Source organism: Homo sapiens, chromosome 13, assembly GCF_000001405.40.
Source record: "Homo sapiens chromosome 13, GRCh38.p14 Primary Assembly".
Lineage (NCBI taxonomy): Eukaryota > Metazoa > Chordata > Mammalia > Primates > Hominidae > Homo > Homo sapiens.
Window position 1 is genome coordinate 56,255,099 of NC_000013.11, and position 576,716 is coordinate 56,831,814.

Here is a 576,716-nt window from a genome sequence, read left to right on the forward strand (position 1 = left end):
AAGTACAGGTATGCCTGAAGTTCTGATCTCCCTGCTTTATATCAACTGCCACCTCTGGTGCAGATTTATAGACATCAGTGGAAAAATGTGGCCTTGGTTGGCCAGTACCTGGCCACAAGCTTCCAAGCCTGACTCAAGAGCTCTTATGGAGATTAACTGGATCTACTTTTAATGCTTTATTGCCAAACAGGCCGAAGTCAATTTTTCAGTTTGCTCCTTTAACTTTTATTTGTACAAGTATTTAAACATGAGAATCTAGGGCAACAGCCATCCAAGTAACTCCCCATGTGCAGAAACTGGTTTAGTTTAAGAAAACTAAGCAAATATATGGAAGATATTAACAAAAGGAAAATCAGAGATGTGGGAACCTCTATAGCAACTAATTATGTGTACCATTATTTTCCTATCTTAATTTTGTTTTATATTTTTAGATGTGTGTTGCATTCATGAATCACAGATTGTAACAGAATTCTTTTATGAAAATATTTCCAAAATTCAAGATTTTCCATATACTTTTCTGTACTACTAATAAGTAAGCATTTCAAATATACTTTGTAATCATAAATTCTTCAAATGGGAGCCAAATTGGCCACTGAGATTTTACCACAGGCATAACTCATATTTTGATTCACTTTATTGTGCTGCTCAGATATTATATATCTTACAAATTGAAGGTTTCTGGCAACTTTACCCCTATGTTCAGCAAGTCTATGGGCACCGTTTTTCTAGTAGCAATTTTTCAACAGTGCTCACTTTGTGTCTCTGTGTCGCATTTTGGGAATTCTCCCTTTTTCATTATTATTATATCTGTTATGGTAATCTATAAGCAGTGATATTTTATGTTACTATTGTACTTATTTTGGTGTTCTATGAACCCTGCTTATATGAGACAGCAAGCTTAATCTATCAATGTTGTTTGTGTTCTGACAGCTCTACTGACTTGCCATTCACCCATCTTTCTCCCAATCCTCAGGCCTTCCTTGACCCTGAAACACAATAATATTGCCACTAAGCCAGTGAAAACTATACAAGGGTCTTTCATGTTCAAGCAAAAGGAAAAATTTCACATCTCTCATTTTAAAATAAATGTTAGAAATAATTATGCTTGGTGATATGGTTTGGCTGTGTACCCACCCAAATCTCACGTGAATTGTAATAGTCCCCACATGTCAAGGGTGGGGCCAGGTGGAGATAATTGAATCATGGGGACAGTTTTCCCCATACTATTCTCATGGTAGTGAATAAGTCTCACGAGATATGATGGTTTTATAAACAGGAGTTCCTCTGCACAAGCTCTTTTGCCTGCCACCTACTTTATCTTCTGCCATGATTGTGAGGCCTCCCCAGCCATATTGAACTGCAAATTCATTAAACTTCTTTTGTTTATAAATTACCCAGTCTTGGGTATTTCTTATTAGCAGAGTGAGAACCCTGACTAATACACCTAGTGATACAGGCATGTTGAAAGCTGAAACAGTCCAAAAGTCACATAAAGGAAAAGTTTTTGAAGGAAATTAACAGTGCTACCCCAGTGAACACGCAAATGATATGAAAGTAAAACAGCTTTATTGCAGATATAATGAAGTTTTAGTGGTCTGAATAGAAAATCAAACTAAACACAACATTCCCTTAAGCCAAAGTCTAATTCACAGCAAGGAACTAACTCTTTAATTCTATAAAGGCTCAGAGAGATGAGGAAGCTGTAGAAAAAAAAAATAGTTTGAAGCTAGCAGAGACAGATTCATGATGTTTAAGGAAAGAATCCATCTCCATAACATAAAAGTACAAGGTGAATCAGCAAGTGCTGATAGAGAAGCTGCAGCAAGTTATTCAGAAGATCCAGATAAGGTGATTGAGAAAAGTGGCTACACCAAAAAACTAACTTTTAATGTGATTGAAACAGCTTCATATTGGAAGATGTTATCGAGGACTTTCACAGCTAATGAAAAAATCAATGCCTTGCTTCTGAGCTTTAAAGGACAGGATAACTCTCTCATTATGGGCTAATGCTGCTGATGACTTTAAGTTGAAGCCAGTGATCATTTACAATTCAGAAAATCCCAGATTCCTTATGAATTATGCTAAGTATACCTTGCCTGTGCTCCATAATGGAATAACAAAGATTGGATGACAGCACATTTGTTTACAATATGGTTTCCTGAATATTTTAAGCCCAGTGTTGAGACCTACTGCTATAAACAGTCTTTCAAAATATTATAATCATTGGCAATGCATCTAATTACCCTAGAGCTCTGATGGAGATGTACAAGGAGATTAGTATTGCTTTCATGTTTACTAACACAATATTCGTTCTGTAGACTGTGGATCAAAGATTAATTTCAAATTTGAGGTGTCATTAAGAATTACATTTTTCAATATTTAGCTGCCATAAATAATGATTCTTGTGATAGACATGAGCAAAGCAAATGTACAGCCTCTGGAAAGAACTAACTTATTGGCTAGATGACATTAAAACATTTATGATTCATAGGAGCAGGTAAAAAGATCAATATCAACAAAAGTTTAGAGGAAGCTGATTCCAACCCTCACAGATGACTTTCAGGGCTTCAAGACTTCAGGGGAAGGAAGAAATGCAGATGTCATGGGAATAGTAAGATATTGGAGTCTAAAGATGTGACTGAATTGCTGCAATCTTATGATAAACTTGAATGGATGTAGATTTGCTCTTTGTGGGTGAGTAAAGAAGATGGTTTCTTAAGATCAGATTTGCTCCAGGTGTGGATGCTGTAAACATTGTTGAGATGACAACAAAGGATTTAGAATATTATATAAAATTATTCAATAAAGTAGCAACAGGTTTTGAGAGGATTGACTCCCATTTTGAAAGATGTTTTATAGTGAATAAAATCCTATCAAACAGCATCACATTCTGCAGAAATATTTTTGTAAAAGTGTCAATTGATGTCTTAAATTTTATTGTTGGCTCATTTAAAAAATTCCCATAGCCATTCAACCTTCAGCAACCACCACCTTAATGAGTTGGCACCCCTCAATTAGAGCCTCCCTCAGCAAAAAGATAACAACTCTTCAAAGACTCAGAGGTTTGTTAACGTTTTTTTAGAAATAAAGTATTTTTAAATTAAGGAATGTACTCTTTTATAGACATAATGCAATTGCATACTTAACTGACTACCATGTAGTATAAACATACCTTTTATATGCATGCATTGGGAAACTAAAAAAATTGTGTGACTCATTTTATTGTTATATTCACTTTATTATGGTGGTCTGGAACCAAACCTGCAGTATCTCTGAGGTATACCTGTATTTCAAACATCCTTAAGTAATTCTATCTCTGTAGCAGGCAGAATTATGCATCAAGAAAACTATAATAAACTCACTAAGCTGTGGAAAGATTTAATAGTCTGACCAATGACTGATGAACTCCTCATCATCAAAGTTCCTCAAGTGTCAGCTGGATGATCACTTGGTGGTGGCAGAAGGGGGCGGGGTGCGGCAGGGCTGTGGATAAAAGGTAGATATCAGTTGGTGAGGTCCAGATCCTTTTAATCTTAGACTGGCAAAATTTAACTACCTCATGGAGATGTTGTGAAAGCTCCTTGAAAAAGGACACATTAATTTACAAATGTTACTGCTCTGATGATGCACAATTCTAGGCAAAGTATTGGTGGCATAATGCTCTTACAGACTTCGTGCAGATTCCAAGATGTATATATTTCTTTTATCAACAGCTATTACCCAGACATAAATGGTAACACCCTAGGCGATTACAGAGACTGAAATGTCAACTTCATCTTTTGCTTCTGAATCTAGACCTTTGACTACAAAAAAATTCTGAAACATAAACGAATACCCTAAATATGCAAAGTGTTAGGCTTAATATTATGCTTTCCAAATATATTGAAATTACTAAATGAGAGTAAAATCTTTTGAAGATGTATTTTCAGTAGATTATGGGTAGTTTTATTTCTTATATAAAATGAGTGTTAAAGATGTAAATTTATTTAATACCTTGGTATTTTATTTCTACATTTTCATGTTAGCAAATAATTCAAATTAGCATGAAAATGAAAAATAATTAATAAAAAGGTTAATCATATTTTTACTGAACCTTAATATAGTCCCATTAATGTTCAGTTTGAAAATGAACAAAAGTGTAAAAGAGTTATTTTATCAAGAATACATGTTTTTGAATATTTTATTCAAAAATGACCATTACTGGAATTAAAATAAGTATAAATACAGGTAATTTTGAGAGCAGAGATTAGCTTATAGGGATAGAAATTTCAATTTTTGGTAAAGAGTGAACAATAAAATCTTAGGGATGAATGCAAAGATAGTTTAAAGAGTGCAGAATTAATAATACAGAAAGGAGCTTCAATTTGGCCAAATATAAAACCATAAGACAGAAACTGACACTGTAAAGTGAAAAAAAGAAATGTCAGGAATCAAAAAGCCGCAAAGAAAGTAATAATAAATTTTTAAAGGAGAACAGAGAAAAGAGCCACTCAGTTATCAATTGTTTATGCTGCTAAAAAAAGGTATCAACAAGAATGAATAAAATACCCGCTTTTTATTTTTATAGGTATGTACCTATATTTTTAATACCCTCTTTTCAGAAAAGTATTTTCAATACCTTGAATATAATTTGCTAAATACAAGTTAATATAGCACATTCACTTATTCAGAGTATACATCAATTTCATTAAAAAGCAATTGCTATGCAACTTCTTATAGGAATAAGTTTCTCCCCACATACAGAACTCCAAAACATTAACTTACTGAATTTTGAATATGTCTCTACTCATGACATTTAAGAACGCACAAAATTTAATTGACCTCTATGCCACTTATTTGCATTATACTTACCGGCAGGATTATAAATGAATATTTTGTCTCCATCAGAAGAAAAACAATACTGTTATATCTCTCCAATAGCAAATCATGCCAAAGCCAGAGCAAGTAAATAAAAATGCTGATAGTCAAAATGCCCCCTGATAAAAACAGAAAGAAAAATATTCTTATGGGCTCAGTCCTCACATTTTCTTCCAATCTCCTTGCAGAACTCTGTAAATGAATCATTGTGAACAAAATAATTTTGTACTCCACTTCAAACAAACTTCTTAAGCATAGAAAATTCTTACATTCTGATAGACAATGGAGCCTTTGGGGGTGAGAGGGAAGTGGATGATAAATTACTTAATGTGTACAATGTACATTAGTCCAGTGATGCATACATTAAAAGCCCTGATTTTGTCACTATGCAATATGTCAATGTAGCAAAATTACACTTGTGTCCCATAAGTTCATACAAATAAAAAAAATTCTACAGTAAAAACAAAACAAAACATTGTTTTAATGCAGGGAAGGGTCATTGATTTCATTTGAAACAATTCCCAAACAGGACATGGCATCTCAGACAGCTCCTTGGCCCTTGGTAATTGTGTGCAGGTTTTTCACATGAGTGCCGGGCAGAACACAAGGTATTGAGACACAGTGAGCACTGCGCATAGCACTGGAGACTGGCTCAGGACACAAGGTGCTTGTGGCACCGAGCCCTGTAGCATTCCCTGCATCCCAGAAATTAGACTCCTTCACACATGCCTCCCTCTATTCCCCCGCCAACTTCATTTCCAGCCTCCAGTATTTAGTAGAGTAGATATTGAGTTTTCCTTCTTGTTATTTCTGTTAAGATAAAAACCAACCACAACCCCATAAGAGAAATTAACCTGCAGTGAGCAAAAGGGAAGAAAGGAAGAATGAGGAGGACTGTCTGATAATATAAACAAACAGGATAGGCTTTTACCAACACAGCCTAAAACAAACATGTGAACACTGATAGAGCTGAATAAAAGCTTGTCAGTAAAAATCAGTGCATATACACACATTTAATCCAAGTTTCTAAGAGTAAAATGGTAACAACTCAAATGTTCATGAATTGATGAGTAGATGAAGTATGGTATATTCATTAAAACCTGAACATTTTACATTCTACTCTTTACAACCTTTAAAAGAGAATCATTAGCAATTAATGTAAATTATTTGACAATGTAGCAAACACTACATTTTAGAAAATCCTACCACCAATCTTACAAGCCATGACACTTTGACTATGATAATAGGAATGCATAAATTTCAAAAAAAAAAATTAAAAATAACATTTTAATATTCGTATAAGTAAGGCTTTATAATTTATCTGTAAGTGTAAGCAGTCTTTAGGATGGAGGACAAGCATATGCGGGGCATTTTTATTGTCATTTATTCCGTAAAGCCAATTATAACTAATATCTTCTTACATTCACACCAGCTCCTCCATCCACCTTCTCACTCATCACTCCAAACACACATACCACTTCTTTATTTTGCCTTTTTCTAACTTAATTACATTCCGGTGGAATACAGGAACAAGGCAACATAATAAACTGTGAGGGCTTAACCTTCTGTCAGTTTAACAAGTAAATCTTGCTTCTGATATAGCTGAGTAGTTTCTACATGATTAGCAGTTCTACAGATAACTAAAATATTTCGATGTAAATAAAAATAAAATAAGTAGAATACTAATAAAATACTCAATCCAAATGAGTTCAAAAAGGAGGAACAAGAGAACAAAATAACAAAAAGGGATTAAAGGCAAAGCAATCAAATATATTAATAATTACATAAAACATTTATGGAATAAACACTAAAATCTCCAGAAAAATCAATTAGATCTGAATAAATTTTAATCCCAATTTTTTTAGAGATTCAAAATAATAATTTATTAAAAGCTTTTTTGTTTACATTTATTTCATCTATTGTCAGGAATTATCTTTTTTCTTTTTTTCTGCAGAAGCAAGTTCTTAATTATAATCATGTTACTTCTGCCATGATAACTTCTTTTAAGTTTTTTGTAACCTAGGTCTACTGGTAATAAATTTTTTCATTTTTGAAGGAGAAAATATATTTTTCATTCACGTTTGAAATATATTTTCTTGGCGGGGCGCAGTGGCTCACGCCTGTAATCCCAGCACTTTGGGTGGCTGAGGCGGGCTGATCACGAGGTTAGGAGATCAAGACCATCCTGGCTAATACGGTGAAACCCCGTCTCTACTAAAAATACAAAAAAATTATCTGGGCATGGTGGCGGGCACCTGTAGTCCCAGCTACTTGGGAGGCTGAGGCAGGAGAATGGCGTGAACCCGGATGGTAGAGCTTGCAGTGAGCCAAGATGGTGCCACTGCACTCCAGCCTGGGCGACAGAGTGAGACTCCGTCTCAAAAAAAAAAAAAAAAAAAGAAATATATATTTTTTTGGGTTAGCACAGTTTTTTTGCTGTTGTGTTGTTTGTTTGTTTTATTTTATATATTCCAATACCCTGTCTTCCAGTACTTTTAAAGTAAGAATTTTGCTATACTTCTTATATTTATTTGTGTATATAATCTGCTGTGTTTCCCATCTTTATTTCTTTTTTATTGCTTGCAATAGATTTAATTTATCTTGAATTTTCAACATTTAGAATGTTATGTCTCTTGATACATTTTGTTGAAAGTACTTATTCTGCTTGAGGTATTTTTATGATTTTCATTATTCTTAAAAAATGGCCTTTGTTTCTTCAAATATTTATTCTATTTTGTGTGTGTTTTTTTGGGATTTCCATTGTGTATATCTTAGACCATTTAATATTGCCGCACATCTCTTGGATGCTCTGGGGTTTTTTATTATTCTCATTTCTTTTTGTCTTTCAATTTGGCTTTTTATTGTTTTTGTTTGTTTGTTTTTATTTTTTGAGGCAGGGTCTCACTCTGTTGCTCAGGCTGGAGTGCAGTGGCATGATCTTGGCTCACTGCAACCTCCACCTTCTAGATTCAAGCGATTCTCCTGCCTCAGCCTCCCGAGTAGCTGGGGTTACAGGCACGTGCCACCATGCCCAGCTAATTTTGTATTTTTAGTAGAGACAGGGGTTTCACCATGTTGGCCAGGTTGGTCTTGAACTCTTGACCTCAAGTGATCCACCCGCTTTGGCCTCCCAAAGTGCTGGGATACAGGCGTGAGCCACTGTGCCTGGCCCTTTTATTGTTTTTTAAATTAACTTTTCACTTACTCTTTCCACAATTCTGTCAAGTCTACTGATGAGCCTGTTAAAATAAATCTTTGTTTCTGTTACCAGGTTGCTTTTGCTGTTGTTTTAAGCTTAACTTTTGACACTTTTGTATAGTTCATTTTCTGAAATTCCCTACCTGTTGTTTGTTGTAAATCTTTTCCACTAGAGCCTTTTGTATATTACAGTATTTTAAATTCCCAGCCTGATAATTTCAATATTTGAGTAACTTTGGAGTCTGGTTCAATTAATTGCTCTTACATGTATCATAATTCTTGACTGATTTTGACACATTTTATATAGAACAAGAGAGACACAAGTGAATACTTTCTGGATTTTAGTGGTTACTTCTCTTTGACTACTAGGTCATTGACACCGGTGTTTGATTGAATCTAATCCACAGTAGAGCTGTCTTTACATTTTCTTGTTGCAAGCTTCAGTGGAACATTGGATGTTATTCCTCTAGTGTTACCTTGGGCTTAGGATACACACTGGTTTGCCAGAGGGTCTTCTTCACTGTTCTTCTTCAACCTAAGTTTTAAAACTGCACCTTAGAAAGCACCTGACTAAATACCCTTCATACCCTTGCTCCTTCCTCTAATAATAGGCTCCTATTTCCAGTTCCCACGTGTTGCCATTGCAGTTTTTTGGGGTAGAAGTGTTCTCTCTTCTCTTGGTTTGCCCCGCCTCAGGCAGGCTTTGTGACCCCAAGTCTCAGGTTGTGGCCTTCTCTCACTGTTAAAAATTGTGGTTTGGGCCCAGGAAATGTTTCTGCTACATTCCCAGGGGTGGAGGGACATTTTCGCCACTTTGCTTGTCCTTCCCCCATTGTAGACCTTCATTTGTGTCATCAGGGTAAAAGAGTTTGCTATTCTTCCCCAGTGGCTCAGGACTTTTGTTCCTGAGAGGAAAAGGGCACAGGTAGAACTATATATATTTTCAAGCACTCCTCCTGGCCAAAACTTCCAGTAGGGATATTCTCTGGTCTCCCTCCCTTCTCCCAGTTTTCATCATACATACCTGGTCAGGTCCAGGGAACTTGTAGGCTGCAAGTGATTGTGAGTTCCTCTTATGTCTGCCGCTTTTAAGGGTTCTATTCAGTCTTTACAAATTCGTTAAACATTTTAATTGGATTCTTCTTACCTACTTGAAGTGAGACTTCTATTGTCTCTTACTGTCACAAATGAGCCACTGCTTATGCCTATCTTGAACTCCCTTAGATTTCAGGCTAGTGTATTTTCTTGGAATCTTGACACCCCAGTGAGTTCAAGAAAACTTATGGCTTTATAGATTATCCAGGTTTTTCATGTTAGGATATGAAAATGTCTCTTTGTAGCTTTCTGCTCCCTGAGGTGAAGCCAGACATCTGATTACCTAAATAATTTAACGTGCATTTTAACTTGATAATGTTTAAATGTAATCATCATTTCTACCTCCTCTGAAATATTATAAGAACCTAATTATATTGACTTATGATATTTATTTTTGTTCATGAGAAACATATTTTTAGGGTTTAAGAAATATTATTTATCTTTTTAACTTTTTTATGATTTCTGTTTTCTTTGCTCTTCTAACGTTTTATTATGATGTGTTGTAGTTTTGATTGTAATGCTATATACATGTAAATCAATTACATGGCTTGAATCTTAGAATCTATACCTTTCATTCAATTACCATCCACTTAAGCCACTTGTGACTACCAGGTTGAAAAGATGATCGCTGGGCATGATGCTCAAGCCTACTTTTCTATTTTATATTTTCCTATTCATATTTTACCTTCCATTTTTTTCAATTTTTTTCAATTTTTCTCCTTTAGATCTTTCTTATAGAGCATTAATTCTACATATACTTATGTAAAATGTGCTATGTGACCTATACATTGACCTTTAATTATAATAACTATATTTTCTATAAACTTTGTTTTATTATTTTTAAAATTTCTGTGTATTTTTATTACTAGCACAAATATGTATTTTAGTTTTTATTATATTTAATCTTCATTCATTGAAGTACTTCCATTGTTTACTATGTTTTCTGACATTAATAATCAATTGTGTCATTGTTGGGTTTTAGTGGCACTAAATATATTGATATCCTAGCAATTGGAAATTGGAATTAAAAATTAAAATCACAATATTATTTATATTAGCATCTCCAAAGTAAAATATTTAGGTAAAACATCCCCAAAATACATACAAAATTTATATTAGAAAATCTACTAAATTCTAATCAGAACAAAACGGAAGATCTGAATAAATTAAGGGCTAGCCTGTGTCCATGAATAAGCAATCTCAATATTGTCACGATGTCAGTTCTTTCTAATTTTATCTACATATTCAATTTAATTCCAATCAAAATCACAGAATGTTGTTTGTGGATACCAACAAACTGATAACACAGTTTATAGAAACATGCAAAAATCCCAGAATAGTAAATGCAATATTGAACTGGTCAAATAAAATCGAATAATTTACACTACCTGATTTCAAGTCTTCTTTTAAAGCTATAGTATTAAAGATAGCGTGATATTGGCTAATGAATAGACAAATAGGCCAGGTGTGGTGGCTCCCGCCTGTAATCCCAGAACTTTGGGAGGCCAAGGCAGGTGGATCACCTGGGGTCAGGAGTTTGAAACCAGCCTGGCCAACATGGTAAAGCCTCACCTCTACTAAAAATAACAAAAATTAGCCAGACCAAGATGGTGAAACCATGTCTGTACTAAAAATACAAAAATTAGCAGAGCGTAGTGGCATGCTCCTGTAGTTCCAGCTACTTGGGAGGCTGAGGCAGGGGAAACGCTTGAACCCAGGAGGCAGAGGTTGCAGTGAGCCGAGATCACACCATTGCACTCCAGCCTTGGTGACAGAGCAAGACTCCACCTAAAAAAAAAACAAAAAAACAAAAAAAATAGACGAACAGATAATCAATGGAACAGAATAGAAAGCCAAGAAATAGAATCACAAAAATGTAGACAATTGATCTTGGACAAAAAAGAGTGAAAGCAATACATTGGGGGAAAAATATTATTTTCACAAAATGATGCTAAAATAAAGACATCCACATGCAAAAAAAAAAAAAAAAAAAAAGAATCTAGACGCAGACCTTATTCTGCCTACAAAATGGGTCATAAACCAAAATGTAAAAGGCAAAACTTTAAAATTCTGGAAGATGACATAGGAGAAACCCAGATAAACTTGGATTTGGCATTTAATTTTTTAAACTTTGATGACAAAACCAAAGTCATGATCTATGAAAAAACATAATTGATAAAGTAGACTTCATTAAAATTAAAAACTTCTGCTCTGTTAAAGACATTATTAAAAGAGATAAGACAACTACAGACTTGGATAAAATATTTCAAAACACATCTGATAAATAACTGTTATCCAAAATATATACAGAACTCTTAAGACTCAATAAGAAGAAAACAAACAACCTTATTAAGAAATGAGCAAACAATCTGAACAGACTCTTTACAAAAAAAAATGCAGATGGCATATAAGTATACAAAAGATATTCAATATTAGTTGCCATAGGGAGTTGCAAATTAAAACAATGAGATACCAGTACACATCTATTTTAATGGCTAAAATCCGATAGAATAAAAACAACAACAAATGCTAAGGAGGATGTGGAACAACAGAATCTCTAATTCTTTGCTGGTGGGAATGCAAAATGATACAGGCACTTTAGAAACAGTTGGAAGAATTCATACAAAACCTAAATAAACTCTTACCAAATGAACCAGCAATTCTGCTCCTTGGTTTTTGGTTTTTACCCACAGGAGTTATAAATTTATGTCCACATAATAACCCACACAAGGATGTTTAGATTAATAGCTGCTTAGTCATAATTGCCCGAACTAGGAAGCAACTAAGATACCCTTCACTAAGTAAAATGGATAGACTATGGTACATCCAGAGAATTTAATATTATTCACTGCCAAAAATAAATGAGCTATCAAGCCATAAAAAGACACAGAAGAATCTTAAATGCATGTTACTAAGTGAAATAAGTCAACACAGAAAGACTATACACTATGTGATTCCAATTATATGGCATTCTGAAAATGAAAAGACTATGGAGACAATTAAAAGATCAATGGTTTCCGGGAGCTGGGAAGAAAGAAGGATGAATGGGCAGAGAAGAGGATTTTTAGGACAATGAAACTATTCCATATAATACTATAATAGTGGTTATGTCTCTTGAGAAATTTGTCAAGAGCCGTAGAATGCAAAATTTCAAGTATAAATTTCAATAAAAACTATGAACTTTGGGTGTTAATAAATTGTCAATGTGGGTTCATCAATTTTAATAAATATAGGGCTCGTGCAGGTGGTTGATAGTTGTAGCAGCTGTGCATGTGTAGACATAGGAGGTATATGGGAATCTGTACTTTCCCCTCAAGTTTCCTGTGAACCTAAAACTTCTCTAAAAAGTAAATTCTATTTTTTTAAATGAACACAGCTAAAGCTTACTTAATTGGGTCCTGGGGTTATAGAAATGCCAGCACTTAGTTGTATAAATTGATTCTAATCAACATTTTAGGAATATTTCTTATTTGGGATCATTTTAACATTATCTCTCAGCTTGAGCTATTCAAAAACATACAAATATGTAATTCATAGCCACTACTGAATATCACCTTTTATCTAAGCCCCGTATGTAGGACACAGCACAATTTATTGTAATTTTCTGGACAGTTGGACAGACTTTTTTAGTGTCCTTTCACTGATGTGGAGATATTTTAGGGTCAAAAATTTTAGTTTACTACCTTTATACATAAATGGAGATGATAAAAATGCCCTGCCTATATTAGCCCAAAAGCCAAAGACTATCCTTCTTGGATATTAATAGTCCAACTTAGAGCTCTTAAAAGGCTAATTGAGCCTTTTACTTAATTTCTTATTTCAATTCTGGCTTAGAGAGAATTCAAGTGTTTTTGTGCCCACTATGTATTAAAATTATTTAATACCAATATTATAAATTTTATTTTTTTAAAGCAGAGTAGGTCTGCCTTTTCAATCAAGTAAGTTCCCTCAATGGTAATCACTTCTAATAAATCACTAATTACATGTAATTATAACTTTGATTACTACTTTTCCAAACATTATCTTTGAGAAAATATATTTTTATATTTTTTATATTTGGTATTTAAAAGTATTTAAAATTATAATTTTTTTATTGTTTTCTAGAAAAAGTGCAGCTTTTACAATTTTCACATTGAGACTTTCATGGGAAATATAGTTGTAGATAACATTTGAAAAATATTTTTAGTTATTAAAAAGCAATGTATACTCTTCAGGGACGTAGTTACTACTATAATGTAGATTATTAAGATAAAGAACCCTGCTTTGAGGTTTCTGGAGTAAATTCTTGCTTTATAACTTTATGCCATATAATCATTTGGTTAGCTATACTATACCTTAGTTTTGGGGTATTAACTTTGTATTAGTTTTTATTGTTGCCATAACAAATTACCATAAATTTCACAAATTAAAGCAGCACAAATATATTATCTTACAATTCTCTTGGTCAGAAGTCTGACATTGCCTAAAATCAAAATGTTGGTAGAGCTGCTTTCCTTTCTAGAGGCTGTAGATATGAAGTCATTTCTTCATGCATTTAAGGTTGCTGGTAGAATTCAGTTCCTGGTCACTGTAGGACCAAGTTTTCCATTTTCTTATTGGTTGTAAACTCAGGGAATATTCTCTAGTTTCTAGAGGCATCTGCCTACCTTGGTTTATTGCCTCCTTTCTCCATCTTCAGTGCCAGCAAGCACGGGTCAAGTCCTTATAACGTAGCATCTCTTTAAACCTTTGTATCTCCTCTAAGCATGGTTGGCAAATGTTTTCTGGTTTTAAAGACTTACGTCATTAGACTGTAACTGCCATGATAATCTAGGATATTTTCATCATTTCAACTTCTGTATCCATCATCAAATCTTCAAAGTTTCTTTTGCCATAACAGGTAACTAGTCCCAGGTTCCAGGAAGTACAATGTGAACATCTTTGGGATATCATTATTCTGCCTAGTATGATCTTTTTGTACACTGACTCTCCTTATTTGAAAAAATTGACTTCTTTAGAAACTCATGTTAGATGTATATTGGATCTTCCATTCTACCTCACAGTATTTAAAGTCTTCATATTTCTAGGTTTATATCTTTAAGCAGCATCTGCACCACAGCATGCTCTCTGATTCCTGAAGACCTCAGTACACGATTTTCTCCAACTACCACTCAGAAACTATCATTTAACTTGATGCATTTTCAGGTTCATGTTTTTGTAAAGGAATCAACTCAAGCACTACATTATAAAAAGGAATTACCTTTGCACTTTAATATATGCGTGTATATGTGTCATTGTATATGGGTATCATAATATATTTGATTAATTTTTTCGGTATATCACTTATTCATCCTAGTGAAATGTAGGTTTTGAAAGTCAGAAAAACTGCCCTATAGATCCCATTTTTTAGAACAATGCAAGGACCATCATATACACTGAAGAAAAACTTGATGGTTCTATAAATAAATGTATTGGGTAAATGAATGAATAAATCACCATGTTCAGTGACGTTTGATTTTAGTAAGACAGCATGATAGAAAAAACGACTACTAAGTTATGGCTAAAGTATTCCCAATTAGTTTGATTTTTAGCCAGTTAGTTCCAATCTTTGGATTTTCCTTGGTACCCAGATTTCAAAAATAAGAAGGTCATATGGCATGACGATTTCACTGAAACAGATTTAACAAAAAAAATTCCATGAATTTCCACTAGGACCCACTAGCAATTTAAAATCATGTTATAGATGATCCTGAATTTTGTTTGCCATTATAAATCCCCTGTTCAGAATTGGGGAATAAACAATAAAAAGCTATCTTAAAAATTAATAGGATTATGGAAAATATCAACTTTTAAATTTGCTAGACAGAGGAAACCATTTCAGGCATATTTATACATTTGTTAAGTGCATCAATAAGATTTATCCTTTAATGTAGTAATTCATACCTTTCATACGAATTAGACATATAAATGATAATTATATTTTGATAGAATTTCAGAATAAAAATTCTTCCACTCAAGTATGGCTCTGCCAATATACAGATGAATTGTCTAATCAGGCCACACAGTCTCACTGAGTCAGTTCCCTCATCCATATACTAAGAGGCTTCTATTAGATATCATGTATAACCTCTAGTGTTCTGAAATTATTTAATTTCTGTGTGAAGTGTCTTTTGTTCCCTACATCATCTTTTATTCAAATGGCATCTGGGTTACTCAAATTATAAAATGCTTTCTTTGATGCATGAGGAACAAAAGTGTGATTCTTGCTTAGAGTAATATGTCAAATTATGATATTTCTAGTTAATAAAAATGAAACACTATTCTCTCTCATATCCTGTTTGTTGGGATTATATATCACCATATAAATAATAAGTATATGTAACTATACTATATATATAATTTATCTAGATAATAAATAAAATATTTTTATATATTTATATAAAGTGCATAATTCAATAATTAGGAAAATTTGTCCAACCATTAAACAGAGAAAATTTACTTTATTGGGCATGCCCTATTGCTATTTCAGTATTACACAGAGTATATTTATATTACATATTATTTTCACTGACCAAAATTATGATTTTCTGCCATACAATGTTTGTTTAATTTACTTTTTATGGGTTATTATGAATGATATGCTGTTTTCTAATATGGGCTTTTGTGGAATGGCTATGCATTTATAATTAGTAATCCTTCACTATTACCTTGCTCAGAGAATCATGAATTCTCTCTTGCCTTTCTGTTTTTTTCTTTCTATTTTAGAAATCCTAAAAACGTGACTGGGATCGGTGGCTCACACCTGTAATCCCAGCACTTCGGGAGGCCAAGGCCATCAGATCATGAGGTCAGAAGTTTGAGACAAGCCTGGCCAACATGGTGAAACTCTGTCTCTACTAAAAATACAAACATCAGCTGGGTGTGGTAGCATGCACCTGTAATCCCAGCTACTGGAAAGGCTGAGGCAGGAGAATCCCTTGAACCCAGGAGGTGGAGCTTGCAGTGAGCCGAGGACACACCATTGCACTCCAGCCTGGGACAGAGTGAGACTCCATCTGAAAAAAGAAAAAAGAAATCCTAAAAACATTGTTCCTTATATACTGAAATAAAACAAAAGCATAAACACTAAGTCATCTTAATTATCATTTAAAAATTTTGACTTGAAATATGCCTAAACGGAGTTAATGTATGTAATTCAATCTGTGTTTCTCTTCATCAAGATGATTCTAAATTAAATCCTTTAAGAAAATATGCCATTATGAATAGAAAATATAAAACATCAACAGACTTCCTTGAATTCTACTTATATTACACAATGAAAGCATGTTGGAGGCCGCACAAATGTTTCTTGTGATTAGGCACATCTGAAGCCTGTCAGTAACAATATGAACCTGTGATCAATTAAGCAGCTGACTAATCGTTACCTCCTCCTCCTTGCTCTTGTTACCCAATAAATAAGAAGGGCTATAGAAGCTCAAGGGGGGCTGCCTTTGCTCACTAGAAGCAGGGAGTGCTCTTCTTGTCCATGCTAGCCTTTCCTTTAAACTGTTTCTTTTGCCTCTTTGTTATCATTTCTGTGTTTGTCCCTTTGTTCAGTCATAATGACGTTCTCTAGCAGTAACAGTAGTAACTGCTGTAATGATGGTCTCAAGCAGTAACCATGGCAGTTAGCCACAAGTGGTGCCCAAACAGGGATGAATAGGGACAGACAGGGACAGATAGGGATAAAGACTAGCAAAGACTAGCAATATAAGGTCAGTGCCCTAAAGAGGTACAAAAGTAGAGACTAGCAGAGACTAGCAAATACTAGCAGAAACTTGAAGGGACTATCAGGGACAGAGACCTGAAGGGACCTGAAGAGGCCTGCAGGGACAATAAGAAATAAGTAGAGATAAGTAGAGATAAATAGAGATAAGGAAGTACAGATAGGTAGGAGCAGACAGGGACTTGCAGGAACTAACAGGTACCATGGGGACAGATCAAGAAAACCATACAGGAAGCTGAGAAACTGCTGGAGCACCGGGGTTTCACCTTTTGCTGGAACTCAGAGGTACAATCGATGCTTAACAGACCGATGATTTTTGACTGAGCTCCTCTCTACGCTGAATACAAGAGACCCTAATAGTTAGGCAGGAATATCATCGCCCCTATTCAGCATGAAGAAGTTGCAGGAGACAGACCTTCATCCTTCTGCAGCCCTTAGGATTAAGGGTCCTCTTGCAAAAGGGAAGGGGGAAATATGTAAGAAGCATTCAAACCAGAGTGACTCCATTTTGAATAAGGGCTAAGAAAAATGAAGCTGGATAACCAACTGGCAATTAAGGGGTGCACAGCCTGCAATTGCCTTGCTCAATTAATTTAAAAACAAAAAGGAGATGTTGGAGGCCACACAAATGTTTCTTGTGATTAGGTACATCTGAAGCCTGTCAATAATGAACCTGTGATCATTTAAGCAGCTGACCAATCGTTACCTCCTCCTCCTTGCTCTTATTACCCAATAAATCCAAAGGGCTGTGGAAGCTCAAGGTGGGCTGCCTTTACTCACTAGAAGCAGGGAGCTCTCTTATTCTTCCCCATGCTAGCCTTTCCTTAAAACAGTTTCTCTCGTTTCTTTGTTATCATTTCTGCATTCCTCCCTTCATTCAGTCATAATACGGTCTCAAGCAGTAACAATAGTAACTGCTGTAATGATGGTCTCAAGCAGTAACAGTAGTAACTGCTGTAGTGACAGTCTCAAGTAGTAACTGTGGCGGTCAGCCACAAAAGCAAACTTACGAATATTCAGGGCTTGCAAGTACATTTGAACCTTGAACAACATGGATTTGAATTGCATGGGCCCACTTAAATGTGGGGTTTTTTTTCAACAAAAGATGGATGGAAAATAGAGTATTCAAGGAATGTATGTCTTCTTTTGAAGTGTCTGTTCGTGTCCCTTGCCCCCTTTTTAAAGAATTGTTTGACTTTTTCCTTGTGTCTTACAGATGCTAGATATAGACCTTTCTCAATGCATAGTTTGCAAAAATTTTCTCCCATTCTGTAAGTTGTTTATTCTATTTATAGTTTATTTTGCTGTACAGAAGCTCCTTGATTTAATTCGATACCATTTGTCGATTTTTGCTTTTGTTGACATTGCTTTTGGCATCATGAAATCTTTGCCCATGAGGGTCATCTTTTCTTATATATGGGTTCTACAGGACTGACTGCAGAACTTGTGTATGCATGGATTTTGATATATTCCAGAAGTCCTGGAAACAACTGCCTGAATATACAAAGAGCCAACCGTAATATGCTTTCATCTAAGCCAGTAGTTTGTCTAATATTTTATTCCAAATATATTTCATTATATTATTTATTTAATATAAAGTTGTCACTAAGCAAACAAATGGCATTTTATCAGATAGTTATTTTGTTGGTTGGGTGTTCAAGCTATCTTGTTTAAGTTCAATCTCAATCACACCATAACTTTCTAACTTTAGACTTCTCACTTAACCCCTCTGAAACTTAGGCATGGACTCTGAAATTAAACAAATATAAGATCTTACATGTATATTATATGTATGATTTAGTTTAAAGTCCCAGTTTAAGTTGCAGAGTAGAAGAAAATAAATCAGTAAAACAAAATTAAAGGTAATATGAACAGGACCCCGGAGAGCAGTGTTGTCACAGTCTGTTTTAAAGTCTGAAAGTCAGTCTCAGTCAGTTGGCTGTTGAGAATATCCCAGGCTGATCAATGGAATTTGTTGTGAATTATATTTGCCGTATTTAAGTTTATTATTTGAGGTGAGAAGTAACACTAAGCAGGCAATAAATTCTTAGAGGTTTTGTGAATTTTTTCCTCCAATTTATCTTTCTGAGAAAAGTAGACTTGATTATTTCTTTATGATTTGCATGCAACATAGGGACACAGAGATTATAGCTGATAAGCGGACCCTTGATTGGACAAATAATTTATCATGTTTAAACTACTACTCCCAGAGACTGTGCTTCTAATAGGAAAATATACAAAAAAGGACATATTGAAAGAACTATGTTTTAGTATATTTCTTTTTTCTTTCTTTCTTTTCTTTTCTCTTTTTTTTTTTTTTTTGAGACACTTCACTCTTCTTGCCCAGACTGGAGTGCAATGGTGTGATCTTGGCTCATGGCAAACTCTGGCTCCAGGGTTCAAGTGAGTCTTTTGCCTCAGCCTCCCGAGTAGCTGGGATTACAGGCGTGCACCACCACGTTGGGCTAATTTTGTATTTTTAGTAGAGACGGAGTTTCACCATGTTGGTCAGGTTGGTCTCGAACTCCTGAACTCAAGTGATCCACCAGCCTTGGCTTCCCAAACTTCTGAGATTACAGGCGTGAGCCACCATGCCCCTTCTCTTTTTTTTTTTTTTTTTTTTTTTGAGACAGAGTTTTCCCTCCTGTTGCCCAGGCTGAAGTGCAGCAGTGTAATCTCGGCTCACTAAAACCTCCGCCTCCCTAGTCCAAGAGACTCTCCAGCCTCAGCCTCCCAAATAGCCGGGATTACAGGCATGTCCGGCTAATTTTTTTGTATTGTTTTAGTAGAGATGGGGTTTCACCATGTTAGCCAGGCTGGTCTTGAACTCCTGACCTCAGGTGATCCACCATCCTTGGCCTCCCAAAGTCCTGGGATTACTGTTTTAGTATATTTTTTGAGGAGGTGAGAACAGTAGTAAAGTTTATCTAAAACTTCAAAGTCTGAAAAAAATCAAAAATAAGTGCATACTCATCAACAAGACTTGGGTGCAAGGTTGCATCCCTAATGTTACTAAACGTTGTCTTTCAAAGCATGACAGAGCAATTGAGCAAATGAAATATGGGCCCAGCTGCTAAAGAACAGGTTTATTTGCTTGTTTGTTTTACCATTTATGACAATGAGATGTGAACCCTTGGTTTGAATATAATAATCATGACAGAAATAGAACTGTTAAAAACACATTCCACGTGAAAGTAGGGTGACAGACCTAAGTGATTTCAGGTTAGGACACGGGCCTGGCATTGAGGAAACCTCCACATTTCTTGTTAGGTGCTTGAAAATATACCTTGACATCTCCAGACTTCTGAGCTTCTTCTCAATTAATTTGCTTTCCTTCCCCATTTCTTTTTTAATAAGAGAAAGACTGCTTTTACTTCTGACATCTCAGAGATTTCTTGAATTTTTTTGAATGTTCATCTGTGAATGTTGAAATATTGCAATGTAGTGTTTGTTAGTAGCATTTGTTATAGGATTAGTGTATGTGTTGTCAAAGTATTCCTTGCAAAAAGTTAAGAACATAACTCACAAATAAGTCATGTGTTGCAGATTTCTTTATCTCTTTAATGAGGAAATCAACAAGATAACAAAAGCTGGTTCCAAGGAGAATACAGAGACTGATTTGTATACCCAGTGAAAAAAGAAAGAAAGGAAAAAGCTAAATAAAAGATTTCTAAGTTAGATACTAAATTGCTTAATTTCCTACAGGACAGCCTTTGGTGATATCTTTTGAATCTCTAAAAATCGTTTAGACTTTAAATTTTAATGCTAAAGAATAACTTTAAAGGACACAAAGTAATTTTTTGCCAAATTTTTATATCTTGAATAATTTATCTTAATTTTGTACTTCACCCCCATAGTCCCAGCTAGGATATTTGCAAGTCTTCTGAGGTTTAAGAAGAAATAGTTTATACCTGCACTTCCCACACTAAAATAACCCAGTTTTTCTCAATCTTTTGGTATTTTTGGAGAGGTGTTGTCTAAGATGCTAGCACTTGGCCGGGTGCAGTGGCTCATGCCTGTAATCCCGCATTTTGGGAGGCCGAGGCAGGTGGATCACGAAGTCAGGAGTTCAAGACCAGCCTGGCAAAGATGGTGAAACCCTGTCTCTATTAAAAATACAAAACTTAGCTGGGCATTGTGGCAGGTGCCTGTAATCCCAGCTACTTGGGAGGCTGAAGCAGAGAATTTCTTGAACCCGGGAGGCGGAGGTTGTAGTGAGCTGAGATCGTGCCATTGCATTCCAGCCTGGGTGACAGAGCGAGACTCCATCTGAAAACAAAAACAAACAAACAAAAGAAGGATGCTAGCACTTAGGCTCCTTTTGCTGATATTCCCTATCGGTCGATATCTGTGTTCCCTATACCAGGTAACCAGATATTAACTTCTTTAAGTTCAGTATCCTCCTTTTCAAACATCACACCAAGGAACTCAATATATGGTGTTTTTAGTTGAAAATTTTGAAGTTTCAAGTTTAATTAAAAACTTAGAAGGAACAAAACACTGGAAACAACTTCTATTTCAGTGTTGGTAATACATGATACACTGTACTTGTCCTCGAAGAGATGTATTGTTCATTGCTGTCCCCAGAATTTGTTACTGGCTTTGACCCTACCTCCTGTTCTAAGCATGGGGGCATATCTCACCCATAGTTTTTTAAACTTTCAGTTTAAAAAGATTTTTTCTCTCTTCTATGTAGGCCAATTATTATACCAAATATTTGAAAGAAACAAATGAGTCAGAGTTCATTTCTTTTCTTCCAAGGATGCTAGCCACTCAGGTTGGACATGTTATAAACCCTAAATAAGCAAAATTCAGCCACACTGAACTCTATGGAACAATTCACATTATTTTGGAATTTTTACACATATGAAATAAATGCACAAAATATGTTGGTATCAACTGATATATTTATTATACTGGATCAAATAAAGTATTCAGGTTGGAATTTTGTTGGACTGTGAGAGACCATTTCAGTGGCAGTTTTTCTCCAATGTTGTTTGTTCTTGACGAAGGTTTTAAGTGAATTAAGGTAGTAAAGGGTCCCAGTGGAAATGGTATTATATTGGATTCTGAAATCAGAAAGCCTGAGTTTGAATCTGGGCTATGAAACATGAATGGCAATTGTGCCTCTCTTAGAGTTGTGATGATTCAGATAGTTCACATGGTTTAAGCACTTAGGAAATTTGTGTAGCATAAAAATTACTATGTGTTTGTTGTTTTTATTTGTTGTTTTATTATAATTATTAAACACAACTGTGACATGTTAAGAAGCCGCACTCTTATTCTAAAAAGATTATATAAAAACATTTTAAATGATTATAATATTTAAACTTAGAAATAAAGATCGTGTCCAGTATTGTCATAGAAAATATGAATCTTAGCTGGGCGTGGTGGCCCACGCCTGTGATCCCAGCACTTTGGGAGGCCGAGGCAGGCAGATCACTTGATGTCAGGAGTTCAAGACCAGCCTGGCCAACATGGTGAAACCATGTCTCTACTAAAAACAAAAATTAGCTGGGTGTGGTGGCGAGCACCTGTACCCCAACTACCCGGGAGGCTGAGGCACAACAATCACTTGAACCCAGGAAGCACAGGTTACTGTGAGACATGATTGTGCCCTGCACGCTGGCCTGGGTGACACAGGGAGACTCCGAGAAGAAAAAGAAAGAAAGAAGGAAGGGAGGAAGGAAGGAAGGAAGGAAGGAAGGAAGGAAGGAAGGAAGGAAGGAAAGAAGGAAGGAAGGAAGGAAATATGAATCTCAATAGGTGAAACTTATTTTAGTGAAGACAATGAAAGGAAAAAGCACGTTTCTTAAAATGTAGGCATGCAATGGATTGACATAAGGACTTGACAGTATGGAAAGACAATATATGGAGGGTAGGGCAGAAAAAGTACGAAGAGTTGAATTAGAAAAGATTTAATTTAGAAAAGATAAGGACTGTCACAAAGCAAAATGATGTTTGTTCCTTATTTTATACATTATAGTATAATTTAAAGCTTCGTTTAAGTCTGGATAAAAGATCAAGTTTTTAAGAAAATCCTTTACATGTGTTTTTATGAAGTATTATATACACTAATCTCAATAGATTAGTTATGAATAGAAACATTATGTCCTTTTTCTTGCTTACTTTTCTAGCCCAAGGACTCAGAATCACAATGACTCAAAGCTTTATTGTAAAAACCCCATCACCATTTTTTGATGCTTGAGATACCGCATCTTGTATAAAGATTCCATTTTAGGGGTCTGATTTGGAATTCAGATAAATGAGCACAGAGCATTACATCTGCAATTGGAGATTTACAAGATAGCAGGGAATGCATGCTTGACTATCTGAATTCAAAATCTAAAACTTCCAGATAATAGCCATCTTAATCACCTCACTTTGGTTCATAGTATTTTCTGTTTTTTTTTTCGTGTACATAAAAATCTCTAAATCTCTGTATATCTTCCTATCACAGATTTTTAGTGAATATTTAAATGTTTCCTTTAAATTATGCCTTAAGCTAGAGATTGTTTTATTTCAGTTAGAAAGCAAAAAGTTAACATCCATTTGATGCTAGTGTGTTTAGACACTGTGTATTTACACTACAATTTTTATTCATAACCTGTTTTGACTCAGAAGGTACTAACACAAGACATTTTGCAAACTTAAATAAATTTGTAATAATTGAGTTTGCCCCTCCTTTTTTCAAAATATGAGGTAAAGATTTATGAGTACTAAGGGTATACTTTTCTATGAAAACACCAAAAGATAATGTTATTACTGCTTATTAAATAGTTTATAGAAGAAACCAAAGAATCATGATCTCCAAAAACAGAAATTTTATCTGTTAATAATTGTACTTTCGGCACATAGGAGATATTAACTAAAGATTGGATGAAAAACAAAATAACTGAGCAATTGTGAGCTTGGGTATATCATATTGCTCATCTCCAAATGAATTTTTTAACTATCTTAAAGCATTGCTATGAGTATTAAATGAGTTAAATGAGTTAGAATTGAGCCAGGAACACTCTATTGAAAATAGGTTATTGTGTTACATGATTATGAGAATTATTAGTGGCAGTTTTATTGTAGGATTCCAGAGGAGGCTACTTACTCTTTGAATACACCCATGCTTTCAAGATGAATCAAAAGATTATTTTATAATACATGAATTTTTGCAAAATGATGCATATAAATCTCTCGTATTTAAAAAATTGAGTTTTCTAAATTTATCATACTTTATGACATCAATCTGTTAAAAATTTCTCTTTATAATGAATTTTCTTATATTTCTTATGTTAAGAATGAATATCTCAATGGGCATTTGAAAGATATATACATGCAAAATAATGTAAAATTATACCCACATAAGGACAGATATCTTGGATGCAAGGTAACAAATGCATTTACTTTAGATGAACTTAAACTGCATTATCTTAATAGCCCTGTGAAACTTTTCCAGTGTATCTGAGATACTGCACTGAGTGAATGTTCCCCTGGTGTGGAAGGTTTCTGGCTGATTAAAACAGTCAATATGATATACTAAGTTTCAGTCAAGTTTCAGTCAAGTTTCAGCAGGATTCTGGCTGATTAAAACAGTCAATATGATATACTAAGTCTCTCAGGCCCCTGTGTCTGACATATGATTGGTTTATGGCTCTTGCTGAGGGGCAAATAACAGCCAGGCAATGGTCCTCTCTCTCTTTCTCTCTTTTTTTTTTTTTTCATTTTTTCACCCTCTAACTGTATTTTTTTTCTGATTTTCTTCTGCCTTGCTTTAAATTTGCCATTGAAAGCTAAAGAGTTTATCTTTTTAAGTTTTATGGATTTAAGTCTAAGATTTAGGAAGCCTGAGAGAAATCAGGAAGAATTCTAGAATCCTATTCGTATGGGCTATCACGATGACATTTAGATTTAGCAAAAGATTTTAGCTGTAAGAATCTTTGCAAAGCCAGTGTCAGTATGTATTATTAATATTGAACACTCGACAGTGTAAGGTATTAGAGTTTTTAGTTGAATTTGAAATTTTGTGCTTAAGTATATTACTTTGGAAAGCCATTATAGAAAAATGATGAAATTTCTCTAGAATCTATTACTATAATTTTGAGACAAGATAAAGTGCAGTTGTAACAAGTAACTCTTTATTATGCTATAACTTATGTGGTCTAACATCACAATGAGAGGTAGAATTGAAAGATAGCCAACATAATATTTAGATTTGTTCTTAATTAATTAATTTCACACACACGTGTATCTCTTAGCTTATTAAGGATGAGGCACTATGCTGGGATAACATAGAAGTGTAATGAATAAGCACCTGGACCAAAAGCCAAAGGCCCAAAGGATAAAAATCAGTTTGCATCTGAAGCCCAAATTCATCATCATGGAGTGATACATGCATAAATCCAAAATTTTATTTTAGATATATTTTGAAATGAGTAAAATTAGGTAGACATATTTAAAATTTTGAGATACAATACAGAAACAATAATTTCTCATAAATGCTAGATATTAGCTTTATCCTATAGTTACTGAAGCTTATTATTATGGTACCATACAGTTTCAATCTTAAGTGAATGCTCTCATTCCGTTGTGAACTATCCTACAGCAAGATATTTTTTAACCAGCTCTACAATAAAACAGAAAAATAAGGACTTTTATGCTAAGACTAATAATCTAAGTTGAATTACATTGCTAAATATAAATTTTAAATATTGTGTTATGTTCAGTGTTATAAATGCTAATGCATTAAACAATTCCATATAGATTAAAATTTTTATATAAATAATCTCTAGTATTCTGCTTGTAATTTGATTTACTTTTTTAAACGTTTGTTTTTTCAAAATAAATATGATAGCCTTTCTAAAATTATTTATCTAATACACTCACTCTAAATACTTGAATTAACTGTAAATGCATATTCCCATATTTGTTTGAAAGATATTAATTTTTTGTTTATAAAATTGACAATTTTTACAATCTGTATTATTATTGTAGTGTCTTTCTTTTTTATTATAAACATACTATTATAATTAAACTGACATTCAATTTTAACATATGAAAGTATAAGGGGTGATTTTCATTACAGATTATATAAAAATTTAATTATATTTAAAAGTGAATTTCAGATATTAAAAGTAAGGCAGAGAGACAGGTCTTATTCATGTTGCTAATATTTCTATATTGACATTTCTTGTTAGTGCACCTGATGGTATGATCACTGGTCTTGGACAAGTTCGTGGATGCCAGGAGATGCTGTATGAGCAGAAGCAAATTTGTGAGGGATGATTGTTTCAATTTTGAGATGTTTACCTTGTGAGGTGTCTTATATACAAAGGCAATGAACAATTTCAGACTGTCACTCAAGATATATAAAAGCTTAAAGATTCATGTTGGCATGTTAGTAAGAAATAAAGGAAGATACATGTATGTGGTCATCCAGTATAAGCGTAGAGAGTTAACGGAGATGAGAACCTTGAACAAAGTGCAAGAAGAGCTTGAAATAATGACCGAAACAGAATAATCACAGACATAGGAGGAAAAGTTGCATTGTTTCCTGTAGGTCAGGGAAAGCAAGAGCTTTAAGCCTTGAGTAACTGCATTATCAGAGTGCTATTAAGTGACCACATATCATAACAATGAACAAAATAGAGGGGAGAACAAATAAAATGTTGAGGGACATGAGATTCATATAAAGATATTTACTGATTTAAATCTCTTTTAGCAAGAAATGTCTTAGTGTTAAAACATTTTTCATGTTTTGTGGGGTGATAATCCAGATGCAAGAGCCTGAATGATTGTCAGCTGGATTCCTAGATTTAAGGAAGCAAGTGAAGGTATTCACCTTGAAGCATACTGGTAGATTATATTTTGACTCTGGAGAAGGAGGGAAATTGAGAAGGCAAACATTGGGCAAAAATTGGAATACCAATGATAGAGGAACAGAAAACAAAAGCACAGTTAGTTGATTATGTCTTTAGTTAAGAAGGCCTTTAGAGAACACAAACATCCAACAATGCTTAGTGGTCAATCTGGACTGTGCAATTTTTTTTAATGCTTATTATAGTTATTGTGCAAAAGCATTCTTACAAAGGCTGATTATTTTTCTTAGAGAAATGATCATAATAATCTGCATCCCAATTGCGAGGTCTATCATAACTTCTTTTCCTCAGAAAGTACTTATGGCAATGTGTAAATTAGTGGTTGCAATCCCAGGATAAAGAAGGGGCAGCAGAATGGGCATACTACAAGTGGCAGCAATTCCAATGTCTCTCGGTCATCATGACATTATCTTAGCTAGTAGAATACTTTTTTGCTTGCTTTCCACTGTCCTGAGTAGACCATAGTGGACAGATGATGCTCACTTCCAGGATCTCCAATGAGGAAGAGGCTAAGATTGTATGGACTAGACACATACATTTTCAAATGTTTCACTGCCAGAGATGGTAAGAGATGCCTTTCTTCCTTTTACCCTTTGTTTCCTGGATCCATATATTCTAGCTAATGGAGCTACTGTATCATTTATCACATCCTGGAAAACGTTACCCCAATCTTACATGTTGCTGACCTTGAGCAAGAGTCTTACTTGAATCTTAAACAGATTGCTCCCAAATTTAATCAGGCCGATTTTTAGTAAAAGGGGTTGTATGCTGCACAATGTATAAATCCCAAGATCATGAGCCAATTATGCTCACTTTGCAGACATAAAATACATCCTTTGGTCTAAAACAATGTTATAGGCAATACCATGAGTATTAAAAAGGCTTTCTGTAAGTCTTTAGATCATAGTGTTGGCTGGGGCGCTTTGGATAAGTAAGCAAACTCATTTATGGAATATATAGATTCCTGAAGATCGAAGGTTCAAATATAATTCCTTTGCCAAAGCGGGACCAACCGTTATTCCCAAGCAATGATGCTGACATCTAATTGTTGATGTATGGTGCTGGAAAATTGCGCACACAGGAGTGGAAGTAGCAAGAAAAGCTGTGGTAAAAGGCTAGCCCATGCAGTTGGGCAGATAAGCAACCTTTATCCTTGTCACTATAGACTATACATGGGACTACACAAGCACTGAAGATGTCTGGAGATATACTAAATTATATTCACTTATCTACCTGCTTGTTGAGAGACATCCTTTTGATGAATAATCACCAGTAAAAATTAACATGAGATGCAAATATGTATTCTAATTACCTCTGTCCATTGGTCTATCTGTATACTTCATCCTCAGGTCTCCTTATCACTGAATTTTTCATCTTATTCCAGTCTGGACTCGGACAAACTGGCCCGGGCATTTGCCACTTCCAAGGTATTAGGGAATAACCACAGTTGAGACAAATTATTTCTTCATATGGAATAGAAAACTAAATGTATTGCTTGTAGGTCTGTCCGCTGGGAGAATTTCTCTTTATCAATTTGGGATAAGAGTTGTAATGCACCAACAATTTATTTCTGGCTAATATCTCAGTAGGCTGGCATTCCCTCCCCAGGGAACTGATTTATAGCTCTATGAGAGTTCTTTTTAGAATTTATGAGGCTCTAGAAACACTTAGACAATATTTCTTTTATGAAATCTGGATTCCTTTCTTCAAGGGCCTGAACTATCAGTAATAACCTGGCATCAATCACTTATTAGAGATTTGGGTCAAAGCTCAACAGGGACCGCTCCTCCACACTGTTTAATACAATTAAAGGTAACATCTTAATTTTGTTCCCCTGCTCTGAATGTGGTAGCTACTTCTACACGTTCTCTTCTGTATCTGAGTGTTTTCTTCTGGCCTTTCAACCTTCTAACACTTGTTTAGCATGTAATTTTTTTCTGAGTTAGAAATATTGTTAAGACCTATCTTTTGACAGGGGCCTCGCCAGTAAGTTAATTAATACCGTAAGTAGGCTCAGAAAACAGATCCTCAATGAAGAATTTTCAGATGGGTTTAAACATCTTGCCAATGGCAAATAGAAGGCTTATTATCCTTGATATACAGAAGCATCATCATTAATCAAATTATTACCTATTTTTGACTATGATTAAGTACTTATGAAGCAAATACCTTGGGAGATCAAATTTCTATTCACTTATATGAAGAAAAAATTAATTACAAAGTTTATCAAATGAGTAAATGTTTTAAAATGCCCTGACATACTTATATAAATAAAATGACAAGTTCAGATTTTTAATTTCTTAACTCTAATTGTGGTATAAAATAAGAGATATTCTAAGATGGCCTTAAAAGCATCTCTTATATACTATAGAAACAAATCAAACTTGATGAAAATCAGACATAAAATATAATCATACTGTTTTCAGAAATACAATGTCAGTTGAGTTAACAACCATGTACAATTTTCAATGCAAAATTTAGGATATTTGAGAAAGAGTGAAATTCTGAAATTTGGAGTGGGGGTATTCATGTGGACCCAGAAAATGATGGAAAGGGGCCTTTGCTACCCATTGGTGACACTGAGACTAAATCTGGTTGCAGTTTGAGAGGCAATGAAGCTGGATAGAAGGGATATGTCTTGCAGAGTCCAATCTTCATTTTGAAATAAATTTTAGGTCATTGTTTTATTTTAAAAAAGGTCAAATTGGTGCTTCTGCTAGGTCTGAGGTTTCAAAAAATATTTATTTATTTTTGAACTTTACATGTTTTTTTCAGTTTGTATTTCCTACTTTTTCTAACTTTTTTTAAGGTTCAGGGGGATACACATGCAGGTTTGTTACATGGGTAAATTTCATGTAGCAGCATTTGGTATACAGATTATTTTGTCAGCTAGGTAATGAACGTAGTACCCAATGAGTGGTTTTTTGATCCTAACCCTCCTCCCACCCTCAACTCTCAAGAAAGCCCCCATGTGTATAGTTCCCAATTCTGGGATTGCTGTGTCAAATGACAGTTCCATTTAAATTCTTTGAGAAATCTTCAAACTATTTTCCACAGTGCCTAAACTAATTTATATTCCCACCCACAGTGTATATGTTCCCTTTTCTTCACAACCTCATTCATATCTTTTTTCTTTTTTTTTTCTTTTTGACGTTTTAATGATAGCCCTTCTGACTGGTGTGAGATAGTATCTTTGTGTGGTTTTAATTTGCATTTCTCTCTAATGAATAGTGATGTGGAGCATTTTTTTAAATATGTTTCTTGGCCACATGTATGTCTTTTTTTGAAAAGTGACCATGTCCTTTACACATTTTTTAATGTGGTTGTTTGGTTTTTTGCTTGTTAATTTGTTTAAGTTGCTTATAGATTCTGGATATAAAATCTTCGTCAGATGCATAATTTGCAAATATTTTCTACCATTTTGTAGGTTGTCTGCTTACTCTGTTGATAATTTCTCCCACTGTGCAGAAGCTACTTAGTTTCATTAGGTCTGATTTGTCATTTTTTTGTTTCTGTTGCAATTGCTTTCCTTTGACATTAAATCACTGCCAAGGCCAGTAGCCAGAATGGTATTTTGTAAGTTTTCTTCTGGAGTATTTTTTTATAGTTTTGGGTTTTACATTTAAGTCTTTGATTCATTTCATGTTGATTTTTGTATATGATGCAAGGTAGGGGTCCAGTTTCAATCTTTTGCATATGGCTAGCTAGTTATCCCAGTACCATTTATTGAATAAGGAGGCCTTTACCCATTTCTTGTTATTGTTAACTTTGTCAAAGATCAGATGGATGTATGGGCAAGACTTAAGTTCTGGGTTCTCTAACCTGTTCCATTGGTCTATGTGTCTGTTTTTGTACCAGTGCCATACTGTCTTGGTTACTATATCCCTGTAGTATTGTTTGAAGTTGGCTAGTATGATGCCTCTGACTTTGTTCATTTTGTTTTGGACTACAATGGCTATTTGGAGTCTTTTTTGGTTCTATATGAATATTAGAATAGTCTTGTTTCTAATTCTGTGAAAAATGTTATTGGTAATTTGATAAGAATAACATTGAATCTGTCGATTGCTTTGAGCAGTATGGACATTTTAATGATACTGATTCTTCCTATACATGAGCATGGAATTTTTTTTTCATTTGTTTGTATTATCTCTGATTTCTTTGAGCAGTGTTTTGTAATTCTCATTGCAGGGATCCTTCACCTCTCTGCTTAGCTGTACTCCTAGGTATTTAATTCTTTCATGGCTATTGTGAATGGGGTAGCACTCATGATTTGGCTCTCAGCTTGGACATTATTGGTATATGGAAATGCTACAGACTTTTAAATAATGATTTTGTATGCTGAAAGTTTGCTGCAGTTGTTTATCAGTTCTAGGGTTCCGTGGGCAGAGACTCTCGGGTTTTCTAGGTATAGAATCATATTGAATATGAAAATAGATGGTTTGACTTCTTCTCGTCCTATCTGCATATCTTTTCTTTCTTTCTTACCTGATTTTTCTGGCTAGAACTTCCTGTACTATGTTAAATAGAATTGTGAAAGTGGGCATCCTTGTCATGTTCCAGTTCTCAAGGAGAATGCTTTCAGCTACTGCCTGTTCGGTATGATGCTGGCTGTGGGTTTGTCATAGATGGTTCTTATTATTTTGAGGTGTGTTTGTTTGATGCCAAGTTTGTTGAGGTTTTTCAACATGAAAGGGTGTTGAATTTTATCAGAACCTTTTTCTACATCTATTGAGATGATACTATGGTTTTTGTTTTTAGTGATGTTTATTTGATGAATCACATTTATGATTTTCTTACGTTAAACCCACCTTGCATCCCAGGAATAAAGCCCACTTGATTGTGATGCCTTAGCATTTTGATTTGCTGCTAGATTTGGTTTGCTAGTATTTTGCTGAGGAGTTTTCCATCTATGTTCATCTGGGATATTGTGCTGAACTTTTCTTTTTGCATCATGTCTCTGTCATGTCTCAGTGTCAGAATGGTTCTGGCCTTATAGAATGAGTTAGAGAGGAGTCTCTCTTCCTCAGTTTTTTGGAATAGTTAAGGTAGGATTGATATCAGCTCTTGTTTTATACATCTGGTTCAATTTGGCTATGAATCCATCTGGTCCAGGGCTTTTTCTGGTTGGTAGGTTTTTACTACTGAATCATTTTTGGAACCCATTATTTATCTGTTCAGGATTTCAAACTCTTCCTGGTTCAATCTTGGGACGTTGCATGTTTCCAGGAATTTATCCATTCCTTCCAGGTTTTCTAGTGTGTGTGCATAGAATTGTTTGTAATTATCTTTGGTTTTTGTTTTTTTTGTACTTTTATGTGATGAGTGATAATGTCCCCTTTGTCATTTCTTATTGTGTTTATTTGGATCTTGTCTTTTTTTTTTATTAATCTAGCTAGCTGTTTAGCAATCTTGTTTACTCTTTCAAATAACAAACTTTTATTTTGCTGTTCTTTTGTATGGTTTGTTGCATCTCAGTTTCATTCAGTTTGGCTCTCATTTGGGTTATTTCTTTTCTGCTGCTTTGGAATTGGTTTTCTCTTGTTTTTCCAGTTCCTGTAGGTGTGATGTTAGATTGTTAAGTTGAGATCTTTCTAACTTTTTGATGTGGGCGTTTAGCACGGTAAACTTTTTCTAACACTGCCTTAGCTGTTTCCCAGAGATGCTGGTATATTGTATCGTTGTTTTTATTAGCTTTAAATAATTTATTGATTTCTGCCTTAATTTCATTATTTACCCAAATGTCATTCAAAAACAGGTTGTTCAATATCCATGTAACTGTATGACTTTGAGAGACCTTCTTTGTTTTGATTCTGTTTTTATTGTGCCATGGTCTGAGATTGTGGTTGGTATAATTTCAGTTTTTCTGAGTTTTTTTGGGAATTCCTTTATGCCTGAGCATGTTGTCTATTTTAGAGTATGTGCTATATGAGGATAAAAAAATGTATATTCTGTTTTGGTTGGGTGAAGTGTTCTGTAGTTCCATTTTGTCAAGGGTTGAATTTAGGTCACAAATATCTTCATTAGTTTTCTGCCTCAATGATCTTATACTGTCAGTGGAGTGTAATGTCTCTCACTCTTATTATGTGGACCATTTATGTCTCTTTACATTTGTCTAAGAACTTGTTTTTTGAACCTGGCTGTTCCCATGTTGGGTGCATCTATATTTAGGATAGTTAAATTTTGTTGAACCAAACTCTTTATCATTGTGTAATGCTCTTCTTTGTCCTTTTTGATCATTGTTGGTTTAAAGTCTGTTTTGTCAGAAATAAAAATATCAGCCCTGCTCTTTTTTTGCTTTTCCTTTGCTTCATAAATTTTTCTTCATCCCTTTACTTACTTTGAGGGTATAGGTCTCACTGAATGTGAGCTGGGTCTCTTGTAGACAGCATATAGTTGGGTCTTGCTTCTTTAACCAACTTGCTTCTCTGTGCCTTTTAAGTGGGAACATTAAGCCCATTTACATTCAAGGTTAATATTGATATGTGGGATGTGATCCAATCATCATGTTGTTAGATGATTGTTATGTAGACCTGATTGTGTAGTTGCTTTATAATGTCAACGGTTTATGTATTAACTGTGTTGTTTTGGCAACTGGTAATTGTCTTTCTTTTCCATGTTTAGCACTCCCTTAAAGACCTCTTACAAGGCAGGTCTGGCGGTAACAAATTCCCTTAGCATTTGCTTGGGTGAAGGTGATTTTATTTCTCATTTGCTTACAAGCTTAATTTGGTTGAAGATGAAATTCTTCATTAGAATTTCTTTTCTTTAAAGATGCTGAATATAGGCCCTCAATCTCTTGTGGCTTCTCAGGTTTATGCTGAAAGGCCCACTGTTAGCCTGATGGGGTTTCCTTTGCTGGTGACCACCCCTTCTCTCTAACTGCCTTTAATATTTGTTTTTCTTTTTCTTTGACTTTGGATAATCTGATGACTATGTGTCTTGGGGATGATTGTCTTACATAGTATCTTGCAGGAATTCTCTGAATTTCCTAAATTTTAATGTTGACCTTTCTAGTGTGGTTGGGGAAGTTTTTATGGACAATATCCTCAAATGTGTTTTCCAAGTTGCTTGCTCTCTCTCCCTCTCTTTCCAGGATGTCAATGAGTTATAGGTTTTGTCCCTTTTTATAATCTCATAATCTATTTACAAAACTTGGAGATTTTGTTCATTCTTTTATGTTCTTTCTTCTTAATTTTCTCCTTCCTCTTCTTCTTCTTTGTCGTCATTGTTGTCTAAGTTGATTTGAAGAATTACTGTTTGAGTGCTGAGATTCTTTCTTTAGCTTGATATATTGTGCTGTTAACACTTTCAATTGTATTATAAAATTATTGTAGTGAGTTTTACAGCTCTATCAGGTCAGGTTGGTTGTTTCTTAAAGTTCCTATTTAATTGTTTAGCTCTTGTATCATTTTACTGGATTCCACAGATTTCTTGTATTGGCTTTCAACTTTTCTCTTGAATTTTCGTGATCTTCATTGCCATGTGGATTGTGAATTTTATGTCTGTCATTCCCGCAATTTTGGTCTGATTAAGAGCCATTGCTGGGGAGCTAGTGCAGTCATTTGGAGGTAAGAAGCTATTCTGGCTTTCAGGGTTGCCAGAGTTCTTGCATCGGATGTCTCTCATCTGTGTGGGTTGATATTGCTTTAATGTTTGAGGTTGCTGTCCTTTGGATGGGAATTTTCACTTTTATATTCTTTAAATCACTTGAGACTTTGACTGTGGTATAAATTGGGGTCAGACAACTGGCCTCATTTCTGGAAGTTTTCACGGAGCCAACACTCAGATCAGTACTCCTAGGCTGCATGCTCTAACACTGCTGGGGGCAGTGAGGGCAGTCAGGTAGGGCAAGGGCAGGGTTGAATTTGGGCCCAAGGCTTTCTTCTCTGGTTCCTCAAGATTAAGTGTATCCTGTGCTGGAATGGCTGAGCTATAAACAGACTTTGTTGTCATGGCAAATCTGTAAGAAATCTCAAGTTTCAAGTGTCTGGCCTATCCAGGCAAAGCCATGAGTCAAGCTCAGGAGAAACCTAGACATCAGCTCCAGATTTGGGTCTCATATGGACAGTTTACTTAAGGGGATGATTGTCTTACATAGTATTCTACGTGGATTATTTACAAATAGATTATTGCCCAAGAGGGTGAAAGTTTACATAAAAGAAGATCAAATACTGAATTAAAATAAATAGTCACAGTTTTCAGCAAGATAAAGGCAGAAGAAACAACTAAGACTAAAATAAGTCACATAGGCAAGGGCAGGGAGAGGTAGCTATCAACGTAAGGGAGGAGTTTAGACAAGGAATGGCTAACCACACAGACTGAGCAGTGATCAAATCCCTGAGGATAGTTTGAGTTCACCAACTGAAAAGTCCTTGGCAATCTTAGAGAGCTCTAGATGATTTAGGCATAAACCAAACTTCAGTGGATGGAGAATTAATAGAAAATGCATAGAGATACTGATTAAGAAACAATTGCTAAAACATGGAAGAAGAAAGAGAAAGGAAGAACTCAAAAAAATTTTATTCTTGTCAGCCAGGCACAGGGGCTCCTGCCTGTAATCCCAGCAATTTGGGAGGCCAAGGTGAGGGGATCACCTGAGGCCAGGAGTTTCAGATCAGCCTGACCAACATGGCGAAACCCCATCTCTACTAAAAATACAAAAATTAGCCAGGCATGGTGCTTGGCACTTGTAATCCCAGCTACTTGGGAGGCTGAGGCATGAGAATTGCTTGAACCCAGGAGGCAGAGGTTGCAGTAGGCTGAGATCATGACATTGCACTCCAGCCTGGATGACAGAGTGAGACTCTGTCCAAAAAAAAAAAAATTATGCTTGTCTAACCAATTGTCTTCAATCCAGAGACCTAACTTGAAGGGAAGACCTATTAAAGCTGGATATGCTGTGTACATTATAGTTTCTCATGCTTATAATCAGATGCTGAGGCTGATTTTCAGCATAATATTTTCTGTCCCTGCTAAGAAAAATACTATTTTTAAAGATGCCAAAGAGGCCCTGTTTGTTTGTTGAGTGCATGCTTTGATAATTAAATTGGGTATATATAATATTATTATTTATTAAAATATCCCAAATGAGTTTTTCTATACCATGATCTTTATAAATAGTGCTAACCATTTTCTTACTATGCACCACATGTAGTTGAACTCCTATCTCCTTGCCACCCATTTGCACCTTATTAAAATTAACCATACCTTAATTAACTGTGATGCCATCAATGTCAATAATTATTTCCAGCCCACCTACCATAATCTGTTTTATAGAGATACTATTGATATATACTATCTTGGCTCAGGCTCATTAGAAACATAGCCTGATGGAATATATATGTGCTAATGCTTAATGTAATATGATTCCAGTGCAGCAAGAACTATGGAAAAGCACAGTGATGCATAAAGGACAAATTATAAACATGTTGTGTATTGCCAACTACTCACTGTTTCATGAGGTAAGAAGAGACATGTCCCATTGCTTGGTCATGTGAGATGTCTTGGGCAATCTGTACCGAGAGTCCATGTCCCAGAATTGTCTATTGAAGAGATAAAAGGAAAAAGATTAATCTCCCAGTTCTCTCTTATCTGTTGTTTCCCACTGTTCATAATTTGCCTGACAGCCAACTCTCCACAACTTAAGAATTTTTTGTCCCCTGTTGGAAGTTGCTGGAGAAGCCAGATCAGACATGTTATATCATAGTGCTATATCTAATTATAAAATATATGTGAGAAGCTAAATTTTTTTAGTCAATTTTTATTGGTTTAGCCCCAGGAACAATGGGTATTATGGAGAACATGCAAGAACCATATCAATAGAATCTGTGACAATCCCGTTATTATTAACAGATAAGACTTTGGTGGTTCTAGTGGCTTCAACAAGAACAATCATAACCAGATGCCTAAAAAGACAGACAAAATTGAGGTAATATGAGACAATGCTAATAATTTATCTCTTAAAAAGTATTTTATGATATTTTTGATATGAATTAAAATAAATATCTTCAAAACTGAACCATAATCTTATGACTCATACAGGAGGATTCCCTCACTATGAATAAAAAAATTCAAAACAGAATATAACAAAATTTATGGATTTGGCAATAGCAATGCTTACAGGAAAATGTGTAGCTATATGTATACACCTACATTAAAAAGCCAAACCAGGAATAAAAGTGATTAGTTGCCAATTTTGATAAAATAAAAGTGATTCTTAAAGAACACTATCAATAATTACATACCAATAAATTATATAACCTAGATGAAGCTGACAAATTATTAGAAAGACACACATGATTGAAACTGACTCAAAGAGAATGAGATAATGTGAATAGAACTATAAAAAGTAGAGACTGAGTAGTTAAAAACATTCCACAAAAAGACCAACTGGCTTCACTGGTAAATTCTACCAAGCCTTCAAAGAAATAATACCACTCTTTCATAAACTGTTTTAGAAATCAATGATGTGCAGCCATTGATGGAAGTGTTCTGGAATTTGAAAATTAGATATCTTTCCTATTTTTAGGCAGGTGCTTATCTATTCTCTCTGTAATCGTAGTGAAGAAAACTCAATGAGATACCATTTACACAGAAAAATAACTAACTTCATATGTAATTTTATATACTTATATAACTGAAATTGGCAATATGATACCTATGTGGAATAGTATAGGACCGTATTTAAGCTTTTTAATACATTTTATTATCTTTTCTTTTGAAAACTCACTAAGTTGTAAAGCTGAGACATTTTGGTAACTACAAAATTGCTCAGCTTTCTTACACATCTAAGAATAATCAAAGATTGTGCCTTAAATTAATTTTAGTTTTGTTATATGTGAAGCACGCTGCTTTGCTACGATGTAGATAAATCTTCTGTGATACGGATTTAGCTGATTTATCTCTTCTGGGTGGGTTTTCTTTTATTTTCTTAAATTTTTTCTTATCTTTTGTTTTTTTTTTCTTTTTGAGACAGAGTCTCATTCTGTTACCCAGCCTGGAGATCTTCTTTTCAATGACAATATAAAAAAATTATGAGATGGTATCCATCCGTGTACCCTGATGATGATTCATAATGCTATGCTTTCCCTATGATTATCTCTTTTGATTTAGAGACAGATATAATGTTTTACTTACAAATTCTTAAATGACTACAAATACAATTTATATAGCCCTTAACTTGACAAAATATACTTAAGCTAAAATATTGAGAGAAAAATTTGGAGTTATTAATGAAAAACACATTGTACTATGCCCTTATTGAACACTTTCTAAGGCATATGTATATATATATTTTTTATTTTTTATTTTTTTTGAGACAGAGTCTCACTGTGTTGCCCAGGCTGGAGTGCAGTGCCACTATCTTGACTCGCTATAACCTCCAACCTCTGGTCAAGCGATTCTCGTGCCTCAGCTTCCCAAGTAATTGGGATTACAGGCATACACCACCACACCCAGCTAATTTTTGTATTTTTTAGTAGAGATCGGTTTCACTATGGTGACCAGTCTGGTCTCGAAGTCCTTACCTCAGGTGATCCACTCACCTTGGCCTCCCAAATTGCTGAGATTACAGGCATGAGCCACTGCGCCCAGCCTAAGGTGATATATTTTTAAATGAATCCTGTTTAACGCATTTTATAGGAAGCAGCATTAGGTGTAAATGATCAACCTTTTCTGATGCACATTCTTATATTCAGATTTTATCCTAAAATCCACTACAAAATGATAGACTAATATCCCACTGTAATCATGATGAATCCTACATACTTTAAAAATGTACAGGATACTATTCAATAAATTAAAATATCTTCTTTTAATTACACGTGCTTTTGTACAGGAAAAAACAACCAGAGTTTTGACAATGTCCACATATTTTTAAGTTACTTTATTTTCAATCCATAGTTAAAATTATTATTTTTCAACATTACCCTAAGCCAGATTTTAAACACACAAAGAAAAACATAAAAAAAGAAACAAAAATATTCCTCAGTCTGTCCTATTCCTGTGCTGTGGCTACGAACTGATGGCTCACTCTATTTCATAATCAATTTCCTATCACAGTGTTTTGATTACTTATGTCTTAACCCATTATAGTTTATTGGAATATTAATGCAGTTTCAATAGCTATTTTTCATGATATGATAGCCTAAATATACGATTCCACTTTCTGTTAGATGCTGTTTATCAAAACTTCCAAGCACAGTGATTATGGGCTTTCTATTCAAATAATTGATTATACCAATAAGCTAAAAATGCTAAGATTTGCTGACTTCACTCAAAACATGACAATAATAACTAACACATAGTTATAATAATAGTAACAACTCTTGCTGTGAGGATTAAATGAGGAAACTTATGTGCATTGCCTGAACTAAAATAAACAATAAATATTACTTATTAATTAATAGCTATTAATAAAACATGTTACTACTCTCTGAATCTTTAGTTTTTAAGATTCATGTAGAAATTTTGTTGCACTTGGCTCATTTTTTTCCAAAGCTAGATATGACTAAACAATTTGATAATCAAAGTAGGAATAGAGCCAGCTTAAGTGCTTTCAATCCTAGACCTGATTGTCAGGTCCCTACACAGTGTAAGAAAAGATCAGTGAAAATTCAGGGAGAAGAAAAGGAGAAACCACATCTGTGTGCTCCATCTTTCACTATTTTGAAAGTGTTACCTCCTAGGAATAAATATAGTTTAAAACAAACTATGCTATGGATTTATATTAGGTTCTGAAATGTTCTGACTATTCCCCCATGGCCATATAGATGTAGAATAAGAAAGTGAATTGTCAGTGGTAATATTTGACTCTAATTGAATATTCCAAGATTGTTCTTTTCTAAACTTAGTTTTTGTGGTTAAGGGATAAAAGTGTCAGGTTGGCAAGTAATACCTTAGATTTAACATTTTACCCAGATTTCTCTCAGTCTTTTAGAAATCTTTAAATGAAACGAAACCTAATTGCCTAGAACCAAAGCCAAGGTCTGTTGGCACAATATAATAAGAAAATCCATACATGATTTCCAGTTGCTTTATTTTGAAGAAAAATTGTATTTTCTTCTATCGTTTAGCTTTCTCCTACATAGTGTTACACCTTTACATACCTCTGAGTCTTATGCAAGGTTAATGTAGACTATAGGCTGTATTAAATAATTAGAATGTATATAAATTTAGAGCTCAGCTTAGATCAATCTTACAAAATTATGCCATCCATATTTGTAGTGACAATCATAGAATTTAGTAGAATAAAATATTTTAGTAATAATACATGTGTTGAAAATATTTGTAGGAATGCATATTTGTTTATAAAATGTCAGGAATTATTTTTCAAGTGTGTCGTGTAAAATAGGTGGCAAGTCTATTGGTAACTTTTCTCTCTTGGAAGGTTGTATTTGCTCAAATGACAGCCGACTTATTATATAATGGAAATACAGCCACCACTTACTGATCATATTATTTATATGTTATGACAGTCATTTTGTTTCTTAGGAAATAAACTCTCCAAAATATTGAAAAAATATCCTGAATTCTCTCAACTCACTCTGAACATTATTTTGCACCTTTTGTAAAGGAGACATTATTTGCTTTAATAATTTTCTCTTAAATGTTGCTGATGAATTATTTCTCATTGTTTATTGCCTGTTAACATATAACTCAATAGCATAAAAATTCTAAATATACTTAACTTTCAACCCAGGATACAGTATTGTATGTATCAACAACATATTCAGAGTGTCTCTTCACAATTTAACCTATTTTTTATTTGGCACTGGTTCTATTAGTGCTTGAATTGTCTTTTCTTAATGTCTAGATGTAGTTGGCTATTAGGTTATGTTCACCTTCAGTAAAGTAACTAAAATGCAAGCTATTTTCCTGAAGAGTTTGATTTTAGTGTGATCATGCAAACATAGTTCCTAATCTCAGCTTCATTAAGTCATTGTTATGACTATTAAATATGCTCCATTTGGTAAAACAATGTACAAGACTCTAATTATATGGTTATTTCATTCATTTGTGATTTTACTGAATAGAACAGTATTATATAAATAATGACTTTATTGATGTACTTCTCTGTGAGACTACATAAAATAGTAAGAAAACCTCATGATACAGCACTATTGTGACTGCTGCTTCAATTCCAGCATCATGGTTCTCAACTTAGGTTCAACTACATTGAGCTTTACTTGTCTATAAGTCATCAATTTAATTGGTGTTGTGTGACAGTTTCTTTAGAATTAAAAAATGAACAAATAGATATTTTTGAAGCATACATACTATAATATTTATTTTACACATTACAGATTAATATATTTTAAAATTTTATATAAAAAATCTATAAATACAAAAATAGCCTGATCTTTAAGAAAATTTAATGTGGAATTATTGCACTAAGTTTTTTTTGGCTTAGCATAGGTGTATTATTTAACCCAGTTAACCTCGATATCTATGAACATTAAAGTTTATTTTAAAAGTAATGGTTAATTATAAACCATTTTCAGGAGAAAAATGAATGAACTTTATTAGCAGTGTAAATTTGTATTATTTAATAATTTCCATTTTTATTACAGATTAAAGGGTACAAGTGCAGGTTTGATATATGGGTAATTTGTGTGACACTGAGGCTTGGAGTCCCAGTGATCCCATTATCTAGGCAGTAAGCACAGTGCCCAACAGGTGATTCTTCAGCCCACAACCCCTCTCCTTCCCTCCCCTGTCTAGTTGTCCTGTCTATTGTTCCAATCTTTGTGTTCATGCACATTCAATATTTAGTTCCCACTTATAAGTGAGAACATACACTATTTGGTTTTGTGTTCTTGCATTAGTTCACTTAAGATAATGGCCTCCAGCTGCATCCATGTTGCTGTGAAGGACATGACTTCAATCCTTTTTATGGCTGTCTAGTATTTCGTGGTGTATATGTACCCCATTGTCTTTATTCAGTCAACTGTTGATGGGCACATAGGTAGACTCCATGTCTTTGCTACTGTAAATAGTGCTGCAATGAACAAACGAGTGCATGTGTTTTTTTGATAGAATATTTTCCTTTGGGTATATACCCAGCTGTGGGATTGCTATGTCAAATGGTAGTTCTACTTGAAGTTCTTTGTGAAATCTCCAAACTATTTTCTATAGTGGCTGAACTAATTTACATTCCCACCAACAGCCTCTCCAGCATCTGTTGCTTATTGGCTTTTTAACAGTTGCCATTATGACTGGTGTGAGAGGATATCTCATTGCATTTCTCTGATGATTAGCAATGTTGAGCATTTTTTCATATGTTTGTTGTTGATTTGTGCATCTTCTTTTGTGAAGTATCTGTTCATGTCATTTATGAGAAAATATTTATATCTTTATTGACAAATAAATACTTTTCTGAAAAATTATTTAAGCTCTTTCAATGGATACCATTATGAACATTTGTGATTTATGGGAAGGGGTCAAAATATCAACATTAACAAGAGTTTGAAAGAAGCTGATTCCAACCCTCATGGATGACTTTAAGGGTTTCGAGTCTTCAGTGGAGGAAGGGGCAGAGGAATGGATGAAATTACAAAAGAACTAGAGTTAGAAGTGAAGTCTGAAGAAGTGACTGCATTGCTGCAATCTCAATAAAGCTTAAATGGATGAGGATTTGCTTTTTATAGATAAGCAAAGAAAGTGGTTTCTTAAGATGGAATTTACTCTTGGTAAAGATGCTCTGAATACTGTTGAAACTACAACAAAGCATTTAGAATATTCCACAAACTTAATTAATAAAACATTCCAGTGTTTGAGAGGATTTGACTCCAATTTTGAAAGAAGTTTTACTATGGGTAAAATGCTGTCAAACAGCATCACATGCTAAAGTTAAATCTTTTGTGAGAGTCAATTGGTGCATTAAACTTCAGTGTTGTCTGATTTTAAAAACTGTCACACCTACCCCAAATATCAGCAACCACCAATCAGTCAGCAGACATCAATATCATAAAAGACCTTCCACCACACACACACACACAAAAATGACTGCCTGAAGTTTCAGAGGATTGTTAACATGTTTTAGCAATGAAGTGTTTTTAAATTAAAATATGTACTTTTTTGTAGACATATGCTATTGCACATTCAATAGGCTATAGTATCATATAACTTTTACATGCACTGGGAAGCCAAAAAAATTGTGACATTTTACTGTAATTATTTCTTTATGCAGTGGTGCAGAACCAATCCTGCAATATCTCTGAGGTATGCCAATGTGTGTGTGTGTGTGTGTGTGTGTGTGTGTGTGTGTATACATGCACATACATATATACACATTATCTTTTCATAATGACAAAAGATCCCTTAATTAATATAAATTTTGATTTTAAACTCATACCAGTACAGAAAAAAAATGAAATGCAATTAAAAATAATGTTGCTGATCACATCAAATATATATAAAATATAAATTAATATTTAAAATAAACATTTGTATTAAATTAAACCCAACACATATTTTGTCTGCTTTTCATATTGTTTTCTTTTTTCTGCTTCCCAAGAGCTTAAACTCTTCATTTGGTAATCTGTGTTGGAGTAAGTAATCACCTCCCCATTTATGGGTATATAGCACATCATACATGTTGACACTGTCCATAAATTCTATATTTTTAAGTAAGCTAGAAATACTTAGAGGAAAAAGGACCCTCTCCCTTAACTAACCTGCATATGAGTGCTGTAGGAATTTGAGGAAAATAAAGAGCCAGGTTTAGAACTACAACCAAAGAAGACAGGGCAGACCAAGGAATGAAAACCACACCTTGGTGACAATTTGTAGCTACTGGATTAAGTTCTGCCAAACACCAAAAAGTTATTGAGATTTTTCAATTATGAAAGTTAATAATATCAATTTTTTCATACACATAATTAAGTTGGGTCATCTAATAAGTAAAATATGATCTAATTGATATACTCTTGTCAAGGATGTAAATAAGACTATTAGTGTCAATATTAATTGTTATAACTTCACTAGAAGACGTTCTCTAAAATTTTTCGAAAGTTCTCAGAAAATTACACAAACGTTTCAATTCTAGGATTTATCTCAAAATTTAATTAGATATACATTCAAAATAATACGTACCCAGTTTATTTGTGATAATTTCATTTAAAGAAACAAGTGACTGATAATAGGGAATACGTTAAATATTTTTGCATCCTTGAAAAAAAGCACAGGTATCAAAAAATCATGTTGTATGCCCCTTTAGAACATGGAAACTGTCCACTGTATTTTATGTTAAAATGTTGATTACAGTACACAATATAAATATTTTGAGTTATAATCACTAGTGATAAGAGTAACATTTATTTTATTTTGTGATTTTAATGTAGTTCATATATTTTCTAAAATAAATATGAATATTTCTCTTGTCATAAAATATTATATGTATATAATTTATATGTGAATATATATATATGAAGTCTGCTGATAATGTTAATTAAGAAGATTTTCCTTATTAAAATTTGGAAAAGCTATGGATGCATTTCATATTAAGATCTCAATATCTAACATGACAGTATATCAAACTATAGCTGTAGCATCAGGCATAGGAGAGCTGGTGTAGCTGTTTCTCAGTTTTCAAATGAATAATAATAATAATAATATTAATAATAATAATAAAGCGTTATGCCTAAACCACAATGTACAAAATTGTTGGACAGTTTTATTGTAATCTAGAATGGCAATGGTATCAAAAGGACTAATATTCTAGGGGGCATAAATGCCCTAATTTCTGGATAGTAAAGTAGAATAGTGAGATAGTTCAGTGGGTAATAGTGTGTAGATTCCAGAAAGTTTTCTCAGTTTATATTGCAGAATACTAGGAGGACAATGTAGCTCTTCATATAGTTGTTTAAGGTAAAACAATTGTTCAATATCTGAGGCCAATGTAATTCCAGGAAAAGCCACACTCTCTCTGGGAATTTAGTGTTAAAACTTATAAAAAATATATGGGATGGAAGACACCTGAGTAAATAAGATCATTCAAGAACAGCTGCCAACTAACTTGAACTGTGGACTAATTTTTATTTAATAATATACATGATTTCCTGCCAGGTTCAACCTTCTTGATTCAGGCATTATATGTGGGTTACCTAGGTTGAATATGTAATTTATCTTACAAAGGAAAATACTTAGGCATGTGAAAGGGTGCTGATCAGACAAGAGGAGAACCTGCATAAATCAGGAAGGTTGCCAACACACTTGAAGGCTGTCACTGAAATGGTTAAGATGCCACAAGATTTCTTGCAGTATTTATGTTTGTAATCAAAAGATATTGCTGCTCAATGAAAGACGAGGCCTTCTCCTAAAATATTTTGTGTGCTTCTTAGTCATGGGCACAGAAAAGTGTGAGTTGAATAAATATTTGCTAAATCAATTAAGAAATAAATTGCAGAATGAATAATCTTAATTTGTCTCTAAACTTTCTGTTTTCAAAATTACTTTACAAAAATGCTTAAGGGAAACAAGAATTCCAAAGAAAGTATAACACTACAATTATAATTTAAAAGAAACTAGAGAAAAATGAGACAATGCTTTGCAATTTACACTTACATTAATTAACATTACTGAAAGATTAGGTATTCCATTTTATTCACATAAATAAAAAATAATTTAAATTATTACTAATACTAACATGAACTTAAAAAGGAAGGAATACTGATTTTAACATACTGTAATGTTTTGACATAAAATGTAGTGAAATTACTAATAATTTTCATCTTCATATTATATAAAAATAGAATTTTAAAATAATGTCATAACAGTTAATTCCTTTGAAATTAACTGTGAAATTAATCATAGTACTATCATTCTCATTAGTACCATACTTATTATAATTTACAAATACTATCCCATATTTGTTGAATATTTTATTAATTGATGTGATATGCCTATATAACTTTGCCCATTATCATAGAGCAGAGTGAAATGATACATTATTTGACCACAGTCATTATGCAGCACATGACTGTAATCTAATATTTGAATGTGGAATTTTTAAATTTTCACTTGAAAATGAAAAATATAGATTCCTTTTCCCTTTGGATATGTTCTATGGCAGTTCTATTTTTAGTTTTTTGAGGAACCTTGATACTGTTATCCATAGTGGGTGTATTAATTTACATTCCCATCCACAGTATACGAGGCTTCCCTTTTTCACACATACTTGCCAGCATTTGTTATTGCCTGTCATTTGGATAAAAGCCATTTTAACTGGGGTGATATGATATTGCATTGTAGTTTTGATTTCCATTTCTCTGGCAATCAGTGATGTTGAGCACTTTTTCATAAATCTGGTTGCCATTCACATTTTTTCTTTTGGGAAATATCTATTCCGACCTTTCACACATTTTTATTTGGATTATTAGATAATTTTACTATAGAATTGAGCTCCTTGTATATTCTGATTATCAGATGGATAGCTTGCAAACATTTTTTTTTCTCTATTCTGTGGGCTGTGCCTCCAGTTTCTTGATGTTTCCTTTGCTGTGCAGAAGCTTTTTAACTTGATGTGATCCCGTTTGTCCATTTTTGGTTTGGTTGTCTATGCTTGGGAGGTATTACTCAAGAAATCTTGCCCAGACCAGTGTGCTGGAGAGGTTCCCCAATGTTTTATTTTAGTAGCATGTAAATTCATTTGTATAACATTCTTTCCTAAATAGGACTAGTATAAGTAAAAACATTTTTCAAATAGTAATTACATAATATATTTTAATTTTTAAATTTTAGCTTCTCTCTTATTTTGAGTTATAGAGAACAGAAATGAAAATGTGCACATGCATTTAAATTACCTCCATTTCTATCATAATTTTAGAGAACCTCTGATTCCAGAGAGATTTTGCATGAGGAAGGAGGTATGGAAATTGAAAAGGGGGAAGTAACAGCCTTAGCTATCCATGATGCAGAAGTATATACTCATCAATTAGAAGACTAATACCTTAGAAACTTAAGCACAAAATCAGCAAGACCCTGTCAATGATTAACTAGCATAATACTATTCCATCTACCCTCCTATCTTCAGATTTAATACATGAGTTTAGAGAGTGATAAATGATTTCAGATACCACTAATTTAATTAAAAATGTGCACATAAATTTAAAAATATTTTAACTCTAAGTTATTTTGTTTTTTTCATTTAAACTTTTTGTTTGAGGGCCGGGTGTGGTGGCTCACGCCTGTAATCCCAGCACTTTGGGAGGCCTAGGCGGGCGGATCATGAGGTCAGGAAATTGAGACCATCCTGGCTAACACGGTGAAACCCCGTCTCTACTAAAAATACAAAAAAATTAGCCAGGCGTGGTGGTGGGCACCTGTAGTCCCAGCTACTCGGGAGGCTGAGGCTGGAGAATGGCGTGAACCTGAGAGGCGGAGCTTGCAGTGAGCCGAGATAGCGCCACTGCACTCCAGCCGGAGAGACAGAGAGAGACTCCGCCAAAAAAAAAAAAATTTTGTTTGAATATAAATCTTAGAAATATTATATTCATTACCTTAGGTAGTATTGCTTATTGTCCTGCCAGTTGGCAAACTCATAATGGAGAATGAAACTCTAATTGAGTGTCATTACGATCAGAGAAAAACAGTTGCTATTGTTTGTTCAAAAAAGGGGTGCAGACCAAGCACAGATCACCCATGTCCAATCAGTAGGACCATTTGCTGAAATGACTACCACTTTGTTCACTGTTTCTTTTATTGGGACCATCAGGATTTACTTTTTTTTTTTCTAACATGCCACCATTGTGTCTGTAAAGTTCATCTTGTTATATATAGTTGTTCTGATAACGCATGCTGAAGACCTCTAGCCAGAAATGTTTTTGACCCCCAACCAGAAATCATTTTCTCTCAGTTTAGCTTCTTTACCAAGGATGTTTGGCCACAAGTGGCAGCTATTTCTGTAAGATCGTATAAATTCTGGAATGATAGGATTGCTGTTTAGGAAACAGTTTTCAAGTATCATTTATAATCACACTTTTTATTTCTGAATGGTTTGGCTAGTCACTAATTGTGTATATGTTGAATAAAACTCTATATTTTAATAGAAATATGTAAGCTATTGGAGTTGGGGAAAACTGGGTACAGATATCATGCTATTTAGAAGGAAGTTCCTGTAGCATTCTAATAACACTTCTAGAGCTGTTATGAAGGTTAAGACATTTGCACTAAAATTGAAAGATGTTATAAAAGGCCTGGAAAAATAATAAGCTTAATGAAGGAATTAAGAAGTTTACAATTATTGGCCTGGCTCTCATCCCACCTCTTTGATAACTTGAACTTCAGTCACATCTTCCAATTGTGTTAATAGCCCTTCAGGCTGGAATAGCCCTTATCCCAGGGTACAACTGTGAAATCCTACTTTCTAATTAGCACTCTGCTCAATACTCCACATTGCTAATTTTCAGAGTAGCTGTCAATTGTTCCCCCTGTGATAAATCAGACTATTTTTATTCTCTCGTAATATGTAGAGATATTTTGTTATTTCAAATCAGTAAACATTGAATAGATTTACCCAGGACTTCCACATAACAGAAAACCATTTAAATTTTGTTTACTAAATACTGAAAAATAATATGGATATTATTATAATAAAATAATAGTTTAAATAGTTTAATAATTGGCATTTGTGTAATAACTATTATGGAAGACATTCTAAACACATCATTTATGTTAGTATACTCAATTATTACAACAAGCAGTAGGACATTATTTTCCATATTTTTCAGATGTAGGAAAGCAGAAATAAAGTTTTAATAATTTTCTGAAGTCACAGAGTTTGTAAGTGCTAGAGGGATGATTAAGACTTATAAACCATAGTCTTAGTTATTATATTACTATTAGATTTGTAATTTTAATTTTTTTATTTTGCTATCAAATTCTATGAATTTATTTTTGATAACTGAGAGCTAATGTGTTTTAATGCATTTTTTAAGCACGGTACCAGTTTATTTGTTTTAAATTGGCCAATATTATCGAGGAAAATATTCTGCTGTTATTGTAAAAACTCCTCAGAATACAAACTCTTGGTTCTGCCTACAGTTGTAAACTGTTTTATAATGATACAGTAATTTTCTAATTTTGAGAATCCTAGGCTATAATATTCTCTTTTAACTCCAGTCAGTTAATTTCTAAAGAAATGAAATACTCTCACGTTTGCTCTGGAACGGATCTAGTAGCATCCAACACTGATGAGTTTCAGAATAGCATTACCAAAGTTTAAATCAAGGGCGTCACCCATCACCCATATGTCAGGAGCTCAGATGAGCTTGGGGAGAGTTGAGCTGCTGGGTGTCAGAGTAGCTGAACACAGCAACAAGCCAAAAATGAAAAAGATAAGCCTTTAATCACTTGTTGCTATGGTATAAATAAGTGGCTAAAACCAGAGAAAACAGTCACTTCCCCTCCCTGACAACTTGAACCCCCTGCCATTGTCTTGCCTGGAATGTTGAGTCGTGGAGGACCAGGAGAAGCAGCAGAGACTTGGGGATTATTCCATAGTTTTATGGACCCTGGGGTTGGAGAATGGTGAGAGAGAAGGACTAAATGGAAAAGCAGTGGATATTGATCCAGAATGGGAGAGATATTTCAAAGTTTCCCCTTTCTTCCCACAAAAGGAAGTCTCCATCCTGTAAAGGTCTTCTGCATAAGGCTTCAGATCAAGAGACCAAACTAGGAATGAAGATACCAGGTCTAGGGAGCTTAAATCCTTGACTGCAACTGCCTCTAGAGACTGCAGTGCGCTGGCCGAGCACCAAGTCTTGCTGAAGGGAGAAGGCAGCTTTCCCCTTTGTTATTGCTTAACAATCACACATTTAAATTTAACCAGGAGCTGGACTCCTGTCCATAGTAATAACAGTAAAAATAACATATACTTATGTGTAGATCATTATATTCAAAATATTATTCTAAGACTTTATATTAACTCCTTTTAGTCCTATTTACAAATCTAAAAATGTGTTATTATTAATTCACCATTATTAATGAGGAAACTGAGAAACTTGCTGTAAAAAAAGTTACTTGCTCAAGTTCACAAGCTGGTAAGTGGAGAAGTTTCAAAGATCACACTTGATACTTCAAAATAAGGTTTGTTCTAATAGTAAGCACTCAACAGATGTATTTAAATAAATTAAAACTTTAATATTGAAAGAAAGCAATTAAAAAAATCAGTCTGCCCTCAGTGAATTATATTTCTTCAAATCGAATCAATTATCCAAAAGTACATTGCAGAAAGACAAATAGAGAAAATGTATATGATAAATCTGGAAAAATGAATTAACAATTTTATAATTTTTATAATTTTTTTTGGTGAAGTGGTTGCTTCACTATCAAATTTAAAATGTACAAAGTTCAGGCCCTAGGACTCTATACAAATCATCAGATTTCACAAATGGAAACATTACTAAATCTCTGTCAAACTACTTTTCACCCTTATATCAGTAGATTAAATAAACGTGATTTTGTCCAGGAGTCATATATTACAGCCGTGAGATAATTTTGCTTATTTTAATTTATGCTAATTAGGAAAACTATAGTTTAAAAAACTTTAAGTTACTACCCAGTGTCACAGCTATAGGGACCTAAGAAGCCTGGACTGAAACCACAGTCTTTCATTTTTCTATGTCCATTTATTTGCATAACTTGAAGTTAGCTTCATGTAGAAATACTCAACATTTCTTTATTCCTGATATAAGTTCTATTGCTTTTCCATTAAATGTTGGGGATTTAACACATTCAAATTTGGATAATATAGGTTTTTAATAGTCTCTGGATAGGGGAAAACATTAAGCTCTATATTTGGATATGCTATTTGAGCAAGAACTTATCTGAAACAAAAAAAAAAGGTTTTCAAGATAAGATGGGGTATTTTAAAAGAATAATGATTTCAATACTTGATATCTAGGAAAGATAATTCTTGGCTTTAGTTTGTGTCTTGGGCAACACTCTATTTTAAAAATATATTTTGTATTGTGGAAATTAGTGTCATTTTTGAACATTTGATGATATTAACTGAACTCAGTTTTAAGCCAAGAACACAAAATAACCTTTTAACTGAAGCTTAGAGCGGTCATACAGAGACTTTGAATAACTTCAATTTGTCTTTGAACACAACCTTTGCAGAATGAACACAAGAATGCTCCCAGGCTCCCTTTCTATCTCTTTATCATGGATGAATGACTTAAAGATCACATCATCACAAGCCTCAGAAGCAGCCTTTAACTGAATGGTGGAAAAAAACACTAAAACTTGCCTGCTCAATTTTTATATGAAGTATGAGGAACTTTCATTGATTTCTGAGAATAAATGCATTATTTAAAAGTAAATTTTACCAAAAAAGTGCTTGTGAGATGGAGCAGATTCAAATAGGCCACATGGGACTCTTCTTCTTATATCTATGAAAATGTAACCAGGCTTTTCTTTTTATTTTTAGATTTTAGTCAACTAACATTACTATGTAATGAATAGAAATACCATTATTGAAACATGTTCATAAGTTATATCCAATTAAGCTATAAATAATAGAATCAATATTTCTTGCCTATAAATATTAAGTTTTAGCTAAGTGAAATTTTTAAACTGTAAGTATATATTCTTGTCCATTATAATATTCATCACGGCAGTGATTCTGATGCTTTTTATTTGTGGATTTGTTTGGCTGTTTTATTTGCTCACATTTATGAGTCTGGCATTTAAACTGGACTTGGAAAAGAGTAGGTGTTTAGGTCTTATTTATTGAATCAATGAAATAGAAAATAAAATATAAAATTAGTTTTATTTAATCCACAGGATAAAATTTTTGAAAAATATTGATTAGATGTATGCCCAGGCACGGTGGCTCATGCCTGTAATCCCAGCCTTTTGGGAGGCTGAGGCTGGTAGATCACTTGAGGCCAGGGGTTTGAGACCAGCCTGACCAACATGACAAAACCCCATCTCTATGGGCGTGGTGGTGCACAACTGTAGTACGAGTTACTCTGGAGGCTGAGGAAGGAGAATCACTTGAATCTGGGAGGTAGAGGTTGCAAGGAGCCGAGATCAAGCCACTAAACTTCAGCCTGTGTGACAGAGCAAGACTCTGTCTCAAAAATTAAAAAAAAAATTAAAAATTAAAAAAAATTTAAGTACACCCTTAACCTTTTAATTTTTATTTTAGAAAACAATAAAATTTGTCACTTTGCTACGTTCTCGTAGAAGCGCAACATGAGTATTCAACTTAAGGTCAGAATCAAAATACAAGTACTTATTTTTCCTCTGTATTAATGTTTTAATGTATTTTCTAGTTAAAAATACATCAAAGTAAATCAAATTAAAATGAAACTAACACATAATATTCAACTTAAATTTTTAGCAACAAAGTTAAAAGATAAAAATATGTGGGAGATCTCGTCTTTTTAAAACTGTGGATAGAGAAACTGAAGTTATCAGGAAGTATTGCATTTTAAAATACAAAACTTTAGTGATATTTTGAATATTGCTTGCCAATAATGCATTATAGTTTTAATTTTCTTCTTCCTGTATGTACTTTGCTTTAAAGAATAAACTATTCTAATATGTCTACTGCAGCACTGTGCTGTTATTTGTATCAATTTAAATTTGTTTTCATTTCATAAATTTATTTTTATTTCTTAATTTTTTTGAGACAGTGTCTCGCTCTGTCACCCAGGCTGGAGTGCAGTGGTGTGATATCGGCTTACTGCAACCTCCACCTCCTGGGTTCAAGCGATTCTCCTGCTTCAGCCTCCCGAGTAGATGGGATTACAGGTGCCCACCACCACAACTGGCTAATTTTAGTATTTTTGGTAGAGACAGAGTTTCACCATGTTTGTCAGGCTGGTCTCGAACTCCTGACCTCAGGTGATCCACCGCCCTTGGCCTCCCAAAGTGCTGGGATTACAGGCTTGAGCCACGGCGCCTGGCCTATAAATCTATTTATATATGCAGAATGTTTTTTATTGTGGTGAAGATAATTGATTGCATAGGATGTAACAGTTTTGTAGTAGCTGAAGAGTTAGGAAACAAAACATTTTAAATTATCTTGGGTTATATTTTCAAGTATAATAAGTATCAAGAAATCTAAACATATGCCTCAAAGCAAATGATTAGAAAAAGTTATCCACTTTCTACAGAATGATATGGGTCATTAATAAACACTTGGATAGTTTTCTCAGAAGGAAACTGAGTATAAAAATCTCTGGTCATATGAAACTGTTGATCCCAAACTGCCAAAATCTGAACTTCTGAATTTTCTAATGATTTATTGTTGTCTTTGTTAAGCTAACTTGACGCCCACTTTACCATACTTCCTTCTATTAAAAAGATACACTTCTAAAATAATTTTTTGTTTAGGAAACATAATTGTATCCATTTACAACTCCATTAAAGCTAATGATGAAAAAAAGTTGTCATATTCTGTGTTTTTATTGTTTTTAGACTTTTCTAAATTCATTACTTGGATAAAAAACAAGCACTCATTTATATCATTTGAATCCTTTGTTTTCAAAGGGCTTGTATTAACCTTCGACATCCATGCATAATTAATAAGTATTTTTTCTTGTCCTCGTTAAGGTAAACTCCTGGCTCACTTTTTAGAAAAATGTATTATTTTACTTTTATTATTAAGGTACAATATTTGAAGAAATATATGTGGGTTCATGTTTCGCATGTACATGCATACATATATTTATGCATGTACATTAATATAAATGATTACATAGACATTTATTTATGAAGAAGTAAATCACTGATTTCCACACCAACCAGAATAACACATTTGAAAGTCTGTCTCTTATATCACACAAAAGTAATCTTATAGAATTATAATTCTACAGTTGCTAAAATTTAATTCCCTATCCATTTTACTTAAAATTCAACAATAAATATTTTCAACATCATTATATAATATTATAAATATTCTATTTTCTTTAAGCATATGCAATAGCTTATTTAGAAAACTGCATTTTTAGTGTGCTTCTATTTATTCAACATTATATCTACAAATAAAACAATTACATTTCAAATTTTTGCATTTTTCAACTTTTATTATAAGATATGCTCTCTAGAAAAGATTGTTTTATTTTCATTGTGATATTTAGTAAGTGCATAGTTTAACACATTTTAACAACTTGAAGACAAAGAAGATAATAAATATAATAAATGCATGGTTTTCAATAGGCATATATTATATTTACTATATATACGTTTTAAGATTACACATGCTCATCAGGCATATGCAAGTGAAAATATATGTGTATATCTTATTTATTATATTTTTATATATTGTATATGCATATATTAATCTTATACCAAAACCGAAAATGCCTCCATTTTAAATGATTATATCATAATTTCAATATAGCATATTTCATATGACAGAAATAATGAGTACCACTGCAGTCAACTGAGACATTAATAACCATTTAAATAAGAAAAAGATACTTGGATAATTTAAAGTTGCCTTTAATAAATAATTTTGGGCTGATAAAGTAATATAAACAATTGTTACAAATGTGAATAGTATCAAAATTATTACAATACAAAATACTAAATTATATAGGATGCAGTCAAAGCTGTGCTTTAAGGTAAATTTGCCATCCCTTTCTGTCTCTTGATAAAACATATTTATAGTTTATTTATTTTCTTGCAACAACTCTCATTACATTTACACAATATAAATTTTATTCCCTCGCTATTGTTTTAATGGATCGTATTTCTCCTTTCTTATACTCTACTATTTATTATTTTTAAATTTGTAAAGGAAAGACAGTGCCTTACTCATTCGATTATTTTTGGAATTTAATTAACAAGGAAAATCCCTGGAATGACTATAGCAATTCTTGGAAAATGTTAAGCTGTTAATAAAGATCTGCTATCATCAATCTTGAGGAAAATAAGAGTTACAAACTATATTTATACAAACTATATTTATAAATACAAACTATATTTAGCTACTTACAATGCTGATTGTGTCCTTAATAGCTTATGTCAATTGTTTCACATGTATACCCTGTAATCTTATCTATATCCTCCTGTAATTATGAATGTTTTGCCTTCGTGAATTACAACACATTTAACTTAATGCAGAACTAAATAACTATCTTAAATGTTTAGCATCACAACTCTGTAGATTATATACTATTGAGTTTATAATATGATTATATATGCTTACTTATTTTAGGGAACCAACTGGGCTTAATCCCGTGTAAGTAACATGATTTTTCTGTTCATATGTTTTCAGTGTTTTAAAATTTATATTTGTATTCACAATCACTGAGGTTCTGTTTTGAAATTAGCCTCTTGTGAGAATCATGTCTTTTATAGAGAAAAATTTTTGTTCAAACCAGATCTTTTTACAGAATAAGGTAGGTAATGATGACGACAATGACTATATGTACTTATCGTGTTGCTCTGATCTGTTACTCAGAATTGGTAATTATGTGTAATTTAGTACTTAGTACTCTAACATACATCTTTGTTATTTTCTCCATATCATTTTACTTTATTTCTACTGACCCCATGATATTAGAGGAGCATCTCATATTTTTCCTAGATATTGCACATTTGAGTTTCCACTGAAACAAATTACTACTTACATTCTTCAATGGAGATAAATTTTACTGCAAATAATTGTAATTCTTCTTTATCTTATCCAAATTCTCTATATCCCAAACTTTTATTGTTGTTTGTCTTTTATATTCCTTTTTTTGCTATAGAAAACTCAGGTATTATTCCAAATATATGCTTCAGTGATGTATGCATAAAAAAGAGCTTGTGCATGGACATAATCTTTTTCTTGGCTAGCCAAAGAAGTAGCCAAATAGACATAGTTTGTAAAATAATCAAAATTCTATATTTCTCAGTCATATACAATAAAGTGGTGGCTACTTAGTAATTCAGATGAGCTAAACTGATGTATGCCTTTTTATCTTCTGTTCCCTGATAATAAGTACAACCTTATCTCCTAATGATATCAATCTTGTCTTATGAAGCAATCCAGATTTCACAGCCATTCCTAGACTCATTTCATGTAAGCCTCTCTCTGTACTTCCTATTTCATAATGAATCTGTATAATCATGAAACATCTTATTATGTGTATATGTAAAGGGTAGTTTTAATTTGATTGTATCAGTGGTAAGGCATTCCCTCTTAGAACCATCTCATTATCTTATTTTTAAGAATGATACCCAGTCAATTATTTATCTTTGAGAAGTTTTTTAGAAAAAAAAATCAGTCCCTTTTAGAGGTGGAGCTATGTAGCCACCTATTTAAGTCTCCTTAAATGACATTTTTATTTTTAATTTACAACTTTCCATATATTTTGATTGTTCTCTATTTTCTGCACATTGACAGTGTACAATACACATATAGCACTATTAGGAAAAAACAAATGTGTAACATCTACACTTATTCATATAGCAATGTATTATAAATACTGTGCATGACAAAATATTTGAAGTTGTAAGTATTTCATGATATTAACTTTTTACTACTAATTAATGGTAAGCCTCATAGCCTTTCTGAATGTACAGTTTAATAGTTTGAAGAAAGCTACAATTAATTCTTATTATAAAAAAGCCTGAGTTCATGAAAAAATATCAATTATATCATGTGTATTTTTATGAATGTGTTGAAATAAGAGGAACGAGAAGCAGTAAAGATTTTCATCAGGACTTTTATCTTTCAAATAAAAGGCGTTATTTGAGTTATAGACAAGAAAAACAAAATTTTAAAATATGCACTTACATGATTTTATCAACATTTTAAAATAAAAATTGCAACAGAAAGATTCCGAACACATTCATTGTGATAATAGTCTACTAAAAATTAATTCATAAAATTTAACTTCTCTTAATGTGATTGTGTTTTTAATGGTAGGTAGAACATGCCAACCAACATTGTCATATAAGTTTATTTGAAAGCTCGATTTTCTGCACAGTGACAATGTACAGTCATTCAACAATATTTTGGAGAAGTACAAAGGGTACATCAATTCTTTTTTCTCTTGGGAAGTTCAGTTCACATACTCTCTTATATTAGCAGGGAAACCTCCTGGATAAGAGAGATTCAAAATGTTTGTTGGTTATTATTGCTTTGTTTTCTTAAATAAAAACTTGCTGTGATCCTTTGATTAAGTAATGTTTCCATTCAAAGGAAAAGAAAATGGTGTCAGGGTGAGAAGAAGATTAAAAATGGAAACCTCAAGACAGCTTTCTCCAGTGCTCTTGTAGAAATAAAGGTTTTCCAACATATTTTGTCTGTTTATTGATTATCATTTCATCTGGAGCTTGTGTCCAGTTGATTTGTTCCAAAAATTTTCTCCACGTTTTCTTTGCCTTGCTTGTTTTTGGACTTGTCTTCTATATTTACCTGCAGAGTTTTCTGCTAGTTTATCTTTGCAACTCTTTGAGATGTTTCTTATATCCTGGGTTTTCCTGCATTTGGCTTTACTCTGCCTACTAAAATAGTGAATTCCCTGGGAAGACTTATTTTTGTGTGTGTTCACTGAACCACATATGTATTTTTTCTGTGTCTAGAGAGAAATAATTGCAGTTTAATATTTGCTGAGCATCATAAGGCAGACATCCTTTTTCACTCTTTTTACAACATTTAAAATGACAGCTGGTATCGAATGTGACATAAAAGATTCTCTTTGTAGAGTTATATATTGGTAAAAATTACCTTGTTAGAAGTCAAAGGGTGCTCACAGATTCCTATTTATATACTGTTTCAATTCCCAATCAATTTCCACAGCCATTATTTCATTTCCTCATCATAGTAACTATGTTAAGTTGGTGAAGTTAGGCGTGATAACATTATGTATGTTTTAGAGACGAGAAAATCAAGTCAGGGAACAATAAAAAAAAATCTGCTGAGAGTCTGAGCAAGGTAATGCCAAAGTTTACCTTACGATATATGTGTCTACTTTCTAAGAATACTGGTATGGTTTTAGGCCCCTTTACAAACTTCATAGTAATAACCAATAAAAGTTTGAACAGTATTTGAAAATGTATATGATTTAAATTTTATTTAGAAGGTAGTTGTAAGCTACTCTATTTGAAATAAATTTCTTCCTTTAAAAACATATTGAAGCAGAAATAATAAAAGCAATATTAAAGAAGGATGTAAATTTTATGCCCAGTTTCCCAGCTATTCGTGTAAAACAACCACCAAATATATCACTGAATCTACAAGTTTTCCATCTATTTGTGCAAAACAATCAACTGCCAGATTTATCACTGAATATAATTGACGATAAACTGAATGATTATCAGGGTCATAAGTGAAAGTTTTAATAAATTATTTTGCACTGTTTCTCTTTTATTTTTCCAAAAAAATTGAAGTTTCTTTTTGTTGTTCTTTTGAACAACATAAAGTATTTCAACTGAAACACAAGTTTTTTCAAGTGGTGAAGACAGGAATGCTCTATTCTGGTCAACTTTTATGTACCCAAATACATTTCTGAAATATACTACTACCACCTTAATTATAGAAAGACAAAATACTTTGAATTTGAATATTTATTACTTTTTTCTACTAACACAATTTGCAATTAAAAATAATAATTATATATTGACACTCCCAATTACAATGCATAGTACAGAGAAAATGCTAATAGATGTTCATGAGTGAACACAAATTGAGGATGGACAAGAATCAAAACAGTCAGTAGCATATATGCTTTGTAGATGTGGTAGACTAAATTCATGTTCACAAATGTTCAGTACCCTGTCTGTGCTAAAAGAATGTACTTCTGCCCTTTAAGCTAGCTTTTAGATAAATGACTTGATTTGGCTCAGTTAAGGTGTGCAGAACTGTCATTACTTGATTTTACACCAAAGTTTTGAGATTCTGATTATAGTTCACCATTGTATCTTTTCTTTACTTTTGTGATCATGAAAACAAATGTAGCTATGGAATCACTATCATCCTCGGTGGCTGAATGACAAAGATAAGCCTCCTCATCAAACTGTGATGGACATGTAACATAAGCAAAAAATACATCTGGTTGTATTAACAAATACTATGTTTTTTCAATTTGCTACAACATTATCCAGCCTGTAATGAGAGAAACATGAAAAAATCAAAAGCTGCTTGAGGAAAATCTGGTGAAGGGGTATCTGGACACTAAGATATGGCTACTGAGAATTAATGCAGAGTGCCTATTTTTATTAATTAAATGTTTAAAATAGTAATAATATATATTCTTGTACCACTTAAATGATTTAATTTTAGTAACCAAATATGAGCTAAAATGTTTTTATTTACTCATAATTGATTGTGGCCACCGAAATATATTTTTTCTCATCATTGTATAATTTATTAAATCATGATTACTCTGAAGCTGTAATTTCAGAATTATTATCTCCAGAATAGAAAGAAGATTCTATATCACAGTTTCCAACAAAAATACATTTCTCATTAATCTGTTATTGAGGCTTCATCTGAAAGTTTTTTTTATATTTGTTTTGATTCTGGCACTAAGTTCACAGAATCTTGACAATCTTCCTCTTGTCTATTCTTCCTTAGATCCTTGTTTCAGCTACTAGAGCTTAAGATGTGCAGAGAATTTACTATCCCAAATCTGCAATTAGCCGTGGCAGAACTGCCATAATAAAATCTCCAATTAGGTTCATAAAAATTGAGTTTTGTTTTGATGCCATGATGTTTAGTCAATAAAATTTAATTAATTATATACAAATGCCTGTTCCATCTGTGACTGAAATATATAGCCAGGTAGCACACACCCATACCACCTCCTAAGCCGCCTACTCCCCACACACACACCTCACCTCTACACAAAATCTTCTGAAAACTGACCAGCCCTATGAAGTATTTCAGATGTGTCTTCTCAGAAATCATTTTGTCTGTATATAGAAGAGGTAACTTTAAAATATGAGAGAAATCAAGATAACCAACACACAAAAACACAACTCTGCTTACAATATAGACTATAATGCAGCACAAACCCAGTATATTTAATTTCACATAAAAAAACAGTATTTCAAAGATATAAGTGTAACAAGCACTCTATCGTTAATATCTGAGGAATTACCTGGGAGCCTGCAGAGACACATGCTGAGTAGCCAGGCATTTCCTGTTGTTGTCAAGGTAACAAGTTATCTTGAATTCCTACTAACAGACTCCTTCTAGATTATACCACAGATAGTAAACCTGCTGCCACCCACAACAAATGTGAATGTCTTGATGTTATGCACAGGAGGGCTAATCGATATAATAGTTCTCTCGAGGTAGAACTAATTATTAGATAACTCAGTAAGGTTGTGTAATTTCAGTAAATGGCTGTGGTCTTAAGGGAAGTTACAGGTTCACAGTAGAAATTAAGTAAAAGTCAGTAAGTCATGGAATAAAAATAAAAAAGGAGATAAAAGAGGAGAAATTACATTCTATTTAATAAGTTTTACTTAATAATATTAAAACTTGAAATAAGGCTTTCTTCTATTTCATTTTATTTGCATATTTATCTCAAATTATTTGAATTGAAAAATTTGTAGAGTTAATGATCTTCAGAGGTCGTATAAAATATTTCATTGGAAAGATGAGGAAACTGAAACTCAGGATGTTAAAATTGAATAGGTCACCAATCTATTTTTAAAGGGTCAAATTCTAAAGCCTTAGCTTTTAATATGTCCTACTCAAATGTTCTTTCACATATGCAAAACCCATTTCAGTTACTCTGGAAACTGACAATAAGAAAGAAAAGATACTTTCACAGATGAAGAGAAAGTTTGCACAAAAACATTGGTGTTTACATGATAAAATGCAACTGAAGGAATAAGATAAATAAAATTATCATTCCATCCTAAATATGACCTCATTGTCATGGGTCAGTTAAAAACAGGCTACTTTTTTACCCAAAAATACTACCAATTATCCTATTTTTTAGGTATTTTAGAAAATAATCTAATCTCCTCCTTAAATTTATTTATTCTATAAAAAGTAAATGTGCATTGCTGCTAACTTGAGAGTGCTTTGTACTGAGTGAATCTATGCATCTCAAAAGTAATGATGATTTTGATGTTCTTGTATAAAAAGAATCATGCAGTATAATGGTTTCATATCTTTTCAAGATTTAAAAATCTTATGAAAATTTGATATTAGAATTTTATAGGATCAAAGACATTAGATTTTGTAGGTGAGATAAAGAGAAAGATGGAGAAAACTAACATATATTGAATAACTTCTATATACCAGATACAATGCTAGTCATTTTACATCATGTTGATATTTAACAGTCACAATTAATAAAAGTTACAAAAAATGTGTGAATCAATAAATATTGAGAAAAGCATGCCAATAGTTAAGATTGAGTAACATTTACCTTGTATAGAAGTATCCTACTTTGAACTAGGAATTTGAATCCTTTCAAGGAAAAAAATAATTTATTAACAACATCAATTAAAGGGTTATTTCAAGTAACCACTCATACTACTTAAAACATTTTTAATATTGTTATGCCACATTGAAAGGCATTATGTAATATGAAATGTAGGTCTTAGTAAACATGAAGAAGGGTTATGTACAAATAAAAGTTGAGTGACAGATAACAAGATTACACAAAGCTGTAAGTTGTACAAAGCTATTTCTAGGAAACAAATACAAAGAGAAGTGGCAAAAAAGAAATGAGCATATCAGATATACCTACAGGAGAATGAGCATATTGGAAAACAGCTTTAAAAAATGATTGCTTTGCTCATATTCAGCAAAATGAAGCCTGAGATCAAAAGTAAGTAAAAGCAATAAGACATGGCTGATTTTACTTTTTCTTTTAGGATTGCAAAAAAGCAAGTATCTTAAGGAATATATATCTAGTATCTATAAACTTTATACCTGTACCCTTCTCACTGGGCAGTTAGGATGTGAGGAGGTGTGACCCACTGGCCAGGAGGTCTACTTCTAATTTTGAATATTAAAAATTTTACCCTCACAGAAATTGCTAATTCTGTTCATTCTGATGATGAATAATCTTGCTAAGTCATGTAAATCCTACCAACAGGCACATGTCTGCCTTTATTATTTTTCCTCTGGTTGCTAAATTGATTTTTTTTCTCAATTACAAAAGAAGCTGTTTCTTTTTATCAATTTCCTTTGGTGCTTTATTACTTTTTAGTTCACCAGTTAACTTTTATTCTTAACATTTTCAGCAAATTTTAGATGTAGGGATCATGAAGTGACAGAGTAATTAGGAAAATAATGAGACGGTTTCATTATCCAAACAAGGGAATAAGTTGGTTGTATTTTATCTCCCACTTAGCTCTGTAGAGATCCTTCTAGTTTCTGCATTGTTCAGTCGATATCCAATTTAGTCTCAGGATAACTCCTTGTTTGTAATAACCTCCTAATAGGAGAGAATGTTTGAATTACCATAGATAAATCAGTGAATTTGGTGATAAAGGGAAAACAGAAACAGAATCTCTACACTTATTCCATGTTAGTAATAGACTATCCATGTCAGGCAACATATTAGCATGATATTGTTGCTTATATCTTGTGAAATTTATTCCTCATGGAAGAAGATGAGGAAGTCGTATCTTCAGCATTTGTATAATGAATTCCTGTAATATAGGGTGAGAAGAGCTTGAAAAGACCTCTTCTCATCCTAGATTAGAATGAGAAGAGCTTCTCACTATTTAACAATTGCAGCTTAGCATCAGTAGCAGAGTATATTATAGTTATTAATATTAAAGTAAAGATTTCCTGATCCCTAAATTGTGCTTACATACCCTGTGCATGGACAAGGACAGGTAATTGTTATGGGCCATTGGCTAAAAGATGTCAGTAGCTGCTGATTGTAACATAGGCAGAAGTTTGGATTCTCTAAGTAGTGCTTACAATTTAAATTAAATATTGGTAATAAGACTCTTGGAGTAATTTTGAAGATAGGTCCACAAATTTTTCGGTATCATTTCCCTCAAGAGGTGAACTTTAATTCTCTTTTGCGTGCCATCTAAACTTAGTTACTTGCGTCTAGCGAACAGAATATGTAAAAGTATAAGATGGCATTTCCAAGATTAGGTTACCTAAGACTTCAATATTCCTCTTGGATCTCTCTCTCTCTCTCTCTCTCTCCCCCTCCCTCTCTCCCTCTGTCATCATTCTGAGAGAAGCCAGTTGCAGTGTTGTGAGGGCACTCAGATAGCCTACACAAGGCCCACATGTCAAGGAACTAAAGTCTGCAGCCAACAGCCAGCAAATGTGTGAGTTAATTCACATGCAGATGTCCTGAAGCTTGCCAAGAACCATGTAAGTGAACTTAGGAAGGCATCCTCCCTAATTAGAGGTTTGAGATAACTGCATCCCTGTTCCACAGCTTGACTATAATCTTATGAGAGACCCTGCTCTGGAATCATGCAGCTAAGATGCTCTTACATCTCTCATAGAAACTGGAACAATAAATATTTATCATTTTAAGGAGGAAATTTGGACTAACTTGTTTAGCAGCAACAGATCACTAATGCAACTTCCAAAATATTCAAGACAAATGAAATAAGGATCTCTTTTCTAAATATCATAATTTTCTAATTCTAGATTTAGTATGGTTTAAATGGGATATACTGGCTAGGCTTAAAGTTTTCTGAAAACTAGACTAAAAATAATAAGATTATAACAACAAAAAAGCTCTTAGTTCTCTTCTCACATATGACATATATTTAGCTCCTCATCCAATTTAATTTAATGAAAGTAAAGCAATATACTTGGATGTTATACAGAATTTTATATACCTATATATTTAAAATTCACTTACATGTTCTCTGATCTTTTAATCACAACAGCAATCAAGATTTTATTCTAACATAAACATGATTCTCTGTGGCTTTCATATCCTTTATTCCAACATCAATTTTTTGTCTATATCTGATGTCTTTAAAAGAGTTCTATGAAACACTTAAATAATTATTCCCTCTGCAGTTTTTACTTTTCACTAAATATGGATGTCAGATAGAATACTGATTTAAAATAAATTATACTATTTTATTTTATTCTAGTAAAATGACTAGTTTATTTCTCTTAGGAAATGAATGAGAAGAAAAAATAATATAACGAAATTACTGATGTGGAGTTTTGGGTGATATTTATAATGTATTTATTGATATTTAACAGGGATTACTCAAGAGAAAAAAAACACAAATACTATCCTAAGTCATGTTTCAAAATAGGGCATTTAAAGAAGAAACAAAACAAAAAAGAACCAAGAAAACCCTCCTTTAAGCTGTATGTATACAGTTGTGTGCAGGGATACTTATTATGCAGACCAGACAAAACAGGCATGCAATTTGCTTGTCTCAAGATAGATTTGAAAATGGAGAGCTCCATTAAAATGAAAGAACAATGTTTTTGCAGCCAGGGTCCTTGAAGCATGGTGGGTGTTGATTTTCTGTTTGCAAGTCTTTTTTTCATCTGTTCTTGTGCGTCTGTAGTTTCTTCCCTCTTTTATGATTTGTCAGTGGTGCTGAATGCTGATGAGACAATACTTGGTATAAATATCCTAAGGCAATCATTTTCAGATGATGAATTCAGGATTTGAAAACTTAAGCTTTACTTTTATGGGTACAATTTGGTTCAGGTTGCCTAATTACATTTGGTTGCCCTGTGATTCCAAGAATAGCTAGGGAAGAAACAACTATGATATGCCAAATTTAATGGGTATACAGGAAAAAATCATACAAAGGGGACAGAGGAAAAATTTAGAAACATTTCAGGTAACTTTTGTAAAATTTTCATAAAAAATAACAATGTTATATTTTGTTTAACATAAAAATTTCAATGAAAGAAAGTATTGTTCAACATTGATTAGAGTGAATCATACTAGAAAATGAACAATATTAGATAACAGAAAATCAGACTGAAATATCATATTGCCATTTATTAAGCATATGTCTTTGAAATACCACTATTTTTCAAATATCTTTAGCATGAAAGTGGGGTTATTGATATCTGCACTTTTTTCAGTTTTTTTTAAAAATGCCAAATTATGTGATTTATAAACCTCAAAATACTCTAACTTCAAATGACAGTGTTTACACAGATATCCAATAAGGTCATTCAGTCCAATAACATTAAATTTTAAAATTATAATTAAAGGTATATATGAACATAGTTTAAAAATTATACTTAATAAAATCACTTTTGATGACAAAAGGTGGAACTCTAACCTGTTCCTTTCTTTTCCACCCTCCCTTATAACATGAAATACTGTTATTTTGCCCTTTATCAACTTTAACATTATCTAGTAACATCCTGTATCATAGAGGAAGCTTTACATCTTTTCTGTTAACAATTTTTAAAACCACTTCTTTTTTTTTCCTTTTTTTCAATGAGATTCATCACAATTGTTAATTAAATATACAATCAATGTGTATCTTGTCATATAATTATAGTTCACTTCTGAGCTAAAGCATGTCATATATTGTTTCTTTCATTGCATATGTCTTTATTTTTTCCTAAACTTAATATTTTCCTTGCATGTATTAACTTAGTTTATAAAAGTTACATTACTATTTCAGCTGTTTCACCAGATCTGCTAAATACATGCCAATATTTTCAAAATGCTTAACTGTGTAAATTATACTTCTTTTTTTGTCTTAGAGTCCTCCCTCTTGAATTCTTATTATTTTCTGCTTAATTTGGACTCTGGCCTGATGCACTGCTAATGACATGAAACGGTCCTTTCATTTGGGAGACTTCTACTTTGTAAGCTCCTCTGTCAGAACTCTTGTTCACTGGTTACTTGTGATACTAGTTCCTGGTCAATTCATTGTTTGGTAAGGCACAGATTGCATTAGATTCCAAGAAAGAGCGCGTGGGAGATCAATTTTCTAGTATTTTACCTTAATTTTATATATTCACCTGGTTAATAGTTGATATGGTTAATGGGTTGAATACCAGCCTCAAAAAGATATGTCTGTGCCTAACCCCCATAATCTGTAAATGTGACATTATTCAAGAAACAAGTCTTTGCATATTTAAATTACATTAAAGATTTCCAGAAGATGTCATCCAGGGTTTAATATGGTTTCCAAATATAATGACCAGTGTTCTTGTGAGAAAAAAACGTAGGGAGATTTGAGATTCAAACATAAATGGGATAAGGTCACGTGGAGATGAAGTATAAAGATTAAAGTCATGCAGCCTGAAGCCAAGAAACATGTGAAGCCGCCATAAACCAGAAGAGACAAGGAAGGATTCTCCCCTAAAGCCATGGAAGGGAGCACGTCCTTCCCACCTTGCTTTTGGACTCCTGGCCTCCATAATTATGAAGAATGCATTTTTGTTGTTTAAAACAACCAAATTTGCAGCTTGGTTATGCAGCTCTAGAAACAAGTAAAGTAAAATAAAGAATTTTATGTAGGAAATGTTTTCAATCTTTCACCAACTATTGTATTTTGCATTATTTAATCTTGTTATATCACAATTCAATACTGTGTTTGGAAAACTCAAGAAAGTATGATTTTCAACAATTTGTATATAATATAAATTTTGTTTTGTTTCTCTTTAAAAGCTTTAAGACATTTGCTAACTCTTATGTCTGGAAATTGAATACTAATAACTTTGTATTACCATTATTGTACATTGAGATTGGCACTCATTGGATAACTAGAAAAGTCAAATTCTTCAGTCCTAGAAAATTTTCTGAATGTTTGTTTTAATTAAAGGTATCTACCAGACATTTTCTCTTCCTTCTTTCATTCATTGTTATTATTTGATTCTAGAAGTCATTCCCATCTCATTGCTTCTCTCAATTTTTATTATTTTTGCCTTTTGCTTTATTTTAAATTTTGGAAAATACTGAGTTTTATTCATTGAACGTTGTATTGCTTTAATTCCTACCATTCTGTTTTTTAAAAATAATTTAACTTTTATTTTAAGTTCAGGGGTACATGTGCAGGTTTGTTATATAGGTAAATTTGTATCATGGGACTTTGTTTTACAGATTATTTTATCACCGAGGTATTAAGTCTCGTACCCATTAGTTATTTTTCCTGATCCTCTCCCTCCTCCCACCCTTCACCCTCCAGCCTCTGAAAGTCCCCAGTGTATGTTGTTCCCCTCCATGTGTTCTCATCTTTAGCTCCCACTTATAAGTGAGAACATGAGGTGTTTGGTTTTCTGTTCCTGTGTTAGTTTGCTAAGGATAATGGCCTCCAGCTCCATTTGTGTCCATGAAAAGGACATGATCTCATTCTTTTTTATGGCTGCATGGCATATCATAATGCATATGTACCACATTTTCTTTATCTAGTCTAACATTGAGGGGCATTTGGGTTGATTCCATGTCTTTGCTATTGTAATAGTGCTGCAGTGAACATATGCATGCATGCGTCTTTATAATAGAACAATTTATATTCATTTAGGTATATACCCAGTAATGGGATGGCCCATTCTTTTTCTACATTTTTAATTTCTTCCAATTATTTATTCTAAATAAACATTTTCTATTACATTTCTAATATATAAAACATAGTTTCTAACAATTTTTTTCTCCTATTTCCTTCTATTTCTGTTTTATCAGTCTTCTGATTTTTAATAGTTTGTTTTGTTTTTTCTTTACTATCGGAGAAGTTCTTCATGTGTCCACTATTGGCTTTTCAATCATATTTATTTAGAATTTTAATGCTTAGGGTTTTTCAATGACTGAACTATTTTAATGAGCTATAAATGATGACTAGTCAATAGCTTATGTCATAAGTGCAACCCACATATATCAGTATAGAAGTCTTTTCTTGAGAGCAGTTCATTATCCTCCAGGAAAAAATCCTCCAAATCCTTCAACTTAAGGTCTGAGTAGGGACATTTTGAAAAATGAGCAAAAAGAGGAAGCTTGGTTATCCATTGTTCAGAGTGAAATTATTTTTCACTTAAATTTCCAGTTCTTCAAGTCTGTGTCTCCCACACACACTTGTTTTCTTTACCTGAAGAAATCTAACTGAAAAGTGTTCCAGAAAATAGATGTTTATCACTAAAGGGTAGAAATTAGAGCTTGAAAGTGGAGGGAAAAGACTTAGAGGCCTAACTAATACCAGTGATGATTTTCTTATTTTCTTTCCTTTCCTAATACCTTAGTCCTGTAACTTCTGAGACTTTGAAAGTTTCTACTAGTCAAATTGACTTATTTTTCCTTTGGGATCTGTTCTATAAAAACCAAGGTTCAGTTCATTTTTTCTCTCCTTCATATTATCTTTGATAAGTGATCTCCAGCACTGTCTTCTGTCAAAGATTAAGTTGTGTCTCATTTATTTTGGAATATTCAGTGCTCGGCGCACTTTTTGAAACAGCAGATTTAGTATAATTGCATTATGAATTGTTACAATATATTTTGTAGCCCATAAGTCTTTAAGCTAGAAGAAATGGTGTAACCAAAATAAAAAAATAAAAGTTTTATTATAAATTAACTCTTGTTTCTTATTTATATTTAACAATAGACTATTCTAAGAGAAATGCATGTCAAATGAGAGCCAATGCATTTTTGATGATATTGAAGAAATAAATTTATCTAAACTCTTTTTTCTTGACATGTTTATGTTTCATAGGCTTTAATGGGATATGATTTATATAATGTTATGACATTTTAAGTGTACAGTATTAATGCTTTTTAGTATTTTTACAGAATTACATATTGATATTCATAATCTAACTTTAAAATATTTCCATCATTTCAGAGTAAATTCTATCTTGTTTGCATTCACTCCTCACAATCACCTAGGCCCTAGACATCCATTAATTTATTTTCTGTCTTTCTAAATGAGCCTTTGCCATTATCCTTAGCAAATTAATGCAGGAGCAGAAAACCAGGTACCCCATGTTCTCACTTATAAGTGAGAGCCAAATGATGAGAACACATGGATGTGTACAGGGGAACAACACACACTGGGTACATTTGGAGGGTGGAGAGTGGGGAGAGAGAGAGGATCAGGAAAAATAACTAATGGGTATTAGGCTCAATACCCGGGTGGTGAGATAATCTGTACAACAAACCCTCATGACACAGTTTACCTATGTAAAAAACCTGCACATGTAACCCTGAACTTAAAATAAAAGTTAAAAAAATGAGGGAAAAGAAGGAGCAAACCTCAAAAGTATTAAGTTAAGTAAAAGAAGTAGCTTTCAAAAAGATTGCATAATTTATAATACCGCTTATCTAAACTGCTTTACAAGGGATACACTTATCCTATTATTAAGATTGAAAATGTACAAATAGGTCTAAAATTTGGGAAATGATGGTGTGATGTATTATTACATACTGTAAGAGCAATCTCCAAATAAAGATGCTCCATGCATAATTTAAGATCTCACAGGAATTCCACCAAGTCTTAACTAAAATTGTTAAATCTACACTAAGAACCATATAAAATCTATGCAAAATGAATATAAAATAGTTTTGATTAACAATGAATGGCATGTTTTCTGATAAATTAGCAAATATTTGATTTGAAATATAAAGAATAACAGAAATGTGAAAAAGTAATAAATTCAACACAAAAGGGTGACATGATGAAACTTCCTCCAGTGATTCTAGATATTATGACTGTTTCAGTATGAACAAAATTATCAATGAAAAGGTTGCATCAATTAAGTGTTTTTTGAAAAGTAATGTAGAATTAGAGATAAACCAGAATTAAAAATATACAGGTTCCAGAAAAAAAAAAAAGACTGAATTCGGTAGTTAAATCAGTCATAATTAAAGACAGAGTAAGATAAAATATCTAAGTTTTTTTTTATTTGAGCAATCATAATTTAAAAGCCACAATAAAAAGACAACTCCCAGGCTACTTTCATCACAGAATCATTGCAGAGAAGGCAATAATGTCAAGGATGTGGAATATATCTACTTAAAAATAGCAAATAAAATATTTCATAAGTGTCATGGAATAGTGATAAAAAATTCAAATTGACTTGGATAAAAGCAGAGCCTTGTGGATATAAAACTGACTGAAGTATAACAAACAAAATGTCAGAGTATTTAATGGAGTGCCACAGGGATCAGTGTGAGGGCTGATCTTATTTAACAACTTAATTAATGATCTGGAAGATGGAGAAAACAGTATGTAAATGAAATTTGTAGCTGATATCAAATTGGAAGTTTTGCCAACACCAATTAAGATAGCAAAATTGTTTTAAAAGAGAAGTTACAGAGGTTAGAAATATAAAGAAGAAAAAGCAAATCATATGCTTAATTTATTAGAAGAGAATAACAAATAAACTTTGAAAAAAATGAGTAATACTTACCTTTAAAATACTGGAAACAGAATGAGAATGTAAGAGAATTTTAAAAACAAACTGCCAAAAAAATTTTTAAAACTTTGACATTTCTTGAGGGTTCAAATACTCTAAAATGTGTAATCTCTTTTTTCAAATGCCAAGGTTGATATATCTATATTAAAGCTCAGAAAACAATATAACTAAAGTAAATTTAATAATAGAAGTAATGCTGAAGTTTTATAGGACTTACTTCTTTATGACAGACACAGTAAATTTGGGAAGAACATATTGGCAATTAATTCAGTTTAATATAGCTACTACAATATGATTTACAGCTGTATGATACATTCACTTCTATCAGTAAATGGTTTGTTGTCCACATCAGTAGAGTTGCTTTGATAAGGAATTCCTAAAATAAATTTTTCTTGAATAGAATTTTTTGGCACATAGAGTTGCATGATTCAACAAGGCATCACAAGAAGATAAAAGACTTCAAATTGAGAGAGATGTATTTTTATATGAGTGCTGCTTATCATCAAAAAACATCATCACCTTTCTCTGTAAATGAGATAGATATCTAAATGCATAACATTGTTGTAGGGATTAAGAGAAGCACATTTTAAAAATACCAAACATTATGCATGTCATATTGTTGGTGCTCAATACATATTCGCGCCCTCAGTTTGGAATTTATTCCTGCAGTAGAACCAATAAACCTCATGGATTGCAGAACTGGTCGAAAACATCAGTGGAGGCAATTTTATAACTTTTCTTACAGAATGATGTAATTGGAAAAAATATCTAAAAAATATCTACTCAAGTAGAGTCAAAATGAATGTGTGTCTATTTACAAGTAATTATTGAGTGGAAACTATGGGTCAGGCACTGTTCCAGACATTGGAAACTCAATGGAAAGAAAATGAAACAAAAAATATCCTCTGTCTTCCCAGAGTTTATATTCCAAAGGAGGGAAGCAGACACAATCCAGTAAGCAATCATTTACATATGTGAATCTGTAAGTGCTATAGGAAAAAGTACATCTGTAAAATGGGGGTGGGGCTGTGGAATTCCCACCCAGCAATGGGGATGGTGGCATATTTGGGAGATGCTTGGGAAGATATCTGAGCAGAGGCCTGGAGTAAATAAGCAAATCTGCAGGTATTTGTGAAGTGGAATTTCTGCCAAGATGAGAGCCAAGGCAAGGACTCTGAGATAGACAGTGTGTGGTGTTTCCTGGTACCTGTAAGAAGGCCAGTGACATGGAGCTCACAGAATGAGGAAATTGACAGAATAAGAGGGAGAAGAGACTCTGCTAAAACTGGTGCTATTTAGACATTAGTGATAGTTCTATATTAATGCTGATAGTTAGACATTATTCCAAGTACAATAAAAAGCCATTGGAAGACACGAAATGGAAGGGTGAAATTGTTTTCCTTGATTGTTTTTAATGGAAGGCCTCAGCTGCTGTGTGGTGAATAATTAGAAGTAAATCACAGAAGTAAAAGTTCTAGCAGAGAGACCATTTATGAGTCAATTACAATAATGCAGGAGTCCGAAAATAATGGAGGAGGTAAGAAGGCATCAAACCCTGGAAATGTGTTGAAAATAAAACTCAAGTAATTTACTTGTTTAATAGATGTGGAGTATAAGGAATCAAAGATGATTGCAGAAATTTATCCTGAGCAAATAAAGAACAGAGTTTATGTTTATTGAAGTGGATAATACAACAGAAGGAGCAAGTCTATTGCCTATAGGAGGGTGGAAATCAGCACTTCAAATTTGGTTATAATGTACTGACTTTTAAGTCATCCAATTGGATATGCAAATGAGGAAGTAAGATATACAAATTTGGAGTCCAGGAAAAATAGGGCCTCAAGATATAAATTTGGGAGCTAACAGTTTATAGAAAACTTTTAAAACCTTGAGCTTGACTGAGCATAGATAGATGAGAGAAGAGGTCCAAGACCCAGGACACTCCAGAGTATAGAGATTAAGAGATGAGGAAGCACCAGGAAAGGAGATTCAGATACATGAGAAAATTTGTCTCTCTGCAATGTATCATTTCATTATAGATTATGGCAAGAACACGTGCTGCTCTAGAGGCCTGGTAAAACACAAAGGAAGAAATGGTTGAACTTTGGTTTCAAGATGGAATTTTGGAAATAGAAGTGAAGGGAACAATTATAACAAACTTTAAATTGTCTTGTTTTCTATGGGGAGCAGAGAGATGAGGCTAGAGAGGTACATAGAATCAAGAGAGTTTTACAACATGGTGTGACATTACGGAACGTTTTATGATGAATGATTCTATGAGAGGAAGGACTTGATATCTCAGGTGAGAGAAGATATAACTTTTGGACCTGAATGTTAGTACGTGACAGGAAACAGGACTCAGTTGACAGGTGGGCAGAAGGTGGGTTATGTGGGTAAGAAATTTGTTTGTAGATGTGGGGGTGAAAGCATATGGATATTATCAGAAAGTTAAAATGTGGCAGAATGCCGGGGGCTTGAAGAAGGAGGAAGTGTAAAATCTCATATAGAACAAGAATAATCTAAGGAAATGAGATATCATTGTCCCCCACACAGGACTTTATTAGAAGACACAAATTTGAGTTCCAGTCAGCATGCTTTTACTGTTTTCTACAATCTCACTTAACTGCTTTGGTGCAGTTTCAGAGAGAGTAGGATTTAACTAGGGTTGTGTGAGAAATGATAGAGGGGACTGGATATTAAGAACATATTCAGGACAGTTTTTATAATGTTGTGCCATGAACTGTAAGCAACATAAAAGAGAGGAATGATGACAAGATACAATGAAAGCTTCTGCAGCCTTAGTAAATCTTTTTCTTACTGTGCATGCACATGGCTGTGCAATAACAAACATTATATAATAAATATAAGCATTCTGAGTGCTGTTCAGAGCCAAATTATTTTTTGTAAAGCTTCATAACAATACACCATAATTTACAATACCACACATGTGCTTGCTATTAGGCAAATCTAGCTAGGTATCTGAGAGACATACCATTTTTATAAAACCCCACTATCCAACATTCTAGCTCAGTGGAATCTCTGCTCCAGACTCTTAGGAGTTAATTTATCACTGAGAAAGGGTTGCCTTTTAGGCAACCCTAAAAAGCAGATGCCTAGCATCTATGCCTATGTTGCAGATATAAAAAGAAATTTGCTTCCAATAGTTCATGAGTTACAATGGATTCCGTGAAAGTGTTTGAGGGGTTGAAGATGTGTAGGTTATGTGGGAATTGTAGGGAATGTACAAACTTTGATGAAGAGGAACTTGTTGGGATCATGGGTTTTATATAATAAAATATATTATATTTGTAAGGAATTTCTGATATCACAGCTTAAGTTCTCTGGGAAGACAACCCCAAGAGTGAGATCAGAGTGTACAACATTTATTAAGGTGATGCCTAGTGATCAAAACTTGTGAAAATGAGGGGAAAGAAACAGGGCTGGGCAAAAGGAGAGCTCTGGCTACAAGGCAGTTCTATCAAAGGCCTTAGTTCATTCCACTGTAGCCACTAGAGCTAGATGATCCCTCTAGGCTGTTCAGAGTTGGGGAGAAGGGTAGGCCTTTTTACCCTTGCCTTGATCAGTAATTTGTGGTAGGGCCACCTTATGAAGGAGACGTGAATCGGGCAAAGCAGCTGTCTTCTGTGTAGGAAATAACTAGAGAGGACTAATAGATGAGATCCATCTGCTGGCAGAACTTCCAGCATTTGTGGGGACAAGTCCCTAATGCAGAATAGAGATCTGAACGATGTAGTAAAGCATCCAGCACCTTTGATTTCAATGGGCAGTGCCCTAGCACTTCTTCTGGATATCATATTTAAAAAAGTAAAAGAAAGGAAAATGAAAGAAAGAAACCTGCAATTTGTGATATTTTGTATGTAAATGGAAAAAACTACTTAGGTTCTTTCTGAATTCTTAAGAATTCTATTATTTGCATGACAAAGTATCTATCTTAACTGGTAAATTTGTTGTTGAAATACCTATTATGGTTTTATTAAAAAATTAGTTGACAACAATTAAAAATACAACTTTAGCACCACAATATTATATTTATATACTCCCCAAAATTAGATAAATTATCTGAATATTAATTTTGGGTTTAATATTATACAACTTCATGACTCAGATTACATATTTATATATTTTATTATATTTTACTGCATTTTTATCTGATTTATAAAAAGCTATTCATCCGTTACAGCTTCTATCTTCTGGCACTAATAACTACTTTTTACAATGATAAAATAAAAAAATGCAATTTAAAATTTATCTTTAAGATTGATAATTATGTTCCAGATTCTAACTTATGGTAAAACTATGGTCCAAATCCCATCTTACATTTGCACAACAGAATTCATATATTTAATAAAAAGGTAAAGAAATTGCTAGATATCCTGAGCATTATATCATTTTTGAGAACTGCAATAGTCATCGACTGGTCAATATTTGCATATGTTTGTGCTTGTATTGGATGTATTTCCTGAAGAACTAGAACATAAAATTTAGAGAGATAAATCAGAATTATTTCACTTTTCTAAAATACAGAAAACGTGTGCTCATTAATTTTATTTTTCCTTTTCAAGGAAAATAGCATTTAAAATTAAAATTGCTTTATGAATTGCTTAAAATATCTCAGAAAAAATAATAAGATCAAATTCAGTTAGTTTCAAATTATCTATGGAAGGTGTTAATATAAAGCAAGATGGAATTTTCATTTGCAGTGAAGTACTCATCTATCAAAGTGAATTAACTTTTCAGCTAAACAAGTACCCTTTAATCAATGGTGTCTTCTGAACATCTGTCCAAGTTGGCTTGTTATACATGAGTTTTATCCCTGCCTACAGTTGAGATTGCAAGCTCATAAAAAAAAAAACAAAAACGGTGCTGTGGCTATATTTCAGATGCTGCTTTTTCTAGGCTCAGTCTGCCACACTCCCTTTGCTTTAATCTCACTTATTGTAGGTTGGTTCTGCGTTCCTATTTGTCTCAAGCTCTTTGGATCAACATGATTGTTAAGGGTTTGACTTATTTTAGCTTACCTCAGATGCAAATCCTTCCTCTGTGCTCACAATCTGTCCTGTCTTTTTGGACAGTGATTATTCATTTGTTACACAGATACTTATTACTGATAGTATTGCATCCACACTGGACATGCAATAGCCCTTACTCTCAAAGAGCTTAAAGATCATATGGAAAAAAAAGAAATGTAAATAAAAAATAGAAGTTAGCAGAGAATCTTTTGGAGCAGGAAAGGCATTTGACTACCCAAGGCCCTATATAAATTATAATTTATCTACATCCTTCTATGCTTATCCTATAGAAAATATGGCCCAATCAGCAATCTTTAATCTTGGTAAAACTATTGCAACACTTCTTTTTGGTGGTTCAGTCAGAGTTAAGGAAAACACACTGCAGAGAAATACATTCTTCTGGCCAAATATCCTCTTATTTCTCTATTTTATTTATTTTAAAAAATGGGCTTAATAAACAAAGCTTTACCAGTCAGTAGTATAATTCTCTTTCTGGGAAGTCATCTGCTGAACTGAAAGAATCATGCTGAGAAATGTCATTTCTTTCTCATTCACTACTGTATTCTTATGCTTTACAAAATGTCTGGCACTAAGATACTTAATACGTACATTTTTCATGTCAACAAATAACTAAATTAATGAATAAATTAACAGAAGTTTGACCTTACCTTAGAATAGCCACATCTCCAGTTCTAATACATCACACACACACACACACACACACACACACACACACACACACTAGAGATCGCTGATCACCAATCTAGGGAAGTACGTTTTCATGGTGTTTACTAATGACTATTTGATGTTGCCCCCCAGCGCTTCTGAAATGGGTAATGGAGATGTAATCACTTAATTAATTTAAAGATAGGGTCACACGTACTATTCTATGGCTGATTTGATTCAATCTCAGTTATGTTGTATCCCCAAAATGGGTATAAAATTCTCAGCATAGTCCCAATAACACAACACCTGTGATATTAAGTATACATAATATTTCAATATAGTATGATCTAGAAGAGAATAAGATGCTTTTATTATCAAACAGGTAATTTCATTTTCATATTTAATTTACCAAAAATAAATATTTTCATCTGTTTCTACAGAGAAATAAATTTAAATGCATATATAAACATGTACCATGCCCTCTTCCAGATACCAAACCATGTTTAAATCTCTAGATGTTTTGCCACCTTCCGGTGCAGCTGCATGCTAGAAACTAAACATGACTGCGGTGAAAGACAACCAGGCATCGCTTGTAGGTATTGGATAAGCTCAGCATATTACTGAAAGCTTGAGAAAATCACAACATTACTTAAGACATAGTGTGATGGATGAATTCATCAATTTGCAAACAAAAATAACAGACATATTTTCCTTTATGGGCACAGGACTTTCTTAGTACATGGATGCATGAAAAATCAACACAAATAACATATCGTCTTCAAATACCAAATACCACAGTCTCTAAAGAATATCTGTTCCTGAAATGCTTTTGCTGCATCAAGCAAAATGAGAATGTTTGTCAAAGATGAATACAAGTAATCATGACCAGCTTGGTTACATAGGTGATTTGTGACTTCACGTGGAGTGAAAGATAAATAGATGATACAGAATCGTCATGAGGTTATAGAGAACCATGAAGACAGAGACGAAAGGTAATATGGAGAGGTGAACTTAAAGTTAGATACACAAAAATAAATATGAAGAAAAAGAAAGAAGCTTTAGGGAGGACCAGTGGACTAAAAGTGCTGTGATAGAGTATTTCTAAATTTTGAAAGAAAATAAGAGCCTTTTTGACTTCAAGAGAGATGACAGTCTATATGGACAGAATTATTTCCTTAAAGTTTTGGGAATGGTCATGGGCAATTCTTCCCACTTGAGTTTCCAGTCCACACGTCCTGATTCTGGACAACAAAGTTAAAACTAGAAAGTGATGTTATTTTCTTTTTAAAATTTATTGCGCTCACCTACTTTACTTTTCTGGAATAATACTGTGTACTGTGACCTATTATTTGCAGTAGCAATGTCACTAAAATATTTTAAATATCATCATTGTTGTTTTTGCTTGGGAGACATGTTTATTTATAGGAATTAAGACATTCTATACCTCAAAATCATTGCCAAGACTTTTAAAGTTTCCCTTGGGCTCTCTAAATATTTTCCGTGTGGAAATAGTGATGTAACATTCTTTAAAATATTAGAAAAGACACTTGTGAGGCTAGAGAAAGTAACTAATCTAAGCTAGGAAGTGCTGCCTGAGAAATTTCAGTTCCACTGAAAGATCTAGACTGCAGACCTTATAGAATGAGCCCAGAATCTACCTTTTATCAGTTGAAACTCTCAAGCTTTGTTGTTACTGACATTCAAACACGTCAATTATCTTCCTGATCCTAGCTTCACTCTTCATTAAAATGAAAATAATGATATTCAACTTATTGTTATGAAAAAGCTGTTTTAAAAACAATATATGGTAAAGCAGATAATACATTCATCTTGTCCCTTGATTCACAATGAATGATTGATATGTTTTAATTTTTTATTTTATATGATGATAGCTAAGAAACCTCTATTGAATAATGTGTATACCAGAGTAATACAAGTTGGAGAGATAAAAGCATTCAGAGTAAAGAGAAAGACATTGAGAAATTGAGATAAATCTAAGGAAATGATGCAATAAAATGACAGGCTTATGAGGGGAACTTAGGAAAATGCAATGGCTGGAAAAGGAGAAGCAAGTATGGTAACAGGAAGAGTCAAAGAAAATGAAAGAACCCATTGCCCATCAGGAGGTTTACTGTCACATGACCATTCCCCAAACCTTAGGGAAATAATTCTGTTTATATAGACTGTCATCTCTCTTGAAGTCAAAAATTTCAAAATTTAGAAATATTCCATCACAGAACTTTTAGTCCTCTCTATAAAGCTTCTTTCTTTTTCTTCATATTTATTTTTGTATATTTAACTTTAAGTTCACCTCTCCACTTTACCTTTGATCTCTGTCTTCTTGGTTCTCTTAAACATTAAATTGTTAATGGAACTCCAAATAAAGGCACAGCTTATTTTTAGTATTCACCCCCCTACATTTCTCAATAAAATAGTTTGATAGTTCGAAAATTATGAATTTAGAAATGTATTGTCAGATTATCTGTAATGTAAATATTTTACTGCTTTTTAAAATAAAAAAATTAAAAACGCAGTTATATTTTAAAATAAACAGACAAAAATAGCCTTTTTTAACAATTTACATTTATTTTGTATACCTGTCAAATATATTCCTTAGCAAGAGGCCCGTTCTGGAGCACCAAGTAACGTTTAATGTGGAGGTAATTTCTGCAGATGCTCTAGCTGTCAGGGCTGCTTTTAAAAGTTGTTTTCAGGGTGTCATTCACAGGCATTAACTTATGTTGTGATATTTTCTGCACCTTGACCTCACAACCTGCTTGATATGCATAACACTTTGCTCTGTCTTCAGAATTTGTTGCTTAAGAATGACCTTGTCTCACGTCCTCTCACTTCATACAGTGTTGGAAAGGTATGTGCATTATTCTTGTTGATAGGCTTTCTGAATTTCTTGATAGGCTCTATGAATTTGGATGCTCATTTTTTTTTTTTTTTAGTACAGATCACTTTTCACCAATGGTGAATTACTGAGCTCACTGACACACATTCTCAAGAGCAGCTACTGTATTTAAACGTGTATGTTCATTTGAATTAGAAGAATTGCCTCATTTTTGAAGAAAATGTGCAATTGAGTTTTACTAATACGAATTATGACTATCCCATATGAAGAAGGAAAAAGAGCCACTTTAAACTCATATTCTAGTCATTTTTATAAACCAACACTTGGATTTCTTAAGGAAAATTTCATACAATGTTTACCAAAATTCTAATTATAAAAACAGACCAAATTTATAAAAGCTAGACCATATGCACCAAAAGGTAAAGACACTAAAAATTATGAAAGAAAATTTCACTTTTTCCCTATTATAATAAATTGAAATGCCAAACAAATAGACTCAAGCAAGTAAAGACAATATGTAACTTAGTCCATTTAGGAATTAGTCCTGCCTCTGTGGGCAAATGGTAGATCTAAGAAACCACGTAGCATCAAGAGAATATATGCATTGGCTAAGAATCTTTATTTATGTATATTAAATAATTATATTTTTATCTCATTATGTTGCTTAATAATGACAAATGATAAGACACAATTTCTCCTCTTAAGAAGCTTTTTATATCAAATTATGTTAAATTAAAAATACCATAATCTTCTTAATCTTTAAAGAGGTGATCGTTTTAGGGTTTTTTTTTAAGTGTATGTTTGGCTGGAAATATAAGTCTAAACATAATTATTATTTAGAGATTTTGTTATGACTGTAGTTTCATAAATACCTACATTACATTTCAATGTATTGCATGTAATATATTACATTTCAATGTATTTCAGCATTGAAATAAATTCTAAAATGCCATTTTCACTCTTTCAAAATCAGGTTGAACAAAGAGAAATCCAGTTTCAGAGCAGGAAGAAGAATACTGATTGTGTTCAGGCTACATAAATCATGAATCACTCAGTAGATATTCTGCGTCCCTATTTTATGTCATTCTCTAGATACACTATCTTAACTGCTTTTTTTTTTTTAACCTGTTCTTACAACACTGCATCTTATATCACCAAGGCTATATTGTTAATTGGAGTTTCCTGGATCACAGTGCATATGCATCCCTAAAGTAACCTGTACCACTCTTTATTTTAGTAAATAGTCTGCATTCTATTTTTTTATTAAAAGTATCTAATTAAAATAAAATAATTTAAAACACATATGTTTAACTGGACACTCAGGACTGGTTCAAAAATTGAGAATTTAAGAAAAATTTACCACAACAGTAGCTTTAGTCCCCAAAGTATTATTAGTGGACTACTTTCCAAAACAGTTATTTATGCCATGTTTTCCATAAAAAATAATAATAATAATAACAGTAAATAAATAATAAGAAAAACAAACAAACTAAGCAAACTGAAAACTGAGGTCACAGGGAGAACTGCAACTCCAAATATTGGAGAAAGAGACAAGTACAGAAAAACACTGCTGAGGTCAGCTTACCTGGAGCAGAACTTGTCATGTTTGTAAATTTGTGGAAATACTAAAATGGTAAGTTTGACCAATGGTAGAGTCTAATTAGCTAGGTAAGAAAGAGTTTCCTAAGATCATAGACTGAGGTAGGTTTCATACACTGTCATGTGTTTCCCCTCCAGGAACCACATCATGTTCTCATGAAGAGCCAAGAAAAAGATGCTTCATTTCTTCAGCAAGGGGAGGGAAAAATGTAATCATTTTGAAATAATACAGTGAACTATTTATAACAAAAGCCTACTCTCCAGAAAATGACCTTACCAAAGCTCATAATAGAAGGATCATTATCCAACTCCAGCCTTCGTCTTCCTATTCCACCTACAGGGGAAAGGGAGAAGCGAAACAAAGAAAAGTGTAATTAATAGAAAAAAAGTTATAAGCATGGCCTATGTTAATTCAAAAGTACTAATAAGTATCACTGTTATACATAGTCTGAATTCACTAATAAAAGACACAGCCACAGTGATTTTAAAAAATAAAAGACACAACTATACGCTATTGTAAAGACACAAATTTAAAGCAAAAGAGTGAAGAAAGATATGACAAAGTAACAATAGTTTTTTTTAAATTAAAAAAAGTTGGAGTAGCTATCTAAATTTCAGATAAATCATGACAACAAGGAAATTATTAGTGTCAAGAGAAGCATTAGCTAATGATAAGGGAAGTAATTCTGTAAGATGACATAACAATTTTTAATATGTATGCATTAACATTACATCATCAAAACACATGAGGCAATAAACAGAAATGCAAAGTGAAACAGAAAAATCCATTTTTATAGCTGAAAGGTTAAACACCTTTTTTTTTTTTTAGTAAATGAAGATCAAACAGGCAAAACTCAGTAAGTATGTAATTAACCTGAATAGTACTATCGCTTACTCCATCCAACAATAACAAAATACACATTCTTCTCATGCTCACATGAAACATTCATTGAGAATCTCCTCTGGGTCATAAAATATACCTTACCAAATCTAAAGTCATAGAAAATATATGAAGTATGGTTGGCTACAGTGGAATTAAACTAGGAGTAAATAACAAAGTGGTAGATGCACAATCACAAAATATTTGATGATGAAATAACATAGTTCTATATAACACATAGTCAAAACATAAGATGAATTATAATAGATTAAAACTAAAAATATATTTTATGAAAATTTGTTTGATGCAGCTAAATAATTAAACCATATATATATTTACATATTATAAAAGTAGGAGAATATGAAATCAATAATCTAAGTTGGAGTGTTAAAGCACTAGCGAAATAAATAAAATTTAAGCCAAAAGTAGGGAGAAGAGAGTTATAATAAAATGCACAGCTACTATAAATGAAATTAAAACCTGGAAAACACTAGAGAACATCAATGAAACTAAAACCTGTTTCTTTAGAAAGATCAATAAACCTGACATATCACCAGCCAGATTAAAAAAGAAAAGTAAAAGATAAGAGAACCAACAAATTACCAATAAAAAAAAATTGAAAAAGGGGTCATCATTACTAATCCCCATGAATATTAATAAGATAATAAAGAAATACACTGAACAACTCTATACCTACAAATTGAAAGATTATTATTTTTTCTTTTTTGGGAGAACAGAGTCTTGCTATGTTGCCCAGGCTGGTCTCAAACTCCTGGGCTCAAACTATCCTCACACTTCTGCTTCCCTAAGTTCTAGGATATCAGGCATGAAATACCATGCCTGGCTCAAATTTGATAATTTTGATGAAATTGAGAGATACATTAAAGGAAGTATATTGCCAAAACTAACACACGAGTACTACCAATCTTACTAGGCCTATCACGTTAATTACACTGAAACAATAATTAAAAACCTAACAAAAATAAATCACCAAGCCCAGATAATTTCACCAGTGAATTCTATAAAACTATTAAAGAGAAAATAGAAACTCTCTCCAAACTATTCCAGAAAATACAAGTAGAGGAAACACTTCTTCACTAATCCTATAAAGCCATCAATACCTTAATATGAAAAACAGAAAAAGACATTGAAAGGAAACTATAGACCAATGTTTCTAATGAACACAAGTGCAAAAATCTTCAAGAATGTATTAGCTAATTGAATCAAAGTGTTTCAAAAGAATTACACACCATGGCCATTGAGATTCCTTGTAGATATGCAAGGCTAAATTGACATTTGAAAATCAATTTATATAATCCATCTGATCAAAGAGTAAACACAAAAAAGCTATATTATCACATCAAGTGGAGGAAAAGCATTCAACAAAATCCAAAATGGGAACAGCTTTCAGAAATCTAATAATAGAGAAGTTGATAAAAATATACAAGAAACTTACAGGTAACATCATACTTAATGGTGTGAAATTAGACTCTATCCTAAGATCAGGAACAAAAAACAGATGTCCCTCTCACTAACCACTATTCAATAGTGTATTGAAATTCCTAGACAGTGCAATAAGACAATATAGGAAAACAGTGTGTGAGTAGGAAAGAAAGAAATACAACTGTCCTTTCCATAGATGACATGAGCACCTGTGTAGAAAATCTCTCAAAATTGACAAAACCTTCCTCCCAAAGACATGTAAACAATAGCAAAGGAATGAATAAAAGTCTGCTGGAACCAATCAGCAATTACAGCAAAGTTATAGAACACAGGGTAGTACACAATAGCCCATTGATTTTCCATGCACCAGCAATGAACCATTGGAATTTGAAATAAAAAATATAGCACTATTCATGATGCCACCATAAAAGGGAAATACTTAGATGTAATTCTAACCAAATATGCACAAGATCTAAATATGGAAAACTACTAAACTTTGGTACAAGAAACTAAATATTTACATAAATGGAGGCATGTTTTGTGACATGGATAAAAAATTCAATATATTTAGGATGTATACTCTTCCTATATTTATCAACACAAGTCAAAATTCAAGTAAGCATTTTATTAATATTGAAAAAATGTTTCTAAAGTTTGTGTGGAAAGGCAAAAAACCTAGAATAGCCTACACAATGACAGAGAAGAACAAAGTTAGAGTCCTGACATCCCCAAGTTCAAAACTTTCTATAAAGCTATAGTATTCATGAGAATATTTTATTAATAAAAGAAAAGACACATAAAACTAAAGAATAGTTTTTTTTTCCCCCAAGATGGCAGATTAGAGGCTTTTAGTGTGCCTTAGCCGCTTGGAAATAGCAAGATATATATAAAGATTAAGTCCATAAGCATTTCAAGAAGGAAAACAGGAATCCACCAAAACCATGGATACTCCAAATCCCTGATAGGAGAATGTGGGCAAACAGCCCACATGGTGTGATCTGGCTGATAAAAGTGAGTGAAGCCCCAGTATGTGAGAAAGGCAGACAGTCCCCCTCTGTTACTCACTTTTCCACTAGGGCTGCTCTAGGAAGAGTGCTTTGTTTCTTCTAAGCCCTTCAGCTAACTTGGGGAATGGCTTGGAGACACTGAGAGGGAAAATAATGGGAAAACCTGCAGACATTTTCCCTGACCCAGGACAAAGAAAAGGACACCATTTTTAATTCAGGCACATATAAGGCAAGTTGTTATTTGGTTACCTGGCAGCATAAATACAAAGGCATTTTGTTCTCATGTCTGAAATTGGAACACTTGCTTTAGAGCAAGGTAGGGAACACCAAAGCCAGAAATGTGGAAAGTGCCTCAACAATAGGCACTGGAATTGTGCTCTTCCCCATCACAAGACGGTGGTAGGAGGAAAGCTACTACAACCGTGGCTTCTACGGGATGACTTGTAGCCAAGGCCAGCATGGTGAGCTGGAACCAGTCTGTATGTGTTTTGCTGGGTGGCACAGCCTGCTTACCTAGATTGTAGAACGGCAGGACTCTCGGTCCTGCATGCCCTGGCAGAACTCTCAACATTCAAAGCACCCCCATGCCTGAATCAACAGCCTGAGTTACCCCACCTTTCCTGTGCATGGATCCTAGTGAAAGGGGGCCCTATCCATTTCATGCCTAGTCATATCTCTAGGCATCTGGGGCATCCCTTCTCCTGGTTTAGGAGTTTAGGCTGCCTCCCCATCTCCATGCAGAAATCTTGGGGCCAAGGAGGTTTCCCAGCTCCACACCTAGTCACACCTTTGGGTGTTTGGTGGATTCTCACTGGGTTCTCCCTCTGCTCTTTACCTGTGCCTGCCATCAGGGGACCTGTAGGCAGGGCTACCCAGTCCAGATTTTCCCATATTGCACCCACCACACTCTGGGGCTGAGCAGAAAGCTTAGACACCTGTGTGACATATGGGTCAGCCCATTGCCTGAGACAATAGAGAGCTTCTCCCAGTAAATAAGGAGTAAGTGAACACTTAGCTGTGTTGGCCTTAGCTGACTCTTACCCATAATCATTATCTACCAGCTTGTAGGTAAAACCACACAGTCCAATATAAAATCTGCTGACAGAGTGTATAGGGCTATAGAAACAAAGCCAAAAGACCCTCTCCAACATTCTCTAGAATTGTATCTGCTAGGGAGGGAGGAAAGAGGAAAGGGGAAACAATAATATTATAGAGAAAGAAAGAAAATGAAAAAAGTCCGATTCACATAAAAAAAAATTACAAATAGTAGAAGTGTCAGCATCTCCAGATGAGAAGGGACCAGCACAAAAATTCTGGCACCTGAAAAATATAAATGTAGTGACACTACTGAAGAATTACATTAGCTTTCCAGCAAAGACACCTAGCCAAAATGGAAACTCAGAAATGACAGATAAATAATTTAAAGGATGGATTGCAAGGAAGGCCAAGAAGATCCCAAACAAGGTTCAATGTAAACACCAATAAACTTCTGAAGTAATTCAGGAAATGAAGAAAGAGTTAATCATTATTTTAAAAAAAATCTATAGAGCTTCTGGAATTGAAAACCTCAGTTAAGAAATTTCATAATACAATTGAGTATTTTATCAATACATTTCATCAAGCAGAAGAAAGAATTTCAGAGCTTGAAGACAAGTCTTTCAAACTAACTCAGTCAGACAAAAATAAAGAAAAAATAATAATTTTTAAAAATGAACAAAGTGAGAAATATGGAACTATGTAAATAAACCTAATCTATGAATTATTACATTCCTGAGAGAGATGGAAAAACTAAAGACAACCTTCACACCACTCCTATTCAGCATGGTACTGGAAGTCCTAGCCAGAGCAATCAGGAAAGAGAAAGAAGTAAAAGGCAGCCACATAGGAAAAGAAGAAGTCAAACCATCTCTCTTCGCTAACAATGTGATTTTATACCTGGAAAACACTAAAGACTCTGCCAACAGGCTTCAGGAATTGATCAATGACGTTAGTAAAGTTTCAGAATAAAAAATCAATTTATGAAAATTAGTAGCATTTATATGCACCAGTCATGTTTAAGATGAGAGTAAAATCAAGAAAATAAGTCCATTTGCAATAGACACACACACACACACAAATCCCAGGAATACATCTTACCAAGGAGGTAAAAGATCTCTACAAGGAGAACTGCTAAACACTGCTAAAAGAAAACATAGATGACATAAATGATTTAAAAGGCATTCTATATTCATGGACAGGAATAATCAATATTGTTAAAATGTCCATACTTCCCAAAGCAATCTGTAGATTCAATGCTATTTCTATCAAACTGCCAAATACATTTTCACAGAATTACCATAAAACCTATTCTAAAACTTATACAGAACCAAAAAGATCCTCAATAACCAAAGCAATCCTAAGCAAAATAAATAAAGCCAGAGGCATCATATTACTCAACTTTATACTATCAGGTTACAGTAACCAAAACCTCATGGTACTGTTAGAAAAACAGACACAGAGACCAATGGAACATAAAAGATGTGTTAGTTCATTTTCATACTGCTATAAAGAACTGCCCAAGATTGGGTAATTTATAAAGGAAAGAGGTTTAATTGACTCACAGTTCAGCATCACTGGGGAGACTTCAGGAATCTTATAATCATGGCAAAGGTAAAGGAGAAGCAAGGTGCCTTCTTTGCAAGGCAGCAGGAAGGAGAAATGCAGACCCAAGGAGGAAGAGCCCCTTATAAAACCATCAAATCTCATGAGAAATCACTCACTATCAGGAGAATTGCAGACCCAAGGAGGAAGAGCCCCTTATAAAACCATCAAATCTCATGAGAACTCACTCACTATCATGAGAACAGCATGGGGGAAACTGCCCCCATGATTCAATTACCTCCACCTGGTCTCTCTCTTGACATTTGGGGATTACAATTTAAGATGAGATTTGGGTAGGGACTCAAAGCCTAACCATATCATTCTGCCCCTTGCCACTCCCAAATCTCATCTCCTCACATTTCAAAACACAATCACGCCTTTCCAATAGCCTCCCAAATTCTTAGCTCATTTCAGCATTAACCGAAAGTCCAAGTTCAAACTCTCATCTGAGATAAGACAAGTCTCTTCCACCTATGAGCCTGTAAAATCAAAAGCAAGTTAGTTACATCCTACAGGCCCCAGGCAAGTCCAAAGTCCAGTGGGGCAGTCAAATCTTGAAGCTTCAAAATAATCTACTTTGACTTCATGTCTCACATCCAGGTCACAATGATGCAAGAAGTGGGCTTCTATGGCCTTTGGCAGCTCTTTCCTTGTGGCTTTGCAGGGTGCATTCTGCCTCCCACTGGCTTTCACAGGCTGGCATTGAGTGTCTGCAACTTTTCCAGGTGCACAGAGCCAGCTGCCAGTGGGTCTACCATTCTGGGGTCTGGAAGATTTTGGCCCTCTTTTTACAGCTCCGCTAGGCAATGCCCAGCAAGAATTCTTTGCGGAAGCTGCTACCCTACATTTCCCTTCCTCACTACTCTAGCAGAGGTTCTCCAGGAGGGCTCAATCCCTGCAGCTGACTTCCTTCTGGACACCCAGTTGTTTCCATACATTCTCCAAAATCTAGGTGGAGGTTCCCAAATCTCAAATTCTTGACTTCTGTGCACCTGCACACTCAATGCAATGTGTAAGCCACCAAAGCTTGGGGCTTCCTTCCTCTGATGCAACAGCCTGAGTTGTATGTTGGCTGCTTTTAGTCACTGCTGGGACACAGGGCACCAAGTCCTGAGACCACACAAAGGAGCAAGGCCCTGAGCCCTGCCCGTGAAACCATTTTATTCTACTAGGCCTCTGGACTTGTGATGGGAGGGGCTGCCATGAAGACCTCTGACATGTCCTGGAGATATTTTCCCCATTGTCTTTGTGATTAACATTTGGCTCCTCATTACTTATGCAAATTTTTGCAGCCTGCTTGAATTTCTTCTCAGAAAATAGGGTTCTCTTTTGTATCAAACTGTCAGTCTGCGAAATTTCAAAATTTCTATGCTGTTTCCCTTTTAATAAATTTGAATTCCAAATCATCTTTTTTTGAATGCATAAAACTGAATGCTTTTGAGAGAACCAAAGTCACATTCTGAATGCTTTGCTGCTTAGAAATCTCTTCTGCCAGATACCCTAAATTATCTTTCTCAAGTTCAAAATTCCGCAGATCTCTAGGTCAGGGAAAAATGCTTCCAGTCTCTTTGCTAAAGCATAACAAGAATCCCTTTGCTCCAGTTTCCAACAAGTTCCTTGTCTCCATCTGAGACCACTTCAGCCTGGACTTCATTGTCCATATCACTATCAGTATTTTGGTCGAAGCCATTCAACAAGTCTCTAGAAAGTTCCAAACTTTTCCATATCTTTCTGTTTTCTTCTGAGCCCTCCACGCTGTTCCTACCTCTGCCTGTTACCCAGTTCCAAAGTCGCTTGCACATGTTCCAGTATCTTTATAGCAGTGCCCCACTCTCTGTGACACTAATTTATTGTATTAGTCCATTTTCATACTGTTATAAAGAATGGCCTGATATTGGGTATTTCATAAAGGAAAGAGGTTTAAATGACTCACAGTTCACCATGACTGGAGAGGCCTCAGGAAACTTAAAAATATTGCAGAAAACAAAGGGGAAACAAGGCACCTTATTCACAAAGTGGCAGGAAGGAGAAGTGTCACCTTAATATGGTTTGGCTCTGTCCCCACCCAAATCTCATCTTAAATTCTTATGTGCTGTGGGAGGGACCCAGTGGGAAATAAATGAATCATGTGGGTTGGTCCTTCCTGTGCTGTTCTTGCGCAAATGAATAAGTCTCATGAGATCTGATGGTTTTAAAAATGGGAGTTTCTCTGAACAAGCTCTCTCTCTTTTTGCCTGCTGTCATTCATGTAAGACATGATTTTCTCCTCTTTGCCTTCCACCATGATTGGGAGGATTCCCCAGCCATGTGGAACTGTAAGTCCATTAAACCTCCTTCTTTTGTAAATTGCCCAGTTTCTGGCATGTCATAAAAATGGCCTAATACATGTTTGAAGTGGGAAGAGCCCCTTATAAGACCTTTAGGTCTCATGAGAACTCACCAACTATCATAAAAACAGCCTGAGAATAACCATCCCTATGATTCAATTACTTCCTCTTGGCCTCTCCCTTGACACATGGGAATTATGGGGATTATTGGGATTACAATTTAAAATGAGATTTAGAGGGTACACAAAGCCTAACCATATCAAAAGAGAACACAGATATAAAGCTGCATGCATACAGTAACTTAATCTTCAATAAAGTCGATGAAATTAAGTAAAGGAAAAAGGACTCCCTATTCAATAAGTGGTTCTGGGACAGCTGGCTAGCCATTTTCAGGACAATGAAACTGAAACTCCACTTCTCATCATATACAAAAATTAACTCAAGATGGATTAAACATTAAATTTAAGATTTTAAAATATAAGAATCCTAGAAGACCTAGAAAACACAATTCTGTACGTTCAGCCTTGGGAAAGATTTTAGGACTATAAATTACCTCAAAAATAATTGCAACAAAAACAAAGATTTCACAAATGGAACCTAATTAAACTAAAAGCTTCTTCACAGCAAAAAGAAACTATCAACAAACAACCTACAGAATGAGAGAACATATTTGCAAACTACTTCTGACAAAGGTTTAATGTCTAGAATCTATAAGAAAGTTCAACCATTGAAGAAGCCAAAAACTAATAACTCCTTTAAAATGTGGGCAAAATACGTGAACAGACACATCAAAAGAAGACATACACACAGCCAACAAACATATGAAAAAATGTACCACATCACTAATCATCAGCAAAATGCTAATCAAAGCCACAGGAGATATTTTATACCAGTCAGTGACTATGATTAAAAAGTTAAATACAATATATGTTGACAAGTTTGCAGAGAAAATAGAACACTTATTCACCATTTTGGGGAATGTTAATTAGTTCAGCCACTGTGGAAACAGAAGATTTCTCAAATAACTTAAAACAGAACTCCCATTAGACTCAGTAATCCTGTTACTGGGTATATATTCAAAAAACATTCTATTAAAAAGACACATGTACTTGTATATTCATCATAGCCTTATGAAATCACCCTCATTGCCCATTGATTATACATTAAGTAAAGAAAATGTGATACAAATAGACCGTGGAATACTACACACTCAGAAAAGAGAAAAACTTCACATCTTTTGCAGTAAAGTGAATATAGCTGGAAGCTATTATCTTAAACAAATTGATGCAGGAACAGAAAACTAAATACCACATGTTCTTACTCATAAGTCGGGGAGCTAAACATTGGGTATTCATGGCTATAAAGATAACAATAGGAGACACTGAACTACTAGAGTGTGGAGGGGGAAAGTGGGGCAAGGGTTGTAACATTACCTATTAAATACTATAATCTCAAGACCTTTGTGATGGGATCAATTGTACCCCAAACCTCAGCATTACACCATCTGACCATATAATAAACCTGCACCTGTACTCTCTGAATTTGAAATAAAAGTTGAAATTTTAAAAACGTTAAAATAAGAAAGAAAAACAGAAGAGCACAGATAGCCCAGAAATAGACTCACAAAAAAGATAGGCAACTGACCTTGACAAAGAGGCAATGACAAATCAAAGATAAAGGGTACCTTTTTCAATTAATGATGTGAGGACAATTTGACGTCCATGGGCAAAAAAATAAATCTAGACACAGATCTTATACACTTTATTATAATTAAAATGGATCATAGATCTAGATGTAGAATGCAAAATTATAAACTTCTATCAGGAAACACAGAAGGAAATTTTCATGAACTTTGATTGGCTATGAGTCTTTAGATATAATACCAAAACTGAATCTGTGACAAAAATAAATAAAAAACAAGATAAGTTAGAATTTCTTAGAATTTAAAAACTTTGAATCTGTGAAAGATGCTGTTAAAATAGTGGAATGAGAAGTTACAGACGGGGAGCAAATATTTTCAAAACACATATGTGATAAAGAACTTGTATACAATATATACAAAGAACACTTAAAATTTAGCACTCAAAATGATCCAATTAAAAAAAAATGTATAATCTATCTGAACAGACACATCAACAAAGAAAAAAAAAATTAGACAAATTCCAATCGAAGGACATTCTTAACAAATCTGACCAATACTTCTCAAAGCTGTCAATGTCATCTAAGGAAAGTCTGAGTAACTGAGGAGCCTAATGAAATATGATGGGTAAGGTTACTGTGATGTGTTAGATGGGATGCTGCCACAGAAAAATATGTTGGGTAAAAACTTCCAAAAGTTGGGGGAAAAAAAAAACTAAGAAAAACTTCATGAAGTATAGACTTTTATTAATAATAATGTATTAATATTTATTCATCAAGTGTCAACAAAATTTCCATACTCATGTGGGGGTGTCAGTAACAGGTACCCCTGTGTGAAAGGATAGATGTGAGCTCTCTGTACTATATTCTCAATTTTTCTGAAAATCTAAAATTCTTCTAAAAATAAATTATTAAAGAACTACTATTTGATAGTAAAGATACACAAATATTTGCATATTATTGCAACACATACCTATTTATATCTCCTCTCTGATGTTTATGAAATATATATAGGACATAAATTAGCTATTATGGGGTTGATACTTTTAGAGAGACAAGTCCCAAGTCCCTCAAAGGAAGTACATTGGAATTTTTGAGATTCTGGATGCCAAAGTCATATTGCCTTATTTTGAATCCCCACTTCATTTTCTATTACTGAGAAAATACTTATTACTAGGAAAATTTCCTTTCTGTGTTTTGGTTTTCTCATTTGTAAAATGTTTAAAATAAGATAACCTAACATAAGCCGGGTGTGGTTTCTCATGCCTCTAATCCCAGCACTTTGGAAGGCGAAGGTGGGCAGATGACCTGAGGTCAGGAGTTCAAGACCAGACTAACCAATATGGAGAAACCCTGCTTCTACTAAAAATGCAAAATTAACCAAGTGTGGTGGCATATGCCCATAATCCCAGCTACTCAGGAGGCTGAGGCAGGAGAATCGCTTGAACCCGGGAGGAAGAAGTTGCGGTGAGCCGAGATAGTGCCATCGCACTCCAGCCTGGGCAATAAAAGCGAAACTCCATGTCAATAAATAAATAAATAACCTAACATAAACACTAATCTCATCCTATAAGGTTGTTGAGATAATCATTTGAAGTAATACATATAACATATGTAAAATAGTTTCCAGTACATAGTGTTGAGTAAGTATTAGTTGTTATGGAAGACAAAGATCTTTATTCAGTCATCTATACCAGTGCCTGATAATATTTGGCTTATAGTATGTGTTGACTCTATGTTGCTTGAAAGAATAAGTACACAAGTTTGAACTCATTTCTGAATGAATAAATACACATTATTCCAACACTTTTATAGAAGAATTACAATGTCAAAAGCCTAAATTCTTAAAAAGTAAAATGTGTTGTGTCTTTTTCTTGATGTAGACTTAAAATATCTTGACCCCTTACTGCTTCTTGTCTCTAAATAAATCCACATGACATCTCAAGTGAAAAAAGCTACAGGCAACCTCTCTGGAAAATTTTATGAATGGTGACATCATCATGTAAATCTCACTAACTTAAACAAATATAAGCTATAGGATCCACTACGTTTTTTTTTAAACCTCACAAATCATTTAGACACTAAATATATGTGCATGTTTCTGAAGACTGAACATTGTTATCATCTCTAATAAAATTATAATGTTTTCACAAGTTAAGTAAGTGCTACCCATTCATGTCTAAGTAAATCTGATCAGCCTGAGGAATTACAAGGAGACCTCATCACCTGAATATGTGGATCAAAAAACTGATTTATTTAAAAGGAAAATAAACAAGTTTAAATTTTGTATAATAATCTGTTAATTTTATCAGCAATACTAAAAGTCAATTCCTTTTTATTGAAATTTTGTAAATACCCAGGAAGAGCACATGTGGCTAATTTGTCTTGTGTCACACTTCAGAAAAGCCTTCAAATTCATCCATATGTGCAGCCCTCACGTATTTTGCATCCATATACAAGAGACCCACTCTTTCTGCTTTTTTCTATTACTAACTGAAAAACTACATAATAGATAATTTCTCAGATCAGCCGATACATAGTTTTTAAGTTAAATTCTCTTTTGAGTAAAAAACAGATTGGCAAGAAATAAATCAAATTGTATGGTTTGGCTAAGAAAGCTGACAAATGAAGATTTTAAACCCAGGACTATATATTGAATTGGGATAATATATTTGGGTCTCCAAAAAGAGGATTATTGCTTGGAATTAAGTAAAACAGGTCAGTTATAAAAGAAACATGCAGAAAATGAGTGAATGAGTTTGAGGGAAAGTGTAGTCCTTGTTTTGTTGGTGGGACTCAAGATGACAGAGGTCAGTTAGGGTGAAGTTAATTACTATACAATCATTCAATCATGTAATCATAAATGATCCAGTCTAACAAACAAGAAAGAGCAGTACTGTTCCAGGTAAAAAAGAGGTTCAAATTGTGTGAACAGTGATAACATTGTTCCTGAATGTAAATTTATTCTCAGCTGGGCTTTTGTCTGGAAATAATATGGCATCAGAATGAAGAAGAGGATTTTGCTTTCTGATGGGCAAGAATAGATGATGTATCAGGGAAACATCCAAGAGAACAGGAACTAGTGGAATTTTTTTCGCTTACTGGACAAATAGAAGGCTAGGACAGAGAGGCAAAGCAGAAATTCTATACTGGAAAGGTAAACAGGGGATGCAAGTTCATATGCAAATAAGCATAATGGATGAGTGATATACAAATTCAAATAGAATCCCAGAAAATAACCTCCAAAGAAACATGAATTCAAAATCAAATAATTTATTTCAGTTTTTAAAAATCACATCTTTAAGTTTTTGAATATAACTCTTTTTTTCAATTAAGAGTATATTTGGGCTGGGTGTGGTGGCTCACGCCTGTAATCCCAGCACTTTGGGAGGCCAAAGCAAGTGCATCACTTGAGGTCAGGAGTTCGAGATCAGCCTGGCCAACATGGTGAAACACCGTCTCTACTAAAAATACAAAAATTAGCTGGGCGTTGTGGCAGGCACCTGTAATCTTAGCTACTTGGGAGGCTGAGCAGGAGAATCTCTAGAACCTGGGAGGTGGAGGTTGCAGTGAGCCGAGATCGCACCACTGCACTCCAGCCTAGGCGACAGAGTGAGACTCCATCTCAAAAAAAAAAAAAGAAAAAAAAAGACTATATTTGCCAAAGGTCTTAGATAGTCTGAAAGATTATGTTGCTGAAGCCCAACTAAAGTGATTTAAACAAGTGAGGATATTTATTTCTGTCATAAAAATAAGTCCTGAGTAAAGCAGTATGGAACTAATCAAGTGGTTCATTGAAGATGTAGGCAACCTAGCCTTCTTTAATTCTTATGCTTTCATTTGTGTCTATTTTTGTCTTCTACATTACTACATATCTGCTGCTTCTCCAGCCCTTCTGTTTAATTTTTATTCACAAAGAAAGAAAGAGGGACAAAGTCCTCTTAGTCAAATAATTTGGTGTTTTTATTCATGAAAGTATACCCTGCTTTATGCACTTTTGCAAATAACTCTTTGGCCCAAACTGAGTAACATGGTCACCATTAATTGCAACAGTAGATAGGATTGTGGTGGGCCAAGTTTTAAAATGGTTCCTAGGAGCCCCACCTTCTGCACCTTCTGGTGCACAAGCCAAGCCATCTATCAACTCCTCTCCACTGTGTGGGCAGGATCTGGGAAAATTATCCTCCTGATAGTTTTTTTTTTTTTTTTGAGGTGGAGTCTTGCTCTGTCACCCAGCCTGGAGTGTAGTGGCACGATCTTGACTCACTGCAACTTCCATCTTCTGGGTTCAAGCGATTCTCCTGCCTCAGCCTCCCAAGTAGCTGGGATTATAGGCATGTGCCACCACACCTGGCTAAGTTTTGTATTTTTAGTAGAGACAGGGTTTCACCATGTTGGCCAGGCTGGTCTTGAACTCCTGATCTCAGGTGTTCCACCCACCTCAGCCTCCCAAAGTGCTAGGATTACAGGCATGAGCCACCGGGCTCGGCCTTGATTGCTTTCTTATGTAGCTGACTGAAGAAGCATTTTCCTGCTGGCTGTGAAGAAGTAAACTGCTGTGGTGAGAGAGGACTTAATGGTGATGTCTGGGAGCTGAGCATGACATCCAACCAGGAGCCAGCAACAGATGGAGAAGCTCAGTCCTATAACCACAGAAAGCTGAGTTTTGCAGATAATTTAAATGAGCTTGAAAGAGAATACCCAGCTTCAGATGAGAATGCAGCCTAGCCAACTTCTAGATTTTAGCATTATGACATTTGGAGTAGAGAACATAGCTGTCCTTTGCCCAGGTTTCTAACTTACAGAAATAGGGAGATAGTACATGATGTTGCTTTCATCCGCTAACTGTGTGGTTATTTGTTATGCAGCAATAGATTACTAATTCAGGAATGTATTACTTTAACTAGACACTTCGCTGTTCCAAGCAAAATTGCTTGATGAGAAGTAGAAAGTAATAGATACTGGGAAGCAAGTAAACAACTGTATCTAAAGGATTTGTATATTTGGTTGTCCCATTCATAAGTGCTAAACCAAATCACTAGCCAGTGTTGAAATTTTTGTTTGGATTTTTAAGAGTTACTTACTAACATTTGAGACTGCGTCCTGTTTTTTCTCTTTGTTTTTTCTTAGTTTTTTTTGTTTGTTTGTGTGTTTTGTTTTTTTCTCTTACTGGCAGGGTGTGGTGGCTCATGCCTGTAATTCCAGCACTTTGGGAGGCTGATGCAGGAGGGCAGCTTGAGCCTAGAGGTTCAAGACCAGGCTGGGCAACATAAGAAGATCCCATTTCTACAAAAATGTTAGAAAAATTAGCCAGGCATGTGGTACGCGCCTATTGTCCCAGCTGCTTGAGAAGCTGATGTGGAAGGACTGCTTGGGCCTGGGAGGTCGAGGCTGAGGTGAGCTGAGATCGTGCCACTGTACTACAGCCTGAGTGACAGAGCGAGATTCTGTCTCAGAATAAATAAATAAATGGATAAATAAACTACCATAACCCAACTCGTTTCTTTAATGCTATGGAATTTTCCTATTTGTCCAATTGTCATATTTTACTTGTCAATTTTCCATACGTGAATGTAATGAATAAATGGGTGAATCAAAGAATAATTAAATTAATTATTTTTTTAAAATGCCTAGGCTTATGATGTTTACCATAAAATGACTAAGCTAGTAGCTATCAGCTTGGGTGGATAAGCTTTACGTAAGAGTTATTAAAAAGGCTAGAGACAATAACTGATTTCATGTTACAGTTTTACAATCATTTTAATAAACAATATTCTGAAATGATTAGTATAAGTAGCTTTAGAGAAAGCTTTGAACTATAGGAAACATTTGTTCTCTCCTTATGAAGTTCAGCAGGCATCCTTTTGGCCCTGAAGTCAGGTGGGAATGTCTGCCCCGCTTCAGGAGAAGTGCAGCTGGAATTCATGTGGTGGTTAATGTTGGGCACCACCAATTTAATTAGTTTAACCACTTGAGTCCTGCTGAATGAACCTAGTACATGGGGTTAATCACTTATCAGTGGGAAAGTATAAGACACATGTGCCGGTAGAGCACTATCAGCCAGCAGGTGATAGTCTGAGTTATGCGCTCTGCCCTGCCCACTGGGTGGCAGAGCCAGTGAAGCATTCAGCCATTGAATTTCCTGGCTGTTTAACTGACTCACATACTACTCAGGACAAATTAGCCTTGTGAATTTCTTCTGCTAGTTTTTCTTAAATGAATACATCTTGTTTGTTGAGTTTTTTAAAGGTGGCTTTTCTCCCAGATTTCTATCAGCACTTATTTTACTTTCTTCATTATCCTTTTAAGAGAAAAACACAAGATCATTGTTGACCCCTGGGAATGTTAAAAGGGAAACTTTAATTGATATTTAATGCCTAATTGTCACCAAATATAAATATATCATAATACCTGTTAAGTACTGGAAAGTGAATAAGTCTCCAAAATATTTGTTCGACTCTTTCTTATAAGATACCAATTTGGGAAACCTTGGCAGATTCTTTATGTTCCAAAGACCATTTTATTAACAGTTGTTTTGTTAAATAGGGCAGTCACTGGATAATGACTAAATACTACTTCTACTCACAAGAATATGAAATATAAAGCTGACTAATATCAAAACAGTTATTAGATATAAATACTAACACAGAGAGTCAAACATTGTGATATATTCAGAAAGATCAGTTTATATTTGATCAAAGGAATTCCTCTTCTAGAATTGTTAAACCTGTTATAACCAAATAGGTACCATAATAATATGAACATGCAAGAATTAGCATACTTGAGAGCTTGAGGGAAATTGTGAACCCTTAATTTGCACTGAGATACACATTTTATCAATCTTGGCATGTGATAAAAGAATTGAATCTCATCTAGGGATAATTTTTGTCAAATATAGACAGCTAATTAGAAATAAAGCTTGTGATGATGTGTTAGACCCAAGTAACCTTTCTTTCAGCGCATCATAGAGAAAGACTATTCACTATCATCAGATGAGAAGATTTTATTTCTTGAGTATGATACACAGTCCTTTCAGTATTTCTCACTTTCTCATGGAGCTAGAGTAAGGAATTTATAGTAAGAAATGGAATTTCCCACTTAAAACTGAGACTGATTGAGGTTGATTTTACAATTTTCGTGTATCTATATATCAACTGTAGACATTAAAGTTGAGCTTCGATACTCCCTGTTCTTTTCAGTTTGCTTCCCTGGCCACTTAACATTAAGTGTCATCATTTCACTGACTACAGACAATGAAAAGTGTATAGAAGTTGTGTCATTTCCGAAAGCAAACATTTAATTGTTGGGACTTGATTTTTTCCACCTTTCTTTCCCTGCTCCTTCAACTGGGAAGTCGTTTATTATAGACAATTTAGTTACAGTATGTGGAACCACCACCAGCCTGCATCGCTGACTCACTGTTGAGAAAGCTGTTGCCCTGAACATTTTCCAAGTTCACAACAGACTTTAAGTTGTTGAGAAGTAAACTTTGTTGTTACTATTTTTTATACAACAAAGCTTTTGAACCTTTGTGTATGTGTTACTGCAGTATACCCTATTCTATTCTGACTGATAAACTGTCAACTCTGTATGAATCTTTTGATAGTGTTGGGGAAAAAAGTAACTTTTTTTTTTACAATAACTGGAAATGTGATTAGAAAATTTCACCATCCTAATTTAATCTGTATTCATTTTAACTTGAAATATAGTTCCTTTTTTCCATTGTTTAGAACTATCTATACAACCAGTATTTGAGCACATGTCATATATTTTCTGAATGCTATTGCTGAAATATCAATCTCCTCTGAATGTGACAGAAACAGTAATGCTTGACAAGCCATCCTTTGCAACTTAACTTGTATCTACAAGCTGACACAAGACTCTAATTATTTTGTATTTAAAAGCAAATCCTTAGTGATTGCTCAATAGATTACCTCAATCTTATTATTATTCTCATTCATTTATTACTCACAAATGTTTTATTGAGATTCCATTGTGTGTCAAAATGTGTTTTTGACTTTGGATACAAACAGTGAAAAAGATTGACAGTCTCAAACCATGTGCTTCTGTGACAAGTTTGCCTTTGCATACCACAGCTGTGCCAAACCTCTAGAACTCTATGTTAGTGCCAAGAGAAGGAATGCCCACTATGAGATTACATAAGTTTAGAAAACATAAAGTCATCTATTCCTCACTTGCCCTTTAAAATATATTTTTTTTCTATTTACTGCTTCTGCACCCATGGAATTGAAGTATTTTTGATATTTCAGACATCTGTTAGTGAGAAGGCTTTATAATCAGGAAGGTTAGACAGTGCTTTAGAAAAGTTTCAATATTCGTTAATTTTCTATCATCACTTAAGTAAAATTAAAATTACAAATCAAGAACTCATGAAGGGCCCACATTTCTATATTTATCTAGTGACTTCCTGACATTCTCCTTCCTGAATTTCATTATATCATAATATCAAATGGCTTGTAGTCCCCCACAGACATGATAATCTTCCAGTTCCATTTGTCTGTGTCCAAGTTGTTATCACTCGCTCTATAATTCTGCTTAGCCTGTTATCACCTTATCTTCCCATTCTCATCTTGGGTGTGTTTTCCCAATAGAGGCATTGCTGACACAACCAGGCAGAATTAAGTGTCCTGTTCTATGTTACCATTGTCCTCTGCATATGCCTTCAGCAAAACAATATCATATATGCAAAACTATTTATTTATCTGTTTGTAAAGTCTTACTAGATTGTAAGCACTTTAGAAAAGCCACTGTTAAAACTGTCTTCAGGCTTTTCAATAAGAAGTATGCTGAGACACCACTATTAGTCAATAAATATTTTTTAGGCACTGCTTGATAAAAGCTCCTGTTGTTTTAAAGGTAAGAAACATATAGATGCAATAAATTCTGAAGACATGATTAGTCATTCATATATGAAAACTTTGACATAACCGAACCACATTTTTTTCTTTGACCATGTTCTGGTATACTTTGCAAGAGGCTATGATTAAAGATGGAGAGAATACATATTGAAGTCATAAAATCTGGGGGTTGGCATCTATCTTTCTCATATTTTATGACTTTTAGAAAGTCATTTTACATCAGTTTTGTCTTCCATAAAATAGGAATAATAGTAATAACATCCAACATGCACAACATAACAAATAAGATATGGAAGTATCTATAAATCATACTTAACACATACTAGTTTATCTTAAATTTTAGAAAAATGTATGTATAGAATACTGAGACATAAAATATTATATGAAGTTAACCTTATTAATAGGCTATGTCATGTTAATCTTAATTCTATCACATTTGCCTAAACTAATTAAATTCCTTCTAATAATATTTCCTATAAGTTATTAGCGATATAAATAAGTACATGACAAGCATTTAAATATTCTCCCAGCAAGTACTCCCAATAAAACTTTTAGGTAGCCATTAGCAATGTCACGTCTGTTTGCAAAATAAAATTGCCTTCTACAGGGCTTTAAAAATCATGGCCAGGTGTGGTGGCTCACGCCTGTAATTCTAGCACTTTGGGAGGCTGAGGTGGGCAGATCAACTAAAGTCAGGAGTTCAAGACCACCTTGGCCAACATGGTGAAACCCTGCCTCTACTAAAAATACAAATATTAACCAGTTGTGGTGGCACATACCTGTAAGCCCAGCTAGTTGGGACGCTGAGGCACTAGAATTGCTTGAACCTAGGAGGCAGAGGTTGCAGTGAGCTGAGATTGCACTGCCGCACTCCAGCCTGGGCGATAGAGCAAGACTCTGTCTCAAAAAAAAAAATCACGTATAAATATGAATTATTATGTGTAACTAAAATATTGTCATGATCCCACTTGTTTGAGATTTCTAGGAGAAAAAAAGTTAAGCCAATTATATATAGTCCAGATGAATTGAAATTATCCTACCTGCCAAATTAGTTGGGACACTTTTATTTATGTTTTTTTTTTTAGCCTCCATAAAATGTTCCAAGTGGTAGTTTTAGTATCTGACATTTGATTCAAGCTACTTTATCTTCCCATTTTTTTCTTGCCTGACTCAAAATCACATTTCAGGTGCTTTTAACATGTGTAAAGATCCCATTAAAACCCATTTATATGATGAGACTGTCCATTATTGGCCTCCAGAGACCCTAGGAAGACACATTCATTCATTCATTCATTCATTTCTCAATTCAATAAATATTTGTTGAACATCAATTGTGTGACGCATGCTGATTTAGGTATTTAAGAGAGATTTGTAAATGAAACTGATCTTCCTTCTGCAGTTTACATTCTGAAATATCTCTATTTCATTACTCACTTGATAGTATTTTGTTCTTCTTCCTACTAACATAATTATGATACTGTAATTCTATTGCCATTGTATTTCCCGAGCTACTCACTAGGTGGTTGCAGCATGCCCCTGTTGCTATGAATAATCACTTGAAGCCATAAGGAGATTGAAAAATGTTTCCAAATGTTGGTTCCCGTAGCTGAACCATTCCTTATAAAGAAGCTATTTTCTTAAATAATATTTAGGATTTTCAGAGAAGATCTCATCTCATTAAAGAAAGATGTATATATTTATAACCTTCTATTAATTATTCTACCCGCACTTTCTTTCTAAAATTAATTGGCACTTGATGAATGTGAATTTGGGGTTAACATAGTCTTGGCGGTATCAGAAGAAACCTGTCATGGGAGCTGGAACCACTACTTCTTGGAACTTAGATGTGGGTTGTAATAATCGCCTATTGTGACAGAGTTTTTTGGTAATTTAAGTTTTTCTTTTTTTTTTTTTCCTTTTTAGATGTCCATGGCCTACATTCTCCACTGAGTTTGCAAGCCATGTCAGAATAACTCAGGACAAGGTTTAAGATCTATATAAGTGGTACTCCAAGCTCTAGGCAAGTGAGAAAAATCAGGATGATAGTTTCAGTGTCCTAAAATATCACGAGAGAATTAGGTCATCCAGGAGCTAGTAGCCTAAACGTGGCACATGCCAAGTTCTACAATTATATGTAATACATATTGGTACACTTTGATAAAAGGACAGGGTATTCATAATGTAATGGTTGTACTAGCTACCTATTGCTGTATAACAATTTATTTCAAATCATAATGACCCAAAACAACAATTGTCACTTATTATCTCAGATAGTATCTGTTGTTCAAATACTTTGGAGCAGTTCATTGTTGTGGCTCAGTATCCTAATGCAGCTGGAGACTTGATTAAGGATAATGAATCTTCTCCAAGTTGGCTTAATCACAAGTCTGTTGGCAGCTGGCCTCTACTTGCCATGTGGACTTCTTCATATTGCTTCTTGAGTATTTTATTGACATGACAACTAGTTTCTGTCAAAGCAAATAATTCAAGATACAATGCTTTTTATGACCTAGGCTTGGAAGTCACATACCATCTTTTTCTTAATTCCCTACAGGTTACACATATTACATCTCTTCATTGTGAGAAGGTATATATGAGACTACGAGTAAATAGGAGGTGAAAATTACTACTGGCCATCTTGTGGGCTTGTTATCTCAATTGAGATGCCATTTTTTTCCCACTATCATCACCATTAACAATAAGGTATTTATGAAAATGGCATAACTGATAGTGTCAACAATGTGTATTGGTCAAATGGAATAAAAACTATTAGTCATCCCTTCTTTACTTTAATTGTTGAATCAGATAAAGCTTTTGAGCAACCTTGAATCATGTCAGCCCTACCTCTTATCCCAGCTAATGCTGCAATGACCAACTCTGCATAGCTTTTGGCCAGCTTTACACTTGATAAATTTTACAGTGCCTCACCTTTTATTTGCATCACAAAATTCTTACTTTATAGAATCGCAAACCTTCAGCTTTGCTTTCTTTAATAATACTATGCCATGCCCAAAGAAAAGTGAAGAGCAATATGAATGTGTAACTCAGAATTTGAGAGAGTAAATGTGCATGGCTTTCTCCTTGAAATGTGACAGTCAGATTTATATGAATAAATGCTTTCTCCTTTTGTTCTTCCAGGTAAATATTTATGAAATTTGTTTCTGTGAATTTCAGAAACTAATCTGAGATCAAGCCTGAGTTTACCATAACATAAGCCAACTCAGGCTACATGCATTGGTAGATGCTTTTGGAAGTGAGGCACTAATTTATCCAGTGTGTTGGTTTCTAATAGTTCATAGATGAATCCAACTCCACTAATTGTCTGCAATAGAGAAGGATGCCTTACCCAAAACTATGTCCCTCATTTGAGCATATTGCATCCATTGAACTCAGGGCCACAGTGGCCCACAACTTTGCCTGATATGGAAAAATTGTGAAAAGCCATTACAACTCCAGAGCTCACTGTTAGATCAGCTGAGACCTCTGTTGCAACTGCATTAGAGTTTAAATACTCTCTTTATCCAATCCTCATTTGTTAAGCAATTCTTAATGAAACTCTTGCATGCAAGTTTCAGAGTTTAAATATCCTCTTTCCAGAGAACACCACCTATGACATTTTTTTACCAAGACTAGTGTGATGATGCAGAGATTTATAGGAAACTGGATCACCTACTGGGCAGCTTGCAATGAGAACATCATCTTTAATGGAGTTAGAGCACTGGTAGATCCTAGCACGTAATTGTTTTGAAATTGTTAAAACGTTTACTGGAGATGAAGTAGGACAGAATATCAGTGGAAGGGAATGTGCTCAAATGTAAACAATCTCGGGATTTTGAGAGGTATAAGAGAAATTATATTTAGAGGAATATGCCATCTAATGGCTATTGAATTTATGGTATTTATGTAAGACAAGGGTAGGCTGAAGAAAATAAATCACCAATAAAATAAATTACCAATATAAGGGAAAGCATAAATAACAAAGGACCTTTTTGGTAATACATAAAGAAACTTATCTCCTGTAGCCAGAGTCTGGAAAAAGCTGAAAACCAAGCCCAAGACTGAATTGTAAGAGAAACATTGCTTCAGATAAGTCGATTCTCTATCACAAAGTTTTTAATGTATTCTTATGGAAAGGGCCTCACTGCAAAAGAATTATAGGGTGAGGACTTAATGGTGAATGAAGCTAAAAATATCCCATCCCCAGTTTTTGATCATTCTGGGACTACAGAAGCAGTTATGTTCTCCTTGTTAAAGTCTGGTAAGCCCTTTTTCTCTTAAAGACATGTAAAGGCATCTGTCTTAAAGAACAACATACATCTTCCTTAAGATCTAATTCTGACTCTTCTTTGGAAACAACATAAATATCCCATGCCAGTTTGCTATATATCTGAATCAAGAAAGTGCTTGGACTACTAACAGAAGAAAGTGATTAGCCAAAGGAGTTGGAGTACCAAGTCAACATGTGTTAGCAGAAGCTTGGGGACTATGTATATGACTGAATCCTGAAATTACTGAATCAATGAGAATGGAATTTAAAGTTGAACAGGGAGAGTTTGAAATATGTGGATAGCGTATCCTGATACAGAATTTAATACCCTGGTAAACACCCTGAAAAACAGTGAAAATATGCTACTATGTTGACATTTGGAATCTTGGGAAAAGTGATGACCCGTCATAAGTGAAAGGAGAAGAAAAAGATCACATATGTGAGCATACTCATGAGTACATATTACATAAGGTGAGAATACTCATTAGCTGACATTTTCTTTTGGAAGGTTCAAAGGATGCTCTGTGTACACCAAAGCAATAAGGATGCATTGGTAAGAATTTCACTAGTATCATTAAGCTCAGTTGTTATTGTTGTCTTTTGATCAGCGCTAAAAGTAGGAGATAGCATTACAGAATTGGACTCGGTGATTACAAAGGACATGGTAGCATTCTAAAATATTAGAGGTCAGATAGATATGCTTAACTATTAAAGTTAAGGAGATTACAATTATTGTAAAGATTGGGATTCAGTGGTCTTGACGTATGGAGAGCAAGAGATGATTAATAGAACATGGCTTCCCAGGATCAAGGTACATTGGCTTTCGTAAGAAGCCTGTTAAATCTATATAGCGAAAGCATTCCAGGATGGATGATCAGAAAGCTGAGGGAAGCCACTCCTAAAAGCAGTCAACTCTCTTTTCTGGTTTCCAGTTTATGTTTGAACTTCTCAGATCTAGAAACTGTTGACAGAAGAAAAGGATGGGACGCCATATGAATAAAGAATCATGCACAGTGGCATGTATACATGGTAATGATTTCTCAGTCATTCCCCAAAGAACGTATGGACATTCACTTAGTTAACTGTGCCCAAAGGAAAGGGAAATATCCATACATGTTTAAGAACTATGGACAGAGTCCAGTTTGACATTGATAACCTCAAATGCAAATAATCATTATGATTCTTTTATTAGAATGAGAGTCAATTAGAGGTCAAAAATTAAAGGGATTCATAGTCCGAATCCAGGTCATAAGGCACACAGTGGTCCATAGATTTGTGTATATGTATTTTACACGACAAAAATTTCCAAAGTCTGCATTTTTTTTAACAAATGTCGTTTTCATTTAAGGCACGGAGGACAAACACCAGGCATCTCATTTCTGCATTCCTGTTCTGTTTATGTAGGTAAAATTAGCTTTCTTCTGTAAAATTTTAACATTGGATCAGATTATATATAATATATAGCTCATATCTAAAAGATTTAAATACAGTTAATAGTCTAGATTTGGTGTTTATAGAAACTACAAAAAACTCATTACTTGAAATTACAAAATCATGGTGACACTGCATCTATTTATGGTGCATCTTTCTGGTAATATATTCAAGAAACAAAATCAATTTGCAGATCTTGATTGGAGAAATTAAATTCATTACAGGGTGATGAGAAGGCAGCAGTAATAGGGAAAATTGAGGATAGTACCAGTTATTTGTTTAAGTGGGTAATAAATGGAAAGAATAGGGAAGCTTTATAAAACCTTAAAGAATACAGGTTTTCTACATGGATTGTTGTAGAAAAATAGCCATGAAAATGGAAGTTCTTAGACCTATAAAGTAGGGGATGCTTTAGCAGGTAGCATATATAAAAATATGTGTTTCTGAACAAGAGATGTAGTATTTAAAACAGTATAATAAGTTTAATAAATTAACATGATTGATAAAAAAGAATATATGATCACACACTGAAACTTTATTGTGAGTATTGCAAGTTCAGAATCAAATAGATATCTTTTGCTGTGAGAGTTAGGGTGAATACTGGAAAGTATGAATTATGAATATGATTAGATCTGTAATTTCTAATACCATTCCCTGATTTATTAATTGCAGGATGTATGCTAGTAGTTAAAGTAATGATACTGATATGCCATTATAACATAAATGTAAACTAATTTTTAACTTGAAATTATTTTTAATTTAGCTTTCCATTTAATTCAAATGATACAATGGTGCCTAGTCCTGAAATGAGAGAACTAGAGGAGAATTAAAGAAGACTTCCAGGTAAAAAAAGCTTTACATAACTCTTTTTCCCAAAACTTTCAAGATATTTGAAACATTATTTGGAAGCATTTTGTTTTCAAAATTTTTACTACTCCGTAAATGACTTAAATAGTATGTGATAAAAATAACATATAAGACTCATAAGAAAACTATATAATTCAGTTTTAAAATTTAATTATAAAAACAAGTATGTTTTATTTTCTTTTTCTTTGAAAACACATTTATGTCATGCATCTATATATACATTACATATATACACACACATACATATATACACATATACATATATATGATCCTGTTCTTTAATCGTCAGAAATAATATTACAGTGGTATATTAGTGAGTGCTTGCAATTACCTCAAGTATTGCTATAAAGAAATACTTGAGAATAGGTAGCTTATAAAGAAAATATGTTTAATTATCTCATGGTTCTGCTGTGCAGGAAGCATGATGCTGTCATCTACTCGGCTTCTGGAGAGGCCTCAGGTCACTTAATCACGGCTGAAGGCAGAGGGGGAGTGATCATTTACATGGCTAGAGCAGGAGAAACAGAGCCATAGGAGGGAGATGCTACACACTTTTAAGTGATCAGATATTGTAAGAACTCATGTTTGTCAAAGATCGGATGGCTGTAGATGTGTAGCGTTACATCTGAGGCCTCTGTTCTGCTCCATTGGTCTATATATCTGTTTTGGTACAAGTACCATGCAGTTTTGGTTACTGTAGCCTTGTAATATAGTGTGAAGTCAGGTAGTGTGATGCCTCCAGCTTTGTTCTTTTTGCTTAGGATTGTCTTGGCTATATGGCCTCTGTTTTGGTTCCATATGAAATTTAAAGTAGTTTCTTCTAGTTCTGTGAAGAAAGTCAATGGTAGCCTGATGTGGATTCCCTATTTAATAAATGGTGTTAGGAAAACTGGCTAGCCATATGCAGAAAACTGAAACTGGACCCCTTCCTTACACCATATACAAAAATTAACTAAAGTTCGATTAAAGACTTAAATGTAACACCTAAAACCATAAAAACCTAGAATAAAACCTATGCAATACCATTCAGGACATAGGCATGGGCAAAGACTTCATGACTAAAACACCAAAAGAAATGGCAACAAAAGCCAAAATTGACAAATGGGATCTGCACATTAAAAGAACTAACATCAGAGGGAACAGGCAACCTACAGAATGGGAGAAAATTTTTGCCATCTATCCATCTGACAAAGGGCTAGTATCCAGAATCTACAAGGAACTTAAATTTACAAGAAAAAAACAAAAATCCCAATCAAAAAGTGGGCAAAGGATCTGAACAGACACTTCTCAAAAGAATACATTTATGTCGCCAACAAACGCATGAAAAAAAGCTCATTATCACTGGTCATTAGAGAAATGCAAATCAAAACCACAATGAGATACCATCTCATGCCAGTTAAAATGGTGATCATTAAAAAGTCAGGAAACAACAGATACTGGAGAGGTTGTGGAAAAATAGGAATGTTTTTACACTGTTGGTGGGAGTGCAAATTAGTTCAACCATTGTGGAAGACAGTGTGGCAATTCCTCAAGGATCTAGAACCAGAAATACCATTTGACCTAGCAATCCAGTTACTGGGCATATACTCAAAGAATTATAAATTATTCTACCATAAAGACACATGAAAACACATGTTTACTGCAGCACTATTCACAATAGCAAAGACTTGGAACCAACCCAGATGCCCATCAATTATAGACTGGATAAAGGAAATATGGCATGTATAAAACGTGGAATACTATGCAGCCATAAAAATGATGGTTTATGTCCTTTGCAGGGACATGGATAAAGCTGGAAACCATCATTCTCAGAAAACTAACACAGGAACAGAAAACCAAACACCGCATGTTCTCACTCACAAGTGGGAGTTGAACAATGAGAACACATGGACACAAGGAAGGGAATATCACACACCAGGGTCTGTCAGGGAGTCGGAAGCTAGGGGAAGCATACCATTAGGAGAAATACCTAATGTAGATAACGGTTTGATGGGTGCAGCAAACCACCATGGCCCGTGTATACCTATGTATCAAACCTGCACATTCTGCACATGTATCCCAGAACTCAAAATATATATATATATATATATATATATATATATATATATATATATATATATATATATATATTTTATGCAGTACCAAGGGGGAATAGGGCTAATGCTTTTATGAGAACTCCACTATCATTATCCAATCACCTCCCACCATGCCCCACCTCCACATAGGATTACAATCCTACATGATATTTGGTGGGGACACAGACCCAAACCATATCAGGTAGTGATATAACAATTCTAGTAATTGCCTTATATTTGATATATCAAAGATCAAAATGAAAAGCATTTACAAAAGTTGTTTTCCTTTGAAATATGCAAATGCTATGATTTTCTTTTCATTTTATTAAAAATAAACTTATTTTATGCCTAGACTACAGCTAGCCAGGGAGGTGAAAGATTTCTACAATGAGAATTACAAAACATTAGTCAAGGAAATCAGAGATGACACAAACAAATGGATGAATATTTAATGTGCATTGATAGGAAGAGCTGATATATTTGAAATGGCAATACTGCCCAAATAGCAATTTATAAATTCACTGTTACTCCTGTCAAACATCTAATAACATTCTTCACAGAACTGGCAAAAGAAATAAAAATAAAAACACCTATTTCAAAATTTATATGGAACTCAGAAGGAGCCCAAATGACCAAGGGAATCCTAAGCAAAAAGAAGAAAGCTAGAGGTATAACATTACCCAACTTCAAACTATACTACAAGGCTACTGTGACCAAAACATCATGGTATTGGTACAAAAACAGACACATAGACCAATGGAAAAGAATAGAGAGCCCAATAATAATACCACACACCTACAACTATCTGATCTTTGACAAAGTCAACAAAAACAAGCAATAGGGAAAGGACTCCCAGTTCAATAAATGGGGTACTGGGGTAACTAGCTAGCCATATGGAGAAGATTGAAACTGGAACCCTTCCTTACATGACTTACAAAAATCAACTCAAAATGAATTAAATACTTAACTGTGAAACCTAAAACTACTAAAAACCCTGGAAAACAACCTTAGAAATACTATTCTGGGCATTGCACCTGGCAAAGATTTTGTGACAAAGAAGCCAAAAACAATTGCAACTAAAACAAAAATTGACAAGTGGGATCTTAATAAACTAAAGAGCTTCTACACAGCAAAAGAAATTATCAACAAAGTGAACAGACAACCTACAGAATGGGAGAGAATATTTTCAGGCTATGCATCTGATGAATGAAAATCTATAAGCAACTTAAACAAATCAACAAGCAAAAAAAAACAACCCATTAAAACGTGTGTAAATAACATGAACAGACACTTCTCCTAAGAAGACATACATGCATCCAACAAACAAATGAAAGAATGCTCAACATCACTAATCATTAGAGAAATTAAAATCAAAACCACAATTAGGCACCATCTCACATGAGTCAGAATGGCTGTTATTGAAAAGTCAAAAAAAATAACAGGTGCTGGTGAGATTGTGGAGAAAAATGAATGCTTATACGCTGCTGGTGGGAATGTAAATTAGTTCAGCCATTGTGGAAAAGCAGTTTAGGAATTTCTCAGATAACTGAAAACAGAATTTCCACTCTGCTCAGCAATCCCATTATTGGGTATGTACCCAAAGGAATATAAATCGTTCTAACATAAAGACACATGCATGCGTATGTTCAGCATAGCATTATTCACAATAGCAAAGATATAAAATCAACCTAAATGCTCATCAATAATAGATTGGATAAAGAAAATGTGGTACATACACAAAATATAATACTATGCAGCCATTGAAAACAAAAACACACAGACGCACAACTGAGATAATGTCCTTTGCAGCAGCATGGATGGATCTGGAGGCCATTCCTTAAGTGAACTGATACAGGAGCAGAAAATCAAATACCACATGTTCTCACTTATGTGTGAGCTAAACATTCAGTACACATGGACACAAAGAAGGTAACAACAAACACTGGGACCTATCTGAGGCTGTAGTGTGGGAGGAGGGTGAGGACCAATAAACTATGTATCAGGTACTATGCTTATTACCTGGGTGATGAAATAAAATAATCTACACACAAACCCCAGTGACACACAATTTGCTTGTATAACAAACCTACACATGTACCCCTGAACTTAAAATAAAAGTTAAAATAAATAAATAAAATAAAAATGAAAAACTTGTTACATATAAACAAATTTTAAAATCTGCTTATTTTTGCAATGTTGGAAAAAAGCATTCTAAGTAACATGATATGACATGGTAATTTAGAGTAATGTTTTTGAAAGCAATAATGCTTTCTATTACATTATTTTAATTTAGTAAGCAAAATATGTTTACTTTGCATATTTTATATTCATATGTATTTGCTTGTACTTTAATAAGACTAAAAACTTTATTACTTTAAAAATAATTTTCATTTTAAGTAACTTTCTTCATAGTAAATAAAAATTACACCAATCACTGGTGCAAAGTAAACATCTTAATAAAGATATATGAAAGCATATGAAATTCCATTTTTTACATGAGTATATTATAGCAGAAATATTTTAATATTTCATATTTTAGGAATCTTATAAAATTTGGAAACCTGAAACACTTTCTCTGAATGACAGATTATAGGTGGTATATTTGCAAAAATATTTTTTATAAAATTAACACTATAAAAGCACATTAACAATACATATGTCTCTATCTCATACATAAAGTTTAAAATATTGGAAATGTTATGTCATTTACATAAAACCATCAGTCCTAAAATGTATCTGCATGCTTCTAAAAGATACCAAGGAAGACAAGGTAGGGATTGGGGAAGAAGGCATTATTTCCACCACCTAATCATCTCTTATTTCAGGGAGTGTCTTTTCCTTCAGCTTCTGTAACTCTATCAGACTTCTCTTATTCATTGGCTATTCTTGCTTAGAGATTCTTTTTGAGACCCTTTCTCCAATTGCTTAATAAAAACATATATATCTGTGTGTGTGTGTGTATCCCTCTGAAAGATATCACACATTTCTCAGAGTTTTAATTATTATATCTATGAAACTGAGCCCCTAAATTGTACCTCCATACATAATGATTACCATGAGCTAAAGTTCCCTATCTCTAGTTTCTTACAGGAAATTTCTATTTGAATATTATACTCTCAACTCAAAAAAGTCTGAAATCTAATTTACAATTTTTCTTCTCAAGCCCATACCTCCTTCTCTTTCAATAGTCTGTTAAATTCAATTCCTTCCTTAAGCAGTCAACACATTCCCTCATTTTAAAAAGCATTTCTTGAACTATTCTCAATGCCACTAATTATTCTAGCAATTTTAATATGCCATTCTGGTTTGCAAAAAGCCATTAACAACTAATGCTTATATAATATCACTAAAATTGTTAAGTATTAATTTGGTGCCAGTAGGATAATGATAGGTAATTTTCTGTCTTAGAGAGTAGGTGAAAACCACAAATCTGCAATGAGTACTTCTGTATAAAAGTGACAGTTCAATGTAGTTCAAAATCTAAATCATTGATTTAGACATAGATTCAATAATAGAAGTAGATATTGGAAATTAAAAATTTTATATGCATCAATATAAAAAATTTTGCTATTATATATGCAGAAAACTTCAAAATATATTTCATTAATATCCAACTATATGTCAAATATTCTTCTAAGTACTGACAGCATTACAAAAAGGTAGAAAATAAATACCAAAATCTTTGTCCTCATTTAGACAATTTCATATTTCTAGAAATTTTAGGCAAAGTTTAAAATTTAATAAATGTACTGGATAGTTTCACTTTTAAGTGTCTATAATTCTAGGGTATATTTTAGTTCTAGCTTGTACTGGAAATAATAAAATACCAGAACTAATATTTTAAAATTTTTGTAGAGACAAGATCTTGCTATGTTGCCCAGGCTGGTCACAAACTCCTCAGTTCAAGTGATCCTCCTGCCTCAGCTTCCCAAAGTGCTGGATTACAGGCATGAGCTACTGCACCTGCTCAAGATTTTTCAAATTAGAAGAACTACAAATATGTAACATGGATTTTAAGATAATTTTATTAGATACAAACACAAATATAGTATTAATAAAGTATAGCGTACATCCAACAGACAGAAATTGTAACAAAATTTTCCTAACATATATGTGAATAACACTTTTTGATATAATTGCTTACATTAAATATAAAATATAGTATGATAAAATTAAACATAACTTGTGCTTATGAATATTTTACTCGAGCCTAAATTTTGTATTGGACCAATGGAATTAAAAAATTGAAGCTGGCTGGGCGCCATGTCTCACACCTGTAATTGCAGCACTTTGGGAGGCCGAGGTGGGTGGATCACGAGGTCAAGAGATTGAGCCCATCCTGGCCAACACGGTGAAACTCCGTCTCTACTAAAAATACAAAAATTAGCCAGTCGTGGTGGTGCACAACTGTAGTCCCAGCTTCTCTGGAGGCTGTGGCAGGAGAATCACATGAACCTGGGAGGCTGATGTTGCAGTGAGCTGAGATAGCGCCACTGCACTCCAGCCTGGTGACAGAGTGAGACTCTATCTCAAAAAGAAAAAAAAAAAATAAAGCTACGAACTTTTTTTATAATGTCCTAATTTGTGTTTATCATATCTTGATAATTTTAGAGTGTACTAAATTAAAAACATAGTAAATGTACTTTTAATAAGCTTATAATGAAGAGAATAGAATTTTCATTTTTCCATTCATTGTTCAAGTTTATAAAATGATTCTGAATAATAATTACCTAAACAAGAAATCGATAAAAAACAATTTTTGTTATGGATTGTGTTAAAAAAAATCCCTTCGATTTTTTTAAACTTAGACAAATAATGGAAACCAAGGTCCTTTAAATTATTTATTATCGAGCAAATAATATCAAATAATTTCATTAAAACAGGGAATAAACTGGAATTAATTGCGTTTATTTATAAACGTATTAAGTTTATAAAGATGCAGTAAAACCGCATCAAAGTGTTCAACACCCAAGAAAAATTTATAAATAAATTTTTTATATAAATATATGTATATAAAATTATTTAAATTTATTTATAAACAAGAATTATTAAGAATTCTGACATCATCTAAAAGATTAGATGGGAACCTAAACAAAAGATAGCATTCACCAGAAAAAATATTTTGGATTTAGAATCTTGGAAATGAAGTGTGTAAAATGTCATTTAAGCTTTTTAGAATAAATAAAAAGCTTTTTCTTCGGTGTTGAACACTTTGATGCGGTTTTACTGCCCAGCTACTGGGAGTGCTGTCAGCAGGTAGCCTTCCACTGTCAGCCTCTTCAGAATTCACTTTGGTTGAAGGGAGTTATCGCACCCATAGTTGCATCCTTTCAGGGGCAACCCACGTCTAATGGATTAAATATCCAAGTAGAAATTGACTCTGAGGGTGTATGATCGAGGGATGCACACATGAGAATAGATAAGAAAGAGGTACTGACTTGGGACCACTTTCCTGAGATACAGGATTTAAGACTGTGGCAAGGACATCCGGGTGATAGTAGCATTAGAGGGCTTCTGGACGCACAGAAAAGCTGATGAACCAAGTTAAATAAAATTTAATGCCTAAATTATCATGGTAGTCTGCGGATGAATGGAATAAAAGAGTCAAGGCATGGAGCATGGGTGTGCTTGAGTGAATATGCTACATGACACCAGAAAACCCACCAGATGTTTGTTTTCCACAGGCAGGCCACAAGAAGATATATTATTAGATAGGGGTATCAAATAATATACTGATAAGAAAATGCCAGCATCATTAAGGAGCTCAGTGGCGTTTCCCCCTTTTGGCAAAGACTGATGGTAACATAGGTTGTAACAGAACCAGGTGCATTGGGAGCAACAAAATGATAATACCAAATACAATAGTAACCAGGTGGTGGTGCTTAATACCAGAAACTAGGTGCATGCAAGTACAACAATGTTCTGCTCAACTTCTACCCTCAGAAGAAATGGAGGATAGATGATCAGAAGAAGGATCATCTACTTCTTGATGATCCTATTGATGGCAGCGGCAGCCGTCTGTAGTTGCCGCTGTCATCATGCCGGCTGCCCGCTGCGCCTGGGAGGGCAAGGCCCAAGATGGGCTGCTGCCGTCAGCATAAAGTCACAATGCCTTGCCCAGTTTCCAGATCCCAGCCAGTTTTAGACCCAGAACACTTTGATTGAATGAGAGGCCAGATTCCCAAGAGGAAGAACCCTGTAAAACCATGACGATTGTACATAACGAAACTTCTTTCAGCTTGATCTCAAAGGGACTATAATTATTTACTTGAATACTGTACACTGGAGAAAAGATAACTACTTAGTCCTTTCTAGGGTTTTTGACACAGGTTCCAAGGTGACTGTTAGTCAGATTCAAAGTGCCATAATGGTGCTTGCGTTAGAATGATGACATATGGGAAACAGGTAAGAAACTGTGTCCTGGGTAAGGTCCAACTCATAGGTAATTTAATGCTTTGAGAGAGATACATCTTGTGGTCACGTTTTGGTCCCTGAATGTATCATTGGGATAGACACACTTGATCTAACTCCCACATTAGGTACTTGGTTTATCTGGAAAGGGCTATCATAGTGAGAAAAGGCAGGTTACAAGTCTATGCAAGCTGAGGTAGTAAACAAAAAACATCACTTCTTTGAGAACGGTATAATATAGAAGTGTGGGTCACCCCTAAGAATCTAAAAGTATCTAAAGAATAAAAAGCTAGTATAGTCCTTGTCATACATTAATTAAATTATTCAGACAATAAAGGACTTTTGCCTCAGTTTCTGGTCTAATTATTAGAAGAAGCCTTCAGCCATTAGTTTTTGCAGGTTTTGCATTAAATTTTGTCTTAAAACCAGCTTCCTAAAACATTTGGAGATTAGGAAATGCTAAGAACAGATATATGTCTATATACAGATACATGAATAGATATATGCTATATGTATATATATGCATATATATTCAAACTATCTTTAATCTAGTTAAGATAAAAAATTATGTATATAAATATTTCTTTAATAATATTAATAAAAATATCATTTTACTATATATTAATGAAGTACTACTATTTTAATAAATCTGGACTCCTATAATGTGTCTGAAAATTACATGCATTATTGCATTAATTGCAGCACTATTCACAATAACAAAGACATGAAATGAATGTAGGTGTCCATCAGTGGTGGTTTAGATAAGGAATATGTGGTACAAATACACCATCGAATATTATGCAGCCATAAAAAAGAATTAAGTCAGGTCTTTTGCAGGAACATGGATGCAGCTGGATGTTATTATCCTAAGCAAATTAATGCAGAAACCAAAAACCAAATAGTGCATGTTGTTCTCACTTATACTTGGGAGCTAAACATTGACTACTCTTGGACATAAAAATGGCAACAATAGATACTGAAAATGACTTGAGGAAAGAAAGACAGAGAAAAGTTTAAAACTTTAAAAGAATTTAAAAACTAACTTGGGTGCTATGCTTAGTACTTGGGTTATGGGGTCTTTCATAGCCCAATCTAAGCATCATAAAATATACCCAGGTAACAAACCTACACATGTACGCACTGAATCTAAAATAAACTTGAAAAATGTACATATTGTTTCAATGCAGGGTGGGGTTGCTATTGCAATAGCTGGATAGGCACTATAACAATAGAAAATGCTTTTTTTGCAAGATCTGCATGCATCTCAAAGTCAGGAAGCAAAGGGCTTTTCTAACATGAGAGAAATAAGCAAGGCTAGAAAGAACCAATTGTATTGTAGTAGGGTGTAATAGGGTATTATTGAATAGATGAGTAAATAATCTCCTTCCTTGAGATCAACTGATTCTAAGTAGGGCCTTTAAGAAGAAGTTTTTATGCCTTGAAGAGCTTAAGGATAAGCCAAATTTTGGCCAAATTTCTGGGGCCCGAGGGAAGGAGAGAAGCTTTAGTAAAGTTTAGTCAAATCATATATTAATATTTTGGTCACGTTGTCCTGTGTGTACAAACATTTCAGCTAATCAGTTTTGAGGCAACGAATGCTATGCTTCTGTAAGGATTTTAGGAATGGTTTCCCAGTTCTTTAATCACAAACAGCAATTTATTCACTTCACCTGCACAAACCCTATTTTTAAACCCACTTGCAATTATAAGAGGTAAAAGAGGGAGATTTGGCTTTAGATATGCAATAATCTCAGCTGTGATTTGACCAAGTCTCAGTATTCCTTTAAAAAATACACCAAGAACTCCAGTGAAGGGCATAGAGTAAGTTTAATTGAGAGTCAACAATGATATGATCCATTTAATCCTATGAGCCAATACCCATGTACAGATGAGAAATCATGTCACTTTTATCTTTCCTCTCTTTATTAACTTCCATAACCCATTTCCCTGATACACAAACTCTATGGCAAATTCTTTCCTGTACTGCTATAACAAGCCACTATGATTCTTATTTGTACTTTTATTTATGTCAACTGCATTGGTTCTTAATCAACTATGATAAACCATTCATTTTCCTGCTTCGGCTTAATCAGTCATAATTCAGTGAAAACAAATAACATGTACTGATTATGTACTATATGTATCAAAAACTATTCTAAGCAATTTATATATATTAGCTCCCTGAATCTTCATAAAAACTCTATGAGGCAATTATGCTCATCTATATTTAAAAAATGAAGAAACTGAGATGCAAAACTCACCAAGAGTCACACAGTTAGTAAACGGTGAAACTAAAATTTTAAAATATATTGACTGCACCAGAGTTTTTACATGTAAATACTATACTAGTGTATGCAAGTAACTTTTGTCAATTAAAACAGAAGTCAGCACAGCATTTCAAAGTTTATCTCATTTAAAAACAGGAAAAAATAAGCATTTTTAAGCACACTCATTTCATATAGGTCCTCAAATCTCCAATGCCTTCATTCCTAAATGAACACGCGTATCAAGTGTTCCATATAAAAGTAGTTAATTTGCCTAATAGGGTGACATAAACATATTTTATATGTAACTGATTTATCAGTTTCATTAACAATCACCTTAAGTTTTGTCTTAAAATACCCTAAAATTCATGAATGTCTTTTCTTAAATGCCTCTGGGAAAACTCCTTGGACATATGTTTTCCGGATCTCTCCTAGTGTGCTGTCCTATAATTATTTGTATTAGAACAGGTAAACAGCATTTCAAAGACACACTTAAATATATAAAATTAAAATGACAATGGTTGATGTCAAATGACAGAAAAGGTACCAAACACAGTTGAAAATCAATGAAATAGAAACAATATCCAAAAACAGATTAATTCTCTCAAATCCTGTCTGATTGAGAGTATGACATAAATTTTTTATTCTAACTGTGAGCTAATAAAATACAGATTTGAAATACCCTGCTTAAATTGAGGATTTATAAAGCCAGGAAAATCAAGGGTATTCAAACTTCAATTAATAACTTTAATCATAATTGAGAACCTTGAAAACCTAGGAGGATTCAATTTTTCTGTGACTCGCTTAGAAGAAAATTGTGATATCTGAATTCTGAAAATAATTGCCCTTTTAATCTATTTAAACCATCCCCATTATGAACTGAAAGTTTGTGTCACCCTCCAAACCCATATGTTGAATCTCTAACCACCAATGTAATAGTATCAGGAGGTAAGGCCTTTGGGAGGTAATTAGAGTTAGATTAGGGCATGAGGATAAGACTCCCATGATGGGACTAGTAAACTTACAAGAATAAAAGAGAGGGAGGAGAGATGGAATTATGTATTCCATAAGTGGAAAATGTATATTCCACAATGAAATTATGTATTCCATGGAATTATATATTCCATGATGGAGGGAATAAACTCCCTGTGATTCCGTCCTTGAAACTGTAGCCTCCAGATCTGTGAGAAAATAAATTTCTGTTGTGTAAGTCATTAAGTAAGTCTATGGTATGTTATGGCAGCCTGAGTTGACTAATTCATTCCCCATTAAATTAATATATATGCTGTCTTCTAACCAGACTGCTGAAATAGAGAGGATATAAATGGATTAGAATCTAGGATAATTATGTGTGAATATCTACAAATATTTGTATATCAATCTCCTTTAATAAATCAATAAACCATTTTAAAATTATAACTATATAAATTACGTATTTGATTGTATAATATAATACATACTATTCTTAATATATTTGGCAATTGCCTGCAATGTCATCAATACAGATTTGTAGAAACTATTTTTGCAGCATGAATAAACATCACATGTTTTTCATCTTTAGGTGACACAACAATTTCAATAAAATCTTCTTGAAATCAGTAACATTTCACCTGATTTCTTACCAGAAGAATATCATTATTCAATGAAAGTGACTTAAGATATTCTGTCTCAAGGCAAAAAACTAAAAGTGTACTTATTGCTCTGCTATTTACTAGCTTTTCTGGACAAGTTACACAAAACACAGAATACCAGTTTTCTAAACTTAAAAATGGAAATGAAGTACAGTTACACACATTTCAGAGTGTATTAAGAAATAATCAAAAGTAGACAACGTATACTTGTAATAACCAAGTTAACCCAGCACTACCTTAATTTTTCCCACCTCTATTCAGCTCAGCATTCCATGTTGCAAACAGGTAAGTTCTAACATAGCAAAAATACAGAAAAAGGGGAAAAATGTTACTAAAGTTGATTATTCAAACTCAAACTATAATCACACATGAAAAGGATCTTGAGCATTTGCAGCTGAGGCACTGGCCTAAAAACCAGGAAGAAGAGAATGTCAGTCATGATGAGTTTACTCCAGCTTCTAAGCTAGCACTGGGAAATTAGAAAATAAAAAATATATATATATATATTATGGGAATTCTCAGTGGGAGATGATGTAACACAGCAGTCCCCACTACTCAAATGCTTCATTCAGAATGACACTGGAACTCTGGAGCAGTTCAAGTTTCAGAAGCTGTCTAGGATGGTTGGATAAACAGAGGAGAATGATGAAATTTTTCTATCGAGAAGATAACATAATTTGGGTGAAGAAGATAATGAACATTCCAAAGAAGACTCATTATTATAATAAGGATGTCCCACCCAATATAGTTTTGTTCGTTGTGCACTGCATTATTTAGGAGGCACCTTTAACACTATAGACAGAATCCTAGGTAAATTAATAGAAAGATATAAAAAAGGCAAAGGAAAAGTGATAGGTGGTAATATCAAAGGAATGTTTGCCTCTATGAGTTGAGTAATTCATGGAGTTGGAGCATTAGAGGGCATGAGCAAGAAAGTAGATGGTGGTTGAAGAGTGATATGACTAAAATTGACTTGACGCAGGAATTTTATTGATATTAATAACAGGGTCTCACGTATGACCAGGGGAGTGACTGTAGCAGAGTGGATAATAATATCATTAAAGGAATGAAAGAGAGGAGAAAGAAGGAGAATAAGAAGGAAAGGGCAAAGAAAGAAAAGAAGAAAAGCCAGAAAACTCAAAAATTCAACTGGAGGCCGGGTGCAGTGGCTCATGCCTATAATCCCAGCACATTGGGATGCTGAGGCAGGCAGATCACTTGAGGTCAGGAGTTTGAGACCAGCCTGGCCAACATGGTGAACACTGTGTCTACAAAAATACAAAAATTTAACCAGGCATAGTGATGAATGCCTGTAATCCTAGCTACTCAGAAGGCTGAGTCAGGACAATCACTTGAACCTGGGTGGTGGAGGTTGTAGTGAGCAGATTGTGCCACTGTACTCCAGCCTAGGCAACAGGGTGAGACTCCACCTCAAAAAAAAAAAAAAAAGCCCATTGGATATTAAAAATTAGCAGGAATTATTAAGAAGTACTATGGAAAATGATGATGAGCCAGGGATAAAATTGCTTATCAATAAAGGAAAGTGACCCAGTTTACATTTGATGAGCCTTGGAGAAAGCTGTACTATGTTTAGTACATTGGACACATACTGCAATTTATTTAATGATCTGCTGGTAAAAAGAATGTATACCTGACATTTACTATGTAACTTTCAGTCTCTCTTGATGGGAAGAGACTGTTTCCTCATCCACGTGTCCGGTTTAGCCCTGTGACTTGCTTTGGCCAATGAGAAGTGAATAAGAGTTATTATTGTTTCCAAAGCTGTAGGTTATTTCTGCTCTTGTGTCTTTCCCTCTTAATGAGAGAATGGTATCATAGATAAGGGCTGTTTTTTCAATGTTCATTTAGAAAAATAATGTTCAGGAAACCAGGAATAAAAGATACGTTAATAAATCTTATGAAGGATATATCTGTGAACTCAAGAGTTAGCATCAAATTTAATGGTGATTAATTTTCTCTTAAGATAGGGAAAAAAGAAAGCAGGTTCAGTTTGCTATTTCTGTTTTGTTGGAGGTGCTACCTAGTGAATTATTTAAAAAAAAAAAGAATTGCAAAGGAAGAAATTGATCTGTGAATTAATAATTCATAAACAGCATAATTATACACATAGAGGTTTCAGTGTAATCTAGAAACATACTATAAAAACTACATTTAGTAAGATCATCATCTACAAGCTCAATTAAGAAAAATACATTATGTTTCTATGTACTTTTTAAAAATGAAAAATCACCCTGGGAGTAATATTGATAGGATAAGAGCAAAACACACTTTCTGATATAAATGTTCTGTAATATAATTCATATGATAGTACCATAGGTGGATGCATTTGGCAAAACTCATTAATATTTTACACTTTAAAAAACCTTGTTTTACTGTATAATATATCTATGTTGTTTGTAAAAGAAAAATGTTTTAAATTCAATGAATAGTAAAATTAAAAGTTTGTATCAAATAAAATGAGTTTTGTATTAAAACAAATAGGAAATAGATTGGACATTAATGATCTCATTTATAGTACCAGAGGAAAAAATAAAATATTTTGGATTAAACTCAAAAACAGTATCCCATAATTTGATGGTGATTATTTTAAATTATTTCTAATCAAACTAAAAGAGGGGTAATCCAAAATATATTCCACACTCATGTGTGGCACATATGGGCATGTGCACACAGACACACACATACACACACACACACCTCTGTAAGACTATCCAATCCATCCAAGAACATTTATTTTAGAACTTGACAAGAAATTAGCTAAACTCATCTTCCTGAAGAAGTAAATATATTAGTATAGACCACAAGAAAATGTTGAAAAAAATAATGATACCAGAGGATATCTATGTATTAAAAGATGTTATTAAACTATTACAAGTAGTTAAAAACATTCACAACTATTACAATAACTTACAGGGTGATATCATTAGATATTGCTTAAATATTTGTGAATGTGATGAGCTGAATAATGCTCCACAAAAGATGACCAAGTCCCTATCGCTTGAATTTGTGAAGATATTGAGATGGAGAGATTTTTTTCCGGATTTTCCAAGTGCATCACATGTAATCACAAAATGTCTTTATAAGACGGAGATAGGAGATTAAAGTGATGCTCATATTCCATGTAGTGATAGAAGCAAGAGGTAAGAGAGAAGCAAGGAAGGGAACAGGAGTCAAGAACTAGGCTGGAAAAGGGAGAAAGTGCAGTCTCCCCTGAAGCCTCCAGAAGAAATGCAATGTTGGCATAATCTTGATTTTAGATGTCTGAACTCCAGAAGTGTAAAAGAAAAATGCTTTTTTGTTTTATGGAATAGTGTGTGGTAACTTGCACTGCTTGCCAAGTTGAAAAAAAAAAAAAAAGGAATCCAGGATTCATAGGGCATAATGAGAAAAGCAAAGTATGATAAACATATAAATGGAGAGATTATTAAGCGCCAAATAACATCAGGATTTGAAGACTGTGTAGTAACATATTTGAATTTATTTTAAATAGTATGTGAACTCACTGAAGAGTATTTTTTAAAGGAAGAAGAAAGATAGGCTTATTTATATTTTATAAATTATTATACCTGATATGTGATCAGCTGTGTATGAAGTGTAGTGAACTATGGATGGAATTTGGGAGTCTGTTGCAGCACTCTAATGAAGAGAAGACGTAAGTTGATATAAGACTCTGCTGAAGATGAAAAATAAATTTGTGCACATGTGAAAAATTTGACAGGCTTTGCTGATGGATTAGATGTGGGGCTGAAGGAATGGACCAGAAATAATATGTCTCTCCTGAAAATCTTGTCTTCTTTCTTTATAAAAATATGTGAGGAATTTGGTTTGTTGTAATTATATTTTTGCCGTGAATTAAAATCAGAAAAAATTTATTTTGTTTCTTATTTTTATTTTAATCATTGGATTATTTTGTTATTAGTATATACTTTAACTGGAATTTCTTCATGTATTTTGCCCCTTCACTGGTTCATTTACAAAAATTTTTAATAAACAAATATTATTGATTGGCTATAGTTCTCCAGACAATATAATGTAAATACAAGTCTTGGTTCCTACTTAACAGAATAATTCACTTTTCATTGAATAATTTTTGGGATCATTGAAACTTCACTTTGATTATAGAGTCAAAATATTTTAACTTATTGTTAGCATATGTAAGATATATAAAAGCTATACCCAGATTTCATAACATAAGATTTCCTTGGCTGGGCATGGTGGCTCACGCCTGTAATCCCAACATTTTGGGAGGCCAAGGCAGGTGGTTCACCTAAGGTCAGGAGTTTGAGACCAGCCTGGCCAACATAGTGAAACCCCGTCTCTATTAAAAATACAAAAATTAGCCAGGTGTAGTGAGGCATGTCTATAATCCAAGTTACTCAGGAGGCTGAGGACAGAGAATCATTTGAACGTGGGAGGCAGAGGTTGCATTGAGCCAAGATAGTGCTACTGCACTCCAGCCTGGGAAACAGAGTCAGACTCCTTCTCAAAAAAAAAAAAAAAAAAAAAAAAAAAAAAAAAAAAAAAAAAAAAAAAAAATTTCTGTTTCTTGGTATAACTATTTACTAGAAGTTTAATAAGTTTTCTGTTATTTTTAAAAACTAATTGGGAATGTTCCATGTAAATCAATAACAATTTAACCTTTAAATAATACATCTGAAATCATTTAAATATATCATCAAAACATTTTTGGACATGACATGTCTGCTATATTTCTATAACTTTTAATCTTTATGACCTTGTAGTCACAAAAATTTTCTCTCAAGTATTCTAACATCTGTGTTGATTTCAGCAGCACTATGCTGAAGAATTTTTATTAGTATTTTCCATTTTTTTAGGAAGGCTAATCTTTCTATCAGCTTCAATACCTATAAAATTAAATGAAGCCACAATTTACAAATTAAAATTTGTTAATGTAGGCTATTCATGAAAGTTCCTAATTCATATTTGTGCTCTGCTTCATTTTGTATGGGGAAAAATTAAGCTGAAGGTAAAGTCTAGTTAAAATAATTACCAAAATTACATTAAAATAATTTTAAATGGGTACAGACTAATTAGTTCATTAAAATCATTAACATGTCAGTAAGTTAAACACAAATCTGACATTTACTTCCAACAAAATTTTGGAAAAAGTTGATTGGAAATTCTGAAGTAACTATATTCAGAAAAAAAACTGAAAACGATTGGAATTCAAAAGTCCTGCCTTTCTCTATTACTAGTGGGTCTGTCAATGAGAAATCACAAATAGAGACTGAATAAGGCAATGTATGATTGACTCTCCCATGTGAACTTTCAGGATTGTGTTTTATGTTTTTGTGGAAATGCTATCACTTCATAAAACGTTTCTTTTCCTTTCCAGAGGCTAAGATGCTAAACTTCAATTGACAATACTAGAAGGAGGGAAGGGGGAAGGAGGGAAGAAGTGAGGGAAGAAGGGAGGAGGGAGGGAGGAAGGCTAACAAGTTAAAAATCACCAAAAGTAGTATTCTTACAGCAGTAAATAAACATGTCATAACTTTTATATGTGAACATACTGAATGTCAAGAACTTAAAAGCCTGAAATTGTACCCCACTTACATGTTAACAAGTTAGCCTTTAACAAGTTAGCTTTTCATAGTTTCATGGATACTGGCTGGAGATACAGAGCTCCTGCATCAGAAATGAATGACTTTATTACACACAGCACAGCTGACTGTCTGAACTTCGTATTGCTACCAGTTACTCACATTTCAAGTTACTCACTCTTAAGTCTTGTGGGAATGATGCAGGTGCAGGCCCAAGTGAATTCTACTCATGTGAAGCTTTTGATTCACAGTTTAGAAATTCCAAGTTTAGTAAACATCAATTTTTTATAAGGGACTTTAAGCAAATATGTCCAACCTTTGCTGCAGAGAGGACATTATCTTTATTATAGTATATAGCAAATGAATCCATTCTGTGCTCCAGGTGAAAACGTTATCATTATCTTTCATGATTATTTGCTACGCAAGTACATATTCTTTAAAAGACAGTCAAGAACAGAAGCTTTCATCACCATATCTTCTTACTGGATTTGCAGAAATATGTGTCCATGGAAAATTTCCTCAATTAGAGCTACTTAATAAATGGACATACACTGGCCATTAAATATATATATGTGACACAGGATTTGGGGAGATTGTTTACGAGGTGACACTCTTTCAAAGGATGTGTGTAAAATCTTAACGTCTATCAGTCTTATGGAATTAAGCAAATTATTTAACCTTTGAAACCTATTTTCTTCACATTTAAAGTAGTATGTCCTCTACATCCCTAACAGAAGTATAAAAATCTACTCTGATAATGTAATTGAAAAAGTTGTATAAACTTTAAAATATGGTACAGTTTTTAGTTATCATATTAATTAATTAGGGTTGATGTGCTTTTATGTTTTTATTTTTAAAATATTTGTTATAGTAACAGTTTAATTTCTTGCATTTTATAAAAATAATTTTGGATGTTAAACTTTTGTAATTGTTGCTTATATGATTACATATTAGTCCACTTTCACACTGCCAATAAAGACATACCCGAGACCGGGCAACTTACGAAAGAGAGAGGTTTAATGCATTCACAGTTCATCATGGCTGGGAAGGCCTGACAATCATGGCAGAAGTTGAAAGGAACATCTCACATGGCGGCAGACAACTGAAGAGCACTTGCGCAGGGAAACTGCCTTTTTTTTTTTTTTTTTTGAGACCGAGTCTTGCTCTGTCGCCCTGGCTGGAGTGCAGTGGTATATTCTTAGCTCACTGCAAGCTCCGCCTCCTGGGTTCTCCTGCCTCAGCCTCCCGAGTAGCTGGGACTACAGGTGCCCACCACCATGCCTGGCTAATTTTTTGTATTTTTAGTAGACATGAGGTTTCACCATGTTAGCCATGTTGGTCTTGATCTCCTGTCCTCATGATCCGCCCGCCTCAGCCTCCCAAAGTGCTGGGATTACTGGCGTGAGCCACCGTGCCCGGCTTGGAAACTGCCATTTTTAAAACCATCAGATCACCAGGCGTGGTGGCTCACGCCTGTAATCCTAGCACTTTGGGAGGCCAAGGTGGTTGGATTACCTGAGGTCAGGAGTTTGAAACCAGCCTGGCCAACGTGGTGAAATCCTGTCTCTACTAAAAATACAAAAATTAGCTGGGTGTGGTTGTGTGCACCTGTAATCCCAGCAACTCGGGAAGCTGAGGCAAGAGAATTGCTTGACCCTGGGAGGCGATGTTGCAGTGAGCGAGATCATGCCACAGCACTCCAGCCTGGGTGACAGATTGAGACTTTGTCTCAAAAAAATAAAAAATAAAAATAAATAAATAAAGCCATCAGATCTTGTGAGACTTATTCATTATCATTAGAACAGCACAGGAAAAGCCTGCTCCTATGATTTAATTACCTCACACCAGGTCCCTCCCACAACACATGGGAATTAAAGATGAGATTTGGGTGAGGACACAGCCAAACCATATCGTTCTGCCCCTGCCTCCTTCTAAATCTCATGTCCTCACATTTCAAAACCAATCATGCCTTCCCAAAGTCCCCCAAAGCCTTAACTCATTTCAGCATTAACCCAAAAGTCCGCAGTCCAAAGTCTTACCCGAGACAAGACAACTTCCTTCTAACTATGAACCTGTACAATCAAAAGCAAGTTAGTTACTTCCTAGAGACAATGAGAGTACAGGCATTTGGCAAATACAGCCATTCCAAATGGGATAAATTGGCCAAAACAAAGGGGCTATAGGCCCCATGCAAGTCCAAAATCCAGAGCACAGTTAAATCTTAAAGCTCCAAAATAGTCTCTTTTGATTCCACGTCTCACATCCAGGTCACGCTGATGCAAAAGGTAGGTTCCCATGGTCTTCGGCCATCTCTGCCCCTGTGGCTTTCCAGAGTACAGCCTCCCTCCTGGCTGATTTCACGGGCTGGCATTGAGTGTCTGCAGCTTTTCCAGGAGCATGGTGCAAGCTCAGTGGATCTACCATTCTGGGGTCTGGAGGATAATGGCCCTCTTCTCACAGCTCCCGTAGGCAGTGCCCCAGTAGAGACGCTGTGTGGAGCCTCCAACCCCACTTTTCCCTTCCACACTGCGCTAGCAAAGGTTATCCACGAGGGCCCTGCCCCTGCAGCAAACGTCTGACTGGGCACCCAGGCGTTTTCATACATCTTCTGAAATCAAGGCGAAGGTTCCCAAACCTCAATTCTTGACTTCCATGCACCCACAAGCTCAGCACCATGTGGAAGCTGCCAGGGCTTGGGGATTCTACCCTCTGAATGAACAGTCCAGTCTGTACCTTGGCCCCTTTTAGCCATGGCTGGAGCAGCCGTAATACAGGGTACCAAGTCCCTAGAATTCACAACGGGGCTCTGGGCCTGGCCCATGAAACTATCTTTTTCTCCTAGATCGCTGAGTCTGTGATGGGAGGGGCTGCCAGGAAGACCTCTGACATGCCTTGGAGACATCTTCCCCATTGTCTTGGGGATTAACATTTGTCTTCTCATTACTTATGCAGATTACTGCAGCTGGTTTAAATCACTCCTCAGAAAATGGTATTTTCTTTTCTATTGCATTGTCAGGCTGCGAATTTTCCAAAATTTTATGCTCTGTTTCCCTTTTAAAACTGAATGCCTTTAACAGCACCCAAATCACCTCTTGATGCTTTGCCGCTTAGAAATTTCTCCCGGCCGGGCGCGGTGGCTCACGCCTGTAATCCCAGCACTTTGGGAGGCCGAGGCAGGCGGATCACAAGGTCAGGAGATCGAGACCATCCCGGCTAAAACGGTGAAACCCCGTCTCTACTAAAAATACAAAAAATTAGCCGGGCGTAGTGGCGGGCGCCTGTAGTCCCAGCTACTTGGGAGGCTGAGGCAGGAGAATGGCGTGAACCCGGGAGGCGGAGCTTGCAGTGAGCCGAGATCCCGCCACTGCACTCCAGCCTGGGCGACAGAGCGAGACTCCGTCTCAAAAAAAAAAAAAAAAAAAGAAATTTCTCCCGCCAGATACCCTAAATCATCTCTCTCAAGTTCAAGTTCCACAAATCTCTAGGGCAGGGGCAAAATGCCTCCAGTCTTTTTGCTAAAACATAGCAAGAATCACCTCTATTCCAGCTCCCAACAAGTTCCTCATCTCCATCTGAGACCACCTCACCCTGGATGTCATTGTTCATATCATTATCAGCATTTTGGTCAAAGCCATTCAACAAGCCTCTAGGGAGTTCCAAACTTTCCCACATTTTCCCATCTTCTTCTGAACCTTCCAAACTGTTTCAGCCTCTGTTACTCAGTTCCAAAGTCGCTTCCACATTTTTTGGGTATCCTTTCAGCAGTGCCCCACTCTACTGGTACCAATTTACTGTATTAGTCTGTTTTTACATTGCTGATAAAGACATACTAGAGGCCAGGCGTGGTGGCTCACGCCTGTAATCCCAGCACTTTGGGAAGGCGAAGCAGGTGGATCACCTGAGGTCAGGAGTTCGAGACCAGCCTGAGCAACATGGAGAAACCCCCTCTCTACTAAAAATACAAAATTAGCCAGGCATGATGGTGCAAGCCTGTAATCCCAGCTGCTCGGAGACTGAGGCAGGGGAATCACTTGAACCCAGGAGGCGGAGGTTGTGGTGAGCCAAGATCACACCATTGCACTCCAGACTGGGCAACAAGAGTGAAGCTCCATAAAAAAAAAAAAAAAAAAAAAAAAAAGACATACTTGATACTGGGCAATTTACAAAAGAAAGAGGTTAATGCACTCACAGTTCCACATGGCTGGGGAGGCCTCACAATCGTGGTGGAAGGTGAAAGGCACATCTCACATGGCAGCAGATAAGAGAATAAGGGGGCTTGTGTAGGGAAATACCCATTTTCAAAACCCTCAGATCTTGTGAGACTTATTCACTATCACAAGAGCAGCATGAGAAAGACCCTCCCCCATGATTCGATTACCTCCCACCAGGTCCCTCCCACAACATGTGGGAATTCAAGATGAGATTTCTGTGGGAATACAGCCAAACCATCTCAGATTATTTATAATAAAATATTCTATATTTATTCCTGGTTACAAGTACCTTTAAAAATATTGAACTATTAATATTAAACTATTAATCTCAGAATACTCCTTCAATGTTATTAACCAACACTGCTTCTCAAATATACAAAAATTTAACTGTCAGAAATTTGTTTTCATGAACATATATATCCATGCTCTATTTAATTATATGTATTATCTAATTTTACTGAGGCAAAATTTGAATTTCAGGTAGATGTTTTATTATCAGGGGAAACCTGATTTCTAACAATTTACTTTCAGAAAAGAAATCCTACCAAATTAATAAAAATCTAAGGTCTGGATTCATTTGAAAGGGTAGATCTACTTGTAGTTCTAATTTATTTCTCCCAACATTTCATCTTTAATAATTTAAGCCTATAAGAATGTTGTAAGCATAGTGTGGAATCATAAACCAAATATACTTCCTCTAGCTTCATCAGTCATCATGATTTTGTCCCAATTCCTCTACACATATGCATCGTTTTCTAGTTCATTGTGGACATAATGCTTCATTCCTATCTCCTGTGGAAAATGGCATTCTATTACATCATAACAATGACCATATATGTGGTACAATCAGCCAATACAATATTTATATAATATTGTAATCTACAGTCCACATTCAGATATCCTCAATGGTCCCATTAATATATTTCATGTTTCTTTTTTTATTGTCTGTGTTTATTTTTTCCAATACTGCATGCACAATAGATTATGCTCTTTTTTTTTTTCTCTTAGTTGGCATCTTTCTTGAAGAAATGTTTTTGCAATATACCTTTGGATTTAAAGTCATCACAGTTCACTGAATTTTTTCAGCACTGTTTTCTTTAGTCTCTGGGTGTATTTTTTTATCCTCTGCCAAAAGTTGGATACAAGGTATAAACTTTCAGTTATAAGATGAATAAGTTTTGGGAATCTAATATACAGCGTGATGACTATTGTTAATAATACTGTATTTTATACTAAAATTTGCAGAGAGAGTGATCTTAAATGTTCTCACCTCATACACACAAAAGGTAGCTACATGAAGTCATAGATGTGTTAATTACCTTTATGGAGTAATCATTTCACATTGTATACATATCTCAAATCATCACATTATATACTTAAATATATACAATTTTATTTTTTATTTATATCACAACAAAGACAGGAAAAAATATGTTTATACAGAATAGTGATTAGTATTGACTCAATTAGTTTTTTTTTTAAGAACACTCCCTCCCACTAAAGGGTAACAAGAATAGGTAAGTTTCACATATTATTTTATACTTTATACAAGTGGAATAATACAGTACATATTCCTTTATGTCTGGTTGCTTTTGCTCAGCATTAACTCTCTAAAATTCATCCATCCTTTTGCTAGTTCTCTTATTCCCTTGCTTTATGCATTTCGTTGTGTGAATACACCACACATTATTTATCCATTCTACTACTTGTGGGTGTTTGGATAATTTTAAATTTGTTCCACTATAAATACGTATAATCTAATCATCCCACTACCTGACATTTTGGTGAATATATAAAGAAAAAACTAGAAGCATGACAGCTTGAACATAGAGTATGTCAAGGTTTTATTGTAATAGGAAAACCCAGAAATATTTTCTAATGTGACTATAACAAGTTACCCTTCCTCCAGCAGTGTATAAGAGTTGTGGTTGTTTCCTATCCTTACCACATATGACATTTTCAATATTTCCATTTTAGCCATGCTGCTAGGTTATTAGTTGTGATACATTATAGTTGCATTTTTAACTTATTTATAATTTTGAGCACTGTTTATATCTTACTAACAATAAAACAGTGCTCCTGTTGTATTGTCTCAATTTTTAGTCATTAGTAAAAATTATCTGTCTTATGGATTTGAGTCCTTCCTTAGATATGCATTTCCAGTAACTCTTTCTATTGTTAGTAGTTTTGTTTATTCTTATTGCTATCTTTTGTGAACTAAAGTTCTTGATTTTAATATGGTCCAATTTATAGTTTATATTTTTATTAGTAGTACATTTTTGTCATATTTCTTTGTATGCTTTAATGTCATCAAAATGCTTTAAATTTTCTTTTCCTTTTCATTGAAATTCACTTGAAATTGTGTATGTGTGTATAGTGTAAGATAGGGAGGATAATTTTCTTCTTGATAATATGATATTGATCCCAATCGGGTGGTCACTTATAAGCAAGTGTACTTCTGGAATCTGTATTCTGTTATATACTTTAGTTTCTGTAAACTTACACCAATACCACATTATTTTAATTACTATAGTTTGATGGTAATTGATATTTGATTGTTCAGCTTTTATTCGTCTTTAAGACTGCTCTATCTATATGCAATTTGCATTTTGATATACATTTTTAGAATAAGATTAATTTAAAAAGAATTAACACACAATACCAAGTTCTTCAATATATGAATATATTGGTCTTAATATTTTTTTAGGTCTTCATTAGTGATGTTTTGTAGTTTTCTGTGAAGAGGTCATATATATATATATATATATATATATTTTTTTTTTTTTTTTGAGACGGAGTCTTGCTCTGTTGCCCAGGCTGTAGTGCAGTGGCACAATCTTGGCTCACTGCAACCTCCACCTCCAAGGTTCTAGCTATTATCCTGCCTCAGCCTCCCAAGTATCTGAGATTACAGGCACATGCCACCACGCCCGGCTAATTTTTTATTTTTAGTAGAGACAGGGTTTCACAATATTGGCCAGGCTGGTCTTGAACTCCTGACCTCGTGATCTGCCCACCTCAGTCTCCCAAAGTGCTAGGATTACAAGCATGAGCCACCACACCCAGCCATATTTTTGTTATTTTTCTAATTATTTGTTAAATTTAATTACATTATGAAAGCAATATTTTTAATTTTAATGTCCATAATCTGTTAACTTTTATTATATTGCTGGTTTTATTGGTTAATATACTATTTTTACAATTTTTGTCCCTATGGACATCTCTTTCTTTTCAGTGTTTTTACTGTGGTTGTAATGAACACAATTATCATAATTCATGCTAACTAATAAGTATTTTCAAACTTTTGAAAAACATATCTAAACACTTTAAAAAATAAAAATATGAAATAATTATATTTCTAAATATTCAATACAAACTAACTGAGTAAAATATTTGGACATATAACATTAAAAAGCAGTAAAGTATAGAAAAGACAATATACAGATTGAGTGGAAATATTTGCAAGCCATAGACCTGATAAGAGATTATGTCCAAAATACATAAGGAACTCAAATAACTCTCTTTACAAAAACAAATCTGGATAAAAAAATGGGCAAAGGATCTGAATGGACATTTCTCAGAAAAAGACATATAATGACCAACAGATATTTGAAAAAAAATTCAATATATCTAATCGTTAAGGAAATGCAAATCAAAACTACAAGATTTCATCTCCCACCTATCAGAATGGCTATCATCAAAAAGACAAAAATTACCCAGTGTTAAAAAGGATATAGAGAAAAGGGAGCCCTTGTATACTGTTGGTGGCAATTTAAATTAATACAGCCATTATGGTAAACTGTATTAAGGTTCCACAGAAAATGGAAAAATAGAATTATTATATAATCCAGCAATGCCACCTTTGGGTATTTATTCAAAAGATTTGAAATCTGTATGTTAATGAGATGTCTGCACTTCCATATTTATCACAGTACTATTTACAATAGCCAAGTTATAGGATCAAGTCAAGTGTGCATCAACAGATGAATGGATAAAGAAAATGTGTCATATATACACAAAAGAATACTATTCAGTCTTAGGAAAGGAAATTATGTCGTTTGTGACAAGGTGCATATGCATGGATAACATTATGTTAAGTGAAATATGTCAGGCACAAAACAGCAAATTCCACATGTTCTCGCTTATATGTGTAATCTAAAAAAGTTGAATTTATTAATGAAGAAAACAGAATGGCAGTTACCAGAAGCTGAGGATGTGGGGTAAATGATGAGATGGTAGTCAAAGGTTACAGCACCTCAATTAGACTATAGGAATAAGGTTTGTTTATTTGAGATCTACTGTGCAGCATGGTATATATAGTTAATAGTAGTGTATTGTACATTTCAAGATTGGTAAGGGTAAATTTCAAATGTTCCCACCAAAAAAAAAGACAAGTGTTTGTGGTGATGGATATATTAATTACCTTTATTTAATTATTTCATATTATATTCATGAATCATAACATCATTTGTACCCCATAATTTGTCAATTTACAATAAGAAATTTTTAAACACCTTCAAATTGAATAAACATAAGGCATGAAATATCTATTTATATACAGCTAGTAAAACTGGGAATTTTAGAAAATCAGCACATTTTAATCGTTTTATTTATGAATAAAAAGGTAATCTAAAGAGAATAAGAAAATAATTTCCCATTGTAATCAGATTTAGCCAATTCCCTTTAACATAATTTATAATTTCATTTCCAAAACTTATATATTTTAGAAATGTAACTCTTTGCAAATCAATTATATTTATATTATAAATCATCACTTAGTTGGATAACTTCCACATTACTTAAGGAATACAACTTCTTCTTTGATTTGTGAACTAGTTACCTGAGGATATTTAAATACAATAAAATATATTGTGTTGTCTGTGAAGATATTCATTTGGAAACAAAATACCAGTCCATTTTTCTGTGGAATCCTTTCTCTGTTTCACACTCACACATACCCACCCACACCCATACACAAGTCCTTTAGCCCCACCCAAGCAAGAAATAAAGGGTTTTTTTGTTTGTTTTGTTTTGTTTTGTTTGAGACAGTTGACTCTGTTACCCAGGCTGGAGTGCAGGGGCGCGATTTTGGCTCACTGCAACCTCTGCCTCCTGGGTTCCAGCGATTCTTGTGCCTCAGCCTCCCAAATAGCTGGAGTTACAAGTGCTTGCCACCCTCCAGGCTAATTTTTTGTATTTTTAGTAGAGACAGGGTTTAACCATGTTGCCCAAGCTGGTCTCAAACTCCTGGCCTCAAGTGATCCACCAGTCTGCCTCTGCTTCCCAAAGTTCTAGGATTACGTGCTTGAAACTCTGCGCTTGGCCTGTTTTTTGTTGCTGTTGTTTTTTGTTTTTTGGGTTTTTTTGGTTTAACTTTTATTTTAGGTTTTGGGGTACCTGTGAAGGTTTGTTATAAAGGTAAACACCTGTCACAGGGGTTTGTGGTACATATTATTACATCACCCAGGTATTAAGCCCAGTAACCAATGGTTACCTTCTCTGCTCCTCTCCTTTCTCCATCCCTACCCACTCAAGTCGATCCTAGTGTCTGTTTCCTTCTTTGTATTCATAAGTTGAAAATTTTTCTAGTCTTAAAGGAAAGTTTCTATTATATTCATATTTCTTCACTAAAATTTTCTTATACTGCTTTAGCCATGCTACCTTCTGATACACATGCCTAAACAATTAATACACTTTATTTTTAGAACTGTTTCATATTTGAAAGAAAAAAAAATGCAAGAATAGTGCAGCAGATTGTCATGTATCCTATGCTGTTTTTCCAGCTATTACAGTCTTATACTAGTATGGTTTATTTTTTACAATTAAGGAATTAATGTTTATATATTATAGGCCATATTCTATATTTTGTCAATAATTCCAGTCCTTTTTTCTGTTCTAAAATTCCATGTAAGATACCATTTTGACTTTAGTTTTCATTTATTCCTAGGCTCCTCATGGTAGTGAGAGTTTTTCAGACTTCCTCTTCTTTTTTTTTGACCTTGCCAGTTTTAAAGAAGATTGGTCAAGTATTTTGCAGAGTGTCCCCCTAGCAGAATTTGTCTAATTATTTATTTATTTAGTAATTAGATTTGGTTGATGTGTTTTTGGGAGGAAGACCACAGTGGAAAGTACATTCTCATCATAGTATAGGGTACATGCTATTGATATGATTTATCACTGTGGATGTAAATCTTGGTCAACTAGCTGAAGTACTGTTATTCAGTAGACTTCTATATTTTATTTTCTCTTTTCATACTGTACTTTTTGGAAAAATTGTACTCTTTAGAATTCTTTTGCATAAGTGATTTTTCTCTTCTTCCCTTATTATTTTTTCAGTCATTTATTTGTATTGATATGAATACTTGAATATATACTTTATACTTTGGTATGTAACCCAATACTACTTTACTTATTTTACTTGTTTTATTGCTCAACTGGTTTCATCTTTGGCCATTGAGCTCTTTTATTTGGCTACTGTATTCTTTTGACATACTCCCATTACAGTAGCTTTATTTTTTCCTATAGTGTTTTGTTTGTTTGATTAACTTTCTAGCACTACAGTGTTACAATGTTTCAGTATGGTTCCTTTAACTGAAGAATAGTATTAGAAATCAACATCTGGGCTCTGAGTGTGCTCTTTGCTACTGGTTCATTCTTGACAATCTTATATGGATATATACATATATGCATGTCTACTAACTTGTATATATACAAATATGTATAAGTAATTCTATATAAAGCTATCTGTATTTATATTAAGCAAAATGTCATTTTTCAGATATAGATCATTTTAGCCTTCATGATCTGTAAATTATTTGTCATTTGCACATCTTCTTTAGTTGACGTCTTTTCGGATATTTGGCCCATTTTGAATGGATTGTTTGCTTTCTAATTTTTTAATTAAAGTTCTTTGTTTGGACACACATCCTTTATCAGATCTTGTACATAATTTATTAGAATAATATCTATGTTTTTCATTTTCTTGTAATATTATAAATGGTTTTGTGATTTCAAATTTCAAGTTCTAATTGTCCATTACTGATATATAGGATAATTTGGTTTTGTAAAATAACCAATGTCCATGGTACACAGTTCTACTAGTATTAAGTATTTTCTGTCCATTGTTTGGGGTATTCTATACAGGCAATTGCGTGATTTAGAAACAGGCACAGTATTATTTTTCCCTTTGATATATGCATACTCCTTATTTCCTTTTCTTGTCTTATTGCACTATCTAGAATTTCCAATATGAGCTTGAATACGAATGGTAAGAGAAAATATTCTTGCCTTGTTCATGACCTTAGGGGAATATCTCTGGTTCCTCAGCATTAACTATGTTAGCTATAGAATGTCTGTAGGTGTGCTGTATCAAGTTTAGGAAGTTTTCCTATGTTCCTAGTTTGTTGAGCATTTTTTTGAAAAAATTATTCAATTTCATTAAATGCTTTCTATGAATCAATGTGACCATAAATGTTTCTTCTTTATCTAGTTTATGAGTTAGATTGTATTGATTTTTTTTTTTTGGCCATGTGAAATCAGGTTTGCATATTTGTAATAAATCTCCCTTAGTCGTGGTGAATAATTAATGTTGTACATTGTTAGACAGAATTATCTCACATTTTGTTTAAGTGTTTTTTTGTTCTTGTGTTTGTGTTTGCTTATTGCTTTGGCATCCATGGCTATAAGAGAAGAAATATTGGTTGTATTTATTTTTGTAATGTTTCTATCTGGTTTTGGTAGTAGGGTAATGCTAGCCTAATAGAGTGATTTAGGAATTGTTTCTTCGCTTCTATTTTCTGGGAGATATTGTGCAGAATTGCTATAATTTTTTTTAATATGCTGTTTGAACAAAATAAGGATTTGTTTTCATCCTAACTATATTTATCCCTATAGCAATGTTCACCAGCTGGACTCCTTGCCAAAATGAGCCAGATTATATTAAGAAAAAAATTAAGCTATTTTATCCTTTATCATTTACATTTTTAAACACATTTATTGACTCCATACAAAATTAAATATCTACATACTGTTAAATTTAATTAACATACTAACTACATTTTCCTTTTTCATTAAAATATTCTCAATGCCTAGCTCAATAAATAGTACGCACTCAGTAAACAGTCATTGCCTGATCATGCCTCCACACACACACAAATGCGTTTGGCAAAAATGTTTCAACAACTAAAAAATCAAGTTGCTGACTTAGTATAAAGAAGAATAATCTTATATCTTTTTAATGCTTAATGAAAACAGTAGGAAATCACTACTTGTAGAGAGATAAGGTATGGTGAAATATCTTATACCAATTTGCCTCCTACAAATTAGCTAGCTAAAACAATAGTGGAACTGAATTTTCACCATATCTATGACATATAAATAGCTATACACTTTAAAATAATGTCCTATAATATGAACTGCGTTGTTGAAAATGAGAGGTGGACATTGGCATATTAACACTATAAAAAGGGCACTAGTTTTTAAATTGTTAAAATTCTCATTGTCATACAGCTAGATAATCAGTATATGTCAATGTCACATTTAACACACTAATGAGAGAACCAGCAGAATGGCAGGGCTTATTAAAATTTAATATGAGAAACTGAGACTTACATAGTGCTGAAATAAGATTGTTAGTTTCAAGAACTGTGAAAAGTGTGAGAATTTTATACTACTTTCAGGCTTGACACAGTTTCATGGATACTTGTAGAACACACGAGATTCCTGGGTCAGAGACAGAGGACAGTTAATCAGAGCAATATAAATAATCAGAGTACAGCATTTTTGTTTTTGTTTTTACTTTCGTTCAGTTCCATGATCTCTAATACCTACAGGTTATTGGAATATGTCAAAAAAATTGTTGTACTAGACAGATTGAACAAACAAGGTAGACTTTATTTAAGACTATTGCGTTAGCAGTAGGAAAAGTCATTTTCAAGCAAATTGCCGTCTAGAAGTCAAAGGGTTTCTTCTGTGCATTCCTCTTTGTGAAGCCGAAAGAACCACTTCACACAATCCGTAGGCAAGAAATTAGGAAAAGTAGCAAGATTATAACGATAAAGGAAACAGACTGACCCCAACTTCACTGAAAAAAGGAAAGAATAGTTTTAAAGCACTATAGTGAGTTAGTAGAAAAGTAATGGAGACATTATCAGAGAGGTGTTTAATGTGATTAAGCCATCTGTGTTTGTTAATTTGTGCTTATCTGAGTTTGGCTCCTACCCTTCTACAGAGACAAGGCTACTATATTTCCTAATGATTATATTTAAAACGGATGGCTGTCACTTTCTTATAAGATGTTCCTTGCCAGGCACAGTGGCTCACGCTTGTAATCCCAGCACGTTGGGAAGCTGAGGCAGGCGGATCACTTGAGGTCAGGAGTTCAAGACCAGCCTCACCAACATTGTGAAACTCCTGTCTCTACTAAAAATACAAAAATTAGCGTGGTGTGGTGATGTGTGCCTGTAATCCCAGCCACTCGGGAGGCTGAGGCAGGAGAATCTCTTGAACACGGGAGGCGGAGGTTGCAGTGAGCCGAGATCATGCAACTGCACTCCAGCTTGGAAGGCAGAGCAAGACTCCATTTGAAAAAAAAAAAAAAAAGACATTCCTAGGCAAAACTAGCAAGAGGCAGGGGCGGGGGGGAACAGGAGGGGTGGGGGTGGGAGGGGGAAAGGGACGGACGGGCATTGGGGGGATGGTGAGGGGTGCCGAGACCAGCTCCGTGGGGGAGACCCTAACCCAGCAGTGCTAGAGGAATTAAAGACACACACACAGAAATATAGAGGTGTGAAGTTGGAAATCAGGGGTCTCACAGCCTTCAGAGCTGAAAGCCCCAACAGAGATTTACCCACGTATTTATTAACAGCAAGCCAGTCATTAGCATTGTTTCTATAGATATTAAATTAACTAAAATATCCCTTATGGGAAACGAAGGGATGGGCCAAATTAAAGGAATAGGTTGGGCTACTTAACTGCAGCAGCAGCACGTCCTTAAGGCACAGATCGTTCATGCTATTGTTTGTGGCTTAAGAATGCCTTTAAGCAGTTTTCCGCCCTGGGTGGGCCAGGTGTTCCTTGCCCTCATTCCGGTAAACCCACAACCTTCCAGCGTTGGCGTTATGGCCATCATGAACATGTCACAGTGCTGCAGAGATTTTGTTTATGGCCATTTTTGGGGCCAGTTTATGGCCAGATTTTTGGGGGCTTGTTCCCAACAGAGTGGGGGATGGGGAGGTTGGGAGGGGTGAAGATTTACATCTCAAAGGAGACAAAAAATAATTTATAACTACACATTTTCTAATATAAATTTTCTAAAAATAAGTGAGGCCAGGGGTGTAGAGTCAGGAAGAAAGCTGTGGAAAATTTAATCAAGCTAAGGAGAACCTGAAGGTAGTCTTGGTTCCATGACACCTTTATAAAGAGGAATGCATGTTTCTGAATTTGGTTATATCAAATTCTTTGATAAAAGTCAGTAGTCATGACTCATCTTTACTCCTGAGGAAGACACTTTATTGTCTAATTCTGTTTACTATACAAATCTCTGGAAAAGATAGTCTGGTACAAAGGGTACCTTCCTCTCAAAATGTGCAGAAGTGTAGAAGACCCATGGATTATTGTCTCCCAATCCTAATTTAGATATAAATTGTGGAAGGAAAATAAATCTCAGGATCCCCAAATTACTAAGCCAAAGGAAAAAGTCAATCTGGAAACTGTCAGGCAAACCTACACCCCATTTTCTTCCTAAATAAAATAGCTACAAAGGAAAAGAAGAAGAGCTGAATACCTCCCTCACAATTTGTCCTCTAGGAAAGTCCTTGTGGGCCCTAAGATATTTACTCTAAAATGGTTCGCTGAATTTCACCCTGACAATGTAAATTGATGGCATATCTTCACAGGTGCAGGACAAAGGAAAGACAGAGCTCTAAGTCATCCTTCTGCTCACCTGAGACAAATTGTTATCTGATTGCTTCTTCTGATGCAAAAATGCAGACACTTCTACCCCTCTCTAACTTGTAAATTGCATATTCAGTGAAAGGCTGATCAAAGACTCAAAATAGTGCAACTGTTTGTCTCTTACCTACCTACACCTTTTAAAAATTTATTCCTCTTTCCCCAATATCCACCATTTTCCCTATAAATATTGAAGCCCTCAAAATCATCTTTAGAAAACGTACAGACCTGCGTCTACCTTCTCGAAAGGTGCACGGTTTTTTGATTTTTGTTTGTTTGTTTTATTGTTTTTGTTTGTTTGTTTAGAGACGGAGTCTCGCTCTGTCACCAGACTGGAGTGCAGTGGTGTGATCTCGGCTCACTGCAACCTCAGCATCCTGAGTTCAAGTGATTCTTGTGCCTCAGCCTCCTGAGTAGCTGGGATTACAGGCACACACCACCACACCTAGGTAATTTTTGTGTTTTTAGTAGAGACAGGGTTTCACCATATTGTCCAGGATGGTCTCAATCTCCTGACCTCGTGATCCACCCGCCTTGGTCTCTCAAAGGGCTGGGATTACAGGCATGAGCCACCACGCCCAGAAGAAAGGTGCATGTTTTTAACCTTAGCAAAATAAACTTTCTAAATTGACTGAGACCTGTCTCAGATACTTTTTGGTTCACAAAACCTTGTTAATGTGTTATGGATAACAAAAATCTAACATCTTGGTTATCTTCTATGTTGGAAAGAAAAAATGAGCAGACCTCATAAGCTGTCTTAAATTAACTTTTATCTTTAGATAGTTTAAAACACAGGCCTCATAATAACTAAATACTCAAAATTGATGTATTTCTTTAGAGTCAGATGACATTTTGAGGGGCTTATTAGAAAATGAGGCAGCATGAGAAAAATGTCGCATATTCACATTTCTGACTTTTTACCCCAAGAATTGATATCTATCCTGAATGGTCAAACCTGTGGTTTAAAATAATCTCTGAACACTATTTCTAGTCACAAATAGAGTAGGTTTATTGTGTTTGTGCTAAGATCATTTGAAAGATTTCTAGCTTACCTTTTCCTACCCATTTTTACAGATAATGGAAATTTGACATAGATTCAAATGATAGCCTACAACTTGTAAATCAAAGCAACAACAATAATAATAATAACTGAGGCAAGTGTCAATTAATTTTGAGGTTTATTTTGCCAAGGTTGAGATTGTGCCTGGGGGAGGGGAGTGGGATGGGGTGGAGGAACAAACAGAAATCACATCTGTGATCCATACTTTTCCCAAAGAGAGTTTTGAGCACTTCAATATTCAAAAGAGAAACAGTAAGCAGGAGGGGAAGGAAGAAAGAAAAAAATTGGGGGAAGGTAGGCAATGAGGCAAGTGGTTACATTCTTGTAAGGCTTTGATTAGTGCTCAGTGAATTCATATTTTACATGTGAAAGGAAAGGGTAGAGGAATAATCAATTATGCATTTGCTTCATGCTCAGTAAATCTGCATTTTACATAAGATAAAGAAAACATGGAGGAAGGAGTGAAATATGATTTCTAGTTTTGTCTTTGTCCTGTTCCTAAGAAGATAAGCTGTTAATTTATATTGTCAAGATGAGATTCAACAGTACTCTGTTTTAGGGTTAGTTCACAGAAGAATCTGTATTCTAAAAAATTTGGCGGCCCACAAGGAATTTTCTGATGAGCAATTTGTGAGGAAAGTGACCTGGAGAGATATGTGACTTTCTATCATTGTAGCTGTCTGTTTGGAAAAAAGAAAGAAGGCAGTTTTTTGTTTTGCTTTGTTTTGTTTTTTCATAACTCAGTTCTCACGCTTTTCTTTTGGTATAGTAAGTTCGAGGGTCCCAAGACTTTGTTTTTCTTCCACAATGTGAAATCAAAATTACCATCAATATTTGTACAATTAATACTAATTCAGTAGTAGGTAGTCTGTGAATTTATGACAGTATATGTGTATATTATATTCTATTTGACTAATTTATTTACATAGCTTCCAAAGTTGTATTAGCTAACATTTTGTCTTATTCTGTTTTCTACTGCTACAACAGAATACCTGAGATGGGGTAATATGCAAATAATAGAAATTTATTTTACTCATTTCTGGAGACTGGGAAGTCTAGGAGCATGGTATGGACATCTAAGAAAGGTCATCTCATAGTAGGAGGGCATAAGGCATAAGTGAGCTCACAAGACGAGAGAAATCAGGCCAAGCTCATCTTTCTTGTCAGGAGCTCACTGTTAGTGTAACTAACCCACTCCACAAGAACAGCATGAAACCATTTTTAAAGCTTCCACTTCCCAGTACCATTACATTGATAATTACATTTCAACATGAGTTTTGGAGGGAACATTCAAACCACAGCACATTTTTGCTGCATTGTCAATAAATTTAAAAGCACAGGGTATGAGGTTAGATGGTTAACTTATGTCTTGGGCCTTTACAAAGCTGGAATTAAAGTCATTTACCTGGTCTAAGGCTAGGATTACACAAGCACTAGAAAAGCATAACATTAATTACATCAGAAGATTTTGTAAGCATCTTTTTCACAAAAGAAGTATAATAATTGTAATTGAATAGTGAACTGTATCAGAGAAGTATATTTAAATTAGCATTACTGGAATATATATATGTGTATATGTAAATTATGGTTATTCAGTTGCATGACGGTGGAAATGAGGGTTTTTCTTTCCTTTTGAGACAGGGTTTCACTCCCATCACCCAGGCTGGAGAGCAATGGTGTGATCCCAGCTCACTGCAACCTCCACCTCTAGGGCTCAAGAGATCTGACCACTTCAGACTTATTTTCATGACAATATACTTATTTACATATGTTTAATCTGACTTAAATCTTTATATATGTTATTGGTCATTGCTTGGAAACGTTGGCAGATGAAATAAGTAAAATTATTTCTATATTCTGAGTCATTTTTTCATATTCACTGAATGTTTTCTTATAATCTATGTTAATATTTCTCATATTTCACAAGTCTTGAGAAATACGATTAAACACAGTATCATCTGAAGAGGGTTTTACTCTAGTTTTTACACTGCATCTGTTAAATTCAGATGAAAGACAAGAAATATTTTTGTTAAATGCTCATCAGAAAATAAAGTATTTAAAGTAATATAAGATTATTTCTTGAGTCCTTGCTTTTTATGTGACAAGGAAAAGAACATGGTCATACCGAAAAGGGTGGTGGCCATGTGAAGCCCACTTGCTACACATACCCTGTCTGCTGTATGCCAGAGGATGTGGCCATTCAGTCGCTCAACACCTAGAAATGACAAATACTCCAAGTGATGGACATCTCAAATATTCTGACTTGATCATTACACATTCTATGCAAATAAAAATATCATATTTTACATAAATATGCAAAATTGTATGTATCAACAAAAAAAAGGTAGCATGGAAAAATGTTTGTTATTTGAAATACAGTAGAGACCACAGCCTTCAATTCCCCAAGGTCAGTGTCTTTGTTGCCTGTGTGCTTCCCAAGCTATGACACTATATTATTGTATAAGTTATGCCATTTATAGCAAGGTTGTTTTGTGAAAGGCCTGTATGTGCAAACCAATCCCCAAATGCAGAAGGATTTGAGAAATCAAAGAATGAAGTAGATAAATCAAGTTAGTCAGCAAAAGGCAATTTATTGGGGAAGTTAGGGACAGAAGCGTTGTCTTCAGCAGCTGCAAGACAGGTAGATCTCTGCACTGTTACCCCCTATACCCAGGGCTTATATATCACAGGGAAAGGGTATCATGCTTCAGAAGGAACATATAGCACAATTGAAGTTTACCCTTCAGGGAAAGGCAAGAATGAAATATGCTTTTTTGGCTATAATTTGCCTAAGGGCAGGATTGATGTTAAGTACATGTTTATAACATAAATGTTGTTTTGATCTAAGGGTAAGAGTTACAGTAAGTGCTTTTCCACAAGGGACAGTAAAAAAAGTATAAATCTTAGAGACATTCCTGCAACTGGAGTTAATCAGAAGTCAACATGAATTACCATCCAAGATGGAGTTGCTTTAGCCTCAACAGTAGTCAGTAACCATTCTTGTGAAGCCAGGAAAGAACCAACATGTCTCGCCTTAAGTTAGACCTGTGGGTGCTACCTCATAACCTCTACCAAAGCCCATATAAGAAGCTGAGTCTTTAAAGACTGAAGAAAATCTAAGCTCCAAAAAAAAAAAAAGAGGAAATTATATATTACACAAACAAACAAACCATCTTAAATAATTACAAATAATTTTATATAATCAATTTAATATATAATCAATTCAAAATCCATTAGATCTTTTGCTACAAGACTGCTTTTACAAAGTCATCTCTTCGGGGAAAATAGTCCTTAAGTTCTTGAGTCAGTTGCCTACTCCAGTAATATGGTTGTTGTTCATTGTGGTGATATTAGCGTAAACCAGTTACCTATTCCTTACAATATCAATAACCAAGGGCATTTGCTTCACTTCTTTTATATTTATTAATCACATATTAAAATGCATTATGTAAAGGAACAATAATAATAATAATAACTGAGGCAAGTCTCAGTTAATTTTGAGGTTTATTTTGCCAAGGTTGAAATTGTGCCGGTGGGAGGAGAGTGGGATGGGGTGGAAGAACAAACAGAAATCACATCTGTGATCCATACTTTTCCCAAAGAGAGTTTTGAGCAGTTCAATATTTAAAAGAAAAAGAGTAAGCAGGAGGAGAAGGAAGAAAGAAAAAAAATGGAGGAAGGTAGTTGCTACCTTAGTATTTATATTTTCTTTCTTATCTATGATTAAAGATCAATCTATTTAAAATAACTTGTTTCTGTAGAATGCATGAATGACAGATTTGGATGATTAGATAATTTCCGAGAATTTCCTCCAACTCTGTTCACAGTTACATATTATTGCAATTATAAACACAGCATTGTAATTGGCTAATTAAACTTCTTCTTTGTGAAAGGGGTAAAAGCTTTTCTTCTTTACAGATAACAGACAACTACCAGCAATTTCAATTCACATAAAAATAAACGTATGTGCAAAACCTATAAGAAAAACAAAAACACTTTTAAAGAGAAAGAACCCTGAAAACGTATAGTTGCCCAATTTGTCTTATATAAATTGTTACCATTTTTCACATTCATCAGAAATAATTTATTTCTCATTCACTGGATTTTGCTATGTGCAAACCAAAGAATTCCTTATATTAACAGTAAACATGGTCATAAAACTAGCAATCTTATTATTCTACTTCAGCTGGGTTGTTTTGCCTAAAAATCCTACTCTTGGAGATATCTGGCAATATTTGGAGACATATTTGGTTGCCACAGCTAGAACAACTTGAGTGTAGGGTTAGAGTATTACTGACATTTTGTGAGTAGAGGCCAGGGATATGATGAAATATTTATATTGCACAGGATAGTCCCTAAAATAAAGAATTATACAGCCCAGAATATCAATAGTGCCAAGGAAAGGTTTTGAAATCCTGCCCTACTTCATGTTTCCAAAGCTACCACAGACTATTGGACAGAAAAGCTGTTTTTGTTTTTGTTTTTCACACCCAGAGACCTCATATTAGATGCTTGGCACCTAATTGAAAGATGGATGTGGTGCTGCAGATTTTCACTCTTAAAGACTGTATTCAGATCTTATCACTTCCCATCTGAAACATACATAAGAAACATATTTCTCAGTTGTTGATTTTTCAAATGCAAACAGACCTTAACCAGATCAAATAAATAGGTGAATAATGATCAGATTTTGATATTGGAGATACTGAAAATGAACTTATAAATTTCTGGGTCTCAACAAAAACTAATCTATAGGTTATAGCAGTTTTGGTACAGGAAAATTAAGATAAGAAAAAAAAATCTTAATTTTTTTTCTGTTTTAGTGGATTGCAACTCAGCAAGCCCATCTAGAACATTACTACTTACAGTCAGTTTAACAAGCTAAAGAAATGTATCGTTCTTCAGCATCTACAAAAGATAGAACAGTAAGGATCCCAAAAGATAAAATCTTTTATACTAACTCATTATAAGGTTTAGCCCCATTCATTATTTTATGGGGTATTGATACATATTAAAAAAAATAGAGGAGAGAGAGAGAGAGAAATATAATGAAAAGGTAAGAAATACTCAAGGTTCAAAAAAAACCAAAAAATTTTAAAAAACAAAAAGACTATATGTATCGCAGAAGCACAGTTTAAGCATATAGGTTTAATGAGAGATAATGATAAGCATTCATTTAGGTGAGTTTGTTCTGGAATGTGATGGTGATGGCAAGAAATTGACACATTTTTATACAAGTTTTTCAGTATTTTTTCTTAAAATATTGTGCTACTTAATTATTTTTGCATATTGATAAGTTATATGTTACATAAATTCATGTAAATAAGACATATACATTGTTAAACAAAATTCATAACTTTCTGATTATTTTCCGGATCATCTTAGCATTATTTGTACTACAAATGGCCTATGAGTATAAAAATTAATACTTGCAATACTTTGTTATATTTCTGTAATGCTTTGTTATATTTCCCTTGTAAAGAAAGATCAAATTAAAACTGTCCCTATCTATATTTAAGAGTAAGAAACTAGGGGAAGCAGCAGAGCAAGATGGATAAATAAAGCCTTTACCACTCGTCCTCTGCACAGGAACACCAAATTAAACAACTGATCACCCAAAAAAGTACCCTTATAAGAACCAAAAATCAGATGAGTAATCACAGAGTCTTAAATTCACATCACTGAAAGAGGCACTAAAGATAGCAGGAAAGACAGTCTTAAATTTCTAATGCCACTCCTCCCCCATCCTCTAGAAACAGTTGTGAGGCCTGAAAAAAGAATTTTTCCACTTGTAGGAAGGAGATCACAATGATTGTGGGACTCTGCATTAATACTCAGTCCTGCCCTGTCACAGTGGAAAGCAACACTGAGCAGAACTCAGTCAACACCCACGGAGGGAGCTTTTAGATCAGCCCTAGCCAGAGGGGGTTCACTCATCCCATCAGTAGGAATCTGAGTTGTGGCAAGCATCACTACAGTGGGCTGAAGGGCTCTGGGTTCCTAAGTGAATTTGAAGGGCAGTAGAGGCTACAGGAATGCAGGTCCTGGGCAGGTTCTGGTGCTGTGCTGGGCTCAGGGCCAGTGGACTTGGAGAACATGAGATGTAGTGAGACACCAGCTGGGACAGCTAGGAGAGTGCATGTGCCAACCCTCCGCAACTCCAGGCAGCACTGCTTGCAGCACTGAGAGAGCTGACTCCTTCAGCGTTAGGAGAGGTGAGAGAAGAATAAAGAGGACCTTGTCTTGACATTTGGATACCAGCTCAGCCACAGTAGGATAGGGCACTGGCAGAGTCCTGAGAGTACCATTTCCTGCCGTTGCTCCTAGATGACATTTCTGGACACACCCTGTGCCAGATGGGAATCTGTTGCCTTGAAGGGAAGAAGCCAGTCCTGGCAGAATTCATTATCTGCCGACTAAACAGCCCTTGCACCCTGAATAATCAGCAGTGGTAGCCAGGCGTTACTTGCAGTGGGCCTTGGGTGAGACTCAGAGATATGCTGGCTTTAGGTGTGACCCAGCACGTTCCCAGCTATAATGAGAAGACTCTTTCTGCTTGAGAAAAAGTTAGGGAAGAGTAAAGGTTTTTTTTTTTTTTTTTTTTCTTGCAGTTTAGGTACCAGCTCAGCCAAGTGGAGTAGAGCACCAAGTGGACTCTTGGAGTCCCTAATTCCAGACTGTGGCTCTTGGATGGCTGGATGGCATCTCTGGACCTTCCTTGGTCCAGAGAAAAGCCCACTGCCTTGAACAGAGACTATTAGGCCTGGCAGAATTCACCACAACTGTCTGAAGAGGCTTTGTCCTTGAGTGAACATTGGCGGCAGGCAGACAGTACTCATGGAACTAGAGCAGTGGTAAGCATAGGGAAGAGACTCTTCTGTTTGTGGAAAGAGGAGAGAAGACTGAGAAAAAACTTTTTCTTGAGGGGTGTGTGCCATCTCAGCCACAGTAGATTAGCGCACAAGGGAGATTCCTAAGGTTTCCAACTCTAGGCCCTGGCTCCCAGATGGTATCTATAGATCCTGCCAGGGCCTGGGGGGAATGTGCCATGCTGAAGAGAAGCACACAAGCCTTGCTGGCTTTGCCACTGGCTGATTGTAGAGTGCTAGAGCTTTAAGGAAACATGGGTGATAGCTAGGTGGTGGTTATCAGGAGCCTTGGTTAAGAGATAATACTATGCTGGCTTCAGGCCTGAGCCAGTGAATTCCCAGTACTGGTGGCCACCAGGGTGCTTGTGTCATCCAAACTGGGAAAAAAAGAAGTCAAATTTTCCCAGTTTGAAGGTGATATAATCTTATATTTGCAAAAACTTAGAGTATTAAAAAAATGGAGAAAGATGGTGGAATAGAAGTCTCCAATATCATCCCTCACACAGGAACACCAATTTAACAGCTGTCTACACACACACACACACACACACAAACACACAAGAACAGAAATCGGGTAAGCACTGTAGTACCTGGTTTTAACTTCATACACCTGAAAGAGGCAATGAAGAGGTAGGAAATACTGTCTTGAATCACTTATGTCACTACTCCTCCACCTCTCCAGCAGCATCTTGTTGGGGAGAGCATTTCTCTGCCCCGGGGAGGAGGAGAGGGAGAGCCAGTAATTGTCTGGCATTGAACTGAATGTTCCCCTTGTTACAGCAGAAAGAAAAAACCAGACCAAATTCAGTTGATGCCAGCCCATGAGGGGAGCATTTAAACTAGCCCTAACCAGAGGTGAATCATTGATCTCAGTGGTTGGAACTTGAGTTTCCATAGGCCTTGCCATTTTGGGCTAAAGTGCTCTGGGGCTCTAAATAAACTTAAAAAGGCAGTGTAGGCCACAGCATAATAGGGCACCAGTAAGAGTCATGAGGCCCCCTTTCTAAGCCGTAGCTCCTAGATAACATTTCTAGGCACACCCTGGACAGAAGGGAACACACTGCCTTGAAGGCAAGGACTCAGTCCCGACAGGATTTATTACCCACTAACTAAATAGCCCTTGAGCCCTGAATTACCAACAGCAATACCTAGGTGCTATGTCAAGGGCCTTAGTGAGACTCTAAGACTTGCTGGCTTCAGGTGAGACTCAGCACATTACCAGGTATGGTGGCTACAGGGCAACATTCCCACTGATTGAGAAAAGTGGAGGAAAAAGTAAAGGGGGCTTTGTCTTGCACCTTAGGGGTCAGCTCAGCCACAGGGGTGTAGAGCAGAAAACAGGTTCTTGAAGTCTTTGATTCCAGGACTTGGCTCTTGGATGGCATTTCTGGATTTGCCCTGGGCCAGAACGGAGCCCACTCCACTGAAAAGTGAGTCACAGGCCAGGGAGCATTCACCACATGCTGACTGAGGAGCCCTTGGGCTGTAAGGAAACATCAGCAGTGGTCTTACAGTACTCCCCATGAGCCTGAGATGGTTGTGGCCATGGGGTGAGGTTCCTCTACCTCTGGAAAGAGAGGGAAGAGTAGGAAGAACTGTGTCTTCTGGTTTGAGTGCCAGTTCAGCCACAGTACAATAGAACACCAGGTAGACTTCTGAGGTTTTTGACTCTAGTCCTTGGCTCCAGGATGGCACTCCTGGATCCACCTGGGGCTTGGTGGAAATTACCACCCTGAAGGGAAGGACATAGGTCTGGCTGGCTTTGCCACCTGCTGATTGTAGAGCCCTAAGGCTTTGAGCAAACATAGGTAGTAGCCAGGGAGTGGTTATAGCAGGTTTTGAGTGAGACTTAGTGCTGTGCTGGCTTCATGTCTAACCCAGAACAGTCTTAGGGGTGGTGGCTTCAGTGGTGCTTGTGTCACCCCACTCCCACCTCCAGGTGGCTTAAAACAGAGAAAGGGAAAATCTGTTTGGAACAAAGTAAAGGAAGATAACAAGAGTCTCTACCTGGTAATCCAGAGAATTATTTCAGGTATGTTCCAAGACTATGAAGGCAGTGTGCTGTGAGTCTGAAGGAACCACAGTATTCCTGGGCTTGGGGTCCTCTAATAAACAGATGCAGCTCAGATCACAACACCTAGGTCCTTTTGAATATCTGGAAACCCTTCCCCTAAAGAATGGGTAAAATCAAGCCCAGACTACACAGACTATAATAAATACCCAATTATTCAGTGCCCAGATACCAAAGAACATCTACAAGTATCAAGATGATTGAGGAAACCATGACCTCACCAGATAAACTAAATAAGTCACCAGGGACCAATTTTGGAGAAACAGAGATATATGAGCTTTCAGAAAGAGAATTCAAAATAGCTGTTTTTAAAAAACTCAAATAGGCCAGGCACGGTGGTTCACGCCTCTAATCCCAGCACTTTGGGAGGCCGAGGCGGGGGGATCATGAGGTCAGGAGATCAAGACCATCCTGGCCAACATGGTGAAACTCCGTCTCTACTAAAAATACAAAAATTAGCTGGGCGTTATGGCGCATGCCTGTAATCCCAGCTACTCGGGAGGCTGAGGCAGGAGAATTGCTTGAACCAGGGAGTCAGAGGTTGCAGTGAGCCGAGATCGTGCCACAGCACTCCAGCCTGGCAACAGAGTGAGATTCCATAAAAAAAAAAAAAAATCCTCAGATAAATATAAGACAGAGAAGAAATTCAGAATTCTATCAGTTATATTTAACAATGAGATTAAAATAATTAAAAAGAGTCAAGCAGAAATTCTGGAGTTGAAAAATGCAATTGCCATTGTGAGGACTATATCAGTCTTTTAATAGCAGAATTGATCAAGTAGAAAAAAGAATTAGTGAGCTTGAAGACAGGTTATTTAAAAATACACTGTCAGAGGAGACAAAATAATAATAATAAAAAAGAAGCACATGTACAGGATCTAGAAAATAGCCTCAAAAGAGTAAATCTCAGAATTATTGGACTTAAAGAGGAGGTAGAGAAAGAGATGGCATAGAAAGTCTACTCAAAAAAATAATAACACAGGACTTCCAAAGCCTAAAGAAAGGTATCAATATCCAAGTACAAGAACATTATAGGACACCAAGAAGATTTAACCCAAAGAAGACCACATTAAGGCATTTAAAAATCAAATTCCCTGAGGTGAAGGATAAAAAAAGGAAAGAAACAACATGCAATGGATCTTCAATATGTTTGGCAGCAAACTTTATAGTGGAAACCTTACAGCCAGGAGAGAGTGGCATGACATATTTAAAGTGCTGAATGAAGAAAAACTTTTATCCCAGAATTACATATATGTAATTCTCCTTCAAACATGAAGGAGAAATAAAAACTTCTACAAAAAAGAAAAAAAAAAAAGCTAAGAATTTCAGCAACACCAGATCTGTCCTATAAGAAATGTTACAGGGAGTACTACAACCAGAAAGAAAAGGACTTTAATGAGCAACAAGAAATCATCCGAAGGTACAAAATTAACTGGTAACCATAAGTACAGAGAAATACACAGAATATTATAACATTGTAATTGTGGTACGTAAACTGCTCTTATCTGAAGTAGAAAGACTAAACAATGAACCAATTCAAAATAATATCTACAGCAACTTTACAAGATATAGACAGTATAAGAAGATATAAATAGTAAAAAACAAAACTAAAAAGCATAAGGATGAGATAAAGGCATAGAGTCTTTATTAGTTTTCTTTCTTTTTGTTTGTTTGTTTATGCAAACAGTGTTAAGATACAATCAGCTTAAAATAATGGGTTAGAATATAGTATTTGCAAACTTAATGGGAATCTCTAACCAAAAAAACAGACTGACACACTCACACTCAAAAGGAAGAAACTACATCATATCAACAGAGAAAATCACCTTCACTAAAGGAAGGCAGAAGAGAAAGATAGAAGGGAGACAAGATCACAGAACCACAAGAAAACAAATAAGAAATTGGCAGGAATAAGTTTCTACTTATCAGTAACAACACTGAATGTAAAGAGACCAAATTCTCCAATCAATAGACATAGAGTAGCTGCATTGATGAAAAAGCAAACCCATTGATCTGTTGCCTACTAGAAACACACTTTACCCAAAAGGACACAAGTAGACTGAAAATCAAGAAATAGAGATTCCATGCCAACGAAAGCCAAAAGAGAGCAGTACTCACTATTGGAATATCAGAAAAAAATAGATTTCAAGACAAAAACTATAAGAAGAGACAACAAAGGCCACTATATAATGATAAAGAGGTCAATTCAGCAAGAGGATATACAATTTTAAATATATATGCACCCATCACTGGAGCATCCAAATATATAAAGTAAATAATAATAAAGCTAAAGAGAAATACTGTAATACAATTAAAGCTGTAAACTTCAACACTCCAAGTTCACTATTAGACAGATCTTCCAGACAAAAATTCAACAAGGAAACATCAGACTCAGTTTGCACTATAGACCAAATGGCTCTAAGAGATATTTACAGAACATTTTCTTTAATGGCTCAAGAATATACATTCTTTCTGTTAGAACATGAATCATTCTCAAAAGTAGATCATATATTAGGTCACAAATCAAGTCTCAAAACATTCAAAATAATTTAAATAATATCAAGCATCTTCTCTGACCACAATGGAATAAAACTGGAACTCAATGACAAGAGGAATTTTGGAAACCAAACAAACACATGGCCATTATGCAATATGCTCCCGAAAGACCAATGGATCAATGAAGAAATTAAGAAGGAAGTTGAAAAATTTCTTAAAACAAATGGTAATGGAAACAAAACATACCCAAACCTATGGGATATGTCAAAAGCAGTAATAACAAGGGATTTTACAGCTCTAAGTGCCTATATCAAAAAAGAAGAAAAACTTTAAATAAACAATTTAACAATGCACCACAAAGAACTAGAAAATCAAGAGAAAACCGAGCCCAATATTAGTAGAAGAAAAAAGCAATAAAGATCAGAGCAGAAATAAATAAAATTGAAATGAAGAAAATCCAAAACATCAATGAAACAAAAAGTCAATTTTTTGAAAAGTTAAACAAAATAGACAAACCTTTAGACAGACTAAATAAGAAAAAAAAGAAAGGAGATTCAAATGAATAAAATAATTGTTGAAAAAGGAGACATTACAACTGATACCACAGATATTCAAAGGATCATCAGTGGCTACCATGAGCAATTATATGCCAATAAATTGGAAAATCTAAAAGAAATGGGCAAATTCCTAGACACATAAAACCTACTAAGATTGAACCATGAAGAAATCCAAAACCTGAACAGACCAATAATAAGTAATGAGATTAAAGCCATAATAAAATATCTCTCAGTAAAGAAAAGCTAGCAACTGATGACTTCATTGCTGAATTCTACCAAACATTAAAAAAGAATGAATACCAATCTTACTCAAAATCATTCTAAAAAATACAGGAGAGAATATCTCCAAACTCATTCTATGAGGCCAGTTACCAAATTAGACAAAGACACAACAACAACAAAAAAGAAAACTACAAGTCAATATCCCTGACAAATATTGATGTAAAAATCTTCAACAAAATATTAGTAAACCAAATTCAACAATAACATTAAAAATATCATTCATCATGAGCAAGTGAGATTTATCCCTGGGATGCAAGGATGATTTAACTTGGCAAATTAATTAATGCAATACCTCATAGCAACAGAATGAAGGACAAGAACCATATAATCATTTCAATTGATGCTACAATAGCATTTGATAAAATTCAACATCTCTTCATGGTAAAAACGCTTAAAAAACTGAGTAGAAGGAACATAACTTAACATAAGAAAAGCCATACATTACAGGCTCATAGCTGGTATCGTACTGGATGGAGAAAAACTAAAAAACCTTTCCTCTAAGATCTACAACACAACAAAAATGCCCTCTTTCACCACTGTTGTTTCACATGTTACTTGAAGTCTTAGCTAGAGTAATCAGAGAAAAAAAAAGATAAAGGTCAGCTAAATTAGAAAAGAAGTCAAATTATTCTTGTTTGCAGATTATATAATCTCATATTTCAAAAAACCTAAAGTCCACCAAAAAATATTAGAACTAATATATTCAATAAAGTTGCAGGATGGAAACTTGACATTCAAAAATCAGTAACATTTCTATGTGCCAACAGTGAACAATCTGAAAATAAAATTTAAATAAGTAATCCCATTTCCGATAGCCACAAATAAAATTAAATACCTAGAAATAACTTAGCAAAATAAGTGAAAAAATCTCTATAATGAAAACTATAAAACACTGATGAATGAAATTCATGTCACAAAAAAATTGACAAATATTCTATGCTTCTGAATTGGAAGAAGCATTTTTAAAATGTCCATACTACACAGAGCAATCTACAAATTAAATTCAATCCCTATCAAAATACCAATGACATTCTTCACAGAAGTAGAAAAACAATCCAAAAATGTATTTGTAAGCACAAAAGAATACACAAAGCTATCCTAAGCAAAGACAACAAAACTGAAGGAATCATATTACTTCACTTCAAGTTATAACATGGAGCTATAGTAACCAAAATGTTATGGAAGTGGCATAAAAACAGGCACTTAGACCAATGAAACAGAATACAGAACCTGGAAACCAATCCACACATCTACAGTGAACTCATTTTTAGCAAAGTTGCCAAGAACATAAAAGACAGTCTCTTCAATAAATAGTGTGGAGAAAACTGAATATCCCTACACAGAAGAATGAAACTAGATGCCTATCTCTCACCAAATACATTCAAAACAAATATATTAAATACTTAAATCTAAGATCTCTCATATTATAAAACAACTAAAAGGAAACATTGGAAAAACTCTGCAGGACATTGAGTAATACCTCATTAGCAGAGGCAAACAAAGCAAAAACGGACAAATGGGATCACATCAAGTTAAAAAGCTTCTACACAGCAAATAAAATAATCAACAAAAAATGAAGAGACAACCCAGAGAATGGAAGAAAATATTTCTGTCAGGGAATTCATAACCAGAATATATAAGGAACTCAAATTACTCTGTAGGAAATAGTCTAATTATCCAATTTAAAAATAGGAAAAAGAATAGACATTTCTCAAAAAAAGACACAGTTCACAAAGAGAAACATGAAAAGGTGCTCAAGATTATTGATCATCAGAGAAATGTAAATCAAAACTATAATGATATATCATCTCACCCCAGTTAACATGACTTATATGCAAAAGACAGGCAATAATAATAAATGCTGGCAGTATGTGGAGAAAAGAGAACCCTTGTACACTGTTTGTGGGAATGTAAATTAGTGCAACCACTATAAAGAACAGTTTGGAAATTCATCAGAAAACCAAAAACTGAGCTACCATATGATTCAGCAATCCCACTGCTGAGTATATACCCAAAAGAAAGAAATTCAGTATATTGAAGAGATATCTGCACCTCCTATGTTTGTGGTGGCACTGTTTCCAATAGCTAAGATTTAGAAGCAACCTAAGTGTCTGTCAATATATGAATGGATAAAGAAAATGTACTTATACATGGTAGAGTACTATTCAACTATTAAAAAATGAGATTCAGTAATTGCAACATGGATGGAACTGAGGGTGATTATTTTAAGTGAAATAAGCCAGGCACAGTAAGACAAACATCACATTTTCTCATTTATTTGTGAGATCAAAATATCAAAACAATTGAAACCATGGAAATAGAGAGTAGAAGGATGGTTACCAGAGTCTGGGAAGGGTTGTGGGCCTTGGGGGCAAGGTAGGGATGGTTAACAAATACAAAAAAATATTGTTAGAAAGAATGAATAAGGCTTAGTATTTGATAGCACAACAGGGTAACTACAATCAATAATAATTTAATTGTATATTTTAAAATAAATAAAAGAGTATTATTGGATCATTTGTAACATAAAGGACACATACTTAAGGAAAATCCCATTTTCCATGATGTGATTAGTACATACTACATGCCCTTATAAAAACATCTCATGTACTCCATAAATATATAAACCTACTCTGTACCTACAAAAGTCTTACATAAAAAATTATATAAAACTGTTAGAACTGATAAATTCAGTAAAGTTGCAGGATACAAAATGAACATACAATAATAAACCAATAGCATTTCTATGTGCCAAAAGTGTACAGTCTGAAAAAGATATTAGGAAAAAATTCCATTTGCAATAGCTACAAATAAAATTAAATAGATAGGAATTAACCAAAGAAGTGAAAGATCTCTGTAACAAATCTTTAAAACACTGATGAAAGATATTGAAGAGGACACCAAAAAATGGAAAGGTATTCCATGTTCATAGATTAGAGAATCAATATTGTTGAAATGTCCATGCTTCCTAAGGAAATGTACAGATTCAATGTAATGAGTATTTTGATACGTAAATTAGTAAAACTGCTGGGGAGAACAGTTTGGAGTTTTCTCAAACAACTAAAAATAGTGCTTCCATATGAACAGATTCAATGCAGTCTTCATCAAAATACCAATGGCATTCTTCACAGAAATAGAAAAAGCAATCCTAAGGTTTATATAGATTCTCTATCATATATACCAATAGTGTTCTTCTCAGAAATAGAAAAAAAATTCTAAAGTTAATATGGAACTACAAAAGAGCCAGAATATCCAAAGCTATCCTAAGCAAAAAGAATAAAACTGGAAAAATAATCACATTGCCTGACTTCAAATTATACTACAAAGCTATAGTAACCAAAACAGCCTGGTACTGGTATAAAGGCAGACACATGGACGAATGAAATAGAATAAAAAATCCAGAAACAAACCACACATCCATAGTGAACTCATTTTTGACAATGATGCCAAGAACATACACTGGCAAATGAAATTTCTCCTCAATATGTGGTACTTGAAAAACTAGTTATCCATATGCAGAAGAGAGAAACTAGATGCCTATCTTTCACCATATAAAAATATCAAATCAAAATGGATTAAAGACTTAAATCTAAGATCTCATGCTATGAAACTTCTAAAAGAAAACATTGGGAAAACTCTCCAAGACATTGGACTGGGCAAAGATTTATTGAATAATACCCCACAAGCATGGGCAACCAAAGCAAAAATGGACAAATAAGATCATATCAAGTTTAAAAGCTTCTCCACAGCAAACAGTCAACAAAGTGAAGGGACAACCCGCAGAATGGAAGAAAATATTTGCAAACCAACCATCTGACAAGGTATTAATAACCAGAATATATAAGGAGCTCAAACAACTTCATAGGAAAAAAAAGCCTAATAATCCAATTAAAAATGAGCAAATGATATGAATAGATATTTCTCAAAATAATGCTTACAAATGGCAAACAAGTATATTGAAAAGGTGCTCAAGATTATTGGTCATCAGGGAAATGCAAATCAGAACTACAATGAGATATAATGTCACCCGTGTTAGAATGTCTTTTATGCCAAAGCCAAGCAATACGGAATCCTAGTCAATATGTGGAGAAAAGGGAACCCTGGTGCACTGTTAGCAGGAATGTAAATTAGTAAAACTGCTTTGGAAAACAGTTTAGTGGTTTCTCAACCAATTAAAAATAGAGCTCCCATGCTCCCATAGGACCATCAATCCTACTGCTAGGGATACACCCAAAAGAAAGGAAATCTGTGTATCAAAGAGATGTCTGCACTCACATGTTTAATACAGCACCATTCTAATACAATCATCAAGATTTGGCAGCAATCTAAGATTCTATTAATAGACGAATGGGTAAAGAAAATGTAGTACCTATGTACAATGGAGTACTACTCAGCCATTGAAAAATATTAGATCTTATCATTTGCAATAACATGGATGTATCTGGATGTCATTATATTAAGTGAAATAAGTCAGGCACAGAAAGACAAACTTCATATGCTCTCATTTATTTGTAGGAGCTAAAAATTAAAACAATTGAATTCATTGTGGTAGAGAGCAGAATGATGGTTACCAGAGGCTGGGAAAGGTAGTGGTGAGGGAATGGGGATGGGTACAAAAATATATTTAGATAGAATAAGATCTAGCACTGGGCCGGGTGCGGTGGCTCACGCCTGTAATCCCAGCACTTTGGGAGGCCAAGGCGGGCAGATCATGAGGTCAGGAGATCGAGACCATCCTGGCTAACATGGTGAAACCCCGTCTCTACTAAAAAATACTAAAAATTAGACAGGTGTGGTGGTGGGTGCCTGTAGTTCCAGCTACTCGGGAGGCTGAGGCAGGAGAATGGTGTGAACCTGGGAGGCGGTGCTTGCAGTCAGCCAAGATCGAGCCACTGGACTCCAGCCTGGGTGACAGAGCAAGATTCCATCTCAAAAAAAAAAAAAAAAAAAAAAAGATCTAGCACTGGACAGCACAACAGGTGACTACAGTCAACAATAATTTATTGTACATCTAAAAATAACTAAAAAGGTATAATCGGATTGTTGGTAACACAATGGAAGTATAAATGCTTGATATGATGGATGCTCCATTTACCCTGATGTGATTATTATGCATTGTATGCCTGTATCAAAATGTCACACGTACCCCCTAAATATATACACCTATTACATAAGCACAAAAATTAAAACTTTAAAAATAGATAGTAGCCTAACTGTATGTTAAATTTGGTGCATACAGGAATATGTAAACCTATTCTTGAAATATTGACTTGTGAAATACTTTAACTGGTAAAATTTGTAGTTCATATTAAAGTATCCCTTATGCTGAAGTGATACATATAAGAGTAAATTAGAATATTTTGTGATCTGCACAGATTATCTCCTGTTGATAGAAAATACAGTTCAAATAAATTTATTTTACATAATCAAAGATATACATACTTATTACCATTAAAAATCTTTTAGTTAAGCGGAACTCCTTCTACTCAGAATAGCACAATATCTCATTTTCTATTCTGTTGAGCAGATCTTGGATTTAGAAATTAAATTTTAAAGTGTGCCTAATGCATCAGAGTCCCAATTCTGCCTGTTTCTCAGACACACTTATCATCAGGGTGCTTCAGATTTTTTATGTCTAAATATAGCTTTAAATACATTATTATCTGCAGAAACACTTATTTTTATTTAGTAGAAATTATTGAAAAATAAAGATAAATAATAATGCTTTTCTGACTACTGATCTTAAAATTATTTTTGTGGGCACTATTGTAAGGAATTCTTTCATGATATACAGTTAATGTGATGATTTTAAACAGAGAAAAGTATTTCACATCATTCTTCCCATCTTTTCACAAACAAGAGACAGCCAAACTTAAGGGAAGTGTCTTTGATGTTGTTGTTCACATGCTTTCCTCCAGGTTCTTAGGAATGTCACTTAACTTTTAGTGTTCAGTGTCATACCATCCCTGGAACTTGCTGAGCTTGGCAGCCTTGGCAAGAATCCTTGACAGCTTGTCAAGCCCAAGGCAAATGCATGTGATCTTCCCTCCCAGTAATTAATAATTAATTAATGTTCACTAATCTTTAATGAATGGTGGTTTTGAATAATCTAGTCTGGAAAAAAAAAGAAAAACAAAGAATTTTTATTGCAAAAGGAACTTTTGCTCAGGACTTTATCAAGTGAAATTAATCCTGGGGCTAATTGTGAAAGTCAATGAAATAAAGCACATAACCATGCACAAAACCAGTGACACTATAGTCACAGGACCTCTAAAGAGTTTCTCTTCAGATCAGCTGTAAACTCTTCCTGAGGTCTAAATCACAAAGCACACTTACATTCCAAAACAAGATTTTGATTCCTAGAATGGCAAGTTTTCTCTTAAGAATCTAAGTGGCTTTCTGAAACACTGACTTGCACTTGCTATTATCTACTCTGTCAGAGATAATTTTTCTGGGCAGTAGAAGTCTGGTGAAAAAAGAAAAGAAGAAGAAAAAAAGGCTGATGAAATCACATTTAAAAATATGAATCATTAGATATTATTTGTGTTCAGCTTTGTTCTACAGGTATTCACAATGTCTCCAGTTGTAATGACGATGTGCTGAGTACTTACTTGATGGGGAAAAACTGTAATCACTTTTTCTTGACATTTGAAGAAATGGTGAAAAGAAGAAAAATGTGTCCCTTAGAACTATTGAAACTAATGACATTCCCCAGTGCTGGGGAAATAATGCTCCTGCTTATGTAGAAATCATTTCAGAATTTCTCAATGCAGGAAGAAGATAATGCTTTTACAATCACTGCAAATAACAGAAGAGGTAACTAAGCTTATCATACATATATGAATATGCATCAAGGCTTGTAGATACAAATATACAGTTATTCCTATCTTCTCTAGCTGACATCATACACAATGTTATATTGGAAGACATAATTCCCTCAGTAATATTGTACTGAACAGAAGGATTAAATCCTTCAGGCTCCTCCTACTGTCTACCTTGCAAATCTTAGCCTATTCAGTTTTGCATTGTAATGCTGACTTTTCCACCTTTGCCAAATGTTTTTTTGGTTGATCTCCACCTTCAAAACCCCTACTCTCTGCAAATCTTTCAAATTCTTATATCTTAAAAATTTACATCAAAATGAAATTATTATTCATAGGTGAATTTAAGCATAAAAATTTCCTCTTTTCATTTCATTTATCCTCTTTTCATTTTCATTCATTTCCTCTTTTCAAATAATAAATATAAAATAATGTAAAAATATGTCATTTTACCCTATCTAATATATTGCCTTTAATTTTCCTAAAGAAGGTCTTTTTATTGTAATGTGTATGTGTGTTGCTTCTTTGGGCAAATCTTGTGTGGTATAGAGACAAATAATAGATTAGAGTTGAACGAGATTGGTGGTGGTGGTTTTTATGCTGTGATCTCTGTAGATACTTTCTATATTAATGAATGGAAACCATTTAATCTTTCTAAATGTCATATCAACTTATGAGATAACAATAACTCAATAAAATATAAATAATGAAATAGTATAATGTATATTAAAGCACTTGTAGTTTGAGAGGCAAAACAGAAATTTTCATTGTACACTTCTCATACATCATTGCTTTATGTTGTTTTAAAACTCACCGTTAAATTTCCATGGAGTTAGATAAATCATATTAAACATACATTAACTCTAAAATTTAATTTTAATAAATCACGGATATGAACAAGGAAGCCAGGTGCTGATTAAAAATTTGCCAATTTTTGTCAAAGGTGGTAGAAGCATATTAATAGCATTTCAAGTCCTGTTTATATTTTTTATTATTATTAAAGCTAAACAACATTTGTAAATGTTTATTAGCTGTAAATACTTAGGGAAACTGGTGTTTGGTTAAATTAATATTACATATCTATATTACAGACTAGTACGTGAATATTCTAAACTTATTGTAAGATTATAAGCATACATTGCTTGGGGAAGATGTTACCAAATACTTTTATGACTAAATGTAGACTAAGAAACAACGTTTTCAATATAAATATGTTGTTGTAATTTGCATATATATATAAAATACACTAAAAATTGTTATATGAGCATGATGACAATAATAGTAATTTCATGATTTCATTTTGCATTTGTACTTATGATTTTTTCACAATGCATAGTTAAATATTTATAATGACAAAAACATTAGAAATCAATGGCACATGGAAACATTTAGATCAAAATATCTATAGAAATTATTTCTTTTTATTAGGAGCTCTGATATTCTAATGTAATCATTATTAACAACTTTTCTATTGTTTTTAAACTAGAAAAATTAGTAAAAACATTTAAAATATAGTTTTTGAGTCTAAAAGATGTAAATAACTGGGAGATTATGTGAATTCACTTGTAAAAAATTTGAAAGCTTTGGAGTGAGAACTGAAAACACAAGCATAGTTCTGACCAATTTGTATTTGCATATACACTGAACAAAATATATTATACATTAATCAATAAGCCATACAAATAGCAATCAAGGCACTAAAGAAATAACACACCTTTGTAAATAAAGGCATTTAAGAAGACAATTCTACTTGTATTGCCTTTTTTTGTGTGCACATTATTTCTTATTTGAAATTACAAGCTTTTCAGAAAGACATATTGGTCTAATACTTCCATCTTCCATCATGCCTGTCTCATTGCTTTGTAACCATAAGATAGTCAATTACACTATTATTAGTTATCCTTTTATAATTTCATTTTTAAAAATTCTTACATACTTAATCAGACACTTTTACATAAATATAATTAAAATAGAAGATTTTTCAAGTTTGCCTCTTAGGTCACAATCTAAGAAAGAAATAATAAACAGACCCAGGGATCCTTTATTCTAAGATCCTGAATTACTATTTTTTTCTAACCATGAAAAAATAATCACGCGTTCTCATCTCTCATAGTAAAATAAAATATTTGTCTTTTGTTTGTAACAAAAATAAAACACATAATTTTCTGTGCCAAACAACTCCTTACATGTTTAATTATTTTTATACATATTGTAATATTTGATCCTTATATAATCATTGTCAGCTAGACAGGACAGGTGCTACTGGCTCTATTTTTTAATAGGAAAACTAAAAGATTATATGATTGCGGTATAAGTGCTTATCTCTTCACTTATAAGAAATTTATAGTTATTACAGACTTACACTCTTCCTTCAACATGCAGTAGCTTGTGGATATTACTTGTGCCACTGTTAACAGATATTTACATTTTATTACTCTGTCAAAATTAATTATAGATCATTTTATACGATAAATTTAATACTATTACAACATTGAACCTTATATGACTATTTGAATTGAGAGGCTTATTGTCAATGCTAGAAATGAAATACATGAATCATTGTGTAAGATAAATTAAATCCTAAAACCACATCAAATTTTATAATGTAAATTGAGCTGAGGGATTAAAATGGAGCTGTAAAAATTATAATCAAAATAATATTTTACCTATTCATTTATTTCTATATGCATTCTTATAAATCATAATTACAAGTATACTTTTTAGGAACTTGGTCCATTGAACAAAGTAATAGGTAATATTGATATGCAGAGAATAATAATGAATATTATTAACTACTTCCACAACAGATAGATCACTGTTTAGAAGTTGGGGAATAAGATTAAGAAACACAAGGAAAATAATAATTTAAAAAATTCAGAGTTTTGTATCCTCTATTTACAGCATTGTTAAACCAAATAAGTGTCTTTCCTTTGTTAAATTGGAAAATAAAATCAAGAGAGCACAAAGCTTTAAAACAAATATTGCAAAATAAAGACAGAAAAGTAAAAGAAAGATGTCATACCATGACTAAATTTCTTGAGGAACTTTAAATATAATATTCCTCATATTTTTTATTATATATACTAGAATTTATCTTAAATTGAGCTGGCCTAATAAGTCTGACCTTAAAATTATATCCCTAAGGCATCCATATACAATTCTGTTAATTTTTTTCTTTTTATGTGATCACGTTGGTTTTGTGTAAAACATTAAAATATGACATAAAGTATCTATTTCTACTTTTATTGGAGATATTATAATTTAAATATTGATGAAGGTGTGCTGCGCTGTGTTGCACCTGGGGGCCTCACAGGGACAGAAGCTCTGGGAGCCTGGAGGTAGGACAGGTAAGGAGTTCTCCCAGCAGCCCCAACTCTGGGGACATCCTCACCTCCCCCATATGTAACCATGTGTCTGGCACTGCTCCTATTTCACCTTTTGTCTTCTGCTAACAACACTATGATCCTGGCAGTCTCCTTCTGCAGGTAGACAAACGTTTGCACAGGGCATTATACTGAATCCATATCCAAAGGGCACTGTTTCCAAGGGCATGTCCTAAGAGTCAGCATAACAGTCATTGCACTGAAAATAGTTTTCACCCTCACCTGAACTAAAGGCTCAGGATCATGTGTGATCTTATTCCTTGCAATTTAAAATAAAGACAAAGACAGTGGCCAGAGAGAAAGCAGATTGGTTTCTTCCTGGAAAAGGCCTCCATCTGAACTGCACCCACCGAGACTGCAGCTCAAAGGTAATGCATCAGCAGGTCAATGAGCGACTGACTGATCTCCAGTCTGCAAAGTCGCAAAATGAAGTCCTGCAACAGGTTCAGGAGGTCCTGTAGCAAAAAGCTTCAAAGTGTTGGTCTCTGATGCAAAGTCAACTTGACCTGAAAAAAGCGATAAATTCAATATGGCTGCTCTTGAATGAAAATAGATCCCTGATCTGAAAATGTATTCCTTTTTTCCTAGTTCATCTTTTAAATAAAAATGAGTGGACCAATATGTCCTTATACAATAAGGAATCAATGTGTCCTGATAGGAAAACTAAATTTTAAAATTATTTTTGCATTGTAACTCATGTAGTTACAATAATTATAATATTTTGACTCAATTTTTTAAATTTAAAAATTTTAAAATATTTATAAACTCACAAGATGTTGCAAAACAATACAGAGAAGTGTCATGTAGTCTTTAGATAACTTCTACCAAAGGTAACATCCTACCTAATTGTTAAGCACGGTATCAAAACTAGACAATTCATTTTGCCACCAGACAATTAACCTGAGGTTAGACACTGCTTGGAGTTCAGGAGTTTCTTTTTTTTAATTATTAAATGTTTATTTTAAGTTCAGGGGTACATATGCAGGTTTGTTATTATATGTATACTGTGTCATAGGGATTTGTTGTACAGATTGTTTCATTACCTAGGTGTTAAGCCTAGTATACATTAACTATTTCTTCTGATCCTCCCCCTCCTCCCAGCCTCCTCCACTCTACAGTAGGCCCCGGTGTGTGTCTTCCTTGATGTATCCATATGTTCTCATCATCAAGCTCCCACTTATAAGTGAGAAAATGCAGTATTTGGTTTTCTTATCCTGAGTTGGTTTTCTGAGGATAATAGCTTCCAACTCTATCCATGTCCCTGCAAATGACATGATCTCATTCTTTTTTATGGCTGCATAGTATTCAATGGTGTATATCTACCACATATTCTTTATCCAGTCTATCATTGATGGGCATTTAGGTTGATTCCACATGTTTTCTATTTGATTTCACAAGTTTTTATATGTACTCATGTGTGTGTCTATGTAAGGCCTATGAAACTCAAATATTCAAGCATTTAAATTTCATAGAGCTATATATTTTAAATAAAATGAACAAAATAATCTACTAATAATCGTGATTTTTTTTTTTTTTTTTTGAGACAGAGTCTCGCTCTGTCGCCCAGGCTGGAGCGCAGTGGCATAATCTGGCTCACTGCAACCTCCACCTCACAGTTTCAACCAATTCTCCTGTGTCAGCCTCCCGAGTAGCTGGGATTACAGGTGCACGCCACCACACCCAGCTAATTTTTGTATTTTTAGTAGAGATGGGGTTTCACCATGTTAGCCAGGATGCTCTAGGTCTCTTGATCTCATGATCCACCCACCTGGGCCTTCCAAAGTGCTGTGATTACAAGTGTGAGCCACTGTGCCCCAGCCAATAATGATTTTTTTTTTTTTCTGAGACAAAGTATTGCTCTGTCACCTAGGCTAGAGTGCAGTGGTGTCATCTCAGCTCACTGCAACTTCTGCCTCCCAGGTTCAAGCGATTCTCCTTTCTCAGCTTGGCGAGTAGCTGGGACTACAGGCATGTGCTACCACGCCCAGCTAATTTTTGTATTTTTAGTAGAGATGGGGTTTCACTGTGTTGGCCAAAATGTTCTCCAACTCCTGATCTTGTGATACACCTGCCTCGGCCTCCCAAAGTGCTGGGATTACAGATGGGAGCCACCGTGCCTGGCCCGTGATATTTTTTAATCAGGTTGTTTTCATGTATTGAGTTGCTGTAATGGTACAATGGTGGTCACCAGGGACTGTGCTGATTGAGGGTACAGGAGTGTTTGGGGAAATATTCATCAAAAGATAACAAAATTTCAGTTAGATAAGAAGAATAAATTCAAGAGATCCATTGTGTAACATGATGAATATAGTTAATAATATATTACAGTCTCAAAAAATATTAACAGTGAATGTAAAGTACTCTTACCACAAAATGAAAACTATATGAGATAATGCATATGTTAATTCACTAAATTTAGTCATTCCACATCGTATATATACTTCAAAACACCATATAGTATACAACAAATATATAAAATGTTATCTGCCAATTTTAAAAATAAAAAATATATCCTCCCAAATTAGTTTATAAAAATAGTGTAAAGAAAATGAAATGGGATTTAAAACTGCTGACATAAAGAATAATAATTATGCTAAATTTTTTGGCTTATTTGGTGTGAGATAGGAATTACATTTAATGCTAAATAGGCTACAGTTACCTATGTTGAGATAACTACCCTGTATTACACTAGGAAATAAAGCACTAATTTTTGTTGGATCAACATTATGGTTGCTGATTATAATTGAAGCAACCCAGTAACAATGTAGAAGAGAATTATGTAAAATACGTAATTTGTGATGTTAAAAATCCAGCATAAATTTTGTCACCCTTCACCAAATCTATTTGCCAATCAGAGACTGCATATCAAATCCTCATTTGACAATATTTTGCTACAGGAAAATATATTAAGTTTTCTATTCCAAGTATAGTAGTATGAGTGAGAATTTCTGGAAAGAAAGAATTTGAAGAGAAAAAATGAATGGAGAATGAGCATGAAGTACCAGACATTGATTACTCTAACAAAAGAACCAAATTAACCAAAGTTGTATCTTTGTAAATCAAAGATTTGTATGTTATTCTAACCATGGCATATGATTGTTTTGTTTTTGGAGAGGGTAACAGTAAAAATAAATGTCTTAGTGTCTATGATTTATTTACATTCTTAAAACTATCCCTGGAGTCAAGTCTATTCCAAAAACCACGTAAGAATTTTTGGTGTTTCTATAAGCAATGTATGTATTTGCTCCCCTCCAGGCCTGTGTTGATGTCTCTTCAGCGTCTTTCTGATAATCTAAAGCAAATTCAACTTTAGACTTTTCAGAGAGCTCATTACTCCCTGACATCTTGGATCCTTGTAAGATTCCAGTTTCTTTTTTCTTTTTCTCGTTCTCTTGCCCAGGCTAGCGTGTAGTGTCACAATCACAGCTCACTGCAGCCTCAACTCCCCAAGCTCAAGCGATCCCCCCCGCCTGAGCTTCCCAAGTAGCTGGAATTAGAGGTGCATGCCATCACAACTGGCTAAATTTGTTAAGATTTCAGTTTCTTTATAAGAGTTTTTCTGCAGCTTTTATAGTGTGGAAAAGTATAAAATTATTGTCTCATATTTTATTGTCTTGAATATCTTCCAGAAGTTACTTTATTATCTTCTGTTATAAGAGATGCTGTCAAAAATGATAATGATTTCATTTTATCTCATTTTTAATTGAGTTGACGTTATTGCCTGGAGGCCAAAGATAATTATTTTTTTCTTTAAAATCTAATGATTTTACCATCATATTTCTGTTGGCCTTCTGGGTCATTTTCCCTCATAATAGTTTGCTTTTTCATTATGTATTTTCCAGTAATTTTTTTTCAGAATAATTTTATTGAATCATAGTTTGTAGTACTTGTTCTCTTCCATTGCATTAATTTTTTTCCATGAATATTCCTATGTAAACATGTTATTTTTCTATTTTGTCTCTCTTTCAATATATTCTCTTTTTGAATAATCCCTTTTTCCTTTTGTTTTTAATTGACATAATAATTGTACATCACATATGGGGTACAGTGTGATAGTTTAATGTGTATACAATGTGTTAATAGTCAAAGCAAGGTAATTGGCATATCAATCATCTCAAACATTTTTGGTGTTGTGAACATTTAAAATCCTTTATTCTAGTTTTTTGAAATATACAATACATTATAGTTAACCATATTCACCCTATAGTGCTGCAGAACACCAGAACTCAGTCCTCCTATCTAGCTGTAACTTTGTATCACTTGATCTTAGCCAAAAGGCCAAGAAGTGACAACTTTGCATCATTTAACCAATCTCTTCTTTTCCCCCTCCCGCTACCCTTCCCAAGCTCTACATGATTCTACTCTTCCCTTCCATGAGCTCAAAATATTTTTTTAGCTTCCACATATGGATGAGAATATGTGGTTTTGGAGCAGGGGTAGCAATGAGAGAGGAGCCCCAATTTTAAGGAAAATATGTAAACTGGAAAATATTTGTGTATAATCGTAAGATAATAAAAAAGAACAGACAGGAAGAAGTTGAAGACATGGGAGAAACACATAATAGTTATCCAAGTCAAATTCGTGATGATGAAAGAAGATGGTTATGAGAGCTCAGAAATCGGGCCTGCGGGTCTTAAACAGGAGAAGCCAGCATGTCGGAGTTTGAAGAAAAGGCAGTATGAATGTGTATATGTGTACATAGATTTGCAGAAAGGGTCAATATTTTGAAATAGTTTATACTTAATGGCTAGTCAATAAGATCATCTAAATGGTATGTTAGTGAAGAGGGATGGACGGATAACTTAATGAGAATGATGAAGATTCTGAGTAACATACATGTAAACAGGGAGAAAAATCATAGGAAAAAAATTGGAATGGTTTTCAAGTGTCACTAAGAACTCTTTTGCAGTCCAGGACAATTAATTTATCCCAGAACTAACCTGCATTGTTAACAGATTAGCTCAAGCAGCACCTAAAAGCTTAGGTGTAGTATGAAATAAAATATACTACAGATCTGAAACATTTATAGATAAAATATATGATCATGATAGGAGTACAATAAGTAACTTCACCTTAAGTTTATTCTTAATTTATTTGCATAGATGCCATTGTTCATAATTTTTTAAAGTATGCTCATATTACCTATCTGGTAATATGGTAAACTATGCTCATATACCTATACTCTGGGTTTATTTTATTAGCAAATTATTCTATTGGAAAATGACTTAAATAGACACTTATTAATACTATATTTTATTTCCTGAGGAAGAAAGGAAATTAATTGTCTAAGTCATTATTCATATGCCTTTATATAGCCTCATAGACTAATTATCAAATGAATCTATCAGAATGACTTCATTGCATCTTCAATTTTGAACTGTAAAATATTCTTTTACAGTTTAGGCATAAATACAGGTTATGCTATATAGTTAGACCACCATTATGTTTATCTATAGATCTATAAATATCGTACTTTGTGAAACTACCACAATGAGACTTTCTTAATAATAAGTGTAGAAATACTTTACAATGGTAATTTCTCATTTAATCTATAATTAACCAATAAATATGACAGAAGACCATTTTACTTGAGTGCCAATAATTAGTGATTTTATATTTATATGATTTAGTAAATGAGACAGATCATCTACTGCTAGTGATAATTTCATTCTACAAATTCTGCAAACTCAGAAGTTTATAGCTCCTTTAGAGACACTAAACCCTACAGTTTATCACCTTAAGCAATAATCTGGACACTATAATAAAATAATCTATTGGGAGAAGTAATCTCACTTTCAAAAGAAATCTGACATTAGGTTAATTAGTTGAGGAAGAAGGTAAGCTTACTTGATTTCCCTTTTCACCTATGCCTCTCAGCTTCATAACTCACCTTAAGATTGATGAGTCTACATATTACAGCTATATATGTCTATGTATATGAATATATAAATATATATATATATATATATTCATTTCAGCCCATTTTCTAGGCAGAGAGTCTGATAAATATATAAATGGTTTTGACTTCTGGCTGGGCGTGGTGGCTTACGCCTGTAATCCCAACACTTTGGGAGGCCAAGGCAGGCAGATCACAAGGGCAGGAGTTTGAAACCAGCCTGGCCAGCATGGTGAAACCCCATCTCTACTAAAAATACAAAAATGAGCCAGGCATGGTGGCGCGCACCTGTAATCCCAGCTACTCGGGAGGCTGAGGTAGGGAGACAGGAGAACTGCTTGACCCTGTGGGGCAGAGGTTGTAGTGAGCAGAGATTGAGCCACTGCACTCCAGCCTGGACAACAGAGCAGGACTCCATCTGAAAAAAAAATGGTTTTGACTTCTAAAATAAATATGCTCTCCATGTAGCAGAGATTATTTTACATGTTCAAAATCTTGCCAAACTAAACATGTTATATGAAGGCAGGAGATCATGTTTCCCAAATGTTTGGCTAGAAATAGGAAAATGGTTCAAATATACCCTATGTTATGTCTTTCTTTACGTTACATGTGCCTTTTCCTTGTGATGTAGTTACATATACACCTATGACATAGCTCAGTTTTTAGAATTATTCTATTTGCATTTATATTTTGCAACATCTGTTTGACCTTGCCATCTCTAAGCCACAATCTCTTCACTTGCAGGAAGTACATATGAGTAGATTCACTATACAGGGTTGTGGCAAGTTTTAAATCCACTGTCTTATACAGAGTTACCTCCCAAAAGATGTTAATAATAACTATAATTGTTACACATGCCAATCAATAAATGTAACATTTTCTCTTTTTAAAACAGGGTTTTTCTCTTGGTGTAAGTCATGAGGTATCATGATATATTGCTATTTTTCTATTTTATAAATAGATTAACATACACACTTTCTGCATATACTTCTATAGTCTCAAAAATGTAAACTATGAAATGGTTAAAAATACTTCTCATAGTCTGAGTAACTGGCCTGTATAATTGGTCAGTACAAACATTGTTAAAATGAGGGATTTCATGCAGAAATTAGACCTTTTGGAAATGCAGGAGGAGCTGGGAAGTGAAACCCTGGAAAGGGGAATCCGAGGATATGAGTAACAGCCACTGAATCTGCTGGAAGCATTAACAGTGGTGGACAAGTTGGAACTTGTAGGAAAGTCTGAGAAACGCTGCATGTCTGAAAGTTGGAACAGAATCATGAAAGAGGAACTTGTGAAGAGGTATATAATTGCCACCTTTAAGAAATCTGCTTCCGCTGTGAAAATCAGTGCTTCTGGGGGAACTGTCACTTTTATAGCTCAAGACAGCAGGCTTTGAGCTGTAACTGGTCAGCACTGAGAGCAGTCTAATGCAAACAGAAGGAAACATGTTATAGCTGTCCATATTTGTCATCAGGTATATGTACCACAACCTACCAAGAGTACTGTAATGATTTCTGCTTCCACTCTGCCTTCCAAGTCTTGCTAGATTTCTTTCTTGGCCAAGTCTAACATAGGACAATATGAGCGGGGGGTCGGAGGGAGACTCTGAAAAACATATTTCCCAGCCTTATGCTGACAACATGCCTCCATGTTTTATCAAAAAGGGAAAGTCATGTGCCCTTATAATCTGAGCATGGCAATCAGAAAAAATATGAAAATTACTGTGTCCTAAAGTAATATTAAGTACACATGCTTTCCAAAACGTCTGCATAAAATACCTCAAAGACTGTTTTTAGGTAAAGCATTAGGTAAAACTGCAGTGCTGTAAAAATATATATGCTACTTCTGTGCAACAAACAACTTCAACAATCAGTCAACCTAGGATATTGGCAGAGGCAAAGCTGCCATATCCATAAAATTGATGAAAATTATTTTTTTGTTTACACTGAATTAAATTCATCATGGTTAAAAACTACAAACATAAACATATTTTCTCATTTTCTTAAAATTTTAACTAGAAATGAGCTTTTAAGCAGGATATTATAGATCACTAGTTTGAGGTAGTGATGATCTAAAGACAGAATAGTACCAGCAATAATTGTATAAATACAATCAACACATGAAAAGAGACACTGCTTCTGTCAGAAGATTTATTTGTTCAAAATGTAAAGAAAAACTAGGACTACCTACAGAGCTGTGTGTTGGTTTCTTACATATATAGATATATTCATATAAAATAGAATATTACATACAGAGAAATTTCCTTCTAAAATATTGATTAATTCATTCTCAATTTTTTTTCCCCATTGATCATACATTTATTCTTCTGGTCTGAGTCACCTTCTTCTTTTTTCAGGATTATTAAAATATATTTTTCACCTTTCTTTCTGTACTTTTACCTTTGCCTTCCTACTACAGGCCTATTTTCAGCACATCCGTCATAGTAATCTTAGAAGCTTAAATCAAATCATGTTATTTCTCTGCTCAAAATTCTACCATGTGCCACATCTTACTCCTAGTTTTTATAATAAAAGACGAATATATAAAATGACAAACTTTGTCTTATGCCATCAAACAAATGCTCTCAGATGTATTTTTCTACTCATCTCCCATGTAGTGAGCATAAAAGTGGTCTTCTTGAATTGTTTTAAACATTGCAGGTATGCTCCTGCCTCAGAGCCTTTGCACTTGGGCAGTTTTTTCTACTAAAAATTTATCCCAGATGTTCACAAGCTGTTCACTCAACTATTCAGGGCTTTATTCAAACATCACTTTCTTCTCACTGTGATCTATTCTAGACCCCCTAAGAAAAATGACCATTAAACACTCCATATGTCCACAGGTATCTGTTACACTCCCCTGGTTTTTCTTTCTCTTTAGCATGCTTCAACACGTAACATGCTATGTCATTTACTTTTTTGTGTGCTTATTTTGTGAAGTCTCAAATTAGATCATAAAAATCTCTGAATTCTTGGACTTTCTCTTCTTTTGGCTATTATATTACTAACAGTAAGAATAGCATCTGGGCCACAGCAATTGTTCACTGAAGATTTGTTGAATAAAGAAATGAGTATCAACAAAAGGTTGAAAATTTTGGCAAAGTTTCATATCATCATCTTAATAAATGTTTAAAATATTTTCACAATAAATATTTCAAATGAAAATAAATAATTACATAAATTTCAAATATTTGTACAATAAATGACAGTTTCTACACCATCATATTAATAGTGAAATTCAGGTACTCTCAGGAAAAAAAAGTTTTGCCCACATGGACTCTTTCAACACAAATCTGAAGTCAGGTCAAAATAATCACATTTATTACTTCTGAACACTTACAGACATAGATACTTCTGTCATTTAAAAATTCACATACAAATATTGTGTTTGTTTTAATAAATATGTTCAAATATTGTTTCTGTTAACCTCTTTATACCAAGACAAATGTGGATAAGCCTTCAGTCAAAATTAAAATGAAAAAAATTGAGCAGGAATGACTCTCTGCCAGAAACAGGTATTATCAGGATTAAACTCAGTGGAAATTTTCTATTTGAAGCTTCAAGTTTTAATGTATAAAATGTATAAAAATGGTAATAACTTTGGCTAATTTAAAAAACAGACAGTAGAGAAAACCATTCAAATTACCTTAATTCTAAACAAAAATATCAAAAAATAAAATGTACATAAATAGTTTTATTCTCTGGTAAAATATATTACTACAACGTTACATGGAAAACTTACTGGATACTTTATGTCTATTTTATAGACAAATATTCTATAAGCCAAAAAAGTGCTCTACTTTAGTCACAAAATATAGCTTAAAATGAAATCTAAAATGGTTATTAGAGGAATGCATCTACTTCTTTTACAAAAACTTAATTGCATTTTAAATTATGATATCAGCAATGAAATTTATTATGTGTTTAAAATGCATGGATACCTTCAAAGATGAATGTGTATTTATTTGGGAAGAAACTAAGTCATCATCTCAAATACTGATATTTAACATAATAATTTAAGATTGCTCTTATGTTAGTTTTCTAGATTTTTCAAAAGTATTTTATTGAGAAGAGAAAGTTACACAAATTATTTATTAATTAACGTTTATCATATGTTTTTAACATAAGTTATATGAAGTATAAGCATTGTTTATTTTATAAATAGACATAATGGTAAAAAAGGCATGTGAAACCAAAATTACATTCAAAGTTTCTATTACTTAATGCATACTACATCCATGTAGGAGTGGTTGCAGATATAAAATTATCTGCTTGTATAAATGAAACTGGTTCAAAATAAAGCTCTTATACAATTATAACAAATATGCCACTGTGATGGTAGTTTGTGATAGTGGGGGTGGCTGTGTACATGAGGGAGTACAGATATATGGGAACTTTGTATTTTTTGCTCAGTTTTGCTGAGAACCTGTAACCATGCTAAAAAGTAAAGTCTATTCAAGAGGGAAAATCAATTATTAATACTAGCAGAATAATGATTGAATAATAAAGGACCTAATTTCATGATAAAAGCTGAAATCTTGTATTTATATAAGATTATTTTGTTTTTCATGTTGAATACTTGTTCTAACTTAAAATAACTGAACTCCATTAATGTTGATAAATTAACAAAAATGTTTCTATTTGGTATGGCCTTTATACATGGCCTTCATTAATTTTATGAGCTTATTCTGTGTGTTCTTGAGCTTGACTTATATAATATATTATCTAGATGAGTGATTTCACATCTTTCTAATGCTTCAACTACTTGGAGAGTAATTTGGCATTTAACATGCTACATTATGACATGTTATCAGCCATGTATTAGAGAAAAATTAATGATTTAAAAGAATAGCTACATAGAAAAATAAAGTACATAAGTAGTTGTGTTTTCAGGAGTGACAGCAATGGCACAAAAAAATTGCCAAGTAGGGAAAGTTTAGATTTAAAAAATTTTAAATAAGTTTAATAGCCATCTTGCCAACAATTTTCTTTCAATAATAACATTATAAAGAAAGTAAATCTGATTCAAGAAATGGACCCAGATTAAAAACCGGGTAAATCTGATAATATTTGTTGACAATATGTGCATAGTGGGGATAATGGATTTTTTAAAAAGATGACAAGAGTAGTCATACGTTCAATGGGTTTGAATTGAAAAAAAAGATTTGAAGTTTTTATCTATAGTTTTGTTTCATTTTGGTTTCTTATCTAGCCCTATTGTAAGCAGGTATCTCTAAAATGAAGTCAGAATTTGGCATTTTCTAATTTTAGACTTAAAAGAAGAAAATGCATTGTACTTAGGCTACAGCTATGAAAATTGTCTTTTTACTTAAAAAATTAATCACAATACAGTTTATTTGATTGGTTAACTCACTGTCATTGCTAATTGTTTGCCAAATATTTTATTATAAAGAATCTTCAACTTATCAGATGCATTATGAATGATTTATTGTGCTTTGCCAATGGAATTATGATTTTTAATATGCTGTTGTATATGTTTATTTTAAAATATTAAATAGGTTCATTATGTTTAGAAATGAAAATTTATACTAAATGGACTTTGCACTATGTAATGTAAAAAAGTAGAAAGAAAAGCATTTTAATATGGTTGCAAAAGGTATATTCAAAATTATAAGTTCCAGAATTTCTCTCCCTGGGACCACTAAAGGCTCACAACAATTTACTTTACTTTCCTCTGCTGAATTGTGAACTTCTTCAAGGGCATACTTCATTTATCATTCTATTCCCAGTGCCTACTCAGTACCTGATAGAGTAACTGTTTAATTAAACACTTACTAAATAAAACTGAATGATCTTAGTTTCTTGGAGATATAATTTTTATTTCAGTAATAAATGTTTATAACTGAAGGTGGATCAGAAGTGTTTAGAATTTCTAAACACAAATATTTCACAATTCTAAACAGCAAGACACAGAAAGGGTTGGAAGTGAGCAATGATAAATTTTAAAAATTATAATGGTTAACTCTGTATTTATATAGAAAATTATATTAATAAATTTTAGAATGCTTTAAAACTATAGAAATGGAAAAGATTTGGGTTGCTCCTTAATATCCTTTGAATATCTGAATTTTTAAATATGCCACACCATTTTCCATAGGTGGAGTCTGAAAATAATTACAAAAAAAATCACATGTCTTTCTAGATATTCTTTCTTGCCTTTTCATTGATTCACAAGCAATTAAACTTTTGGACTAATCTGATTTGTGTTATCATGAGATGAGCCAATGTTATATTATTTCAATATAATATACAAAATACATGCACAGAAAGAAATAGGCAAACAGTAATTAGAAACTACCATTAATTGAATGCACCTAAAAATATGTGTCATGTATGTCAGTGAATAGCAGACTAGGTAGCTTCAAGGGCCAAATTCTTCACACACATACTGAAAAATTCAGTAACATCTGTCAGAATCAACTTTGTCAGAACTCTGAAAAATAGTCAAAACTTTACAGCAACTGAGAGAATTCTGTATCAGAAAAAGGCAACTAAAAATACTAGGAAACTTTGCAAAATTTTTACTTGCTCTTACACTACCAGGATCCCTGGCTCAGCATTAATCTTGAAGATGGCTACTCATGTTTCCATTTTGAGGCCCTTATATTATTGGTTCTGGAGAGAACAGAGAAGACCTTCTTATACAAAAATTGTACTTGTCTATTCTAACCTGTCTAGGAACTCACTGAAAAAATTATGCAAGGTGCTACCATTTGCTTCATTTACCCTAGAACCTCTCAGAGTGGAATGGCAGCTTTAAAAAACACATTACTCAAAAACATTGTAAGACCAAAGAATAACCTATTTTTGCCTAGAATAAAAGCTTACAGTTGAGACAAATAATAGATACAGCAAATATCTAGAAGCCAAAGCTGAGAAGAGTGTTTAATTGGAAAATTAGGGTACTAAATATTCTCATTCATACAGGAGAATTTAGAAATCCACATGCATGCGTTGGGTAGAAAACATGCTTAGAAAAGACTTGAGAAAACCCTGTGTATTCACTTCTGGCCTATATTTAGGCTTAGCAAAAGCAGGAAGTGAAGGCTAAGGCAGAGTTGTAAATCATCAGCTAAGTTTTGAAGCAGTGCCTCAACACGAGGACAATGTGCAAAGACTTAAAGAAATTTTTCTATTTTTCTTTTCTCTTCTTTCTTCATTTGCTTTCTTTGTTTCTTTCTACTTCTTTTTCCTTTCTTTTTTCGTCTTCTTTTTTGTTTGTTTGTTTAGATTTTGGTTGGATTCCAAACATTCAAAACATTCTCTGTCAAAACACTAGCTGACCACAACTTAAAGAATAATGATGTTGAAGGCTACACATAACAAAAAATACAGACTTAACAGTCACTAAACAAACAAAAACTAAAATCATAGCAAGAAATAAAAACAAGATGAGTAGGGTGAAGGCAATCTCATTTTTAGAGTTGCCACATTATAATATTCAAATTGTTCAGTTTTCAACTAAAAATAAAAAATCCAACAAACAAGAAACTAGAGCCCATTCAAATAAAAAATTAACAGAAACTGTTCTTGAGGAAGCATAGACATTAGATTTACTTGACAAAGATCTTAAATCAACTGTACTAAATATGCCAAGAGCTAACAAAAATCAGAAAGAACTAAAGGAAGTCAGAAGAATGGTGTCTTGGTAAGTAGAGAAAAATCAGTAAAGAGATGAAAATTATAAAAAGGAACCAAATGGAAATGCTACAGTTGTAAAATACAAAGACTAAAATAAAAATTTTACTAGAGGGATTCAACATCAGATTTGAGTATACAGAAGAAAAAATCAGCAAACTTGACAATAGAATCATTGAAATTTTCTAGCCAGAGAAGGAGGAAAAGAGCTATAATAATATATAAATAAGAAAAAATAACAAGTGTGGGCAAAAAGATGAAGAAATTGAGACCCTCATACATTGCTGGTGGGAATAAAAATGGTACAGCAATAAAAATTGAGAAACAATTTTATGGTTAGTCTAAGATTTAAACATAAATTTCCATAGGATCAATATTCCATTCCAAGTATACACCTCAAATAATTGAAGGCAGATATTCAAACCAAAATGTGTTCACAAATATTCATAGCAACACTATTCATAACACCTAAAAGTTGGAAAAAACCCAAGTGTCATTAATAGATCAATAGATAAGCAAAATATGGTATAACCATACAATGGAATTTTATTCAACCATATAAAGGAATGAAGTACTGATACATGTTATGACAGAAGAGCCACAAAAACATTATGCAAAGTAAAAAAAGGCAGACTAAAAATGTCACATATTGTATAATTCCATTTATATGAAATATCCAGAATAGGTAAGTTCATAGAGACATAAGCTAACTAGTGATGCCAGGTACTGAGAGAAGGTAGGTATAGGAAATGATTACTTAATGAGTGAGGGGTTTTATTTTGAAATGATAATAATATTTTGGAACTTGTTATAGATATAGGGGGTGGTTGCACAATTTTGTTAATACTACTGAATTTTAAATTTCAAAAGCTAATTTTATGTTGTATAAATTTTACCTCAATTTTTAAAATGCATTTGTTATTCTCTTAGAATTGAATAATTCTTGTTGAATAATTTACATCATAAGAAAATATTCAAATGAGGATTTCACCAGGAGACTTGAAAAAAAATTGTAGTTTCTGTTTCTCGCCCTCCCACTGACACATTTGACCTAATAATGACCAAAGTTTTCAAAGTTTTTTAATGGGAATGTTTGCTGTATTATTTAGTGAAGCTGTATACTTCTAAAGGCTTACAAGTAAAAACAATTCTCACAGGTCCATACCTGTCACACTACCATTAAGGTCTTTCCTGGATCCCTGGTACTCACTTGACATCAAAAATCCATCTACATTGCAATAGAACAGGAGTTGGTTAATCCTAGCTCTTTGGGACTTGGTTAATAAATGTCTTTTTAGATGACCTCTCTAGGATTTTTTGTACTGAAAGTGCACATTAGCTATGGCCTACACTCTGGCTAACACCTTTACTCATACTAATTAGCTGCTCTCTGTGGGTTCAAGATGCCCAGTAATAACTTCAAGATTGATCCTAGTGAATAATTTATCAAAAGAAATAACTTAGGATGACTTCTAGAGAAGGAGTTCAGAATTTTATTTGTGAAATTCATCATCATTTGTATTTTTAACACATTGAAATAATGATCATTTAAACATGACAAAAGTTCTAAAGTAGCACTTGCTATTCAATAGAACACATTCAAGAATGAAAAACATCTCATTATTTTGAAGTTTGGGACACAAATCAGAAATAAAAAATAAAGCATAATGTATATAATGCTTCATATTTTAAGTAAGACTGAAAAACTAACATAGCAGGTCTTTATATGGAAAACAAATAAACAGAAAATTGGGAAGTTACAGGTACCTAAGTATATGTAGAGATATTAGTTGGCAAAGAATATAAAATGAAAGAAGACAATGAAATGGCTTATAAATAGTTTTCAGTAGCATAAACTAAATACTCTGAATGAGGGACATGGCTACTCTAACATAGAATGGTCATCAATAGGGCATTTGCCGCATAACCTGTATCAGATGAGGAGGAAAATCAAGGTGATATGGCTAAAAACAAATTAAATACAACATAATTCAATTGTAAGAAGAGTCGCTGTTTTGTGATTGGAAAGTTTTCAGGTAGAATGATAATAGGAAGATGAGATTTGCCATAAGCTTCTACCTAGAATTGATATGTCCAAATATATCCATATAGTTGACCATTTTAATTGAAACTGAGATCAGAATGCAAAAGCAGGAAGCTTGGAGCTGAGTAGATGTGATTGTGTTTCTAGAATTGATTGTGGGGCTGGTCAAATTATTTAAAAGTTTTGCTTTTTAAGGCCGGGCTCATGCCTGTAATGCCAGCACTTTGGGAGGCCGAGGCAGGCAGATCACGAGGTCAGGAGTTCGAGACAGACCAGCCTAGCCAATATGGTGAAACCCTGTCTCTACTAAAAATACAAAACTTAGCCGGGCATGGTGGTGTGCATCTGTAGTCCCAACTACTCGGGAGGCTGAGGCAGAAGAATCACTTGAACCCAGGAGACAGGGGTTGCAGTGAGCCGAGATCACACCACTGCACTCCAGCCTGGGTGACAGAGCGAGACTCCATCTCAAAAAAAAAAAATGGTATTTTAATGTTATAAGAATGTTTAAATCTATAGGGAATTAATATAACAGTGCATAATGAAGTATACATATTTATTTCAGTATATTTCAAAGCATTTTTCACTACTTGTTTTAACATTAAGTATTTATTTATTGACTTGTTTGTTTTCTGTTATCCTCATGAAAGCAAGGACTTTGCATGTCTCATTCACTGCTTAGAAATGTGCATGGCCTTTAAGAACTCATTAAGTATTAGTCAAATTAATGAATACATGAATAAACATTGTCACATAATAAAGCGTTTAGGGAAGATAATCATAAATGGAGGACATTTTTTGTGTGTTTTCTCCTTCATAATGCAATTAAATATATCTTGAGACCTCACCTAGTCTTGTCTGATTCATTAAGCTGAAGGCTATGCCTATTGCCCATAAGAGCTTAATTTCTCCACTATTAGACATTTGGAGAACTTTTGGCTAGCAGGCTAAACAAAATAGAAGGTCCATCGAAGAGTAAGTCATAACTGTCAAAATTCAGAAAAATTTGTGTCCTTAATTGAAAGGGTTAGTTTAAAATTTAAAATAAAGGTACATAGTTAAAACAAGAAGAAGGATGTAAGAACTATAGAATCTCACCAAAATCAGGAAGGACTAACTATCTTGGGTTGGTACTACTTTTGCATCTATCCTGTAGTCATCAATCTAGCATAGAGATATCAATTAATGAATATTTCTTTTTCTGAAAGTATACTCTTGGTCCAAAACCATATTAAGCAGTAATAAAATATTAACAGTTGTTTAAGCTGTTGAGATTTTTTTTCCCCAAAGCTTCACGATTCTTTCTTCAATCTATTCTGGAAGACTTAAGAGTGTTTCAGATACACTGGAGACAACAGTTTTTAATAGGAGAGATGTTAGAAATGATTATATTACATTCCTTGAAAGACAAATAATAAGCCTTAGTAACAGTAAGTCATAATACTTGCATGTAACTAGAGGCAGGTTCAAAGGAACAGACCCTTTGCTCTCCAATAACATTAAAATAGTAAGCAAGTAAGGAAGCAGTATTGTTCTTTGGTCATAATATGTGTAAGTTATGTCCTTGGGAAAACAGATGTATTATTTTCTATTACTCACTTATTGACCACAGTATTTCAATTTTATCTTTTTATTCTTAAAAAAATCCACTTTTAGTAGGAAATTCATATTGGGAAATATTAACGTAGTATGTCTGAGAAGAGGATAGTGGGAACTAGAATAGGCAAGAGAAAGAGAAACACAGAATTGAAAAGGTTGAAAACAAAATCTGAGGAAATAAGTGTCTTCCATGGGGCCATAGAATGCACCAGATAAATATGATTTATTTGAAAGTGGAATGACAGATCTATAAGTGACTCATTGCTGCTTGATATCTTATTGTTCTTTTTCTCAATAGTTATTCTAGATATTTGCCTATTTCTTTAAATTATTTCTTCTTTATCTTTTGTAGATGAACTAGACTTCTCATTTACAAAGTAGAATCCATTAAGTAAGAATTCTGTTATATTTCTCTCTCTCCATACCTCAACTTACAAATAAATTTTGATATACAGCCAATAAGAAATAGAAGTTGCATCTAAGTGGAAGTGATGAGGTAAAAATCAGAAAAATTAATTCAAATATATGCCTTTAATTGAAGTGTTAGATTGAAATTAAAAATAAAGATACATAGTTAAAGCAAGGAGAAGGATGTCGAGAGTTTTAGAATCTTACCAAAATCAGGGAAGACTCTCTGTCACAGTAGTTATGTATAGAACAAATGCAGAGTTGGTCAGTGAAGTGGATATCATTTCTTATATAACATCATCTGGACAAATTACTATAAATGATATTAAATATTTCTTATATCCAATCTCTTTGTCTTTACTGGTTCTAGTTACTCAGACTACAAACACTTTAAAAATTCTTGATATTATAAAAATATTTATAACAGATTGTGTTTTAGTTTTAGTTTCACTGTTCTCTGCTTCCCTTTGGTTGATTTCATCCTAATTTTTAAATCTTATATGTTTTTGTTAATGCAGTTATCACATCCAAAAGTAAAAAAACATATTATATTAGCTTGAAAGTGTGAGTTTAATGAATTCTAGTAATAATAATTACGATTAATATTTTAGCATATATTTTCAGTTTCTATGCACACTCAAACATGAAATACATGTGTGCTGAAATGCATTTTAGTATTTAATATATAGTGGGCATGTTTTCTATACCAGGAAACTGGATGTAACTCATTTTTTTGTCATTATTATTTTGTTTATATTAGATATTTCAAACAATTTAAAATGAGCCATGTTACTAAATGCATAAGCTATTACTAATACAAAGCCCATAGTTATCTTATTTGATCATATTATCCATCCATCAGAGATAGTCACTTTCCTAAGTATGTATCATTAATAAAAATCTTCATTGCTTTTATTCTCCTCCTTCTGACGTTTGCCATAAGAATTCAATTGTCTTTGATTCTAAAAATTAATTTACATATAATAATTCATCATAAAAACATCAAGAAGAATAAAAGATACCATAATGTGATTTATTACATTATTTTTGAAATGAAATAATGTTGTTTCAGGGTCAACTGTGATAAGTTAATGATACATAATGGGCTATGTAGGGAAACTTCTAATACATACAAAAAAGGATATTCATAAGACAGTAGAAGAGATAGCACAGACTCCTAAAAAAACATTTTATCATCTCAGTAGAAATCAAGAATGAGGAGGAGACTTGTAAAAATCAGATAACAAAATAACAGACTGAATACCAACCTCAACAACAATCACATTAAATTTGAATAGACTAAACACCAATTAAAAGGAAAAGGTAGCCTGGATTTTCTTAAGAAATGCTCAACTGTTTCTTGTTAGTAATAGAAGCACTGTAAATATAAACACAGACTACTTGAAAGTACATATATCATGGCCAAATTTTGCGTTAAAAAATCAAGAATTGTTTTGTTAATGATCAACCAAGTAAACTTCAAGGCAAATAATATTGCCAGAGAATTAAAATTAAGATTTTAATGAAGATAATTTTCTTCATTAATGCAATTGTCTATAGACACTTCAGTTCTTCCCATATCTTGGCTATTTTGAATAATGCTGCAATAAATATGGGAGTGCAGATAGATATGAAGTGGTGATTTCATTTTGGGTGTGATATACACTCAGAAGAAGGGTTACTGGGTATTATGGTATTTTTATTTTCTGTTTCTTTAGAAACCTCTATACCATTTTCCAGAAAAGTTGTATCAACCTACATTCCCACCAACAGAGAACAAAAGTTCTTTTTTGTCTCTACAGCTTCACCAACATTTATCTTTTATCTTTAAAATAATTGCAGTAAATTCAAGAGATCTATTGCAAAACATAATGACTATAGTTAATATATTGTATTTTGAAAAATGTTAAAAGAGTAGATATTTTTTGACTTTCTGATAATAGCCATCCTAATGGGTATAAAGTGTTATCTCATAGTGGTGTTGATTTGCATTTCCCTGATGATTACTAATGTTAAACACCTTTCACATACCTACTGGCCATGTTTATGTCTTCTCTGGTATAATAATGTCTATTCAGCTCTTTAATATACTACAAAATATTATTAAACCCTAAAAAATAAGAATGATTCTATCATTTGCCAAAACATGAATGAGCCTAAAGGACATTATGCTAAGTGAATTAAACCAGACACAGAAAGAAAAATATTGCATGATCTCACTTACATGAAAAATCTTTTTTTAAAAAAGTCAAAAACAACAGAGATAGAGAACAAAATAATGATTACCAAGGGCATGAGTCGGGGAGAAAATGGAGAGATGTAGTTTGGAGGACACAATGTACAAGACGATTGGAATGAATAAGTCTACAGATCTAATGTATAACATTAGGATATTGGTGATAAAGTTGTACTATATTTTAATTTCATGCTAAACAAAATTCTTTAGCAGCTCTTTCCAAAAATCAAAATGAATAGATAACCATGTGAGTTAATGAATATGTTTATTTGCTTCATTCTGGTAACCTTTTAACTATTCATATATATAGCATAACATCATTTTGTATACCTTAAACATTGTATACCTTAAACATATACAACCAAAAATTAAAAGCTTCAACATATGAAGTATACACTTTTTTAAACGTGTCCATGGACATTGGTGAAGGTAATTCATATGCTGGTACATACTTTCAATAATTTATTTCACAGGATTAAATATATTTTTGCCACAACAGAAATAATCAATAGGATTAATACACTTACAAAATAATAAACAGTCTCCAGAGAAAATCAATGTCAAATAATCATTTACAAGGAGGCACAGAAAATATTTTGAACTGAATGATAATGAAATAAAATCATATGAAAATGTGTGGTTTACTGCTAAAGTAGTCTGTAGTGTGAAATTTATAGCTTAAAATTCTTATGTTAGAAGTAAAGAGAGGTTTAAGATGACCTAGTATTAAACATTAGGAAACTCAAAGAAAGTAAAAGAAAATTTAAAAATAATGGTAGAATAGGAAATCAGTGAAATACAAAGCAGACACCCAATATACAATATTAGTAAAACAGCATTTGTTTCCTTTAAAAGATTTTAAAAATGACAATCAATTAGCAAGTATAATCAAGAAGAAAAGAAAATACACAAACTATAAGTTTAAATAATGAAAGAGGGGTACCATCACAGATCTTACAAACAATAAAAGCACATATTATGAGCAACACTATATCAATAAATTTGCTACTTTACATGAAATTATCAGATTTCTTGAAAAATAGAGCTTACTAAATTTACACTATAAAAAATAAATTATGAATAGCCTGAAACAAATATGTCCATAAGGTACGACATAAAGTTAAAGAAGATTATTCTCAAGTCATGAGATTTAATGTGTGTTCTGTTGGGTTTTGGATTTGGTACTGTTTATCCTGTGGCAAATTGCTCTCCAGCTGTGAGACTGTGAAATCAAACAAGTTATATGCTGCCAAAAATACAGTGGTAGGACACACATAGAATAGACATTTCCATTCTAAAAGACAGAAATAGAAAAGAAGCAAGGAATAACAGGTCCCTTTCCAATTCTGGGGTAAGGGTTGGCTCCCCAGGCTCCCAGAAACTCTATCCCCATGGCTTTGCTGGGAGCAAACCATGCAGAAGTTCTAAGTCTTGGAGTCCTATGCCCGAGTCTCTCCCAGGCTGAAATTGCTTTCCTATTGCTCTACTGGTCTGGGGTCCTAGTGGCAGCCCCATCACCAACCTAGTGGGGCTTTCTGTGGTGGCTTGGCCCCTGTGACAGTCCTCTGCCTGGGTTCTAAGGCTCTCTGAAGCACCTTTTGAAATCCAGGTGGAGGCAGCCATGCCTGTCCAGCTCTTGCACTCTGTGCACCTGCAGAGTTAGCACTGTGTGGATGCCACCAAGGTTTACCTCTTGTTTCCTCCAGAGTGGCAGCCTAAGGTACATAGGGGACTGTTTGAGCCACAGCTGGGGCAGCCAAGGAGTGCTGTTCCAGAATACATGGAGCAGAAACTTAAGGCAGCTGGGACAGCCAGCCTAGAGGTCCCACTGGCACCCAGGTCCTGTCCATTGACATCATTCTACAATCAAGACCTTAGCACTCTGGACCTGTGATGGGAATTGCAGCCTCAAAGATCTCCAAAATGCCTTAATGATCACTCTTCTATTGTCTTCATGAATATTATTTGGCTTCTTTCTATTCATATAATTCTCCTTTTCAAATATTCCTTTGGCCATAACCTTGGTATACTCTCCCTAACATGCCTTTTGAGGCCGAGACTTTCCCAAATTTTTAACCTCTACTTCCCCTGCACCCATCCTCCTGTTTTTAAGATACATTTTATTGTGTATATTTGTATTTTACAACATGATGTTATGGGGTACATATAGATATTAAAGTGATTACTATAATAAAAAAATTAGCATATTTATTATGTCATGTAGTTACATTTTTTTGTGACAACAGTAGCTAAAATCTATTTATTTTACAAAAATCCCTAACAAAATACATTTTATTAACTAAAGTCCTCATGTTGTATGTGAAATGTTTAGTCTTGTTCATCCTACATATCTGCTCATTTGTATATGTTGACCTGTATCTCCTCATTTTCTGCCCCACTGCCCTTGGTAACTATTGTTTTATTCTCTATGTCTATATATTTGTTTTTTTTAGATTCCACATATCAGTATAATTGTGCAATACATATTTTTTTGAAAATTTTTAAAAACTGCTTTTTTCAGCTAGGTCTCAAGATATTTTTAAATGTAACTTTTCATATTTTCTTTGAATAATTGGTTGTCCAATAGCATTTTGTTAAATTTCCACAAATTTGGGAATTTTTCAAGATTTGTCAGGTCATTGATTTATAGATTTATACTGCTGTGACTAGAAATAATTCAGGATAAAATTTCAATCTTTTTGAATGTGTTAAGACTTGTTTTGTGGCCTAATTTATGGTCTATCCTAGAGAATGTTTCATGTGCACTATAAAAATGTATATTTTGCTGATATTGGATGAAGTGTTCCATATGTATTTTTAGGTCAATTTTGTCTAAGGTATACTTTAATTAATTTCCTTATTAATTTTCTGTCTGGTTGATTTATCCATTTTTGAAAGTGGAATATTGAAATCCCTTGCTATTGTTGTATTGCTATCTATTCCTTCATGTTCATTAATAATTGCTTTATATATTTTAGTGCTCTGATTTTGGATGAATATGTATTTATAATTGTTATGTTCTCTAGATGGATTAACTCTTTACTATTAAAAAATGATTTTGTTTCTTGTGACAATTTTTGCCTCAAAATATATTTTACTGATTTAAGTATAGCCACTCTGGTTCTCTTTTGGTTAATATATGGGTGGAATATTTTCAACCATCCGTCCCCCTTGAACCAATGTGTGTACTTAAAGTTAAAATTGGTCTTTCATAGGTAGCATATAGTTGAAAATTTTTTTTCCTTATTCATTCAGACACTTTATAATGTTTGATGGGAGAGTTGAGCCATTTATATTCAAGGTTACTGTTGATAGGTAAGGATTTACTCTTGCCATTTTGTTAATTGTTTTCTGTGGGTTTTGTAGGTCCTTTCTTTCATTCTTCCTCTTTTATTGTCTTCCTTTGTGATTGGTGATTTTATGTAGTGCTATGCTTTGATTCCTTTCTTTTTCTTGTTATAGCATATTCGTTATAGTTTATTTTTGCCTTGTGGTTACCATGGGGCTTCCATCAAACTTCTTGTAGTTATAGTAGATGATTTTAAGCTGGTAATAGTTTCACTCTAGTTTCATACAAATACTGTAAACTTTTATTCATTTCTCACCATTTATATTTTTGTTGTCACAATTTATATTGTTTTATTTTGTGTATTCCTTACAAACTTATTGTAGCTTTAGTTATTTTTGACTATTTTGACTTTTAACTTTCATAGAGATTGTCAAGATTTATACACTTTTATGGTAATGACAGAATATTCTGAATATTCTTAGAATATTCTAAATTTGGCACTACTATATTTACATTTACCAGTGAGTTTTCTTCATTTATATGGTTTCATGATAGTAATTACTCTCCTTTTCTTTCTAGTCAAAAAAAAAAAAAAAAAAAAAAAAACTCCCTTAACCATTTCTTATAAGGCTAGTGTAATGGTGATGAATTCCCTAGCTGTTGCTTATCTGGGAAATACTTTATTTCTTCTTCACTTCTGAAGGATACGTAGCTCACAGGCAGCCGCAGTAGCATTGTGTTTCAGGGGACAAGTCCTCAGAGTAGCTGTTGAGCTAGGGTTCTTGGCTCAGTGCTTTGCTGAACTATTATGGCAGCTTTGACATGGGCATAGATTCACTCTCTAAGACATTGGTAGAAGTAGCTCTCCCACAAAGATGAAGACTGTGATTCTCAGATAGTCCCCTATTAGTTCAGGCCCAAGGGGCAGTTATGTACCTATAACTCTCATCCTGGGGGTTTCCCACACCTCACCCTCCAAAGAACTAGAGCCCAGGTCCAGCAGAGTGGTCATGGCTGCTCGGGCACCCTAAATACCTTGGTGTCCTATATTCTGGGGAATCTGGGTCCCAGTACAGTAGGGCAAGGTGCTTTGAGCATCAGATAAAATCCTGGGAGTCAGGGCATAGCACTGGATGACTCTGAGGGGAATAAAAAAAGTGTTTCATAGGGTCAGGTCGTGGGGAGCAGTACATAGCTGTAATTCAAGTTCCAGAGCCAACAGGCATAGTGGCAAATCAGTCACCAGGAGAGGAGATAGATACTATGTAGTGGTGACTCTGAACCCTTTGGTGGTGGGACACAGCAGTGGCCCAGGCTCTGTGAGGCTGGGTGCTTTTAGATGCAAAAAACACAGAAGCAACTGAGCACAGATGTAGCTTAGACTTCACAGAGTGGAGAGCAGTGCAATAAGGACTCCACTTCCAAGGGAGGTATGGTGCCCCAGCATCACATACTCCGGACGGCCAATCCACCAGCACCAGAGATGTTGCACACTGTGGTTGTTTGGCCAAGAGGGTGAGGTGACACAGATTAGGCAGGTCTTGGCTTCTTTGGGTGACAGTATGCCATGTCAGCTCTGGCACCTGGGAACACAGTTGCTCTGCTAGGCTGGGGCCTAGTTTCCCCAGGGGACAGGGCATCATGTTGTCTACTGTTGGCCATGACTACTCTGCTACACCAGGGCTGGCTCTAGGTCCTTAGAGGCTGAGGTGCTGGATGCTGCTGCTTCTTCACTGGCCTTGGGATCTAAGTCCCTGGAGGCAGGTCACTGGTTCTTTGCTGTTCCCAAGGTCCAGCTCCCTAGAGTCAGAGTGCTGAACTTACCTGCTGCACTGAGTGGGCATCCAGTTCCCTAAGGGGCTGGGTGTCATGTTGGCTCAAGCAGCAGGAAACGTGGCATTTCCTCTGGGTACCTGTTTCAGTGGCTCTGATGCAACACAGCAGCAGCTTGGGCCATGGGTGGTAGGGCATAGCATGGGCATCTTCTCTGGAGTAGAGCAGTTGTGTGAACTGCAGGCAGCTTCCTAAGCTGCATTCATCTCTCCAACACCACAGTATTCTCCAGTAGCCAAGACTGCAAGTGTGCAATTGTGCAACTGTGATAGGGGCCACTGAGGCCCTCTTGAGTACTTTTTATTCTCACAGTAAGCTGTCCTTTCCTGTTCCACGTTGTTCTCTTCTGGAGGGATGCAACGGTCAAGGGAGATGTTTTCTTCCCTTCTGTATGTGGCCATCCTAAGTTTCTGTGTTCTATAGCATTTCCACAACTCCCTTACAGTACTCCAATGCTTTACTTTAGTCACTATGATCAAAATGTAGTTTATTCATTGTTTTGGACCTTTCATGGTGGGGAGTGTGGGGAGTGTTAGTCGGATCTAGGTGGACATCTTGCTGACATCCTCTCTGCTTCCTTGTTAATTATAAATTCCATCTTAAACTAATTTCTCACATTCTACTATTGGCAACCAAGAGAAGAGAGAAGCCATGATGCACCTTTGACACTTTGCTTAGCTATTTCTTCTGCTAAATGTGATAGCTGTGGCTCCTAAGTTCCTCTTTTAATAAACACTAGAACACATGCACTATCAGCGATGTTCTTTACCATTTTCTAAAAAGGATGACTTCCAGTTTCCAGGACCTTGTTTCACATTTCAATCTGAGGCCTCATCCAAATGGACCTCATTGTGTATATTTCTACTTGCATTCTGATCATGACTACTTAAATAATCTCTAAGAACATTTGGCTTTCCTTACAACTGTCTTCTTCTGAGCCCTCTCCGGAATTGCTTTTAATGCTGTGTTATACACTATAGCTACTTTTAGGACATTGGCATCTTTTTAGCCTCTATCCATTACCCATGTAATGTGAAAGGTGCTTTCACATGCTTAGGTAACTGTTCTAGTAGGGCCCCACTTTGTGGTACCAATTTCTGTCTAAGTCACATTTCACATTACCCATGTAATGTGAAAGGTGCTTTCACATGCTTAGGTAACTGTTCTAATAGGGCCCCACTTTGTGGTACCAATTTCTGTCTAAGTCCATTTGTATAGCTATAACAAAATACTTAAAAATAGGTAATTTATAGACAAGAAAAAAATTAGTTTTCACAGTTCTGGAGGTTGTGAAGTCCAAGATCAAGGTTCCAGCAGATTTGGTGTTTGGCACAAGCCCATTCTTCATAGATGGTGACATATTTGTGTCCTCACATGATGTAAGGGGCAAAAGGGCAAAAATGAGGCAAGGTAGGTCCTTAAAGCCCTTTTAGTTTTATAATTAGTTAATTTATTTGTTTTTGAGACAGAGACTCTCTCCATCACCCAGACTGGAGTGCAGTGACACGACCTCTGCTCACTGCAACTTCCACCCCCTCCCTCACCAGGTCCAAGTGATCCTTCCATCTCAGCCTCCTGAGTAGCTGAGAGCATAGGCATGCACACCACTCCTGGCTAATTATTTTTGTATTTTTATAGAGATGGGGGTCTCACCATGTTGCCCAGGCTGGTTGCAAACTCCTGAGCTCAAGCGATCCATTCGCCTCGGCCTCCTAAACGGTTGGGTTTACAAACGTGAGCCACCATGCCCGGCCCTTAAAGCCCTTTTATAAGAGCAGTAATTCATTTATGAGGGCAAAGCCTTCATGACCTAACAATGTGCTAAACGTCCTACTTTTTAATACTATCACGTTGGTGATTATCAACCTATAAATTTTGGAGAGAAACATATATTCAAACTATATCATAAAAGTTTATAGCATCCATATTTTATTGTTGATATCTGGTCTGAGACATGGATAATATTTGGTGTTAGCCAAACAGAGTTTTATGGAAGGGTGTTTTCATCAAAGAAGATACTATGAACCTTAGAGGTAAATAAATAAATAACATATTCAAGAACATAGAGGTGGTTCTATATGTCTGGAACACAGAGGTTCAGTAGGAGATATTATTAATCTGGTGGTGTTAGCCAAGTGGCAAAATGAACAGTTACAGTTTTCCACAAACAATAGCAACAACAATAGCTATATCACAAGAGCATTAGTGAGACAATGAGGGCCCTTAAACTTATGGCTGGATGATAAGAGACGTATGTTAAAAAAGCCTCTCTGGCTGCAAAACAGGGAAAAGATTGAAAAGAAGTAAGGCTAGAAGTGACAGGATGGTAATGAAAGCCATTACAGTGGAGATGGAGAGAGGCCAACAGATTATAAATATATTAATGAGTTTGAATTTACAGGACATGAAGATTTGTTTTAAATTCAGCAAACGCCTATTGAGAGCTTAAAATCTGTCAAAAATTGTGCCAAGTGTCCAGGGAAATGTAATGAGGGAGAGGGAGATATGGTCTTGTGTCTTATAGAGCTCCCAGTCCATTGAGAAGGACAAATACATAATAGTAAAGAAACAGCTATATGAGCAGTTTTATATTGCGCATCATGGAGGACAACACAACTTGCATTTGTGGTTTGTTTAATTGTATATGTTAGGAAGGATAATTCCAATGTGCCAATCAAGTTACTGATTGAGTCCTAGGGTTGATAGTGTCCCATTAACAGAGACAGGAACCTGATTGCAAGAATCAGCACTGTTAGTAATTTTTTTTTCTTGAAAAATCAGAGTAATTTCCTAGAGGGTTAAAGCAGAAATACATTTCACTCCCCATTCTTTGCCATTAGTACCTAAAACATTTGCTACTACTTCAGGATGAATTGATCATATGAACTTACCACATGGAAAATAGCTGTATGCAATTGACTTTTAGAAAAATCATAAGTTAACTTTTTGGACCACCAGCATTCTTCTTTAACAGAATTCACAAACAGGGTTATGCTATTCTAATTATAGATTTTGAAAAGTTTCTATCAATACAAACAAGGTTATGGTATTCTAATCATACATTTTGAAAGGTTTCTATCAATACAAACAAGGTTATGGTAAATAGCACCATATAAAAAAACTAACTTATTTGTATATATAGTTCAAATTCTTTAAAGAATACTGTGAACAATTAAATTGGTCACAGGCTCATATTTTGTGGGTACTTTACTGAGAATTGCTAATATCTGAGTTAGATGTTTTATTACACGTCTAGGATAAATTCGTTCTCTATGCTCTAAGAAATAGAAATCAAGGATGTTAGAATTCCATGTTTGTTTTTTTTTAAAAAAAAGATCCATAATGTCTTTTTGCAGAAATTTTAAATCTTCAGAGTATTTTGCTTTGTCTAATTAAACATGTATCTTTGCTTCAATAATTTATACAGAGAATATAAAGTCTCGCTCTGTCGCCTAGGCTGGAGTGCAGTGGCACAATCTCGGCTCACTGCAAGCTCCGCCTCCCGGGTTCATGCCATTCTCCTGCCTCAGCCTCGCGAGTAGCTGGGACTACAGGCGCCCGCCATCACGCCCGGCTAATTTTTGTATTTTTAGTAGAGACGGGGTTTCACCGTGTCAGCCAGGATGGTCTTGATCTCCTGACCTCGTGATCCGCCTGCCTCAGCCACCCAAAGTGCTGGGATTACAGGCGTGAGCCTGATTATTCTTTTATTTATTTTTTTATATTTTAAGTTCCAGGGTACATATGCAGGGTGTGAAGGTTTGTTACATAGGTAAACATGTGCCATGGTGATATGCTGCACTTATCAACCCATCCCCTAGGTATTAAGCCCAGCATGAATTAGCTATTTTTTTCTGATGCTTCCTCCTCTCCTACCTTCTGACAGGTCCCAGTGTGTGTTGTTCCCCTCTCTGTGTCTATGTGTTCACATCGTTCAGCTCCCCCTTGTAAGTAAGGATATGCAATATTTGGTTTTCTGCTCCTGTGGTAGTTTGCAGAGGATAATGGCTTCCAGCTCCATTGATGTCCCTGCAAAGGACATGATCTTATTCCTTTTTATGGCTGTGTATTATTCCATGATGTATATGTACCACATTATCTTTATCCAGTCTATCATTGATGAGCACTGGAGTTGATTCCATGTCTTTGTTATTGTGAATAGTGTTGCAATGAACATATGTATGTATGTATCTTTAAAATAGAATGATTTATATTCCTTAGGGTATATACCCAGTAATAGGATTGCTGGGTCAAATGGTATTTCTGGTTGCAGGTCTTTGAGGGATCGCCACACTGTCTTCCACAATGGTTGAACTAATTTACATTCCTACCAACAATGTAAAAGTGTTCCTATTTCTCTGCAGCGTCGCCAGCATCTGTTATTTCTTGACTTCTTAATAATCACCATTCTGACTGGTGTGAGATGGTAGCTCATTGTGGTTTTGATTTGCAGTTTTCTAATGATCAGTGATGTTGAGCTTTTTTTTTGATATGTTTGTTGGCCACATGTATGTCTTTTTTGAGAAGTGTCTGTTCCTGTCCTTTGCCCACTTTTCAATGGGTTGTTTATTTTCTTCTTGTACATTTGTTTAAGTTTCTTGTAGATTCTAGATATTAGATCTTCATCTAGACTAATATGAAAAGAGAGAAGGATCAAATAGATGCAATAAAAAATTATACTGGAGCCCTTCCTTACACCTTATACAAAAATTAACTCAAGATGGATTAAAGACTTAAATGTAAGACCTAAACCATAAAAACCCTAGAAGAAAACCTAGGCAATACCATTCAGGACATAGGCATGGGCAAGGACTTCATGTCTAAAACACCAAAAGCAATGGCAACAAAAGCCAAAATTGACAAATGGGATCTAATTAAACTAAAGAGCTTCTGCACAGCAAAAGAAACTATCATCAGAGTGAACAGGCACCCTACAGAATGGGAGAAAATTTTTGCAATCTATCAATCTGACAAAGGGCTAATATCCAGAATCTACAAGGCAGAGTTGAATAATTGGCAGACTTGAATAATGAGAACACATGGACACAGGGAAGGGAACATCACACATCAGGTCCTGTCAGGGGATTGGGGATAAGTGGAGGGATAGCATTAGGAGATAGCATTTGTTATACCTGCATAACAAACCTGCACTTTCTGCACATGTATCCCAGAACTTAAAGTATAATAATAAAAAAAAACAAAGGGAATATCACCACTGACCCCACAGAAATAGAAACAACTGTCAGAGAATACTATGAACACCTCTATGCAAATAAACCAGAAAATCTAGTCGAAATGGTTAAATTCCTGAACACATACACCCTCCCAAGACTGAGCCAGGAAAAAGGTAAATGTCTGAATAGACCAATAACAAATTCTGAAATTGAGGCAGTAATAAATAGCCTGCCAACCAAAAAAAAGCCCAGGACCAGATGAATTTACAGTGAATTCTACCAGATGTACAAAGAAAAGCTAGTACTATTTCTTCTGAGACTATTCCAAACAAATGAAAGGATGAACTTCTCCCAGATTCGTTTTATGAAGCTAGGATCATCCTGATACCAAAACCTGGCCAAGAGACAACGAAAAAAAGATATCTTCAGGCCAATATCCTTGATGAACATAGATGCAAAAATTCCCAATAAAATACTGGCAAACTGAATCCAGCAGCACATCAGAAAGCTTATCCACCACAATCAAGTCAGCTTCATCTCTGGGATACAAGACTGGTTCAACATATGCAAATAAATAAACATTCACCGCATAAACAGAACTAAAGACAAAAACCACATGATTATCTTAATAGATGCAGAAAAGGCCTTCAATAAAACTCAACATCCCTTCATGTTAAAAACTCTCAATAAACTAGGTGTTGAAGAAACATACCTCAAAGTAAGGAGTCATTTATGACAAACCCACAGCCAATATCATAATGAATGGACAAAAGCTGGAAGCATTCTCCTTGAACACCGGCACAAGACAAGGATGCCCTCTCTCACAACTCCTATTCAAATAGCACTGATTATTCTTTTAAATAGCAATATAGAGATTAGTTGCAGTCTAGGTTTTGTTGGTTATTCAGTCTCTCAATTGCTATCTCCCAATGCCTCTCAAAAACACTGCTGAGAGAACTAGTATTTGTAGAGGATTATCTGAAACATTGTATCCAAACATTTTCCCTGATCCTCTAAAATCTAATGTTAGATTAATCTAAGTCAAGTAAAGCAAATAATTGGTCTGATTCCTATTGACTTCTCATTTAACTACTTTGGCTGAACAGTACTTCAAATCAATGTCTTATGCTTACATATGCCTAACATTATATAAATTTATGTTATAGAAGTTGCCATTGTGTTATTTGCAAAGATGCAAGTAAAGATATATTTAATACATAACACATGTCTTATTCTGTCACTACTCATAAAAATGCCTTTCACTTGTTTTTGCATTATAAATAATGTATTCTTCACCAATTGCTATGTTTTTATATAATTAACTTTCTAAAATTTGAAAATGCCATGTTTATGTATGGAATCACATGCTTAAAATCTTTATATTTGCTTAACTTTTGTTAATTGAGACATAATTCATAAATCATTATTTTCACCATTTAAAAAAGTACAATTCTGTGGTTTTTAACCTACTGAAAATCATGAATATATATTTGCAGGAAACTTTTGGAGGGTTAAAGACATTTAAGTACCATAGTAATTTGATGTATGCACCTATCTCATTTTTGAAGACATATTTTTCCATGATCTCAGTTTCTTAATTATTTTTAAATTATATTGGTTTGATTTATCTTATTAATTTAAAAATCATCTTATATGATATTACATGACAGCAAACTTAAGAAAATATTTTCACATTTGCAATGAAAAAAGTTTGTTTTGTAACAATTTAAACTATTCTATAGTGATATCTGATCCTGTTTTGATATTACATTCATTTTTATATGCCTAGACAGTATGTCCTTATTCATTTATTTGATCATTATTTCAATAAATATTGCTTGAGTAACAAACCACGAATTATGTTGTATGATGGAATGCAAAGTTGGAAAGTGTACAATTCTCAGATCTTGACACTTTTATATTAGTTAAAGCAACACACATGCATATAACACTTGAAGTAAATGTGGATGATACAGCGATAGAAACCTGGAAGATTACTACTAGAACAGAGCAATAAAATAAATATTTAGTTGTATTCTCTATAATCTTTCAGAAGTTAGATACATGTCACTTTTTGTTCATTATTTTATCTAAAATGAATATGTACATAAGCCACATTAACCCACTAGAAATTTATTTTATTGCATTAGATACATTTTATATATTTTAATTATTTATTTACTAAAATAATCTATACTTTTATATATTGGTAATCTTAATAGAAAAAATACACATTTTGGCATTTGTTTTTAATATTTTTACTTTAGATTTACAAAATTATAGCAAAGATAATACAGAGAGTTTCTGTGTACCCCACATCTGGTTGCACTTATTTTAACATCTTACATTGTTATATTACACTCGTCACAATTAATTTAAATATTGATAAATTCCTATTAACAAAAGAACATACATTATTTAGAATCTTTATTTTTCCCTAACATCTTTTTCTGTTCCAATATTCACTGAGGATTCCACTTTACATGTATTATTGATGTTTTCATAGAGTCCTTTTGACTGTGACAGTTTCTCTGACATTCCTTGTTTTTGATGACTTTGACAGTTTTGAGAAGTATTCTTTTAGGTATTTTGTGTAATGATTCCAAAATGGGATTTATCTTTTCTTTTTTTATTTGATCAGACTAGGGTAAGAGATTTTCGGGAGATTTTTGGAATCACAGAAGTAAATTGCAATACTTATTAAACCATAAACAGCGTATTCAATATGACTTACAACTCTTGATGTAAACCCTAACCACCTGGCTTAGGTAGTGCTTATCAGGTTTCAGCACCATAAATTAACTTCTTTTTCTTTTGTTCCTCATTCTCCATTCTGTATTCTTTGGAGGGAAGTCACCACGTACAGACTACACTTACAGAGCGAGGAGATATGCTCCAACTTTTAATAATGTGGTATCTACATTTTAATGATGAAGCATCTAAAGTATCCCAAATTCTTCTGCATAGGAAATTGGCCTCTTTTCCCATTATTTATTTAGCATTTACTTTTATCAGTATAACCTCCTGGATATATATATTATACTTTGGGTTACAATCCAATATTATTTTATTTTTTGGGTCTAACTGAGATTTGGCATTGGGACGCTTTCAGTTGGTTTCTTTATCCCTTTGATATACCTCCATCAATGTAAGGGCTCTTGTGTTGATTTTTGGATTCTTTACTACTTTCTGGTTCTTCAAAAGGCTTCACAGTTACTTTGTGTATTTCCTGCTGCAGTTACAGAATCATTTATTCTGAGAAATGCTGTGGTTTTCTTAATTGAAAAATGGTATGGAAAGTCAAATCTGGGTGCTGTGCCTGCCCAAGGCTAGAAAACGGTTGCATTAAGGTCCCTCAGTTGGCACAATGAGGAAAAATATGTGTGTTTACTAACCTGTGCATGTAGATATATCTATTTATAGTTCTATATGTTAATATCTGTAACAATACAGAACTAAACATACATTTATATAGATCTCTCTTGCCCTAATATTTCTTCACCCCACCCCCCAGGTGGAATGGAGTGGCCCGTTCTTGGCTCACTGCAACCTCTGCTTCCCAGGTACAAGCGATTCTCCTGCCTCAGCCTCCCGAGTAGCTGGGATCACAGGTGCACGCCACCATCACTGGCTAATTTTTGTACTTTTAGTAGAGACAGGGTTTCGCCATGTTGGCAAGGCTAGTCTCGAACTCCTGACCAGAGGTGATCTGCCTGCCTTGACCTCCCAAAGTGCTGGGATGACAGGCGTGAGCCACTGTGTCCGGCCTATTCTAATCTTTTACAACATAGATCAATGTAGCTTCTTCTCCTTATGTGTAACATTTCATTCCAACATTGAAAAACCTGGTTCTGAACATGTTTCATTCACTTAGTCTTTCAATTTCGTTATATGTATATAGTAATTTCAGAATTATTAACCTATACCCCTTGGGAAAGTAAAACTGTATCAGTGAGAATACAGTGCTTATATATGATTCCTTTTGCCGTTAGTCTTACAGACGCCTCTCAATTTCAAATTTATTTATGTTAGAGATTTATTCTGCCAACCCCTTCCGTGAAGTTGCTTCGTACATTTTTAATACATTTAGATTATTTTGTCACACTCTCCATTGCATGCTGAGACCCCTCTGGTTTATTAAATGATATTTTTATTAATTTTCATGCTTTAAATTTGCTGTATGTACTGTAGAGGTTAAATCTTGTAATGACTTGTGTTCACCATTATAGCATTTTATATAATAGCTTCACCACCCTGTGAATACCCCTGTGTTTCATCTATTCATTTTGCCTCTCTGCAACAAACCTTTGGCAACTACTGATCTTTTCACCATCTCTACGGTTTATCATTTTCCAGAATGTCATCATATAATCCTTTGAAATTCTATAGCATGTAGTTCTTTTAGATTGCCATCTTTCCCATGGTGATATAAACTTAAGATTTATCCATGTCTTTTTATCACTTGATAACTAGTTTTTTTATGACTGAATAATATTCCATTGTAGGCAGGCCCAAGTTTGTTTATTCATTCATAAATTGAAAGTCATATTAGTTGCTTCCAGTTGGGTCAATTATAAATAAAACTACTGTAAACATTCTTGTGCAGTTTTTGTGTGAATATGTTTTTAAATCTAACTAGGATCATGATTATTGGATCATATGCGAAGACTAGGTTTAGTTTCCAAAAACCTGCCCAATTGTTTTACAAAGTGGCTGTGCCATTATTTTATTTTTTATTGCAATAGCTTTAGAAGTACAAGTATATTTTTTATGTGAATGCATTGTATAGTGGTGACAGCTGGGATTTTAGTATACCCATCACCCAAGTGGTATATGTTGTAGCCAATAGATAGTTTTTAATCCATCACCCCCACTACCCTCCCCTATTCTGAGTCTCCAATGTCTACTCTGTATACCTTTGCATACCCATAGATTAGCTCACACTTATAAGTGAAAACATGCAGTATTTGGTTTTTCATTTCTAAGTTGCATCACTTAGGATAGTGAGCCCCATCAAATTTGCTGCAAAAAACATTATTCCTTTTTTTTCTTGGCTGCATAGTATTCCATGATACCATGCACAAACACTGAGAGTTCTTGTTTCTCTGGATCCTTATCAACAGTTGATATTTTCAGGTTTTTGGATTTTGATTACACTAATAGTGTACAGTAGTACCTCATAGTTGTTTTAATTTGTATTACACTAATGGAAAATTATATTGAGCATCTTTTAATATGCTTGTTTCCAATCTGCATATCATTTTGGTCATGTATCACTTCAGACCTTTTGCCCAATTTTTAATTAGGTTGTGTGTTTAATGTTGTTGAGTTTTAAGTGTGCTCTGTGTAATTTGAATAGAAGTCCTCTATCACATGTGTATTTTGCCAATTTTTTCTTCTATTTTTTCTTGCCTTTTTGATCTCCTAATAGTATGTTTTACAAGATAGAGTTTTTCATTTTAATGAAGTGAAATAATAATTGGGTTCTTCTATGAACAATATTATTACTGTTCCTTCTTAAAAGGTATTGCCAAGCTCAAAGTCATGCATATTTTCTCTTGTGCTTTCTTCTTAATTTTTTTAGTTGTGCATTTTCATTTTGGTCTAAATCTATTTAGAGTTAATTTTTATCTAAGGTCTAGGGTCTGTACTTATATTCACTTTTTGGTATATAAGTTTTTAATTTTTCCAGCCACTATTTTTTTTGTTCATTGAAATGTCTTCACTCCTTTGTCAAAAAATCAGTTTATTATATTTTTCTTGCTTATTTCTAGACTCCATATTTTAGTTCTTTGATCAATGTGTCAGTTCTTTTACCAATACCAGTCTTTTTGATTGCTATAGCCTTACAGGGAGTCTTTAAACAAATAGTGAGAGTCCGCCAACATTGTGTTTCTTCTTCATTAGTGTTTTGGCTACTCTATTGTAATGTTGAATAAGAATGGTGAGAGAAAACATTGTTGCTTTTTCTAGATTTTTTAAAAATGATTTTAAGTTCTGGAGTACTCGTGCAGAATGTGCAGGCTTGTAGCATAGGTAAATGTGTGCCATGGTGGTTTGCTGCATCTATCATCCCATCCCCTAGGTATTAAGCCTGGATGCATTAGCTATTTTTCCTGATACTCTACCCACCCTCCTGCTCTCCTCCAACAGGCCCCAATGTGCATTGTTCCCCTCCCTGTATCCATGTGTCCTCATTCTCCAGCTCCCACTTATAAGTGAGAACATGCTGTGTTTGGTTTTCTGTTCCTGTGTTAGTTTGCTGAGAAAAATGGCTTCCAGCTTCATCCATGTCCCTGCAAAACACATGGTCTCATTTCTTTTTTGGCTGCATCATATTCCATGGTGTGTATGTACCATATTTTTTAATCCAGTCTATCATTGATGGGCATTTAGGTTGATTTCATGTCTTTGCTATTGTGAATAGTGCTTTAGTGAACATACATGCGTATGTACATTTATAATAGATTGAGTTCTATTTTTTAGGGTATATACTCAGTAATGGAATTGCTGGGTCAAATGGTATTTCTGGCTCTAAATCTTTGAGGAATTGCCACACTGTCTTCAACAATGGTTGAATTAATTTACATTCCCACTGACAATGTAAAAGCATTCCTATTTCTCCACAACCTTGACAGTGTCTGTTGTTTCTTGAGTTCTTAATAATCACCATTCTGACTAATGTTAGATTGTATCTCATTGTGGTTTTGATTTGCATTTCTCTAATTATCAATTATTTTGAGCTTTTTTTGTATGTTTGTGCCACACGTATGTCTTCTTTTGAGAAGTGTCTGTTCATGTCCTTTGCCCACTTTTTAATGCAGTTGTTTTTTTTTTTCTTGTAAATGTACTTAAGTTCCTTATAGATTTTGGATACTAGACCTTTATCAGATGGGTAGATTGAAAAATTTTCTCCCATTCTGTAGGTTGTCTGTTCTCTCTGATGATGGTTTCTTTTGCTGTGCAGAAGCTCTTTAGTCTAATTAGATCCCATTTGTCAATTTTTGCTTCTGTTGCAAATGCTTTTGGTGATTTCGTCATAAAATGTTTGCCCATCCCTATGTCCTGAATGGTATTTGTTAGATTTTCTTCTAGGGTTTTTATAGTTTTGTGTTTTATGTTCGAGTTTGTAATTCATCTTGAGTTCATTTTTGTATAAGGTGTAAAGAAATGGTCCAGTTTAAATTTTCTGTATATGGCTAGCCACTTCTCCCAGCACCATTTATTAAATAGGGAATCATTTCTCCATTGCTTGTTTTTTCTTGTTTATTGAAGATCAGATGGTTAGAGATGTGTGGTTTTATTTCTGAGTTACCTATTCTGTTCCATTGGTCTATGTTCCTGTTTTTGTATCAGTTCCATGCTGTTTTGCTTACTGCAACCTTGTAGTATAGTTTAAAGTTCGGTAGCCTGATGCCTCCAGCCTTGTTCTTTTTGCTTAGGATTGTCCTGGTAATATGAGCTCTTTTTTGGTTCTATATGAATTTCAAAATAGTTTTTTTTTTCTATTCTGTAAAGAAAGTCAATGGTAGTTTAATGGGAATAGCACTGAATCTATACATTGCTTTGGACAGTATGGCCATTTTCAGGATATTAATTCTTCCTATCCATGAGCATGGAATATTTCTCTGTTTGTTTGTGTCCTCTCTGATTTCCTTGAGCAGTGGTTTGTAGTCTTCTTGAAGAGGTCCGTCCCTTCCCTTGTTAGCTGTATTCCTAGATATTTTTTCTCTTTGTGGCAATTGTGAATAGGAGTTCATTATTGATTTGTGTCTCTGCTTGTCTGTTGGTGTATAGGAATGTTTGTGATTTTTGCACATTGATTTTGTATCTTGAGACTTTGCTGAAGTTGCTTATCAGTGTCAGAAGCTTTTGGGCTGAGTTGATGGTGTTTTCTAGATACAGGATCATCTCATCTGCAAACAAAGACGGTTTGACTTTCTCTCTTCCTATTTGAATACACTTTGTTTCTTTCTCTTGCCTGATTGCCCTGGCCAGAACTTCCAACACTATGTTGAATAAGAGTGGTGAGAGAGGGAGTGCTTATCTTGTGCTAGTTTTCAAGAGTAATGCTTCCAGCTTTTGCCATCCATTATGATATTGGCTGTGGATTTGTCATAAATGGTTCTAAGTATTTTGAGGAATGTTCCTTCAATATCCATTTTATTGAGAGTTGTTAACATGAAGGGATGTTGAATTTTATTGAAGGCCTTTTCAGTGTCTATTGAGATAATCATGTGGTTTTTGTCTTTATTTCTGTTTATATGGTGAATTATGTTTATTTATTTGCAAATTTTGAATCAGTCTTCCATCCTGGGGATGAAGCCAACTTGATCGTGGTGGATAAGTTTTCTGATGTTCTGCTGGATTCAGTTTGATAGTATTTTACTGAGGATTTTTGCATCTATGTTCATCAGGAATATTGGTCTGAAGTTTTCGTTTTTTTATTGTATCTAGTGGGAAAGTATAATCCTACCAGAAGGTATGTTTTTAGATATTCTTTATCAGATTGAAGACATCCCTTTTTTATGTCTAATTTGCTAAGTTTTTATCAGAAATGGGCATTGTATTTTGTCAAATGCTTTTCTCTGCATTAATTTACAAGATCATGTAATTTTTCTTTTTTAGTTTTTTGATTTGATGAATTGCAATGATTAATTTTTAAAAGTTGAACTAGTCCTCTATTCTGGGAGTAAATCCAACTTTTTTATGTTGTATAATTATTTTATACATTGTCAGATTTGATTTGCTTGTATTTGGCTTAGGGTTTTTGTGTTCCCATCCCCAGACACATTTGGTGTGTAGTTTTACTTTGACTTTATTTGGTTTTAGTATTGCTAATTAGAAAAAAAAGGTCAATAATTCTTTCGTAGCCTACTTGTGGAACACTTTAGAATTGTTCTATAGAATCAGAAAGAGAGTACTTTGTAGTGAAAATGAACGCCTTTCCAGGGTAGGCTTTGCTACTTGCTATTTGATTTTGCATATTTACCTAACATGTCTAATGGTCATTTTTTAATGGCAATAATAAAATATACCTTGGTGTGTTCTAATTAGGAATATATTTGTATATGTAAAACATCTATATAATGATATAGTGTTGTATATACAGTAAATATTTAATAAACAATCACTACTTTTTTGCCCTTCATATGACATAGAAGAAACCGGAGGCATGCTAATTACCATACTATAACTTGAACATTTTAAAATCTTAATACAATGCTAAACTGGGCACTTAAGTGTAGTGGAAGATTCTGAGCTCAGTTGAAACTGTCCATAATTACAGAGCCCTAAGACTGCTAATATTATAGGAAACATTAGAATATATTATATTTTATACATACTTACATAAACATATGTTTTAAGTTTCTGATATGTTTCTTAGTTGCAATGACATTTAAGTTCTTGATTTTTCAAGGCAAATATTAAGACATTTAATAATTATAGATTGTTGCCAAAACTTTCCAATAGTTTGAGAAACCAGAAAATCTTTGAGGAGATGTACCATAACCCGTTATTTTGCCAATGATAATTTCTATAAGGAGATACTCTTTTCGAAAGCAATAATTTTGATATATATGGTGAATTGAAAATAAATCAATAAATATCCCTAGTGATAATTTAAATCTATTTAAGCTATAAGAAATTCAAATATATCAATTTTAAATGTAAAATATTTTTTAAGTTAGAGAAATGTTACATATTATAGTAAATTATAATTAGTTTTCTAAATGTTATAGTTCTCCTGAGGAATATAGAAGTATTACTACTCAGAAACATTGTGTGAAATTTGGATCCATAATCATTTGTTATGTGTAAACAGCTTCTAGTGTTATCTTAAAAATCCCTTGCTCTGGGGAAATGCTAAATGGAAAATAGACTGAAAGATATTTTCCAAGATAAATAGTTGTAGAAAAAATTGTTATGACAGAAGACTTATGCAGTGAATTTGATTTAGTGTTCTGTAGGGAGCTACAGAGAGATTCTTCTTATAAGGTAGCTGAGAACTCTGTGTTGACAGCAGAGCTAGCTATTTATTTACAAAGGCACTAAGAATTTGGGAAGAAAATGAAAGTTTATTTAATTATACCAATAACACTTAAATAATTTGTAATGCTAGATTTAAAACACAAATTTGACAAAAAAGGTAGTGAATTTTTAAATTTTAATTATAAGTTTAATATTACTTGGGGATATAGAGTTAAATTTTTATCTTTTGAATCATTACAACTACACACACACATACACACACGTGCATAGGCACACTTTATTTATTTATTTATTTACTTATTTATTTATTTATTTATATCAAACCTTACTCTCTGAGGATACCTTTCTCAACTTTATGCGATGCAAAATCATATATTTAGATAATTTCTTATATCTAAAACTTACAGCCAGTTTTTTCCTACGGGGTAACTAAAGAGTTCAGTCTCAGCACACATTCAGTTTCTGATTTCTCAGCTGAGTCTCCCAGAAAGGATATCAATTAGTTACAAACGTCATGGTTATTTTTCAGTGTGGCCATCTGTCCACTTAGAACTTGAATGCGATGAAAAACTTATTTCACACGTGCTGGCAAACAGCTGCCAGATGGCAACAAATTGTGATCACCGTGACCCAAACTAAATTTAAACAATAGGAGTAATAATAAAAATTGGTATATGGACACTTACAAATTTTACTTCAGAAGGAAGTGTGGGGATTATAGGCTTCTGACCAAAGTCAGTGGTAGAGCTCTATTCTGAGTTATATAGTTAAACATGTGCTAACAAGCTATAATCATCTTTGTGTTCCCCATTTTCCTAATTTTAATAACTGTAAGAATTTAATCTTCTAGAGCTTCAAATTCTTGATTTGTAATATACAACATTTAATAACTTATTGATTTCATATTTTAATATAATTGCCATCTTTTTTCCTCAACTCTAGAGCACTAAGACTGTAAACACAATAGAAATAAACATTTTTTATTTTTTAAACATCTATAAAACAATATACTCTAAACTTTGGAAAAAGTAGCATATATTATTATTCATATTATGCAATAAAGAAAATGGGGTTTGGGAGAAGTTAATGATTTGTTCTGCAATATTCATTTACTAATATAAGTGCTAGAGCAGGAACATTAACTCAGCTATCACTGTAATGCCAATATACTTTTCAGTAAACCACCTTAAATCTTAACTTTTTTAAAAAAACAGTAATTATAATAATAAGCTGATTTGTTACACTTCATTAGAAATTAACTATTTCTTAACTCAATGATGATAATGATAATGGTGACAATAATAATTTGTGCTTACTATGTTATTACTATGTTGAAGGCTACATTTATCACAATTTAATGTAATGTTTAAAACATACCATGATACAGAGCATTTGTTATTAACATCGACAAATTTTAATAGATGATAAACAGAAAATTAAGTGAAACGTTATCTTCTACTATCAAAGGACTTATACATCTTTGTGTTGAGGACTCTGTTTTATTTAACCTGGGAATAGATCTTATTGCTTCATTGGTGAGGTCAACTCTATTGTAATGTTGGTCTTCTAGTCATTCATATCAGCCCTTTTTAAAGCTATTCATCAAGGAAATCAATCACTTCAGCAAGCTCATGACTTAAAGTTCAAAAATAAGAGAATACAAGCTTAATGTTTCCTACTTTATGGATTTTATTCAATTGAGCCATAAATGCAAATATAACAGCAGGAAAATGTCCATTTGCAAGTATATAATTTATTTACTGTGAATAGGACTCCTCTCTGTGTAATATAAAAATGTCTTCTATACTAACATTTTCTAGAGACTGCAGGTTCATCAAAGCTCTTTTAACAACAACTAAACCCAAGCTTCTCCTTATTACTTGGAACAACTCAAAAGAAACTCCCCTTCCAATGTTAACCAAAAGTAATACTTCACCATTGTAATTGTTCATTTGAATTTACCATAATTTGTGCAAAGAGAAGTGGTGGCATCATATTTCTGTCTCAGTCTCACACTGTTTCAGTTTGTGTTATGACAACTCTAATCTTGGCTTATCTCACTCTTCTAGTGACAAGAATATAAATATCCCAGCAGTCATCATCAAGTTCTCAAATTAGTTTTTCCCTGAATGTGTCCCCTGAATTATATCTTGCTCTATTTTCACTATATAGTATGATGAAATTTTGCTTTTTCAATAGAGTATGTTTGTCTTCTAATCAATACCAGCACATATCTTATTCACCCCTACGTGTTCAATCAGTTGGCAGACTTTCTTGCCAATAGTATGGGCCGAGTTTAGATCAAAAGTATGTTATTGATTGCTTACAATACTCCAGATGCAGAGGGGAAAAAACATAAGTATATTTTTAAAACTCAGAAAATGTGGCTATTAAATAAGAAATATTGACACATGTTGATACGGTCTCCACTAAGATTGAGGCATAAGTGAGTAAGCAATAATTCAAAAAAGGAGCGTGTAGGCAACATTTTCAAGGACAAGTAAAACCTGAAATTAGTCACGAAAAATAAGTAATAATCATAAAAATGAACAAAAAATATTTGATGGGGTTCTAGAAAAAAGAAATGCATAATGAAAGGCATAGAGATATAAGATAACATGTTGTATGCCAGAATTGGCAAGATTTGTGCTTTGGGAATAGGTAAGTGTGAACCAGTAGTAAAAGGAGATCTTAAGAAAGATAGTTTTATGGGTACCTTGATTGCTTATTAAAACTTTGGGGATTATGTAAACAATGGGAAGCCAGTGAATAATCTTTAGCAGAGGACATGTAAAGTCAAAGTTATACTTTAAACTTTCTGATTGCTAGTGCAAATGATTTATTCGAGGAGGGAAAAACTGAGTGAGGTAAGTCATTGAAATCTTGGAGGGAGAGTGTGAAATAAATTTTTAAAACATTCAAAAGATCTATTTTAAATATAAATATGTTTGCCTTTGCTTTTTTTAAAAATGGTATCCTTTTACAGTCTGTAATTAATGATTTTTAATGCTACATCCCTTCAATATTCTTTACTTCTTTTGTGTCGTCTTGAATTTGACTTTTTATGCCTTAATTTTATCTGCCCTTAGGCCTGTTGTCCTTAAAATTTAAGATCTTTTGTTGGTTTTTGAAATCATCTGTCTCAAAATGGCTGGGGACTAGGTTAGTTTCCTCTTCCCCCTTTTGAAATAACCCAAACACTGAGAAATAGAAAAAAAATTGCAAACTACAACTGTGTATAAATAACAGGCAATTGCAATTCTGAAGGACAATCATATGAAGATGGACTTTCTAAAGTTATATTAGCTAAGAAGTACGGAACAGCAACAGTAGAAGACATCTATGATCACTGATCTCACATAAAGCAGGGAGACCAAATTACAAAATGGTGGTAAATTCTGAAAAGAAACAAACAGATAAACAGACAAAAAAAAATCTATCTATCTATCTACCTACCTATTTAGCTAATCTATCTATCTAGGAGAGAGAGGGACAGGGGAGAAAGAAAGAAAAAGAGGGAGAGAGAGAGATTTTTACAGAAATAAAAGATAACTTGATTGGGGCAGAAAACGTATGAAGTTGAGCATCTTTTTCTGTGCTTAGTTGCAATCCAAGTATCTATTTTGGAGAAGTGTCTTTTGAAATTCTTTTACATGTTTTTCACAGATTTGTAGCTAAGCATTTCATTTTATGTTATTTCAAAAAATAATTTAAAAATAACTTATGGTTATTATTTGCTAGAGTTTGTAAATATGTGTCTCTCTCTCTATATATATATTAGTTACCTGATTCCAATAATCTCTCTAAACTCATTGATTATACATTCACACACTTTATGACTTTTTTTTTACCTAAACGATGGTACTTTGTGCTAGAAAAAAAAAAAAAAAAAAAAGGAGGCTTTTTTCTTTTTTAAACTGGATGTATTTAATTCCTGTTTTTACTGGTTGCCTGTAAATTGTAAATTTCTTTTTCTTGCCTTAGTGCACTGCTTGCTAGAACTTCCAGTACAATGTTGAATAGAGGGGATAAATACAGATATCTTTTGTCTTTTTTCTGATCTTAGAGGGAGATTTTTCAGTCTTTCACCACTAAGGATTTCACACTTGTGCACACTTAAAAGGACTATATATTCAGCTCTTGATAGTGAAGTGTTCTAATTTAAATGTCTTTTAGATCAAATTGGTTAATTAGTGTTGTTCAATTCTTCTATGGACTTAATAATTTCTTGTTTTTTTTAATTTTTAAGAGAGGACAAATATACAGTCTGCTCTATTGTAGATTAGATTTGTCTGTTTCTCTTGAAAGTCTATCAGTTCTTGCCTTGTATTATTTTATATCTCTGTTATTAGATGCCTAAATATTTAGAATTACTATGCACTTTTAATGTTTTAACACTTTTATCATTGAGAGAGAGCTTTTTATTCCTTGTAATTTTCTTTGTCATGAAATTTAATCCAATATTTGTATAGTTGGTATTTATTTTGTTTAGTGTTAGTAGGGCATGCATATTAATTATTTATTCCTTTACTTTGATTCTATGCATGTGTTTTAATTTCAGGTTTATTTTTTACATGTAGTACATTACGGGGCTTTGATTTTTTTTTTCAATCTGATAATATTTGCTCTTTAATTGAGGTGTTTAGACCATTTATATTTAATGTGACTATTGACATGGTTATATTTAATACTAACTTTGTGCTATTTATTTTTAGTTTGTTCCATCTCTTTGTTTTCTTTTTTCTCTTTTTCTATATCTTTATTGATTAATTATTTCCTATGTTTTTTTAATCTTCTTTTGGCATATTTGCTAAAAGTCTTTATTTTTCTAGAGTTGTTGTTGCTTTGAGGTTATGCTACACTTCTTTAATATTTCACAGTCTCTGTTCAAGGAATACTGTGGCATACCACATTGCATACAGTATAAATACCTTAAGATAGCATACCTTTATTTCTCTCCATCTACCCTTTCTGCGAATATAAGCCTATATATAAATTTAAAACCTACTGAATATTAGTATTTTTCTTTAAATTTTCAAATAAAATAAAAGTTTAAATAAAATTCTATTTTAAATAGATTTAAATAGTAAGAAAAAAAGATTACATCTTAATCCCTGTAGTTACAGTTTCGAGTACTCCTTATTTCCACCAGTAGCATTTTCTTTCTGCCTGAAAAACTTTAACGGTCTTTGAAAGGTGGATCTGCTGGTTGTTGGGCTGCCAGGTTGTCAGTGTGATCAGTTAGGACAACGAGCCAAACTGAAAATAACAATTAAGCCTTATATGCTTACTGCAACAGTCTAAATAAGAGGCATAAGAGGGCTGGCTCCCAAGTGTTTGTTTCATCCCTAAGAAATGGCACCAGACAAGAGTCCTATGCATGCAATCCAAGTGGAAGGAATTATTTTGTTATTGGAGAGCCCCAAAAAAACGTTTCCTAGCTCTACTTGGACCTGTAGGTCCAGAGGGAGTCAGGGGAAGGAAGTGCTTGGAGTGGAAAAGTAGAGTCAAGGCAGAGAAAAATTCATCATCCAAGGCTTTTCCCATAAGGAGGTCTTGGCAGAGCTGCCTAAAAAGTGCCTTAGCAGAGGTCCCTGATAAGGAATCTTCTGAGTGGAGATGAGCTATGTGTGCGCGGCTGCCTCAGGTGACCTGAGTACATAACAGCAACTTCCTTTAGAAACGGCGATGCATTGACCATGTCTCATGGTCTTGTCTCACCATGTCTTGTGAGTAAAGGAGAGCTTTCTCACAATAAGCCTACCAGACAAAACCTTATAATTGCCCATACCAAACTGGAAAGATCACACATAGGATTTTGTTTACTTGAGATAAAATCAGCCTTCACATGTTTGAAGAATTCTTGATTTCATCTTTTTTTAAAAGGTATTTCATTAGACATAGAATTTTAGGTTTATTCTTTTCTCAGTACTATTAAGTAAATGTTCCACTATTTTCTCACTTGCATAGTTTTCCATGAGAAAAATGCTGTTATCTTTATGTTTGTTCCTCTGTATGTAATATATACATGCTCCCAGCTGCTTTTAAAATTTTATCTTCATCAATGATTTTAATATATTTGATTATGATTTACTTTGGTGCGTTTTTATTCATATTTTTTGTGCTTGAGTTTCATTGACTTCCTTAGTTCTTAGGGTTTAAGATTTTCCATGAATTTGGAAAAAGTTCAGCATTATTTCTTTAATATTTTTGTTTTTACTTCTCTCTTCTTTCCTTTGGGGATACCAATTCAATGTATATCAGATCACTTGAAGATGCACCACAGGTTATTAAGAATCTGTTCTTTTTCTTTGTTTTAATTTGCATACTTCCTATTATAGTGTCTTTTCATTAACCTTTTCCTCTACAGTGCCTAATCAACTGTTAATATTCCATATAGGTTTTTATCTTACATATAGTTTTAATTTCTAGAATACAATATGGTTATTTTTATAGCTTCCAGGTCATTACTTAATTTTTATAATATGGAATACAATTATAATAATTGCAACCCAGTTCTGGGTTTCATTGAATTGATTATTTTTCTCCTTAATTATGGTTTATATTTTTCTACTTCTTTATATACTAACAATTATTTTATTTATTTATTTTTTTGAGATGGAGTCTCGCTGTGTCGCCCGGGCTGGAGTGCAGTGGCGCGATCTCGGCTCACCGCAAGCTCCACCTACCGGGTTCAAACCATTCTCCTGCCTCAGCCTCCCAGATAGCTGGGACTACAGGTGCCCGCCACCATGCCTGGCTAATTTTTTGTATTTTTTTTTTTTTTTAGTAGAGACGGGGTTTCACCGTGTTAGCCAGGATGGTCTCGAACTCCCTTGTGATCCGCCCGCCTCGGCCTCCCAAAGTGCTGATATTGCAGGCGTGAGCCACCACACCCGGCACAATTTTTTTTATTAAATGAAAGATATTATGAACTTTACCTTATTGGATATTGATGAGCTGCCCCATTCTCCCCCCCACTCCTGCTGCATACACAATGAAGAATTGATGGCTCAAATTGTCAGTAGTGTTGAGGTTTAGCAACCCTGTCCTAGGCTAAACACTTTTTAGGTACTGTCATCCAAATCATAAAAGGGGTCTGAAGAAATGTCACTGCTTCCAAGGAAATTAACTATGTCCCAGAACAAAGTATGGGTACTGCCGTGTTTCACTTTTTTCATTAAAGATGTAGCAAAATCTTCAACAAGGAAAAAAGTTGAACTTATTTTTTAATTGTTGTTTTTTAGAAAATTATGACAACTTAAAGTATGTTTTAAAATATAAACTATATAATTTATATGATTACTTTTATAAAATAAGAAATTAAAATAAGTTACTTACAATATCAGTAATATATTAGGTAATGTCTCTGAAAAGCTTTTCTGTTACTGAGAAGTTCACTGAATATCTCATATTGAACTTAAACCTGAGTTATTTTTCTTTACAGAAAGACATTTCCAAATTTGCTGACATCTTTAGTAGTAATAACTCACTGTCAGTAGATGCTTTACAGCAGATTTCTTTGTAAATAACAAACGATTTGTACTTTTAAGCTAACTGAGACAATAAAAAGAGTTGAGCTGCTTTTCAAAAATAAACATTGTTGTAGGGATAGAGAATTTTTAAAATTATTGTTTTTTAAAACTTCTTATCTTCAGAAATAAACTTTTTTTTATATTGCATCAATGTGTCTGTGTGATTATCTTCTCTAGCTCTGATGACAATTAAAACCAACTATCGAAATAAATTTAACTTAAAATTAGATTTTTATTTACTGTATAACAAGGAGTTAAATTCCAATTTTCAGAAATAATAATGCATCATGTTGCTATAATAAAAATGTAATAATTTTTACAGTAAATAAATATAAAATAATGATTTTATAATATTTTCTTCATGCTTATCTTTAAGTACCACTTTATGAGTGCATTTTATTTTATCTTATTTTATTTTTTGAGACAGAGTCTCACTCAGCTGCCGAGGCTGGAGTGTAGTGGTGCCATCTTGGTTCACTGAAACCTCCACCTGCCAGGTTCAAGCAATTCTCCTGCCTCAGCCTCCCAAGTAGCTGGGATTACAGGAGTGTATCACCATGCCCACCTAATTTTTGTATTTTTAGTAGAGATGGGGTTTCACCATGTTGGCCAGGCTGGTCTCAAACTCCTGACGTCAGGTGATCCACCCGCCTTGGCCTCCCAAAATTCTGGAATTACAGACGTGAGCCGCTGTGCCCGTGTTATGAGTGCATTTTAGAATACACATGGATTATTATTACAGATGTACATGTGAGTTTATATATATATATATACACACACATATATATGTATGTATATATACACATATATATGTGTATATATACACACATATATATGTGTGTATATATATATATATACACATATATATGTGTATATATATACACACATATATATGTATATGTATTCATGCATAAAATTATATGAATGGCAACTCATTTCTTTACCTGTAAGGTTGTGAGAAAAAATAATGTAGATACTGCTTTATGAAAGTTACCTCTGTTGGTTTCCTAAAAGAGGTAGAATTTCTCCTTTGAGAACTAACACTTTTTGGTTCTTACAGTTATCATAAATATAATTGGTTTTTTTTAATTGCCTCCAATTTTCAGGAGTACTATTTCATTTTTATAAAAAAATTAAATTTCCATTTAAAAAGAATTAAGGCATATTTATTTTATACTGCTAGTCTTTCTGTATAACTATTTTGGTGTTCATGTAAGTTTATGTAGTTTTGATAGAAATATTTAATTTGGAGAGGACTATGTCTAGTAATAAGCCTGTAAAATATGCAATAACTGTATTATCTGAAAAACAAGATCATTAATTTTTAAAATTAGTCTTTAGTATGAATTATTATCATTACAAAATTATACATTTAGGTATTATTAAATAGTGTTGATTTTCAATATACCCATTCATATCCACTATTTTATTTTTCTGTATAAAACAATTGACTCACATTTTGAAGAGTTTTTTTCTAATATGTATTAGGAAATGAAGCCAAAACAGCAGATTTTAAACTTTTCTAATATTTCAAGGGAACATGAGTATATACTTGAATCATTCTAATGTATGCAGTTTTTCTGTTTCTTTAATTTTGCTTTATGGATTATTTCTATTACCATAAAGTTGGCACAGTTCTATAATTGCATTATCAGAGCCCTCATATGTGGAAGAGAAGCCTATTATGTTTTCAATAACAAAATATATTAGAATGAACTTACCTGCTCTTTATGGGCCTTATAAATTAGAAGCATAAAAACAAAAGCAACTGTTTCAAGAAAGGTTCTAAGGCATATATCATTATGGGATCTGCAAATTCTACTGTACTCAGTGACCTACTACCAAGAAATTCACACCTAACTAGAAACAAGTCATGCTTTCTCCAATCAAATTTAAACAACACTTAGCTTATTATTATATAAAATCAAACACACATAAATCAAAACATGTGCCTGAAATATAAACTCATTTTTTAAGATGTTATAAAAACAATGTTTTGCTATATTTTACTGTCTATTGACCATTTTTAGATATTCTTGCATAAAATGTTAATGGCAGATACAATTTTAATCGTATCTTTTTAAGTTTGTTTAATTTTATCTGTTTAATATTTCTCTTTCTCACAGTTAAGAAAACTTTCTTAAAGAGATTAAGCCATTTCTTAGGGAAACAATACCACACAATGAGATGGAGGGAAAAAAGCCTCTTACTCAATTTTCATATCTTAATTAATCTGTCTTTTAAACCCTTTATCATATACTTTTGCAAACAAAACAATGTATTGTAAATCTAGGACATCGTTGGAATCACACAAATCACATCGAAGTGTTGGTCATCCAAACCAAATAATTGGAAATAATTTCTCAGCATTTCCCCTAATTCTCTCTTGTTTTAACTTTAATACTGTGATGCTAGCCATCAAATAATTTAGTTTGCTATTATATTCTATTAAAATTAAGTCACATAGGGCTAAATAAATTACAGATTGACACTGGATTGTAGGGAAAAGGACAGTTTCAACTAACCCATCTTGGAGCATGTTTGGTAACAGATGAGGAGTTGGAGATACAGCACAATCAAACAAACAAACAAAAAAGTTTGGATCCTGAAAAAAGAGGATGTGGGAGGAAGTCCAAATTAACATAATTTCTTCCACCAGATATCATGATTGAGACTAAGAATGAACATGAGGACAAACCATGTGGATGACAGGAAACTAGTTAGTAGATTGTCTCAAAATCTAATAATTGTTCCTAACCTCCACAGTTAGGCTAATGTCTCCTTTCTTTGTGTGTCTCTAAGTATACATTGCATATGTATACCTATTGTGTAACTTCTCTGCATTAGGTTGCATTTAAATAAAAGCATAAATGCATGATTTGAATAACTGCTTTCCCAAATGTAAGATTTTTTTTTTTAGGGGCAAGGAAAATCTTTAGGTACATTGATGCATACAATTATCTAATGTTAATCAGGAGAACAGAGAAAAATGTGAAATGATACATGTTTATTCTTCAACCAATAGGCTCTCTTTGTTTTCTTCCTGTCTCCTTGGCTTCTCCTGAAGCAGTTTTTGCTAAATAATCCTCATCTTTTTATATCTTTATGTTGTGATGCCATAAGACCCAGTCATCTTCTCTCTGAAGACTCACTTCCCAGGCCTACTGACTCAACGCAATAACTTTAAATCCTATCTAGACAAAGATGAGTCTTCTCATATGTACATCTGTTGAGCAAGTGACGTTTATTATCTTTCACCAGGCATAGAAGTCCCAGTCCCTTTACCACTGCATCTTGGTATTGGAGTTGCCAGGAAAAACACTGTGCAGTCAAGCACTGGATGGAACAACATTCTACCCACAAAGAGAAGACCTGGACAAAATCATCTCCAATGGTGGGCAAAAATCTCCTATCGCCAGCAAGTCCCTTTTGGCAACCATTTTAGGCCAATTGGCTTGCAGGAACTCGTTTTGTGTTGCAGTAGAAGGATCCATCCCCTCCTCATAGAAGACAGATATAGCAGAGGGAGTGTCCAGGTGCCATACACCACACGTTTAAGCACAACAATCGAGTATATACTGAGTCTGAAACAAATAAAAATGTCTCCACACAAGGTAATAAGTCCAGTATAGGCTATGAGGACACTTTATCTCTTGGTAAGAAAGTGTTACATGCCAAAGGACAATTCTCTTATGGCCCATTGGGGGTCAAAACACTGCATTCATAAGACTATCTTTCTCAACAGCAGCTCTATTCCTGACTTCTCAAGATCGCAAGACTTATACGGCCTTAACATAGTCAAAACTTAATTATCACCCACCCTCCAAATGAGGCTCTGTGTGTCAACATATAATAGGAAAATCTGGAAAATCTGTGAGTTAATGTTAAGACTGTGATGACATGGTATTTTAACGCACTTTTCTATTATTAATCTCCCTTTTCTAAAATTTTGTATTTAGTTATTTGTAAAGTAAGAAATGGCCCATGGTACAGAGTTAACTTATTTTAGCAGTTTTATATACTCTTTTGTCTTTGTGGACTTAATGTTATAGACAGCACAAATATCAATTTTGTTTCATTTTTCCCCCACAGCCTACATAAGGGTCAGGACCATTGTTTTTTTTAGTTCCCCTTATAGCATAGTTTACCATTTCAGTGCAACTGTACTTTTGAAATGGAAGGCATATTAAGCTTTACCTTATAATTCTGAAAGCAGACATTTCACAGATTTATACCATGAGCTTCTCTTCCAAAATAGCATTCTGTAGTCCTGTCTAAGGGGATAAGTTTGTCACTTTGTAGACATTAATTTCCCCTTGACAGTTATTCTATGGACATTACAGGTGGTTAGAGTTGAAAGAAGAGGAACACATAAATATAATAATTGTTCTCAATTGGGGACTTTTTTTTTTCTCCCAGGTAACATTTAGAAATGCTGAGAAATCCTTTTGATTGTGAAACATGAGAGGGTGCTACTGGCATGTAATGGGTTAGTGAATATGGATGCTGCTAAACGTCTCATAAGGCACAATGTAGCATCACACAACATGAAGTTATCTGGTCCCAAACATCCATGGTGCCAAGGTTGAGAAACCCTTGACCAAAAATATTGATAACATTTCTTACAATTAATTTACTTTACATAATTGATTGATCTGATGATGTATTATAATACAAGGATAAATTTGAAAGAAAAGCAGATAAAGGCAGAATACGTAATATTAATATGTTACTACTAATAATGAGTAATCTTGGATTTTATTTTTTGTTTTTAACAGAAATATATGTGTTCCTTTTTATAGAGAACGAGTTATATATACATATCTCGTAACAAATTGGAAATAACAGGCCAAGAAATAAAGGGGAGAGAGAGAGAATGTGTGTGTTACTGGTTTACTAAGAGGCTTCTTAAATATTATCTCAGTGACTTGGCACTCTCTGGGTTAAGAACTTTATTCCAATTATTATGATCACACAGCTTTGGAAATGCTGAGAAGCTGCTTATTCTTCATGAATACATGTGGTTTCCTTTTTTCTATCCAGGTCGCAGTATGGTGTCCTTCATACACCATATAGTACATTAAGAAAATCTGGAAACACATAACTCTTCATAGCCAGAGTTGCCATTTGTCTCCACGTTCTTCATAGAATAAAAAATTAACTACATATTCAAACACTAGAATATGTAATAACAAAAAATTAAATAAAAAGACATATATGGCAAACAAGAAAATTGGAAAAAAAGGTCTGGATTCATACAAATCAGTTATTTTATCACAGATCTTCCAATTTTTGCTTGATAAAATGAGAGATTTTTTTAAAAAAATTTAATCTATAAAATGGTACGTTATATGTTTAATACATTTTAATTGATTATTTACTTGATTGCTTCCTATGCTGGATGCTGTTCAAAGGCAATAAAAGTCTCATCACTGTGCAGCTTCCATCTAGTAGGAGAAGACAGACAGTCGATAAACACATAAAAACTAAGTATGAGATTAGACAGTTATTAAGTGCTGCAAAGTCCATGAAAACATATGACAGAGAGATGGAGAGTGGAAATTACCATAGGCAAATAGACTGTAAAGCCAAAATATATAAAACTTGCATTATTACATGGTTCAGTTTAATATATAGCATTGGATGGTCAGATAAGGCTTTCTGATGTAGTGAAAACTAAGCAGATAAAAAAACTGAGAGACAAAGCAATACAAGTTTCTTTAGGAGAGTATTTCTGATAGAAGGAGTAAGTGTCAAATCCTGGAGTCCAGAGCAAGCATGTTGTTTTGAGAAGAAGCAAAGTGTGGGTTGAAGTGAGGAAGAGGAGATGTGAAAAATGATGTCAAAGGGAATTACAAGGAGGCTTTAGATGTCTGTAAGAATTTGGGGCCGGGTGCAGTGGCTCACGCTGCAAATCCCAGCACTTTGGGAGGCAGAGACAGGTGGATCACCTGAGGTCAGGAGTTTGAGACCAGCCTGGCCAACATGGTGAAACCCCATTTCTACAAAAGTACAAAAAAAAAAAAAAAAAAAAAAAAGCTGGGCATGATGGCGGGTGCCTGTAATCGCAGCTACTCAGGAGGCTGAGGTGGAAGAATCACTTGAACCGGGAGGCAGAGGTTGCAGTGAGCTGAGATAGTGTCACTGCACTCCAGCTTGGGCGAGAGAGTGAGACTCTGTCTCAAAAAAAAAAAAAAAAGAAAAAGAAAAAAGAATTTGGATTATGATTTTAATAATATTGTAAAGCCTTTGAAAACTTTTAAGACATGAGATAACTAGTTAAATATTCTAAAATAATAGCTATAATTTTTATGTACAGAATAGACTGGATAATGTAGAAAATGTAAGATATATAGAGAATTTAGACTCTAGGATGTGCCTAGAATGAAGATAATGTAGAGTGGAAACACAAAGTCAAGTTGTTGGGGTAATTTAGTGGTCCAGGTAAGAGATAGATGATAATAGCTTGGACCAAGGTGATATTGTAAGGGGAGATAAAAACTGGAGGCCAACAGGATGCATATTGTGGGTGGAGCAGACAGGATTTATCTTTGAATGGAACGTAAAGAATGAGAGAAAGTGATGAGTTAAAGATTACTACAAGTAATCTTTACAGTTAAAAGTTCCGAGTAACAGAATTAATGAAGGCAATATTTACTGTGTTTGGAAGTAATTATAGAGATTAATAATAGAAAAGTGCATTAAGGTATCAGTCATCACAGTCTTAATATTAACTCACAGATTTTCCAGATTTTTCTATTATATGTGGTAATTTACTTGTTTAGCAAATACTAAAATAGCTATATATCTTCAAGTTTTTCCCAACATTATGATTTTCATAGCTGTTTCATCTCTGATGCATTAGATGTGAATAATATAACAAATACATAATCAACAATACTTTCTACACCAAGTGCATTTGAAGTTCATATACTATTTCTGTAACCAAAAAACAAATGGAGTTTATTGACTGGCAGGTTTCCTTTAGAATGACAAAAGATTGAAAAGAGCTTAGTCACTGCATATGCTAAATATCTGGGTATTAGATTTTTAGGCACAAAGAATACCTCATTGATATATAAAATGTAGAAATGAAAAAAAAAAGTCCTTTGGGAGATAGGTAGCTGTGGATAGTATCTACAGAGGTGAAAATCTACTAAACTGATCACTTGCAATAGTGGTTTTCAGAAACTGATTTCAATACAACAAATAAAAATGGAGCTACTCTGGGCCAGGCACAGTGGCTCACACCTGTAATCCCAGCATGAGGTGGGCAGACTATGAGGTCAGGAGATCGAGACCATCCTTGCTAACACGGTCAAACCCCGTCTCTACTAAAAAATACCAAAAAAAAATTAGCTGGGCGTGGTGGCGGGCGCCTGCAGTCCCAGCTACTCGGGAGGCTAAGGCAGTAGAATGGCGTGAACCCGGGAGGCGGAGCTTGCAGTGAGCTGAGATCGCACCACTGCACTCCAGCCTGGGTGACAGAGCAAGGCTCCGTCTCAAAAAAAAAAAAAAAAAAAAGGAAAAAAAAATAGAGCTACTCTGGAGAAAGCATGACTAGGTGAGCTCGCCAAGCTCTCTGTTTTGTTATAGTCTGTTACATCCTATGACACTTAAGAAACTTTTAAGATATATCTCAACTATCACATTATGGAGCTTGAATGTATCCTTTGCCCACTTTTTAATAGGGTTGTTTTTTGCATGTTGATTTTTTAAATTGCTTAGATTTTAGATGTTTGTCCTTTGTTGGATGCATAGTTAGCAAATATTTTCTCCCTTTCTGTTGGTTGTCTGCTTACTCCATTAATGGTTTCCTTTGCTCTACAGAAGCTCTTTAGTTTATTAGGTACCATTTGTCACTTTTTGTTTTTGTTGCTATTGTTTTTGGCATCTTCATCATGAATTTTTTTGCCAGGTATTATGTTCAGAATTATATTTTCTGGATTATCTTCCAGGATTTTTATAGTTTTAGGTTTTACATTTAAATCCTTATTCTGTATTGAGTTGATCTATGTATATAACATAAGAAAAGGGTCCAGTTTCAATCTGCATATGGCTAGCCAATTATCTCAGCACCATTTTTTGCATAGGCAGTCTTTTTTCCATTGCTCATTGTTTTTCAACTATCAGATGATTGTAGGTGTGCTGCACTATTTCTGGGCTCTATATCCTGTTTTATCAGTCTATGTGCCTGTTTTTGTAACAGTACCATGCTGTTTTGGTTACTGTTGCCTTGTAGTATATTTTGAAGTCAGGTAACGTGATGCTTCCAGATTGATTCTTTTTGCTAAGAATTTTCTGGGCTATTTGGGTTCTTTTTTGATTCTATATAAATTTTGAAATAGTATTTTTCTAATTCTGTGAAGAATGTAATTAGTAGTTTGATAGCAATGGCATTGCATCTATTAATTGCTTTGGGCACTATGACCATTTAACAATATTGATCTTTCCTGTCCATGAGCATGGAATGTTTTTCCATTTGGTTGTGTCATTTCTTATTTCTTTGATCAATGTTTTGTAATTTTTATGGTTGAGATCTTTCACCTCCCTGGGTAGCTGTATTCCTAGACATTTTATTCTTTTTGTTACTGTTGTGAATGGGATTGTGTTCTTGATTTGACTCTCATGTTGGATATTGTTGGTGTATAAGAATGCTATTAATTTTTGTACATTGATTTTGTTTCCTGAAACTTTGCTGAAATTGTTTATCATTTCAAGGAGCTTTGGGACAGAGACTATGAAGTTTTCTAGATACAGAATCACATCATCTACAAACAGATATGGTTTGATTTCCTCTCTTCCTATTTGGATAACTTCTATTTTTTTTTTCTTTGCCTGCTCTGGCCAGGACTTCTAGTACTATGTTTAACAGGAGTTGTGAGAGAGAGCATCCTTGTCTTGTTCAGATTTTTAAGGGGGAGGTTTCCAGCTTTTGATCATTCAGCATGATATTGGTCATGAGTTTGTAATAGATGGCTCTTAATATTTTGAAGTCAGTTCCTTCAGTGCCTAGTTTGTTGAGGGTTTTTAGCATGTAGGGATATTGAATTTTATGGAAAATCTTTTCTGCATCTATTGAGATAATCATGTGTTTTGTCTTTAGTTCTATTTATGCGACGAATCACATTTATTGATTTGCAAGGTTTGAAAAAACCTTGTATCCCAGGGATGAAGCCTACTTGATCGTGGTGGGTGGTGGGTTAGTTTTTTGATGTGCTGCTAGATTTCACTTGCTAGTGTTTTGTTGAGAATTTTTGCATCTATGCTCATCAAGGATATTGGCCTAAAGTTTTCTTTTTTGTTGTATCTCTACCAGGTTTTGTTATCAGGATGATGCTGACTTCATAGAATGAGTTAGGGAGGAGTCCCTCCTCCTTAATATTTTGGTATAGTTTCAGTAGGAATAGTACCAGCTCTTCTTTTTACATCTGGTAGAATTCGGCTATGGTAGAATTAGAATTAGAATGTGTCTGGTCCTGGGTTTTCTCTGGTTGGTAGGCTTTTTATTACTGATTCAATTTTAGAACTCATTATTATCCTATTCAGGAATTCAGTTTCTTCCTGGTTCAGTCTTGAGAGGTTGTATATGTCCAGGAATGTATGCATTTCTTCTAGATTTTCCAGCTTGTGTGCATATAGGTATTCATACTGTTCTCTGAGGGTTTTTTTTTTTTTTTTTTTTTAGTTTCTGTGTGGTCAGTGGTAATGTCCTTTTGTTATTTCTGGTTGTGTTTATTTGGGTCATCTCTACTTTTTCTCTTTACTAGTCTAGCTGGCATTCTATCTGTCAAAAAGCATATGAAAAAATTCTCGACATCACTAATCACTAGAGAAATGCAAATCAAAATCACAATGAGATACCATCTCACACCAGTCAGAATGGCTATTATCAAAAAGTCAAAAATGACAAATGCTGGCAAGATCATGGAGAAAAGGGAACACATAACACTTACAATGTTGGTGAAAAGGCAAATTAGATCAGCTATTGTGGAAAGCAGTTTGGCAATTTCTCAAAGAACTCAAAACAGAATTACCATTTGACCCAACAATTTGATTATAGGGCATATATCCAAATGAATATAAATCATTCTACCATAAAGACACATGCATTCATATGTTCATCACAGCACTATTCACAGTAGCAAAATCAGAACCAAACCTAAATGCCCATCAGTGGTAGACTGGATAAAGAAAATGTGGTAAATTTACACTATGGAATACTTTGCAGCGGTAAAAAGAACACAGTCATGTATTTTGCAGCAACGTGGATGCAGCTGGAGGCCATTATCCTAAGCAAACTAACACAGGTACAGAAAATCAAATACCACATGTTGTCACTTATAAGCGGGAGCAAAACACTGGGTATATATAAACAAAGGAGGGGAACAAGAAACATGAGGCCTACTTGACGGTAGAAGAAAGGAGGAGGGTGAGGTTGAAAAAATACCTATCAATTACTATGCTTATTACATAAGTGAGGAAATATTCTGTAAACTAAACCCCCATGAGAAACAATTCATCTATAATAACACACACACCAAAAGCTAGCAAGACAGTATTATGTTAATTTAAAAAACAAAAATTCTTTTCATTAAATTAGGAGAAAGATAAATTCACCACAATTCTTTGACATTGTTTATAGAGCACAAGACAGTGCATTTAAAGAAAAAAAAATGTATATAGCATGTGAAAGAAGAAAAACAAAATGATTATAGCTATAATGTGGTATATTATGGTAATAGGGAATTACTATGGTGAAATTATTGGAAATGAGTGGCATCTAGTCAGAATATAAATTTTATTAAGTAGCTAACCAGTACTCCTCCCATGGTGTGGGTGAATTTTTTTTTTTTTTTTTTTTTTGAGATGGAGTCTCGCTCTGTCACCCAGGCTGGAATGCAGTAGCCCAATCTCGGCTCACTGCAAGCTCTGCCTCCCGGGTTCACGCCATTCTCCTGCCTCAGCCTCCCAAGTAGCTGGGACTACAGGCGCCCGCCACCACGCCCAGCTAATTTTTTGTATTTTTAGTAGAGATGAGGTTTCACCGTGTTAGCCAGGATGGTCTCGAACTCCTGACATTGTGATCTGCCCGCCTCGGCCTCCCAAAGTGCCGGGATTACAGGTGTGAGCCACTGAGCCCGGCTGGGTAAATTTATGAAAAAAACTTTTCCCACTATTAAAAAAAAAAAAAAGATGTTGTTCAAATGTGCAGCCTGATTTTCACAGTCAGGTAACTTGTAGATATCTTCAGACCTTACTTCTCATGCTGTGAGACCCGTTGAGTCTCTGCAGGTGAAACTGCATAAAGGAAGCATTTGCTGAACACATTCCTTCATGATCCTGATGATGTTCCCTGAAGACATTGTGTGCTGGAATCCGATAATAAATAATTCTTACAAAGAAAACAAAAGGCATAATGAAGGCAAAAGAGAAATAACATTAGCAGCAAATCAAATTCTGTATTTCAAAGGAGGAAACAACATAATATTAAAGAAACTTTTAAAATAACATTAACACATCTGTGCATATTTAAAAGACATAAGAAAAATTGTGTTTACATTTAAACACTATCTTATGTTCAATTATAAAAGACAGTATCTTAATACATATTAGGATGAACAGTGATTTTGTAGTGGATGTTGTTTTCTGAATTTATCAAAGCTACTAAGACATCTTTGCAAGGGCAATAACAATGAAAAGGCAAATAATAAAAGGACTGCAGCATACATAACTAGTAACTATGCTAAATAATCAGAATATCAAGCAAAAGGAAAAAGAAGCAAGAAATCTGTAAAGCCTGTTCAAAGAGGATCATGGTAGGTGGAAAAAAATATTCATTTTCAAAATAACTTTCATGGTGTGATATATTAGGAGATAAGAAAATACAATAACCTTTATATGTCTATCCTTCCTTGAAAACGTCACAAATATGATGAGGGATGATAGTTAAAAACAAATATAATTTTACATACATACATTTTCTTAGTTTCATCCCTTTATTTTTTATTTATTCATATTTGAATACATACAGTTTCATATTCAGTACAACCAATTATGCACTCTCTTACACGAGACAGGCTGAAATCTTGTAGGATACATTTTCATAGTTTTATGAAATGTTTTATGAAAATGTCTTTGATCAAATTATTTTATTTTAATATAATATTTTAATTTATTTTAAAATTAAATTATTTTAATACTATTTCTTTAGAAACTTCATTAACTGCAGCTCTGGACAAAATTTAATACTTTCTTTTTGACTTTTTTTGAATATTATTACATATATAACAAATATATAATTTCAGTGCTGGAACCAAATATTTTAAAGAGGAAGATGCTATTGTTTAGGAAAACTAAACATTTGATAAAATTTGGGGGATGGTAAAAGTTGAGATCCTAATGTCAAAAACAAATAACCTGCTCTTTCAGAAACACTATTTTTTTCCCTCTTAGAAAGAAAGGGGAAACAAGTAAAGAAAAATAAAAAGAAAAAAACATTTTACCTCCCTTCTGCTTGGGATGTAGGACAAATAGAAACATCTTTACATATTCTCATGCCTCAAATACTTTTTTCTAACTATGGTGATTAATAACTTTATTACAAGGCTCTGTTGTTTCTCTATAAGTTAACATACTGACCTTAGGACTAAGGACCCAAGACTAAGTACATACACACACACACATACACACATACATATATACATGTGTATATATACTTATATAGTTTTTCATGACTATGTCATATAAAAATAAAATTGCATATAACTATGTAAAATTATGTTTTCATAGTATCTTCCATTTCCATTTTCTTGAGTGTTTTTTAAATCATAAATGACTTGTTGGATATTTTCAAAGTATTTATTGGCCTTTATGGAAATAATCATGACTTTTCCCTTAGATTTATGATGTATGGAATTGATGGATTTCTTAACATGGAAATAATTTTTATCTACAGAATAAATTTTATCCATTTCAGAAGAATGGGTTTACTAAATTTGTGTGAAATTATATTTTCTGACTTTCTTTAATAATTATCTGGATTTTACTTTCTTCTTTATATTTGTGATATTGAAATGTTTTACAAGATTCCTAGTTTAATGGCACTTTTTCTGTCCTAGTGAAGTTCAAGCACTTCCTGATTTAAATGTTTTGTTTTGGTGGTAGGATTGAGGTTGTCTCTTTTGTCTTAACAGAACTCTAAATTTTTCCTCTTTACTTCTTTTCTCCTTTAACTTTGTCAAAAAAACAATTTTCTTTTTTTTATTGTTTTGTTTTGTTTTATGCTTTTCTTCTCCTCCAGAAGCTATACGTTTGAAAGACTTAGATACCCTTATGAGTACCCCCTTTTCATCTACCTAGCAGTTTTTCTGGATTTACCTTTACTTGCTACAGATCGTGAGAAGGAGGTGCACCTGAGCAGCACTGAAGGTGGGGATAGGTGATGGGTTTGTTGCCTTTTCCCTTTGTACACAGTTATTTTGTAGTTTTGACTTTGTTGATCATCAAGTATTACTGAAGGTATGTTTTTGCACAGAGATTTAGTTGTTGTCAAGTTATTGCCTATCATTGTTTTAGGCTACCTGATAGTCTCATAGCATCATCATGTAACAGGACACATATACCTGTCTATATAACACAAGCTCCAACAAGTAGTGATTTTAAATTATTTTGTTCACCGATCTATCCCTGACACCTAGACTTTCTACATTAAGTATGTTTATTTAAAGGAGATGAGAAATATGTGTTTTCGTCTATTCAATACAGTTTTTCATTTGGAGACCCATCCCTTCCATTAGAAATGTCCAAACCCAGCCCCTTCCTGCAGGAGGGATGGGGACATTGTCTGCATTACATGGCCACAAAAGAAAAAGGTAGGAAAAAAATACCCTTACATGGAAAATGATTTAGAGATAATAAAAAAGAAAGTTTTTCTCTTGCTTTTGGATCAGAAGTTGGAACAAAATAGTCTTGGGACTGGTCAAGAGTGACTCTCCTACCTTTCACACCCCTGCCCACCATGAGAGGGGCCTGTATGCACTGGAGAGGAAAACAGGAAAGCTAAAGCAAACATAGGTGTCATAAGAAAGGAAGAGAAAAAAAATAAGGCCATAGAGAGAAAAAACTAGATATTATTGAACTAGCAGTTCCTGACACATGCTCAAATAGTGTTCAAACTGACCTTATAATGTTCAAATTAGCTATCACAAATGTTTCTATTACTTAACATGATCATTTAAATTGTCCTTATGAAACAAATTTCAGTGTAAAATTACTGCCAAAGTTTCAAGAGTTCCAATTTTAATACTTCAGTTCACTACTTGTTATTTTGACAAGATTAGGCACAAACTTCATGAAATCATATTTCTAATGACTTTTTTATTTACCAAAATTCTAATTTGTTCTTTTTTTTTTTTTTTGAGACAGAATTTCACTCTTGTTGCCCAGGCTGGAGTGCAGTGGCGTGATCTCGGCTCACTGGAACCTCCGCCTCCCCAGTTCAAGCGATTTTCCCGCCTCAGCCTCCTGAGTAGCTGGGGTTACAGGTGCACACAACCATGCCTGGCTAATTTTTTGTATTTTTAGTACAGACAGGGTTTTGCCATATTGGGCAGGCTGGTCTGGAACTCCTGACCTCAGGTGATCCACCCACATCGGCCTCCCAAAATGCTGGAATTATAGGTGGGAGCCACAACCGCTGGCCTCCAATTTGTTCTTATAAATGTATATCTAATCTTGTTTTTTCAAATTTTAGTTTTCTTCTTTTGAATTTTTTTGCTTTTAAAATAAAAATTGCGGCTTCATATTTTCATTGTGAATATCCCATCACTTATTTACATACTTACATATAAAATAAATTGTAATCTTAGTCTCATTACTGATTCATTCCTACCTTTCTTCATATTAGTTTTGTTGTTTTGTCTTGGTTTTACTATGCTTTATATTTTTACTTGCAAGCTTACTTTGACAGAGGGTTTCTGTCTCTGTTTCATCTCTGGCTCTATCTGTATTTCTTTTTTTTTTTTGGTTCTTTTTCATTTTCAACATATATTTTAGGTTCAGGAGGCACATGTGCAGGTTTCTTACATGGTTAAATTGAAAGTTGCTGGGGTTTGGTGTACAAATGATTTTTTTCAGCAGGCAGTGAGCATAGTACCTAATAGGTAGTTTTTTGACCCTCATTCTCCTCCTATCCTCCACCCTCTAGTAAGCCCTGTTGTCTATTTTTCCCCTCTTTGTGTCTATGCCTCTAGTTTGTGTCTGTGTTTTCTAGTTTGTGTGCATAGAGGTGTTCATAATTGTCTGTGAGAAATTTTATATTTTGGTGAGGTTGGTGGTAACGTCATTTTTGTCGTTTATGATTCATGATTGTGCTTATTTGAATCTTCTCTCTTTTTTTTTTTTTTTTTTTTTTTTTTTTTGAGACAGAGTCTCACTCTGTCACCCAGACTAGGGTGCAGATCTCGGCTCACTGCAACCCCCACCTCCCAGGTTCAAGCGATTCTCGTGCCTCAGCCTTCTGAGCATCTGGGATTACAGGCATGTGCTACCACACTTGGATAACTTTTGCATTTTTTGTAGAGATGGGGTTTCACCATGTTAGTCAGCCTAGTCTCAAACTGCCGATCCCAGATGATCCACCCCCACTTGGCCTCCCAAAGTGCTGGAATTACAGGCATAAGCCAATATGCCTGGTCTCTCTCTTTTTTAATTCGTCTAGCTTGCAGTCATTAATCTTATTTGTTCATTCAAAGAACCAATCTTTGTTTTCATTGCTTTTTTGTATAGATTTTTTCATTTCTGTTTTATTCAGCTCAGCTCTGATTTTGGTTATTTCTTTCTTTTTTTTTTTTTTTCTTCTAGCTTCAGGGTTAGTTTTCTCTTGTTTTTCTAGTTCCTCTGAGTTTGATATTTGATTGTTTATTTGAGCTCTAACTTCTTGATGTGGCGTTTTGCACTATAAACTTTGTTCTTAATACTGCATTAGTCCTGTCTCAGAGATTCGGTATGTTGTATCTTCGTTTTCATTAGTTTCAAAGAATTTTTTGATTTCTGACTTAATTTCATTCTTTTTCCAAGTGTCATTTAGGAGAAGGTTAATTCCATATTATTGTGTTGTTTTGAGAAATCTTATTTATATTGATCTCAACTCTTATTTCACTGTGGTTGAAGAATGTGGTTGTTACGATTTTTTTAAATTTGTTGAGAATTGCTTAATGGTTGAGTGTACAGTTGACCTTAGAATACGTGCCAAGCACAAATGAAAAAAATATACTGTTGCTGTTCAGTAGGGCATTTTGTGGATGCTTATTAGAGTCTTTTGGCCATATGTTGAGTTTGGTACCTTTAATACCTTGGAGTTTAATATCTTTATTAGTTTCTTGCCTTGATAATCCACCTAACACTGTTAGTGGGGTGTTGAAGTCTACCACTGTTATTGTGTGGTTAATTAAGTCTCCTCGTAGGTCTCTAAGAACTTGTTTTATGAATCTGGGTGCGCCAATCTTGGGTTCATATATATATAGGATAGTTAAGTATTCTTATTAAATTAACTCTATTATTATGCAATGCCCTTCTTTATCACCTCTGATTGTTGTTGGTTTAAATTATGTTTGTTGGAAATAAAAATAAACCCTTTTTTGTTGTCTATCAAGCGATAGATCCTTCTCCATTCCTTTACATTGAGACTATGTGTGTCATAGAGTGTTGGATTGGTCTCTTGAAGACAGCATAGAGTTGGATTTTGCTTCTTTATCCAACTCACCATTCTGTATCTTTTAAGTGGGACTTTTGTTCATTTACATTCAAGGCTAATATTGATATATACAGATTTGTTCCCATCATCATTTTGTTAACTAGTTGTTATGTAGACTTGATTGTATAGTTCCTTTATCATGTCAGTGGGCTATGTATTTAAGTGCGTCTCTGTGGTGGCAGGTCTTTCATTTCCATGTTTAGCACTCCTTTAGGGACTTCTTGTAAGGCAGGTATGGTGGTAATGATTCCCCTTAGCATTTGCTTGTCTAAGAAATGTTTTATTATCCTTCACTTATTAAGCTTAGTTTGGCTGGATATAAAATTCTTGTTTGGTATTATTTTTCTTTAAGAACACTGAATATAGTCCCCATAATTGTTTCTGGCTTGTAAGGTTTCTGCTGAAGAGTGTGTTGTTAGCCTGCTGGAGTTCCCTTTGTTGATGACCTGTATTTTCTCTCTAGCTGCCTTTAAGATTTTTTCCTTTCCATTGACTTTGTTGAACCTGATAACTATGTGTCTTGGGGATATGTATAGAATAAGACAGTGTTTCTCTGAATTTCTTAAATTTGTGTGTCAATCTCTCTAGGGAGGTTGGGGAAATTTTCATGAAAAATGTCCTCACATATGTTTTTCAAGTTGCTTGCTCACCCTCCATCTCTTTCAGGAATGACAATGAGTGGTAGGTTTGGTCTTTTCGTCCCATATTTCACAGGAGTTTTGTTCATTTTTAAAATTCTTTTTTAAAATTTCTGTCTGCCTCCAGTGGTTTGAAGGAGCAGTGTTTGAGTCCTGAGATTCTTTTCTCAGCTTGGTCTCTTCTGTTATTAATGCTTCCAGTTGCATTCTGAAATTCTTGCAGTAAATTTTTATTTCCTGAAGTTCAGTTCGGTTCTTTTTAAAGTGGCTATGCCATCTTTTAACTCTTGACCATTTTACTATTTTCCTTGGACTGAATTTTAACCTCATCCTGTATCTTGATGAATTTTATTGCCATCTAGATTCTGAATTCTATGTCTGTCATTTCAGCCATTTCTTTCTAGTTAAGAACCATTGCTCAGGTGCTAGTGTGGTTGTTTTGAGGTAAGAAGACTTCTGGCTTTTAGAGTTGTCAGAGTTCTTGAGCTGGTTCTTTCTCACCTGTGTGGGCTAAAGTTTCCTTAATTTTTGTAGTTGCTCCTTTTTGGATGGGGCTTTTTCCTTTTATATTCTTTGATGCACTTGAGGGTCGGCTTCAGTATAAGTTGGGTTTGTTCAACTGGCTTTATTTCTGGATGTTTTCAGTGGGGGAAGGCTCATGTCAGCACTCCCGTACCATGTGCTCTAATCATAAGAGGGCTGGGACCAGGCCCACAACTTTGTTCTCTACCCCTCATAGTCAAGCACCTGCTGTATTGGATGGGTCAACATGTTCCCATCCACTGGCGACAACACTCTGATAGATGTTGCTGGCAAATTGCTCTGGCAGGGCAGTAAGCAGGCCCCCATACATGTGTGTGCCAGTGAGACAACAACATGCCTCCATGCATGTGTGTGCTTGTGGGGTGCCGGGGGAGGCTGCAGGCAAGTACATACTGGTGGCTGAAGGCTGTGGGCAAGTGCACACTGGTGAAGGTCTGTCTGCAAAAGTGCTCCAATGGGTAGGCAGGGTCTGCTGGAGAAAAAGCTGTGGTTGTGGCCACTGGCAAGCACTTCAGCTGGGCAGCTGAGGCTGTGCTGCAATCAGGTATGAACAAGCAGAAACCCTGGGAGAGGTTGGCAGACAGGGAAGCACTTAGATCAAACTGGCCTCATCCCATGAGGAAAAGTGCTCTGCTGTGTCCAGGTCCAGCAACTAAAAGAGTCCAAAGCTGCCTTGAAGTGTATGGTGAGCCTTGGAGAATGGTCCCCTATCACCATGTTCCACTGCAGTCATTCCAGAGCCAAACCCTTTGGGCTACACAGAGGCTGAAATTTTATCTCTGCCAACTCTTTGGGCTGTTCTGCCTGAAAGCTCAGATGTCTGGTCTGTTTGTGGGAGTCTCCTGCAGCTAGGATCCCAAAGGCCCAAGGTGAGGATTGGCCACTCCATGCCTATTGCTTTCATTCCTTCCCTAGAAGCCCCTTGGGGCCAGGAATAAGTCCTGGTGCTTAGTAATCCTGTGCAGAGTTTCCAGCTTCTTCCATATTCAGCCCAGAGTCTATGTCCTTCCTCTGTTTACTCTCAACGCCTTCTTTCCAAAGATGTTCTTCAGAGTGTACTAGCCTTTGATCACTTTTGGTGGGAGAAGCTCTTCCTGGCTGCATCTATTTGGTCATCTTGGACTTCGTGAGTACCTGTATGTCCATTTCTGTCCCCATCTCTTCCTCTCTCCAATTCTTTATACATTTGTGTCTTTGGACATACCCTCCCCTGTCTAGAAAACTGCCATTGCTCCCTATCCATTCCCAGATCCCTTAGACAGACCTTATAATCATGTTTATAAGTTACTTCATTGCAGGCATAGTGGTGATATTGTACATTCAGCCCATGGAGATTATATAGCTTGGCTTGGATACTGGAGTTCTGATTGTCTTTATTTCCCCTCTCTTTTGGCCCATAGCTTTTGATAAAGCCTTAATCCAAATCAGTATCTTGTTAACCTTTTCTTTTTAGCAGTCTTTCATCGCAAGAAGAAATTTACTACCACCTTTCCTTTCCTTTTCTGATCTTAATTGAACACTGTCATCCCCTTTATCCTTAGAGGAGTTACATTGTCTGGTACCACTGCCTATTTATCAACTAGAGATCAGTCCCTCTCAATATTTTGTAGTTTTATTTATTTTTCTATTTTCATATATATATCATTTTGTATTAAGCTCAACTATGTATTTCTGGTTGCTTCTTTTTATATTTTTCTGTCATTGCTATGTGTTTGGAGCAGTGAATGTTTCTTGGTGTTAATTCTTTAGACAGGTTAATGAAAGCTAAACTTATTTTACCTAACAAGTTGTCAAAAATTAACAGTAATGGCAATGCATAGTGTTGGTGTGGGTATAATAACACAAATATTATAACATAGTCTAGATAGTATTTCAAAACAGAAAAGAGTCTAGCAACCTTGTTAAAGCAAATACTTTCCTAGTTTGGTTTTCCTTACGAAGTCTGTTACACTTGTTTAATTCAACCCAATAGGATTTTCAGAACTCACAGGTGAAGGCAGGTGAATAAATACACCTGGAGAGAAAGAAAGAACCATATGACAGCTGTTGAAGACAGATTTTGGCCATCTGTTGCAAAATGACTTCAACTTTGGAAGGAACCTGGATATTTAAGACTATGAATTATGCAAGAATATCATAGCAATAATTTATTAACATATAAGGGGTTAAATGAGCATAGATGAAACAAAGTTTATTTTTATTGAATACAATTACTTTTAAACAAATGATTAATATTACCATAACCAAGTGGGATACTTCCTTGTGCCAGAGTAATATATTCCAAACAGTCAAGCAATTCATGTTGAATTATGACAAAAACATTTGAAGGAGAAAATTAAAATTGAGTATTTAAGGCAAATGTAAGTTAAAGAAAAAGACATCTCTCTGGGAGAAAATGGAGCTTCAGATATACCCTGACTATTGCTGAATGCAAAAGCAATTGTGAGGCTACTAGAAAATCAAAAGAAAGCACGTCCCTATTGTACAGAAGAACATATTTCTGCAAAATCTCATTCAATTTTAAGTGAGAATTTTAGTTTTTAGTATGTTTTTAAACTAAAGTAGACAATTGCTTCTGAAGTTGATGTTAGGGTGTTTCCCATGTCAAAAATTGTTTCTGTTTTCCATTCTTGTTTATTAAAGAGTGTTTCAATATTTGGTGACTTGAATAAGTTGATATACAATGGATGTTCAGTGAATTCTTCCAGACTGTTGATGTGACACTTAAGTGTAACGAGTTATGATTGATTCACATACCTACTTCCTGATAAAGCAATTTAGTAGCATAATGAAACTCAAGAGATCAGGCCAAGAGAAAGAGCTCCTTGCTGTATTGCCTAATTTCTGTGAGTCTCCCACATTTGTTTCTGTCTATGTGAGTAGAGGTACAGACTGACTTTGTTGTAAACTGTGTTTTAATGTATGTTTGTATAGTGAACAGCGTTTGAAGATTAACATAGTGTTTCTCATCAGAGCAAAAAAACAGGTTTATCTACTGTTTAGGAAAATGACAGATAATCTCTCTCTCCAAGTCAAAGGCATACTTGCTACTTGCTGCCTGTTATAAAAGAGATGGTTTCATGTGCTCAGTTTCCCTCTCCTATAATGTACCCCACGGTTGGTGTGGACACAACTTTTTCCTATTCATGTTGCCAAAATATCTTGGCAAAAGGCCATTACTGGTTACCGATACTGCTATCAGGTATAAATGGCTTTGCGGCAAGGGTCTTGTGTATTTTGTTAGCATCCATTAAACTGGCAGGCTAATTTTATAGTGCTTGGGAGCTAAAGCTAATTTTAATTTCAAAATTTGGTAGCATTGGAAGATGTGGTAAAAAGAAAATAAATAATGATAATATTGCTGAATTTCTGTGATCAGGCTAACTTATAACAGAATAAAATTACTCAAAGGGGAATATTTGCTCAATTACCAATAAAACCCACCCTTATAATTAGGTAGAGAATAAAAACACATTCTCCTATTCAAGGGGTAATTTTCAGCTGATGGCTGGAAAGTTTTACACATATGTCAGCTGTCGGTAAAAGAGATATTTCATAGCATATCATAGACTCTTGCATATGGTAGGGCTTTTTTTCTGACCAAGGTTTCCACAATTTGCTATTGAAAATATTTCTTAATTTAAAAGAACATATTCTTGAATGCAAAATATACTCCATCAATATGCACAGAAAAAGCAATAGAAAGAAAGCAAAAATGGAAAGATCAATATAGATCTACTTCTAGATCTGTATTTCTATCTATCTGTCATATCCTTTATAAAGTGATAAGGGATTTTGGCAACCATTAAGAAAAAGCAAGTAAAGTCATTCTTCTGATAATTTGTTATAGCTCTCTTTGCTCACTATTCTTGTTTCCAAATAATACAACATATAAATGGATTTTATAAAATCCAACCCTAGAGATAAATATCTATATGAGTAAATCCAATAACACTTACAGACATTTTAAATTGCTTTGTGGACCCTTCTTTAAAATAATCATCTTTGGTATGATTATTATTGTTTAGAATTTCAGTAGTTCTGATTTAATTGAATAAAAGATACATAGGAAAACTAAGCAAGTATAACAAATAAAAAATGGTTCTAAAAAGAATTATTCCTAAAGTAAAAAGTTCAATAATATTTCATAAATGATAAGGAAGAAAAGCCAAACTGCAAGTAAAGATTAAAAAGAACTCTATGTATTTTAAAGACTCCGGAGTTCTCCAATAGTTAGTTATATCAGACAATATCTGTCCGTGCAGTTGTTGCCTAGGCAGGGAACCAAGTTTTTGGTGCTCTCTGCTCTACCATAACCTCTGAAAACTCTCAACCCAGGCCACATTCTTTATTAAAAGATGACTGGCAAGAATTCTGAAGTTTATATGCATAAAGCATCATTTCTAGTAAAAGACAGAAAACAGTCTGTTATTCAGAATCCTGCTCCATAGAATTCAATGTTTGGCTTTAGTACCCATGCTTAACTCATGGACCTGGTAGTGAAACTTCCAAAAAAAGACACTAACATGACCAAAAAGAAATTTAAGATTGAGAGGAAGAGGAAACTAAGGAAGAAGAAAGAAACAAAACTTATTACCTATTATAATGACATTAGGAGTTGAAGGCAAGCTAAAAATGCCTCCTTATTCTGTAAGTTGTTATTGAAGACTTAAGGATAATATTGAATATATATAAATCCACTTACCCAAACTACATGAAATAAATTGTGCAATGATACAGACTGGTAGAAAGATTTACTTGGAATGTCTTAGAAAAAAAAAAGGATGTATAAACAATACGCATAACTTTCAATCCAGGAACCATTATCCATTTGTAAAGTATTATCCAATGAATACAAGATTCTGACCAAACAAATTAAAAATAGATTATGGAACTAAGAAAGGCAAAGATAAAGAGAGGAAGAAAAAGCCCTGAAAGATGAGCCAGATTAAAATGTGAATGGAGGAGAACAGCGGCATATGAGAGTGACAGAGGGCAGTGAGTAGCCTACCCTAGGCAGAGACAATAAAGAAACAAAATAAATCTGAACACAGTTTAGTTATTTTTCAAATTATTATTAGCATTATGTGCTGGCAACTATAAACAATGTCTCCTTTTATTGAGCCACTGAAGGGGAAAATACCTGTAATATTCTCCAGGTTTTCACTGTCTTTTATCTATACCAGTCAGTTGTCCAATCTGTTGTCAATCTGGGAGTGTATGGAGCCCAAAGATGAAGAACTGGGCAACTTTCTTAAACTGCTAAGGCCGAAATATTTTAATCAGTCAGGGATGTAATAGCTACCTCAGCATTTCCAGAGACATTTGAAACCCCTGAAATCTCACGTATTCTACTCTTACAAAAAGTCGAGGAATAAATGAAGAACTTAAGAATATCACTGAATCCATCTCATTTCCACAAACTATTGAATAAAAATAAATTCACCAGCTGTTGCAGCCATCCTTGTTTTTCAGGAAAGGTTTAGTGTTATCTGTTGGAAAGACAATAATCTAAAATGTGAACAAAGAAGAAATGTTAATCTTCTTTGTAATTCATTGATAATTTATGAGTGTGAGAGATGTCAGCAATTTACCAATTTTAATTATGTCACTGCACTCACTTATAGAAAGCATTTGTGACACTGAATTGCCCATTTCCTTGGAAAAAAATCCACTCAATTATACCATGCCTTCTCTCACAGGATAAATTTTAAATGTTTCTTAGTTTGCATATTTAGAAATTATATTTCATAATTGCTAAAGGCATAGATTTTAAATGTTCTTACCACAAAAATAATAAGTATGAGAGGCGATGGATATGCTTATTAGCTTAATTTTATCATTATACAATATAACATATACCAATAAATCACACTGTACCCCATCAAAGATATACAATTAGTATTTGTCAATATATAAGAAAATAAATTTGCAATGATGGTACTTTTTCTCCTGACATCTGCCCAGAGGCTCTCTCAGTTCCTAGAAGCACATGCATATTTAAAGATCTTTAATTCTTATTTCTCTATTTGCTTATCTTGTACTTGGCATACTGCTAATCATTAGAGTACAGGGCATTGTGAATGATATAATTTTTTTTAGTGAGCAGGTTAATTCCTGTCTGGAATAGGCATTTTTCCAAGCAAGGTTTTTATCCCAGGAAAAACTAAAAAGCTGTTTTAGCCTAAGACACAGTGCAGCTTCCTGACCTGGAATTTCTTTATTTTATGAGATCTGCCTACCAAATTATGTTTTCCTCTTTCCTTCTTATGCCTCCCCCAGAAAGTGACCTGACAGATTCCTGAACTAAAGCTTATATTCATATATTTTTTTCAATCCTGTACTCTCAGAGTCCTAGTAAGAACTTGTATGTACTGTAAGAAGTGGTACTATCCAAATGTATGCCTTTCGATACTTCTGAAATTTTCATGTTTTCAGGCCTGGACACAAAAATAAACCTTTCTTGTATATCTTCTACCACAGCAATGGAACAACTCTTTAGTTTTTCCTTTCTCCTTTTTTTTTTTCTGCTTTATTTTCAAGTTTCTAGCTGGGTAACAATTCTAAGGTTCACTGAATTTCAGGTGTTCTTGGTCTCTACTTCCCAATCATATTTTTATTTTTTCCTGATTTTGTCCCTCATGTTTTATCTTTTTGTTTGAGCTCAAATATTTATTTTTTTTGTTTCTACCAAAAGCATTAAATTTTCAAAGTAAGGGAAGAGATATTCTTTCTTTTCTTGCCATTGACTACCATTATTCCACCCTTCATCCACCCTAAAAGGGACATTAACTCTGCACTAATAGGTACTTTTTAAGGTGGTTTTGTATTGCTAATAAACAATTCTTATCATTCACCAGTGTCTCAGAATAAATTTTTGTTTATTCCCTAAATTTCCCTAGAGTAATTAACCTCAAACTCAGCAATGACCCAACTTCTTTTCTCTGTAACTACTGTGTCTGTGTCATCTGCTTATCACCATCAGCCCCTTGAATAATGGTTTTAGTTATCAGGTATCACAGATAAGTGAAAGCATCATTAAATACAATGTAATTAAGTCGCTAACTGGGCTTCATGTTCACAAGGTGGATTTTCTTTCTGCCTTCTGCACAGACTTTGGAAATTTTTGCTTTAAATCCTCTCAATTCTTGGCCAGGCACAGAGGCTCATGCCTGTAGTCCTAGCACTTTGGAAGGCCAAGGTGGGTGGATCACCTGAGGTCAGGAGTTCAAGACCAACCTGACCAACATGGTGAAACCTGGTCTCTACTAAAAATACAAAAATTTTCTGTGTGTGGTGACATGCACCTGTAATCCCAGCTACTCAAGAGGCTGAGGCAGGAAAATCACTTGAGCCCAGGAGGTGGAGAGTTGCAGTGAGCTGAGTTTGCACCAGAGCACTACAGCCTGGGCAACAGAGTGAGACACTGTCTCAAAAAAAAAAAAAAAAATTCCTCCCAATTCTCTCCCTCTCCTCAAAGCAAGATCAATTTTATAAAGACAGTCATTAGGAACCAAGAAATACATACGTTTTCCTTATGTTTCCTCTCCTTGATCACCTAGTTTTCTAGTTATCCTGGGAATGAGCTTGAGTCATCCAGATATCAGTGGTAAATATGTATCCTTAGTTATTCAATTATTTGCTTCCTCAGCCATTAGTGTTTTGGTGCCTTAATAAATAAACAGGATTCTAGTAGGCAGTGTTGTATCAACTAAACCATACTTTTGCTGGCATGTGTCTGTCAGCTAAAATTTTGGAAAGATAATCTTATTGTTGTTTGTTTTAACCATGTGGAAGAGTAAAATAAATTTGAATAATCAATACAAAAGTATTGAGCAATGTTGCAAATGAATTCTAAACTCTGAGCTACACTTATAGATGCTTCAAAAATACGAATGTGATTAAGGTTTTCTGAAATATTCTTTCTAACTGACCCATCTCCTGGAATTTTTTTGAATAATACTGTTATCATTGAAGCATAACTATCACCTTTTGAAAAGACTTTGATAAGTTAAAATTGAATAGAAAATGTTTAAAAAATCTTGACAGCAAAGACTTCTCAAACATTGGGGATTCCACTTTTTTAAACTTCACATCATTGCTTTTCTTTATTTCCATGCCTTACCTCCATCATCTGTTATTACTGGTTTTCCTCATGCTTGCTTCTGCTAGCTAACCACTATTATTTCAAACTCTGAAGTCACCTCCACTGGTAAACACAGACACACATACACACATAAACAAATAAACAAACAAACAAACAAATAATGTTGTCTACAAAAGCCACCCATAAGCCTGGATTAGGAATCCCTACTCTGTGTTTCCATTATGCATTGCACGTAGATAGATTTTAGCACTCATTAGAATTGATGATTTTGATTTCTTCAATTAGTGTTTTCTTCCCAAGATATGGTAAATCACTTGACTAGTCTTGTATTGGTCCATTCTCATGTTGCTATAAAGAGCTACCTGAAACTGGTTAATTAATAAGGAAAGAGGTTTAATTGGCTCCTGGTTCCACAGGATGCAAAGAAAGCATGGCTGAGGAAGCTTCAGAAAACATACAGTCATGGCTGAAGGCAAAGGGGAAGTAGGCATGTCCTACATGGCTAGAGATGAAGAAACAGAGAGAAGGGGGAAGTTCTACACAATTTCAACTAATCAGATCTCGTGGGAACTCACTCACTATAATGAAAACAGCATGGGAGAAATCTGCCCCCATAATTTAATCACCTCCCACCAGGCCACTCCTCCAAGATTGGGGACCACAGTTTAACATGAAATTTGGTTAAGAACACAAATCCAAGCTATATCATTCTGTTGCTGACTCCTCCCAAATCTCATGTCCTCACATTTGAAAATACAATCATGCATTCCAAACACTCCCCAAAGTACTAACTCATTCCAATATTAACTCAAAAGTCCAAATCCAAGGTCTCATAAGAGACAAGACAAGTCCCTTCTGCCTATGAGCCTGTAAAATAAAAAACAAGTTAGTTACTTCCCATCTGCAATGAGGGTACAGGCAATGGATAAATGCTCATGATCCAAAAGGGAGAAATTGGCCAAAACAAAGGGGTCATAGGCCCCATGCAACTCCAAAACCCAGCAGGGCAGTCATTAAATCTTAAAGCTCCAAAATAATCTCTTTTGACTCCATGTCTCATATCCAAGCCACACTATGCAAAGGGTGAGCTCCCAAGGTCTTGAGCAGCTCTGCCCCTGTGGCTCTTCAGGGTGCATCCTGGCTGCTTTCACAGACTGGCCTTAAGTGCCTGCAGCTTTTCCAGGTTCATGGTGCAAGCTGTAGGTGGATCTACCATTCTGGGGTCTGGAGAATTGTGGCCCTCCTCTCACAGCTCCAAAAGGCAGTGCCCCAGTGGGGACTCAGTGTGGGGGCTCCAACACCACATTATCCCTTTGCACTGCACTAATAGATGCTCTCCATGAGGGCTCTGGCACTGCAGCAGACTTATGCCTAGATATCTAGATGTTTTCATACATCCTCTGAAATCTAGACAGAGGCTCCCAAGCCTCAACTCTTGCCCTTGGTGCACTTACAGGCTTAATACCACGTGGAAGCAGCCAAGGCTTACAGCTTGCACCCTCTGGAGCAACAGCCTGAGACATATCTGAGGACCTTTTAGCCATGGCTGCAGTAACAGCAGCTGAGATGCTGGGAATAGTGTCCTGGGCTTGCCCAGGACAGCAGGACACTGGGACCCATGAAACCATTTTTCCCTCCTAGGCCTCCAGGCCTTTGATGATGGGAGAGACTACTGAGAAGATCTCTCAACTGCCTTCAAGGCATTTTCCCCATTGTCTTGGCTGTTAAACTTTGGATCCTAAGTACTTATGCAAATTTATGCAGCCAGCTTGAATTCCTCATCAGAAAATGGGATCTTCTTTTTTACCACATGGCCAGGTTGCAAATTTTTCAAACTTTTATGCTCTGCTTTCCCTTTACATATAAGTTTCAGTTTCAGATCATCTCTTTGTTCACACACATAAGCTTATGATGTTAGAAGCAGAGAGATTACATCTTGAATGCTTTGCTGCTTAGAACTTTCTTCTGCCAGATACCCTAAATCATCTCTCTCAATTCAAAGTTCCACAGATCTCTACAGCTGGGGCACAATGCCTCTAACGTCTTTGTTAATGTGTAACAAAAGTGACATTTGCTCCAGTCCCCAGTAAGTTCCTCATAACCATCTGAGAACACCTCACCTGGGCCTCACTGTCTATATCACTACCAGCATGTTGGTCAGAACCATTCAACAAGTCTCTAGGAAGATCCAAACTTTTCCTGATCTTCATGTCTTCTACTGAGCACTTCAAACTCTTCCAACCTCTGTCCATTACACAATTTCAAAGCTGCTTCCACATTTTCATGTATCTTTATAGCAATGCCCCACTTCCCAATACCAATATTCTGTATTAGTCTGTTTTTGCATTACTATAAAAACCTACCTGAGACTGAGTAATTTATGAAGAAAAGAGGTTTAACTGGCTCAGAGTTCTGCAGACTATATAGGAAGCATAGCTGGGGATGCCTCAGGATACTTACAATTATGGCAGAAGGTAAGGGGAAGCAAGCATGCCTACTTTGCTGGAGCATGAGGAAGAGAGAGAAGAGGGAAGTGTTTCTAAACAACCAGCTTTCACGAGAACTCACTCACTATGACAGGAACAGCAAGGAGGATATCTACCCCATGATTCAGTCACCTCTCATCAGGCCACTCCTCCAACACTGGGGATCACAATTTGACATGAGATTTGGATGAGGAAACATATCTAAACCATATAAAGTCTCTTTTCTGTCTCTGTGTTCCTAAAACCTAAGTATCTCCTAGGTTGTAAGAGTTTAAAGAATGTGGGTTGAATGAATGCCTAAATACATTTAGACTTTTTTAGATTCATTGAAGTATAATTCACAAAAAAGTACACATTTAAAGTATACAAGGTGATGACCTCACATAAGTATACATTGTGAAATGATTATCATAATAAAGTTAACACACTCATCGCCTCACATGTTTTCTTAAAAATGAGAATATCTAAGGTCTACTCTCCTAACATATTTAAAATGTAGTTATGCCTTGTTTAGTGATGAGGATAAATTCTGAGAAACGAATGCATCCTTAGGCAATTTTATGGTTAATGGACCATCACAGCATGTACTTACACAAACCTTGATGGAATAGCTTACTACACACCTACACTATATGGCAAAGCCTATTGCTCCTAGACTACAAACCTGTATAGCATGTGACTGTACTGAGTACTGTAGGCAATAGTAACAAAATGGTATTTGTGTTTCTAAACACCTAAACAGAAAAGGCTTAGTAAAAATATGGCATAAAATGTAAAAAAAATAAAGATTTAAAAAGTATATAGTGTATTTACCATGAATGGAGCGTGTAAGACTGGAAGTTACTCTGGGTGAGTCAGTGAGTGAATGTGAGGATCTAGAACATTACTGTACAATACTGTAAACCTTATGAAGACTGGAAACCTAGGCTACACTATATTGATTTTTTAAAGTTCTTTAGTTCTTTCTTCAATAATAAATTAACCTTAGCTTACTATAACTTTTTTTACTTTTGTTAACTTTTTGACTCTTTTGAAGTAACTCTTAGCTTAAAGCACACACACATTGTACACGTACAAAAAATATTTTCTTTCTTCACATACTAGTTCTATATTTTGCTATTTTTAAAACTTTTTTTCTTTTACTTTCTAAACATTTTGTTAAAAACTAAGATACACACACATTAGACTAGGCCTACACAGGGTCAGCTTCAGCACTGTCACTGTCTTCTACATCCACATCTTGTACCACTGGTAGGTCTATAGGGGCACTAACACATGTGGAGCTGTCATCTCTTATGATAACAATGCCTTCTTCTTGAATGTCTCCTGAAGGGCCTGCCTGAGGCTCTTCTTGAGAAGCTATCACTCTTTTATGGAATACGTCCATGGTGGTTTGCTTGGTTTATTTCTTTTCTTCATTATATGTCTGCTTGTAAGCAGATAATGTACCAGGAATACCCCTGCATATCAATAAAAACCTTGCAGAGTTGTGGTTTATGTTTTCAAACATTTTAAAGCGCTTATTGAGATCTGCAAAAGCTTCTGCTGAACCTTCACTGTGAATTTACTTGAGGGGTTTTTCTTTTCCTTCTCTTGCAGTTTTCTTTTCTCTAGCCTCTTCTTCAGCTCTATAATTCTCTTCCAGTTCCAACAACTCCACATTAGTCAATTTCTCACGAACCACCTCTAGGAGCTCCTCAATGTCATCTTTACTCACACTCAGGTAAAAGTTGTTCACCTTCTCAATCACAGCCTTGACTTTTGCAACCACCTTATCCTTGGAAAATCCTTTGAAGTCATAGGTGAACCTCTTCAACGTCTTCTTCCAACTGCCATTCAAACACTCTTTGTGACATCACCCCAGGCCCAAGAAAAGTTCTTAATGCAGTCATAGATGTTACAGTCCTTCCAGGATTGCATCAAGTTCTTCTCAGTGTCTTCCTCAGTTGAAGCAATAGCCTGGGAAAAGCTTATTCTCCACTAGTAGGACTTAAAACCGCTATAACTGTGATTCCATTGGTTGTATCAAAGAAGTAGAATTTTGAGAGAGAAACGACACTTTGATATTAGGATGATAATCACCAATACAAGGAGGATATGTAGAAACATAAATAAGCAAAAATTTCAAAGCTATATTATTCTGTAAACGACAGTTCTCCATTTTGCTGGCATAGCAATTTAGGAGGGCATCTTGAAAGAGGAGCTGAGCCATCCTTGACTGCTTATTGCTCCTGTAATACACTGGCAGTATGTGCTTATTGATATGCTTGAAGGGCATGGGGTTCTCACTGACAGCTCACAAAACGTTTCACTTTGTATTCTGCAACATTGCCTTCAAGCAAGACTCTTATCCTGTCCTTAAGAGACTGGAAACCTGGCACTGACTTGGCATCCTTATGGATGAAAGTCCTTTTAGGTATCTGTTTCCAGAATAGAAATGTTACATCCATATTGAAGATTTGCTCTGGCAAGTAATTTCCCTCCACTATCAGATTATCTAGAGTTTTCAAAAATTCTTCAGCTGCCTTCACATTAGCACTTACAGGATTACCACTCGCTTTCACATTATCCAAAGCATCGCAATTATTGAATCATTTATACCACCCAGAGCTAGCAGTAAACTCAATTTTATAGTAGAGTACGGCCTTTACTTTGCTCACTGCAAACAAACTTTTTGCTTTTGCGCTTTTGCCTGATTGTCATGATGCTGAGAGATATGTATTTATGTGTGTGGTTTTCAATCTAGGTCATTAGAAATTTCTCTGTATCTGAGATAAGCCTTTATTAAATTTTGTGTCTCCTTATCTTCAATAAAGCAGGTCCTTTAACATCTTTCATCACTTGATTCTTGTTCTTCAAAATTGTCGCCATGGTGGAATAGCACATGTCTGACTGGTGAGTAATAACCAACCATCACTGATTTTCCATTTTTATAGTCCTTAATCACTTTAATTTTACTTCCAGGTTAATCACTTGAGTTGGCTTCATCCTGGCAACATTAGCAGAGGATTTTGTATGATTAGGGGCCATGATGAACAAAACAACACTAGATTAAATTAAGCACAAGAAAAAATGATGCAGCCAAGAGACTTGGTAAATATGACATGTATGAGGCTGCTGTCAACATAACAGGGCATACTGTTTTACAGTAACCTTTTTTTTATAAGCAGATGTAATATATTCTAAAATAATAATAATTAAAAGCATAGTATAGTAAATACTTAAAGCAGTAACATAGCAATTTATTATCATTATGAAGTATTGTGCATGTAAATAATTGTATGTGCTATACATTTATACAACTGGCAATGCAGTAGGTTTGTTAACAGCAACATTACCACAAACATATGAGTTATGCCTTGCCTTATGATGTTATGATAGCTTCCACTTCCTTAGGCAACAGGAATTTTCCAAGTGCACTATAATCTTTTATTTTATTTTTTTATTTTTATTTTCTTTCCAACTTTTGTTTTTGGTTCAAGGGGTACATGTGCAGGTTTGTTACATGGGTAAGCTGGATGTCATGGGAGTTTGGTGTACAGTTAATTTTGTCACCCAGGTAATCAGCATAATACTCGACAGGTAGTTTTTCAATCTTCACTCTCCTCCCCGGCTCCACTCTCAAGTATGCTCAGTATTTTGTTTTCTTCTCTGTATTCAGATGTACTCAATGTTTAGCTCCTACTTGTAAGTGAGAATCTGCAGTATTTGTGTTTTTTTCCTACATTAACTTGCTTAGGATAATGGCCTTCAGCACCATCCATGTTGCTGACAAAAATATTACTTTGTTCTTTTTTATGGCTTTGTGGTTTATGGAGCCACCAACATATATGCAATTTGTTGTTGACTGAAATGTCCTTCTGTGGTGCATGGCTGTATGTAATACACTATTATTAACTATAATCACCCTGCTTTACATCAGACCCTCAGAACATATTCATCTTATAACTTACATTTTATATTTTTTGATAAACAACATCTCCCTATTCCTCCCAAACCCTGCCACTGGCAACCACCATTATACTCTTCATTTTGACTTTTTTAAAGATACCACATTTTGATGGTTAATGTTGACTGTCAACTTGATTGGATTGAAGGATGCAAAGTATTGTTCCTGGTGTGTCTGTGAGGATATTGCCAAAGGAGGGATTAACATGTGAATCAGTGGTCTGGGAGATGCAGACCCGCCCTCAGTCTGGGTGGGCACCATCTAATCAGCCCCCAACACAGCTAGGATGAAAACAGGCAGAAGAACATCGAAGGACTAGATTGGCTGAGTCTTCTTCTGTCTTTCTTCAGTGTTGGATGCTTCCTGCTGTCGAACATCAGACTCCCAAGTTCTGCAGCTTTTGGACTCTTGGTCTTACACCAGTGATTCACCAGGGGCTTTCAGGCCTTCAGCCACAGACTGAAGGCTGCACTCTTGGCTTTCCTACTTTTGAGGTTTTGGTACTCGCACTGGCTTCCTGATTCCTCAGTTTGCAGACAGCCTATTGTGGGACTTCACCTTGGGATCATATGAGTCAATAATCCTAATATATGCCCCTTCATATATTCATCTATCCAATTATTTCTGTCCCCTTTAAGAACCCTGACTAATACACACATATAAATGACACTGTATAGTATTTGTCCTTCTCTGACTGGCTTATTTCATTTAACATAATGCCCTCTATTTTCACACATATCATCACAAATGCCAGGATTTTCTTTTTTCTATGAATAAATATTATTTGTGTGTATGTGTGTATAAAATCTCACAACTTCTTTATCCTTTTCATCTGACAACAGACACTTAGGTTGCTTCCATATATTGGCTATGGTGAATAGTGCTGCAATGAACATGACCCTGCAAATCTCCTGGGGTGAGATGAGGAACCCCAGGGTGTATACCCCAGACAATGTAGCTGCTTTACATCTACACTCCCATCAGCAGTGCAAAGGGTCTTATGTACCTATATCTCTACTTACATTTGGCTTTATCCAACTTTCTGAATGTTCCCAACTCTTTAGGAGTAACGTGATTGCACTGTTGCCTTAAGTTGCATTGACTAACTCTGAATATCTTGAAACCTTTTATGATCCTCCCCTCTGTGACTTGCTTCCTTATACAATTTGTTCATTGTGCTATAGAATTGCTGTATGTTTCTTGATTATTTGCAGGCATCCCTTGCCTATTCTGGATAGTAATCACTTTTCATTTTCTGATATAACAAATAACTTCTAGTATTCTTTCAATTGTCTTTTAATTTTGGATCAAAAAATTAAATGTGAAAAGTAAATTTTTGGAATTAATAGGATAAAATTTAAGTAAATATCTTTATGACCTTGGGACTGAAGGGTAAGTAATGTGCTTCAAAATCAAAAAGCCAAACACAAGCATTTGATAATTTTCTTAAAATAAGAATTTCAGATCACAAATATCCATCATGGACAAAACTGAGAGACAATTTTTTAAATATTTTATTTTGTTTCTTTTAAAAAGCCAACCACCAAATTATTACTAAAATTAATTCATATCAATTCTCAAGCTCATCTTTATTCTGATTAATTTTGACCCAGAGTTGTGTCTACACACTTCACTGGATCTAGTCCTTTTTTATCCCATGCTTTGGTCATCCCTCATGTGTTCCATCAAAATAAAGCACTTTAATATCTGCCTCTGCCACAAGGAACCTTTCCTGTCTGCTCTTTGCCAATGTCTGATCTAATCATATTTGTTCTATTTGAATTGTAATTAAATTTAATTCTGGCACAGTGAAAAGCAGAGTGGTACATTGGAATAAAGGAAAAATTATTAAGGCATACACCATGGAGGAACAAAACAGAGAAAGTCATAGTTGCATAAACTAGAAAGATGTTTCAGCAACGGTTACTATAAACAGAAGCTGAAAATCCTGTATGCTACTAATAATGCACAAACATTTACTTGCAACTAAATACATCAGCCATAAGTACATGATTATCGGAGTTTATAGTGCAGAGCTCAGAAATTCCATGACATTCAGTCCTACTCCTGTTATTACCTCCTGAAAAGTATTCATTCTGTGTGTGGCTTACAAAGCAAAGTATTTAATCATCTCATAATCCTAACACCCTAAAATACAAATGTAAGAAGGAAATCATCTGTTTACCCTGTCACTTGAAAATAATAAAAATGAAAGACCAGTTATCTCAATTACTCATGTCCTAGGAAAAAACTGCTTTCCTTTTTTATTATGGGAAAAAGTAGACATAAGAATTAGTTTTAAGCATGTTTGAATATCAGCAAATAATTTTTCGGCTGGGTATGGTAGCTCATGCTTGTAATCCCAGCACTTTGGGAGGACATGGCAGGCAGATCACCTGAGGTCAGGAGTTCGAGACCAGCCTGACCAACGTGGAGAAACCCCATCTCTACTAAAAGGACAAAAAAATTTAGCTCAGCATGGTGGCAGGTGCCTGTAATCCCAGCTACTCAGGAGGCTGAAGCAGGAGAATTGCTTTAACCCAGGAGGCGGAGGTTGTGGTGAGCCGAGAGTGCGCCATTGCACTCCGCCTGGGCAACAAGAGTGAAACTCCATCTCAAAAAAAAAAGAAAACAACAATTTTTCTCAGCAACCATGCTTCTGCATGCGAACCAATTATTGGGAGTTCTCTATTTCCAAAGTGAGTCAATCAGGAATGGACTTGCCCCAATGAAGCAGCCCAGTGTCACCCATTGAACCTGGCTTCCACAGCAGCATCAACTCATGCTTTCTCTACTACTTGATACCTTCATTTCAACCTATCCAAAACCTCCTACATCAGATCAGTTATGTTCTATATTCAGAAATTATGATTATGGATGATTAGCATAATTATCTGTTGTTTAAATTGGCAATGGATTCCATTTTAGAGTTTTTTTTTTTTTTAAATATTCAAGCAATGAGTGCTAGTCCCATCCTTTTATGGCATTTAAAAGCATTGTAAGTAATTTACAGAATATTATAAAGTACGCCTGGAGCCAGAAACAAGAGAAAATGGCCTTCTTTCTTAGCAGGGTAATTTTTGGAAATACTTACTTATATATCAGGACATCTTCAAGCTAAGTTGTTGATAGAAATATCACCCAAAATATTGAAATAAGTGGATTATGTGTACAGTTTCCAAAATAATATGAATCTGTATACATTATAAAATGGTTATGTATTAACATTTGAATTTTAAAATATTAAATAGTAAATTTTGGTAAATTCGATTTATTAAATAAGTACTCAATCTCTCACAGAAAATATATTTTAATACATCAAAAATATCTCCAAACAATTATTTTTCACTCTCACTTTTATAAACTAAACAATTATGTTCAGGATATATTAGCCCATTTACCCAACATCATATGATCCATCATTGTCCTTTTATATCTCTCTATATGTACCTCATCTTTGGTCAGCCTTCCTAGAGTCCTAATTTCATACATTTCTTGGCCATGTTTTTTTCAAGGTACAATAACAAGTCCTGTGATTCTCACCTACAACGAAAGTATCACCTTAAAGCTTATCAAGCAATCTTTGATAAGCTTTGATAGTCTAAGCCTTTTCTGATTAAATTCTTTTGCATTGGCTATAACTTTTTAAATATCTTATCTGTACCCCTTTGGTATTTCTCTGAATTTTCCATATCTTGCTTTGAGTATTTCTTTATAATTTTCTGAATCCTAGTCCCCTATGGATTCACTGTACAGAGTCATTCCAGTTAGAACTCAGATCATGAGCCTCCTCCTCGGTTTGGTTTCTTAGCCCTGCATTAGTTTCAAGTCTAGCAATATCTAAGGGAGCGTCCCTTTGTTGTTTTCTTTAAAATAATGATATTTGAGGGTATTTTATTTTTATTTTTTTATAGCTCTTTAATGGCTTTTAAGATCTCATTTTCCCCTTCGTATCTTAGTAACATCTCTTCTAAGATATAACTCATGTTTGAAAGAAAGCATACAATCTTTTCCTCTAGCTTAGTCTTTTAAAAATTTTGCCTTTGTTCTATGATTGTACATGTTATCGACTTATTCTGTCCTCCTTAGATTCCCGGAAAACCTGGTTCCTGGAGACAGAATATTTTAAACAGACTTTTAAATTAAAAAAAAAAAAAAAGAGTAGAAAATATGTGCAACCTGTCTAAGCCTGGAACAAATAAAGTCAAAAATGTAACAGACTTATAAGCTCCGTAATTTCTATGGTATTTACCTGCATTTTAAAAGCAAATATTGTTAAAAAACAGTAGAGGGGGAAAACCAATTGTTCTGCCCTTTTATGTTCAAATGTACTGTATACAAAACATTTTATTTCCCCTATGGTTAAATTGTTGCCACTTGCAGAGAAAGTGATTGTTTTAAGATTCCCAGGAAGACCAGTGCAACCTGTGTATTTTGGTTACTCACACACGCTTTAGGCATGACAAACCCAGCTTTCTTTGTTTAAGTCTGGGTCACACAAACTTGGTGAAAGGCATTTCCATAAAGTGCAACCTCAAACTAGGATCAAAATATCCTTGACCTAAGTCGTAGGCCTCAGCTACATGGCAGCAGACTAACTGCTCCATTTAAACAGCTTCAGTCACAATAACATGCTACCAAACCTTCCTGCCTTGATAAAAGATTACTATCTTTCCCGAATTCCACTGTCAGTCTCTTAATATCCCCACCCTCAATAATGATGCTTCATTTTATCTAATAAAATATTCCTTTTATTTCTTGCTCCGAACAATTGCTATAGTTAGAGCATACAATTTTAGCAGGTGAAGACAAAAATGGCTATTACCAAAAAAAATTAGGATCAAGAATATGGCTTTAAGCTAAGGGGCTTGTTAATGTGGCTCCCAGAATGAAGTTTTTTACCTCTTGAGGCCAGAATGTGGTGTGCAAACTTGTGACTTCTTTATATGACCCTGTTCCTGTAAAATTTGAATAAGAAGACTGGAATGTAAACTTTTGTGGTCAACAATCCCTTAAGCAAGAAAGAGGAAAGAAGAAATGGGCTGAGGAGCATGCCTTCTCTCAGACTCTCATAATATATTAATTAATCTTTCTTCTTCTCTGTGTAGGAGTAAATGAAGGTGCTGAGAGAGTCTAGAATATTGACTCTAATAGTAGCCCTTCCCCCAGTGAAACAAAAACCATCACCAACAATCTCTTGTGTGAGGTTTGTGCATCTAGGTACACATCATTTCCTTCCAAAGATGACTGAGCTTGGTATTTCTCTTGTATCTACCTTGATTGTCAACATAGAATCTTATTCTATTACCATTAATGTTGTGTTAGTCCATTTGCATTGCTATAAAGGAATATCTAAGGCTGAGTAATTTATAAAGAAAATAGGTTTATTTGGTCCACAGTTCTGCAGGCTGTATAAGCACAATACCAAAACATCAGCTTGGCTTCCGTGGAGGTCTCCAGAAGTTTTTACTCATGGTGGAATGTGAAGGGGGAGCAGGCATATCACGTGGCAAGAGAGGGAGCAAGAGAGAAAGAAGGAGAGAGATTCCTTTCAGCAAACAGAGAGATTCTTTTTAATAACTAGATCTCACATGAAATTACCACTGCGAGGACACTATGCTATTCACGAGGGATACACCCTCATGATCCAAACACCTCCTGCCAACCTCCATCTCCCACACTGAATATTACATTTCATCATGAATTTTGGAGGGGACAAACATTCAAAACATACCAGATGTTATGTCAGCAAAAACATATTTTATTTAGAATTACTTTGAGACATTAAAATACCACCTGTGCTATGTTTTGTTTGTTTCAAAAAGCACTGACATGCTCAGCAGCAATTCTTTATTTACTCTAAGCTCCACATGTGTTGTATATGTCCCCTGTAGAGAATTTCCATAGATTGGTGATTGCAAGCTAAATCTGTGTTTGGGATTGTGCCATGCTGTTTTATTGTCATAAGTTAAAATTTTGAAGTCTAGAAAAGTGACAATAGCAATAAGATGAGGTAAATATACTTCAAATATTTATTCCATGATTTCTAAAACACACAAGGGAAGGCTAACATGGAGAATGGCTTTGTTTCAATTATTTCAAGGAATGGTCTTCTTGCCATGTATTATGTGGGAAACAGCTACTTTATTTTTCCAAGTTCATAATAATTACATAAGGGAAGTGAAAAAGATAAGAATATTAATGCAGAGAGAACTAGTGAAACGTGATAGCAGAGGTAAAGATATTTTAGATAAAACAGAATACATATAACAAGAAAAAGGAAAACAAAATAAGGTGAAATGTGAAAGAGGAATATATTTAAAAGAAAGAAGCCACTGTAAAAAAAACTTAGGGAGAAAAAGTCAAGAGTGAAATCCATTTTCAATAGTACTATTCTATTATTAAAAAAAGCAGTTTGATGTATCTATGACTACAGGTGGCAGAACTAATTGGAAAAAGTGGTATTTATAAGGGAGAAACGTTGGTGTCCCTTTAAAACTTTATCATAACTCAATAGAATATAGTATATGAAAACTTTTCAGATTATGAATATGGCAAAATGGAAATAAATAATAATCAGGCTGCTGCTTACAAAAAAATCAATCAAGACTAAGTACAATAAAGCAAACAATAAAATGACAGCAATATATTTTTAAATAAACAAAACAAAAGATAAAAGCTCCTTATCATTGTATCTAAAACTGTAGGCTTCATGATATCATATCCTGCAAATAACTGCCTGACCAAAGAACTTCTCTCTCAGTCATGATTCATCTGTAGTTAAATATTATACTTATATTGAGATACTTACCTAAATGTTTTCTCTCTAAAGAAATTTTTTTTCCTACATATTTTTTAAAAATCTTATTTGCATGGACATTTATTACATATTTATTCAATTAATCTTTTAAAAATATAAAAAGTAATTTCCTTACAAAATTCCATTTATATTGAAGTTTAGTAATTTTTTGACTGCCATTTCATTTAAGACCCTGTTTATTTTTTCATGTTGCCCTACCTTATCAGTCTTCTCATTTCAAAATCTATCTGCTTTTACTCTCTGAATGTGTTCATTCTTCTGGCCCCCAGACTCTTACACATTTAGTTTATTCTTCTAGATATATGATATATTCATGTCTAACTCTTACTCATCCTTTGGATCTGAGCTTAGAGATTATTTCTTCTTAGAGACTTTCATTCTCTTCTGTGATTCAACATCTTGTTCTGCATAACACTCATTTCCATTATTCTTCACCAATCTCTGTCTTTCCTGCTAATCCACATACACAATGAAGATAACTAACATCTCTGTCTTGTTTTCCATGTTTCATCATCTCTGTAACTAAGAGATTGGTGAATTATATGTTCTAAATACATTATATGTAAAATAAATGTTCTTTTAATGGTTATAATTACTAGCCTATTTTAACATTCTGCTTTTTAATAAATATAGGTAATATGTCTTGTTTTATTAAAATATTTAGTTTTTATTTATCCTGACCATTATTGTAGTGAAATGACATGCAGTGCCTTTAAGTATTCTCTTCTAATAAAATGATGAAATATGATATTTATCCACTTATATCCATTGGTTATTAAACATTTATTATGTCTTATGTGTCAGGCTTAAGGGAGCACTCTCCAGTAACTATTTTCAATGCTACTGAAAACAAAAGAGGATTGGATGATAATTAATTGAAGAACAGGCTATTATAATTATAATTAGCTATGTTAATATAGCTAAAGATTGAAAGACAAACCTCTTTTATGCTTCAATAATTGTTATAGTTCACCTTGAAAAGTAGATTTCTGTGTCTACATGTTCTACTTGCTGAAATATATTTGTAAGACAATGTTATTGAGGTGTTATTGACATACAAATGCTGTACATATTTAATGTATACCACTTGATAAGTTTGGAGATAAGTATATATCCTTGAAACCATCATCACAGACTATGACATAAATCTATGCAACATCTTCAAAAGTTTTCTCCAATCTTCTTATTTAATATTATTTTTAGTGATGAGAACAAAACATAAGGTCTACCCTCTTACCAAATTTTTAAGTATACAATACAATATTATCAACTGTAGGTGCTACGCTGTACAGTAAATTTCTAGGACTTAGGCATCTTATATAACCATACCTTTGAACCCTGACTAATACCTCCCTCAGCCTCTGGCAACTACCATTCCACTCTTTGCTTTCATGAGTTTGTCTACTTTACAGTCATAACATAAGTGATATCATGTAGCAGTTGTCCTTCTGTGTCAGTTAAAAATGTTTTTGTTTTAAATTACATTTAGTATATATTTAGCTTAACTAAATATTCATTAAAACAATTTTTTAAATGTTTAGATTTACATTGTTTTATACTGCACTAAATTTCTATTCTGTTAGTAACAATAAAACTATTGTTACATAACATTATGAATTAAACAAATGTTATTAATAAGACAAAAAAGTCAATAAGCAAGCACATTTTTGAGACTAGAAATATAACATGTTTCCGAAATTATGATTTACTATGGCATGCAACTAAAATTTTATTAGGTAACAATGTAAGAAAGTAAATAAAAAATGAATGTTCATTAGAAAATAATTATGAGGTCAGTCTTATAATAATAGGAACTTAATATATTGAATACCAAATTTTCCAAAAGCATTATTAAAGCACATGTATATTAAAGTTCAAAAATACTTTAGAAAATTCTTATGTATTTATGTGCAATCACTTTCTAATTCACTTAATCTTCCAAAATTGTCTTTCACATATGTCTTTCTCTTTTTAATATATTATTTTCAGCCTAGTATTTGTGAACTATATATGCCACATTTTAATTTCTTAAATATTTTACAATAAATTATCTTCAATTCCAATAAAAGATAATGCTGATGATATTTTTAAATTTAGTGTCATTAAATTAATTCCCGAATATTAAATAGTATCAAGGCAAAAGCACTAATAAAAATATTGAAAGTAAAAATGTTAATATGACAACTTATATTTAAATGTCTGCATTTATCTGTAGCAACTGTTTTGGTATATTTAATATTTCTTTTTTCTTATTTGCTTTCTCATTCTAAATTATATTTTAAAGTCACCTTAAACAGTTAATGGCTTCTCAGAATACTTTTAAATACACAGCAAAAAAAATCTTCTCTAGAAAATCTAGTTAATGTTATGTTACATTAAAATGTGTATGAATTCATTATTAAGTGTATTTAAATTGGATGTGGAGAAATATGAACAGTTCGTTAAGTGATACAAGTGAAAAAGTAAGATTCAGAATAAAATTAGTTGAAGAAAGGTAAGGTGATGCATACAGCAATGTTTTTATGAAGCTATGTTACTCTATACTTTATTAGGAATTGTAAGTAAACACTAAAACAACAAAAAGCCCTGCACATATCTTTACTTTTACAACTAAGAATGCCATTGTATTAGTCTGTTTACACACTGCTATAAAGACACTATTGGAGACTGAATAATTTATAAAGGAAAAAGGCTCAATTGACTCACAGTTTCGCATGGCTGGGAAGGCCTCAGGAAACTTACAATCATGGTGAAAGGGGAAGCAGGCACATCTTACATGGTGGGAAGTGAGAGACAGAGAGAGAGAGAGAGAGACAGAGAGAGAGAGAGAGAAAGAGAGAAAATAAAAAGCCAGGGGAAACTGCCATTTAGAAAACCATCAGCTCTCATGAGAATTCCCTCACTATCAGGAGAACATCATGAGGGAAACTGCCCCCATGATCCAGTCACCTCCTACCAGGTCTCTCCCTCAACATCTGTGGATTCCAATTCAAGATGCAATTTCACTGCGGACACAAAGCCTAACCATATCAGCCATTTTAATTGAAAGGGATCATAGCCGGCCGCAGTGGCTCACGCCTGTAATCCCAGCACTTTGGGAAGCCGAGGCAGGCAGATCACCTGAAGTCAGGAGTTCGAGACGAGCCTGACCAACATGGAGAAACCCCGTCTCTACTAAAAATACAAAATTAGCTGGGCGTGGTGGCACATGCCTGTAGTCCCAGCTACTCAGGAGGCTGAGGCAAGAGAATAACTTGAACCCTGGAGGCGGAGGTTGCGGTGAGCCGAGATCACGCCATTGCACTCCAGACTAGGCAAAAAGAGTGAAACTCCGTCTCAAAAAGAAAAGAAAAGGATCATTCAATATTTGTTGGTGTAAATAGATTATAGAGTTATACATTTTTTGTGTACTTTCTGAAGATTATGTTGATAAGTACAAATTTATGTGCACACAAACAGGATCTCGTAGAAAATTTCATGTTAGGGTTACAGGAATGTACCAAATATATGTAAAAGACCAACACATATAGGTAAAAACAAAACAGTGTTACTTGATCCATACATTTATCTCTGTTTCCAATTTATTTGGATATTACTCTTGTGAAGTTCCTTCTATTTAAACTATTTGGCCCTATTTTGGCATTGCCTATTTCCATCTTTTTCTGCCAGTCCATCAGTTTTACAACATGATCATAGGTTATGTTTCTGTCATGCTGATTCAATGGTACACAGTCCAGTTCTCTAGTGTTGATTTCCTTCAAGTAGTTAGTCTTAGACTGCATCTTATAAACTACTCTGAAGCCAAGGACCCGCATTCCAAGTGCCTCCAAATTTCTGAAGTGCAGCCCCCAAAAGTAAAAGTAAAATAGCAAACTGATATCACTTGGCCTTATTCAAGTCTCTATGCATTGCTAAAAAACAACAACAACAACAACAACAACAACAAGAAAAAACCATGAGTATCTAAAATAATAAAGCATCAAATATTACCTAGGGGATCTGATATGTGTCTCAAAAAAACTAAAATAATAAAGTTAGAATACAGGATTCGGTAGCTTTCAGATGTTGATTCTATTCCTTATTTCAGCCCCTCACTGCCTGGGTGACTTTGTGCAAGGCATATGACATCCTAAGCTTCAATCCTTATTTTTGTAATGAATTTAATTGAGCATGGGAAGAGCTCAGCTTTGTGCCTGTCACATGCTTTTTCACGCATTTTTCAGACACATACAAATGGGTAGCTTTAAAACTATAGGAGTAAACTGAACATTTGCCTCTCAACATATAAGATTATATATATAAACTCATTTTTGAGATATTGCATAGAGATAGCACATAAAATAGAACAAAAATAGTATTTAAAAGAGAAACTGTGAAAACAAATGTCAAATTATATAAACTTTAGAGAGAAAGCAATACTGTAAATCAAGTCCTCTTATAGGTTTTTGAGTTAAAACTGGAAACCCAGTGTCCCTATGATCTTGTTGAAAGTCTAAAGGAATCATCAAAAACAAAAGCAAAACACAACAATCCAGAAAAGAAAACAACATCCTGCAGGTAGGCAGGAAAGAAGGGAACAAAACAAAAGATAGCTTCTAATCTAGTTGATCAAGAAAAATATTTTGTTTACCTTTATATAACAGACATGGTAATGTGCAACTCGGATCTGTGTAACATCTCAGATATCTTGGGAACGTTCCTTATAACTTCTATGAGCAGGCAGCATGCTCCCCTCATCTTGACTAAACTTTTTGCCTTGTAGATAGGCCTCTAGCCCCCATTTTCTTAATTTCCTTTAAAAGACTTGCAATTGTAAATTTGTTCTCTGCTCTTTTGTGTTGTAAATCTTCCCAAACTCTTGACAGTTTTACAACCCAGGAATATCTCTCTGTAGGAACCATCCCTTTGAAATGTAATTATCGAAAAAGATAGTGCTTTTTTTTTTCTTTATCTCTGTGAGAGGGGTGGAGCCTACTTTTGAATAGTGTCAGTTAGTCAATTAGCAAACATAGATGGTCTAATCACATTGAAAATCTTTTCTCCTGACGTTCTCCAGTGCTTTTCTAGCAGCTTACCACAGGGCTGGAAAAATCTCCACCGTTTTTTCCAGAATTCAGTTCAGTCCATGTGAAAGATTCTTTCCCCTACTGCAGTAGCCTGGATAAAATGTCTTATGCTTTTTAAACAAATGTCCAGTTAAATTTCTCTTTGACGGTCCTTTATTTTATGTTATTTTTACCTATAAATCACCTTTAAAATCCCTTTAATATCAGCTTGAATGGTTAGGATACAGTTTTCATACAGGATATATAGCAGGCCTAGATAAAAATGCCATAAAGCAAAGCTTTGTGGATTGCTTTACGTCTTGTTTTAATTTTAGATTTGTTTTCCTTTTTTTTTTCTTTTAATTTTCAAAGTGTATTTTTTGTTCCCTGATTTATTATCACCCAGAGAGGAAAATGAAATATCTGACATTAAAATATACTTTGGTAGAAAGTGTAGTGGAGGAAAGTGTTAGTATTCCATGATGTGTATGTATCACATTATCTGGATCCAGTTTGTCATTGCTGGACAGTTAGGCTGATTTCACGTCATTCATATTGTGAATAGTGCTGACGTGAACATATGTGTTCATGTGTCTTTATGATAGAATAATTTATATTCCTTTGGATACATATCCAGTAATGGGATTGCTTGGTTGAATGGCATTTCTGTCTTTAGGTCTTTGAGGAATCACCACATTGTCTTCCACAATGGTTGAACTAATTTACGCCCCCACCAACAGTATATGAGCATTCCTTTTTCTCCACAACCTTGCCAGCATCTGTTATTTTTTGACTTTCTAAGAGAAGCCATTCTGACTGGTGTGAGATGGTATCTCATTGTGGTTTTGATTTGCATTTCTCTAATAACCAGCAATGTTGAGCTTTTTTTAAGTATGATTTTTGGCCACATGCTTCTTTTGAAAAGTGTCTGTCTGTGTTCTTTGCCCACTTCTTAAATGAGGTTGTTTTTGTTTCTTTTATATTTCTTTAAACTTCTTATAGATGTTGGATATAAGACCTTTGTTGGATGCATAGTTTGCAAGAATTTTCTCCCATTCTGTAGGTTGCCTGTTTACTCTGTTGATACTTTCTTTCATCCATAAAAAGGAATGAGATCATGTCCTTTGCAAGAACATGGATGGTACTGGAGACCATTATTCTTAGCAAACTAACACAGGAACAGAAAACAAAATATGACATGTTCTCACTGATAAGTGGGAGCTAAATTTTGAAAATACATAGACAAAGAGAGGGGAACAACACCTATCGTAAGGTGGAGGGTGAGAGGAGGGAGAGGATCAGGAAAAATAACTAATGGGTACTAGGCTTAATACTTGGGTGATGAAATAATGTGTACAACGAATCCCCATGACACAAATTTACCTATGTAACAAACCTGCACACATATCCCTGAACTTAAAACCAAAAGTTCAATAAGTAAATAATGATTTAAGCAAGATGTGCTAGAAAATCTGGTTGTACTTATATTTTTCTTTTAAATCTAAAACAATCTTAATTAGGAATGTAGAGCTGAAATTCAGGAAAAAGGCATTAGACATTATCTTGCAGATTGAGAAAAGTGGTAACTTCTTGCTACTCCTTTTTAGTTTTACCATTCTCTTACTCTAACTTCTGGAAACCACCGATCTTGAGCACTGTATAGTTCTCCTACACTATAATTTTATCTTTTAAAAAATAGGATATAAATGACGTCATAGAATATGAAATCTCTTGAAACTGGTCTATTTTGTTCATCATAATCCTCTGATATACATCCAACTGGGTACACATATAAGTCATGTATTCATCATTTTTGTTGGTTAATACCTCATTGCATGGATGTAACACAGTTTCTTTATCCTTTCACCCACTGAGGGTCTTTTGACTTGTGTCCAGTTTTGGCAATTATAAATAGTGCTATTATAAACAATTATAATAGCTATGTGCACCCAAGTTTTTATTCCCATAGAAAAAATACCCAATAATGGGATTGGTGGATCATTTTGAAAGTTCATTCTTCAATTTATAAAAAACTAACAAACTATTTTCCATTTTTCTTTCTCAGTGGCCAATGCACGAGGGTTTCATTTGCTTCACATAATAAACTAGAGTTTAATTTTTTTATTCTGAAAATAGCATTTGCCCTGTAAAATATGTGAATTCTATTGTTTATATATAAATACACCCTTTAAGACTAATAATTTTATTTCATTAAAGCATATAGTATGATGAAGAGGAAGAGTTTTTATTGCTCTAAACATTAAGAAATGCTAAAGTTGGCTTATTTGTGATTAAAACATTGAATAAAATTCCAAGTTATATTAGAAAAGCATAATCATTTTTCAAAATGAAAAAAATAGTTGTTTTTGTAGTCAACACTGAGTATATAAATCTACCCCCTATGGTGTCAGATACAGATAACTTAATTCAGTTTATAAATAGTGGCCTAGAGAGTGAAAATAACTTACCTAGTATAAGAGTTCTTATTATTTGTATGAAAATACTTAAACCATGACTCTTAAGATTCAGGTAGATTCCTTTTTTTCAGTATACTACACAGCAATAACTTCCCATTTCTTTTTCAATTGTCATACACATCAGTTTGTCATTAGTGTTTTTGTCGGTTTACTTATTTTTTAATACTGACTTTGATTTCTTTCTTTTATCTTTGTAGGAGAATAATAAGAATCAGAATCAAATAAGTAGTGTTCAATTTGCTAGCTAATATTCAGGCCATTACAAGTATTTATAATGTTAAAATAACAGGAAGCATCTAAAATGAAGGAACAGATTGTATAAAGCAGAATAGGAGATCAGAGGCCACGGACAGAAATGAATAAAATATAAAAAATAAAATAAAGGAAAAATATATTTAAGTGTTGGAAAAACCAGCTCAAAATTTGTGACATAGATGTAATTTAAGTCTGGAAGCAGAAAAAAGAAAGTGTGGACAAAGCAATATTTGAAGATTTATGTACAACATTTTCCCATAACATAGGAATGATATAACATAAAGATTAAAGATGTGGAAGAAACTCTGTAGAAAGTACAAAAGTTCCTCTTCAAAGCTTGTCTTGGTTTAAAAATAATAGACACTAGAAATAATAGCTTCTTACTCTAAAGCCTCCTATCAACTATTAGTTCTTACACTTTAGCCCAGTTAGTTGCTTTGGCTTACTCAGGCATGTCTGGATAGGCCTAGGCAAGTCTTGGCTCATAGCTTATGCCCTTTCCTTATTTTGGAAATGTTATTGCTTCCTTAAACCTTTTGTAAGCAACTTCCTCTCCTTCTTTGTTCTTCCTTGCACTTACCTATTTAGGGAAGTTTTAGGTTATTAGCAAATCGGGTATCAGTTTAACATTGTGAGGTCCAGCTCCAGTCAATGGATGCAGGACACAGCAGTAAGGACAACCCAAATGCGTAAGGAATAAATACAGGTGCTTTTCCTTTGTTGAAGTGTGCTCTCGCCATTGTTCCATCTGTGATTGAGCACCTTTTTTGCAGAAAGTAAAGATTGCCTTACTTAGAGATCTTTTGTCTCTGTGCTGACTTTTCTTTGCGGCACCAATTATGTATTTCTAACAATTTTGGTATTTCTACCAAACTCCAAACACTAAACAAACTAAAACACACACACACACACACACACACGGACACACATAAGCTCATACTGCTAAAATGGGAGGAAATTACGGATGAAATTTTAACAGCTTCCACAAGGACGAAAGACATATTACTCTCACAGGATGAACACTAAATATAAAAACTTAATTCTCAGTAAAAATCACAAACAAAAAACAAAAAAAGAATTCCTTGAAATCTACTAAAAAAGATTAAAAAAGAAAATAAATATCAAACTATTAGTATCATACATTTATAAAAAGGACATAAGCACTGACTTTGTAGAAATTGTGACTTTATATTAACATATTTGACAATTAAGATTAAATGGAATAAACTTCTCAAAACATAACATTTACCAAATCTCATAAAAGAATAAACAAAAAGTTTCTAAAAAATATATATAGAACAGAAATTGTATTATTCATTAATACTCATTTCACAGGGAAACCCCAGGCTCACCTTTCATTGACTTCATCAAGGAATTATCATAAATATTTAATCTTCTATATAATCTTAACTCAACATTACACAGTTATTCAAAGATTAGAAAAAGAGAAATTTACTGTCAGACATTTTTGCAGCTAACATAAATTTGATCCTATGATATTACTATCCAATTTCCTGTCAGTGCATTGAAAAAGAAAAATTGGCAGGACTGATTTTGGATTATGGGGTCTAGTTTCTACTAGATGGGGTCTAGTTTACCACCTGTGACTAAGAGCAAGCTATTTTGCCTTTGAAAAATAGGTCTCTAAATACTTCTCTGATGACTAGTAGGATTTCATAATTTGTATACCTATATCTCTGTATTTGATACTTATCTGAGGACTAATACTTATATTAATACTTCTCCAGTGACTAATACTTATATTAATATTTGTATTAAATTAATACAGATTAGTATGAATATAATATATAAGCATATGACATTTTGTTAGTCATCTGATAAGTATTTGGAGATATATATATATGTTTATATATGTATATTTGTGTATGTATGTGTATATAGAGAGAGAAACAGAGAGAAGAAGAAATCTTCACACAGTACTTGGCATGTACTAAGTGCTATCTACACAACAGAATTATTAATAATAATGTGTTCAGTAAGTAAATTTATTGAATAACAATCATTATTACCATTATCATTTTGTCAAATACTTTTACATCTTGACTCAAGAAAAATGTTTCTTTTAATTGTCCTCAAAAAATCACTTCCATGTTCTTTACATGTTTTGTAACAGTCATAAGATGTGTGAATATGTTTTTTTGATAAATCTTTCAATATTTTATTTAAAGAGCCACTCTAAGTGTTCTGCATTCTATATGCTAATATAAAATATTTAATTATATCCTTTTATTGATTTTTAATAATCTATATTTCAAAATTTGGGAGGTATTCTACTCTTTAAATAATACATTATTTTAGCTTTCAAAATTTATGAAATTCTGCATATTATGTGTTCTTGGTTGTCATCTTTCTCCATCTCTCTGGGAGGCTCTGTGGCAGCTATTAATGATTGCCCTGTATGGAAAGAAAATGGCAAGTAGTGGGTTTTTCTGACCCTGGGATCCATCGATTTATGGAGCATGGCTCCTTGGATATTGTCACATAAGCTATGGAACTATCTGAGGAACTCTTCTGAGTATAAAACAGAGATATGTCATGGCCCAAGCAGCTCTACTTGTGCAAGCTCAGTGAGCATTTGCATTTCTTGGAGTCTTGGATGTGAATCTGGGCCAGAGCACTTCCTATTTTGGCTGCAAGGAACCCATCCAACAACTTTGGAAGTCTTGAACTTGTCTTGCCTGGCTTTTCCAGTGTCTCCTTCACCTCTACGGTAGAGCTTCCTAGTAAGTAAAATCTTCGAATCCTGAGTCCACAGTGATCAACTGCTTCTGTGCTGTCTCAGATAAGCATTGTAAGCAATATTGTCTTTCAGATGCACAGATCATAATGACAAAAGCCCTTTTTTGGCAGACAAAAGAGGGAATAAAAAGGAATATGATGAGTATTTGATTCCAGAAGGACTGCCTACTCATCACCCATACAGTGTGGCAAAAGGCTTGACCCTGAGGTACATCTCATGAAAGGAACTTGGAAGAAATACATCTACACCTGGCAGAGATGTCTAACTGGACAAAATGCAAGACAGAAAGTACATAAGAAAATGGCTTTTGTTAACAGTCCTGTTAAAAGTAGACCTCTAAAACTAAAGGCTGGGGCAACTCGAGAAAAATTCTCCTCTAGAAGCCTTCTTAAGCTTCTTGACTAAATGGGCAGATATTAGATTAACTCATGAAATCACTTACTTAAAAAAAATTGACTACTCAAACAACTATACAGGTAGGTAGAAGCCATGGCTGGTTGATTACAGAATGCAGAGGATATCCTATTAAAGAGTGAAGACCTTTTATAGAGAAATGGTTAGTAGAAGCCTGGTGAATCATGATTGTCATATAGTTTTAGGAAGAATCTACCTGAAACCATATTGCTAATTCCATAGATTGCTGAGTGGAAAGGATTATTTGGTTATTTGGTTTGATGATGAGTCCCCATGTGGCTTCAATCTTTTATAAGTAGAAAACTTCAGTGTGTCCCTATCCTGCTACAGTGCATGAAGGAGAGGGATTGGGAAGATCCACTCTAAAAATAGAAACTGATCCATCTGCTCACTCATTACCTCAAAAATGTATATAATTGTTTGGAAATTGCAGGAATGAGAGAGCACAAACAGATCTAGACTGGCTGTATGATGACTAATGGATTACAGCTAATTTAATATTACTGATGCAAATGATGCTAGATAATTATACAGCTCGTGGATGTAATAAACACAATAGAAACTGTATGCTTCCAGTTACACTTTATGATGTCATTTCACCAAGGCACACATTAAATTAATGTGAAGGCTTTAGTCTTTCCTTTGGGATTCAGATTTCACATAATTTGGCAGTAATGAGACTGTTGTTGCCCCAGTTTTTCTGTGTGAATGTTAACATTTCGTTTGTTTGTGCTTCCTCTCTGCCATCTTTTATACTTTTCCATTGTATGTGATGGGTTTGAAGCAGTAAAATAAACTTTTTCATGCTTTTAATATCCTTTATTTTGCCAAATCAACTGGACTCCAAAGACAGACATATTAATTTAGTAAGTATTATCCCAATTTATTAACATCTAGGTTACCAGAAATACCTCTAGCTCTAGCAAGGAATTTACGTTATCTCTAGCTGCAATCATTCATTTTTATGTCTTCCCTCCTACACTCAACTATAACAATTGAGATGAAAGACTTCTCATGGTGACTTACACATGATAGGCCCTTAGAAGAGTTGATAAATGAAAAGAGGGACATAAACACACCATAGGTTTTTTTTTTAATTGCCTAATATCTGTTTATTATAAATCTAACACAAACTCATTTCGGCCTTTTTTTCCTAGTCTTTACATTCCGGCAGCCAAGTTGTCTTCTAGATCTGTTTTAAAAATGAAATATGTAATTTTTGAAATGTGAGTTGCAATGGTCTTCTAATTCTGTGTCCCTAAGTTGTACAGGATGGGAGTGATCATGCTTATGTTGCTAGTATTTAATAAGACATGATATTTATGGAGTTTTCAATTCTATTTCCCTAGAGATGCTCTAGGAAATTTGCATTGCCAAAAATATGTATCAATCACAATAAAATGGAGATTCTCAAAGCCAGCAAATTTGGTTAAAAATTAACAAGTCAGAAAATTATTAAAGCATGGTTTGTAATTGTCCATGGAAATGGTGACTCTAATTTTTTCTTAATTTTAAAAATTCTTTGGGCATTTCCTTCTGCAGTACCATTATCATAATTAAGAAACTAAAGTTAAAGAAGAGTTTATTTTATTATCAATATTCCTCACAACCAATGCATGATTGTTACTGCAAGAAGTAATTTTCCTCTATTAATAGCTCAGTCACTGGATTAAGTTTTTCTTTTAGGATTCATAGGGGATTTATGAATGGCATATTTTAATATTAAATTAGTTGAAATGCTTCATTAAAAACAAACTAATCATGAAATTGAGAATGCTTTTCATACAAGGCCAATTATTAATGCTCAGTTTCATATTTTTTAATAGACTGTAGAATAAACTATGTGTACTTCACTAAGTGTATTGAATAAATTAAAATTGAAATATGTACATCCATATTGATACATGTATCTATACATACATACAATTTAACATTTTTATGTTTATAAGCTTTTTTTTCACTGACTGCTCTTAATATCAGCTCCCGTCTGACTTCTTATACCACCTCACTCTAAAGCCAGGCAGGCCATGCATCTTGTCAGTTTGCTTTTTGAACATAAAATTAGAAAAAAGAAAGTTATGTTGTTAAATGTTTATGACAGAGACCAAGATATCATGTTATATAAATTTGCACAATAATGGATGGTATATTGGCCTACTCCATGTACAAAGCTTGCGTGGATGCTAACACTTTTTTACCTTTGTAAGCCCCATTTTGAAATTACTTATTGGTTGACAAATAACATATAATCTTGTCATTTTTTTTTTTTTTTTTTTGCTCTTTGTGATACATTATTAAGACAGATGAAGAGGACTTAATATGAATGTAATCAATTCTGGCTGCACAAGAATCCAATTTTAGCTTTATGTTTTCTCTGTTGTATGTCATCTTATGTTAATGTTTTCTCTGTTTTATTTCATCATATGCTAATTATATAATTCAATTTTCAGAAAATTAATCATTTATTCTTAATTATATAGTCTTTGCAGTAAGTACTTATATAATTTTATACTCCAAATATCATATAATGTTTCCATCCATCTTTTAAGATATTTTACATATGCCATCTGTATTAGTCTGCTGTTACACTGCTAATAAAGACACAACCAAGACTGGATAATTTATAAAAGAGGTTTAATGGCATAGTTCCACATGGCTGGGGAGGCCTCACAATAATGGTGGAAGGTGAATGAGGAGCAAAGTCACGTCTTACATGGTGGCAGGCAAGAGAGCTTGTGCAGGGGAGTTTCTACTTCTGAAACCATCGGATTTTGTGAGACTTATTCACTACCATAAGAACAGTATGTGATAAACTGCCCTCATGATTCAACTATCTCCACCTGGCCCTATCCTTGACACATGGGGATTATTACAATTCAAGGTGAGATTTGGGTAGGGACACAGCCCAATCATATTACCATCTTTCCTTCTGCCTAAAGCATCATGTTCAATAATAGCAGGATTTAATTCACATTTATTTTTCCTATTCTGAATTTTATTAAATCCAGAAATTAAAGGTAGATCCATGTGAAAGGTACTAATAAGGGCTATGAGACATAATATCAAGGAAAGTCAAGAAAAGAAGGCAGGACTTGCATGTAAACGGAGAATAAAATATATTTACCAGAAAACAAGTTATTTTGTTGCAATAAAATAGAGTTGAAATTAGAACATGCATTTTCAGTTCATAGGTAATATAGAAAACTTTGCATTTTTTAACTGTGAGGGCTTTAATTAATCTTTCTAATATCTATTAAAACAATTACATTCCTCCATATTCCTTCTCAGAATATACAAAATAAAAGGTAAGAAAATATATAAATAATATATGCTAATTGAAAATGTGCCTACTTAGGAGTCTAAAAGTCTAGATTAAAAAAATCCATGTGGTCAATTCTTTTGAGCATCTTAGATAAATATTTGAGTCTCAGTTTATGATGTCTAAAAGATCATAACTACATCTACCCCAAAGTTTGTCATGAACATATATATATATGTATGTATATATGTATATATAGTTATGGCTTGATTTCCCTTATTTTAAGTGAAAAAAGCACCAAAAATGGAGTATTTTTTTTTTTTACTAACAAGAAATATAATTAGCACGCTGGATTGAAATAATTTGTGATAAATGAAAATATTTTATTTAAAAAAACTAGTATCTTGTCTGAAACTATATTTAATCAGGTTCTGACCTTTTACCAAACCTGATACTCAAGAAATTTGTGAACCATACTACTCTGCAAAGGTGCTGTTTACTGAAGAGATTTCCTCATCTTTCGGTAACTATAAACTCAGATCAAGTATCTAAAATGTCTTGCTGTGAAGTCAGAAAAAGAAGTTACCATGGGAAAAAAAAATCTAGAGATTAAAATATGTACTTTTTAAATGTTTATCTCTTTTTTTAATCGAATTGTCTTATTTTTCTAGGGTATTCGTGCTTTCTGTAAGCTTACTGGAGGATGATGTGGGAAAAAGTATCTCAATCTATTAAAGCCAAAATAAGTGAATTTTTGATAAGTCCTAGAAATCAGGCCATGAATTGTGAATGACTTCCTTCCCTTCTTCTTATTTCTAAGAGAAAGACTCTAATTAAGCTGAAGTGGACACTGAGAATAGATAAACTGCCTGTTGATAGGTGATGAGCCTAGAGTGATATCTAATACTAACATGATGAGTAAACAAATCAGGGGAATTATGAAATGTTTTCCAGTACCAATGAAAGAATTCCCATAAAGAATAAAAAAAGAAGCCTACAGGAGTGATGTGATATAAGGTATAGACACATCATTCAGAAATTTTAATTGTGAAATAGTTGGAATAAGAAGGCTTGCATGTATAAAATAATAGTGCATCATATAAAAAGATGAATGGCTAAAAGTGTGTACTTATATAAAAGTAAAGGACTTCACTTCTTTAGGAGAAGGGAAGGCAGAAAACCAAAAGAACTGTAATAGATATAAAACTCACAATGCTGGCAGTCAAGTATTCACTTGATATGGTGGATATTCAAATTAGCAATGTTTTAGAGTCCTCAAGAAAAACAAAATTCATAGATTAATTATATATTAGATATTGATATCTATAAAATAGTAGATTATATAATTAAATAATTATGTATTACAAATATAAATATTAATATAATCATATATGTGTGATAAATTATATATTGGATTGTGTGATTATGAAAGCTATAATATTTATATATTATATATTGGATATATGTGATATATAATTGGATTATGTGATTATGAAAGCTAAGAAATCCCAAGATCTGAAGAGCTACAGCTGGCCAACTGGAGACCAAAAAGGGTTAATGGTGTAGTTCCAATGTGAGTCCAAAAGCCTGAGAACAAGAATTCTTGATCTAAGTTCAAATAGTATTCGGAGTCTGAAGGCAAGAGAAGACTAATGTCCCACTTTGAAGACAATACCACAGAGAGGGAGAATTCTTCTTTACTCAGCTTTTTGTTCTATTTAGGACTTCAGTAGATTGGATGAGGCCCACCCACATTAAACATGGCAATCTGCTTTACTCAGTCTACCAATTCAAATATTAATTTCATACAAAACACCCTTTCTGACAATCAAACATTGTTTAAATATATAGGTACTTATATTATTAGTCCATTCTCACACTGTGATAGGGTTTGGCTGTGTCCCCAACCAAATTTCATCTTGAATTCCCACGTGTTGTGGGAGGCGCCTGATGGGAGGTAATTGAATCATGAGGGCAGGTCTTTTCTGTGCTGTTCTCATAATAGTAAATAAGTGAATAAGTCTCATGAAATCTGATGGTTTGAAAAAGAGGCGTTTCTCTGCACAAGGGCTATTCTCTTGTCTGCCACCATGTGAGACATGCCTTTCACCTTCCTCCATGATTGTGAGGCCTCCCCAGCTATGTGGAACAGTAAGTCCAATAAACCTTTCTTTTATAAATTGTGCAGTCTTGGGTATATCTTTATCAGCAGTCTGAAAATGGACTAATACAGTAAGTTGGTAGCAGTAGAGTGGGGCACAGCTGTAAAGATACCCGAAAATGTAGAAGCTACTTTGGAACCGGGTAACAGGCAGAGGTTGGAACAGCTTGGAGGGCTCAGAAGAAGACAAGAAAATGTGAGAAAGTTTGGAACTTCCTAGAGACTTGTCAAATGGCTTTGCCCAAAATGCTGACAGTGATATGGACAATAAAGTCCAGTCTGAGGTGGTCTCAGATAGAAATGAGGAACTTGTTGGGAAATGGAGCAAAGGTGACTCTTGTTATGTTTTAACAAAGAGACTGGCAGCATTTTGTTCTTGCCCTAGAAATTTGTGAAACTTTGAACTTGAGAGAGATGATTTAGGGTGTGTGATGGAAGAAATCTCTAAACAGCAAAGCATTCAGGATTTGACTTGGGTGCTGTTAAAGGCATTCCATATTATAAGGGAAGCAGAGCATAAAAGTTTGAAAAATTTGCAGCCTGATAATGCCATAAAAAAGGAAATCCTATTTTCTGAGGAGAAATTCAAGCTGACTGCAGAAATTTGTATAAGTAACGAGGAGCCAAATGTTAATCCCCAAAACAATGGGGGAAATATCTCCATGTGGCTGCATGTCAGAGGTCTTCAAGGCAGCCCCTCCCATCACAGGCCTCCCATCTCAGGCCTAGAGGCACAGGCAGGAATTTGTGCAGCCCAGTGACTTGGGTGCCCTGTTTCCCACCGATCCAGCCATGGCTGAAAGAGGTCAATGTAGAGCTCAGGCCATGGTTTCAGAGGGGGCAAGACCCAAGCCTTGGCAGCTTCCACATGATGTTGAGCATGTGAGTATACAGAAGTCAAAAATTGAGGTTTGGGAAACTCTGCCTAGATTTCAGAGATATATACACATGCCTGGATGCCCAGGCAGATGTTTGCTGCAGGGTCAGGGCCCTCATGGAGAACCTCTGTCAGGGCAATGCAGAAACAAAAAGTGGGGTGAGAGCTTCCACACAAAGTCCTTACTGGGACACCATCTAGTGGAGCTGTGAGAAGAGGCCAAACATCCACCAGACCCCAGAATGGTAGATCCACTGAGAGCTTGCATCATGTACCCGGAAAAACCACAGACACTCAATGCCAGCCTGTGAAGGCAGCCAGGAGGGAGGCTGTACTCTCCAAAGCCACTGGGGCAGAGTTGCTGAAGACCATGGGAACTCACCTCTTGCATTAGTGTGACTGGATGTGAGACATGGAGTCAAAGGAGATCATTTTGGAACTTTAAGATTTGACTGCCCCACTGGATTTTGGACTTGCAAGCGGTCTATAACCCCTTCATTTTGGCCAATTTCTCCCATTTGGAATGGCTGTATTTACCCAATGCCTTTACTCTCATTGTATCTAGGAAGTAAGTAACTTACTTTTGATTTTATAGGCTCAGAGGTGGAAGGGACTTGATTTGTCTTAGATGAGACTTTGTACTGCGGACTTGAGAGTTAATGTTGAAATGAGTTAAGACTTTGGGGGATGGTTGGGAAGGCATGATTGGTTTTGAAATGTGAGGACATGAGATTTAGGAGGGATCAGGGGTGGAATGATATTTTTTGGCTGTGTCCCCACCCAAATCTCCTCTTGAATTCCCATGAGTTATGGAAGGGACCCAGTGGGAGGTAATTGAAACATGGGGGCAGGTCTTTCCTATGCTGTTCTCATGATAGTAAGTCTCATGAGGTATGATGGTTTTAGAAATGGGAGTTTCCCTACACAAGTTCTCTTCTCTTGTTTGCCATCATTTGAGACGTGCCTTTCCAATTCCACTATGATTGTGAGGACTCCCCAGCCATGTGAAACTGTAAGTCCAATAGACTTTTTTTTTTTTTTTTTTTTGTAAATTGTCCGGTCTCAGGCATATCTTTATCAGCAGTGTGAAAACGGACTAATACACACTGCTATAAAGAACTACATGAGACTGGGTAATTTATGAAGAAAAAGGTTTAATTGACTCACAATTCCACAGGCTGTACAGGAAGCTGGCTGAAGAGGTCTTCAGGAATCTTACAATTGTGGTGGAAGGGCAAAGGGGAAGCAAGCACCTTCTTCACATGGTGCTTGGTGCAGTGGGAGAGAGAGAGCGAAGGGGGGGAGTGCTATACATTTTTAAACAACCAGACATCATGAGAACTCACTCACTATTATGAGAACAGCAAGAGGAAGTCTGCCACCATGATCCAGTCACCTCCCACCAGATCATCCCCCAACATTGCAGATTACAATTCAACATGAGATTTGGATGGGGACGCAGAGCCAAAACGTATTATTCTGCCCCTGGCCCCTCCCAAATTATATGACATTCTCACATTTCAAAACCAAGTATGCCTTCCCAACAGTTTCCAAAGTCTTAACACTTTCCAACATTATCTCAAAAGTCCAAGTCCAAAGTCTCATCTGAGACAAGGCAAATCCCTTCTGCCCATGAACCTGTAAAATCAAAAAAGTTAGTTACTTCTAAGATACAATGCAGGTACAGGCATTGGGTAAATAAACCTGTTGCTAAAGGCAGAAAGAAGCCAAAATAAAGGGGCTACAGGCTGTATGCAAGGCCAACACCCAGCAGGGCAGTCATTAAATCTTAAAGCTCCAAAATAATCTTCTTTGACTCTGTATTACATCCAAGCCACACTGATATTAAGGGGTGGGTTCCTAAGACCTTGGGTAGCTCCACCCCTGTGGCTCTGCAGGATACAGCCCCTGTGCCTGCTTTCACAGTGTGACATTGAATGCCTGTGGCTTTTCCAGGTGCATGGTGCAAGCTGTCAGTGGATCTACCATTCTAGTGTCTGGAGGATAGTGGCCCTCTTCAACAGCTCCACTAGGCATTGCCCCAGTGGGGACTCTGTGTAGGGGCTCTAACCCCACAGTTTCCCTTTGCATTGCCCTGGTAGAGGTTATCCATAAGGACTCTGCCCTGCAGCAGACTTCTGCCTGGACATTCAGGAGTTTCCATACATCCTCTGAAATCTACACGAAGGCTCTCAAACCTCAACTCTTGCCTTCTGCACACCTTCAGGTCCAACACCACATGGAAGCCACCAAGGGTTGGAGCTTGCACCTCCTGAAGCCATAGCGCAAGCTGTACCTTGACCCCTTTTAGCCATGTCTGGAGCTGAAGCAGCTGGGACATGAGTCACCATTTTCTGAGGCTGAGAAGAGAAGCAGGGCCCTGGGCCTGGCTGACAAAACCATTTTTCCCTCCTAGGCCTCTGGGTCTGTGATGGGAATGGGTGTCATGAAGGACTCTGAAATGGCTTGGAGTTATTTTCTCCATTGTGTTGGCTATTAACATTCAGCTTCTTTGTACTTATGTAAATTTCCTCAGCCTTGAATTCCTCCATAGAAAAATGGGTTTTACTTTTCTATCACATGGTCATGTTGCACATTTTCCAAACTTTTATTCTCTGTTTTCTTTTAAATAATTTCCCATTTCAGACAATGTCTTTGCAGACACACATGAGCAAGGGCACAATGCCACCAGTCTTTTTGCTAAAGCATAACAAGAGTGACCTTTACTCTTGTTCTCCATAAGTTCCTCATCACTATCTGAGAACACCTCAGCCTGGACTTCACTTGTTCAATTCACTATCAGTATTTTGGTCACAACCATTTAATAAGTCTCTCAGAAGTTCCAAACTTTCCCTCATCTTCCTGTTTTCTTCTGAGCCCTCCAATGCCTTCCAACCTCTGCCTGTTACCCAGTTCCAAAGCTGCTTCCATATTTTCAGGTCTCTTTATAGCAAAGCCATACCTCTCTGGTACCAACTTTCTCTATTATTCTATTCTCACATTACTATAAAGAACTTCCTGAGACTGAATAATTTATGAAGAAAACAGGTTTAATTGACTCAGTTCCACAGGTTGTATAGGAAGCACGGCTGGGAGGCCTCAGGAAACTTACAATCATGGCAGAAGGCGAAGGGGAAGCAAGCACATTCTATATGGCTGCAGCAGGAGAAAGAGAGTGAAGGGGGAAGTGTCATACACTTTTAAACAACCAGATCTCATAAGAAGTCACTCACTATCACAAGAACAGCAAGGCAGAAATCTGACTCCATGATCCAATCACCTCCCACTAGATCCCTCCCCAACACTGGGGATTATAATTGGATATGAGATTTGGGTGGGGATACACAGCCAAAGCATATCAGTACCTCATGGTCCAGTCAAATTTATAAATAAAATTAACCATAACAAGTGATATAATTCATTAGTCTGAGATAGTTATGAAGAGCATAATAGAAGACAAAGGATATTAAAAATGAGAAAAAATAAAGAAATAGATACAAATTTTTTCATACATACAAAAATATTTTTTAAGAGTGTACTGTGCCTCAGCTTATAGCTGGACACTGGAAAGTAAGAGAGAACATATTGATGTGGCCCTATTCCCATGGTGCTTAAATGTGAAAATAAAAATGTATATATGATATAAAACTTTACTGAGATTTACTAGAAACTGAAATTTTATTATGCAGGTTTTTAGGAACAAGTTAATGCATGAGGATGAGTTATAGAAATTCACCCCTTTAAAGATAAAATGTATAACATTACCTATATAAGCAGAAAAGAAGTTAATCCCACCCCAAAAGAATAGTCTTATGGCTACAAAAATGGTTACCCCTCCCCAAAACTATACCCTTATTAAATGTTATTTATTTCCACTGTGAAGAAAAAATAACAGATATCTAAATTAGCAAAAATATACTAGACTTTTAAACTTTCTGAAGAAAGAAATCTAAATGTCACTTTTGACATATGAAATATAAATACAAATATAAAGCTGATATTTCAAAATGTACAGAATAAACTTTTGTAAATATAGAAAATGTTAAATAAGTTATTAAATTATTTTATTATTAATTTGCCAAATTATTAATAATAATTGGATGGTTAGGAATATATATTTACATATTAGTATCCAATATTATGTTGTATGTTTTTCTATAAAACAGAGTTTTTACACAGTAAGGAGCAGCCATCTATCCTTTTACTGTTGATATAGCAGAGAATAAGGGTGACACAATCTGTAATTCCATGTAACTTTCGCTTCAGTGTTGGGGGAAAATAAATTATAAAGTAAACTCGTAAACAAAAACACATACCTCAAACTGGATAGACAAAGAAAGTCTCTAAGAAAATGGTATTTTGCTGAGACCTAAATTGCAAGGAGATTTGGTCATGGGAAAGTTGAAGGAAGAGTATTCCATGAAGAGAGAAGAAAGGAATTTCACATGAATGAAAAATGGTGTCAGGGAACCGACAATATGAGGGTAGCATTGAGGAAGCTAGAAAGTAGAGGATTGCAAGCAGAAGAAAGTATATTGATTTTTTCAAAATATTGTAATGTATTTTATTTAACCCACTGTATCAAAATATCATTTAAACAAGTAATTACAGAAAAAGAATTTATTATTTATGTATTTAGTTTTGATTAGCAAGTACAAATTATACACATTTATAGAGTACAAAATGATGTCTGGATAGATGCAAACCACTGTGGAATGACCAAATCAAGCCATTCAGCATATGCATTATCTCACATACGTATATTTACCTTATTATCATCTACTCTCTCCGCAATTTTCAAATATGCAATATATTGCTATTAACTCTAGTTTCTACGATTTACAGTAGATCTCCTGAACTGATTTCTCCTCTAACTAAAATGTTGTGTCCTTTGACCAACATTTCTCCAATTCTCCCGTTCCCTTAGCCTCCAGTAGCCACCATTTTATTCTCTGTTTCTCAGTTTAAATTCACTTTTCACACGGCACATATAAGTGAGACGTATTGTTTTTCTGTGCCTGATTTACTTTAATATTAAAATATCAATTCTTTTTAAGCGCAAAGGAAAGACTAAAAGATTTTAAGCAGGGTGGTAGACATAATTTATTTCTTTACTTTTGAGCCTGGAATTTAGAAGGTAATACTGGACTTAACAATGTCGGAAAAAAAGATTCTGATTTTGTTTTTGTTTTTCCACAGTAAAACATTTGGGAAATAATGGTGCCATAAATAAATAAATATATTAATAATAATTATGATGTTATATTTTTCAATGATAAATATATCACACCCTAATATTACATTAATATAATATGCAGGGGATAGATTAATGAATGGATAAATAGATGATAGACAGTAATATGTAATACATATTCATACTCTACAACAGGGCCTGGCAAACTTTTGCTGTAAAGGACTGTAGCAAATATTTTATATCTTCAGGCCATATAGTCTGTTCTGCAACTAACTAACATGTCTTTGTAACATGAAAACAGGCATTGACAATACATAAATGAATGGGTGTGTGTATAGTCCAATAAAAATTTATAATAACAGGTAATAAGCCATATTTGCTCATAGCTTTCCAGTTTCTACTCTAGAATATAGAATACATCATTTATAATCTGTGATATAATTTGATAAATAAGAATACATTATGAGAGTTTGTTATATGAATTTAATACAATACATATTTATAAAATGTAATGCTTTATATTTAATGTTTGTGTTACATCATATGCTATTTTATTATATAGCATGTGATATTATACAACATATTTGTATAATAGCATGATGAGTAACATATAAACTGTATATAATACCTACAATATCATAAAGATGATCTACAACATAGAATATATAGTATATAAAGTTCATCATAGTGTGCATGACAGATAATGATATTATTTTTATGAAGTCCCAATTTATTATTCTTGTGCCAGACCAAGAATACTTTTTGTTTGTTTTAGGCTTCAATAAAGCCTAAAACAAAAAGTAATTAAATAATTATGCCTAGGATTCAACAAAGTCATTACTTTATTGTTTGCTTATAGTGAAATACTGTTATGTTCTTCCTAAAATTATTAGGGGAACTTTATGTACTTGCTTATAAGCAAACAGGTTAATAAACTAAGTTAACAACAAACAATTTGTTGAAAATGGGATTATGTATCAGTTACATGTTTGTATATTTGTTTGGCAATGTAATGGTTTTTAATTCAGTAATAGTTGTTTCCAGTCTAGATAGGGGTTTGCACTTCCAGATCTACACAGATCTATCCATTTCCTGTGTGTTTCTTCTTAGAAGCTAAATTGTTAGTTATCATTACTTCTAACTTTGTTATCAGGGTTATGTTACATTTGTGGTTCCTGATGGCATATGAAATTGAGACCTGCTGCCATAGAGCAAACACTTCACTTCTGAGGCCATTCTTTAAACAATTATGCACAATTTATGAACCCCCTCCTCAATTTTTAACCTGCTGCCCTCTGTTGTTTACAGTTTTTCATGTTGGAAAAACTTTTCTTTGAACATTTGTACCACAGTAGAGGGTAATAGGGATTGAGTTCACAATTCTGTCTCTGACCAGCTCAAAATATATTTCTTCTTTCATTTTAGGTAGAAATCTTCCTGTTGCTTTTCTTTTCTATGCTTATCATAAGAAATAAGTGTTTTTGGTTTTGTTTTCATTATTGCAGCCTCTGCACTCTGGATTTATGTACAGATACTTGGTGGAAGCAATTATGTCAAACCTCTCTTGGCACTATCTGCCTGTTGTGGTTAAACATATACCATGCAATGAGTAATCAAGACTGTATTCCAAATTCAACCTTTCTATCATTCTTTTAGTAGAAAACTTCTCCAGGCAAAAGCAAACATTCAGTGCTGTTGCCAGACTTTGATTTTCCTGTATTCTCAAGGATGTTTTAAAGAGAGAAAGAAGTTTTATATTTGGAACTGAAAAAAAATTGCCATAATGTTACTATCAGCAAAGATTATCTGTTTACCTGTCTGTCTCCTCCACTCTTCCCTGAACTCTTTGAGGTATGGTCTTTGAATCTCTGAAGCCTAAAACAGTTAATGACATACAATAGCCATTCAGTAAATATTTACTGAATAAGCCTTCCCTCTGAGGGTTGCACCTGCTCTGAATTGACTTTATGTCTGTCTTCACAATGCTTTGTTAATCTATGAAAGCAGTAAATATCTTAGATCTTTCGGATCAGTATCCCTAGGGTAATGCTTGATTTCACTTTATAAACATATGTGAAAGATAAAGGGTACATAAGGAAACAGAGAAGGGAAGGAATAATCAATGACTCCTTTCATACAGAGGAGCTTGCCTTTCACTTGTCAGAGTGTTGCAGTAAAAAAGTCAAAGTTACCAAAGTTTTTTTTTTTCTATAGAGCATTCTACATGTGTAATTGTATTTTAATGCAGTAATATATTCATGAACTGATGGTGAAATACTAACATATAAAAGATCCAAGAAAACTGAAAATGAAATTGTTTCAGAAAAAAATTGAACTAATATATTTCCTCTGTTACTGCCCAAGACTAAGGAAATACATTTGAAAGCTGTAAATAAATAAATGTATTTAATTCTTCTTGGAAAATTGAGAATAACTTAAGTATTTAACCAGAAGCTAGAACTGGAAAATTCACATTATTGTAAGGATGCTATATACACCTAGTGTATTACATCTGTTATGTAATTTAACCTGCTGCTTTCAAAAACATGGAACAATCATTCCACATTTTTAAAGAAATTTTTGTACAAAACTCTGGCAACAATTTTTACTTTGGGAATTTTCTTCTGAAAATTCACTGTTAGGCTTAAAGTTGAGAAAACAATTTCTTGGGGAAAATGTTAAATTAAATTAAATATCTTGATTCAAATATCACTACAGATCTTAGTTAAATGAAAAAAATGTTCTTTTTAAAATCATTTAATATTAATATATTTCAGAGAAAATAATCATATATTGCAGAATTCAGATATTTTATCTCTCAGTAGTGATAATTGTTGGCCTTAAAAAAATAAAAAGCACGTCTGAGCCATATATTTGTCAAATATATGGCTATACATACCATATATAAGTACCAATGTCATAAAATATTGTTATTCTACAAATTTCTATCTCTGGGTGTAAACACAAACACACATAATATTTAAATGTATAGTAATAACTAATAATAATAATACCGTGGTACTCAATGTTAAAATCCTGAGATCTTAATGAAACTTGCAACTGTTGCAAATTTATTATGAGACCAGTTAAACTATTTGGAATCTAGCTTCATTTGCTGTATAATTATTAACTATATGCAATCTGTTATATTTAGTTTGCAGATCTAATATCAAGATAAAAATGCTAACGTATTTAAAATTACTTTGAGAAATCTTAAATGACATTTGTTTATATGCATTTTTATAAAGCTCTTCAGATTAGTTATTTTACAAACCTCTTCATTTACTATTCTCTACACACATCATACAAGTTGGTAAGTACAATTTACTGTATTTTTCCAGAGATGTTCTTATTTCAGATTCAGATTCCACTACACCTGTTCATTACTCTATGACAAGAACAACAAACCTTCATCACCCGGAAAATATGTTGGTATACTGATGAAACTTTCACTCCCTATTTGCATCTTCATTTTGTCTGGTATGGTCTGTCCAGGACCCTACTTAGCAATTTAGTAATCTGAACATAAGCATATGTCTCTTTAAATGTTTGGCCAGAAACTGGTGTTTCATCCTCTTAGGCATTATGCCATTATGTTGCATTATATAATATAATGGCCTTATGCTCTGACAAGAAGAATTTCCAACTGCCTGTTAAAAATCTTAACAGATGTATCTTTCATATGTGCAGATCACAAGTAAAATATTTGATTCAAGACTGGGTAGTTAGGCTATTGAAAAATTGACTATTTCAATCTTTGTACAGGTACAAATATGTTTCTTCATCTTAGCAGGCACTGCTAAATGTTTCAGCAAAATAAAACACAAACGAATTTGGCGCAAAGTGGGAGGCTTTCTTTCTTAACGGAACCTATTTTATAGAGAGACTCTTTTCCTGGGCAAAGAGATATGACATTTGGGGGTAAGTTTCAGAATCCACACTATCAAAACAATTTATAAGTTGTAAATAGGCTATTTGTTAATATTATAGGTAAATATTTGGATAAAATAATTACCTTCAATTCAGTTTTTTTTAGCATATTTGGACTGCTATGTAGAACCATAGTATAAATGAGTTTTTAGGTGAACAAAAATCTTGTGTTGATACCTTAACTTTCACCTAGTGTGCAATTTTATAAAATGAAATTGAACACTTATTAGGAAGTGTTCGGGTTTTATAAATACACTTTTTAATGTGTAGAAACAGCTTGAATCACTCTGTAAGAAAAGTCTTTTGAACTAATTCTTTTCTTCTTGAGATGATCTCAAAGACTAACAACAAATTTCTGTTCTGAATTCATAGTGTGAGACCTATCTTGAGTTGTGGCTTGCTGTTTCTCAAGAAGAAAATGAAACTATGAGTGCTCAGTTCCCAAACATTCAATATTTAAGAAGTAGCATTGTACAAAAAGACATTAATCATTAAAAAGAAATTCCTTGGATTTTAAGTTTGAGAAATTATTTTCTTGTATTTGACATTATTACATTTTTTTCTTACAAGTCTTTCTAATAAAAAGTTATATTCTCAATGATACACTCTATGTTCTAGAGTTAAATGTTCTCTACTGTAATCTCTCCGGATTTCCTTGGCTTCTTTTGCTCTAACTCTGTTAATTTCAGTCAACTCCTAATGCATTTGGGTTTGACTATTACAATGTTTTTTATTTATATATTTTGTGAAATATAAGATGCCATCAATTAAAAAATACATTATTGATTTAGCTACCCTTAAGAACTCCAACACAGTTAAATACCTATCACACCATACTTCCTTAGAATTTTTATTTTTTATCAATTATAAAATTTTTAAAAATATTTATTTAGTATAGATTTTAAAATAATATATCATCATTTTAAAATGTTGAAGTGGATTCAAATGTACAGACAAGTTACAATAAAGCACAAAAATATTTTTGAACAATTTGAGTGAAAGTTGCCAACATGTTGCTCTATTACCCCAGAATGCTTCAGTTTTTGTTTCTTACAAATATTTCTCATACGTAATCACTATATAGCCAAAAAATTCATGAAATTCACATTGATGCATCATTTTATTCTAATACCAAGATCACATGCAAACTCTGCCAATTGTCCTGATATTGTCCTGTAGAGCATGAACTAGTTCTACATCATTTTTTATTCAGTTGTCATATATACTTAGTTTGGAACTGTTCAAGTCTTCCCTTAGCATTTTATGAATTGACAATGTTAAAAACTACAGAACAATATTTTTTCTAGGACTTTCAATAATGGTGGTGTGTCTGATGTTTCCACATAAAATTAGGTGCAGGTATTGCATCTCTGACAAGAATCTCACAGACTTGATGCAATGGTCTTCTCATTGCAGACTATCAGGTGGCACATGTTTTTTATTTGTCCCATTGCTAATAATGTTCATTTGGATCACATAGTTAAGATTTTGTCTGCCAAATATTTTGACTATGAAATTACATTTTTTGTTTGCTATTAATAATTATTGGGTATGTGTACTTTGAAATTATAAAAATACCATTCTATATCAATATATTCATTGATTTACTTGTCATAATGGACTGATAAAAATCATAGTTTACTCTTCTATTTAATACTTTATAATCTGTTGTTATGAATATTTAAACTAATGATCACATTTTCCTAGATTGGCTAGGGACAACTACTAGCTGGCCTCTGTGCCCTTTTGATATGGCCACATTTTATTTTCTTGTTTCATTTATTTACATACAGTTTTTATGATGAAAATCCATATATACAATAAAATTCACCCATTATAAGTATACTGGTCTATAAATTTTAGTAAGTACATGTAGTTGCACACTCATCATCAGAGTCTAGGCTTAGAACACTTCACTTACCCTAAAACATTAGTCCTTCACCTTGTGCAATCTATCACTACAATCTATCACTATATCAGAAGCCCAAGGCAATCTCTATTCTATTTTCTGTCTCCATAGTTGTGTCTTTTCTAGAAATTTTCTAAAAATGGGATCATCTAAAATGTAGCCTTTTGTGTTAGTCTTCTTTCAATTAACCGGAAAGTAACTCTCTTGATATTCATTTGTTTTGGGATATATCTATAGTCTGCTCCTTTTAATTTATGAAATGTATTCCAAAGCATGAATATGCCATATCAAGCTTATTAATTTGTAGTTGATAAACACTTATAATATTTTCAATATTACAAATAATTCTAGCCTGGATATTCATGTACAAGTGTTTACATGGGCATGTGTTATTTTACTTCACTTTTAGCAATAAATGGAAGAGAGAATTAGCATGGTAGTGAGAGGATCCATTCTGATAACTATTTTCTTAATAAATAAAAGATTTCTCTGTATTGGAAAAGGCAGGACAGAATAATCAGATTTAAATATTAATAGAAAAATTATAGGATAAAAATACTATCTTTAATATGTATGCAAGAAATCATTTTAGACAAAATAAAATTTTAGTCCCACCAGCTAGGTTAAGTTATTGAATCAATGAGTAAGTGATTTAATAAACAAATTAATATACATTGAAAATGTCCTTCAAAGGAATGCATAGACAATAACATAAAGAAAAGACAGATAAATATTAATTTTTTCAAGGCATTCACTAAAAATGTCTAGCTTTAGAAAAATAAATCAATAAAGAAAAATATTGTACATTTCTTAATATAATGTAATTTTTATAAACATGAAATATATAGCATGTGAACTCATGTTCTTCTAAATTTATATTTAAAATAAAAATATTGTAATAACTTATAACATCATGTTTTCTTTTATACTTAATGTATATTTCATTAAATATTACTCATGCATAAACATACATGTTTGAATGTAATTAGTTTGTTTCAATAATACTTGTTTGATATGATTATTCAGCAACTTTTATAAAATATTATATAAAGGCATAATTATTTCCAAAAATCTGAAATACTACAATTACATGTGATTAATTGAGCTATACAAAATAGAAAGTGAAAAGCATTTAAAATATTAGAAAAAAGTATTTTCCACAAACGAAGCTCTAATTCACAGAACTGTCATTATTGCCTCATTTTACTCACACAGAATATAGTACTCGCACAATGATTTTTAAAAATACATATTTTCTTTAACTATACAGACATGATTTAATAACTAAATGTTATTTAGCCTTAAAAATATGACTAGTCTTTGGGAGGCCAAGGCAGGTGGATCACCTGAGGTCAGTAGCTCGAGAGCAGCCTGGCCAAAATGGTGAAACCCTGTCTCTACTAAAAATACAAAAATTGACTGGGGGCGGTGTCGGGTGCCTGTAATCCCAGCTTCTCGGGAGGCTGAGGATGGAGAATTGCTTGAACCCAGTAGGCAGAAGTTGTAGTGAGCAGAGATGGCACCACTGCACTCCAGCCTGAGCAACAAGAGCTGAACTCCATTTCAAAAAAATAAAAATATATATATAGATATATCTATATTTATATACATCTCACTAGTTACATATCTTGTCAAATCAATGAGGATACCAATAAATTCTTCTATATCACAGTTTCTTTCACAGAAACATGAGACAGAGAGAAAAGGAAGGAAGGAAGGAAGGAAGGGAGGGAACTTTCTCAGAATGTACTAAGATAAATTTCCCAATAAAGCCATTAGGTCATAATGTTTAGGAAAGAAACTGCAAATAGGAAATCTAATTGAAGGGAAAAAAGAGAAACAAAACAGCTTATTTCTCATGCATCGTATGTTCTAATGCTTAAGACCATTTTGAAATTTCTCATAAGTTTTAGTACCTAAACTAAGAAACTGTAATCCATGCTTTATGTAGAATAAAATATAAACACTAATAAGAAAAAGTAAGACTAACTTATAGAGATGAATATTTCATACTAATAAATCTTATTTTCTCTTAAGGCATTAATATACCATTTATATCTAAAGTTGGAGATTAAATTTTTTTGTTGATTGTAAAGGTTAAGTTTTGAAAAAAATCATTATTCAATACATTTTATAAAAGAACATCTGGATACATTCCAAGTTCTCTTCATTACCTAGAATGGCAAGTACTAAATATTGGAAAAAGGCTAAATACGTGCACTATTTCTCACCAACACATAAATAAAGGAACCTCAGTTTTTCACTGTGCAAAATGTAGATGTCAACATTTAACTAAACAGTTATTATGAAAACCATAAATAAGAAGTAAACAACATAAATTATATATTCAGTTAATAACATTTTAATAGTTACAATTATATTATTATTACTATTCATGTTGTCAGTATTCCAGATAATTCTTATTTGTTGAATGACCCCTAAATTTCTTTAGAACAATGCAATATACAGATAAGCATCCACTTTACATAGATTATCAATAATAATCTATATATGGTTTGGGAGTCCGTGGAGAGGAGAGAAGCCTGACAAACATTTGGTGAAGTCGATTTATCAAGTATATTACTGATCTGGTTGGTAAATATCTAACTGAATAACTCATTTATTCAACATATCTAACAACTTAATTAGTAAACATACTACATAAATACTAGGTGTTCACTTCATAGTAATATACGGTATCAAGAATAACATTTCTCACAATGCAATTTGCAAATCAACTACCACAACATAATCAAGAAAGCTTTAAGCATAAGAATAAAGAATCTGCATTTTAAATACCCTGTGAGGTAACTATTACACTTTAGCTTGTGAAAACCTTTGCCTATTATTTCAAATATTGTAATAATATAATATCTTAATATCATATAGTAAAATAATTAAGCTGAAATTATGATGTTTTAGTTATTATTTCTTTAAAAGTTATATAGTACACATAAGATGAGAGAATAAGAGAGAGGCTCATGAAAACGATGGCAATAATTCTAATGTTCTATGTCATTTAATTCTTGCCTTATTTAAGAGTTTTAAAGAGAACTAGTTACACATAATTTTATGTTTTTTTAATTTCACTCCCCATTTTAAATATTTGATGAGTTTAAAACCCACATTATTTTTAACTGATTCCACCACAGACTTTTTTTCTTCCAAATAGGTGGGTAACTAATCATACAAAACTGTATTAATGCATGATTACTCTTTTTGAAGTATATCACAGTCACCAGAAAAAGCAGAAATTCTAACTTGCTAACTTGCCACTCAGATCCAAAAACAGATTATGAGCAATATCCCAGTTGTCCTTCCCGTAATCCATACCTTCAAGACCATAGTTTTCACGCCAGAAGGTCATGACTTCTGTCATCATAAATTCATTTTGCGTGTTTCCAACGTTTTGAATGGAATCATACAGTATGTACTTTTTTTACTTGGCTTATATTGTTCAATATGAAAGATTAATCTATGTTTTTGAAGTAGTAGTTGCTAATTTTCCTTCATTTATACATTTTCCATTTTAGGAATATGCTATGATTTACACATCATTCTTCTGTTGATGGAAATTTGAAATACTGATATGGTTGTACAATTGCAACATAACTATTATCATTTTTCCGTGCAACTTCTGATACATATGTGCATTTGTATCTCAGGCATGTATGTAGGAGTGAAGTTAATGGTCATAGTTTATGCATATGTTATGCATATGTTTATGAATAGTTCATCTTTAATATGGCAAACACTCTTGTAAACAGAATGTACAACTTTACAAATTTATGTTATATTTTATATTACATTCATAATTCTATTTATATTATATTTCACTGAAAATAATAGCTCCATTGTTTCATATCCTAGTCCACACTTGGTAGTGTTAAATGTATTTTTAGTTTTAGTCATAAATTTTAAATTCAGTAATAATTCATACATTCTATTATGAATGTAGTAGAATCTTTTAGTAACTTAACTGTTTATTATTTTGATGAAATTTTGATGAAAACAAAAGTTGAATATTTATATGCTTCCTGGGGGGGGCTTTTGAATAACCTCTTCTTGAAATGTCCAAGTAAGTCATTTGTGTGGTATTATTTCCTATTTTGTCTCTTTTAATTATTTATTTGTTTAAGTTATTTTTCTTAAAATGTTTGCTTAGTTATCATATGTATTCAGGACATCCTTTCTTACATTACATGTATATTTTCACTGTGTTAATGGTATGTTTTGTTTAACAAAAGTTTCTAATTTTAATTTACTCCAATTTATCATTTTTTTCTATACGAATATTGTATTTATGGTGCGTTTAAGAGTAGTCGACAACTGAAAGTTCAGTAAAATAGTTTCCTTTGTCATGTTCTATCTTTAATTCTTTTTGTCATCAATATTGAGGTCTAATCCTACATGGAAATAATTTTTGTTCTTATTGAAAAGTACAAAACACACTTTTTTTTCAATAGATATTCAAAGCTAAACATAATCCATCCCTGCTGCTCCTACCATCCATGACTTACACCAAGGATCCATATATATGGAATCTTTTAGAGTCTATTTTGCTTCATTAGTCCATTATTCAATTCCTTGGCAAATCTCAGTCCTAATTTTCATTGCTTCATTTTTTTTTTATCCTCTATGGCTTTTATTTTAGATCCAGGGGATACACACGCAGGTTTGTTTTATGGATATATTGTGTAATACTGAGGTTTGAGGTATGATTGAACACATCACTCAGGAAGTGAGCAGAGTAGCCAATGGGTATTTAATCCTCATTCTTCTTCCCACCCTCCACCCTCAAGTAGGCCCTGATGTCTGTTGTTTCCTTCTTTGTGTCCATGTGTACTCAATGTTTAGGTCTCCCTTATAAGTGAGAACACCTGGTGTTTGGTTTTCTGTTTCTGCATTACTTTGCTTAGGATAATGGCCTCAAGATGAATACATGTTGCTGTGAAGGACATGTTTTCCTTTCTATGGCTGCATAGTATTCCATGGTGTATATGAACAACACTTTTTAAATCCAATCCACTGCTGATGGGCATCTGTGTTGGTTCCATGTCATTGCTATCATGAATAGTGCTGCAATGAACAGAGCATGTGCCTTTTTGGTAGAATAATTTATTGTCCTTAGGATATATACTCAGGAATAAAATTCCTGGGTTGAATAGTAGTTTAACTCATGTCTTTGAGAAATCTCCAAAGTGCTTTCCAAGTGGCTGAACTAATTTACATTCTCACCAACAGTGTACAAGTGTTCCCTTTCCTCCACAACTCCTTCAACATCTGTTTTTTCTTGTTTTGTTTTGTTTATTCTGTTTTGTTTTGATTTTTTTATTTAAAAGCCATTCTGGCTGGTGTGAAATGGTATCTCATTGTTGTTTGGATTTCTTTTTTTTTTTTTTTTTTTGAGACGGTCTCGCTCTTGTCCCCCAGGCTGGAGTGCAATGGCATGATCTCAGCTCACTGCAACCTCCGCCTCCTGGATTCAAGTGATTTTCCTGCCTCAGCCTCCCAAGAAGCTGGATTACAGGAACCTGCCAACACGCCTGGCTAATTTTTGTATTTTTAGTAGAGACGGGGTTTCACCATGTTGGCCAGGCTGGCCTCGAACTCCTGACTTCAGGTGATCCGCCCATCTCGGCCTGTTGTTTTGATTTCTATTTCTCTAATGTTAGTGATGTGGAGCTTTTTCCCCATGTTTTATTGGCTGCTTGTATGTCTTCTTTGAGAAGTGTCTGTTCATGTCCTGTGCCCAGTTTTTAATGGAGTTATTTCTTTTTTCCTGTTGATTTGTTTAAATTCCTTATAGATCCTGGGTATTAGATCTTTGTCAGGGTCATGGTTTGCAAATATTTTCTCCCATTCTGTGAGTTGTCTGTTTAGTCTGTTGAGATATCTATCTATCTATCTATCTATCTATCTATCTATCTATCTATATAAAATTTTTTTTTCTGTGCAGAAAGTCTTTTATTTAGTTAGGTCCCACTTGTCAATTTTTGCTTTGGTTGCAATTGATTTTAAGGAATAAGCAATAAATTCGTTGCCAAGACCGATGTTGAGAAGGGTTTATACAAATATAGATATATGCAAGGTAATTCCTCATCTTTGCCCCTAAGATTATTTGTAATTTTATCACATAAATTTTATTTTATTTTACTTTTTTAAATTTAATTTTAATTGAGAAATAATAATTGTATGTATTTATCATGCATACCATGTTTTCAAATATGTACATATTGTATGGCTAATTGAAATATTCAACATATGCATTACTTCACATACTGATCTTTTTTTTGAGGTGAGAACACTTACAATCTACTCTATTAATGATTTTCAAGTGTGCCATATATTGTTATTAAATATAGTTACCATGTTGTTTAATAGATCTGTTGAACTTATTCTCCTGTCTAACTGACATTTCGTGTCTTTCAACCAACATTTCCCCTACTTCCACCCTCACCACCACACACCATTTTACTCTGCTTCCATAAACTCAAATTTTTTAGATTCCACATATGATATGCTTTGGATATTTGCCCCTCCAGATCTCTTGTTGAAATGTAATCCCCAGTGTTGGAAGTGGGTGGGACAGGGTGGGAGGTATTTGGGTCATTGGGATGGATCCCTCATTAATGGCTTGCTGCCCTTCCCGTGGTAATGTGTGCCTTCTTGCTATAAGTTCACATAATATCTGGTTGTTTTAAATATGTGGCACTTCCTCTTCTCTCCTTTGCTCCCACTTTCACCATGTGACATGCTGGTTCCATCACCTTCTGCCATGAGAAAAAGATCTCTGATATTCTCACCAGAAGCCAAACAGATGTCAGCACCATGCTGACATTTTATCTCCTTAGTTAGATATATACCTAAATATTTTATTTTTGTGTGTCTATTGTAAATGTAATTGTGATCTTGATTTGGCTCTCAGCTTGAACCTAATTGGTATATAAAAATGCCATTGATTAAGTTATGTAGTTTAATCAGTAGCCTTTCTATTCTCAATAGCAAAGACATGAAATCAACCTAAATGCCCATCAATAAGAGACTGGATAAAGAAAATGTGCTATATATACACCATGGAATATTATGCAGCCATAAAAAGAAATGAGATCATGTCCTTTGCAGGGACATGGATGGAGCTGGAAGCCATTATCCTCAGCAAACTAACATAGGAACAGAAAACCAAACATCACATGTTCTCACATAAAAGGGAGAGTTGAATAATGAGAACACATGGACACACAGCGGGGAACAACACACACTGGGGCCTGTTGGGGCAGGGTTGGGAGAGAAAGCATCAGGAAGAATAACTAATGGATGCTGGGCTTAATACCTAGGTGATGGTATGGTCTGTGTAGCAAACCACTATAGTACATGTTTACCTACGTAACAAATCTGCACATCCTGCAGAAGTACCCCTGAACTTAAAATAAAAGTTGAAGCAAAAAAAAAAAAAAAAAAGAAATGCTATTGATGTTTGTACATTAATTTTGTGTCCTGAAACTTTACAAAAGTCATTAATCTGATCCAGGAGATTTTTAACAAAGTCTTTAGGGTTTTCTAGGTATTGAATCATATAATCAGTGACAAAAGATAAGTTGACTTCTTTTCCTATTGGATGCACTTTGTTTCTTTCTCTTTCCTAATTGCTCTGAGTAGGATTTCCAGTGCTATGTTGAATAAGACTGGAGATAATAAGCACTTTTATCTTGTTCTAGTTCTCAGGGGGAATGCTTCCAGCTTTTGCCTATTCAGTATAATGTTGGTTATGGGTTTGTCATAGATGGCTCTCTAATATAAAATTATAAAAATTTATACAAGATTTATGAAAATCTTACCTTATACTCCAACTGATTAAAATGAGATATATTTGTTTGTAAGGTTTAATTAAGATTAGCTTTAACCTAGAAATTTTAAAATCAGATTGCCATCTTTCTCTCTCTCTGTCTCATACACACACACCAATACACACACACACACACACACACACACACACAAAACACTCTGAAGTGTTAAGTGGAAATATATTGAATTGTGTTACTATCATTCTTTGAGTATTACTTAACTCTCAGATAGGAGATATTCCAGAATCTTCTTGTATTCTCCATGCCCCAGCCCATAAATCCAACGAGACTTGGTGCCCTTTTGTAGAAAATGGTATTTGAAATCCAGAATATAAACACTAGATTTGCTCAGAGATATTGGAGGATTATTGTTTGTTTCAGCACTTATGAAACAGATGTCTAAAATGAGAATACATATACACACATGCACACGAACATGCTAAAATCTATCTTTATTTATCAACTTACCTATTTTATCATCTACCTATTATTTATCTATCTATCTACTAATCTATCTTAGATGAGATTAGACTTATCCTTCCAAACACTATTAAATGCCACATGGTTTACTTTACACTTCTTGTTTTATTAGTGATCTCTTCTGCAACACTGAGAAATCTAGCTCAGTATTGCAGAAGAGAGAACTAATAAAATATCATAGATACATACTTCTCAAATATGTACTTATATCTTTTTTCAGTTTTCTTGTATACTAACAGCCAACAGTTCAAGTGATCTCTGACTGGCAATGCCCCACTCATGACAACACCATCCAAACATGTTCTTCCTCTGTCCCAGCAGCACTCAGCTACAGATTTGATACACACAAAAGCTTCTACTGGTCACATGCCAGTCAGATCAAGAAATCCCCTCTAGCCTTAATGGTGCCCCACACTAAGGTTACTCCTGATTCTCCTCGTGACAGCAAAAAGATTAAAGAGGTTGAATATTCACTTGCTGAGAGATGATCACCAACCTTGCAATCCTATATAAGATAGACTTTTAGTTACTATTTTGTCCAGGAGTGTTGCACTGAAATTTTAGATAGATAGATTAGCATGTACTTTTTTTTCTTTGAAAAATTTGGTTTCAAGTTTATTCCACTTTTATTAAAGTTAGTCATAGAGTAGTCTTAAGTTATTCCCTGAAAAAAAAATGTGTGTGTGTGTGTGTGTGTGTGTGTGTGTGCATGTGTGTTCTGAATGTGATTTGCAGAGTAGTTGAAGGGACCAGCAAACAGGTGAGCTTGATAATACTATCAAAAATAGAGAGAGAGAGAAATACAACATTCACATCTATCTGAAATGGAATCAGTTTAACTCTTTACCATAGAGTGACTATGTTTTGTTGAATGAATTTAAAGAATCTTATTTTTGTGATTATTTATACTAACTGTTCCCAGATTTAGTTAAAAGGTATGGCAGTTTTAAATGCATTAAATAATTTCAATTAGTTTTTGTGTGTATACTTTGAATGCACAGCTAATATTTTTAAATGCTTTTGGAAGAAAAAATCTATAATATAGAAAATTAGTGAAAACTGAACAACTTGATGATTCATTGTGCTCTAACAAACTCCCTTTCAATGGGATCTAAGTAATAAATACAACACACAAAATTTTATTTACATACTTAACTATGGATATAGAAGAAATACTTAATAAGTACATTATATAGTCCACATAATATACATTTTAATATTAACAAATCTTACTATTTTAGATATTGTGGTTATTAGTTGCTAAGGTAAAAATAAGAAATATTACACAAATTCAAAAATGATTGTATTTTCAAAAATATACATAATCCTCTCAATATGACGTATTGTATCAGATGAATAAAAGTATCTTTTTTAGAATGCATATCTCTTAAATTTCAATGCTCATGAAAATTTTATTAATTTTGATACATATATGCTAAGATGAAATTACTGACGTGTATATTCACATAGTAAAATTTTGGCTGCCGGTTTCTCAAACTGAAAAAGAGAAAAAAGTGATTTTCCCTTTTCATAAGTCAAATACCTTTTAGGGTTTAGATTGAGATAGTCACTACACTTGTCAGAGTAACAAAAATATACTAATGTTTAGAAGCTTCTATTCCGGCTTTATTGTTTCTTAGATAGATTGTTTTTACCTAATATAATATATGAATAATACAAGTTCAGTTAAAAATGATAGCAATAGAAACTCATAACAAGAAGCACAAAATTTTTGATATTAATAATTTAATGGAGATATAATTTCCTCAGAAACATTAGTTTTAAAGAGGGAGACAATAAACAAAATTAATTTCTCATCTATAACAAATGTCTCTTATGTGCTACAAATCAGTATATTTGAAATTCAATCTAATAATATTTCTATTTTTTTCAATAAAGCATATAACCAAATAACAGAATTAGAATAGTGTTATGAAGTGGCAAATGTTTATGAGCGGATTAGAACTGCAATTCTTTTTCAGGCTGCCTTTTATTTATTTATTTTTTAAAAGACAAATGTTCCTGCTTTGAAAAAAAATGTAACTTTAATGATGTTTTGTAATAAAGTTTTTTTGAAAACATATGACACAGCCTAATTATTTTTGGGTGTACGGATATTTTAACAATTTATATATCAGTACTGGCATATTGCTTTTTAATTAAGTAGAGTGTTAATATGTTAGATATGAAATCTTTATTTTTATTTTAATGGGATGCTATTTATAACTGGATTTAGGCATCTGGAAATAATACAAGTATTTCCAAAAGGTTGTAAAAAATAAAATTGTTGCATAAATAATACAATAAAACATTCATTTGGAATCATTATTTTATAGCAAACACTAAAATGGTTCAATGTGAATGCACTAAACCCTTTATTTTCTAACCACATTTTTATCCAAGAGAAAACTAAACTTTAGAAAAATATTTAAATCTGTTTTTCTTGTCTTTCTTTTTATGTGTGTCTTTCTTTTGTTTTCGTGTTTTAAGATACAAGATTAAGCACAGTACAAAATGAAAAAGGAGACGTTACAACTGAAACCACAGAAAGACGAAACATCTTTGGAGGCTAGTATGAATATCTCTACGCTCACAAACTAGAAAACCTGCAAGAAATGGATAAATTTCTAGAAGTATAGAACCTCCCAGGATGAACCAGGAAGAAATAGAAATCCTGAACAGATCAATAATGAGTAGTGAAATTGAATCAGTTAATTAAAAACTTCCCAGCCAAAAACAATAAAAACAGCCCAGTACCAGATGGATTCACAATCAAATTCTACCAGTAGTACAAGGAACTAATACCAATTCTTTGAACTGTTCAAAAACATTGAGGAGGGAATCCTCCCTAACTCATTCCATGAAGCCATTTTCTCAAACATATAATGTGTATCTATTATATACTTTTGTGTTATGGCAATAAAAATTAAAATGGTTATGATAAGAACATTTAGTACACCTTTCTCAAACACTACCATATTTCATAATTGAATTTTCTGTTGCTCTCATCATCCGGAGATGAATCAAATGTAGATGGAACAAAAGCTGAATTGGTTTTAAGAGGTAAGGAACGCTCATGGTTAATTAGACCATTGGTAAAAGTGCTTTTTTGTCCAGTGCCTTGGCAATAAAAGAACCAAAACCAAAAAAAATCTTTGACAGGCACTAGGTCTTCTTTACTTCAGGTTATTAAAATATACCATTGTTTAGAAAATGCCTGAATTAAACCGTTCACCTGGTTGGTCTTTTCTTATACAGTTTTTCAAAAATTTTCAAGTAATTTTGTAGAAAAGTTTTGGGTTGTGAGTATAGAGATTTTACTGGGATGGGGGTATGAATATTTGCTCAACATTTATAGCAGAGTTTTTAATATAGCAGAAATAAATTAAATAACTCATTTTTTAATGAGAAAGAAATAACTGGTCAAAAATTTAAGCCAATTGTCAAGGGTGCAATGACGTTCTGTGTTTATATCATAATCTTAAATTTACAGATTTATCAATATTTTTAAAGCTTTCATTCCTACATAAGGAAGAAAACACTAATTTAATTGTTCATGTATTCATTTATTCTTGAAAGAATTCATTTAGCTAATAAAATATTTATTGGGAGCCAACACCAGGCACTACAAGTAATATGGTGATTAAGACTTCTGTTCTTCCCATTTGTGAAGTTTGCATCCTAATGGGTTACAAAGACAATAAATCAGAACCTTAAGCTGGGGGCATCAGAGAACATACCTGTAAACATTACAATCGATCTTTGAATAAAATTCCCTTGAAAAGCTGAAACAGCAATTACAAGGAAAAAATAATTAAGAGTTTAGAAGCATGAATGTGCATCCATAATCAGTGTGGCAAAGGCATATGTGGACACACCAGTGGATTTTAGTTAAACCTATCACTGTCAGCAGAAATGTAGTTTGGGGCAGTGAAACATATTACTAATACATAAAACACATTAGACTTTTTGTCAGAATTTAAAGTATTATAGGTGGAATAAGTCTAATATCACTTTGGTAGATAAAAGTGGAACTAGATATAGGACTAATTTAATAATCAAAGCAAAAATTAATTGAAGAATGAAAAACATAAGAAACTCGAATGAGTCCAATTTGCCTACTGTCACCAAAATAAACTCCTTCTTTACCTGAATGAAAAAAATATCTAAGCACATCTATTTCTCTTGTCTATTTTGCCTCTGGGACACCTCACAAACTACAATAATTACTACTTCTTGTGAACCCTGAGATTCAAAACAGTAGGATATTAATAAAAAAAACCAACTGTTACAAAAATTTCAGTTGATTTGTTTGATTTTCCCCTTTATATAATTCAAGGAGTCCAATTGTGCAAATCAACTATGAAAAAGAAGAAATGAGAGGCAGTCCATATATCCACTTTTTAACTTAGGAACTGATTTAAAATCTTACTACTCATCCTGCTCTGTTTCTCTTTTTTGTTTAGGTTTAAACATATAAATAACCCATCTGACCAGTTTGTTTTACTGCTATTGAGTTGCTTAAGTTCCTTATAGATTTTGGATATTAACCCCTTATCAGATATGCCATTTGCAAATATTTTTCCCAGTTGAGTTGTCTCTTCACTTTCTTAATTTTTTTCTTTTGCTGTACAGAAGTTTTTTAGTTTGATGCAATCCTATTGTCTATTTTTGATTTTGTTTCCTGTGCTTTTGGGGTTCTTTCCAAAAAATCATTGCCCATGCCAGTGTTGTGGAGCTTTTCCCCTTTGTTTGCTTTTTTAATACAACTTTTTATTTGTATGCATTTAGAAGTACAAACATAGTTGTCTTACATGGATATATTGGGTAGAGGTGAAGTTGAGGCTTTTATTGTCACTATCACCCAAATAGCCTACCTTGTATCCAATAGGTAATTTTTTATCCCTTGCCCCTGTCCCATCAACACACATCATTCTATTCTGTGTGTTCTTGTATAACCATTGTTTAACTCCCACTTATAAGTGAGAATGTGTGGTTTTTCACTTTCTGTTTCTGAGTCATTACACTAAAGATAATGGCCTCCAGTTGCATCCATGTTGCTGAAAAATGTATGGTTTCTTTTTTACACCAGAGTAATATTCCATGGTTAACATATACCACACTTTTAATCCACTCATCCATTTCAGGACATTTAGGTGGATTCCATAACTATGCTTTTGTGAATAGTGCTGCAATAAACATATAGGGCAGGTATCTTTATGATAAAATGATTTATTTTCCTTTAGTAAGATACCCAGTAGTGGGATTCCTGGATCAAAGTGTAATTCTATTTTAAGTTCTATGAAAATTCTGCATAATGTTTTCCATAGAGATCGTGCTAATTCACATTCCCACCAATAGTGTATAAGCATTCCCTTTTTCCTCTTCTAAGTGCTACTTTTCATTTTACATATTGGAAGCTATTCATAATAGGTTCAATTCTGTGATTTGTTTTTATTAATTCTGATTTTACTCTATACTGTTTTATAAGTTTTGGGTTTTAAAATAAAAATATATCATTCAAAATTCAGACTTTTGTAAGGCATATAAAAGTTCATTCATAATATCATTCTTATTGACTTTTCTAATATCATCTTCTGCTTCTTCAATTGTAATTTAAATTCAAGTTACAATATACTGTGAGTAGTGATATCATTTGGATGTGTGCCCTGTCCAAATCTCATGTTGAAATGTAATCTCCAGTGTTGGAGGTGGGCCTAATGGGAGATGTCTGGGTCATGGGGCAGATCCCTTATGGATGGCTTGATATCATGCTCATGGTAATGAGTGAGTTATCTCTTTAGTAGTTTACATGAGATCCATTTGTTTAAAAGAGCCTGGCACCACTTTCTCCTGTTCTTGCTCCCTCTCTTGCCACATGGCATGCTAACTTCCTTCACCTTCCGCCATGACTGTAAGCTTCCTGAGTCCTTCACTAGAAGCAGATGTGAGTACTAATATTTGTATATAGCCTGCAGAACCATGAGCTAAATAAACCTTTTCTTTATAAATTACCCAGCTTCAGGTATTCCTTTATAGCCATGCAAATGGCTAACACAGTGGTTTCTTCAATTTATTATATTGCATGAGGGTTCTTTACACATAAGCAGTTCTGTTTGTGTAAAATATATTTTCATCTTGCCTGCTGCTGGTTTTCAATTATTTATTCTTTCACATATCCATTGATTCCAGTAGTTTTTGAGCCTTACTATGTGTTGAACACTCTTCTAGGTATTAGAGATAGCAACAGTTTAAAAAAGCAAGATTTCCTCATTAAATTTACAATCTTCCTTTAAAGACTTTTTATCTAAGAATCTATTTCATGAGTCTTGCCTATTCCTCCAACCATGTTGCTCTCACAACACTGCCCAATGTTAACATTAATGTAGGTTTACATTGTGCTTACATTAGAGTCACCTTAATATACTGAAGGTGTCATGAGGACAGGAGACATGTTTGAACTATAGACGAGTGTATAGCATATTATCAGTAGTTAATACTTATTGGTTTAATAAATAATGTGTTTACTTATAACCTATGTTAACAAGCCCTTATATACTGATAATTAAGCAACACTTTTTTTTTTTTTTTTCATGAGATGGAGTCTTGCTCTGTTGCCCAGGCTGGACTGCAATGGTGCGATCTTGGCTCACTGCAACCTCCGCCTCCTAGGTTCAAGTAATTCTTCTGCCTCAGCCTCCTGAGTAGCTGGGATTACAGGTGTGTGCTAGCACGCCCAGCTAATTTTTTGTATTTTTAGTAGAGATAGGTTTCCCCATGTTGGGCAGGCTGCTCTCGAACTCCTGACCTCATGATCCACCCACCCCGGCCTCCCAAAGTGCCGGGATTACAGGTGTGAGCCACCGCACCCAATCACAATATTTTTAAATGCTATATAGCCTTAGTGATATTCTAATTCTTTAATTTTGTCAATCAGAAATATTGACAGCCAGATTGTATCTCTGATTTTCTTTCATGTTCATAGAGAGTGTGTGTGTGTGTTTTTAGATGAAGTCTCACTCTGTTTCCCAGGCTGGAGTGCAATGGTGTGATCTCGGCTCACTGCAACCTCCGCCTGCCGGGTTCAAGCAATTCTCATGCCTCAGCCTCCTGAGTAGCTGGGATTACAGGCTCCCGCCACCATGCCCGGCTAATTTTCTTTTGTATTTTTAGTAGAGACAGGGTTTCACCATGCTGGCCAGGCTGGTCTTGAATCCCTGACTTGAATCAAGTGATCCACCCCCCTCGGCCTCCCAAAGTGCCGGGATTACAGGTGTGAGCAACTGCGCGCGGCCGAGAGTGTTATGCAGTTTTCTAAAAGCAGCAAATATAACTTCCTGGTAAATAGGTTAGGTTTTATGGCAAGGAATATTTTTAAAATATGTGATTCTTTAGCATTACAAACATTTATTATTATTATTTTTTAAAGAAGAACTTTAACAGTTACCTCTCATCAATATTGTGGCATCTAGTATTTTTAGGGGAATACGTTAGAATGTCCTTAAGATCATGGTTAGTATTTTCTTATCTTTTATTTAATGTATATTTTCCTGAATATAGAGCTTATCTCCCTAATTAATTTAAATAGCTAGGTGGTCTTTTCGGTTTACCTCATGTGCAATAATATGCAATCCCTCTTGGTTGATAATGCACTACTGATTGATTTAAAAATGTTAGTTTTAAAAATGATGGTATATATCCAAATGAAACAAACTTAAAAAAAATCTTAGAAGCACTTGCACTGAAATTATAGGTATTCCAAATACATAAATTAAAAATAGAAAACAGACTATAATACGTAGGAAAGTATAATATAGTATATAATGCTATAGCATGATCTTGTTTATATACAAATAGATTTTACCATATAAATCTCTATTTCTTGAATATGCTTCTATATATAGTTTTAACTGTTTTGCTTAGCATTTTCAAAAATGTATACAATGAATATTAATAAATGTAAAATTGTCAAGAAATGTCAATTTTAAAAAACTTAAATTTTATTTTAATGTGTAATTGTAAAACTAATTATATGTTACCAAATAAAGATATCATGGGGATTGAATATTAGATAAGATAGATGGGTTTGCTTAATTTTGCATTTTTATTTTGCTGTCATTGGTAGCACTTCCATTATGTGTCCTGCATCAGCATTTTTCCTATATCCTCTCTTTTAATATTTTTTCTTTTTCAATTCCCCTTTTATGTCAGACATATTCCCAATACTCTTCATTCTTAATGTATTAAGCATGACTGGCATTTAAAAAATCAATTTAACTTTGTTTGTTTAACAAAAATCTATGTAGCTCTATTATGTGCCAGTGTCTACATGCTTTATGATAACAACTCAATCAGTCCTCATAACAAGGATATCAGGTAGTTACTTCTTTTTTTGTTCATTGTATAGGTGGGGTAATTGAGGGCTGGAGAGATTAACTTTCCCAATAACTCACAGTCAGTAGGGATAGAGCTCAGATTTGAAGCGAGGCTCCAAATTCTAGGTTCTTACCTTATATATGTTTCCTCAGTTTTAAGTAGGGTATTTGATTTGCATTTCCATCCCTAACTTGTTAAATTCGATTATCCCTTCCATGTATAATAGAGTATAAATTAAAAATATAATTTTAAACTTAAATTTAATACCATTTTTTTGGAATGAATTGATCTGTGCCTGTATGAGAATGCAAAGACAAGGAGGCCATAGATAGCATGATTAACTGTAAGTGAGATACAAACCAAAGCTGACTTACAAACTTATTAATATGACAATGTTAACATAATATTTGTTATAAAATGTAATCAAAGAAAATTTTAGGGAGTAACTGATTTCAGAAATTATATATTTCCTTCGTGATTGTTGCAAAAAATGTCTCGGGAGATAATCATCTAAGAACACCCACGCAAGGGTGGGACTAATGTTCATTAGATGAGTGGTTGACACTTTCATGATATTCACTCATAAGATCACTACCCTGTTAAAGCATGTGCTGTTTTATTTTTAATCATGCAACTCAATTATATTCATTGTTATTTCTCATAAAATGTGTTGAAGATACTTCAATAAAATAAAATGTTTAACAATGATGATACACACTGTTTTTCTGGCTTCTTGTGAAATGCAATTTTTTGTGACATTATAGCTTGAGTTAGTAAACACAAATTATTGTTTCCATCTCCTGGAAACAATGACGACTGGAACTATTATACTGTGCAGTATCCTAAGACCTGATTTATTTTATTTATTTATACCAAAATTCACACATCCATGAAGTAAAGCAGTTATTTCGTTATGCCTCTTTCCATCCAACTATATTGCTTATTAATTCTAGTATCAGTAGTGTGTATGTAGCCATTGTGAATGAGTATGTCTAAGGTAGGATAATTTTCTTTCAAAATAAAATGAATTTCAATATTCTTAAAACCATATTAGAAATTTATCAAAATATCCAGACTAATTAAATAATGTATCTACCATAGAAATTCTTATTTTCTATCTCACACACATGGGCCTACAGTTTTAAGTTAAAGACAGCTGACTTGCTTTTGTAAGAAGTAAAATTTATAATTCAGGAGTCAGTTGAGATTGCAAATGAATAGTGGTTTTTGCAAAAGATACATAATTAAGATGGGAAATAGCTTTGGTCCAAAATAAATACAGTCTCAGCTATATATTAATATTTATTCACTAGAAATGAAAAAAAAATCCATTATATTATGTTTTGTTTCCTTGTGTATATTTCAATTTAAAAAAGTAGAGAAAAAGGATAAAACGAGTATATTAGAATTGATCCACATTCATCACTGCTTTTAAAAATAAAAGAGATTCTCTATCAATAAAACATCTCACTGTTTTTATAATAATTTTTAGGAGAAATCAACATTATTGTAACATGAATAATAAAAAACATAAATGAGTAGCTAAAATTTCAATGCTACTCTTGTAAAAACACTGAAACACTGAACTGTAAGCATCCTTATTTAGTTGCAATAAATATTGAAGTGTTTGTGGTTTCTACACCTTACTTAGAGCTTGTCAAATATATTTGTAATTCTTCTAAATTATACATTTATTTGGGTAAGAAAACTATTACAGCACAGTACTTTGGGAACCATTTACAGGAAAGGAAATTTTTTTCTGTGTTTTCAATTTTTATGTATTTTAGACTAGATTGTATTTACAAGGATTTTCTTCTGTAAATTTTAAGGATGAAGATACCATCTTGTATTGATATCAATAATAAATTTATCATAAATATCGTACATTTTAAAATTTGTCTTATCGCTTAGGTAAAGTTCAGAGAGAAAACCATCCCATTATATAGACAAATGATTGATTGTTAAATTAAGAGATTTTAATTTAAAATATTCATTGAGTATAAACTGATTTTAGAGAACGAATAATGTATTATGTCCAGAATATGTTGTATGTTGTTCTATGTATTATATTTATAGATGACTAAATGCATGTGTAGAATGTAGAAATTGAATTCTGAAATCAATATAAGCAATTATAAATTAATGTAGCTCCTTCAGAAAGTGAAATTTCACAATGTAATTCTGTATTTTTTTGACTGAAGTAATAAAAAAATGTAAAACTACTTTCATAATGAAGTGATTTTTTTTGCCTTTCTTATTCTGTGTATTTCTAGTGAAAAATGTGAACATGTACCTCAATAAACACCAGAACAATCACAGAATATTATATATTTATTATTAAGATAATGTTTATAGAGTTTTAAATAATTAAACATGTTTGCTTTCAGGTCAGAAAAATTTATCTAAAATAAGAGAACAAATGTTATAATATGTGTTTTTTAGTAGTATAATTTCAAAAAAAGCTTTATACGTAAGTCAAAATTTTACTTTTAATTTTTTATGTCATAAATTGTGCTTTATTTTAGTCATAATCTTTATGTTATCATAAGTTTTATTGACTTAGTCAAAAAATCATTTAGATTTAAATGTAGTAACATTCCATTTAAATAAAAAAACTCCCTGACCTCCAGAATACCTTACAACATTTACAATTTGCATCTGCAGAGGTGGTTTGCATGCAGGCTTAAATGTATTTCTTGAGGTACTTTACTATACAATTATAGATCTTGAATCTACCAGTACAACTGCATCAATTTTTAAGAGAAGCCTAACAAAATAAACATCGAAGATAGATTTTTTTGGCTTTAAGTAGAATGAACTATTTTCCCAATCCCATGCAAACTTACACAAATAAAATACAAGTTACCATTTGGAAAAATATGTTTGGTATTTGTTGTTTTTCAATAAATTTACCTTGATTAAGTTTGATAAATGTGATCCTAAAATCAGCTCCCCTTTAGAATATCCTGTGTTTCTTTTGTTCTCAGCTAGAAGCTATGGTTTCTAAAAGTTAAAAACAATAAGAGCAAAGTTTCTTGACTGGACTCTTGGAATATGGCACAGATTTTGGTACCTGTTATAAATTTATATACCCCACTTAAAAACCAAGCAAAAACATAAAAATATAAAATTACAATATTTTTATGTTTACATGCACTGACAATAAGTAGAGACATAATGCTTGAATTTGAAATGCTAGGGCAATAATTGTGCTCTGGGTAAGAAATCTTTCCATTTCTCCTGGGTCATGTGGGCAAACACTGACCCTTTTCTGATTTTAATTCAATTGCCAAATGTCTCACTTTATACTGTGGTAAAATTCTCAGGCATTCATTTTATAGTACAGATAGACAATTTTTTTGCATAAAATTGCTATGTTTGGTTAAATGTGTAGCCAAGCGACCACATAATTTCCTTTTTAAAAAACATAGCTGTGCTTTAGCATTTGTAAGACTGTGATAACCATTAATATAGCCTTTAAATGTATATCCACAGAAGCAGTTATTTTTATCATATTCATGAAGCCTGAATATTCTGGTACATGCAAATATTCTTTAAAACCAGGAGCTACATACTCCACAAATAGATATATGGAGATCAGATAAGTTATTTTTCCCCTAGGTTTCATCTTATATTCTTGAAAAAATTTTGTGGTAATAGGTTAGATTAATAAAAATTAGGTACCAAACTAAAACCGGCTTCTTACAACTTTCCTGACAACTTTCCAATCAACAACAATTGATTTAAGGTAGAAGAAACGAAGAGAGACACATAAATTCAAAACATAACTCTTCTTTAAAAAATGGTGATTATGATAGTGCCTACATCATAGAGTTGTCCACATACATATAAAGCCCTTAGAATTATATTTGGCTTACATTAACACTTTGTAATCATCCAATATCACATTTTATGTCAAATGCTTAGAGGAAATTAAATAAATGATGGTAGGTATACCAGACAGTTATTTAAAACTTTGGTCAATTTAAACTGCAATTGTTGTTGAGTCTGGAACATTTCCCATCTGACTCTGGGTTGGCTTAAGTCCTATATCATGGCTAACATCATTGATTACTCATTAACTTGCTCAATAATTCTTTTGCCATTGATTTCTTAGTAACCCACATCAATCTATACAGGAACTGACCTTATCAAATCTGATCATTTTATATTTGAGCTAAGTCACAGCGCAAGTGACTTGATTATTTCTATATTATATAATCAAACAATGTCACCTGACATTTTTTTAGACTCAATAAAGTCTAGCAATTTGGCTTAGGCAGTACAGTCAAGATCTGTCATTATCTTTGTGTTGGCACATGAAGTGAACATCACTGAAAAAGCTCTTTGGAGATCATTCACCTAATAAATTCTGTTATGTTTGTGTATAAAGCTCTCCTCCTTCTCTAGCCTGGGACCCTACCAAAAAACCATCATGAAACTGGAAAAATGTTCATTAAGTTATTATATTATGAAGAGTATATGTTCATAGAGTTTTGTGTGAATTGAACTCCAAATTTTTTAAATCCTGAGATGAATATTTGAACTTAGCTCGTTTTTATTGCAGTTTAAAGACATACTACATGAGATAGGAAATTTTTGTGTAACTATAATTCACTTAAATAAAAACATAATAATATAAACCTCACCTGTAGATTGGGTAAGGATAACTGACAAAACAAAATTGCAAGTTCTGTTTTAACACTTCCTCTGTTCTTATCACCATCTCATCACACACCCTGACACATTTTCTTTGAATATATACATATATAAAAACATATATATAAATTTACATTTATATAAATTATTTTCACCTTAAAGGCATCATTTTTATTAAAAGTAAAATTTCTCTAGCATGCCATTAAATAGAATTGCTTATATATGTACGTGTGTGTATTTACATGTCTGTATGTATGTGTATATGTGTGTGTGTGTGTGTGTGTGTGTGTATTATATATATATAAACATATATTTTTTTTCTGGTCTCTGCACTGTAGGAATAGACAGTCTAGTGTAGTTGTTTTATATATATATTATAATATATAATATATAATTATATATAATATATACAACATAAATATATAATATATATTATATATAATTATATATTATATAATATATATATATATTTTATATATATATGTGTTTTCTGGATCCAGGGCTTCATATTAACCTCATACTTACTGATTATATAAACTTGGGTAACAATTTTTCTATAATTAATTTTCCTCACATGTAAGATGAAAAGAAGAAAAATAAGAAGGTGGAGGGGGAGAAGGAGGTGGAGAAGAAAAGGAAGAGAACTGGGTTAATTTAAAGAATAAATAAATTAAAAATCTTAGAATAATAATGATATGGAGAAGTAAGTAAATGTTTTATTTTATTTCACAGTGGGAATAAAAGTTTCAACAAGATTCAACAGGAACAATAAAATATCTTCACTCCTAGCTTCTCAATGTCACACTAGACTAATTTTTAGTGTTTGTTTAAATAATCAATCCAAGATCCTGATTTATGTTTTTAGTATGGCAGTTAACATAATGAGTCTTATCAAAGGATTTCCATGACACAACAAAACTTCTCAAAAGTACTTCCCAAATGTTATTTGAGCATAACATTTTACAAGGAAAAAAACAGGAAAAGACATTAAATAATTCGCTTATTTTTCAAAAAATATCTACATTATAGTTTGCCACTAAGTTGGAAAACATCTGGTTCCAACTAACTAAATTCAGTTCCATATTTCATTCCTAAAGATAAATTTATAAATAATGATTAATCAATTTTTGCTTCTTAATTTCTACACTACGTAAGTTTAAATGCATAGTGTTCATGTATTTATATCAGTGATTTTTAGATTTTGAGCATTATAAGTATGCTTTAACTGATAGATTAGTCATGACATAGCTATCTCTGCTCTATATTAAAATTTAGCCATTAACATTTAAAAATTACAGGAATGAATTTGTTCTGAAAATTAAATAACTAAGTTACTTCGTACTTACTAAGAAAATTGGCTTGGTTCATTGCATATTTAAAAACAGTCATTCCAGAAAGACATACTAACTTATTTTTAGGAAGTGGTAATCATCACTGTATATAGAGCTATTTGATTTAATATGACAATGTGAAATCATTTTAGTATTTTATGTGCAGAAGGTTGAAATAATCATACCTCTCAGTTCCCAGCACATGAGTATCATTAGTTGTTTTGAGCTGCGTCTCTTTAATCATATATGTGTGTGTGTGTGTGTGTGTGTGTGTGTGTCCGTGCATATCTTCCCTTTTAATTACATATACTACTCACATTCTATTCCCTTCATAGGTAACCATATTAATATTTTAACAAATTATTTATTTGAATGTCTTCTTTATTTTTATATGCATATATTTTAATTTTAATTAAATGATACCTATGTTAATGTAGCATCATAAGAAACAGAAGAGGATGAAGTCCAAAAAGTAATGATTGGTTTACTGAAATAAACTCTTCTTTAATGTGAAGTAAAATAACCACTAAATTGTATATACTGGAGTTAGCAACATATCAATAACCTTTGCAATTGCAGGCAAGTTGAAATTGTAAGGCTACATTATGGACACCTGGTAAAAAGATGAACAGAAAGCTACTTTAAACCACTACTTCTGGATACCCACAGGACAGAAAACTTTTATGATGCTTTCATTGGAGTTTTGTTGGTTGGTTGGTTAACTTTTTTAATGAAAAAAATAAAAGGAACAAATGGAAATATCTGTGGCAAAAAAATTCAGTTGAGCAGGAAAAATGTGCAAACAAAGAAGAGAGAAATGAAGATAAGAAGATAACTTAAAGTATGATCTTCCTGAGAAACCTGGTAGGAATCAGATTAAAAACACAGGTGGAGAATTCAACTATTATTACATGATCTAAGTAAGAAATGCCAGGGTTTTTTTGGGGGCGGGGGGGGTGGTTGTTGTTTGTTTTTTTGATTTTTTTTTTGAGACAGAGTCTGGCTCTCTTGCCGGGCTGGAGTACAGTGGCGTGATCTCGGCTCACTGAAACCTCCGCCTCCCGGGTTCAAGCGATTCTCCTGTCTCAGCGTCCAGAGTAGCTGGGACTACAGGCGCGTGCCACCATGCCAAGCTAATTTTTGTATTTTTAGTATAGACGGAGTTTCACCATGTCGGCCAGGATAATCTTTATCTCTTGACCTCGTGATCTGCCAGCCTCATCCTCCCAAAGTGCTGGGTTTACAGGAGAAATGATAGTTTTAAGAAACAAGTAGTTTTAAGCAAAGTAGATGGAAATTTGAGAGTTCATACCATATGACTACTGTTCCTTTTTGAACTTATAGAGAAAGGGGCTTATATGGATCAGGTGCAAAGAAAGAGGAAAGGGTTTACATGTCCTATGGTGAGAAAGAGAGATTGAGATGACTTAATAAATAAATATTTCCTGGGAGATTTGAGCTCACTTGTAGGCAATAAATTTATAGTGATTATAACATTGACAGTTTGTGTTGTTTATACTACTGTAATAATAATATCTTTATGTATATATATGTGGATGACAATATTTGCATCTATTGGTTGTAGGATTTGCCAATTAGGTGTAACTTAAGGGATCGTGGCATATCTTAATTAAGAGAAAATGATACAATGTATCATGGAATAAAGAATTTATGAAGGAAAAGGAATAAAAAAGAAGATAGATGAATAGGAAGAAATATCAAGGAAAATATGTAATTGGAGTATTTTAATAAGACTGTTAAAATGACTGCTTGAAAAATAATTTAGAATGGAAAATTATTTCTTGTAAGAGATAAGTTAAAACGTGTGACTGTAGACCAGTAAAGCCATGTAAAACATGGGATTTGGAGGAAGTAAACAAGCTGAGTAACTAGGGGATTGGATGTGTTGTCCATAAAAATCATGAAGTCATTTGGAATCTTGGCAGCATTTGAATTGGTTAGGAAAATCACATGCAAGAGAGAAAATGTTCAGGAATAAGGGAGATTTTCTCAGAGGGTAGTGGGTTACACACTAATTGTAAGAAGAGGGGTGTATTAGTGTTCTCTAGAGGGACAGAACTAATAGGATTATCTATCTATCCATCTATCTACTATCTATCTACTATCTATCTATCTATCTATCTATCTATCTATCTATCTATCTATAAAGGGAAGTTTATTGTACTAACTCACACAATCACAAGGTCCCACAATAGGCTGTCTGAAAGCTGAGGAGCAAGGAGAGCCAGTCCAAGTCCCAAAACTGAAGAACTTGGAGTCTGATGTTCGAGGGCATCCAGCATGGGAGAAAGATGTAGGCTGGGAAGCTAGGCCAGTCTAGTCTTTTCACATTTTTTCTGCGAACTTTATGTTCTAGCCTTGCTGGTAGTTGATTAGATGGTGCCTACCCAGATTAAGGGTGGGTCTGCCTTTCCCAGTCCACTGGCTCAAATGTTCATCTCCTTTGGCAACAGCCTCACAGACACATCCAGGATCAATACTTTGGATCCTTCATCCAATCACATTGACACTCAATATTAACCAACACAAGACGGACAAGATAGATAGGAAGAGACTTAAAGAAAAAGCAAGAGTGTAGAAGAATAATAAAGAAATGACTTTGGAAAGCAAGTGAAATTACATAATCCCATTTCCTTACACTGAGATAGACACCATTTATAAAAAGACATCTTCAATGAATTCAATATTATCAGTTGATATACCAATTTTAGTTAAGACCAGGCATGGTGGCTTACACCTGAAATCCCAGAACTTAGAGGTAGAGGCAGGAGCATAACTTGAGCGCAGGAGTTGGAGACCTGCCTGGACAACATAGCAAGACCCCATTCCCTACAAAAAGAAATAAAATAGACAATCACCTCCCAAAAAATTTTAGTTAAGTACAAAATATGATTAAAAAATATTCAAAGAAGCATTCTGGGATAATGGGTTTGAATAAATGAGATATTTGTTAAAGCAATTGTTGATCAACTCCCAGAAGTAAGAGGAAAGATTATTATACAGGAAGGGAGTGATAGTATGTGTCAGGGATAGGAACTACAGAGAGAAGATAGAGAACCCTCCAGGAGGAGGAGAGATGATCCAAGTGGCTTATATTTTATTGATAATCAAGAAAAACATGGGTCTAAGAGAAGACAGACTTAGATTTGAAGGACAGCTGAAGAAGGCTGATCAGAAATGCGAAGAGACTAAAGATGGAACTAGATTTATTTTATTTAGGTAGACTTTTTATATAATTTGAATAGACACATAAATGTAATGCTCATAGAAGGATGAAAATATGAAAATAGAGATAATTTGTTTTATAAAACTAGACTAAACTTGTCAACAGAAATTGATGAGTATATTTAAAATTCTAAAACAATTTGTCATAAATACATTAGATGTCCAAATCCAAAATAAAATACCAGCAAACATAATGAAACAACATATTAAAAGTATAACATGTTATTATGAACCAGATACTTCCCAGAACTCTGCAGATTGATTAACATTAGAAAATATGTTTACATATGTATACACATACACACACCCCATATCAGCAAATAAGAAAAACATCCTGATAATCCCAGTAGATATTAAAAAGGTCTTTGATTACATTCAGTATGCATTAATCATAAACTGTGAGTTATGGGAATTTAATGACAAAGAATATGAATCATAAACTGATTCAGCATGGGCTGGGCATGCTAGCTTATGTCTGTAATCCCAGCACTTTGCAAGACTGAGGCAGGCGAATCTTTTGAGGTCAGGAGTTCAAGACCAACATGGCCAACATGGTGAAACCCCATCTCTACTGAAAATATATACATTAGCTGGGCGTGGTGGCACACACCTGTAATCTCAGTTACTCTGAAAGCTGAGGCAGCAGAATCGCTTGAACCTGGAGGCTGAGTTTGCAAAATCATGCCACTGCACTCCAGCCTGGGCGACAGAGAGGCTCAGTCTCAAAAAAAAAAAAAAAAAAAAAAAAAAGGAAAAGAAAAAAGAGTCAGCATAATGCAGACTTCAAGGCCCTTGGGTTGGCTTTTACCTACATCCTAGTGTCATCTCAGATACCCTTTCCATTGCGTTTTTTATTCTGTCTGAGGACCACCACTTGTGTTGATCTTGTGTTCCTCCAACGTTGGCTTTCCTCTTGATCTAATCCAACACCTTCAGTTCCCCAATAAAAGAGCTATGGCCACCAGATTAGTAAAATCCTTTAGTTATTTGCTATTATATCACTAAATCCATCTTCTAAAACTATTACACTTCTATATAATTTCTCTATTTCCTTTAAAACTAGTTTAATAAACCACACAGAGATAGAAGTTGTTAGCTCTTGCTATGGCTTGAATGTTCTCTATAACTCATGCTGAGATCCATTTGTAGTTCAGAAACATGACTATTGTCTTTTCAAGCTTATATGAGATCTGGCTCCCTCAATCCTTGCTATGATATCAGTACATTACCTGTCTGATGTGAAAAAGAAAAGATAAAATGAAATAAAAGCTCAGACACCACAGAGAGTTTCCACCAGTAAGAAGGCTCTCACCAGATCCAGCCCCTCAATCTTAGAATTCTCAGTCTCCAAAACCGTAAGAAATAAATTCCTTTTTAAATAAATTACCCAGTTTCCAGGATTGTTTTAATAAGTAACAGAAAATGGATGAAAACTGATCTGTCTCCTGATGTAGATATTGGAGCCAAAACTTTATACTCATTACTCAAATAGAGGATTTTTTCACAGGGTAAATATTCAAGGGAGGCAGGGCTGAATTCTACATCAGAAGATAACATCTCAGAAGAATAGATGTTAATTTTTACTCTCCCCTAGAAACTATAATGTACACAGGCTGTGATGCAGGCTTGACCAATCGGACTTTGCTACCAAGGATTCTAAATCTAGAGAGAGTGCCAACAAAAAGAGTGTCAGCAAGGCTAGCCATGGACTCTATTGTCAAGCAGCTTTGTGACAGTGACAATGACAATGGCAGTTCCATTGCAGCAGTGTCCTGAGCTGACAGTTCCTGTGATGTGTTATTGGCTAAGGTTTGAAATACCAAGAATCTTAAGGTTCATCTCATTTTTAAGCTTGGATCATCAGCTTTACTAAAGATTCTCTGAGCTCTACAATTTACTTCCTTGAGTGCTATTGATGAAAAACTCTTTTATTGTAAAATATAGCACAGAGAAAGATTAAAACATATGATCAACTTAATAAATTGTTATGTGTTCAACTAGTAACTACCACTTTTATCAATAAATAGTCTTTCCAGACATTATTGAACCTCTCAATGTGCCTGATCTCAATCAAAACCTCACAGCCCTGCTGTAACCATTGTACATATTTAATGGTAATCATGCTCTGCTTTACTTCACAGTTTAATAACTCAAGAAGTATTCTGAAATACTAGGTTTGATTTTAACTTTTTGTGAGTATGGTTATATATCTTAAGTATTCTTTATTACAGGTCCAATCCATAAATTATTATTTTCCTGCAATCTTATATTTCACAATATAACTGGGCCATTTTACTTGTAAAGTATTTAAGATTCTATAATTTTCACATATTCCCAAGGAATATTTTAACATATTTCTCTGCCCTCTGTATTTTCTATCAATTGATTGTTTAATATAGGGGATTTACAGAGTCAATACATAAATATGTAGCTAATCCTTAAACAAATAAATATGTCTAGCTATATAAATATATCAATCTATATATAGATTGATATATATAAGTATATAAATAGATATAGGAAGTTTATATATAAAAACTTATCTATATATATGAATCTGTACTAGTTTTATATAGATAAAAATAAATCTTTTCTTCACCTTTTGGCAAGACTGTTCATTACATTCCTCAAGCAAGAGGCATACTGTGTCTGGTTGCCACTTTTGGTGATGTTATCTATTGATTGTGCTTATTGCCTAGATATATTAATTAATTAGTGATATTTTATTATATCATTTCTCCTTTTTTATTAGTAAAATTTTTTATATGAGTAAAAATTTTTTTTAATCTAATGTTTTCTATCTCAGAGAAGTTTGCACAGGACTAATAGGCTAAAAGATTTATTTTTTTGCTCTTCTTAATTTATTTTAAAAACGGAATTATTTCTTTATGACCCTCCAAATTTGGCTAATTTGTTGAAAAGTTTCAATTAATTTTTTATTAGTATTTGAACTCACAGTTATACAAAATATATTTGAAGTGTTTTAATCCATTGTTGTTTTTATTGAAGCAGAAATGCTCCTGTCTCTCCAGTGGGTGGCTCCTATGTCTTCTGAGTTCTTTTGACATGCCCCATTGCAGTCCCTGATAGTTGCTAAAATGTTTCAGACACTTCCTACACATTTTCCATCCCAGATCTGGAATGAGACATTTCTAGTTCTGGTTTGTGTATATGTGGCAGGGGCGGGAGTGTGAGGAAGGGTATTTCAAGACCAGAATTTGGGCAATATGAATATGCATTATTAACTGGGTCTGTTGTTATTTCTACATCTTTCCATTTGACAGAGTTAGAGTGAATAAGTGGATTGAAGTGTGGATGGATGGCTAGATTAGCAGAAAGGCAGATAAGGCCGGGCACAGTGGCTCACGCCTGTAATCCCAGCACTCTGGGAGGCCGAGGTGGGCAGATCACGAGGTCAGGAGATTGAGACCATCCTGACTAACACGGTAAAACCCTACTAAAAATACGAAAAAATTAGCCAGGTGTGGTGGCGGGCGCCTGTAGTCCCAGCTACTTGGGAGGCTGAGGCAGGAGAATGGCGTGAACCCGGGAGGCGTAGCTTGCAGTGAGCCAAGACCGCGCCACTGCACTCCAGCCTGGGCGACAGAAAAAAAAAAAAAAAAAAAAAAAAAAGGCAGATAACATGCCCTCCGTGAATTCATAGTGTTATGCCTGATTTAAATTGAAGACTGAGATGTATACGTTATCTCTGCTAAATTTTTGTCTTCTTTTTTTCCACATTAAATACATATGTTTTGAAGAATATCAAAAGTGGTAGAATTGAACTATTTATTACGTAATATTTTTATATTTATATAAAAATAAAAGGCAGTATTTATATTGATGTTTATACTGATTGTTGTGGTTGTCTGCAATTCATGGCCTAGTTAATGCATAAGAAAGAGCTCATGGAGAAAGCAATTTCTTAGCTCTCGAAGTATTGTAACAGTTTGTGGCTTCTATATTTGAGAGTAAATTTGGCTAGATATAATACATTTATCTTACTTTGTCTTTGCATTATAACAGTTTGTGGCTTTTATATTTGAGAGTAAATTTGGCTCAATATAATACTATTATCTTACTTTTCCTTTGCTTACTTTTCTTTATGGGAGTGTCACTAATGTGTTATTTCATTTAGTTCTGGAATTAAACATGCTGTTGAGTTTGATGATAACCTCATTTTGTTTTCCTTATAAATAACTTTATGTTTTTGTTGGACTGCCAAAGAGATTTTTCTATTTTTTTTTAAAATCCGGCTTTCTTAAGAAGCAAACTGTATTTACTTAGTTTTCTATTACTCCAATAAATCATTTCTTCTAATTTTATTTTTTGTTCTTATTTATATTTGTATATAATATTTACATGACTATAATCAATATAGTCACAATTTTATTTTCATCTTATTCATTTGACATAATTTTCACACATTTCATCTTGTGGCTAATATTTTCCATTATAATTTTAACATCTGCATAATAATCCATTAAGGTATTATTTGATATACCATAATACCACCTCCTTATTTTAAATATTTATATCTATTCCCTTTTCTTCATATTACAGGTTACGTCATTCAGTGTTTTTAAAATTAATAAATTGAAAAAAATTCAATGATTTGGCTTATCCTTCCTATAAAAACTGGTCAGAAATATAAAACATATTAGAGAAAATTTTTATTTGTATACTTATTTCTACTTATTTCAGCATGTTTACTGGAATTGAGACCTAGTTTTCTTCTAATCTACAGCTCTAACAGCATAATCCATAAAGCAGAATTCCATGACTAAGACATGCCATTTGCTGTTTTTCTTTGAGTTCTAATTCAAAGAGGTAAACTGTTTGGTCTGTTTTATTGACTTTCAAGTATATCGTGATAGTCCAAACATTGTTCTTCAGAGAAGCAAAGACCAATTCTAAAGTGGAATCTAGAGTGAAATCATATCTATCTATCTATCTATCTATCTATCTATCTATCTATCTATCTACACATATATGAACCTTTGACATTATCTTCCATTAGAAATTGCACCGATTGGTCATCAAAAGGAAGAAGAAACAGATTGTTGAAAACACATTAATGGTTCTTGAAACTGTTCTAATCAGCAAAGGCATCAGTACTGGGAAGAAGTCTGAGAAGGTAACTATTAGTTATCTATTTATGCATAATAAATTAACCTAGAATAACAGCTTAAAACATACATCTCACAATTTTTTAAGCCCAGGAATTCAAGGTGAATTAGTGGAGTGGTTCTGGCTCAGGGACTCTGATGAGGTTGTAATTAGGATGTCAACTAGGGCTGCTGATACCTGAAAGCTGCTCCCAGGACTGGAGGATGAGCTTCCACAACAGCTCACGCACGTGGCTGTTGGGTGGAGGCCTCGCTGTTGGGTGGAGGCCTCAGTTCTTCATCACATAGTACTCTCATGACACAGCAGCTGGCTTCCCTGAGTAAGTAATCCAGACTTAGACTCCTAAGTTGTACTCTCGTGCTTTTGATGTTTTTTTTTTTTTCCTACTCCTTAGAACCAAGTCACTGAGATTCCACCTCTTTAAAGGAGGAGAACCAAAGACATTGAGGCCATATTTTAATGCCATCATAGTAACTGCTAAACCATCAGAGAATAATGGGCAAAATACAGAGATTTTATAGCCACACAGGACATCTCAAATTCTGGCTGTGTTGATTATTACCAATTGAACATTGAGCAGATCAATTGGTGCAACATCCTTGGCATCTTTCTTATTGTTAAGCTAGAGATTATTTATTGTCTGCCTATCTCACTGGATTATTATGAGACTCACAGAAGAGCATAGAAAATGGTGGTTTTGAAAAACAAATATTTATTAATCTTGAATTAAACATGTATTTGTGTAAGTTTTTAACTCATTGAGGCTAAAATGTATCTATGGCTGAAAAATATAAAATCATTAAAGAAGTAAACAGATTTATATTGAATGACTATGTAATCAATGACAAAATCACTGTAGCATAGACTTTTTCTAGGTGATAAGGCAGGAATGTTCTGTATGTATTTCCTGCTTTTTCACATATACCAATATGTAATTTCCAAACAACACATTTGGAAATGTATTATAAAGTGTTATAAAAAGTCATAAAATGGGTTTCATAACTTCCATACTTGAAGATAGTTTCCACTCATATTAAAAAAAAAAACAAAAAACTACATACTTTTTAGGTTTCAAAGATAAATCTATTATTTCAGAATGGTTTTCTGATTTTCATCATTATAAATGGAAAACATAAATGTTATTACAAAAAATGCCTACAAATGTAATAAATAAAAATTCTTTGACCTCAACACATAAAAACATTTTTGTTTTTATATCTATTTTATATAAGAAATCTTAATCATTGGATTGGCATAAATAGTTCAGTTATTATACATCATGTGTAAGCCAGTGCACGAAACTTAAATTTATTCCCAGTTAAGAAATATATACCTAATATTGTTAAGATAAATGGCTTTTTATTGGAAAATTTGAGTATTTATAATTAAGCTTCCTGACATTAAGTTGAGTAGAATTAGGGAAGAGAGAGATTTCAAATAAAAAATAAATTAGGGACATTTCCTCTCAGGGGTGTAGAGAACAAGAAAGGGCATTTATCCTGTGTTTAATTCAATCACTATAACAAAAATAGCTTTATAATCCTCTCTGGTGGACTGTTTGTTAATTTTTTTCACCTATTTTTTATTGCATTGTTTATTTGCTTATTATTTAGTTTTGTGAATTATTCATATTTACATCACAGGTAGACAAACTATCATGCATAAGCCAAATCCAGCACACCACCTGTTTCTGTATCTAAAGTTTAATCAGAAACAGCTAAGCTCACTCATGTTTATATTGTCTAAAGCTGCCTTCATGCTGCAATAACAGAACGGAGGAGATTCCACAGAGACTGTCAGATCTGCAAACTAAAATATTTGCTATTTGGCTATTTAAGGTTTGTCGACCCTTGCTCTACATGCAAATCTTTTTTTTCAAATTATAATATGTAAATGGAATCTCTCAGTCTGTTGTTGATTTTTTTTCATTCTATTCATAGTATCTTTTCATGAGGAGAATTTGAAATTTTGATTAAATCCAATTTATCATTATTTTATTTTATAAATCATGCTTTTGGTATCTTATATAAGAAAGCTTTGTCTAACTTCAAAGCACAAATACTTAGTTTTGCCCTGAAATTTTATACATTTAGTTTGTACATATAGGTCTACAAGATCAAACTTCAAAATTTTTTGCAGATAAGTATCAAATTGCCCAGCAACATTTCTTTAAAAGTCTGTTATTTATCCCCTAAATTGCTATGAAATTTTTGTCAAAAATCAGTGGGTTTATATCTGTATTTTCTCTATTTTGATACATTGATCAACTTATCTTTATTTGTAGACATACTGTCCTGATAAATGTATTTTTTATAATAAACCTTCAAATAAGTTAGAATACGTCATCAAACGTTGTTTTTCTTGAAAAGTTGTTTTGGCTTTCCTAAATACTTTGAATTTCGATATGAAATGGAAAAAATAAGAGCATTGTTCAAATATCTTCCTAATTTATTTAATTTATTAATACTTTGAAATAGCTACTAGGGAGGCTGAGGCAGGAGAATCACTTGAACCCAGGAGGTGGAGGTTGCAGTGAGCCGAGATCACAGCACTGAACTCCAGCCTGGCAACAGAGTGAGACTCCTTAAAAAAAAAAAAAAAAAAAAAGTTGATGAAAGATTACAGAAGGTTTTCGTATACTCTTCACAAAGATTCTCCTACTGCTTACACTGTACCCTACATGGTCCATTTATAAATTTTTAAAAACAATAACATTGGTAAAATACTATTAACTATTAACTTCAACTGTTTTTTCACTAATAATAGTTTCACTTTTAGTAATTAATTTATTCATTAGTATTCAAATGGTAAATTATATTGGTTGATCTTAAGCTCCAGGCACAGTGATAGCTCCTAGGCAAACAAAGATGATTAAGACGTTCCTATCTTCAAGAATGTCACAGTCTATTAGATGACCAAAAATATAAATTAATAATGAAATAATTAAATGACATTTCAAGTTAGCAGCCCAAAAGACCCAAAGAATTAAAATTGCATTTGTCATTAGACAAAGAAAGACAAAAGCATTCCATTACCACACTGTATTAAAAACACTCTTCTTGAACAATGAAAGGCTCAGATTTTGCTGAGCATTTATTTTCTTACGTATTCTTCTGTTCTTTTCATTTTTCAAGCAATAGGAGTCTATTGCAATGTGGCAGAAATCTATTTAAGCCATATCATTTCTTTGAAAACCAGATTCATTTTAATGAAAATTCCAAAGGTATTGTTTATTCTCTTCAATGTTAATGTTGATTTATGTTCTTATTTTAAAAATTATTTGTAATTTTTAAGTAAGTTCTATTGAATAAATAAAAACATATAGAGATTATAGTGTTTACATGTAGAGAAGAAAGTATCTATACAAATTTCAAAGACGTCAAAAAGAAATTTTGTATTAGAGATAACTTGTTTCTAATAGAAATTAAAATACAGAAAAGTTTTCTTCCAGCTTATTGATTAAAACATTCAACTGTATTTGCTGAAATTAGTAGTATTCACTTTCTTATATTTGAATGTAGCAGTTAACTTCTATGCAATATTTAGCAACTATTATAGTGTGATCTAGCTTTTCTTGTTTGAGAAGTGTCAAAAGTAAATATGTTTGTTATCAATTTCTAAAGATAGCAAAATATTTTCAAAAAACTAACATTCTATGATTGGACTATAAAGCTTTTTTCCAGATATTTGCATTTATTTGGATGATGAAGAATTACAGAGGAAGAATTCATTTCTCAGATGATTTAGGGCAAGATTGATTGGGTCAATTGAGTGGGTGGAATGTTTCTAACATTTCTCTTCAGTGATCCACATCATTTATCCTGCCCCTTTCTGCACACGGTTTCCATCTGAATTAACCAAAAGAATATGAAATAATTTAGATTTTCAGAGGCGCCAATTAATGACTTTCTGTTCAGTACTCTTCAGTAAAGGGAGGTTTGTAGTACCTTGTTTATAAAGCTTTTTCTGGTTTTATGTCAACATCCTTTAGTATAAGGTAAGTATTCTCTCATTGAACCAGTATGATAATAATAGAATATTAAGAGGTTATGTAACCCAACAAGCCTTTTAATTTCATTAAAACCACAATAAAAAGCACATGAAGTATAGACCTTTCTCAAAATAGAATTAAGATATACCTTTAATAATTAATATGTTCAGGATTTAGATGTCAGACTCCAATACATTTAAAAAATTTTAGTCTCTCAATAATATGGTTAACAAATGTACAGAATAGATCGCTCAGACAAAATGGTCTCTAAAAGTATAAAAGCAACTGTAAAAATTGTGTTAGGTCGTATGAACTAATAAGCAAAATTACCCATATTCTATTCCCAGATCTTATTCTACTCTAATATAAATTTCTGTTGTGAAGTGAATTTATTAATTAACTTTTCTAATTATACTGTGTGGATATTTTAATTGTTTTGATTAATTTTAGATTTCCAAAATGAGGACTGAAAAAATTAGTGGTTTAACAAAGAAAGCCATTCATGTTTCAAACATGTAAAATAATTCCAAAGGTAGGCATTCCATAGCTGATATTTCCAAGAGTTCAACAGAAACCCTGCATCGGTTATTCTGTATTATCTCTCTACTATCTGTATGTTTCATTCTCAAGGTTATTTCAAGGAAAATTTTGGTTTCTGCAGGGCCCAACCATTTCATTCCCGAGAGCAAGCATGGAAGAAGGCAAAAAAGAGCATGTGTCCTCTTATTTAAAGAATTTTTCTGATATCACCCACTGATCTTCTATTCATAGCTCATTAGTCATAAATTAGCCACTTGGCCACAACTATTGACAAATAGGACTTAAAATGTCTCTAAATCATAGTAGCAAGTACTACACTAAAATGAGGCTGCATGTGTCTAAAGAAGGTAATAAAGCTAGTTAGAAGAAATTAGAAGTTTCTGCAGCATTGCTATTTAGAAAATTAATTTTAACATTGATCTTACATGTAGCCATCTTTCACAAAACTCTGATTAATTCAAATGGCTTGTCAGTTTACTCATTTGAGATTACCAAATAGGCCATAACATATTTCTTCAAATAATACACACTTAATTTGGCTAGAACTTTCACAAAAGTGACTGGAACTTTAAATAAAATATTAAATGGTAACTTTAATCTTGTTTTATTCTGAGTTTGAATGGTAATGTTTCATTTCAAATGGTTTACTACTCAGCATATGGCTTCAAGGTAATTAATTATGTCTCTTACTTTGTTAATATATTAAAATTCTCGTTTTTTGTTTCTATCCAGATTTGCATTAATATAGTTGCTGATGTTAAACTATTCTTGCATTGATAAGCAAAAATGCATTTAGTAATGATGTGTCCAGCTTATATTTACAAACTTTATTGTCTGATGTTTAATTGGATTTTTAAATAGTTTCACATTGTATTTATGTTTAAAGTTTATAGTCTCTGTGTGCGTGTGTGTGTGTATTTGTGCTTTATTGTATATTAGCTTACTACATTGACGGGTAAATTCATTCAAATTATTTCCTATGGTCACAAACAGCGTACACAAAAGGGAAATTATCTGCTCTTTAATGCTTTGCTAAAACTCACTGATGTGTAAATCTTATGAGATTTTAAAAAGGTTACATTACATAGGTGTCCATTGACACCTATGTAATGGTGTCAATAGAGAAGAGGAGAAAAGAGGCTGGGTGCGGTGGCTCACTCCTGTAATCCCAGCACTTTGGGAGGGCGAGGTGGGTGGATCACCTGAGGTCAGGAGTTCAAGACCAGCCTGACCAATATGGTGAAACCCTGTCTCTACTAAAAACACAAAAATTAGCCGGGCGTGGTGGCAGGTACCTGTACTCCCAGCTACTCAAGAGGCTGATACAGGAGAGTCACTTGAACGCAGGAGGTGGAGGTTGCAGTGAGCTGAGATTGCACCACTGCACTCCTGCCTGGTCAAAGAAGCAACACTCCATCTCAAAAAAAAAAAAAAAAAAATAGGAGAAAAGAAATTGTAAACAATAAGTTTAGGTAACATTTTTGACATATGTCAGATATTTGGGGTGGTAGTTGCATGGAGATTTTGAAAAATGTCTCATAAATACTTAGGAAATACTATCCAAGGAAAAGTTATCTGAAGATATCTTTCTGAGGAAACTCACCGGCCCTGCAAATATTGATATTTTAAACAATTTTTCCTTGTTAAATATTAATAGGCAGTCTAAGCTCACCAGCTATTTGGGTGTTTACCTAAGATGCCACAGAGATATAATAAATAAATAAATAAATAAATAAATAAATAAATAAATAAATAAATGTCTTGGGATAAATTTCATAGCACATAAAGAAAAGGTTTCAAAATTGTTATGGTTTGTTCTTACCAAAACTCATGTGGAAATCTGATTCCCAATGTGGCAGTATTAAGTTCTTGTTCTAGAGAGACTAAATTAGTTCCCATGGGAATAAATTCATTCCCTCAAGAGTGGTTTGCTACAAAGCCAGTATGCTCCTTGGATTTGTTTCTGCTCATGTCTGCTTCCCCTTTGACCTTCTCTGCCATATTAAGATGGAGCACAAAAGTCCTTTCTGGAAACCAGGGTAATGCCCTTGAACTTCTCAGCCTGCAGAACATGAGATAAATAATCTCATTTCTTTATAAATTACCCGGCCTCAGAGATTGAATTATAGCAACACAAAATGGAATAAGGCAGAAATATACATTATTTTAGATGTAATATAAAATACTACATTCATTAATTAACTGTATCATTCTTTTTTAGACTGTCTGAGTTCCTATGTATTAAACATGGTGTGATGGTGGCCAGTGGGGGATGTCAATGGAAGAGTTTAAAGCTAATTTTAAACAAATCCCCAAGCAGAAAATAAATATACAATCTGGAAAAAGATAATCCTCTTAGAGAATCAATCCAGTCGAGAAAATTGAACATCATACAATACAGTGCCTCCAGGATAATATTAAGAAGAAATTGAGGTGAAGAAATAATGAAAATATAAAGCAAATTTATTTTATGTGAGTGATAAACATGAGTTTCCTTATTAAATCACTTACAAAAACAATCACTAAAGAAATAACCAATGAAAGTGAGGTTATTGAGTAGTTAAAGCACACTAAGGATGAACATTGTTTTATTTGGTTAATGGCATTGAAAGTCAAAAATCTAGGTGAAGAATATAATAAAGATGACATTAAAATTTTTGAAGTGAAAAATACATGACGTTTTTAAGAACGAGTGACACTGAAAATTCAGTAGAATGACACTTCATAATTTGGGTACTATTATATTCACAGCCTGAAATTCTAAATAAAGGTAAATATCTATATTATGTAATTGATTAAAGTTATTTTAAGAATGTAAAATCTCAGAAAAGTTTATATCCCATGCACTAAATTAAAGGATGCTGTTAGATAATGTGGACATTGTTAAATAAGGGAAAGAACTAATATAGCAGAAGGCACTGGATTCAGAAAAAAAGGTTTCAATCTAGAAAAGAAACAAAATAAATAATGAGTGCAAAGGTGCAGAGAATTCCCAAAACACTTGTGCAGCAAATATTGGGAAATCTATCCAGTGCACAGGCAGAGATAGCTTCCAAGAGGAAAAATGCTGTCCAAAGAGCCAATAAAATTGAGATAAAAAGCGAAAGCTTTAATTTAAACATGAGAGAATTACCAAAAAGTGAATAGACATGTGTAGTAATCATCCTGATTAAGAAATAGGAAATTACAAGTAACCCACAATGGTTCCCTTGTAAATCACTCTTCTCAATATCACAACAATTCTATTCAAAGAAAACCATTGTTACAACATTTGAATGTTACATAAATGGCATCCAAAAGCATGTATGCTTTTGTGTCAGTTTTCTTTCATTCACCATTATATTTGCTATATCAATCTCTGTTTTTCATGAACCTATAGTTTATTGATTCTTATAGTTCTTTCATTTTCATTGCTGTGTGGTATTCTATTATATGAATATACTACAGTTTTATATCCATGTTTCTGAACATAAAAGTTTTTTCCAGTTTTTGGCTATTAAGAATTATGGTGCCAAGAATATACTAGTACACATCTTGTTGGACACATGCACACATTATAATTCGAGGCATACTTTTAAATAAAATTGATAGTAAAGGATGCAAGTGTTCAGTTTCAATAGATAATACAAATTTATACTACAAATAGTACTGTGTGTGTGTTTGTGTGTGTGTGTTAAATTTAGCCGTTCTGATGCTTGTAAAATATTATCTCATTGTGCTTTAAATTTATATTTTCTATTTCACATATTTGTTATTTAGTTGAATATTCTTCTTTTGAAATGCATCTTCCATGTTTTTATTTACTTTTATATTGTGGTATCTTTTTACAATTAATTTGTAGGATTTCTTTGTAAGATGTGTTTTTAGATTATTCTTGCCTAATCTCTGACTTAAATTTTTACTTTTCTAATCATATATTTTCATGAGCAGAAGTAATAAAACACTGTGAAACTAACTTTTTAACATATTTCATATACTTATTTCTACTTCTTGTATTATAAACTGGCTAGAACTCCAGTCTAATTTTGACACAGGAAGAGTGGGCATTGTTTTCTCGTTGTTTAAGTCACAGGAAATGTACTAACATTTCCCAGTTAAGATTAATGTTTGCTCTATTTTCAAATACATAAAATTTTCTTCTATCATGGCTTCCTGAGATAGATTCTCCCTTAATCTATGTGCTTTCATCTAGAATAATCTTTCTCTCTTAAAAATCTCCCTTTAATTTTTCCTTAACTAGGGCTCTTTTGGTAATGAAGTCTCTCTCCTTTACAAGCAGTTTTGCTTAAAAATGTGAATTATTGATGTTGTTATTCATACAGAATATATGCATTCCTACAGAAAATATACAGCATTTAACATTAAAAGACAGAATATTATCTTTATCAAAAAACTACATTATGCTCTCTTTCCATTGCTAACCTGCCAATAATAATCACCATTGTGGCTTTTTACACTTTAAAGCTTCAGAGATAAATTCACTGGCATAATGTCCCAGCCCGTTAGTTATTAAATTTTAGAACTTATACAATATTATTCTGTTGTTACCTTCCATTAGTTTTTTTGTTTGTTTGTTTTTCTATGGACACATTATCTAAAGTTTTATTGTTGCTTCCATCAGGACAGTACATCCCTTTTTTACTAGTTATTCTTATAATCCCTTAACATAAACTTTGGAAAATACTTGTCCATTATTCTTTCAAACATTTCTCTTTCCTATTTTACTCTTCTCCTAGGACTCACAGGTGTGTTCAAATATTTTCCCCACATTCCATGTGTATCCTACGATATTTCCTGTATTACCTAACATTTTATCTTTTGTTGTTGCAATGTGAGTGTAATTTTTTCTAGGCTGTTTTCTTGTTCTGTCTAATTTGCTATTAAACCTAGGCCTTGTGAGTTTAACAAAGATATTAGTTGCTATATGATATAGTTTGGATATTTTTTCCATTCAAATCTCATGTTGAAATTTAATCCCCAATGTTCCAGGTGGCACATAGAGGGAGGTGTTTCAGTCATGAGGGTGGATGCCATCCTCATGGTAGTGAGTGAATTCTCATTCTACGAGTTCCCATAAGAATTTATTATTAAAAATAGCCTGTCATTTTCCTCTCCTCTCTCTCTTTCTTCCCCTATCTCACCTGCTCCCATTCATTTCTGCCATGGATGGAAGTAATCTGAGGCCATCTCCAAAGGCAGATGCAGCCCCATGCTCCTTTAACAGCCTGCAGAACCATAAGCCAAATAAACCTCTTTTCTTATGAATTACCCAGCCTTGTGTTCCTTTATAGCAATGCAAATGGGCTAAGACATTATATACATTTTCTTTCTATAATTTACATAATATTTCAGAATTTCACATTTCCTGCTAAAATTTTTCATCTTCACATTTAATCTTTGAATATATCAACTTCATTTATTTTAAACTCCATGTCTGTCTGGTAAGCCCATTAAATTGATCTGTTCTATATCTGCTTATATTATCTGTTGTGATCTTGGTTTTTACTAAAGTATTCTGTTTTAGTTTATTCCATGTCTAGTCATTTTGTATGAACCATCAGCTATTGTGTATAACAAGGTGTAAAGATAATTTGGAACTCTAGATTAACGATTCTTCTACCAAGATGATTTACTCCTCTTCTAACCAGAAATTATAACAGCTAGTGATACCTTAATATGATGAATGCTTAGTGATGATTAAAAACTAAGCTTTGGTCTTCATGTTGGTTGATTTATTTCATTCTACTTTTGATGTACTTTACTGCTAGAGTAGAGAATTGCTCTGAGTTCTGAGGACCTCTCTGAAGGTCTTAGGTATTTAGTATGGTCTCTACTCTTTGGCAGGCTTGAATATGAATATTTATCCAAGATTGCAATTGACAAGACCTCTAGGCTGTTTTTATTTGCTTACCTGCCACTCTCTCTTGTTTCTTTTTAATCAGAAAATTTGTGAATAGGCGAAGACATGTTATAGTCACACTCAATTGTCTAAGCTTCCCTTCATTTCAGTAACTTAGACTCACACATATTTCTGTCATGATAGTTCTGTGATACCTTCAAACATATCACTTTTTATCATTTTTCCTAGCCAAGTCTGTTTTAAAGAAGTTGTCTAGGCATTGTTGGAAGGAGAATCCCTTATAACAATGTTACATATCTGTCTTAGTTGATTTGTGTTGCTATAATGAAATGCCTGGGTAAATTATTGTCAATCTAAAGAATAAAGAGAAAGACTTCCTAAAAAGAAGAGTGTTTATTATGAAACAGTCATTGCAATGGGAATACCAGTATCATAGTAAAATATGTGCATATTCAAGAAAGTATAAGAAGACAAAGATTTTTAAAGAAAAATTATGGAGAATTACATCATTGTTTTGAGATGATTATTCTTGGTTTCAAGAATCAGCAACAAGGGTCACACAAGTGTGAGTTTGCAATGGCCTTTGTACAAGGTTGTGTTTTTTGCAGTCTTTTGTGATAGTTTTGATATGAGGCATTTATGAATGGGGATTTTCCCTTCATGGTCATCCCAACTCTATTTGTCAGAGATTTTAACACAAGTGTCTCCATTTTTATTCTGACAACTTTCACATCATAAATCATTTATATTTATTTCATACAGTTCTGTAAGAACTGGGAGGTCCAAGATCAATGCACCAGCAAATTCAGGGTCTGTTAAGGGCTGTTGTTTGCTTCCAAGATTGTGCCTTGTTGCTGTGCTTTTACACAGTGGAAGGTGGAGGGGCAAAAGTGTCCTAGATCATTTCCTCCAGCCCTTTTATAAGGCATTAATCCCATTTATGAGGTCAGACTCTTCATGGCCTAGCCACCTCCTCAAGTTCTTACCTCTTAATACTGTTGCATTGGGGATTAAGCTTCAGCATGAATTTTGAAGGGGACACATTCAAACCATAGCAATGTCCTTTTAAGATCATCTAACATTTATACTTTACCTCAATCTTCTAGAATGTAACACGTTATTTTCATATTTTAAAAAGATATACTCCCAAACAATTAAGTTGGACTCAATTGTTCAGCATTAGATCCATCAAATGTTCAAATTTCTCAACATATTAAGTTCACCTCACTACCATGGATTCTCTGTCTTTTGCTGAAGAAAAGGTAAAAAAGGCAATTAAAAGAGGTTTTTGAGGTTGTGTAAGAGACTATTATTTCATTAAGGCATCACAGACTCCCATGATGAAAATATGTGTGAGTCTAAATTACTGAAATGAGGAGAAGCCTAGGCAATTTAGTGTAACTATAACTTTTTTTTTTCTCTCAAACACAAGTTTGCTGATTAGAAAGAAGCTGGAGAGTAGGACCAGGTAATTTGAAGTTTTTCACTTGTCTGGGTCCAAGGATAATTTAGAGGATGAAAATGTAAGACCAATAACAGGCTCTGAAATTGTGGCAATAATCAATAGCTTACCAACCAAAAAGAGTCCAGGATCAGATGGATTCACAGCCGAATTCTACCAGAGGTACAAGGAGGAACTGGTACCATTCCTTCTGAAACTAGTCCAATCAATAGAAAAAGAGGGAATCCTCCCTAACTCATTTTATGAGGCCAGTATCATCCTGATACCAAAGCCGGGCAGAGACACAACTAAAAAAGAGAATTTTAGACCTATATCCTTGATGAACATTGATGCAAAAATCCTCAATAAAATACTGGCAAACCAAATCCAGCAGCACATCAAAAAGCTTATCCACCATGATCAAGTGGGCTTCATCCTTGGGATGCAAGGCTGGTTCAATATATGCAAATCAATAAATGTAATCCAGCATATAAACAGAATCAAAGACAAAAACCACATGATTATCTCAATAGATGCAGAAAAGGCCTTTGACAAAATTCAACAACCTTCATGCTAAAAACTCTCAATAAATTAGGTATTGATGGGATGTATCTCAAAATAATAAGAGCTATCTATGACAAATGCACAGCCAATATCATACTGAATGGGCAAAAACTGGAAGCATTCCCTTTGAAAATTGGCACAAGACAGGGATGCCCTCTCTCACCACTCCTATTCAACATAGTGTTGGAAGTTCTGGCCAGGGCAATTAGGCAGGAGAAGGAAATAAAGGGTATTCAATTAGGAAAAGAGGAAGTCAAATTGTCCCTGTTTGCAGATGACATGATTGTATATCTAGAAAACCCCATTGTCTCAGACCAAAATCTCCTTAAGCTGATAAGCAACTTCAGCAAAGTCTCAGGATACGAAAACAATGTGCAAAAATCACAAGCATTCTTATACACCAACAACAGACAAACAGAGAGCCAAATCATGAGTGAATTCCCATTCACAATTGCTTCAAAGAGAATAAAATACCTAGGAATCCAACTTACAAGGGACGTGAAGGACCGCTTCAAGGAGAACTACAAACCACTGCTCAATGAAATAAAAGAGGATACAAAGAAATGGAAGAACATTCCACGCTCATGGGTAGGAAGAATCAATATCGTGAAAATGGCCATACTGCCCGAGGTAATTTATAGATTCAATGCCATCCCCATCAAGCTACCAATGACTTTCTTCCCAGAACTGGAAAAAACTACTTTAAAGTTCATATGGAACCAAAAAAGAGCCCGCATCGCCAAGTCAATCCTAAGCCAAAAGAACAAAGCTGGAGGCATCACGCTACCTGACTTCAAACTATACTGCAAGGCTACAGTAACCAAAACAGCATGGTACTGGTACCAAAACAGAGATATAGATCAATGGAACAGAACAGAGCCCTCAGAAATAACGCCGCTTATCTACAACTATCCCACCTTTGACAAACCTGAGAAAACAAGCAATGGGGAAAGGATTCCCTACTTAATAAATGGTGCTGGGAAAACTGGCTAGCCATATGTAGAAAGCTGAAACTGGATCCCTTCCTTACACCTTATACAAAAATTAATTCAAGATGGATTAAAGACTTAAACGTTATACCTAAAACCATAAAACCCTAGAAGAAAACCTAGACATTACCATTCAGGACATAGGCATGGGCAAGGGCTTCATGTCTAAAACACCAAAAGCAATGGCAACAAAAGCCAAAATTGACAAATGGAATCTAATTAAACTAAAGAGTTTCTGCACAGCAAAAGAAACTACCATCAGAGTGAACAGGCAACCTACAAAATGGGAGAAAATTTTCACAATCTACTCATCTAACAAAGGGCTAATATCCAGAATCTACAATGAACTCAAACAAATTTACAAAAAAAACCAAACAACCCCATCAAAAAGTGGGCGAAGGACATGAACAGACACTTCTCAAAAGAAGACATTTATGCAGCCAAAAAACACATGAAAAAATGCTCATCATCAGAGAAATGCAAATCAAAACCACAATGAGATACCATCTCATACCGGTTAGAATGGCAATCATTAAAAAGTCAGGAAACAACAGGTGCTGGAGAGGATGTGGAGAAATAGGAACACTTTTACACTATTGGTGGGACTGTAAACTAGTTCAACCATGGTGGAAGTCAGTGTGGCGATTCCTCAGGGATCTAGAACTAGAAATACCATTTGACCCAGCCATCCCATTACTGGGTATATACCCAAAGGACTATAAATCATGCTGCTATAAAGACACATGCACATGTATGTTTATTGCAGCACTATTCACAATAGCAAAGACTTGGAACCAACCCAAATGTCCAACAATGATAGACTGGATTAAGAAAATGTGGCATATATACACCATGGAATACTATGCAGCCATAAAAAATGATGAGTTCATGTCCTTTGTAGGGACATGGATGAAACTGGAAATCATCATTCTCAGTAAACTATCACAAGAACAAAAAACCAAACACTGCATATTCTCACTCATAGGTGGGAATTGAACAATGAGAAGACATGGACACAGGAAGGGGAACATCACACTCTGGGGCCTGTTGTGGGGTGGGGGGAGGGGGGAGGGATAGCATTAGGAGATATACCTAATGCTAAATGACAAGTTAGTGGGTGCAGCACACCAGCATGGCACATGTATACATATGTAACTAACCTGCACATTGTGCACAAGTACCCTAAAACTTAAAATATAATAATAATAAAATTAAAAAAAAGAAAATGTAAATATAATTTTTTTCTATTTTCTTTTATTTTCAAGCAACATTGTCAGTGATAGGATATAGAGGAATGCAACTTAATGATGATAGAATATTAACAAGGATAAAGAAAAGCATGGCCCAGAGGAAAAGCAACAGGCACTAAAGTGCTACAGACATATTACCAACTCTTAAGGGCAGTTGTGTGTGGGTGATCCCAAATGTTATGTAGTTAAAAAAAATCATCCAAATCCAATAAGTAATGCATAACTGATGATTGATTATGCAAGCATTTCCTTTAAGAAATTAATACTGGGCCAAGCGTGGTGACTCACGCCTATAATCCCAGCATTTTAGGAGACAGAGGTGGAAGGATCACTTGAGGTCAGGGGTTCAAGACCAGCCTGGCCAACATGGTGAAACCCCATCTCTACTAAAAATACAAAAAATTAACTTGGGGTTTTGGTGGGTGCCCATAAACCCAGCTACTTGGGAGATTGATGCAGGAGAATCACGTGAACCCAGAAGATGGAGGCTGCAGTGAGCTGAGATCGTGGCATTGCACTCTACCCTGGGCAACAGAGCGAGACTCCATCTCAAGAAAAAAAAAAGGAAATTAATACTGCCTATATAATAAAATATTACTGTATAACTAACAGCATAATGTAATAAAATTGCATCAATTAGTGTACAGGTTACATAGGTAACATTGATAAAATTTATTATACCAGCTATTGTTGAGGTCATTACAGTAAATATGTAGATGTATTATCACTTTTGTGCTGAGGCCAGACTATGATAAATATTTACACCATAGAAATTTAAAACTGAAAAGATATGTAGAGGTGATCCTTTAAATCATTCTTACTTACATGTTTACAATCTTGAAATTCGATTCTCTTTCAAATTCTGGGAATATAGATTAAGTGACTAAATAAACTATTTTTAACTAAATTTGAATATAATAAATTTCTAATGACTGGCTCCATGTAGACATTTGGAGAGTAAACTCACCTATTCACAGACACACACAAATAGTGCTATCTTAATTAATTTTATGCTATTTAAATAGACCTAAGCATTTACAAAATACATTTCGGTCATAATATTAGGTCAGTGCAAAAGTAAAAGCGGTCTTTGCCATTGCTTTTGCACCAATCTAAATATATCATTCATAGTCAGCAAATTTATAACAAATACATAAGTTACTTTGATTTAGGGAACATTTCTTGAAAATGTTTAAATGTAGCTGTCAAAGGATCTGTTTTCAGATACTGGTAGTGAAATTACATTGACTTGGAAAACGAAGGATGAGCAAAATCTACATTAATTAAGTAGAATAAATGCTCTGTTATTTGTCAAATTGTTTTAATAAATTGTCAAGTCTTATGTTAAACACAGCATTACGTTTGAGAATTTGGCCCAAGCAAATGTTAATAGTTGATGATACAATCATTGTCCATATGTTCTTTAGATATTTGTAGACCATATGAGAATAAATCTGGATTTATCAAAAGTTTAGTTTGTAAAACTCAATTCTTTTCATGAATATGAAGAAAATTTTTATTTCAAGAGTCAATAATTTTGTTGAATTAGTATTGTATGGAATTCTTATAATTTTATGTTGCCTTGGAATCCATTTTGAATGTGACTCTTAACTTTTTCATACCAGAAGAGGGGTCAGTAACCCTTGTCAGAGTTTCCACTTCTCCACTGCCTCAGTTTCTTAAGGAGATCCATCCATATATCTGCCTTATACAACTGCCTGCTGGTGGCCACCTCCCTAAAGGATAAGTATATTCTACTTCGTTCAACCTCATACCTAGTATGGACTATGCAGATTGTCCTGGTGAGCCCCTTACAATCACAGCATGTCTTCTTGGAGCTCCTGCTTGCTAGCTTTAAATCCACCAACTAGTGGATTTAAAAAACTTGTGTGTGGTTTTCAGACTCGACCACAGGCAACGAAAAATAATTATCTGGCAGGTCTCATGGGAAAAACTGCTCTCCCCTCACTATACTTGGTGCACAGCCCATACATTATAGCCCTTAAGGGGAGTTGCAATCAATAACTCAGGCCTCTCTGACTGGCCATGCACTTACACATGTCTGTATTCCTAGTGTGGTCCATTTCATTTGGAGGTTCTTTATCTGAATCCTTAGATAGCTTTGCTGAGATCACCTTATTGGAGAGAAGGAGGGGCAACCTTCTAGACACTCTACTCTGGCACAGTGCCCAGCATTTTCCCATTTCTAGCTTCCCCCGCTTGCCCTCTGTGTTCTTTTTCCATTTCCCACTCCTGGTTTCCATAAAAGTGCAGGAGATTTTGCTTGGGGCTCCCTGGCCCTATGACAACCCCCATTTCTGTGCTGAACTGCCTGATCTTTCACCAGTGTGGAATGGAAGATGGAGGGTAGGGGGAGTAGTGGAGGGAAGAGTAATGAGATGAAATCAGCACTTTTTCTAATTTAGTCTCTTGCTTAGTAATCCTAGTAAGTGATTAATCCTAGTAAGTGATTAAGGACTAGACTGTTACTTTAACTTTTGTTTTGTTGTTTTAACAATTTAGGAGAAAGAACTGAGCTGCTAGGAGCCAGAGTAGCCAACTAAAGCAATGAATTGGTATACAATATATGATGAGTTAGTAGTAAATAAAAATTAAAAAGCATGGTAAAATTTAAAATCATGGTAAAGTAACTGCCAATTATGGAGCTGGTCTTTTTCTGAGCTTAGTCAGGAAAGACTCTTCTAAGGACATAATATCAGAATTCATATATTATATACCAGTGTGTTTATTTGTGTACTTTCTGTCTCCCCACTTTGAGTGTGGAGAGGGATTTTGCCTTGTTCCATGTTTATCCTCAGCGTCCAAAGGAGTGTCAGGAATTTTATGTTTCCTCTATAAATGTTTACTCACTCTATTAATGAATACTATTTTCTATAGACAGTAAAGTTTCACTTCTATCAGAATTACTATGAAGGAGAATCTATGCAGTTCAATAAGATGGAATTGTTTAACGTGTATCTGTAGTATTATTTAAGAGCGATGTAGCAAAGTATATTCATTGTGATATATTGCTAAGTGTTAGGTATCCAACACTGCAAGTGAGATAGACCAAACTAATGGGAGAACAATTTCGTCAATGTTTCCTCCTCAGATTCTCCAAAATAGTTAATATATCCCTGTGACACTTAATAGTAACTTATTTGCACAACACATTATATTTATTCCAGACTAATTATTATGGTCTATCCTTTCCTACATTTTGTATTCTTATGATTCTCTTAAAGTGGTCTTTAGCTCTTTTTGACAGGATAAAAAAATCTAGGAAATATTTGACTTTTAAATATGTGAAGGTTGACAATGTGGCATATTTTAAATAATAGAAAATGTGCATAATTATAGATTATATTAAATTTAAAAACATTTTAATAGTGGTGCTATGTATCATGGGAATAACAGACAAAAATAATTACCCCCGCAATAAACAAATTCAATAAATTGACTTTCTGGGGTGTGTGGGTGTGTGTGTGTGGGGGTGTGTGTGTGTGTGTGTGTGTGTGTGTTCACTTAGGAAAATGTTAGTCCCTGAGAGGTCAGAGGGTTTGGAGTGAGTGCAGAAGAAACCGAAAGAAATCTTTCACCATTAGCAATTCTAAGGCCTTTGTAAAAGTCTTCCTATACTGGTAATTATCCCATATTCTCATAGAGGGTTGGACTCAAGGAAGTAATAGGGCCATTAAACTTCATTACTCTTGCCTTTTCTCAGTTGTTTCTAAATTCTAAGAGCCCACAGATTCTGGAGAAAAAGATTTCCTATTGGTTAAAGAAATAAAATTATAGAAACCATATTCTTCATTCACACACATTCTAGGTTCTTTGTTTATGTACTTTTTTTCTATCCATTTAATTTCCGTCTTCTGATACAACAACAGCAATGAGGTTTCATTTGTTATTTGGTTAAATCTCAAATCTTCTGCAACATCAGTTTAATGGCATTAATTTCAGCTTCAGTTAACAAGTTTCCTTTCCTGAAGGCTTGTCTCCAACCTGTTATATTTTCTTCATTTATTTAATCTAGTTGTCAACTCAGGATATTTGTTGATAAATTGTCAGAGTATTTTCTGACTCTATAAGACTAATACTTTATGATTGAATAGCTTCTCTAACATAGCACCTTCTTTAATCTTGTGCTTAAAAATTCCAATTGCCAGGATTTTTTAGGCATAAAATCCTGATGTTTGGGCTTCTTTCAGCTGCCAAAATAATTTAACAACTTTTATTAACATGTTCGCAGTCCTTAAATTTTGTGCAATATATTTCTTGAAACTTTAGTAATTGGATAAATGACTCCCTTTATTGAACTTGTTTGACTCTTCTGAAAGCTACTTTAAACTACAGCATGGCTACCTGTATTATTTTATTATTTGATTTATTGTTCTGAAGCATTCTCTGGCCACTTGCCTACAGAGACATGGGAGAAATAATATGGAAAGGGTGTAATGTAAGAATGTATAGATTTGGAAAGTGTAAAAATATGTTGTCCATATAGTACTCAAAATGCATTAATCAATTTTATTTTATCATACAGCTTCTGAGTGATTTTGATATGTCACCTTTGAAAGAAATGTATACTAGCACATTCAATTCATATTTCTAATTTATTACATATATTATATATGTAATTTATAAGATATATATGTATATATCTTCTACAGTATATTAGGAATAGCATATAAAAACTAAAAAGATATAATTTAAAAGGTACAACTTGATGAGTTTTAACAGTATTGCACATTCACTAAACCTAACACCATCATCAAGTTACAGATAATTATTTTTTCTTCTAAAAACGCTTTATGCCCATCACAATCCATTCTTTCTTCTATCCCTGACTCCAAGCAAACATTGATGTATCATGTGGCAATATGGTTTTGTTTGAATTTTATAGAACTAGAGTAACATAGAAGGTACTATTTTGTGTCTGACATCTTTCATTTAGAATAAAGCTTTTGAGATACATCCAGTTTGTTGCATGGATCAGTAGTTTGTTAGGTTTTATTGCCTCAAAGATTTCCATTTTATAGATATATCACAGTATGTTTCTCCATTTATATGTATTTGGGCATGTAAGTTATGTCCAGTTTTGACCATTTTGAATAAAGTTGCTATGTATATTTGTGCATAAGTTTTTTTGTAGACATAAGTTTTGTTTCCCTGGGATGCAAAAGATCATTGTTTATAAGATATATATATATTTTTTTCATTCATCTACTTTAAATATTTCTTTATATTCCATGTGTCTTTCATAGATTGAACAGAGTTGAATCTTGCTTTTTTATTCAATCTTCTAATCTCTGCCTTTGATTTAGAAAATGAGACCATTGACCTCCCCCCTACCCCAACCACCATCCTCTTTGCTCGTTTTTATTTTTTTCCTGTTTCTTTTTTTCTACCTTGTTTTGGAATATTTTAATATATTTAGAATTATATGTGAACATACAGATTGCCTTTTAGCTATACTAATTTTTATAATATTAATGGTTGCTCTTTTCCAACAGCACTTTAAAGGTATTAATCCATAGTATTTGGGCCACCTTTGTTTCTGAAAAAATGTCTACAGTCATTCAATTAATTTTACCCCTGTATGTGACGTGTTACTTTACTCTAGCTGATCTGGAAATTTTTACTTCATTATTTGGCTTTCAGCAATTTGGCTGTAATGTGCCTAGCCTTGGGTGTTTTATATATATGCTGTTTGGTGAATCATAGCTTCTTGAATCTGTAAACTTATTCATTTAATGGAATTAAAAACTTGTTTTACTTCTGCGGATTTTTTTTTTTTGTCACATACTCTCCTCACCTCTTTAGCTCCATTTTTCTGCCAGTTACATCTTTCGAAATTGCCCAACATGTTACTGAAGCACTATCCAATATTGTGTTTTCTGTCTTCTGTAGATTAAATTATTTCCATTCGTCTCTCCTCAGGGTCACAAACAATATTGCTACCATTCTTTTCTGCTATTCTGATTTTTAACTTTTAATTCTAAAATTGTTTTTTTAATTAAATTCTCACTGAGATGTTATTTTTTTTTTATTAAAATGTGCTACTCTTTTTCTTTTTCTTTTTTTTTTTTTTTTTTTTTTTTTTGAGACAGTCTTGCTCTGTTGCCCAGGCTGGAGCGCAGTGGCGCGATCTCAGCTCACTGCAAGCTCTGCCTCCTGGGTTCACGCCATTCTCCTGCCTCAGCCTTCCGACTAGCTGTGACTACAGGCGCGAGCCACCACGCCCGGCTAATTTTTTTGTATTTTTAGTAGAGGCAGGATTTCACCGTGTTAGACAGAATGGTCTCAATCTCCTGACCTCATGATCTGCCCCCCTCGGCCTCCCAAAGTTCTGGGATTACGGGCGTGAGCCACCGTGCCCGGCCTAAAATGTACTACTCTTTACTTTGAGAACATTTGTAATAGTGAATTTCAAATTATTGTCTATAATTTCAAACATTCATGTCATTTTGAGATAAACATCTGTTGATCATTTTGTTTGCTACAGATTGGATCACATTTCCTGGGTCTTGCTATGCTAAGGTTTGGATAATATCCTGGATAATTAAAATATTATTTGTTATTTCATTAGATTGTTCTGAAGATTATTTATTCGTTGAAGCAGGCAATTAACTTGATTATTCTCAAACTGCAAAGAGTCATAGTCATACTGTGCGGTAGCCCAGATCACAATTCAGTTATTTAAGTCCACTGTATTTTACTTTCCATTTGCATTGTTTGTATGTTTTAGGCATTAGCAAGAGGATGGGCCCTTTAAAAACGTTTTGGAGTGCCTTTCCTCTGGCTTTTTTGGGTGTTCACTCTCTGGAGGTCCTAATTTCCGCAGCCTCATTCTCCTGTTCCTCCAGTGAAGGTGTTGGACTTTCTATCAGAATTTTAGCTGCCCCTGACCAGCTGCCACCACAAGAGCAGCCACCCACAGTCAAAAGCTACAAAAACAAGGAACTCACTTTGTGTCGGTCACTTGTTCCAAGGTTTACCAACCCTCAAACATCTGCCTGCTCTTGTCCACTGTCCAGAACCCACAGAAAGTTCAGTTTCGTATACCGTACACAGTTATCAGTTATGTAGTTTGGGGAGAATCAGTTTGTTATGTGCTCATTCTTTCCTACCAAAAGTAGAACTTTGTATGTTTTCAATAAATAAGCAAACTCGAACAACAAGCAAATGTATCAGTCCATTTTCATGCTGCTGTTAAAGACATACCGGAGACTGGGCAATTTACAAAACAAAGAGATGTAATTGGACTCAGTTCCATTTGACTGGGGAGGCCTCATAATCATGGCGGAAGGCAGGGAGGAGCAAGTCACATCTTATGTGGATGGCAGCAGGCAAAGAGAGAGCTTGTGCAGGGAACTCTTGTTTATAAAACCATCGGATTTCTTGAGACTCATTCACTATCACTAGAACAGTGGAGGAAAGACCCGCCCCCATAATTAAATCACCTCCTGCTGGGTTCCTCCCAGAACACATGGGAATTGTGGGAGTTACAATTTAAGTGGAGATTTTGGTGGGGACACAGCCAAACCATATCAGCAAACTCGTAATTGAGTTTCCATGCATATATGTGTTTAATAATATTTACATTTAATCTCTGTATCTTTCAGAAATAAGTTGACAATTTTATTGGAATTCATACTGCTTCACTTTTAATTTAAGCCTCTATGAATACAAGGAAACAAAACATCAGATATGGAATAAAATTTAAGAACATTTATTAAATACCACAATCTACCTCATAGATAGCCTAAAATATAAAATAAATTGACAGATATATTTGCTAATATAAAAAGTCAAAAACCAAGGCTCTTCTCATCACATCTTGGGCTTATTTCATCTCCTGCCTCAAATACGCTCCATCCACATCCTCCAGGCCCTTCCTCTTTTCTGCAGATAGGCTTTCTCTGCTTTACCATCTTGTCTCATGTCAAGTTTAGAACTGTTGCCTTGTGGATTCATGCATTACTGGTGTACTAACCCAGACATACGTGGTTTTCAACACAAGATTTTACCACCATTTCACTGATGTAATTTCTCAGGTTCATGGCTATTTAATAGTGGGAGATTATTTTATATTTCTAACATGGTCTAGGTTTCCACTCCTACTGCTCCTACTATTTGTTGTGCAGAAGGTTAATAAGGTAGGAACTTAGGCTTATTTTTCCAGATTTTATGAATGGAGCTGGTGTTTTAACAATGATTACATAACAGTTGGGATATATATTACATTTGTTATGCATATAACATAGCTTTAGTTATTATATTAATACTTTTAAAAGGTATATAAATATTATTCCCATTGTGTAGAGGAGAAAATTGAAGCTTACAATTTAAAACAAATGCATCAAATTTTTATATCTAGTAAATGCTAGAGTTGGAGTTCATACATATTTTGGGCTGTACGAGTGAAGAGAAAAATAAAAGTATGATCAATAAATATACTCATTGGGTAAAATATTTTATGAGGTAATATGCATTATAAATCAATCTGAAATCTCCATTTTACCGATTCCACTAACTTACCTAGTGCAAGCCATAACCATGTCTTCCTTGAATAATAATCTCATCACTATTCTCACTAAATCCATTCCTAGTCTATAGCAACTATTTTTCAGACAGAGCCAGAATAATCTTCCAAATTTATGATGCCTATAGTGTATTTAAATACTAAGTGTTTTTTCTTTGTACTCAGATTAAATAATAAAAATCTTCCTGTGGCCTGAAGAACCCTGAATTATCTGACAAGTGTTGAACTCACCAGCCTCAACTATGTTTTTCATCCGTTGCTTAATCCACTCTCAGTCACACAGACATTACTTAACATTATTCAAACACACCAAGCTCCTCTCTGCTCAGGGACTATGTTTAACTTTTCATACCTTGAGAGTGATTTCTCTAACTCTACTCAGAAATCACATTAATGGTTCACTATGTATCACCCTGGATCTAACCTCATTCTCCATTTGTACAACCACATGACTCAGGGCCTGTTTCTGCTACAGTACTTACTGCACCCAAGCTGAATCAAATCCCTATCTTCTGTTTAATGACCATGTTTTTCATAGACTAACCTCCATCTGTGCTTTCTGATTACTCTGATCCCTCTGCATATGGTATCATGGCTATTATATCACAAGTGCTAACTCTTTTAGCATAATATTCTTCACACACTCAAAAATTGATTGACTACCTATTGTTTTTGAGGAATTATTTCACAAGATATTACAGTAAATATAAAGACAGACATTCCACCTCTTATACTGTATACATTTTGGTTCAGGAATTAGACAAGAAATAAGTGAAATATTGTTTGTTTCAAGTGGTAATATATACATGAGGAATAATAAAGTGTTGAAGATGTTAAAATTTAAAGTAGGGATATCACAAAGCTTATAAAAAGTTGGCACATTAAGAAAAATGTCAATAAGCTAATAGAACAAGCCATGCCAAAAAAAAAAAAAGAAAAGAAAAAAGAAGAAGCCACAGAGTTCTAAGGAAATATCATTCCAATGAGAAATTATAAGACCTTTTACAGCCCTGAAGCAGGAACTTGCTTGCCGTGTTGCAGTTACAACAAGGACGCAGTGTTAGTAGGGTGGAAAAGGCAGGAGGAGAATTATCAAACAGAGATAAATAAAGAGAGAGAAAAATAGAGAAAATGATTTACGGACACAAAATACATTGAAAAAACTTTCTACATTATCAGTGGAAGACCACTGGATTCATTTAAAAAGAGGACTTTCATGATCAGAATTATGTTTTAAGAGAATCATGTGTGCCACTAGGAATTAGTCTGTAGTAAGGAGACAAAAGTAAATAGAAAAATAATATTTAGGGCTGTTCCTATAATCCAAGTGAGAGACATGAGTTTCTTAGATCGTGGTAATATGAGTGGAGTATTGATATTGTCAAATGCTGCATGTATTTTGAAATTAAACCAAAATGATTTACTGATTCCTGAAGGGTGTGGAAGGTCAGAATTTGTATTGTTGAATATTGGATTAATATGTATTTTAATTTATGAACAGATCAGGTATCTGATACTATGCTGTGATGTATAAAATTATTTATGTAATAAAAATGCCCAGTGATTTGGAAAACCAAATACACATTTGAAGACAATTAGGAAGTCTTGCTCAAACTTATTCCAAGAGGCTGTTTAAATGATGAGAAAAGTAGTTGAAACAGAATATAGAGGGAATGTTTTCAAATTCTTATTTTGTTCCTGTATAAACTACAGTAAAATGAGGACTGGGGGTGGAAAGAACAAGCTAATATAGAATACAATTACCCTTAACTCAGGAGTTTACTCTACTGCTCTCTTTTCCTCTAACAGAAAGAAATATGACTGTGAAAACATATTCATAAGGTAGATGCAAGATCTTATTAATAGATCAGCACTCATTACAATGTAATAAATCATAAAATTTGAGTTTAAAATCAAGACAGACTTAACATGTGACTGACTCTCCATAAAATTTTGTTTTACATGAGTCAATAATTCAAGTTATAAAAACGTTTTTCCTCTCTGAATTAATTGTAGCATATTAAACCCAGCTCACTATAAAAATTTATTACAAATATTTTTCCCAATAACAAGTTTGGTAGTTTTTACAGCCTTCAAGTTTTACAAAATATTTATTTGGTGAGGGCAACTTGACTAATCACCCTCAGGACCATGTTTCAGTACGTCTTCTTAACTAGTAATCATCAAGTATTTTAAAACAAATATAATGCTATCCAACATATATGCACATAATTGTGTGAAGCAGGATAAATTGTGCGCTGCTTCATTAAATTATTATAAAAAGTAAAAGTGCATTTTTAAGTAATTGAACACATTTTACAATGAATGTGTGTTTTTCAATTATAATAATGTCAAATATGAAATATACACTGCTACAGCTACACTTTTCTTTATTCAATTGTAAAAGGGAGTGCATTTTACCTTAGTATTCTCTTTAGTGCGGTATATAAATGTTAATTAAAAATACCTTATTATTTAACATTAATTTTTATTTACTTTTTAGCCTTTTTTTTTTTTTTTTAATTTGAGATGAGTCTTGCTATGTCACCCAGGCTGGAGTGTGGTGGCGCAATCATGGCTCACTGCAACCTTCGCCTCCTGGGTTCAAGCAATTCTCCTGCCTCAGCCTCTTGAGTAGCTGGGATTACAGGTACCCGCCACCATGCTCGGCTAATTTTTTGTAATTTTTAGTAGAGATGAGGTTTCACTGTGTTAGCTAGGATGGTCTCAATCTCCTTACCTCGTGATCCACCCACCTCCACCTCCCTATTAACTTTGTTTTCTTTTAGAGACAGAGTATCACTCTGTCACCAGGCTGAAGGCCAGGAGTGAGACCATAGTTCACTGTAGGCTTGACCTTTCCAATTTAAAGGATCATCCTGCCCCAGACACCTGAATAGAAAATTATTGTATTGGCTGGGCGAGGTGGCTCATGCCTGTAATCCCAGCACTTTGGGAGGTTGAGGTGGGCAGATCACAAGGTCAGGAGGTCAAGACTAGCCTGGCCAATGTGGTGAAACCCCATCTCTACTAAAAATACAAAAATTAGCTGGACGTGGCGGCATGTACCTGTAGTCCCAGCTACTCAGGAGGCTGAGGAAGGAGAATCGCTTGAACCCAAGAGGCAGAGGTTGCAGTGAGCCAAGATTGCACCACTGCACTCCAGCCTAGTGACAGAGCGAGACTCTATCTCAAAGAAAGAAAGAAAGAAAAAAGAAAGAGAAGAGAGAGAGAGACAGAGAGGAAGGGAGGGAGAGAGGAAGGAAGGAAGGAAGGAAGGAAGGAAGGAAGGAAGGAAGGAAGGAAGAAAAGCAAGCAAGAAAAAGAAAGAGAGAAATAAAGAAAGGCATTGTACTAATAAAGGCTCACAAAGGCGATTTAGAGGACAAAAGAGTAACCCAATATATATTATTAAAAGACAAAGATTGAGAGGATAAAAATATAGGAAGTAAGCAAGATTTCCAAAAGGAAGTGAAAATTGAGCTAAGTTTTTAAATACAGTTAAGATTTTACAGGCAAAAATAATTAAAGAATATTTAGATAAAGTGGTATTTTAAAAATTGAAAAATTTAGGGTACACAAGAAAAGATCAATAGAACATATAGTTTACAGAATGTTTTATTTGCCAAACTGCGTGTTTTAACCTTAAAAATTAGACATTTTATAGATTAATTTGTGGAATGATATGTATATTTTGTTCTATAAAATTATGTATTTTACACATAAATATTTGACATATCTATATAGTAAAAATAAATATATTTTAAAATTTTTAACTGTTTTTGCTTGTATTAATTTACTTGCAATCCAAGATCTACTGATATGAGAATAGATACGGTATTATGGATAATGGGAAGATCTAAATAGAGATGATATGGCCAACACTTTCCCTGTTATTATTAGATTGAACCCAATGTAAGCTAGACACAGCACCACTAATACTTGGCAATTGTGTGTCTTCTAATTTTGTTTCAAAATATTTGTATACTCACTTCTACCTAAGCTAATAAGTACAAGCTATGATTTCTTGATTTTTTTCTCATCTCAAATAGAAAAATAAAATTATCTGAAATACCTTTTAATTTTTTTCAGTAGCAAGTGAATGATTATAACATAAGACTCTTGTTGAAAGGGATGATAGAAGAACGGGAGAGAACGTTTGAATGATATTCTGTAAATTGATCACTTCCATGGAGCAATGGGATCTGTAAACTGTGTTAGCAAATGATCTAACTCAAGAGGGAGTTGTGGGAACTCCAGATTTACAGCTGATTGGTCATAAATATGAAAGACCAGGTCTTGTGAATGGCGTCTGATGTGGGGGCAGTCTTGTGGGACTGAGCTTTTGACACGTGGGATCTGTGGCAAACTGCAGGTAGTGTAAAAATTGAATTGAATTTTTTTTTCAGGGGGAAGGTAAGCATGGGTGAGAACCCTACACATTTGGTGTCAGAAGTGTTCTGTGTTAGAATGTAGAGAAACCGTTTTCCCAGAATTCGTGTCAGAATCAGAATTTACTAGAATGGCCCTGGTTCAAAGAAACGTATGGTTTAGAAACAGAAAGATTAAAAGGACAGGAGATAAGGAACTTTTGATTCCTAGGTGGCCATTTGGTTACACATGGTATGAAGCGGCAGCTATGCTGCAATCAAGTACTACATGCAAAGGTTACTAATGGAATTTAAAGATGAATCCAACTCTTGGGAAGTTTCATTGGTTGTAAAAGGAAATGCAAGCTAATAAGAAAAAAGTAAAATATGCAATTCCTTTTCATTGTTTTCTGTAATGGCTCGGCTAAAATTAAAAGAGAGTGCTGGGTCAGACTTTGATGCTAGAACAAGCTCAGATTTCAGTGAATCTGAGCTTCAGCCACTAGTTTCAAAGTCAACTCCAACGGGACACATTATGCTGGGACTACAGTAAGTACCTCTAAAACCTCTGGTCACCAAGAAGATAGAAAACATGGGAAGAGGGCAAAACAAAGAAACCATTGAAACCAGTGGGTCTGGTGTGAAGGAGTTGTTTCATTTTGTAGATTGGTATAATCAGCTTCCTGAAAAACCTTTACTAAAATGGATTATGAAAATAAGTAATTTATAGATAGTGTCTTTGATTTTGCATGCTGCAGAGCGAAAGATCATGTTTGGGTTGATACAGGATGTATAAATCACTATGGAACAACCACAGATCTTTATACAGAATCCAGACATGAAGTTAATTATTCCTAAAAGAGTAGCCTAGTGGATCGGAGTGAGAACATGAGGCATTTATTTTTCTGTGCCTAACCTATTTCAGTCAACATAATGTCCTCTAGGCTCATTGATGTTGCCATGAATGACAGGATTTCAGTTTTCCTTATAATTGAACAGTGTTCCACTGTGTATATACCAATTTTCAAAAATCCATTCATCCATTGATGGACACTCAGGTTGATTCCATATTTTGGCTATTATATGAATAGTGCTATAAGAAACAACATGGGAGTACAGGTATCACTTCAATGTATTGATTTCCTTTCCTTTGAATAAATGGTAGTGAGATTGCCGGATCATATGGCAGTTCTAGTCTTAACTTTTTAAAAAATCTCCTTACTGTTTTCCCATAAAATATTTGTCTAGACTAAGTCCTTAAGCACTTACGTGTCTTTTCTTCTAGTAGTTTTTATAGTTTCAGGTCTTAATCCCCTTTGAGTTGATTCCTATACATGGTTAGAGGGAAGAGTCTAGTTTAATTTTCTCAATATGGATATTCCGTTTGCCCATGACCATTTATTGAAGATACTTTTCCTTCTCCATTATACATTCTTGGTGCCTTTGCCAAATATCAGTTGACTGTAAATATGTGGATTTACTTCTAAGTTCTCTACTGTGTTTCTTTGGTTAGGATTCTGTTTCTACACCAATACCATGCTGTTTTGCTTACTATAGCTTTGGAGTATATTTTGAAGTCAGGTGGTGTGATGTTTCCAGATTTATTCATTTTGATCAGTATTGTTTTGGCTATTTTGGATCTCTTATGTTCCATAAAAATTTTAGGATTGTTTTCTTCATTTATATGAAGAGTGTCATCATTAATCTCATGGGTATTACATTGGATCTATAGATTGCTTTAGGTAGTATGATCATTTTAGCAATATTGATTATTCCAGCCCATAATCATTGGATGTATTTCTTTTGTGTGTGTGTGTGTGTGTGTGTGTGTGTGTATGTGCATGTGTGGCCTGTTTAAATTATTTCATCAGTGTTTTGTTCTTTTCATCATAGAGACATTTCCTTTCCTTGGATAAATACATTCCTATGTATGTATGTATTTATTTATTATAGCTTTAGTAAATGGGATTACTTTCTTCATTTTTTTTAGCAATTTCATTATTTTTGTACATAAATGCTACTAATTTATTATTATTGAGAAATTCATATGAACTTTATTTCTTTCTCTTGCATGATTGTTCGGGCTAGGACTTCCAGTACTATATTGCATAGGAGTGATGAAAGTGAACTTCCTTGTTTTGGTCCAGATCTTAGAGAAAAGACTTTCAGTTTTTCCCCATTCAGCATGACATAAAATGTGGGTTTGTGATAAATGGCCTTTACTGAGTTGAGGAATGTTTCTTCTACATCTAGCTTGTTGAGAGTTTTTATCATGAAGGGATGTTAAATTGTATCATATTTTTTCTGCATTTATTGAAATGAGCATATGATTTTTGTCATTTATTCTATTGAGGCATATCATACCACATTTATTGATTTGCATATATTGAACCATGCATGCATCCCTGGCATAAATCCCACTTCATCATAGTGTCTTGCCTTTTTTATGTGTTGTTAGATGCCATTTGCTAGTAGTTGTTTATAATTTTTTCATCTATGTTCATCAGAGATACTGGCCTGCAGTTTTCTTTTTTGTTGTGTCCTCACCTGGTTTTGTTACCAAGGTAATTTTGGGCTTGTAGAATAAGTTAGAAAGAATTTGTTCTTAAGATATTTGCAATTATTTGAGGAAATCTTGTGTTAGCTCTTGAAATGTTTGCTAGAATTCAGCAGGAAAGCCACCTAGTCCTGATATTTTCTTTCTTGGGAGTTTTTTTAAATTATTGATTCAATATCATTACCTGTTGGTCTGTTCAATTTTTTATTTCTTCTTGGTGCAATCTTAGTAGGTAGTATATGTTGAAGAATTGATCAATTTTCTCTAGATTTTTCAAAATTTTTTAGCATATAGTTCTTTATAATAGTCCCTAGTGATCATTTGTATTGCTGTGGTATCAATTGTAATGCCATCTTTTTGTTTCTTATTTTATTTATTTTGGATCTTCTGTTTTTGTCTTATTTAGTCAGCTAATGGTTTACTTTTTTTAAAAAAACTTCTTTTGTATAATAACAACTTTTAGTTTTTTTTGTTGTTCTTTATTTGGTTCTGCTCTGATGTTTATTATTTATTTTCTTTACTAATTTTGATCTTAATTTGTTCTTGTTCTTCTAGTTCCTTGAGATATATTATCAGTTTCTTTATTTAAAATTGTTATATTTTTTGATGTTGGCATTTATTGCTATAAACATTCTTCTTAGTACTGTTTTTGCTGTATACAATAGGTTTTAATATGTTGTATTTTGATGTCCATTTTTTTATTTTCTTATTAATTTCTTCATTGATGCTGTGATCATTCAGGAGGATATTGTTTTATCTCCATGTATATTTACAGTTTCCAAAGTTCCTTATTGTTTTCTAATTTTATTCCATTGTGTTCTGAGAAGGTACTTGATATGATTTTGATTTATTTTATCTATTGAAACTTGTTTTGTGGCCTAACATATAGTCTATACTAAAATGTTTCTTGTGCTGATGAGAAGAATGTGTATTTTGTAGCTGTTGGATGAAATGATCTGTAAATATCAGTTAGGTGTGAAGATATTCACAGTTTAAGTCCAAGTTTTTCTTTTTGACTTTCTATCTAGATGATCTTGCCACTGCTGAAAGTTGTGTGCTAAAATTCCCAATTTTGTTGTGCTGGGGTTGATCTCTCCCTTTAGATCCAATAGTACTTGCTTTATAGAACCCGATACCCTGGTGTTGAGTTCATATATTTGTACAGTTGTTGTATCCTCTTTCTGACTTGAAAACTTTAGCATTATATAATGACCTTATCTTTTTTATGTTTTATGACTAAAAGTCTATTTTGTCAAATATAATTATAGGTACTCTTCCACATTTTTGGTTTGTGTGGAATATCTTTTTCCATTTCTTCACTTTCTGCCCACATATCTTTAAAAAGTGAAGTAGATTTAATATGGGCATCGGATGGTTAGACCTTTTTATTAAAATCTATTTAGCCAATTTACATTTTTAATTGGGAAATTTAAACCATTTGCATTCAAGGTTTTATTCATTATGAGAACTTACCCCTGTCATTTTATTAATTTTTTATTCTGATTGCTTTGTATATTGATTGCTTCTTCCTTCATCTCTAATTATTTATCTTTGCAATTTGGTGGATTTCTGTAATAATAATATTTGATTCCTTTCTGTTCTCACTTGTATATCTGCCATACCAATGATGGCAGTATACATATCTATACTTTTTTTATATCTATACATATCTATACATATCTATACTTGTTTTAATGATGGTAGATATTGTGCTTTCACTTCCAGATGTAGGATTTTTCAAAGCAATTCTGGCAGGATTGGTCTAGTGGTGATTAATTCTCTTTACTTTTTCTTGTCTGGCAAATACTTTATCTGTTATTTTTTAAGGATAGCTATGCTGTATATACTTCTCTGGCCTAGCAATTTTTTTTTCTTTCAGCACTTTAAATGTATCATCTTCTAGTCTGTAATGTTTCTGCTGAAAAATGTGCTGTTAGTCTGATGGTGATTCCCTTATATGACTTAGTACTTTTCTCTTGCTGTTTTTATAATTCTTTCTTTGCCTTTGACATTTGAAAGTTGGACTATAATGCGCCTTGGGAGAAGTTTTTGGATTTAATCTATTTGGGATGCTTAGAGCTTCCTGTATTTGGATGTCTATTCCTTACCCAACACCTGGGCAGTTTTTATATGTTACTTTGTTGAAGAGATTTTTCCATATTTTCCCATCTGTTCTGCAACTCTCAAAATATGATTATCTATTTGCTTGATATTGTCATATATATCATATAGGCTTTCTTCATTTTTTTAAATTAGTTTGTTTTTTGTTTATTTTTTTCTGACTGTTTTATTTCAAAAGACTTGTCTTCAAGTTCAGAAATGTTTTCATCTCTTGACCTAGTCTATTAGTGAAGTTCTTGATTATGTATTTTTTATTTTTTTCATTGAATTATTTAGTTCCAGGATTCCTGTTTGGTCCTTTCTTTTGATATCTGTCTCTGTTGAATTTCTCATTCAGTTCATGAATTGTTTATGTAATGTCTTTGTATGGTCTGTTTTCTCTTGCATCTCACTCAGTTTTCTTAAGATCATTATTTTGAATTTCTTTTTAGGTATTGCATAGATTTCCTTTTTGGGGGTCTGTTACTGAAAAATTATTGTGCTCCTTTGGAGTTGTCATGTTTCCTCAGTTTTTTTTTTTTTTTTTTTTTGCTTTGCTTCTGTGTCCCTATGTTGATATCTATGCATCTAATGTAACAGTTGCTTATTCTAATTTTATGGACTATCTTTCTACGGAAATAATTTCTCTCGTGGCTGCATCAATACTATTGGTTATGTAAAGTGCTTTGGCTTTGGTTCTGGGTGGGTGTAGTAGTGTAGTCTCAAAGTGATATCTCTGGCCGTAATAACTGTCAGCTGTGTTTCTGAGTTTCTCAGTGGCTTATACTACAGTTATTTTTGGTGGCTGTGGCAAGGTTTTCTTGGGGACTGGAATGCCAGGCAGGCCAATCATCAGATTCTGGGGGGCATGCATGGGGACCAGTGGTGAAGGTAGTAAACTCAAGTCAAGCCAATTCTCTGATCCCAGGTAGTGTGCAAGGGCACTGGTAGTTACAGTGGAAGACCCTGGGAGCCAGTCTTTGGTCTCCCATGTTGAGGACCTAAAGCCATTTTTTTGCAAATGATATTGGTAAAATGGTCAGAGTGTGGAGAATAAGATTGCAAAACTTCCTGACATAGAATCCTATGCACTTCGTTACTACCAGCTTTCTTCAATACAAAGTATGTTTTCCCACATTCAGCTATGAAGGAACTTTGGAGTCAAAAATTGTCATCATCTGAACATTTTTCCCCAACATGCATTCACTGTGAGGTTTTTGAGGATTCTTTAATGACTCTTGTCTGAACCATGTTAAATAAGAGGGTGCAAAATAGTAATTTTTAGCCATCCTTTTATATTTATTTACTGAAATCTTTCTTTGAAAAAAATTTGTGTCTCCTTGTTGTTATTTTATTTATTCTTGTTGTGGAAGCTTATTAAAAAATGGTTACAATAATATTTTCTTTTCCACAAGCTCTTCTTATAATGTGACTTTAAAACCCCTTGTGTCAAGCAGTAGAAACAATGTTTCTTCCCCTTTTTACGTGTTTTTTGTTTGTGAATTCAGTAAAAAATATCTCTGTGTAATTTACCATGTTAGGTTATGTAAGGTAATTCTAGCTTCCCAAATTCCATTCAATTCCGACTTCGTGTTTTATAACCGAGGATGACTGGACTTTGGACCACTGAGTCACTCAGGAACAAGAAGACATAACGGATCAGAGGCCAATTATTCATTCTACTCCTATTTCAAATTCTTAACCAATACAGTCTAAAAGTATAATAAAATAGTTGTTTCATGATATTAAGGTTACTGCTAAAAATAACGCTTCTGTTGGCCAGGCGCGGTGGCTCATGCCTGTAATCCCAGTACTTTGGGAGGCCAAGGCAGTCCGATCACAAGGTCAGGAGATCGAGACCATCCTGGCTAATATGGAAACCCTGTCTCTACTTAAAATACAAAAAATTAACCGGGCGTGATGGTGGATGCCTGTAGTCCCAGCTACTGGGGAGGCTGAGACAGGAGAATGGCATGAACCCATGAGGCAGAGCTTGCAGTGAGCCAAGATGGTGCCACTGCCCTCCAGTCTGGGTGACAGAGCGAGACTCCATTTCAAAAAAAAAAAAAACAAAAAAAAAACACTTCTGTTATAATCAATTATGGTAACAATTTCACAGCTGAAATTTTCATAATTTGAGCAGTCAGAGCGTCTTAATGCTGGCTTCTCTGTATCTTTGATTTTACTGTATATTAAAAAAATTCATTGTTTTATATTATAAAATGTCCTAGCTTCCTTTCCATTTTTTGTCCAATTCATTCTTCTCAAAAACTCATTTTCCTAATAGTTAGGCATTGTACTTAGAAACAAAAAAAATTGCACTAGATTAGCTCGTAGTAGTACTTGGTTGCCTCTGCTTCTGTGCACTTCTCTAGACTAACTCAGAAATAAATTTAGAAGAAATTACAAGTTTACATTTCTGATTTATATGTAACAGATATTTAGATATGTTTTATTTATATTTCTTTTTTCTTACACTTAGAACCCTGTTCCCTCAAAACATTACTATATTCACTTATTTTCTTTGGTATTTTAAATACTATTAAACTTAAATATCTAATGCGTGTGGGGCTTAAGACCTAAGTGATGCGTTGATAGGTGCAGCAAACCACCGTGGCACACGTATACCTTATGTGACAAACCTGCACGTTCTGCACATGTACCCCAGAACTTAAAGTAAAAAACAAAACAAAACAAAAAAACTATGAAAGTTATTTTGTCTTGTAAATATAGTCTACAAAGACTGTATAGTTTCATGTTGATATGTTATCAGAAATGATTTTATAATTGTTTATTGTAAATTTATTGCCTATGTGTATTATCAGTTATTAAACTGTCTTAAGTTTTGTTTCTACGTAAGTTCATGTGTCTATGTTTTTGTATGTATTAATTTAATCTTTAAATCTGTAAAATACTCTTTTAATTCAAACTCAGTACTAAAGTAAATATACTCATAAAACCTCTGAATTTTTGTTCTTAGATCATAAATTTTGTGTTCTTTAAATTTGCAAATATGTGTGCTTAATGATATATATATTTCTCTTGCCATCAATTTTATTAGTTATAATTGCTATAGGTGTAAGTTTTGTTGTCATTCAAGTGAAAATATTTTGTTTGTTTTAATTTCAATTGTATGCAATTTTATGTTAAGTATTCATATGTTTGTGGTAGAACACGTGAACCATACAATGATCATCAGAAATTAACTCAATTCACTCTGGCAAGTTTCATAGTTTTGTTTAAAAGTGGCGTTCTGTTTTTTTTTTTTTTTTTTTTTTTAAAGTGGTAACACATTTGGGTAAAACCCCATATGTATCCATTAAACAATTTTCAAAATATTGTTTCTCAAACCTCTATCATTGCCGTTTTGTATTTTTTAAATCTATCAAGTAATAAGTAAACATTCTTAAATGGTGGTTTTTAATGTATTTTTGGAAATATGTCATTTTTTACATTACATATTAAGAGCCATGCCATTACCTGAATAAAATTTTGAACTGATATCTCTTCCTGGTATAATAAAAACTACATAATTAAAGTCTCTCTTTATCTCTATTAAAGCTACTTGCCATCAAACCATATTATTTTCTATTGTAAATATACTTATAAAGAAAGTTTAAGTTAATGGTAAGTTTTTTAATTTAAAAAATAAATTCTTACTGTCATTGACTTCTATGGTTGGTGTTTAAATTAAGTTATTCTTTCAATTTTCTAAGATTGTCTAAACATCTCTTTATCTATAACCTTCTGCCAATTAAATATGACTTCTGTAAATGTAGATCTTATTTTGTATCTTGCTTGTGATATATTAAGTACCTTGCATCTAAAGATGTTATCTTTTATCAATGTTCAAAAATTGTCAATTATTTATTTCTTTAGATATTTTATTTATGATTCTGATTCTAGTTATATTGAGTTTAACTATTATTAGTCTTGCCCTCAGCATATCATCTGTATACTCTAGAAAAACTTTTAAAAATGTAGTTGAAGTCACAGGAGAGTCACCAAAAGCACAGACAGGAGATTTATCATTTGAAAAAAGGGGAAACATAATGGGTGAGTTCCAGATTTTGCTTTTTCCCTTTAGTGCATTCCCAAGTTCTTGCTGCATGAAGCAGCAAGTTGTGAAGCAAAAAAAAGACCAATCTAAAATTGTCTTGGTTTGGAATTGAGATTAGTAGAGGGTTATTTACTGTGTGGGAAGGGAACCTTTTTCAAAATAGGCATATAGATTCCTTTTACATCTTTGGCTGGCACCTGAAACTGTGCATGATTGGAAAAGACACCAATACATCTGCCAGAAAATACAAACAACTGGGTAGAGAGAAAACTGAACATAGGTTTCAGGTGACATGTACTGCAGGAGAGTTTGGAGTCTCGGACATACAATATTAGGAGACACAATATTAAAACATAAAAAAACCAAGCCAAGTCCAAGAAATAAGAACTTAAGCATGCTTTGGATGGCAGAGACACCTGACAGCAATAACTTAAGCATACCCAGAGAATGACCTTTTTATCTAAGAAGAATGTGTGTTCAGGGTCCTGAGCCAAGGAATCAGTGGCCAAGCAGGAGATTCTCTCCTATCTCTTAAGGACAGCCGAACTCCTGGCTCATTCCTTAGAATTCACGCCATACAGTGGTCAGGGCCTTCTGTTTTGGGTTAAATGAAGGTTGCTGGGCGGAGGTTGCTAAGTGGAAGGTGCTAAGTGAAAACTGCTGTATAAGCTACAGCTTTCAACAAACAGTAGCAGTTATCTTCTCCAGCCCACCACCACTGAATCACCCCTGTATGTAAGTCCTCAATACACCCTACGTAGTTCACTGTGTCTAGGTCTCTTTCTTGGCCTCTCAGATAGGGCGCCATCCTTACTGGAGTCAATAGGGATTGGGCCCAACAGCTTTATAGAACAAAATATAATTCAGAGTCTTTGCAATGTATCATTCACAATTTCCAAGTTTAAAATTAAAACAACTTTGTTTACAGAAAATCTAAATCATGTAATATATTGTCAAAAAATGTTGATTTAAAAAAAACAAAAGAATACTGAAATATTGGAATTAAGAGACAAAGATAGCAAAGGAGCTACTATAAATGTATCCAAGAACTTAAAGGAAAACATGGTTGCAATGAGTGAATTATATGCAGAATTTCAATAAAGAATAAAACCCCAAAAATCAAATGTAAATTATTAAACTGAGAATTATAACAGATGTATGTTATTCTCAGTTCATTTTTCCTGTTGTGAGATGGTTTCATAGATTATTACAGTAATATTATGAATGACCAAAATTATATTTAAATATCACTAATATTATGAAGGGCAGACAATGAATTATCTAATGAATGATAAAAATACTATACATGGGATAATTATTATTTTTGCCATCAGCATTTTGACCAATTCAGTTGTATGCCTACCAGAGCAAAATAAAATCAGAAGTAAAATAAATAAATAATAAATAAACAAAAACCTAGCAAATTAAAATTACATTATATTTTCTTTTCATAAACACTATAATATTGGCATGATTGCTCTGATAATTTCTAGGGAATATATACTCATGTCATTCAATAATTCCTGAACATATATATTTCTTCTTCAAGTAATACATAATTTATCATGAGGCATACAAAAGGAAATATGCATATCAGTTCTAACTTTTACATGTTTGGAGATTCATTGAGTAAAATGTTATGTATGTGAAATAGAGTATTATGAGAAAAGTATGCAAAATATTGTATTGACTTATTATAGAGTAGCAAATTCCACTATGTTTAATATTGCAGAGAATGACATAACTAAGGAGACAGAATTATTTCTGTGGATAAGTGGTGCAGCAATTTAAAAAAACAATGATTATATAGAAGAGTTTGCAAATTCTCTTCTGATCATTTGATGAATTTGGTGCTTTTTTGGGGGTAGGATTTCATATATTAGATGTACTGAAATGTAGATACTCCTTCCCAACCAAAAATTGGACTTTTGAAATATTATTATTTTATTGTCTCAATAAAGAGATTTTTAAATACTATACAATAGCCTATCATTGATGATTAAACAATGATGCAAATTAGGCTTTATTAAGTTTTGTTTTACATGGCCTGTATTATATGGATCATTGTTATCATGGAAACCACTCTGTTATAATGAGAATATTCAAATCAAGACGGAAATTGGATTAAGTTTATCAGATAAATAATAGGGAATTCTCAACATTTCAATAATAGAAACTATAATATTAATAAGAATGAAATATAAAACATTGCTAACTGCATTTTTTATACAAAATCTCATAGTTAAGTGGAAAATATAGGAAAATTTAGCTAAATATTTGAGAACTAGTATTTTATATAAATTAGGTATATAATAATTAATTCTTAATTAAAATATATTACTTAAAATTAGGCTTAATGAATATTTTTATTTTTATTAATAACCACATATTATTAACTGTATTTTATTGTAATCCAAAAAGTCCTTTCTATATTGCCTTCATAACATTAAAAAATATATATCTGATTTATCCTTTATAATTCTTCAAAATTCTACTGTATTTGCAAAATTATTTAAATTCATGTTCATTTTCTTTTTAACAGATATTTTTATGAATAAAATTTAATTCAGGGAAATTGCTTATATTCTTTTGCTTTCAGAAGTCGTAAGGATAAGACAATTTTGATGAAGCTGCAAAGTGCAATTTCTGAAGTTCCTGTGATCAGCTCACTCATCATGCATTTTTCATTTGTATATCACACATAATTCATTGCTTGTCCTTTAGAGATCCATAGTAGATCTTAGTATTTTGCTTTTATTTCCTTGTTACATGTACCCTACCATTCTCTGAATAGCATAAGATCAAAGGCAGCTTTATTAAAAAACAGAATTTGGCACAAAATATAAAATCAATCTAGTATTATATAATACTTTCCAGCAAAGTAGGCTAATCATATCAGTTTGAGATGGCAATTAAGACATCTATAGTGGCTTCAACTTTGTATATATCTCAGCAGCATACTTTCCTAATTCTGTGTATTAACCGACAATTGTCAACTATCAAGTCTGAATGTATATCAGTAAATTAGGTTAAATATAGCAGACGCCTCAGAACCAAGAATTAAGATAGTCTGTTTCCCTAAATATTATATGTTTCCTTAGGTATTATATGTTTAACAAGCAGGAGCCACAATTGGACAAGTTGAAACCTCATGAAAAATTTTGATTCTGGTATCTAGATTCCAGAGTGGGAATGCACATGGAATTTGAGTATTCTTTTGGCAGTTGTCAAGTGTAAAGCCTGTGTAAAACATATTTTACCCCACATATAATAAATAAGAGTATTGAGAAAACAATTGAAGTTCAAATAACGGATAATTAGTGAATATGTACATATGTTACACGGTCTACAGGCGAAGAATTTTTCAACAATTTCAAATTTTGACTCTCTTGCAAGAAGTGTCAAGCTTGTAGAAAATAAGAAATACATTTGATTCTGTTGGAAGAGAACAAACTGGTAGAAAAAAAGAAAAGAAGACAAACTTATAGATCCAGGAAGCCTAAATCCGTGGGAATGTCAAACTAAACATACAAACAAAAAATCCTCTTTTTAAATACTTTTAACAATATTATAACATTTTTAAGAATAAAATTATAAGTAACAAAACTGCCAAAGGTTCTTAGATTATGACCCAGTGACAGCCAAGTCTAAGTTCCAAAATATGATATTTTTTCCCTGAACCACATAAAGTTTCTTGCCTTTCACCTATTTTCTTACTTGTTAGTTCTTTAGGAAGCTGGTTTCCTACTATCATTTTATCGAGTAAATTCTTACCCAGTTGCAGAATACTTAATACCAATCAAATGGAATGTGCCAATACAACTTGGGGAATAATAAAATAGAGCAACAAGAACAGGTGCCAAGATGGCTCAACAGCTGAAAACCTTTAATAGAACTGTTCATCTAGCTAAGGAAATGAGGTGCCAATATCACGTAATATTACTGATGGATTTTATGACATTCTAGATAACATAGAGACCACTCTAAATTAAAAAAGTATTGTCCTTTGATTTCATATATATAAATATTCATATATTATTAAATATTCCTGGTTAATAGCATTAGTTGAAAATTATTTGTTCTGTAAATTAGTGCCAGAACAAACTAATGGGTAAAAAAATTGCAGTAACAATATTTCAAAGAAAATTAGAAATTATAAAAGCACTATATACATTATATATTAGTGGTATTTGTGATGAGGGTGCAAAGCCCAGACATTGCAAAGATTTATATTTAGAATTAACCTTATAGCACACCCTCCATTAAAACCATGCATGGAATTCTTAGTCAATAATTTATAAATTTAAGTTTCAAAATTTGAAATTTTACTTTGTCAGAACACTTTAATACATTTTCACACAGTTCTTGAAATTTCTTATTAATTTTCAGCTCAAAAATGTCATTTAACTAAGTCACAATTTGAAGCCCATAACTGTCCTTCAAAACAATTGCAAAGTGAGAGAATGTTATTGTTTTAATTTCTTATTTTAGTTCATAAACTAATTAACAAATTCTCTCCTATGAATAAATACATTTTATGATGAAGGAGCAACAAGTTGTGTTTGATTCTCTTTTTGTCCATATATGTATGAAATATAACTAAAATTTTTCAACTTATTTGACATGAATTTTGTTAGAGTCCCAGTTTCAATAGGATAATTTAGTTCAGAAATCTGCTGGGAAAGGCAGTCTCTTTTGATTTTCACTTGGTCACGTAAGAATAGGTCTTGGGCCAGGGACTGGTACTTTCCACAAGATAGAGTCCTCATAGCCTGTGCTAAACTCATCATCTTGTGTGGGAATATCTTTCCCTCTGTCAGACTCAATACATTGTTCTGCTTAAGCACGGCATTGTGTAACACCTGACCAATACCACTGCTATTTCTGTCCATTTTGAGAAGGGGGCAGAGTCCTTCAGCTATAGCACAAGGGGGCATACCCACAAGCCAATTGCTGCTGGGAGGGACCCGCTGGCTATGGGTACTGAGGCTGACTTGCTTGACAAAATGAATAGACAGTTAATTTAAAGATGACTTGGTGCTATATTCATTGCCTATAACTATATAATGAATCAACCCAAACCTCAATGTCTCAAAACACAATTATTGTCTCGTGATTTTTATGGGTTAGAAATCTAGGTTCAACTTGACTGGTATATCTGTCTTGCCCAAGTTCTCTCACAGGCGGTGATCAAGTTTTCATACGTGGCTGTAGTCATCTCAAGGCTGTAGTCATCTCAAGGAACAACCAGTGAAAGATCTGTTTTTTGGATCATTCACAAGGTTGTTGACAGGATTCAGTTCTGAGGCTTCCTTCAGTACCTTGCCAGCCAGGTGGGCTGGGACATAAAAAAGCATATAAAATAGTGACTTACTAAATCAAAGCCAGCAAGAAAGAACAGCCAGAAAAACATTGCTGGCAAGACCAAAGTTAACAGGGACATAAACCATAACCTAATCTCAGAAATGGTCTGATATTTCCAAACATTTTTCATGTTCTATTTGCTAGGGGTAAGTCATTTGATTCAACACACTCTCTGGGAGAGCAGATTATACAACAGCAAGGATAGGAATAGAGGATGTAAACAGAAATATAAATTAAATAAATATATAAGTAAATATTGAGCTGTGTTTAAGCGTTATTATAAATGCATGTACACTTACCCAGACAAACACAAGGGGGGCAAGGAAATCCAAGACATTCATAAGGTAGTATAACATTAGAAGACTTAAAACTATTCGACATCGACTCATGAAAAATTCCATCAATTACAAGTGTGGACTGAATCAAGAATTGAAAATTAAACAAATGGAACAAAATAGAGAGTCCTAAAATAGACCTGCCTATTTATCTTCACTAATTTAAATCAATAGGGCCCTGAAAATGTAGTGGTTGAAACTAATAATTTTAATAAATAATTATTTAAATTATTGATCCATAATGAAAATACCCGAATCTTATACCCTACCTCATCCACTATACAAAAATCAAGTCCTACTAGATTATAGCAACCTAAATATGAAAGATAAAACTATAGACTTTCTCCAAGATAATATAGAAGAGTCAAATATTCTTTTAAGACTAAAATAGCCATACCACTGTTTTTATAAATTGGACCATTCTAAAATTAAGCATTCCTGTTTATAAAAATATGTGGAAAATACCTTGATATTTTCTTATAAAGTTAATCATAAATTTACCATGTAATCCAGCAATCAAAGTCTTAAGTTTTTACCAAAGTGAATTGAAAATTTCAGTTCATACAAAAATATATGTGAATATATATAGCAGCTTTGTTCATAATATCTAAAACCTGGAAGTAAATATGAGGCCCTTCATTAGGAAACAGATAGACTCTGGGTCATTTATAAAATGGCATACAATAATATTTATAACATGGGCATACATATGTATGCACCTTGGAGTTACTTAGCAAAGGAAGAATGCAGATTACCTAGGCTAACTTGTTAATTTAATTTATAAGAAATTGGCCACAACAGAAAAGAAAGTTTTTACCTGGACCCTTCCTCTATTCATAATATGAATCACCTAAGGATAAAATATTGACAACTTCTTAATTATAACACAAGTTTCTACAGAAGCTTTCTTTAAAAAAATTAAATCCCATCACTATTAAAAAGAGCCTGCATTCTAGGGAAAATTGAAAAATATTAACTGTTATTTACAATAAATAAATACAGAAATACCATTGTTTCTTCTTTTGTCTAGTCTGTATTTCAAATTTTCAAAATTTTATAGAAGTTTCTAAACTCATGGCTAATTTGAAAATACACCCTAAAATTAAACAGCAGTTATGGAAACCTAACCTTATTTTATTTCTTTTTTAAGGTACTTTACTATTTTGCTCATTGTTTAAATTAAAATGGCACTGCACAGATTAACTGTTGGGTGGGAGTGCGGGGAGAGCTTAACAAAAAGATCACAATACAGATGACTTTTGTTATTTCATGGCCATTTTCATTCTGAGAGTAGAAGATACTGTTTTGATGCAGTCAGATAAGCAGTTCCCTTTGGTCAATGATCAGACATCTGTTTTTAAATTATGTATTACATCAATTGTTAAGAGTAGGATGTAAGAAATTTATTCATGGTTTGCTTTAATAATATGTGTCAGGATTAACCCAGTGATTTTGAAAAGCATATAAACAATCATATTTCTTGGAAATGAATATTCTGAAATAACAATGGATATATCCCTGCTCATTCAACAAAAATCAATAATTAATTCAACCATATTATGTTACTTTTCATTGTAACTAAAACTTTCAAAATGTTTTTCAAATTAAAAAATTAAAGATCATCTTGAAAGTTTTAGTTACTTCTCCTTGTACAATATGCAAAGTTGTATGTTATATATATAATTGGAAATTAAAGAGATACATATATAATCACATACTTTATTTCCTGTAGTTTTAACACAGTGACTTTGCAAATACCCTTATCAATCAAATCCATGGTACTTTTCAATTAGATAAACTTGAAAAAAATGAACAGAAGTGCTCAAAAATAAGATATCACTATTCTTAGTTTCTTTGGGCAGTGTTTAAGCTTTGTTTTTATTTCTCTTCTTTCCTTTAACATTTTCTCTTAAAGTATTCCTTTATATCTCTTAATGTAACTTATAAAAATGTAGAAAATTTGCACTCATGGGTATTTTACACTGGTAATTATATTTCTGGTCATAATTTGTACAATTTAAACTATGTAAACTATGACTTTACTGTGAGAGCAGGAATGATTTCCATATAAATCTATGAACTCTCCTAATAATTGGAATGGCTTTCTATACTCACACTAAACTTTATATTTTCAAATAACAGCATACCTGTTTCACAGGCACTGATAAAAATATTAATATTATTAAATAATAAACCTCCTTTTCCCACTGCCTTTTGTCTACACAAGAAAATAAAAATGCCTCGACTGGATACAGCAATCTCTACAAAGTAATTCCATTACCTGCATTCTTAAAAACAAACAAACAAATCAAAAAAAGTTTAACTTCAGGGGTACAGGTGTAGATTTGTTACATAGGTAAACGTGTTTCATGGGGGTTGGTTGTACAGATTATTTCATTACCCAGATGTTAAGCCTAGTATCCATTGTTATTTTTCCTAATCTTCTCCCTCCTCTGATAGGCCCCAGCGTTTGTTGTTCTACTCTATGTGTCCATGTGTTCTTATCATTTAGCTCTCACTTATAAGTGAGAACACACAGTATTTGGTTTTCTGTTTTTCTGTTAGTTTGCTAAGGATAATGACCTCCAGCTCCATCCATGTCTCTGCAAAGGACATGATCTCATTCTTTTTATGGCTGCATAGTATTCCATGGTGTACATGTACCACATTCTATGATGTATATGTACCACATAAATGCTATCATTGATGACCATTTTAGTTGATTCTATGTCTTTGCTATTGTGAAGAGTGCTGCAACGAACATAGGCATGCATGTGTCTTTATAACAGAATGATTTATATTACTTTGGGTATCTACCCAGTAATGGGATTGCAGGATTAAAGAGTATTTCTGTCTTTAGGTCTTTCAGGAATCGCTACACTGTCTTCCACAATGATTGAATTAATTTACACTCCCAACAGTGAATAAGCATTTCCTTTCTCCACAACCTTATCAGAATCTTTTATTTTTTGACTTTTTAATATTAGCTATTCTGATTGGTGTGAGATGGTATCTCATTGTGGTTTTGATTTTCATTTCTCTAATGATTAGTGATGTTGAGCTTTTTTTTTCATATGATTACTGGCCACATGTATGTCTTCAGAAGTGTCTGTTCATGGTTTTTGCTCACTTTTCAACGAGGTTGCTTGGTTTTTCCCTTGTAAATTTGTTTAAGTTCCTGATAGACATTAAATATTAGGCCTTTGTGAGATGCATAGATTTCAAATATTTTATGCAATCTGTTTGTCTGTTTACTCTGTTGATAGTTTCATTTCTTGTGCAGAAGCTCTTCAATTAGATCTCACTCATTAATTTTTGCTTTTGTAACAGTTGTTTTTGGCATCTTCATCATGAAATCTTTGCACATGCCTACATCCTGAATGATATTGCCTAGGATGTCTTCCAGGGTGTTTATAGTTTTGGATTTTACATATAAGTCTTTAATCCAGCTTGAGTTAATTTTTGTATATGGTGTAAGAAAGACATATGGCTAGCCAGTTACCCCAGCACCATTTTTTTGAAAAGGGAATCTTTTCTCCATTGTTTGTTTGTATCATGTTTGTCCAAGATCAGATAGTTGTAGGTGTGCATTCTTATTTCTGAGTTCTTTAATTCTGCTCCATTGCTCCATGTGTCTTTTCTTCCACCAGTACCATACTGTTTTAGTAACTGTAGGCCTGTAGTATAGTTTGAAGTGAGGTAGTATGATGCCTCCATCTTTGTTCTTTTTTGCTTAGGATTGCCTTGTCTATTTGGGCCCTTTTTTTTGGGGGGGGGGGGTTTCTGTTCCTGTGTTTGCTAAGGATAATGGCCTTGAGCTCCATTAATGTCCCTACAAAGGACATGATCTCATTCTTTTTTATGGCTGCATAGTATCCCACGGGTGTAGGTACTACATTTTCTTTATCTAGTCTATCACTGATGGGCATTTAATTTATTTCATGTCTTTGCTATTGTGAATAGTGCTGCAGCAAACATACATATGCAGGTGTCTTTATAACAGAATTTTGAAACAGTTTTTTTCTAGATCTGTGAAGAATGTCAATGGCAGTTTAATGTGAATTACACTGAATATATTAGTTGCTTTGGAAAGTATGGCAATTTTAATGATACTGATTTTTCCTATCCGTGAGCATAGAATGTTTTTCCATTTCTTTTTGCCACCACTGATTTATTTGAGCAGTGATTTGTTGAGATTTTTTACCTTCCTTGTTAGTTGTATTTCTAGGTATTTTGTTCTTTTTGTGGCAATTGTGAATGGGAGTTGATTCATAATTTGGCTCTCGGCTTGACAATTGTTGGTGTATAGGAATGCTAGTGATATTTGCACATTGACTTTGAATCTTGAGTCTTTCCTGAAGTTGCTTATCAGCTTAAGAAGATTTTGTGCTGAGATAATGAGGTTTTGTAGATATAGGATCATGTCACCTGCAAACAATGGTGATAGAGGTCATCCTTGTGTTGATTTTCAAGGGTAATGTTTCCAGTTTTTGCCCATTTAGCATGATGCTGCCTGTGGGGTTGTCATATATGGCACTTATTATTTTGAGTTATGTTCCTTCAATACCTAGTTCATTGAGAGTTTTTAACATGAAGGGATGTTAATTATTTTATGTTATTTCAAAACCTGAAATATACTTTTCTTTACTCCATCTCATCTCAACAACTGATTCTTCTTGTCAGCTTTACTGAGTAAAGTTGACAAATAAAACTGCATGTATTTAAGGCATAGGATTTGATGTTTTTGATACATGTGTACATTGTGAAATGATCACCACTATCAAGCAGATTAACATACTTATTCTTTAAATCCCATCTTAATTTTATTCCCTTCATAAATATGTACATTCAAATAGATGAGAATTTAATAGTTTCCTTTTCTACTTATTTTCAAAATTTATGATGAGTTTATCTAACTTATTTTCAATTTTTAATAATAATTTTCAATTATTATTGGCCAAAAAACGTCTCATGACCCTACGTGTGAGGGGGTAAGACATGCATTTTTTCATTCTGCCTAGAAGTAGAGAAAAACCAGATCTTGGTGAGCGCTGGAAGTCCCTACTATAATAGTGATATCATGCACTATTTCAAACAAATCAGAACATTTAATAGTTTGGGATTTTTATACCAAATTAAAATGGCCATGTGAAGATACTTTGTAACCTAAGATGGTGAGCATCTCCTTCATGTGAAGATTTCAAGCCTAGGCAGGATGTCTATCATTTATACAATATTTCTTCCAATTATTTAATAATTGCAAATTAACTCCAAACAAATAAGAATAAAAGAGCAGTCCACATATTTACATAATAATTGTATTTAGAAATTACTTCATTGAGAGGAAATTTTACTTTCCAACCAGGATTCTATAATTGATTTTCCATTTGCAGCCCTGTTATGTCAGATTAAAAAAAAATACTGCAAGTTCAATGTTTTTCTGAACAACTATCTCATTTATTTTAACTTCTTTAACCCAACACTTGAAAGATGCTTTTTATTTTGTTATATGAAAAATCTTTTCTTTATGCAATATAGAATCTAAGCCATGGTTTTATCCTGATTAGAATTTCAAACTTGCTAAAATGTGTGGAATATGACGAGAGGTTTTGTTACAGTTTTTTTTTATTATTATACTTTAAGTTTTAGGGTACATGTGCACATTGTGCAGGTTAGTTACATATGTATACATGTGCCATGCTGGTGCGCTGCACCCACTAACTCATCATCTAGCATTAGGTATATCTCCCAATGCTATCCCTCCCCCCTCCCTCCACCGCACCACAGTCCCCAGAGTGTGATATTCCTCTTCCTGTGTCCATGTGATCTCATTGTTCAATTCCCACCTGTGAGTGAAAATATGCGGTGTTTGGTTTTTTGTTCTTGCGATAGTTTACTGAGAATGATGATTTCCAATTTCATCCATGTCCCTACAAAGGACATGAACTCATCATTTTTTATGGCTGCATAGTATTCCATGGTGTATATGTGCCACATTTTCTTAATCCAGTCTATCATTGTTGGGCATTTGGGTTGGTTCCAAGTCTTTGCTATTGTGAATAATGCCGCAATAAACATACATGTGCATGTGTCTTTATAGCAGCATGATTTATAGTCCATTGGGTATATACCCAGTAATGGGATGGCTGGGTCAAATGGTATTTCTAGTTCTAGATCCCTGAGGAATCGCCACACTGACTTCCACAATGGTTGAACTAGTTTACAGTCCCACCAACAGTGTAAAAGTGTTCCTATTTCTCCACATCCTCTCCAGCACCTGTTGTTTCCTGACTTTTTAATGATTGCCATTCTAACTGGTGTGAGATGGTATCTCATTGTGGTTTTGATTTGCATTTCTCTGATGGCCAGTGATGGTGAGCATTTTTTCATGTGTTTTTTGGCTGCATAAATGTCTTCTTTTGAGAAGTGTCTGTTCATGTCCTTTGCCCACTTTTTGATGGGGTTGTTTGTTTTTTTCTTGTAAATCTGTTTGAGTTCATTGTAGATTCTGGATATTAGCCCTTTGTCAGATGAGTAGGTTGCGAAAATTTTCTCCCATTTTGAAGGTTGCCTGTTCACTCTGATGGTAGTTTCTTTTGCTGTGCAGAAGCTCTTTAGTTTAATTAGATCCCATTTGTCAATTTTGGCTTTTGTTGCCATTGCTTTTGGTGTTTTAGACATGAAGTCCTTGCCCACGCCTATGTTCTGAATGGTATTGCCTAGGTGTTCTTCTAGGGTATTTATGGTTTTAGGTCTAACGTTTAAGCCTTTAATCCATCTTGAATTGATTTTTGTATAAGGTGTAAGGAAGGGATCCAGTTTCAGCTTTCTACATATGGCTAGCCAGTTTTCCCAGCACCATTTATTAAACAGGGAATCCTTTCCCCATTGCTTGTTTTTCTCAGGTTTGTCAAAGATCAGATAGTTGTAGATATGCGGCGTTATTTCTGAGGGCTCTGTTCTGTTCCATTGATCTATATCTCTGTTTTGGTACCAGTACCATGTTACAGTTTTAAAAATATAGAGTGTTGAATAAAGTAGTGAGGTAGAGTGAATGTTGACCAATGAGCTTCTTTATACTGGAGAATGTCTACTGTAAAATCATGTGTTCATACTATTGATTAGTGGAAGATACTTGAAATCTAGAGTGTGGGAGATTAAGTAATATGTATGGATGGACTACGTTTTCACTGAACAAAGTGTCATAGAACCAAACCCAGCTTCAGGCAAAATGGATTATAAGGGTAACCCATAGATTTCTTACTGTCAGGCACCACCTCCCAAGTTAAAACCAGAGGAAAATAATGCATGCTTGATAGATATGCTACAGGAATTTAGTAACTAGAAAAGCCTGTAAGAGAAACAATAATGAACTCTGTAGCCATATTTGCTCAATTACCAGTACAATTTAGCAAACATACAAGTGCAATTTTCCATAACTGATTCTGAATATAGTAGTTTATATAATCATGTTACAATTTTTATAGGTGCATTTTCTGCCATAGGCAAATATTATTTTGATAAAAATAGACCCATTTTTACTTATTAAGTATTAGTTCTTGTGAAGAACCTTAAGAAAGCAGAAATTGTTTTCTTGTTCTCTGGAAAGATCAATGAAAATAATTTCTAATTAGTACATTTGTTACTAAGCTTTTTTTCCCCTAAAAATAGGCTTTCTTAAATGAGTTAAACTTTCCTTAGATATTACTAGCTAAACTTGTACCAAAAATATATGTAAACTTTTTTAAATTACAATATATGATTTTAAATGAGACCATATACCAAGCTTTACTCTAATAAAGTTTCCTGAGCTCTAACATAACCTAGTATAGTCTAGATATTAATATGTCTGTGTCAGAATAAATAACAAATGCATGCTACTTCACTTCCTGTTTCTTCTCAGCTTCATAACTAACCTCTCCTTCCCACTTCCATTTCACACTAACACAATCATGCTCATTTATAGAGACTTCCTGTTTGCTGTCAATAAATTGTCCCATAATAAGTTTAAAGCATTCCATCTCTTTTACCCTCAAACCCCACACCAATAAAGAGGGAAAGCATTAACTATGCACTAAAATAAATATTATTAAGAATTAAAGTTTAAGTAAATTGTATAATTTGTTCAAGCTCATGGAGTAAATTCTAGTACCTATTTACTCATTGAAAGTGAGTTATAGTTTATGTGATTGTACTTTTTTTGCTTAGGTGTAAATTATTTTTCAATATTAAATATTTTTATTATACCCTTAGTTTACAAAAGAAGTAATTTGGATAAAGAATGCTTTAACAAATTTAATATGATTTTGTATTTTTCAGAATATTATAAATTCTATGATCTTTTGATCTTCAAAATTAAAAGTAATGAAAAAATATCAAAATGTAGGTTATGTTACATATAAGGAAATTAGCAATTAGGAAAATAAATAAATTGCTAAAAGTTAATCTGCTGCCTGTAACCTGTAATAGTGATCCCCAATCAGCATGTATTTCACTAGATCATACTGGTTTCTTTCAGGTATATAACTATTTTAAATAAAGAAGTAATTTAATTGCCCAAAGGAAAAAAGATTGATTATATTGGGAGACTTTAATTATATCCTATATCCCAACAAAGTATAATGGATTGTTATAGATTTTAGTTTGATTTTGGAAATTATCTCACATATTATGTTATTTCACCCATTTTATAAATTGGTACATACCAAATTATGAATCTGGAATTTCAATCTAGGTTAATCTAACAAAAATGCAGTGCAAGTTTTAGTATTTCACTAATTGTAGATCAAGAATGACCAAAGTGCATTGTAAAAGAATCAATAAAATACTCAAATTTTTGAAAAGAAAGCAAAGTAAAAGCACTAATATCTACTGACTATTTAGAAATGCATTACTTATATAGTATAAAATTTTCAGTGATTTTCTTTGAGAACAGACTGTCCTATCCCGGTAACAGTTTTCTCCTTCCCCAAACTGCTATTCTTATCACATCCCTTTAGTTTTAATGTATTTCTTATGGAGTTTAAATGTATTTCTTATTCATAAAATAATTTCAAATATGATCCATAAACTGGTCTTCAAGTACAGTGACAGACACATGGAAAAAATTCATTCAATACAAACTTCTATTATAAATGGGAAACCGTGGGCTCACATTTTCTGTTTGCAGAATGCATTTTGTACAGATGTAATTTTTACTAGGTGGAAATTGAGTGTACTATGTGCCTGGTTATTTATTATTTCATGGCTTTAAATATCAGAATTCTGTTCACTTTTTATTATTTATTTAGTTATTTATTTTTGACATGGTGTCTTGCTCTGTTGCCCAGGCTAGAATGCAGTGGCGTAATCTTGTGATTTTGATTCACTGCAACCTCCACCTCCTGGGTTCAAGCAATTCTCCTGCCTCAGCCTCCTAAGTAGCTGGGATTACAGGCATGTGCCACCATGCCTAGCTAATTTTTGTATTTTTAATAGAGATGGGATTTCACCATATTGGTCAGGCTGGTCTTGAACTCCATGCCTCAGGTGATCCACCCACCTTGGCCTCCCAAAGTGCTAGGATTACAGGCATGAGCCGCCGCACCCAGCTCATATCAGAATTATTTATAAAAGTGTCTCAAGGAGAAGCATTCAATATACTTTGCTGTGACTTCAATCTGTGGCTTTTTTGAACAACTGGCTTCAGCCTTCTCAGAGTAGACAGATCCTGACCATGCAGTGACAGCAGGAAACACGTTTGAGTGTTGTCTTTTTGGTGGCAATTCAATAATATGTAACAAAGAACATCTATGGTATGCAGTGAAACCATATCAGACAACATGGAGGTGTTATTTTCGATACATTGCAGCTATCATTTAACTGACCTTTTATTCCTCTTCTGTTGATTGATTTTCAAACATTTATCTCCTACTGACAATACTTAAATAAACAATCTCATGTTTCTCACTGTGTACATATGCAAGCGTTTCTCTAGTGTACATACCTAAAAGTCCTATTGCTGTGTAACAACATATATATGTATATAAAAATTTGTTATAGTATATTTTATAGTTTTCTATTCAATTGAAATAACGTAATACAAAAAAAAGTGACATATGTCAGTGCTGGAGTGATGGATCCCAGTCAATTTTTCCTTAGAAGCTACTCATGCTTTTAAGTAATGTAATGTTTGTCATTTTCCTCTTCATTACATGCAGTCCATTTACAGTTGACAACATCTCATTCATTGCTGTTCACAGTTCAGTTACAGATATTAGCTGTCAATCATGTAAAACTTTTGCTTCGTCGTCTTTCTTCAGACATACAGATATGAAAATCATCGGGCAGGCCAATAAATAAATGATGCAAGAAAACAAATAACTCATTGGGCCTTTGGGTTTATTATTTGTAAAATAATTTGATTATTAAATTCCTCCATTAGATTAAATATGGCCATTGAATCTTTGGTTCTATACCTTTTAAAGGGTGAATCTTATTTCTCCCAACTCTTTCTTGATCTTGCAACTTGCTCTAATATAAAGCAACAGTAATAATATTAAGAGGTTTCCAAGACTCATTTTCAGGAGGCATTGGGGCTTCAGCTCTTACATTTTTGGAACCTGACGCCACCAGAGAATGAAGATGATTGGGATGAAAGACCATGTGGAGAAAGACTCACCCATTCCACTGAATCCATCCATTCCACCGAATCCACCTATTCCACCAAATCCACCCATTCCATTTCATCTTCTAGACAACCTCAGGCACATTAGTAAAGCCAGGCAAGATCAGCAGAATTATCAAGGCAACCTATATAATCAGAAAAAATATTAAGACTGCAATGAGTGAAGTCATTGTTTTAATCCACTGTATAGCCATAGATAAATGCAATTCTCCCTTTTGGTATTATAGAAATTAAACATAATATGGCCAGGCATGGTGGCTCACGCCTGTAATCCAGCACTCAGGGAGGCCGAGATGGGTGGATCATGAGGTCAGGAGATCAAGACCATCCTGGCTAACATGGTGAAAACCCATCTCTACTAAAAATACAAAAAATTAGCTGGGTGTGGTGGTGGGCACCTGTAGTCCCAGCTACTCGGGAGGCTGGGGCAGGAGAATGGCGTGAACCAGGGAGGCGGAGCTTGCAGTGAGCCGAGATCATGCTACTGCACTCCAGCCTGGGCAACAGAGCGAGACTCCATCTCAAAAAAAAAAAAAAAAGAAATTAAAGATAATATTTATCTGGTAATTTGATACATGCTTTTCTATTAATTTTTATTAAAAATTAATTCCATCTCTGGGTTATTTTTTCTGTAACCCATTACCTCCTTATCAAAATTAATTACATGTCAAATAATTTTATTTGTAATAATATTAAGCATTAATAACCATTATTATTTAAATAATATTTGTTATGAATAGCAACTTTATTCATTTCACCCTCCAATTTATAAATTCTAAATCCCATTTTGAAAACTTATTAAACTTTATTGCTTATTATATTTTCATATTAAATAATTTAAATATGCTCTTATATTGGTTGCTTTATTACTCACAGCTTAGCTCCATTTTGGAACTATTAACCCACATGCAGATGTCACATTGCAACATTGCTGTCACCATACACAAACCCTGCCTTTGTTTTTCTTGTCTTAGGAAAGGTTCGACTTATGTGGTACATTTCAAACAGACATATGAAAATCCCAGTGGGCAAATGGAAATGTAAATACCTTCAACGTGGCCACTTGGTTAAACTTGGTATATTCAGCAAATGGCATCCACAGAAGCTGACATTTAAGCATAATGAATTATGCATAAGTGAACAAGGCCCTTCTGGGTTGATGATAGCAGAGGTTTCACTTGTGGCTCAGTTTTGGAATTGAAATTACAAAGTAATTATAACCCTGCTCAGACATTTGCACATTGTCTTTTCAGACCAGATTTCAGTCTATTCAACAGGCACTATACCAAAGATCTATCACTACTATGCTAATGAAATAGGAGAAATGTTCCTTTTTTATTATATTTTTTGGATCCAATGAGGAAATCCAACGCTCCTGAGAAAACTTGTCTGGTTATTAAAAGTTTCTTGTTTTTGTACTTCATCCAAGTGTTTAAAATCTCGAAACACTGGAATAATGCTATGGCTTAAAATAAGAAACAATCCTCACCTGCCACTCTTAGGCTCAGCAAAAGTCAAGACTTGGCATAGCTATTTGCAATCATGGGATTAGAAATGTCATCTAAGCTTATCATTGGCCACTGTTTACATGTGGTCTGGGAAACTGAAATGAATTATAACAATTATAAAAATTTACTGTAGGTGAATCATTCTTCCCGTTGAATAAGAAAGGAAACTAAAATTTAAATATTTTATCAAATATTACACTGCTTAAAAGGACAATTATAAAATTGAACTGAAATCTATTCAATTCAAAACTATTCTGTTTCCCACCATGTTTTTTATTTCTGACATTCTCTTAATTTCTTTAGTGTTAGACATATTTACCTGAGCTATTGTTGATTAAAAGGTATATTATAATTATATAATTATGTTTGTCGCTCAAATATCCTATAAATGTATATTTATAGGTATTATTACATTATATATGAAATAGTTGGAAATAAAATTCTTAAAATTCTAAATTATCTATTTTTATGCATGTTCCATACATAAACATATTGTATGTGAGATGCTACTTCTATATTCAATAAACATTTTTTTGATTTTAGACTTCTTCGACAAATTTTTATTTTCCATGTCCAGTTAATACCTGCACAATGTAAATCACTCTGGTAGACAAAACCATGAGGCAAAGGGAGTAGAAAAGTTTATTTTTACTTGTAAACCTCCCTCGTAGTCAATAAGGAAGCCTGAAAAATGGAATCCAGCATTTGAACTACTTAAAATTCCTTGGATCAAAGTAGGCAGATAGCTATTACAATCATTCAAAGCTCATAGCACTTTAATATGAAATTTAATTGAAGACATATTTTAAATTAGATGTGCAGTTTATGAGCTTGTTCAAAATAGTGTAAGATTTAATAATTTTAAAAGTATTTTTTAGTAAAACTTGAAAATTTTTTGTTTCAAAATATATCCCTCATCCTGGTAATAATTCAGTTGCATAAAGAAGGCAGAAAACTTTGTTTGCAAAATCCTACATCCTATGTAGGGAGCAATTTGCAGAAAACACAGCCACATTACCCCAGAATAATTAAAATACATTTAGGCCGGGCATGGTGGCTCATGTCTGTAATCCTAACACTTTGGGAGGCTGAGGCAGCTAAATCATCTGAGGTCAGGAGTTCGAGAACAGCCTGGCCACATGGTGAAACCCTGTCTCTACTAAAAATACAAAAATTAGTCAGCCGTGATGGCGCGGGCCTGTAATCCCATCTATCTGGGAGACTGAGGCAGGAGATGGCTGGAATCCAGGAGGTAGAGACTGCAATGAGCGAAGATGACGCCACTGCACTCCAGCCTGGTGACAGAGCGGGACTCCATCTCAAAAAAAAAAAAAAAAAAAAAAGACATCTAAAGCTATTCCATATATATTAGATGCAACATTTAAGTATATTTTGTATGAGTATGTAAAATTTAATTTAATGGCACTAACCCTGACACTTATAGAGAAGACTATTGAGTGGTATTTTGTGGATCAAACTTGAATCACTTTTTAGATACCTTTTTAATGAATTACAAATAAATACACAAGAAAGGGTGAATCAATTGCACTTATACTTCAAAAAAAATCATCATGAAAACAAATTAGTTTTGAGGAGATTTTCTTATTACAGTCAATTTTATTTTGCCAAATTATCTCTTCAGCTCCTTTCCCAGAATAGGAATGATTTTTCCCCCTAGAGGAAGAATCTCAACACTCTACGAGCTAATTTGCTTATACCCTCTGCACAGCCAACAGGCATTTCCAGCATTAAAAGAAAATTTAAGGAAATCATTATTTCTTGTTTTACTGATCAAAATGTAAGCTTGTAACGTTCTGTTTTAACCCCTAACTGCATTTAGTGCATTTTAATATTGGAGCTTTGCATTTGTCCCCAACAATTTGTTTTTTTCCTATTCTGTTTCAGTCGGTGACTCAGCAACCTGTCTTGTATTCATTCACTCTTGGGCTATGTCCAGCCTCATCTCACTTTAAGGAATTGGAACTGTATCTTTGGACGCTGGACTCACAAAATTGTTTAGCAAACTGATGGATATTTTTAAGCCCAATCACTCAAACTATTCTGTTCATTATTTTCTTTTACATTTTTATTGAACTCTGATCACTTCTATAAACAGATTTGTCCCAATAGATTGTTTTATATAACTTAAAATCTCATAAACTGATTGCTGATCTCATTTATTATCCAGTACTATCTTAAATATATGTCATATATTGTATATGCACATGTATATGTATATTACTATACATATAACACACATAGATAAACTCATATAGTATATGTGTTCATAGCAATAACTAATAATTGAATGGTTATTTTTAGTGTATGCAGGCAACAACCTAAGCAATTTTTATTATCCTTTCACAATGCAGGCATTATTTCACACACTTTACACATGAAGAAACTAGTGTACATGTCATTTAAATTATCTTCTTAATTTCGTGCTGTTAGTAATTTAGAGAATAGAAATCAACTCACACAAACTGGACTTTCAAAAAATATTATTATACATACATAAATTCTAAGAAAAATTTAGAATCTTTCAAGTCATACATCGAAGACGGTGTTCCAAAGGCTTGTCCTAGGAGATAAGATTTTTGCCTTTGTTAGCAAGGTTCCCTGACATTGCTTCAAGGGAACACAGTTCTCTCTCATCACACCACAACTTCCCTGCAGTCAGGGTTTAGCTAGTAAGCTGGAAGCGAAGATTGCTATAGGCAGTAATGAGGAATGCCTCTAGCTTAGTTATAAGGCTTCTCAGAAATGGGAATACATTAAATTACTTCACATATTCTGTACCTTTTAGGGAAGGCTTGAAACTGATAATTCAAGAGAAAAATTTGCTGCTTAACTCCCAGTGTCCACTAGGTTTAAACAATCTCCATAGGTATATAACAATTTGAGTCTGAAGAACAGTAAAGAAGAGTAATTGTGACTTAAGAAATATTTTTTCCCTAATATGAGTCTATTTGGAAAATTATCTGTGTAATTTTATACTATAAATACAATTGTAATACTGTGTAAGAGCCATAGTCCCGTGGTATAATTTGTTTTCAATATAGGTATTTAACTGATTTTGGAATTATTTTATTTAACATTCTGAACAAAAATATACCATCTTCAAACATATTTGTAATACATAGATGACAAATATTAATAGCTAACATTAAGAAAATCATATATATCACTGATATCATAATAGGTACTACATAGATGTTTACCAAAAATTAAAAATTGGAGTTCTGGTCTTAAGTATTTAATTTTTTGTCCTCCTCTGAATGTAGCTGTAGTTTTGGTACAAGTTTAGCATGAAAAGAGTATACTAATCTGCAGTGTTCCGGATCTCAAATCATATGGCAAGAATTTTCTAGATTTTTAAGGTGTCTTCTGGAGGTTTATGTGTGTGTGTGTGTGTGTGTGTGTGTTTCATATATACATATTCATTTACATATATACAATTGTATTAAATCTTTATAAAAATATGTTAATATACATTAAATACATTTTAATATCATAAAGATGGTACTTAAAGCAGATTTTTAAATTTTTAGCAGCATATATTTGTATAGCTACTCTACTTTTAACTATCCTCATATTATCTATCCTCACATAATACTGTTATTCTGATAAGCTAAAATCTCCTCACAATAGCTTATTCTCAACTTTTAACTTATCGTTTACTTTAAAATATATTGTTCTTTTTCTCACAAAGGCAAAAAGCAAGATATGTTTTTCCTTATGAGATAAATAAAAACTATTTTGTTTAAAATTTTTCCTCTTATCAAGATGATAATTGTGCTATTTCATCATATTTCCTTTTTTCATGCTTTCTGTTGGCAAAATAATGAATACTTTTCAGTATCATTTCACTGAATGTAAAACTCCTACCTCTTGTTTTGACATGTTCCCAATGGCTATTCTCATAAATTTGATTTAATGTTTCTCTTATTTTCTTGCAAGTTAACATTGTAAATATGGCTAACATTTCAGAAGCAGTTGCAACAACTTCTATTTTATATGTACCTATAAACATGAATAATCTATTTTGAATATTATAATCAAGTTGACACTTATTTCAGAATTTTTCAAAAACATTTATTAAATATTTACTGAAAGATTATTACATTTAAGAAGCAAATTCTCTCTGGGAATAAATGGTGAGTAATAGCTTGACAGAATTTCTTTCCTTCTGATAACTCAAAACAAATTTATTTTTTAGTGGAGGGGAGGGCAGAGAAAACACTGGAATTCAACAGAGAAGTGACAGAAAACACCTAAGGCAAAGAAGAGAGAAGTAAGTGAGACTGTTTAGCCAGGATGGGCTGGCTGGGAGCCTGCTCTCCAATGCAGAGGAACTGTAAAAAAAAAAAAAAAAAAAAAAAAAAAAAAAAGTGACCCTCAGGGCCGGGCGTGGTGGCTCATGCCTGTAATCCCAGCACTTTGGGAGGCCGAGGCGGGTGGATCACAAGGTCAAGAGATTGAGACCATCCTGGCCAACATGGTGAAACCCCGTCTCTACTAAAAATACAAAAATGAGCTGGGCGTGGTGGTGCGCACCTGTAATCCCAGCTACTCCGGAGGCTGAGGTAGGAGAATTACTTGAACCCGGGAGGCGGAGGTTGCAGTGAGCCGAAATCCCGCCACTGCGCTCCAGCCTGGTGACAGACTGAGGCTCCGTTTCAATAAATAAATAAATAAATAAGTGACCCTCAGTACTCCACATTCCCACTGTAGATTCCTGCAATTCTAGCCACAGGGCAACTATTGACCCAGGTGGCCCCTGAAATTAACATAGGAGCTGCCTAGAAACTATGCCACGGTATTTCTCTGGAGACGGAACTCCAGCTAGGTCCCAATGTCCAAATCTTAAGCAGCTACAGCAGGGCACTATTTGAGACCCTAGGTCCATCAGATTGCATCCTTTCCTGAGGCTAAAAACCCCTTGAATTTTCACATCCCTGGAGCCCCACTGACATCCCCTGCCTACCGCCAAGCACTGCTGGCTGTTTTTGCCAGGACTGAAGCACAAGCCAGTGGCAGCAAACTCACTATGCATTTATAAGCGCCTTGAGGACAGGCTATCCAGCTCACAGCCACAATCTAGGATCAAAGCTCATATTCCTTAGCCACATATTCGTGGCCACTGCCACTTAAAGCCACCTCACCCTTTTTAGCAGCAGGGCCAAAGTAAAGTTACTGTGATCGCCACCTGAGCATTCCACTTGGGGCACCCAACCCACGCCTACCACTGCCAGGGTCTACAGGCACTATTGTGCACTACTGGGGGACCTGAGGCCAGATCTTTCTAGGCTGGCTCCACCCACTTAGTGCCCAAACACACGATCTAGGGGTATGGGAATCCCCATGCTACATCCAGCACCATTGGCACCTGAGCACAAGTGACATCTACCTGCATTCTTTATCTGTTGGCCCACAGACTGGCTGCCCAGGTCATCACAGCTACTGCCAACTACCACATGGAAAGCTTGAGAGCCAGAAAATTGTCCAGCCACTGCTACTGCCATTGCCTCTGCCATACCTGCTGCCCAAAATCTTGAGGACCCACCACCTACCTAGCCCATTGCTGCCACTGCTGACACCTATGTAAGCCGCCTGGACGTCCAAGAACTGGTCTGCAGTATATGCACTGCATACACTGCACTGGGGCCAAAGGACAGGCATGCTTGGCCCACAACTTCTATCGCTAGGTCTTGAGAACTGTCCTAAATGACTTCCTTGTGTCCAGCAAAAATTCACAGCAGTCTCCACTAAAAACCTTACCATAAGCCACTGAGACAATCAGAGCCTCTATTGTCACTGTTTATAGCAAAAGTAATCATATGGATACTATACTACTGCAGTCACCCAGAATCAAAGTCAAAGTGCCCTATCCAACCAATATCATAGATACATCTTCAGTAAAAAGTCCACTCCTATGAAAAGAAATTCAAAAAATTGGAATAAGTAATTGTTACACCAGATGCACAAACATCAACATAAGGACACAAGAAACACAAGCAAGGAAATATCATTCCAGATAACTCAGATAAGCAATGCCATGAAATCAGCAAAAGAAGCCACAATATAAAATAAATTTACCGAAAAGATAGTTATCCTAAAAAAGAATCAAACAAAAATTATGGAGCTAAAGATGTCATTAAATGAAATGCAAAATACACTCAAAAGCTTCAACAATAAACTAGATCAGGTCGAAAAAAGATTGAGAACATGAAGACAGGTCTTTTCAAATAATCCAGTCAGATAAAAATTAAGAAATAAGGATAAAAAAGAATAAAGCCTATGTGACGTATGAAACACTATAAAGCAATCAAATATTTAAATTGTTAGAAGGCAAACAGAAGGCAAAAAGAAAATTAAAGTAATAGAAAGCTTATTTAACTAAATAATAGCTGAAAATTTCACTCTAGAAGACATTTAGAAAGAGAAAACTCAAAGAACTCCAATACATATAATTTAAGTCTTCTTCACTGCACTTTATAGCCAAATTGTCTAAAGTAAATAATAAAGAGAGAGTTTCACAAACTTGAAGAGAAAAGTGACTACTAATTTTTAAGAGAACCCCCATTAGACTAACAGCAAATTTCTCAGCAGAATCATTACAGGCCAGGAGAAAATGAGATAATATTTCCAACGTGATGAAAGAAAAAGAAAACTTTCTGTCAAGGATACTATACCCACCAAAATTATACATAAATGACGAAGAAATAAAATATTTTTCACATGAGTAAAAGTAGAGCGAATTCATCACCACCTAACTGGCTGGACAAGACATTCGTAAGGGAGTACTGCACCTGGAAGCAAAAAGACAATATCTACTACCATGAATAAAACAATTAAAAAAAAAAAGCAAAAAAAAAAATTCACAGGTATAGCAAACACTCAAAAGAGGAAGAGACAGGGCTGAAGTATTACCACTACAGAAAATCATCAAACCACAATGAGAAAGAAAGAAACAAACAAAAACAATTAAAACAAACAAAATGAACAAATAATATTAAAAATAAATAATGGTGTATGTAGACTGAAAGAAAAGAGATTAAAAAAAGATACTCCATGTAAATGGAAACCATAAATCACCAAGAGTAGCCACATGTCTACCAGATAAAACATATTTGACTCAAAAAACATAACAGAGACAAAGAAGTTTATTATATAATGATAAAGAAATCACTTTAGCAAGAGGACATAATAATTCTAAGCACACATGCAAGCAACACTAGAGCACTTGGATATATAAGGCAAATATTATTAGATCTAATGGGAGAGAAAACTCCAATACAAAAATATTTGGGGACTTTGACACACCCTTCTCAGCATTATAAAGTTCATCTAGAAAGATAATTAACAGAGCAATTTTGGCTTTAAACTACACTTTGGAACAAATAGAACTAACAGATATTTAAAGAACATTTTATCCAAAAACTACAGAATACACAGAATACACATTCTTCTCATTAGCTCATGGAACATTCTACAGGATAGACCACATGATAAGCCATTAAGAAAGCATCAACAAATTTTTAAATATCAAAATATCAAATATCTTATTAGACCATGATAGAATAAAACTAGTAGTCAATAAAAAGAGGAATTTTGAAAACTATGAATATATATGGAAATTGAACAAGATGCTTTTGAATGTCCATTGTATCAAGGAAAAAAAATGAGGAGGAAATCAAAAAGTGTATTATGAAAAATAAAATTATAAACACAACACATCATACTTGATGAGATACAACAAAATGGTGCTAAGAGGGAAGCGTATTAACAATAAATGCCCACAACATAAAGTTGAAAGATTTCAAGTAAACAATCCAATGATGAACCTCAAGAAATCAAAAAAAGCAAGAACAAACTGAATCCAAAATTATTAGAAAGAAAGGAATAATAAAGATAAGGCAGACCTAAAAAAGCATAAAAACTTAATAAATAAAAAGGATCAACAAACGAAAAGTCAGTTGTTGATAAAGGTAACCAAATTAATAAACAACTAGCTAGACTAGTCAAGAAGAAAAGAGAGAAGACTCAAGTAAATAAAATCAGGAATGAAAAGAAAGATATTTCATCAGGCATCACAGAAATATAAAGACTATCAAAGACTATGTGAACAATATACACTAACAAGCTGGAAATCGTAGAGAAAATAGATAAATTCCTGGAAACATACAATCTAACAATATTGGATCAGTAAGAAACTGAAAACTTAAACAAGCTAATAATGAATAATTAAAACGAATCAGTAATAAAAAGTCTCCCAACAAAGAAAAGTTCAGGACCAGATGACTTCACAGCAGAGTCCTAACAATCTTACAAAGAAAAGCTAACACCAATTTTTCTCAAGCTATTATAAAAATTTGAATAGAGTAAAATTCTCCCTCCATCATTGTATGAAGCCAGCATTACCCTGATACCAAAACTACATAAGGATGCAACAACAACAGCAATACTACAGGCCAATATCCCTGATGAACATAGAAATAAAAATTCTCAATTGTGGGAAACCAAATCCAACAGCTCATCCAAAAGATAATACATTATGACCAAGTGAGATTTATCCCAGAGATTCAAAGATTGTTCAACATACACAAAATAATAAATGCAATAAAACACATCAACAAAAAAAGACAAAAACCAAATGATTTTCTCAATAGATACAGAAAAAAAGGATTTGATAAAATTCAACATTCCATCATCATAAACATTCTCAGCAAACTAGGCATGAAAGGAAAAATATCTCACCATAATAAATGCAATATATGACAAACCCAAAGCTAACATCATACTGAATGCGGGAAAACATAAAGCTTTTTCTGTAAGAACTGGAAAAAGACTAAGTTGCCCATTTTTACCACTCCTATTTAACATAGTACTGGAAGTCCTAAGCAAAGCAATAAGTAAAAGAATGAAATAAAAGATATTAAAATTGGAATAGAGAAAGTCAAATTGCCCCTCTTTGCAGATAATATTATATATATACATAAATAATCTATCAAAAAACTCTTAGATCTGATAAACTCAGTAATGTTGTGGAACACAAAATCAACATACAAACATCAATGATGTTTCAATACACCAATAATAAACTAGCTGAGAAGTAAATAAAGAAGGAAATCTCATTTTAAAAGCTACAAAAAAAAATACCTAGCAATAAATCCAACCAAGGAGGTGTAATACCTCTACAAGATAAACAATAAAAAAATCTATAAAATAAATTGAAGAATACAATAACAAATGGAAAGATATCCTATGCTCATGGGTTGGAAGAATTAACAGTGTCAAGATGATCATCCTGCCCAAAACAATCTACAAATTCAATGTAATCCCTATCAAAATACCAATGTCATTTATTTTACCAAAATAAGAAAAAAAAAATTATAAAATTTGTAAGAGACAAAAACAGCCCAAATAGCCAAAATAATCTCATGTAAGATGAACAAACCTGGAGACATCACACTAATTGACATCAAAATATTTTATAAGATTATAGTAATCAGCAGCATGGTATTGGTATAAAACCAGATACATAGACCAATGGAACAGAATAGAGAACAGAAAAATAAATTCAAATATTTATAGCCACCTGATTTTTAATAAAGGCACCAAGAACATACATTGGGGAAAGTACAGTATCTTCAATAAATGGTTCTGAGACAATTCAATATTCATATGCAGAGAAATGAAATTTGGCCGCTACCATTTACTATATACAAAAATCAATGGATAATGGATTAAATACTTAAACATAAAACCTACAACCATAAACTTACTAGCAGAAAAATTGAAGAAATATCAGGACGTTGGTCTAGGCAAAGATTTAATGGCTAAGACGTCAAAAGCACAAGCAACAAAACAAACAAAAATAGACAATGGAATTGCATTAAACTGAAAAAATCTTCTGTCACCACAGCGAGAAGAGCTAGAGAACCAAGAACAAACCAACTCCAAAGCTAGCAGAAAGCAAGAAGTAACCAAAATCAGAGCTTAACTGATAGAAATTGAGAAGAAAAACAAACAAACAACAACAAAAAAAATACAAAGATCAATGAATTCAGAAGTTGATTTTTAAAAGGAATAATAAGGAGAGTGTTAGATAGACTCATAAAGAAAATAGAATATCTCAAGAAACACCATAAGAAATTGCAATGGGGACATTACCACTGACCTCAAAGAAATAATAATAATAAAAATATCAGAGACTACTATGGACACATTTATGCAAACAAGCTAGAAAACCAAGAAAAAAAGTGATTAGTTCCTGGAAACATACACCCTTCCAAGGTTAAACCAGGAAGAAATTGAATACCTGAACTGACCAAAAAGTGAGTTCTAAAATTGAATCAGTAATACAAAGCTTACCAACCAGAAAAAAAAAAAAAAACAGAACTAGATGAAATCATTGCTGAATTCTATCGTATGTATAAAGAGTTAGTACCATTACTACTGAAACTACTCCAAAAAATTGAGGAGGAAGAACTTTAATGCATTCTATAAGGCAAGCATCATCCCAATACCAAAACCTGGCAGAGACATAACAAGAAAAGTGATGTCCATAATGAACATAGATGCAAAAATCCTCAACAAAATACTAGCAAACAGAATCCAGCAGCATATCAAAAAGCTAATACACCACAGTCAAGTAGGCTTTATCCCTGAAATGCAAGGTTGGTTCAACATATGCAAATCAATAAATGTGATTCATCAGGAAAACAGAACTGAAAACAAAAACCACATGATTATCTCAATAGAGGTTATACAAGCTTTTGAAAAAATTTAACACCTCTTTACATTAAAATCTTCAACAAACTAGGCATTAAAGGAATACACATCAAAATAAGAGACATCTATATCAGACCCACAATTAACAGCATACTGAATGGGCAAAAACCTGAAAGCATTCCCTTTGAAAATTGGAACAAAATAGTCTGTTCCAAGGTGGCTGAATAGGAACAGCTCCAGTCTGCAGCTGCCAATGTGATTGACACAGAAGACGGGTGATTTCTGCATTTCCAACTGAGGTACCTGGTTCATTTCACTGGGACTGGTTGGAAAGTGGGTGCAGCCCACGGAGGGTGAGCCAAAGCAGTGCGGGGCATCGCCTCACCCAGGAAGCACAAGGGGTCAGAGGATTTCCCTTTCCTAGCCAAGGGAAGCCGGGACAGACTGTACCAGGAAAATCAGGACACTGCCACATAAACACTGCGCTTTTCCAATGGTCTTAGCAAATGGCACACCAGGAGATTCTATCCCGTGCCTGGCTCACCAGGTCCCACACCCATGGAGCCTTGCTCACTGCTAGTACCAGATTGAACTGGGAGGCAGCAAGCCTGGCTGGGGGAGGGGCGTCTGCCATTGCTGAGGCTTGACTAGGTAAACAAAGCAGCCAGGAAGCTCGAACTGAGTGGAGCCCACTACAACTCAATGAGGCCCACCTGCCTCTGTAGACTCCACCTCTGGGGGCAGGGCATAGCTGAATAAAAGGCGGCAGAAATTTCTGCAGACTTAAACATCCCTGTATGACAGCTATGAAGAGAGCAGTGGTTCTCCCACCACAGTGTCTGAGCTCTGAGAACGGACAGACCACCTCCTCAAGGGGGTCCCTGACTCCCGTGTAGCCTAACTTGGAGACACCTCCCAGTAGGGGCCGACTGACACCTCATACAGCTGGGTGCCCCTCTGAGACGAAGCTTCCAGAGGAAAGATCAGGCAGCAATATTTGCTCTTCTGCAATATTTGCTGTTATGCAGCCCCCGCTGGTGATACCCAGGCAAACAGGGTCTGGAGTGGACCTCCAGCAAACTCCAACAGACCTGCAGCTGAGGGACATGACTGTTAGAAAGAAAACTAATAAACAGAAAGGAATAGCATCAACATACACAAAAAGGACATCCACACCAAAACCCCATCTGTAGGTCACCATCATCAAAGGCCAAAGGTAGATAAAACCACAAAGATGGGGAGAAACCAGAGCAGAAAAGCTGAAAATTCTAATAACCAGAGCACCCCTTCTCCTCCGAAGGATCGCAGCTCCTCGCCAGCAACAGAACAAAGCAGGGCAGAGAATGACTTTGATGAGTTGACAGAAGTAGGCTTCAGAAAGTCAGTAATAACAAACTTCTCCGAGCTAAAGGAGGATGTTCAAACCCATCACAAGGAAGCTAAAAACCTTGAAAAAAGATTAGATGAATGGCTAACTAGAATAAACAGTGTAGAGAAGACCTTAAATGACCTGATGGAGCCGAAAACCATGGCACAAGAACTACGTGATGCATGCACAAGCTTCAATAGCCAACCCAATCAAGTGGAAGAAAGGGTATCAGTGATTGAAGATCAAATTAATGAAATGAAGGGAGAAGAGAAGTTTAGAGTAAAAAGAGTAAAAAGAAAAAAAAAAAGAATCTAAGAAATATGGGACTATGTGAAAAGACCAAATCTACGTTTGATTGGTGTACATGAAAGTGACGGGGAGAATGGAACCGAGCTGGAAAACACTCTTCAGGATTTTATCCGGGAGAACTTCCCCAACCTAGCAAGGCAGGCCAACATTCAAATTCAGGAAATACAGAGAGCACCACAAAGATACTCCTCGAGAAGTGCAACCCCAAGACATATAATTGTCAGTTTCACCACGGTTGAAATGAAGGAAAAAATGCTAAGGGCAGCCAGAAAGAAAGGTCGCATTACCCACAAAGGGAAGCCCATCAGACTAACACCGGATCTCTCGGCAGAAACCCTACAAGCCAGAAGAGAGTGGAGACCAATATTCAACATTCTTAAAGAAAAGAATTTTCAACCCAGAATTTCATATCCAACCAAACTAAACTTCATAAATGAAGGAGAAATAAAATCCTTTACAGACAACCAAATGCTGAGAGATTTTGTCACCACCAAGCCTGCCTTACAAGAACTCATGAAGGAAGCACTAAACATGGAAAGGAAAAACCAGTACCAGCCACTACAAAAACATGCCAAATTGTAAAGACCATTGATGCTGGGAAGAAACTGCATCAACTAACAGGCAAAATAACCAGCTAACATCACAATGACAGGATCAAATTTACACATAACAATATTAACCTTAAATATAAATGGGCCAAATGCCTCAATTAAAAGACACAGACTGGCAAATTGGATAAAGAATCAAAACCCATCAGTGTGCTGTATTCGGGAGACTCATCTCACATGCAAAGACACACTTAGGCTCAAAATAAAAGGATGGAGGAAGATCTACCAAGCAAATGGAAAACAAAAAAAGGCAGGGGTTGCAATCCTAGTCTCTGATAAAACAGACTTTAAACCAACAAAGATCAAAAGAGACAAAGAAGGCCATTACATAATGGTAAAGGGATCAATTCAACAAGAAGAGCTAACTATCCTAAATATACAAGCACCCAATACAGGAGCACCCAGAGTCATAAAGCAAGTCCTGAGAGACACAGACTCTTTTTAGTTAGTTAGTTATTATTATTTAATATTATTAATATTAATATTAAATATTAACTAACGTTAATATTTAGTTATATTATTAATAATAATAATAACAGGAGACTTTAACACCCCACTGTCAATATTAGACAGATCAATGAGACAGAAGGTTAACAACGATATCCAGGACGTGAACTCAACTCTGCACCAAGCAGACCTAATAGACATCTACAGAACTCTCCACCCCAAATCAACAGAATATGCATTCTTCTCAGCACCAGATTGCACTTATTCCAAAACTGACCAGGTAGTTGGAAATAAAGCATTCCTCAGCAAATGTAAAAGAACAGAAATCACAACAAACTATCTCTCAGACCACAGTGCAATCCAATTAGAACTCAGGATTAAGAAACTCACTCAAAACTTCACAGCTTCATGGAAACTGAACAACCTGCTCCTGAATGACTACTGGGTAAATAACAAAATGAAGGCAGAAATAAAGATGTTCTTTGAAACCAATGAGAACACAGACACAACGTAACAGAATCTCTGGGACACATTTAAAGCAGTGTGTAGAGGGAAATTTATAGCACTAAATGCCAACAAGAGAAAGCAGGAAAGATCTAAAATCCACACCCTAACATCACAATTAAAGGAACTAGAGAAGCAAGAGCAAACACATTCAAAAGCTAGCAGAAGGCAAGAAATAACTAAGATCAGAGCAGAACTGAAGGAGATAGAGACACAAAAATCCCTTCAAAAAATGAGTGAATCCAGAAGCTGGCTTTTTGAAAAGATCAACAAAATTGATAGACTGCTAGCAAGACTAATAACGAAGAAAAGAGAGAAGAATCAAATACATGCAATAAAAAGTGATAAAGGGGATATCACTACCCATCCCACAGAAACACAAACTACCATCAGAGAATACTATAAATACCTCTACGCAAATAAACTAAAAAATCTAGAAAAAAGGATAAATTCATGGACACATACACCCTCCCAAGATTTAACCAGGAGAAGTGGAATCACTGAATAGACCAATAACAGGCTCTGAAATTGAGGCAATAATTAATAGCCTACCAACCAAAAAAAGTGCAGGACCAGATGGATTCACAGCCAAATTCTACCAGAGGTACAAAGAAGAACTGGTACCATTCCTTCTGAAACTATTCCAATCAATAGAAAAAGAGGGAATCCCTCCCTAACTCATTTTATGAGGCCAGCATCATCCTGATCCCAAAGCCTGGCAGAGACACAACAAAAAAAGAGAATTTTAGACCAATATCCCTGATGAACATCGATGCAAAAATCCTCAATAAAATACTGGCAAACCGAATCCAGCAGCACATCGAAAAGCTTATCCACCAAGATCAAGATGGCTTCATCCCTGGGATGCAAGGTTGGTCCAACATATGCAAATCAATAAACGTAATCCATCAAATAAACAGAACCAAAGACAAAAACCACATGATTATCTCAATAGATGCAGAAAAGGCCTTGAACAAAATTCAACACCCCTTCATGCTAAAAAAATCTCAATTAACTAGGTATTGATGGAACGTATCTCAAAATAATAACTATTTATGACAAACCCACAGAGCCAGTATCATGCTGAACAGACAAAAACTGGAAGCATTCCCTTTGAAAACAGGCACAACACAGGGATGCCCTCTCTCACCACTCCTATTCAACAGTGTTGGAAGTTCTGGCCAGGGCAGTTAGGCAAGAGAAAGAAATAAAGAGTATTTAATTAGGAAAAGAGGAAGTCAAATTATCCCTGTTTGCAGATGATATGATTGTATATTTAGAAAACCCCATCATCTCAGCCCAAAATCTCCTTAAGCTGATAAGCAACTTCAGCAAAGTCTCAAGATACAAAATCAATGTGCAAAATCACAGGCATTCCTATCCACCAATAACAGACAGAGAGCCAAATCATGAGTGAACTCCCATTCACAATTGCTTCAAAGAGAATAAAATACCTAGGAATCCAACTTACAAGGGATGTGAAGGACCTCTTCAAGGAGAACTACAAACCACTGCTCAAGGAAATAAAAGAGGATACAAACAAATGGAAGAACATTCCATGCTCATGGGTAGGAAGAATCAATATCGTGAAAATGGCCATACTGCCCAAGGTAATTTATAGATTCAATGCCATCCCCATCAAGCTACCAATGACTTTCTTCACAGAATTAGAAAAAAAACTACTTTAAAGTTCATATGGAACCAAAAAAGAGCCCACATTGCCAAGACAATCCTAAGCAAAAAGAACAAAGCTGGATGCATCATGCTACCTGACTTCAAACTATACTACAAGGCTACAGTAACCAAAACAGCATGGTTCTGGTACCAAAACAGAGATATAGACCAATGGAGCAGAACAAAGGCCTCAGAAATAACACCACACATCAACAACCACCTGATCTTTGACAAACCTAAGAAAAACAAGAAATGGGGAAAGGATACCCTATTTAATAAATTGCGCTGGGAAAACTGGCTAGCCATATGTAGAAAGCTGAAACTGGATCCCCTCCTTAAATCTTATACAAAAATTAATTCAAGATGGATTAAAGACTTAAATGTCAGACCTAAAACCATAAAATCCCTAGAAGAAAACCTATGCAACACCATTCAGGACATAGGCATGGGCAAAGACTTCATGACTAAAAACACCAAAGGCAATGGCAACAAAAGCCAAAATTGACAAATGAGATCTAATTAAACTAAAGAGCATCTGCACAGCAAAAGAAACTACCATCAGAGTGAACAGGCAACTTGCAGAATGGGAGAAAATTTTTGCAATCTACTCATCTGACAAAGGGCTAATATCCAGAATCTACAAAGATCTTAAACAAATTTACAAGAAAAAATCAAACAACCCCATCAAAAAGTGGGCAAAGGTTATGAACAGACACTTTTCAAAAGAAGATATTTATGCAGCCAACAGACACATGAAAGAATGCTCATCATCACTGGTCATCAGAGAAATGCAAATCAAAACCACCATGAGATACCATCTCACACCAGTTAGAGTGGTGATCATTAAAAAGTCAAGAAACAGCAGGTGCTGGAGAGGATGTGGAGAAATAGGAACACTTTTACACTGTTGGTGGGACTGTAAACTAGTTCAACCATTGTGGAAGACAGTGTGGAGATTCCTCAAGGATCTAGAACTAGAAATACCATTTGACCCAGCCATCCCATTACTGGGTATATACCCAAAGGATTATAAATCATGCTACTATAAAGACACATGCACACATATGTTTATTGTGGCACTATTCACAATAGCAAAGACTTGGAACCAACCCAAATGTCCATCAATGATAGACTGGATTAAGAAAATGTGGCACATATGTACCATAGAATACTATGCAGCCATAAAAAAGGATGAGTTCATGTCCTTTGTAGCGACATGGATGAAGCTGGAAACCATCATTCTGAGCAAACTATCACAAGGACAGAAAACCAAACACTGCATATTCTCACTCACAGGTGGGAACTGAACAATGAGAACACTTGGACACAGGTCGGGGAACATCACACACTGGGGCCTGTCATGGGGTGGGGGAATGGGGGAGGGATAGCATTAGGAGAAATACCTAAAGTAAATTACTAGTTAATGGGTGGAGCAAACCAATATGGCACATGTATACATATGTAACAAACCTGCATGTTGTGCACATGTACCCTAGAACTTAAAGTATATAATTAAAAAAAAGAAAGAAAATTGGAATAAAAGAATGCCCTCTCTCAGTACTCCTATTAAACATATTACTGGAAGTCTTAGCCAGAGCAATCAGTCATGAGAAACATATAAAAGGCATCCAAATAGGAAGAGAGGAAGTCAAACTATCTGTGTTTGAAGACAATATGAATCGACACCTAGAATATCTCATATGTCTCCCCTAAAGCTTCTTGATCTAGTAAATTTAGCAAAGTTTCAGTATAAAAAATCAATATACAAAAATCAGTAACATTTCTATATATTACTAACATCCAAGCTGAGGTCGAAATCAAGAATGCAATCCCATTCACAATAGCCAAAAAAGGAATAAAATAACTCTGCAACGAGAGTTACAAAACAGTGCTCAATGAAATCAGAGATGACACAAACAAATGGAAAAACATTCCTTGTTCATGGATAGAAAGAATCAACTTTGTTAGAATGGTCATGGTGTCCAAGTAACTTACGGATTCAATCCTATTCCTATGGAACTGCCAAGGAGGGACAGAAAAAGATAAAAATCAAAGAATTAACTTTCAAGTACTATGCTTAACACCTGGGTGATGGAATGATCTGTACACCAAATCCCTGTGACACACTATTTCCCTATAAAACCAAGCCTGCCTGTGTGCCTCTGAACCAATATAAAAGTTAAAAAATAGAAAAACTATATATAAATTAAATAAAATTTAAAAATTAAAATGTACTGCACATGAAAGGACACAATAAATATAGTGAAAAGACAACCTGCTGAATGGAAGAAAACATTTGCAAACTTTTTATCTGACAAGAAACTAATTTCCAGAATATATAAAAAATGCAAAAAAACGAACATTAAAAAAAATCCATTACATGAATAGACATTTCTCAAAGGAAAAATGGGCCCATGTGGAAAAAAATGATCAACACAACTAATCATCAAGAAAATGTAAATCAAAACCACAATGAAATATCATCTTACCTCTGTTCGAATGGCTATTACGAAAAAGACAAAAAATGACAGGTGCTGGCGAGGATGCAGGGGATAGGGAACTTTTATAACTGTTATAGGAAAGTAAATTAGTATAATCACTACTGAAAACAGTATGGCGATTTTTCAAAAAAGTAAAAATAGAACTGACATACAAACCAACAGTTCTGCTACTGGGCATTTGTTAAAGGAAAGGCAATAATTGTATCAAAAAGATTCCTGCACCCCCATATTTATAGCAGCACTATTCACAACAGCAAAATATTGGATCAACATAAGTGTCCATGAATGGATGAATGGATAAAGAAAATGTGGTATATACGGACAATGGAATACAATTTGACCATAACAAATAATGAAATCATGTCATTTGTTACAACAAAGATGAAACTAGAGGACATCATTCTAAGTAAAATAAGCCCTCATATGCAGGAGCTAAAAAAGTTGATCTCATAGAGGTAGAGAGTAGAATGACAGATATCACAGGCTAGGAAGGCTGAGTGAGTGCAGAAAAAAACAGAGGTTGGTTATCGGTACAAACATACAGTTAGAAAGCATATACGTTCTAATGTTTGACTGCAAAGTAGGGTGACTGTAGTTAAAAACAATGTATTTTATATTTCAAAATAGCAATAATAGTGGCCTTGGAATGTTTCCAACACAAAGAAGTCAGTTATAAATACTGGAGGTGATGTATACTTGATCCTGACTTGATCATTACACATTGTATACATGTACAAAATATTACATACAGTCCAGAAATATGTACAAATATTATGTATCTATAAAACATTGTGATTAGTTTCCTTTATAAGTAATGGAAATTTATATAGGAGATACTGAGTACATTAGTTAATGTTAATAGGTCTTAATAGCTTTTGTTTAATACTCTTGTGTGCATAGCTGTGCATGAGAATGGTGGGGAGGAAAGAAGATGTAAGAATCTAAAATGATTACCAGAATTTCAGTTTGAAAGGCTGAGTTGATGGTGATCCCTGGAAACAAAATACAGCAAAATAAAGTTTCTCTCACATATGTGTATGTGTGTGCATATGCGTGTGTGTGCATGTATGTCTGTGTATGTGCACATATGCATACAATGAAGAAGGGACTATTTAAAAGAGTTTAGATTTGGAGTGCCTAGAAACATCTAGTTGTTGACATACTTTTTAATAATTGTGCATTTGGTCTTGGAATAAAATTGGATAAAGGTCAGAGGTAGTGTATTTTGTTGTGGAGCCATCAGTATACATGATAAACAACACATATTGAATGACTTGGATTATCTCAATATTGAATAAGAATGTAACAAAGCTGCTAACAGAATATTGAGATACTCTTTTAAGACAGACATAGAAAGTTTCCAGTAACTGAGACTATGAAAAACACTCAGAGAGATAAGAATGATTTTATGTATTATTGTAACACCCAGAAAACTAGAGATATGTAAACTTGAGACACCTAGTTTGGTTACACAAAGCCTGGAATAAACCTAGATCCAATCATGTTCCCACCCCAATACATCTCTTGAGGTTGCTACAAAGAAAATATAATCAGTAATTACACTGAGACTCCTATTTTCTTTTTTTTAATAAGCAATTTCTTTTATTTTTTTATTTTCTTATTATTCTACTTTAAGTTTTAGGGTACATGTGCACAATGTGCAGGTTAGTTACATATGTATACATGTGCCATGCTGGTGTGCTGCACCCATTAACTCGTCATTTAACATTAGGTATATCTCCTAATGCTAACCCTCCCCACTTCCCCCACCCCACAACAGTCCCCAGAGTGTGATGTTCCTCGCCCTGTGTCCATGTGTTCTCATTGTTCAATTCCCACCTATGAGTGAGAACATGCGGTGTTTGATTTTTTGTCCTTGCGATAGTTTACTGAGAATGATGCTTTCCAATTTCATCCATGTCCCTACAAAGGACATGAACTCATCATTCATCATTTTTTATGGCTTCATAGTATTCCATGGTGTATATGTGCCACATTTTCTTAATCCAGTCTATCATTGTTGGACATTTGGGTTGGTTCCAAGTCTTTGCTATTGTGAATAGTGCCGCAATAAACATACGTGTGCATGTGTCTTTATAGCAGCATGATTTATAGTCCTTTGGGTATATACCCAGTAATGAGATGGCTGGGTCAAATGGTATTTCTAGTTCCAGATCCCTGAGGAATCGCCACACTGACTTCCACAATGGTTGAACTAGTTTACAGTCCCACCAACAGTGTAAAAGTGTTCCTATTTCTCCACATCCTCTCCAGCACCTGTTGTTTCCTGACTTTTTAATGATTGCCATTCTAACTGGTATGAGATGGTATCTCATTGTGGTTTTGATTTGCATTTCTCTGATGGCCAGTGATGGTGAGCATTTTTTCATGTTTTTTGGCTGCATAAATGTCTTATTTTGAGAGGTGTCTGTTCATGTCCTTCACCCACTTTTTGATGGGGTTGTTTGTTTGTTTTTTTGTAAATTTGTTTGAGTTCATTGTAGATTCTGGATATTAGCCCTTTGTCAGATGAGTAGGTTGCAAAAATTTTCTCCCATTTTGTAGGTTGCCTGTTCACTCTGATGGTAGTTTCTTTTGCTGTGCAGAAGCTCTTTAGTTTAATTAGATCCCATTTGTCAATTTTGGCTTTTGTTGCCACTGCTTTTGGTGTTTTAGACATGAAGTCCTTGCCCATGCCTATGTCCTGAATGGTATTGCCTAGGTTTTCTTCTAGGGTTTTTATGGTTTTAGGTCTAACATTTAAGTCTTTAATCCAAATTGAATTAATTTTTGTATAAGGTGTAAGGAAGGGATCCAGTTTCAGCTTTCTACATATGGCTAGCCAGTTTTCCCAGCACCATTTATTAAAAGGGAATCCTTTCCCCATTGCTTGTTTTTCTCAGGTTTGTCAAAGATCAGATAGTTGTAGATATGCAACGTTATTTCTGAGGGCTCTGTTCTGTTCCATTGATCTATATCTCTGTTTTGGTACCAGTACCATGCTGTTTTGGTTACTGTAGCCTTGTAGTATAGTTTGAAGTCAGGTAGCGTGATGCCTCCAGCTTTGTTCTTTTGGCTTAGGATTGACTTGGCGATGCAGGCTCTTTTTTGGTTCCATATCAACTTTAAAGTAGTTTTTTCCAATTCTGTAAGAAAGTCATTGGTAGCTTGATGGGGATGGCATTGAATCTATAAATTACCTTTGGCAGTACAAACCCACAGCCAATATCACACTGAATGGGCAAAAACTGGAAGCATTCCCTTTGAAAACTGGCACAAGACAGGGATGCCCTCTCTCACCACTCCTATTCAACATAGTGTTGGAAGTTCTGGCCAGGGCAATTAGGCAGGAGAAGGAAATAAAGGGTATTCAATTAGGAAAAGAGGAAGTCAAATTGTCCCTGTTTGCAGATGACATGATTGTATATCTAGAAAACCCCATTGTCTCAGCCCAAAATCTCCTTAAGCTGATAAGCAACTTCAGCAAAGTCTCAGGATACAAAATCAATGTACAAAAATAACAAGCATTCTTATACACAAATAACAAATAAACAGAGAGCCAAATCATGAGTGAACTCCAATTCACAATTGCTTCAAAGAGAATAAAATACCTAGGAATCCAACTTACAAGGGACGTGAAGGACCTCTTCAAGGAGAACTACAAACCACTGCTCAATGAAATAAAAGAGGATACAAAGAAATGGAAGAACATTCCATGCTCATGGGTAGGAAGAGACTCCTATTTTCTAAATCTGTTTTACATTCTTTTGAAATATGGATTTTAGTTGGGATTTTGAAAGAAACTCAATTGACTTAGGTTTCCCACTTTTGGCAAAATATTCTTTAAGTATTTCCTAGATCTTAATTTTAGCATGAGAGTGATAAATCCATCCTTTCCTATGGATTCTTAAGATAATTGATACAAATAACTTAGATATATAAAACATATGAGATTTAATTTAATGTGAAATGAATAATTATTGCTTAATGATGACCATCTTTTTTATCTTCCTTATTAAGAAGCAAACAATAAAAACTTTTTAGAAGAGAGGTGAAGCAAGATAAAGGAATTAAAGGCTTCATCAATTGTGCCCCCAAAAAGAACACCAATTTAACAACTATCTACATGAATAAAACACTTTCATTAGAACCAAAAAGTAGGTGAATCCATACAGTATCTGGTTTTAACTCTGTATCTCTGAAAGAGGCACTGGGGAAATAGCAAAAACAGTCCTGAGTCACTGACGTCACCCCTATCCAACCCCCAGCATAGTCCACCTGGTGCAGAGAGCATCTCTGGGTGCTACAGGAGGGAGAACACAGCAATTGTGAAGCAATGAACTCAGTGCTGTTCTGTTAGAGCAGGAAGGAAAACCAGAACAAACTCAACTGGAACAAGCGTACAAAGGGAGCATTTAAATTAGCTCTAGGAAGAGGGGAATTGCTGGTCCTAAAAGTAGGGACTTGAGCTCTTGCAAAACTTGTCACCAAAGGCCACAGTGCTCTGTGTCTTCAAGTAAACCTGAAAGATAGTCTAGTACATAAGGACTACAACTCCTAGGAACATCCTAGTGCTGAACTCAGCCCAGAAACAGTAGACTGGGGGGCACTTAACCTACTGAGACACCAGGTGGATTAGTGAAGGGAGTGCTGGCATCACCCATGCCCTAATCCCAGTCCACATGGCTCACAGCTCCAAGAGACCCTTCCTTCCACTTGAGGAGAGGAGGGGGAAGAATAGGAAGGACTTTGTCTTGTGCCTTGGATACCAGCTCAGCCACAGTAGGAAAGGGCACTGATCAGAGTAGTGAAGCCCTGTTCCAGGCCCTAGCTCCCAGATGACATTTCTACACACACTCTGGGCCAGAAGGGAACTCATTGCCTTGAAGGGAAAAAAATATTCTGGAAGAATTCATCACCTGCTAACTGAAGAGCCTGAACAATCAGCAGCAATAGCCAAGTACTATGTTGAGGGCCTTTGGTGAGCCTGTGAGACTTGTTGGCTTCAGCTGAGACTCAGCACATACGAAGCTCTGGTGGCTATGGGAAAAAAACTCCTTCTACTTGAGAAAAGCAGAGGTAAAAGTAAAGGAGACTTTGCCTTGGACCTTAAGTATGAGTATGGCCACAGGGGTGTAGAGCACCAAACAGGCTATCCAAACTGGAAGAATCACATTACCTGACTTCAAATTAAACTACAGAGCTATAGTAACCAAAACAGCATGGTACTGCCAAAAAAAGAAAAAAAAAAAAAACAGACAGATAGACCAATGGAACAGAATAATGAACCCAAAAACAAATCTGTATACTTACAGTGAATTCATTATTGATAGAAGTACCAAGAACATACACTAGGTAAAAGACAGTCTCTTCAATAATTGGTGCTGGAAAAACTGGATATCCATATGCAGAAGAATGAAACTAGACTCTTATTTCTCACCATACAAAAAATCAAATCAAAATGGATTAAAGACTTAACTTTAAGACCTCAAACTATGAAACTACTTCAAGAAGACTTTAAGAAATGTCTCTAGCACATCGATCTGGGCAAATATTTTTTGAGTAATACTCCACAAAGCAAAAATAGACAAATGGGATCATATCAAGTTAAAAAGCTTCTGCACAGAAAGAAAACAATAAAGTGAAGAGACAACCCAAAGAATGGAGAAAATATTTGCAAACTCCCCAGATGACAAGAGAATAAGAACCAGAATATATAAGAAGCTCAAATAACTTTAGGAAACAATCTAATGATGCAACCAAAAAATGGGCAACAAATTTGAATAGACATTTCTCAGAAGAAGAAATACAAATGGCAAACATATATGAAAAGAGCTCAACATTATTGATCATCAGAGAAATGCAAATCAAAACTACAATGAGATATCCTGTCACCCCAGTTAAAATGGCATATATATTCAAAAGACAGGAAATAACAAATGCTGGTAAGGAAGCAGAAAAAGAGAACCCTTGTACACTGTCAGTGGGAGTGTAAATTAATACAACCACTGTGGAGGACAGTTTGGAGGTTACTCAAAAAACTGCTAATACAGCTACCATATGATCCAGCAATTGCACCACTAGGTGTATACCCAAAAGAAAGGAAATCAGTATATCAAAAAGATGTCTGCATTCCTATGTTCACTGCAGCTCTGTTCACAATAGTCAACATTTGAAATCAACTTAAGTGCCCATCAACAGATAAATAGATAAAGAAAATGTGGTACATATACCCAATGGACTACTATTCAGCCATAAAAAGAATGAGATTCTGTCATTTGCAACAAAATGGGTGGAATTGGAGAACATTATGCTAAGTGAAATAAAACAGGCATAGAAAGACAAACATCATATGTTCTCACTTATGTGTGGGACCTAAAAATGAAAACAACTGAACTCATGGACATAGAGAGTAGGATGGTTGGTTACCAGTGTCTGGAAATGATACTCGAGGGATGGGGTAGAGGTGGGGAGGGTAAATTGGTACAAAATAAAATAGAAAGAATGAATGAGACCTACTATTTGATAACACAAAAAGGTGACTATAGTCAATAATAATTGTACATTTCAAAATAAATAGAATAGTGTAATTGGATTTTTTTTGTAATGCAAAGGATAAATTCTTGAGAGGATGATACCCCATTCTCCATGATGTAATTACTATGCATTGCATGCCTCTTAACATCTCATGCCTATTAAACATCTAATGTGCCCCATAAATATATATACCTACTATGTTCCCACAAAATTAATTATTTTCAAAAGAGACACACAAAAAATCACTGCACATCCATCAGAATGGCTAAAATAAAAAACACTGTAAATATCAAATGCTGACAAGAATGCCAGGAATCTAGGTCACTCATATATTATTGATGGAGCTCATTCATATATTAGTGATGAGAATGTAATATGATACAGCCACTCTGGAAAACAGGCAATTTCTTATAAAATCAAGCATGCAACTTTGTGTAACCCAGCAATTACACTATTGGGTATTTATCACAGAAACATGAAAACTCATGTCTATACAAAAATCTGTATGCAAACGTTCATAGCAGCATTACACACAATAGACAAAAACTGGAAACCACCTAGATGTTCTTCAACAGGTAAATGTAGTACCTCCATACTCCAGAACACTACTCAGTACAAATAATTATACACACCACAGTTGGATTAAATTCCAGGAAATTATGCTAAGTAAAAAAACCAATCACCAAATGTTAAACTTTCTCTTAGATGCGACTGAAATATACTTAATTATTTTAAAATGTTAACTAAAATTTTATGTTGGCACTCTAAAAATGTTTTCAACTTTGATTTGATATTTTTACTTATGAAGAGGAGATTTGAAGGACTGCATGCCATTTTGTTACTTAAAATTCTTATTCTTTAACACTTGAATGGACTTTTTGTTATTCTCCATATTTATTCAATTTATATTTAAATTATTTAATGACTCAGCATCATTATATTCTGGGACAACCTGCTGTGTCTTTGGAGAAAGTGATCTTTGTTAAAAAGAACAATCTCTCTGGTATTTCCTAGTTGGTTCCCAGTTCAATCCCTAGGGATGCATATTTTATATAGCACCTTCTTCAAATACCACCTGATCTATTGACTGTCTCCCGGTATCCTTTATAACTAGTCTTTCATTTTATTCCTAACACATATCCCAAATTTAATAATTCATATCTTCAAATTAATGGCTTGTCTGCTTCCCTCTGATAAGCTCCATTGAGGCCAAAACCATGTCTGGTTGCCTCCAAGTGGTATTCATAGCATCTAACATGGATCATAGTACGTATTCAATACATACTTGCTGAAAAAATGCTAAGCAAGTTCCGTTCCAAGGGAATGTTTTTCAAATAATTGGAAACACATTTTATTTCCTAATTTTTTTTTTCTTCTCCAGGCTAATTTTCACCAAACTTCCTTATATGTCTTCATTTTATAACCCTTCTCCACCTTAATTGCTTCTTGAATAGGTTCCAGGATGTTTAAATGTCCACTAAGTTGTGATCACCAGAAATAAATATAATTTTTATTTAATTAATCTTTGTTTTCCCAGTCTAACACATCAAAAATTAACACTTGAATATTTTTAAACTAAGAATTCATGCTCATTTCTAATATTTTTAGGGCTGCTAATTCTCATCTCCCTATTCTTCTATCTCTTTTACCTGATTGCTGATTGACACTCAGACTTAATGATATTCTGGGGACATAAATCCAAATCTTCCACACAATTTCAATAGAGGGGTGGTTTTCAATTTTTTTCTGAAGAGTTTCAATACTGAGCTTCAGGAACACATCACAGCGTGATAGTTAAGTTACATGGTGGATGTTTTAGATACTACATTACAGATTCCACCAGAGCAAAACTTTTAAAAACCTATTTTATAAGAGATTTCTTTTGGATGAAAAAAAATTCTACTAACCATTAGGGGAAACTGGTGTTTCCCCAAATTATTTTTTTTGTTTTGTTGTATTATATACGAAGATAAATGCTTACAGATGTGTGTTGTGGGGGTGCAGATATGGACTTGATGAATTTATGTATAAAGTATCATGTGCATGTCCAGATACTTGAACCATCTAAAATGTCTTTCCTTTGCTTGTATACGAATGGCAATCACCAGCATATCATGAAAGTATTTGCAATAAATTATTTCCATGTTGACAGAATATCTAAAACAGAATATATGAAGGTTCTGTTTGTTATTATGGTGCTTTAATGTTTCCCCTCTTTGCAATTTACTGATATTATCCAAAGCTCTTGAACAATAAAATAACCTGGGCACAGTGTTAACACTAGTAATACACCTTAAAACTGATAATGTATTCAAATTGCATGCAGATTAATTCTTCCTAAGCAGAACTCTTATTTTACAATACTGAAGAGCCACTTCCATCCCTAGCCACTAAATACTTTCTTACTTTCAAGATATTGGCTGTAAAATCATTCAAGGATAAATAACTAAAGACTGGAACAATTAAAATCATGTTTGAAAAATGTAAGTGTTTTGAAGAGTCATTTTAGAATGCTTTTTTATTATAATGCAGTTCTTGTACTTTTGCTTCTTTTTCTATATACACTTATAAATAGTAACAAAACCACAGATAACACAAAAAATAACAAAGAACAACTTGAATTGTAATTTGGTGTTTAGTGACTCCTAATGATATCACTGAGGGGCTTGAACATTTTTTATTTCTCCTCCTTTAGTGAACTAAAAATAAAAAGTTCATGTTCTAGTTGCTGTGTGGCCTTAATGATAGATGGATAAATGGGTTGTTCTCTACTGATCATAATGTCAGAAATGTGTAAAACAGTTGTTGCCAGAAAAGAGTAGATTGTTATTTAATCATGTTTCATAGGGAAAATAGAAGAAACAAAAAGTAATAGGTCAATTTAAATGAATACTCTTATTATCAACTAATAATACTTAATCCACAAAAATTCTCATTTGTCACTAGATGTGGGTTTCATATACAAATACTAAAGTTTGTGCAATTTTACTTATGTGGTTTCTTTTCAGCACAGGAAAATTTAGACAAAATCATATTCATCTATGAATAAATGGATATTTATAATTATATTACTGAAGCCTATCAGTGCATTTCTAGTACTATCATGAATCAGTTTAAAGAAATTTGTAGCTCCTCAAATTTTTTCCAGTGACATTCATGCTATTCTCAGGATTTGTTTCATAAGAGTTCCACAAGTTGTACTTTCAGTTGAGCTTCGCATATAACATTTTTTATTTCTTCCCCTGCTTTGGCTTTCAATGTAGAGATCCTGCTTTTACTGCTACAGATTTCATTGCTTAGTGCAAGATCTCAAGGCACTTAAGCACTAAGGAAGTCTTTATTTTCATTTTTCTCTCTTCTAAAAGATTATCTGTCTAGTTTGCTGCTCATTACTCTGAGTTTCATGAAAACATATATTCTACAAGTCATCTCAGTAAAGAAATCACTATTCACTCATATATTCTAGCAAATAGGAAACAAGGTATTGTTTCTAAATTTTCTATATGCCTTTATTGAAACGTCCTTAATTTGTACTTGCTTTGTGTAATAGTTCCTGCATCCTTGGACTCTAAAATGAGAAGATACTGGAGTGATAAATTTCCATCTTTTAGATTATTTGTCCACTCTTATCCTTCTAAGCTATTTGTTAATTCAAATTTAGGCATTTCAATTTCCCCTACCCTTAAGTAGTATTTTTCTGGAAGTCCCTAATTCCTATATTGGATGTCCAGATATGTTTGCTTATCAAAGAAGACCATTTCTTAGATGTCTCCTTTTAACTAAGCATGTTAAAAAAAAAAATTGGCAATAAAAGCATTGTGTTCGGCCGGGCCTGATGGCTCATGCCTGTAATCCCAGCACTTTGGGAAGCCGAGGCGGGCGGATGGCTTGAGGTCGGGAGTTCAAGACCAGCCTGACCAACACGGAGAAACCCCATCTCCACTAAAAATACAAAATTAGCCAGGCGTGCTGGTGCATGCCTGTAATCCCAGCTACTCAGGAGGCTGAGGCAGGAGAATCACTTGAACCCGGGAAGCGGAGGTTGCAGTTGGCCAATATCGTGCCATTGCCCTCCAACCTGGGCAACAAACGAAAATCCGTCTCAAAAAAAAAAAAAAAAAAAAGAACTGTGTTCATAATCACCAGTATTTTTATAGTCATAGCATTGCTTGATCTATACAGAAAATTTTCCATTTTTCTTTAATATACTAATTTTTCTATAGAAATACCTTTCTTTCCCAGGGAAAATTCAAAATTATTCAATTCTTACTGAATTATAATATATTATCATATTTATAATAGACTTTAAAAATGTTTGTTTCAGTGCTTTTTCTCAGAATAGATCAGGGGTCATGTCTATTTTACTTTGGACCTAGAATAGTGCCTGACATATAATAAACGCTTAAACATTTTTATTAAATTTTATTTTTGAAATAACTTTAAATTTAGAAGAAAGATGAAAAGGTAGTCCAAAAAGCTCCTATATACCAAGAATCAGGATCTCTTTAGGCTAGCATCTTACATACCAATGCTTCTATACTTACCAAAATTAAAAAAAAATATTAGTACAATACAGTTAAATAAACTATAGATTTTATTTTAATATCATCAGGTTTACTAGTAACTTTCTTTTTTCTCTCTTTAAAGATCCAATGCATGATAGCACATAGCATCTAAAGGTCATTGATTCTGGGACAGGTTTTTGGTGCTACTTTATATTTAAGGACCTTGAAATTCTGGAGTACATATTATATAGACTGGGATTATGAATTTTGGTGATGAGTACAGACGTGAAATATTCTACTTGTCTCGTTATGTTAGAAAGCCCATGATATCAATGAAAATTACTACTTGTGATGTAAATGTTGCTTCTGTAATTACGGTTGTGGACGCTGAGTTTTGTCATTGTAAAGTTACGAATTTTTCCTTTTCATATTCTATGCTTTAGGGGCAGATTACCAAGTCCAATCCAAACTCAAAGCATGTGAAATAAGGCTCTACTTACTGGAAGGGAGGGAGTATAAAATATTGATTACATATGTAAGACTCTTCAGAGTAATTAATAAATATTTTTGCAGAATACTTTGATTCTATACAAATAACTCATTTCTCTTCAAAGTTTCTGCTACAAATTTTAACATTTGCTGATGGATCTTGCATGTAGCAATTACATTTTAGTGTTCTAAAGGTGATTTTTTATTACCTTATTTATTCTATGTATATTTACTAGGAATCTTTTATAAATGTGTTTTATTCATTCTTCATATATATAATATGTAGATAGGATGTATATACATAGATACATAGATATACATATGTATTCATAGAACTGTTGACAAATGCAGCAGCACAAGGTTCATTCTAGCCTTTTTCCATTGTTTATTTGCAGCATCTTTCTCTGACAGTGAAAAACTTGGATGCCATTTTTAAAAATATATTTACTCATGTCTGTAACTACAGTATAAAAGTCAGGTGATTCCAGAATTGCTAACTATGTGAGAAACAAATTTATCACTAGGGGAGGGTATTGTGTACAGTTCTTCTTTGTCTCCAGGCCTATATTACTCAATCAAAATAAAATTTTCCGAATTTTTGTGTCAGTTCTTTTTTTTTCTCCACCCCTTTAATTGAGGTTACACATCATACATTGATAATATGGTTAAAAACATTTATCACACTCTGTTGTAAATCTTATTCCCCTAACATCTTTTGTTTTTCAGAAAGTAAACTACATCCTTTGTGGTTAACATTTTTGTAAATTTGGCAAAGACATGAAGTCAGGTACCCACCACCAGTGTACAATGTAGAACAGTACCGTCACCCAAGAAATTCTCTGTACTTCACGTATTTACTGTTCCACTAACCCAGTCCATGGCAATAATTAACTAGTTTTGCATTCCCTTTTTTTTCCCTCCAGAAAAGAATAAAAAGAGTGTAAAGTAACATATAGCCATATATGTCCAGATTCTTCACTTAACAGAATACAGTTAAAAACCATCTGGCATGGTTTGGTTCTGTGTCCCCACCCAAATCTGATGTTGACTTGTAATTTCCAATGTTGGGGGAGGGAACTGATGGGAGGCAATTGACCACAGGGGTGGATTTCCCCCATGCTGTTCTCATGATAGCGAATGAGTTCTCACAAGATCTCATAGTTTAAAAGTGTGGGACACTTCCCCCCTTGCTCTTTTCTCTCTCTCCTGCTACCATGTGAAGAAGGTGTTTGCTTCCCCTTTGCCTTCCACCATGATTGTAAGTTTCCTGAGGCCTCCCAGTCATGCTTTCTGTTAACCCTGCATAACTGTGAGTCAATTAAACCTCTTTTTTTCATTACCCAGTCTCAGGTAGCTCTTTATAGCAAGTGAGAATGGATTAATACACCATCCACATTGCTTTAAAATTAAGCTTTATTTTTTTAATTACTGAGTAATATTCCATTGCATAAACACACAACAGATTATATTTCTATTAATCCGCTGAAGGACAGTTGCTTCTAGTTTCGAGTTACAATGAATAAAATTGACAAAAACCTTTCTGTAAAGATTTTTTTTAAATATTAGGAAATGGAAAAATTTCCTTACCTAATACTTAGAAATGTAGAATTACATGGTAAGTATATATTTAATGTTAGAAGAAACTGTCTAACTACTTTATATGCTGGTTGTTACATTTCATTTATTCATCAGCAATGAATATATGTTTCCCATTGTTTCATGCCCTCATCAGCAGTTGGTATTGTCAGGTGTATTATTGCTGTTGTTAGGTTTTTTTTTTTTGTAAAAGTCTACAAAACTCCTGGCTCACAACACATTGACAGGATCAAAATCACATATATCAATGTTACCCCTGAATGTAAATGGTCTAAATACCCCCTTAAAAGCATAGATTGTCAAGCTGGATAAAAAGTAAAGACTCTGTCTGATGACTTCAAGAGATCCGTCTCACATGTAATGACACCCACAGGATAAAAGTAAAGGAAAGGAGAAAGAGCTACCATGTAAAGGAAAAACAAAAAAGAGCAGGAATCACAATTATTACAGCAGATAAAACAGACTTGAAGTAAGTAATAGTCAAGAAGGACAAAGAAGGACATTACATGATAAAAGGTTCATTTTAACAAGAATAGGTAACGATTCTAACTACATACCCACACAGTATTTGAGCACTCAGATTCATAAAAAAAATTTTTTTGACCTAGGAAAAGAATTAGTCAGACAAAAGTAGTGAAATACTTCAACACCCCACTGACAGCTTAAGACAGATCATAGAGGCAGAAAACTAACAGAAAAGCTGGACACAAATTGGATTCAATCAATTGGACCTAATAGACAGCTAAAGAATACTCCACCAAACAACCACAGAATATACTTTGTTTTCATCTACATATAGAAGAGATTCTAAGATTGACCACATAGTCAGTCATAAAGCAAGTCTCTAAAAATACAAAAAAAAAAAAAAAAAAAAAATCATGCCAAGCACAGTCTTGGATAATAGTGTAATAAAAATAGAAACAATATCAGGAAGATCTCTGAACACCGTACAAATACAAGGAAATTAAACAACTTGTTCCTGAATAACTCAGGTGAAAAAAATAAATTAAGGCAGAAAGAAAACATTCTTGGCAATTAACGAAAATAGAGACACAGCTTACCAAAATATTTTGGAAACAGCTATAGCAGTGTTAAGAGGAAAATTTATAGCACTGAATGCCTTCATCATGAAGTTAGAAATATTTTAAATTAACAATCTAAAAACACATATATAAGGACTAGGGAAAAAAAGAACAAACAAACCCCAAAGCTAGCAGAAGAAATGAAATAACTAAAACCAGAGAAGAACTGAACAAAATTGAAATTCAAAACTCAATTCAAAAGATCAATGAAACCAAAAGTGGGTTCTTCAAAAAGTAAATAAAATTGATAGACCATTAGCTAGATTAACAAAGAAGAATCAGTATCAAAATAAGTATAATCAGAAATGACAAAGATGACATTACAACTCATCCCACAGAAATAAAAAAGATCCTCTGAGATTATTATGAACACCTTTATGCACATAAATTAGAAAATCTAGAGAAAATTAATTAATTCCTAGAAAATCACAACCTTCCATTATTAAACAAAGAAGAAAGTAAAAACCTGAATATACCAATAACAAGTTGTGAAACTGAATAAGTAATAAAAAATAAAACAAAATTTAAAAATACTGATAAAAAGCCCTGGAGTGATAGATTCGCACCCAAATTCTACCAGACGTATAAGGAAGAGTTAATAACAACCCTACTGAATTATTCCTAAAATGGAGAAGGAGGGTCTTCTACTTAATTCATTCTACAATGCCAGCATCAGACTGATACCAAAATCTGGCAGAGAAACGTCAAAAATAGAAAACTTCAGGCCAATACCCCGATGAACATAGACACAAAAATCCTCAAAAAAATACTAGTAACCTGAATCTAGCAGCACAACAGTAAGTTAATTCATCATGGTCAAGTGATCAAATAGGGTTTATTTGGGGGATGGGAGTTTAGTTCAACATACACAAATCAACAAATGTGATTTACCATCTAAAAAATAAAAATAAAAATGAAAACCATATGATCATCTCAATAGACTCAGAAAAAGCCTTCAATTAAATGCAATATCCCATTATAATAAAAATCCTCAACATACTTGACATTGAAAGAACATGCTTCAAAATAAAAAGAGCCATCTATAACAAACACACACCCAACATCATACTGAACAGGCAAAAGCTGAAAGCATTCCCCTTGAGAACAGGAACAAGACAAGGATTCACACTCCTATTCAACATATTAATGGAAGACCTAGCCAGAGCCATCAGGCAAGAGAAAGAAATAAAAATAATTCAGGAAAAGTAGTCAAACTATTGCTTTGCAGAAGATGTGATTCTATATCTACAAAGTTGTAAAGAATATCACAAAATGCTCCTATAATTGAAAAACAACTTCAGCAAAGTTTCAGGGTCCAAAATCAGTATACAAAAATTAGTAACATTTCTATACACCAATAATGTTCTAGCTGAGAACCAAATCAAGAGCATTATTTCATTTACAATAGCCACACAAAAAAATAAAATACCGAGGAATGCAGCTAACCAAGGAGGTAAAAGATCTCTACAAGGAGAATTGGTAAACACTACTGAAATAAATCAGAAATGACAAAAACAAATGGAAAGATATTTTGTCTCATGGATTAGAAGAATCAATATCACTAAAATGGCCATACTTCCCAAAACTATTTACATATTCAATTCTATTCCTATCAAATTACCAATGCCATTTTTCACAGAATTAATGACTAGAAAAACTATTCTAAAATTCATATGTAACCAAAGAAGTGCCCAAATAGGTAAAGCAATCCTAAATAAAAAGAACAAAGCTGTAGGCATCGCATTGCCCAACTTCAAACTATAAGTTTACAGTAACCAAACAACATGGTACTAGCACAAAAACATATAGACAGACAAATGGATCAGGCTAGAGGACCCAGAAATAAAGCTGCACACCTTCAGTCATTTGATGTTTGGCAAAGTCAACAAAAACAAACAATGGGAAAGGACCTCCTATTCAATAAATCATGCTGGAATAACTGATTAGCTTTCTGCAGAAGATTGAAACTGGACCCTTTCCTTTCACTCTATACAAAAATTAACTTGAGATGGAATAAAAACTTAAATGTAAGACCTCCAACTATAAAAGCCCTAGAAGGAAATCTAGGAAATAGCCTTGTCACAATTAGCTTCGGCAAATAATTTATGGCCAAGTCCCCAAAAGGAGTTGCAACAAAAACAAAAATTGACAACCAAATTGTAAAAAGTTGGCAACCAAATTGGGACCAAATTAAACTAAAGAGCTCTGCATACCAAAAGAAACTATCAACAAAGTAAACAGACAACCTGAAGAATGGGAGAAAATATTTGCAAACTATGTATCTGCCAAAGATCTAATATTCAGAACATATAAGGGAATAAAACAAATCATCAGGCATAAAATAAACAGCCTTATTTAAAAAGTGCTGAAAACATGAACAGACACTTCTCAAAAGAAGTCATACAAGTGGCCAAAAAATATATGAAAAAGTTTTTCATCACTGACCATAAGGGAAATGCAAATCAAAATCACAATGAGCTACCATCTCACACCAGTCAGAATGGCTATTATTAAAAAATCAAAACACAACAGATTATGGTAAGATGGAAAATTAAAGGGAAGGCATACACTCTGTTGGTCCAGAAGAAAATTGTTTTTTTTTTCTTTCTTTACCACATTTGTTTAACAATATAAATTCTGCTGTAATGTAAACTGGCCTGAACTGTAACACCAAATTTAAAATTATGGGCATAATTTAAATTCTCAGAGCTGTTTTCTTAAAATATAAAGTTGACTGGATAAGATAGTTTGCTTTAAAATATGTTGCTTGGTGCTTGAAACACAACAGATTCTCACTTCACTAGTGTGAATTATTTTAACAAGTATTTATTGATTACTTTACGTTAAAAACAATTTCAGATTCTTGAGAGGTACCAGTAAACAAAACCTGTCTAAAACTGAATGAAAAATATTACATAATGCCTAATATAATTCCATTCTATTTTCCAAGACAGACAAAAGCAAAACCTATATTGGTTCATCGGCATTGTTTATAGAAAATGTACTGATTGATGTTGTACACCCAGTGTCATTTGTATTATCTTGGTATCTACTTTCAGCCTGGTCATGCAGCCCATTTTTCTTTCCAGCTAGAATTGTATGAAAGATTCCTCTTGGGACAAGATCGGTAGTTTTCTTTGATTTATGTATGTTGCACAGCCTGCACAACTGAGAATATGAGACTGCTTCTATTGGTCCTCTCTGATGTTTGCCTGAACATTCTCCTGCTCTACTATACCCTTTACCTTTTTTAAAGTGTTATGTGAGAGTGTTATGTGAAATTTTATGAATGATTTCAGTTAACTGACCCAGGGTAATTACTACACTTTCTTAATTGTATTTGTCAATGTGGCCACCTTTGTACTGGTATATATCATCTCAATTTTCTGAAAATTATTAAAAACCTTAATATATGATAGGAAATAATGTTACAATATGATAGAACATAATAATGTTCTATTCTTGGCAATTTGCCCATGTATACACTGTTTAAAATAAGCTCGCTAAATATTCATGTTCCAAATCTACTAGAACTTTTTTTTTTTTTTTTTGAGACCGAGTTGCTCTCTTGTTGCCCAGGCTGGAGTGCAATGGCGTGATCTGTGATCTTGGCTCACTGCAACCTCCGCCTCCTGGGTTCAAGCAATTCTCCTGCCTCAGCCTCCTGAGTAGCTGGGATTACAGCCACCCATCACCAAGCCCAGCTAATTTTTTGTATTTTTAGTAGAGACAGGGTTTCCCTATGTTGTCCAGGCTGGTCTCAAGCTCCTGACCTCGGGCGATCCACCCGCCTCAGCCTCCCAAAGTGCTGAGATTGCAGGCGTGAGCCACCATGCCCGGATAAACTCTACATTTTCAATGTGAGTATTTTAAATCTATAGGTCACTTTAATGGGATTTTGATTGTGATTACTTTGAACTTTTAGATCACTTTGGAAAGATTTACTAGCTTTATCAATTTTTTCCTCATCCATAAATATGTCATATTTTTCTCTTTAGTTAGTCTCTTTCAGTTCTCATTAAACTTCTATTATTTTCTCCATAAAGGTTTTAGGCAAGCTACTTTATATTTAGATCTAGTTACTACAAATTTTTGCTTTTAAAAATATTTTCATTTAAATTTTATTTTTGTTTCCTTTTCAAATACAGAAATATTTAGATTTTTTCTTTACTTCTTAAATTAAAAAAAGATACATTATTCAGTTAAATTTCAATTTCACAATCATTAGATATTAATATTATAAGTATTTTGTTTATGTCTACATACACTCTAATGCTGTCTATGAAAACTTAATTTTTTTGTCAATTTTTGGTGTTTTACTGTATTCTTATTTATTTACTTTTCTCATTAAAATGAACAGAGCCTCCAATATAACACAGAGGTGAACTTTAATAATAGTAGCCATTCTCAATTGTTCTTAATATCAAAGTGTAGGTTTTTATTATTGCATAATTACTTTCTATAAATATTTAATACAATTAACCTTTTTATGTTAACAAACTTTTCTATGATTTTTAGTATTGCTAAGAAGTTTTATTTATCATGACTGAATATTGAATGTTTTCAAATAATTTATCTAAATCTATCAAGATGTAAGTTTTTGTTTACATAATTAAAGTGATTTGCTTCTCTTTTAATCTGTTAATCAGTGAGTCACACTGAGAGATTAACTAATGTTAAATCAACTGATATTTTCTAATGTTAAAACTAATGTTTATTCCTGATAATTTTATGACTTCACCATAAGGCATTATAATTTTTTACATTGCTGTATTCAGTTTGCCAATAATTTCTTTACAGAATTTGTTTCTCCATATGTGATAGAAATTGGCTTAAAATTTTCTTTTAATATTATTCTCAAATGTTATTGTATCATAGTCATTTTTATCTTTGTTTTTCAAATTCTAGGACACTATTAAATTGTGTAATTTTCAAATAATTTCTCAAAGCAATATATTTATGTCTGTAACTGACAAGTTCTTAGGTGAAGGTATAATACTCATATAACTGCTACTTTCGCACATGCATAGCCTCTCCCATTAGCAACAGCTTCCACCAGAGTGGTACTTTTGTTACAATTGATGATCCTACACTGGCACATTGTATCGTCCAAAGTCTCTGATTTGCATTAGGGTTAACTCAGTGTTATGTATGTCTTGGGTTTGGACAAATGTATAATGTCTTTTATCTGTAATGTCTATTATCATATAGAGTATTTTCACTGTCATATATTATAATAAATACTCTGTGCCCTGTGTATTCAACCTTATGTCCCCTAACCACTAGCAACCAGTGATTTTTTTTTTTTTTTTTTTTTTTTTTGAGACAGAGTCTCCCTCTGTCACCCAGTATGGAGTGCAATGGAATGATCTCAGCTCACTGCAACCTCCGCCTCCCGGGTTCAAGCGATTCTCCTGCCTCAGCCTCTGGAATAGCTGGGACTACAGGCACGTGCCACCACAGCTGGCTAATTTTTTGTATTTTTAGTAGAGATGGGGTTTCACTGTGTTAGCCAGGATGGTCTTGATATCCTGACCTCATGATCCGCCTACCTTGGCCTCCCAAAGTGCTGGGATTACAGGTGTGAGTCACCGCGCCCAGTCTGATCTTTTCACTGTTTACAAAATCTTGCCTTTTCCAGAGTGTCACATAGTTAAAATCCTACAGTATGCAACCTTTCAGATCTGCTTATTTTACTTAGTAATATGCATTTATGTTATCTCTATATATTTTCCTCACGCTAGCTCATTTCTTTTTAGAGCTGAATAATATTCCATTGTCTGGATGTATCACAGTTTATTTATTCATTCGAGAACATCTTGGTTGCTTACAAATTTTGGCAATTAAGAATACAGCTGCTGTAAACATCCATATGCAGGTTTTTGCATGGACAAAAAATTTAACTTATTTGGGAAAATATTAAGGAGTTTGATTACTGGGCAACATGGTAACAATATATTTAGTTTTGTAAGAAACTGCAAAACAGTTTTCCAAGATGGCTCTACCATTTTCATTCCTATAAGCAATGAACGAAATTTCCTGCTTCTCCACACCCCCACCAGCATTTGATGGAGTCAGTATTCTGAATTTAGACATTCTCATAGGTGTGTAGTGGTATCTCATTGTCACTAAATTCCTACTTTTAAAAACATTTGAACCCGACAATTTGAAAATATTAACAAAGTAAAAATTAAAAAAATGTTATCTCCCATGCCACCTATAATAAATGATACTGCTATAAATTTGTTAGAGAAGTCTGAAAAAAATTGTATGTATATTATTTTTTCCAATTAAATACTTCCAGCTTTTATGGGGGGCAAGTCTGTATTTTATGAAGTATTGTGGATAAATATACCAATACATATCTTCCTACAGACGATATAGAAATAAAGTGATAGAGTTTAGTCAAATTTAAATTAATTAATAATGTGAAATAAAGTTTTAAAAAATAGTTTAAAATCATTAAATGAGAAAACTGTGAAGTGATAGAAAGGAATTTTTTTTCATTACTAAAGACAAAATAGAAAAACAATAGCTATTTTTAATATAAAAATTTAAGTGTTCCAAGTTGAAATAGCAAGTAAATTTTAATGGAGAACATATAGTAATGAAGATGTTAAAATTGAGAATTTAAAATTATAAGCTTATTTATTCAAGAACCTATTCTAGGAAGTTTCTATGTAATTACAGACAACTCACAATTGAATAGATATGTTATGCTCAAAGTTTATTGATTCACACAAAAACAAAATCAAGTGTAAAAATGATAAATGCTAAATGATAAATGCTAAATACTGTATTCAGTGAATATAAAAAGAGAAAGCAAATAATCCAGTGTTATAAAAGCCATTTAATGGTCTTGCACAATTCCAGCAACTAGAAAACAAGCTATGTTAGTAAAATGAGGTAAGAAAAATTTTGTATCTTTCTGAAATATTTAATTATTCTGGTCTACACAAAATTATTCCTAACAATACTGGTTTAAAACATTACCTTGACTTCAATTATTGGTGGAGGTATTTCTAACTTCCTTCAAAAAAAGTTTCTGAAGTTAAATGAAAAGAAAAAAGCAATTTTTGTCACTAAAAATTAGTACTGACTGCCACATATTCTCCCAAACTGTGAAAGGGATCGTGTGTGTGTGTGTGTGTGTGTGTGTGTGTGTGTGTATGGCATATATTGTAATAAAGAACATTGAAAATTACTTTAGTATAATATGATCATAAAAGTAAAATTAAATTGACTACACCAATGTAGATAGAAATTCCATTTAACTGTGATATACAAATGTGCCTTTCATATATCCATCTACCACAAGAGTACTCTTCTTTGAGAATATTAGTCAAATGCTCAGCTCCCAACCCAATGTTATTTTCCACCTTCATTTGAAAACCATAAATTCAGAAATCAACTGGATATAACACATTGGTTACATAATTTTATATCCTATAAAGTTAGGGTTTAACACAGGAAACAAACACATTTTAAAACTATACATTTTAGACAGAAGTAAACTTAACACAGGAACTTAATACAGGGTGTTAAGTATGTAGAAAATCTGTGGAATTACTAGAGGAGATCTTAATTGCCTTCTATGAATTTCACCCACAACACATTGTAGAACTGATAATCCAAGGGACCTATTAAATCTCCTAGGATTTAATAGGCCACAATGATCAATAGTTCCGATAACCTTAAAGTAATAAGTTACTACAACACTATTGCCAAAAACAAAAATAAAGAAATGTTAATACTCGTATTTGTCAGTATCAATTAACTAAATGCAGTCATAACATTGTCTAAAGTTCCATCAGACCTTGTCCTCATGTGTCCAGAATTGATGGGTTCTTGGTCTCACTGACTTCAAGAATGAAGTCCTGGACCCTCGCAGTGAGTATTACAGTTCTTAAAGATGGTGTGTCCGGAGTTTGTTCCTTCTGATGTTCGGACGTGTTGGGAGTTTCTTCCTTCTGGTGGGTTCGTGGTCTCGCTGGCTTCAGGAGTGACGCTGCAGACCTTCGCAGTGAGTGTTACAGCTCTTAAGGTGGAAGGTGGCACGCCTGGAGTTGTTCCTTCCTCCCGTCCAGAGTTGTTCATTCCTTCCGGGTGGGTTCTTGGTCTCGCTGGCCTCAGGAGTGAAGCTGCAGACATTCGTGGTGAGTGTTACAGCTCATAAAGACAGTGTGGACCCAAAGAGTGAGCAGCAGCAAGATTTATTGCAAAAAGTGAAAGAAAAATGCTTCCACAGTGTGGAAGGGGACATGAGTGGGTTGCAGCTGCTGGCTCTGGCAGCCTGCCTTTATTCCCTCATCTGGCCTCACGCACATCCTGCTGATTGGTCCATTTTACAGAGAGCTGATTGGTCCATTTTGACAGGGTGCTGATTGGTGCATTTACGAACCTTGAGCTAGACACAAAAGTTCTCCAAGTCCCCACTAGACTAGCTAGACACAGAGCACTGATTGGTGTAATTACAAACCTTGAGCTAGACACAGGGTGCTGATTGGTGCGTTTTCAATCCCTGAGCCAGACACACAGTGCTGATTGGTGCATTTACAATTCTCTAGCTAGACATAAAAGTTCTCCAAGTCCCCATCAGATTAGCTAGACACAGAGCACGGACTGGTGCGTTTACAAACCTTTAGCTAGACACAGAGTGCTAATTGGTGTGTTTATGAACTTTGAGCTAGACACAGGGTGCTGACTCATGCATTTACAATCCCTGAGCTAGACACAGAGTGCTGATTGGTGCATTTACAATCCTATAGCTAGATATAAGTCCCCACCAGATTAGCTAGATACAGAGTGCCGAATGGTGCATCCACAAATCCCGAGCTAGACACAGAGTGCTGATTGCTGCATATACAATCCTCCAGCTAGACATAAAAGTTCTCCAAGTCCCCACCCAATCAGGAGCCCAGCTGGCTTCCCCTAGTGGATCCCACACTGGGGCCGTGGGCGGAGCTGCCTGTCAGTCCCACACCGTGTGCCCGCACTCCTCAGCCCTTGGGTGGTCGATGGGACTTGGCTCCGCAGAGCAGGGGGCAGCACCCGTCGGGGAGGCTCGGGTCACGCGGGAGCCCACTGGGGCTGGGGGGATTTGCTCAGGCATGGCAGGTGGCAGGTCCTGAGCCCTGCCCCGCGGGGAGGCAGCTGAGGCCTGGCGAGAATTCGAGTGTGGCATGGGTAGGCCAGCAGTGCTGGGCGACCCAGCACACCCTCCGCAGCTGCTGGCCCGGGTGCTAAGCCCCTCACTGCCTGGGGCCGGTGGCGCCGGCCACTCCAAGTGCAGAGCCCACCAAGTCCATGCCCACCCAGAACTCGCGCTGGCCTGCAAGTGCCATGCACAGCCTTGGTTCCTGCCTGCACCTCTCCCTCCACACCTTCCCACAAACAGAGGGAGCTGGCTCTGGCCTCAGCCAGCCCAGAGAGGGGCTCCCACAGTGCAGTGGCAGGCTGAAGGGCTCCTCAAGCACAGCCAGAGTGGGCGCTGAGGCCGAGGATGCGCCTAGAGTGAGCGAGGGCTGCCAGCACGCTGTCACCTCTCACTCACATTTGTGTGTTGATTACTCTCCAACTTAATTTTAATCTGATATTTGAATCTTGTATTCTGATGAAGACATTTAAAAGTTAACCACTGTCAACTTCCAATTCCAGCCAAGATAGCATAGCAAGAACCAAACACACATTCTTTCCCAAAACAACCAAAAACAAAAACAGACAAAATATATAAATTATCTTTTAAATTGGACATCAAGCAGAAAAGAACAGTGATCCTGAAAAAAAAAAAAAGATTGTAAACAAACATGCTGAACCCTACAATTGTTGCAGTTTACTGCCCTGAAAGATTTTGCAGGTTTATTGGGCATGCAGGAGTAACTGAGATTAACCTGGACAACTCCCTCAGTTGAGACAGAACTAAGAGTCCAGGAAGAGTGAGGCAGTAAAAGCTAACAGAATGGTGTACCGGAGAATAGATATTTGTACAGAGAGAACCCCAATGACATGTAAAAAGTCCTCATCAAGTATTGAATAGTTTCAATGTATTTATGAAGGAATTATCCAAGCCAAAGAAAAACTTCATCAAATGAGTTATAAGTAATAGTCTCTAACACACTCAGAGGGCTGGATATGGTGCCCATTGGCATGAGCTAAAATTAAAAAGGAAAACTAGTTTACAGGGTATCCTACTTTGCAAAGTCTTGCTTCATTAGTAGGAGATAATTAATCCAAGACTGAGCACTTATTAGGCCCAGCTTACAAGTCATAAAAGATAAATAGGAAGGCATCAAATTCCTTTCAATAATTTTATTTCAAGATTTCAGAAAAACAGGTTAATGAAACACGTGCAATACAAAATATACTTAGAACTCAACTTGGCAAAATATACAATGTGTGGCATCTAATCAAAGAATTTCAGGCTGGCAGGAGAAAAATGACCTACAATAAGGAGAAAAACTATCAATAGAAAGAGAACCAAGCTTACACAGCTGTTATAATTAGTATAGAAGGACATTTAAACAGTTATTACAACTTCATTCCATATGTTCAAAAGTTAAGTAAAAATCTAGTAGATTTAATAATGATAGAAAAACACTTATGGAGATGAAAACCACAATAACTGGGATGAAAAACTCACCATATCAGACACTGCAAAGAAAAATATTAATAAGCTTATAGAAATAGAAACTTCAAAAAATGAAACACAAAGATAAAAAAGAAATTTTTAAAAAACAGACAAAGCTGCAGTGAGCAGTGGCACAACTTCAAGCGGCCTACTACATAGGTAATTAGAGTCCCTGACGGGTAAAAGATAGAAAGGAAACAGAAATATTGAAAAATATAATGATCAAAAATGTATTAGACTTAATGGAAATTTTAAATTTACAGATCCAAAAACCAACCCAAAGCACAAGAAATGGAAAGAAAGTGACAACATAAAATCAATTTGCTCAAAATTTAGTTATAATAAGCGAACATCTTAATGACAGTCAAAGAGGAAAAAAAATATGTCATAGGAAAATGAATATAATGATGAAACTAGATTTCCAACTGAAGACCATATAAGTGATGAGAGTGTAAAACACCTTTCAAGTATTGAGAGAAAATTAAAAATTAGTTGAATATTTAATACCCAGAAAAAATACATTGGCAAAATAAAAAATGTTTTCAGAGCTACAAAAGCCGAGCAAATCCACCATGAGCTGACTCTCTCTAAAGAAATGCTAAAAAATGTGTGGCGTTATTTCTCAGGCCTCTGTTCTGTTCCATTGGTCTATATATCTGTTTTGGTACCAGTACCATGCTGTTTTGGTTACTGTAGCCTTGTAGTATAGTTTGAAGTCAGGAGGCATGATGCCTCCAGCTTTGTTCTTTTTGCTTAGGATTGTCTTGGCTATACAGGCTCTTTTTTGATTCCATGTGAAATTTAAAGTAGTTTTTTCTAATTTTTTGAAGAAGCCAGTGTTAGCTTGATGGGGATAGCATTGAATCTATAAATTACTTTGGGGACAATGGCCATTTTCATGATATTGATTCTTCTTCCCATCCATGAGCATGGAACGTTTTTCCATTTGTTTGTGTCCACTCTTATTTCCTTGAGCAGTGGTTTGTAGTTCTCCTTAAAGAGGCCCTTCACATCCCTTGTAAGTTGTATTCCTAGGTATTTTATTCTCTTTGTAGCAATTGTGAATGGGAGTTCACTCATGATTTGCTCTATATTTGTCTATTATTGTTTTATAGGAATGCTTGTGATTTTGGGGCACTGATTATTAGCTTAGGGAGATTTGAGGCTGAGACGATGGGGTTCTCTAAATATACACTCATGCCATCTGCAAACAAAGACAATTTGACTTCCTCTTTTAACAAATTTGACAAAAACAAGCAATGGGGAAAGGATTCCCTATTTAATAAATGGTGTTGGGAAAACTGGCTAGCCATATGCAGAAAACTGAAACTGGACCCCTTCTTTACACCTTGTTCAAAAATTAACTCAAGATGTGCTAAAGACTTAAACATAAGACCTAAAACCATAAAAACCCCAGAAGAAATCCTAGGCAATACAATTCAGGACATAGGCCTGGGCCAAGACTTCAAGACTAAACACCGAAAGCAATGGCAACAAAAGCCAAACTTGACAAACGGGATTTAATTAAACTAAAGAGCTTCTGCACATCAAAAGAAACTATCATCAGAGTGAACAGGCCTCCTACAGAATGGCAGAAAATTTTTGCAATCTACCCATCTGACAAAGGGCTAATATCCAGAATCTACAATGAACTTAAACAAATTTACAAGAAAGAAACATACAACCCCGTTAAAAAGTGGGCAAAGGATCTAAACAGACACTCCTCAAAAGAAGACATTCATGTGGCCAACAAAGATATGAAAAAAAGCTCATCATCACTGCTCATTAGAGAAATTCAAATCAAAACCACAGTGAGATACCATCTCATTGTGAGATGGTGATCATTAACAAGTCAGGAAACAACGAATGCTGGAGAGAACATGGAGAAATAAGAACGCTTTTACACTCTTGGTGAGAGTATAAATTAGTTCAACCATTGTGGAAGACAGTGTGGCAATTCCTCAAAGATCTAGAATCAGAAATACCATTTGACCCAGCAATCCCTTTACTGGGTATACAACCAAAGGATTATAAATCATTCTACTACAAAGACACATGCACATATATGTTTATTGCAGCACTGTTCACAAAAGACTTAGAACCAACCCAAATGCTCATTAATGATAGACTGGATAAATAAAATGTGGCACATATATACCATGTAATACTATGCAGTCATAAAAAAGAATGAGTTCATGTCCTTTGCAGGGACATGGATGAAGCTGGAAACCATCATTCTCAGTAAACTAACACAGGAACTGAAAACCATACACCGTATATTCTCACTCATAAGTGGGAGTTGAACAATGAGAACACATGGACACAGGGAGCGGAACATCACACACCAGGACCTGTTGGGGGGTGGGGAGTTGGGGGAGGGATAGTATTAGGAGAAATACCTAATGTAGATGATGGGTTGATGGGTGCAGCAAACCACCATGGTGCGTGTATACCTATGTAACAAACCTGCACATTCTGCACATGTATCCAAGGATTTAAAATATAATAAACACACACACACAGACAAAAGAAATGTTAAAAAATGTATTTCAGGCAGAAGAATAATGATACCACATCCAAATATATAATGATTAAAACCAGAAACACCATAAGAAAATGATTTTCTTATTTTTAATATAATTATTTAAACAAAAATAATAGCAATGAATTCTGAGGTTTATATTATATATGAAAGCAAAAGAATGACAATAACATAAAGACTTAAAGGAATGAAATGACGGTCAACTCTGATAAAATTCTTACACTGTAAATGAAGTGGTATAACATCACTTGAAGATAGACTGTAATCAGTTTAGATTCATACTATAAACTATAAAATGTCTAGAATTAAGAAACAAACAAAGCACTAGATTAATCTAAAACATGGAAGACAATGTCTGGGCAAAGTTGAGGTGGTGGTACCTGTTCCCCTGCCATTGCTGCACTGAGTTTCCATCAGCAGCCTCGGGCTACAGATATTATGGCCTTTCCCCTGCAGATTAGCGCTTTTGTTCTGTAAGAGAGATAAGGAATATGTGTGTCTGGTAGTGATTGGAGAAAATAAGTCTGAACGGAACTTCAGCAGTGGCTGTTCTTTCCCTTAATTAGCCACCATCAGGAAGAAGTTTTTAGGATCCTCTGCTATGTTTCTTGTGACTACCTGGTAAGTTTCTTGGAGGAAAAGCCTGCAAGAGAGTGCAAACCTCCCTCTGTCGATGACTACCAGATTCTTCAAACAATCACACTAGCCTATATTTAGTTTTTAGCAGTATGTTAAAAATTTCTGACTTTTTCACTAGTGTATATACCTTTTGCCAGTATTTGCACAAGATAAGCAAATCCTGAAATTTTGTTTTTCCGTGCATGAGATGGTCTTTCTCAAGATAGGATGTTAGTTGTTTGCCCTGTGACTTCAGTTATTCGATGCATTCAAGAAATGTCAGAAATCTGTAGTTTCTTCTGCTGTTTTAATTGTTTGAACAATGCTCTTTCCAGGTCTCTACATCCTTCAGGTGAAGTCAGAATTTGCTTTATAAATTCTGAAGCTCTCTTTTAGGTGCATACATATTTAAGACTGTTATATCTTATAGAATTATTACCTTTATTTATTAATGTATTCCTTTATCCCTTTCATATTTATGCTATAAAATCTACTTTGGTATCAATATAGCTCTTCCAGACTTCTTCTGATTAGTGCTTCCATGGTATAACTTTCACCATTCTTGGACATTTAACTCATGCTCTTATATTTAAGAGGGCTCCTTTTAGGCAACATATAATTAGGTCTTGCTTCTGCTATCCAAACTTGACAATTTCTTCATTTTATTTGTGCCTCCAGATTGCTTTCATGTAATGTAAACATGAACCTTACTGGTAATATTTACCACCTTGTTAGTTGTTTTCTATTCATTATTCTGTTCTTTGATTCTTTATTCTCTACTGTACTCTCTGCTTTTACATTGACAATGTTTTAATTTGATTTTTTCTCTTATTGGATTATTAACATTGCATATTAAATATTTAGTAGTTCCCTATAATTTGTGATATACCTTGTAATAAATAGCAATTTATTTTCAAATAAATTTATGCTACTTCATATGTAGTTTAAGGATCTAACATCTATCAATTCCCATTTCCCCTACCTTGTACTTTGTGGTATTCCTGTTATAAATTGTAAGTTAAACCTATGCTCAAATATGTAGTATATCACTACTATGTTTTATTTAAAGAATGAGTATTTTTCTAGAGCAACTGAAATATAAATAAAATTTTAGTTTTACTTTTTACCTTTTTCTCATTTTTTCCTGTTTTCTGTGCTCTTCATTTGTTTGTGAAGATCTAAAATTCTCTCTGATGGCACATTTATTCCTTTATCTTTTAACTTCTTGTAGTGCTGGTCTGCTGGAAGTGAATCTCTCATTTGTTGCAGTTTCTTTCTGTTGGTTTTTTTGTTTTGTTATATTTTGTCTGACATACTCTTTATTTGTTCTTCATTTGTCATTTTTTTTCCTAAAATCCTGAGTTGACAGTTTTTTTTTTTTTTTTTTTTTTTTTTTTTTTTTTTTTTTTCCCCCAGCACTTGACATATATCACTCTGTTTGCTTCAACCTTGCCTGGTTTATGAGAAATCTCTGTTATTCTATCCTTTGTTTTTATGTATGCAATATCCACACCTCATTCCAGCCTACCTCACCCTGGCTATTTTATAGGTGTCTCACTTGTACTTTGCTGTTTGTTATTAATTTTGGAATATTTGTTCCCATTCTTTTTTCTCTGTGATTACAGTAATAAAAGTATTAAGTATTTTGTATATTATCTCATAGCTTTCAAATATTTTTACTATTTTTCTATTTGTGTTTTAGTTCAGGTAATTTCCATTTACTTATTTTCAAGTTCCCTGATTCCTTCCTCAGCTATGTTGCTTTCAGTAATCAGCTTACTTCATCTGTTATTTTCATATTTTGCATTTCTTTTGACTTCCATCTCTTGCTCACATTACCCATGCAATCTTGCATGTCAACCTTTTCCATTAGTCTTTAACATGTTTTTCAATATTTTAAATTTTCTCTCTGGTAATTCCAGCACATATATCATATTTGAGTCTATTTCTATTGATTGATTTGTTTCATGGTAGTGAGTTATCTCTTACCTCTTCACAATTTTTGGCTGAATTTCAGAAATATTGTGTAGGGCAATATTTTATATTTACACAGTTTTGTATAAATATGTTTGGATGTTTGGAAATCACCAACTCATTTTGCCTTGGGCCATTAATAGCAATGTTTTGGTCAATGCAGTCAGGAGTTGAGGTGAGTTTGAGCTTTGTTGTTGTCGTTGCTATGATTAATCTCAGGGCACCATAAGCTTTAAATTCCTTCAAAAGACAATGTTTTTATGGTGGAAGCTTGTTTGACAAAAGATTTTTCTCAATAACTAGTCTATCCTTAATTTTGTGTCTCCCATTTGCACTGTGCCTCACAGAGGGATGTTCTCTCAGCAGCATTCCCCTATAAATTGAGAACAGCTTGTTAGCTGAGGGTGGGAAAAGGATAGAGGATGGGGATTGTAAAACTTTAGTTTTAGTTTTAGGCAGGCATTTGGTCGGCAGATCTCAGGAGTCTTGCTTTCTCAATGTCAATATTCGCTCCCTACCCAAATGTAGATATGAGTTTAACACATATACTTGATGCCCTTCCTTTCCCTAGGATTACACCTTATATTGTATTCCTTCTACACAGCTACAATGGATTTTTCCTTGTGCCCTAAGGATAACAATATTTGTTGTTCTCTCTTTAGTTTAAGGCTCTTTTCCCCCATAGAGGAGATAAGGGAGACCAATCTGATAGGTTCCACGTCTTTCTTACAACAGCTGTTGTTCTTCTCTATACTATGATGGATGTTTTCTCAGGGATCTTGCAAATTTTTTTTTTTTTGGATGTAAGCCATATTTGGCTTTGATCTATTCATTAACAACTTCTGGTGAATTCTTCTTACTGGTATCTGACTGCTTTTATCCTAGGTCTCCAACTCTCTCTCTCTCTCTCTCCCCCTCCGCTTAGGCCCCAGTGTTTCTGTAGGTTTCAGAAGAGTTAGTTTTCCCTGTTTTTTCTCAGATTCAACAAAACTGTGGCTTTTTGTTTCACTCAACTTTTATTGCTTTGTTTGTAAAGATGGGAGTGATAGTCTCTAGTCTTTCCATCTTTCCACATCCTAGATAGTAACTAGAACTCTGTGCTTGATTTAAAATATACCTGGATATTCATGAACTCTTCAGTTGTTTTTTTTTTTTTAACATTTTAGAACATGTTTAGACCTTCAAAACAAAAATCATACATTTCCTGCATAAATTCCTTTTTATAAAACATTTTTCATGACTTTCACAGACAATCTTCAACATGCCTTACCTTTCTGACTATGTTTTATAACCTTCCTTACTAAAGGTGCATTCTTTTTTTTTTTTTTAAGAGCTGGAGTAATCTCGGCACTTTGGGAGGCCGAGGTGGGTGGATCACCTGAAGTCAGGAGTTTGAGACCAGCCTTACCTACATGGTGAAACTCCGTCTCTACTAAAAATATAAAAATTAGCTGGGCGTGGTTGTGGGTATCTGTAATCCTAGCTACATGGGAGGCTGAGGCAGGAGAATCCCTTGAACCCAGGAGGCAGAGGTTGCAGTCAGCCAAGATGAAGCCCCTGCCCTCCAGACTAGGTGACAGAGCAAGACTCCGTCTCAAAAAAAAAAAAAAAAGAGATGGAGTGTAAACGGAGTATAAACTCCTTTTCCTTAAGTATGAACTTTCTTTCATGATTTCCTTATATCAGATGAAATATGGCAAAGTGACATTATTTGACTTTACATGCTAGGTCAGAAGAAAAGATTGTTTTTGTGTAGATTTCTTAGATTGTCTTCTTTGAAAGCCCTAAGCCTTCATATAAGGATTCTAGGTTATTTGACGCTGCTACCCTGAAAACAGACTATGTAGAGGACCCACTTAGAGGTAGAGAGGAATGCTGAGGAAGGTTTTCAAGCAGTAAGCAGTCCCATCTTCCATCTTATTGAGTCTTCCCAGCTCAGACATCAGACTTCCAAGTAAAAAAGCCCTCAAGATGATTCCAGGTTTTGCTAATTGTTTGACAGAATCCTCATTTGAGACCCTGAGAGAACCCAATCAGTCAAGCTGCTTGTAAAATTCAAACCCACAGAAACAAGATAAATTTTAAATAATTGTGTTATTTTAAACTGCAAACTTCTGTGATTATTTGGTATGCATTCATAGATAATTGATGTAGAATCTTATTTATGTATTAATTCTAATTGGCTTTAGAAATTCCCCTCTATATTTAGTGCTTCTCAAAAGTATTGGTATTGGGTAGTTCTCATTAAATTTGAATTACAAATGAACAGAATGAACATGATCACTAGTATAATAACACCATTCTAGAAGCTGATTAAAGATAACAGAAAGCAGTTGCATTTTTCCCAATTCCTTACAATTATGACAGCAATTCTTTACTTCAATTGTGAACCTGCCAGATTACATAAATAAAAATGAGGTTACATAATATTTAGGCTGAAAATCTTTAATTAAATATTGGGTATTGTTTAAAGTAACACTAGAATAATAATAGGCACCCCCTTTACAAACAAATCCATTTAGTTCTTGCCCAGGCAATTTCCTTTCTTTAAATATTTGCCAAATCATTTTATGAAAGAAATTTCCCCTGATTTTCAGAGTTATTTTAGGGCTCTCTCTTTTGTTCTTTCATAGGGGTATAAATTTCACAATCTCAATTACCTGATTACCATATTGGACAAGCTATTTGAGAATGAGAATTATATCTTGTTCAGTTAACACTAGAAACGGGCAAATAATAGCCCATCAATATGTGCTGAATATTTAATGCATTATTTGTTAATGTATCATTTAAAATGTCAACTTCTGTGAGTAATTTATATAGAGTAGGTGTATATGTTTTTTTTTTAAAAAATTCTTATTATTCATGCCATGGGATTACAAAAAAAAACACTAAAAGTATTATTTTCTTTGGAGTCAGAACAAGAGAGGAATACATGAAGTTTGAATAATATCTTGCTATACAGCTAAATTTTCTCAGACAAGGGGATGGAATATGATAAGGCTTGGTAAGGAATAAAATAAACAGCCATATTTTTCAGATAGAACAAATTATTGCAACATAGTAAATGAAACCATAAGTGAAAGAAAGCTTATAACCCTTGAACATTTCTTAATTGTTAAGCAGTGTAGGAGAAACATCTCAGAATCAATCTCTGCCTCGAAATAGAAGTGTGCTGCTTAAGACTTAACTTCACACTGGGAGCTACAGTGTACCAAAAAGAGAGAAAGGATAGCAATGAAGAAAGATTTTTAGATTAAAAACTATCAAAAGTATGGTCTTAAATTTATTCTAATGATTATTCTATCCCTATTAAATCTTAATGTCTTTTTGAGTTTATAGTTTAGTTATTCAAAGTCTAAAGTCCATCAAAAAATTAGAAAATGAACAATTACAAGCTTATTTTGCTGAATTGGGAATGTTACACTCAACTCCAGAGTAAATTCATGCAAGTTAAAACAAATAAGCTAACAACAAAAAAAACTATTATCTCAGTTGCTGACAACTTTTTTTAAAAATTATTTCTTGTTCAGGGAAATAAGTCCATGAAATAATTAATATAAAGAGTCTTAAAACGTGTCTGATATAATATATTTTACATTTTATACAACATATCATTTTTAGTTCACATAAGAAGGATAGTTTTTACTATTTGCTACAGGCACTTCTTTAAAGTCTTATCTTGAGTCTATATATTCCTTTGTTTTCTTTGGTTTTGTTTTAAAGCAGGATTGATTTTTACACTTCTATTTTTTTATTTTTTACAAATTGATTTATATTGTTTCTTTTAATTAAATTAACTGCACTTTTTCTTACTCATCTTATTACTGTTTTAGATTTTGTTGACCTAACACTATTGAAATAATCTTTTTTATCTTGCCTCTCTCTCCTTTCAAGTAGCCCTAATCAACTGTATCAATGAATAACATCAATACAGGCCAATACTTTTGATTTATAGTTTTGTACCTTGCTAGTCCAGTGACCTTGAATAAATTGCTGAATCCTTTTGAGCCTCCTTCTTTGTTTGTAAAATGTGAAAACTTTCTTATGTGATTTTGAGGGTAAATAAATTATGTATCTAAAGTACTCAGTATCATGTCTGACATACAGAAATGCATAATATAAGGATTGTAAATCCAAAATTCTTAAGATTCTAGTTTTATCACCATCAACTAGTTGTTTCGTGACTTTGGGCAAGTTTCTTAATATCTTTTACTCTCAGTTCTTATAAAATGGGAATAATACTAGTAAACTATGCTAAAGGGGCTTATGAAAACTGAATAAAATAGTACATATAAAGTACCCAGAAAATCGTCTGAAACATAATAAGCACTCAAAAATTATCAGTTGTAGTTATTTTATTTATTAATATATGTAAGATAGCCTTATTTCAAATAGCTACATAATTATAGCCATGGATTTTGATTGATTCCTTTAATTCAAATAGTGTTTTTAGATTGGAACATGAAATAATTTACATAAAGAAACTATGCTTAATATGAATACTATTATAAAGATTCACCTCTAAAATAATTTTTAAAGGTTTAATATTTTTAATGTATTGTATTCACAACTTAGAGAACATTAGAATCTTGAAACTATCAATTTATACTCTGTACTTTTAAAGCTACTGTGTCAGTCATCCCCAAGACCACTATTAGGCTCAAGGATTTGCTAATAAGGACCCACAAGGCTAGGAAAGCTGTTACACTCAGTTATGGCTTATTTCATTGAGAGGATACAGATTAAAACCAGCAGAGGGGAAAAATGCATGGACTAAAGTCCAGGAGAAATCATCTAGATGTCCACACTTGTGAAGTCAAACAGGAATGCACTTAATTCTCTCAGCAACGATGTATAACAATACATGCTAAGTGTTGCTAACTAGGAAAGCTCACCAGATTCTTGATGGCCAGTGTTTTTGTTGAGTCAGTCAGGCACATGACTGACCTCAGATGCTCAGACTTCAGCACCTGACCACAGACCAACATGACCTGTATAAAATACATCGCATTTGTGGAATAAACTTATCTGGTCAAACTGGTACAACATGGGCCAAGGCTTCAGGCATATAAAAGCAGGCATTTGCCATAAGTAAAGTGTGACCCAAGGCCTCAGGCATATAAAAAGACTCATTGGGAAGACTATTTCAAGGGAACAAGGGTTATCTCCCAGCAATTGGCCAGGTACTTTTTCATTTTTTAAAATAGATCTATATTTGGAATGGGCTGAGTCTGAGCAATCCAGACTACTAAGTTTACCTTTTATTGACTATTGCTCTCTCATTTTTTTCTTTTTTAATTTTTTTTAAAAACTTTTATTGTGCATAATAGATGTACATAGTTTTGGAATGCATATGATAAGTTAATACATGTATATAGTTTGTAAAAATCAAATCAGTATACTTGGGATATACATCATCTGAAATATTTGTCTTTTATGCTGGAAACATAACTAGCATAAACTAACCATTTTGGAATATAACAATACAGTATTGTAAACTATAGTCACCCTTCTGATCTATCAAGCACTAGGTTTTATTTTTCCTATCAAACCATATATTTGTACCCACTAATCAACATGTCATCCCTCCCTCCCCTTTATCAATCTGCTTTCTATTTTCATGAGATCCATTTCCTCGGCTCCCACATATGAGTGAGAACGTGCAGACTATTATCCTCTTCTATGGGTATTCCTTCCTATTATTTTCCCACTTACCTATTTCTTCACAAAATTATTCTAAATATAAATATCTTCTTTGAATTTGTACCATAATAATCTCAAATATCACTATTCTCACAGTGTATTATTCCTATCCACTTTCTATCAGCTAAAATATTTGACATGTATATGTATTTAATTTATGGTTTCCATACATATGTTTATTATATGCTTCTTTTTATATGCTCTGTTTCATTCTGACCAAGAATTCAGCAAGGGGGTCAGTCTTTACTTGTGTATCTCAATTGCAATTTTTAAAGTTTGTTTGTATTTTAGTTGCTCAATAAATGAAGTAATCTGACTGCCCTTTATTAGTTTTCTTTCTTAATCTCAGGCTGACTTCCACATTTCATAACTTGATATTGGATAATTTTCACAAAAAAGAAAAAAAAAGTTACCAAATAGTCTGTTGTTAATTTTCTTTAGAATACCTTAAATAAAATTTTTCGTTATCAAATCCCTCTTATACACCTAACTGGATTATTTTGATGAATGTATTAAAATAATACACATATAATAACTTTGAAAACATAAGTAAATTATTATTATATCACCATTTTACCCAAAAGAGTCAATGATAAGAAGGGAGTTTAATGTTCAGAGCTATTAAGTATATTTATTTTCTATTACATCCATGATTTTTGTTATATTTATATAAATTTTTAACAACATTTGGTTTTGTTTACAGTAGAACTATTTTCCATCTGAATAGAATCAAATCCCTCTGAAATAGCCTTAGGGAGCTTGCTAAATAAAAGTGTTAAGTTACATGAAATAGCTGTTACTATTATAACAACATTAAATAACATTTATTGGCTTGCTAATAGAAAATATCTGTTCTTCCATTATTACTTGAATGTCCCAATCTAAAATAACTAACTCTACAAGATTAAAAAGAAACAAGAGAACAAAGAGACATGTTTGCCTTCAGCTCCTTGGAGTAGAATTAAGGATAAGAATAGGTAAATTGTTAAGTAAAAATTTCTAAAAGAATATTGTGTAAAATATATAATCTCCAATTGTACCAATGCAATCCTCAATGTTGAGATGCTGATGCTCTCAAATTATTCCTATGTGTATGCACACTCACAAAAATTTCAATGCAGTTGAAAATTATTGTTTCTTTCAATATAATGCTGGACAATATCTCTAACTCTGCTGCAAAGTTCTCTATATAAACCAGAGATAGTGGTGATTTATTTTATAGTAATGTAAGGTGCAATATTTAGTCTTTTTGTTTATTGCAATATAAAATCCTATATTTTTCTCAAGTGCTAAGTTGTTTTATCACATAAATAAAAACTAATTTCAGCTCAACCAAAAAAAATCATTTCAATAAGCTTGGATAAATTTAATACCAGTCCAATTTTTATATTGCATTTGAAGCATCTGACAATTTTTATTCTATTCAGATCAGCCATTTTAAAGAATCAGAATAGTTGTTAAACTGTTTGCTGTCATTTTCATGCTCTGTCATGGATCCTGCTAAAAAGCATTGAGGGAAACAAACAAATAACAGCTTCTCTGTATAAGTCAAACTGGGAGGGATTGCCAACTAGGGGACTCATAAGTCTTTCTTTTATTCATTCTTATAGAACACTGTTTATTTTAAATAGAAAATAAACTGTAAAATAAATTATTACCTGAAGCTATCAAAAGCAGGTGTTGTTCTCCATAAGGCATTACTGGTTTTCAGCAAGACATATTTTGTTGTTATTTATAATTAAAAAATCATTGAACTTGTGATTAGCAACACGTTAAGAAATGAAACTCAATTCAAATGTAGTTGTGCTGTGTTGCCAAGTAATCTGATGAAAACGGAAGGGAAAACCCAGAAGATTTTTGTAGTGTCAGAAAATATCAGATTGTAGAGTTTCTGAAATATATTGTAAATTTCTAGTTATACATGAGAAACAGGATGCATTCACTTGCCAGTATTTCCTTCAGAAGTAACATTGTAATAGATAAATTTTAAATAATGGAAACATTCAAGAATAAAGTGAAGTGGAGGTAACTACTACTGATAAGAGAGAAAGTAATTGGAAATCTTCTAAAAACAGATGGAGACTTTTTATTGTTTTAATAACACAGGTACAAGTGATTCTGAAAAAAGAAAAAAAAAAGCAAGTTTTTTTAAGAGACTTTTTTTTTTTTTTTTTTTTTTTTGAGACGGAGTCTCGCTCTGTCGCCCAGGCTGGAGTGCAGTGGCGGGATCTCGGCTCACTGCAAGCTCCGCCTCCCGGGTTCACGCCATTCTCCTGCCTCAGCCTCCCAAGTAGCTGGGACTACAGGCGCCCGCCACTACGCCCGGCTAATTTTTTGTATTTTTAGTAGAGACGGGGTTTCACCATTTTAGCCGGGATGGTCTCGATCTCCTGACCTCGTGATCCGCCCGCCTCGGCCTCCCAAAGTGCTGGGATTACAGGCGTGAGCCACCGCGCCCGGCCTAGAGACTTTTAAACAGTCTAAAATATTGTCATCACCACTTATATTAAAATATAGAGGCAGGGCATGGTGGCTCACACCTGTAATCGCAGCACTTTGTGAGGCCAAGGTGGGCAGATTATCTGAGGTCAGGAGTTCCAGATCAGCCTGGGCAAGGTGGCGAAACCCCGTGTCTGCTAAAAATATGAAAATTAGATGGGCGTGGTGGCACTGGCCTGTAGTCTCAGATACTCAGGAGGCTGAACCACCGCACTATCTACAGATACGTATAAAGTAGTTAAACTGTATTTCTTTTTAAGACAGGGTCTAGCTCTGTCCCCCAGGCTCGAGTGCAGTGGTTTGATCTCAGCTCACTGCAGGCTTGACCTCCTGGGCTGAGGTGATCCTCCCACTTCAGCCTCCTAAGTAGCTTAGACTACAGGCCAGTGCCACCACACCCATTTAATTTTTGTATTTTTAGCAGACACGGGGTTTCTATTTATATATACACATCTATTTATAGATATATCTTTATAGATACGTGTAAAGTAATGAAACTGGTAAGAGGATTTTCTGAAAGTTTGTACAACTACTACATATTTATTCTAGACATCTTCTCCCAAAGCATTAAGCAGAATAAATTCAAGGGTCTCCTGTACAAGTGATAGATCATTCTTCACAGGATACATACTAAGAATAACCTAGTCTCCAGGCTCTTAGGGACAGCAAGGGCAAGCATGAAGCCCTTCACTGGAAGAAAAAAAAATAAAAGGGGGTTTGAAAAGTCTTTAGAGAGAATGATGATTACCACTGGCTTTTCCTCTTTATCTTCTGGGAATCTTCCTTTAGGAGCAATTCTATCAATAGTAAAGGATATGGAAGTATTTGGAGATGGTTAGACAAAACAGGAAAGAAATACTCACTTCAGGAAATAGACAATGCTGTCAAGTGCCAAATCACCACAACGTATGTACCACTATCTCTGAAGTAGTCTAAAATTGTTCCATTATGATATAATATTGTAAGAATGCTATTATAACTATGGAGTTACATTCCAAAATAAATACCTACTGAGTTGGGAAGGATGCCTCTGAGCTATGTTAATTAAGAGGAGGAAACTATGCAGCAGGGGTGGCTCTTTCTCATTATACTCCTAGTAGTGCAGTATAACTTTATGACTATGTTCACATGATAAAAGAAGTTTATATATATGTATATAAATTCATAAAATGAGTAACTTTTATAAAACAACTCGTATATCTCATGTTCAAGATAAAGAAACAATGACTTGTGTCTAGGAAGAGAAGCTGATTGGAATTTTAGAAGGGCTATGTACCGGTGCTGTATTTATCGGTCATTTAAAAATTATATTGGCAATACAATAGGACTTTTATTCTATAGACATTTTTCTTAATGTATTATGATGTTTACAACAGGGCCAACAAGTGCTTTTTGTAAAGGAATACAGAGTAAATAGGCTTCATAGGCCAAGAGATAAAACAAATGACTATATATAGGTATTATATAACAAGGAAGAAGAAATTACAAATAATTTTATTAGCAAAATTTAAAACATTATTTTTTCATATCATATATCCACTTGTATAGATTTATAATTATTGTTTCAGACAATTGTCTTCTGAATAACATAAGAAAAAAAGAGGAGGTGAAAGCCAAAAATAAAATAATGATGGTTTTTATATTTACCTATGTAGTCACATTTACCAATGTGCTTTATTTCTATTTGGCCTCAGTTATTGCCTAATGTACTTTCAATTTATCCTGAAAAGTTCCCTTGAGTATTTATTGAAGGGCAGATCTACTATTGACAAACTTTCTCTGCTTTTGTTTTACTGAGAATGTTTTCAATTTCTCTTTAATTTTTTTAAGAGCAGTTTTGCTGGTTAAAAAATTTTGGTTGATATTTGCTTTTATTCATCACCCTGAATAAGTCATCCTGCTACCCTCTGCTTTCAGGGTTGCTCATGAGAAATTGTGTGTTAATCTCATAAGTTATAAGTTGCTTCTTTCTTGTTACTTTCAAGATTCTCATTTTTTCTTTGGCTTTAACAACATAATTATAATACATGTCAGTATGACTCTCTTTGAGCTTTTCCACATGGAGTTCATTGACCTACTTGGATCTATAGGCTGATGTCTTTCACCATATTTAGAAAGTATTCATCTACTATTTATGTTTTTTCTTTCTGGCCCTTTCTTATCTCTCCTTCTGGGATTCACATTGTGTGTATTTTGGTGTGCTTGATGGTGTCCCACAGGCCTCTTAGGCCCTATAAATTTTCTTTATTCTATTTATTTCTGCTTCTCATATAATAGTCTTAATTAATGTATTTTTAAGTTTACTTATTTCTTCTGTATACTCAAATTTGCTGTTAAATTCTAGTAAATTTTTCACTTCAGTTATAAAATGTTTTATTCTAGGATTTCTATTTGGATTTATTTTTATAAGTTCTCTTTCTGTTGGGATTCTATATTTGGTGAGATTGTTCCCCCTTTTTTGTTGTTGTTGTTTTTTTTTAGTTGATTTCATTGATTTTCTTTAACTCTTTAAGAATAGTAAAGATACCTGATATAAAATATTTGTCTAGATAGTTTAATGTCTGGGGTTCCTCCCATACATTTTCTAGTAATTCCTTTTCTTTATTCCCTTATGAGTGGTCTATACATTCTTGTTTCTCTTTATAGTTCATATTTTCTTTTTGTAAAAAATTGGATATATTGAATATTATAATATTTTAATTCTGGAAGTCAGATTCTGCCCCGCCCTAGAGCTGATTATCATCGTCAGTTTTAGCTGTTTGTTTAAACACTTTTCTAAACTGGTTTCGTAAAGACTGTATTCTCTGTCATGTGTGGTCACTTGGTCACTGACAGATATCTCTGTTCCGTTAGCTTAATGGTCAGCATGTTACTCAAAACAGATTTCCTAGAACACCTAGAGACTAAAAATAAAAAATAAACTCCTACTCTTTGAAATTACTTTTGTGTTGAGCATGTGTTTTCAGTGCTAGTTGGCCCCTTTACAACCCTGCCTTAGCTGTCAAATTCTGCTTTCATGGAGCCTAAAAGTGAGCAAGAGGTGAAAGAATAGCATCTTCTTTGGTCATTAATGCGCTTGCATTCAGCCCCAGGAATGCATGTTGCCTTCTGTACTCCTCTGTATAAGTGAAAGCTCTCTTATCTATTTTTGTCTTCAATCTCTGTTTTCAGGACTTTTTTGTTCCATTTATTATCCCTTGCTCAATACCTGCAGCTCTTATATTTTCCTTTAAATGCTTTCAACATATGCCTTGAGAATGTTTTTAAGTAGATAAAACAAAGGTAAGCAAAGTCCCAGGAAACCACCAGGGAAATCGAAATACACAACCACTATTCCTTAAGCAAAAGATCCATGTTGCCTACTCTTTTATTGAAAATTTGGCAGTTTCTTTCCTTATTAAGCATTTCCCTGGTTGTTGTAAGATTTTGGTTCTATTACACAGATCTAAGAAGTTTAGTCTGAGAAATTTTGCCAGCCTAATTTTTGCTTTGGTGGAAGGAAAGATGTGGAGTTTCTTACTCTGTTATTTTAGATGACATCAGTAGCAAAACATGTATTTTCTATCATTAAAATCTAGCTTGACCATGCAATTACCATATTTTTTCTGCACTTAAAATCATACTAGATTTTTACTTAGATTTTATTATTTCAGATGTTGAACATTTTTAAACAATTTGAAGTTATAAAAATGAATATATTACGTAGGTAATCAAATCACAATGAGAAAATATTTCAATTACACTGAATTTTCCACTAACAATACAAAGAGTAAATCCTGGAACAATTGTGGTTTGAATACAGACCATTGTGCCCACAAGTGAAATGTCTTTGATTAGCCTAAAATACAGCTATAATAAAATTTCACATTATGGATGGAAAACATTTTATATTTGTTTGTCTAATATTACAAAATAGCTGAAACTAATATTGTATCTGGTATATAGTAGAATGTCAGTACATACTTTTGGTCACTTCCTAATTCATTCTATTGCTAATGAAGACATGCGTTACTACACAATTAAAGACTGACTGAAAATCTCACAAGTATGTTAAAATATTTTGATTAGTAGCATGTTGATTCTAGATAAGCTTGCTTAAAAAACAAACAAAAAAAAAAGGAGACAATGTCTCTCTATGCTGTTCAGCTGGTCTCAAATTCGTGTTTTCAAATGATCCTCTTGCCTTGGCCTCCCAAACGGTTGGGATTATAGGCATGAGCCATCACAGCCATAGGCTTACTTTGCAATTCATAAATTTGTGTTAATCAGGATATAAATCTGTATCTGTATATTTGTTTTCATTGTGAAGTTTCTTGATTTTACACTGAATGTGATCACATTTTGAGAAAATACAGATAAACTGTCCAATGTACTTAATCTACTAGGAAGAATAGACCTATATTTTATTATTAAAAATTGTGTAAATTTTAGTTAGCTTAATTGAACAATTAAGCTTAAAATGAATAAGAACAGTGTTCACATTCATTTTATTTCTATTTTCCTCTTTCTTAGAGCTTGGACATTTCTTTTAGAATTCCTTGTTCTTCCTTTCTTTTTTTTATTTTGTATTTTATTTTATTTTATTTTTTATTATATTTTATGTTTTAGGGTACATGTGCACAACTTCAGTAACAGAAAAAGGGAAGAGAAGCAGATAGCAAATCATTTTCTTCTTTAATACTTCAAAACCTTCCCTAGAAAATTGTTTAGAAGCACCCACATACAAGCAGCGTATCTGTGAAAAGTAGTCCATTTTCTATTATGTTCCAGAGGTGGCTATTGTTGTATAGTCTTAAATTCCTACATTTTCCCACACTCCATACATTCCCCCTCCTTCCTGAAACAGAATGGTTCAGTAATTCTCAATTCTTAACGTTTGTGAGAAGACAGAAAAGTATCTCAAAAAACAGTGTGGAGAGGAATAAAATGGGGATATTGAGAGCTTTCTGTCAGTGTATTATTTCATCTTTCCTTCATAATCTTTTTATTTATTTGTTATGTTTGAGCAAGAGTGGTAACTGATAATGAGAAATTAAAATGTTCAGTGTTAGAAAATATCTTTAAAAGAATGCTTTGACTATTTCCCTTGTGAGTGGTCCATACATTCTTGTTTCTCTTTATGGTTCACATTTTCTTTTGGTAAAAATTGGACATTTTTACCAAAATTACAAAATTATAATTACAGTATTATAATATTGTAATTCTGGAAGTCAGATTATGCACCTCCCTAGAGTTGATTATCACTGCTTTGTGAGTTTTAGCTGTTTGTTTACATACTTTTCTAACCTAGTTTTGTAAAGACTGTATTCTTTGTCATTTATGGTCTCTTGGTCACTGACATCTTTGTTCCATTAGCTTAATGGTCAGCATGTTATCCAAAAAAGATTTTGATTTAAAATTCTGATCTAAATATCTAAGTTAAAGGTATTCTTCCTGTAATCAGCTATTCTCTCTCTTTAGCAGTTTCTCATGGTAACTAGTATTTAATACCAAATTTGAAAACAATGTATTTGTATTACCAAATATAGATATTTCCATTTTAGATCTTGACACTGTGGATGACATGGATTAAATTATTTTGCAGCCCAATCTTACCTGTTTACTTATAACACAATTTTTATTTCAACCAGATTTCAGAGTTTGCCTCTTTTATGACTTTTTAGATATTATTCACAGCTGAGACATGCACAGTTCTCTATTTTCTCTCATTTACTAGGTTTTTTGCTAACACTTGTCTATGCTTAATTTTACTATTTATTACTAAATGATTGGCACATTCTTTATCCTAAAGCTGTATATCCTGATGATGATTTTGAAGTTTTACTCCAGTCGGAGCTGTGTGCTCTCCAGGCCTGCTGTGAACAATACCTGGAAGGACTACCCTTCAGCATCCTCTTGGGAGTCTCTCTCCCTATCTCTAGTGCTAAAAGCTGTAGATCCTGATTCCATAGCTTCCTATTTCTTGTTTACTATCATTTTGTAGGGTATCTTTCAGCAATTTTCAGAGTGTCAAGATCTAAAATGGAAATATCTATGTTTGATAATATAAATATGTTGTTTTCAAAACTGGAATTAAATATTAGTTAAATACTGTGGATGATATGGATGAAACTTTTTTTCCAGCCAATCTCACCTGTTTACTTAAACAATTGTCAGAGTGTTGATTGTATGCACCTATCAAAAAATTTATTTATTTTACAATCATACTTGTTTCATTATAGGACTAGTATAAAATTCTGCTATAGAAAACAACAGCCCTCTGAATTTTAAATTCCTTCGTTCTTTATAAGGTGTTTTGTAGTATTATTATAAGTTATTTAAAATTTTTATTACTCAATTATTTATCCATTCATTTCTCCCTCTCTATCTGCCTCTCTCTCTTTCTTCCTCCCTTCCTCTCTCTTTCTCTCCCACTCCCTCTCTTTGTTCTCTCTGGATGCTTTTAGAATATTCTATCTTATCTCTCATATTTCAGACTTAATTTTACAATGCTATGTTTTGATATGGAATTTTGAAAATTATTTGTGTTGGGTTTTCATTAGACCCCTTCGGTCTGACTGTTCCTTAACATGGAGAAGGTTTTATTATGTTCTTGATAATTTCATCTCCTAAATTTTCTCTGTTCTCAATTTTTGTGACTCCTTTAATTATTACATTTCTTAGCTTAATATTCTCATTATCTTCTCTAGTTAGTAATTCTTTTTTGTGAAATTTTTTTAAAGTCTGGGCTCTATGACTATAAATTGTTTACTTTTTGTAACTTATTTTTAATTTGCAAAAAATCCTTTTTATTATATAAAAATTTTACATTATATACAATATTATTATGTCAATAAAGCAATAGCCTGTTTATAAACTTGAGTCTTTTATTTTTTTTTTCTTTTTCTTACACAATGTCTTAGATGTTTTACTGCTTTGTGTTTTTTTCCCCTTGGCTTTATTCTTTCTTTTATTTTACAATTTTTTTTCCAAATACATATTAGAAATCAGTGGTTCCCCTACACTTAAGATATGTCTTTAAAGACATGATAAAAGAACTTCATGTTTGGTGGTTGAAATTGTGATTGGTGAGCATTCACCATCAATTCCTTGAAATTAGGGCCAATTATTTAAATTTTAAAAAATTAATCACCATTAACATTTGACATTTTCTTCTGAGCTAGACTGTTTCTCAGAAAGAAATTGAACATTTTGTGTATTAGAGCTCACGAGGCTTCTTCCCACATTACCAGAAATGTGGCATGTGGGGGAGGTAATGCCTCACTGTTCAGTGTGTGTACTTTTTCATTTAATCTCCTTATTTTTGAATATTCTCTTGCCTTCAGAGTTGCTTCAGGTTCCCAGATTCTCTCTGAATCAATCTTTCCTGAGAGAATAAACTTCCATCCTTTTATCAGGGTGAAGGTTGCTGTATTCATTTCCTGCCTTTGCTATAACAAATTACCCAACATCTGTGACTTAAAAAGCAATTTATTTTGTCACAGTTCAGAATCCCAGAAGTCTGAAATCAAGGCGACTACAGAGTTCTGTTCCCTACAGAGGCTATAACAGGGAATCTGTTCCTAGTCTCTTTCAGCTGTGGTGGCTTTCATCATTCCTTGAATGGTGACTGCATCACTCTAATTTCTACCACCATTTTTCCATCACCTTTTCTTTTTCTTTGTCTGTGTCTTCTTCTCCATTAAATCTCTCTCTGCCTTTCTCTTACCAGGATACTTGTCATTGGTTTTTAAGCCCACTCTGGTGATACAGAATGATCTTCTTATCTCAAGATCCTTAATTTACATTTTTTAAGATGCCATTCACAAATTTCACTGATTAGGATGTGGACTTAACTTTTCAGAGAGAGGGGTCACTATTCCATCTACCACAAATAGATAGTTCTGTGACTATACAGTGCAGTAGTAGAAGCTACCTAGATTTCTTTTTCTTGTGTGGATGTTTTTAACCAATCTTTCCATTTTACCAATCTTTTCTTCCCCCCCCCCCCACCCCCCCCCCAACCTCTGCTTTTAGAGGCAACTTTTTCCTTTCATTCCTGAGCACATTCTGGGTTTTAGGCCAAAAACTGTTTAAGATTGTTTATAAGACTATAGGTATGACTCTCACCTTCTTTGCTATGATAATAACTTATCCGTATTTACATGCATTCCAGCTTCGAGAATTATTTGACCTCTGTCAGCTATCGTCATATTTTCTGATCTCCCAGTCATTGCACTGAATGACTCTTACAAAATTTCATGTATGAGCATTTTGAGAAATTTTTAGCAAGGAGATGGAGAGATAGGGAGTCCTGTATTCAGTATAAACACTGTATTTTCTATGTTTAGCCAGAATTATTGCAACATATTTTTCAAAATTATAAACATATAATAAACATGCCTTTCTTGATAATACTGTCTTCATTGTTTTTAAGTTTAAAAAATGATGCAAGAAAAATACTTCTAATTTCAGGCCACATTTTAAACATAGGAATAATTGTATACAACTTTTTAATCTGCATTTATTTGTGAAGTACCACAAGGTGGATTTTGTTTTGCTAATTACTATGAACAGACACTAAATTCTATATAGCTTTAAAATGTCTGGTAAAGAGTATGAGTGCCTGTGCACTAAAGCTATTTTTCATTCTCTAAATGTATTTGGCAAATTTACTGTCTCATGAATCAACAAGCTTTGACCTTGCAAATAAAATAATTAAAAGAAGGATTGTGCACATCATCTGTCATAATCAGTGTTTTCTAAAGACCAAGTATATCTGAAATTATTTGTCATTTCAAATCCACCTAATGCATTTATATGAATGTCTTAGGTTATGTATACTGCCTCCTTTTTCAGCATGCTGATGTTTATTTGTGTTTTCAAACACTTTAATAGTTGAAAAATAATCCATCAATCCCCCATTTAACAGCTGCTCAAGAGTGGTCAATTTATTCTGCAAAATGAACAGTCTGAAGTTCTACTCAGCTAAGTAACTAAATAATACCTAAAAATTAAAACAAATTAATAGAACAGAAATTAAAATATTGCAATCACTTATGGAATTCATAGTAAACTAGCGATCAGGATAAATGTATATTGGACCCTGCTGTTATGTGATATTGGCCAAGTAAATGTATCTTTTGGATTTCAGTCAGTTTATTTCTAAAAGAAAAGCAGTTTTCACCGTTTTATTCTAGAGTATAGCATATAGTGTATATTCAAAGTTTTTGAGAAAAGGCATTCCTGGTTGAGAGGATTGAATTATGAATTAATGAAAGAATAAAAAATGCTTTTTAAACGTATACTGAAAAACTAAAAGTCATGAGAAAAAAAATCCTATTATTTTGAACTTGAAATACTTGCTACATATAAGTGTATAAAATCCATCTATCCCTGAAAATGAGGAAATAGTGTATGAGAAATACTTCTTTCTTCTGTATCTATTGATTTGTTTACTTATGAACTACAGCAAACAACTAGAAAATGATTAGGGAAAGAATTGGGGACTCAACCTTACATTTGTTCTTAAAACCCAATCGTCTATTTATCATGTCTCCTCTATAATTACTCTGTTTTATGTTTTTAGAGTTTATGATTCACTGGGTAAATGACATACTACTTAGCATGATATACTTAAAGAAGTTAACTTAGAAATTAGGTTTTAACCTATAAATTTACAGTTCTCTGCTGTGAACCAAACTGTAACTTGTGCTACAGGAAAATAATCTACTTTGCTTGTGATTTCCTTTATACACAAATACACAGTTGCACATGAAAATGATAATATATACACTGTTTGACAAGCACCTCCAGCTAAGTATAATTTTACTTGGTGATGTGTTTATTTGTATCTTTAGGAGAAGGAAAATAAAATTTTCCTCTTATTAGTCCATATAATTTTAGGATGAATCACGAAAAGACTTGTAAAGTAACTGATAGTATACCATTTAAATAATAAAAAAGATAAACAGTTGTAATAAATGGGTAGTAAACATATAAAATCTAGTAATTCAATAAGACAACATATTAACATATTCAATGACAAAGTGGCATACAAAAATGTATGCCCAATATGCAAAACCTCAGAAATGTTACACACATTGATTATTTTTAGAGTATATAATTACAATGACTTATTTTTAAAAGTAATAGTTAACCCTAAATAAAATTTGCATATCATAATTAAAATAATGAGGTTCTGGTAATAAAATTTCAAATAATATAAGTTAAAAATGGAATTTCATTTTTGAGTGCTGAAAAATATCTATGGTACTTTATTTACTTTTAGATGGCTTGTGAAAATTGCTGTGACCATTTGTTTTCCCAGAATTTTCTTATTCATTCATGTAAACCTTCACATGAGACAACATCGATTGGATGCCTGTGTGGTGAAGTATCTTCCACACATTATCTGCATTTCATTTAGTTTAAAAATAAGCCACTTCAAGATAGTAACTACTAATATTTCCAATTTGTACCAATATGACTCTGTACCCAATGTTACCATAACTGACAAAACTGTGACTTGATCCCAAGTATGCCTGAATTCAAAGCAGTTTTATTAACCTTTATGAGTTTACATTAGAGTATAATTAGTGACATCATTGTGATAATGCACATTTTTACGGGAGCAGAAAGCAAGACAAGGAAATAACTGCTTAGCAGGTTAGGCAAACATTACATATAAAGAGTGATATCTGTTTTAATACTTGAACTACAGGAGGCATTTTATCAAATAGAGAAAAGGAAAAGAGGATCAAAAAAAGAAAACAAAGTAAAAATTGCAAAAACATGCAATTGTATTCTTTTTTTTCAATTAGACAAGTATTAAGTACCTACTATTTTCTAGGTATTACAAGAAATTCTAGTAATATTAACAATGCCAAAACTCCAGCCTCTATCAATTTACCTTTGGCTTCTTTAAAATGCACCACATAATGCTTATCAACAAGGGATTCACAGCGTTACTCATGCCTGCCCCAGCTTCTGCCCAATCTAGGGAAGATGCTGGAAAAAACCACAGTCACATTCCACTGGAAAATACATAGACAATTATAAGTGTTAACAAAAGAAATATTCAATAAGTAAAGCATGCATAGGTACTGAGAAAAAGAGCTTAACTCTGCTCAAGAGATCATAGCGAACTTCAAAGAATAGATAACACCAGATGGATTTGGGGAATTTAGCATAATTCTGTGTGGCTAGAACACAGTGTTGGGGGTGGGAGTTGAGAAAGACTGGAAAAGGAAACACAAGGTCAGATTGTGAAGGGTCTTTTCAGGCAACAGGGAAAATTTTACAACTAAAATAAAGTTTAAGTTTGATCTTAGAGGCAAAACAGAAATTCACCAGGTATATAGGAAGTAGAAGAGCCACAGAAATTTCACAAAGAAATATATATAATTAGTGATTACTTTAATGCAGAATAATGTAAGAGTTTAAGAGCTGATAAGTTAAAAGTGTATCTATGCTTGATAAACATAGATCAAGGTATTTAAACATATTGGAGACAGAAAAACTAATGATAAAAATATTGGTATACACACAGGAATAGGGTTCTTAACTGATTTATCTATCTGGATTCTCACATATATATCAATATTCATACATTCATAAATATAATATTCACAAATGCATAAGTTAATGACAATAATTTAATAGTATTTAATGGTATTCATAGACTCATAAATGTTTATATATTTATAACTTTTAAAATTGTAATAGATACATATATATCTTTTTATTTCTATACATGATGGTGAAAGAATACTAATTTGTATATGGGATTCTATACTATGTTTTGTCATGGCAACAGTAGGTGAGGCCACTAGCTGAATGGAAAGTGTACAGAAATGGCCGTATCTTCTTTTACATGCCACTTTGGCCCCTTTGAGTGTATGTCTTCTGATGTAGCTGACCGAAGTTGGCTTTGGGTGTTGGTTTATAGAAGTGATAGGCTCTCTAAAGGACTTCAGGCTGGGTCATGTTGTTCAGCACATCTTACCAAAATTCCACATCGAAATTTAGGGCACTTCTAAACTAGTAATCTTTTTCTTTTGTTCTTTTCCTGACTTCTTTTTTATAAACCCCATAGTTGAATAGTTAGGCTCCAAAGCTGAATTTGTGAGGAAAATACATTAGGAAATACATGTATCTATCAGGATTATAACTTGATTGACAATATGAACTATGATCAAAGAAAAATTTATTCCAAAGTTTATTTAAAATTATTCAATATCAGACTATAGAAAATATAAAAATAAAACATTTTATCTTCTTCATAAAAATGCTAAATTAGTTATTTACTGATCCACTTTTTCAAAATAATTTTCATTTTGTTGTGTAAAAATTTGTTCACGTAAAATATTTCAGAGAAGGTAAATATCACTGGTTTTAGTCCTCCATTCTATAATTCTTACCCAAACAAATTTTATACCATGCTTTAGAGCATTTTTTTTCTGTCAATTAACTGCTACAGGGTATCCCTGTCAAGGAGTTATGTGATTGATATTTAAGTTGCTATCACTTTCAAGATGTGTGTGTGTGTAGATATATATTCAAATATGTGCATTTTTGAGTTAGTATAATCCAGGCCCTACTCCAAAAGTAAATATGGTAATTGAAAGGTACTCCCATTTCCCTTAAACTAAGTGTAAATATAGCATGCTATATTATCAAAACAAAATTTGTAACCAGTCCCTACTTAGGAATAAACATGTATTCTAAATTAGAGTTTGTGTTTTGCCATAGAACAATCTGAAATTTCTTAACAACTATTTGTTAATCACCTTTTAAAATTGTTTTATAAGAATCTAATGTAGAATTTAGAAAATGACTAACATACCATCAGCCATGAACTTTCACAGAATTGGAGACATCACTTACTCTCCACATCAAATAACATATTAAAAAAAGCAAAACTGTACATAATAGATCATTATAATTTTGGTTCCTTATTTATCTTAATAAACATCTCTTAAACTCAGCAATAGAGCAAATATGCCTTCATGAAAATTATATAAAAATTTTATGCCAAAATAAACTCAGCAGTAAAAACTTATGTGAATTTCAAAAATTGCCAATGAGCTTCACAGTTTTCTGGTGGGTTTCCCAGCTGTTTGCAAGTTATTTCTTTTTCAATCCTATGAAATTTATTCTGTACTATACATCACTGTTGTAAATTAAATTTCTTATTCCTTTAGTTCCTAACTATTAACTGTGCTTGAGTGATCGCACTAATATTGTGTTTGGCAGTCATCAGTGTCACTAATCTTCAACAAAGCTGTGTGTTTTGTTCTGTTTGCTACTGCCATATGTTGCTACAACATGTTTTATTAGATGGTTGACACACCCAGAAACAGCATGTAGTCTCTCTCTTCATCTATCTACAGCTAGCTTCTCATAATCCTAATAGAATTTATTTAAAAATAAGGAGAATTCTCAACCTTTTTGTAATCTCAGTAATTCATTAGTTTTATAAACTATGATAATCATCTCTTTTGAATTTAATGAAATGTGAAGACAGAGTGAAATATCACATGTGTGGACAATGACACTTTCTTTACTGAAGCATCTAGCATTTTCTTTATGTCCCTTATATTTAGTATTTCTGAATTGATGGTTTAGATTTAACAGTTCCTCCTGGTGACAAAAAAAAAAAACGATGCAATGATTGTGATTTTTAATTAAATAATTCAAACTGTAATCAGATCATAACATTTTTAACTAGTTTTACTGGTTATGGAAACTTAGAAATGTTTAAAATAACACACAATAACAGCAAGGAAAAACAAATCCCTCTATAATCAAAATGCAGCAGTTTATCATATATAAGAATCTTTACCAAAGTTTACAGAGCATAGACATACAAAAACTGCTACTATCCCAAAATTTCTATCTGAAAAGCTCATTAGCAATGGGGGAAAATTCTGACTACTCCTGATGCTTTCTTCCTATTATAATAAGATAACCAGAAGTAACATCTGTTCCTTACTATTCCCTACTGACTGTGTCTAAGTGAACATGGAAAATTTGTAAATTTGGGGATGGAAGACGGAGCAGCATACATAGACCGCTTTGTCCTTTTGTCTCCTTGAAAGTAATAGGGGCTGCAAAGAGCAAGGATTTTCCTTGCTCTTTCAACAGCATAGAGGTCATATATCCAACATGCCTAAGACCAAGTGGCTGGGCAGCCATACTCAGATACTTGGATAGCAGGCCCATTTAGCCACAAAAACAAGCTAGCTACACCTAACCAACTCCTACCTAAAAGTAATCCCTCTGTGTGCTTACAGGACTCTATATTGTTCTATTTTATTAAGTACATGGCACAAACAATTCACTCTTTCTCCTTTTATATTTTAAAATCTCTACTAACTTATTCTCATGATCAATCAAATATGCTCTTATCTCCAATAACTTGTTCAAGGGAATAAGTTACTCTAGGGATAACAGCACAATCCTATTCTAGAGTCCATATCGACAATAGGGTTTACGACCTCGGTGTTGTATCAGGACATCCTAATGGTGTAGCTGCTATCAAGGGTTCGTTTGTTCAATGATTACAGTCCTACATGATCTGAGTGACACACACGTTACACATGTAGAAAATTCCTTTTTACTCACTTTTACTCCCATCTCCAGCCTTATCTTTGTATTCTCTTTTATGGTTAAAGTGGTTATTTGACATATCTCTTTCTCTTCACCTCATTTATTAAATAAATTTCAATCATGCTTATGCAGAACACCACTCCAACAGTATGTCCAGATCACCTAAGATAACCATATTGATAAATTATGTTGACAGTTCTCAGCCTCCATATCTCTTTACCTCAGTGTTCTGCTGAGAGCATTTCTGTGTGCTGAGGTGGGGAGAGCATAGCAATTGTGAGACACAGAACTCAGTGCTGCTCTATTAGAGTAGAAAGGGACGCCAGACCAAACTCAGCTGATGCCCACACACAGAGGGAACATTTAAACCACGGCTAGCCAGAGGAAAATTGCCAAACCCAGCAGTCAGAAATTGAGTTCCTGCAAACCTCTTCACCACCTTGGGCTAAAGTGCTAAAGGGCATACTTCAATCTGAGAGAAAAGAACGTTAATGAGAAATACGTAATAACCTCATGATACACAATTCACTGGTAACAGTAACTACACAGAAAATCACAGAATATTATAACACTGTAACTGTGGTGTGTAAACTATTCTTATGGTAAGAGCAAAGACTAAATGATAAACCAATCAAAATAATAAGTACAGCAACTTTTCAAGACATAGACAGCACAATAAGATAAAAAAACAACAAAATCTTAAAAAGCAGGAGGACAGAGTCAAAGTTTAGAATTTCATTAGTTTTTTTCTTATTCTTTTGTTTGCTTATGCAAATAATGTTAAGCTACCATAGGATCCAGCAATCCTCCTGCTGGATATATACCCAAAAGAAAGGAAATTAGTACATTGAAGAGATATCTACACTCCCACATTTGTTGCAGTACTGTACACAATAGCCAAGATTTGAAAGCAACCTAAGTGTCCATCAACAGATGAATGAATCAAGAAAATGGGGTACATTTACACAATAGAGGCACTATTCAGCCATTAAATAGAATGAGATCCTGTCATTTACACAACATGGATGTAACTGGACGATATTATGTTACATGAAATATGCCAGGTACATAAATATAAACATTACATGCTATCACTTATTTGTGGGATCTAAAAATCCAAGGAATTGAACTCATGGGCATAGAGAGTAGAAGGATGGCTACAAGAGGCTAGGAAGAGTAGTGGGGCAGTGGGGAGGATGTGGAGATGGTTAATACATACAAAAAAAATAGAAAGAATGAATAAGACTGATTATTTGATAGCACAACAGTGGGACTACAGTCAACAACAATTAATTGTACATTTTAAAAATAACTAAGAGTACAATTAGATTGTTTGCAATGCAAAGGATAAATTCTTGAGGGATGGATACCCCATTCTCCAATGATGTGATTGTTATGAATTGCATGCCTATATTAAAACATCTCATGTATCCAATAAATACATACATCCACAATGTACACACAAAAATTGAAAAGAAAAAAATTAAGAATATGCCATATCATTTTGCTATAAATTTTATAATACTTTTAATTGAATTATCTTGCATGCTTTTAATGTTGAATTATTTAAAAATGTGAACAAATAAAAATGGTTAAATATAGAAATGATTATTATATATGCAACCAAAAATGGACACATAGACTAATCATAGTATTTCTGTATGCCTGAGCTACTAAAAGGAGACTGTTCTATCAGTCTTACATAATGCTCCATTCTCTGGCCTCTCTGCATAAAAATGACATATACTATCACTTCATTTCTGGAGTATGCATAATATCTCCCAATGTTTTATAATTCTCTCCATAGAGATCTTGAATATCTTTTAAAGTTATACCCCTAGTTATGATACTTTTTGATACCACTTATAATTCATTCATGATTTAAATTTTATTTTCTAATTTTCCTTGTTGGCCATGTAAAAATACAAATAATTCTTTGAATATTGACCCTTTACTCACCGATTTTGCTAATTTACTCATTCTTTGAATCTTCTGGATTTTTCTACCTATACAATGATATGATCTGCCAAAAATACATATATATATATATTGCATGTAAACACTTACATAAGTAAATAGCATTTCTGATTTTTCAAGCCTTGAGTGTTTTTTTTACCCCTTGTAATAGATTTAACAGATTTTTGTTGATAGATGTATTTTTATCTAAAGATTACCTTTATATTATTTATAACTTCTAAGGGACTTTTCTGGATGTCATGTCTAAGATCACTATTAGTAGATTGTGAAGGTAATTTATCATATAAAATTTTTGAGCCTTATTAAGCTATTTTAGCTCTTATTAAGATACATGTTAATAGATTTCCTAATCAAATATCACATCATTTCTCTTATTAAAAAAAGTCATAACTGAAATTGTCTATAGTGCAACACAGACACGTATTTAAACAGCAATTTGTGTGTCTATGTATGTGGAGTTAGTTTTCAATATTTTATTTGTGATGTGTATGTATTTATAATTTAAATCGAATCATTAAGGTAAGATTTTTAAGCTCTTTTGAATAAATTAGACAGTATTTATTTATTTATTTATTTATTTAATTTATTTATCCTGCTCTGTCACCTAGGCTGGCACAATCTTGGCTCACTGCAACTTCTGCCTCCCTGGTTCAAGCAATTCTCCCTCCTCAGCCTCCCAAGTAGCTGGGATTACAGGAACCCGCCACCACAGCAGACTAATTTTTGTAATTTTGTAGAGATGGGGTTTCGCCATGTTGGCCAGGCTGGTCTTGAACTTTTGACCTCAAGTGATCCACCCACCTCGGCCTCCCAAAGTGCTGTGATTGCAGGTGTGAGCCACTGTTCCCAGCCTAGATATTATTTTAGAGTAATTGAAGAGACTACCTAAATTGTCTATAGTGGTATAAGTTTGAATTGTCTCTTCCTTTGAAATTCAGTAACAGTTGATTGTAAAATGTTTTTGGCATGATCTTTATGTGTCTAAGTATAAAATTTTAGAGTCACTTTCAGATTTTCTTTCTTTTTTAGAGCTAGCTCTTATAATTTGAATTTTTTCTAGAAAAGAAATTGTTTTCTAGTAATTCAAGGTTTAAGAGGTTATTTCTAAAAATAATAAAAAAATTATTTCTAAAAGTAAAAAAAAAATTTTTTATTTTAAAATCACTGCTGGTTTTGTATTAATGCCCACTTTGTCATTTTTGCTTCTTCTATTTCCTCTCTTTATCAATGATTTGAAGGTTGCATCTTCATGAAAAATGCTTTGGTGTTTTTTTTTTTTTCTTTTATAATTCTCTTCTTTAAATTTTTTCCTCATACCTTTGGTCTGCTCTAACTAAATTTTTCTTCTGTTTTCTTTGATTCCATTCTCACTTTTCTTTCTTAAGATTTTCTCTTATAAGAAATTGATGCTATATTTTCATTATCTCTTTATTTTCAACCAGTACGCTTAGTAGTTTGTTTTTAATCATTAAAATATAATTATATAAAGTCTATGTCATCTTCATTACAATTTCTTGTCTTTTGATTTACTATTTAGAACATTTTTAAATTTTTGTGTTTTAAGTATTTTTTTGTAGCAACATTTTGGTTTATTTTTTATTTCAATTATAGTTTGTCCCAAGATTGTATTCTGTGTGATATGGATTATTTGGAATTTATTGAAACCTGCTTTATGTCCTAAACTATGATCAATTTCCAAATTTATTCCCAATGTAATTGAGAACACTGTATTCACAAAAATCAAGAGTATTAATTATGCTGTTTAAATCCTCCAAATTGTTACTAATTATCTTATTGTTGATATGATAATAAATAAGAGAGAACTATGTGAATGGCTTTCAATTATAAAGTGTTGTTTAATTCCTTTCTGCTAGGCTGGCATTTTGATTTATATATTTGAAGTTATTGTTACTGTAGTTTGGTTTGTGATAAATGGCTGGAATTTGACAATGGATTTCTTCTCTTTTCCATTTCTCTTAATCTATTTTATATTTTATTCTATGCGGAATTTATTTTTTCCTCAGATTTGTGTTCTGGCTGACTAATCGGAATTTTGTGTAATACGAATTTTAACTTATTGAATAAATAATTATGTTTAATTTAATGGTTATATATATTTTTTGTTTTGTAACCATTATTTGTATATGCATATTTTAACATTTTTCTTTTATTCAATCCATTTTCTTAGATCTTCTGGCACCCAATACTGCTACTTATTAGTTCTTCTATACCTTTTTTATGATAATTAAGACCTCTTTCCTTTCTTTACTATTCTGTAATTTGTTTCTATTCTTTTTATTTTTACTGTTTATATTGACGGTTTATTTATAATTTGAATTATGAGGACGTTTGTGAAGCACTTTACATTTTGGAGTCTTAATTACAAGGTCAGAGTTTGTAATTTGTATTAATTTGTTCTTGGCTTTTGGGGTATTTTCAACCCAGTAATGTTTTATGTTTATTTTTAGCATAAAGTTTATAGATCATACAGCTTATACAAATTCTGCCCCCAGAACAGATGAGGCAAGACTTGTCCTCATAAGTCTTTTGGATATGTTGAGATATTTTTTCCTTGCCATCCTGTGATATAGTTTTTGTTTTTAAATTCTTTATCAATACAGTTTTGAGGCCTTGCCTAGAAGCCAGTCAGTTCCTCTTCTTAGCAGCTGATTAACTCTATATCCTAATCACTTCCTTTATCAAACTGTCATATTCCAGGGCACTAGCCATTCACTCTAATTGCTGCATGGTTAGGTACCAGACAATTAGAAACAGTCCCTATGCCCAGGAGTTTGTGAAATTATCCAATTAGCCAACTCACAGGGAGCCTCTGAGAAACCCAGCTAACCCCAACCTGCTTGCCATTAATGCCTGGAATTTGATATTAGATTTCTTCCCCCTTTAGCTCATTTGCTACACATTTATTTCCCCTAACATTTCCAGATGATTGTTATCCTGTCCCATGTGCAACTATATTGGTAGGCTTGCCTGGGGTCTTTTCTCATTTGAAGTTGTAAGTAATAAAAAATTCTGCCTTTTATCTATCCAAGTGTCAATGTATTGGATCACACCATGAAGGAATTTATAAATCCTATGAAACAACTGACACTTTAAACAAGGTGGTGTAGCCATGACCATTGATTCTTAGGAAGCAGGAGGTGCAAGTGGGGGTGCACTTAGGTTACTAAATGGTTCCAAAACACCTCAAGAATGGCTTGAGACAGAACTGCTTTCTTTAGCCTTGTAGCTTTCTGTTGTGTCTGTAGGTGGTGGCCAGTCTCTTCATACTTCCTCCCCCCGCCAAAGATTAAGGGATAGGTACTAGAGCTGTATTTTCCTGGGTCAGAGCGTTCAGATGTGTTTGTTGTCACTGTGTTTGGCAGAGGCCTATTCTAGATGCCCTTCACTTTTTGTTGATGATATTTTAAAAAACTATTATTTGGGGCAAAGCTTTGGTTTGTTCCTGTGTTTCAGGCTCTTTTTGCAGAAAGGTGGTGGTTGGACTTCTCCACTGTATATAAATATCTCCTTGTCCCTGTTGCCCAATGGGCATAGGGTCTACCTATCTTCTTTGCTGCTGTATACCTCACTGCTATGGCCAGCCAACTTCATACTTCCCAGACCCTCATGATTACACATGAATTGCACTGTTGGAGACCAGTAGCCCAGTGTTTAATTCAAAAAGAGTTTTGGGGCAAGAAAAGGGATATCCCATTCTTGCACCCTTCTTCTCCTTTGGCATATTCCACTTGCAGGAGGGAGGGTCCTCACTTGTCCTCAGTCCCTTCACACATACCATAGTCCTGAAGGATATTAGTCTTCTCCTAGACCCCTTGGCTACCTAAAGAGCCCCTTAGGATCAACTGAGTAAACAGCAATAGGAGTTCATAGTTTATGAGAATGGCATTGCCTTCGTCACAAATGATGGAGCTCTGTGGAATATAACTGTTTTCCATTTCTAAACTAGGATGTCCCTGATATAGGACAAGATCCAAGAATCTGCACAGTTGCCCAAATATCAGGTTGTCATTTTAGCACTAGATGCTCTGGTCAGCAGTGCACAAAATGTGCTCCATCTGCACATTTTTACAAACTATGGGTCATTGTCCAAGAGTTGCCCCCTTCAGGGTAAAGTCCCTGGGAATCTCTTGCCTCGCAGACACTCAGTATATCAAGGTGACACATGTCTAAATATACTAGGTCCATAATATTAAGCCCTCAACAGGGTAATATATTTCTTTCAGAGTTCCAGACACTATGATAGTAACCAAGGAACTCATTTCACTTCTCAGAATATAGAGTACACAATGCTAGGCTCCTGGAAAAGACATTCAATAAAACTCTCATATTCCCAATAGATACTGGATTAGATGACACAATGATTTTCTCAAACTCCTTTATAAATTCCTGTTTACCAAATGGACCCCTAAATTGGTGTCTATCTTGCTCCAGGCTTTAATTTCTCTAAATTCAAGGCACTTTTGGCTAACTTACACATTACACAAACAGTAAAAAAAGAAATATTTCCATAACCCTTTAACCATATGTTGTCCTGCATATGGTCCCATATGCTTTCCATCTGAAACAGAACCCATCTGAGCCCAAAATTCCACCACCCCTAAATCCTCCTCAATATTCTAGTTCTAAGAAATAGATAATTACTCCAACTCTCCTTATAATTTCCTCCAAAGAATTAAAATTAGTGCTTCAGTGTTGTTCTCACAACATGAACTCACAAGAAGAGAAATAAGAAATCCCACTTAGTAAATAAAATCACATTTGTAAATAATAATGAAATCAACACCATATCTCATAATGATGAAAGCAGACAACTTTAGTTTAATGCATGCCTAAGAAAATCAATATCAGACAACAAAAGCTTGTCACGGCACATACACACAATTCTGCTGGCGATTAGTCTTATCAATATTGGTCTGGATGCTTTCCTTTTTTTGCAATATGAAGGCTCAAATGCTCCAAGTAAACCTCTCTTTCAACCAATTACAGCAAATACTAAGGCCCACATGCCCTAAAATTTGGCTAATATAAACCCTGCAGTCCAAAGACTTCAACATTCTTATGTGTCATCAACAAAGGGACAACCAAGTGCCCCAAGTAATTGGATAAATTTAAGAGTCTCCCATAGGCTAATATTGGAGCTCCAACCTCCACCACAAATATCTTAATACCTTAACTGGAAAACATCCTAACACCATATTAACCACATGTGCCAAAATAAGGCCATGTGATTTTAAAACTGATGAATAAGATCCTAATAATGTTAATAACTATCTGTCCCAATATGCTCTAAGCTTTGCCACTGTTCTGTTTTATCAAATATATCACCACTTTAACATATCCACTTAGGTTTACAGATATAAAATGAATTACCTATATAATATTGGATATTAAAAGACAGGATTTTGAACTCAGATATATTTGGATCTAAAGGTCATCTACCTTTCACCGCAGGGGTGTCTCTGATCAGTTTATACTGCCTTATGCCACATAATCGAATCAATATGTATAAGGATGTTCATCAAACTAAGTAGAATAAAAAGTAATAAACATAAATCTGTTTTCTAAATTCAGAAAATTCAATTACATAACTGATAATGTATCCAATGCATTCATAAGCTAATTAAAACAAAAAATTATTGAATGGTTGCAGAGTTTGGCTTGATAAGTCTTAAATTAAATATATATTTAAACATACTTGATATATGAAAAAATTGTAAGTAATTAAATATGGTGAAGAGAGATAGAAATATTAGAAATGAAACAAAATTTCAAGAATGTTTGTTGTAGAAATTACATTAACTGATAAAAGTAAAACAGGAGGAATTCTTTGTGTAAATAATGTCAAGTGTTAGGTCAAATTCAAGGACCCTTGCAAATCATGTAGCAGAGGGTAATCAGAATTAGAAATAAACAACTGAGAGTTGTAATCACGGAGGTTAAAAATGTGAGAATGAGTGAATCACTACTGTTGAATAACTGAGATAAAGAGAAGACTGATTTTCTAAAATTGGGAAACCTTCATTTTTTGATGGCATTAGAAGAAAGAGATCTAGAAAGCAAAGGAAGAGTGGGGGAAGAAACAAAAGTAAAATTATTTGAAAAAAATCAAAAGTTCCATAGAAATTTGTAGTATAATCTTCATCAAATTTATCCATGATGAGTTTGCACAAATAAAATGGTGAGAACAATCAACACTATTTGAATTAAGATGATTTCTTAGAAATGCTCAGATTTTAAAATACATCAGTGTAGTCATTAGTAAGAAGCTGAGAATATTTTTGTGCAAATCATACCTACCTTCCCTTCAGTTCAAGCAATTTAGCATTTTATCCCAACCAACATGCAACTATGAAGAATGCAACAGACATTACATTATTGAAGTAGCAAAAAGATTATTTTTTTAATTTTTTTGCATATTGCCTATGTAATCCTCTTGCTGCAAATCTCCTGACATCCTTTTCTATCCTCTCTTATTTCAGTCAACAGCTCTAGGTCACCCTCGGTCCTGATCCTGTCTGATTACTAAGCAGTGTTCAGCACTGGCTGTCAGATGTTGTCGCTATTTTCCCAGTGGGTGCATCCTGTGACCCTGACAAAGATGCATCATACCACTGATCCTTTTGATTGCTGTACTGATTTCTATGATTGTTGCCATCTGCTATACATATAAACAACATCAACAACGCAGAAAGAAAACTACATTAAAAAAAATGAAATCACTCCAAATGGAAGTATCCCAAATTGTATATCAAAGACTCACAGACTAGAAATGAACCAAATATTCTAAATATTTAGAGTTTATTTAAAAGTACACTATAAGTATGTGAAGCTTTTGTTAGTGTGACAACATACATTATTGTAATTATCTTTAAAGTATATAAGACAGATATTTAGCTTTACCTTTATATAAGACACAAAACCAACTCAAAATAAATTGAAGTTCTAAAAACATTTTCAGGAAAAAATTTAATGAATTGTACTGTGAGGTTACTTCCATATTGCATTAGGCAAAACAGAAGCTGGGCTTGGTGGCTCACGCCTGTAATCCCAGCACTAAGGGAGGATGAGGCGGGTGACTCACTTGAAGTCAGGAGTTCAAGACCAGCCTAGCCAATGTAGTGATATCCTGTCTCTACCAAAAATAAAAAAAAAAATAGATGAGGTTTGGTGGTATGCACCTGTAATCCCAGTTACTCGGGAGGCTGAGGCAGGAGAATCACTTGAACTCAGGTGGAGGTTGCAGTGAGCTGAGATCTCGCCACTGCACTCCATCCTGGCAGACAGAGCAAGACTTCATTTCAACAAACAAACAAAGAACTCAAAAGAATTAGGCAAAACACTTTTACTATCTATATATATTTTGATGTAAATTGTTTCATCTAAGGCTCAAAATACAATGAGATAAATTACTTTTCTACATATAGATAGATAATTTATGATTCTGACTCTCCAATCAGGCACATTTTGACTGACACACCATATACCTCAAGTTCCGGTTGGTTTCCTGTATCTTTGTAACATTCAGAAAAATATCTGGCCTATAATTTTAATTGTGTCCTATCCTTCTTTCTATGAGACTGTCATAGTTAAATAATCTTAATTTTAGAGGATTAAATTTGTAGAAATATGAGAAATACTGAGCCTGTGAGATTCTTTTATTTTCTACTCGGGATCAAAACAAGCAATAGTAGGTGTGATCTAAGATGCTATATCTTTTTTCTAGAATTCAACAAAATAGTTCAGAAATTATAAATCAAAATCAAAGCAGAAACACTCTTATGGTAAAAAAAAAAGTATTATTAGAATTTTCCAAAAGTAATACGTTTTAAGAAATTAAGCTTACATACTTATTAATGTGTTCCCTCCTTGATGTCTTACTGATGTGTGATCATTAAATCACATATCAGTAAGATTAAATCTCATATAAAATCTCGCCTTGAATTGCCATAATCCCTATGTTTCAAGGAAGGACCAGGTGGAGATCATTGAATCATGGGGGCAGTTTCTGCCATGTTGTTCTCATGATGGTGAGTGAGTTCCCACGAGATCTGATGGTTTTATAAGTAGTTTCCTTCTTCACTCAGCACTTATTTCTCTCTCCAAAAGTTTAGGGAAAAATAAAGGCTGAAGATCAAGATAGTAGCTGATATCTAATTATAGATTTATAAAAATTATTCATCTAACTATTTACATATATGTTTGGGGGAGAATTCTCTTTATTCCATTTTCTTTTAAGAAATTTAGTGTTTGTTAATAATACTAGAAGTCTCTACCAAAAGAAATAAGTAAGAATCTCTTGTGGGGAGGCATAGGCATCAGTATCGTTTTCAGTTATCCCTCCCTGATAATTGATTCTAATGTGCAATAACCATGTCGGCTATAAATAAAGTCACCTGTTAAAATAACTAAGTACAGAGATTATTTAGAAATAAAATTGATAGTTTCTCCAGTTTCCTTCTTGATTGTTCATCTGCTGGAATGTGGATTCAATATTGATAATTTATGGTTTCACAGAAACATTGAGTTTGATGCAAAACTCTCTTAAGATTATTTCACTGTTCCCTGGTTTGGGAGGTTTGATATGGTTTGGCTCTGTGGTTCCACGTAAATCTCACCTTGAATTGTAATGATTCCTATGTGTCAAGGGCAGACAAGGTGGAGATAATTGAATCATGGACACAGTTTTCTCCATACTGTTTTCATGATAGTGAGTGGGTTCTCACGAGATCTGATGGTTTCATAAGGGGCTTCCCCCTTTGCTTGGCACTCATTTCTCTCTCCTGCTGCCCTGTGAAGAGATGCCTCCTGCCATTTTGTAAGTTTCCTGAGGCCTCCCCAGCCATGCAGAAGTGTGAGTCAGTTAAACCTCTTTTCTTTATAAATTACTCAGTCTCGGGTATTTCTTCATAGCACCATGAGAATAGACTAATACCCCTAGTAATTTCCTATTTTGTATTTTTAATATGTTGTATTTGGAGTCTATAATTTTCCATTTTTTCTCTTTATTGATTTGCCCAGGATATTATTTATTTTGTTAGAACCAGCAACTGGATTGATTCTGTCACTCTACCTGTATCTGTTCCCTAATTTATGAATTCATATTATCTTAACCACTTTTGCCCTTTTGTTTTCTTGAATTTATTTTGCTCTTGTCCTTTATTTACTAAGCGGCAATATTTCATTTTTATTCTTTTTATTCTGCTCTCCTACTTGTATCATCTTCTATGGTAGAGAACAGAATGGCTGCCAGTAAGGTAAAATAGACCCTCCCGGGCTAGAAAAGCTCAGGGATCATTATAAAATAACTCTCCAATTAGGCATATTCTGGCTGACACACCATATACTCTGAAGTTCTATTTGCTTTCTTGGGTCCTCATAACATCCAGAAATATCTGGAGTATAATTTTAATTGGGTCTCATCCTTCTTTTTAAGAAACTGCTGTAGTTAATTGCATCCCGCCTAATATGCTTTCTTACCCTAGTTGTTTCCTGAACAGCCAGCCTCTGAGACAACCTATCCCTCTGGGCACTGAAACCTAGACTATGCTGGTTTTTTGTTTTTGTTTTTGTTTTTGTTTTTAACAAACTCATTTCCCACCTACTATTGAATGTTTGTTTTCCCAAAAATTCATGTCTTGTAATTCTAACCCTAATGTGATGGTATTAGATGATGGAGCCCTTGGAAATTAATGGATCATGAGTATTTCACTTTCATGATGGGATTAATGCTCTTACAAAAGACACCTCCGAAAGTTCTTTCACTTCTATTCTGCTATGAGATGACACAGTAAGAAAGCTGTGCATAAGGAAGTGTCTGTGAATCGGAAAGTGTCTGTGAACCAGGAAGTAAACCCTCACCAGACACGGAATCTGCTGATGCATTGCTCTTGGATTCCTCAGCCACTAGGACTTGAGATACAAATGTTTTTTGTTTAAGCTAGCCAATAAATGGTAATTTGTTACAGCAGCTCAGACAGACACTGCTCTAGCCTATCTCATCAAGCCCTGTCACTGTGCCTTTTGAAACGCAAAAATCTACTGATACTAGCAAGATTTTCTTTCACTTGCATTTAAGACAAAATTCAAACAAGTTATTTAACCAAATGTGGATTTGTTTATCTCTGGTTTCAAATTCAGTGATTGGATAGGACAGACTTATTATGGTGACTCAATGATACTATCAGGAAATCCTTATCTTTTGGCTTTTGGTTTTTCTATCCTTAGAATTTGGCTTCCTTCATGACTAAGATGCTCCATCAGTTCCAGGAATTGCATCTGTTTTTGAAACATAAAGAAGTGAATAATGAAAGACAAATATATATATATATATATATATATATATATATATATATATGATATACACACACTGAGTCTGTACACTTTTGGTTTGTTGTTGTTGAGACAGAGTCTTGCTCTGTGGCCCAAGCTGGAGTGCAGTGGCACAATCTCGACTCACTGCAGCCTCCACCTCCCAGGTTCCAGCAATTCCTCTGCTTCAGCCTCCCAGGCAGCTGGGATTACAGGCATGCACCACCACGCCCAGCAAATTTTTTTTTTTTTTTTTTTTTTGTATTTTCAGTAGAGATGGGGTTTCATCATGTTGGCCAGGCTGGTCTCAAACTCGTGACCTCAGGTGATCCTCCCGCCTTGGCCTCCCAGCCTATAATCCTGTGCTAGGATTACTGGCGTGAGCTACCATGCCCAGTCAAGTCTGTACCCTTTTAACACATAGGCTAGAAGTACTAGTGATTCCTTCCAAATAAAATATCGGTCTATTTATTTAAGAAAAGGAGAAGAATGGATATTGTGTGAGGCAACTAGAATTTTAAAGCACTACCTATGTCCTCAAATTTTTCTCAAATGATGATTTTACCTTTTGTTCTAGATGAAATTTGACTGACCTTGAATAAATCATTTTATAAAATTTTACCCATACATACATCGCATGGACTTTAACGTCTAGATTAGGGTATGGTGCTCTCTTTGCTATACTTCTTCCAAAATATTTTTCTTATTTTCGCTTTCAAAAGCCACAGATAATTTGCCAGCAGAAAATAATAACTATTCCTATTATATAGTTCTATCGTTTATAAAACTCTTAGTCAACATAATTTTTTGTTAACTTGATAAAATTGCTCTCCATTTTTGCTCCACAACTCTTTTTGTCAGTATTCTTGACAACTGCTTAATCTACACTGGCATTTTACTCTCTTGATTTCCTGAGATCAAAAGTTTTTCTTGACTTTCCATTTCAAACATTCATTGTAATATTTTACTACTCCAGTAATTCTGCAATACCCAATTAAAGTATTGGGTATTAAAGATATACCTAATCCTGAAAACAAGCTTCCCGATCTCATTTCCTCACTTCCGTTTTACGTGATTTATTTTCCATTTTCTTGAATAAACTCATGCCCTTGTTAATATAATTTGACGCATTGCTTTACTCATCTTCTGCAATAATTGCTAAAAATAAAAAAGGACAGTACTTGTGAATTTCTAATCCTTGTCTACAATACTGTTGGAGAAGTTTGAAAATGTATGGGAGTCACGTAATTTGAATGTTATGATCATGAATCACTGATGGGTACTCAACACTGACCCTGCAATCTGAAATATTTTAAAAAATAATATGTTGCCCCTTTTACTTGGATGATTTATTGGCATGTGTTTAACGTATTGATCTATAAGCATTATTTCTATACGCTTTTTTGTTCTTATCTAAAATTCTATTGAGGAAAGAATCTATTAGATAAAAACTGCTACATTTTTCTGTCATCAAATGAATCACACTACTTTTACCAGTAATCTATCTATTTTTTTTCCACGTGAATAAAAGCACTCCTAGCTTTGATCTAAAGCTGATCTTTTTACTTTGGCTGAATCATGTAATTTCTTACATGACTAAATCTATTTTATACCTTGTGTTCCCCCTCCAACTAGATCATTGGAAATTTTATTGAACATTGATCTCATAAAAGTAGAGAATAGAATTGTGTTTACCAGAGGCTGGGACAGTGTTGGAGGAGGGGGTTGGAGAGATGTTGGTAAAAGGTTACAAAATTTCAGTTAGTTAGGAGGAACAAGTTCGAGAGACCTGTTGGACAAAATCGTGACTTTAGTTAACACCAATATGTTATATCTTGGAAAATACTGAGAGTAGATTTTAAGTGATCTCACCAAAAAATGACAATTACATGAGGTAATACATTTGTTATTTAGCTTGATTTAGCTATTCTACAATGTATATACTTTAAATCCTGCTGTACATAATAAATACACTTTCATATGTCAATTAAAAATTAAACAAAAGCATTATAAAAGCATAGATTAAGATGCACTATTTAAATCACCTCTCCAATATCCTACATGTGCTTAAGTTTACATCTATTTTATACCTAGTCTTTCTCATAGAAAATATACTTAAAATTTATTTATAGTCATTAATATCTACTCTTAAACTTCTATTTCATTTCTGAGTGACAAAAAATAAGCTTTTAACTTTACTAGCCTAAAAAATTTCTCTTGTCAATACAACCAATTACTTTTATCGTTTTAGATCTAATGGTCTATTTACAGCCCTTTTCTAAATTGAATTCCCATAGGACATAATGAGAGATTATCCTCTTCTTTAAAAACAATATCTTTAGTAAATTATAATACACAAATCAAAATTCACCCCTTTAAAATGTACAATTTAAAGTTTTTTAGTATATTCACATAGTTGCATAACCATTACCACAATCAGTTTTAAATATTTTCATCTTTTCCCAAAGAAATCCTCCACCCATTTGCAGTCATTCCTTACCCACATCATTCCCCCATTCAGGCCTAAGCAACTACTAATCTCCTTTCCGTATCTATAAATTTGCTTATTATTAACATTTAATATAAAAGAAAGAATAAAATATGGGTAATGTGCAACTTGAGTTTCACACTTAGTGTACAGTTCTCAAGGTCTATTGATGTTATAGCATGGACCATTATTCTGCACCTGTTTTTGGTTTAACAATATTCCATTATATGGACAAACCACAGTTTTGTTTAGACATTCATCTATTAAGAGACATTTGGATGTTTCTACTTTGGGGATTTTATAAACAAGATGATAATGATCATTTGTGTACAAGATTTTGTGTGGATATATGTTTTAATTTTTCTTAGATATATACCTAGGAGTGAAATTGCTGTGTTATATGATAATTCTATGTTTACAAATTTGAAAAACTAACAAAGTGTTTTACAAAATGGCTGCAACATTTCACATTTCCATTAACATGTTTGATAGTTTCAAATTCTCCACATCCTCACCAACACTTATAGATCTACCTTTTTGGTTATAATCATTGTAGTATACGAGAAGCAGTATCTCTACATGATTGTGATTTGCATTTGACTAGTGGCCAATGATGTTGAGAATCATTTCACATACTTATTGACAATAATTATATTCTTCTTTAGAAAGGGGGCTGATCATATATTTTACTCATTCTTAATTATTTTATTTTATTGTGTTTTATACTTATTTGTATACTCTGAATAAAAGCTGTATAATAGATATGTGATTGCAAATACTTTCTCCCAGGCTGTGAGTTGTCTTGTTACCTTCTTAATGATATGATTTGCAACACAAAAGTTTTTAAAGTGATATAGTCTCATTTATCTAGGTTTTCTTTTGTTAGTTATACATTTAGAGCCATCTAACCAAACGTTAACTAACTCAAGGTCATGAATATTTTTCTTCTCTGTTTTCTTCTAATAATTTTACAGTTTTATATCTTATATTTAGGCCAATAACACATTTTGGGTTAATTTGTGTGCATGGTATGAGGTAGGTATCCAACTCCATTCCTTTGTCCATCCTATTGTCCCAGCATCATTTGTTGACAAGACTATAACTTCCATGTTTGAATTGTCTTGGTACACTTATTGAATATCAGTTGATTACAAATGTATGCATTTTTTGGACTCTCAATGTTATTCCAGTGTTCTATACATTATCCTTATGCCAGTGCCAGACTATATGAATTAGTGTAGTTGTACACTAAGTGTTTAAATCAGTAAGAATGACTCTTTCAACCTTGTTTTTACTTTTCCACATTATTTTAGCTATTCTGGTTTCCTTGTATTTTTATATAAATTTTAAGGTCAGCTTGTCAACTTCCCCCAAAAGAGACAAATCATATTTTGTTAGTGACTGTGATAAATCTGTTGATCAAGTTGAAGAGTATTGCAATCTTAACAATATTCAGTTTGTTGATTTAAATGTAGGGTATCTTTTCATTTCCTTAAAATCTATGAATTAAAGAATATCTTATTGTTTTAGTGTACACGTGTTTCACTTTTGTTAAATTCATTCCTAAGTATTTTTTTCATGTTATATTACATGAAAGTGCTTTTTACAAATTTTATTTCTGGATACTGTATATTGTATATTAATGTTTTAGTCACTAGCCTCACTGAATACCTTTATTTGTTCAATAGCTTTTTTAGTGGATCTTTAAAAACTTTCCATATACAAGATTTTATAATTTTCTAACAGAAATAGCTTAATTTTTCCAATCTATATAAATTTGCATTGTTTTCTTCATTTTTTCTTTGTCCAATTCCCCAGTCAGTATCTCAAGTACAAAGCTGAATAGAATTACATCCTTATCTTTCTTTTTTATTTTAGAATATTCCTGTTTTGAGCAGTCACATCTCTGAAAATCTCTTATCCTATCTTTTCCTGATTCTCTTCCTTATCATACTTGCTTGTGTATATGTGTACGTGTGTGTGTGTGTGTGTATATATATGTGTATATATATGTGTATTATACGTATGTATATATATGCACATGTGTATATATATACACATACGTATATATATGCGTATATATATGCGTATGTGTATATATATACACATATATGTGTATATAAATATACATACGCATATATATACACATATATATGTGTGTATATACATACGTATATATATACACTTTTTTTCCTGATCACTAAATTTTGGAATTTCCCAATTTCCCAAGATTATCTCTTAAGTATTATTTCTATCTCCTCTTTTTCTTTTTACTTGCTTTCATATAGTCCTGGTGCTTTAAATTCCACTTTATGATGATTAATCTCAAATACATGTCTCTCTAATTTCCTTCGTTCTTCACTTTTGAACTTACAAACATGCAACTTCCTCAAAATTCTAAAAGACACATGAAAATTAACATTGTATATATATCCAAACACAACTCTTGCACTCACCTTATAAGACTGCCCCTTCAAATTTATCTCACTTAATGAAATGATACATCTGCCATTTCCATGGGCAAGAACCAAATATTTATTTTTCCCCTACCTAGTAAAGCTAAGCACAACTACTTTGTATCATTCTGGTTTTTTATTCTAGTCTATGTTTCCTTACTGGGCTACTACAATAGCCTCATAATTGGTTCTCTGCATATATCATTCCCCAAATAATCTATTTTTCACAACATTGAGAGATATTTTAAAATCAGAAAATCAGATTATGTAATTCCCTTACTAAGATCCTCCAAATACTCTACAGAATGTGCAAATCAAATTCTGCAGCCTCACACAATATGTAGCCTAATTATTTCTGTCATTTTATTTTTATTACTTATTTTTAATTAAAATAAATCCTTAAAAAGTGTTGTAAGACTAGTAAAATAAGCTTTTATATATCATTCACCTAGATTTAGAAAATTCTTAAAATTTTCTTATATTAGTGTCCCTTCACTCATTCTCTCTCCTCCCACACACATATTTTCAGAAGCTTTCAAAATTATTTGTAGACAACATAATGTCTTTCATTCCTAAACATTTCTGCCTGTATTTCTTAAAAGCAAAAACATTGTCTCACATAAGTCCAATACACACGAATCACAGAAAATTTAATATTGATTTAAATAAACACTAATATTTTATGTGGTGTCAATATTTACATTTCTTCAATTGTCCCAATGATGTTCATACTGATCTATGTGCAATGCTAGAGATAATCATCTCTGAGTAATTATAGTTTGTTTTGCTTCCTTTACCACTGTACTCCCAGCATGGAGAAAGAAAAATGTTAAACTTCTTAGATTTTCATTGCTGCTTAGAGCTCAAGGAGTAGGTATTATTATTTTCTCTTCATACGTTTTTCATTCAGTTGCAAACATGTTTCCTCCTAAGCCCATTGTCTTCCAACTGGAAATTATTAATAAGAAGTCTTAGGACTGTGTAGCTTATTTTATATTCACTTTCTGTTTTTTTTGGGGGGGTGGTGGGTAGGGGCATTTTACCTCGTGGAAATTTCTGTTATATTTTTACTTTTCCTGGATGCCATTTTTATAAAATTACTGATGATCTCAGTTATGTTTGATGCTTTCTTAAGCTGCTGCTGGTGAATGTATTCCTGAGTTTTAAACAGTTATTGCTTCACATTATTTTAGATATAAAAACCTGGAAATTTTATACCCTGGCTTCTTATTTTCCCTAAAAATTTATTACTAATTCTTTGACTCTTAAAGATTATGTGGCTTATTATAGCAGGAAATATAATGAAGGGGCCTGCATATTTAAGATGATGAGAATATGTATAAGAATTATAATGAGGAATAAAATGAGAAAAAAATGCCTTTCTATAACTTTAATGCCCAAATAGTTATCAAGTTAGAAGTTGTTCTTATGAATGACTGATTTAGTATATTTTCTTCACTTGGATTTTTTCAACTGTAAAAATGTTATTTTCATTTACCTTTAATTATAGATACCAAATACAATATTTAAAAAACTTACATTTTTCCTAAATGTTGGAAATTACTTTCAGCACCTATAGCAAATCGTGTAATATTTCACAAATCCTGATAAAGCCAGATCTGTATAAATTTTAGTTAAATTCAAAAGTTGCTTGATGACACAATTCTATATCCAAAGTCTAGACAACTTATAAAATTTCAGGAAAGAAAAAAGGGATGAACTGCTGTTATAAAGTACTCAAAACCTATTATTCCTTATTTTATATCATAGTACACAGGCTATCTCTTCTGTCACCTACCTCCAGGCAAAATTGCACCTAATCTATCAGAAAGATGAGTCTCTTCAATTCTTAAAATCCTTCTGGGCAGTAGATATCACAAGTTCCCTTAATGTCAAAAAAACTTTCAATCAGAAATTTCCTCTCTGCACCTCACTCCTCTGACTATATGTTAAACTCATTTTTTTCTCATACAATTCTAATACAAATAGCTTCAATTAATAAAAGGCATATTTGGCAAACAGTATGTTTTCAACTCACTAGGGCTTTCTAAAGTAAAATTAATCTGGAGTAAACTTTTAAGAAAAGATATAAATGACATGGAAGTTATCATTTAGAAAATGATTGTAATAAAAGAAAACAACAAAGTACACAGCTAGGGGGAAATTAGCCAGAAAAGACTTAGAAAATTGGATTCTTTGTTACCGACAGAGTGGGAAGGAAAGTGAGAATGTTAAAGGTGATAAAAAGGTGAGGACTAATAGAATATTATTGAATCAAGAATGTATAATTTAGATTAAATATAAAAAATGAAGGAGAAAAATGGAAGGATATTTTGAGATGATTTAAATATTATCCTAGAAAATATAATTTAATAAAGCCTTATGTATGTATAATGCATGTGTGTGTATATATATATGTACACAAATACAAGTGTGTGTGTATCAGTGATGAGATATATATATAGAGTTTTGTTGTTATGAAAGTAGGACATGCTTTTTATGTTATTTTTTCTATTTTAAATTAATATTACAATATAAATATTTGACTGATTATATATTAATTGGTTTAACTCTCCTTCCAATTTCAATTATTTGATTAGGAAATTGCTGCATGCACATTTGAATCAATTCAACACTAACTAAATATTTCTTTTCTTCAGTTTACATTTTTTGATCATCTGATCTTTCTGATTGCATCATGATTTGCTTTGTGTTTACAATATCAGGGACACTGATATTAACACATATCATAAATTCCCATTTAAAAAATATATTAAAAGCAAATTGGACAGTCATGAATTTTTTCCTTGCTGACATAAAAAATATCAAGTAAAGTGATTTCCTGTTGCTCTTTCAGACACCAAGCTGCCTCAAATACTAACTTAATTACGAATTATCAAATTATAAATAGAATAGCCTCTAATTAGCCAAACTCTTCAATAACTCTTTATAGAATGAATAATCAGTACTTCTAATAACAGTATTCACAGATGAAACAGATGAAAGAAGATATTCAAGTTTTATAATAGATCAACACAACAGGAGTAATAAATATATAATAAAAACATATCCTTTTAAAAACCACATCCCTATAGAAACTTCTTTTTGCAGATTGCAAAATATCAGCAACATTATACAAATTATCCTAGATCCATATGACAGTATTTATCTTGAACAAAATAAATTAGAAAACTCTTCTTTTCATAAAAGTTGATTATGCCATACATTATTGTTTACATTATATATTTTTTAACATTTTAAATAAAAATATGTGTAACATTATATAAGAACATTATATAATTAATATATAATTTAAAATTTAAAAAATTCTCTAGGTGACAATATATTTTTTTATCAGCTATTTTTTAAATTTAGTTACTATTTAGCTAAAGCATGAATATTATGTACCAGTATATATTAACTTCTGGGAACATAAAAACTGGAGAAAATTACTTATAATAACCTTTGTCCTTAGGAAATTTATAGTTTCTATAAATGTAGACAAATAGCAAATCTACTACTTTTCAGATGTCTATGAAAATCGAGACCTTTATATAGTGTTGATGGGAATGTCAATTGGTACAGACATTTTGAAAAACAGTATGAAGTTTCCTAAAAAAATAAAAATAAAACTAACATAAGATCCTACATTCTACCTTCTGGATATATATTTAAAATAATTGAAATCAATTGCTTGAAGAGATATCTGCACTCCCTTGTTCATTGCAACATTATTCACAATAGCTAATATATGGAAACAAACCAAGTATCCATACAAAGATGAATGAATAAAGAAAATGTGGTATATATACCCAGTGGAATATTATCTAGTCTTAACAAAGAAGGAAATCCTGACATTTTCATCATCAGGGATGAAACTTGAGGGTTATGATATGTGAAATAAGCCAATCACAGAAGGACAAAAGCTGCATGATTCCAATTATATTAGGTACTTATAACAGACAAACTCAGAGGAAGTAAATAATATAATAGTGGTTGCAAGGTGCTGGAGGGAGATGAGGAGATGATGGTCAAAGTTTCAGTTATGCTGAATGAATATACTCTGTAGATCTGCTGTACAATATAGTGCCTATCATTAATGATAAGTGTACTTCAAAATTTGTTAAGAGAATAGATCCCACGTTAAGTGTGCCTACCACAAAAGTAAATAAATAAATAAAAGCAAATACAAAATTAAAGACACAGGGAAACTCTGAAAGGTATTTGGCTCACTCTTGGCTCAAAACAAACATGAATATGGGGAAAATAGGATTCTGAGTTTTTCATAATTGCCTTTCTCTTCCTATACAACACACTTTTGTTACCTAGAGAATGGCCCAAATTATCTCAATAATACATTTGCCAAACAAAATGTCCTCCTCAAATACTTTATGCCTGGTACTACTAAAATAACTTGGAGGATATTTCAGTACAAGCCATATATAATAAAAATTGTCTTAAATTATCTAAGGTAAAAAACAATTTATTAACCAATAAACTTAAATCACACTCAAAAATAGGCTTTCACAATCAATAATCCACACTGTCATTCAGAAATGTAGATAGGATGACTAAATTTCACTTTCTATGGGCACATTATTGATGTTGACATAGGGGTCGACATCTTCAAAAAGATGAAGAAAAATAAGAAAAATCCAAGAAATATCTTTATGGGAAAAGGTTCGAAAAAAATGAACTTCACTGTTGCCCACATTCCACAGCCAAAGACAGTTCCAAGGCCATATCAAAGTGCAGAAAGAATAAGGAAGAAAGTCTACCTGTATGCCCTATTTAAAATATGTAGGCAATCTTTACCAAATTTTATTCTGTTCATTCTTCCCACTAAAAAAAAAGAAAAAAGAAAAAACGCAGTCCACCCTCCTTGCCCAACATAAATGAATATGCCAGCGTCTGCTGTTTGACCAGTATTTCCACATGATTTCCTTTTTATCAGTTCCTTACATAGCTCCCACATGCCACTGTTTTAAAGCAGGAGTCTTCAAAATGGTCTGTGGTTCAGCTGTCTATTTTTTAATGTAATGATCTATTGAAACCTAGCTACATGTGTTTACATACTGTGTATGTCTACCTTGGTGCTACAGTACCAAAGTTGAGTAGAGTTCAGCAGATGTGACAGAGGCTGTATGGCCCAGAAGCCTAAAATACTGAGTAACCCTATAAGAAAAAGTTTGTCAATGACTATTTAAAAAAAAAAAAAAAGTTTTTGTCCAATATACATACAATGGTCTATTTGTCACAGGCAGGCATTTTGACAATCATCTGCTTTGGCAGTAAAGGTAATTTTTGGATTTGATCTTGAAAGAAAGTTCTTATTCATTGCTCTCTACTCACTCACATGGCACTCTGGGAGATCCTTCTTTGTTTATTGAACTGTTGGGCATAGCTGATGATGGTGACTGATAGCTTGCTGTCCTTTCCCATCTTGTTTACTGTCATATTAGTTTACTGTCATTTTAGTGCTCAAAAAGGAAAAAAAGGATTTTTTTAGCTAGTTATGTTAGAAGTTCATTACTCATTTTTTTAAAATTTTTCTGTGATTCAAAATTACCCTCAAAAACTCAATGGCTTTTGACATCTGACATCAACAAAGGTTTATTTCTTGATCATGTCACATTTTGACTAGCAGTCAGCAGCAGCTCTGATCTGGCTCCAATTTACAAATAAGCCTCAGATTGGCTTCACCTTTTTTTTCTTTTTTTTTTTTATTCTGGGCCCAGCCTATTGGAGCAATCTGTATCTGGGACATGCCATTTTCATGGCAGAATGGCCAGAGTGTTGACTGGAATGCACAATGGCTTTTAAAGCTTTTGCTGTCATATGACATGTGTTATGTCCACTCACATTCCACTGGCCAAAGTAAACTCAATAGTATTGAAGCAGGGAGGTATACAAAATACCAGGGCACTAAAATTTACAGAGTAATGAATTGGAAAGCATAATCTTCTTACATGAATGTGGAATATGTAGCATAAGCAATAATGCAATCTGACTTCTTAAGCCTATGATCTGTGTGCTTCTAATCATTTCTCTGCACCAGTAGCAGAGTTCTTAACAAAAGGTAATTGTCAAGTTTATTTTTTTTGCTTATGTATTGAAGTGCCTTTTTGTATCAGATTAAATAATATACCTTGAAGCTATTAGGATTGCTTTTTAAGAACTCATTCCTTATTTAATCTTTCCTAAAAGCTAGGTCTTAATAGTGCTTTTTCATATTTATTTTGTGCTGCTACAGTGGGTTTCCCTAACTCATTAAGGACAAGACATGATATATTCCTTTTTATTTCTCCTGGAGACCAACCATTTCTTACCTAAAGTAATCTCTTTTATTTGATAACATCGTAAGCAATCTGATCACAACACACATCCACAACTAACAATCTGTTTTCCAGCCACTTTTCAGAAAGCTACAGGATCGATAGACACATTTCTGCCTTTCAGGATATCACAGGAAACAGTTTTCTCAAATGTTTTGGCACTGCATAGGTAGGAACTTCTCTGATATCAGTTCCTTTGCTATGTGACTACTAATTTGATACCAAGCATTTAATGATTCTGTGATTGTTTGGCAGCACCACGTTTCAAAGTATAATTTTCTCATGTGTTAAGGTAATTCTAAACACAACAGATTAACAGTGAAATACTGCCAACTAGGTTTCAATTTACACAGTGTTATGTGGTGTAGATGTTCAACACTTGCATCCAGAATCAGTTTTGGAATTAATAGGTGGCCAAAATTAGAAGAGAGAGGATAACTCATGGAAAATCTTACGTCCTAGGAAGTTGCACAAAACTCTTTGTTTCACCTTGCAAAGGTGAAAAGGCCAAAACTCAGTCATGTGGCCATGACCTAATTGAAAACGAAGCTAGGAAGGTTGATCTTTGTCTATGCCTCAGGTAAAACAAAGATTTTTGCTGCCCCTGCTTGAGGTTGCAGAGAGTTCATGAATTTATATTTCTCTAAATAAGTCTATTGACCCTAAATTTTATGTTTGTTTTATTTTGTTTTACCCTTTATTTTTTGCAGCACTAACCCATTACTGAAAATATATTTGTATTTCCATCAATAGCTTTCCTAGTGAGGGAAAGTTACATTTTTAAAATAAGGTTAAATGAGCTCATATACATATATATAGTATGTATTTATATATGTATTTATATATATATATATGAACAAAAAGTACCCATATTTAGTAAATTGCTTTATGATCACACATTCCAAAAAAGTAAATTAAAGCTGGATGAAGTGGCACATGCTTGCAATCCAGCTACTCGGGAGGCTGAGGTGAAAGGATTGCTGGACGCTGAGGTGAAAGGATTGCTTGAGTCTGGGAGTTTAGGGGTTTGAGGCTGGCATGGGGAACACATTAAGATTCTGCCTCAAAAATAAAAACAATAACAAAAAAAAACTAACAAAAAACAAATAAAATAGTGAGATTTAACTGTAGTTTTGCAAATTTATCTGTCAGTCAAAAGACTGAACCCTACTAAAATTTAATGGCTTTTACATTGAAAACTTCTCATATGTTCTCAATTTTATTTGACATTTTTTTCTCAGTAAATAAACAATAATATACTAGAACATTAGGTAATTTAGAAATTTTTTAAACTTCCATTGTGTTTTCCTTTACAATATTAAATTTAGTAAGTTCTTTCACTAGAAAAAGTGTGATGAAAATAGAATATTTATAATAAGATTTAAAATAACTTTTTTCTTTTCAAACAGATATTCTATTAATTATCCTTGAATATAAAAATCCAAAACAAAACAAATATGTAGTTGGAGTACATGTTTTCTCAACTATCTTAGAACACAGGAACTGGGCCACACAGCAGGAGGTGAACGCAAGCCAGGGAACAAACCTTCATTTGTGTTTATAGCCCTCCCCATCACTCTCACACTACTGCCTGAGCTCCCCTCCTGTGGCCTTAGATTCTCATTCAAGGGCAAACCCTATTGTCAACTGCACATGAGAGGGATCTAGGTTGTGAGCTCCTTATGAGAATCTAATACCTGATCACCTGTCACTGTCTACCATCACCCCTAGATAGGACCGTCTGATTACAGGAAAACAAGCTGAGAGCTCCCATTGATTCCACATTATTGTGAATTGTATACTTATTTTATTACATATTACAATGTAATAATAATATAAATAAAGTGCACAATAAAAGTAATGTACTTGAATCATCCCAAAACCATCTCCCCCTCTCTGGGTCCATGGAAAAATTGTCTTGCATGAAACCAGTCCCTAATGCCAAAAAGGCTAGTGACCACTGTTTTAGAAGCTACCCTGCTTGATGCTCTTGCTCTAAGATGAGTCAATAGAGAACTTGCTCATTTAGCTTACTCAATTTTTCATGCAACTATTTAGGAATAAAACTGAGACAGTATCCTTATTTCTTGCATTCCACCCTATTCTGTTTGTGGTACATGATTTTGAAGTGATGATCCTTAGAAAGTTATATAATTCTAAAACTTAAAATTCTAGAAATGTAGTCAGGAAAATTGACCAAAATGTTAATCTCCTTCAATATTACTACTAAAATTATTATAGAGAAACTCATTTGTACAACACTAGTTAGAAAGGCAAGCAGCCATTGGCCTGCATGAAAAGTTGGTCCCCACAATAAATTAGTATCTATATTACCTTTATTTGCATGGCACATATGTAATCTCGAAACTTACTACAATATTGTGATCTTTTTTGTCTCATACAGACACTTTTCTCACCTTAGCCTGAATGATAAGATTTTCCCACAAGGCAGGGTGATAGTCCTTGTGATGATCTGGATAAACTGAGAAATACCATTGATTCCAAATAACTCAGTGGAATAAAAGTATTAATTTTAATATAACATGCTGACAAATGGACAAAACTAACTTTTACAATGGTTTTCTTGAAGTTACTATGTTTGGTATTTCCCTTTATTGGTTTTAGAGAAAAAGAAACCATATAATGGCATTAAGCCATGTAAAAATAATATAGATTAAATTGAAATTTAGTCATAACATAATCCCTTTTACTTTGTATTGTTCCTTGAATGTTTTAAATGCTTGTCATTCATGGAAGTACCCTCACTGCCCACAGGAAACATTCCATATTCAACATATGGTTTTTCATAATCTCACTCCAACATAATTTATTGGAGATATATTTCCTTATACAGGTTATTTTTTAAATATTTTGAATTGGATTATCATTTCTCAGTTGAGCAATGATTTACTTTGATAATGTGGGCTTATGCTTCATGTTTAGTTTTTAGTTATTTTATAAAGTTATAATTTACATACATTAAAAGTACGTATTTTAAGCATACAATTTGATAGGTTTTTACACACACACACATACACACACACACACACACATAGCATCTATTTATAGATAAAAGTAGACGACATTTATGTGCTGCAAAATGTCCACTGCCTTTTTTGTTCTGGTGAATACACCACTCACAACATAGCCACCAGTAGTTTTGTTTGGCTTTGCCGATTGTTTATAACCCAAGATTGAATTTTTGTCTTTTATACTTACTATTGAATTCTATAAAATTGCATTTGATGAGAAAAACTGAAGTTGCTTTATTTATTCCAAGGTTTGCTTCATAATTTATGTTCAATATCAGTAATAATCACCTTCATTTTCCCTGCTGTTTATTCTTTTGTATAGAGTTTTATGTCCATCTGGAATCATTTTTCTTCTGTCTAAAGAACTTCATTTAACATTTCATGTAGTATGTGTTTGGTGGTAATAACTTATGTTTTGATTTTTGTATGTCTGAAAAAAATCTACATTTTTCTCATTTTTGAAAGATAATTTTAATGAAGAATACATTTTATGTTGCTGTGTTTTGTTTTGTTGCTCCACTATCTTCTTGTGTTCATTGTTTCTGACTGGAATCGGCCATCTTCTTTTTCTTTGTTCCTTTGTAAAATGTACTGCCTATTTACCCACCCAAACCTGGCTGCTCTCAAGATTTTCTTTTTATCACTGGTCTTTAGCAATTTGGTTATGATATGCCTTGGATTAGTTTAGTTTCCTTCACATTTCTTATCTTAGGGGTTAGTTGGACATCTTGGATCTCCGAGTTTATAATGTCATTAAATTTGAAAAGTTTAGATATTATCTATTGAAACATTTTTATGTAACACTTCTCCCATTTCCTTTTTTTTACCACCATATCAAGCCTCTTTAAAATGTCCTATAACTCACTGATGCTCTGATGATTGTTTTTAATTATCTTTTCTATGTTTTCATTTGAATAGTTTCTATTGCTAAATCTATTTCTAATTCCATAGAATGAATATGTAGTAAGCTAGAATATGAAGCATTCTATTTTTGAACAAGGCCCATATTTCATTCTCAAATAATAATGACTAGAGCTTAGAATCTGAAGTTATTTTTATATGTATCAGCTCTTACCCTAAATAACTATAATTGGAATAAATCAGTAAAATTACTGGTGTCTTAATTTCACAGATATAATCTTTAATAGTAGGATTTTGGATGTTCAGTGATTTTTAATCTCCTTTCTTAGGATGCTAAGCTTCCTTCAAGACAAAGTGAGATTTTAGATATTAGGCAACTTGTGTTCCAATTTTCTCATTTGTTTTAAACTGGAATAGCTTTGTAGGATCATGGGATTGTGATAAATACTGGGTTTCAATTTAGGAGATTGTTTAGAATGATTTTTTTAAATTTGCTGGATAAATGATCTCTCAAATATCACATATTATAAGATTAGACACTAAAAGCCAAGAGACAATTGTTTTACCTAATACAATATGTTCCATTTGCTGAAATCCACCAAAAATTCCTGATTCTTATCTTTCTTTGACTCCAACCTAGGTGTTGCCAGATGTTTCTGTTTTTGCTCATGACATAAGGGCTTATAAATTTTCCAATTTGCAGAATTTACTTTATCCTTTTACCACCAATAAACACAGAATTCTTAAAATGTGTTGTGCATGAATGTGATATCCAGTCCTCTTTCACAGTTAGTCATTTGTTCTGAAACATTTTTTTATTTCAACAATTCTCCATAAGATTCTGCACTTGCTCCTGAGGATGCAAAAGAGTAGCCATACATTAATAATTGATTTGCTGTTTTGTTTCTGTCTGGGAGGATATAAGACATGCAGACTTGTTTTAAACAATATAATACAGTAAGTTCTATAATAAATAAATGTGAAAAGTGTTTTAGGTTTGCAAAACATGGATTGTTATCTCATTGCATGACTATTTGGGTCTCCAAGAAAGATTTCAAAGAGGAAATAATAATTGTGGTAAGTTTCAAAAGATATAGCAGAGTTTTCCCTGAAAGGAAGGTTATAGTCCCTGATTGACTACTGCTTTCTTGCTGTCACTCAAGTTTTGATAAACTAGCATTTTAGCTGTGGATTGAGTAAAGAATACTACAGAAAGAGTGATTGAGAATTATTTATAATAGCTAGCATGTTATTGTATCTGCAATGTAGGCTAGATTTTACCATATGCTATGCTCACAAACTAATGTATATTTACTGCTATCCACAAGGCTGATCAAGTATTAATGTATATATTTTATTATAAATCATTAATCTTATTATGAATTGTGTGTCAGTTTATTGTCATTACAACCAATTTTACTAAATTACGATGTATACATTATGCACAAAAATAAAAACAGCAAATACATTTTTGCATGTATAAAATACCTACCATAGAAACAACTTAATGCTTTACTAGAAACATTTACATTTATTTAAACAGCAGATAATATTTTAAGTAAACATGTATGTGAGTTAAGTAAACATGCAAAATATGACATGCTTACTGCTTATGTTCTTTCACATTTATTCTTTTATAATTCATGAGTTATAAACAACAATGAACTTCATTACTAGGCAGATGTGTGTTTGAATCCTGATATTAAGAGAATTGAAGCTCAAGTACTTCAACGATATAATGTTAAGTTTAATGTACAAAAATACAGTTATTGTATGAACTAAAAATAGGTTTCCTTAAATATAAATATCTGTTAAAGGGCTTAAAAAGAGTCTAATACATAATACATATTTCAGTCACGTTAACTATTATTGTTAAACTATTTTTAAGTTGTATCAATTTATCTTTTCACTTGAAAAAGGATTTCCATAGGAACTATAATTGTCATTAGAACTTAAATATTTTTTCTAAACAATATTTATTAAATGCAAAACATAAATCATATAAAATAAAAATATAAATGTAATTTTCAGATGTATTTAGATGAGTAATAAACATTGTTAAATAGCTGTATATCAACAACTCATGCGTTTATTCTTCTGATCAATTTAAATTTTATTTGTTGAATATTTATTATGTGCCAGACACTAACATAAGCATCTAGAATACATCAGGAATCCAAACTGACAAAGAGTTTTGCCTTCACGGTGCTTTTATTCTAGTGTTCAATAATAAAATTCATTAATAATAAAGTTTGCACTATATTAGAGGATGATAATTGCAATGAGAAAAATTAGAGCACTACAAAAGGGAATGAGAGATCTTCAAGCGAGTTGCTGTTTGTCAGAGTAGACCATACTAAGAAGTTAATATTTGAGCAAAAGAGGTAGTCATGTACCTCTCTGGAAGAAGAGCATTTCAGGCAGAGGCCAGATTGCATAAAAGAACTTAGATGGGAGTGCATGTAACATATTCTGGAAATAGTTTTTAGGTCAATTTGGTTAGAATAAAGAGAAAATGAAAGACGTGAGACCAAAACAGTAATGACAGGGGTGAATGGTGGTAAGCTTCCAGATCATATATGACCTTGTAGGCCACTGTGAGGACTTGACTTGTACTCACATTGAAATGAAAAGCCTTTGGAAGATTTTGGTTTTAGCAGGACATGGGTGGACTTAGTTTTTAAAGGATCACTGTAAGTGTTATGTTGAACATTTCAGTAGGAGAGGTGCTAAGACAGGAATGTACCAACTCATTTGGGGACTATTACAGTAATCTGGGAAAGAGATAAGAAGCAAAGAGCAGGAAGGTAATGCATACATGATGATTAATGTTGAGAAACTGACTACCCTTTATCAGTAGAGCCAAACTTCCTGATGGATAGTGTGAGGGAGTCAAGGATGAAGACAACATTTGTAATTGGTTAATAGCAAGAATACAGTTGACAGTAACTGAGATAGTTGTGAACGGAGAAAGGGAAGGGGGATATGAGTCAAATTTTCAAAACACAAAGTTTGAAATATCTGTTAGATGCCCAAGTAGGATTTCAAAATAGGTAGTGAGATCTAGAAATCTGGATTTGAGGAACTAGTTTGGGGATTTATAAATGTTGTTTTAAGCCATAAATTTGGATGAGATCACACACAAAAAAGAGTAAATTGAATGAATAAATTGTGGCTTATTTACTTAATGCAATATTAGTCATCTATATAACAATGACTTCTTATGTATACAAAAACATGGAAGACTGTAAAAAAAGTATACTAAGCAAAGAAAGCAAGCAAAAAAGACTAGAACATTAAAAAATAATTTATTGTGACTGAAAAGAAAGCAGTTGTTGCCTAGGGCTGGGAGTGAGGATTTGACTGGCAAAAAACATAAAAGAACTTTGTAGTTTGATAGAAATGCTCCATCTCTTTGTTTTATTTCTGATTATATGAGTAGATACATTTTCAAAACAAATCAAACATAATATGAATGTATTTTATGTGTTTTAAAATACTAAGGAAGTACATTTCAAAGAAATTGATATTTTGAAATATAAAACAAAACCTTAGAAAAGAAAAACTACATAATACATAAAATCTCAATACATGAGATATTTTGAAAAATATAAATGTATTTTTATTTCTATATATTATTATATTGATTATATTATGCTTTTATATCTTATGTTAAACTTGGCTACCTCTGGAAATTATTACTTAATGCTAGGAAATTTTCCTTAAAAATCAATGGATTTTTGGCATTATTATTTGATTTCTTGGCACATTCTGAAATACTCAAATAAATATTTTATCATTATATTTACCAATCAAAAAATAAAATAAATTCACTCATAAAAATGGTACATCAGTAGGTTGAATGATCTTTTTTCTGAATTAAATGTTTTTCACCCATCCAAGTTATGTTTGCATTTTAAGGATACAAATTATAAAGGAAACATTACTTCGGTAATAACAAGGCACTCAAACGTTTTAATAAAGATACTGTTTCATTTATTTAGCAAATTTCTGAATATTTGGGCAAAAATTTTACTATTTCTAATTACAGATAATTAACCTAAAGCTCAGATAATTAAAAGTAGTGACAAGATAAATAAAATTAATGATAGAAGTCTGATCTCCTTTGAGAAAATACTCTTATTGTAAAACTACACAAATATACATGAAGCCATAATCCTATAATCATATGCATTTGATTAGGGTCTATTGCTTGACATGAAGCACTCTTAAGGAAATTATATATTTTTCAAAATTTCTATGACCTAATATAACAAAGTAGTCCATTTTAATTATCCTTTTATACAAATTCAAGAATATAGTTATACATATTCATGACGGCAGTATTAAAATATTCAATGTAATTAACACAAAAGTATTATATATATTTAAATGACTTAATTAATAGAATAGAAATTACTTGATAATACCGAAAATTATATACCTTTGTTTTCACATCTGTCATGCTGCAATAAAGCGTATCAGACTGTTCCTCCCAGTATAAAACCAAAAATTGGGTGAAGTATTTTCAGGCCTAAATTAAGCATGATCCTTGAGAATACGGATCATGGATCCATGAATTCACTCTTACAGTTTATCTACATTTAATTCTGGAATTAGTTTCTCAATTGCAATATAAGGATGTAGCACAGACGTTCTTGTGCACAAGGTGTGTAAAGGCAGAGATGAACATCAGAGCTATTGAAATAGCTAGAATTTAGTGAGCAGGAAAACAGAAAGGTGTCTGCCATGTAAAAGAAGTGAGGTCCAGAAATTTCAGTGGGATTTTCTTATGTATCACTGAATAAGGCTTGCTATGCATACACACAGGACAGGACTCAACAAGACTTACAGGAAAGGAAAATAGCTGAGAGGCTGAATGAAGATGTTAGTTATGCAATCCTAGGGCACATTGTATTTCAGGCCAGACAGGGTAAGAGAGCTTCCTAAGTATTTCAAGCATTCAGTTGAGTCTGAAGAAGGTTTATACTTTAAAAATAAGGGCCACACCCTAGAGTAAGGATCATGTCTTAGAAGTAGAGACAAAACTAAAACGGACTCACTCAAACAAAGAATAAAAGTAATCCTGGGATCCAAGAAAATCATCAGTAGTTTTTCTGAGTGCTAGAAAAAGCAAATCAACATTATTTAAAGAGATAAATCCAGAATCTAGGCAATTTATAATGTATCATCCATGTTTAACATGAAATCAAATTGTTACCAGGCATTTTTTGAATCAGGAAATGTAGCTCATAATCAGAAGAAAAAGCCATCAATAGAAACACAGACTTAACCACGACAGAGATGCTGAAGTTGAAATTATCACGCCTGGATTTAAAAATCGCTATCATGAAACTGATGACATAAATTTAAAAGGTAATATAATTAGTTAACAGATAGATAATTTCAGCAGAGTAATTGAGCTATGAGATAAATGAAAATTCTAAAACTGGAAAGTACAAAATTTGAAATAAGGTATTCCCTGGATGTGTTTAATAGTGGATTAGAGCTTGCAAAAGAATGGGTCATTGAACTTGAAGACAGATCAATAAACCTTATTGATATGAAGAACAGAGATAAACAAAAAGCAAAAAAAGAATAAGTTTCAATAACCCATGGGACAATATTGAGTTATCTAACATATATAACGTATATGTATTAATAGAGCTCCAGAAGAAGAGAATAGGATAGAATAATTATTATTTAAAAATTTAATAATCATGATACAAGAAAAGAATAATTGATAAACTAGACTTAATTAAAATTAAAAACTTCTGATTTGGAAAGGCAATGTCAAGAGAAAGAGAAGACAAGCCACAGACTGGGAGAAAATATTTTCAAAAGACACATTTGAGAAAACTGCTACCAAAATATATGAAGAACACTTAAATCTCAGCAAGAAAAAAAGTTAATATGCCAAAGATATTAATGGAACCCATATCAAAGAAGATAAATAGATGTCAAATAAGCATGTGAAAAAATTCTCCGTATCTTATGTCATGAAGAATATGAAAATTAAAACAAGATACCACCAAAGACCTATTAGAATGGCCTGAATCCCAAATACTGACAGTAGCAAATGCTGACGAGGATACAGAGCAATGGGAACTCTTATTCATTGGTGGTAAGAGTAACAAATGATACATCCACTTTGGAAAACAGTTTGGCAGTTTCTTACAAAATTTAACATATACTCTTACCATGATTATATGAGTATATGATTCAGCAATTTTACCCTTTGGTATTTACCCAAAGGAGCTGAAAATTAACTATGTTCACACAAAATCCTGCACATAAGTATTTATAGTAGTTTGATTTATAATTGCCAAAACTTGGATGTGCCCAAGATGTCCTTCAGTAGGTGAATTGATTAGCAGACTGGTACCTCAGACAATGGAATGCAGTGTCCAAAAGAAATGTGTTAGAAAGCCTGAAAAGACATGTAAGAAATTTAAACACATATAAGCCAATCTGAAAAGGCTATATAATGTATGATTCCAACTATATGACATCCTTGAAAAGACAAAACTATGCATGCAGTAAAAAGATCAGTGACTTGAAGAGGTTGGGGGAAAGGAGAGATCAATAGGTAGATCACAGAGGATTTTTAGGGCGTGGAAAATACTCTGTATAATACTATGATGAATGAATATGAACACATGTCATTATATATTTGTGAAAGCCCCCAGAATGTAAAACACCAAGAGTAAACCCTAAAGTAACCTATGAATTTTGTGTGACTATGATGTGTCACTGTAGGTTCATCAATTTTAGGAAATTTACCACTCTGGAGGAGAATTTTGATAATATAAGAGCTTATGCCTTTGTAAGTGAAGGGGTGTATGGGAAATTTATACCTTACAATTTTGCTGTGAACTTAAAATAGCTCTAAAAATAGGTTTAAAGCAAAAACTAACAGCCACAAATGTTTTAAATTTAGTGAAAAGTATTAAACTGCACAACCAAGAAACTCAGTGAACCTCAAGCAGGATAAACATATTTTTTAAAAAACACACACCAAGGCTTATCATAGTCTAACTGCTGAACATCGAAGATCTTAAGACAACTTCTGTGATCAGAAGAGGAAATTATAACAAAGAAACTACTGAGAAAGTATGATACAAATAATGACTGTCTTCTCATCAAAAACAACATAGGCCAAAAGGCAATGGATCGTTCAGTGTTGAAGAGGGGGAGAGAAACTATCAATCCCAAATGATATATTCATTCAAAATATCCTACAGAAAGAAAATGGAGTAAAAATATTTTAAGATAAATGAAAGAAAAAAATTATATATGTATACATACCTATATACATACCAATACACATATATACATACATACATGTGCATATTTGTGAAATATACGTATATATAAATGAAAAACTTTTTTTTTTTTTTTTTTTTTTTTGCGTGTGTGTATTTGTATTTGTGCAAAGGCAGCCATACTACCAGAAATACTAAAGAGAGTTCTTCAGGTCAATAGGCAGTAACTTCAGATGGAAATTAAAAGCATTGTAAATGGGAAATATGTAAGTAAAGATAAAATATTTCATCTTCTGTCTTTTTAAATACAATGATTGTTGATATAAATAATTTAGCATTTTATTTTGGAATTTACAATGTATGAGAAGTTGAATACCTAGTAAGAACAGATCAAGGGATGGGGTGGTAAATAAACTTATGGTGTTATAAGGTTTTTACATTTTACATGAAATAATGCATCATTAATTTTATGTTGAACTTTGTTAAGTTATAGATATATACTGTCATCCTTAGGCCAACTACAAAAATATATATCTACAGGTGTAGCTAAAATGCAAATAGTGGGAGTAAAACAGAATTTTAAAAATCATTTAAAAATTATTTAATTAAAAAGAAGGCTAGAAATTAGGAATAGAAAAATAAAACTGATAGAAAAACAGAAAAAATTCAATATTAGATTAATCAATATGTTATGTCAAAAGTTATATTTACTTTAAACTCTCCAATTCAATGGGAGGTTAAGAGGACAAAATAGGTATGTAAAGAATTGCACTTGAATATAAAGACACAGATACAACAAAATAAAAAGAGTAGAAAAAATTGTACCATGCGACCACATTAGAAGAAGTCTGGTTTGGTGATATTTATACTACACTAACTAGACTACAAGTCAGAGTAATACCATAGGCAGAGAGGAATTTCTTGCAATACAGAAGGGTGAATTAATTAAGAAGACTTACATCCTGTAACAGAGTTTTAAAATATTTGAATTAATTAAGAAGACTTACATCCCGTAACAGTTTAAAAATATTTGAAGTAAAAATGGACAAAATTTGTATAAGAAATATATACAAAAGCATAATCATGTTGGATAATATAATACTCCTCTGTTAGTAATTGATAAAATAACTAGATAAATCATTAACTAAAAACATAGAAGATTAAGTCAATTAGCACACTTGGTATAATTGACATTATGTAATAGTACACTCCCAAAACACTAAAGGCATATGAAATGCCTAGTAGGATAGATCATATGCCAACCCTTAATATAAATCTCAAAATTTTTCAAACATTGAAATTTGTACATTTCATCTTATGTGAATAAAAGGGAATACCATTAGCAATCATAAACAACAAAATATCAGTAAAAATCCCTACATGTTTTCAATTTAAACAGTACACTTCTAAATGATACATGTGTCAAAGAATGGATCACAAAGAAAATCTTAAAATACATTTTTTCACACTGAAAAATTAAAAAATATATACATCAAAATGTGTGGAGTTGACATGAAGCAGTGATTAGAAAAATATATGACTGTAAACGCTTTTCTAATGGAAAGAAGAAAGGTTAAAATCAAGTATCTAGCTTTTCAACTTTAGAAGCTAAACAACTTCAAGCAAATTTAGGTAATTGATAAATTCCTAGAAAGTCAGAACAAGAAAAAAAAAAGACAACACAAATGGGCCAAAAATTTGAAAAGACATTTCACAAGAAGAGTTTTTTACAATTGATCAATAAGCAAACAGAATGTGCTCAGCGCCTGAAGCCATTAGGAAAATGCAAATTAAAACAACAAGATTATTCATTCTGATGTAAAGTTATAAAGACAGATAACCACATATATTGGCAAGAATAAGGAAGGACTGAACATTTCGTACAATACTGATTGGATTAAAAAACATTTTAAATGTCTCTTTGGCATTTCTCATATATTTGAAAATATAGTTACTCCATGACCCAGCAATTCTATTCCTATATTCTTAAGAGGTATGATAATGTCTGCCAACAAAAGTCTTGTACAGTAACACTTGTATGTAGTTTTATTCATAATAGCTAAAATCTGGAAACAATCTCAAATCTACTAAGAGTAGAATGAATAAACCAATTGTAACATGTCTATTAAATATAACAAAACAATAAATAAATAACTTTTGGTACATGCAACAACACAGATCATTCTCAAAATAATATTCTAAGGAAAAGAAGCCAGTCACAAAATAATACAGTATTCTATTCCATTTATAGGCAGAAGAATATTAAACAGAACTGAATTAGACTAATAAAAATAAAACAAGGCTTGCTCATGAGGAGTTGACTGAAAGAGTCAAAAATAAATTTACATGGTGATGGAGTACAATGTGTTCTATATATTTTGAGTGGAGCCTTGTAATGCTTTTGTCAAATCTCTTCAAATTGTATTCATTGGTGCAGTCTGCTTTATATATATATTTATCATAATGTAAAAAAATAAAATGCATATTTTGTTATATCATTATGTAAATATATTACATATATTATATTTATATATTATATAATGTATGAAGAAGAATGATGGGTGACTGCAGCTGCATTGCCTCTACTCCACCTCTACATACAAGGACTCAGCTAACCAGACCAAAAAAGCCTTGTTTTTACCATTGTTCAGGGAGAAACTGCTTTGGGAACTATCCCAGTGTCCTCCTTATTTGATACAAGTAATAAAATCCTCATGCTAAATACTTCTTGGTTGAGGTCATTGGATTGTCAATCGCCAAGTGATCAAAGCCCACATTGTGTAACAATTTCTGTACAATAAGTTATTTTAAGAGAGAGAGAGAGATCACATTAACATACCTTTTATTACAGTATATTGTTATAATTGTTCCTTTTTATTATTATTGTTTTAATCTTACTGTGCTTAATTTCTAAATTAAAATTTATTACAGATATATATCTATATATATATATAGGAAAAACAGTGTGTGTGTGTGTGTGTGTGTGTGTGTGTGTGTGTGTGTGTGTGTGTGTGTATATATATATATATATATATATATATATATGTCCTACTATATACATATAGGACTTGGGGCTATCTAGGATTTCAGGCAGCCACTGAGGGTTTTGGACAGTATGCCCCGTACATGAGAGACTTCTGTTGTTTTTTTATATGTCCTTCTTTCATTACCATAAGATTCTCTTTAGAAATAAAATCCAAATTAAAAATAAGTCTGTGACTATTACAGTTAACCATAGTTAACCTACAGTTTTCAAAAAATTAAGTTGCTCTTTACTCGTAAATGAGATACTCTATTTAAAGACATTTATTTTTGTATGTTTCAGGAGTAACTGATAAGTTACTAAGGTTTTCTAAAATGTCAGTATTTTACAAAAGGTTAAATGAAAACTAAATCAAATATGGCTTGGGCACTAAACAAATTTGGCTCTCCTTTCAGACATTTAAAACAGTATTATAAAATAAACCACCTTTAAAATCAATAATATTAATATTAGGATTTCAAGCATATCCATTTTATATTCAGGGAGTTATTTGTCTCGAATATTCAATATTTACATAAAATTACTCTAAGTTTCATTGATTGAAATCTAATTTAATAAGCAATTTTAAATTATTAACATTTAATTGTCAATAACTATATTTAAACATAATAGTTTCATTGAAGACAATGCGGGAAAAATGCCTATTCTTAAAACATTGACCTAATTATTTCATTTTCTTCATTATTTAATCTTTGACAAGTGTTTCTTGTCTTAACGTCTTTACTAGATATAAAAAATGGAGTTGTGGATGTCACGTTTTGTGACAAGATTGCTAAACATCCATTATCAATAGACTCTAAAAAGATTAAAATTGGCATATCTAGAAAACTGATACTTTGGTGTCTAATTTTGTTTTGATAAAGTATTTAATATTATACTGCCCATCATGTTAATATTGAAGATCTAAATATGGTAGATAATTTGAAAGCACTCAGTGTCAATGTTATGTCACCTACCAATTACTACATATTGAAAGAAAAATGAATGACATACATTCTTTTAAAATACATTCAATATGAAGATTCATTTTTGATGGTAACTTTAGCATGTATTTTTCCTTTCTTTAGTTGATAGTATGGCAGGAAGTAATTGTGATTTATAAAATAGGCTATCAAAATTACATCCCAAAGTTCTCACCAAATAACTGAGCCACAATTTAGTTCAAATTTTTTCATCTTTCTAGACATAGCTTTGTGTTTCTTGTGAATTTTGATTCCATTAGCATTATGAATATTGAAAAATAATTTATTAGAAAAGTGACTATACAAATATTACTCTGGTAATCTACATTTATCATTTACCTAGCATATAATTCAATATAACGATGTAATTTTAACATGCCTGTTTATTTTACCTTTCTTGACCAATAAACACATTCTGAAACAAACAATAACTAAATTGTGTTAGTCTGGTGTCAAATGAGAAACTAAAAGAAATAGCTCAGAGTTTTAAATTTAATTTTGACTATGATGTCTGTGAGTGTGTGTTTTATTATGCTTAGAAATCGCAGAGCTTTTTGAGTATGTATATTTTGTCTTTCAATAATTTTAGATTATTATCTATTTTGTTTTTACTCAAATAAAATTTTTGCCCATTTTTTTCTGTCTCTTCTTCAACTTTCAGCTATATGCATGCTTTATCATTAGGTATCATCCAATAGCTCTTGTATGCCATAAATCAACTTTGTTCAATTTCTTTTCATGTTTCATTTTGGCTTGAATAATTTTTATGTACCTGTCTTCTGATTTTCCTATTATCTTTTTCAGATGTTTAAATTTTCTATTACATCCAAAGAAACAATTTATCATATTCAGTATCATAATATCATGTGTTTTTAATTTCTATCAATTTGATTTTTTAAATTGTATTTCTGCTGAAATATCTCACCTGTTCATGCATATTGCCCACATGTTTCCTAACATACTGACCATAGTAAATTTAAACCCCCTATGTGATAACTCTAACACTAACCTGGGCCATTTCTGAATTGGATTTTGTTAGTTGCTTTATTTCAGGAAAATTGGTTATGTTTTCTTGCTTTTTTGTGTCATATACATTTTTTCTTTAATATTGAATGCGTGACATTGAGGCAAAGGAACAAGGTAGAGCAAGAACACTATGGCAAGAATATTCCTGGTGCATTTGGAATATGTAGAAGGATTGTATACATAGAATGACTGGGAGAAGGAGAGAGAACAATACAATTCAGAGATATCATAGGAGCTGCGGTTATTTGGAATTTTGAAGGTCATTTTTGGGAACTTGATTTTTATTATCCTAGAAGTTGTGAGATGCTTTGGAGAGTTTTCAGTTTGAGGTGACTGTTGGGCACTCAAGTACATATGCAAGGCAATCAAGCCAGGAAAATCTCATTTTGAGGCAATGATCTTCTTAGATACTACAAAAGTGACTTTTGTCCTGAACTTCAAGACTTAGAGGGCGACATGTCTTGCTCCTCTGACTATTCAATTTCCCTTATTGCATATATTTTGTGCAGTCAAGGGTTCATGGTCACCTGGAATCCCTAAAGCTCTTTTTAAACCTTGCTTCACTTTTTTAGCATGCCAGAATATTCTGCTTAAATGTCCCAGGCATTCTTACAAGGCGTGTGTGGGTCTTTTCCTGAGTCTAAACTTCAGAGAACATCCAAGTGATAACTGTTTTCAGGGTGATAGATGGAGTTTAGAGTTCCACTGAGGTGTATTCAGACACATGTATGTGAAGCCTTTTTTAGCATGGGAAGAAACCAGTAGTGGAGCGATATGGTGGTGTGTCACAGGCTAGGGGCTATGCCCCAAATTCTCATATTGCTATTATAAATCATTCCAAGATGTTTAAACTCAAATTTGGCCATTCATGTTTTCTGTAGTTAAATATGCCACACTATGCCATTACAACAAGTTTTATTTAAGAATTTATTATCTTAAAGTTGGAAAAAAGTTTAATATCTTAATTTTGTAATGGTATAATTTAAAATAGGCAATTGATATTTGAACCTTCACATGTAGTTTTGTAGCATACTAAATGTTAGAGGAGAGCCTGTTTGGGAGTCATTGGCCTATAGATGTTATTTAAAGCCAGAAGTCTTGAAGAAATTACAAAAGCAAAGAATAAAGATAGAGAATAAAATGTACCAAGACTGAAGCCCTAAAGCTGCTCCTACATTAAAAAATTAACGAGAAGAAATAGGACTTGAAGCACAACCAGAGAATAAACTTTTGGTGAGGTAGAATTAAAATTAGGCTATGAGGCCATGTATAGCAAACATATCAAAGAAAAAAGAAGGAATGATCAAATATGTCAAATGCTTCTGATAGGACAAAGAAGACAAAGACTCCACCTTGACCATTGCATCTAGGTACCTGGCCATCACCAGTAAAGTAGATGAGAGCATTGTTCATGGTATAAGGGTAGAAAAATAATTTGGAAAGTCCGAATATAATACCCTAATATATTGAAATATGGACTGATAAAAATTGGCAAAAGTTGTATAATTTTTTGTCTAGTAGTATGCATATATATGATATAGATATCAAAAATAATTATGCCTGCAAAGAAACTCAAACAGCTACCTGCAAGAGATTAAAAAAATACTCTTTCTCTTTCCTAGAGTAGAAAATCTTTGCATTATATAAAATGACAGATGACAAACTCAATCAATTCTAAAAATGATAAAGTTTGGTTGTATATTGTAACATAATGAAAACGTTGATATGGTTAAATTTTGTGTCCCCACCCAAATCTCATATTGAATTTTTATCCCCAGGTGTTGAGGAAGAGACCTGGTAGGAGGTGACTGGATCATGGCAGGGTAGTTTTCCTCATGCTGTTCACATGATATTGAGTGAGTTCTCACAAGATCTGATGGCTTTATAAGCATCTGGCATTTCCCGTTTGCACTTCTCTTTCCTGCCACCATGTGAAGGTCTTTACTTCTCATTTGCCTTCTGGTCATGATTGTAGGTTTCCTGAGGCTTCATTAGCCATGCATAACTGTGAGTAAATTAAACCTCTTTCTTTTATAAATTACCCAATCTCAGGTATGTCTTCATTGCTGTGGGAGAATGGACTAATGCAAACGTGTCTTCAGAACACTGTATTTTGGGACTCAATCCAATTTGGTTTATATCCCTATCGTTATGTATTTGTAAAATTAAATGTTAAAGCTACCCAGGCCTGGAGTTCGTTGCTTGAAAGGTTTTTATTTAAAAATTTAATTTCTAAAATTGACATAGAACTTTTAGGCTTTTCTATTTCTTTTTATATCCGTTTTCCTAAGTAGTGTTTTTAAAATAATTTTGCAATTTCACTTAGATGTTTAAATTTGTTAACATAAAATTTATACTGTTCTTTTTATCTTTTTCAATATGATCTGTAATGTGTTTATTTTTTCTCTTTAATCATATTGGTGGGGTTTTTCTTTTTAATTGTTCTCACTTAGGTTTATAAATATTAATATTCTTTGCAAATAACATTTATTGAAACTCATTGTAAACGTGTTCTATTTCATTAACTTTAGCTCTAAATATTAGCTCCGTTATTATTGTTAATTCTAATATTTCAGTTAAGTTTAGTACATACATGTAGCCTTTTAGTCAGATAGATATTTGCAGGAGTTTCTCCATGACCCCATACCTGTTTCATTGTCCAGATCTGTGTTATATTTCTGCCTGTTCTACTAGTCTTTTACCATCCTGACTAGCAACTGAGTACCTGGCCTTCTCCATTCATTTTCCACTAAAACTACCACTGTCACTGAAAATGCATCAGGGCGTGGAGTTGTTTCAGCTCCATCTGAAATCACATTAGCCCATTCAGTCAGCAAGCGTCTGGTTTTCACAGCTTGTCTTGCCCTGGTAAAACTACTGTGTGGACTGAACTGTTGGGAGAGAACAGCGGCAGCCCTCGGCCATAAATTCACGGACCTCCGCTGTTCTTACCCAAGGTTTAACTGTTTCTATGAATAAATTCTTCTTATTTTGCTGGAATCTTTCATTGATTTCCAGAGCCCTGAAATTGAAACCTTTCAAATTTTTATACACTTAAAATTATTTTAGATGAACATTTTTAGCAAGCTCCTCCTCTGCCATAATGTGATTCCTGCTCCCAAGTGCTCACATTTTAAAGTACAGGCTACATCTATTTATCAGCAAACAAGGAGAGACAGAAAACCACAAGGAGAGCACAAATACCCCTTCATTTACCCATCCACAAGACTCAGAAGAAATCCTGTGAAGTAGGTTGCATTTCCAAAGGTAACATGGGATTTAGGTTTAAAGTTTTACTTGGATCTTAAAGGAAAGAATAATCCCAAAGGCCTAGAAATTTTGGAAATGTTTAGGTTACACAAAGGTAGTAATTTACTCAAGTTGGGTAATTGACCGCATGTCTTCAAAGAGAACCAGTATCTATATTAATGTGTATGTGACTTCAGAGTCCTTTTTCTTAATCTCTAAAGTTAAAAATTATGTGAATGCAGTAGTGTAATCATTGTTACTAGCTTTAAATCATTTTATGACACCCAGTATTTCCATGATATAGTAGTTATTTTATATTTCGATGTGCAAAATTTCTTTAAGATTCTCTCAAACTTGTATTACTACTCCAATATTACATATTTATATTAATTACAATTTTAAAATTACAATTTTAAGATTAAGAGGAATTAGTCATTCAAATGATCACACTACTAGAAAAAATCATACTCTTATCCTTAGACAAGCCCTTATGAAATTTTATTGAAAGAGCATTCTCGGCCAGGCTTGGTGGCTCACACCTGTAATCCCAACACTTTGTGAGAGGCTGAGGTGGGCAGATCACTTGAGCCCACTGAGGTGGGAGGATCACTTGAGGTGGGCGGATCAGTTTGAGACCAGACTGGCCTACATGGTGAAACCCCATCATTACGAATAATACAAAAATAAGCCTGCGTGGTGGTATGTGCCCGTAATCCTAGCTATTTGGGAGGCTGAGGCAAGAGAATTGCTTGAACTGGGAGGCAGATTGCAGTGAGCAGAGATTGTGCCACTGCACTCCAGCCTGGGCAACAGGGCAAAACTCTGTCTCAAAAAAAAAAAAAAAAAAAAAAAAAGAAAGCATGCTCAATATGTTTTTGGTTTAGCCTAGTAAGTGTTTGATTACAAATATCAATTTATTTTAATAAATAAATATTCACATTTTCATTGTAGCAATATCTTACATTTTAGGTTGTCAAAATTTATATATACACATGCATGCACACAACCATGAACACATCCTACTCAAAATTTTATCCACACTAAATTCTAGAAATATTATCATCTGGCATCATAATTAAAATGTAAACTACTCTAATGTTAAGAAAAATAGAATTCTGGGAGGAAAGTTGAAGTTGGTGAGGTTGAAGGTTACAAGTAATGGTTTCTGATGGAAATTGCTCACTGGAAAGTACTCAAGTCCCCTTTGTTGGCTAATTCTCTGAGTAGCTATCAAGAACATTTGCCACTGGCCAAAACACAGTCAAAAGACAGATGAAAGTGATTGAAAGATAGTTTAAATAGAATAACTCTCATGCTCCAGCAGAAGAAAAGTGATCTTAGACACTAAACCAGTGATTCTTCAAAGACTTATTGCCTTTGAATCAAAATAAAAATCAGTTAAGCATATTTATGAACTATCCAGAAATATATAACGTATCCAATAGCTTATGTTCCATTTGAAATTAACCCTTGAGACCACTAGTCATCTAGAGGTTATACATTATTTACTTTATATCATCCCTAAAGTACCTCTGTGTTAGAGAAGGATAAAATAACAATAGTGTAGGCTATATTTACATTGCTTATCAAACAAGATTTGAATTTGTTGTATTGAATATTTTGTTTTAAGCTTCTTTGTGGTTTGTCATTTCTGTTGCTTCTCCCTTTTCCCCCATTCAATTAAAATTTAATGTGCTTTGATTGATTTTTTCATCCAAAATCAATTCTCAACTATAATTCAATTATCCAACATCATTGTGAGAAATCATTATTATAAGAAATAAATTTAAAATTCTACTTCGAAGACATAAAATGAGCTAAATCAAGGTCTTCTAAGAATGAAACCCTTAAAGCAACATGCCAAGTATATTGGGCAGCTGATCAGAGCTTGAATGAAGAAGGACCCAAGGCATTACACTAGTACTCATTCTTTTTCAAATAAAATAATCAATTTAATATATATTTGGAAATGATCAAAAGAGAGAAGGATGTTGTTTCCAGTAAAATATATATTATCTGAACTCTGCAGTTGATTCCAAATTCAAATGAATCGTAAGTGATGAACAGGAGACTATGAGACAGAGCTTTTCAACAATCCATAGAAAAATCCATTATAGTTGCTGTTAATTGTTTTGGTATACGGTTTCTTCATGTTTCTATTTTAAAAGCGTATTTTCTTTGGTTTAAAATCAAGTATGAAAACCTGCTTTTAAACCACAAGATTATTCTATTTATTTTCATTTGATTATTCATTTATTTATTTTTGTTGGCAGAATTTGAAATTTTATAATAACCTTCTGTTTATGTAACAACCTCAGATAAAAGGGAACTTTAGTTCCTATGATAAAATTTAAATAAACACCACTAGTTTCTAAGGAAATAATTATAAATAAGTGGTATCAGGGAAAGAGTTTATGTCTATATTTTCATTTAAGTTATGAGAATAAGTAAGCAGTTAACACAAGCAAAAATGTTCACTGTATGTATAAAGTATTTGTTCATTTAGCTATAACATATTTACTTATGCTTTCTACCCTGTGATATAATTTTGAATTATCTTTCTTATAATTTCCCAGTATTTTAACATTAATGACTGTGTAAATTAATAGGTAGAATGATATTAATTTTCCTACTAATAATATTATTCTCTTTTACCAAAGTAGAATATGGCTTTGTGGTAGCTATTTAGAGAAATATTTGCATATCTTGCTTTGTTAAAATAATAACTTTGTTTCTAGTTATTATGGTACTCTAAAATGTCTGATTATCTTAAAAACATCACAGAATGGCTAGAGGTTTTTCTTTTAATGTAGCAGATTTATATCCAATTTAAATGCTTAGTATGTATTAAACTATTTCTTAAATGCATCAATCTGTAAAAAATTATGCATTAGGTAAATAATATACAAATTTTCTTTGTAGGTCAAGTTATTTATTTGTGTCCTCAGATGAATTTTCTGTTCTTTGCACTTCATATTTTTAAATCCATGTCTAATAAATACGTATAATATGTCGATTTATGTTTTCTACTGTTCAATGCAAAATATTTTCAAATGTGCCTTTTGAAGATACTGCAGACACCTAGTACTCAAAAAATTATAAAGGGATGCATTTAGAGAAAAAATAAAACTTTTAAAGCTATAAATATGTATTTAACATTTACTAGAGAGAAAACATTCTGAGAATATGTTCTAATTCAGGGAAATTCCTATTATAATAAATATCATGAGGAATTGAAATGCTTTTGTTGTGCAGAATTTTGTATTAGCAACTTCTTTGTGACACGTTCGGGTCATTTTCTCAGGAAGTGCAACCAAATACAGCTGGGGTTTTGTCTCCTAATTTCTGTGTCCCAGTGGTTCAGAGCATGTAGTTAATTAAAAATATGTGGAAATAAAAAAAAATTCTACACAATAGTAGCATACCATTGGGAGAGGCTAGTGAGGCAGAAATGTGATTATTTTTGATATTGTTTAGAATTATTTATACATAGAGATAGTAATAACTGACTGATGTTGCCTACATACAGGTGGACCATTCACTCCCAGTATCTTTGGACATATAGCCCTAGAATGTTGCTCATATCCAGTTTGAAAGAGATAATGCCACAGAGTGTGCCAATGAGTTACTAGCCCTACCTGGCACAGCTTTATACCCACCACGGCATTCCCAATAACACCATACCTCCCTGAGCTTACCTCATTCAATAATCATGATATTGGTGGTACTGAGAGGTGACAGCGTGCTGGCAGTCCTCACAGCCCTCGCTCGCTCTTGGCGCCTCCTCTGCCTGGGCTCCCACTTTGGCGGCACTTGAGGAACCCTTCAGCCTGCCGCTGCACTGTGGGAGCCCCTTTCCGGGCTGGCCAAGGCCGGAGCCGGCTCCCTCAGCTTGTGGGCAGGTGTGGAGGGAGAGGCGCGAGCGGAAACCGGGGCTGCGCGCGGTGCTTGCGGGCCGGCGCGAGTTCCGGTGGGCGTGAGCTGGGCGGGCCCCGCACTGGGAGCGGCTGGCCGGCACCGCCCGCCAGGCAGTGAGGGGCTTAGCACCTGGGCCAGCGTTGCTGTGCTCAATCTCTTGCCGGGCTTTAGCTGCCTTCCCGCGGGGCAGGGCTCGGGACAGGCAGCCTGCCATGCCTGAGACTCCCCGCCCCTCCCTGGGCTCCTGTGCGGCCCGAGACTCCCCGACGAGCACCGCCCCCTGCTCCAGGGCGCCCAGTCCCATCGACCACCCAAGGGCTGAGGAGTGCGGGCGCATGGCGCGGGACTGGCAGGCAGCTCCACCTGCAGCCCCTGTGCGGGATCCACTGGGTAAAGCTAGCTGGGCTCCTGAGTCTGGTGGGGACTTGGAGAACCTTTATGTCTAGCTAAAGGACTGTAAATACACCAATCAGCACCCTGTGTCTAGCTCAGAGTTTGTGAATGCACCAATGGACACTCTGTATCTAGCTACTCTGGTGGGGACTTGGAGAACCTTTGTGTCCACACTCTGTGTCTAGCTAATCTAGTGGGGAGTTGGAGAACCTTTGTGTCTAGCTCAGGGATTGTAAACGCCCAATCAGCGCCCTGTCAAAACAGACCACTCAGCTCTCTGTAAAATGGACGAATTAGCAGGATGTGGGTGGGCCAGATAAGAGAATAAAAGCAGGCTGCCCCGAGCCACCAGTGGCAACTCGCTGGGGTCAACTTCCACACTGTGGAAGCTTTGTTCTTTCACTCTTTGCAATAAATCTTGCTACTGCTCACTCTTTGGGTTCACACTGCCTTTATGAGCTGTAACACTCACTGTGAAGGTCTGCAGCTTCACTCCTGAAGCCAGCGAGACCACGAACCCCACCAGAAGGAACCAACTCTGGACACACCGCCTTTCAGAACTGTAACACTCACTGCGAGGGTCCGCGGCTTCATTCTTGAAGTCAGTGAGACCAAGAAACCACCAATTCCGGACACAGTACTAGACCCAGGCTTTTGCTATCTTATGTGGAACTCTATCAGTGAACCACATTGACACCGGGACTCACTATGAGCTTGGCCAACATTTCTGTCCCATACTACTGTCTGAAATGTTTCACATAATCTCTTTTCTTTCCATTCTCCTCTCATTGGTGTGGCATCTGTATCACAGTCTGAAGACTCTCTTTGCTTCTCCTCCCTTCATTCTTCACAAGTATTTCCCCACAACAGTTCCCCTGCACGTCATATTCCATCAGGTTGTCTGTTTCTCAAATGACCAGAATTGATCATAATTGTACCCAGGAGAGGTCAATAAAGACAATTAGTTAAATAGTGCTCAGGGTCTAGATCACCGACTGCCAGCTCTGACTGCACTGTACTGCAAGGAAGAATGCATCCTGAGTAGAGTGTAAGACACAAATTCTCCCTGGCTCAAAGTGAAAGCCTGAGTGCTGAAGATTTCACCAGAGGTGATCCAGCAAAACACCCTGATTACAAGTGGAATGATTCACACCTGAGAGTCATATGGGATTAACAATGCCTATGAGATCAGCCAAGCTGGCTCATCATTACTAAGTAGTATTGACACCCTGGAGAGTGGTAACAAGTGATAACATGAAATTTAAGGCAATAAACAGGTGTAAATTATTTAATAAATAGTTCAAGGCTAAATACAAGACCTAGAGGCCTTTTTATTTTTTTGTAGATTATAAAAACATCCTTATATTTTTCAATAGGAGAGCAAACAAACTGAGGAACAGTCTGACTACTTAAGTGTCTGTTCTAGAGAAGCTTACATGCCCAGCCAAGGCAGCTTTATTATGGGAAGATCAAGGTTTCTGTTGGGAAGATCTGGGACACTGAGACATGAGATGGAGACATCTAGCTAGATTCCACAAAGATCTTGCTTCTGCAGATGCCTCCTGAGCCATCCTCCCTATTAGGAACTAGAACTTTTATCATGAGAGAAGATACTTCAGAGATCACCATCTTTCAAGGAAACAATTGCTTCCTCTCTCAGACACCAATCTGAAAAGCAGGGTTAATTCCAAGCATAGTCTGGCTGGGACCTGAGAAAGGAGATAAATTTCACCTTGAAAGAGCTGAAAAGATAGTAGCTAGTATGCACTATCAGGAGTCAGTAGAAGACATCTGAAATTGTATTTGAAGTTGCTTTATATCAAGGAGTCTATTAGAAATATAATGGTGAATGGGGCCCCAACGTCCCTAAAAAGCTCAGCTGTGGCTCTTTTCTCCAGGTCAGGGATTATGGCAGAGGTAGCAGTCGTAGAGTTAAGCTTGTTAATAGCCCTGGAAATGGTGAGGTCTCAAAATAACAGAGGCCAGGTAGTGGTATTTATCTGATAGAAGCAGCAGACCACAATGATAGAGACAACTGGGAAAAACCTAGAACCAACCAAAGGTTTCACCCACCTAAGTAGTATTGCTAACAGAGCATGGCATCAGTCAGACCCAAATTAACAGACAGAAAATGGGAGTCATCCTTAATGTTCAGACAGAAGAAAGTAAGGTTGATGGTGGTTCCTTTCATCAGTCTATTTAAAATGCCAATATGGTCCTTTAAAAAAATAGAGAGAGAATGTATACTACCTAAAGCTTAACAATTAGTAGCCATGATTGCTGCGCTGTATGTAGTATCAATGCTAGAGGATAAGGCTTCAGGTACGAGTTGTATAGCTATGGGTTTGATTAACTAATTGTTTTCTATTCTTATCAATAAATCAGATAGAGTTTACATTCACTTGAACTGTCCTAAATATTCATATATAATTTTGTCCCAGGTTATACTAATTCTTTCAAGTATGTCATACTATAATTAGAAGGAATCTAGATCATAAATTCATCTGACATGTGATAACATTGGCCTATTATATTGATGATTTTATGCCTATCCAGCAGAATGAGCGAGGTGAAGCTAGTATTTCTTTATACTGGCAGTGGATATTAGAAAATGTAAATTCCAAGGGGCCATTTTCGATAACACCAAAATATAAAATAATTAGGTATAACTCTATTGTGCAATTTTAACCATATTAGCAGAGCAGTTATTTATTTATTTATTTATTTATTTTTGAGACAGAGTCTCGCTCTGTCGCCCAGGCTGGAGTGCAGCGGCGCAGTCTGGGCTCACTGCAAACTCCGCCTCCCGGGTTCACGCCATTCTCCTGCCTCAGCCTCCCCAGTATCTGGGACTACAGGCGCCCGCCACCAAGCCCAGCTAAATTTTTATATTTTTTTAGTAGAGGCGGAGTTTCACACCTTGTTAGCCAGGATGGTCTCCATCTCCTGACCTTGTGATCCGCCCGCCTCGACCTCCCAAAGTGCTGGGATTACAGGCATGAGCCACCGCGCCCGGCCCAGAGCAGTTTTTAATAAATCTAATACACTATCTTAATCTCAATTTATGCAATGAAATAAGAAATATCTCCTGTGGCATAGTGCAATTAACCTTGTGAAAACTTCATGAAACCATACCTTTGTAAAAAGCCACAAACTAGTATATTCTACAACCTTATGGATACCAGAAAGAGATTTCCTGATATCCTCCTTTTTAAAAGTATGTTATTTTTTGCTGGGCGTGATGGCTTATGCCTGTAATCCCAGCACTTTGGGGGGCCAAGATGGGTTGATCACCTGAGGTCAGGAGTTCAAGACTAGCCTGACCAACATGGAGGAACCCCGGTCTCTACTAAAAATACAAAAATTACCTTGGCGTGGTGATTCGCGCCTGTAGTCCCAGCTACTCAGGAGGCTGACACAGGAGAATGGTTTGAACCCGGGAGGAGGAGGTTGCGGTGAGCCAAGATCACGCCACTGCACTCCAGCCTGGGTGACAGAGTGAGACTCTGTCTCAAAAAAGAAAAAAAAAGTAAGTTATTTTTATTTTTATGAGTTCTACGCTTTGAAATCTAATGTGTTGTATCTATGTTAGTCTCACTCCCATTTTACTAAAACTACTTCGAACTATATAGAATTTAGAGATTATTTTGAATGCATTAAGTAATCTCATTGGCTGTAGAATTAAGAACAACCACATGGAAGAAGACTGTGGGAAAGTTCAGTGTGGAGGTACTAAAGATATGACAAATGTTTAGGAATGTGCCTGTGTAATAAAGATGGCCAGGATGGCAGTTTGGTTGTTCTACCTGTTACTAGTTGGCACACTGTTGAAAAAAGGAAACGAAAGGCATAAAATTCCAATTAAGGGGCCCAGAAAAGGCAATCTCATGTAGCATTAGAGGAGACAAGAGGACCATTGAATGAACTAATATACCTAAGATGTGAAAATAATATGCCATTTCCCGAGAGACCAACTCTGACTACTCAAAAGAAATTCTAAGATGTTCTTAACTTTTTCCCCTTTTTGCCATTTCTGAAATCAGGATGAATCTTAAAATTGATGATGGCTTTCAAAGGAATTTGTCATTTTTTTCACATTTTAGCACGTCTGAAATCAGTGTATCTGATGATCGGTGAAATCTTAGAGTGAATGAAAACCAGTGGGTTGTTCCATTATACTCTCTAATCTACAATTTTATGTGTTTTTATTTGTGTTTTGATAGAAAAAGTAGAGAAAGGACTTAGTGTCATAGTTTTTCAAATGCTGTTTACCTCATGGTGGTTTCATTACATGAAAAATCGTTTTGATATATCATCACTTTAAAATGAAATTGGTTCAGGGAGGCGAGTAAAGGTTGCATTTATGCAGGTTACTGGAGAAATGGTGGTTTTCTTAAAGATATTTTATTAAGAAGGAATGAGTATATAAGTGGAGTGCTAGACTGGTGCTTTCTTTTCCGGTTTATCATGAATGTGTCTACCTCATTTGACTTGATGTGAGTTATTTGCTTCCCAATGTCTAAAACTTTAGAGCAAAGTAAGAATGAGGCTGTTGTAGGTGATAAACAGATAGTAGGAAAGCAGAAGAGAGAGGCAACATGGAAGAAAATACTTTCTCCAAAGTGATATTCAATCTTTACTTTTTCTTTTACAAATAGGTTTGTAAAATGAGTAAGGATGGAATGTTAGTTCAGGAAACTATTGTAAGTCATGTTATTCATCTGTCTTAAAATCTTTATATTGTCCTAACCTGAGGGAAAAGGAAATTATCTTTTAGACAAATTGTAAATGTAGCTATCAAAAAGTAGTGTGCCCTAGGAGGTAGGGCTTTGGAAGGAAACTATATAATAGTAAATAAAAGGGAAAGTATAGACTATTATGTTGGTTAGAAATGGAAATAATGACACTAAATATAATAGAACTATGTGAACATTACTACACCTTTTAAAAATATGGAGAGGCAAATTTCTAAATATAAAAATAAGTGGAATCCCAGAAAAATTTCAGATTCGTATATTTTGGAATCATAAGGAAGTAATAGGAAATGACGATTAGGCAGGTTTTCATGAAAGATGACAAACAAGTAGCTCTTTGGGATCTTACTGATGAGAAAACATGAGGAAAGTAAGGAATAAGAATAGAAAAAGGAAATATCTGTTTTCAGGCACATTTTCATTAATTAGACTGCAATAGTGTTAGTTTGGAAAAATATTTGATTATATATTCTATGTATAATCTAGGAGGCAATATGTCAAACCTTGTATTATTGTTTATGCTGGGTCTACTCCAACTATTTTCATTGCTAGATAGAGGAACTGGTTCCAGACAGAAATCCTAAAGTCTATAATGTGCAAGTCCCTGACCTAAGTATCATCCTGAGAGCTCTCTACGAAATATTCTCTTCCTGTGACTTTTTATACAAAGCAATAAACCTGTGGCTCAGCTCTTCTGGAGGTAACCTTCCACAAAAAAATTTGTTTGTATTTCTTGTTGTTAGGGGAAATTTAAAAAGATGGTATCTTCTATTAGGTTGGTGCAAAAGTAATTGCATTTTTTGCCATTACTTTTATTTTTAACAATTACTTTTACACCAACCTAATAGTATTGATGAGAGTCTTAGACCTTAGTAGTGATTTTTATCTTATCAACATATCCATAGTCTACATCATGTTTTGGTTATGGTTATTTTTCTGATGGAAAAAAAAACAAGAAGCATCCCAGTAGATAAACACACACAATAAATACTGAACACTTATTTATTTCACTTCTTGTTTTCCTGTTAGAATTTCCAGGCCGTGGAAGAACATTAGAAAAGGTACAGAAACAAGCTTCATTCCTAAATAGAATTCCTTTCGCATTAGTCTAAAACTGTTCCTAAGTACCCCCACGATATTTCCCCTATGTCCATATTTCTAAAATTGTGTTTCATTGTGTTAATAGATGTCTAGAATATATTATTTTGTCAAATAGCTCTGGGAAACACAAGGTTAACTTATTATACAAATATTTATTATATATTTCTAAGAGTTAAGTACAATATGATAAATATCCCAAATAAATTTGCTCATCAAGTACTGCTAACTGCAAATGGATTTTCAATTAATTCAGTTGACAGACCTTTGAGTGAAAGATTTATTATATTCAATAGTCAATGGATTTCTGAATTCAGTGAAGTTGCAGACAAGTATTTTTTTTTAGCTCACCTGCTTAGTGAGCTAACAAGAATACATTGTTTTCTGATCCCAATATGCTCCATAGATATAAAGACAATACTTAAAGTCATTATTTACTTTTTTCTTACGTTGGGCAATATTTCAAACTAATAAAAATCCAGAGTCCCTCTCATGACCAGGCCATAGGAAAGTTTCATTTTCCTACATTCTATTTGAAGTATTATTCCAATATTATGATTAAATCTTACAAAACCAGTTATTGTTGTGTTTACCAAGTTTGCAGCTTCTTATCATTGCTCCAACTAGTTTCTTTTGTTTAGCTTCTTGATTTTCTTTCCATTGTTATGTTTAGTTTTATATATTTTATAACACCATCTATAGTTAGTCTAAAAAAAGCCATTCAATTCTCAGTTCATGATAGTACAGAACTTTGTACAGCCTACCATTACAACTTATCTCTGGATATGAGATAAATTGTTTTTTAATTTAATTTTTATTTTTTATTTTTTGAGTTTACATTGTAGGTGTATATATTTATAGATACATGAGCTGTTTTGATACAAGCATACAATGTATAATAATCACATTATAGAAAATGGGGTATTCATACCCTCAAGCATTTATGCTTTGTGGTACAAACAATATGATTATACTCTAGAAGTGTATTTTTGAATGAAAAAACAACAAATATAGATTAATTAGCAAGCTTTAAAAATTCAGATGGCCTATGCAAAATGTTTCTACCTTCTTAAAATCATATATATATGTATAAATTAAATGGAGATACAAGTTTTCAATTATCTTTTTAAAAATCAATAAGATTGATTATGCACAGTGATAGTAGGGGAGTGGGTGGAAAAAGAGGCATTCATAGAAGGTGAGAATTCTTATCTATGATCAAATCCATCAGAGTACCTGAATCTACTCCACAGTTAATGTCTTTCTTCCTGTTAAGATTGAAGTATGTCTACTCCTAACTTTGATGAGTCTTTTCATTTGTACTCCAGATTCCATCCTCTTTCCACTTCTCACAGTCATCATTCATACAATTTTCTCATGCTTCCATATCCTCATTTTCCCTCTCCACTGGACTATTTTCATCACCATACATTATACAAACATACTATAGTATCTGCCATCTCAGAAACTCTCTTTTGAGTCCATGTCCCCTAGAACACTTTATGTTTTGTTTCAAATTTTGGAATTAGTTGTCTACATTTGCGGTCTTTATCACTTTCCATTCTCTTCTTTGAAGTACCATTTGTCAATTGCCTCCATGACATCAAACCCAATAGGGTGTATCTGGTCTCATCTTGTTCAATAGCTCAACCATATTTGGTCACTGTTTACCACTCCCATTCTTGAAGTGCTCTTCTTTGGCCATAATACCATGGCCTCCTAATTTTCCTCCCACCTCACTGAACACTAGACAGAATATCTCTTGTGTCAGCAACTTTTACTCTGCTCAACTCCCAAATGTTGGAGTTCTCCAGGGCTCCATGGTGGAATCTCTTCCATTTTTTTTCATTATAATATATTCACGTATTTTTACTATTTTTTTTATTTCCATGGGTTATTGGGGAACAGATGGTGTTTGGTTACATTAATAAGTTCTTTAGTGGTGATTTGTGAGAGGTTTGTACACCCATCAGCTGAGCAGTATACACTGCACCCTATTTGTACTCTTTTATCCCAAACCCCCTTCCCATCCTTTCCTTGAGTCCCCAAAATCCACTGTGTCATTCTCACGCCTTTGCGTCCTCATAGCTTAGCTCGCACTTATGACTGAGAATATAGGATGTTTGGTTTTCCATTCCTGAGTAACTTCACTTAGAATAATAGTCTCCAATCTCATCCAGGCCACTGCAAATGCCATTAATTCATTATTTTTTATGGCTGCATAGTATGCCATCATATATATGTACCACAGTTTCTTTATCCACTCGTTGATTGATGGACATTTGGGTTGATTTCACGTTTTTGCAATTGCAAATTGTGCTGTTATAAACGTGTGTGCAAGTATCTTTTTTGTATAATAACTTCTTTTCCTCTGGGTAAATATCCAGTAGTGAGATTGCTGGATCAAATAGTAGTTCTACTTTTAGGTCTTTAAGGAATCTCCACACTATTTACCATAGTGGTTGTACTAGTTTACATTCCCACCAGCAGTGTAGAAGTGTTCCCTGTTCACCACATCCATTCCAACACCTAGTATTTTTTTTTTTTTTATTATGGCCTTTCTTGCAGGAGTAAGGTGGTATTGCATTGTGGTTTTTATTTGCCTTTCCCTCATCATTAGTGATGTTGAGCAATTTTTTTTGTATGTTTGTTGGCCATTTGTACATCTTCTGAGAATTGTCTATTCATGCCCTTAGCCCACTTTTTGATGGAATAGTTTGTGATTTGGATAAAAGTCATTTTAAATAGAGTCAGATAATATCTCATTATAGTTTTCATTTGCATTTTTCTGATGATGAATGATGTTGAGAACTTATTCACATGCCTGTTTTCCTTTTGTATGTCTTGTGAGAAATGTATATTCAGATCTTTTGCCCATTTCTTAATTGGATTATTATATTTTTTTCCTATAGACTTGTGTGAGCTTCTTATATATTATGGTTATTAATCCCTTGTCAGATGGGTAGTTTGCAAATATTTTCTCCCATTCTATGGGCTGTCCCTTTACTTTGTTGATTGTTTTCTTTACTGTGCAGAAGCTTTTTAATGTGATGTAATTCCATTTGTTCATTTTTGCTTTGGGTGGTCATGCTCGTGGAGTATTATGCAAGAAATCTTTGCTCACATCTTTATCCTGGAGAGTTTCTCCAATGTTTTCTTGTAATAGTTTTATAAATCAAGGTCTTAGATTTAAGTGTTTAATCCATTTTCATTTGGTTTTATTTGATTTTTGTATATGGTGAGAAATAGGAGTCTAGTTTTCTTCTTCTGCATATGGATATCTAGTTTTCTGTATATCATTTCTTGAAGAGACTGTCTTTTCTCCAATGTAATAGGTTAGTACAAATTAATTGCAGTTTTTGCCATTACTTTCAATACCAAATACATGTTCTGGGCAACTTTGTCAAAAAATGAGTTCACTGTAGATGTATGAATTTGTTTCTGGGTTCTCTAATCTCTTCCACTGGTCTATGTTTCTGTTTTTATGGCAGTACTATACTGTTTTGGTTTCTATAGCTTTGTAGTATAATTTGAAGTCAGGTAATGTTATTCCTCCAGTTTTGTTCTTTTTGTTCAGAATAGCTCTGGGTATTCTGGGTCTTTTGTGGTTCCATATACATTTAGTATAGTTTTTTATTTATGTGAAGAATGTCATTGGTATTTTGATAGGGATTGCATTGAATCTGTACATTGGTTTGGGTAGTATGGACATTTTAACAATATTGATTCTTTCAATCCATGAACATGAAATACTTTTCCAATTTTTGTGTTTCTTCTTCAATTACTTTCATTAGTGTTTTGTAGATTTCACTGTATAGATATTTTGCTTCATTAGTTATGTTAATTCCTCAGTATTCAATTTTATTTGTGGCTATTGTAAATATAATTACTTTTTGCATTTATTTTAGATTGTTCAGTGTTGGCATATAAAAGTGCTGCTAATTTATGTATGATAATTTTGTATCCTGCAACTTTACTGAATTTGTTTATCTTGTTTATCAGATTGCAGAGTTTCTTTTTTGTTGTTGAAGTGCTTACTTTAAAAAAAAATAAGATCATATTATCTGCAAACAAGGATAATTTGATTTCTTCCTTTCCAATTTAAGTGCTCTTTATTTATTTCTTTTGTCTGATTGCATAACTAGGACTTCCAGTACTATGTTTAGTAACAGTGGTGAAAGTGGGCATCCTTGTCTTATTCCAGATCTTAGGGGAAATGCTGTCACTTTTTCCCCATTCAGTATGATACTAGCTGTGGGTCTGTCATGTATGGGTTTTATTATATTAGCAGGCATGCTTTATTTTTTTATCCTCTTTTCTTTTATCTCCTTTTACAATGTATTTTCACATAGCCTGTTTTCATGCTCACTGTTTTTTTCTTCTGTTTGACCAATTCTGCTATTAAGAGATTCTGATGCATTCTTCAGTATGTTAATTGTGGTTTTCAACTCCAGATTTTCTGCTTAATTTTAATTATTTCAATGTCTTGTTTCATTTATCTGACAGAATTCTGAAGTCCTTCTCTGTGTTATCTTGAATTTCTTTGAGTTTCCTCAGCTATTTTGAATAGCTTCTTCAGTTTCCTAAGCTATTTTGAATTCTCTGTCTGAAGAGACAAATATCTCTGTTTCTCCAGGATTGGCTCCTGGTACCTTAATCAGTTCATTTGTTGAGCTAATGTTTTCCTAGCTGGCCTTGATGTTTGTTGATGTTCATTGGTGTTGGGACATTAAAGAGTTAGAAATTTATTGTGGCAATCTGGGCTTCACAATCTATGTCTGTCCTTCTTGGGAATGCTTTCCAGGTATTCAAAGGGACTTGGGTTCCAAACCCTGTAATGATGCTGTTCTCATAGACTCATAGAGGTACCAGCTATGTGGTCTTGTGTAAGGTCCAGAAGAATTACCTGGACTACCAGGGAAAAACTCTTCTTATCTTCCCTTACTTTCTCCCAAACAAATGGCATGTCTCTGTCTCTCTCTCTCTCTGTCTCTCTCTCTCTCTTTCTCCATCATGAGCTGCTTGGAGCTGGGGGTGGGATGACACAAGCACCCTTGAGACCACCACCAGTGGAACTGCCCTAGGTCAGACGTGAATCCACCACAGCACCGAGTCTTGCTCAAGGCCCGCTGTAACCACTACCTGACTACCACCTATGTCAGCTCCAGGCCCTGAGGCTCTACAATCAGCAGGTGATGAAGCCATCCAGGTTTATATTCTTCCATTCAGGGTGGCAAGTTCCCCTAGCCCCTAGATGGGTCCACCAATGCTGTCTGGCAGCCAGGGATTAGAGTCAAAAACCTTAGAAATCCACCTGATATTCTATTCTATTGTAGCAAAGCTGGCACTCAAACCACAGGACGAATCCTTCCTGTTCTTCTCTCTTCTTTCTACAAGTAAGGAGCCTCGCTTCATGGCTGTCACCATTATCAGCCCATGGAGAGTTCTGTCATTTCACTGTCAATCTTCGCTTAAGGTCCATGGGCTCTTCAGTCAGTTTTTGGTGAATGTTGTCAGGCCTAGGACTCATTCTTCAGGTCAGTGGGCTCCCTTCTGGCCCAGGGCAGGCCCAGAAATGCTGCGCAAGAGCCTAGGTGTGGAATTTATGACCCCAAGGGCCTACTTGCTGTTCTACCTCACTATAGCTGAGCTGGTACCTGAAGTACCAGTGAAATCTCAGGATTTCACTCAAGGCCCATGGCATACTACCTGGATATTGCTGTTGGTTATTCTGGTCCCAAGGTCTTCTTAGTCAGCAAGTGATGAATCCTGCCTGGACTGGGTCTTTCCCTTAAAGGCAATGGGTTCCCATTGTATCTGTATCTGGCCCAGGCTGTATCTCAAAATGTTATCTGGGAGCTAGGGCCTACAATGAAGGCCTATAGACTCTGCCTGTTGCTCTATCCTACTGTGGCTGAGCTAGTATCTAAGATGAAAGAAAAAGTGCTTTTTACTCTTCTCTTTCAGCTCTCCTCAAGCAGAAGGAAGGAATCACTTTTGTTGCTGCAAGCTGTACTATCTGTGGTTGGCGAAAAGGAGGCACAAGCATTCCCCAAGTCACCCTGTCTTGTGTCTAAGTCATGCACTACCCCAGTCCACTGGCTATAAGACCAGCACAGCATCATGACTTGTTTAAGATGCAGCCCTTATGTTCAATACCGCTTTTCAAGTTCACCTATGACTCCAGAGCACTTTAGCCCATGATGGCAAGGCTTGCTGGAACTGAAACTCATACAGCTGGAATGGGCACTTTCCCTCTGGCTGGGACTGATCTAAATCTTTTCTCCATGAGCAGGTGCTGGTTGAGTTCAACACGGTTTTGCTTTCCACTGTGGCAGCCAGCACTCTGTTCAATGCAAAGTCCTCAATTCATTGTGTTTTCCCTTCCCCAAGTGCATAGATTATTTCTCTGTGCCACACAGCCACTGCCAGGGGAAGGAAAGAGGCATGGAGTTAGTGATTCAAGACTGTCTTTTCTACCCTCTTCTGTGCCTCTTTCAGGGATAAAAAGTTAAAATTAGGTACTGTGATTACTCACCTAGTTTTTGGTTTTTTGAAAGTGCTTTTCTATTTGCAGATGGGGGACAATTAGTGGAGACTTTTATTCTGCCACCTTGCTCCACCCTCTGTAACTCAATCTTTTAAAGTATTATTTCTCCAATTCTATCCTTTTATTACTGAAGGAGAGACAAATAGACAAGAATTTAGACCGTGATAAGATCCTGTGATGGTTCATATTAGGTGTCAACATGATAGAATAAAGGAATGCCTAGAGAATCGGTAAAGCATTACTTCTGGGTGTGTTTGTGAGGGTGTTCCAGAGAGGACTGGCATGTGAGTTGTAGAACTGAGTATGGAAGATTTATCCTCCAAATACCATCAAATCAACCGGAGACCTGCATAGAACAAAGCCAGAGAGAAAAGGTTTTTCTCTCTTTCTTCTGGAGCTGGGACATTCTTCTTCTGCCCTTGAACATCAGAATTCTAGGCTGTCTGGCCCTGGGACTCCAGGACTTATACCAGTATCCCCCCTGGTTTATCTGGCCTTCAGAATCCACCTGAGAAATACACCATTGATCTTCCTGATTCTCAAGCTTTTGGATGTGGACTTAGCCATGCTACCAACATCTTCAGGTCTTCAACTTGTAGATGCCTCCATAATCACGTGAGTTCATTTCCCTAATAAATAAATCATACATCCCCTGTTCTATCTATCTATCATCTATCTATCTGACTTTCAGCTATCAAAATATCTATCCTATTTCTTGTCTCTCTGGAGAATCCTGACTAATATAGATCCTTAAGACAGTAAGAGCTATACCATTATCATGACATTCAACCCCAAAGGGATAGTCAAATGCACATAAGGCAATCAGGTGCATTTAGAATGTTGGAGGCATGAATTATCATTCAAACTGCACCACAGACTTACAGATTATATTCCATTTGTTGCTTAGGAATGAATGTTCTTAAAATTAGGAGCCAGCTGAAGAAGACATAGAAGTGTTACGGCATATTCTGAAAAAAATCAAGTATTTAATACAAGGAGAACTAAAATTATTTTTTTAAAAAAGCAATAAGAGAGCCGGGCACAGTGGCTCACATATGTAATCCCAGCACTTTGGGAAGCCTAGGCGGGTGGATCTCCTGAAATCAGGAGTTGAAGACCAGCCTGGCCAACATGGTGAAACCCTGCCTCTACTAAAAATATAAAAATTAACTGGGCGTGGTGGCAGGCGCCTGTAATCTTAGCTACTTGAGAGGCTGAGGCAGGAGAATCACTTGAACATGGGAGGTGGAGGTTGCAGTGAGCCAAGGTCACGCCATGGCACTCCAGCCTGGACGACAGAGTAAGACTCCATCTCAAAAAAAAAAAAAGAGCAATAATAGTATATATGCAAAATTTGTCTCTAACCCAAATTATTCCTGTTTAAATAAATGAATGTGATATTTTAAACAATAGGCCTTCTCAATAAAGCCATCCTTGCTTAATGTGTTCATTTTCAGAAATTTTAAATTTCACTAGCACTTATCAGTTTAAATCAAATGAATTTAATGTTTATATCTGTTTCATGTAGTTATAGATACATACGCTAAATGTATGTATCATATATATACGATTATTTGGAAAAGTAAGATATAAATTAAATATGATAAAATACTGTATCAAAGTGCGTATTAATTGGTAACTGAGATAAAAGTAAAAACCAAAAACAGAAAAGTACCAACTGATGCTGTAGCACTGTTACAGGCAACAGTAATAAATGTAACTTGACTTTCTTTATAAAATATTCAGTTTACTTTTTAAACCATAAAACCAAATATTGTTGAAGTAACCTCTAGCATGGATGAAAGTCATATTATTTATTTCCTTTAACAATAGGTTATCATGATGAAGATATCAATAAACCAATTTAAATGCATCACTTCTGCAAATATTTTTTCTGTGACCTAATTAACCTTAAAAACAACTGTTAAAAAAATCTAGTTTCTTTCTGTTTTGGCCTATCAATTGCATTTATAGATATGTTAACAAAGTGATTTCCAACAGTAACATACTATTTTGTTAAGAAAGCAGCCTTATATTTAGATAGTTATATACTCCTAAAAATCTTAAGCAGGGGGAAAGTTATCAGGCTTATTTAGCACTAGATGACCTAAGAACAAACAAACAAACAAATATTAAGTTATTTTAGTTTCTGATAGTCTTAGGGCCAAAAGATCTGTTCTTTCATCCACATTTGGTGCTTCAATAATATTTGTTATGAATTCTATTAGGTTTCATCAAAGCCTAGAGATGTGTTGATGTATTAAACAAAAGCTGTAATTAATATGATAGTAACTACAAACTTTATGAGGCATATCCTAAAACAATCACTGAAAATGTACCTTAATAAATGTTTTTATTTTTAATGTAGTCAATACTTCATTGGACTATGCTGTTGTATCACTAAAAGGTTTTAATTCACACCTGTGGGTTTTTCTTATTATGTAAAACCCCAGCGCATTCCTGTTTGTTGTTGTTGTTGTTTGTTTGTTTGTTTGTTTGAGACGGAGTCTTTCTCTGTTACCCAGGCTGTAGTGTAATCGTGTGATCTTGGCTCACTGCAACCCCCACCTCCTGGGATCAAGCACTTCTCCTGCCTCAGCCACCCGAGTAGCTGGGACTACAGGCACGCGCCACCATGCCCAGCTAATTTTTGTACTTTTAGTGGAGACGGGGTTTCACCGTGTTGGCCAGGCTGGTCTCGAACTCCTGACCTCATGATCCACCTGCCTTGGCCTCCCAAAGTGCTGGGATTACAGGCTTGAGCCACCGCGCCAGGCCTGCAATCCCATTTTATGTTAATCACAGCACATGACAGAGGTTTTTATGGTACTTGCCATAGCAGAAATAAAAATTTGCACATTTTATTTAAACCAACAGTTATTTTTCTTTGTATTTTACAGTCTTAAGTGAAATGTTTTTTAATCAGTTATTTACAGTGTGAAGAGTGCTCTGAGATTGAATTTCTCAGCATATCAAAACCAAGTCAGCCTGTTATTGATGGCTGTGATTTACTCAGTGAGCAAAAATTTCTCTACTAACAATGTTATATCTATCTTTATAAACATTTTTAAGACATAAAAGACAAGTAGCACTCATTATATAGTCTCATGATTGCTTTAAAACATTTTAGCAACTAGTAGGGTAGACATGAACAATGTAAATTTACACTGAGATGTAATGCTAACAGAATTGACATATAAATTTGGCTGGAATCAGTTTGTCAATAACTGGGTTGCAGTCCACTGTAGGGCATACCTGTGTATACCTTACAAACAAAGCAAAGCTTTCTATGCAAAGGAACAAAAATATTATACTATATTCCTGGTCAAGCCCCAAATAGGCTATTTTGAAACATTTTTCATTGACACATATTTTCTAACAAGAACAACCGATTTTTTTTAAGAGAAATATTGGTAAGGAGAGAAAAGAGAACACATCATATAAAAATTAGGGTATGAGAACAATGGATACATTATAACATATAATAGTATTTTAATGGTATTTGTTCCTAGTTTCTTTCAACTTATTATAAATAATAGGCAGATTTTTCAAGGAAAAGTGATTTCCTGGGAGTGGAAAATGATCACATCCTGAAAACTTTGTCTTCTAAAATGGGAATACTCTGAGCAGGTAAGAATCTAAGTCTATCCTAAGGCTTTGCCAGTTTAACTAGCCCACAGAACTGTCTGAAAGATACCAGCAGTAACCATACAGGATGGATTTCAAACTTTCTCATAACTCTTTTAAAATAATAATCCTTGTTTATTAGATATTGACTGGAGTTGTTCACAAAGCTTAGAGTACCATCTGGGCTGTAAATTCTGTTTAGAGAAAATAGAGTATAAAATTGTATAGAAGAGCCTTCTTTAAAAGTAAGGTCCAATGAGGAGCGCCAGGGGAATGTTGCAGAATGATTATGGTGTCATAGAAAAGGGAGAGGAACAAAGAGCGTTTATATTTATCAGAGAACTTATAATTATCACTTGACATCTTCTTTCATTGAAATGACAAGAGTTTTTTTAAGCCAGGTAATTTTTACTATCAGCACCAGATAGCGGATGAGAACAGTATTAACAGTTCATGAAATTTTAAGAATATCTAAATGATTCCGTGAAAATGAGATCAGATTAATTTAAGTATTGATCTTCATGTGTAACAATACTGTAATAGGGCTTTCCTGTGTGGGAATTAAATGTCCAATCACAGAATCCAAAGTTCTTACCTGTTGAGTAACCCTGTCTTAGACGATCAGTGGAACAAATCAAATGACTTCAGGAACTGTGACCATAACCTACACCAGAAATTCCTAGATTTTGTTGTGTTTCTGAATCATGCTAGATTAGTTCAGCCAGCAGCCTGAGCTCTTGATTCACTTGCTTTGGGGTGGTAGCCTGAGAGCTTGCATTCCTAACAAATTCCCAGGTGGAGCAGCTGCTGCTGGCCTGGAAACCACTCTTAGGGAGCCATTTCTTACCCTCACAGAGAGCTAGCAATAATGTTGGCTTCATCTGTTAAAGGGACCACTGTGAATAATGCAGAGATGTATGTGGCTGCTACAGACTTCTAACAAGGAAAATGTAAACTGTAGACTGCTATGGGGATTTGAATCCCTCTCTGTTCCTGATATTTACTAACTGTGACTTTGGGAAAGTTACTTAAGTTCTCAAGCTTTACTGTTTTTATCTACAGAGTTTTGATAAAATTGCTCCCTACCACTAAGGCTGTAGTAATAATTGAAATAATCTATGTGAAGCTCTTAGCACAGTGGCCAGATTAAAATGAATACTCAAAAAATATTGGCTGGGCGCAGTGGCTCAGGCCTGTAGTCCCAGCTCTTTTCAAGGCTGAGGCGGGTGGATCACGTGGGGTCAGGAGCTCAAGACCAGACTGGCCAACATGGCAAAACCCCGTGTCTACTAAAAATGCAAAAATTAGCTGGACGCAGTGGCGTGAGACTGTAGTCTCAGGTACTGGGGAGGCTGAGGCAGGAGAATTGCTTGAACCTGGGAGGCAGAGGGAGGCTGCAGCGAGCGAAGATCATACCACTGCACTCCAGCCTAGGCAAGAGAGGGAGACACTATCTCAAAAAAAAAAAAAATAGCTACTTTTATTATTAATTGTGGCTACATAATTTAGAATACAATAATTCAACTAATCTCAGGCCATTGAATAAACAAGAAAAATAAACACACTTCTCAGAATTTCCTAATTAACAATTTCAATAGGAATTAATTTTCATTTTCTTTTAAGTATTACTTACAGTTCTACTCTCACATAGACCCCTTCCAGTTCTTCGCAGCAGGAAGGAAAGTTGACTGAAAGAATTGCATCCACTAATATCCACACATGAAACATCAGATAGATAAAAACATACAAACCATTACAGTTTCTCACCACATAATTTCCTTCCTGTTCTCTACAAGGGTGTCAAATATAAACTTTAGAGCAATAAAATTACACGGGATGGATTTTTTTTTCCTTTTGTATGTGCCTAAATATCTAAATGTGGAAATAAAATAGTCCTTCTTACTGTTCTGTATTTTTCTTCTCTAAAAATTAATAAATGAAAAAAATCCCATACATGTAAAACTATTCAACAATCAAAAATAGGGGTGTCATGTTAAGAAATCATAACAAATATCACCCTAATAACTATACTTATAACTATACTTATACTTAGTGAATGCATTAAAAATCTGATTTAAAAACAGTCATTTGACCTTTTATGTCTCTACTTGTTCTAAAATTTTTAATTCTTTGCTGTGTACTTCCTTCTTCATGCATCTACAAAGTTTACAACTTCAAGCACTCAATGGTCAATATCAGCCTTCTGGTCCTATCTTGACTGACCTTATTTTTGAGCTCATAAACACTATTACAGAAAAATATATAACCATAGAGACTGAGAACATTCAAAATTTTTGTCTCTTAACTGAGGGGAAAAGAACCCCATCAGTTTTACCCAGGAATTCTATATGACTATAGACAGCTCATGCTTTAATTTAATGCAGCATAGATTGCAATACTTCTCCACTAGCTCCTAACCCAACTTCATTACCTTTGTTATATATTTTATAAGAACGGAAATCTCCCAGTATCTTCTCACTGAATTTGCAATCCTACCTACACATTTCTTCTCCCCTTTTACTGCAATGAATGAATGTATCATCAACTAAGAATAATTCTTCAAATAATGAATTTCAACTACGTCCTCTTTCACAGGGATGTGAATCTATTATTTTGCCTATCTTCTATAGCTCCAATTTCTCTATTGGCTTAGTTTCATAGCATTAAATATACTCACATCTTTTCTGTATAAAAGTAAATGTCCACACATATGTACACATACACAGAAAATACACATACAGGATACTTCATAAATTCAGGTACTTTCTAAGATAGTACCTATGATCCTCCTTTTCACTTCTCATTTATTGCTCAGTCCACTTCAGTGGAGCTTCTATTTCCACTAATAGACTATGGTTCTACAAACAATATTATCAACCACATAACTAATTTTAGTCTTATGGATGTCTTGTTCCTAAACTTAACTCTTCTGAAGTATTTGAAGAGCAAAAACTCTTCTTTTTCTTGAAAATACTTCTACTGTAGTATTTAAACACTTCAACTACATAAGATACATAAATGTATTACAATTAGAATTATGATAAAAACAGCATATATTAAATATAATGTGATGTTTATTCACTCATGTATTTATTCTATAAATATTTGTTGAACATATAAGACAGCCCAAAAACTGGACTATTTGTTGAGACTGAAACAGTACTTATGATAGATGCAAAATTATTAAATTATAACTATGACATAAGTGAAAAAATTAAAATACAGCCTGATACATGGTATAGCCAAAGTAACTTTATCTACTCCAGCCATGAAGGGCTTCTCAACCCTGAAGGGGGTGCTAGAGTTAAAAGAAACTTGGTAAGGAAAGAGCATGAGCAGAAGTCTTGAGGGAAAAGAGGCTAGGAGAATTAAAGATTGGGAAACATAAGCAAGAAGACTGCCTTGAGATGAGGCCAGAAATTAGATAGCGTCTTGTTTATTCAGAGCCTTAAAGATCAAGTGATTTGGCACTTTATAGCATGAACTTTCAATACGACTGTAGTAGTTAAGAATGATGTGGGCTCTCTTGGTGAGGAAGATTAAAGAGATTCACTGCATCTGTGACATTGCTGGTGGGCTTTAACAGATTGTGACAGAAAGAGAAGGGTAATAGTTAATAGCATTCTAGGACACAGAGGTATCGTAAGTAAGGAAGCCAGGCAGAAAAGTGTAATAAAGTGCTCAGTGGAGGTATGATCTCATACTTCCTAAAGTTGATATTCTGCCAGTGGGATATTGTGAATGCTTTCTGTGTTCTGTACTGGAAAACATAATTAGTCCTAAGACTACATTTTTCTTTATTCTGGGAGAGAGCTGAGTAGTGAGCTCTCTAGTCACCAGATAAAAGGTAAATATCAACCCATTCCTTTAGAAAAATAAAAATTTTTAACAATGATATTTCAGATTACATTATTTTATTTTGCTTTATTATTTATTTATTTATTTATTTATTTTTGATATGGGTCTCCTTTTCTTATTTAGGCTTCTCTGGAACTCCTGGGCTCAAGCAAGCCTGCCACCTCAGCCTCTCAAGTTTCTGGGATCACAGGCATGAGCCACCACACCAGGATAATTTTTATTTTCCTATTTTTTAGAGATAGAATCTTGTGTTTCCCAGACTGATCTTGAACTTCTGGGCTCAAGCAATGTGCCTGCCTTGGACACCCAAAATTCTGGGATTACAGATGTGAGCCACTACACGGAGCCCAGATTACATGTTAAAAGTCATTTTATAAATTAAATGTGATATAATCATACAGATTAGATAATTTTTTATTTAAAATCTGAAATTATTTTATATTTAAAAATAACTTTAAAAAAATTTGGCCAATGTAGCTGTGTATTTTTGTAACGTTTTGTTCACCAGAGAGCATAAGCCCAGCCAAAGATAAAGATAAGAAATATAATCTCATCCAACCCTTTCTTCACTAACCAATTTTAACAAAGACTAGAACTAGGAGCAGAAAGAATTTCTTAATGTGTGGAAAACTTTAATTAGACCTGTTCTTTAAGTACTGGAGATAACTGAAGATATTCTTTAGAAGAATGAAGGTTGAGGTGGCTCCAATCTTGGGAGTCTTTGGCAGCTAGTTTGATGCTAGAGGTTAGTTTTAAGACTTTGTAAACCCTAAAGATTACTTTTATTTACAATTGCCAGTTATTTGCTATATTGTATGGATTGGTTCAATATTTTGTGGAATTAGTGAGAGTAAATTCTCAATTCTGAGGCAAGCTTGAGTTTCTCTATAATAGTCTCGGTAAAAATAAAATAAAAACCTATATCCAGTCAATAGTTAATCCATGGAGTTTTTAATTTTAAGGATTATAATACTGAGGAGGATGAGAAACTTTGAGCAGATTGAGCAGAAAAACCTGTAAGTTCTCAGATATATAGACAGCTCTCAGATATGACTGAGGGTAACATATTGAGAATTGTTCATCTAAGGCCAGTAGGCCAGAATGGCGCGTGTACTAATCTACATATAAAAGTAAGCATAATTCATTTAAGATGCAAATAAGTGATGTATGTATATATCTTATATGATTAACAAGGACTAATTTTTTACAATTTTTAAATCATGGAAATATAGTAAAAGTTTTATTTACTTCACTTGAGTCTCATAACAGAGGGCTCTTTAATGGTTAATAGCTTAGCAAAAATACAATAAGAGAGGCATGAGAGAAATAAAAAAAAACAGAGGCTAATATTTATTTTTATCATGATGAGTAGCTGAAATGGTAAAGTAAAACAAAACAGTAAAAATTTTTTCTCAAAACCACCTTGAAAGGAGGGCAGAATGAAATTGATGCGTGTGAAAATTGTCAAATAAGATTCATTTTCAGACATCAGAGATGACTCTTTCTTTCCCCCTTTATACCTAAAGGAGTGTAACAAATGAATTGGCTTTTTAGCAAATGGAAATAAAGAAGCAGAACAGACAGAGATTATGTCAGGAGTAAAGCTAAAGTATAACATGTCTCAGAGATAAAATTTTTCTGTTTCTTTTTCTAAGAAAATACATTTATTATGGCACTAGAAAATATATTTTAAATTACATTTTTGATTAAGCATATTATAATTAAATCTAATATTAAGTGATATTATCATAGTTAGATTATCTTTCAGGATGAATTTTAAATGATAGTATATACATTCTTTGTGTCTTTAGTTATCTACAATTAAGAAAAAATCCATTTAAAATATTTTGAGAAGGTTACCTGGTAGTTATCCTTGATTAAAAACCCACACATATTTAAAGACAACTGAATACTGTTCAACCATAAAAAGGAATAAAATTCTGTCATTGCAATAGCATGGATGGAATAAGTCAGACACAGACAAACATTGAATTTTGTCACTCACATGTGGGGCTAAAAAAAGTTCATCTCATGGAGATAGAGAGTAGAATGATAATTATCAGCAGTTAGAAATGGTGTGTGTGGGGGCCGGGGATGAAGAGAGGTTAGTTAATGTGTACAAATATACAGTTAGATGAAAGAATAAGGTCTAATTTTCCCTAGCAAAGTAAGGTGACCATAGGTAGCCAGAAGAGAGGACTTGGAAATGTTCCCCAAACATAGAAATAATAAATGGTTAAGGTGATAGATATCCTAAATACCCTTAATTGATCATCTTTACACATTCTGTGCATGTAACAAAAATCATATGTATTTCATAAATATGTACAAATATTATATATAAATAAAAATAAATAAATAAATCACCAAAAAACCTATACACATTTGTATTTAGAAGTCTTTTTTTACTGACCAATGAAAGAAAAAGAAAAATGTACCCATATCTTCTCTAAAAAGTTATGGCAGCTAGGTGTGGTGGCTCACGCCTCTACTCCCAGCATATTGGGAGGGCATGGCAAAATAATCACTTGAGCCCAGGAGTTCAAGACCAGATTTACCAACATGGAGAGACACTGTTCCTAAAAAGGTATAAAAAGTTATGGCAGCTTCAACTACAGGGTAGACTCTAAATTGACAATAAATTGCATTCTTGTTCCTGCAGGACACATGTGGAAAAGGACAGGTCTGTCTTTGGACAAAGTATACCAACTGCAGATAGAATACTAAATGACCTTAATCTATATTTTAAAAGGATATCAGTAGCCTTATTTTTACATAAACATTTAAATATGGGAGTCCCATTCTGGCTTCAAGAAGGAAGGGAGAAATTAGTCTATGAGTGCAAAACCATTATATTTCTTCTTCCTCATCCCCTCTCCCAAACCCACATTCTTCCATGTCATTTTAAACATCTTCACTTCATTTAATGTACTATTGCTTTTTCCTGAGTTTCCAAGAGCCATCTACCAGATTATCAAATCTGGCTCTAGAGGATCTTTCCAGGGTGTAAAATATTGAGGCTTGGAATAGTACCTCCATATCAAAAACTTTTCTGTATTCAACTTTACTTTTTTCCAACTCTGTCCCCTATTCCAGCACTCTCAAAGTCTACTCCCAAAAGGTTCAGGGTAATCTGAGAGTTGAATTTTCTACTGCAAAGTGCAGTATGCATATTATGCATGCAGTATACATGCATCTAACAAGTCTCAGGTTTTCTCTCCTTTTTTATCATAAGGTTGAAAACTCATCCTTCTCCTTATGTGCCCTCCAGCTCCTGATAATCTGAAAGTTTTTATATGATAGTTTGGATGCACTATACTTTCACACTTTGCCTTACATTGGTAATTGACCTACCTGAGTAATTGTTTTCTCTCTTCAATGCATCAAGGATACTAAGCAACAAATACCCATTCCTCCACAGATGTATCCCTACCATACCTTTCAAATGCAGTGTGTGTGGGAAAGCAAGGCATGGGTGTATCCTAGTTCAACATAAGTGAGATTCTTAGCAACTGCAAATCTTCAGCATAACAGGATACCCAGGTTTTCATTACTTCACCTACCACAAGAGATTCATTAACATCTAATTGGTGAGTGATTCACCCACAGAATCCCAATTTTAGAGTTTGCTTCCTGGGACCACTTCCAGTTACAGATTTCTTAGGCTACGTTCTTACAGAGCAGATCCTGAGCCAAAGATTCAGGTACAAGTAATACCTGAAATAAATGGTCTCAGAAAAAAACCAGTTAAGGATTGCAGAAAACAGAATAGGAAAAAAAAAAAAAAAAGGAATTCCAGCAAGCCTGCAATTTCAGGTTAGGTCCTATACTCAGTCTGATTCTGTGTGGAGCCCTGAAGAATAAATTTTACCTCATTTATCAAGGCAAAGAACTGGACTTTGTATTCTCCTCTCCAGGAAAGTTGGTTAACGTAAAACTCTTAGCATCTTTCATTTTTTTTTCTTGAGATGGAGTCTTGCTCTGTCATCCAGGCTGTAGTGCAATGGCGTGATCTTGGCATGCTGCAACCTCTGACTCCTGGATTCAAGCGATTCGCCTGCCTCAGCCTCTGGAGTAGCTGGGATTACAGGCACCCACTATCATGCCCAACTAATTTCTGTAATTTTGTAGAGACAGGGTTTCAACACGCTGTCCAGGCTGGTCTTGAACATCTCACCGCAGGTGATCCACCCTCCTTTGCCTCCCAAAGTGCTGGGATTACAGGCGTCAGCCACTGTGCCTGGCCACTCCTAGCATTTTTATTTCTCTTCATAAGAGATTGAACACCATTTTATAGAAAAACTTGCACTAGATACAAGTTGCTGGCCCAGGCACTATATCCATATAATAGAGTATAATTTCATATAATAATAAAATGCTTTAAAGTTATGTTCAGCTTCTAGATCTAGATAGCAGAGTGATCATGCATATTTGTTCTTTCCCTCTGAAATTTCTATTGCCATGACAGTAAAAAGATAAATGTGAGAGAAATAAAATGTTTAAAATATATAATGACATAAAAGAGGAAGGCCTATTAATTAAGCAGAACTTTTTTTTTACAATTTTCTGGGTAAACAATACAGCAAATGAAGACCATTGAGCTTCAGGAGGACAGCAAAATTAATCAAAGGAAAATAAGAATCATAGTAAAGCGACAGAGGAGCCGAAGGACTAAATAGCCAGGATTAAAAAAAGGACTTAACGGGCCTGACAGAGCTGAATAACACAACACAACAATGCAATCACAAGTATTAATAGCAGGATAAACCAAGCGGAAGAAAGAATCTCAAACTTGAAGGTGGTTCTCTGAAATATCAGAAGGTATACACTTAGAATGAACTCCTAATATGTACTGAAGAAGAAAACAAAGAAGGTGTGACTTATTCACCCAGGTGAAAAAGTGGGACTTCTTCAAGCTTACAATTTTAAAGGCCAGTTTTAAAAGAATTATTAATCAAAAACTATTCATAAAAATACTGATCTTATTTAGCACCACCCCTAGATGTCTACCCTCATCACAGGCATACCAAAAGACAGACCATTTACAAAGTTATCTGCACTTAGGCAGACAGAGAGAGACAGAAGACAAGAAAGATTCTTCCGGAAGACATTCTGTGATTTGTTTCAGGAGTGCTAGTTCTAAAAGTTTGGTGGCAAAAGTTTTTAAAAAAATGAAGGACATGTGTCTATACATGACTTAAATTCCAAATTTTCAAATATTTTTGTTAGGGAGTTCATACGTATCATACATGTGAACAAACAGTAGGCTAAACCAAGAATTAGAGGTGGAATCATGTGAGAAACACATTTAACTGAATGAAAATAATCTACAAATAATTAGGAAAGATGGAGAGGGAGAAAGACAAAGTGCAAGAGAGAAAAAGAGTGGAAGAAAGCAAACCTACTATAAATTCATAAATAGTGCATGCTGCTAAAGAGCTTCCTTTCAACTTAGAATTTAAAGGAAGGCAGAACCCTTCTTTGCAACATCTGTTTCTTCATGCCTTTCTTAGTACGAGCATCTTCCTACCATTTGTGCATCTAATATTTACAGATGATTTATTTCTGATTAAAAGAAATAGAACCCAAACATGAACCACTTTCCTCATGTGGTGGTTTAAACATAGAAACAAGTAAATTAATAAACCAATCTCAATTGCATTAGCTTCAAATAATTTTAAAAACTTAGGAATAAGTTTAATCAAGGTGGTGAAAATCCTATACAATGAAAACAAGAAAACATTGATGACACAAGTCATAGAAAGGAAACACAAGTAGATGGAAAGACATCTTGTATTCATGGGTTGGGAGAGTAATATTGTTTAAATGCCCATACTCAAAGTGATCTGCTAATTTAATGCAATCCCTATCAAAATCCCAATGGCATTTTTTAAAGAAATAAAAAAGAAATCCTAGAATTCATGTCAAGTTTAACTCATGCAATATGACAAGAAGATAAAAGAGAAGGTATTCAGATTGGGAATTAAGAAGCAAAACTTTTTGTTAACAGATGATATAATTGTCTATATAGAAAATCAGAAATAATCAAACAAAAGACCTCCTGGAACCAGTAATCAATTATAGCAGGGTTATAGAATATAAGATTAATAAACAAAAGTCAATCACCTTTCTAAATACCAGCAATAAACAGGTGAAATTTGAAATTAAGCATGCAATACAATTTACATTAGAACCCACTAAAATATTAAGATAAATATGGAATATTTATATGAAGAAAATTTAAAAATCTGATAAAATAATTCAAAGAAGAACTAAAGAAATGAGGAGATAGCCCATGCCCATAGATATAAAAAAATCAATATTATCAAGATGTCAGTTATTTATTACTTAATAATCTAATCTATAGATTCAATGCAATCCCAGTCAAAATCTAGCAAGTTATTTTGTGGATATTAGCAAAGTTATTCTAAAGTTTATTTAAAGAGGCTGAAGACCCAGAATAGCCAACATGTTATAGAAGAAGAACAAAACTTGGGAATTGACACAACTCAACTTTTAGACATACTGTAAAGCTATAGTAGTTAAGACTGTGGTATTGGTGAAAGAACAGACTAACAGATTGATGGAGACTAGAAGGAGATCCACCAAATATAGTCAACTGATCTTTGACAAAGGAGAAAAGGAAAAACAATAAAGAAAAGACGGGCTTTTCAACATATGGTGCTGGACCAACTAGACATACACATGCAAAAACTAAATCTAGGCACAGGCTTACATCCTTCACAAAATTAACTTAATATGAACCATAGATCTGACTTTAGTAAACAAAGTTATAACATACCTAGAAGATGACATAGGAGAAAATCTAGATGACCATGGGTTTGGTGATGACTTTCTAGATTCCATACCACAAGTGCAATCCATGAAAGAATTGTCAAGTTGGACTTCATTAATATAAAAATATCTGCTCTGTAAAAGACATTGTCAGTGGCTGGCAAAATGGCTGAATAGAAACAGCTCTGGTCTGCAGCTCCCAGCGAGATCAATGCAGAAGATGGGTGATTTCTGCATTTCCAACTGAGGTACACGGCTCATCTCATTGGGACTGGTTGGACAATGGGTGCAGCCCATGGAGGGTGAGCCAAAGCAGGGTGGGGTATTGCCTCACCCAGAAAGTGCAAGGGGTTGGGGAACCCTCTCCCCTAGCCAAGGGAAGCCATGAGGGACTGTGCCGTGAGGAATGGTGCATTCCAGCCCAGATACTATACTTTTCCCCTGTATTTGCAACCTGCAGACCAGAAGATTCCCTCAGGTGCCTACACCACCAGGGACCTTGGTTTCAAGCACAAAAATGGGCAGCTGTTTGGGCAGACACCGAGCTAGATGCACAAGTTTTTAATATACCCCAGTGGTGTCTGGAATACCAGCGAGAGAGAACCATTCACTCCACCGGAAAGGGTGCTGAAGCCAGGGAACAAAGTAGTCTAGCTCAGTGCATTCCACTCCCATGGAGGCTGGCAAGCTAAGATCTGCTGGTTTAAAATACTTGCTGCCAGCACAGCAGTCTGAAGTTGACATGAGATACTCAAGTTTGGTTAGGGGAGGGGCATCCACCATTACTGAGGATTGAGTAGGCAGTTTTCCCCTCACAGTGTAAACAAAGCCACCTGGAAGTTCAGACTGGGTGGAGTCCTCTGCAGCTCAGCAAAGCCACTGTAGCCACACTGCCTGTCTAGATTTCTCCTCTCTCGGCAGGGCATCTCTGAAAGAAAGGCAGCAGCTTCAGTCAGGAGCTTATAGATAAAACTCACATCTCCCTGGGACAGAGCACCTGGGGGAAGGAGTGGCTGTGGGTGCAGCTTCAGCAGACTTAAACATTTGTGCCTGCCAGCTCTGAAGACAGCAGTGGATCCCCAAGCACAGCGCTTGAGCTCTGCTAAGGGACAGACTGCCTCCTCAGGTGGGTCCCTGACCTCCGTGCCTCCTAACTGGGAGACACCTCCAGCTTCTGCAGACACTTCATACAGGAGAGCTCTGAATGGCAGCTGGTGGGTGCCCCTCTGGGATGAAGCTTCCAGATGAAGGAACAGGCAGCAATCTTTGCTGTTCTGCAGCCTCCGCTGGTGATACCCAGGCAAACAGGGTCTAGAGTGGACCTCCAGTAAACTCCAGCAGATCTGCATCAGAGGAGCCGGACTGTTGGAAAAACTAACAAACAGAAAGGAATAGCATCAACATCAACATAAAGGGTGCCCACCCAAAAACCCCATCTGAAGGTCACCAACATCAAAGACCAAAGGTAGATAAATCCATGAAGATGAGAAAAACCGGTGCAAAAAGGTGGAAAATTCCAAAAACCAGAATGCCTCTTCTCCTCCAAAGGATCACAACTCCTCATCAGCAAGGGAACAAAGCTGGAAGGAGAATGAGTGACAAATTGACAGAAGTAGGCTTGAGAAGGTGGATAATAACAAACTCCTTCAAGCTAAAGGAACATGTTCTAACCCAATGCCAGGAAGCTAAGAAGCTTGAAAAAAGGTTAGAGGAATTGCTAACTAGAATAACCAGTTTAGAGAAGAACATAAATGACCTGATGGAGCTGAAAAACACAGCATGAGAATTTCGTGAAACATATACAAGTATCAATAACTGAATTGATCAAGCGAAAGAAAGGATGTCTGAGATTGAAGATCAACTTAATGAAATAAAGCATGAAGACAAGATTAAAGAAAGAAGAATAAAAAGGAACAAACACAGGCTCCAAGAAATATGGGACTATGTGAAAAGACCAAACCTACGTTTGATTGGTGTACCTGAAAGTGATGGGGAGAATGGAACCAAGTTGGAAAACACTCTTCAGAATATTATCCAGGAGAACTTCCCCAACATAGCAAGGCATGCCAACATTCAAATTCAGGAAATACAGAGAACACCACCAAGATACTTCTCAAGAAGAGCAACCCCAAGACACATAATCGTCAGATTCACCAAGGTTGAAATGAAGGAAAATCTGTTAACAGCAGCTAGAGAGAAAGGTCAAGTTACCCACAAAGGGACGCCCACCAGACTAACAGCAGGTCTCACTGCAGAAACCTTATAAGCCAGAAGAGAGTGGGAGGCCAATATTCAACAATGTTAAATAATTTTCAACCAAGAATTTCATATCCAGCCAAACTAAGCTTCATAAGCAAAGGCAAATAAAATCCTTTACAGACAAGCGAATGCTGAGAGATTTTGTCACCACTGGGCCTGCCTTATAAGAGTTCCTGAAGGAAGCACTAAATATGGAAAGGAAAAATCAGTAGCAGCCACTGCAAAAACATATCAAATTGTATAGATTATCGACACTATGAAGAAACTGCATCAACTAACAAGCAAAATAACCAGCTAGCATCATAATGACAGGATCAAAATCACACATAACAATATTAATCTTAAATGTAAATGGGCTAAATGCCCCAATTAAAAGACTCAGACAGGCAAATTGGATAAAGAGTCAAGACCCATGGGTGTGCTGTATTCAGGAGACCCATCTCATGAGCAAAGACACACATAGGCTCAAAATAAAAGGATGGAGGAATATTTCCAAGCAAATGGAAAGCAAAAAAAAAAAAAAAAAAAAAAGAAGGGTTGCAATCCTAGTCTCTGATAAAACAGACTTTAAACCAACAAAGATCAGAAAAGAGGAAGAAGGGCATTACATAATGGTAAAGGGATCAATGCAACAAGAAGAGCTAACTATTCAAAATATATATGCACCCAATACAGGAGCACCCAGATTCATAAAGCAAGTTCTTAGAGACCTACAAAGGGACTTAGACTCCCACACAATAATAATGGGAGACTGTAACACCCCACTGTCAATATTAGACAGGTCAACGAGACAGAAAATTAACAAAGATATTCAGGACTTAAACTCAGCTCTGGACCAAGCAGGCCTAATAGACATCTAAAAAACTTTCCACCCCAAATCAACAGAATATACATTCTTCTCAGCACCACATAGCACTTATTCTAAAATTGACAACATAATTGGAAGTAAAATACTCCTCAGCAAATGCAAAGGAAAAATCATAACAAACAGTCTCTCAGACCACAGTGCAATCAAATTTGGACTCAGGAGTAAGAAACTCACTCAAAACCACACAACTACATAGAAGCTGAACAACCTGCTCCTGAATGACTACTGGGTAAATAACAAAATGAAGGCAGAAATAAATAAGTTCTTTAAAACCAATGAGAACAAAGACACAACATACCAGAATATCTGGGACACAGCTAAAGAAGTGTTTAGAGGAAAATTTATAACTAAATGCCCACAGAAGAAAGCGGAAAAGATCTAAAATCAACACACTAACATCACAATTAAAAGAACTAGAGAAGCAAGAGCAAACAAATTCAAAAGCTAGCAGAAGACAAGAAATAACTAAGATCAGCACAGAACTGAAGGACATAGAGACATGAAAAACCACTCAAAAAATCAATGAATCCAGGAGCTGTTTTTTAAAAAAAAAATCAACAAAATTGATAGACTGATAGCCAGACTAATAAAGAAGAAAAGAGAGAAGAATCAAATAGACACAATAAAAAAATTATAAAGGGGATATCACCACCAATCCCACAGAAATACAAACTACCATCAGAGAATACTATAAACATCTCTACACAAATAAACTAGAAAATCTAGAAGAAATGGATAAATGCCTGGACACATACACCCTTCCAAGACTAAACCAGGAAGAAGTTAAATCCCTGAATAGACCAAAAACAAGTTCTGAAATTGAGGCAGTAATTAATAGCCTACCAACCAAAAAAAGTCCAGGACCAGATGGATTCACAGCTGCATTCTACCAGAGGTACAAAGAGAAGCTGGTACCATACCTTCTGAAACTATTTCAAATAATAGAAAAAGAGGGACTCCTCCCTAACTCATCTTATGAGGACAACATCATCCTGATACTAACACCTGGCAGGGACAAAACAAAAAAAGAAAATTTCAGGCCAATATCACTGATGACCATCGATGTGAAAATTCTCAATAAAATACTGGCAAACTGAATCCAGCAGCACATCAAAAAGCTTATCCACCATGATCACGTCAGCTTCATCCGTGGGATGCAAGGCTAGTTCAACATATCCAAATCAATAAATGCAATCCATCACATAAACAGAACCAATGACAAAACCACATGATTATCTCAATAGATGCAGAATAGGCCTTTGATAAAATTCAACACCCCTTCATGCTAAAATCTCTGAATAAACTAGGTATTGATGGAATGTATCTCAAAATAGAGTTATTTATGACAAACCCACAGGTAATATCATACTGAATGAGTAAAAGCTGGAAGCATTCCCTTTGAAAACCAGCACAAGACAAGGATGCCTTCTCTCACCACTCCTATTCAACATAGTATTAAAAGTTCTGGCCAGGGCAATCAGGCAAGAGAAAGAAATAAATGGTATTCGGTGGGTGATGTTCCCCTCCCTGTGTCAATGTGTTCTCATTGCTCAACTCCCACTTATGAGTGAGAACATGTGGTGTTTGGTTTTCTCTTCTTGTGTTACTTTGCTGAGAATGATGGTTTCCAGTTTCATCCATGTCCCTGTAAAGGACATGGACTCATCCTCTTTTATGGTTGCATGGTATTTCATGGTGTATATGTGCCATATTTTCTTTATCCACTCTATCATTGATGGGCATTTGGGTTGGTTCCAAGACTGCTCTTGTGAACAGTTCCACAATAAACATACAGATGCATGTGCCTTTATAGTAGAATGATTTATAATCCTTTGGGTATATACCCAGGATTGCTGAGTAAAATTTCTAGTTCTACATCCTTGAGGAATCAACACACTGTCTTCCACAATGGATGAACTAGTTTACAGTCCCACCAACAGTGTAAAAGTGTTCCTATTTCTCTACATCCTCTCTGGCACCTGTTGTTTCCTGACTTTTTAATGATCATCATTCTAACTGGTGTGAGATGGTATCTCATTGTGCTTTTTTCTTATGAAACCAAAAAAGTGCCCATATAGCCAAGACAATTCTAAGCAAAAAGAACAAAGCTGGAGGCATCATACTACCTGACTTTAAACTATACTACAAGGCTACAGTAAACAAAACAGCATAGTACTGGTTTCAAAACAGATATAGACCAATGGAATAGAACAGGGGCCTCAGAAATAATGCTGCACATCTACAATCATCTGATCTTTGACTAACCTGACAAAAACAACCAATGGGGAAATTATTCCCTATTTAATAAATGGTGTTGGGAAAACTGGCTAGCCATATGCAGAAAACTGAAACCGGACCCCTTTCTTACAGCTTACACAAAAATTAACTCAAGGTGGATTAAAGACTTAAACATAAGACCTAAAACCATAAAATTCCTAGAAGAAAACCTAGGCAACACCATTCAGGACATAGGCATGGGCAAAGACTTCATGACTAAAACATCAAAAGCAATGGCAACACAACCCAGAATTGACAAATGGGATCTAATTAAACTAAAGAGCTTCTGCACAGTAAAAGAAACTATCATCAGAGGGAACAGGCAACTTACAGAATGGGAGAAAAACTTTGCAATCTACCCATCTGACAAAGGGCTAACATCCAGAATCTACAGAGAACTTAACCAAATGTACAAGAAAAAAACAAACAACCCCAACAAAAAGTGGGTGAAGGAAACGAACAGACAATTCTCAAAAGAAGACATTTATGCAGCCAACAAACATGAAAAAATGCTCATCATCACTGGTCATTAGAGAAATGCAAATCAAAACCACAATGAGATACCGTCTCATGCCAGTTAGAATGGTGATCATCAAAAAGCCAAGAAACAACAGATGCTGGAGAGGATGTGAAGAAATAGGAATGCTTTTACACTGTTGGTGGGAGTGTAAATTAGTTCAACCATTGTGGAAGACAGTGTGGCGATTCCTCGAGTATATAGAACCAGAAATACCTTTTGACCCAGCAATCCCATTTCTGGGTATATATCGAAGGGATTATAAATCATTCCACTATAAAGACACATGCACATGCATGTTTATTGCAACACTAATCACAATAGCAAAGATTTAGAACCAACCCAGATGCCCATCATTGATAAACTGGATAAAGAAAATGTGTCACATATACACCATGAAATACTATGCAACCATAAAAGAGGATGAGTTCATGTTCTTTGCAGGGACATGGATGAAGCTGGAAACCATCCTTCTCAGCAAACTAACACAGAAACAGAAAATCAAACACCACATGTTCTCACTCATAAGTGGGAGGGGATCAATGAGAACACATGGACACAGGGCGGGGAACATCACACAACAGGGCCTGTTGGGGGTGGGGGTGACAGAGGAGGGATAGCATTAGGAGAAATACCTAATATAGATGACAGGTTGACGGGTGCAGCAAACCACCATAGCCAGTGTATACATATGTTAACAAACCTGCATGTTCTGCACATGTATCCCAGAACTGAAAGTATAATAATAATAATAATAATAATAATAATAATAATAATAATAATAATAAAAGACATTGTCAATAGAATTAAAAGTAACAGGTTGGGGAAAATATTTGCAAAGGAAATATTACATAACGGACTATGATCCAAAGTATACAAAAAAATTGTAAAACTCAACCATAGGACAACAAACAACCCATTAAACATTGAGCCAAAGACCTTAACAAACATATCCACAAATAAGATATACAAATGGCAAATACACATGAAAAGATACTCTATATCATATGTCATCAAATAAATATTAAAACAAACAGGAAGATACCAGTACACGCCATTAGAATAACCACGAGATAGAACCCTGACACCACCAAATGCTGACAAGGGTGTGGACCCACAGTAACTCTTTTCATTGCTGATTGAAATGCAAAATGGCACAGCCTCTTTGGAATAGTTTGGCAGTTTCTTGTGAAACTAAACATACTCCTTACCATACAATCTGAAAAATAGCACTCCTTGTTATTTATCCAAACGTATTGAAATCCTATGTCCCCAAAAACTCTATGCATGGATGTTTGTAGCAGCTTTGTTCTTAATTACCTAAAATTTGGAAGTAACCAAGATGTCCTTTAGTAGGTGAATGTAGAAATAAATGATAGAACATCCAGAATTAGGAACTGAAGTTTTAAATTTATTTTATTTTATTTTATTCCAGTTTATTTAAATAGTGACTACAGTGTTGGACAGGACAGTTTTATAATATGCTAAGAACTAAACAGTGATGTAGTAAAAATAAGTACATATGAGATTTGAAAACAGTAGGCAGAGATAAATATTTTTTCCTTTAATATTATACAGTATTTTTCCAATTTTAAGTTTACTGCATGCATTTTTATTAAAATAATATTTTACAAACATATATTTGTTTTATATATCCCATGCTAGACACTTTGTACACATTATCTCTTTGATCAAAAAAGCAATGTGTATGATTTGTAATACGACTCCTATTTTATATATGAATGAATTCCAGAGTGGTTAATAACTTTAATCTTTGAATTGAAACAGATAATGCTATCTAGTGAAATATCTAGTAAATGGGAATTATTCAGAAAATTTATATGTGAATAAATGAACATGTATAGAGATAAATAAATTTGCATTTTGGGGGGGTAAGCTTGTGTAAATTTGCATTCCAGTATACAAATACACCTTTATCTCTGTTTGAAAGTGTATAACATGCTTTTTCTTTATTTATCGATCTCCTCCTATAATAAAACAAAAGCTACCTTGTCATGGGTAAGACAATTAGCCTCTCCTATAGGAATTATCTCTGATTGTAGAATGGACATAGAACTGTAAAAATTGGAAGGCTGAGATTAGAAAATTTTATTAATGTAAAATCCTCATTTAATGCCTTAGATAAAGGGGAGGTACAGTAGACTATAATGGCTGGTATTATTATTTTTCTTATTTTGTTACATAATTTGGCACACATAAAGAAAAAAAGTGCTGATAATCCTTGATACGTATTCTTGAATTTTTACACTGACATTGTGATGAACTTTTAAACTTTCATTACTGAACTGCAAATTTAAATCTAATTTGTAGCTTTTGGATATTTCAATATATTTTTCAGCTTTGTTTTTAAGATTTCCCTTTATATTAAATATATCTGTCATAGATACTCTGTCACTGGGTATAAGAGCTTCTTTATTTTACAAATGATTCATGCTATATTATTTGCTCATATCTCTAACACATCTCATTTCCTTTCCATTTCTCTCTGTTTTTAGTGATGTTCAAGGCTGACAATTTAGGATAATAAGTTATTTTAGTTAAAGATCTGTTTACTATCTTTTTCTGAATCAATGTGATTGAGGATCTCATGGATGACTTTTTCAATATGAAACAAATTCAATACTAGTGATAAAGAGCTGTGCGTTGATGTCATGCTGAAACTCTGCTGTAGCAATCCTCTGTGCTGCTCTTTATGATCACTGTTTCCTTTGTTCTGTTTCCTGGATGTTGCTAATGTTTATAGAACTGTACTAGATGACAGTAAATTGGTCTGGATTGAAATTATTTCTTACCCTTTTCTCTGCTTCGGAAAATGATGGTTATTGTTCAAGGCATGGCTGTGTTAGCATTACTCCTTTATTCTCCCAGTATTCTACTATTATTATTGTCATTATTCATTTCAAAAATATTATTGAGTTGATGAAAAAAATGCCTATTACATATTAATCTTTTAATACGTCAGGATCTAAGAATTTTAATGGGTGTGTGTTTGTGTACACACCTATGCAAGTAATTTGTATACATGTCTAAATATATGTATAAAATAAGTAAAGGCCTCATATTATCTTTTTATAGACACATCCATCCACAATACATAACCTCTGGAATTAGTTAGTCTATTCTTCATTTCTATAATTTTGATATTTCAAAAATTCACAATACATAACCTCTGGAATTGTTAGTCTAGTCTTCATTTTTACAATTTTGACATTTCAAAAATTATATATATATATATATATATATATACACATACATATATATATTCTCAAAGCAATTCTTTGAGATAATTTATAGAGTCACTTTATTTCAGAGGATAAAACTTAGGTTGAAAAGAATTAAGTACCATGCCCCACCTATGTACTCTACAATTTGCATTAATAATTTCTGTAATTAATAACAATAAGCCTATTTTTAAGACACTTTATGAATTATAAAATGAGAGAAATGTTTATGTATATAGAAAATAATTAAATGCTTTTTTTAGATTGGCCATTTATAAAGGCATTGTAAGCCACCATGCTTCACTCTTTATTTTTCCAAGGCTTACTTTGCTTTGCTGCACATTTTTTCATGTAGGCTCTAAGTCTTACAGTCTTGGACACTAGGCAGCCAGGTAGTGACTAAGATTATGAAACTGTCACTTATACATGAGAGACGTGCTTAATCCAGAGTCTGTTACTGAAATAATCTAGAAGAAACTTTCCCAGTTTCTTATAAGAAGATGTAAACACTTTTTTAAATTTGCTAAAAAGTGTTTACATCTGTCTCATATTATCAGTATTACCATAAAATATTTTAAATTAATTTTTAAGTCTTCTGGGATCCTAGCTTAAATCACAGTGTTTCTTGCATTCTGCATACTCTTTCTTTCTAATATGATTTATTCCAGTGGCTCATGAAACTGTGCTTTCAAACACCATGTCTTTAATTCTACCTTTTAGTGAGTTCCAGGATCACATTTCTATCTCATTACCATTTAAAGGCCAGCGAGCAATCTTAAGTATGTTTAAAGTGAAATTCATCCAATTCCAAATGTGATCTCCATAAAATATTCCCTGTTGAAGGTAGTCTTATTAATATACTTCTTGCTTTAAGTTTCAATACTTTAGTAGCTTCTGGGTTTTATAGAGAGGTGTAGATAAAACATATCCTCACCGACTCCTACTGCCATAGAAAATATTTCTGTTCAAGTATGTCTAGTACATTTTTAATGTGAAACTTGCATTTAAGGATTTATCTATGTTAAGACTCTATGTTTAATGGAGATAAAGACGGTTTAAAATTTGCCCCTTCAAATTTGTTTCCATAAATGCACATAAAGCTAATAAATATAGCATCTGGTATTTTTTACCTGCATTTGTAACATTACGCAAGCTTTTAAAAATGATTCATGTAATATTTTTATTATTTACATTTCTGTGTTAGAACTATTTCATAAGTCTACTTCAATCTTTAAAATATTACAAAATAAATTATTTTTCCATTTTCAAATTGTACTGTTAAAATTTTGGTTTTAGGTATATGTCAATCCAAAGTGATGATAAGAAAGTTCTATTTCTCATGATCAGATGGTGGAGCCGGTGATTCTGTCTAGTCAAAAACCAAAAAGACATAACAAAGGTTGACGATGTCATGGAGTTGTCACATGCGATGCTCAATTGAATGCTGTAATCTGCCTCTGGCTTCGTGTGGAGGAGTATGTGTCTGTGCCTTTCAAGTTTCTGACAGAGATTCTGATATTCACAAGTTCTATTACCCAGTCAAGGCAATGTTCACTTTTCTCAACTGTCATCACCCTGAAATTATCAGCCATATGGTCCCACTTTAGCAGCTCTCCAAAATATCTGTCAATCTAAATCATCTGCTAGGACACTTGGATATAAGCAATTTGTGATGCTTGTCTACTCATTTACAATCAGCATTTAATCTTTTCCTTTATGTTAATTCAACTTGTGGCCATTGCTCCAGAAAATCAAATGTAGAACAGTTTGTGAAAAGAACCCTAATATATTTCAGATCACCTAGCATTCATAAATGCATCATATCATTTACTGATGGTAGAAACTTTTACATGTACATGCCTCATTTGGCCTTAATGTGGTATATTTTACAGAAGACAATGGAACACTCCAACAACTGCTGTGTAGCTTTGCTAAATTATCTAATTGCAAGCAAACCAACCCTCAAAAGCCCTGTAGTCATGAATGAAAGCACAATTTCAAAAGATATTTTATTGATTCACATTGTTAAAAAGCAAGAATGAAAATATGGTCTCAAACATTAAATAAAAACTCTTCTTCTCTCTCACTCTGTCTTTCTGTCTCTCTCCTTCTATTACTTGTGCACACACACACAGACACACACACACACACAGGCATAGCACTCATATGCAGGAATTCAAGTCTAATGTTTTTCCAGTCCCATGTTGCATTAATTTATTAGTTATCATCAAATAAGTTTTACCTGTCAATAGTTTAAAAATATTTTGAAATAACTATCATTCTAGATAATTTACTCAATTGCTTACCTACAAAATTAGAAGAATAAACCCTCCAGTAGCTTAAAATGGCCACAAGATTTTTCATACCTCTTTATTTCCATATACTATGAATCTGAGTTGCCCTTTTGTTTTGACCAAAAGAATTTGGTGAAAGTGATGGAGGATATATGAAGCCCGGCCTGGAGAGGTTTTGCATCTTCTATTTTTCTTGAAAGGCTGCCTTGAAACTACAATATGAAGATATTCAATATCAATATCTTCATGTTGTAGATACATTATATCTACAATATAAATGATGTTTATTTATAACATCAAACATGATGTTTATTTATTATTAGGCTCCCAATAACAAGAGTAAGAAATCAACATGAAAGAGAAGTGAGGCACTTAACAGCCAGCACTATCTACCAGAGAAGAATGAGGCCTTCTTGGGTAGCTGAACCTCCAGATAAATGCAACCATCTGAATCAATCCTGAGAAAACAGTAGAGGAACCACACAGCCAAACCATAGAACTAGGAGAAAAAGCAGGTTATTGTTGTATTTAACCACAATAATGTAAAGTTTTTAATGGTGTAGCAATAGTTAGGTTTACATAAATGCTGACGTTAAAACAAACATGGAAGATAATGCTTTACTAATTTTTAAATTAAGTATTTATGGCTGACTTAACTATTTAATTCTGAGTGGAATCAAGGTAAAATTATCTGGCTTATACTCTCTGTTCCTGGATACATTTATGATTGTCAATAATTATTTGTTTCAGGTTACCAGTTGATATCTGAGATAGCATTTCTGACTTACTAAAGTTACATTTTAAACTCCTGCTCTACAAGAAAGAATAGAGGATTTAAGACGTGAAAACTAAGATTAAGGTACCGATTCTTCCATTTACACATGTATAAAGATAACAACTCCCTTGTGTATTTTGCAGTTATTTGTTAATTGATAATGTATGAACATGTGTTTGAAATATTTTTAAACGACTTCACAGACTATTCTCATGTTCTTACAACTGATTGCTAATATAAAGTTTCTGTATACTTTTCTGGAAATAAAAGAGAGTCTCACTTCTCTAACCCATTATAGTGAGAAGATGTGACCATGTAATATGTTCTAATCAATGAGACAGGAGTATATGCTGCTTCCAGTTGGAAACATTTAAGAGATAATGTGATTTTCCTTCTTCCTTTGCCTCGGTGCCATTCAAACACTTAACGGTTTCCATATATTTGAGTCCTCGAGTAGATCGATATGGAGCAAAGTTCCCTTCTGGCTAGCACTGGACATGTAGTGTGCACAAGAAATAAACCTTGTTGTATTAGGTTACTGAATTTTGCTGCTCTCTGATGACTGTTAGCCTACCTAAACTGTTTTGATTAGTATACTATAGGAACTTATATAAATTAGCATTATTGGTGATAATATGTTCAGAGGCACTTAAATGTGGTTTGTGTCCAACATTGATTTTATGATAAAATAGTGGCATTTATTTCCGTTGGGAAGTATAACTATAATAAACTAGTAAACTATAATAATTAATTTATGCATCTCAGTGTTGCCTTACATTGCTTACAAATTGCTTATAAATAACAACTTATAAATTGCTTATAAATAACACCATGCTGAACTATTGCTATTACTTATTAACTATTGCTTATAAATAACACCATTCTTATAAATAACACCATGCTGAACTATATAGGAGCATGAGACAAAATGAAAAGTATGAAGCCCTATACATATGGTTTAATGAATTTTAATAGTTAATTTTCCCATAATCTTAAAGTGACTGAAAAAATAAAAACTAAAAAGTAGATATATTAAAGTAGATACATTAAGTTCAAATATGTCATTTATACCAAAAATAATTTATTACAATTATATGTTCTCGGTTTAATGAGAGCAAACTTATCAGTGATATTTTCAAAATCTACTTCTTAACTTGCTCATTTTCACTTGAGATTTTGCTATATTTGACACCAAGTCTTTTACCAAGCAACAATCATATATTTTTAAATTAACTTCAGCTGACTGAAACTTTTTTCACATGATACCACTGTAACTGGTGTTATAAAAACAGTTCTCAAAGCCACTTCAAAATGTTGATAAGATTCCATCAAAAATATTTTTGGAATGAGTTTTGGAAAATCAAAACACAATGCTGATTTTCTATTACAAAATATTGAGACTTAATGCCACTTAAAATATTTCAGATGAAATTTCTACAGCAATAAAATCAATATATTTAAGAAGCAAGTCCATAGCTGCTTTTGGTAAATCAGATGTATTCATTAAAAAAAAAAACCTTTCTGTTTAAAAATTTAAAATCTGAAGAGACTCTTTTTAATAATTTATATCTCCATTTCAAATGTTGTAAAAGTAGTATGTATACACTTTTTAATTTATGTTTATATGCAATTCACCCATAATAACCCTGTTATCTAGTAATTTTTTACATTTCCATTTTCTTTTCTTTTTTGTTGATTTTCAAATTCAGAAAGTATATTCATACTTCTTGCTGACATTTTACTGTCATCAAATATACTTTCAACGTTTCTTTCTCTCACTTGTAAGCGAAGCAATAGGCCTTCTATTAAACATGCAGCTTTATATATAGTCTATTTTTTAGTGTACAGCTAATAATGTCTCCCATTTGATCCAAAGTCTCATCCTACACAGCTACAAGGCACACAAATTTCTAATCTCATTGCTCCCAATGGTTTTATTTATAGCATAATGTATTTTGTTATTTCATACTATGTCTTTTTTTATTTGTTACACATCTTTATTTGTGTGCGAAGTTCCTTGATTGCATTTGATCCTGATGCCTATTGGGTATTCATATGTATTTTAATGTACGTTTTAAACAGACGTAAACATACCCCAATCTCTTATTAAATTCACAGAAAAGGTATGTGTGTATACATATACACTAAATATAAATATATATACACTAAATATATGTATTTACTGTTAAGGATGTCTATAATCACCCTTATATTCTTGCATTTTTGTCTCCTCAGAGAAATGTGCCATTGTTTTGCCAAATCTCAGAAGCTGTAAATTTGAAAATAATTCCAAATAGCATATCCAGGTTTACCGGTACGGTGCATTTTATTTTCTTGATTTTATTTAACTCCTCTTCTCTGTATCTTCATTACTAGTATTTAGCTTAAATCTTCATCAGGTCTCACCTACATTGCTAAGCAGTGCCTCAATTATTCCCCTTTCCTCCAATCTTATTAGAGAATTACCCAACACATTGGTTAAATATATATATAATATATATTAAATATACATATTAAATTTATATAATATATATATTAAATATATATAATATATATATTAAATTTATATAATATATTAAATATATATAATATATATATTAAATTTATATAATATATTAAATATATATAATATATATATTAAATTTATATAATATATATTAAATATATATAATATATATATTAAATTTATATAATATATATTAAATATATATTAAATTTAATATAATATATATTAAATATATATATTAAATATATATTATATTAAATTTAATATAAATATAATATAATATAATATATAATATATAAAATATAAATTTAATATAAACTATATATTAAAAAATATATATATATATATATATATATATATATATATATATTAAGATGGAGTCTCCCTCTGTCTCCCAAGCTGGAGTGCAGTGGCACAATCTCAGCTGATTGCAACCTCTGCCTCCCAGGTTCAAGGGATTCTCCTGCCTCAGCCTCCCAAGTAGCTGGGATTACAGCCGTGTGCCACGACGCCTGACTAGTTTTATATTTTTAGTAGAGATGGGGTTTCACCATGTTGGCCAGGCTGGTCTTGAACTCCTGACCTCAGGTGATGCAGCTGCCTCAGCCTCCCAAATTGCTGGGATTACAGGCATGAGCCACCGCATCCAGCCAAAAAATGAATCTTTGTAGTGTGAAACTGGGGGAATATTTTATAAGAAAAACCTGTATTAGCTTCCAAATGTCTCCAGGATGAAGTTTAAACATTTAATATGCATTGTCCATAGAGCTTTCTGTCATTCAAAACTTTTTCTTTAAAAAAAAGCATGTAATTCCCTGTGCCTAGGATGTGCTAAGCCCCAAAAACCCTCCCTCCCCAGAAGCTGTATGGATTCATTTCGCAAATGTCTATGAAATACCTACAAATGTTCTAACAGTTCAAGGATCAGATCTGCAATGAATTATTTTCTGACTTACCCCTGCCCCACTAGCAGTCTGGCATAATTTTTACCTTTTTCTTCTACCAGAAAATCTCCAGAATGGTTTTATTAACTAGATTGTACCTGCATATATCTTCCTATCTTACTTGGAATATTGAAGGTAAAAATTGTACATCAGGGTCTTACAGGTAACGGAGACTTTTTGAATCTGAATAAAATAGAATATAAATGTCAACCTTCATGTCAGGTCTTGACAAATGTGGACTCAATGTTAGAGTGAAGATGGAAAGAAGTTTAAGTTTAGGGGTAGAGTTAGCACTACTTGTTGAAGGATTAGATTTAGGATGTGCAGAAAAGAGAATGATTAACAGTTAATCCTGGATTTGTAGTTTGATTATCTGAGAAGATGGTATTTATATTTCCTGAGAGGAAGAAAAATGCAGTATGAATATATTATAAATCATATAAATCCAGCATTCTTTTTTGGCTTATTTTCCATTTAGTTTGCATTTGTGGACCCCCCCTTTTTCTTCTTCATAACTCCAAAAAATTTCTGACCTCTTATTTCTTATTCTCATAAATGTAAGTTTTATGTAGAGGGCTTACCATTTGTCATTTACCTTTAAGAACTCTGCCTCTCAAAATTTGATATGCATACATATCAGCTTAGAAGCTTGTTAAATGCAGATTCTTATTTAGTAAGTCTGAGGTAGATCTGAAATTCTACATTTACTACAAGCTCCCGGAGGGAGGACTGATGATATAGGTTCAGGTGAGACAGTGTGTTGGAATAACAAGGCATCAGTTCAAAAAAATGTATTCAATATGCTGTATTCCAGAGACATAAATCTTCAGTACTTTGTCATTGTATCTAGTTATAGGATTTTTTTCCTTATTGATAAAAATAATTTATGTCAGCTGACATGACACCTACCACCTTGGGAAATAGGATCATGACCAAGCTCAAAAGTTATGGGCCAAGTTGACATGGTGCCTTGCATCCCAGGCAAACAGAGTCTTGACTGAGCTAAATAACCCTGCCCTGTGAGCTGAACAATCACAGTGAACTGCCTCCAGAAAACTGGACAAGCTTTCCAGAGTCTGAGCTGCTGTGGTGCTTTTCCTCCCCAAAGAGTGAGGTCATTTGGGCTTGAGACATAGCTACACCCCACCAGTCCTGGGTCCTTGATGCTAATGCACTCAGCCTTGCAGAAACTGGGATACTGCCATGTTCCATGTCTCAAGATCCAGAGTTATCACTATACAGTGTCTCATTCCCCAAGACCTGAGTTGCCATTGTGCCCTGTTAGGTCTGAGAACTTAATTGCCGCTGTGCCCTACTTTGAGGGGTCCAAGTCTCCAGAATACCCCTTCTTCACCAGAAATATGCCAGTGGTGCAACCCAGGATCAGCAGCACCTCTGCTTCATGGCTCTCTGGGCCTGAGCTGCTGAGGTATACCTGCAATCACAGATCATGGCTGTGTGGGGATCTGCATCTACCTGTCTGAGAGATTGAACCCACACCCAAGTCCTAGGTGACACTGCAGTTCTGTGAGACCCTGAGTTAAAGATGCTGGCTCCCACAGCCACTCCAGTGACTTGTGCCCTAGAATCTAACATTGTTTCAGCAACCTGTGGGACATGTTAGACCTGATACCAAGAGGGATGCTCTCAGCTGAGAGTTCCCCACTATAGGGAAAAGAGGAACAGGAACCCGCAAAACATCCTTGTGACCAAAGAAATGAATACCTCATGTACTGCCACAATTGTTACAAAATTCTGCAGCCTTGGACACCAAGGCACCTGCAGGCATCACTGAGATTGATCATAGCTGACAAAGCTGCATGGACACTATATCACCGCATCCACCCAAAACCAGAGCCACTGCAGCCCGTTCAACAGGCATCCTCAGACCCATGTGCAAGTGAAAGTCTCTCTATGAAAGCCAATCTGTAAAGTTTGGAGTAGGTGACTGCTCCACCAGACACATAGATATAAATACAAAGGCAAAACAAACATAGAAAAGCAAGAAAGCATAGCATCGACAAAGAAATGCAAAAATTCTTCAACAACTAATCCATGCCTGAAAAGGAATTCAAAGTAATAATCTTAAGAAAACTCAGCAAGATAAAAGAGAACAGAGATAGACACTTCAATAAAATCACTAGAAAATTCATAGTCTGAATGAGAAATTCAACAAAGTTACAAATCATAACAAAGAACCAATGGAAATCTTGGAGCTGAAGAATTTAATGAATAAAATAAAAAAAGAGAGAGCTTCAAGCTAGACTAGACCAGCCAGAAGAAAGAATGTATAAATTTTAAGATAGGTCTTTTGAAATTTTCCAGTCAGAGAAAAAAAAATGAAGAAAGTCTATTTAAGTTAAAAGATATCCCCTTCCAGAAGGAACACAGAGAGAAATTATCAGAAAGCTTATTTAATAAAGTAATTCCTGAAAACGTCTCAAGTCTTGGGAGAGGTATTGACAACCAGATCTATGAAGCTTAAAAGTACTCAAGAAGGATCAACCAAGGCCCTCACAGATGCATATTATAGTCAAATTGTAAAAAGCCAATATCAGGGGGCTGGGTGCGTTGGCTCACACCTGTAATCCCAGCACTTTGGGAGGCCAAGGCAGGCGGATCACGAGGTCAGGAGATCGAGACCATCCTGGCTAACACGGTGAAACCCCATCTCTACTAAAAATACAAAAAATTAGCCTGGTGTGGTGGCAGGCGCCGGTAGTCCCAGCTACTCGGGAGGCTGAGGCAGCAGAATGGAGTGAACCCAGGAGGCAGAGCTTGCAGTGAGCAGATAGCGCCACTGCACTCCAGCCTGGGAGACAGAAGGAGACTCCCTCTCAAAAAAAAAAAAAAAAAAAAAAAAAAGAAAAAAAGAAAAGCCAACATCAAAGAGAGAATTTTCAAAGCAGTAAGAGAAAAGTGACGTGGTACTACAACGGATTCTTCATCAGACTATTAATGAAATTCTCTGTGGAAACTTTGTAGACCAGAGGAGTATGAGGTAATATATTCAAAAGTGCTGAAAAATAAATAAATAAAGCCAAACAAGAATACTGAACCTAGTAAATGTGTTCTTCAGAAATGAAGATGATATAAAGCATTTTCTGGAAAAGTAAAAGCTGAGACAGTTCATCACATAGGACCTGACACACACCCACCCATACACACACACAGAAATGCTTAAGGGAATTCTTAAGTGGAAACAAAAAGACACTAATAAATAACATGACAACATTATGAAAGTGTACTTAATGATAAAGGTAAATATATAGTCAAATTTAGAACACTCTAATTCTGTAATGATAGTTTGAGGATCATTTATATTTGTTGTATAAGTTAACAGATAAAAAAGTTAAAAAACTATAACTACAATAATTTGTTAAATAATATACAATACATATGAGATATAAATTGTGACATCAAAAATATAAATTATGGGGGAGATGGTAAAAGTCTGGAGTTTTGTATGCAATTGAAGTCAAATTTCTAACAATGTAAAATCTACTGTTATAACTATAGGATGTTTTATGTAAGCCTCAGGATAGTGACAAAGCAAAAATATACCAGACAAATGATAGACAATAAAATCAAAGCTTAGCCCTACAGACACAGTATCACAAACGTAGACAACAAGAGAGGATGAAAGGAATAAAAGATCTATAAAACAAAGAGAAAATAATGATCACAATGGCAGTAGTAAGTATTTACCTATCAATAATAACCTTGAATGTTATTAAATTCTCCAAACAACAAACATACAGTGACAAAGTGGGAAAAAAAAAACCTAAAAATCAAAAACAACCACTACATGCTATGTACAATATATCCAATTTAGCTATAAAGATACACATAGACCGAAAGTGAACAAAAGAAACAAGTTATTCCATGTAAATAACTAAAAGATAGAAGGGATCGCTATATTTATATCAGACGAAATGAATTTCAATTTCAAAATTGTCACAAAGGGCAGAGATGGTTGCAATTTAAAGATAAAGGTGTCATTATATCAAGAGGACATAACAATTGTAAATATATATGTACTCAATATCAGAACACCTAAATATATAAAGAATGGAAAGACAGATTGTAGTGCAATAATACTAGGGGACTTCGATATGTCAGTTTCAACTATGGATAGATCAATCAGACAGAAAATTAATGAGAAAATACTGAACTTGCACTTCACTTTAGAGGAAATAAACTTAGTAGACATATACAAAACTTTCCATGCAACAGGAGCAAAATACACATTCTTTTCTACTGTGCATGGAACATTCTCGAAGATAAACCATACGATAGGCCACAAAATATGTGATAACAAATTTAATATGATTGAAATCATATCAAGTATTGTTTCTGACCACAATGGTATGAAACTAGAAATCAAAAACAGAAGGCATTTTGGAATATGTGTAATTATATATATATTGAAAAACATGCTCGTGAACAACCAGTGTGTCAAAGGGGAACAAACAGTGGGGCAATCACGGGTTCAAAGTTGGTATCTCGTAGTTTTACAGTGAAAATACAAAATACCAAAACCTATTAGATGCAGCAAAAGAAGTTCCAAAAAAGAAAGTTATAGTAATAAATGCCTACATTATAAAAGAATATCCCAAATAAACAGCCTAACATTATGCTTTAAGGAACTATAGAAAGAAAAGCAAACTAAACTCAAAGTTAGCAGGAGAAGGAAATAAAAAAGATCAGAACAGTAATAGAGAATGGAAAAACAAACAAAAATGAAACAAATAGTTGCTTTCAAAAATAAATAAAATTGACCAATCCTTAGCTAGCCTAAGAAAATGGAGAGGAGACTCAAATAAAATCAGAAATGACAGTGGAGACATTATAACAGATGTCTCAGAAATCAAAAATTATTAGAAGGGAATATTTTGAAGAATTATATGCCAACAAATTGGATGATGTAAGGGAGGTTGATAAAGATGTAGAAAAATTTCCTGAGGTTAGGTTTTTAAGAAAATCTACCAAGACTGAATTAGGATAAATAGCATGAGCAGACAAATAGCAAATATAGAAATTGAAGTAGTAATTTATAAATCTCCCAACAAACTGAAGTGCAGGATCATACAGCTTCATGGCTGATTTCTATGAAATATTCAAAAAAGAATACCAATATCTCTTAAATTCTTCCAAAATATAGAAGAAGAGGAAATATTTTCAAACACATTTTATGAGACCAGCATCGCCAAAGTCAGACAAAGGATACCACAAGCAAAATACACCACCACACACACACACACACACACACACACACACGCCAGTATCTCTGATAAACATTAATGTGCAAATTCTTAATGAAATATAGCAAACTGAATTTAAAAAGATTCTACATTATAGCCAAAAGAAATTTACCTCTGTCAATCAAGGTAGGTTTAACATAGGCAAATAAATCAGTGAGATTTATTACATTAACAGACTGAAAGTTTAAAAAAAAAGATCACTTTGATGCAGAAAAAGCATTTAACCAAAGCTAAATGCCCTTTCTTCATAAAAAAATAAAAAATGAACAAATTGAGCATGGAAGAAAATTTCCTCAAAGCAATTGAGGCCATTGAAAAACACACAGCTAATATCATAATCAATGGAGAAAAACAAATAGCTTTTTTTCTAAGAGATGGTACAAGGCAAGGTTACCTACTTACACCACTACCTTTTACATAGTACTGGAAGTACTGGCATAGTTTTACGGAAATGAGGGCTGTATCTTTTCAAGACTCAAAGCATTAGATACCCACAAATATTTGTTAGTACTTTTACATCTATAATTCATTCCATGTGATGCTAAATTGACTATGCTAAATTAAATACCTTGAATTGCCATTACTGAAAGAGAAAAACTGGAATCTCACATTTGTGTTTTAAAATTTTTCATTAATACAATAATCATGTTAAATGTATTCTAATCCCTCATTTGCTACAGGTCCTATTAAAAATAAGGTGATTGAGGGGACATACATATTATTTGGTTTATTTTGCTTTATTTTCTATTCTTATGACTGAATTGTTGCTTAAAAAGCAGGAAACCCTATACATAATAATTATTGAATTACTATTGACCAAGAAAAACTAAATAATTTAATACTCTGTCTGTAAAAAATAAAAAAATTATAAAATTTATGGGAGTGATTGACAAGTGATTTTGGCAGTCTCTTTTTATGAAACGTGGTGCATTCCCAAACCTCTCCTAAGCCATGAAACTCAGGATATAAATAGATACTGCCAAACAAGTATTTCAACAATTAAAATTACTTACATATACTCTAATTTTGTATATATATATATATATATATATATATATACACACACACACGTGTGTGTATGGTTTATTTTGTTATATTTTATATTTTCATTACTGAATTGTTGCTTAAAATTGTGGCTTTTTATATATGTGCATGTGTGAAAAAGTTGAATCATACATATGTTCTACCTTCTGAGATGTTACTTGCTTTATACTTTTTCTCCTACTATTTCTTTGTCTTGTACAAGTTATTTGTCCGATTTGTCCACTGAAGAGATAAATTAATTAGACTTTTATCTTTGTATTTTATTGGAGGACATCATCCTATTATTATACATACTGAAACATCAATGATATCATTTGGAGTTTATATAGTTTATACTTTTCTGCTCCCTAAAATACTTATCTGTGTTTATGATTTATGTTGAAGCTATATCATTAGCTCTACATTAGTAGGAAGACTACCCTCCCAAAGAATGACAAGATATCTGTAAACTCAGTGAAAACATTGAATGAATTGAAAAATATGTAACAGAAAAAAGAAAAAGTATTGTGTAGAAAGTTCGCGTTTTTAAGTGTATTTTTCTATTTATGCTTTTTTCATGTAAATGAGAAGTTAGAATCAGTATATATTAGCATGCCAGTTTCTTCCTTTGTAGCAAAATGGATGCCTACAGACCAGGATATTATTTGTTCATTCAACATATCATTCCTTCACTCTAAAAATAGTAATTGAGTTTCTGTATGTGTTGGACATTGTGTGATGAAACAGTGAAGCACACTAAAGGAAAAACTTAACATCTATTGTGATGAGGTTTACTAATTAATGGGTGAGATAGGCATTTGTCAACTAGTCACACATATATGTACGTACACACACATGCAAAACTACAACTGAGATAACTGCACAAAGGGGAATTTTTATGCTTTGGATGCATATTGAGAAAGATGACATTTTCCAGGGAATCAAATAAATGTCCTTTAAAGAAACTGATTTAAAAATTTAGATTGGAAGTAGAGAGTTATCTAAGAGAAAGGGGTATATTGTAAGAAGAAAAGATTTTTCTAGAGTAAGGAATTCCCTTTGACAGTAGCCTATATGGAGAAAGCATGGAAAACAGTATAACAGAAGCTTAAAGAAGATTACCGAGGTTGGAACAAAAAGAATTAAAAGGTGTAAGCAGATGAGAGTAAGTAAGTTGAAGAAGCAGGAAGGAATAGGTCAGTGTAGAGCCTTGTGAAACATCTTAAGTACTCATAACAAGACACTGAAGTGCTTGAGCTCTTGGTATGGATGGAACATTGGATGAAAAACAATCAACTTTATTATAAAATTATTAATCTGGCCATAGGAGGAGAAAACAGGCTGCAGGGAGGTCCACATAAATAAATCCAAATACATATCTTAGAAGGTGAATTGCAGTAGGCAAATTGTTGATGAAAAATTCTTTATCTTGATGATGGTGTAGATTATTCATTCATTTAATGCCAACTTATTAGATCATGCTTCTAGTATATGACAGGTGGACATAAGGAAGTTCATGGAAGTAAGTCCTTCAACAGGCTGACAGGCTAGGCAGAAGAAAATGATAATTATCTAGTAAATAAATAACATGACAATATAATTTAAGGTAAGAATTACTATTACCGAATAGATTAAAGTGAGAGGAGAAAGTGTGTTAATAGGAGGAAAGCTATTTTACTGAGGATATACAGGGTAGTCTTCTCTATTGATATCATATTTGAGCAAAAAGACAAATAAATTTAAACTATGTCAGGTGGCACAGTCAGATAACAAAGTTCTAGGAAAAACAGGAATTTGTAAATGGCTGAAATGGTTTAAAGAGAAATACCTGAGGATATATAAGGGTATGATAGAAAAGTGTGATAGAGGTGACAGTGAGGAATGTTGAATACATTTTTAAAGGTGCTTATATTAATTTACAGAACTCAGTGTGGATAACTGATTAGCAAATCAGTTAAAGTAAATTAGCAAGTTTACTTTAGCTGATGTAAAATCTATTTTAACCACATCAGAAATAACATTTGTATAGCAATTACATGGGGTCTGCATAATAATCTATACAAATAACCAACAAGAAACAAACAGAAATCCAAGAAATAAAATCCCCGAAAGGCAAGATAGCACACTACTAAGAATGTGAGCTGATTGTCACAGAGAAATGTTATTGTCACTACAGACAATATTTAGGTGTGGGATATTTGACATATTACTTAAACCCTTGGTTTTAATTCTCTCACAATGAATAAATGTAAATGGCAAAAACTAGTATCTTGAATTGAGGTGAATAACAAGATCTTGAGCAACTCAAACTTTACAAGCCTTGCTGTCCTCATATTTCTATGGAAAAAAGATAGCCAGTCTTTTATTCCAATCCTTTGGGGCTATATATATATTTTAGAATTCCATTTTATTTTGCTTTGTTCTCCATGTTAAGTTTATCTACCATAAAATAGACCCAGCATGATCTGTGGCAGCCAACATATTTCTATCTCTTAGTAAAATGGCTGGATTTTCAGACTAATCTGTAAGTTGTCTCATGTCAACTCAGGTCAGTTTTTCTGCCTATAGAGTTGCAAAAAAAATTAAATTAAATTTTTTGAATTATTTTTGTATTTCAGTATTGCATTCAAGGAGTTATGGGCTTTTAGTAAGACACACAATCTTGCCTTCTAAGAAACAGAAATAACAACGATGTTAATACATACAAAAGCACATTCAAAGTGTTAAAGTGCCAATGAAATTCAAACTAATTGTGGGAAGAAATGAGCTTTCACTTGAAGTTTTGTTACTAATTAGCTACCCTATAATAACTATAAAACATTTAAAATCATTTTCTCATAAATATAATATAAATAAATCTAATAAACACTATATAAATGCAGGCTAGTGCTAAATAAAGAAATATGTATTTACATATTTAATATATATTATATATATATTTTTTCATTTAGGACCTATGCCCCCCGAGGAGGACCAGAAACCATAATACATGTCAAGGTGGGATTTTCTAAATTAGTGCATAAACTGCATCCATCTTATTTCCTGTGTATTCTAAAAGAAATTCTATAACATATGATGCATGTAGTCTTTATTTTATATCTGTATAAACAGTGACAATAAGCAGTGACTAGCTCTTGTCCTTTTATGTTGTATATTACAAGTGCTATTTTGCTTCTTCAGATTGTTTAATATAGTATGATATTAGAAGTTGGTTATGATAGGCATAGGCACATTATATCACAACTCCTTCAATCCACTTGCTCAGCTTACTATATTTTTATGTTCCAAATACTCAAACCTGTAAATGACTGTTTCAGTCCTCAGGCTACAAAAAAAGTTGATGGAGGAAAGTTTTCTCCATGTTATAAAATTCTATGCCACATAAATATTTTACAAGGCTCTTGGGAACTACTGCTACTACATTTTAAAAATGTAGGTTGATTAAATCTATACCTCCACAGATTGCATGTACTTATTCTTACCCTCCGCCGTCTTTTTTCTCCATCTTACAAAATAGTTCTTTGACCTACAATATACTGACCTTTATAATGGGTTGATAAAGAAGCAATCAGGCTGGGGCGAAACTAAAACACAGAATAGTATCCATTATATTATATTGGTTAAACTCAGCAGGCATGACAAGTAAAATACTGCTGATTGATTTTTTGACCTTTAAAGAATCTTGTATATAAAGTACATACATTTTGCAATGCTATGTGTGTAATGCTAAAACAAAAGTTTAATCATATTGGAAATTGACTGCTCATTTTGCTTTTTGTAAGATTATTAATTTCTCTCTCTCTACCATGCTTTTGTTTTACCAATATAATATAATTACTTTCTCAAAGTAATCTTTAACAATGGAAACATTTAACTCAAATGACTATTCCATCCCTCAAAAAGAGATATATCAGAAAACATTCATGGCTATTGGTTGTCTTTTGTAATTCTGTAAATAAGGCAACAGTAGCTCTTAATTATATTTTAAATGAAAGAATTTATTGCCATAATGTTGTTAATTTTTACCTAGCCATTCTTAGTAAAATTATGTATTCCAATTATTGATTTGTATTACATGGAGAAGAATTCTAATATTTTGTTGATTGTCATTTACAGTTCTATAAGATAGCTAAATCACTATCAAAGTTAAACACATCCCTAATTTCTTACCTTTGTAAAGTTAGACATTTATATCTAACATTTGATGGTGATTTTAAAGAAAAGCTCCAAATTTCTTTATTGAGTTTCTTCTTCTTATTCTCATATCTTAAATGAAACAAAATTTGAAGTTTTGTCTCTTACGGGCTGAATTATGCACCCTCAAAAATTTATATGTTGAAGTATTAACCCCTAGTACCTCCCAAGGTGACCATATTTGGAGATAGAATCTTTATACAGGCAATTCAGTTAAAATGAAGTATCTTGGGTGGGCCTTAATCTGATAGGACTGGTGTTCTTCTAAAAAGAGGTAAGTTGTACCCAGCCATCAAAAGAAGGAAGATGATATGAGAACACAAGGAGAAAAAGACAGCTGTCTACAAGCCAAGAAAAGAGGCCTGGAACAGACCCTTCCCTTGCAGCTCTCAGAAAGAATCAATTCTGCTAACCCACTGATCTTGAACTTCCAGTCTCCAGAATGTGAGAAAATAAATTTCTGTTGTTATAGTCACCAAGTTTCTGAACTAATACAATGGCCTCATTTGACAATGCCATTGGATTTTCTCTGTTCCTCTAAGCATAGCAAAAGATATAGCTGGCAACAGGCAGTCAGTTAAAGCCAACAGTTAGTTTCCAGAAATAATAAAGGAGATTAATATCTTAGGTAATACCATAGTTGAAGAAAGAAGATGACCAGAAGTAAAAACCATTTGTTCCTCTCTAGGCAGCCAGAAAGTATTGCTTTTTAATTTTTGCTGTTACATGTTTAATGAATATGCATTATTATTGAGTGCTTAAAATTGAAGAGGCAGCATGATTTAGTGGATAGTCTGAACACCTAAGTTTTCGACTACATTTACTACTGACTCACTACAGTGACCTAGTGCAAGTCACTTTATCATCATTATCATTATATTATTATCATTATATTTTTATGACTCAGATGAATCTGGTTTGAACTCATTATTATGGCATGTTTCTCAGTGGCCCAGCACATCGCAGTCATCTATTATTAGAATAGTAAGCTCCTGAGTACATTGCATGCATTGAAAAATGCTGATATGAAATTGAACAATATTATACATTTTCAGTTTCATCAAGGTAGACAGCAATGTGCTGAAAATTAACATCATTGGCCTTCTTTTCCTTCAATTTTTACATTACTTAAGTAGAAGTTAATTTTCAGTAATATTCAGAGTTCTACACTTGAAACATTAATTCCAAAAAAGTTTGATCATTTTTCTATTTTTCAAAGGAGATTATGGATCTAAATATTATAGTTCAATTTTATTTGTTATAACATTAATTAACTAGACATTTTCTATTTCAGTGCAAACATCTCTTTTCTCCATTAAATTTTCATAATAACATATATCTATTATTTTATGTTTATGAATTTTTGGCTCATTATTATTATTTTACTTTAGTATATTTATTAGAAGTTATCTTCTCAAATGCTATCCTGTATAAGAATATAAATGCTTTAATTAATTTAAACAATAGTGAGAGATATTTGCAATTAGGTAATCATATCTCTGATACATAATCTTATATGTTAAGCTAGAGTTAATTTGTCTTAATTTTTATTTTTGGATAACTGTAGATTCACATTTAGCTTTAAGCAATAATGTAAAGAGATCCAAGGACCATTTACATAACTTCCTATCGTGCTAGCATCTTGCAAAAGCATAGCACAATATCACAGTCAGAATATTGACATTGATAGGGTAAGGATGTGCCACATTTCCATTTCTACAAGAATTCCTTATGCTGCCCTTTTATAGCCATGCTCACTTCACTCCTACCCTATTTCCTCATTAACCCCTCAGAGCCACTAATGTGTTCCCTATGGAATAGATTTAGCGCTTTTTGGTTTTCTATAGTCTTATTATTTTAATAATATTACATAAATTAAATCCTACACTGTATACGTTTTTAGTGGTTGGTTGTTTTTTCCTCAGCATATTCTCTAGAGATTGAGTCAGATCTTTATATATTTCAATAATTTGCTCCTTTTTTATTGCTGAGTAGTATTTTAAAGTGTTTGTATGCCACAATTTGTTTATCCATTTGTCTATTGAACGACACGACACTAAAGTTGTTTCAATGCTTTGGCTATTGAGAATAAGTTACTGAAAACATTTTTGCAAAGGTTTTTGGATGAACCTGTCTTCATTGCTCTTAGATGTGTGCTTGTTGGGCAATATTGTAGCTGCATCCCAAACTTTTCCAAGGTGGTTATTTGTAGTTTTTTACATTTCTACTAGCAATATACAAGTGGCCTAGTTTCTTTGCATCCTTGAGGTATATGGTGCAATTATGTTTTAAATTTTTGTCCTATTTTTATAACTATGTAGCAATATCTCATTATAGCATTAATTTAGTTTCCTCAGGTTAATTATGTTGAACATATTTTCTTGTGTCTATTTTTCATCTCCATAGCCTCTTTCTTAAAATTTTTCTTCATGTGACTTTTAAAAATTATGGTTAAAAAACATGAACAAATAAAATGTGAGACCTACCCTCTTAAAAAAAGTAAGCATACAATTGAGTATTGATAACTATAAGCACAACATGTTGTCCAACAGATCTCTAGAACAGTTTTTATTCTTCTTCATAACTGAAATTTTAGACCCAAGGGTGTTTTAGGTTTCTCACTTGTTGGTCCAAGCAACAGCAGTGGACACACCTTGGTTATTGTTAGTAATGCTGCAATAAACACGGAGATGCAGATAGCTCCTTGACATGCTGATTTCATTTCCTTTGGGTATATATTCCATGAGAATGCTGGATCATGTGTTAATTCTATTTTTAATATAAATTACTGTTTTAATGTAAATTACAATTTTTCACAGCGGTTGCAGCATTTTATATTCCCACCAACAAGGAACAAGCGTTCTATCTTCTCCAAATTGACCAACACTTGTTATACATGTAGATACAAATATAATACACTGAGTGACTTAAACAACAAAGTCTTTTTTTCTCACAATTTTGAAGGCTGGGAAGTCAAAGATCAAGGAGCAGGACAATTCTGTTCCTGGTGAAGGTCCCTTCCTGGTTTGCAGAGGGACACCTTCTTGCTCTGTCCTCACATAGAGAGAGAGAGAGAGAGAGAGAGAGAGAGAGAGAGAGGTTACCTGGTTTCTCCTCAAGAGTCACAAATCACATCATGGGGTTTCCACTCATATGACCTCATCTATCCAATTATCTCTCAAAGATTCAACTTCCAAATACCTTCACACTGCATATTGTGGCTTTAACATAAGAAGTTCAGTGGGGTACGACCATTCAATTCATAGCAAGATCATCCTAATAGTTTTGAGATAATAGCACATGGTGATTTTAATTTGCATTTTCCTGATAATCAGTGATGTTCAGCATCTTTTCATATAACCGTTGGCCATGTCTGCATCTTCTTTGGAGGAACGTGTACTCGAGTCCTTTGCCCATTTTAAAATTAGATTATTTGTCTTTTTGCTATTGAGTTGCAGTGATTCCTCATATATTTTGTATATTAACTTTTTATTAGATAAGTAGTTTGCAAATATTTTAATTTGTAGGATGATTTTTAAAATTCTCTTGATTGTTCCTTTACTGTTCAGAAGGTTTTTAGTTTAATATAGTCCCATTTTTTAATTTTTGCTTTTATTTTCTTTGCTTTTGGTATTACAGTAAAAAAAAAATATTCCTAAGAACAATATGATGAGGGTTCCCTCTTATGCTTTCTTCTAGGAGTTTTACAGATTCAGGTCTGTGTTTAAGTTTTTAATCAAATTTGAGTTTATTTTCATGTATAGTGTAAGTTAAAGTCCCAAATTCATTTCTTTTTTTGTTTGTTTGTTTGTGAAAATCCACTTTTCCCAACATCATTTTTTGAAGAGATGGTCCTTTCTCCACTGTATATGACTAACACCCTTGTGGAAGATAAGCTTACTGTATATGCCTCGGTTCATTTCTGGACTCTTTATTCTGTTCCATTGGTTTATATGCCTGTCTTTATGCCAGTACTATACTGTTTTAATTACTGTAGCTATACAATGTGTTTTGAAATTAAGCAACGTGAGGCCTATAGCTTCAGTATTTATTCTCAAGATTGATTCACCCATTCAGCTATTTGGGGTCATTTATGTTTTCATATGAGTTTTAGATTTTTTAAAAAATATATCATTGGGAGTTTGGTAGTGAGTACCTTAATTCTATAGATCACTTTAGATGGTGTAGACACTTCCATAATATTATGTCTTTTGATCCATGAACATGGGATTTATTTTCATTTATTTGTCTCTTCTCTAATTTCTTTAATCAAAGTTTTGTAGTTTTCAGTGTATAAGCCTTTTATATCCTTGGTTAAGTTTATTCTGTCTCTTTTTGATGTTACTATAAATGAGATTGTTTTCTTAGTTTCCTTTTCAGTTGTTCATTATTAGTGTATAGAAATGCAACTGATTTTGTATGTTGATTTTATATACTGTAACTTTAATAAATTAATCTACTAGTTCTAAAAGGTTTGTGTGTGTGTGTGTGTGTGTTAGACTCTAGGACTTTCTACATATGAGATCATATCATCTGAAAAAAGAGATAATTTTACTTCTTTCTTTCTGAAATGAAAGACTGTCTTTTATTCATGTCATCTTTCATCAATATGGAAAAATATAATAAAAAATGACAATTATAAAATGCAGACAATTTTTTTGTTTATTGAGCTCTAAAGATGATATATGCTGAAAAATACCTTCAGGATTGTTGACCTTTACAAAGATCATCATCTGCCTAATTGTCCCACTCATTTCTTCTCTTTCACTATTCCCATAGTAAAAGATATGAGAGAATAAAAGAATTAAATCAAATTTTTGAAGGATTTCCCAAAATAAAAAAAAAGCACACATATTACTTTTTAAATCAAACTTTTGACTTTGTGATAAAGATTCACATGTGGTTGTAATAAGTGATATAGAAAACCCGATGTACCCTCAACCCCATTTCCCCTAAGGGCAACATCTTCCAAAATTATATGACAATATCACAACTAGGATATTGACATTGGTACAGAAAAGATGCCTAATGTTTACATTACCACAAGAATTCCTCTTTTTTATATCCTACCCACTCCTTAACTTCTGACAACCACTAAACTGCTACCTATTTCCATAATTTTATCATTTCAACAATATTATAAGAACTGAATCCAACAGTATCCTTTGCGGATTTGTTTTGTTTTTATTTTTTAGACAACATAATACTCTAGAGATTCAAACAGGTTTTTGTGGGGTTTAATAGTTTGTTTCTATTTATTGTTGAATGCTATTTCATGATATGAATGTACCACAGTTTGGTTAACCAGTCACTTGTTAAAGAACATCTAGATTATTTCCAAGTTTTGGATATTATAAATAAAGCTATTAAAATAAATGTAAAAAAAGGTCAAAGTTATAGTTTAATTATTTATTTAGTTTTACTACGCTCCATTGACTCACCAAATATAGCTCTGTTGCCATCCCAGCTTCAGAGATTGCCAACTAACAGTCACATATCAGGGGAGCTCAAGAAGAAGGTCTATGCCTGATAGTGATAGGGGACCAAGAGGTACAGAGCTAGATATTCCTTTTTTGGTCTCTAGTTCAATGACTTCTGTGATGATATTAGAGTGTGAATGTTAAAATTCCCCAAAGTTGGATATAATTCTTTTATGGAATTTGGCGGGGATACAGACTTTATAAAAGTCTGGGTCTTCAGCATTAATAGTAGCATCCTTTCATATTAAAAACCCTCAATAAATTAGGCATTGAAGAAATATACTTCAAAATCATAGGCACCATCTATGACAAACCCACAGCCAACATACTGAATGGGCAAAAGCTGAAAGCATTTCTCTTGAAAACTGGCACAATACAACATAATATTGGAAGTCCTGACCAGAGCAATCAGTCAAGAGAAGGAAATAAAAGATATCTAAATATGAAGAGAGAATGTCAACCTATTTCTGTTTGTAGACAACGTGTTTCTAGATGTAGAAAACCCCATTGTCTCTGCTAAAAAGCTTCTTGAGCTTCTGCAAAGTTTCAGAATACAAGATCAGTGAAGAAAAATCAGTAGCATTCTTATACACCAACAACAGTCAAGTGGAGAGCCAAATCAGAAACACAATTTCATTCACAATTGCCACAAAAAGAATTTAAAAAATCAAAGAATACAATTACCAAGGGAGTGGAAAGATCTCTACAATGAGAATTACAAAACACCACTCAAAGAAACTGAAGATGACAAAAACAAATAGAAAAAATATTACATGCTCATGGATAGAAAAAATAAATAGTGTTAAAATGGCCATACTGCTCAAAGCAATTTACAGATTCAATGCTATTCTTATCACACTACCAATTACATTCTTCACAGAATTAGAAAAAAATATTTTAAAATTTATATGAAACTAGAAAGGAACCTGAAATAGCCAAGGCAACCCTAAGCAAAAAGAACAAAGCTGCAGGCATCACATTACCTGACTTCAAATTATACTCCAAGACTACAGTAACAAAAACAGTGTGGTATGGTAAAAAGAAAAAGGCATATAAACCAATGGAACAGAATTGAGAGCCCAGAAATAATGCCACACACCTTCAACCACCTGATCTTCAACAAATCTGACAAAAACAAGAATGGAGAATGGACTCTCTATTCAATAAATGGTGCTGCATTTACCTGGCTAGCCACATGCAGAAGATTGAAATTGGATCCCACTCTTTTTCCATATGAAAAATCAACTCAAGATTAATTAAAGATTTAAATGTAGAACAGAAAACTGTGAAAACCCTGGAAGTTAACCTAGGAAATATAATTCTGGATATAAGACTTGGCAAAGATTCCATGATGACAACACTAAAAGCAATTGCAACAAAAAACAGAAGTTAACAAATGAGATCTAATTAAACTAAAGAGCTTCTGCACAGCAAAATAAATGATGAACTGAGTAAACAGACAACATGCAGAATGGGACAAAATATATGCAAACTATGCATCCAACAAAGGTCTAATATCCATAATCTATAAGGAACTTAAATTTACAAGCAACAAACAACTCCATTAAAAAGTGGGTAAAGAACATGAACAGATACTTTCCAAAAGAAGACATACATGTGGGCAACAAGCATAGGAAAAGACGTTCACCATCACTAATCATTAGACAAATGCAAGTCAAAAACCACAATGAGATACCATCTTACAGTAGCTACAATGGCTACCATTAACAAGTCAAGAAATCACAGATGTTGGTGAGGATGTGGACAAAAGGGAACACTTATACACTGCTGATAGGAGTGTGAATTAGTTCAGCCATTGTGGAAAGCAGTGTGACAATTCCTCAGAGAACTCAAAGCAGAATTATTTAAGTCAGCTATTCTCCTATTGGGCATGTACCCAAAGGAATATAAATTGTTCTACCCTAAAGACACATGCATATGAATGTTTATTGTGGCACTATTCACAATACCAAAGATATGGAATCAACATAAATGCCTATCAATGGTAGGATAGATAAAGCAATGTAGTACAAGTACACAATGGAATAGTATACAGCCATAAAAAAGAACATGATTATGTCCTTTTCAGCAACATGGATAGACCTAAAGGCCATTATCCTAAGGAAATTAACACAGGAACAGAGAACTACAAACTGCATATTCTCACTTATAAGTAAGTGAGAGCTAAACAATGAGAACACATGAATACTAGGAGAGGAACAATGGGCAGTGGGGTCTATTTGAAGGTGAAGGGTGGGAGGAGGAGGAGGATCAGGAAAAATGTCTATCTGGCATTATGCTTATTATCTGGGTGAAAAAAATTATCTAATTTAAACAAGCCAAATTTAGATGTGACACACAGTTTACCTATATAACAAATCTAAACATGTAACCCAAACCTAGAATAAGTTTTTTTTAAAGGATATTAAAATAATGGCAAGAGAGTATACCACCTACATAAGAATTTTTTGAAATGAATATGCCATTTAAAGTTATTCAGATTGTCTGCTCTGAATTACACAGTGCATTACCAGTATTATACAAAAATACATGAGGAGTGGCTTAGTAGGACCAATTTGAAGTACACCAATTTAATTTCCTCTCTTAATATAAGTCTTGATTATCACCCTTATAATGCCCTCATGTTCCTGGGTTGTATCATTATACTACCTGTTTCAGAGATGCCCAAAGAAGGACAAAATGCAGTGATACATGCTAGATTAAATTGGGAAATGACATGAGATGCAAGTTTTTTGTATTTTTTAAGTTTTTATTCTTGGAAGAATTCTTTATATACGCCATGTTTAAATGTAAGTTCTATGCATCTCAACATCCTCTTTAGAAAAGACTGACCCAAAAAGTTAGTGTTATACATTTTCTTTCCTTCCTAAATGCTAAAAGTTTCCATTCAATTGACAAGTAAATTATTTGGGCAGAATAACACATTAATCTGGTAGCAAAATAATAATAATTCATAAATATACAATGATCCCATATATCTATGCATTTTTATTTAAAGTAGGCTGAATGAACTCTAATAATGTGTTTTTGCTTTCCTCCCATAAGGATAATTAAAGTCACTTAATAAATTCTATTCTTCATTATTGAATTATGACCAACAAGATTGTGCTAACAAAGCATTAGTGTAGCCAGAAGTGGTTGCTGATTAAATCCGAGATACAAAGAAATTAAAGAGATAAACTCATGATAAAAAGTAAAGAAATTGGAGTGATAAACTCATGATTAAAAAAAACAGTAGATGTTTGAGACTTCGCATTTGAGATAGTTATTGAATCTCACTCTCATGCACACACTTAATGTTAGGATCAAAGAGAGATTCATCTTGTGTGCATCAGAGAGAGATTCACGAAAGTAACTAGGTAAGAGAGATTCATTAGACTTGGGAGATGCTGCTTGGTTTAAAATTATATCTGCTGTAAAAGGGGCTTTTAGTGATTATTTGAAGCTAATACCAAAATCTACCCGGGAGCATGAAATTTTTATAGATCATGCTTCAGAGCTGTAAAACTTGTAAGACCTGGTTTTAAATAGATATTTCCTAGAGAAATGTAGTTATTTATGAAATATACCTCTAAAGAGAGCCCCATAGGTAGTCAATTACTCACCAACCTGAAATAAGAAATAAAAATATATAAATTTATAGTAAGAAAATTAAATATATACTTTCTGTAATGAATGCAGTTAAATTTAACTACATAAATATGTATATATACCTAATATACCACTCATAGTCTCTCACATATAATATTTTAAAAATACAAATTTTACCACCTTGAAAAAAAACAGAAAAGAGGTGTCTACAATTCTCTGAAATTTTCAAACCAATTTTGTAACACAAGAATCTCTAAATATATCAGTAGTCATTTAAATTTACATCACGTGTAAATCATTCACATATGAACATATCACTTTTTAAACTTACTGCATCATCAGCCTTGCCCTCTTTATACTACTTATTGATGAATAAAAGTAGAAGTGAATCTAAAGGTCTAGTTTTCTGACAATGACCATATTTCTAAGCAATAACTATAAAGACTGAATGTAGCACAGCTTGTCAACCTGGGTGACTGAGAGAACATTTTCACAAAGCTCTGTACAAAGTCTCTTTTTCTCAGAGGCAGGAATTAGATATTGCCTTCCCTTAAATATGCATCACTGACTATACTAGCAACATCACTCCTAGTATATGGTCAGTATTAATAAGGAGGATGTCATGTTCAAACATGTAATTAAATATACTAATTTGAGCTGCACTGATTTGAATTGATAATTATTTTTAAAATGCTGAAATTGAAGACTATCTTAAAAATATATATTTTCTATATGCATATTTGCTACATTACAAGAAAATTATACCATACTTAGAAGAATTTAATACCCTCAATTATCTTAGACGCTATAATAGAATACATACACACTTAGTAGCCAATAACGGGTGTGTGCTTCCTTTCATCTGAAAGTCTATTAAAATTCTGTGTATAAACATATTGTTGAAATGTGATGAATCACTATGTATATGATAATGAAATTATGGAGTACATTAGAAATTTTCTGTAAACTAAATAATCAACACAGGCAAATAACATCATAGTTTGATTTTTTGTTTCTAGGAGATTCATGAAGAATTTCAGCTAGCTATTCTTGACTGTGATAATGGGGTCCAGAATATGACTTGAATTATATTATGAAAAGGTTATTTTGGCCAAAAAAATGCCTGTAGATTGCAAGATTGAAAACAATTGACATGAGTAAACTTAGTTACTTTCTATTTTCAGCAACTATGCAGACAATTTAATTCCATTTGGCCAAGGATGTAGGACTCCTTAAACTAGAAAGATGACTTGGATAATATTACAAAATGATTTAGTTCCAGAAGTGTTATTGATTGGCATATTGTTTTAGGACATTCAGAGCCTGCCCTTAGAGGTGATATGTTATCCCTGTTGAGTTAGGAGACATAGAGTTAAAATCAGCGCAACTCAGAAGGCTGCTCATGGTGTTTTCTCATACCTGGGTCTATCTGCTCCAGAACTTATTTTTACCTAGTCCTTTATTTGTGGTCACGGTGCTGATACGCACTGTAGGATATCCTGTCGTCCTTATCTAATGCTTACTGCAAGAAACATGAGCTCATAAGCATATATATATGCGTTATATACTGTATATATATTTATATATATTGTTTATATATATATAAACAAAATCAATGGGCTGGATCACAGATTCAATAAGAAGCAAAAAATCAAACACAAAGAGATACATCTACTAGCACTATGGTAAATGAAAAGAAAAAATAAATACCCAAGCAAAATACATACAGAAAATTAAAGAGTTAAAAACCGTGGCAGATAGGATAATTAGAGAATGATTATTCATGAGGAACAAATTTAAAAATGGAATATTAGATTGAAATATAAAACTGGAATTGTAGATTAAAAAGTTCTCCCAGAAATACAATGAAAACTAACAAATAACATATAAGGAAAGTGAAGAGAATTGAAAGCTAATGCAGAAGTTTTAACACCTGGATCATGGGACTTATAGAATGAGAAAATATCAAAAACTGGGTATCAGAAATATCTAAATAGATAAGAGAAATATCATACCAGATTAAAAAAAATACATGTAGGCCTTCATATTTAAAGATCCCTTAAAATGCCAAAGAGGAGAAATAAAAGGATTTTCAAATCTTAACACCACTAGTAAAATGTAAAATATCAATGACAAAAAATAAAATTATAAAATCTTCCAGAAGAAAAGAATATTTTTATTTAAAAAATCAGAATGATGTAAAATTTTTCAGTGATAATACCAGATAAATTTATGCAAACTTCATAAATATTGGAAGAATAGAATGTCAATAGAACTGTCATTAAAATATGAGCTTATATTAAACGTATGCTCAGGCATACAAATTCCCTGAATATCTGATATACATGGTCAAATATTCAAAAACCACTTTGAATAAAGCATGTATAGAATAAAATAAATTCAGAAGATGCTGTGAGAAATATGTGAAATAAAGTTGATTAAATAATTTTAAGCATTTTAAAATATTATCTTAAACAGATGAGACCATACAAAAAATATTATATAGCAATAATAATCTAGCATGCAATTATAATATATATCAATGTATATCAGTAGTAAGGAGAGAACAAAGGATGTGAGAGTATTCTAAAATTTTTGCCTGGTGTATATAAAGATACAGATATAATGTTTTTTTTTTAAATGTAGAAGAAACAAGTGGTATTGCCTAGTAAAATTAAACATTCACATACCCTGATCCAGTAGTTTCTTATCTGGATGTATGTCCTAAATAAGGTTACAGTTTTTCACCAGGAAGCCTGTAAAAGGATGATTTTTATTAAAACTATTCTCAATAGCAAAATACAAGAAACAGTCTAAATGGTAGAAGATTATATAAATACATCTCATTTCATTCCTACAATTGAAAACGATAAAGATGTGAAAGTAAATGCGAAATAAACAGTACATTCAACAATGTAGATAAGTCTCAATAACATAATATAGAGAGAAAACAAGCCACAAGAGAATAAATTCAACATGATTTTATTTTGAAACATCTGAAACAAAATAATATATTGTTTAGAGAAATAAATGTAATTGGTAATATGATAGATAAAATCAAGTGAGAGTAAACACAATTATAGCATAAGATTACTGTTGAGGAATGAGGAACAGATTAGTTTGCTCCTCCAAACAGTAAAAATAAAAAGTCTATTTCTTGGAAGAAGTGTTGTTTTTTAACAGAATGATTCAACTTTATCACAAATATTTTAAACCAATTTGACAAAATCTGTGGAAGGGCAGCCCTTGAGTTATCATTAGCAGATCATGGATCTAAAATATAAACTATACCTTAGAAATTTTTTTCCTAGGGAAAATTAGTAGATAATGTTAATGCACTGTCTGTATACACTTATTAGTCCTCATCCTACTTATTGTAGTTTTGTTAATATAACTGTTTTTATGGCTTTTGGAAGTGTGTTGTCATATTTAGTCAAAAATATACCCTGTAACAATTGAAAATGGTAAAATAATAAATTTCCGTATAAAATAATCTTTTAAATTAATATTTAAAGACACATTAATCTTCTATCTAAGATAGTTATAAATAGTTACTTTCTTGCAAAACCATTGGTAAGATATTAAGATCAATATAGGGAACTTAATTTTGAATAAATTACATTGAATGAATGAATGAAGATTTGAAATTTTTATATCACTCAAAAGGTTTTCTTTGAGTATTACTATTTTTATTTGTTATAAAATTAAAGATTAAAATCACTTTTAAAACTAATTTTAACTTAAAACAACATAAAATTTAACTGCAAAATAATACTTAATCTGAAAGATCTTATTTCCATGAATAAAGTGTCATTTACAGGTTGATTATGATCATAATGTAAAGTTGAGCCTTAACTGATTTGAGATATGTCTGTGCACAAATAATGACATAATTTCTCTTGATATGGGGAAGAAGGAGACATGTATATAGTCAACTTATGTTCAAATTTTAGAGATACTAGAACATGTATAAAGCTATCTAGCATATATTCCTTTTAGTGGAAAAAGCACATTTACAGTGAAGCACAACATTTGACTATAGTATTCCAAGATGAAATACATTAGTCTAAGAGTGGACATAAAGAGTGGGTTTGTGTGTGTGTGTGCGTGTGTGTGTGTGCTGAAAATGATGGAAGGATGGGGAAGCAACAGACAGGGGGTTTCTCTTTCACCTGCAGCAGCTAAATTTTTTGTTAACATTTGTATAGTAACTATCAAAGAAAAAAGTACAAATGACATAAGAATATATTGTAATTGTTATATTATCCTTGGCTTATAGTCATCAAGTAATAAAACCATGAGGTGACAACAGTGAAAATAACAGAATAAAAAATTCAAAAATTCTCTCCTTTGTAAAAGAAACAAAATCAATGGCAAAAATGTCAGAATCAAGATTTTTGTCATTCTGGAAATTAAATTCTTACAGCAATCTTGGAAACATTTATCAAGGAAAACAACCGAATATCAGAATAATAAGTTTTATGGCATTTTAACTTGCCCTACTCCTATCCCCTTACTTCCTTTAAAACAGTAACCTTAAAAACTAATAACCTTCGTCTACGATGAAAACCAACAACCTTCCAGCCACTAAGGGAACAGAATGTCTTGGGGTTCCTTCAAAGCTCCATTTCCATACAATTGCCATTACTTGACCCATTTTCTGGTTCTTTGCAAAACCCCACCTCTTTTAGTCTTCATTTGACTGACTTGAATATTTCCCTTTTAACAACCTTTTGTCTGGAGGCATCTGCTCAAAATAATCAGAAGCAATTGGTTAAAATTATGGCTGCCTGAAAAAAGAAAAAAAAATGCTAATGGAAATGGCTGATAACAAATTGAGAAAACAGTAGGTTAATCAAAAGTTTAAAAAGAAAAACGAGGTAATGAGATGTTTCATAAGGGTCTTTCAAAGCACTGAAATATTCCTGAAAATCTAGAAAGTCATATGCATTCACAGGCTGTGTTCATAACTAGGGCTATTCTAAGGCTCAGGAAAACCTGTAAAGTCTCTACATTATCACCTCTTGCTAATTATGAGGATCTGTAAAATCAGGAAGTGAATCTAAGGCAGAGTTTAAACATCCTAGCTGAGTATTGAATATGTGCCTCAACAAACAATGAATCTCTCAGTTCTGGGAGACTTATTGGTACCAGGCACTTAATAAAATTTATATGTAATCACTAGCTGACCACTCAGCTAACTTAGGTTTAGAGGCCATACATGAATAGAATACATGGGGGATACAATCCAGGACTCCTACTTGATGCCTGAAATCATGGATAGTACCAAACCCTACGTATACTATTAATAAATAGAAAATTTGTTTATACCATGGATCATAGCAACCTCACTGCGTGATTTTTTTCAGTCCTAATTAAGTCAATAACTTTTACCTTTTCTTTTAAAGAAAGCACTGTATGCCTTTCCTTTGGGATATCTGGTTGTTTGTATAACTACTCTTGGTGCATGGGAGCCATTATTAAAAAACGTGAGAGTTACATAAACAGAAGCACGGCTATACCATTACAGATAAACTGATAACCAAGATGGCTACTAAATAACTAATTGGTCATGAATGTATACAGTGTTGATACACTGTACGAAGGGGTAATTCACAACCTGGGTGGATGGACCAGGTAAAATTTCATTACACTGCTCAAAATAGCATGCAATTTAAAATTTATAAATTGTTTATTTTTGGAATTTTCCATTTAATGTTTTTGCACCACAGTTGAATGCAGGTAACTGAAACCATAGAAAGTGGAACCATGAATAGAAGAGGACTGCTGTATAGAGTTAGTTCACAAAGTCACTAAACAAACAAAAACCAGCAACAATGAGCAACAACAGAAAATCCTGACGAAGAGATATAATCCGATTTCCAGAGTAGCCACATTATATTATTCAAAATGTCCAGTATTCATGAAAAAAATGCAAAGAAACAAGAAATTATAACATACATACAGAAAAAAATAAAAAGAGTAGCTATGTAAATTTTCTTCCAGGAGGCAGAGGCATTGGACTGACTATACAAAGACTTTAAATTGACTATTTTAAATATTATCAAGAAACAAAAGGAAACCATGTCTAGAGGACTAATGAGAGTATGAGAATAATGTTTTTCCAAGTAAATAATACAATTGAAGATACTGACATTACAAAAAGGAACTGAATAGAAATTCCATAACTGAAAAGAACAATAAATAAAATGAAAAATTTAATAGGGGCTTAATTGCAAATATTAGCAGGTAGAAGGTAAAATAAGCAAAGCTGGGACAATAGATCAGTAAAGATTATCCAGTTTGAGAAGCAGAAAGACAAAACAAATTTTAAAAAGTGAAAAGATCTCTGGAACAAAAACCACCATCCCAATCTACACAAACTCAGAGTCTCAGAAAGGATATAAAGGCAGAAAGAAGTTGGAGAAATAATGACCAAATACTCTCAAGTTTTATGGAAAATATTAATTTATGCTTCCAAGTATCTCACTGAATTCCAAATAGAATAGGCTCAAATAAATCCAAATAGAGCGGTGGCTCACGCCTGTAATCCCAGCACTTTGGGAGGCCGAGGCAGGGGAAATACGAGGTCAGGAGATTGAGACCATCCTGGCTAACACGGTGAAACCCCATCTCTACTAAAAATACAAAAAAATTACCTGGGTGTGGTGGCGGGTGCCTATAGTCCCAGCTACTCGGGAGGCTGAGGCAGGAGAATGGCGTGAACTCGGGAGGCAGAGCTTGCAGAGAGCCGAGATCGCACCACTGCACTCCAGCCTGGGCGACAGAGTGAGACTCCGTCTAAAAAAAAAAAAAATCCAAATAGAGGTACGTCAAAATCAAAGCCAAAGAAAGAATCTTGAGACTAGCAAAAGAGAAGCAGCACATTATGGACAAGGGATCCTCAAAAAAATTATCCTATAATATCTCATCGGAAAACAACATGGAGGCAGCAGGTGATGGAATGGTATATTCAAAGGATTAAAAAGAAAACAGAACAGAGCAAAACAAACGACATTATCCAAGTTTTGTATTGTATAGAAAAATTATTCCTTAAAACTGAAACAGAAAATAAAACACTTTGGAAAATAAAGTAAAAACTAGTAATAAAAAATAATAATTGGATCTTTCATGCCCCAATTTCTGTAGTAGATATAACAAATAAACAGAAAAGCGCTAGCCTGGCCAACATAGTGAAACTCCATCTCTACTAAAAATACAAAAATTAGCCTAGCGTGGTGGCGGGCGCCTGTAATCCCAGCTACTCAGGAGGCTGAGTCAGGAGAATCGCTTGAACCCGGCGCCTGAACCCAGGGGGCGGAGGCTGCAGTGAATGGAGATTGTGCCATTGCACTCCAGCCTGGGCGACAAGAGCGAGACTCCATTTCAAACAAACAAACAAACAAACGAAAAACTATAAACCAACTGAACCTAACAGTACATTCAATCCAACAACAGAAGAATATACATTTTTCTCAATTTCACATTAAACGTTCTCCGGGACAGATTATATGTTATTTCATAAAAACAAGTATCAATGAATGTAAAAAAAAAATCACATGCAGTATGTTCTCTGAATACATTGAAATTAAATTAGAAATAAGTATCAAAAAGATTTGGGAAATGCATGAATATGCAAGAATTAAACGGAACTCTCCTAAATAACAAATATTCTGAAGAATAGATAATGGGAATTAGAAAAATACTTAGAGATCAATGAAAATGAAAACACAACATATCAAAACATGTAATACAATCAAGACAGTTTTTTTAATTTTTATTTTTTATGGATACATAGTAGGTCTATATAATTATGAGGTACATGTGATGTTTTCATAAAGGCATATAAGGTGAAGACACTTTTCATAGAGAAGTATATAGCTATAAACTTCTATATTAAAAAGAAGTACAACAAATAACCTACCATTCTACCTTGAGAAACTATAAGAACATAGCAAATCCAAATCAAGCAGAAGGAAAAAAAAAAGAATAATAGCAGAAATAAATAAAATATAGAATAAAAAGAACAATGGATAAGCCAAAAGTTGATTTTTCAAAAAGTTTAACAAAATTGACAAAAATCTATTTATATTGACTAAGCAAAAAAGAGATAGAAATCCATTTACAATCAGAAAGGGTAGACAGACATTACTACCAGTCTTACTGGAAAAAAAAATTATAAGTATACTCTCAAAAATTATATGATAAAAATTAGATAAGCCCAGAACATATTTCTGGAGTGATTCTAAGTACTGGAACAGATTCAGGAAGAAATGGAAAATCTAAATAGATTCATAACAAGTAATGCGATTTAACTTGTAGCCATTTTATTTATAAGTAAAAACAAAGAACAAAATGGATTCACCGGCAAATTTAACCAAATGTCTAAAGAAGGATTAAAAGAATCCTGTGAAAATTCTTCCAAAAAAAAAAAAAAAAAAAAAGAATGGGAGGAAACACTTCTCAATTCATTCCATGCTTCTATGCAGCCAGTATTACACTGATACTAAAATGAGAAAGTCATCACAAGAAAGGAAACAAAGCAATATCCCTCATGTCCCTCATGAATATAGATAGAAAAATCTTCAACATAATGCTAGCAATCCAAATCTTATAACATATAAAATGGCTTCTCCAACATGACTAAGTGAGATTTACTCCAGGAATGCATGTTTAATTCAATATATGAAACCTGATCAAAATAATAAACCATCTTATTAGGATAACAAGGAAAAAACAAACAAAACACAATTATCCCAACAGTTACATCAAAAAAGCATTAGACAAAATCTAACACCTTTTCATAACAAAACACTCAATAACCGTGATCAGAAAAAACTTTTTCAATCAGCTAAAGGGTGTATAAGAATACCCATATCTAACATCAAACTTCAATAAAAAGAGACTGAAAGTCCTGTACTGGAGATTCCAGTCAGCACAATAGGGCAAATAAATAAATAAATAAAATGTATCCAGACAGAAATAGAAAGAGAACTCTTTCCAATTTTAAAAGCCATCTGTGTGTATAAAAACATTCAAAGAAACAAAATAAAAACAATTATTTAAGCTTGTAAACAAGTACAGCGACATTAAAGACACAAGGAAGGTTATATATGAGTAATAAAAATTTTAAAAAATCCCTTTACAGTAATGTAAAAAAAAGCATAATAATTGGGAACAAATTTAACAAACAGTGCAACCCTCATAAACTAAAACCTACAAAATACTGTTTAAAAAATATAAGAAAGCCTGAATAAATACAAAAAGATCTCCTGCTAATGGGTTGCAACTTAATATTGTTAAGATGACAATATTCTTCAACTAATCTACAGATTCAATACAATTTCTATTAAAATGTCAGGTGACCCTTTTGCACAAATTGACAAATTTATTCTAAAATTCATATGTAAATGCAAGAAACCTAGAATAACCCCATCAAAAAATCTTGAAAAATGAAATAGGCTCACATTTTCCAATTTCAAAGCCTACTACAAAGATATATTAATTAAGACTATGTAGTACTGGGATAGGGGTAGGTACAAATGAACAAGTACATGAAGAGATGCTCAATATCATTAGACATTAGGAAATTGAAAATCAAAAGAGTAAAATTTTCATACCACCCAGAATGGCTATGATTAGACATGATGGACAAGAACAAGTGTTAGCAAGGATGTGAAAGAACTGGAATCTTTATAGACTGCTAGTGGAAATATAAAATCTTACAGATGCTTCAGAAAAATGGTTTTCTACTTTCACAAAAACTTTTACATAGAATTCTTATAACCCAGCAATTTCACTTCTAGCTATAGAATCAAGAGGTCTGAAAAGATATGTCCACAGAGAAAGACCCAAATGTCCACAGCAACATTATTTGTAGTAACAAAAACAGGAAACAACCCAAGTGTAAATCTGATGAATAGACAACAAAATATGGTCTAATCTGTAAAATGGAATATTATTCAGCCTTGAAAAAAATTACTGATGCATGAAGCAAAATGGATGTGCCTTGAAAATATGCTAAGTGAAAGAAACCAGATACAAAGGACATACATTGCATGGTTTAATTCATATTAAATATTCTGAATTGGCAAGTCTATACAAACAGTAAGTTTATTAATAATGTCTTAGTCCACCTTGTGTTACTATAAAGGAATACATGTTGCTGGGTAATTTATAAAGGTGAAAAGGTTTATTTATCTTGTGGTTTGCAGACTGTACAAGAAGTATGGCACCAGCATCTTTGTGATTTCGGTGAAGGCCTCAGGTTGTTTTACTCATGGTGGAAGGTGAAGGGGAGCCTGAGTGTGCAGAGATTACATGGCCAGAAGCAGGCCAAACGGAGATGGGGAGGAGTCAGGCTCTTAGTCCATTTTGACTAAAATACAAGTTCTTGTGAGAACTAATAAAGTGAGAGCTTACTCCACCCTGCGAAAGTGCATTAATCTATTCATGAGAGATATGCCCTAATGACTAAAACATCTCCCATTAGGCTTCATCTCCAACACTGGAAATTAAATTTCAACATGAGATATGGTGGGAACAAATAAATCATACTTAAACTACAGCAAGTAGCTTCCCGGAGAATGTGGGAGGGAGGTATGAGGTATGATTGCTGATGGCTATGAGGTGATGAAAAGATTCTAGAATTAGATAGTAGCAATGGTTGTAAAATTTTGTGAAGATAAAATATTGAATTATATACATTAGGGTAAATTGTATTGTATGTTAATTATATCTCAATAAAAAGGGAGAAAATTTTGTGACTGTTTAAACAGAGTAGATTCTTAAAGTGATCTTATTCAATAAGCTATTTGAATGGAATGATAAATATTCTACACTCTGAGAGGTAATGTTCTTTGCAGGGAAAGAAATATTAGCTATAAGCATTTATAATGGATATAAGCATTTATATCCAATGATAGTGCAAGTAATTAACCATTGCTTAGTTGTCTTGCTACTGTTGTCATGAAGAAAAAAGAAATGTTTTTAAAGATTTTTCAAATCAAAAAAGACCAATAAAGTAGTAAATTACCCCCAGAAAGAATATAATTTGCTCAAACATCAAACTCTTAATATTCTTTTTGAGTTTTAAACTTAAGTTTTGTCTTTTTAAAGATGTCATCTTCTCCCCAACATCCAAAAATAATAATTCGAGCTTCCACAGGAGTATAGGACAAAATTATATTTAAGGTATTAAAATGAGCTAATTTGAACATGTAAACGTCTTTAATATGTGGTCAAATTATTTCAATGATGATGAAAAGTAAGAGTATTCCTAACATCAATATATTAATATTATGTCGTTTTAAACAGGAGGATAAATCAAAATAAAATAGGGAAGACAAATGATCCTTAAGCCTTTTCTTAAAGATAATTCTGATGTCTTATGAAAAGAGTATGCAATGCAATTAGAATTAATTATACAATCTCTTAGATAAAAACATCAATACATTCTTAGTAACATAACAAAGTGAAAAATAGCTTAAAAATAGTATATATGCACCCTGAAATAGTTAAAATCAATTTGTAAATAATTAATAAAAATAGTGATTTGAAATAAAAGCATTCCATTGATAGGGCTTAAAGGAAAAAAACAATTTTTTTCTCTCTATTCTGGTAAATTTTATATATTCTAGTTAATTTTTTTCATTTCTAACTTTTATTTTAAGTTCAGAGGTACACGTGCAGGTTTGTTACATAGGTAAATGTGTGCTATGGTGATTTGCTGCACATATCATCTCATCACCCAGGCATTAAGCCCTGCATCTGTTAGTTATTCTTTCTTATCCTCTCCCTCCTCCCACCCCCCACCCTCCAACAGGCCCCAGTGTGTATTGTTGCCCCCCATATGTCCATGTGTTCTCATCATTTAGCTCCCACTTATAAGTGAGAATGTGTGGTATTTGGCTTTCTGTTCCTGCATCAGGTCGCTAAGGATAATGGTTTTCAGCTCCATCTATGTCCCCACAAAGGACATGATCTGGTTCATTTTAATGGCTGCATGATATTCCATGGTACATATGTACCACATTTTCTTTATCCAGTCTATCATTGATGAGAATTTAGGTTGATTCCATGTTTTTGCTATTGTGAGTAGTGCTGCAATGAATATATGCATGCATGAGTCTCTATAATAGAGTAATTCATATTCCTTTGGCTATCTACTCAGTAATGGGATTGCTGGGTTGAACAATATTTCTGCCTCTAGATCTTTGAGGAATCACACTATCTTCCACAATGGTGGAAGATTTTTTTTAATTATTATTATTTATATTTTTATTTTGAATTCTGGAGTACATGTGCAGAATGTACAGGTTTGTTACATAGGTAAAAAAACATATTTTTAATCTATCCACAACATAGTCTCAGAGTATATTTGTCAGAAACACTCAAAAAAAAGACAAAATAGGTTTCTTTTTGTTTTGTTTTGTTTTTCCAAGATGACAGATTGGGGGCATTGCTAACATACCTCACTCGGAAGGACAAAATACTGTGTAGAGATTCACACTGTGAACTTTTTTAAGAAGTGACACAATAACTGAGCAGGAAAACCAAATGAATCTAGGGACTTTTTGAAGGAATCAGCAGGGTGCAGCCTTTACTGTAAGTCAGATAATGGGCTGAGTCCCCAGAATGTGAGAGCAGAAGAGACTGCCTCTGGGACACACCCCTCCAGAGTCGATGGCCTCAACTCTCTCCAGCCAGCACAGGAACCAACCTGGGGAAGGTCATGGAGTATAAAAGTAAGAGCAGTGGTGGGAACACCCTTGTGTACACTCCCAATCCACAGTGTGGACCAAGGGAAGCCATTCCTTATTGTTCCTCATGGGGAACCCTGCAGAGGTTAGCCAAATAGTTCAGCCAGTGGTCACAAGTTGAAAGAAGCCCTCAACTGTGTTCTACAATATAACCTCAGGTGGGGATGAACTCCCTTGGCTAGGGCCAGTGGGTGGAGGACAGGTAAAAAGTTGGCTGTAGCTGCAAGTAGAGGAGCTGGGCACCCAGCTTTGCTGGTGAACAGGGAGGGGTGTGGCATGAAAGTCACAGTTGGGATGCCCACAGGAAAAGCTTATGACCCGGGGCAGTTGCAAGTTCTGGGTATGGGCTGCCTGAAACTTAGTTTGCTGCTGCCAGTGGAACACTGCGGGAGTGGATCTGCCTAGCCAAAATTGTGGGATCTGTGTGGGGCTTGCTGCGGCCTGCTACTCTCCACTCCTTGCACAAACTCTTCTGTGAAGCAGAGGCAGCAACATTTCCCTCTGGAACATCAACCCAATGGCTAGAGAAACACCTCCATCCCCCAACATTCACAGGAGCTGCTGCTTTCCCTAAAGGCAGAGAGTCAGAGCACAAACAGGCCAATCCCCAATCCCCACCTGGTTTTGCCTTACCACCTGCCCTGGTAGCTTAACACAAAGACTAGAAACTTTTTGGAGCTATATGGCCCCACCTATCGCCTGAGATACAAGAGGACCCATCCTGGACTACATAAGGTAAGTAAAAATCCCACTGCTACTATCACAGCTGGTGTTCTTCTGCAAGCACCACCTCTTGTCTGGAGGGCGGCCAATGCAGTTCATTTCAACACTTCTTGGTGGAATAACACTACTCAGGAAGTAGAAAATGGCTGAATGACTTCAGCTATCACCTTCACCTACACCACTCTGGCTAACCAGGAGGTCCTGAGTCTCTTCATGTGACCAGTTGATGACCACTATAACCAGCACTGAAGAAAGTCAACACACTAAGACTATCTTTAACCAAGGAATCGCACAGAGACCCCATCACTCCACTGTTACCCCCATTAGAGCTGGTGCTACTACCCTCAGCTGGGAGACTTGAGGACAGGTAACATTACTGGATCCTTTGCATACATTCCCCACTTCCAGGCTGTAGTGTGGCAGCTTCACTGAGTGGCTAGACCCAGAGGAACAACAACACTCACAGCAGTCTGGCTCCCAGGGACTCCCATTCTTAGGGGACGGGGTGGGAGTGCACCACATCAAAGAATACCCTGTGTGACAAAATAATCTGGACAGCACGCCTTGAGCATTAGATCTCTCCAGTGGCGGGAAGTTTCTTTCAGCAGAGGCACAGTTGCAGTGCTGAGCTCAATAGGGAGAGTCTAGAGCTCACCCCTACAATCAGAGAGCTCTGGTGCATATGAAGCGTCTTGGAGAAGGGGGCATCTTTCTTCCCTCATCCATTACCACAGGTACAGTGGGGCTTCTCCCACAGGAGGTGGGTGTGGGTACAACTATAGATAGCCATTCTGGAACATGTCAGGGTGACTACATCCCCATAGGAATAGCATCCTCTAGGTTCAGACTTGCTCAAGAGATAGAGTCACAGTTTCTCTCTATTTGGAACATCAACATTCCTATGGAGGAAAAGAAGTGCCTGTCTCATCTGAATAGCCAGAGCACTGGGACTGGAGTATATCTGAGAGGTGGATAGCTTTCCTGCTGACCTGGCAGGAGTCACTGGGGTGACTCCAAGTCTTCTCCCTAGTAAGAACTCAGTGTGACTCACTGAGAGCTCCTCCAGCCACCTCTGTCAAGGCTGAGACTTCTGCCATCCATGGGTATTGCATTTACCCACCTGCTTTAGCCACAAACAGTTTTTATGCAGGGACACATGCCCTACTGGCCTGAAGCCCAAACCATCAAACCAGTAAATAAAATACTGGGGAAAAATAAATAAATAAGAAGTGCACACCATGGGGGAATGAGATAAGCTTCAAGAGGCCTGTATCATTCCAACCCCATAAGAGACAGTGAACTTTGCTGACACACAAAGCATATTGTTGCTAAAATAAGCATATGAGAAAGCCATCAAATAATGACTCTTTATAACCAAGCAACTCTTATAAAGTCTTCATCCCTGAAAGCATCAAGAACCAAATTAGGATATTATTAACTATAAGGATAAAAGTCATATTCTTAAGACGAATAAGGAAATTTTTAAAAAAATAGTCAAATCAAACATAAATTCAAGAATAATTAGAAGAAATAGTCTACCCAAATGAGAAGAAACCAGAAAAGTAACTCTGATAATATGACAAAACAGGGTTCTATAACTCCCTCAAAGGATTACACTAGCTCTCCAGCAATGCATCCTAAGATGAAATCTTTGAAATATTAGATAAATAATTCAAAAGATTGATTATTAAGCTATTCAAGGAGATACCAGAGAAAAGGTGAAATCCACCATGAAGAAATTTTTAAAAGCAGTTCAGCATACAAATGAAAAATTGTCTAGAGAAATAGATATTATAAAGAAAAACCAGCCTTTTGTGTTAACTCACTGGGTCACTCTGCTTCTCCTGTTTCTCTTCTGTTATTATGAATTGGTTCATCTTTACTCCTTACTAGAACTGAGACTTCAGCGTGGTTCTATGTTTTCTGAATCTTAGTTTCCTCAAATTTAAAATGGGCTGATACCTGGGGTGGCTGTGGAATTACATGGGACAAAATGTGTTGAGCACTTACCCTTCCCTGCACTGGAGCACGCAGTCTTCTCCCAGCTGGAACCAGCCTAGTCTGCAGGAGTGACACTGCAGGCTGTGTCTCCCTTCACATGTCCTACAAGAGCTGGGGCAGTGGGCACACTGGTGGCTGTCCTCATTGGCATAATAGCCCTTTGGGCAGTCCTTCACACAGGTTGTGTCTGTCATGGGAGGAGAAGAGTCTATTTGGACATCAAGCATGACACATGTCTCCCCTATGGTTTTTTCATTGTTGTTTTTCTTATGTTTTTAATTTTTTTGAGACGGATTCTTGCTCTGTCACCCAGGCTGCAGTGCAGTGGCATGATCTTGGCTCACTGCAACATCTGCCTCCTGGGTTCAAGCGATTCTCCTGCTTCAGCCTCTGGAGTAGCTAGGATTACAGGCACCCACCACCAGGCCTGGCTATTTTTTTTTTTTTTTGTATTTTTAGTAGAGATGGGGTTTCTCCATGTTGGCCAAGATGGTCTCAAACTCCTGACCTCAGGATATCTGTCTCCCTTAGCCTCTCAAAGTGCTGGGATTAAAAGCCTCAGCCACCACACCCAGCCAGCCTCCCTTGTGTTTTCCCTCCTGTGTACCATGGTGGGAGGAGAGGGGTGCGTGAGGAAAAAAAAACACTATCAGAATTTCTGGGAATACAAGACACATTTATGAAATTATGAAATGCAGTGGAAAGTATTAGCAATAGAGTCAAACTAGTAGAAATAAAAACTTTCATAGATTAAAGACAAAGTGTTTTGAATTAACTCAAACAGACAAAAATAAAAAAAAAGAATCAAAACAAATAAAGTCTCCAAGAATTACGGGGTTATGTAAAACAGCCAAATCTAAGAATAATTGGTGTTCCCGAGAGATAAGAGAAAACAAAAAGGCTGGAAAACTTATTTGAAGGAATAACTGAGAAAAACTTCCCTGGCCTGGCTAGAGACTTACATATCCAAATCTAAGAAGTTCAAAGAATTCCTGGGTTATTTGGTGCAAGAAGATTTTCACCAAGGCATATAGTCATAAGATTATCTAAAGTCAGCATGAAGGAAAGAATTCTAAGAGCAGTAAGACAAAAGCATTAGGTAATCTACAAAGGAAGACCTATCAGACTAACCATAGACTTCTCAGCAGAAACATTACAAGCCAAAAGAGATTGGGGTCCTACTGTTAGCCTCCTTAAACAGGATAAATGTCAGCCAAGAATTTTGCATCCAGCAAAACTAAGTTTTATAAATGAAGGATAAATAAACTCATTTCAGACAGATAACTGCTGAGGTAATTTGTCACTACCAAATGAGCACTACTAGAAATGCTAAAAGGAGTTCTAAACTTTGAGACAAAAGCCCAATACACACCAAAATAGAATTTCCTGAAAGCTTAAAACTCACAGGACCTATAAAACAATAACACAGCAACAAAAAACTAACTACCTAGGTAACAATTAACATGATGAAAAGAATAGTATCTCACATCTCAAAATTAATATTGAACATAATTGGCCTAAATGTTCAACTTAAAAAGATACAGAATGGAAGAATGGATTTAAAAATCACACACCAAATGTCTGTTGTCTTCAAGAAACTCACCCAACAAAAATAGATTCATATAAACTCAAGGTAAGTGGGTGGAAAAAAAAGTTCCACACAAATGGAAACCAAAAATGTGGAGTAGCTATTCTGATACCAGACAAAACAGATTTCAAAGCAAAAACAGTAAAAAAAAAAAAAAAAAAAAAAAAAAAAAAAAAAAAGAAGACAAAGGTCATTATATAATGATAAAGGATCAATTCAACAAGAAGATATTACAATCTAAATTTTTATGCATCAACACTGGAGCTCCCAGATATATAAAATAATTAAAACAATTACTACTATACATAAGAAATGAACTAGACAGAAACACAATAATAGTGGGAGACTTCAACATACCACTGACAGCACTAAACAGATCATCAGGACAAAAAGTCAAAACAGAAACAATGGACTTCAACAATGCACTAGAACAAATGGACTTCGATATTTACAGGACATTCTGCCCAAGCACTGCAGAACATACATTCTTCTCATTGGTAAATGGAACATTCTCCAAGACAGACCATAGGATAGGCCACAAAGCAAATCTCAATAAACTTAAGAAAATAGAAATCATATTAAGTATCTTCTTAGGCCACAGAGGAATGAAACTGGAAATGAACTCCAAAAGGAACCCTAAAAACTATACAAATACATGGAAGTTAAATAATTGGTTCCTGAATAACTTCTGGGTTAAAAATTAAATCAAGATGGAAATTAAAAAAGTATTTGAAGTGAATGATAATAATGACACAAGTTCTCAGAACCTCTGGGATACATAAAAAGCAGTGCTAAAATGAAAGCTTGTAGTTCTAAATGCCTACATCTAAAAGTCTGAAAGAGTGCAAATTGACAACTCAATGTTACACCTTAAGGAACTAGAGAAACAAGAACAAACTGAACCCACAGTGAGCAGAACAAAAGAAATAAAAAATGTCAGAGTAGAAGTGAATGAGATTCAAAGAAAAAAAATACAAAAGATAAATGAAACAAAAAGCAAGTTATTTGACAAGATAATAAAATTGACAGACCATTACATAGATTAACCAAGAAAAGATGAGAGAAAATCCAAATAAGCTCAATTAGAAATGAAACTGGAGACATTACAACTCACATCACAGAAACACAAAAGATCATTAGAGACTATTGTGGACACCTTTGTGTGCACTATCAAGAAAACCTAGAGGAAATCAGTAAATTCCTGGAAACACACAACCCTCCTAGATTAAGCCAGGAAGAAATAGAAACCCTGAACAGACCAATAACAAGCAGTGAGATTGAATCGGTCATTTTAAAATTGCCAAGAAAAAAAGCAATGGATTCACAGCTGAGTTCTAGCAGACATTCAAAGAAGAATTGGTACCAATTCTGCTGAAACTATTTCAAAAGATTGAGAAAGAGTGAATCCTATCTAAAACATTCTATGAAACCAGTATCATCCTGATACCAAAACCAGGAAATAACAGAGAAAAAAAATACAGATGGGTACACTTGATGAACATAGATGGAAAAATGCTCAACAAAATACTGGCTAACTGAATCCAATAGTTCATCAAAAAGATAATGCAACATGATCAAGTGAGTTCATTCACAGGGATGAAGGGATCATTTAACATAGGCAAGTCAATAGTGATACATCACATAAACAGAATTAAAAATAAAAATCATATAATCATCTCAATAGATGCGGTAAAAGCATTTGACAAAATCTAGCACTGCTTTATGGTAAAAACTCTCAACAAACTAGACATAAAAGGCACTTACCTCAAAATAATAAAAGCCATGTATGAAAAACCCACAACCAACATTACACTGAATGAGAAAGGTTGAAAGCATCTCCCCTAAGAACAGGAATAAGACAAGGATGCCCACTATCACCACTCCTATTCAACATAGTTATGGAAGTCCTAGCCAGAGCAATTAGGGTAAAGAAAGAAATAAACGGCAACCACAATGGAAAAAAGGAAGTCAAAATATCACTGTTGGCAAATGATATGATTATATTCTTAGAGTGTCCTAGACTCCTCCAAAAGACTCCTACATTTGATAAACACACTCAACAAAGTTTCAGATTACAAAATCAATATGCACAAATTAATAGCATGGCTATTTGGCAAAAACAACGCAGCTAAGAATCAAATCAAGCACCCAACCCCCTTAACATCAGCTGCAAAAAAAAAAAAAAAAAAATTGAAGTAAAAGATGTCTACAAGAAGAATTACAAAATACTTCTGAAAGAAATCATAGATGACAAAAACAAATGGAACCAGATTCCAAGCTCATTGATTGGAAGAATTAATATTGTCAAAATGACCATATTGCTCAAAGCAATCTACAAATTCAATGCAATCTACAAATTCAATGTAATTTCCATGAAAATAGCAACATCGTTTTTCACGGAATTAGAAAAAAAAATCCTAAAATTTATATGGAACCAAAGAACAGCCCAAATAGCCTAATAAATCCTAAGTAAAGAAAGAACAAATATGGAGGGATCACATTATTGGACTTCAAATTATACTACAAGGTTATAGTTAAAAAAACAGCATGGTACTAGTATAAAAACAGGCATATAGACCAATAGAACAGAATCAAGAACCCAGAAATAAAGCTAAATACTTTGACATAAAAGCCGAATACTTTGAATTAAAGCCAACTGATCCTTGACAAAGCATACAAAAACATAAGTTGGGGATGGACACCCTATTTAATGAATGGTTCTGGGAAAACTGGCAAGCCACATGTAGAAGAATAAAACTGAATCCCTATCTCTCAATTTATACAAAAAACAATTCAAGATGGATCAAAGACTTACATATAAGACCTGAAACCACAAGAAGTCTAGAAGACAACATTGGAAAAACTGTTCTAGATATCAGTCTAGACAAAGAATTCATGGCTAAGACCCCCCCACCAAAAGCAGCAAAAACAAAAGCAAATAAATGAGACCTAATTAAACTGGAAAACTTCTGCACAGCAAAAGAAATAATCATCAGAGTAAACAGACAACCCACAGAATCGGAGAACATATTTGCAAAACATGCATCCAACAAAAGACTAGCATACAGAATCTGCAAGGAACTCAAACAAATCAGCAAGAAAAAAAACACAAACAATCCCATCAAAAAGTATGCAGATGATATGAATAGACATTTCTCAAAAGAAGATATACAAACAGCCAACAAACATATGAAAAAATGCTCAATATCACTAATCATCAGGGAAATGAAAACTAAAACCACAATAAGATACCACCTTACTCCTTCAAGAATGGCAGTAATTAAAAAGTCTCACTCATAAGTGGGAGTTGAACAATGAGAATACATGGACACAGGGAGGGGAACATCACACACCAGGGCCTGTCCCAGGGTGGGGGGCTAGAGGAGGGATAGCATTAGGAGAAATACCTAATCTAGGTGATGGGTTGATGGGTGCAGCAAACTACCATGGCATGTGTATACCTATGTAACAAACCTGCACATACTGCACTTGCACCCCAGAACTTAAAGTGTAATATAAATAAATAAATAAATAAAAAATAAATAGTACTAGTAAGCTAGAGAAGAAAAAAAAAGTCAAAGAACAATAGATGTTGGTATAGCTGTGGGGAAAAGGAAACACCTATACACTGCTAGTAGGAAAGTTAATTAGTACAATCTCTATGGAAAACAATATGGAGATTCCTTAAAGAGCTAAAAGTAGATCTACATTTTGATTCAGTCCCCACTACTGGGCATCTACCCAAAAGAAAAGACATCATTGTTTGAAAAAGACACTTTCACACATATGTTTATAGCAGCACAATTAACAAAAATGTGGAGCCAACCTAAGTGCTCATGGACTAATGAGTGGATAAAGAAAATGTGGTATACATACACCATGAAATACTCCTCAGCCATAAAACAGAATGAAATAATGTATTTTGCAGAAACTTGGATGGAGTTGGGGGCCATTATTCTAAGTGAAGTAACACAGCAGTGGAAAACAAAAAAAAACAAAAACATATGGTCTGACTTGTAAGTAGGAGCTAAGCTCTCAGTATGTAAAGGCATACAGAATGATATAATGGACTTTAGAGAATCAGAAGGGGGAGAGTTGGAAGGGGAATAGGGATAAGAAACTACAATATACACTACTCAGGTGGCTGGTGTACTAAAGTCTCAGGTTTCACCACTGTATCATTCATCCATGTAACAAAAAAGGCCTGTACCCCAAAAGCTATTGAAATAAAATTTGAAAAATAATAATAAATAAAAAAGACAAAACAAATAACATATTATTCAGCAGTGTGACACATTTTTATAACTTTATCTATTTCTTTATTTCAATATGTTTTGGGGGAACAAGTGGTTTTTAGTTACATGAGTAAATTCTTTAGTGGTGATTTCTGAGATTTTGGTACACCCAATACCTGAGCAGTATACACTGTACCCAATGTGCAGTCATTTATCCCTCATCCCCTCTCACCCTTCTCCCTGAGTCCCTAAAGATTATTGTATCATTCTTATGCCTTTTTGTCCTCATAGCTTAGCTCCCACTTATGAGTGAGAACACATAATGTTTGGTTTTCCATTCATGAGTTACTTCACTCAGAATAATGGTCTCCAATGCCATCCAGATTGCTGCAAATTTCTTATTTCATTCTTTTTTAAGGCTGAGTAGTATTCTGTGATATATATATATATATATATATATATATATATATATATATATATATGACATTTAAATTATAGACAGCTTTTGCGTTGAATTTATAGACAGCTTTTGACAGTAAGGTCATTTTCACAATATTAATTATTCCAATCCATAAGCACGGGATGTGAGATACATATATATATATACACACACATACACATACACACACACACACAAATATATATCTATAGATCATACACCACATATGTATATATATGTAGTACCATATAAAATGTGATATATATCAAATTTTCTTTATCCATTTGCTAATTGATAGGCACTTGGGCTGGTTCCATATTTTTGCAATTGTAAATTGTGCAGTTGTAAACATGCATGTGTAAGAACTTTTTTGTGTAATAACTTCTTTTCCCTTGGGTATCTACCTAGGAGTGGGATTGCTGGATCCAATGATAGATCTACTTTTAGTTCTTTAAGGCATCTCCACACTGTTTTCCATAGTGGTACTAGTTTACATGCCCACCAGCAGTGTAAAAGTGTTAGATATATTATTTTTTGGTCTTTTAATTATGTCCATTCTTGCAGGAGTAAGTTGGTATCACGTTGTTTTTGATTTGGATTTATCTGATAATTAGTGATGCTGAGCATTTTTCATATGTTTGTTGGCCTTTTGTATATCTTCTTTTGAGAATTGTCTGTTCATGTTCTTAGCCAACTTTTTGATGGCATTGTTTGTTTTTTCGCTGATTTGAGTTCCTTGTACTCTGGATAGTAGTCCTTTGTCAGATTAACAGATTATGAAGATTTTCTGCCATTTTTGTGGGTTATCTATTTACTCTGCTGATTATTTCTTTTGCTGTGCAGAAGCTTTTTAGTTTAATTAAGTCCTATCTATTTATCTTTGTTTTTGTTGCATTTGCTTTTGGTTTCTTGGTCATTAAGTCTTTGCCTAAGCCAGTGTCTGGAAGGGTTTCTCCAATGTTATCTTCTAGAATTTTTATGGTTTCATGTCTTAGATTTAAGTCTTCGATCTATCTTGCATTGATTTTTGTGTAAGGTGAGAGATGAGGATCCAGTTTCATTCTTCTACATGTGGCTTGCCAATTACCCCGGCACCATTTATTGAATAGGGTGTCCTTTCTCACTTTATGTTTTTGTTTGCTTTGTCAAATATCAGTTGACTATAAGTATTCAACCTTATTTCTGGGTTCTCTATTCTGTTTCATTGGTCTATATGCCTGTTTTTATACCAGTATCATGCTGTTTTGGTGACTATGGCCTCATAGTATAGTTTGAAGTCAGGTAATGTGATGCCTTCAGATTTGTTCTTTTTGCTTACTTGGCTTTGGCTATGCAGGATATTTTTAGGCACCATATGAATTTTAAGATTGTTTTTTCTAGTTCTGTGAAGAATGATGGTAGTATTTTTATGGGAATTGCATTGAATTTATAGACAGCTTTTGACAGTAAGGTCATTTTCACAATATTAACTATCCCAATCCATAAGCATGGGATGTGTTTCCATTTGTTTGTGTCATCTATGATTTCTTTCAGCAATGTTTTTAGTTTTCCTTGTAGAGGTATTTTACTTCCTTGGTTAATTATATTTCTAAGTAATTTTTTAGCTATTGTAAAATGTATTGAGTTCTTGATTTGATTCTCAGCTTGGTCGCTCTTGGTGTGTAGCAGGGCTACTGATTTATGTACATTAATTTTTTATCCTGAAACTTTGTTGGATTCATTTACCAGTTCTGAGAGCTTTTTGGGTGAGTCTTTGGGGTTTTCTAGATATATGATCATATCACCAGAAAACAGTCATAATTTGACTCCCTCTTTACTGATTTAGATGCCCTTTATTTGTTTCTTTTGTCCGCTCTTGCTAAGACTTTCAGCACTATGTTAAATAGAAGAGGTGAAAGTCAGCATTCTTCTCTTGTTTCAGTTCTCAGGGGGGATAATTTCAACATTTCCACATTCAGTATAATGTTGGCTGTGGGTCTATCATTGATGGCTTTTATTACCTTAAGGTATATCTCTTCTATGCCAGTTTTGCTGAGGGGTTTAATCATACAGGGATGCTGAATTTTGTCAAATGCTTTTTCTGTGTCTCTTGAGATTATCATGTGATTTTCAAAAATTCTGTTTATGTGGTGTATCACATTTATTGACTTGCAAATGTTAAACCATCCCTTCATCCTTGGTATGAAATCCACATGGTCATGGTATATTATCTTTTTTGATATGCTGTTGGATTTGGTTAGCTAGTATTTTGTTGAAGATTTTTGCATCTATATTCATCAGGGGTATTGGTATGTAGTTTCCTTTAAGTTGTTATGTCCTTTCTTGGTTTTGGTATTAGGGTGATACTGGCTTCTTAGAATGATTTAGGGAGGAGTCCATCTTTCTCTAACTTTTGGAATAGTGTCAAAGGATTGGTACCAATTATTCTTTGAATGTCTGACAGAATTCAGCTGTGAATCCATCTGGCCCTGGACTTCTTTGTTGGTAACTTTTTAATTACCATTTCAATCTCACTGCTTGTCATTGGTCTGTTCAGAGTTTCTATTTCTTCCTAGTTTAATCTAGGAGGGTCAGATATTTCCAGGAATTTATCCAGATCTTCTAGATTTTCTAGTTTATGTGCATAAAGATGTTCACAGCAGGCTTGAATGATCTTTTTTTTATTTCTGTGGTATCAGTTTTATAACTTTACCTCACTAGATTATGAATTTCTCTTTTTGTAAAAAATACATAGCTATTTTTAAATAACAATAAAAATAGTAACACAGGGACATTTCTGTGCTTGCTTTTGTATTCTTAAATCTATAAAGGCTTCATATTTTTCATTTTCTATTAAACAGAAATTTTGATGTCAGACATTTATACACTGTGTATATTTAACTCTAGACTCTAATTTTTACCTGTCATTGTTTCTTAAATATGGCAAATGCTATAAATGGGGATGTAGAAGTATAGGGCAATAAAATAAATCTTTTTTATGAAACCAGGGCATTTTAATTTTGTGGTTTTTCTTATTTTTGTGTCTTTCTTTCTTTCTTTCTTTCTTTCTTTCTTTCTTTCTTTCTTTCTTTCTTTCTTCTTTTCTGCTTGAGTAATTTTTTTTCTAATTGTGGGGAAGCATTGTATGGTGATGAAATAAAACTCTGGAAATGTATTCTTATTTTATAGTTATCAGGTAGGGCTAATACTGGAGTCCAAGTTTTTCTGGAGGAAGCTATGTTGAATTATCTAACTATCTGAGCCTATTTTTGTGTGACAACAGGAGTCAGATTGAAAGGGGAGAATGTTTCTATTTGGTTCTGGATTTTATACTGGGCATTTTCACTGAAACAACTTGTATAGTTTTGTTCTGATGCCCCACTTTAAGTATGCACACACACACACACACTTTTATTTCAATGTTTAAATGTTATGTCTTTAGACATAGGAGGTCTGCAGAAAATGTACTGAATAACAGAGGTTTGTATGCTGGGTTCATAAGGGATTAAATTCACATATTTTCTATCTCCAGGGTAATTTATCTCTCAGTCACACTATTTATGAGAGAATAATTCATAGTCCTACTACTCATTTGAAAATTATATTATTGGAAAAATTTTATTATTGAAGTTATATTTTGTTTGAGAGAACATGTTAATTTGGGATAGATATGCTAATGAAAAGAAACTAAGAAGAGTAAGCATAATATAAAAAGTTTAAAAAGATATAAGGAATCACAGTCCTGACCTGTCTATCTACTCATACACACATTTAGCATTTATACTTAAGGGCCCCAGCTGTAATACAAATTCCCAGAACAGTCTGATTAATGAACTAGTAGGTTGCGTGGGACATCACGCAGTAACTTTAACAGGCAAACACTGACACATTAGCATTCAGTGATCTCTTCCCAGAAGGAAAAACCTAACAGACAAAGAAGTATGCAGAAAGAAGATAAAAGAAAGACAGCATGCATTGAAAGAAGAAAATAGTTTTTAAATCACTTGAAGATTTTTCTCTCAATTCTTGCTTTCTTTAATAAAGTGAAGGAGCTTCTGTAACTTACTGCAAAGGAGCAAGGAGCAAAAGTTACATTGTTTCAAATTTCATTTGCCTTCAGCAAGGTTTTGAAAACTATGAAAACTATTTTATGAAACATAAAAAAGTGGTTTTCCTGTCATTAATAAATGTTATTCTTACAGCCTCACCAATGAAATCTCGTCTTCTCAGGAAAAAATTCAAGTTTATCCTATTGAAATTTGACTTACACCTTTCTGATGTCAGGACATAGTACCAAAATGTATATATTAAGCATAATTATTTAATTAAACATATTTTAATTAAATCCAGACTTATTTGACAGGCATTTCAAATTGTCTTATTTTAATCATGCCTCATTTATCTGTTATCTCAAGAAATCATTAAATTTTGTGAGCCGCTTTCCCTCCTCTCATTTGATGCATGGCTAGTAAAAAAATCTTTGCACCCTTTCCTTCCTCCATCTTTTATACCTGGATTTGGTAGTTGCTTGAAGATGACTTGGACTCCATTATAAATGGAGCTTCCCTTTAAGATCCAATGTTTGTAAGAGTGTTCCTCAGATTGTTTTATTAATTTTACTACAGACAAATGGCAACTGTGACACAATCTGTGAAACCAAATGTGCTTGCATTTATATGATGTTTGATATGGCTCCTTTAAAGAAACCAGTGTAGTTTCATTCTATGGTTTGGCATTTCTGTGTTGAAGAAAACCCCATCGTCTCACCCCAAAATCTCCTTAAGCTGATAAGCAACTTCAGCAAAGTCTCAGGATACAAAGTCAATGTGCAAAAATCACAAGCATTCTTATACACCAATAACAGACAAACAGAGAGCCAAATCATGAGTGAACTCCCAATCACAACTGCTTTGAAGAGAATAAAATACCTAGGAATCCAACTTACAAGGGATGTGAAAGACCTCTTCAAGAAGAACTACAAACCACTGCTCAATGAAATAAAAGAGGACACAAACAAATGGAAGAACATTCCATGCTCATGGATAGGAAGAATCAATATTGTGAAAATGGCCATACTGCCCAAGGTAATTTATAGATTCAATGCCATCCCCATCAAGCTACCAATGACTTTCTTCACAGAATTGGAAAAAACTACTTTAAAGTTCATATTGAACCAAAAAAGAGCCCGCATTGCCAAGACAATCCTAAGCCAAAAGAACAAAGCTGGAGGCATCACGCTACCTGACTTCAAACTATACTATAAGGCTACAGTAACCAAAACAGCATGGTACTGGTACCAAAACAGAGATATAGATCAATGGAACAGAACAGAGACCTCGGAAATAATACCACACATCTACAACCATCTGATCTTTGACAAACCTGACAAAAACAAGAAATGGGGAAAGATTCCCTATTTAATAAATGGTGCTGGGAAAACTGGCTAGCCATAAGTAGAAAGCTGAAACTGGATCCCTTCCTTACACCTTATACAAAAATTAATTCAAGATGGATTAAAGACTTAAATGTTAGACCTAAAACCATAAAAACCCTAGAAGAAAACCTAGGCAATACCATTCAGGACATAGGCATGGGCAAGGACTTCATGTCTAAAACACCAAAAGCAATGGCAACAAAAGCCAGAATTGACAAATGAGATCTAATTAAACTGAAGAGCTTCTGCACAGCAAAAGAAACTACCATCAGAATGAACAGGCAACCTACAGAATGGGAGAAAATTTTTGCAATCTATTCATCTGGCAAAGGGCTAATGTCCAGAATCCACAAAGAACTGAAACAGATTTACAAGAAAAAAACAAACAACCCTATCAAAAAGTGGGCAAAGGATATGAACAGACACTTCTCAAAAAAAGACATTTATGCAGCCAAAAGACAGATGAAAAAATGTTCATCATCACTGGCCATCAGAGAAATGCAAATCAAAACCACAATGAGATACCATCTCACACCAGTTAGAATGGCGATCATTGAAAAGTCAGGAAACAACAGGTGTTGGAGAGGATGTGGAGAAATAGGAACACTTTTACACTGTTGGTGGGACTGTAAACTAGTTCAACCATTGTTGAAGTCAGTGTGGTGATTCCTGAAGGATCTAGAACTAGAAATACCATTTGACCCAGCTATCCCATTACTGGTATATATCCAAAGGATTATAAATCATTCTGCAATAAAGACACAAGCACATGTATGTTTATTGTGGCACTATTCACAATAGCAAAGACTTGGAACCAACCCAAATGTCCAACAATGATAGACTGGATTAAGAAAATGTGGCACATATACACCATGGAATACTATGCAGCTATAAAAAAGGATGAGTTCATGTCCTTTGTAGGGACATGGATGAAGCTGGAAACCATCATTCTTGGCAAACTATCGCAAGGACGAAAAACCAAACACTGCATGTTCTCACTCATAGGTGGGAATTGAACAATGAGAACACTTGGACACAGGAAGGGGAACATCACACACCGGGGCTTGTTGTGGGGTGGGGGGAGTGGGGAGGGATAGCATTAGGAGATATATCTAATGTAAGTGACGAGTTAATGGGTGCAGCACACCAACATGGCACATGTATACATATGTAATAAACCTGCACGTTGTGCACATGTACCCTAGAACTTAAAGTATAATAAAAATAAAATAAAATGAATAAAAACAAACAAACAAAAAATTTAAATTGCATTTTGTCTAAACAAAATGCACATGGTAGGCCGGATTTAGCATATGGGTTTTTGTTTGCTATTTACCTTTAAACTATGCTGAAAAACTTCTATTTTATCAAATTCTGACAATCCTTTATGATATTACATTGAAGTTCTCCTGGATGACTCTGCCAAAGGTGGCAAATTCATTTTTGCCAAGAATTTAAATATGATTTAATTACTTAATATGGTGATAAAAGTAGGGGTTAAAGTCTAATATGCTCTACTAAAGGGTCAATATTTTTGTAAATTCTCCCCTTTCACCTTAATAAATGTAATCTTTTTATTATTTTGACTTAATATGATACTCGTATTTTAATACAAAAAGAAAACATTTATATTTACATTGATAAAACTAACTTCCAGTAATATGAGTCACATTTATCCTTTGACTTCTCACTGCTTCTGGCACAGCATCAAAAGCTTAAATGTGGCATGGCTCCTGGACTGAGAGCAATGGATAACAGCTACCATATATATAGCATTCACCATTATGTATTCCATATAAATTACAAAACTGACAAATTGTATTGAAAAGACAAAGGACGAAACTTTACATTTTTGGATAATAGACAAAAATCTTTAAATCTCACTAAATGAACAGTAATTCACTCATTCTATAGAGAAACTCGCTCTGGTTCAGAATATGGAACCCTAAGGAGAATTAGCTGGCCAAAAATAGAATGGAGAATGAGTTTCAGTTCCAAACAGAAAACATAAGCAACTTTTAATTATCGACCCACTCCTTTATTTGTGGAATAGTGTTGCACTGATTATTTAATTGCATAGCATTCCATTCATTTTCACAATGCTCATTTCTCTGCAAGCAGTACAAAAATAAAATCTTCAGTTTAAATTTTTGCTTGGATTTTCTTATCCAATTACTTTAAGAATCCCTGCAATGATGACTATGGGCCAAGAATTTTAAATGACATTCTATATATGTACTTGGAAAGAATAAAAATGATGTTTCTCATTACTAAGAATTAAGCTGAATTTGTTTTGCTTTAAAATGGTTTGTTTAGAGCGAATTATATAAGAAGAGTAGTGGCTTGAGGACTCAGCTTCATGTACATGTTTCAGTACTTTCAGTGAGACTTCTTCCGAGTTTATGGCAATGACAGCTTCACCTATTCCATAGCACGTTGTCTTCAGAACTTTCAATCACAGGTCATTAATTAACTTTAGACAGAAATTTCACTAAAGTATAGTTAATTTCCTACCTATTAAATACAGATGGCTTGACTTATGATTTTTCAGCTTTTCAATGATGTTAAAGTGCCACACATGCAGTAGAAACTTAAATTTTGAATTTTGATATTTTCCTCAGCCAATAATATACAGTGTGATATGCCTTAGGCATGCAGAACAGTGGCAGTGAGCCTCAGCTCCCAGTGAGCCACGGATTCATGAGGGTAAACAACCAATACTCTACTGTGGACTGAGGTGCCCATGTTTTTCGTGTATTGGGTTTTGTGTTATTGGATTCCATCGTGTCTACAAATGCTCACTGGTGTCTCCTGCTTCTGGTGAAAAGAAGAGAAAGGCAATTACTTTGGAGATGAAACTCAAAATAATAGCCCAGCATTAAGGTGACAAGCCAGGAATGGCCATGGCATATGAATGAAGACATATGCAATCCATGATCCTGACCATCCATAAGGATATGAAGAAAATCAGTTATGCAGTAAAATCATCAAAATGGGTCAAAAGAGCTGGACTGATTGATGATATGGAAAAATTACTTGTTACATGAATGGAAAATATACAAGTTTACATTGTTTAGTCTACTCACAATCCAGGCAAAGGCAAGAAGTCTTTTTGATATGCTAAAATAGTGTGCTGATGTTCTAATGTATATAAAAATATTTATAGCATGTCTTGAGTGGTTCTAACACTTCAAAAGGTGTCTTAATTTTCATAATGTAAAGGACAATGGTGAAGCAGCAGATGATATTACTGAAGGTGCCAAAGCTTTTAAGGAATAACTGCATAGGAGAATTGTGGATGAGAAATATTTGCGAGAACAAATGTTTATTGTCAATGAAATTAGCTTGTTTTGGAAATGCATGCGGGAGCATACATACATCCATTAAGACTCCAAGACAATGCCAGGATTCAAGGCATTCAAAAACCCTGGAATTTTGTTTTTGGGTGGAAATTTAACCAAGCTCAAATTAAAGTCTTTCCTAAGCTATCACTTGAAGGGCCCTAGAACATTCAAGAACCCTAGAGTAAGCATACACTTCCCATTTATTATTATCATAACAAGGAAGTCTGGGTTATATTAGCTTTGTCTGAAGACTGGTTTATGAACTGTTTTGCTCTGCAGCCAAGAGAATATTGTAGGCAAAACAACATCTCTCTTGAGATTCTTCTGATCTTGCACAATGCTCTGGGCATCCATAGCACATCACTGGTGACATGTATCCTAATGAAGATTGTGTATTTGCCACTGAACACAATCACACTCATTTGACCAATGGACCAAGGTGCAAGAGCTGTATTCATATCATACTATGTACACCGAATATTTTTGCAGGCTGCTAAAATCACTGATTCTGGTCACATTTTGAGTTTGGGAAAGATTCTAAAGGCTATCTGGAACATTTCTGTAACATAGAATGAGGTCACACAGTAATGTTATTTGAAAGAAAATTTTGAAGACATGTAATACATTCAATGACAGTAAGAAAGATTCTGCTGTTGATAAAACGGTATCATGTTAGTAGTGCTTGGGAAAGAGCTACAAATGGACATCAATGAAAAGGATATTCATAAGCTTGTTGGTACTGAGGCTGAAGAACTGTCCAAAGAGCAGCTGATCAATTTGGAGGAGGAAAGAAATAAAGAACTTGAGGAAGAGAAAGAAGTTATATCCGAACCACCAAGAAAATTTAGAGCATAAACTTTTGCAGACTCTGATAAGGAGATATAGGATACACTTGCTTGGTATAAAGAAATATATAAAGAACAGAGGAAATATAAAATGTACAAACAAAACTTGACTATCTTCTTGAAGAACCATCAAGTGTTGATGCCTCAGCATCTTCTACCAGGTATTCTTAAGCCTCATTAGAAGAGAGAGAAATGGATGACTCTATCACTGTAGCATCCCAATCATCCAGCAACTAACTCTAATCTGTTGCTTCAAATATTCTTCAGGCCTAGTGTGCTTTCAGCTGTGTATATTAATGATGAGTACCTATACATGGTACCAGTATATTAATGGTAAGTGCCTATACATGGTGAGTATCGATATCAGTCCATTGCCTGTTAGGAACCGGGCTGCACAGAAGCAAGTGAGCAAAGCTTCATCTGTATTTATAGTTGCTTCCCATTGATCGTATTACTGCCTGAGCTCTGCCTCCTGTCTGATCAGCAGTGGCATTAGATTCTCATAGGAGTGCGAACCCTATTGTGAACTGTACATATGAGGGATCTAGGATGCATGCTCCTTAATGAAATCTAATGCTTGATGATCTGTCTCTGTCTCACATCACCCCAAGATGGGACTGCCTAGTTGCAGGAAAACAAGCTCAGGGCTGCCACTGATTCTATATTATGGCAAGTTGTAAAACTATTTCTTTATATATTACTATGTAATAATAATAGAAATAAAGTGCACAATAAATGTAATGCACATGAGTCATTCCTAAACCATTTTCTCCACCCCCCCCCACCAACCTGTCACAAAATTGTCTTCCATGAAACCGGTTCCTGGTGCCAAAATTTTGGGGACCACTGACCTATACAACTATTCTACTTTTCACTCTGAGTACAGTATTTAATAAATTATATGAAAAATTCAACACTCTATTATAAACTAGTCTTTGTATTAGGTGATTTTTCCCAACTCTAGGCTAATGCAAGTGTTCTGAGCACAGTTGAGGTAGACTAGGATATATGGTAGCTTAGATGTATTAAAGTGTATTTTCAACCTAAAATATTTTTAACTTATGACAGGCTTATCAGAATATAATCTTGTTGTAAATCAAGGTTCTATTTACTATCATAAATAACATGATCATAGCCTAGGAATTCTCATTATTTCACACTTGGTAGTACCATCTTCAAAGTTTCTTTTTTCTTTTCTTGGACATTTTTTTCTTTTGTTTGTATTTGGAAAAAAGAATAGCTCTTTTCTGTGATACCTCCTAGGCTGCGTCTTTGAAGAATACATGACTTGATTAGTTATTTAGTCGAAAGAAAACCATGAGCAAACAAAATTAACTCAAATGGCATGCGGTGCTAATGAGCTTGCTAGAATCACCATTTTATTATTTGCTGTAGGGATAGAAAAATTCTTAGGGAAGGTGTTTGGGGACAATGTGACAACTGAGATGCCCACTAGGAAATGTTCATGTGAATTTAACAAATAGAGTTTTATTTAGTGTTAAGTAAACACTATATAGAATGTGATTCCAGCTGAGGTTTTATTTTTTATTTTTAGTTCATACTGTTTCAATTTATCATCCTTGAATTCAGTAATAGGTTCAATGACATTGCTCACCAAAGATTTTAACGTTGTTGCAACTTTATGGGTTTGCTACTTTTATTTCAAACATTCTCATTCAGAAGATATAAAACGTTTAGGATTTTTAGAATTTTTTCTGCAACAAAATATTGAATTCTAATGATTTGGAATCCCCTTCTTGAGCTGGCCATCTATTTGGCCAGTTATTTTCTATTAATCAACTTAATTCTGTTGTTATTTCAGTAACTAAAATATAGAAAAGCAGATTTCTATGAACCAGTTTTAAGTGGTAGCTATTAGAGAGCTAAATTAAATTACAATAATATATTTGTGGAATTAAAAATAATTGAAAATGGGTTTTAGCATGAGCAACTCTAGGTACTCTCAATTTAGCTTCCACTTTCAAAACAGACATATGCATCAATACTTCCATGAGTACAAACTGGTACATGTGCATCAGGGAGGATACTTTGATAAATACAATGTTATAAATAGACACCAAGCACATTACAGAATGAAATAAATAAAATAATACTTTTTGGTATAATAGTCTATAAATACACCTTTTATTTGTAAGAGCCATATTAGAACTGAAATGAAATGGATAACCATATTGGTGTGAATTAAAGGCAGACATACAGCCTCCTGAATATTGAATAAATATTATTTTATATAAAAATTTTAAATGGGAACTAATATTACACACAAATAATGTAATACAAAATAAATGGAATATAGTTGTATTGAATCGTAGAAGGGCATGAGAAATTTAAGATCTTTACAAAACTCATATTTTACATGGTAGATTGTATTAAGATTCTATTTTAAAACCTTATTATTTTTCTATTTTAATGAAATGATAAACTAAGACTTATATACAGTTTGTGGTTTTTCCGAGCTATATCATTATATAGGATTAAAATCAGAACAACCCGAACAC

At 33.9% G+C, this 576,716-nt stretch overlaps 1 long non-coding RNA gene and 1 other non-coding gene across 4 annotated transcripts, besides 3 other annotated features; one reads left to right on the top strand and one right to left on the bottom strand.

The window, feature by feature from the left end:
• Positions 1–3,217: 3,217 nt before the first annotated feature.
• Positions 3,218–480,524, bottom strand: LOC105370214 (uncharacterized). 3 transcript variants are annotated; one of them, XR_941977.3, is made up of 5 exons: positions 480,299–480,524; positions 361,148–361,278; positions 80,439–80,495; positions 36,214–36,305; positions 3,218–3,483 (listed from the first exon to the last, which is right to left on the bottom strand). It is a non-coding gene; the product is annotated as an uncharacterized LOC105370214 (long non-coding RNA). The 3 variants fall into 3 exon arrangements; XR_941978.2 differs by lacking the exon at positions 3,218–3,483 and adding an exon at positions 21,128–21,163 and having other exon boundaries at positions 480,299–480,503; XR_941979.3 differs by lacking the exons at positions 36,214–36,305; positions 80,439–80,495; positions 361,148–361,278; positions 480,299–480,524 and adding exons at positions 4,852–5,049; positions 16,554–16,646.
• Positions 141,174–141,675: an enhancer, noted in NCBI's record as "NANOG hESC enhancer chr13:56970406-56970907 (GRCh37/hg19 assembly coordinates)". NCBI's record gives its function as "activates a minimal SCP1, AML or CMV promoter by ChIP-STARR-seq in naive H9 embryonic stem cells {active_cell/tissue: H9 hESC(naive)}" and the evidence as "EXISTENCE:reporter gene assay evidence [ECO:0000049][PMID:30033119]".
• Positions 304,526–304,627, top strand: LOC124903268 (small nucleolar RNA U13). Its single transcript, XR_007063967.1, has one exon. It is a non-coding gene; the product is annotated as a small nucleolar RNA U13 (small nucleolar RNA).
• Positions 307,879–309,078: an enhancer, noted in NCBI's record as "MED14-independent group 3 enhancer chr13:57137111-57138310 (GRCh37/hg19 assembly coordinates)". NCBI's record gives its function as "activates an origin of replication core promoter dependent on BRD2, BRD4, P300/CBP and CDK7 cofactors, and independent of MED14, by STARR-seq in HCT116 cells {active_cell/tissue: HCT116}" and the evidence as "EXISTENCE:reporter gene assay evidence [ECO:0000049][PMID:35650434]".
• Positions 415,381–415,910: an enhancer, noted in NCBI's record as "NANOG hESC enhancer chr13:57244613-57245142 (GRCh37/hg19 assembly coordinates)". NCBI's record gives its function as "activates a minimal SCP1, AML or CMV promoter by ChIP-STARR-seq in primed H9 embryonic stem cells {active_cell/tissue: H9 hESC(primed)}" and the evidence as "EXISTENCE:reporter gene assay evidence [ECO:0000049][PMID:30033119]".
• Positions 480,525–576,716: the final 96,192 nt, after the last annotated feature.